Source organism: Aythya marila (genome assembly GCF_965140915.1).
Source record: "Aythya marila genome assembly, chromosome: 11".
Taxonomy (NCBI): domain Eukaryota; kingdom Metazoa; phylum Chordata; class Aves; order Anseriformes; family Anatidae; genus Aythya; species Aythya marila.
In genome coordinates this window covers 3676376-4157552 of record NC_139052.1, presented here as the reverse complement: position 1 = coordinate 4157552, position 481177 = coordinate 3676376, and the positions used below count along the sequence as shown (strand labels likewise).

Below are 481177 nucleotides of genomic sequence, written 5' to 3'. Positions count from 1 at the left end.
TTGACATCAGAAAGGAAGAATAATGGAACTGAGGTCACAGAGTTATTTACACTGGCGGGTGGATCCCAGAGCATTCCTGCATGATTCGCTTGTTTTGATGACCCTCTTTTTGGGATTCTGTCACACATTACATCTGATATTTGGATCTTGGGAAGTTGAAAGGGACAGTGAGAGATTTGTTTAATTACTGTTACCAGTGTGTTAACACAAGGTTAAAAAGCCTGTCCCTGTTTAAGCCAATGGCACAATTCCCAGTGACTTCAGGAAGTTTCCAGACTCCCTGCCCCAAAGCACTAACAAGCCACAAAGAAGAAGGAGCCCTGTAGACACCAAGCTGAGCTGGGGACCAAGGACACCCAGAAAAATCTGATGAAATTACTGAGTTGGTGGAAGAGAAGAAATAGTAGTATGCCAATTGCTTTAAAATACAAGTGTTTTTTCTGTTTGTTTGTTTGTTTGTTTTTGTTGTTCTGTTGCTGTTGTTTTGCATTTTGCTGTTGAAAGGGAAATTTGGGAATGATTGTCTTAAAGGCTTTTGCTTAGAGCTGGGAACTGACAATGCACTGCTACATAAGGCAATAAAAGAACACAAAATGCCTCATTTAGATCATAAGCAGAAATCTCATAAACTCCTCAGCCCTGAGCTGAGCCTTTCCTCCGTTTTTAGACCATTACCATAAAGCTGCTAACCTTTACAGATACTGTATCACAATCTGGTCAGCAGGAATTAAAAACACAATCAACTGCAATTGGAAAAAACAGACTAGTGACACATTAGCAACAGGGACGTCTAAGTATGGCTGTGAATAACATGGCTCTGATCCTAGTGCAGAAGCTAAGGGCTTCATTACATTTAATTACTTCCGGCTTTAAATCAAGGCCTGTTTCAAAATGAGGGTGGCTTCTATTAAACTAAATTACTTTCCCCTCAAGCTTGTATGGAAAAGTACAGTACCAAGGGAAGACAGCTGCTATTAAAAGCAGTATGGTAAAGGTGCTGCTGCCAATCTAGAGATGGTGTGCAACTGGGAGCAGCTCATAAATGAAGTTTTATACGGTATCTGTCTTTAAGTCTGTGCGGGAGAAACTTTTCAATTTGGCTCAGTTCCTTTCTGCCTGCTTCATTCTGCTGCTCGTTGTGCCGCTCTGAGCTGTTGTATAACAACTTTTCCTAACGCAGGATCACACACAGGAGCACACCGATCCCTTCTGCTTTGGGCTTCCCCCCTCGCAGGGTGGCTACAGGGAGTGACTGTGAGATACTCAGCAACACGGCTCTTCCCAGAAACAGAGTGTACTCTGAGATGCGGGCAGGTTCAGATGACTGTGTGTTTGAGCATAGATTTCAAACATAAACACATTAAGTGATAGAAGAAACCCTCTCCCACAGAGGTCACAACACTTACATCCTGGACCTACCCGGATGACAGGCCCAATTAGTACTGGTTAAAAAAGCAGTAAGGAGCAAAACACCAGCAACAGCCCTTGATAAAATAATCTGCTGTGGGATAAACCAGATTCCTAGAGGACAAGCTGAAATGAAAATGAGGGATGGGTTACTCAAATCAAACCAAATACGAACTGAACAAGAATTTTACCCAAATCTTCTGACAGTTTTTTTTTTAATCCCTGCTGTGTTTCTGGCTCTCACTCATACTCAGCATCTGCTCTCTATCCTTGATCACTACCCGAATATTTGTTCCATGCACTTAATTTCATTTTACAGTCTGCATGGTTCATTTGTTCATTCTTTGATTTTCCTTCACATTTTCTCAGCTTTTCATCTCTTTCTGTTTTTTTTTCCTTGTCTCCTGACTTTATTGTTTCTCTCTCTCCCTTTTTTTGCCCTAGCCTCTACAGCCCTGAATTTCCCTTCCCTATTTCCCTGTTGCCTTCCTGTCACCATTTGTTTTCTATCACCCTGCTTTTTTGCTGGCTGATGTTGGAAATATTTCAGGAATTTCTAATTCACAGTGCCATGAGAACTGTTATCTTTGCATTTTCACTAGTGAAAGTGCTCTCGCACGGTGAGGACGATGACGGAGCAAGCCTGGGACACAGCAGCTTTGGATGGACTCTTCCCTGAGCCCACTTTGCCTCCAGAGTGGTACGCTCCAGTGTGGAATGTGTGAGAGGAAGCTGGGTCCGTGGGGAGCGTGCGGGCTGGGGGCAGGGAATGCGCATTGAGAAACCTCAAATTCCACAGAAACAGTACAGGAGGAACTGCAGTACAAGAGAGAAGCAGGATGAGGGACCAGCTGGATGAGGGTGGGGGGGAGAACTGGAAAAAAAAATACACCCACCAACACCACACCCTAGCTTTCAAGTTTTTCTTCCATGCAGGTGCAGATGAGCAGCAGTACCAGCCCCTGCTAATATTCACTTGCTCTGAGTTGTAATAATAAGAAAGCCTCAGATCTCAATCTATCCATTATTTCATTCCCTGAGCAGGGTTAGGGGTCACCTTTAAAATAACAACTGCAAATGAAAGGCAATTACATGGAATAAAAAATGATCAGTGACGGAAAGAGCCAGTCAATGCATGGACTGCTGGTGACACGTCATTGTAGTGTGACAATATGCCAAGCCAAAGTCACCACAGAGATAAATAAATGGATGAGTGACTGTATTCCAGTATCTAGAGATGTCTCAGGAAAGGAACATCAAAGGTTAAACCACCTACTTTGTTATTGCTTCTGCTGCTCCTGCTATTGTTATTTGTATTCTGGTATCACCAAGAGGCCTCAACCAAGATTAAGGCCGTTGTGTTAGGCACAAGATAAATATGCACAGGAAGAGAAAGTTCCTGTTTTAAAAACTTACAGCCTAATGGATAAGATGAGCAAGAAGTTAAGGAAAAACAGAGATAAAGAGACGTGAAATGGCTCAAACTGAGTCACAGAGCAGGTCAGTAAGAGAGCTCCCATCCTATAGTAGCAGCAAGCAGTTGAACAGGCAGAAACTGGGATTACGGTGTATACTATTAAGTTTATTGTTTCAAAATGTAAGAATTCCATAGGCTCTCCCATCCACAGTGACAGAACCCTTTTCTGTAGACACAGATACAATTTAGTCCGTGCTCACTGTTTGTTAGGCTGATCCTTAATGTTTCCACCACACTGTCTCACCAGGATAGATACCCACGATATGTGTTACCATTTACAGATCATGAGTAGATGGCTATGATATTGGCGTTATGTTCTGCTAATACAGAATATCTTTCTCTTGTCTAAATCTTTTCCTTACATTCAGTTTCTGCACTGGCTTTAATTCAGCTCACATGGTCTCAAGAGCTGCCAGAACCGTTAGGTTCTTACAGAGAAGGTGGCTCCAATTGCCAGACAGGACCCAAGAGCTCCCTAAGCTCTGAGGTGATCACTGCTTCAAATTCACATTCTCCAAATATTACTACAATTAGCTAAAATGCTACCTTCAAGTATGTATAATATCTCGTCAACTCATCACAGGTCTTCCAGCCAAACCCATGCATGAAAACCTGACTTATGTCTGGAGGCCCATTTTGTTAACTACTTTCCAGTACTGATGGAGGAAAGTTACAGTGCAGCTGAAATACAAACATTAGAGTAAGTCAGTAGCTAGTAAAGGGAAGCCATGTATCTACACAATGCAATGGCCATTGTTCCAAACAACAGCAGCATAACATAACATTCAAAAACATTATTTTAATTTTTTTGCAAACATTTTACTAAAGTGCTACAACCTGTAATGGAAGATACAACAGAGATGTCCCTAAATGCTAATTGCAGACTACAGACATACCAGGATGAGGCTCATGGAGAAGTACTACCTATCACCATCTATGTTTTTCAGAACTTCAAGAACTTCAAGAACTTCAAGACCATAAAAATCTGCAGAATCACCCCAGTGCTAGTCCAGTAACCACAGCCACTCCCAGGATTTCAGGGTGGATGTATCGTGGCTGGAAATATTGCAAGAGATTCATAATGTAAGTAACCATAAGATTTGTTCATATTGGGTCAATAGGACACAGTGGACATATTGGGTCAATAGGACACACATTTGAGATGGTTATCCATAAAAGTGACTCATGTTGAAAAGTCTTTCAGTCTGACTTATTATTCTCAAAAAAAATTTTTCCCCAAAACAGTGCAGAAGACTAAAAGAATGGCTCTAATGATTATCTCTTCTTACTAAAAAGACTTCTTTCCCCAGACCACAGAGAAGTATCCCTGAGCTGACCAGCTACCAGTGCCAGTCACACATTCCTCCAAGCACCATGCAAGTTCCAGGCAAGTTTCAGATTAGGCATTAGGAAAATCTTTCTAATGTTAAAACATGATATTGGACTAGATCACCTGAAAAATTGTTGCATCTTTTTCACTGGACATCTTTAAGAACAGTTTAGGAACACCTGCTAGAAATGACTGAGATAGAATGGATCACTCCTTTGGGCAAGGAGATAGGCAGGATGATTACTCAGCATCATGATATTTCACATTTTTCATTGTACTTGTTTGGTCACCTGGTATGTCTTATATGGAATTCCCTGCTCTGAATGGGGAAACAAGAGTAGACTTACAGTAATGGACATATTCAAATCCCACAGTTGCCAGAGGTTCAAATTAGAGAATGGGTTTGGAAGGAAAAAAAAAAAAAAAGAGAGAGAGAAATTTATTAACACATCTTGAACAGTAATCTAGAGTCTTAAGAACAGAAAATCAATTCAACAGCAAAGGACAGATTGCATTTGGGGGTGTCCTCAAATCACTTCCCACACTGAGAAGTCACATCATTAATCTTCTATGCAACTGACACAGTTTTGAAATAGTAAGGCCACCTTCTTGTTAGCTCGGGTATTATTACCTTTTTCCATTTTGCCTGGTATTTTGGCTGATGATTTTTTCTGTGAAGAAGAGAGAGAAAGGGCTCTCTTCTCCCCACAAGGCTTATGGGCAAAAACAACAAAAAGAGGTTGATGGGATTTTAAAACTAATGCTCTTGATTATCTCTCATGTTAGATTCAAAACATTATCCTCCTTGTTCAACATGTCAATCTGCTTGACATCTGTAACAAAAATACAGTCAGACCAATGCATATTGCATTTCAGAAAAGTCATTTTTTGAAACATCTGTTTGGAAGTGTTAAGGTCCTGCTGAAAAACCTCACACAGATGTGGGCAGCATGCCATATTCTGAACAACAATAGAATCTCCAAACATCCTCCCAGGACATCCTTAAATAAAATTCCCAAAGAAGAACAAAATCAAAGGCTTTTAAGCAAAATTTTATTCATGGTACCATATCTGTGCTAAGTTCCTGAATCCAGCTGCATGGAAGACCAAGTCAGCTGCCCCTTCATGGCAGTGCCATGTCCTGCACAACTGCATTTAGTTCCAGAAACATGGTCCCACACTATGTTTCCTACTGCCCTGTGTCAATTAACCCCTATCACATTAGATAAATGAGAAGAAAAGGAATAAGACACCAGAAAAGTCAGAGTGATATGTTTTTCTTATTTCTTCCCCTTTTGCTGTTACTGTACCCTGCATGTGCTGAATATTTGCCAGGATTCTCCACCCAAGCTTATTGCTCTCAATTCTCTCATATTTTTAAACACTCCTCTTGGGATTCTTATCCCATTGTTTCTTTCAAATTTCATTTTCTTCTCTTTTTCACTCTCTCGCTTTCTTTACTTTCCCCCCTCTTTTCCACAGTCCCTCTTGTCCCTGCTTAAAAGAAAAAAAAAAAAAGAAAAAAAAAAGGAATGAAATGAACTGCATTTTAACAATCAGAATAACAGGGAAACAATGCTCTTGAGATCCCATCTGTTGCCAACACATCTCCCAAGACAGCAAATGATGGGCATTCCTGGCTAAATAAAGAGAATTTCCCACACCCATTAAAGATCTACACAGCAAAGACTGTTGCTTAAGTATTTACTTTTTATGGCATACAAGAAAACTACCTGGAATTGTAAATACCAATGACATATTGTTCACATCTCTACCAAACATGTGGTCAGTGGCCATATGGATAACTTCTGGGTGTGAAATGTCCTTTCTCTTTTTTACAGTGCTGCAATATCCTTGTGCCAGAAGCTTTTCTAAAAGTTTAATTGCATAATTCTACCTCCGGTGGGTGAAATTAAATTCTATTTACAAACAAAATCCACATCCCTTCCTACCCCAAAAATCTGTGAAAGCAAGTTGTGACTCAGTTTGTACACCTAACCCTATTAAGAACTATCTTTTGTTTTTTATTTTTAATTCGTTCAAATTTTCTCTCATTAGGATTTCACAGTTCTTGATCTGAAACAACATTTATGCACAAATTCAGAAGGAATAGCAATGATTTAGAATGTGATTGCTTCAGATTTCTAAGGTGGACTTTTCAAAAGCATCACCACTGGCATAATACTTCTCTTAAAGTCATATAGTCTACTAAGGTCTTAAGTGGGAATACTGTGAAGCTATAGCAGAGCAACTTTAAAGTGTCATTTCTCATTAACCTGATTATCAACTTCACCATTTAAAAAAAAAAAAAAAAAAAAAGATTTTATAAGAGATTCTGTGAGAGTTCTTAGGAATGTTTCTGCGGAATGTCTTGACATCCCTACTGTTTCAGCTTTAGGTCTGCACTCTGGAGAAATGCAATTTCCATATGGTTAAGCAAATGTTTCTCACCAGCATATCTCCAAAAACAAGTTATTTTGTATCTCCTTTTTCATTAGAGTCATATCCCAGATGGTGCTTCATAACAATAGGTGTTACTGTGAAAATACTGAGGCTTCAGAAATGTAAATCCACAAGAGAAAATCTGAGACAAAGATGGAAAGAAAATGGTGTAAATAAGTATGGCTTTATTTGCATCGGTGCTGAAAGACCTTTTAAAAGTGGATGGAAATCTTTGATTCGGGGAAATGAAATGAGGAAAATACAAATATAGAAGAGTGTAAGAGTAGATAATAGGCCTGTATCAGTAGAACAGGGGAAAAAAGGAAGAAAAAGATGTCCATGCAAATGGCTGGAATGATCCCAGCCAAAAGACAATTTTAAAATCAAGCAATGCTTTTTTTTGAAGCAACTTGTGAGTTCAGTGGGGAACCATCTGAGTTGTTTAAGGACGTGGGCGATGTGGTTATGCTCTCTTGCATGAGACAGAATCTAGACAGTGCTGCTCTGCACTGGTTAGAATTTAAAGAAGTGAAAGCGTGGAAAGCCACATAGAAACTGCATTAGGAAAGGTGAGAAGACAAAACCAACCACAGATAGCATTTTGGTTAAAGAAAATCTGAACACTGGCATATGTGTGGTGTGGTAGAGATATGATACATGATGAGAGGAGGAATTCATTCAGAGGTCAACGAGAAGGCCAAATATGTAGGTGGTAGGAGAAATCAAAACATCTGAGCAGAGATGGAAGACAGATTGATATGGAATCACACTGAGGAAGTTGCTCTGTTTTTGAGAGTTATTTAGCTGAATAAATTAACCAAAATATATTTATTGAAGGCGCTGAATAAGATTTACAGTTGAACTTGATTAGGATAAAAACAGTGTAACTAAAGCCATGACAACCTAAGGCACAATTCATAGGCAAGGGTAGTATCTTTTGTCCTAATTTATAAAATTCAAAATTAAACAGTCTTTTAAATAGAGAAGTCCTTCTTTGCATCCTACACAAATACAATATGGTCCATGATTTGGATTAAGAATAAAGATAAGATGTCTGAGAGACAGAAAACAGTGGAAAAGGCAGAGGTTTAGGCAGTATCTTAGCAGAGACCATTATCATTAGATACAGAAAAGGAAGGGAGACAGATGTCTGGATGACATACATAAAACCTTGGAAGAAGGAGGAGGAGGAGGAGGACAGCTGAAATAGTTCAGAAGGGTTCTGAAAGCAGAATATACGCATTATCATTATCTTACATATAGTAAGAATTAATATAATTGAAAATTACTGAGGATGAAAACAAAATTGGTGCTAAACTATAATGTGTCTCTCCAGCCTGAGAACAGATGTCTCTGGAAGCTCTGAATTTGATCCCTCCAACCAGAAAATGTTATTTCCAAAGAAGGTTCTCTCCCTACAGTGACACAATATCACAGATAGGTTACCGCTGATTTAATCATCTGATGGTGTGATAAACCACTTTGGAAACAGAGTCTTTCAAGAAGTAATATAAAACCTAGCTACTGAGTACATATTAATATACTGTTTTTACTAATCCATTATTCAGCAAATCCACAGTTATGTTGCACAAACTGCTTGTGTCTCTTCTATGTATTTTAGTAACTATAGCCAGAAGTAAAGGTCTGAATTTCCTCCTGTAAGTAGGAAACAGAGAAAACATGTCAGGAGGAAATGGTCACACCTGTTCAGCAATGCCTGACTGATAAAATGGTGCAAACACATTTGTAAATGAGCTAAAATGCCTGAAGGATTTCACATTGTGGTTACGTTTATGCTTCCTTGTCCGTTCTGGCAAAATAACAGTCTCTCAAGTTTCTAAAATACCACCATAAAGAGGCAGGAAGCATATGCAGCACGTACAGCTTCATACTCCTTCCCAGTTGGAATTTGTTAAATCACTCCTTTTTCCACTCGCCATTCCCTGTCACCTTCCACACAGTCATCTGTTCCTAGGTTTGCTCCTTTATCTGGCCATAGTTGTGGAATGGATTTAGATCTCTCTGTACATGCAAATACTCAGACTAATATGCAAATGAAGGAGGGTGGACATTTTTCTGTTTGTTAGATGGGGTGAGAAGGAATAGATACTATAAACAATTTTGAAGGATTATAAAGAGTGTTTGCTTCTGTTCTGCATGACAGAACTCAAGTCAGCAAGTATCAATTAGCCTTATGACTTCCACCTCTCCTCTCTCTGTGAGATAAAGAAATCCACAAGCAATTTGCTACTTGAAAAAAGAGAAGGCCACAATGTTCTCCCAGATGAGGGTTCATAGCATTACTCTTTAGCAACAGTGATTATTAATACTACCTCAATTATGCCTGATGATGATGATGTAATTAACATAAAGATCCATTATGTTTTACTGATGTTAAATGTATGTTGATTATAAATTGAACAGGATGTATTTACTTGAGCTTCGCTCTTTAGGAAGGTTGTGAAATCAGAGTCCAATCCTGCACTGAGAATAAAACCTGCACCTTTTATAATTGTAATAGTATCCAGATGTTCCTCTGTAACATGGATGCAGGTGGTGAAAGCAGTAAACTGGTATGGAGCAGATGTGCTCTTCGCACAGGTGGGACGTGCTCCCAGTGCTACAGTGAATTTTGTACTCACTGACGTAACAAAAGAAGAGTCCAGAAGATATAAAAGTGTTGTAAAAAACTGATGTAAAAAAAAAAAATAAATCTATTTTGATGGCATGCTTTGATTGCTGGGATTTTGGAAAACCTAGCAAACAAAACAATGCAGTTCTTTTCAAAACTGAACCTATGAAAGTCAAAAGAGGCCAGGTAACTCAAAGCACGGATAAAAAGCTTAGAGCAACTGAGCATGCTCAGGCAGAGAAAGCCTGGAGGCTGTAGTTCTCCATCCTTTGTGGGATGTGTGTAATGTGCATCAGCTGCAGAGATTGTTTCTGCCTCATGCCACCACATAAATAATCACTACTACTCCATTTTGACTGTGTATTAATTACCTAACTGACACTTGAGAATTATGCTCTTCTTTACTGTCCTGTTGTGGTGGATTAGGAAAAGTGATTTGACTCACACAGCAAGCTGGGCCAACCAGCCTGATTCTTATTAAATTTTCAGACTGCTTATTAAGTAAAGTCTGTTAAGCAAGTCTTTGCTGGTGTGTAGGACCTGAAATTTTACCAAAAAAAAAAAAAGCTGAATGCTACTTGCACTTTGCTGTCATTATGTAACACTTCCAGAACACTTGTGACAGGTCAGGCCCTATCTGTGCTAGGAGTCAAACCAATGCAGTGTGATCTGTGCCCCAAAAGAACCCACTGAAGAACAGTCAGTTGGATACGGAGAGACAAGACGCACATGGAAACCAAGAGTACAATAATCACCTTGACAGCCTGTGGGTTACTCACTGGAATGCTTTCTGTAGACATATAAGCAAGGGAGAGTATTATGGTGTCAAAGGAAAGGAATGAGACAGCATTGTGGATGTTAGTAGCGTACCTGCCAAGTGTAGGAGGCAATATCAGAGTATATTCAACAGATGATGTTTTAGGGATCTAGATACTAGATGCAGAATGTGAGCTCAGGATAATGAAAGGTGAGGCTGTGAGAGACTGTGAAAGTGAAGTTTGAGATAGACAGTAGGAACTACTTGAGGGATGTCCTGGTTTGCCTGAGGATAAGAAGGGAGCTCTACAACAGCACTGCAACTGGATCTGATGCATGCAAGACTATGGTTGTTAGAAATAGGGAAGAATATACAATTCTCTTAAAATGTCATACAGTAAATTAGCATGGCATGCTAGTGCAGTGACCTTAGCTTGCAAAATTCTCCCAGTAAACTGCAACAGTGTGGTCAACAATGTGCAGATTTATGTTGGGTTAGTTTTCATTATCTCCAAGTCAGATGCTCAGGAACACCACCCAAAGTAGGTGCTTTATGGACAAATAATAAAAAGCCCAGTTCCTATGCTGGAGAGCTTGCAGTCTAGACAAAAACATCTCTGCTATTCCTAATCATATCAAGCTGAATCTAGCTGTTCACATTTGGAGCCCAGATGAGAATAAGACTTCTGAGGCGTGCCCTATGACTACTTCCCCTCTGTGAGTTGAGTAATCAAGTTATAAACCATACCATGATGGGTTTGGCAATTAAACATTCTCTAACTCATCTAAAGGGATTGCCATGGTAACAATTTCTATACCAGATCTATTGTTGGTCACATTGCTTCCACCCTTCTTTATTTAGTTGCAGTCATTATTTATCTTCTCTTTAACCATACAAGGTGATTATCCTGATAGCAGCAGCAGTAGATGTACATAGTTTGAAACTACTTCTATATATGGAAAATGTTATGGCTATGATATGTTTGGATCAAAGAGATAAAGATGACGCATACCTAAATTGTGATGTGAATTCCCTGTATCAATGAGAAGCTTTATGATAGTGTGCTGAAAATATTAACATTGAGACAACACAGTATCTGGCTGAGTGACATCCAAACAAGTACTTTGGGGGAAAATCACAGGACAGCAGTGTTCTTCCAGGCTCCAGTTGCACAATTGTTTTGACAGTGGTAGGTCATAGAATCATTAAGGTTGGGTCCTACTGCCTTGATGGCTGCAAAGGTATATATATCTACAGTGGCTGCGGTGCACTGTGGCCATATCTGAGTTAGCCTTTAATTAGTAAATATGAATAGCAATAAATGGTCTAAAGGTAGCCGCTTTAAAGCTTCTAGACTTGGGCCATACATTAAGATTCATCCCACTCATAGATGAAGGAAATTATCTGGGTCATAAGCACAGCTATAATTGACTGCTGCACATCAACCTTTCACAATAAGACCAGAAGAGATAACGATGAATACTGAGTGTGTTTGAAATAGCTGGTTGCATGAACTAGGCTAATTATAAGTTTGCATACAAAGAGCTCCACTAACAGTTTGGACCAAGGGCAAAGCATTTTCACAAAGGGAGCAAAATCCTTGCTCTATACCTCATCCAAACAACCAGTGTAAAAAAGTCTTTTTATACCTCCAAGTTTGAAAGACCACCATTTTTACCTTTTTTCAATGTACTCGCTCACCTTTGCCATAAGCACAAAGCACACTTCATGAAATCAAAGTTCTTGTGCATTGCCATAAGAAGCCAATTTATCATATTGAGAGGCCTAAACATCATAGTCTAAAGGTACTAGTCATAAAATATCTATATAGTTTCAAACTTTTCCTTCCATCAGAAGAAGTTGGTTTCACAAAAGAAAAGCCCATGCAGATGTGAACAGTTTGGGTCTTGTTGCTGGTTTTTATATATATATACATAGATATATATATATTTTTAAAAGCCTGTTATGTACTGAGAAGGACAAATAAGGAAAACAGTTTGTAGTCCTAGAAAAGGGAGGCAATCCCAGAAGGAAAAAATAAATGGGCAAACCAGTAACTTCTCTGCTTTGAGATCTGTGGATGATGGGCAGAGCAGTGTACAGCTAAATTAATTATTATTAAGGAAGGGAGAAGAGGAAATGACTCATAGAAGGCTCCCACCTGTGCTAAGCATCAAAAAAAATCACCCTTCCAAAACAATCGGTAACTGAAGAAGGCAATGATATTTTCTGCATATATCTTTGTAGGTAGTATAGTTGATATAGTCTAGATATATGTCACACGTCACTAAAGAAAATGGATACTGAAGATTCACTTTACTGATATTTAATAGCATGCAAATTTGTGATAGGAATGAGGCAACAATGGCAACGCACTGAGTAGCAAGAATACAAGCACAGTTACTGCATCAGAAAATAAAGGATGGCCGAATCTCAATTCCATTAATCAGAGCTAACTACAACACCTGAAAAGTCACTGAAATTCAAGCCCAGAAAATCAGCTTCCAGTAGCATAAGTACCTGGGGCCTCATTTCATGAAAGGCTACAGCCAACAACCTTAGTCACATTTTGGTATTTTCACCTATAAGGCAGCCCGTGAGTGCAGAAGCACATGAAAATCGTAGGATAAAAGTTATCTGTGACTTAATAAAGATACAAAGAGTTCCAATACATGTTTGGTTTAACTGGAACAATGAAGTGCTACATTACAAAACAGGAGGCAGCTTGGTTCAAGAACACTGAGAGTCGGAGTTGGCATTAGTGAAGTAAGACAGACATTTTTCATACGACAACCATACATATGGCACAGCATATTGACTGGGTTACTATTTCCCTCATGGCTCAGTTGCAATGCAAGTTATTTACTTAAAATATTTAATGCAAATACCCTCCAAATCCTTTTTTTTTTTTTTTTTTTTAAACTAAAGCTGTATCTGAGCAGCACAGATCCATTTTTTCATTCTAAATAGGATCTCAGCAGTAAGAGCAATTCATTTCTTATTCCACTGATTTTTTGAGGCCAAGTTTCAGTTCAGTGTGAATGTGAACTTTTATAATATGAGGGAAACTGATAAACAATGATAGCGCATCTTTACCTGTGTGCTGATGCCAAAGGAAAATTACAGCATTTCTTACCCTTGCTACTGTGTTGACATTGACTGTGAGCCTAAAATAAGACATAAAAGTAGAGCACATACACACTGAGCCTGTTCTGCCTATGGAGATAGAGAAAAATCACATAAAGGATATGAATGCTGCAGGAATTTCATGAGCTTGAGTATTGCCTCATTTCACATCTGTATTCCAGAATGATTTTAGTTATGATTTTATTTTATAGCCAAAGCTTCAGGTACTGCATTCTATGGACGATGATGCCTTTGTGTCATTGCACCCATTGTAAATTTTGTTTTTATCGTTTGGGGTAAGGGACTGTTTTTAACACTTAGTTGGCTCTATGTCAACAATACCCAATGAAATCTTGGGGAAATGTAAGAAAGACACTAAGAAAAAGACTGTGGTGAAAGTGGAGAATACCTAAAGGGATGCTGTTTGGATATACACACTTCCTCCAATTGTTCCACCTCTGGCTCTTTACTGTCGCCACCTATCCCTCTTCTTATCATTTATCTTTCACATGGGCGTTTTTCACTTACAGCTGCTGTTCTTCCCATAAAAGATACATTAATAAAATGGAAATACCAAATCCCTGCTCTCTTCTGACTGATATGCATTTTGTAGAGCGAGCGTAAAACTCCAGCTGTTTATGTTCTATCTTATGGGTTTGATGTGGCTGGGAGACAAGGGAGTGAGGGAGAAGCCATACTAGTTTAACATTTAGTTTTTTGTACATAGAAAAATCTAGGAAAACAATTAAAATGTTGTGTAGGGGCTAATACCCATTGTGCCATATACAGTTATTAACGAGTAAAGGTCACAGTGTCAGATAACACCCCATTACCACATTCCTCAATATTGTAAGAATGGCTAACATAAATGGCAATATTTTTCAGTATATCTTTATTTAAGCAATTTACACCAGGGATATGTTTGGTCAAAAGTGAATAATCATAAATTTTGAGGAGTCTTTAGAGCAACTTTTGAAATAAAAACCCTTTCACACAGGTAATTACTTTATACAAAACTGAAATGTAATTGAGATTTAAGCTTCTCTCAGGAGAACCCAGATACTAACATAGTCAAATCATTAATAATTAAATGCTTTCCTTATTGCAATATAGGTGGGGTTTTAAATTAAGGAAGAATTGAATAATATGGACCCTATTATGCTATCGATGTTGGTACCATTTGACACATCTATGATTTTCATAGAAGGGATTGTGATGTTACAAAGAATCTCAATGCTATTTAAACCTTACAGAGAAATGTCACTGGGCATCCAAGACAGGGCAGGGTTTTTCTTCTGTCAGGAATGCCTCTTCTGGTAGCCAATCTCACCTCACTGAAAGGCTGGACCTTTCCCTGTGGCCTTTTTCCCATAGTTCTCCCAGAGATGACCGATCTTCCCTCCAGTGGAGCACAATCTCTTTAATGCAATCTCTAATGCATGTTTTATTAAAACACCAAGCCTAGCATAGCCAACCCAACTTCTGCTTCAGAGCATTACTTCTGAACAAGTCCCAAGCTGTGTTTTTTTTTTTTTTTTTTTTCCTTTCTAGTTTATACTTGTGAGGAAAAAGTACCAATGTCTTTGTAGTTTTAATGAGAAGTTTCTGAATTCATCCCTTTCGTATAAATTTGAAGTAAATAAAAGCCAAAGTTGGCATACCTTTTTAATGGTATTATACTTCAAAATACCATCTATTTTTCACCCATCTCATATTTTGCAACACTAAGCACCAAAAGTGGCCTTTTTTGTTCATTTGTTTGTTTTGTAGCCAAACACAGAATTTCATAAAAGATCCATTTTATTGATCTTTTCAGCTAAACAGTGCATTTACAAATCTATTTTGAAGGTAAGCCGCATTTCCAAAGCACTTTAACCTCACGTAAAATACAGCTTACAGACATGCTAAGGTGCTTCTATTAAACAACAGGCTGCTTTCTTGGAAGGGAGCTAAAAATCATTAGGCATAACTGAACTATAGCTCTAATGCACTATTGTTATCCATAGGCCTAATTCATTACTATTATGTACAAAAACAGTGTTAGAACTTTTATATGAAGAGTTTGGGAATAGTTATTAGAAACAGAAACAGTGCATCCTAGAGATTTCTGTAGAGAGTAGATTTGCTGTAGGCACAAGTGATAAAGCTATTACCAACAGCCAAGTTTCTTTCCAACTTTTCATTTCTGAGTAATTTCTGCAATGAAGACAGAAGTGTAATAGACATGAAGGAATGTGGCAATCCATTTGTTTTATTCCTATGAAATTATTGCTGATTGCAGGTTTGGAGGATGTGTGGGTGAAGTTTGCTGATTTATTTCAGTTTGGTCAGGAATGCTTTTTTAAAACACCTTTAACCTTTTTCTTCCAAACAGTTAATTTGGGTCACTACTTTTGCACTGAAGCTTTGATTGTTAGAGGAAATACTTCTGCATACTTTAGCTCTGCTGTAAGAGAGGCAATATGTTGTGGGCTGTATGCCAACAGATTTTAACCACAAACTTAGGGAAAGGAGACAGATTAGATTGTGGTGGTCTTATAATCAGAGTTTCTTAGTGTTCTTTTCTTGCTAAGAGCAAATATTCCCCACTAAAATGGTTCTATGGCATACAGATGGTGTATCCATAGTAATAGGGCAAACTAAACCCCCTCAAGCTGCATTCCTCTATTCTCTGATAAGTGTTCTATAATAATTTTATCACAAAAGAAGAACGACTTTAAAGCATCCAGCCAAATAATATACTTTAAAATTTTGAGTGGGTTCTGAACTTTTTTCATCTTTCTGCATGCAAGAATCTTGTTCAACAGAGGAAGAAGGTATTAAACAAAGGCTTAGAGGTATACAAGGATGAGGAAAAGCCTAGCTTCTATTCAAACTTTTACAAACACTGTTCCTTTTAAAAGCTGGTGGTCAAGGAAAAAAGAACAAGATCAGTTTGGTCACAGCATCTATCTGCCTGCCACAGCAGGTTTGTCTCCAGTAGCAAACTTCCTAGTTGTTTAGGCAATCTAGCTTTAACCACCTAAGATAAATAGATCAAACAGACCTAAAGCTATTCAGCAGTTTAATAAATCTCAGCGATACTTCCCTGTTACACTGGTTAAAGTCTTCCCTTTCTTAAAGTATTCCCTTTCTGTGAAAAAGTCAATGGTTGTGTGTTCTTATGCTAGGCATTCTTTTACTCCAATTCTATCCCTTACTCCTTAGCAGCTGCTGGTCCTACAGCCGGAGCAGTTGATGTGGTGACTCACCCAGTCAGCATTTGGGCTTGTCCAGATCTGAGTGTGTGTGAATGCCCTGGTCAACAAAATGTATTAGCACAGTGGGTGTTCCAGGGAACGGTGCAGGCAGGGTGAGCCATGCACCCTATAGGTGGGAACTCAGGAGTTATAAAAATACGTAGCAGACTAGCCAGATGCAAAGTTTTTGTGATACAACAGCTGGGGAGGGACATTCCTCTCCTGTGTTGTGACACTGAGACACAAATGTACTGCAAAATTTGGCTGTTTCCATATTCCGTCTTTATTTGAAACATGAACATGTAAATGAAAATGCAGTCTAGCTATATCTGACTGCTGCAGTCAAGAGCAAAAAAGTAAGTTATTTCTTAGGAAGTGCAAGAACAGACAACAAGTAGATCATGAACCCAAAAATCTGCTGATACCTCTTTAGAGACAGGGAGTGCTAGTAATTGCTGACTTCCATTTTACATACTGATGGCTAAAATTTCTAATAAGGACACTTACTGTTTCTGTGCCTTTTTTTTTTTTTTTTTTTTTTTAATGCTTTAGATTTATGGGACTTGATTTTGTAATTTTTAATTGCTTGGAGCATCTTAAATAAATGCAAGGAAGCAGCAGTAGAACAATGTAGGCTTTAATATTTAAATAATTTGTTATATGAATGAAACTTTTAATGTTTACATCCATATGTCCCAAAGCCATGTTAGTGGTGATCTGAGCCTATGCTAAAAAGCTCCTGATTAAGTCTGAAACTGGTTTGCAGTACAGCAATCCATATAGAGTGTTTCTTTCTCAGATCTCATCATCTGTTTGCTGCCTCTGCTGTGGAGAAAACTGGAATTTGTTCCTAAAGACTGAATCTCAGGAACTTGCAGAAGGAACCTCTTTCTTCAGAGGAAGAATGAGTGAAGAATGAGTAAAGAATGGGCACCCACACGAGACCGTAACTTCAGCTTCTGCTTCACATGCCCATAAGAAATGCATGTAGGACTAACTGAGAAGGCAGCTTGCTGCCAGCAGGGAGGCAGGGAGGGAAATGCAGAGCTATCAAGACAAATAACTTAAATCAGCTTCCCACCTTTAAAAAACCATCAGGTCACAATTTAAGTTTCTATGTGAAAAGTAGCCCTATAATGCTGGGACATAAAAAACGTTGGTTGGAGAGCTTTGTCCTGCAAATTAAGTCATTTTCTACCCACTTCATGAATTCAAAGATTACTTCAGGATCACTGAAGCTAAGAGCAATGGCAATTTCTTGCCCCACTTAAAGGATGTGTAGTATGAACTTCTGACAATTACCGAGCTTCTCGTTCTCCAGTAACTTCCATTCAGACACCCTCATTTGACAATACAAATACAAAGAATGCAGGTGGCGCACATGTGTATATGCAAATATATATAATGCAAATGTAATTAATTTAATAAAAAGCTGTCTCAAAACTAATGAATATAGCTGCTAATTGTTACTGTCTCCTGAAGAGGTAATGCATCATTAAGACATTTAGATCAGTTTTAAGCTGACGACACTCAGCCAAACACACTGGATCCACCAACTAAAGAGGTCCCCAGAGATCAGCTTTCTATTTGATCAGACACATTGCTTCACATCTCCATCCTGCTCTTGTTTACCTTTGTTGAAAATCACCTTTGCATAGATTCTCTTCAGGAAAGGAGTTACGATGGACAGCCATCACAGCCAGGATTCCAGTGGTATTGCTGGCCAGCTTTTGAAAAAGATAAGGAATAAATCTGAACAGCTACAGAATAGAAAGACACATTTCCATACTGACCAAATTATTTGAAACTGCAAGAGAGAACAGAGTGGTATGAGTGGACAAAAATGACAGGAGGAAGACCAAGCTGACTGTTGTAAACAGAAATCAAACCAAAAACTTTGCACAAGACACTAGAAAAGACTCTTCGTGACTCTCAGTTGTCATGAAGAAAAAAGAAAAGAAAAAAAAAAAAAAAGAGAGAGAGAAAATCCTTTCCTCTAAGACAGAGAAAAGAGAAAGAAGACATGAAACGGTCCTTTTGTAAGAGAATGGTAAAAAGACACAGACAGCACAGAATTTAGGAAAAACAAGATTAAAAATAACTATGAAGAGCTGAAGAAGTGTTCAGGACATGACACTGAATGATTAAGCAACCAAAATAACAGGAGAAATTCAGTGATGATAAGTGCAAGGAAATGCAGAAAAGTTAAAACTAACCTTAACAACACATCGTAGTCAATAGGATCTGGATTAGCTACCACCTCTCACTAGAGAGATCTCTGTCACTGTTTCTCAAGGCCTGTTCATATCAACTCAATGTTCAGTAAGAATTAAAGCAAGTGGGTTAGTAGTAGTCATCAAGAACAGAACTGAGGACAAAACAAACTATCATTATACCTCAGAAAGTAGTCATTGTGCAGCCTAAATGGACGATGTTGAGAATGTGACATCTATCTGTTAAGTAGTTACACATGTTATGGTAGAAGTGTGCATTAATTTACTGTTAGGAAGATACCAGTTTATGACGGAAAAAAAATTGATCTGAACTGATGGAAATTACTAATGTTGGCAAAAAATACATCTTTGACTGTTCTACCACTTTGTTCATTTAGGCACAAAGCCATAACCTGTGGGAAGCAGAATCCTGGCAAAGTGTTCTTTACCACTTTTACCCCAAACAAGAGCTACTGCATAAATGTAAATCTGTTAAGTCACTCAGAGTACAAAGTGACAATAGAAGACAAATAAATAAATGAATCAGCAGAATCAGCTGTATTGAGGACTAGTAGATTCTTTTTGTTGTGTTCCAAAGTAGGACAATTTCAATCTCCATTTCAGTGCAAAAATGAAGAACGTTTGTACTGGGCCATTGTTGTCTGCTCGTTTTTATTGAAGACTAAACTGAACTCAAGTAGAGGTGCTTGAAAGTGTCGGTAGGGACGTACTTTTCTGCAGTCATCATGATTTTGTATCCCTTATCCCTAGACCAAACATATAACTGTATTTTCAGCTTCTTACTCCTTCCATCCCTTCTGCAGATAATTTATCTCCTAGCAAAGCTTTACTGTGGACAATTGCTGTGGACAAATGGTGCCTCCCAGACCTCCTCAGAACATCAGCCTGAGTGTATTTTGCTATCAGTGTTTAGCATATTGATTAACTTGTTTTTAGAGAAAAGCTGTGAAGGAGAAGATGCTTCTCTCTTCTGTTCCTCAGCAGGGATCTCAGCAGTTTCTCATCACCTCCAGACTACATGCTGAATAGAGGTGTGGGGCCAAGTTGTCTGCAAACAGCAACAGCTGTGCTTCTTGTAGCCAGCAACTCAAGCACATGTCATCTCAGCATTGCCCTCCAAGTACATTATTTACTTTTAGTGGGATAAACATCAGAAAGAATAACCTTATGGGAGAAGTTCTGTACAGCACAGTAGGATATCTTACGCTTTCTATTAGTTTATTGCTATTCAGCTATCCTGTAGAGTTAACACTAATAATATTCCACCTGTAAACTGTTTACCAAAAAAAAACAAAAAAAAAAAACACCACAAAACCTACAAGAAGAAATTATGTTCAGCTTGTCATTGTCTAGTACTTGTGTAGGTTTTCAAGAGTCCTTTTTAGAGAAATGTATAATTTTTACTCCCACCCTGTCCTAAAGGCTCTTCAGAAAGGAATGGGAAGTCCAGGATTCAGAAGATCATGCATGGACAACAATTTCAAGTTTTGTGGCCCCGCTTCCTAGTCTTCATCACATATACAGTTCTGCTCACCTGCTCTCCAAGAGATTTTGAAGGATTACACAACTGAACAGCCTAATGAAAAGGGACTTGCAGGATTTCACGTTCCTCAGCATCAAACACTTTCAGCATTTTTTAACATAAAACCTGCTAAATTATTTTTCTCTCTCTGGAAAAAAAAAAAAAACAAAAAAAAAAACTCTCTAGCCAGTCAGTCACATGAATTTTTGGAAGTTTTCTAAGCGTCATTTATTAGACATGTACTGTTTGAGGTCAAAGAGCATGTAGGTATTCACCGCTGGACTTTAAGGTTGCTCTGGAACACTTTCCATACCAACAGAACCATAATGTGTCTGCCCTGTAACAGCAAAGCATGACTGCCGTCCATGGTAACTTGCCAAGACTGTCTTTCATCAAGCTAGTCTGGCACAAAAGCAGTGAAACTATGAGAAAACAGACCATCAGTTTGATACTAGGTGAGGGCCCAAAGCATTACGCTGGTTTTCTCAGACTTAGCAGAAATTTTCCTTAAGCTTCAGTTCATGCTATAGGCTATGACAGATTGCATCTTGTTGGGGAGGACTGTTATGACAGGGGAGGACAGACCAGAAAACGGATTGCAGTAGCTGCTGCAGATCACGACACTGTGAAAGCTCTCCTGCTGGCAGGAGTATTCCTCGCAGTTTGTAGCAAAGCAGACGGTGTTTCAGAACCCAAGTCTTCAGTCCTTCCCTGACACTCTTCCCTAGATATGGCGGTGCATTTTCTAATTGGATTAAAAGAAGCAACAAAGCAAACACAAGTTGTCTCCCCTGATTCAAAGCTTGGTGTTTGTTTCATAGGAGGATGTAAAAGTAGAAGCACAATGTGTTCTCTTTAAACGCTAGAATGCAGCTGAGCAGCACTTTCTCTTAAATTCAGGTACCACGTGGACAAGGCCATGAAGTGCATTATGCATATCCATATGGTCTAACACTTTCAGTTCTTCTCATGAAAGAAGTGATTTATTTTTTTTAATGTCATGGGAATGATGAAGAATAGTTGTAATCTCAGGGTTGACAACTTCTCTTCAGTGTCATGCTGCTTTTAAGTTAACATCATTAGAAGAAATGCAGGCATAGTCATGTCCTCAGCAAGCACATGAAAGAATATCACCAGAGAACCAGAAGTTCACTAACTAAACACATGGTTCAGAAGCTGACCATTTGCTTGCAAGCATATGCAACATTTGTTTAAATTCTCATGCTATTGAGATGATTAACAATTAGCTTATTTGCCCTGTTTTTCCATGTACTAATAGCTCAACCAATAAATAATCCTTTACAGATGTTAAAAAAGAAAAAATAATCCCCAAACTCATAGAAGTCTGTTGAATCCCAATAATCAGAGACTTCTTATTTGAGAGGCATCCTAATGAAACAGGACATGTTGTTTTGCATATAGCTGCTTAAAAGGCATATGCCCAGGAAGAGCCATTTCGGAAAATAGCCCACATTTTTCTTTAGCTTATTACATCTGGTGTCATAACAAAAATTCAGAAAATGGGCTCCATACCTACTGTCCAAAATGTGCTCAAGAAACATATGAAGAAACACACAAAATGTCATACAAAATCATCACATCAAACATTTAAAATGTTAAAACCAAAGGTACCAGGCCTTTTTCTGGCAGTCTAATACTCTTTTAATCCAAGTTAACCACTGAAATGTAATTTCCTAATTTACATTCATACAAAATTATGTATTTTTGTAGTATAGAGATGAAGAATAATATGCTAGAGATTTTTCCTCATTTGCCCATAAAGCTACTATCTCTGTAATGTAGCAGAAGTTGTCTGCTACTATCCCCCTTTTAAAAGAAAAAATAAACCCATGTAAACTGCAGCTGGCACACTCAATCCAACCTGCTAGAGGCAAAATTGCAGTGTTTACCTATCCTGTCTGAATTTTGCTTGTGTATCTGCACCTGCACAAATTCTATCCATATATATACTAAATGCTCTTTATGAAACTTTTGTTTTTCTTTTGAATTCTCTGTATGATCCAACTCAGATCTATCTGTCTGCAAAGAATTCTCATGTTATTAATCAGAGGCTGTGCTATGAGAGGGTTTCACATGCGTCAGTTTGCAGAAAGCACGCTGCCTTTGGATCTGCCAGTATTCTGTGAAACTACAATAACCTCTAATCAAGAATGTCATGACAGGAAACGGCTTTCAAATCAAATTGTTGTTTTCCTTTGCAATGTACACGGCTTCTAAGTGGAATGTATGGTTTATCTTCAAGCATTTCAAATATACTGAGAAGTAACATCAGTGAAAGTCCTCCAGTACTGGAGATGTTCTGATCAAATTTTTGCTAATTATACATTTTTTGAAAAGTTGGTACCATTAAAGACATTTTGGAATAGTCGCTCAAGAACCAAAGCATAGAAAGCCCTAACAGCTTCTGGAAGACCTGATCATGAGTTATCTCAACTGATGTGAAATGGTAAGAGAACACAGAATTGCTTGACACTCATTCTAGTCACTTGGAGCTTGGAAAAGTTTTAAAGTACATACATAAAGATGAGATTAAGAGCTGACTGAAAACATAAAAAATATTTGGAAAACTTCAAAATCCACTCAAAACAATTTTGATGTCAAAGCAAATCATTTTTCATGTACTTATAATCATTCATTTAAAATGGATATTAAAATTATTCTACATCTGGTTTTCATACTCTTTCTTTATTTTCTCTTGAGAAAAAAAGAGAAGAGTATGGACTATAAAATGTGGAAAATGCTTTCGTCTGTTGGTATTATTTTACTGAAGAGAAAATGTGTGCGCATAATTTATATGAGAGGGGGGGAGAGGGATGTGCACACCTGTCCCAACAGTTACATTTTATATGTACAGTTGTTTGAGGATGGAAAATTTCTTATAAAAACACTTGTACTCCATTCAACCTTTAAGATCTAGATAAACTATGAAGATAACTATTCCACATGACGAATTTACCTATTTGTCTGTAGACTGAACCTTAATCTGGTACCTACCAGCTAAAAATAAAAGTTCTACTTGGGTCTATTTGCTCCCATTGGCAGTGTATTTAGGGTTTGGTGCTTTGTGAAGGTAACAGCTTACTGTTTAATTAGCAACACATCCAGCTGCAGTCCATGTAAACAGGTACCCATATTTATCCGGTTCAGGAGGGTCAGCTTTGACAACAGACTAATTAGAGATCTACAAAATCAGATCCTTTCCACCATCTTATGCAATTTACCTTCCAAAACATGCATAGGATTTAACTGTAACTCTTGCTTTCTAAATAAAGACAAGCATAGATAACCATGAGATGTGACACCTGAGCATTGCTATGTCATTGCAAAGAGAAATTATATGTTGAATAATGCTTAGACGTAGCAAAGCCTTCATAGAAAAGCTCCTCAGAAGACTTCAAGCACTTGAACTGTCCCAGCAGCACTGCTTTGTCTGGCATAAGCTTTTTTGTTTAGGAATGACTCTGCAATACCTTTTCTCAAGTGCCACCAGCAAATAATTTTCTTAAGTTTATTTCTCCCATCAGTAAATTAGACCTGATGTTCCAAAATCTTTCTCAGACATACACAAAATAGAATGGATTCTCTCTGGCTAGATACTTGTCAGTTGAGATAATTGTGAGTAGAGAATCTCAGATCCTTCATTAAGGTCATCTGATTCAATACTAGAGGTTATAAACACAATGCATCTAAATTTTCTCTATGCTTTCTACAGAAAAAAAAAAAAAAAAAAAAAAAAAAAGATCTGAAGGTCTGCTTTTCTTTCAAAGCAGTGACAGATTCTATCATTGGACAGGTCTGGTTGTGTTGGGAAGAAACTGCAGAACCTGGCTCATGTATTACTGTCTAAGCCATTTGTTTTGTTAACTATCTGTCAATGTTGCAAAGTGATAACCTGGCTAAGGTACATAGATTCACAGCCTTCTTGAATAAACACTATGCTTCCCCACCCTGAACTTCTAAAGACGCAGTTCAAAAGAAACAGCCAAGTTCATTTTCATATGCTGAAACGGGCAGTAATTAACAACCCTTAGTTAAACAGAAGGAGGTTTGTTCCTGACTTACCAGTTTACTTATCAATATATTTGAGCAACTAAATCATTGAACTGATGAATTCGTCCATAATGCTTAAACTGAAATTCTACACTAATGTAGAAGTTATGTCTTCAAGTGCAATGTAGTAGAAAATACATTTCACCAACCCCATCAGTATTTTCCAAAATGTTGTTCAAAAAAAAAAAAAAAGAAGAGGCTTATCTACATGCCAAATTAGATCACTATCACAGTTCGTAGTGTAGAACACAATTGATATACACAGGGATCATTTTATACAGTACTGCAGCTCAGTCACTAAATCAAAGAGCAAAGATTTCCCCTCATTACCAGGTGTTGCAAAAGGAACAGCATAATATTCTTGCATCTTCAAATTGGGGCACAAAGGTAATAAAGGTCTCCCATCATCCTACGAGTAGACCACGGGCAACTACGACAATTTCTAAATGCTTTGTTTTGTAAGCAGTCACATGTTCTCTGATGTGCTTGCCCAAGACACAACACAAATTACTCCCACAGTACATTTTTTGAGGTTTAATATCTTGGAATATTCCAGCTAGCATTGGAGATCTCACAATCCTGTCAAAGCAGATAAATTTCATGCTGCAGCAGTAACATTCCTGTTAACTATGGTGAGCAAGGCAGCACATCTGGAATGAAGTGATACCCTTTTTCATATTACATGGTAGATTTGGGAAAGATGGACAAGATTTCAAGCATCTAGATCAGGCTGTCGAGGTGATATCTGACTGCCTCACTAATCTCACTCATCTCAGGAGAGTGGCAGTGGAACTAGGTATCCCTTAGCTACAGAAAAGATAAGTCAAGAAATTTGCTGTTTTAACCAAATAAGTGTCTAATACCAATCTCCGAAGTAAGAAAGTTTTCATTTCTCAATAGAGACTATGTATTATTTAGACTCCCTATCTGTTATCTGTTGTGCTGCAGTTCTAGTATCCCATGATGTTTTACATTTGACTAACCCATCTTTGTCTCACTTCTCCATTCATTTTTTCCCATTTATTTTAAGTGCCTTGTGTGTTCTAAAGAGGCTATTTTTGCATTTCCTTGGTGTGAACAGCACTCCTTATTCAGCCCATCAAGAAGCAGAGCTCTAGACATAACATTGCTTGCTACTTTCAGAGAGGCAATGCAACTGGTAATGCAGTTTGAAGTTTCAGATTGAGAATGCTAGTTCTTCACTCAAATAGCCTTGAAAGGCCTTTTATGTCTGATCACACAGACATGGTGAACAGGATGAGAGTTCAAGGGTGCAAAAAGTCAACTTGAGCATTGCTACTCCAGTGCCAAGAGACACAGAAGTCAGCAGTCTTGTTCTGGCTGCAGCTGATCCAACTGAAGAGGTTACTGGTCCAAACTGCTTCCCAGCATATCAGAGATCATCTGCTGACATCACAGCTCCAGTAATTGCTTCCTAGTCTAGTTCAATCAAAATGCCTAGTTTAGCTTACACACTTTAAAAATGTAACTTTTGCTTTTCTCAGATAATCTAGAGAACATTTGTACATGAAATTATCATGGCAGATCTGTAGGGAGTAGAGTGGGAAAAGAAACAGAAGAGAGCCCCTGGGCAGTAACCTGTTCACCCTGCAAGGCTGCAATCAGAACAGAATGTGTGACTTTATTGTATCTTCACATTATGGTTCCCTTGACAGTACTGAGCACTGTTTCCTTTGTCCATAGAAACAATGGCATGTGTAACTCCACACACACAAAAAAGTTTTTTGCAGAAGTTACTTGACAGTATTGTATTCATTTGACAGAGTTGGGGGTGGCAATTAAATTGTGGGATCAACAGAAAAGTACAAAGAGAGTGTGCACTGTATGTCACGAAGAACATAGATATGACAAGCCAGCAAATGGATGGTCAAGCTGTAAAAGGCACCAAAGGGCACTAGAGGGATTGTAGTGGGAATTCTCCAGAGATAATTAAATTGGCATGGAATTGACCACAGCTGCCAGTAAGAGTCTTGTGCAAGTCTGCAAAGCTGGTACGTCCCCTTGTTCTAATCAGAGCACTCACCACAAGAATGCTTTGGTCAATGCCACCAATGTCTGAGTGCCCGTACTAGAGGGGAGGTGGGGAAAGAAGGAAGAATACTTGCCATAAGTGCAGTCTCTTGTTTTTAAAGAAATGTGGGAATAAAGAAACTGCAAAGCCTGAACATGTAAGGAAAGCTGAGGAAGCATTCAGTGAGCAATTTTAATTTCTTTTCAATGTAACAGTTCAACAAGCATTGAAGATCCTGTATCATTAGTACTGCGTAAGAGATGCCATCCACCCGTCTGGACAAGAGAAAGGGGCAGTGCTGTCATTCTGCCATAGCGTTTGTTTCTGCAGCTATAGCTCGAAGATTGAGTTGACCCTAGATTAAGCCCCTGTTTGGAGTCAACTCTGTGAAGTAAAACCTTAAAGCCCAGAAGACTGCTGGCTGGGCAGTGCAAGAAAGGCCTGAAGGAGGAGTGCAGGAGAGGGGTCCTATAGCAGGATCGTCCTGGCCAGCAAAACCCCCAGCAGCTCAGAATACACGGTGCTCTGAAGGAAAGCTGATAGTCAGCCAGGCAGCCTCCAGCTGATTACAGAATCCATAAGACGACTGTTTGGAGCTCTCTCCCTCTTTTTCCTTTTTTTATTTTTTTTTTCCTTTTTTCTTTTTCTCACAAGTCATTAGCTTTGAAAAGTAACAAAAAATTGTTGGTTTTTGTTTTGTTTTTCCTTTTAAATTAAGAACAAAACAGAACAGCATAATCAAGTCAGAAATAAATTCTGGCTTCTTCTCTGACTCTAGCCATGCAAACCCTCTGCAGGATACTGAGTTACACAATAGCCTCAACCCACAAAAAAATGACTTGCAGGCATTACATCATCCAGTCAGACCCAAAGGCAACAGCATTGTTACCCAACAACTTCAGACAGCTGATTAACCACTTTTTGTAGGGTGTCAATTACACCACACCCTGCTTGTTCATAACTGTGTTGTTGACAGCAGAACACAGCAAGAGAAAAGCATGCTACCCCCCACATACACACCACATGTATACACAGCAATGCTACTGCCAGAATGATGTGCTTAATTTGTCATGAACTCAGCTAGGAGTACTTAGAAACCTTCAATAAATAAATAAGCAAGCACAGCAACATAATGGCACATCTGGGCTTGTTGTGAGACTGTACAGCGAAATTTTAAATTTCTTCAAGTTATGTCACTTGTTTGGGGAAGCTGAGGGTTTTAGGAGGAGCAACAAAGACCTTTATGGAGGGAGCCATTCACCCTTGGCAATGCCACTCCGAGAGTCAAGACTCTTACTACGGAAGAGGGCTTTTTCTGAAAAACCTTAGGGGTTTTAGTCACTTTCCTTCATGTTCTTTTTGCACATCTTTAAGGTATTTAAGGTACATTGTTACGTATATTACTGGTTCTGAGGAACTTAAAGTGATGTTTTCAGTTTGACACACAACTGATAAAGCATACTTTCCTTATAACCTCTCCTTCCTATGTGCCTTCTGGAAATTGTTTTTCATTGTTCATAAATCCAAGGCTTGTTTACACTGGAATACAGGAAAAGCTAAAGGAGAATGCTAGTGTGTAAGCCATAGTGGCTTTTTTTGGCTTTTGCTGTGAAGTGATAAATGATTCTTGGTCCCCCATGGGTTAGAGGGCACCAAACTTCAAATAACTACAACATCCGATAACAAAGTTTTTCTCCATCATTTGCAATCAAAACACCAAGAACACAGCCCTCTGGACCTCTCATCCTTCATGTTCAATTGTAAATCCTGATTAAATAGCTTGCAGGTGTCAGGATTAGAGTATATTCATTGGGAGCCTAAACATAGCACCAGCTGGGTTCCTCATTTGCCAGTTGTAGTTGCTTCTTTGTTTTGAAACTGTTGACAGTACAACTAAAAATATTCCTTTGGGTAGAGACAGAGTTAAATAACAAGCAGGATGAGTAAGAGAACAGCTGTAGATATTTTTCTGTGTTTAACATACCTGCCTTGTTGATTTATAGTAAGCCCTCCATATAATGTACATTCTGTGTAATCCAAAACATTTAACCTTTCAAGCCAGGGCTGTGATAAAGCTATCAAACACAGGAAAGGGTCTTGACAAGCCCTGTATTACCAGCCTTTTTCTCAAAGGAAAAGTGAAATATAGTTTCACCTCACTTTTAGTATACAACAACAAGCAGTATTATGCCTTATCAGTTGCTACCAACTAAACTACATGCCAGACATCAACACAAACAGCAGCGTGGAGATGGAAAAGAAAACACATAGTTTTGGCAAGTTCTCAAAATCCTACTCTAGTGAGTGGCTGCTTGGTTCAAGCGTGGCTTCCTCGTGGGGATGAGAATTTCTACTCTTAACAACAGAACCAGAGTAAGTGCTTGAAGAACAGAGCCCATCTTCGTGATTAATCCTTCACACAAAAGCAAACAGCATCTGCCAGCATGCAGGACCATCAGTCTGAATTCAAATCCCTTTTATTATGGTTTTATCAGTAAAACAGCATACTACAAGTACAAGGGTACTCCATTGCCAGTACTGTTGTCTTAAGATGTAATACCAGGGTTGCAACACATTTCTATCATTAAATCATTTCTATTGTTTTTGGTATTTTGTCCAAATCCATGCTCTCTTTGGAATTAAGTTCTGGCTACTTAAAAATCCCTAAAGTTTTCAAATAGTTATTCATTTTGACTTCCTGTCCCAAACTCTTGAGTAAAGCATTACTATGTTGTAATCCCAAAGGACACTTCATTTCTGTGGGCAGTGAACCAAGTCATACAGAATAGATGTAAGGAGAGAGACATGTACAAAAGACATTACTACTTTTTGCTATAAAAGAGTAGAGGGGGAAAATCTGAAAAATTTAATAGTCTTTTTATTACATGGCACTGAAGCAAAAAAAAAAAGAAAAAGAAAAAAAATCTGAGTGTTTCAGATAATACATCCAAGATAAGCTTAAACAAAATATTGACTACTTTACACATCTGTATTTATGAGGGGGGAGGATCGTGAGTAGACATGGGCCAAATGGTCCCAAAGCAATTTGCACAGTAGTGAGGCACTCACCTCACTCATGACTAATTGAACTCACTTTTCCCATCATCAGTTCTCAGGAGAAATTCAAAGCAGACTACAGGGTCTATCTGCAATACTGAGGTTTTAACAAGTTTTCTTGCAACGCTGCTAGAATCTTAAAGACAAGTTCTTCCCAGTAAATAATATAATGAGAAAACATCAGCACTTAAGAGGATTCCACAGGGTTAATGCCAGGTTTTAAAAGACTTCAAAATGGATTTTACCCAGTTCACATGTCAGGAGGCACAGCACGGAATCAATTTACAGCAGGAGCCAAAGATCACAAATTTTAGGGGAGCCTGGGGACTGATTCCCCCAATCGGTGCCGTGGGGTGCACAGATGAAAGAGCAAACTTGTTTTTTTTCTTTAATGGTGACAGCATATTCTGAAATTACGCACAGCAGGCAGGAGGAACCTGCATAGATTTCAAAAGATACTGCAGGTTTGTGTGCTGAAGCATACATTTAAGGTCCTAGTTAATGTGCTAGCCTTTCACCTCTGGAGGCCTGGGCTCAGATTTATCTAAGGTAAAAGTGAAGGAGAATTTGGGAGTTCTATCTTCTTAACCCTTATTGGCCATCAGTCCACATCACAGAAGCATAAACCAGTCATCAAATTACTTACTTTTACTATTCTGACGTAAACCTGAAGAAATTCATCTAAACACTGATATAGTTCTGCGTTTCTACTTATTTAAACTGGACTTAATGACTGAAAAGCCAAATTCTACTGTTCGTATCAATAGAAACCTAGACCTTTACAGTATTCAGAACAGCCATGCAGAGAAAGTAAATATAAAATATGAGAGAAAGTCAGACACCCACTCAGACTAGAAAACAGACTTTTTTTTCAGGTCCAGAATATTTGCTTAGAGTCTGCTTGGAAGATGCAATGTTCTTCTTTTTCCTTCTCACTCACAAACATTGTGTAAGTATATCTTCTAATAATCTGCATAAATTTGGCTTTCACTAATGCTGTTCTAGATTGAGTTCAAGATATGCCAGGCTATTTCAAACACACCAAAATAATCCTTTTCAAACACACCAAAATAATCTGTAGAGCAGTACAAATAACAACAACAAACCACTTTCAAAACAATTAAGCTAAGAGTGATAGTCTATCATCCATCCATTGAAAAGTCATTGAAACAGGAAGAGAGAGCTCAAAAGACCTATTGGACTATCCAAATCTGTCATTTACATGGCTTCTATAGGATTGTTCCTACATAATCCCATTTCCTAGTGCTTTTCTTAATCTCATTTCAGAATTTCCAGGCAACAAAGTACTCACCACTTCTACAGCACAGTTGCTCTCACTTTTAAGAATTTTCTTACCCATGCGTTCATTTCAAATTTGCTCTTTCCTAATTTTCATTCCAAACATGTTAATCAAATGCATTATGTGAAATATTTCTAGACCTAGCAACTACAAATCCAAGATTGCACTCTGTGCATTTTTATGCTAATTTTTATTATGGGTAAAATTTATGTTTCAAAGATTTACACTGCATAGGGCGTATCATGAGGGGGTGTACTTTTATCTAACGAGCCACTCCTCTTGCAGCATGCTCTGAGGATAATGATGGTATCTCTAGCCTGATGTGTAAATAGAAAGCTAGTATGCATTGCACAGAATTTTCTCTCTCACATCCTCTGGTTGTGCTTCCAATCTGTCAAATGAAGCAACCACACCTAGCCTTTAGTCTGCTGAATCTGCACTCTATGTAAAGGCCTAATGAATCTTTACTTGGGTACTTACTAGACAAAGGTACAGATCTGAGTTTAATTCCATGCTGATGCAGGTGAGGTTGTGTACAAAACACACTGGTCCTTAACAAAGTCATCTCAAATCTTCACCATGTACTCTGGCAACAGTATGCTCATGATTTCCTGCTAGTAGAGACAGTATTGTGTTGTTGTAGGATAGCAATTTTTCTGTTAGTGAGCTTCCTAAGGACAGAAGTAATTTGTTGTAGGATATGACAAAAAATACATGACCTTTGTTTGTTTTTATAAAACACAAGGTCATCTTAGGCAGAAGTTTATCCTTCCATTTACCTTATTTATTTTTAGGACAAGCACAACCACCACGGTAACTCTACTTCACTGCTACATTTGTACATGAAACTGCACTTTTTTCCCCAATACATTTGGTTGTAGTTTCATTCCAAAACAAATTTAACCATCAAATTCTGTCTATTAAAAAAATACCTTATTACTTTACAGCTTTAAAATATCCATTGTCTCTAGAGTGGTAGAAAGAACTATGAATTATCATTACTTGTTAATCACTCAAAGAGCTTTGCTTAAGCTGTTTTAACAGAAGAAAAAGAAAAAAGAAAAAGTGGATTTCCTCCACATACACTACTTTTTAAGTCCCTCTGAATATTAACTTTAAACAATGAGTGCAACATAAGCTTAAAAATGCCTCAGCAATATTCTTTCCACCTTGGTAGTATATTTTGTAGGAAAGCACAATAAGCACTACTTCAATTTACTCATCAGGAGTGTTCCTCTTTTCCATAATGGAGCTTTGAGTAAATTCTTTTTGCAAAGAATGTATGAAGCCCTCAGCGGGTCGAGAGAACGTCATTAGAATCACTTTTATAACCACCAACCTTGCCGTATATATTCACTAGGCTTTCCCTTCCCCCTGCTGACTCTTTCTAATTTCATTCGGTAATCATGGGTATCAAGAAGCATTGCATATACAGCTGCTTCAATATTGCTGGCCAAGAATTCTGACTTGACCATACACGTTTGAAGTTTGGCAGTTACTTGTGTCGCACGTGTTGAACAATGTTTTGTCAGTACTTCAAGTGGCATGCTGGTTTCAGAAACGGGTTTAACATGACAATATGAATAGTGATGAAAAGGGCCACTTCTGTAAGGTAAATGTCACACTTCTCACGTTATCAGAGATCATGAACACAATAATATGTCAAAGCAGAATAATTAGACAACAGAAAGGAATCCAAATTTCCCAATCACTTATGCTAACACAAGATACATTAAACGATCCCATGCAAGGAAAAAAACCTGCAAAACGTATTACAATCTGACACAGTAGACAAGTCTGGTATGCACAGAAACACATGGAAAAAATACACTAGACTGCAGGACTGAACACAAAATGACAAGCTACACCTTTGCACTGGAAGAGGCAGTCATGAAAGATACATTTTGCTAAAAATCTTTCTTCCCTTGGCTCATTTCTTTTGTTTCAGAAAACTGTTAAGAAAGGAAAGAAAAAAATAACTCCCTTAAGATCATCATTTTTTTTTTCTAAAAAGGACAGGTGAGTAAAGCTGAAATGAGTCTGAGAGGTTATTCTGTAACCACAGCAAAATAGCCTGAAGCTTTTCTTCAACAAAGTTCTATGCCTCTATATGAAGAATCATATTTCCCCAAACAGCAATGTCTCCATTTTGTTCTAGTTCAATATTAGGATAGAAACTATATGAAAAAGAATTAGTACATTTTATTTTAATTGGTGTTTAAACTTTCTTTTCTTATTAACATTAATTAAGTGTATTACATATTCTTTCAGGGAAAGACAACCTGATGTGTTCATATTGAACTGTATACATACAGTATATGCAAGTATGTGGGTAAATACAGAGAAATACAAGACTGCATAAGCAGTTTGTTAAACAAATCATTTGCTGTTTTAATGTTTAGATTTCTTCATTACAATATTGTCAATGCCATGGAAAATAATCTAATGCAACTAAATATGATAGACAGTCTTATGTCCAGAATTGTCTGGACTTTGTAAATGACTTGGAACAAATCCTGATCCATCCACAGAGGCTAGAACAATGGTGTTGCAAAACACCACAAACAACCTTCAACTCAACAAATTCTTATTTTAAAGGGGACTTGCTTAGTTTCTAACAAGCATATAGATTGGCCTATTCATAGCCACCACAAGCAAAGCATAAAGATATCAACTTTAAACACCCGAGTAGGGATTTTGAGATTGCTAAACAACTTCTTGCTCCTGTTTTATCATTCATTTAAAAGATAAATTTGTGTTTTTTTGTTTTGTTTGGTTTTGTTTTTCATGGATGATACTTGACACCTCCAGCAACAGTCTTTTAGTTCTACTGCATGTGGACACTAAAGCTGCACAGACACCCAGCAATGTGTGCCCTGAATTCCATGCCTCACAACTTGCACCTCACTTTTTCATTCCCATTCTAGTATCCAAACCACAACAGAGATGTTTGTTGAAACTGAAGTATGCTGGCAGGAAAGAGCACCAATCAAAGGCTACATCAACAAAAAAATAATAATTAAAAAAAAAATCAAAAGGTGGCCTGTACGCGATACTGGCTGTAACAGTTACACGATCACCGATATCTTACCCCGGCTAAAGCAAGACAACTAGGACTCAGTTGTTCATGGCAAATAGCACTCAAAAGAGGCCAAAATGATTGTTCAACAGGAATCTAAAAAGCTACCAGAAATGCCAATTTACACATTTTAAAAAGTATTTGGCATGGAGCGAATCTATAGTTTAACACTAACAAAAATGCCAACTTAAATTAAAAAGGATGATTTTTCAGCATACTGCTTTACTGAGCACATGAATTCCACAAACTTTTATTCACCAAGTAAAGCAAATTTAAGATCAAGACATACAAACTGAAACTAATTGTTGGCATGTCAGTTTCCACAGCGTTTTACCTTAAATGGGCAAATTATTCCTAACCAGTACAGGTAATTATTCTCAGAATAATTATTTTCTGAATGAGTTGCTACCATATGTTCTACAAACTCTGATTCAGTCCTCCTAAATGTTTTCTAGAACATGCTGGGACTCCTGCAAATTCTTCATAACCTTGAAAGAAAACCTCCAATACAATTTTAGATATTTAAATCAGCAAGAGCTAACTAAGAAACAATGCTTCACAGAGCTTTATGCCTGATCTACCATTAAGTATTTTCATCAAATACGATGGCTAGTTTTACTCTAAGTAATAAAAAGCACTTTCATACAGTGTAATTTAAAATGATCACATTTTTCATCAAATGTAACAACATGTTGTCAATGACATTTAAGCAACCTCATGAGTACCACAGAGGTTTAACTAAATAATGATCAGATGAAAAATTAATTGGTTAAGTCTTACCATGGATGTCCACACATTAGAGTTAAGTCTGTATTGAAATGTTGCATAAAAAACATACTTCTTTGGAGATTTGTTTTCTTCTTTTTTATTTTATTTTATTTTTTTTTAAGTGAATGTTTTTCATTTAGAGATTATATCATGAACAGATGTAGGATAACGTTAATAGTCCCTTCTGGAAACATTAATCACAAGGCTTTACTTATTATTTGGTGTCAGCATTTAAAAGTTAAAGCATTTCCAGAACTGTCACCATTGAAATATTCATTTAGTTTAAAGCTAAATTACAAAACAGTGTGTTATTGTTGTTGTTGTTTGTTTTTGCAGTCCTAGCACCTTTTTAAGGTATATGTAAGAAGGAGAATGGCAGGCAACGCACTGTTCTCATGGTGACAATGTAGACTGACCGTAGTAAGACTGTTTCTACTGTAAAAAGAGGACTGAAAACCCAACTCTACCAAGCTTTTTAAATGTTTGAGCAAATTTAGGTCTCCACAAAAGAGATTTTGGTTGCCAGCATGGTAATAACATGATGCTTTCAAAGGTGCATTCCCTGTTCCCAGCTCACTCTGCAAACATTAACCAGAACAAAAATAAGGAAAAGTTAGGGTCTTGGTACCAAAGAGACCTCAACCTGTCTTCCACATACATTCCCACATGCAGAGCATGGTGCAGGTGAAAGCAACTGTTACTACTTCGAAATTCTTGTTAACCTATGTCCAATAGCTATATTGAAAACACCTAGGAAAGTAACCAAAACAAGTCCATATACTTCTACTTGCAGGTAATAACTTTGCTGATTACTTCAGTGTCCTGGAACTCTGAAACCCTATATTGTTCTTCCAGCTAAAGATTTGCTATGTATTACCCTGGACAGGTTTAACAAAAAGCTTACACACATATTTGGATCTGCATTATTAAAAAAAAAAAAAAAAAAAAAAAAAAAAAAAAAAAAAAGCCTGTCCTGAAGGTGTCAATGAAACATAATCAAACATAGCAGCACAATCTCAAAACCTCCAGTCACAATTGACCACGATGAAAATTATTAACTGCTTCACATGAGACTTATTTAAGGTTTTAAAGCAGGCAGATACAAGAAAGACTATTCGCTTGTTTAAACAGTGCTATATTTGTCGGTATTTAGACACTAAGAACTTTTGCTACAACATCCTCCATCACCTCTTCCCTTTTAGAATATACAGGATGAACATCAAATAAACTCTTCCTGGAGATACCTGTCTCCCTCAATTGGCTCTATAATTGAACCTGCTTCAACTAAGCACCATGTTTTTAAAGTGCTCAAGGGATGTGAAATGAATCTTAAAGACTGTTTAGCTATTTACACATCTTTAGTTCTGAAATTCCAGCCTTAATCCTCCCTTCCCTAACTCCAGTAACTGGCCCCCATGATCCTGCTCAGCACCTTTGGAGAACAACAGCAGTATGTTAAAGATGGATGTGCTTTTGTTGCTCTGTTCGGTAAAAGAGACCACATCTTCCAGGCTGTACAGAAAAATAACTTAGTCTGCTCCCTGGCAAACTGGTTCTTTATTTAGTTTCCACAGTGTAATTTTCAAAAATGTCCACGTGAAAATGCAAGCACGTGCACTAAGGATTATTTTGACACATGGTATCCATCATTTGGATTTACTAATTTTCCAAAATAAACTGTTTTGGCAGTTTCCCTGTGCATGTGAATTTTTGAGTAAAGGCAATGTGTAATGTTACAAGACACGTTCATGTGCTGACCTTTCACAAAACCAAAATTGTTAATAAAGCTGAGGTGGTGGGAAGTGCTCCATTTTCGTTTTGGCCACCAGACTAAAACACCCACATTAGAAGAGATACCAACCGTCATTAGCTCGTGGCCTAGATCTGCCACCTCACATGAGTGATTGGCCTGAGGACCCAGTGTTAATGAAAGTTACTTGAACAACAAAATGTTTATATAACCGGATCCTTTCAGAAAATTTATCTTCGTAAGACATGCACAAAGCAAGCCCATGCAAATAACGGCAACTAACTACAGTTTATTTCCAGATCTAATTCCAGAGGCTCTATGTTCCTTTAGTTTGGCACAGGTATTTTTACACAGCATACACCCAGCCAAGTTTCGTGTATTCCTTCCTATTCCCATAATCAGAGCTTAACCCCCTACTTCTATACAATATCCCCTGCTACTTCCCATTCACAGGATATTTATACATTTGGTTTATTGACACACTGAATTCTTCCTTACTTGATATCTTTTTGAATGCTTTTTATTTCCAGTTAAATAAAAAACACACCGGATATGAACATATCCAGATAACAAAACTCTAACCTTTATATATATATAATATCCGTCCAGTGACTGGTGGACTTCATGAAATTTAACCTTGGTAAAGAGACGTTTGGACTGCAAATCATGTGAAGCCTCAGCATGCTCCCCCCTACCAGTCCACAGAACAAACATAACTACAATTCCCCACTGCACTTGAGTCTCCCTTCTGGAAAGGGCTCATTCCACTGCACTCTTTTTCAAGGAAATTTGCCTAAGATCAGTTTGTGTGCATTCTACTTTGACCAAGTCATGGCTCACATTTTTACACAAAAGCTTTTACAACACTTATGTATGCTGTCTCATAAAACTGACCTCTATTTGAAAGAGAGCTCATAATAAGGTCTTTAAACAATACAATCTAACTTTTAAACACATTGCGATAAAACTAACTTTTCTTCATTTATGCTGGTTTCCTAAGGGGAGGCAGTTTGCACAATCACATGCTCTATCCTTCTTTCTGTCATTAAATTTTGAACCCACCCACTCATTTCAACTAAATGCAATGGAGACGAAACAGCTATAACACCAAGACATGCTTTGTTACAGCAAACCCTTAAGAATCCTGCCTTGTTCCTTCTTCTTCCTCCAAAGGCAGGAAGAAGCTGCAAAGAAGCAACAGCAGTTACCACCTCCAAAGCACCAGAGCACAGCAAACCTGTCTCATCAGGTCTCTGCTCCCCAGCCCAACCTTAATTTCCCATTCCCTTCTTGGATATGGCCCAAGGTCTGTCCTCCTATACCTCGAGGTAGTGAAATGCAATTTCCACTGCTGAAAAACCTTTAACTGGTAGTGGGCAATCCTGGTACCTCTCCATGAATTACGTTAGCGAGGTAGAACTTCCTGCTTTGTGTACTTTTCATTTCCACTTTTCAACAGCAGTGTTGTTCAGAACAGGCAAAACACTCAAGGGGCTGAAAACACATCTTTTTTGACCCAGTTTCTGGGCACACAGCTCTGGACAAAAAACATTGGAACTGTCAGGGATCTTCATCAATTTAAGTCCATGTTTAGAAAACACCTCTGAAAACATAAAATACTAACACTGAGCAACTTTTAACTAGGAATTGCTCCCAGAACTAACCAGAACCCTTCCACAGTACTTGCAGCATAGCCTGGATCTGCACTCTTCATCCTCTCTTATTGGCTGCTGGGGCTGCACAATGCCAACTAAAAGCACTTCTCTACGAGGGAAAAATTAATTTATCTTATTAAAAGCATGTTTTATACAAAAATAAAGAAACACTCCTTAAACAGTATACTCAGCCTTCACAGCAGAATGAAGTCCATTCTGGAAGAACAGAGAATTTCCCACCCACACAGCCCCAGAGCGTGCCTGCCAAGGACATCTGACTTTGTACCTATTGTATTACTTGACACAGTAATAGGGTTTAGTGATTTCGGTTTGCAGTTTCTGGCAGGACCCCCAAAGTAATTTTCAATTAAAAGATTAAATGCTGGTACTTGTCAAATGTGAAGACATATGATGCCGTAACAATATGAAACAGCTTCCTCACAATTAAATTAATTTCATCAGGTATTTAAGTAGGGCTTGCAAATATTATGCCTTTGGGTAACTTGACTAAATGCCTAAATGAAGTGCAATCATTTTTCTGTCATGACTGTGTCTCAAGTGGAATACAAGCTTGGCCTTCAAGTTCTTTCAACTAAATAATTCAAATACATGTAGGTTGAACAAATGTTTGAATATTTGTTTCCATTAATAGCCCTTTTTTTGTTAAATTAGCAAAAAATAACATTTTTTCCCAACAAAACCATGTTCCCCCACCCTCTGAAACATGGATATTTTTAGCTATGAATAAAAAATAGTGATGTTTTCAGATAATCACACAAAGAATCAACAGAAGCAGCAAGTTTGTTGATTTATTCAGGCAGTGCTGAATAAATTAACCTCTTCCCCCCTTCCAGGTTAACTTTCCTCTTGTCAAAATGTAAGTTAGAATTATTTCTCTTTTATAGGTCCATATAAAATTCTGGGGAAATAGATCACACCTGAGGAAAACACAATACATAATAGATAACTTCTGGGCATTGAAGGCTCCAGTCTTATACCCAGTAAACTCACGAACAACACCTCTGTAGTCTTCAAGACATATATGACTGGGCCTCCAATTATTATATCTAATTTGATAGAGGAGTGGGAATTATGACAATATATGAAAGCATATTTAGCAGGAATTTTGAAGCAGTCTGGGCCTGTGGCTAAGGCACTGGGCTGGATTCAGAAAACGAACTAAAAAGACATTTGTAAGTTTCACTGGATCTAACATTTTTGCAAGCAATTAACTTCTATATTTTTCAGTTTCCTCAGGTGTAAAGGGACAATAACAATGTTTACCCAAATTTGAAATGTATCTGGGCATCTGTCAATAGAAGGCATTTCATTTTTAATTTAATTCATTTTCAAATCTATTAAGTTATAAATATTCTCAAGTGCCACACCTATTGTTTTAAGAGGTCAATGCAAAGATGCTATGCCTGGGTCATTGTATGAATTGTTGCAGGATTAAAAAAAGCTTTGACTCAGCAAAGTCTTACAAAAGCATTCAATGTAAGTGATGGGGTTATACTTGTATTTAAAATGAAGCATATATATGACTTGTGTGTTTAAATGCAGAAGTTCAGCTTGGCTGCAGTAAACATACTGCACACAGAAACAAAGCAAGAGTAAATCTTTATTTTCCTGTGCAGATGTAGGTGACAGCCATCCCCCACCATAGCCCTGTAACTTGTCCTCCATTCATCAGATGGTATGTTTATTTTTGCTGTATGTGATGTGACTAGCAGAACTTAGGCAATGAAAACTTTTTAATCAAGTGAAGATCTTTTGAAGAAAAAAAAAAAGAGAGGACCTGCTCCACTTTCTAGAATGCAAGGTCAAGAGTTATATACACACATTTAGAGACTAGTTTCATTTAGTTAAGTTTATAATTAAGAAGAAGAATCATTCCTTCTTACAACCTGTGAAACCCACTGCCACACAGAGTCACTGAAATAACGTTCTGGCAGTAACAGAAACAAAACCAGGTAAGTATATGATCACTAATAACCTGACTTAAGCAGATTGTATCAGATCACACAGCCCACATGAGTAAATCAGAAAGCAGCTCATTTTATCTGATGCACAGAACTAATCTTACCTCCAGATAAACCACTGCAGAATTGTATTCTTATGCACTCCCCTACCAGCAGGGTAACAAGGTTTTCAACCAGTAGATACACGAGCAGTCCTGTCTTACAGTACCTAGCAGAAAGAGAGATTCAGAAGTCAGTCTGCTGCTATTAGGAGTTGTCACTCCTGCATCACATTATATGACCAGAGTGCAATAAAAACTAACAGTAAGTTGGAGCGAAACACACACATTACTACAGAGTAAGAGAGGTGGAAAGGTAGCGGAGATTTTTGAAGGATTAACTCAGTTCACCTTAGTTTTATCAACTTCAGCGGGGGATACTATCTTACACTTATTGCAGAACAAAGACACAAGACTGGAAACAGCCCTACCTCTGCAAAACATTCCTCTAGGGACACAACCTTCTCCAAGCCCCTTAACTCCTTCTTTCACTCCTGGGAAATGCCCTGGTGAACCATGGGACATGTGATCCTGCCTTTAAAGTACTAGCAGCATTTATTAGTGGTGGAAATGAGTTATTCCTACACTCCAAGGAATAGGAAACTGGGGAGGAAAGATACACTATATATTTGTTCCTGATTTGTTATTTATTTTCCTTGTTTTTCCTGCTTTATTTCCTTCCATTCTTTCTCCATACAAGAAGAGACAGAATATGCTGATTTCTTTCCTGCTGTCCAGGCTCAGTTAAAGAAATGCACTAAAGTTTACAGGAGGATTAAAACCAAATATGTCATGGAAGAAGGAATGGATGAAGCACAGATTAGAAGAGAAGATGATACCTGAAATTTAAAGGAGACAGGGCAGTGAAGCTGCCCAGATATCTTCACCAGTGCAAGGCACAGCTGTAGGCCAAGCACTGAACTATTTTAAATGATGAGAAGAAATGGCAGTCAGAACTTCTGACAGTCTTTTCTATTCTGCCTCTCTTAATTCCTATGTACATGCAAAACTGCTTTTTTTGTTTGTTTGTTTGTTTTGTTTTGTCTCCTTTCTTGTTTTTTAAGCAAAAGCAAAAAATCAGAACTAGTTTTCTTTCTCCTTCAGAGCCAACAGTAAGTTTGCTTTGTCCATTGGCCCCAGCCACACTGCCACAGTAGTGTGCAATATCTTTTGGGATAGTAAAGATCTTCTGGGCCTAGTAAAGTGATTTTACTCACAAAAATCCTTCAATTTTCAGGCTATTAGGAAGCAGTGATTGAACAAGTAACACAAACCTGATGAAGTACTTTACACAGTGGGCAGCATGCTTCCAGACCTCACTGCTACAGGAGGTGGCAAGGAGTGTATCAACAGGCTCAGAAAGAGCTCAGGCTAGTTCATGGACAACAGGTCCATAAATGGATATACAATGAATATTGGTGGGCTGTACACTCTAATACTCCTACTACAACTGCAGATGCTGGGAAATCTGAGAATGGATCACCAAGTGGCTAGGCTCATAGGACTCTATCTAGAGTGTCTCTTACTGCAACTGCACAGAGTTCGTCTGATCCAGTAAGACATTTTTCTTGTTATTTAGATGATCTTATGAAAACAGACACTTTTTAAACTATTCAGTAAGGAAATGTTACCTGACACATATACCAAAAGCTTCAATTCACTTGAAACAGGTCAGACTATTTGTGAATCATGTAGACAAAGAGGGATGCTAGACAAGAGGTATGTAGAAATGTCAGAATGCATTAACTTGCGTTGTATATAGATAAGGAAGGCATAAAAAAACAAACAAACAAACAAAAAACAACAATATTTCTGTGTATAATTTGGCAGATCTGATCATGTTTACCTGGAGTAATGTGCACTGGTATAAATACAACAAGTTTTTCACAATTCAGAAGTTGTCCCAACTGCCTAAGTCATACAAAGCAAAAGCTTCACACGCAAAACAATTACCATGTCAAACCAGCACGCAAAGTTTGAGACTGTGGGTTCTACAAGTCTTTAAGAGACATAACATTGAGAAAAACATCACCATCCTTCCTGTGAGTAATTAGCATAGCAAGTTCCCTGAACAAAAGCCCTTCTTTCAAGAGAAGTTCTCCCCAAGCCACAAGGAGCATAGAAATATACCATCTTAAGTTTTTCAGGATATATTACAAACACAGCTGTACAAACATTAGCATATGAAGAAAAAAGAATTTTAGCCAATTAGCACGTGAAACACCATTTAAAAGCCCCTTTGGTATCATTTTTTGTTTCAATCAGGAAAATCTAAATTTCAATTGTAACTATTCCGAGATATTTATTTTATGGTAAGCCACTTTTCAAAAGTTTGAATCTACTTTGCTTTCATTGAAAAAGATGTTTCTAAAATAAAACATCTGGCTAAAAGAAGAAGAGGAGCTTTGGCACTGCTGAGCTTTAAAAATCCTACATATAGGAAGCTATGGTAACACACACATCAAAAGGAGAAAAAGATAAGGATAAAAGCCATCATGGGCTTAATCCTGCCAGCAGGGCAATTGTTTTTCATCTGAAATATAAGTATTACAGCAGCTTTTAGAGGATTTCAAAGGTACAACTCATCTTAACCAGCAAATATAAAATGCTGATGGACATCTATATAAATTTCCACACGGCATATTTATTTTCATACACTGCCGCATTCTGTTCTTATGAACGGGCAGTATTATGAGACTCTTCTTTGAATGCTGTGTCATTCCGATTAGACCGCGAATATGTTGACAATTTTATCAACCAGATTTTGGCTGCATTTAAGTTAAGAGAGTCCTTTTAAAATGACAACAAGATTATTCTGATTCCAAGATGCCTTCCTTCCCTGGCTGCTCAGAGAGAGACGCATGTCAGGAAGGACTGTAGCAAAGGTATTTTTGAGAAGGTTGTAAATACAAATTAAACTGAGAACATGAAATATTTTCTTTGCTGAGAAGTAGAAATGCCTGGTCCATCTAAAATGCATTAAGTGGAATAAACACATTATTTGTACTGTTAACCAGTTAAAAATGAATGTTATAAAAATAAATGGTGCCAGAGTATGTGAAAATCTGGAATAAAAGTTGGCACCGCTTTCTCCTCTGTACACTTCTTTTAGCTAGTCTTCCAGAGCGGTAATGATAGATGACCCTTAATGCAGCTTTAATGCCTTCACTTTCAAAACCATAAGGATTTGTTAAACTTTGTGGCCTTCTAGAAAATGCTCTTTTCCCTACAGCATCAAGAATTGATCTACTGCCCTGAAAATATCTTACTGTATTACTGATTCTCAAGTTTAACCACCGAATCAAAACCAAAATCTCATGCAGTTCCTACGTGCTATTTTAAACACTGCTACATAAATGAGAACCAAAGCAGAGTATCTTAGGATCATGCAAGAAAATATAAAGCTTCTCCACAGGACTTTACCATCAGCTTTGTCCACAGAAAAGCACACTGTACTATTCTTCTAATAAGCTGATCCAGCTCTGTGATAGAACTAGTTAGTCCTCCTTAGTCCATCCCACTATGCTTATTCCAGGACCAAGTTCTTCAGCTAGTTAGAAATCTAAACTGCAGATCAAATTTCCTCATGACCAGTCTGCACCCATTTGTTTGTGTTTAATTGCTGTCTTTTGAGCAGCACTGCTTTTCTGACATTTTCTCCCATGGATGTATTTATAAATCACATCATCTCAAATTTCATTTTGCTAGGCTAAATAAACCATTGCTGATTTAGTTTCTTGCAGATAATCTTATCATTCCCATGATCCTGATTACTCTTCTGTGGATTTGTTGCAGCTTGAGTTCCTTTTTTTCCAACAAGGACAATTGGAGTTGAATGTGGTATTCAGATGCAGCTTTATTGTGCCTTATCAGGCACAAGTGTGTCTTTGACCAAGTATTTCCAGTTGAAATAATTTCAAATCCTTACTTCCCTTTTGTTCCTGGATCATATTGCCGGCTACCAGTTGTGCTGTGATCACCCAGTATACTCAGGTTTGTCCCTTTCGCTGTTGTTTTCAAACAACAAGCTCCCAGTTTAAATGAGAAATTGTCAGTGATCACAAAGTGCCTGACCCTGCACTTCATTCCATTAACTTTCAGCCTGTTCCTATTACTCCCATCCTAGAGGTCATTTATCTCTTACGTAAGATATTCTTGCCCTTTCTGCATCAGCAATGGGTCCCAACTGTATATCCTCATCAAATTTCCTCAACATTCACTGGCTTTTTATGCCAAAGTCATTAATAACAGCATAAAACATCTCCAGTCCCCAGACTGATCATCAAGGAGCTTCATTTGTAACCCTCCTTCCTGCCCAACTTCCCTCAGCAGAACCCGCTCCCATCTCTCCGTCAGAGCCCCACGTTACTCACAGTGCCTGTACAAATCCCCTCCTCCTACAGCCCAACTAGGAATCGCTGCTGCTCTCTAGCAAATGCTTTGCTGCAGAACATCTAGAATTCACTTACCTTTTCTAGACGAGCTGTTATTATAACAAAAAATACCTGCTTAATAGGCTACAATCTAACTTTGGCAAACCCATCTCACGTGGTGTCACCTTTTTTTCCCTCCATCTTTAATTATATTTTGTCTTTAATATTTGATCTCAAGCCTTGTGAGCACATTGTATCCCCTACGGAGGAAGTACAGAGTGGCACATAGATTCAGACACTTTCTGTGAGCCTATTTCTTTTTTTCCCCTCAAGAAGCTCAGTAAATATTGGGAGAGCACAGAACAGTTTCTAATCTATCTAATCTCAGCTTTTCTGCCACTGGATTGGAGGACTGAGTTATGCCACAGAGATTCCTCCACACTTTCTAATTCTAGAGCATTTAGTTGTGATCTTCACTAGAAAGAGCTGACAGAGATATGAGAAAGCTTCTACACCATGTGAAATTAAATGATATTTTAATTTGGAAATATGGCTGAACAGGGCATGACTAGTCATTACTTTTTCACAATAAAAGAATAAAGTATGAATATCAGGTAAAATCATGTAAAAAAAAAATGTTGCTATAGGATATGAGGAAGTCAAAAGTAAAAATGTCTAATGAAAGGGACTTGATCAGTTCGTGAAAGATAAAATGTCTATCTCTTAAACACAATAATTCAGCACAAGATAGTCTTGAATTGCAAGCTTCCAAAATTTGAGGCCTTGCAAGAAACAGCCTCTGCTGCATTAAATGGATATTTGCTCTGACATTGTGGTTCTTTCTGTACAAAATGTTTGAGTGGAAAACCAAATACAATTAATTCATTTCATGATCTCCAATTATATCATTCATGTTGCTGAAGAGAACCCAGGCTCTTTCATCAATTCATAGGAAATATCCCTTAGAAATTAGTGGAACGCATTTCCTTACTCTAACCATCCACCCACACAAAATTCCAGCAGACTGTACAATCCCGTCCCATTCTGCTTCCCAGTACTTCACTCTGCTCTCTACCGAAGTGAGCTTGGTCCCTCATCCCTCTCACACAGCACAGAAAGCATTTCATCCCCTAAACTGTAACATTAATTGTGTGATAACAAAACGTGAATAACTAGGCATATGTTGAGAAAGAAGTTGATCAGTTTTACAGGACACCTTAGCACTTAGACATACGCAAGTGAAGTGTCTTATGTCCAACACAAACTTTATTTTGACAGTATACCTGTAAGAACTCTCCAGGGTGTGTTGGATCTAACTCAGCCAAAAATATGTTTCCTGCTGAAGCATAAGACAAAGTCACAGCCCCCAGAAGGAGCTTGTGGGTGGAAGAGAGATGGGGGCTGTATCATTTTTCTCCCCAAATCAAGGAACTGTTTTGGCTTCTCCTTTGCTGAGGTCATTTTGTGTCTGTGTAGATAATAATAAATAAATACACTGTAATCATTGTGGATTTATGAGGCAACTGAAGCTATTTGGGCTCTTGCAGAAAGCACGGCTGGGAAAATAAGCTGGCAATTTTGTGTGAGTATCACATGCCCAACTAAAACAAGCTTAAATATGATTTCCCTTATTTATCTATACTTTCAAGTTATAAGAAAAAAAGAAAAAGAAAAAGAAAAAGAAAAGAAAGAAAGAAGACCACAACCACAGCTGGCATTAAACCCTTACTGTGTGGGCAGCTGTATAATGTGCCCACTTTGCAGGCTCCAGAAGGAGCACTCACAGGCTGGTTGCAACACTGACAAAGCAAATCCTACTGATTCTCATACACCCTTGGCAAGCAGTTCTCCTCCTGCTTATTTTTCTGTCATAAATTAATGTTCTAAATCTACACCACAAGCTACACCCTGCTGATTTTGTGTTGTGCTTATGAACACAATACAATAATTAGAGGGCTTCTCCAGATGAACCACCACAGAAATAAACCTCACATTTTGTTTTATTTTGTTTTTCCTGAAAGGAAAAGTTCTTAATGTGGCATCTTAATTTGGAGATCTATTAACTGGTGTAGCAAGCTGTCTCTACCTCTAAGATCCTAGCTATTTCCTCTAAAGAAGTTAAACTTCCTGGAGCTTTGAAGATCTTCAATAGAGAAAGGCCAAGGTTCAAAATATTAGAAATAACACCAGGATATTTCCTGGACTGCGCCTTAAAGGTCAGTTCACCCAGGCACATCACCTTGTGCGTACCATGATCTGCTGAAGGGATTTTCAAACTCTTATTAAAATAATTGGTATTTTATCTTTGGTAATGCCCTTCCTACCATAACAACAGATTACTGGAAACTACTAATGGTGCTGTTTCAGTATTAACCTCCCACTTGGAGCTTTGGCATTTAGAAGGACATAAGGACCTGCTTTGGGGTGACTATCAATGTGCTACACAAGAAATATGTACCTCAGACCTTCTCACACCATTTTATAGCCAGTGTCTTACCAATTGGACTGCACATTCATGTCAACTGACTTACTTATATGAAAACGGTACAGTATGTTGCTTTTTCATTTAGAAGTTCTCCAGAAGACTCCAGATATCGTCCTGGCACCTAAGCCTGGCAGAGCCAAGAGCCAAGGGAACAGCAGCCATTTCAATTGTGCACGCACAGCTTCTAAGTCATCAGTGAATTTAATTTGCCCTGCTCTCAAACATACACCAGTGAAAACTTCTAGATCTTTCACAAACAGTGAAAATAAAGTTTTGACTGGGTTAGCAGAAAGAACTTAACAGATGGAATGAAAAGGATAAAAACTTTTGTAATGGTATTGGCAGCCTTATAGGACTGCATATTCAAAACTGACAAAAAGATATTCTCAAGAAAATACCATTCTTGAGGCTTCCTCAGGGAGGGTGACATGTCTCTAAGGGTATGCATAAACAAGGCCCAGAAATTCGCTTGCTTAACATGGCATTTCTCTGTTGCTAATGTTACAATCTGAGGTGTCAGTTCAGTTAGCTAGAAAGCACTTAAAATTGTCTTAGTAACAGTACTGAATATTAACCATCACAACTGCCACTGTAGGCCCCCCTGCTGAACGTGAGTGAGGATGTGGGCTGTAGTGCCTGCAGGCCAAACAAGACCAGGACCCCTTCCTCTAAGGACTGCCAAAGCCTGAGTGCACTGAGGTGGTTTAAGACAGCAGCACATGCAAAGGGAGGGAACAGCATATACAAACAAGCAGAACGAGCAATGTGAGACCACTTAAAGTCATGTTAGTTCTCCATGTACGCATTTCATTTTCATGGGTGAGATAGGATGTCATTACCAGGAGCCTAGCTAGCTGTAGGGCTAGCCTTGAATTCCCCATTCTTGCTGAAGAGACGACCCACAGCACTACAGATGCATATATGCCCACCTATGAGATGTTGCAAGGTTTAATACTCAGGACCAGTACATTGCACGTGGGTTATGCTGTGAAGTTCCAGCTTCCCTGAAGTCCACAGCAAAATTCCCATTGACTCAAGCAGAGCCAGGACTTCCTATCAGTTCCCAAGAGGGCAGCTGTGCTGAGAACTGCGAGCTGTATGCATTGCAAAGAGCGAGTATCACCAACCCTTCAGCTTGCACTCACACTTCTTGTGATCGTTTTTACATGTGGTAGTTTTAGCTTTGCATGCTATACAGATCAAGAAGCCACCACAGCACTCTGGTTTTGTTTTATTTATTTCATGCAATAACAAGGCACACTTAGTTTCTGTTTTCCAACCAAAAGTACTGCAGGGATGGAAATTAGATAAAACCTCATAATTCATCTAGTTTCCCACCACAGCACCTAGCTGTCTTTGCAATTACCCATTTGTTGCAGCTCCAATACCAAAACTTCTCCCTTCTCCAAATAAGCTTCAAACCTTATTTCTTCAGCTCCAGTTACACTTTATCAACAGAGATTAAATTGCTCTTGCCTTACTGATGGATGTATAGAATCTGAAAACAAATTTAAATTTGGACAAATTGCTGTCCCCATAAGGACAATAGTTGACCATGAAAAGACATCACAGTTATTTTGCAGTAGTGCTTCTGACAGCTACCACCATCAGACCCCTCTCTAGGCTCCCCAGTCACATAGCAAGAAGGAGGAGACAAAGATGATCTGTATAAATGCATAGAGCATGAGCTGTAGGAGATTTAGCACGTTTGGTTTGCACAGGTTCTCGTTACCCTTTCCTTTGATTTTTCCACATACGTGTTTTTGCACCCCTTGAATTTAACTTTGAGTTTCAGGTTTGAACAACAATATTAAAAGCTCCAACTGAAACTCACTTGAAACCATCAGGTTTCATTTGCAAAACCATAAGTACTTCAAGTCGCTTCAAAGGTGCAAATTAAGGAATTTCAGTGAAACTTACAACAGTTTTATAACTAAATTTAGAGCAAAATCTGAAACCAGGAATGTTTTGTGTGGTTCTATAAGAAACATTTTATTCAGCAGTTCTCCTGGGCTTACTCTTGGTGTATGTAGATAAATGTGCTCTTTGCAATTGTGTAAGATGTTGCAATACTCTAATATGCCAGATTATTTTTTTTTCTTTAAACCTCTGTTTAATATCTCTCCTCCTTACTGGAGCAGAACCAGCACCAAGACCTTTGGGCAATCAATTTTTATAATAACTCCCCAGAAATCTCCCCTCCTATTTTAGGAGATAAGCTGTCCCTTGCTCATGGTTATGCACCATCTGTCATTATCTACAAAGACTAAAATGCCAAGGGTGACCTTCAGTTGTCAGTTCTACCCCTCTGCACAGGGTGTTACAGGATGTCTCATTCAGCATTTGCAGTCACAGGAGAGGGAAGATTCTTTCGTTCAGAGCAGGGAATAGCCTCCGCAGCTGCAGAACACAGGAGGCCCAGGGAACTTCCTAAGGCCAGCAGCTGTGGAAGCAAATTTTGGCTAGATTGGTCCATTATTGTTGATGTACATAAGGCCTGAAAATCTGATTCAGGAAATACTGCACATGCAGAAAGACTCATGGTCTTAATTTTCATATTTAGTTATGCAACTTTGTAATAGCTAAACCTTGCTTTGAAGTTACTCTCAGTTGTTAGTATTAATAAATTGTTAGTATTAATAAAACCTTATGCCGGCCCTTCCAGTGAAATCACATTTAAAGGAAAACTCAGACCTGCCACCACCTCTCTTTCCAACTAAACCAATCTATGAGCACAGTAATCATAACTTGAAAAGGTTGCCACAAGCACAATGCTAAACTAAGTTAAACATCTCCTCTTTCGTGCTGTGTTATGCATGAACTTGGAAACACTCAGCTTTTACATTGAAGACAACAAAACCTAATGTTGTGTGTTCAGCACCACACTGTTCCAGTACTTCTGGTTCTGTCACGATGCACAGCCATGAAGACAGAATATTTCTTGTCACTCTGATGCTGAATTGCTTGAGTCTTCTTTTAAACTCTGAGCTAACTCATATTATTGGTTTGCACATTTATTTCAACGCCTGTTACATACAGGCTACTCTAATTTTCATGCACAAGTATGTTTAGCTGTGACCCTCTGATATCTCAGATATAATTTCAGAACTTTAGTAGCAATGCATGTAACCCCAGAGAGAGCTTGGATGACATTTTCCCCAACACTTTCATGCAGACAGGAGATAACGATCTTTCCATTTCCTTTCAGCTTCAGTCTGAGGTGAAGTGGCAAAGACTACACCTCCAAATCTAAAATTCTGCAAAGCACAGCAGATTCAGTATTCCCTATTCCGTACCCTGCAGAGCGAGTCAACAACTAACAAACAGACTTGCTCGACTGCTGAAAAACTGTGGCAGAAACAGATCTATTCAGCAAGAGCCAAAGGAGGAATCAGAGCGCCAAAGCCACCAGCTTTCTCCTGCTGGCTATGCAAGTAAGAAAAGAGCACAGAACAATGGAGGAGGCAGCACAACAGGATTACACTGGGGCCGTTTAGTTTAGTTCCCAAATGGATGCTAACAGATGCCTCTAAGCAAAATTCGCTCCATGCTGCTGCTGCCTCATCACCCTGGAGCCACACACCCCACGCTCAGTTTGGCACACTGCTACGCCTCGTCTTCTTCACCTACCCCGGCTGACACCCAGACATCGATGGGGCCATGGTGGGGAGCTAAGCTCCACTGGCTCCCCTATATTTTGGGCCAATCCCTAAAATTGGTAATTATTCCTTTGGCAGCACGTGCTTGTCAGAGAGCATCTCTGAACCCACTCCTGTAGGGTTATGAGGAAACTGCAGCTGAGAAAAGGATTGATATTGATTGGGTGAATCAATAAGCAGGAAAGGATCAAAATCCATTTGATAACCATAGGAACAAAGGACAGAAAGACAGGAGAAGACACTGTGAAGGAGAGGACACCAAAAGGGACAGATAATGGGAAAAGACAGAGAATTTTGGGGGAAAAAACATGCAAAGGGAATACTGTGACACAGTGGCTCCCAACCTATGGCTTGAAGGTAACACAATGCGATGTTGCTTGTGACACAGGAAAGGGAAGTGTTCTGAGAAAGACATGGAAAGCCAAATGAGATGTTGCCAGGAGCATGATACTTGCTAAGCGCTGCTGTCCACAGGCCAGCACAGGCTGAGGAGCACAGCTCTTTGTCTCCCCTAGCTAGAAGTTATAATTACTCCACTTGATTACCCTCCAAAATGTTTGTTGTGGCTATATCTCTGATTAGAGAATTTGGCTCTGGAGTTGCCCAGCTCTTGCTCGTTACTGGATGCAGGCACACTGCAACTGAGACAGAACAGTCACAACCCATTTACCTACAGACGAGTGAATACAACACAAAATCTCTCCGGTGCTGCCTGTGGCTGACCAGGCCTCTGATCCGTAGTGCTGCTCGTTCTGGTGCTCTCACCAACGAGATGGTGACAGACAAATGAAGAGGTGCTCACTGCTGCTTTCTGTTTCTGAGTGTATGATCTTAACTTCCACAAGTGAAAATCTGCTACATTTCACAAGTACCTAATCTACCACAAAAAAATTGAAGATTCCTGCTGGAGATCAGATGAAGGAAAAGACCCTTCTGTGAGAATCAGAAGATAATGAAATTTCTTCATGTTTAACCAAATAAACACTGGAATGTTTACTCTCTGGTCCTCATTTCATGCACACGATGATTTTGAAATATTTATGCTTATATTATAATGTGAAGCAAAATGATTGCTCCTTACACACAGAAATAAACAACCATTTTTCTCCCTGACACACACACACACACACACACAATTCTGTTAAGAAACTTCCTTCCACATTCTTCCTTTGTGGTTGGGAACCCCTCTGGGACTGACACAATTCCCAGTGGAGCCAACAGAACACTTGTCATTGCAGTCACAATATGACTGTGCTCCTTTCTTGTAGCAGGCAGAGAGTTAGTTAACTGAACAGAGTTGAAGATGTATTGTAGGAGACAGGAGTAAATCAAATTATATGAAAACATTCCCACGGTTTTGATTTACTTCACAGAAAGAAGCAAAATATTAGACATCTTATATTACTTTACATTCACCTGCAGGGCAAATGTGAGGTAAATGTTCAGAAAATTCTAAAAATGTAGCAATAAGCCCTTTCTACTAAGTTCTGTATGAGTTCTGCATCACTGAGATATAATATTATTCTAAGATGCTGAATAGCAGTCTCTAATCCAGTTTCAGAGGCCAATAGATTCCACCGGTTTGGATAAGCTATTCCTTTGTAAAACTGAAATAGGAAAACTAATTAAAATTGTAAACAGAAAGACTCTTAAACTGGGCAAGTTTGTAGTGTTGCTGACATCTACTGAGAGAAAGCAAAACTGCACACTTGAGCAAAGGGATGAAGGGAGATTTGGCCCTTATTTTTTATTTGCCATTCTGTTTTTCAGCTGTTTTTTATGCATGCTTGCAAATTTACTTCTAATCTTGTATCAATACTTAGTTGCTTCATTTAAGGTGAGTCAACTGAGATGCTACACGTAATGTTTAAGAGGAAATATCAGGGATATTCAGGAAATAGATGTATCCCTTACATAAATGCTGCAGACTTGTTCCAAAAGTCAGAATGTCTAGACTGATATCAGGTTCATCAGGACACATCTAGTTCATTCTCACTGCACATAAAGCCCTCAAACTGTGGCAGCTGAAGACAAAAATCTACTCGGGGCAAAATACTGGACTGGGGAAACCATACTGGACAAGTGATATCGAACATTTACATATCATTTGTTTCCTATAGGAAACTGGTAATTTAGCTAGGCTATGGCAGGAATAAAAATAGCACCACTAAGAGAATGATAATCAAAATATTGAGATAATCAAAATTCTGAGATGCATTCCAATCTGTGTATCTGGTATCATGACATCATAAAGCAGTCACATTTTTCAGGCAGTTCAGGAAAACATTTTGCAGGTATTTCATGTATTATAAAGCATATTCTTTCACCATGCTGAACAAAGAAGAATCCATAGCCATCCTTATAACCACAGAACAATAACCATTACTACAGATCTCATGTAGAGATTTCATTCTAACAAAGTTAACAGGATAGGTCTGTGTATCTCAGTTTTGGTTATAGAAAAAAATGAATTATGAAAGTGAAATTTAAAAAAAAAAAAAGTAATGAAATTTAAAATTCTAATAGAGTGGGAATGAGTCAGGGTGATAATGATTATGAGTGGATTTGTGTTTTTCCACTTCTGGGCAAATTCCTCACCACTGAAGTTACACTGAATATGGAGAATTATAAATAAAAACTAGTTTGGCCAATAAATATTTGTAACATAGGGCAACATTATCAATAAACGAGCTGAATTAATTTGCTTTTTGCAATAATACAAATATTCACAGTCAAAATTAAGTATCATATTACAAGTTTTGGTTTATGATGAAGTCTTTATGAAATTTCCCTCTTACCTTGACAAGGATGGGATTTCAGTGTCTGCATGGGTTTTTCACATTTGTTTCTGCAGTTTCTGAAATGGATATAACCGTAAAGTAAGATTTATGATTTTAGAGACATGAGTCACCTAAATTCTGACAACGTAACCTATGAACCTTTTCTCCTGTCAGAAACCAGACTGAAAATCCAGAGTACTTGGATGTGCTTCCATACTGACTCCCTTTTTGTTTTCTGGTGAAATCTGGACTTTGCACACTCTTTCAGATGGGACTTCTCACACATTATATGAGAAGCCCTGGTGCTTAGCTTAAGGCTGTGCCTTTCACTCTGTGGTCAGACATCTAAAAACAGCACAGCACATGCTCAACACTGTAACATATAGGTCTCTGAAAATCTCTTAATTAAATGCCATTTATAGACTCATATCAATACACATTAAATGGGCATTTAGGAGGGTTAAGTATCTAGCAAATCAAAATCCCCCAGCCTGGCACTTGGACAGAGTTCTAACACAGTGTTATATTTAAAAATACATGGATCAGAAATAGAGAGGAAGGAGCAGATATATTTTAACAACTGTTCCCGAACAGAAATCATTTCCTTATTCTATTATAAACCTATTTCTGATTACCTAAAAAGAATGTTGAAACATTTGGCTTTCTAGAAATAACTTGGTTCCAAAGATGAGTCTCTGAAAAGGCTCATTCTGGCTTGCACTCTTTGAAAACCAAGGCACTCAGATTAATATCAACATTTTGGCAATTCTAATAACAGAGACTGCCAAAAGTATGTTGTCTATCAAATGTACACGGAAGAAAGATGTTAGAATATTAAGAACAGATGTAACAGATATCTATGAAAATACTCACACTCCCCAAGTACTCTGCAAGGCAAGATGTACAAAAGCTCATGAAAGATGAAATTAATGCATTTTGCTCAAATGTTTCCAAATGCCTAAAACGTATGTAAACTTACTTACAAAATACATATATTTGAAGATGTTAAAAAGGAGGATTGTGACATAATTTGATGATGGCCTTGTATATTAAAATTTAGAGCATTAACAGTTCAATAATATATTAAAGACTACTTTTTATAGTTTTTTATTTAAACTGCCATGTTCTGTTCCAAAGAAAATGTGCACAGTTTTCCAGTTATTGAGTATACATTTATTTACATTTTATTTCTTATTCTACTGACAAAAGAAGTTTATAAAAAAAGGTTCCTACTAGAAAAAACATAGTCACAACTTAACCATGACATAAAAAGCGCTTATTGTCTAAAATCATAAGACCACTTAGAAAACCTAAATAGCTTGAGAGTTTATTTGAGCAGGAACAGAACATGTTTTCATCTTCTGCTCTAGCTGTTTTCATTACGGACAATTCCAAACAGTAAATTCATGGATCAGCTTCCAAACAGAAAATCATGGGGACTGGCAGATTTTTTTTCTCCATATGAAGCATTGGATTCTTTTTAATTGACAGATAAGAAAAGATTTTACCTCTAGAACAGATGGTTTTGGATTTCAGGCACAAAAACATCACCTTACACAAACGAAACCAAAATTTTCACATATAACAGCTTCAGAGGATGGACTATTAAAAAGAAAACACACCAAAAAAATTTTAAAAAAAGAATATTGTAAAGCTCACAATATAATAATGGTCAATTACAACATTGTGTTTCTCATGGGATGATATTATTTAAAGACAACAAATAAGAAACTTGAACATCACAATTTTGAGCTAATGATTTTGATATTTATTTCCTTACTGAAATCAGCATTTCAGTAAAAAGATGATGGCTCTCTAAAACTTGTTATGAACTCTCATTTACTTGAGTAAGCTGAGCCAAACAAGACTTGTCTTGATTTTAAGCTTAAACTTGTGTTCATACTGAACTAAAATAAATATTTTAAGAAAGAAAAGACCAGCTATTTGATGTTAAAATAACTGCATTGAACTTAGATGTGTGATGTTATGGATGATATACATAATTGCGATGTGATAACATAGTAACACAATCCAATCACACTGTCATAATAGGAACAATAGTGATATTTTCTGTTCTTTAAAGATTTTAAAGCACTGCTCGTTTCCTCTTACCATTTAATGCCACTAGGATAACACCACCACAATACCAACTACAACAGTCATAATTTCTTGGCTGAGGCCAGGCCAGGGTGCCTCACAGCTCGACGCAGCACGCCAAGCATCAGCCCTGCTGCTGCAGCCCCGCCAGAGGCCAGCTCTGTGCTGAGCTAGGCCCTAAACCATGACTGCTCTTGTTTTAAAATCACCCCCTTACAATTAACAGATGTGAAGGCAAACTTGGCATATATGGATGGCTGAATTTTTTCCCTTTGAATAACCTGGTTATATCCAGTTTCCGCAGCAATTGTAAGAGTGTTTACATTGTTTTTTTTCATTTCCCTTTTCTAATAATACGAAGCAGACGTGGTGTGTCTGATTTACCTCAGGAGGCAGCGGGAGAGGAAGGGTGCTCCTGGCTCCTCCGTGGAATGTGCTGAGGGGAGTGGAAGGGGGTGCTGCGGTCGGGGTTATTTATTTTGTTAATATCTTCGGACCCCAAGGGCCCCATTCTCATCCTCCCTGGCTGATCTCCAGAATGAGGCTGTCAGCCAGGGAGAGTATAATATCTTCAGGCTATGGCCCATTTAAAGTTTTTCCTCAGCTCTCACTGAGCTTTTCTCTGGGCTCTTGGGGGGCCATGGAGTCCTGCCCTGCCATGCAGCCACCATGGCCACAGGGCCCCACAGGGCGCCTGACAGGCCCATGCTCCTCACGCCTCATAGCGCCAGGCCCCACAGGGCCCATCTCCTCAGCGTGCCTCACAGGGCCATGAGTCTCCCACCTGGCAGCTCCCATCTGCCTGAGCTCCCCACGGCCTGTATCACGCCGCAGCCACCGGCCTGACTTCTGTCACCCCAAGTTTTTCTGTCCCCTCACGAACCCTGTGAGAAATCCCTGGGCTGGAAATCGGGGCCTGGATTTTCCCCGTCAGGGGTGACTCGCGGGCAGTTACTCCCCTTCTGCATTTTCCTTCTTCTTAAACTCCCTAAAGAGGCCTGATATTTAACTAAGTATCTTGAAAGAATTTATATTTAATTACATGATTATGCCAGATAGCCTAGCTTAACAGGCATTATAAATCTTCAAAAACGTTTTTATGTTGGTTTTAAGCTGCTACCCAGAAATTGTGAACAGGCCAGTTGTATTCTTTGAGCAATGGAAACAGAAGCAGTATCAGGGGCCACATACACCTCTATCTTTCCAGTAAAAATACTAAACAACATTTTAAAACCCTTTTAAACAATATTCAAAATTCAAAATCTTAGGTGCTTATTCTACTGACATGAGAGTACAGCTACCTAGAACAATGTAATTCATTAGCATGGCCTCATTAACCCACCAGCTAATGAAACTATATTGCCTCCAGCGCCCTGACACACCAACCAGCTTGCTGTGGTGCTGCCTGGTGCCATGCCGATGTCTCTAATGGCACTACACCAGGAGCACACCAGCTAATTATGAAAACAAACAGTTACAATTTTCAAGTCCTACAGCAAGTACAGCAATTTTGAGGGAATAAAAAATATAATTATATATACATACATAATATATGCATACACATACACACACACACACACATATATATAAAGTGTTTTCTCTCTACCTTAGGGTTTAAAATTATTATGGCAGCCTTGAACCAATGAACTATGACAAAGCCACAAAAAAAATCGTGCATGACTTAGCTCCGCAGTGGATAATCCCAGGGAGTCATCAACTCTCCAGACAGAAGCACAAATTGGGATTTTACTAAGGTCACAGCTCAATCTGACAGACAAGCCTGATTTTAAGCAGCTAGTCTGTACCACAAAGACACACTACTGGGTATGTGAAAAAAACTGCTACACTGGTTCAAACTGACCCCATAAGGTTCATATTTGTTCCAGATGCTCTGAAAAACTACCTCTGTCCTGGAGGGCTCTGTGCCATATCGAGTATAGCCTGTCCTTATGCAGCTGGCATAAAAACATAGAGGCAACATAACCAACAGTCCTCTCCGGATAAATAGGAATAAACTGTGCATCCATGTGCTATCCTGGTTGAGTTAGTACTAGCTGGTGATCCAGTATTACACGGTATTACTGATGGTGAAACCATAACTCAAGAAAACATTTCTTGCAGTGACAGGCTGTAAAGTGGAGAGTGTCTTTCAGAAAGTGTCCTGGTTCTCTACTGGCCAGACATGGCCAGGTGGTCCTTGATCAAAGCCCATGTGTAATGTATTTAAATGTCATATGATCCAGGGCAGCCCCGTGACATATACCACTCCTACAAACATCATCTTATATTACTACCACAAACATCCATCTCACTGTCCAAGCAACAAAGTATGGATTTCATATCAAATTCCATGATAAAGTGTAATCTGACTCTCACATCTCCTCTAGTCCCAGTGGCAAAGCTATTTATTTAGACATCAATTTAGCAGGGAACATAAGATTAATTGTAACCTAGGTTTAAGGATGAGTGTCATGCTCCCCTTCCTAACATGGCTGGAAAAGGTGTTCTAGGCTTTCATACTGATCCCTGCATCATTGCATCATAGAGCCCCCAAATACATTGGTGCTATTCTTTCTTACACACTGACATTCAAAAGAGGAAGCACGCTACATTCTCTGGAGCTCTTGCCTCCTAAGCTGTTGCACAAAATTACAGATCACATAGACGGGTTTGACAGATGTGACACAGGCTGAAACACAAACTGCTGCTCCCTCCAGGCCTATGAAACTTTATCTCTCATCTCCCTGTTTTTAAAAGGTAGGAAATGTGCAGTTCGGGTGACAGTCTCCCACAGATCTTCAAATCACCAGTAAAAGAACAGTCTGATCTCTCTCCAGGACAAAACAAAATGCAGAGCCCCTTTTCTGTGGAACATGAGTGTGATAAATCATAAAACAGTCATAATGGGTGAAATCTGAAAAGCTTTGCCAATTCCCTTTATGCCAAAAGCCAAACACAATTGATAACCCTGAGCAGCTACTGGTAAGATAGAGAACAGAGCTCCTCTGAAAGTCTGGCTAATATACCTGACCTGTGTTCTGTTTTGCAGGAGGATTCTGATATCCTAATAACAATATATGCTGTTTGTGCTCTAGCTTTGGTTTGTTGGTTGTTGTTTTGTTGTGTTGTTTTTTGTTTTTCTTTTACAAAGTGCTATTAACAAAATGCCAAATTGTAGCATTATGGTGTAATGAAATACACACTTGATTAAAATATTTTTTCATCTTTTTAAAATTATTTTCTCAGTATATAGTGTAGGCGCATGCCACAGAAGTACAAAAGTTGGCTTATAAAGCATATACTTAAAGCTTTGTTGTCTTTGGTTCTCTACAACTTTATATACCATTTAGAAAATAAAAATACCCAAGTAGAGAAATGACATAACACCAACGTAAGTGATTCTATGATTCCACATATGTTAAGTGTCTCAGCAGCCACTAAGAACAAACCCATAAACTTCACTTCCTCTCTATTGCATGGTAGTTTGAGTCAAGGGAGGGGTCAAGACACGTAGTCTGAATGCTTTTGTCTTTACACAAACAAAGCACAAAAAGAATGCATAAACACAACTTACATCTGCTACAAATAATTTGCAGTGGATTTTATTACTGTTTTCTATACGCATTTTTCATTCTTGGGAAAAAGCAATTAATGTTGGAACACGGCACAGCTGATGAGTAAGGAGATTACCCAGACTGCCCCATCCTTTCAGCAGGATCAGAAAACAAAACTGGAGGAGGTAACCAGAACTGTCAATGTATTTCAGATTCAGCATCTGATGAGCAATTTCTATTAAATTCCATGAGAGTTAAGGCTGCCAAACCAGGCTGTCAGGTTTTAATTAGCAATAGAATAATAGATTTGAAAACAGTGGCTGCCTTGTAAGAGAAGAATATGCTGCAATTATGGCATGAAGCAGCACAGAAAACAACAGCACAACCTGATTACTCCTCTACTTGGTCCACACAGAACTGTACTCTACTATCAGTAGAACTTTGTCCAGTACATTTTAAAGTCCCACAGATGAGAGCCAGTCACCTTCCCATAGAAGATTATTGAACAGATAACTCCTCTTTTACAATAATTTTGTCTTTATAGTCACAATCCATATTTTCCTCTTAGCGACATCCATTCAGCTTTATTCCACATCTTCCTCAAATGCACCTGAGTAATAAACCTCTGAAAAATTTGTCTTCCTGGTCTGTGTTCCTGTAACAATGAGTAGATTACACTGTCTGAACTATAACACCACAAATTTCTGGCACATAGTTTCAGCAATAAGAAATGAGGTATTCTAATAAATACACGGTTATAACTAGGGGAAATGAATTACCAAGCTACACGTAAGTGAGCAAAAGGTGAAACTGCTGAAGAGATGCTCTTATTAGGTTATCCGACTCAAAGCTGATTTATAGCTTTCACTGTGCTTCCCTATCCATCATTTTTATGGTATGTAGAAAGGGCTACAAAGCCCAAATTGCCTTTTTTTAATTAACATGGACATTTTAGATAGGCTCAGGATATCGGGATAACCAGCCTAGGTTACTTTTTTTTTTTACAAAATATGAAAGCAGAAAATGTATTTTATTGATCTGGGAGAGCTGTAACAGCATTGAATAAATTCCCCATCAGAGTCTGTGCAATACACTTGTCAGCCTGCAGCTTCCTAATAGCTTGGCTATGATTTGCCAAGAAATGACAACAAGGTGGGAAGCAGTTCTGCTGAAAAGGCCCTGAGGGTCTTGGTAGAGAGCAAGCTGCACCAGCCAGCAGTGTGCCTGTTCAGCCTGGAGCAGGAGAAACTCTGAGGGGATCTAACAGCAGCCCTCCAGTACCTATCAAGAGGTTCTCAAATAGACAGAGATAGGCATAATCTGAAACAGGAGATGTTCATTCAAAGTGGTTATAATGAAAACTTTTCTTCCCAGAGGCCAGTCACACATGGGAACAGGTTGCTCATAAAGGTTGTGCAGTCTCCATCCTTGGAGGTTTTCAATACCAGACTGGATTAAAGCTCTCAGAAACCTCATCTGGCCTTACAGCTGACCCTGCTTGGCACAAGAGACTGGATGACAGCACCCCTGAGGTCCCTTCTAACCAGAAGCACCCTATGAACCCTAGGCCAGACTCAGGACACACTGATCTTAAGAGTAAGCATCAAAGAGACTTTCTAAATTGTACTCGCACACAATTCCACCAATTCCACCTCTGAAGAGGCTGGTGGTGTGTAGGTCAGGGTAACATAGCTGTTCCTTAAAACCTTCTTAACCTGTTGGTATAGCATAACTCAACCAGTGGCTTAACAACACTGGCAGCCACGGTACGCTAGTGCTGCTTCGAGTGACAGCCGAAGCAGGAAACTGCGGCAATGTGCTGATGTTGACAGCCTGGGCTGTGGGGAAGCATAAATTAAGCTGAAGGTGGCAATGAAGATTATTCCTAAATCACCTTCTGAAGAATCCCTCAGCTTGTCCAGGGCTGCTGGCAACAAAGATAGAGGTAATCTCAAAATTCTTATTTTTGAAAAAAATTACATGAATGTAGTCATTTTAACATAATGAGTAAATACATCTGCAACCTCAGAGGCATGATTCATTCCTTCCAAAATAAGTGATTTTGCAAGTATAGCCCACCCTAGAAGCTTTGCTGAAGAATATAGAAATTGCACAAGAACTGAGCATGCATTTACTAACTATTCCCTCACCACAGTTGTAAGGATCAGATCTGGACTGCAACCAGTGTTTCACTCAGTCCTGTAGTTTTATTGCTATCTCTTTTAAATACTTTAGTACATATAAACATTTCTTCAGTGTCTGTATGGGATACCATATTCTTAGCACTGCTGTATTATCAAAAATAAATAAAAATTTAAAAAAAATATATTTAAAAGTATTTAGAATAACTTTTAAAAATTATTATTTATAATTTTCTTTTCAGCACAATTTAAGTGGTTTCCATAGCTGGAATGAATTACAGTGCACTGTCAGGATTTCCAGAAAAGGCCCTTCCACCCCAGGAAAAGTTCAGTTGCATTCTGCTTTAATGGCTTTTGGCAAGCTTGCACTATTGTTTTTGTACAAACAGAAGTAAATTTGGTATAAATAAAAAATGGAACTTTATGTGAATGAAGCAAACATCAAATTCCTTAATCTTCAAAAGAAATTCAATCCCTGAATAATTAACTATGATATATTTATAAAACTAGAATAATTGAAAACAGAATTCTAAGTTGATTCATGTAGACTGCGCTGAAATATTTATTATTGCAAGTCCAGAAGATCTGTCTGGGTTTTGTCACTGGAAATGTCTAAACTCAGTGTCCAGATGTTTATTTAAGTTGCTCCCACATAGTTCTAATGTCAATTACCAGGGGTTATCAGAGAGCATCACTGTGTATCTTCCTTGACTAATATTCTCATTTCTTCTGCATCTTTGATGTTTTCTTTCATTAAAATTCCTGGCTCACAGCCACAAAAATCTGCTGTGCAGGCAAAAAAAAAAGGTCTGCAGACATGACATATGATGATGTCCTATGTCTGTGCAAGGGTAATATTTATCATCGGCTATCATTTAAGCAGTACTATAATCAGTACAATGCCAATTTAAAGCAGCTCAGACAAATGCATGTGAAACCAAGGAATGAGAACTTTTAACTGATATGAAATAATTTGGGGTCAGTAAAGAAAAGATTATTACGTAAAATGAAGATTTTGTGAACCTGTGTTGCTTTTTTTCTTCCCCCTCCCTCTTCAGGAAAAAGCAGGGAAAAAGCCAATGACAAAGTAATTTCACACATAATTACAACTGGAATTGATGGATCTGTAGCTCTGGAAACCACAATTGCATTGAGACTTTTATAGCAACCAGGAGACAACACAGGACACGCATAACAGTGACTTAAACAGAAAGAGCCTATCACACAGTCTCTGAAGATTTCCTACATTCAAATGTAAATAGTTGACTAACAGCTCATTTATACACACACACATGTATACATATATACCTGTTGCCCAAACTGAGTTGGTTCATTTGGTTTGTAGGCAAGTTCTGGAAAATTTGTTTTAAATATTTGTAAGAAAACAAGAAAATCAATGCCAATTCAATATAAATGGAAGTAGAAACATGAAGCGCCTGGGGAAAATACTGCCTACGCCATTTGATGTTTTCATATTAGTGCCCATATATAACAGGTCCCTCTCCTGAGGTAGGAATGATATCCATTTTAAATCTAATTGATCAGTAAAAGCAGACACCTCACATTAGTGGGTAATGGTCTAAATGACTCGGAAAATAAAATCTCATTGATTATGTAATTTACTTCTCACTTGCTATGGTCAGTTTGGGAAGGATGTTTGCATCTACCAGATATTGTCCTAGCAGCTACAAGTATTCAGCCTCGCTAGGCGTCATTCTCTCTCACTGAAATCTTCTACAAGTGGTGTCATTGCTGCTATAGTTTCAGTTGCAATTCCTTGTGCATAATAATAATAAAAAAAAAAATCCCATAGTTTCTTGCAGAATGGGATTGCATGCAAACGGCATTCCTTGGGAGGGCAGTACATACAGATCATAGCCCCAGTTCAGAGATGGATGCAGGAAATCACACACTGTTCTAATCAGAGCTGGGTATTCCCACTACTGTCTGACTAACCTCTGAATAAATTAAACATATGCATTACTGGCATTGTGTAACGACTGAACAAATATTTTGAAAACAAAAACCAAAAACCAAACAAACAGAAGAAAAACATGGACAGAATTTTTGCAACTGAAATTTCTATTCAGCAGAAGTATGCAAAAATATCTCCTATCAAGTGCTCAGCTTCAGACTCAGCAAAAGCTCAGACTGCCACTGCTTGCCACATTATATCATTGCCTTGATCTAATAAGCAACTACATTAATACCAGCTGTGTGGATAGGGGGAAGAAATATGTATATGTTCATTAGGCATTACAGCCTCACTCATCTCCCCCATGACTGCAGTGGAGATGTGGCGATTTGTGTGTGAAGCAATTATGGCCCCCAATACCAAACCTGAAACAAAAGTGGTGAGGGTGTCACCTAGTACTCTAAATTCTAAATTCCTCTAAATTTCCCTGACTAGAGATCATTCTTATACTTAATGCTAGAGGACATGTTCACTCACATTTGGATGATTAACAGTAAAATACTTAGTTCAGTGATTCTAGCAAGTTAAAAATCAATTTGCTTCCCATGTACATTTAACTGTGCTTGTTTGTGTCATCTCACATGCAGTAATTGCTTCCCAACTGTTCCTCATGTATTCCCTTGCACACAGAGATTAAACAGAACACAGAGCCAATATCCCAGTTCAACAGAGCACTTGCATAGAAATGGTCCTAGAGGAATCGAGCCTTGACTTCGGTACATGCTTTCATGCTTCACCAAACCAAGGGCCCATTTAGTAAAATCTTAATAACCAAACGATCAAAACTTTTTTTTTTTTTTTTAAATAAAAGATCACTTAATGCCTCCAAAGCTTTGCATACATATGGAATAACAATTACAGTATTTACAAAGGAGTCAAATGGACTTAGACACTCATATCCCATGGAAAGTCAACATGAGTGGAAGATGTTTGGACTAGAGTCAGCTAACATTTGCCCGCAACAATGTCAGCAGTGACACAGCACTGCAGAAGTGTGAGAATAAAACACAATCATTAGCTTACTGGAAAAAAATACACAGCAAAATAAATGTTGTTTTCACACAGCTGTCCGTTCTACTTCCCCTTCCCTCCCAGAACGTGGGAGTTCACAACCCGAAAACAAACACTAGGAAATGAGGAAATCTCAGTGGTGATCTCCACACATACCACCCTAAGAGCTGTGGATTTACAACAAAACATGAACCACAAACTCAGGAAAAATACAGTCCAGTTACCACCTCCCCGGAACAAGACCACACCGTGCAAGACCCACTCCCTGAAAACGTTGTCCTTACAAGACACTTGGAAGAATTACACCTCCTACACTGCTCTGAAAAAGAAGCAAAGATGGCAAAGCAGAAAATGCTACCTTTTGCTACAGCTAAGTCCATAGGATGGGGAATAGCTTCTTCCAAAATAGGACTCTCATTCCCCATCCCTTATATGCCACTCATTTAGGAAAAAAAAAAAAAAAGAGGTCAAGAATTCATTGCAATTCGCCTGGCCCAAGGATATTCCTTACAGGCACTAACTTGCTAGGGGCAGATGATAAACCAGATGTTACTCAAATTAGGCCAAAAATGTTCCAAAGAGGGCTCCACTCCAGTTCATTCTCACTGGCAAAACCCAGCATAGTACACAACTGAGATTACAATCAGCCTTCTGGATCCAGCTCTGCAATGGAGCTGCACAAAGTGAGCAGCCAGCTAGATCTCTACTTGCAGCTCAGGCTAGTCAGGTCCTCTGCGAGGCTGCTAAAGGCTGCCAGCTTGTGGTGTGTCTGCGATATAGGATTGTCTGTGAGCTTAAGTAAACACAAAAACTATTGCCCAGAGGTTGCACACCGAGTATGACCAGATTTGCCATGTCTTTCCACACAAGTTTTAATTCCTAAGTCTGTGCTGTCTGAATGTTTTTTTCCCTGACTCTTGATACAGTGTCCCTATGACAGATCGAGATACTCTGTAACACAGAGCTCTACTTTTTGAATTCCCTCACTTTGCAGGCTCCATTTCTTCCACACAGGAATTTGCAGCTCTTTACTTTTATTTTTGGATTGTAAGACTCCTAGAAACAAAAACTACTAACAGAGAAATGCTGATCTGTCACTTATGTCTAAGTCTTAATACACAATGAAAACCTCGGCATCTTTTCTAGCCTTTAAATTAAAAATAAATAAATAAAAAGTTAAAGTACAGCAGCATTTAGAGTTTTAATTCTTTTAAATGTTATTTCCCAAATACTTAACATAAATTTTTAGGCTGCTAAATCCTCTCGCTCACGCTATCCCTACAGCTGGCAAACCAGACCCCACGTTCAGGAAACCTCAGGAAATGTCACAGCTGTGAACAGAAATTTGCCAAGAGGTACTTTCCTTCTGTGCAGTTTGGGGATCAGGTCCTCCTACCATGTTTTAGACAATGCAAAAATCAAGGGACTGCAGATGCCGCCACACTGATTGCTACCTGCCTCACACGCTATAGCTCTCAGACTTGCAACACATCATTTAAGCTCTGTCTGCCATCTTTCAGACCTGCATGACTGCCCAGCTTCAGGTCTTGCAGATCATTTCTTATGCATTTACATTCCCAAAAGTTTTCTTTCCTTGCACTGCAAATGTTTTCTAATTTCATCTCCAGTGTTTTCCTTGTTAAGCAACTGAAGCAAGAGTTCCTGACTTTCCCCAAAATTTGACTGCAAGCTTTACATGGTCAAAACAAAACATTATCCACACAAGAATTTCAAAAACACAATTTCAATTCTTTATTTTCTGCCAGATTAACAGTCCACTCCGACAAAACAGTTCACTCCAATAAAACAGAGCAAGATCCTCGATTCCCAGTGTATGCTTTGAAATGTTCTGTAACCTGAGAACAGTGAAATACACAGTAACAATACTACATGTGAGAAGAAACTTAATTCAGGATGGCTAAACCATTCAGGATTCACCCTCTTATTCTCTAACCTGTAACAAGCTCCTGGATTGCACATCCTCCTTATCATGGGACTCTTTATACCTAACTTCGCTTTTCTGCCACTCACAAAATCTTAGCACAGAGTACACATCTGCATTCAGAATTTGGGAACAACCTCCCACGACAGCTTCCATCATAAAGTTTAGAAAGCAAAAGCCTAGAAAACACACTGAAGAGAATGTAATTTTCATTATTATGAAACCCACATTAAGCTAGACTTCAGTAATCTAGAAAACAAATTCTTAACTGCGCAGCTTTGTGAAAATTCCTTTAGCACTGAAAAGCCAGTATGGAAAAACCACACACAACTTGAAAAGGGTGCAACAGCACAGGCAATACGACAAGGGTGATGATCTTAACAGGGACAGATACACACAGGCCTGGAAATGGTAACAACCTGTGCTTTGTGCAGCAGCAAAGGGAAAGGCAATACACCTCTGATGCCCCTTGTCCTCAGGAAGTTCAACAGACTGAAATAAAGGGAAGACCAATGACGAGACTCAACCAGACTAGTAGTAGGGAGCAGGGATGGCAACGGTGATCTGAGAGGTGACCTGCATCCACTAGAGAAGAATGCTCCACTGGCCTCCTGTGCAGCCAGTGCCACACACTGAAGAAAGAGGCTGGGGAGAGAAACACATGCAGTGGAGGGATCACATGGGTTATCAATATGGGAACTGAGGTCTGAAAGACTGAAAACGTGCCAAAAATCAGTGCTGATGAAGACAAGTGACAGTAAGAAGCCATGAGGATGAAGCAGGAGCACAAAAACAAACAAACCAACCACTCAACAGGAGAGGTACGTGGTAAGGACAAGGTCACAAGGCCTGGAAGTGGCAAACACCAGCACAGTCTGAAACCAAGATAGGAAATGAGAAAGCATGAGAAGCCTCAGTGAAAGAGCAGCTGTGGCAGAAAACACAGACATTCAGGTCTCCACAAGGTACTCAAGTGACTGAGGTATGCAGAAGGTGTCTGGTTATTTAGATGGACCCGCAGAAAGCAAGAGGAGATAACAATGGCAGGAAGATGCACGACACATGGCGCAAGTTTAATATGTTCGCATTTAGCTGGAAGTGATATGGGATACAAAAGGGAATAGGTGGTGCAGATGTAGAATATGAACTTGCTCTTAGGAATGGATGGGTCTTATGAGGAGAAGGGAAAAGCAGAGTCCAGAAGCCAAGAAACAATTAGAAAAAGAAAACAGTGAGAGGAAAGGGTATAGGAAGAGGCATCACAGATGACATAGCGGAAAAAAAAGCCACGTATTAGCTTAGCAGCAGTTCTGCCTGTCAAACCGCAGTGCCAGGGCATGGACTGTACCACAGGGACTACTTACGAGCTTATGGAGTGTTTGGAAAAGAGTAAGTGCCTGCTTGTAAAGCACTGTTCATAGCATTAACTTCTTTATGCACTCAAGAAGTGGTAGGGATTTTCAGCCTCCTTTTCTAAATATTATGCAGCTTTTTGAATGCCTCCTATCTTGGTTTCCAGGGACACCACTCCTGCAGGAATATGTTCACATCCAGGGGAAGCCTTTCACATAGAGCTGCCCCTTACGCATTGCTGCTGGAGTACCTCAGAAAACAGGTTTTGCCAGGCCAGACATGGAATCTGAGAATGTGTGTTGGTTTGTTTTTTTTTTAAAACTAAAATGAACTCATAACAGGGTTTGAATATGCTAGTCAGCAGCGTAACATCATTGCACAATACCTCTCATTTGTGTTCCTAACCTTGCAAAATTCATAATGAAAGGCAGAAAATGTTACAATAAGGAAGACTTTTGTTTTAATCTTCAAAGAACAGATAAATCTGCAAAATACACAGAACTTATTTTCTCTAAGAAAACCAGAGGGTGGATCTGTTAATTTACAGTATCAAATTATGAAAAAATAGTATTCCAAAGTTTGAAAGCACTGTACAAAAATATGGAAAAACACTGAGGCCTTTAATAAAAACATTAAAGTCTTCAGATTAACTTGATCTCTTGATGTGCTTGGCAGTAATCTCCAAAAATGAAATAGCAGAATCCCTTAAAGCCCAAACAAAATTTGAATTAGAAAAGAAAGAAATTTTGTACCTATTTACAGTACAATGGCAAAATGTGTTATCTTAAGCTATGGGCACAGAAACAAGTTCTCATGTGATAAGAAGACAAGTGTGTGATAGTTAGGCTGCAAATTACTTAGTTAACCAGGCATGTATTGTCACCATATGGTAAAAGCAAGATCATCTTAAATAGTTTATGCCTCAATGGAGGAAGTATCTTACATTTATACAAGACATACATGCATACATTTCATACATGCAGTTTCCATCCAGCAGTTCACAGGCACCTTAGCTAACTTTATGGATATGAGTTATGATGCCCTTTGCACTCACATTTCTTCACAGAAGAAATCTTCTCTTGTAGATGATTTCATCATAGCCTGCAAAAGTGTGTTAAGGAGCTTGTTTTTACTATAGTTGAAAACTATTAGGCTTTCCACAAGGCTTAACTGCCCCAAGTGCTCCTAAAAAGGTCTCCAAATAACACTTGGGGTTGCCACTTAACACTTATAAATATAAGGTTTATAAAGAACCCTTCCCACAGCTGTAATGTTAAAATTTTCAGAAATAACTGACTAGATCAATGACTCTCCATATTCACGTCTGGGTTTTAAGAAGTACTGCAGAATGATCAGCTACATGGTTCATCCTCAGACATCCCTTCTTGAATTCAGTCCTCTGCTGAAAAATAATCTTCATCTCTCACTTCTCTGTATTGCATTGCGGCCTCCCCCTCTGGTTCAAAGCTCATCATTTTTATATTCAATCTCTCTGCAAGCTTCTGTGCTGCAAGCTTGGCTTGCATTTCCTATTAAAAAAAAATAAAAAAAAATAAAAGAATTAAGTTAGAAGTGTTTTTGTCATTTTTATCAAACAAATATACTAGAGGAGAAACTCAATGTAATAATATCAGTAACGTCACAGTAGACGTTAAAATTTCTAGTAACTGGTGAAAATTTTTTTTACATTAGTATATAATTGTGCCATTGATATCTGAAGATTGACTTTTTTTTTTTTTGAGTTAAAAAACCGAAAATCCCCTTTTGGCAGTCCTCATCTGTGATATACTTATGACAGCTTTAACAGAACAAAATCAGTCTATATAGCAGACTTGTACAGTATCCATGTAGCAATAGCTCTTCATTCAGCAACCCCAGAAAAAAAAATCCATTTTACAAATAAATTATCTCCCTTCAAGTATCAAGAAGACTATATTAGCAAGTGCTTGTAATACAATAAGTAGCAACAAACACTTTTACTGTACTGTCTAGTTTGAAACATTAGCTCAGCATCACCCAGAAAGTTAAAATCAAAATCCATTAGAAGAGAATTTAGCAAGAAATTCCCTTAACATTGAAGAACTTCAGAACTTGGATTCTTCAGGCACAGCATAAACTAAGGCAAATACAGCTACTTGCTTATTTTAAGAATACCAAACACTACTAGTCTTTCATTTCTGGAAGGACTGAAAGCAAATTAAAGGCTAGTAGGCAAGGTTTATACTTTCTAGTTAGAGGTAAAGAGACTGTAATGAAGTTAACGTAACTGCACATGAAGTGTGACAATAAATTTTCATTAATGCAGGAATAGCAGTTTCAGAAGGGATAAATACATTTTTTAATCACAGTTTTAAGAAATTCAAATACAAGAAAAAGTGCTTTTCTTCAGTCTGGCAATCTCAATTTCATCACCAAATTCAACAGTATCAAAGATGTTATATATATATTTTTGTGTGCGTGTGTAGTAATTAAGTACTTAGTTTTCAAGACTAAATCACAAATACTTACCTCATAAGCTTCTTTTTGTTGTATCTGAATTGCTATGGATTCCTCTATGGATAATAGCTTAGCAGGGGCATGGTGAAGTGGTGGTAGCCGAGCTGCTGTGATGTCATTCAAATGTTTCTTATCTCGAAGTCGTCTTTCTTCAGCAGTAATTGGAGAGCCAACTCCCCCAGGTGACTGACTGGATGAGGAACCATGAGATGATCCACTTTGCTCTCCTGATAATCTACAAGCAATAAAACACAGAAGCTGTGACCCGTATTTGAAATACAAAGTTGAACTGCTTCAGTTCTAAAACTTATTTTCATCATGCAAGAGTAGAAAAGTTGAAAGAAAACATGGAGTGTTGTGACGCCATCCACAAATAAATAACAAGATCAATCTTTTCCTTAGTAATACATGTATACACCGCCTCTACAGATAAACAATATCACAAGTTACTCCTGAGGGTGAACAAAAAAGGTAGGCCAGTGATTTGGCAAGCACCAAACAGCAATGCTTTGGGAGTCCAAGGAAATAGAAATTGTTTCTATTGCCAATACAATGTGAACTGCAGTTTCTGTAGAGATGCAAGAAAAGCAAAAGGTCCCCTGCTGTTAAAGTTTTATAAATACTAAAATCAATTCAGAACAAATTTTTGCCAATTGTTTAAGAGCTTTGTAGCTTAAGAAGATTTATGACTTTTGTTTTTACCAAATTGGTTGAATTAAATCACCATTCAGTATTGAGGCTGTGCAGTACTTAACGCTAAAGAGCCAGTATGCTAACATATAATGATGTCTCATGGCTTTAAATCCCTTGGATCACTATAAGAAAATAAACTCACCATGCTTTTTCTGCAACATTTCCAATTTTACACAAGTCAATTATTTCTTTTTTTTTTTTTTTTTTCCTAATAATACTTACACATTTGTTCTGAATTTGCTTTTTTTTATGACTGGGTTCTTGGCTCTGGACTCTAGAACTTCAATATAATGCGGTGTCTTGGGGTGCAGACTTCCAAAGATATTGCCTTTATGCTTAGCCACGTTCTGCTCTTTTTCCAATACTTTTTCACTATTATCACCATCTGCAATAGTAACTTTTCGGAAGGCATCAACCAACGTATCTCTGTTGTTGTCTGTAGCACCTGTACTCCCTGCACCATCGTCAGCATTGCTCTGAGATATCTGCCCAGCATTTCTCACGTGACTGCTTGTAGCTGGCTGGGAGACAACTTCACAAAGAAGACCTTGATCTTTTGGAACAGTCTCTATTTTATCATCATCTCCCAGAGTCCTTTGATTTTCTACAGCTGTTTTTGTGGCCCCTTGCCCAACACATTCAGCCTCCTGCTCTTGGGAAGGCACCTCGGGAGCTTCTTTAACAGCAGAGTTCCTGCTCGGGGCTGAGGAACGCTCTCGGCTCTGCGTGTCCTCCTCCTGCTTTGCCTGCAGCTCCAGCCTGACAGCAGACAGCAGCTCCGCCGTCCTCGCCGCCTCCTCCTCCTGCAGGATGGCGAGCTGGAGCTTTTCGGCGAGATCGGCGATCTTCTGACCCTTATCGGGCAGCCTCTCGATGAATTTCCTACAAGAAAACGAGACGCTTATTTACGCGGAGGCGGCGGGGAGGCCCGCCCGCCCGTCCCGTCCCGGCGCCGCGCTCACCGGTCCGCCAGCAGCCGCCGCTGCCGCCTCAGCATCTCCCGCAGCTCGGCCAGGCTCCGGCCCCGCAGGCCGCCCGCCGCCGCCGCCATGCCCGCCGCTTCCGCGCCCCTCTGGGCGCCGCCATCTTGGCGGAAGCCACGGCGGGGCGGCAGGGCCAAGCTTGGGAGGAAGGCGACGGCGGGGCGAAGCGTTCCGCCCTGCCCTGCTCGGCGTGCTGGCCGAGTAACGCCTCGCGCTGCCCGCCCGCTGGGTGCCTCTCAGCAGGGTGCAGGGTGCACTCGAGGTGCAGCCTTCAGGGTTTTGTTACAATTTCTCTTTCTACATGGTGTTTAAACGCGCTTCCATATAACGCAGAGAGCGAATAGAGAAACTCAAATTATCACACAACCTTCACCTCCCCGCATCCCACCGCCTCAGCGCCACAAACACCAGGTGCCCTCCATCCACCTGCCTTAGCACCACAAACACCAGGTGCCCTCCATCCACCTGCCTTAGCACCACAAACACCATGTCCCTTCCATCCAGCTGCCTTAACACCACAAAGGCCATGTCCACTCCATCCAGCAGCGCTGAGGTCCTTACGAACAGCAGCGCCAGGAGGCAGAGCTGGGCCTGCTGAAGTTGGTCCCAGCTGAGGCTCCGTGGTGCGTGCCACAGCGCAGAGACGTTTCTCCGAGATGGCTAAAGCAGCTGTTTCACAAACAGGATGAGCAGAGGCCTGTCCCGCAGGGATGGAGGAGGAAGCATTTTAAAATGGCTGCCCGGCCCTTTGTTTGCTCAGCTGGAAGGTGAAGGGGAAGGCTGAGGACCAGGGGAAATGAGATTAATCAAGTAGGCAGCTACCCATGGAAAAATACCACGACTGGGGGGAGAAAAGCCAAGTTAAGTGCCTAGTTGAAGGGAACATTTTGCTGCCTGCTATGTACAACCTGAATCATTTCCCAAGAAAATCACTCAGGGAATTTTCCTTAAGAGTTCAGGGAAGAGAAAAAATATATATATATTTTTTTCTTTCCCCTTACCAGGAGATCACTCACAGTTGTAGAACACAAGTTCTCCGAGTTGCTGTCTCTGTAATGCCATCCTAAGTTATGCTGTCTACGTAGCATTTCTGCAGCTTGCAAGAAGGGATGTTTAATCTTTCCTTTTAGCCTCTTTCTCCTGCGCACACTGGACAAAATGGGAAGGTTGGGCATGGAAACTGCTTCTGCCCATGTGGGAGTCTAAATGGAAAAATCTTATTTGACATCTGCTCTACACTCACATGATGATGGCTCATCTCAGTTCAACTGCTGTTACTACATATGCAGAAAAGTGATGCTGGTGAGTTAGTTTATCTGCTAACCTGCATAAACACAGAAAAAGGAAACAGAAGATGAAGAGGGTAAAGTGTCCTAGTAGCATGACTGCTGGGATCATGATCGATCATTCTGTATCCTCACTTGGAACATCATTCACCAAGTCATTATTTGTCCCAGAAATTTATTTGTCCCAGTCATTGGGAAGTCATATTGCTCATCTTTAAAGTTCAAGTGTTAAGTTTTGGAATACCATAATCTCCTTCATGGATAACGCACGGTTCTAGTGGCCCAAGAGTATTCATTGTTGTGTATAATATAGATGGAAAGAAAGATATTCAAATAATAAGTAACTTGCTCTAGCATAGATTTTTTTTTTTAAGTTTAAGTTTACACCAGTTGCAAGGAACACTGCACAGCCATTTGTCTGTGCCTTTTGTATTTCTGTTTTACCAATGACAAGTACCACTCAGCTGATGTATTCTAGTCATGTGGCATTTTGAGTGAGATAGATGTGAAGTTTACCTGCCTAAATTTTTCACGTGGAAAAGTTTTTCCATCAGAAATGTCCAGGTCTGTGCAAAACTGGTATTAAAAATAAAGCTAACACTCTTGATTCTTTTCTGTTACAGGTATAATTTCCATTGTCCTCCTTTCCTTTCTTCTATTTTAATAAATGCATAAATATTACTCCTAATTCTCTTTACTAAGAAAAGGAGGAAAGACGACTTTAGAAATTAGGCTTTGAGACAGGTAACATACTTATAGTTTCTCTGGTGCTAGGTGGAAATAGTGCGGGGCAGGGGAGGTAGAATCAAACTACACAGAGTAAACCACTCCCCAGATAATGGAAATGATTCATCTTCAGTCCAAATATTGGTACTATTTTTTCTATTTCACTTTTTTTTTTTTTTTTTTAAATGAATTTTTAAAATCAGCATGATTTATCTTTGTAATAGTTTATTTTCTTTAATTTAAAGGAAAAAAACTCCTTCCTTAACCTTACTTCTCTAAAAACAAAACAAAAACATTGTAAAGGCTATCTTATGTTTTCTCATACCTTTCAGTGTAGTGGTTTACATTTGGGAAGCAATTCAAATTATTGTAGTGTGTCTACAGACCATACACACCTTTATAGAATACTATAAACTCATAGGTGCACATTTTTACATATTTTTTTTCTTTAATCCACCAGGTTCTTTCTATTTTTGGAAGTTTTCACATACCTGAAGTTATAGATGACTTCTACCACTTTTGTCTTGTTTTCCCGTGCTTCTTCCATGTTCTAGTGGTGAAACTAGAGTTGGAAGGGCCTTAACTCTTCAGGACTCTTAAGCACATTTCTTCTTCTACATACAAAAATCTCCAAATGCTGAATAGGAATGAAATAAAATGCAAGTGGAATGAAATAGTTCAGCATGTACACCTCCATTCTTGAAGCAGGTGTTTCCTGTACAGAATTACAGACTTAATGTAGAAAGTACTAACTTGTTACCTATCTGCTTACCCATCCATGAGTAAAAGCCTTTGGATGTCAAAATGAGGATTTGAAGCCTCTCCCAAAAGCTGTAGACTGCAACTTGCAGAATCCTATTTTCTAGTTTCAGCACTGAACATTGTCGATCTCAAGATTTTACAAGGCGCTTTTGGCAATTTCTTCTGAGTACACACACAGGGAAGTATTAGTCAAGTAAAAACCTTCACATTCTACAGCTGAGCACCGCAAACCAGCAACACTGTAATTGTCATTTTTGTCAAACCTCTTCTTAAGTAGTTGATGTGGCTTGCTTAACTGTGATTGCCTCAAAGATAAATTGCTATCATCAATGAATGGATATAAACTTAAAAAAAAAAAAAAAAACAAGAAAAGAAAAAAGAAAGTGGGCCACATTCATCCCAATCGTATTCCTCTTAAAGTTGGAGAGCATCACCCCAGATGTGTTCAGATGTTATCTGTGGGATCTGAAGATTTTTGTTGTTTTTGTGAGTGCTACATTGCCCAGTTCTTGTTTATCCTGTGCACGTCAATAGTTCTTTAGTTCATAAAAGAGTTTGTCTACTTTTTTTTTACTTGGCTTTGAGAAGAGTCTTTAGTCTTTAGCAAGGGAGTGTCTTCCTGTTCTCAGGAGCACATCTGCCAAAGGAAACACTGACAAGAACGTCAAGGCTGCAGAGTAACCACTTTTGCATTCATACATGTTTTGAACAAACACAATTATGTAGAGTAAGAGTTTTAAAGGTTTAAAGGTAAGTTTATTTCTGAGTGTTTATATAACAGAACAAAAAGTTTAAATACAATATTTATTGCAATTTAACCTTTTCAGGTCTTACATACAGGATGTTTTAAAAGCATACAATTCAATTGCATTATTTATACAGCATATATGAAAACTGTATCCCAAAATACTTTCCAGAAGAACTGAAATCACAGTAGAACACTTACCATGGTACAAATGAAGTCATACAATTGACTTACATTTAATGCACTTTCTGGTACTTAACTATATGGCTTTTATTGATGTTTACAGAGATTTTACTAGTTTCTAGTCTTATAGTACTAAGTTATCCAATCACAAACTGAAAAAGAATTATACTGAAGCATTACAGTCTTTTCAGTCAGATTTGTTATTATTTCTGCTAATTTACATGGCTGCTGATTTGACTGGAAAGCCCTATATTTTCATGTAACACAATTATATAAATACTGTTCCTCTCCTTTTCTTCACAGTTACCAAATTTAGACTAATAGTCCAATCAAATAATGCTCATACATCTCACTAAATATCAAAATGCTCTAAAATACAGTATAAACTTCAATCCTTGTTATATTTTGAAAAAATGACATTTGTCATCAAATAACAAAGACAGTTTACACAGAACACTTTTGCAGGAAAGATTGCTGCAGTCTTGGCAAAATTTTGAGCAGATGATTATAACTTTGCAAATCTCAAATATCTTGCAATATTTTCAGAGAGATACTCAGAAATCTATTAAAAACAGAGAGAACTTCCTTTTGAAGACTGCATTAGAACAGCATCTTGATTCATCCTTGTCTCTACTACCGTTCTCTGAGCTCTTCAGTTACCAGGTTCTGTTTTCTGAATTCTGGCCAAAACCAGACAGAGAAATAACACTTAAAAATTCCAGTCTATGTATTCCTTTTACAACAACCTGCATTTTCATTAATCTATAAATAAAGCCTTCATCTATTCATTTTGTTTTGATGGTAACTCACCAACCATGGTTCAGAATTAAAATTCTGAAATACAATCTAACTTTTTGGGCACATAAAATGGTAACAGGCATTATGCAATGACCTGAGATTGCATCCCTTATGGATATTAATATGAACAGACAGGATTAGTCTCTAGTATTTCTCTCCAAAATTGATTTTGTCCAAATATCAGCAAATCTTTTTGCTGTTATCAGCCACTAGAGGGAGATACGATACACATGTACAAAGCTTGTGCCTGAAATTTGGGCTGGGTGATTACCCATCATCTTTTAGGTTCATCAACATAGACTTCCAATTTAAATATATTCTCATTTAGAGTTTCAGTTCAAGATCTTGGCTGTTCATAACCTAACTCAGTTATTGATCAAATTAACTGTTACTTGGGAACTTTGTTCAAACCCACTCAAGCACCAAAACTTCTTTCAATCAAAAATGCAGGTTAAGACTACAGCTGTTTTCTTGTCATTGGTATTGTGGTGCAAGACTATAGGACTATTCCTCTGCTTTGCATAATGAGGGTGCTTCCTCTGAAGGACTTTTGATAGGGAGCAGCTGACTTAATTCTCAGGGACCTTCTCTTCAAGCCCTTTCTAGCTCAAAAAAAAAAAAAAAAAAAAAAAAAAAAAAAAAAAAAAGTTTTACACCTAAAAGAGGTAAGCAATTTAAGCAAATGTGTGGTATTATTTCTGTTCACTAATGCAACAGCTGGGATTTTCTTTGGCCTTTTGATACCTATGAGATCATTCTCACTCATTTATCACATGCAAAGTAAATGAGTTTCCTTGATAGCTATTAACTTGTTGTAATTATGCATTGTTCTCTTTAAAAGAAATGCTATTCCATCCCAATAAAGATTACAGGCTTACTTCACACAGTAGATATTTTACCTTTTTGTCAATGACTTTGATTGCAGTTTCTCTTGAATTCTATGCATAATACAACCCACAGTACTGTGTTTGACTTTCTAAAAAGTAAGAACCATTCAAAGTCCTCAAGAGTTGAACATGTCATAAGAGAAAAAAATAACTTACATGCAAATAGAGGATGATCTAAGCATAAAAGCTGGAGCTTTAATTACATCACACAATTCTCGTTCCTGTGATGTACTACATCAAAACATTCTCCAATCCAGGCTTCTTTATTTACTAGTTAAACAGCACAGTTACAGAATAAACAAAACTAACAAATTCAGAAAACCATGAAATAATGCAGGAATAAAATTGGGATTATGAGGGGAGTTTTATTATTTTAAGTACAACTTTGAGTATATTTAATTTTAACAGACTGCTGAATTTAAGAACTTGTATTTAATTGGAGACAAAAGCAATCACTCTGAAGCCTTGTGGCAGTGAATACCTCTGGGGTTGACATTCAATGCAAGAACAGTATTAGTCATACAGAACATAAGTTGTTTTCTATTGCAGTTACTGTAATAAAAAAATAGTCTGCCCTGCATTCATGTTAATAGCACTACAAGAAAATACTAATAAATTCGTTTTAGTTCAGTAAAGGCAGGAGATTTAAACAAAATGTAAAAAATACACTATATATATTTAAATAAGTTCAGTAGTAGATGCAGTAACTCCTGCTGGTATTTTGAAGACAGGGATAAGATTTTAAGTGTTTTGGAAAACAAACTACTTAAGATCAAAATCCCGATTCAAAATTGCTATTGCTATAGGAATTGCAGAAACTGCTACAAGTTGCTGTAGGCAAAATGCTGTTTAGTGAGAATTCCTTCATCTAATGCAAAAGTAATTAAAAAAAAAACCCTACACAATTCCTATTGAATGTAAAACCAATAGTCACTCTACCCCATGACTGGCAAGTACAAACCAGTGCCTCATCTAACAAAGCAAAGCCCATCATAAAGCTGCTCTATCGCTTACTGTTTTGAGCAACAAACATGACATTCATCTGCATGTGTTGAGGGCATTCTTTGAGAACAGTCCAGTTCCATCTCCCCTTCCATCAAACGAGTGCTGGTTACTAGTGAATCTATTCCAGGGGAATGGAGCCCTCAATCTCCGCAGGTCTCTATGATAGAAATGAACAGCCCTCACACTTCGTACACAAAGGGAGAGCTTTCAGATTAATGCCCTCTGTCAGGGTAGTTTCAGATTCTTCCCCTGGCAGTATTGAAAATAAAATATATTAGAGATTCATTATACAAATAGAACACATTTGAAGAAAATCTGTACAGCTATACAACTCCTTCCTTACAGTTATTTGAAATGACATTGCACTAGACAGCTTCTAAAGAAGCAATAATGACTGCCGTTTCATTTATACCTCTTCTTGCATATCTCCCTCACAGTTAATGTCCGCAGTAACTTCAGATATGAAGCTACTAAAAAGCTGCTTTCAGGATAAATGTAGCAAGACTCCATGCTGCTGTTCTTCTCTATGACTTGATAAAAATGTATCTAATCAAGCTGCAAAGGCGCAAAATATTTGCCTGTATTTAGAAAGCACATTGACCTGAATGCTCAAGACGTACTGTTCTTTGTGCTAAATTCCAACACTCTCTTGAATGGGGTGTATGTCCTCACTGGCCTTGCACTTTCAGGAGATCTTCTGTTCTCAATACTTGTACTGTTAAGGAGACAAAACAAAAATTACAGAATTAATGTCAGATGGCTCGAAGTGCCACTACAATGAGCTTGTGCCTTGTTATTGACATTGTTGGGCTAAAATTAAACTATTCAATGCAATGGTATGTTCCATATTTCTTTTCTATAATGCCACAACGTATATTTGATAAAAAACATGACTGATACTGACAAATTTACATGCTGGCTACAAATATACACGGCTAAAAAGTCTTTAAAGATATCTATTTAAATTTCTGTAGCTAAGAAATTAACTATCATTTCCAGCTTTGACAAACAAATTGACAGTTTGAGCTCTGCTGGAGCTCATATTGGAATGTTCAGCAATAGAGCTGCTTTGCTGAAGGATCCTGTAACAGTGAAGATAGTAGCATTAAATTTAAGAACGCAACTAATTGTGAAGTGTAATTCCATAAAAGCAAAACTGCATAGAAGTCAAAGATAAATCTCAAAAACTGAAAGAATATCAGATAAGTAGGATTTGTGGTAATATACAAAGGGGACCCAGAGAGGACAACAAAGATATTTACATCCTGACGCAAAAATATGTTGGTGTCCTAAGTGAAAAGCACTGTTTCTGATGTTTCAAAGTTCATACCATTAAAATCTGCTCTAGGCTGAACGCTCTCATGCGTGTATTTTTAAATAGGGAAGGGAAATTTTAGTTTGCATTTCATATGCTAGCGTGGATTTCAAATGCTAATTTACATTCCTCAAACTAAATGATTCAATTTGCAGTGCAGTTAAAATGAACTAGTTTACCTGTTGGTAGTAAAAGTGCTATGCAATGATCCTCATTACTGTACTGTTTTGCCCCTCCTTGCAAAGGTTTGCTCGGGGAGAGATTCAAGAGCAAGTCCATAGCATTGTTTCCAGGGCTCAGTACAACCCTAGTGCAGCGTTTGGAACAGAGGATGGGGAGGAGGAGGAGGAGAAGGGAAGGCACTATGGCTGAATCTTTACTAAACCTGGCTACAGAGCCACCCTCCACCACAGAACAGAGACAGGCGAAGAAGTGGTAATCTGACTGTGCTGTTTACTTGGCAATTGTCCACTTAGGCCTAGCATAGCTCCAAAAATTTCTGCAGCCCTGAAACGTTTCTGTTGGTATTACCTGCCGTTTAAAATGGTTCTTGATGCATCTGGTGGAACACAGAATAAAGCATGCATGAAACCAGCATTAAACTGGCTCAGGGCAGTGGTGTCTATTGTCTTCTGCTGTGGTGCTAGCAGACGTTTCATTAGTATTTTCTGCATTTCACAAAGTCAGATCTCTTGACTTCTAGCTTTACTCCCTGCTTAAAACATGTTACTGTAACTAAGTATTCCCGGAAGGTCTGCAATACGTTTGCATCTAAAACCGCTTAAGTCATTAAAGCATATTACACCTAGTGCCTACTAGTTCCTCTTTGAAAATTAGGAAAATTTTGCAAAACTTCACAGTTCATGCTAATAGTGTACCAACACAGTGACAATAAAGGACATTATGAAGAAGTTTGCTATAAACAAGCAGAAAATTGAAATACCTGGATGGAAGATCACATTCTACACCAGCATCTCTGGTTTCTACATTGGTCTTTGGTTGATTTTCCATTAAATAGTCCAATTTATCTTGTAATTCTTTATTCTGTAAAACAGTAATTTTCAACACAAGTTTATTTTATTTCAGTTATGTTAATTAAATTACATTAATTAAACAAGAAAAAAAAAGTTCTAGAGTGGCTTTTCCCCATAAGAAATAATGTAAGAGTATTTACTGAGAAAATAGAGTCCTTATTTCTCAGAAAACAAACAAACAAAAAACACTTAACTGTATTCGTTAAGAAGCTTCTAAGCACTTATAATACCATTATAAAATTCTATGTCAAGAAAGCTAGCATTGAAATTGTACATCTATCCCAGTTAATTGAGTAGATAAAGCCATCACATGGAGCACAGATTTGGAAAAATTGACCTTCATGACCACTCAAATCCCAGGCTACTTAATACCTACACCTCTTATTACTCCCTGCTACTTTTTAGAATCTACAGTCCCAGGAAGGTGAGAAACAACAGCAGAAACTTTATTTGTCTCTATAGTAGAGGTATCAAGACTTTGTATTACATACGTTCTTCATTTGACTGCTATTATGTGTTTAATTTGCTGAAGTACAGCAAATATATACAATAAAAATGCATTTAGGTAACATCAGATCATACCTGTTCAAATTTTATTGGCTTTCATAAAATAATTACAATAATATAATGCCTTACCTCACATTCTAGGAAAGAAATTTTTTCTAAAAGCTGTATGATAAATACTTCCTTCTCTTTGACTTTCTTCCTTAGCATTTCAATCTGTGAAGAAAAAATAAAATAAACATATTTGGTTTAATGTGGATGAGAAGCGCAGGAAAAAGACCTAGATACTGCAGGAAGAAAAGACGTTTAATTTTATTATTCAGCAACTATTGAAAAGCTATACATATTCACAAACTACTTTTAAGCTACTTAACCATGGCTATCATCCATACAGTTAAGACAGTTTGTATATAGATGATATAGAATCATAGAATCATTAAAGTTGGAAAAGACCTTCAAGATCATCTGGTCCAAACACCCCCCTACCACCAATGTCACCCACTAAACCATGTCCCTAAGCACCACATCCAACCTTTCCTTGAACACTCCCAGGGACGGTGACACCACCACCTCCCTGGGCAACCTGTCCCAATGCCTGTCTGCTCTTTCTGAGAAGAAATTTCTCCTGACTTACAATCTGAACCTTACCTGGCACAACTTGAGGCCATTCCCTCTAGTCCTATCACTAGTTATCTGCGAGAAGAGGCTGACCCCCAGCTCCCTACAACCTCCTTTCAGGGAGTTGTAGAGAGCAATAAGGTCTCCCCTGAGCCTCCTCTTCTCCAGACGAAACAACCCCAGTGCCCTCAGCCGCTCCCCTATGGGCACTAGGGTTGTTTTGTCTGGAGAAGAGGAGGCTGTATACTAACATGTATACTACATGTATACTAACATGGATTTTAAGAATCTATAAACCTAGATACAAAATGGAAACTCAAACACTGTCATGTAACAAAGGAAACTCAGGAAAACTCCATCTCTGGTTCAAAGGCTCTAGTGAATTTTACCTACATCCAAAAATAGGTTGCACACTGCTAGTTTCTTGAAGGTCATATTTGTTCAGTTCTTTCCTGGCATACTAAACTCAAAACAAAACAAAACAAAACAAAAAAAACTTAATTTTATACAAAGGTAAAGGCAGTAAATTATTTACAAGTGTTCATGAAAATAAAAGTTAGCTGCACCAAAAGTACTGCATCTTAATATTGTTCTATATAGAACGATGATGACCTCTGTACACTCTGGAATTTCTGCTGATCACAGACTCATACAACAAGAACTTTTGCATTAAATCTGTCCCTGCTACCAGCACAAGCAGGTATGGCCAGAGAAACTGGGTGCACCCTGGATTTCATAACCGTCTCTTGTTGCTGGCCCAAAGCTGGTCTCATTGCATGGAAACGGCTTTCTAAAGCTCCTAAAGCCACGAGCATTTCTCTTTTTCTGTTCTTCTGAACTTCTTGCTTAAAGCTGATTTGCTGTGTAAGGTGCATGCTGTTATCAGCAACAGTCTAAGAAATCAGTTGACTTAATTTAGGAGACAATAGAATCTTGTGCCAACACATCACATTTTCTCCTTGGACCAAAGCAAAAATCCCTGGTTATTCTCTCTCAACTCCTGCTGACTGCACCTACTAAAACGGTGACTAATAAAAAGAGCAAACAAAAGCAATAGCTAAATAGCAACTTCAAATGTTACTGCTTCCCCAGGAGGAGGTTCAGGTTCTTACTCACACAGCGGTACACACACACCACTTAACAGGCACAACAGGCAAGGTGCTTCCTGTACCTGCAGTTACGGTCTGCTTCAGGTGCAGAAAGCACTGATAAAACTACTTCTATGGCGGGTCAGCAGAAGTGCACTGGAAGATCAGTTTGTGGGAGACAATGGATTCTGCATCGTGCTTGTATGCAGGTAGGGACTGGGAGAAGACGAATTTCCCACTTTGTCCTGTGCTCATGCAACTTTTGTCTTACAACAGCAAAGAAAGCTGATAGCAATGGACAGTATTTATGCGCTCAACGTTAAATGGTGTCAAGTCTAATTCTTCTAATTAAATTTAAATTGACCTTTCTTGAACATGCTATTTCATGTCAGATGACATGAAATAAGTATAAATTCAGGATTTTTCCCCTTCAAAGTCTATGGGAATGCATTTTTTACAACTGCAGTGCTGGAACATCATTAATTAACCCCCTGTCCCTGTTCCATGCCAGCTCTCTTTAAACAGGCAGAGCCCAACCAACAACTTCTGCTGTACTCAGCAGTGCATTATCTGAGTCAAGTGTCTCCCTGCTTCCTCAGAATTAGAGTAAATTAAAGTTTCAAAAAGCTTTTGATCTTACACCTGGAAGCTGAAAAACAGATGTAAACCAAGGCAGTAAATGGATGGTCTGCATCACAAACAGAATGCCAGTTTACCATGCACTGCTTTTAGCAAAGTCTTTATTATTGTATGTACAAAAAGCTAAAGCTGTGTTAGATGAGGAAAGATATAAAACGCCTTTACAGCACTGGAAAAGCGTGTGTTCTGCACATTCCTTGCTATTATGGGGCAATCTGCCAACAGTGAAAAAAGTAGATCTATGCTTATAGCTTTCTTCATCATAAGAGAAGTATAAAAATATCCATACATAATAAAGCATAGGCATTTTCTATAAAACTTCAAATCAAATGAGGTAGCCTTTTTTGTCAGGTTATTGGTTGGCTATGGGTTTCACAATTTTAAGGAAAAAAGGAAAATATATTACTAAAAACTTAGTGGATTTTACTAAAATGAATTATTTTACAGAATTTTATAGAACCAAACAAACCTCAGAATACATTTCTTTTTCTGGCAGTCACAAAGACAGACCATTTCCAATTGCTTGGTCAGAGTTTTTCATGTGCTCTCACCAGTCACTTTTTAATTCTGTATTTTAAAACCAATTTTGTGAAAGCACATTAACAAAACCCTCCAAGACCACCAGTTAAAAACTTTTCAATACAGGTAGAAATAATGATTAATAAAAATATTCACATCATGTTAAAAGAGAATGATAAAATACTCAAAAGTATAATAATCAAAGCTCCAATAGTATTATCACCCTCCCCAAAACCTACAGTGCAATCAAAACTCACAGAAGCATTAAAAAATGAAGAAGAGATAAATTCAACCAAAGTATTATTTTTTTAATATTTTTTATAAAATTTAAAAAGTTTTTTTTTTCTAAAATCACCAAATTGACTTTAATTCAGTCTTCCCAATTTTCAATTAACATTAACACAATCGTCAGTTATTATTAGAAAAAAAGCAAAATGTAAATTTCATAATTTTTAGCTGAACAGTTACAGAATATGAGTGCTGACATCATTCATCTTTCTCAAAATCAGTTTTTTTTGTTTGTTTGTTTTGTTTTTTACTTTGAGATGCATGCAAAAGTTATCAGTCATCTGAAGCTATTATCATTTCAGTTTTCTGATCACAGAAATCCAAAGCTTGTAGCATTTTCAGAACTGTGTAACTTCAGAATTTTCAGAATGGTGTAGTATTTTTTTTTTTTATTTAATTACTACTTTGTTTACTAGTATGACTAAATTAAGTCACTGGTTCAACAGCTTCAGCCCTGCCAGTAAATTCCACTTGAGAAAAGTTAAACTGTTCTTTTAGGATTTTTAAGTGGGTCTTCTCTGTCAATATTCTGTTCTCCTACTGTGCATACAAGTAAATAATTTTAACACCTGTAATCAGAACAATGCAGAGAAGACTGAAGCCAAGTAGAGCTATGGGATCAGAGGAGGGTTTTACCCTGATAGATACACATTCTTGTTTTTGAACAAGAGCTCATCAGCTGCCTATTTTATTTTATTTTATTTTATTTTATTTTATTTTATTTTATTTTTTCCTGGGGGTCAGGGGAGACTGACAAACTGCTTTCTCCTCTTCCCAAACACAAACCTCAACTCCAAACACAAGATTTTGTAATTTGGCAGGAATGTTACCGCTTTAACTTTTTTTTTTTTTTTTTTTTTCTTTTAATAAGGATCCTGTAAGAACTGGCAGACTGGACAACATACAACAGCACTCCCTGCCTCCTTTTAACACATTTACATAGCATCAATCAGAGCCCACTTAATCAATCTACTTTGTCCTTCTAAAGAATTATGCTAAAACTTTAATATACGCCTTCTCTTGCTAACCTATAGAGAAGAGGCAATGTTGCAGTGTATCATCACATGCAGTCTCAGTCTAGCAGTAAAACAGACCTGAGTGATTAGACCATGCAGATTACAGATATGATAAGGCTGCAAATTATGGAACTTATATAAAACCTTTTGGTAGATCTTTACAACATTATGAACTCAACTACAGACAACTAAACTCAACTCAAGACAGCTCTACAGGCCAAATACATTTCATGACAAATTTAGCAGCTGTTATAACGGCAGAGGCTGTTTCAGGGCCAGGAAAACAGTCCGGCAGTCTCTGCTCCCCAGGTGCAGCAGAGCTACCCTTTGAGGCCACTGTAGAAGGAGAACAAGGCAGAGCACAGCAGGGCACCCATGCGACATCCACACCTGCTGTACTCCCCAACACATGGACAATTAATTGTCTCAGCACTACTGCTGTCCAAGGGCTGAAATGGCTTCCACCAAAGTTTTGAAACACCTTTAAGCCTACCACAAGGCTTGACATGGATGACACATCCCACCAGAGTAGTTTACTACAAAAAAAGTTTATTTAGAGAACAAGAATTTGGGTACACATCATTTTATGCCATTAGCTTAGGGAAGACCAGGAATGAGCTAACCTGATTTAATTACTCTTCAAGGGGACATGCACTTGGAGGAAACCGGGTGGAGGGGGAGAAAAACAAACAAACAGGAATAAGTTTGGAGGATTATATTAATATATTACTAATATTACTATATTAAATAAAATGAAACCTTAATTCAGTGCATTTATATAAGACACATCACATACCGTAAAAGTGTGATGGTGTCCTTTGAGAGAGGAATGTAACAAGACAGTGGCTCATAATGCTGGTGTTGGGTAAAAACTCTTCAGCAATAAAAATAATGCCTGTTCCTTAACATTATATTGGCTTTTTTCCCAAAAAAATCTTACTTATGGCAAACTAAGATAATAATGCTTAGACGTGTATTGCACAAAACATAATCTCAAGAGGGTCTTTGATCCAAGGAGTTGTATGAAGTAAGAGAACAACAGATGACAGAGCAATAGATTTTGACTTTTGGTTGAATATGAGGTAAGGAGAAGGAAAGGTGAAGGAGGATAGGTCAAACACAATACTGAACTAAAGGCCTACGTGGTGGCCAGGCCACTCTTGGGTAAAAAACAAATTAGTGCAAGCCAAAGACTGAATTTCCTTGGACTGAGTCACTTCTGGACTGACTCCAGGACAAAAATATCACCAAGATCTTCCTACATTTTGGAGGAGCAATGACCAAGGCCTATAATCCACCTCACCCTTGCTGTATCTGCAGGCTCTGGCATTTCAGCTCATAGCCAACTCAGCAACTTGCTCCCAAATCTAGCTTTTGCACAACTACCCTTTACAGATTTCTCCATCATTTTCCTCAAGTACTACTGAGATGTAGCCTTCAGACTCTCTTCTTCCAACCTTGTCTACAAATGCCCAGGCAGGCTTTTCCCTAGTGCTCCCCTCTTCCATGCCTTGCATTGTTAGACTCACTAGCCATTTTTTTTCCTCCAATTTTCCACCAATATTTACTCACACCCACATTAAGCAATCAAAAAAATCTGCATAAGAACGTCATTTGTGCTAAATGACCCACCCACTCCTTCCTTTGAAGACAGTTCTGCTAACAGTAGAAATGCGAATTTAGCAGTCCTGAGCCACAACATCACCCTCTTTTCCTATCACTTCGTTCTCTCTTTGCTCCCCCACTCCACTGCATTCATTGTTCCTGCCTTTCCTCCTCCTGTTGGGTAATAGATGACTATGCCAGAAATTAGTAAGGGAAGAGAAACAAGGCCCAAGCTACAGTATTGTAACTTACCTGGTCTGCCAGGAACTGAGAGGCATCCTGTGCTCTTCGGCCACCCCAAGGCTGGGGAGCACCCAACAGGTCAACACAGGGCATACAAACTCAGCCCTTTGTCTACCCCACTTCAATCCCTGACACTTGGCTGCTGAGCACAGGAAGGGGCACCTGATCTCTCTCAGTCATGGCCAGACCCATAAAGATCCCTACAGGTCGTGTTGGGTGTACAGCTTGCACTGCACATACCTACTGCAGTTGACAGCCTGAATCAGCCTGTCAGGCCCCCACGTACAATGTGAATCTTGTTGAATTTATTCACTGGCTGAGGATTACTAATGCCACTTTTTTTTTTTTTTTTCCCCTCAGGCTCTCTCCTCCTTGTGCTATTGCTGTTACCACCTCTATACCTTTGCCTCCTTCTAAAACCTCAAGGTTATCTCTCTCAAAATCCCTCAACTTCCAGACTGTCACCTTATCTTGTAGCATCTCCCAGAAAATTAAATTCTTGCCTGTCACATCAATGAAGATACATTTATTTCTCCCTACTGCACCTTATGGGGTCTCCAGTAAGTGACCTCAAGTACCAGATGAAATTCTCATGCTACTTGAATGGACAGTGTAAATATTTTCTGGGAAGAGCTGCACTCCTGAATTTCTTTTGCTCTGTCAACCAACTACTTCAGTAAAGATAGAAAGATAGATGTATAAGTCAACAGCATTTCATTGATTTCATGGGTAGAGCATCTAGCTAGGTGATCGTCCCCCTGTACTCAGCTCTGGTGAGGCCGCACCTCGAGTACTGTGTTCAGTTTTGGGCCCCTCGCTACAAGAAGGACATCGAGGTGCTTGAGCGGGTGCAGAGAAGGGCGACGAAGCTGGTGAGGGGCCTGGAGAACAAGTCCTACGAGGAGCGGCTGAGGGAGCTGGGCTTGTTCAGCCTGGAGAAGAGGAGGCTCAGGGGCGACCTTATCGCTCTTTTTAGGTACCTCAAGGGAGGCTGTAGCGAGGTGGGGGTTGGCCTGTTCTCCCACGTGCCTGGTGACAGGACGAGGGGGAATGGGTTTAAGTTGAGCCAGGGGAGTTTTAGGCTAGATGTTAGGAAGAACTTCTTCACTGAAAGGGTTGTGAGGCATTGGAACAGGCTGCCCAGGGAAGTGGTGGAGTCACCATCCTTGGAAGTCTTCAAAAGACGTTTAGATGTAGAGCTTAGGGATATGGTTTAGTGGAGGGCTGTTAGCGTTAGGTTGGAGGTTGGACTCGATGACCTTGAGGTCTCTTCCAACCTAGAAAATTCTGTGATTCTGTGATTCTGTGATCTAAGAACAGTCAAGAGGAGTATCAAGAGACCCGAAAGAAAGAGTCCTCTAAATAACTGCTGGGGAGTAGTGATATTAGAAGGGAAATCAACAGAACTATGAATCAATTAAAGGAGAAAGAAAAAGCATCATAAGAGACAATTAAAGTTATGTCGAACTGTAGAGCCTTTATAAAGAAAGTCTGACGTAGCAAACTTGATTTTATTCTGTATACTTAGTCACAGTTCTGGAGGCTTTAAATATAGTTATCTATTGAATTGGAACAGATCCAGCTGTTAGGTAAATTCAGTCAATATTTACCACCTGATAATATCTTCCATTAATTTAAAATATTTAACACAATATGACAGTACTAATATAGTTAAATATTATATATTATTCAAGTATCGTGCATTTTCCTTATTCATCTGCCATAAATCAATTTGGCATCTGTAACACTGATACAGAGACATGAACAAACTGGTTGTAAATATGACTAAACACAGGACAAACACATATTACACCATACAAAACGAGACAGACAAGACTTTGCAACATCAGCCTGAACTCTCAGACAGTTGCTGTACAAGGAAAACAACATTTTACTCAAGATTCCAGTATTTCACTGGACCTTAAGTAGTACTTATCAGAGGCTAGTGTTGAAATTTTTTTCAGGGAACATAATAAAGCAAATAGAAATGAGCACCTTTCCCTTTAGTCCTCCTTAAATCAGTACTTCTTAGTATTTTAAAACTCCCATTTTATGTAAAGAAAAAGTAACAACTCATTGATTTAAGTTATTGCACCAACTTGGCAACCTTTCTAAAGTAGTGACCTGTATGAATGTATTAGAGCAGTCTTTGATGTCCATCTATTCCTACAGCAGGCCCACAGGGCCCAGATGTCCTAATGGATTATAAATATCAGCACCTTGTCTAACAGTTCTACACACCTTATTAAGAACTACCTTAGCAATGTTTAAGTCTTCTAATTAATGACTTGGCCAGGCAATTCCCAGCTGAAAGAGCTGATGCTATGAATGTATAAACAATCTCACTGAACTCCAGCAGTGATTCTACTTTTGCCAATAGATAAACAACGTATTGCATTGCTCAAGTCCACTGAGGCATGACGAACACTTGGACTGCGGGGATATTATTTATGTTCTGCCATATATTTTCTTCCTCCAAGCTCCCAGGGTGGGTTTCTTTCTACATTTGTTGTTGTGTTTTTGCAGTTGCTGTTGTTGTTGCTTTTACTATGGGTACTATACAATGCAGATTTTGGTTAGCAATAATTTGGCTTCTGTCTGTTGCTGATAATTTAATCTTCTCATCCTCTATGCTTCTGTATGTCTTCTTTAACTTGACCTAAAATTGAAACTGTATATCCATATTAAAACCGGGCTATTTCTCAATGTGTCTCAAGTTGGAGTATTTTGATAGAGAAGTTTTCAGCTGTTTATTAAGTCTTTGGTGGGAAAACTTCTTCTGTATTCTTCATTTGTGCAGTACAAAACATCACTTGCTCGTCAGCACTTTGTCCTTTCATGCAAGTATCTTCCACAACAGAGCAGGATACAGCTTCTCTCTGGTGTTTGGTCACCATTTATTATCCAGCGAATCTGAGACTAAAGCTGGAGAACAGCTCATGGGCCATGACCTAGAGACAGTTCAATTCAGTAGTTAGGGAATTCCATGTGAAATCTGAGTTCTGTTGATAATTCTGTGCCACAGAATCAAATATCCTTTTCTCTTTTCAGTCCCCTTCAGAACAGCTCTTTATATCTGCATCAACCCACTTGCCTTGCTTACAAATGTAAATACTTTTCTCCTCTCTCTTGCTTCTTAATACTAAATAACATGTACAACATGAGCTTTTTGTGCCATGAAAGTGCATTCCATTTCAATTTCAACTGCACAGATTTCAAATCTAAATCTCTCTTAATCTCTCCAGGACTGAAATGGAGATAATGTCAAGAAATGCTTTTGTTGCTCATATAAATTTTTGGATTTGAAGATTTTTAGCTTTATCTAACACTAAACCATTTCCATTATCCTACACAGACATAAGTGGTTTAAACTGACCGACCATACAGAATAGATAACCTAAAAGAGCAAGCTTTCATCCCTCTCACAGAAGCATTTCCACCCTTAAAGAAGCAATGTGGTTGCAGCTTCCCCTACCCTCCCCTAGCACCCCTGTGGCTCCATCTGCCTATCACTTCAGTCTCTGAACTGGAAACTCCTTAGTGGAAGGGTCTGAAGTTTGCATCCTTCCACCTTTCATGCTGGGATTCTCCCTGTGAATTTTCTGTTTCTGATCAAGCTGGCTATTTGGGGGCCTGCCTTTGAAAGCCTGTCTCTGCCCAGTCAACATTTTAAAATGACTACAAAGGAGAGGGATTAAAATAAAAGGAAGTGAAGCTAATCAGTCTTATCATTACTAATGTTCACTGATTTCACCACTGAGCTCTTAGGTCACCCATTCCATCTCTTTCTCTCTCTTTTTTTTTTTTGAAAGCCAGCTACATACAAATAGGAGATAGGGGCTGGACTTCTGCACACTTGCCAAATGTAAGTCCTGCACTTTCAGCTGCAATGGCAGGGAAAAATCTGTAAGCCTTAAGACATCTGCAGTCTCTCTCCAATGGTAACATCAGGCTTGAAGACTATGCTGGATAACTTTCAGGTCAGCTGTTGCTCTGAAGGTTCTTTCTGATCTTGGTTTTCACAGAAGAGAAACCCTAAGAGGCTGAATAATGGTTGTGTGAGGGACGTAACACAGATGTTGAAGGTCACAGATTCAAGAAAACTTCCAGAATTTTTCCTCGTTTTCTGTCTTTTTCTTTTTTTTTAAATATCTTTAATTTTAACTCTTATTTTATCTTTTATTTTCTTCTGAAAACTGTTTTCCATGCTCCTGTTTATGACTGGTCTGTCTAGGTCAAATTGAAGAAGGTTTTATTAATGCCTGAAATGTCACATAACCACACTGAACTGTGATTTTCCTCTGCTTGGGTTCAGTTCCACCAAAGGCAATTTGCATATTTACTGCATTCAATATCAGCAAGATGGGTCCTTTGGAAATGAAAACTTTAATACTCTTTTCCCCTATGCCTTCTACAATGGGTGCTTCTTTGTCAGCATCCCCTTTCCTGCATGCCTAGATTAGGACTGACAACAGCCTCCTAACACATTTTAAATGCTATTAAAACAGCACTAAAGGTGTTAGAGCTGCCTATTGCATCTCAAAACTCCAAACTAACGCTCTTCCTTTCACTTGCCTCTTGACTGCTTGCTGTCAAGAATGCCTCCCATTTATCACTTGCATGTGATCCACCATCTTTCCCTAAAAAAGTACTGAACAGCAATCTATTTTGTGATTTTTCAGCCATCAGATTTGTCTGAGTACTTTTTCAATTTTGACAGTTTTCCATATGAATTCGAAGCAGCATATTTTGGTTGTTAAGCACCACTTTGAAATGATGTTCATTTCTGTAGCTGCACTTTGTCTAAATTGGCGATGCTAACAGCACAAATCTGTCATGGTTTACACTGAAAGAATAAATGTCCATTTATACTTCAGAGCTATATCTGAATATACCAAGCTGAATACTAAACACTAAGCTTATCCTGTAGTCAAGCAAGTGTTTAGACATTTGTTCACCTGGTTCATAGAGTATCTTTTTTTGTTTGTTTGTTTGTTTGTTTTGCAATTTCTAACAAAAATACTGCTGATAATTTTGACTGTTATGCTACTTCTGTTCTGGGTTTCCCAGGTTAGCCTGTTAGCAGTCTATTCCCATGCATCAGAGAAGCTAAGAGTTTCAGAGAGCATGCTTTCTAGCTCCTAAGGTCATTCTTTCTCAATTATATTATTTAAATACAAGTTATTGATCATTATAATACCCTCATAAACCCTAAGATGTAACGTTATTTTACAGATACCAGCCATAAAAGTATTTCAATGACAAGTAACATGGCAGGTTCACATGGGATTTTACTTGATCCTCCTAGCCACTACATTCTGCATTAGGTTAAATTTAATGCAGAGAGATACGTATTTTTCAAGTATACTCTGATGAGCACATTTCCTGGGACTCAGACAGCAGTAAAATTACAAAATCTTCCCTATCTACTCTAGTGTGTTTTAGTGCTACTGCTCACTAGTTTTTAACATCTCCACATCATCTCTTCAGATAGTATTCTCTTTCAATGTCCTACCTTTTAAGAAGTATTTTTGTTGTCAGTTTCTCAACTACTATGGCATAGTTAATAAGTGTTGCTGAAAGTGAACCTTAAAACACTTTTCTAATGTTTACGTACAGAAGAGACACAAAACAATGCCATGCATATGCGTAGTTCTGATTTTTAAAGGGCATACACATCTGCAATGCTTTCTTCCCCACAGTGGGCAACTACAACTCTCTGTACCCAATTAAAGCTACTATTTTTAAGCCTTTAATTAAAAAAGGTTTAAATGGAGCATGCCAGCAATATGGTAGTTATTTTCTGAAACATACACCACAGACACCTGAAACATACACCACAGACACCATGAAATTAAAAAGAAATTAAGTGCCTAATTTATTTGGCACCATTGGACCTGATCAAATTTCTGCTACTGAAATCTTAGTTAGTTCACTAATCAGAATATAATGCAGTTACAAGTGTTCATGCAGCTTTCAAGTTAACTGTATTAAAAGAAAAATAAAACAGACAAGGAATAAAAGGAAAAATAAGGTATATTCTCTATACACAGCAAAAAATGATTTGCAGAGTGTTAATTGATTTTGAAAAGTAGGTAGCCAGACAGCAAATAAATTAGTTATATTTGACAGTTAAGCAGTGAGTTAGTAGTGAGTTAGACATCTAACATTCTACTTTTTAAAGAGGATGACCAGAAGATCTGGAAGGTGTCCTGGTTTCAGTTAGAACAGAGTTAATTTTCTTCCTAGTAGCTGGTGGAATGCTGTGTTTTGGCTTAGGATGAGAAGAGTGCTGATAACACCCCGATGTCTTAATTGTTGCAGAGCAGTGCTTATACCAAGCCAAGGACATCTCAGCCTTTTGCTCTGTCCTGCCAACAGGCAGGCTGGGGGTGCAGCAAAAGCTGGGAGGGGACAGACCCAGGACAGGTGACCCAAACTAGCCAAAGGGGTATTCCATACCATCTGACGTCATGCTAAACAATACATAGGGGTGGCTAGCCGGGGGGAGGGGGCCGGACTGCTCGGGGTTAGGCTGGGCATCGGTCAGCGGGTGGTGAGCAATTGCATTGTGCATCACTTGTTTGTACACATTATTAGTAGTAGTACTATTATCATCATTGTATCATTATTATTATTATTGTTATTATTATTATTGTTATTATTATTTTCCTGTCTTATTAAACTGTCTTTATCTCAACTCACGGGCTTCACTTTCCATTTCTCTCCCTCGTCCCAGAGAGGGAGGGGGGAGGGTGAGCGAACGGCTGTGTGGTGTTTAGCTGCCAGCCGGGTTAAACCACAACAGAAGGGCTTTCTGTGTAGATGAATACACCAGTAGATACATACTACAAGGAATCAGAAAGCTAAACTCTCCAATTAAAACTATTATTTTTGATATAATAATCACTGGCCCAAGCTTTATACCTGTTTTTGCCAAAACACTCCATGGAATTTAATGTTTCTCATACCAACACAGTCCACTAGAGGTCGTTACATTAAGCGCTTTAGAATACACGTAATGTAGTATGTATTACTAGAATCATCTGGGTTGCCACAAATATCAAAGTGACAAGTCCTGTAGTACTTTTGAGTAGGGAAAAAAAAAATCTCACAATATTCTGGTTGACTTACTGAAATATAAAATAGACTCCAGATTAAATAACTGTTCCAGATTAATTAGATTGGAGATGTTTTCCTTAATAGAGTACTGTGGCATAAAGACTGCTAGCCCAGTTTTAGACAACCTTCTGTGATGCTTGAAAGTAGTGAGAAGAAAAAAAAAAAAAAAGGCAAGCTGAACTAGAAAACCTCAAGACTTTATAACAGTACACTATTGAATATATGTGATGGAAGAACTTGAATGCAAAGAGAATGCATCCCCTTTTTTTCTACTCAGTTTTGCATCTCTCTGCATGTAAGACAGGATAACTTAGTATCAAACACCTGATCATATATCAGGACTGCATCAGAATCTTGTAACCAAAATATAAAGCAAGATAGATATAGGCAAATAGCATATAGACAGAGGTGTAATAATACTTCGATAAATAAGAAAAAATGCAAGTCTAATCAGAAATCCTCTAATAGCATATTATGAATGCAGAAAGAATGCCTTAGAATAAAATAGTTTGCAAACATTTGATTTTGTGGATGTGTGATGTCGAAATACAAGTAAGAGATATTTCACGAATGCCCATCCTCTGTGCAGGAACAAGGCTCAGCATAATAGTGCTGTCAGTTTGTTTTGTATAGCTCCAATTTAAACAATTTACATATATCCCATGTCACTCTATCATTCACCTGGAGAAACAGAAATGTCTGCAATCACAGCTTTCTGACTGCTGAATGGTTTCTTGGCGTGTAGGTAGCCTGTAACTTAAAGCAGCTTTCCAGCAAAATGATGCTTATAATTTTGCAGAAAATTAGATCAGCTATGATGATATCCCAAGAACAAGTTGTTGGGTTTTTTTGTTTGTTTGTTTTGAAGTTGAAATCTGTATTTGTCCTGCTATTTCTGTGAGGAACTGAATCATAAAATATAAAGGGCAGCTTCTACCTTACCCTTGTGTATAGAAAGAAGACCCTTAATAACTAATCTGCCCTGTTTCTGCACTCCGAATGCTTCAAGTTAAGTTGTATTTCCTGGACTGACATAAAGAGCTCAAAGACTTGAGTCAGCCCAAAGATCACAGTATATAAGCCAAAAACCACTGGATTAAACTGCTTTTAGCTTCTCTTTCTGCTTTACTAGCTTCAGATGCTTAACTCATCTTCTATTGTATTTGTAACTCAAGTGGCATAAGGAAATTGCACACAGAACATAGCTCTCTGGATTATGTACTAAAAGAATCATCATTCCCAGAAGAGTCAAAAATACATTGTTTTACTGGATCTCACCTCCTCAACCATGTGCTTGACTTTCTTCTGTTGGCAGTGGACCATATCATCCAGATGTTTGATTCGCTCCCTTAGGCTTGCTGCTACCTCCTCCAAATGCTGTGACCTAGCAAAAGATGGAAGAATTAAGCATATAAATGTGGAGGTATGCAGTATGAGCAAAACAAGAACAAATTGCCATAATCCCATCACAAATCAGGAAGATTAAGTCCACAGGTAGACAAGCCAAATTCCACTGGCAGACGTGGATTTTATTTGTATAAAGTACGTTCTAATGGTACTCTTGTAGTCAAAGGTGCTGTCTCCACCCATGTTAACTCACCTTTGTCGCACATACTGGTGTGCTTACTCAGAGCCCAAAGTGCTGACAATTAAATGATATAATAAAGCTTGTCTCCTTGAGATGTCTGTTTTTTCTTGGCATTTAGACAACTAGATCTTTATCACCAGAAAGGCACAATTATATGGACTTAGTAGCACCTGCAAACTTCTTGGTAATGCATACTAAATAGAAGCCAGGAGGCACATCTGAAGGTGTCCTTTTAAATGCTCTCCTACTATAGGGCTGCCATGAATCAAGGATTTGGCATAGTTGCCAACAGTACTAGAATGCTAACTGGAGTAGTTTTAAGTCAGCAACAGTCAGCAGGAACTGGCATGGATGTTTAAAGTTTCTATGTATGACTTTGCAGACAGGTACTGTATTTCTTCAAAGCAGTTTTACACAGAAATAGAACACCCTCAGAACTCCTATCACAAGTTGACTTGACAGCTTGCCAGGAAAGTAGTTTTAGAATATGTGAAGAAACAGGAGGGAAGCATGGGAACATCTGTTTGTTGTTGTTGTTTGTTTGTTTGTTTATCTGAATGAACAATTCTTGAAATGCTTAAAGAAATCAATCATTTGCCTGCAAAATAAACTTCTGTACTCCTATGGTTAGGACTGGACAGGATTTGAGAAGTGGAGGAGGAGATTCAAAAACAAAAAGGATTTTTTTCATCCTGCTCTGTGTACAGCAGAAGAAACTGCTGAAGCTGCAAACAGAACGACCATTTTAAGGCAAAGCAGCAGATGGCAAACTGTATGACATGATTCCAATGAATGACTGAATTGTATGCTGTTTCTCTCCCATAAAGAGTTTCTATTAACAGTAAAGTAGTCTACAAAACTGTAACTGCAGCACTTTGACAAGGACTCAAAAAATCAAGGCACTGCTGCAGGTTTTTCAATCCTGCATATTAAGATCTCACAAAATAAGTTTCCATTTTGATTGCAATTGTAACACAGAGCTGGTCTCTCATTGAAAGATTCCAAATTTTATGTACTGATAGTAATAGAGAAACAGCAGATGTCATTGCTCATGTGGAGGTAAGTGTCTGACTAGGAACACACAGGTGAAGAGAAGTTAAGAACAGACCTCAGCATCTGAATAGAGATTCATTGCTTGAATTACATAGATTACAACCACATGCTTGTTCGCATTGCACCGCACAAATTTCTGTCTTTCCTTTACCCTTATTAATGCAGCATAACTTTTCATGCTGAGTGGACAGGGCAATATTCACTGAAGTGAGAAGAGTATCTGCTATCTGGTCGTAAAGAAAGAAGGCAATTATCTTACATCTCCAAATTCTATGTTGCATGCAACATCTGTACACTCTAAACTGTTATTTTAACAGGCTGACGTAAAAAGATGTTTTTTTCCTGCAACCAGATAAGCAGGTCACTTCAATACAACTAGTAAGATGCTCTGGGCAGGGACTCCTTTTTATGATTATACTTCATAAAGAATAGTGGGATGTCAAAACTTTAAAACTGAGCGTCTAGGTGCCCCAGAAATATTAGTAGTAATCAAGTGTGATTATTCAGTGGCTGCTTAAAATTCATCTTTATCCATTCAAGTAGTATCACATAAATTCATTTTGCCTAGTTGTGGTGCTTTGTCAGTCTCAAAGTAGCAATGGATGCACATGCCACCCATTGGCAGAAACAGCACATTCGGGTGCCAACATCACCAGCTCTTCCTTCTAAACCTCATGATTTGCAGAACCATTCACAGAGGTCTCACTGCCAATAACATGACCTTGAACTTTCCTCAAATAACTAACTCCACAGCTTATTTCTGCACTGTGATGTTACATGACAGATTTTTTTTTTTTTTTTTTTTTACACACCTTCATTTGTTCATGTGCGTATGTTAACGTCCCTCACATTTGTGGATACACTTCTCCAAGCCTCAAATATATTCCATTCTCCCTCTTTTATACATAAGAAATGTTGGCAGTCATATGCAGAACTTTTGCTGTCATCATGAGTTCATCTTTTCAAAGATGGACCTTTTTATCCTATAGCTTAATATTTATACAGAATGTATTTTCTTTTAAAACTGTATTGAACAGTCTAGAAGGAGACGATCAAAGTACTCATAGGCAAGATCATACTATGCAGAATTTGGGAATGCAGATTTAAGAAAAATCAATCTACAAATATGTCACTGTGTGTTCCATCTAAAATGTACTTTGCATGTTTACAAAAACTTTTCGGGAAAAATGCATGGAAATGATAGTTTGTATCTAAATAAAGGAACTCATCAGATGGATTATCTCTCCTAAACAGTGTTAAAGTTAGGAAAAATAAAATTCAGATGTCTTCAAAAACAAACAAAGCAACTGACCCCCTGAAGTTACCTAACAACACTAACAAATATTTAGTTCCACAAACAAGACATATCTTACCTCTCACTGTCGGAGTTTTCAGATTTTGCTCCAGATATTTGTATTTCATTTAGTTCCAGTTGTTTTTGCAGCTGGTGACGTTCCTAAACAACAATAAATGCTATCCTTCAGTTCTCCATATGTCAATATATAAAGGCTTTACTATGCATATTTCATTGCAATTTAAAAGATCATTTTTGAAATTAAAATAGAAACTAATTAAACAAAATTTACATTTTTTACAGAGGATTCATGTATATCCTATAGCCAAGGACCACAGAATGCAAATAATAAAATCAAATTCAAAAATAAAAAAATACACAGAAATAAGATCAGATTTTTCAATTTCCCTTTTGAAGATGTGCAGCTGTACTTGAAACTGAAATTTTTGAATAGAGATGAGTCCTCACAATCTTTAACTACATAAGTCTCATATTTTCCATTTTATCCCTCCAAAAAGAAATCTTAGCCCAAGGCAGAGATAAAAGCTATTGCTCTATTCCTTCCCTCTACCTCTACCCCATATTCCACCCAAATCAAAAAATGTTCCTGTTTATCTTCTGGGCATCCACAAACATAGTGCTTGTGAAGATCGATCAGGAATTGGGAACTGTTAACACAAATTAACAGAAGCTATCCACTTTAATGGGAATTTAACAGAGTCGTTCAGTTTTACTCTGCAAATATCCGGCAGATATCAGCAAATTAAATAACCTGAAACTTATCTGTACTGTAAGAACTATATTACAATCCTTTTTTCACTGCATGATACTTACAAGTGGTATGCCAAAACCCAGATCAAGTTGATAAGGGGCATATTAAGCTAACATTTCTCAGTGTAATCACTAATTCTACTTGCAAGCATCAGACAAAAGTGGCTCAATATAAATGCACATCAGACTAACCAGTGAAGACAACAAGACTGTCTTATAAAAAAATTTCAGTAGTAGCAAATATTTAATAAAGCTGGTGAAAAAATGCTTCACTTGTAAGACCAGAAGACTACTCTATCCACTTACTAGAATTTCCCAGTATGTTCTCTATTCTATATTCTAGATAGCAAGGCCCAGATCTTTAAAGATAATGAGAAGCCTGCTATTGAGTTAAAGGAGAAAAACACAAGTACATCCAAAAGTATTGGAGTCTTACAGAAGGGCTGCTCTTATGCCTTTGAGAGTGACACTCTTCAGTCTAAGGACTAAACAATAACATTCATTCTCAGTTAGGTGAATGATACCAGAAAACAAAGTCATAATCTAAATAAATTAGAAATCTTTGAAAAGTAAGTAGCTGCTAGATATCTGCAAAAAATCCCCCAAAAACTTTTAGTTTGAAGCCCGCAGTTTAGCATTTCATTGAATCATGGATAAATTTGGAGATGCAATTCCAGTCCGAATAGACAACTTAATAATAATAGGGTCTTAATCTACCTAACTAAAATATATTTTAGTGGACCTACCAACAGCATTTTTAAGAGAATTCAGGTCATATATGACTACATCGTTAGACTAGGGAGACCTTGGACACTGAAGGAAATGATGGTTTAGTAAATAAATGTTGACACCTTAAGCAGCTCTAACTGTTGACACAACTAGAAAAATAGAAGACCCACTTAATCACAGTGTCTCTTCAGTAGTCCAGGTGCATTTACTTACATGGATGCAATAACTCATAAGATACAAACAGCAATGGTATGTCACTGAGCAGGGTACTAAGCAGCAGGCAATTTCAAAAAAAAAAAAAAAAATCAAATTCCCTTCATATAATTATGCACTTTCTTTAAAAAATGCAAGCAATGAACTCTCATACCTCTTCCATGCGTTCAATCAGTCGATCCAGCTCACCAATTCTCTGATCTTTCTCTTGTATACTTGTTTCTGTAATTTGCATCTTTTTGTTTGCCTCTTCAATAGCTTTCAGAAGCCGATTTGTTTCCTCCTTTAAACGAGAACATTTACAATCACATTAACATATAATATGAAAAATCTGATAACATGTGATATGTTAATAAGGAATAAACATTTTTTAGCCCAAAGAACCAGGCTAATAGTTTTTAAGCAAAGCTCAAGGCTTTTCACTCTACTTGCCCAGAAGTCTGGAAAAGCTGTGACCCTAAACTTTAATTTTATGTAACAGAAGATCTGGGGCACTCTGAAGTGCATACATATTTGTAAAGCATCATTATGAAAATATGAGAAAAACATTTCCCCATTTCTTAGATATTTGTTCTCCCTTCTGAGTATTTCGTGAAGTAACAGCACAAGAAAATATGCTATTCCAGTTGACAGCATTTTAAACACTACCATTTACCCTGTTCAGCTATGTACTTTCTTCACATATAAAACTATAGGAATAGGAAGAAGCTAGAGAATCTACCTTCAGTCTCAGTCATTATCTATCTTTACCAGGTAGAAGAACACAATGACAAACTGATCAAAGTTAGGTTTTACTTGGGGGTGGACCAAAACCAGTGGGCAGAAAGATTTATTGCTCCCCTAGTGTCCAGTGAAATTGTCCCTCCATCCCTTTTAAAAATATCAATAAAATTGGACATCCCGTTTTCCTCTTTTTAGAGGAATGGAAGTAAAAAAAGCCAACTTACTCCATTTCAGATTTTGAAATCAACATTATCATTACTGTTACTGTGTTTGAACGTTCTTTATTCAGCCCTACAACCCCAATAGCTTGGAAAACTTCGTAACAGTGGCATGACTAGTCACAGAGAAAGGAGTGAAGTAGCATATGTACACTCTGGAGTAAAAAACTCTCCATTACTAGGTGACTGAGAAATGACACCCAAACGAAGTGCCACAGACCAGCTATACGTACTAGGAGGATTTCTTTCTCAGCTTTATGTTTCTGTTCCTCTTCTCTCATTTTTTCTTCATATTGACTATACAGTTTTCTTGTCATCTCTCTCATGACTTCAGCATTGGCTTCTTGTGATGATTCCACCTATAAGAGAGAATAGGATGAAAGTCATGGATGACCCATCTGTCAGCAGAGCACTGCTGTCAGCAGGAGAAATGAAACTCACATGATGCAAGAATAACACCTTGAATTTCAGTTCCACCTTGTTATAAATTTGACATTATTGAAGCAGATTGTCATTTACATCAAAACCATTGCAATGCTTCGCCAATGTAGAACTTATTCAAATTTGTAGAAGTTACCACTTCATCTAGTTTCACGTTGGTTGTATTTAACTAGCCAGCACTTGTAGAGCACCAGGCCACACCTCTTTACTGAGCCCTTCCATAACAGCCTCCAAGTCACTGTTTGTTTCCCCATGGAAAAAGTTTTGTTTCCTGCCATTTTATTGAAATGTAGATTAGAAATGGTGTAGGAGATGGTGTAGACTCCCGTTTCTAGATAGCCACCAACTCTCTAAGCAACGATTACTTTAAGCTGAACATAAGTATGTGCTGCTAACCAGAAGACACAGCTGCACCCTCCCTCCTCTCTCTTGCTTTTTCACATACTGCTCTGACAGCCAGCACAGGAACTGGGGTGACCATGGAGCAAAGTTGATCAGTGAACAACTCAGACTGAAAACACCCAGGAGTAAGGGAGGGTTAATTTTTAACCACAGGACCAGAAACTCTACAACTGTTACAGGGAAGAGGGCAAGAATGGTAATTCAGAGACAGGATTTCCCCCTTATGTGCGTTCAAAACACTCACTGAACCACACCCTCATTGATTAAACACAAGATAATACACTTACAGCATAAACCCATCTACTCTGTAAACTGCAATAAAAAGCAAAGTAAAATAGTTCATCTAGGACTTAGCTCTCTTAATGCACATTCTATAAATCAGAAATGGTTATACTGGAATGCTGTGGCTGCTAAAGCCACATCAGGGAGATGCGAATACACTGTCATCTGAGAAAAGAATAAAGTGTTCCTTGCTCATCACTAAAGCTTACAAAACCACTAAATACCTTGTTCTGATTGCAAGGTCTTCGTTGTGCATTTATTTTGTTTGTTTTCTTCACTTCAAGGACCGAATGATTTATTAAAATCTTGTGTTTATCTTACATGGTGGGAACAACTGTCCTAGTGCCCTGTAGGATAACAACAGTGTATTTCATCCTTTGACAAGGGACTAAGCTCTGAACGACTCCACTTGTTCTACAATTGCCCTCTTTGGAACTCACAGACTGATACTGGCACAGAGGTAGTAACTTGCACTTTGTGGGTGGGACTGAAGATAAATTAAGTTTCACTGTAACACAAAACCTTTCATGCTATAGAAAGCCTGAAAGAATCATGTAATTCAGAAAAAGCCAACAATCAGAACCCAAATTCCTTGAGATATATTGAACTGGAGTATGATCCCTGGCACTGAGTCTCCATCATTTGTTTGCTTATAACTTGAGCAATGAGGATAGTGAAAACAAGCATTAAAATATTGATGCACTATGGCATCTGTCATGGTATTCTTAAGCAAGTTCTCCAACCTCAGCTATTGTAATGAGAAAATGGTCAAGCTTTCTGCCATGTAAAACCATATAGTTTGCATTTTATTCCCTTGCATTTCTCTGAAAGAAATAGCTTAATTCTCTTTCCAAAACACTTGCTGCTACAGCACTTATCTGCTGACCGTATGTTCATAAAACTTGATTACCTACTAAAAACTAAGCAGTACCATATAAGCAGGCTCAACATCAAGACATTCTTACAGCACTGTGTAAAGTTATAAAGTCCCTTTACTTACACAAATGGACACTAATTACCTTTTAATAGTTTGAACTTCCACCTGCCAACATCTCTGGAGAGTAATCCCATGTCATGGAAAGACTGACTGCTGCCAGCTGGGATTCTTTGTTATTAATACAGAACCATTTCACAGGAATATGACAGCTCTAGAGAACGAGCAAGGTGTGATGGATGAAGAATCCTTCACAAATAAGGCCAAGGAATTCATTTAATATATTCCTAAATGCCCTTACTGTGCAATATCTTCAGGGGAGTTTATATACTGTACCTTTAATTTCAGTAACTGATTTTCAATTTGTGCTGTTTCCAGTTGTTTTTGCTTCTCTCTCAGCTTTTCCATAGATTGCTCATGTGTGTGTTTTAAATTCCTTATTTGTTCCCTTATATCAGTGTTCTCCAAAGTAACATCCACTAGAGTTTTCTGGAAGAAAGAGGCAAACCACATATTAAAAATCGCAAATAATCTAGTTTGCTAATGTGGTCAAGAGATTATGGAATAGAAAAAAACATTTAAGAGATTCATGATTAGTCAACACAACATGAACAGTTTTGAAAGTTTTAACATATAAAATTCTGACTTTTTTTGTATTTGGTTTCCTAGAAGGAATTTCCATGAGGAACATATTCATTGAAATCAAGTCCTGGAGCACTATTAAAAAAGAAAAGAAAAAAAGGAATATGGATACATTTTAGTACAAATGTTATTCCCAACAGTCTTCCTTTCTCCTCTCCAAGATCCATGCTATACATTTTAAACACATTAAAGTGAGAAAAACTGTGACATACAAGAAAACAGGATCATTAATTGTTGAGCTCAGATACATGGGAATTTGAAAGTCTTTAAAACAGAAAATATGTTCCCGCATTCTCCCTCCCCCTAGATTTCACAGGTATATACAACATCACCAGTACTTATTAGCATCCACACATGCCACTTCCATTTCTATTACCTGGTGAAGGTAGGTATAAGACAGAAGATGTTCTATTTTGCTTAATACAGAACAAATTACATCGTCACCTTACAATATTCTGTAAAGACATGACTAGTGACATTAGTCTGCTGCAGATCAGTATCTCTTGAGTGTACACTTTTTAAATTGTTGTTACAAAATAGTTGCAGATTTTTTTCCTTAGTTTCTTAAATTAGATGCCTCAGATACCCAAGACAAGACTTTATGGACTAGCTTAGTGTTAGAATCTGTATTTGTTATCCATGTTTAATGTACACTTTTAAATGCACGTCAGAAAATGAAGTTGTCAGCTGTGAAACAGCTATTAAAATGTACCTGCAAGTCTATTGATGCTGATGTCAAGGAGCTGTTCATTTCACTAAAGCTATCTAAGGCTGCAGCCTGCACTCGCACATGATTCTCTAAGGATTCCTGATGAGCATTTGTCACCTGAGCAGGAAAAAAAAAGAAGTTTTATATAGAATAATGATCAAGTTTACCTATTGCTTCAAAGGGACCTACAGAATAGACAGACCCCATGGTTAATTTCCACAGTACTAGGATGCTTAAAGTATACAAACCACGTCCCTGCACCTCAAAAACATACAAACAAAATTTATAATTCAAATATGCTAACAGAAACAAGGCACAAGTAGCTATGTTTGTTGCTGATCTGTAATCAGTGTAAAACCTGTCTGTTTTCTGAAAGGACAAGAGAACACTTGGCACACTTGGAACACTTGGCAGAAAGCTTATATAGACAGAGTGGGTGGACTATAAAAAGTCACAGGGTGAAAACCAGAAGAATGCAAGAAAAGAAGACATCTAGAAAGGTTTGGGTGAACTGTAGAATAGCCTTAATTAAGAAGGAAATGACTAACTGGATACATAAAGAAGCAACACCAAGACGACTCAAGGATGAAACAATATGAAGCAGGCAGGAGAAGTCAGCAGAGAGCTATGTTATACAAAAATTTGTCATCTGTTATACAAACACACACATGCTTAAAACTGGAGGGAATAAAAGCACAAAATGACATCATTTAAGAGGAGACAGAAACTCAAAACAATGTAAATTATTATGAAACATTCAGTAATAAAAGAGGAAAAAAAATGTTACTAATGGAGGCCAGCCCAACTTGGATTCTTTGATAAATGAGATTTGTTTCTCGATAAAAGCATAAGAACACCAGGGACCGATATGGAGAACAATTAGTGTTTAGTAACCAAGTCATACATGGATTAGATCAACACAGGGAGCAGAAGCCAAGTAGTTACTGTTAACCCTATACAAATGTGTGCTCAGGTAAAACAAACAAACAAACAAAAGCAGAAATGCTTTGCATGGATTAAGAAAGTTGCAAGATAAGAACTTGTGTGAAGAAACATACTGCCCAGGGCTGAGTATTTGAAGTACAAACTTCAAACAAACTCCATGAACAAAAAGTAGCCCTGGAAATTAATGGAGAAAAAAGTGTAGTGATTTAAAGCTGAAGCAAAGAGTATAGAAAGGATTTTAAATAGGATCCTCAAATAGCATGTAGGATGGCATTGATGTAAAAAAAAAAAAAAACAATCAAATCAAAAAGCGTATGTTATTAGGTAGAAGAACACCTGGACTTTATTTCAGGAACTCTAAAATACTAAGAAACAGGGTGGGGAATGTCTCAGTGTGCTGTTTATGTCAGAAGGAATCCTTCGTAAACTGTACATTTGCTTCAGAACTAGAGATTCTGAAAGAGCTGGTCATTATCCCCAGTGATTTTCAGACTCAGGCACGATTTTTACTGGTCAAGTGTAAGATCCAGAAATACAGAATATCATCACTCGTCCTCAGTAAGGACCAGCCACAAAGAAGACAACACCACATCTTAGTCAGCATTTGCCTACATGGTACTCAATCGGGGGTGCACCTCGCTGGCATCAAGACTAATTAATTCAGTTTTCTCTCCTTCCTCTCAAGTTGGGGTGATTTTTTTATTATTATTATTTTATTTAAGTATACTACTTGCCACAGATTTCTGTTCTGTGTTGTGATCTCTATGCATAAATACAGCATGCAGGGAACTAACAGTCTCCAAATAAGACTGTCTGAAGGGCACAAGACAGGGTCCCAGACCCTTAAGAGTCAGGCTATGTTTAATTGTCAAAGCTTCTTCTGAACCAGGGCTGTGAATAACAGTATTGAATATAAATTCCACAGCAGGTTTTCAGGGGAACTTTTTGGAACTAAGAACCCAGCTTAAATAGATGAATAGCATTTCTACACACTGCAGCAGCATTTATTGCTAAAGCACACATCAGAAGAAAGGTCATCAAATGACCATCACAAGGTTCCATTAAGAACCAAAAGGTAAGTCATTTTAGGAATGCCATGCACTTTAATACTCAGTAATATTACTACTTCTTTTACTATCATGTTTAAACAATAGAGTCAGTAAAACAGAACAAAGTCTGTTGATATTACACCAACTTGAAGTTGCACGTCACTCATAATTATAGAATTGATATTTTTCAAATCACCTGGCAGATGACTGCTCCAAACACCTCCAATAATTCCTAAATTGTCTAGAATGAGCATGCACTCAGATGATGCTATCAAGATTGTTCTTCTATTTCCAAGAAACAGGCAATTAATTCCATATGCAAAAGCATCCCTGTCCTACTTTACCTTGCTGGAGGGAAAAGGTAGATAAATAAAAGAAGGTAAATATGTCACGTTACAGAACAAACCAGAATGGTTTGAGATATTATTTCTGTTTTTCTAAAGCAAAATAAATAAATAAGTAATTAAAAAAAAAAAAAAAAAAAGAGAGAAAAATGTCTCTAGATAGTACAGGGACAGTTATTCTTTCCCTACAATTGAATGCATACTTACTTTCAGTTCATTCGTAAGCTGTTGTATTTTTCGTTTCATTTCATCATATTCCCCATACATTTTCTTTCTTACTTTTTCCAGAGTTGCTCTCACCTGGTGTTAGAAAAATCACATGCCTTATCAATCAAACTTACTGATGATACTGTTTATACTGGGACACAATATTTTGCTCCTATATCTTTTACTGTTACTTTTAGTGATGGCCATTATTAATCTAACTTTTTTTCAATAGTCCTTTATACTTAAGAAAAGAAGTTAAGTCTTAAGAGCTGTCTACATAGGAATGATCTATATAAAAGTCTCTGAGTAATTCTAAACTTCTCTGTACACACTTAAACACTAGTAAATTAATAATTTAAATGAATTTCAATTATCCATAAGTCATTCTAACCTAATTTGATGGCTAACAGAACTAAAACTAATTTGAACATACAACGTTTTCTTTCTCAAAAAAGCATCCACACATGGATTTAATACACATTCATTCTATTTAAAGTGTTTAATTAAGTTTTCACTGAGTGTCCTTTGAAGATAAACCCTTTAGTTTCACTGCATTTGGACTTTTATAATTCATTTGGACTTTTTCATAATTAACAAAACAATATATTAGCATAAATTTACCAACATAATTTCAAACCTGAAGAGTATTTGATTTTATTTAAGAACTACGGATGTAAATTATGTCTTGCCTTTCTAAACAAAAAGTAAAAGAAAAAAAAACAAACAACAAAACATGTTAGAAGCCAGCTTGGGTTTGCATGCCATTACAAACATGCAAAGAACCAATTTTCTTAAGAGCACACATTGTAAACACTATTTAGACGTTCACCTACAGTCTACCTTTCAGCTATATAATTCAGATCTCAGATTTTTATTTTTTTTCCTCCCTGCCCTCAATTGAACACAAACTGGCTGCAGATAATCTAGGGCAGTGAGCTTACCTTACCTCTGCATAGCTGAAGTGAGACTTGGGGAAGGAAGGAGGGGAAAATATCAAGAGGAGATATTTCTGGAAGCTCTGTGGTATACACACGCCCTCCCAGAAAGAAGGGTACTGGCCACCAAACCTATGCAAGGAGTGGGCACAAGCCTACTCCCAACTACTTGCTCCCTTTAGGATGAGAAACACAGAAGGAAGCTGACTCCTGCACTTCTGAAGGAAACCCTCCTTGTCCTGTTCCTACACACGTGCATGCCCCCCGCAAGGTCCAAGTTCGACAAAAGAAATGATCAGCAGTTCTGATGTGGCCCACCATTTTTGGTCTATTTAAGTCAGCACATATGTGGCACAAGCTGAGAACTTTTATTTAAGACTCTACTTTTAAAGATTGAACTTATCTGGCAGGCCAAAGTTCACAAACTAGCATAACTGAACATAGCCTCTAAAAGACAGCAGTGCAAGGGTCAGTACACCTCTTCAAAGGGCTTTCCCACATTTTCTGAAAGCATCAGTACCCTGAACACGATGCAAGACATGCTATTGAAATGCCCTGACATTTCCCACCACGCCACAAGCTGTGGCATTTGCAATGAACAGCGAAGGAGAGGGAGATGGTCCCAGTCCAAGCAACCTGCATCAGGTATCAGAAGCAGTGCAACCTAGGAAGCTGCATCATGCTGTATGCCAAGCCACCCATCCCCTGGCAGCACTTCAGCAAGGTAGATAAACTACGTAGGCAGGAAAAGAGCAGCCAAAGCAGCTCACATGCCTTGCCTGCGCAGCAGTAGCGACGTATCCTAATTGGCAAGTGCAGGAACTGGAGAGTGTAAATGCTGGGAGCTGGTAAACTGTGAGTAATAAAGGAGAAAAACAAGTCCTGATAGCTGAAGACTAGGCAGATGCTAGGAGTACACATAATTACAGTCTCTTACACTGCTGGCTTAACTCGGTGCTCCTCCCTTTTATAGCAATGCAGTTCTCTTGCACTTGAATCAGTGTAAGATGATAGCCACTGACCAAGAGTAGATGGAAAGAGGTCAAATTATTTGCTCTGGGCTAATTAAGGAGTTATTGCCAAAGTCTGACACACAAAGAGATGGTGAGTTTCAGGCACAGAAATGAGCAGCGTCAGAAATGCATTTTTTTTTTTCTTTCAGGAGAACTCCTGCCAATTACGATAAATGAGCATGCACAAAGAAAATAGTACAAAGTCATCCTTATTAGGCTGACTATTTTAAGACTGCCCCAAGACATACCCAAGTGATTTTAGTGTATCACCTAATTTAGGAGCCTTTCCAAAACTGGGATGGGGGAGGAGAAAGCAGAAGAGAAGAGAGTTTATCCTTCCAGGTGTCTGCTTACATAGATTCTCCTGTATCACACTGAAAATTTTGAAGACTTCAGGTCAGGGACCCCAAGATCTGTTTGGCAAGTTACTTGTCCAGGTTCCAGGTGCATCCCTCACCTCAGTCATCGAGCATTAAGGACTTGAGTTTGAAACATGTAGCTCCCAAGTACCTAACGGGTGTTTTTGTTTTGTTTTGTTTTTTAAACTTGAGTACCAACAAGGCAAGCATTTAACTTCAAAGTGGGTTCCTGATTCCAATTTGGATGTTGGCCTAGATGTCGGTTGTCCCATGGTCACTCACAGCTCTACATGAATAAATGGAAGGGATATATGACAAATTTTGAAGCTGAAAGAATAACTCACTTCTTTAATGTAATTCATCTCTTCTTTCAGCTGATCAGCTGACCAGCCATAAACCACCATTTCTCTCTTATGGTTGTTGTCAGTCCGGTGCACGACGCCATACACCATTCCATGAGAAAGCGTCCCTGGAGACATGCCATTTGGTACATGGTAGAGCTCCTTAAAAACAAATAATAAATTATTTTAAAATCAGTTCTAGAATAATTTAAAAACAAAACAAAAAATACAGTAACATGGGACCAGGAGAGACAGTCAACTAGAGTGAAAGCACAGCAGCACCTAAGAATACTAGTTCCCAAATGTTTTGGGGCCAAATTGTCAACCTTCATACTTTTGGGATGATCAATAATCAGTTCATAATTGACACAGATGATACAGGTGTCTAATTGCCATTGACTTTAATAGAAGTGGTATATGTACAGTCAGGAGCAACAGATTGGATTAGTGCAAGAAGAGATGGGGGCACAGGAGAGAGAAAGCTACCCTGGCTTATATGCTACTTTTCTGCATTCTTCTAGAGTGTTATTAGCTTTCACAGTTTCCCTTTAAATTCTTGAAAAGACAGAGTTCCCTCCTGCCCTCTGCGAAGTCCCTGCTGTGCAATGTATCAAAATTCACAAGTTTAATAAAACTATTTAGAGAGTTCTCAGATGAAACTGATATTGCAACTTCTGAGCTCTTACACAGAGCACAGAAAATATCATTTTATCTTGTAGATAAACAATCTAGGATTTTAGTTTGCATTCTAGGCTAAGGACCTCCAAAGCAATCAAACATCCATTTCAGTGTTGCATTTCTCTTCCAGAAATTGTAGAACTGACACCGTAAGAGCCAAAACAATGTTATGAAACACAGCATCCACATGAGCATTTCCGTGTTACGAACTATTATAGGAGGACAGAACTTCAAGCACAGATCTTGGTTGTTACTTGACTGGCAGCTTTAAAGTGCCTACATTTGTTATTTTGGCAATCTGCAGAAGTTTATAAAAAAAACACTTGTGATAAATGTCTTATTTTAAGGTGCTCTTTGCAACAGACTCCTCTTATTCATCTCATCAATATAGGTAAGAAAAATACTCATACAAACAGTAGGAATCATTTCCCTCAGCATGTAAATAAATATCTGCAAGATGAGATGTAACCACCCATCCTAACTACTCACCTAGCCTCCCTTCTAATCAACACAGAGAAATATACTTCTGTAGCAATCACCCGAAATAAGTTGGACTCCATAAGTACTAATTTATCTTCTTGTTTATGAAGAATTTAAACAACTAGCTCAGATGAAAACATCCACGTTATGGCTTTTTAAACTAGGGGGGGAAATAATATCACCTAACTTTGGATGTTTGCACATTGGGAATCTAAATGAATGATTCTTTGTGAATATAAAGTTAGAAAGATACAATCTTGAAAAACAAAAACAAAAACAGCTGTTACTACTTAATTTTGCACGTTGTCTTTTAAAGGCCAGTGATAGAGATAAATTACTTACAGGTAATTTCACTAAACTTCCTTTCTCACAAAAGATTTTACCCAGGATGCGGATAAATCTGACAATATTTGCAACATTGGCATTTGAATATATTTGTTTTTGTTTTGTTGTTCAGTAATGACACAGCATGAAAACCTACAGACTTTGAGAGTCTATTAAATCTAAGGAGCATCTAAATGCTGTATGTGATACCAAACAGAAGCAGGAAGAGATGAAACTCATCATCTTGTATCCACATGCAACCGCACCCCAGCTAGTCTCCAGTTCGTACTATGACAGAGGCCAATGGTGATATCTGCACTCTAAAGCAGTAGCTCCTTCAATTTTTAGCAGCCAAACCAACACAACTGAAGTGGCGATGTAAGGATAAATATTTCTTTGTGTAGGTTAAAAAGGAACAGGAATATCTATTTGGATTAAAAGAAATGGCTAAAGATGGACATCTGTTATACATGATAAAAAGAAAGGTGCGTTCCTTCTGCATGGCACTGACTGATTTCTCAACATTGGAAAACCTTTACTGTATCACTGATGGCTTAACCGTTTTGCTGAAACCCTGTATGTGTGCATGCAGAGCTGGGAGGGGAACAATCATGGAGCAGACACCTGATAAAGACAGTTTCAGGCAAAGAACAACAAGGCTACAAGTAATCATTTAAAATGAATCAATTAGAAACACCTAACGGAAAAATATTGAGCCACCAGTCCTACCAATAACAGATACAATTCTGCAGTTTGAAAACACTATATGCAAAGCTTCATATCCTGATAACCAAAAGTTACATAAGTACCTCTTTTTTTTTTTTTTTTTTTCCTACTTAGGACACATAATACAAACAAAAAAACTAGACCTGATTTTTTGAGAGTAAATAACACAGGAACTAGATGGGGACATGACTCAAAACTTTAGTGTGTTTACTTCCAGGGTTGTACAGTTCCTTTGGTAGTTTCATCTCAGCTCCTCCCCTGCATCTGGATAAAGGGATTACATACAATTTTCCATCTTCCAGATAACCACATGAATAATCACTTTGATTGTTTAGAAGTTGCTAAGGCCCCAGACATTGAATTTATAAATCCATACCCTTTACCAACTCTCATTCATTTTTTATGAGGTGAACAGCTGAGTACCAGCAACTACTAAGATCCTTTGTGCCTCTGAAACATTAGCAGAATTGTTTAAAGTAATATTGGCAGAGTTCTGCATGAAGGTTATGATCAAGTCCCTTATTTCTTGAACATTGTAAACACATTCCTAAGGAATGCTTTAAAGGATTTTGCCCCTCTAGCAAAGACCAGCAGATTCAGACACTAGGTTTGCAGCCAAAGAATCACCCATGACACTTAAATATTTCACAGATGAACAGACTTAAATTTACATCATAATGGGCACACAATGAGCATCATAAGTATGCACAAAGCCAGACTGGTTTCACTTCTCCAGCAATAATAATACACTTGTCTCCAGTCTATATCTGCACAAGCCTCCCAAAATGTCTTTGTCACTTCTTTCAGATTAAAACGAATCTCCATCATCTGTTGAGTGTTCCAGTTCTACTACGTGCTATTTACAACACAGGATATTGCTTTAACTTCTCATTGTTTTCCTCTGTCTCCCATACATATCCACTCCCACTACTCATATTTTTCTGACAAGGTCCTCGCCTCTCTCTAGTTTGATCTGCAGTGAGGCATCTCAGTGATGATAACAGAATAAGTAAATACATGCAAGTATTTAGAAGCAAGTAGATACTGTAAAGTTAACCAGAAAAGTACATAAAGCTGGAAGGTTTCTTTAGTTAACCATTGCTTTTTAAGGTCAGAGTATCAGCCAGCTCCAGAGTACAGGGAAGCTCTTCCTCCCTCCCTGCCTATGCACTTGATAGCACTGGAACAAAACCTTTTCTAAGTGCAATGTGTTGCCCCAAAATGTGCTGAAAACCCCTTCCAATATGACATGCTTATCTGAAAAGGCAGACGAAACTCAAGAAACTCATGAATATTTCTTTGTGGCTACAGTCAATTGTTTGACAATCCAAGTTAACAGCAACAACACATCGTGTTGCTGTACATGAATAATATAGCAGCTTCCAGGAACATGCTTTGGCTAAGTTGTAGCAATAGTCATGTTGCAGTTGGCAGCATCACACAGCATGTCCTAAAGAAAAGAGGACTGTGTTTACTTAATTAATAATTATTCAATACAGAAGCCGACACCCCTAGGTTGCAAAAGTCTTGATAATTGCCATGCATCCTGTTTATGTCTACGTTCAAGGAAGTAGCACAAGCAGCACATAACGTAATATGAAGCAAAGACACTATAAAATAGACTCATATTTAAATATGATTTGTGAGCTGCTTTTTGTACCGCCCATAGTTTTATTAGCATTATGTAAATGACACTGAGGGGTGACTTCTTCCAAATCTGTCTCCATCAACTTTTTAAATGCAAGTCAGGTACCCCCATGCTTCATACTTTCTCACCGCCCAGAAGCTGGAAGCAGAAGCCTAGATGAGGTGTCTTATTTTGAGGAAAAAGGACACTTCGTATAATAATTTGCACAATTTCAGAGGTAGTACACACATGGTCTCGAAATTTTACTGTGATCTTCTGTTTATCAGCACCATCTAAAAACTTTTCTTTTAACCTACAACTTAAATATTTAGGTAATGTTTTATCTGTTCCTCGTTTGCTGCATTCCAGGGGGGTTCTGAAATATCCAGTTATCTTTTGTGTGCTCACTGTGTATACAAAGAACAAGAGCATTCACATCGTTACTTAGGTTACATATTTTCTGTCCAGTAAAGTGACACATTTACAATACTGAGTTCACCAAGCAAAGTTACTGTGCTCTTACAAAACGCAGCAATGTTTTCATATTTCTTCATATTCCCCTACAGCTTATGGAACTCATGTTACTTTCTGGGATGTTTCATATATAAATAGTATTAAAATATGGAAAATATGCCAAGACATAGACACGAGCATTCTTAAACTCATTGATGCTAAATCAGAAGCTTCATTGAACACATTCAAATTTTTAAACTCCTTGATTTTTTTTTTTTTTTTTTTAGAATTTAGGTGCCTGCCTCATAAAACAGAAGTAGCAGGCATTACACAAAGTCACATCTAATCAAAGAAATCTGTACCCAGAACACCAACATTTATATGCTAAGAAAATAAGATACAAGAGAGTAGTAATCACAGAGGTCAGTGGAACTCTTTCTGTGGTCTTCCTGTAGTGCTATTTTGAATGAAGGAGTTGCTTAAACAGCATTTCCAAAAACAATGAATTTGTGCTGGAGAGGCTGAGAAGCAGCCACCTGTAACAGGTGAACCACATTTGTTATGTCACAACTCCTGATATGCTGCTGGGAGTGGGCTGGCAGCCACAGATCAGCAGAGAAAATAGGCACTGTCCTAGATTCAAAGTGCACAACAGCCTCGTGTTCATTGCACTCATGTTCTTTGATCCAGCCCTGACACAAGTTTCTGCTTGGTGTTCAGCATAACACACTGGAGCAAATTCTCCTTCTGGCTTCCTTACAGTCTACATTTTTGCTGGGAGAAAAATGTTTACTCTGTTTTTGTATTCCTACGCAAGAAGCAAAAAGGGTCTCACCTCTAGGATGTGACCATTTAAAAACGTAATTAAAGAGTTTGAAAATATATACAGCCAAAGTACCAATTACAGTTAAGATTAAATGCTGTTCAAACTCTGTTGAAAGCCACAGAAACAGGGAAGTGAGACAAATTTTTATTTTTTATTATCTTGTCAAAGTGTCCAAACAAACAAACAGATCTCTCTATACATATCTCAATATTCTGCCCTTGACCATCTAACTGCAGCTTCCAATGACACTTCCAAATTTAGGCATGAGAGCCAAGAAAGGGATAGATGGATAAAAATAAGCCCAGGCCCAAACAGAGACAATACAATTGTCTAGTAGCTCTTTATTATGCAAGACAGAACAGGCCTCAGGACACACAGATTTTGCATACAATCTAACCAGCACAATATTCCATTGTACTTCACGGTGAACTAAGCAGCCTCACACCACTTTCATCCATTGTCTAATGTTAACAGTAGAAATATAACAAAATTATGATAGTTTCAGATACTCTATCTGAAGTGCAACAATTCAGAGATATTTAGCAGTAAGCTTTTCACCACTAAAAAGCAAACCAACCAACAAACCTGTACTGGTGTCTTCAACTCTCACATATTTCCTTCAAGGTATCATAGCCTAAATAGGAACACAGAAATCTGGCCTGGCACAAACTCTCTCTTCCTCCGTTTTTTAAGATCATCCCCTAACCGTGTACTATCTGCCAGCCTTTCACAGAAGACAGGGAGAGGCCATCCTGCTGCATTCAATGCCGGCAGTAATTTTCTTGCAACAGAACTGCCCGGCTCTGTCACTTCCTTTTCATCTCTTGCAGTGGTTCATTTTTATTTACTAGTAGTATAGCAATAAATAAGTCAACCTAGAAACATAATGTGCTGATATAGATTTAAGGAAATACTGCATATATCTTGGACTAAACTTTCACTACAATGAAAAAGGCCAAGGTAACATCTACTAACATAACCAAGGAAGAACGAGTTCTGAACTGACAGTGAGCTCCAAAACAAAGTACTGGCAGAATCACTGCTAGCAAGCCCTTCTGTACAGTTCACTAGCTGATTCTGTACCTGACACATCTCCTCATGGTACCTAGTCCCAGAAAGTATAGAAGATTAACACGTGTGCACCAGTGAGCCATCGCAATGTCACATCGGGGCAGCTCAAAATCACCTCCTTCCAATGAAAGATTAGAAAGAGAAGATTACAACCAAATGTCACGCCATGGTATATTTATAGTTTTCTGGCATTCCCTGTGACACAGCAAGGTCTCTGCTCTCCTTCCTCATCAGCGGCAGGCTGAGTCAGGGAAGAGTCTCTCTCTCCAGCACTTGTCCTGCCAGAACAGGAGAGTGCCCAGCAGCCAAGCACAAAGTGCCTGATCTATCTGAGCACTCCAGCAAAGACTGGATGATCCCACAGGTTATGGAGTTTATTTGTGTAAGTCACACCAGTGCTTTGTAAATATCAAAAATAATTTCCAAAAGTTTTTCCTTTATATTTATTTTCTTAACACCCAACATTTAAAGACAGCACAGAACTCTAGCTTCCAACAAGTCCTGCTCTTCAGTTTGAATCTTGGTGAAGCTGTATTTTTTAACATTAAGTTGTAAAGCAGAAAGCAGAAAACTGAGCAGTTCTCTAATTTCTTTTTGTTACCCTTATTTCCAAAAGAGGGACATAGTTCTTATAGCACTGTGTGAGGATTACCTAATATTTGTAAAATTCCTTATTCTCAAAGTGCTTTATGGAATTTCATTAACAGAGTCAGTTGAACATGGGTGGATCAGCAGAGATATATCTGATCACTGCTTTCAGGAGATTTTGTGTTTTTTATTTTTTTATTTTTTTTAATATTTTTTTTTTAATCAAGTCTGAAGTAAGATAAAACTATCACAGTATGACTAGTCAGGAATCTTGTATGCACCGTAAGTTACTGTGTAACTAATGCAAATATATAAAGCAATACATTGCATAGACAATACAAATCTACAGGTAATAAATTACCTTCTTGTTTCAGAGGCATGAGAAAAAACAGTTCATGATCAGTGATTTATTGTGGCTGCTTCTACACCGTAAGATTATACAGTTTATAAAGTATGTAAAACACAAGTAGATGGCATAATTACTCTGTATTTTTTAATTGCTATGACACTGAATAATTAGATCCCATCTGGTTCTGAAGACTTTATGCACACTTTTGTATACGTACTAAACTTCAGAAAATTACTCCGAACATGCAATAATTGAACAATATATAACATTTTTGTTCCCATCTAAAAGGACCCATCTCCTAAAAACCACTGTGCAGTATACTGGAATGTAGCATGAGCTGAATAATGTACTTATTACCTTTCATATCTTCTTAACATTCTTTGATATAAAACCCACTTGGATTTATGTGTATTAATACAATAATTACAATACAGTTATCATTAAACACAGAGTCTCACAGAGAAAAAAGAATAAGTCACATAAGAAAGTGCCCAAGAATTGTCCAAGCCCTAATCATTTACACTTCTTTCTCATTACTACACTACTCAGCACAGTAAAGTGAGTAAGTCATGAGTCAATTTCTATCCTCCTCGAAAACAAACTTATATTGCTCTTAGGGCAACAGGCGCATATGTTTAAGCTAGACTAAAGGTTTCTGCAAACAGATACAAACTGACAGAGAACTCTAAGTGGTGGGCAAAGATACTCTAACTGCTGCAACTAAACACCTCTGTACAAAATTAATTATCACAATTTATTGGTGGCCTAAATGTAGTTTGCATGAAGGCCTTTTTACTGCATTCTGTAAATAACATCTACAGATCCTCAAGGACCTATTACTTTGCCAGAGCAGTGTATGAAGATCTGAGTGTGTACAGGATTTCAGCACAACAAATGTCTGATAATGACTCTTTATTTTGACCATATTACTTAGCATTTGTTTTTTTTTTTTTTTAAATGTTTGTATTTCTGTTTCATTTTACTGTTACTTTTGCTTCTGAGTACCGCTACAAAATTATTTCAAAGAAATCCTATTGTTGTATTACTTCTTATTGTCATATTGCTATTCAGACATTTTACTGGTTAAACAAGACAAATTAAACACCTATCGCTCTGAAATAGCTCTTAGAGAACAAATTCTGTACCAAAGCAGCTGTAAGATTTTTTTTTTTTGAGCATACTACTTGCTTCTATGAAGAATTGCCCTTCTAAACCCTTCTACGTACATGACCTTCAAATCACTTTCACTTCAAAACAACCTTGAATTCTTTGTTTTTTATTTCTTATTAGTATACCACTGGTTACCAAAATCAGCTGACACAGCAAAGCATCCAAGCCCCAGGCCAGCCAGCTCCCCTACACATTAAGGACCAAATCTTGTACACTGTTAAGCTTATGTGAAACAGAAGATCTTCTTCAGTCTAGGATCAAGATCCTGCTTAACACAAGACCCTGCTTGTTGACAGCAGTTTCCTACTCTTCCTGCTATACAAATATTAAATAATCAAGTCTTAAAAGTACCTTGGTCACACATCACCTTCAAAGTTTGCATTGTTAATCTACTATTGTCCTTCTATTTTATATGCAGTTTTCCTGTCCCCACCTCAAAGCTCACAGCTGATTTGCTCAGCTTTCGCATGTTCCTCAGTCTACCCAGATGATCTGGTTCCCAAAACAACTACGATCAGCTTTTGTGGATGTCTATATTTACTCCCTGTTTACACAGCGTTTAACTTTGATTGCTAAAACTTACGTTTTTCTTTCTTTCGGGTTCCTTTGCTCCCTGTTCAGGCTGTGAGCCTTCATCAGGTGGCACTGTTAGGCGTAATCTACAAACATTCATCTGAAAGAAAAACAGAAGTTTGCTTTTAGTTTAAAGAGTTACAAAAATTTTATTTTAACAACTTGTTTTGCAATATGAACTGTACCAACTTTTGGGTTTTCATTTACTATTTTCTACCTTCTGTCACATATCTGACAAAGAAAAAAATTATTTGTTAAAGGCTAGAGTTTTTTTTTTTTTTAGCTGGTGAGAAATAATTCAAGGGCGTCCCCATAATTACATACCTGAAATAGCAAAAATCCATTTTAATCAACAACATGTTCTTATGTACTCATAAATGACATTGAGAGCTGAGATATCAGAACACTGAACATAATTTCCTAGTTTCTCAGCTTTGTTTGCAGATTTGGCATACTTTTAATCTTCAAAAGTAATTATTTAGAGACAAAAAGTGCATTCTGGAGTGGATGCCCCTTTTTTAATCAGTACATATAAAAATATTTGGTTCTAGGGTACCTCATTACTGGAATTCCACTGAATTCAAACAGAAATATTATTGAAAGATGTTACATACAAAGCTGCTTATAAATACTAAACATAAAAATGCATCACAGAAAATTTAATAAGTCTTGTTTCCTATCTGACTTCAGAAAAGTCATCCTATTGCTGGGGAAACAAAAATGTCCATAAAAAGATCAATGTGAAATATAACCTACTCTTTAGCAGGTTACGTGTGGAGGCTACTTTGTTTGTGCAGAGGGTTCCTCACTGTCAATTCATCATTAAGCTGTATGCTATCAACTCTGTAACAAGAAGCCTCATAGAAAGCAACAGAAGAAACAAAGCTTAGCATAAAAGTGGGTTGGTCATGCTTTCGTATTTCCCAAAGAATTCTGAAACAAAGAAACACATTTAAAAATGATGAGTCCTTGCACACTGGCTTTAGACACTGACTGAGTGTGCTGAGAATACCATTCTTCCCTTAACTGCAGAAGCAGGAAGTGCTTCCCGCTTACAACGAAATTATCAAGATTTATTAATAATAAACTCCTCAACATTGGAGCTCATTGACTCACATGGTAACTAATACCATGTTTTCTCACCTATTTGAATTTCTCCTTGCTCTTTCTTCCTATTAGCTTAGCAAGGCTTTTTCCTCTAAAACATGAGTGTTGATAACAAAAAGGGAGAGTCTGGCATTCTTCCATGTAGGCAAACAAAGAAAGACCAGACTCATAAATAGGAAATAGGACTGAATTTGTGCTGTGCTGTGCAGGAAGTGATAGATGAGGCCAAATTTTCCCTACAGTGATTTCAGTGAAAGAAAATTGGGTTAAAAGAAATGAAGGGATTGTTAGGATAAAACATGAGAAATACCCTCAAAGAAACAGAAAAAGATACTGACTGGCAACTCAATGTGAGGAGAAATGAAGTTGTATAAGATTCTCTGAAGCTGGCAAATGGATTGCCTGTTAGTCAGTATAGGACTAATTATAGCCAACACATTTATAGATTCACAGTGCAGTGATTGTAAATAAGCAATTATTCCTGTGCGTGTACACCAGTTAGTGAATCATGACTGCCTGTCACATTACAGCGATTTGTGTGTTACAGGGTTACCATGAAGGAAATCAGAGAAGCCCAGTACAGAGAAAAAGTAAGTTGTAACAACTAGCTTGGAAACATAAGGCAGTAGCAAGAACTTGCTGCGACTAGGAGCACTCTACAAAGGATTATTATTTAAACTGTTTTTCTTGCCCTTTTCTTTTCAGACTGCCTTCTTATTAACTCCCTGAAGCGCACTTTTATTCCTTTTCCATTTTCTTTTTTTTTTTTTTTTCCAAGCTACCGCCAAATTATTAAAACACCTCGAACAAGTTCATATTTTCAGCAGTATTTCTGACACAAAATGAAGATTCAATGCTTCACTTTGCCTGCTGCACAAAAATGCCAAGCAGAGGGTGGCATTAGCAGACATCGGAGAATTCCAAGCTTGGAGTCACACCCAGCGGGGCTTGTGCAGCAGTGGCAAAGTACCTCCCAGTTTTGAATTCCTTGCTAGGACAACCTTATATAGGCTGTACTCTTGTCATTGTTTATAACAATAGCCCTACCATGGCATCCCTGGGGAAAGAGCAGCAAATGTATAAATTCACTCCTCCTACTCCTGGACCACAGGTGATGTACTCTACCTAAGGACGGAATTACAGACCAATCTGTTGAAATTCAACAACGCTATGGAGATCAGAAGGGAAAAACAACAGGCACCACTTTCACTTCAACCTTCAGAAGCAATGGATATTGTGTCTATAGTGTTCTTGCTATGTAGTGTTTCCTAAAGAAACACTCTGTTGGCAACTTTACGAGACCAAATGAATGAGCAGGTTCACATGGAAATCACAGCTGGCCCTCCCCTAACAGTAAGACATGGCTGAAGCGATGACTTAAAATGGAAATGAAATCCTAACAGGAAGAGCCTCGACTCAGTGCCAAACAGTGGAAGAATAACGTGCAACTGAGGATGAAGCAGTAATTTACAGAAACAATTGGGTTTTGTAGGGAGAAACCCAGGAGGAGAATGAAAGAGAACTCCACTAGCAGGGGAAAAGCTGTGATTCAATTTCCTTCAAATGGTAACTGACAGTAAGAACAAGCAATGAAAAACTGAGGGACAGATGTGGCTTTCACCCTACCTTTATGTCACCAACATTGCAACTTTGTGAGCACAACTTCTTTTTAAAAGAAATAGAACGCGTGCAAGCATCAAGTTTTCTAGACTATCAAATTTGAGTTTGGTTTACAGCATCAGTAACTTTGACAAGCCAACAACATAATTTTCATCGTGCTGGCATTTTATGCTCACTCCTGGATTTTGACACCAGCAACCCACAAGCAGTATTTCCAGAGCGCATCTGACATCATTTGCAAAATGAATATGCAGACAGGAAAACAAAGACTGGAAGGTTCACCCCACCACAACACCAGACAGCAAAAGTTTGCTGACAGCAATGGAAGTTAACAGGTGAAGACATAGTCTTTTATACAGCTTCTAAGAAGCTAGTGGGACAGCATAAGTGAGAGGTGCTGCAATATGGCAGTTAAGAAAAAGCCAATCTAGGTTAGTTAAAAATGTTAAGAATTCATGGCCCAGATCCACAATCCACATTCATGTTTACCATCCTACTCAAATCACTAGGGTGCAACTTAAGATAAATACAGATGACAGATTCAGTTTGAGCAATGTTCTTCAGACTCTTCTCCCCCTTTTCCAAAAACCAAAACACCCAGAAAGGGATTGACCATAGTTAACTATGTACTGAAATAATTGCAAAGCTAACGTTGAAATAACGAGCATTGGTTTGATAGAACAATTAAAGTTACTAGCACAGCAATAGAAAAATAGAAGCTGCTCTATTAACAACCACTCCCAATTTAAGATTTTTACAGTACCCCCAAAAAGGAAGATGTGGTTCAGTATCAATCTTAACTTCAACTTTGGAGTTAACAATACCAGAATCTATTTTCAATGACCAAAAATCACTTCCTTTGCCTAACACCAGATATTAGTTTTAGAGTTTTGAAGGTGAGAGCAAAAATAAAGTAGTTTTTTAATTTCAGTCGGTCTTAAAAAGCGAAGAAGAAAGTACTTTCTCTGGTCATTTATCTGCTGATTTTAAGTCTGCTTCATTTAGGAAAACTCCACTGTGAGACTGCCCACTCCACCACAATTAAAGGACACTTTTCCTGTGACCATAGGCATGCAGGAATGTGACACACATCTTTCATTTATTCTGCAGTTATTCTAACTGTCTTCCTCCTGTCTTTCAATAACTCATTGTATGGGATGCACATTTCCCTACAAAAGGAACAGCAGTTTCCCTATGGCTTTCATTTGCAAATTAGATTTTACCTGTTTATTAAATAAAGTTCATTTTACATTGTGCTTGGCAAGTACTTCCTGGGCATGAAAATAAGAAAATTAACACCTGAAGACAAATTATCTTACCTTCAATTTCTTTAAGAAATACTAAAACAGAAAACTCAATGGGAATGTGGTAGACGTACTGAACACAAGTATGATTTCCCAGTCATCCTAAGTTTTCCACACGCATGAACAATTTTATTTTATTATCAACCTGAAATTTTGTATTTCCTAAACCAAAATTAAGAGTTACCATATAGAGGTCAAAGATGTATTTTTTTTTCCTGTGGCAGAACCTACTTGCATGCTACCACATGAAACATACAGCAACGTGACATTCTTTGCTGTTTTTATCATCCCTGAGAAACTCAAATTTTTGGAGTGTCAAACCCATGCCTAAATATTTCAAGATGCATCATGATCACAAAATTGGAATTCTTTGGAAGAGCGAGCTTACCGTTTGATTTTGTTAATTTATTTCTTTACCCATAGAACGTGCAGCCCCAGTGATAAGTGTGGCTACTGCTGCGCGAGGGGACTGTTTAGAGCAGGGTGGCTGCAGAGACACTGCTGGCATATCTGCCAGAGTTTTAACAACTTTTTAGACATGTTTCCCAGCAGATCAATTCATCAGTGTTATTTACCTTAGTTACAAAACTTACAAAAAGTTAGTAAATCATATTTCTGTACCTGAACTGATTTTAAAAGAAATGACCTTTACCACCTAAACCACTACGGCAAGCTTCCTCGTGATGGAAAGTCTCGGCGGGCAAGTTCTCAGCTGTAAATAGGAAGACGCATTTCACAGGAAAAGAGTCTCTAACACATGCCCAGCTCCCTCACAGGTTTCCAGAACGGCCAGGGACCGCCCGGCGCTAACAAAAGCCCAGCAGGACGCCCCAAAGGCTCTGCCCTTCCCGGCACCTAGCAAAGCCGCGCAAAAAGACGTTTCCGCCAGCTCCGCGTGAAAACCCCGCCAGCGAGGAGGAGAAGAGCCAGCGAAGCGCTCCGCCGCCAGCCCCAAAGGGGACGGAGCCGGGGGGCCGAGCCCGCCGCCTCGCCCCGCAGGACCCCCCGGCCGTCCCCCCGCGCTGCCCCGCGCACCTTCCTCCGGGCGCGGCCGCTGTCCCCGCCCGGCCTCCTGGGGGTGGTGGCGGTGACGGTGAGCCCGGAGCTGTAGCGCAGCATCCCCGCGGGCCGCCGCTGACTGCGGCTGCCTCGGGCCGGCGGCGCCGCTCGGCTCCGCTCCGCCCCGCGCACCCCGCCGCGGGCGGCCGCAGGGGCCGGGCTGCGCAGCGGCTGCCCCGGGCGGGGCGGGCCCCGAGCGGCGGCCGCTCGGCTACCGAGAGAAACGGGCGAGCCCCCCGCCCGGGGGGAAGTCCCGGGAGGGGCCGGCAGCGGGGGTCAAGGCTCCGGTAGCCGGCGCCGAGCGCTCGGCCCGCAGGGAGGTGGGCGAGAGCTCAGCCCCCGGGAAGCGGGGGAGGCACAGCCCAAGGAGCCGCTGCTGTGGGGAGCAAATACACGGAACAGCAGTTCTGAGACGGGTTATCCTTCCTCTCCCTGTAATTACCTGGGAATAATTAAGACCACGAAAGAGCACGCTTATGGCTATGTGGTGTCCTTGCCCACTACGATGCTAAGGAGCGCGCTGCTGCGGCTCCGTGCTGCTTCCCGAGCCGGAGAAGGACAAGGAAAGGGAAGCAATTTGCTGCCCACTCTCGGTGCACAAAGTGTCCGTTCGCTTCCACCTCTCGGTTCCCTGTCCATAGGGCAAGACGCTGAGCCATCAATGTGATACGATCTGAGGAAGAGAGGAAGAAAGCGTTGTGCAGGCCTGGAGGAGGGAACGAAGGGTCTGCACTTCGGATTCAGTCTTCTCTCTTTTCCCAGCTACTGTTCTCTTCTCCCCCTGAGGAAGGTAATACAGCACCAGGCAATGAGCTAGAACAACCACTGGTATTTGGATTTCTCGCAAGTTGGGCTCAATGTTACGTCTACTGTTTTGTGTGAAGATGTCCCATGCCCACAATCACATTTCCACACAAGTCATCCATTGTCCTAACTCACACCTGCTTTCAGAGGGGGGTTGCAGGTGGAGGATCCCTTTCAATAACAGGGATGTACTTTTTCAGAAGTACGTCACTTTCTTGCTGGGCTGTCTCTCAGCAGCGGCCACTACTTGTTCCTGGCAAGCAGAAATGTCTCAGCTTAAATGCTGGTGTGCAGCCAGCCGAGGGCCTTCGTGTGGTTTCAGCTGGGAAGACGTTCACATACCTGTGAAGTTGTCCTTATTAGCGAGAAGCCTTCAGAACTTCATTCCCCTCTGAGAAAATGTGTGTACACAGGGCTGTCTAGTCATTGCCAGGCACAGACAGAACTGCTTTTCCAGGCACAGAAACTAAACTTGCACCACACTAAGGGAAAGGACCTTTCTTCCCGTGCCCAATTATGATGAAGTGAGGTACACTGATCTGGTCTCCGGGAGAACTTGCATGATCTGCATCAGCTTTGAGAATTATGATTAATTTGATGGAAATCTTTTTGGTGCAGATGGACAGAAAAGACTTGTCCATGGGTAATACAAAGACCAATAATACAAATCCAGTTTGCTTAGCTTTGTCTAATTTGCTAGCTGCTTTTCCTATTTCTTAGAAAATAGCAGCAGGCCATGTCTGCCTCATATCCCAATATCTCTTTCAACTGGGGGATCTTCTGCTTTTGGACATATCCCCAAATTAAAATCCTCTAAGAAAGAATAACCTGTATGCACAGTTAGTAGTCTGCTTTTGTTTGGATGCTCTAAGAATCATCTCCTTCCCTTTCCCCAAATCAGCAAGCTGCACAAGGGTAGTGAAGAGTCTAACTCGCTTTCCACCTTGCTGATTTAATTGGCTGTGTATCCTCTGCACCCACCTACAGTTTCTTCAGCCATTCTGCAGGCTGCGTGGTCCTATGTGCATAGTAAACATTTGAAAATGTCTCAATCTCTAAGCTCTGCCAAGACAGAAAAGAATCTGTAGAAGTGAGACTCAAAACCAAACAAATCCAAAACAAAACAAAAACCACCAAACCATACCAAACAAACATCTCTTTGCATGGATGCAACATTTGGAATAGCAACTTTTTCTCCCTCCCCAAAGCTCAGATACACTACAGAGATTATGGATGGAGCTGCTGGTATTGAACAAACATCTGGTACCCCAGGTATGAAATAAGAAGCTCAAGAGAAGATGTTGCAGAAATGTGAGACATACATAGAAGGGCTGCAAATAAAGTTCTAAGTTGCAGGATACGCTGCTTATGAAAGGTATAAATGTTCTCAAAAAGCAGTTAGATAAACTCACGGAAGACAAGCTACAAGGACTGTAAATCACAAATATATCTATACAACTACCGACTGACTCAGGAGGTCCTTGAATTTTAAGGTTTGTTTTCTCTCTCACCCCTCATGGAGATGTAAGTCAAGAAGTGACAGGCCATAGACAATCCATTCCCTCTTTCAATCCCTGAGAGATGAGGGAGAAACATCTGCTTGGTTTCAGCTTGGACCTGTGACCCTACCTGGCTAGCTCTGATAAAGTCTGAAGTAGATTTGCCAGGATTTACAGCTCTTATTCCCTGCAAGGGTCATAGCACCCTTCTGCAGGCACTTCTTGCTGTCTGTGCTTTGGACATGGCACTAACTTACAGAAACAGGATGGGGGAATGGAAAGTAAATTACCACTTGATTAGTTTGACTAAACCAACACTATTCTTTGTATTTTTACACTTGTGCAGACTGCATAAAACATATACACAGCCATACAGACTGCTCAGACCCTATACAATGTGGTGGCAGAAAATAATCTGACCAGGATGGATGAGCTTTTAGTTCAAAACCTTCCAGTGCTTTTGTGAACGCAATGATCCAAAGGAACAGCAGGTTAATTACAAGCTGACACTATAATGTGAATATCTAGGGCAATACTTGTTGTGAAACAGCTAATGTGATTATGCAGAAACTGTTTAAAATTTGAAGTGTAAGTACCTTTTTTCCACCAGCATCACTCGTCTAGGAGGTAAAAGGCCGTTATGCTGCAGGAGAAATGAAACAGTGTCACAGAAACAACAGGCCTTTATGTTAAAAGTCACAAAATGAGCAACAGGACATACAATACATGGAGTAGGGAATAGGTCTCCCCTCACAGAACAGCAAACTGTGTCAGCAATACTGTTGGACTAGGCAGCCTGGCCTTACCTTAACAAATCGCCTCAAAGTGGCCATGTTAAAAGGCTCATTTTTTTCATCAATATCTTCCCTCCATCTTCAGACTAACAGCTGACAGAGTCCAGATGAAAAATCCCAGTAACACCTTATCAGCTGGAATATTAGTCCTGTGGGATTGGGGAATAATTGTGGAGTTACAAATTGTGCAAGAACTCACACAAATGGTCATTAAGGTTATAAATTCCCATTTGTATCGCTACAAAAATGAAGTGTTATAATTAACTTCTAATAGTCTTCACTTTCCAGAGGGATTAAAATCTGTTCTGCCTTCTTCATCCCAAAGGCATGAAACCCATTTATAGCAAAGACTGTCAAATGGACAGATGCATATAAAATATTTCAAAACCAGACTTGTTAAGACCCGTGGGCTTGATCACCTATTTTTCATCAGAGCTGTTCTTTTTTTTTTTTTAAATTTTTATTTTTTTATTTTTATTCTCCCCCTCCCCCGGCTAGCTTTCACCTTTGTATTCTATAGATAAGCACTTATCATGTAACTCTCAAACTTTCTTTTTTGGGCATTACAGCTAGCATGAAAATGTTGGCCTGTTAAGAGACATAAAACAGCTTGTTTGGGGATGGTCATCTGAAACTGAGCCTCCAAATTCTGTAGTTGTAGGCCTCATTATATGCAGTATACAAACCAAAGTATAATATTGTACAGTTCTGGTCTTGAGCAATATTTGCATCTTGCACTGGCAAATACGCCTTTGCTACATTTTGGAGCTAGTCTGGTTTGCAGTTAGCCTTTTGAAGTGACATAGCACAGCTATCTGAATATCCAGCTTGGTTTAGCTACAAGCATCAAATCACTTCTAAAACCTTTTGACATAACTGTTTGCTGTCACATAACACTCTCAGTACATGGCAACTACAGGATTACTACAGAAGCTCAGAACCTCCCCTGCTGATCTCAGATACACACATCTATAATTAGGAATTCTTACACCAGGAGTTTGAAATGCAAATTATATATTTTATTTTGCAAAGCCTTCAGCACCCATTTTGTGTGATTATTTCACTTACAGTTGAACTAAATCAAAAAAGAAATTCCTGAGTTACCTGCAATAGCAGCTCAATTCCACTTTTACTGGTCATCAATCAGTGACTATCATTTCAGTAACAGTTTTTCTTTTAATGCTTTCTGTTTGTAGTTGTTTTCTTACCTCCGAATTACAATCCATCTTCCTGCTGAGGTTCTCAAAGTACTTTTTCAACTACGTATCAATGAACTCGCAGAATCCTAGATAGCTCAATAAATAAATAATACAAGGCAATGGTAACTATCATTTACTGTAGAAGAGAGAGAAAGGACAAAACAGAATGGGTTTGTCACTCAAATTCGTATCTGGACAAGAATGCAGAACTGGCCATCAAAGCTAATTAGGTAATGGTAACATTTTTCAGTCACTAACTCTTTGGTCTCTAGGTAGCACCACCTCCCATTTTGCTAAAGCATGTATGGCATCAGTTCAGTTCTTATTCAGCAGAAGTACCACCCCTTGATTCATCTTCACCATTTCCTCTTTCACACGAGCTTCCTGTTCAGTTAGCATATGGTCACAGCCCATTGCAATGTGCCCTGAGATGGATACGCAGTTCTAGAAGCCTGTCATTCTTCCTTCAGCAGTAGGCTTTGTTTTAGTCAGCCTATGCTATGCAAGCAGGACAGTTCAATATAAACATCACGTAAAAATAATGCAGCATAGGAGTAGCAGCATTGCTCATGCAGGGGTGTGACTTGGCCAGGTCATATAATTGAACTGGTTAAGGTAGGTAGGAGAGCAAAAAACAGGCACGCCCACCATTAGCACCACAGTTATATTGTTGGGTAGTTGCTTTTAAAACTATTCCACTCCCTAGAGATGATATCAAATGATAGATCTCTTCCAAAAGGTTATTATTTTTTTTCGTACTGTTATTGTGGCAGGAAACAAGTAAATTTTAGAGGCAGAGGTAAACTATGAAGTACAAGTTCTACAGATGAGAGCAATGGACATGTTTCAGGGACCGAGAGTGTTAAAGACAGGAAATCAATACATATATTTTGTTTCCAACTTGCAAAGGGGAAATTTTGCCTTAGTTCTTCATTTCTCCATAGGAAATGAAACAGAAGAGGAAGAAGGGGGAAAAACTACACTCTGTTCCATTTTATGATAGAAGACTGGAATAAAAAGTAGCAGACTTCAGCCCTACTTCAGGGCAGAGGATGATGGAATATTTTTCTAATCAATAAAAGCAAACAGGCATTTTCTTGAGCACCTGCACAGATACTACAAAAGTTCTTCAGCTCAGGGGGAAGAGCACGTTTTTCCTCATCTAGTTAGCAAGAATGCAGCTGACAGAAGCATAGTTCTGGGTCTTGTTCACAGAGCAAGAGATGTGAATTATTCCAGGAAGTCACTTTCAAGAAATATTACAGCCTTTAAAATGGATGAAACTGGTATCAGTGACCTGAACCAGTACAGCAGGATTTCCTGACATTCTGCCTGTCTGATGACAATGTGAAATCGAAGTAAACCTGTGGCTTTTGGGTGACAAAGGCTGGTCTACAAAAGGAAATTAACCAGTTTGCAAGATTGCTCATAATTCAGAAATGAAGTTTCTATTCTTAAATTAAACTGTTTCCTCGGTGGATTTATTCCTATCAGGTTTCTCTCTGCAGAGAAAAAAAAAAACAAAAACAAAAACTTAGCGAGTACACTATCAAAAGACCTTGCAAATGACTCGAGCCATTAATTTCCATGGAGTTTTGACTTACTCTGTAAATTTATTTCAATAAGGAGATTTCGAAGGAGGAAATCTCCACAAAAATATTTCCCCACATTTCAAAATGGGCCTACATTTTACCTCTACTTGTATCGAAGAAAAATGCAAAAAATATGCAGAAAGGAGTGCTCAGTAAGTGACTCTATATTACGACAAACTCTTTGCAGGCTCTGAGGAAGGCTGCTCCTCCTTTGCATCACTCAACTCCATTTTATCTTACTCTTTCTATTCAAATGCCTGAGCCCTGTCTCTAGTGCTTCCACCATGCTTTTGTAAAAGGATTTCAAACCATGTCTGCTGATGAAGTCTTTAAGTTTGCCAACCTAATTTTAATAATATACATGTATACTTAGTTTTGTAGATATACAGTATTTATAAAAGCATGATTAATGTTGACCGGAAATTTGAATTTCCATAATTAATTGTTATCCTTTCCCTTTCTCATAACTTCATCATGCTCAGCCATTTTGTTGCACTTCTGGCCTATCCAGATTATTTCAAGACGTTTATTATTATAGGTTAATAGAACAGCATCCCCACTTCTGGAAATCTTCCAAAGGTGTTACCTGAAAGCTTCACAAGCTATCAAACCATCTGGACTGCATAACTAACACAAGAGAATCTATTAGTCCTCCTTGAGTTGGTCTATAGCTTGCCCAGGCAGAATTTCATCTTCACCTGGCAGAGGGAAACAGAAAGGGCATATCTCTAGAGGTGTCTTTAAATTCCTCCCAGCTGCACACTTGCTTTTTACAGAAGTATTTCAGCATGGAAAACTATCACTAGAAGGTTTCTGTATTTATAACAAAATGCACCTTCAGCAAGGAGTGTTCTTTTCCCATTAAAATTGTCTAATTCAAAGGTTATTTTCTCTTAATACACACATACACAGTCATATGTGTAACAGTTGATTAACTGCATCTTTTAGTTAGTACAACTTAACCTTGCTGATTTTAGAATTGCAGTATAAGCAGAGAAAGTGGGTAAAAGAGGGGTATGGAGAGAAATGAATACCTAGAACAGCCCTGTCTGGAACACCTATTCTCCCTGATACAGAACAAGAATAGAAAGACACAAAATATCGCTAAAAGACAATTGCCCTACTTCTAACTCTTATTTTTACAGGCATCTGCCTGATAATAACCAGAAGTAAACGGAGGTGCTCTGGATATTAATGTGGGTTAATAGAATTAAAGTAGTACAAAAGAACTATCTTATTGCTTTTTATAATTAACCTGGAGGTCCATTGCCATTGCAGGTCACTGAACAAAGAAGATGCTAGTATTGAAGGAAGGAGGTACATACGTATATACAGGATCAGGTTTGGGTCAGACAAAACCAGTGAACTACCTAGCATGAATTCAGTCCGAGTTATCAGTAAGGTTTACCCACATGGCTAGCAATTAATAAAGAGACTGATACTAGTCTCCTGTGACACAACTGACTTCAGACTACGCAGGGGAAAGAGAGGAGGGGATTTGCCTTCCTGAGGGGCACTGGGAATTGTCCGCTATTGAAAACAGGATGTTAGACCATCACTCCGTCCCTGGAAATTTCTATATTTCTAACTTTTAACAAAGGACTAATAGTAACACCAGGCCCAATCCTCCTGCCTCTAAAGTCAATAGCAAAATTCCCAATAAGTTCTACAGATGTTGTACAGAGACTATAATCAAGTAATACATTAATTGCATATACTGGATACATAGAAAGAACCGTTGTCTGTTTATTTTCTAGCTTGGTTTATTTGAGCAAACCTTCTAGGGGAAGGTAACAAACACCAGAAATCATCTTCAATCAGCTATCCTATGACAAACACTTTACTTTTGCTAAAGTGTTAGAATGCAAAATACACCAAAATATTCTGACTGCAGACAAGCTAGCAGGCTCTTAAGAAAGAATTTTGATACATTTCCAACTTCACATATTACTGGAGTTATAGTATCTCTATGAATTTTGGGGTTCTCTTCTGTTAATATACGTTTGGTGTTCTGTTGAATATATTTAAACAAAAAGATCCTGTAGAATTAACCATTAGACAAAAGTGGTTGAAACAAACTCTAGAATTGTAGGCCCACTGAGCATTTCTGTCCCCGTCTTTAAGGTGACAATGTTGAAACAGGTTTCTCAATAAAATAGTGTTTTCTTTTCCTTGACTCATGATAGGGGACAGCAGCCAATGTGTTCATAAACCACAACTGAAGATGAATATATAAAGAACGCTTTTGGGGTACTACAATGGTTGTCAAAACCTTCCTGTATAATACAATAACTTCTCTATATAAATCTGTTGTAACTATAAACAGTATCTCACCCCGAGATTTAGAATCATTTTAGTATAAAGGTGATCCTTTGATAGCAACAGAGGGACCTAGAAAAATAGCAAGTTGGAACACATAATTGGAAATTTGGCTGAAGTTTTGACCCCAGTGGGAACCTGACATTAACTTCCTCATCCCTAGGGTGGATTTTTGCAGTGCAGGACAAGCACAAACAGGTACAGACTAACATCAACACTAAGGATATCTGAAGTAAGTTTGGTGGTTGTTGCTGTTTTATTTTATTTACTTCCTATTAGCCCAGTTCCAGAGCCTCCTTGAGCATATATTGACAACCACATAGTTTTAAGATAATTTGGAATCTACTTGTGCTGGCACAGGTCAATTGTCTTTCATTTCCCTGATCTACAGAACCTATACAAAGTCTTCAGTTTTTAACCTTTTCTGGCTGATGTAGTTCACTATTTTTCTATTAATACCACACGTGCTCGGTGTATTTTCCACAGATTTCATCAAGTTCTCTGCAAGATTTTCAGCCTCTGGTTGGATTGCTCTTTGTCCGATAGTACCAGAAATAGCTGAACTATATAGGTCAGTTTTCTTGTCTACCTTTAAGTTACCCTAATTTGGTACCAGCAACAACTCTGCAACATCAACACAAAGGTTATAGTGCAATGACTTACCCTGTTATGTAGATATAATTTGGAATTCCAGTGTTTCTGTAGCCAGACATGGTCTAGACATTTGTAATTGCTTTGACTGAAAATTTAGCCATCTTTTGGTCAACACCATCTGATCATTTTAATGTAAAATCTTCAAAAAAGATTAACTTTTAGCTTTGTGGAAATTCTGAGTTTTCCTTTGGACAAGAAGAGCATGATTTTGTACAGAACTCCATGATACAAACAGGGGAACCTGTTCAAGTAGAAACTGTGATCTCAATCACCTATTAAACATGACAAATTCCTGATGACATCGCTAGTGTAAAACCTGTAAATAAATCATACTCATTTCACCACAGTTCATTACTGTCTTGTGTGAATTCTAGAAAAGTGGAATAACTTTTAGGGTCCACACAGTGAAATGGCGACCCCTCAAAATTCACTAGCCTGCAGAGGTCATGTTCTGCACATCACAAGCAGTATCTTTGCAAATGGACCGGTCACTGGTGTTGATCCATATTCCAGTAAACAAACATCAAACAGGTCTTGGTTTCTGTGAAAGGGAGAGATACTAGGATCGTGTTGTGTCAGATGAAAAAGGGGGAAACTTCTGAGAAAGATCACAAAAAAATATCCCCTAACAAAAGCTCAAACACATCTACTCATACTTTTATTACTTTGCTGATACCTTTCTAGGTCAGTGCCTGAAGTTAGATGGAATGAACTCAGATCTAAAGTGATACTGGAAATCATTGTTTGAAAGTACCTTGAAGTGTTGAGGCAAAAGACAGCTCAGTTTCCAAGAAATTCTGGTCTCTAACTACCTCACATCATCTCTCAGATCATCATTTGCTGTTATACAGAGTAGTACAGATGCTCAGACTGCATCAGAGCTGTCGAACTTGTCAGTGGCCAGGATTTCCTGTTTCAGAGAGAGAGATGTAAGAACTCCACAAGAGACAGATATTAATTACCTTCGCATTCCCTCCAAATATTTCCCTGGATTTCTAATCATTACAAATTAGCTTACTTTCTGAACTACAGGTTTAGAAAAGCCTACTAAAGTAGGCTTTTGTTTGACATTCCTTACTCCCTTCTAGTGATTGTCTCCTTGTCAGTGTTACAAGACAGAGTAGAGTAGATGTTGATCAATGCGCTTTCTGTCCTTCACATCACATAATGTCATCACATAATACAAACCGCTGAACAAGTTCAGTATATCCAGGTGCTCTTCAAATTAAGTTCTCCAGACCCGGGACTGTCATCAGTTTTCTGTGAATCTGTTCTAGTGATGCAATAGTATATTTGAGTACTTCTCACAGCAGCAGCACTTTTATAGGAAAGCATCACACCCCTTTTCACTTTAGTCACTTCACACACCTTAATATCTTAAATGCTATTTTGACTATAGTTCTTTACTGAAAAGGATCATTGTCGAGCAGATCACTTTCTGTAGGGCATACTTTTCAGAATGGCAGCCTGGCTTTGTTCTGTCCTGTGCTACATTGGTGGAGAATTGATAACCAAAGAGAATGTTAAATATCCAAGGAAGATTATTAAATAATATCCTCCAGCTTGCAAGAAATCTGTGCTACGGCTGGAGTTCAATTGCAAGTTTCCTGAGCTTCAACATACACTTCAGCTTCTCTAGACCTCCTTTAGGTTCATTTATATATGAACCCTCTTTGCAGAGGGAGTATAACAGTCAGCTCCACATGAGCTAGTGTATACTATTAGACCATAATTAACAGAAGTCATCAAAGAGGATGCAATACCTCATCTGGAATGACAGTCACAGCAGGACTTCCTAGCTGCTTAACAGTGCTAAGGGATGACTTTTACCACCTCATTATACTGAAGGATGTCAGCAACAAAATAAGGCAGCAGTGCCACTGGGCAAATTATGACTGCCGCTGGTAGTGGTCACCAGCATCACGGATCCAAGCGTGAGATTCTTTGCAACAAAATCCTGTATTTTGGTAAATGCATACAGTCACAGTACAGAGAGTGCATTATGTCATTAAATACAATTCATGATGTATTAAAATATACCTACAAACTGGGATTAAGATTTGCATTGGCAGGACGTTTGGGACTATTACTGCCTGCTCTCTGCTGCCACCTGCGGGGTGTGCTCCCCTACTCTCAGCTTCCTTTCCTCTGAGGTTTATGGCTCTTCTCCTTGTTGATGAGAACAATTCATCTGAAGCATCTTGCAGTCTTGACTGCAGTTCCCATGTTTAAGACTTCTCTCTGGAAAACTTACATCGAAACTTTCCCTGTTCCGTGGCGTTTTGTTTCATTTTTCTCAAGAGCCAAGAATGTCAATCTCTGCTGAGCAATGAAAAGTTTCAGAGGAGCAGCAAAGTTAATGAGTACCAACCTCCCTTTTTTCCTCCATATTATTTCTAAATTTGTAGAAGTTATAAATGTGATGAGAACCATTGCACTGACTAGATAAAGTGCCAATCAGAGCTATAAATGTGCTGCTTTTATGTGATTCTCTGCACTGCTGCAGTGTTCTCGAAGGGCCTTACAGGTGGTCTGGGGCAGCAAACAGCTGTGCACACTCAGGTTGTGATCAGCAGCACATCACTGCCTGTATGCTTTGGGAAAGTGCACTTGCAGTTTGTGTCATAGGTATCACCAGTACGTCCCATGGCTAGTTGGTATCCTTATGCTCTTGAGAAGAAAAACTAAAACTGCAAGATTTATAGGAGTTTGTGAAATCAGTCTGATGTTCCCGGCTAAGCAGGTGTAGGAGGTAGGGGTTTAATTACTCAGCGGGTAGACCTACTCTACCCAGGAGTTACTCATCCTGCGTGGTAGGCCTGACACTGTACAAAACAAATCTAGGCAGACTTCCTGCCCCACTGAGCTTCCAGGTGCTCACTTGCCTTCTGCCACCTGCACTACCCCCTACCCTTCAAATAAAACTGCTAATATCCTTCATTTGATGGCACACAGACATCAACAGATGCTGCAGTTTACATATGGGATCCTGAGGCTTATGTCATAAGCACATGACTTCTTGGAAACAGCGCTGCTGAAGCTCTGCAGTAAAATTCCTCCAGGTGAATACAAACATTGCAACAAGAGGCTAGGTAAGTGGTAGTTACATGACTCCAAAAAGCTCATTATTTTGCTCAAACAAGCTGAATGGTAGGTGCTTAAGGCCACACCCACAGTGCATCAGGACATCTCCAATACTACTGCTCTGATGTCAGGCTGGATCACAGATACTGCCTGCCTCTCATTTCATGTGTGGACACAAGCTAAAAGCCTAAGTAAAATAAAATCCTATACGTGTAGTCAAGATTCCTGCCATGAAATGGGGGCAAGTCTGATGAAAAGCCAGTTTTGTCTTTGAAACAATGCCTTTATGGAACCTATTGCAAACACACTTATTGATATATACTTGTCTTTAAATGGCAACTGTCTCATTTTAAAAACAAATAGTTGAGTCTGTAAGCATATTGAGCTGGTCTGTTATATATGTGCAAACTTAGTTACCTTTCTCCTGCAGAGAGGATATGAAGGACTCTAGCTTCATGAGTAGGTATTTCCCAATGCCACTATCGGTCACTTTCTTAGCAGAGAATCTAGCAAGAAGCAGGGGAAATTCAGGGGAAAGGTGGTTGATTAAGTATACCATAGCATGCATACAGGAGATTTATTGGGCACACACCTGTATAGACTCCCTTCCCCGCATACTGGTAGGGGCTGTAGTGGCCCTATTTCTTACTCATTCTTTTCTCTTCTCTGCTTATCCCACTGTCCCACTGTGCTTGTTAAATTAAGTCCATTTGAAAAAGTTTCATAGCCAAAGGATGCCAGGTGAACTGATGATATGAGTTCTCCTGATCTTTAGAGGAGGCTCGAGCTTTTGAGGAGGCTCAGGCTGTCTTAGATGTCCTGACAAATATTTATCTGTGTGCATAGTCATATAGCACCACATAGACCACAGCCTTCCATTGTGACTCTTAGCAATGCTTAAGAAGTTCACAGCTGGGAGAGATATTTTGATCTGAATTGTGAATCTGATCTTATCGTTAAAATAGCTGGATACCACACACAATATGTACTGAAATAACACGACACAGTAAGCTGTGTTTAAAGTAAACATAGCTCAATTCAGGAAGCATCCTTGCTTTGGTTGGCTAAGGTTACAGCTTTTACATCATTTTATTAGACTTACTTTATTTTTTTCCTTCCCTCTTTTCATAACCATTCTGCCTGTAACACAATAAACCATTTTGTTTTTGTTTGAAGAAAAACAAACTTGAAACTGCCCCTAAAGCACGGAAATCTAGACGTAGGGCTTTACCTCTGCAGCAAAGACATTCCACAGATCCTGCTGGTTTTTGCACAGCCAGCACAAGAAGACCTTCAGTCTCAAATGTGTGGCAAGTGATATAGTTCCCTACTTAGGGAGCATTGCAGCATAAGAGTCCGCAGGGCAAAGGGCTAAACAGCACAGCAAGCAGATTTGCTGGAAAATCAGATTCACTGAACAATAAGATTCTTGGCATTTCCTCCTAATATTTTTATCCATGAAGCTTCAACCTAAACACAGCATAAAGTTTTCAAGGAGATCGACTGTTGTGTGTCATCTTCTAGGCATGTTTACAAAAATACAAGGAGGTCAAAGAGTGAACCAGTGAACAAGCAGCTCGAATTGATTAGAAACCAAAATCCTCCTGGCTCCCAGTGTTCCACCCCAACTGTTAAACCATGCTGTCTTTTCTGGAGGGTTCAGCTTCCTTTCTTTTCCTTTTGATAAGTATTTAAAAGACAAATGAAGAGGATTGTTGGGACTCTTATATACACAATATCCAAGAATCTGCCTTGGCTAAAAGCGCTCTTCCCCAGAAAGGATTTATACTAACTGTAGTGTGACAGTAGCTACTGAATTGCAAGCAGGCACCAAAACAACTGATACAGCACTCGCAGAGATGCACACCTAGCTCTCTGCCTTCAGTATGTATGTGTGCATTTGCTTTTGCATGCTACAGCTGTTTACATGTATATGCAATTAGTCCTTTTTACTTAAACAGGATTTGCTCTACTTTAACCAAAAGACTCGAAGAACAAAATTAAAAGTATACCAAGCTCAATCTCATCTATAGTACAGAAATCACATGCTGGCAACTTCACTCAAGTCAAGTTCTAGTTCTCAGTTCTTATCTCCCAGGAAAACAAAGGCCAGCCTGAGCTGAGGATAGCTAACTCTGTGGGTCTGTTAAGTGAATTTTTAATCAACATCTCAACTCTCATACGCAGAGTAGAACTGCTTTCTAGAAAAGTTAATGCTCATTTCTGGTACAGACTGAGTTTCAGAGGGCTGAGTCCCAAACAGTCTCCTTTTTCTTTCCACTTCAAGGGCAGCAATGCTTTCCTTACCTTGCCCAGAAAAGCAAAGCAGGAAACACATCCATCTTCAAACAAAAGCCAAACTCACGAAAAAGCACAGAATTACACATACAATTTCTTTTTGGAAAAAAACAACAAGATAAGATACAAAGAGTGCTGTGCAAATTAGGTGCTTCTGATAGTGGCAGGTACCTCGGATTCCCAAGGTCTGAAGGAGTTCTGCTTTGCAGAAATACCCACACTGCACAGCAGTATGCAGTTAATCAGTCTCCGTTAACAGTGAATCCACAGAAATATACACATAGGTAAAAAAAAAAAAAAATGCTGCTCTGTTTTCAGCACTATCATTCAACTTACCTGTACTTTCTCGAGAATCTTTACTGCAAAGGCATACAGGAAATAGATATTTCCTAATGATATTTCAGTACACTCCCTACAGTCCCTTAATCTTGAAACTTCACAGGGTTTTCCCTGGAAATAAAATCTTATATCCATCCAACTTGTTAGGTATCTGTTGGTTTACGTTGGCTTAAGTGATTTATTTCTAGTACCATTTTTTTTTAAGGGGAGTAAATGGAAGGTCAAAATCCAACGGACCAGAACTGCATCTTGCATTGATCTTTTTCACCATCTATATTTTCTCCTTTACTTCACATTATGCTGTTGTTAGGTTTCATCCTATTCAGACTGCATGCAACTAAATAAAATAACTGCTTGATGCTAGCAAATGTATATATATATATTTTGTATATGTAAATGTATATATATATATATACACATGGGGTTACAAAGCTATATCATTATTCACAAAGCTGCTGAAGAAAGAGAAGTGTAGAGAAAGCATAGAAAAAACTCGTTACCTGTAGTAAGTCCCTTCTCTGCACTTGCCCGTAAGTGTTCCTACTGTTTCCTGTTGGCAACTTGGAGACCTTAAACTTTCATCATCCACCTGTGCTCAGAATTTAACTCATTTTTATTCCTTGCCTGTTTTTCTGCTAATATCATAAAGCTTCAGAATCTGAATAAAACAGCAAATTGTTGTTAGAAGTAGAGAAAAGATTGGATGTTTCCTCTTACACAATGCACGCAGACCCTTGCTGACCTCACATGAAGTTCACTGGTACTAAGCAGTAAAGAGCTGTCACACTTCTGTGGAGGTAGGTGAGCCCAGTTTGCTACTGCCTTTGACCTTGTCTGTTGAAATTTACTCCCTTTCTTCTCCTAAGTGCTTCCTTTCTTACACGTTAAGAGAAAAACATCTACTATTAAAAACCTTCCTGTTAACATTTCTGTATCTTTTTCTCAATAACCCAGTTCTCAGGAATAAGTTTTGAAATAACAAACAAGTTTTCCCCACTATATCACAGTTGGGTCGGTAGGTCAAACATATTACCTAATCAGCCCCTTTTACAAATAAGAACAACTTAAATGTGTAAAACCCCAACAATCTCTACAGAATGTTGCTCTTTCAGCAAAGTCTTTGAATATTCTGCAGTGTTACTTGATAGCTGCAGTTGGTAGAAATGAAGCAGCTGAAATGTGTTGCTTCAGTCGCAGGATCAAAAAAGCTTCAATAAGCTAAAAGCATCAACATTTAATTACTGAAATATGTTGTGTAAAGCAGAAAAGGCCAAAACGCTGCAACTACTGCACTGCGTAGCTCACTCAGCAAAGCATACAGCTGGTCTGTAAAAAATGAGGAATGCACATGGCTTTTAGAGTAGTTTAGAAAATCAGTTGTAAATCAGAACAGATTATTTATCTAGGAAAAAAGGAAGTTGAAAAGAATGAGTATAAATCAGAAGAATAAGGCAGATTAATCAACAAGTTATAGTCTCATCACCGGGAGATTGTACAGGACAGACGACTGCCTGATAATTGAACCACCAAAAGCAACTAATAATGTTGAATTATGAAAGGATTTGTACAGTATAGGGTTTTCCTTAAATCAGGTGAGACGCAGGAAAGCAGGTACAGAGGACAGCATGAGGAAGAAGACTTTTTCCTTTTTCTTTTTCCATACAAGAAAAAGAGACAATCTCAAAAAAACCTTAATTCTTTAATGAAAAGAGATGACTTCCAAATTCAAAGGCACTAAAAATCCATTACACATGAAGAATACCCTTGATTTCATTACTTGGATAGCAAGTAAAAAGTTTGTGGAGGGCAGAATAATTTTGTTTGCTTCTTTGGTTTTGCATTTACATATTTTGCATTGTATATCAATTGCCACTGAAAGGTCTTGGAGCAGTTGTTAAATTCTAGTGACTTAAAACAAAAAAAAACACTCCTGTAGAAGTCAACTATTCTCCAAACTACAAAAGTAGAGCCTCATGCTTTTCTAGGCCTACCATAGTCCAACATCCAGAATTCACGCAGGCAGAATAGAACTTTAATGGGAGGAAATATTTTTATAGGAGGTTTCTCTCTCACCACATACTAGTAGTCATAATCTCAGTGGGATATGAAAGGCCATTAATTCCACAGAGGACACAATGTGCAATGCTCATCACAGATTACTTACACTTGAAAGAGAAGTATTCACTGTATCAGGCATCAAGTTAGGTTCACATCAAAAATGATCAGGCTTAGGTCTGTTCGTTATAAGATACTATGGTATTGTCGAAGATTATTACAGCTAATAATTCAAGTAATTATTTTGTAATACACCAAAAGCTCTGATGTTGTACAGTGTTCTAGGAACTGTTTCAAATCCATGGTTCTTCACATATTCTCCTATTTCCAGCTTTTATGGTTCAAGAGCCTTGATGATTTTGATCAAAATCTGCCATGAGATGAACTGAATAAAACACACTTCCTTGAACTATAACTAATACTTTTTGTAGCAATCAAGATCAAGACCCTGTCCTGACCATAGCTACAATGTTTATCATGCACAAAATGCAGGTCAGTGAATGGATGATGGTAGTTGCATTTTGGTAACAAATGATCTGACAAGTTAAAAAAAGGCACTTCAAATACAGAGGTGACAAAGCATAACTTCCAGAACAGAATACAGTAGGATTGTCTGACCTCCTTGGAAAGACTCTTTAAATAAACCAGCCCAAATTACCAATGGGATCCACTTCAGAGAGCATCATGTATTGAAACAGAACAAGAGATTTTTTTTTTTTTTTTTGTGAATGAGTTGAAATGCCCTTTCCAATGTTTTAAAATTTTCTTTGATTTTAGGCATATCATTAGAGGAAGTGCCATTTCCAAGTCTAAAGGAAAAAGCAAAGGACAGTTCTTTTGATGATGACATAGCAGGGAGTGGCAAGGTGTAACAGGCAGGATCTCTCCTGAAGCCCTTTCAAGAGCATTAGTGTTTCTCAGATAATTATATTCTTGTTCTATTTTAAACTTACACATCTTCCATATGAAATTCAGTTGTCATATTGAGCTAAATGTACCATACAAAGAACAGCGGCAGCTGTCTTACTCTTTATTTGAAGTGAATTTTTCTTTTACAGTTTAGTGTAACTGGAGGTAGCTGCAATATTATGTGATTTTCTCCCAGTGGTTTGAAATAATAGTTATCTATGAACATTAGGACAGAGTACCAGAACAGAACTGAAAATTGGAATCACTTGATTAAAGTTAAGTCTACACAAACATGTTAATGAAACATAAAATAAATCACAGCAGGTTATACAATGATTGTCAATACAGTATAGTGCAGATCTTTCTGGAAGAAGAGCTGTTTTGACCTTGCCAAAATATTAAAGCTGATACTGCAGCAAAATTACACGACCATAACTACTCAGTTCCTGTTAGTTCCCATATATCTCAATCCATCAAAATCAATTTGAAGGGAATTATATGGCAACAGAGTCTGTAATCTGCTGTGTATGAATATATTTCTGATCTGCCAGGCAGGAGTTTCATTTCACATAATCATATGAAAATGGATGCTCCATTGTCAGAACTTTTGCCTTAAGCAAGGTTATCCGCCTTACTTTCAGAGCTGTTAAATTTGTCTTCTTCAGTAGATACTGCTGTGGGAGTAATGGAAGCTCCCAGGAACTCCAGGTTAAATATTTTTACAGTTACAATAACTAATAGTGGGCACATTCACTGAAAAAGTGTTCAGTTATATGTAACTGGGGACCAATACTAATAACAAGAGGGAACATAGCTATGGTTTATTAATAAAATAACATCGCAGTGCCTTTCCTTAAAATTATATTTTGCAAAGGAGCAAAAATGATGTAAGATAAACAACAAAAATATTTTTAGCAATAAAATGGAAAGCGCTTTTAAAATTAAATCTGCGATGCTTTTTTTTTTTTTTTAATTTCCCACAGTTTGTTCAACAGATGGATCATCCAAAATGCAGATATTTCTATAAATTGAAATACTAATATGTATCTGCATACATGGCCATACATTGCAATACGTTACAAATAGATGCTCAAGAACAGGTTAGAAAGAAAAATCAGATTACATACTTTTGTTTCCTGGATGCAATTTCTTGTAGGACTCCTCAGAGACTTTAAGATTAGCCTGTCCTCGTGCCCTCAAATGAGCAGGCATACAGTCCTGTGCGCCCCTTGCAGCATGGAGTCCATTTCAGGAAATGAAAAATGCCAAGTAGTAACTGACTTCATTCTCATCCCTCCCTCATATGGACAGAAAGCTTCCCAGACAGCTTACAAGAAAGTAGTAGGCAAGCCTCACTTGTCATGCACATGTGATGGCCCCTTTAAAGTCAACAGGCAGAATTAGCACTTGATCTTAACACATACACAATAAAACTTGCACTGTTTTTAAAATTAGAATGTACTTCCTGGCTCAGGAACAGTGAATCTGCTCTGTAATGCACAAAAATATATTCTTTTTCTTTTTGTTTTGTTAAAACCCAAATATAATATTCAGTATACATTTAGATATTTTACATATGAAACTGATTTATATAATTTTTGAAGCTTTACAAAGTAGTACTAAAGTAGTCAATAAAAAGATCAGATTTAAAATATTTACATTCTATACATCATTCCTTTGTACTTACAATTACTAAACAATTGTCCGTGGCTTCTTTAATTTTAGGGGAAAATATTTTAATAACTACAAGCTAATTTTAAATTACTTTCAAATGGCTCTTTACTTAAACCAAATTTTAGCAAAATCACATTTCCAATGTGAAACATTATCCCCGTGTTTTCAGTAGTAGTTATATATAACCAAGTTTTATAGCTGTTTTATAATGCAATCCTGTTTTCTATAATAAACAGAGGATATCTAAATAAGAAAATGGCACAGTACGAATGGAAACATTAAATTCGCAGGTCTTACATCCCTTTATGGCATTTGGCTTCTAGAATATTCAGTTTCTTGATAATTTAGGTTATTCTTCCACCAGTTTCAAGGAATCATAGATTCAATAGTTTAGTTTATTGTGTCATCATCTTTTGAAAAGTTATTTCCTGAAGGCACTTCACAGAGACTATCGCCATCCGTGCTGAACTCATCATCATCGTCATCATCATCAAAATCAGTCAGCATTTTACTTGGTGACTTCTTTCGTCTACTGAAACAAAAATACACACACTTGTGCTATTAAACTGCACATCTGTATGCAGAACACTTTTGCAAAGCACATAACATTGACAGGTAGTGTTTGCTTTTTTTAAAGGATGTCAGAGACTTGTGCTCTTATAAAGGCAGTTTAACATAGACCATGTCTTACATAAAAAAGAAACATGCAAGAGAATGAAGATCAGTCAATCATATTTTCAAGCAAGTCTAACTAAACTCACAGCTAGGGGAAACTGTACGCTTTGCACATGGCAGTGTTAAGTGATGCCCGAAGAAAACTAAACACAGGATAGCTGTTCCTCCCAAACATCAGCAGGAAATTTTTGTCACTACAAATGACAGGAGTGCAAAGTCCTACTACTTTTTTCTACTTTTTATCCCATGCCTCAGTGACTATACAGCAGACAGACCCTGAAAGGAACTGGAGAAAGTCTGTAGGATAAGGAAACATGGAAGAGTTTCACAGCTCTGCCTCAAACTCTGTCTGCTTGTAACAAACTTGAGGTCTGTTACAGGAAGCCTCCTGCTCGGAGACTAACGGAGCAAGAGATCAAGTAGCAAGTAACACAAATTGTACTGTCTGCCAAATCATCCTACCTTAGTTCCTTCTTTGCAGCATTAAGTTGTCCTTGCAATTGTTCATTTACGTCTAGTTGCTCTTCCAGTTCTCTCTGAAGTTTCTTTTTAGCACTTTCCAGTCTGTCTATTTCTTCTTCAGCTTCTTCAACTTGACGTTTCATTGCTTTCAAACGCAAACTCAACTGAAATATTTACATGTCAGCTGATTAGAGGACTATTTTAATAAAGAATTTTATTCTTCCAGCATCTATGAGAGGGAGAATAAAGACACAACTTTGCCAGTGTAATGACACTGCAATAATATGCTTCAGAAATATTCAAAAGCCAACATTAAACTGAGAAAAGTTTTGATGGGATAGTTTTTGTTTGTTTGTTTGTTTTAAGAAAAAATAACAAGCAAATATTGCTGTGATAGAGTAAAACAGCAAGATGGCCAAGCAACTTTACCAGACAAATACTATAAAGAAATATATAATTTTAAGCCCAGAGAATTTTACAAGATTGTTCCCACAACAGATGTCTGCTTTTTGAAACACACTGTTCATTCTCTAGGCATGATATTTACTACTTGACTCAAATACTGAAACAAAATATGTTTTAAGCAATGAATCAACAAAGACCACAGAAATGGCACAACACTTTGTTATGAGAATATCTCTATATACGTAATACTTAGAGACTGTATGTAATAATAAACAGCTTCTTTCTTTAAACAAAATTTTATGGTCACAATATAGAATTTATAAATATAAATAAACAATATCATATAATATTTATATTGCATCCTATCACATACAGAAATTAAGCTATTGGCTTAATTTCTTAAAGCAATTACAGTATTGCTTCTGTAAGTGCTTCATTTTCATAATTTTAGAAATTAGTAACTTAGTACTAGGCAAAAGAACATGATGACAATGGAAACTGCATATCTCATTAATGGGAACTTCATAAAGAACAGAATAATCAGTATCTACCTATATTCTTCTGCAATATCTTGTACATACGATGATTTATGCAAATATCTGATATTATTCCTAGTAGCATATTAGTCTTTCCCTCTACCTGGTCCTTTTGGTCAGTCAATGAGAGATGTTCATCATCTACTTGCAACATTAACTCCTTCACTTTTCTCTCAAGTCTGCGGTTATTCAGTTGGAAATTAGCCCTATCCCTGGAAAAACAAACAGCGGACAACCTTGTAAGAAAAGAAGCTGAAATACTTCTAATCCTGCCAAGATAACTTCTTAGCAATATTATAAGAGTTAAATAAACACTCATGACCATTGTTTTGATTTACTGATGCCTTGCAATATTTAGATAAAGAATATATTCCTCCAAGATTAAACAATTAAGTGAATGTGACAACTGAAATGTTCAACTATAGTTAGTATTTCTAAGTTTGTTACTGATATCAGACATTGATACAATAATGAGGTATGTAAAAACATTATCAGTGTGCACAGTTTTAAATTTAATGCAATTTCTAGTCTGTTTTTTTTTTTTTTTTTTCCAAAAAGAAAACCTGCAACACTTACATGAAACAGTAACCACTTTGTTGTTTGTGAAAAAAAGTCAAATTAGTTGTATTAGATATAATATTAGCAAGAGGCCATATTAGCATACACAAACATACATGTTTTAATCTTAACAGAACTAGCTTTACCTCTCTTCATTTTCAAGACGTTCTTCTAGCTCTGTGATCCTTGCTTCCATTTGAGCAACAAGTCCCTCTTTACTGGATCGGTAAGAACCTTCCAGGTGAAGGATTCGGCTCTTTAAGTCCTTGTTCTATGATTGGAACATATATGATTACTACATACTTTTCATATTAAGAAATACCACCTTAACACAAAACAAATTGCTTCAGAAAAACAAAGTGAGTAGAAATTTTTTGATTTAGTAAATACAGAAGGAGAGCCAAGGAGATTTTACTGGAGGTCTAGGTAGCGAAGAGTCAACACATCCTCTATTTTATTGTTTTATTTAAAAGAGCTTAGTGCCAAGCTGGAGACAAAATGTTAGGCTTAAAGGGCCCCTTGAACTTCAGATGGTTCTAACCCCCTTCCACTTGCATTGTTCATACGCTAATATTTTTCAAATAGTTTTAGACCCGTCTTATTTTCCAAGCTTAATTCTTTTTTCAGATCTTGTATTCCACACCTATTGTATGGATAAAACACATAGACAAATAAATTATTTATATCCAATAGCACTTTACTGTATCAAATCTGCTCCTGTGTTGTTGTTGCTTTCCTTTCGATCCAATGTCTCTCCCTACTAGCAAAGTAGTTTAAAATATATATATAATCTTTGAAAGGTGCAGGATTCATAAAAGCAGATTTTTTGCTCAGATTTGCACTTTAAATCTTTACAAGGCATGGGGGACCTAGCCCTGTTTTCAACGAGGATTTTATAAAGTCTCAAGGAAAAAGGAATAGGTACATGAAGACCAGAAAATAAAACTTTTTTTTTTTTTTTTTTTTAAATATACAAACTTCAAACTATGATCTCAAATCTCAAACACTAAAAAGCTATAATAGAAAAGTCACAGATAAAAATAGAAATGTGCATGGGACATACCAGTAGGTGGCATTCTTTCTTCTCAATTAATTAAAATAGGATTTACTTCACAGAATTTAAGCCACCAAGTTAGGAATTTGGTATAAACATGTTCTGTTTGGTATAAACATATTCCCATTACAATCTGTTTTCTGTTCTTGAGACTGTCAAGTAAAACTATCACTTGCTAAGATACCCTTCCTCTCTATCTCTGCTGTGGGCTGTGATAGTCTTGCTTTCAAAGACCACTGAGCTGCAGAATAGACATATTGCAAAAAGCTAAGTACACTTTCCATCACAGATATTGAAACATATGAATTCTGTTCCTTCCTAGACAAGGAATAGCAGTTCTCTATCAAATCTGTATCTTTTCTTTAAAAGGCATACCATTTTTTCACTTGTTTGCTCTTAAGGAAAAAAAAAAAAAAAAGTGTTCAGCCAAAAGTTTGCTTGAAATTACAATCTACCTTCAACAGTGTTTCTGAAGTACTGTTAAGAGGTTGAAGGACAGCTCCTCCAAAAGCAGTCAAAGAGTTGATAGTTAAATTGGATAAGTGTATTTCACTTTCTACAGTCTTTTCTGCACATGTTCTTTTTTAAAGTTTCTGTGTTGATAACACATTTTTAATTTTACAAAAAAGTACACCAGACAACTGCCACATTTCCAATTTTTAATTTCTTTGACCCTCAAATTTATAGACAGAATTTGTGCAGTAGAAAGATGCCTGTACTTACTGCAATACAAAGGTCTATTAGATTGCATAAATAGATGAATGTATAGTACGAGTCTTTAGTATATAAAATATATAAGCTGGGACAAACCTCAAACCAAAAAGGGGGTGTACAGAAAGAAGAAAGCATACTAAGGACAAAATTAATTTAGGATTATAATATTTTCTTTTGAGCATCACTGCTAAGGTACTCGTAGCTTTTAATCTATGCTTACTAACGCACACTTCCAGCAGTGCACTCTGGTGGGATAGTGCCAGCTACTGCATACTGCATTCTTTAAACACTTAGTTGAATTTCCTAATGAAGACAGCCATCTGGTTTGTTATCTTGTTAATATGATGGTATGGCAGCCATAATTACCTGTCTTTCCAATGAAATTTTGTCGCACTCCAAGTCTTGCTTTGTAGCTCTTTCCTGAAGTAGCTCTGTCCTCATTTGTTCAATCTATTGCAGAAAGAAAAGATGGAAATTTTAATAAAAGATTTAATTTATATATTTCTATACAATAATGTGTATATATGCGTGTATGTATATACTTATACATATGTAAGTGTGTATATAAACCACATATACCTACACAAAGAGAAAAATGTTGCTCTTTCTTAGAAATCAAGACATATAATGATTTCAAATGAAGTTTACATTTACTATCTTAGACAAAATTTTTCCCCTTGGAGAAGCCTGTGTTATTCTTAGTTGTTTTTCTAGGCATCTTCCAGACATATGGGTTACTGCTGCTGATATACATGTACATGTACATCATATATATGTATTATATACATACTTACATATATTCTGTAGCAGGGAACTCTAAAATATCACAGAGACAAGTCATGTGGCAGGGTGCTAAATTCCAGACTGTCACATCAGTGTTCAAACACCTTCTACAGTTGTTTTCCTCATACTTAAGTCTAAAGCACTGATTAGCATCTTACATTTAATCTGTTGACAAGTCTACTTTAAAGTTTGACCTTACTAAGCACATAAACTGGTATCTGCAGAAAAACTCTACAATTAGTTTTCTATGCCTGTGTAAATGAATAAATTAAAAAAGCTTTTTCAATAGGCTCTGATGCACACTGGATATTAACATCTTTCCCCCCATTTAAATGTTCAGTTGTATGTCTTGCATATAACAGGAAAGCACTGATTTCTGGATCTGGTGGGTGAAGTGTTGCTTGCTTATTTGTTTTAAAACAAACACCTTTTGCTACAGTTTTTGTAAATATTTCAGTTGCATATTCAATAACCAAAAGGAAAATATATTCTCCCCATGTAAGATGATTAAAAAAACCTACCTGTTCCATACAGAACCAACATACAAATACAGAATTTGTTTGCTATATCTCACTTTTGACTTGACTGAAAAAAAATAATCTGAAGATCAGAGAGAAACTCTAAACTGCCTGACACCTGTTATTGAAACTTCTGGAGTAACGGAAAAAGTCTGCAATGCTGAAATACTTTTTCTTCCCTCTCATTTCTGCTGAGATTGCCTTCAAGTCTTCACAAATGCCTTTGCAGGCACAGCTAATGTTACCAAAGCATTCGTGCTGTTCCCTGCACAATGTTTACTACAGTACGTATCACCTGGGGAACTCAGTGAATGTCTGTGTCAGCTACAGTAACAAAAAAATTAGCCAAGATTTCAGTGGCCACAGCATTCTACTCTAATTTACAACAGTTATGTAGGAACTTGCATAAACACATCACCAGTTAGATAGCTCTAAATTACGCATTTATTCCACTAAGCAAAAAAAAATAATAAAAAAATAATAAAAAAAGCAATGCTGAAAATATGAAGGTTAAATAAACAGAGCACACGAAATATTACCCTAGGCTACTTTTTAAAAAAAAAAAAAAAAAAAAAAAAAACCACTGTAGTATTAAAAGGCATATTAACAGTTAACAACATGTTTAAAAGAAGTAATTTACATTGCTTCTATAGCTTTGAAACCAATATACGAATACAAATAGTGGTGGTAATGCATGCAGTTGCATATGTTATGTCAGCATATTTTCAGAGCAGCAGAAGGCATTCCTGAAAACTAAGGTCATACCAGATACTGGGCTACAAATGTTAGCACATGGCTGTGCTCTGGCAACAGCTGGTTAATTTCCTAAAAGCTTTCATTGTTGCTCAGAAGCTGAGAGACACTGACTTCTCGTTTTCTTTAAATACACTAATTAAATATCAGCAAAGTTATTTGATGACAGAACACTTAAATCTTTACTCTCCTATGCTCTATGAAAATATCTTTAAAGGGGCAATTACTGGATCAAGTAACTTACAGATAACATAAACCCATCTAGTTTAAACAAGGATTTCAAAAAGAGCCTTAGTCAATCTGCAAGAGCTGTGGTGATACGATCCAGCATTTCACTTATGGGAGAGAATGAGCACCAACACATTCTGAAAGACTATTTCATGAATAAATGTAGCTCTTATACATTACTTATTCTATTTTGTATGTGTGTGTTTATTATATATTCATGTAGATAGATTAGATTACATTTGTAGGTAAACTCTCACATAAGAGCTTATTTCCAAATACATATATTACATTTTTCCATGTATATGTTGATGTAGACACATATACAGAAAAAAAAAAGTAAGGGATTTTATAGACATTTATTCTACTGAAACTGCTTTAGCCAATGAAGACAGACACAGAAAAAGTAAAGCAAAATTTGCAGTAAAGTGAATGAATAATTAAAAACTGAAGAAAGGGTTTTTGTTATACTTAGGAACTCATTTAATGGACCACTCTGAAGTTCTATTGCGCTCTTACTGTGCTCGAAAGCTGTGACAAATTTGTGCAACCTTCCCCAGACCTCAAATTAAGGAATTATTTAGAGGACAATTATAATTCCAAGAAGATTGCTGCTGTTGTTGGACACATTATTTTAAAAGAAATTTCATTAAAAAAAAAAGGGGTAGAGTGCAAAAGCACTGTATCTGATTAGGATCACAAAGCTAGGTGGAAAAATATAAAAGAGCTTGTTAAAAGAGAAGAGGAGCAGGACAGTTTTTGCTGGAGGAGATGGAAACTGTTTTCAGTTATCTCCTTGTACTTTTCTTTAGTAAACACATTATTAACAAGCACCAAGGAAAAATAGTTGTCTGCTACAATGAGCTCAAACATTTCACTTATTTCACAGCAGTTAAGACAGGCTCTAGTTATGCACCATGCAGAGCTTTGTGCTTCACGTTCTACCTTCAATATATTCTAATTATGTTAAAAGAATAAACTAGCTCTGTAGCTTAAGGCAACAGTTACCACAGCTGGATTTGAAGAATGCTAGCAACAAAGAATTGAGAGAAGCATCAGATTCTACAAAGTTTTATTGAGACATAACAGCATTTTGTGCCAACTTTAGGATTAGAAGCAGCTGTTAATTTCATTAACATAATTTGATTTTTAATATTTTAGATTTTATTACCATCTCACACTTGGTTCACAGCCTATGTTTCTTGTTAGTAGGAAAAAATAAAATATGCATATATATGTATGAATATATATGTGTATATATATATTAATCTAGTGTGTAAGCTCAGTTTGCAAGTATATAAAAAGTATTTAACAAGAGGCTAAAGGCAAACAAAACCTTTTGATCCTTCGTAATTGAAAAGCAACCTTCATTTCCCCTTTTTCATTTGTTTGCCTCCCACACCTGGTGCCAGCTAAGGAGCAGGTGTACAGCAAGCCATCCATGGGGAATGCTTTACTAAAAGAAAGTGGATGATCCAAGTCAATGCAACTTTATCTTCCTGAATTTGTTCTAAAATTGCCATGGAAACTAAGTAGCCCATATTTCACACTTCCAGGAAACAACTCTGAAGTTGATAGATTCATGTTTGCATTTCCACAAAATACATTCATTGATGAGGCTATCTTTAGTGTTTTTCAATTCTGTTTGCAAAAACAAAACGGTATTTCATTTCACTTGTTTGTGGACAAAAACATCAGGTATTAAGATACGTTCTGTTTCTGCTGCTTTCAGACTCTAGCTTTCTATGCATGTTTGTTAATGCTGCTCTTTCCAGACCTGCTAATAACTTATGTAAAAACCAATAGGATATGATCCACCTTTCTTGAAAAATCTCTTATGTTAAAGACTTCCTCCCAACAACAGAAAGGATCTAATGCTTTCTTCAGTAATGAGAAGGGTCCAAGAATAAGTTAGGACCAACTTCTACAAAGCTGAAGAAGATGCAACAGGGGATCAAGATCATGTTTCTGCAGTTACGATTTTTTTCAAAACGTAATAGCTACAAGATATTAAAGGTAAGATAAAGTTTTGCAATAAAAAGGATACTGAAGTATTGAAGACACGGATTAGAATTTTTATTTTCTTGGCATATTTCTTTTTAATATATTAGAGACTCACAGTGTTACTGTAAAGGACTAAAAGTTACTGAAAATCTCACCTTTAAGCTAAATCAATGCAGAAGTGAGCAAAGTTAGTGGCACTCACTCCAGAGAATTTTTAGTATGAGTATTTATTCACAGAGGTAGATGGAGACCATTTCTTTTCCACAAGCACTTTCCTATCTTATATAAACAAATTACAGCTGAAGAACAGGATTCCTTGTCTATCAGCAATGTCATAAGAAAAGCAGAAAGATGGAATGATGAATCCAGATCAGATGAATTTTCAGTGAAGCTCATGGATTTTTTTAAAGTAAGAAACCAGTAAAAATTGAAGTTTCCACAACACTGTGGTACTTCTTGAGAACGAGGTAGGGTAGATGAGAACACCTCATGCAGCCATTCCCAGATTCAAAAAGGTATTTAAATTAAGAAAGGGAATAACATTTCACAGTAAATGAAATGTGAACCATTAGCCTTGGCAGTGTTTATTCAAATGTTTAGCTTTATGTAAAATATAAGTAGTCATTTCAATTTGTTTTTAGTAGAAATTTGAGTATTATACTTCATTATCAGTATATTAAAAATATATTTAAAATTGAAAAAAAGTTACAGAAACACAGTTATTACCAAAACAAATCCATTATCATTTCTCATGTCATTATAAATGCTTAGCAGACCCTGAAATACTCTTTAGTAATTTGACTACTTAGTCATTCTGGCATTAAATCAAAACAAAGCAACCTTTGTAACTCATGCATGAAATGAGAAACTCCAGACCTCAAAATAAACATTTATTTTACTCATTATGTAACGCGTTTGTCACCCATCTGTATTTTAGGTTTCTATTTAGCTAGCAAATTAAGCTACTATGGTACTCACTAGTGCAGCTATCAGTAAGGTTCTTTTATCCCAGGCTTACAACACAGGCAAAAACTCTACCATAAAAGACTTCCCAATTTAACAATAGCATGACCCGAGATGATTATGCGTCCTTCACATTCTATTTCACCCACTAACTGAGTCTGTACAATACCAGTGAAATAATATCAAAAAAATAATATCTACTGCAGTCAAACAGAATCTCAGTAACCTGAGTACCAACAGAGCAGTATGGGTGCCTCAGTGTTTCAAGGACGCATGAAAGGAACTATAACTAACTTTAAAACTCTGTCTCAGTGGAAGAAACAATTCAATTTAAAAGACTGAAACTAAGATGTTATTTTCTATTCTCCCTCTGAAACTGAAGCTATTCTGTAGAATTTCAGCAATTATTTTTTCTACAGAAAGAAAGAAAAATGAAAACAGAATAAGACAATCATGGGTTGTACCTCAGTGCATATCGTCTCCCAGACTTCTAGGAAATCACTAATGAGATACGATACTTAATACAAAGCTACAGTAACAGACATGCTGTAATGAGTTATACATGTTTCATATCTTTTAGAATTACACTAAGCCACACTACATTTACTAGGCCCTCATATATAGGCCTAGTACAGGCTCAGATTAAGTTTATCTTCTACTTTACAGTGCTCTAACAGATTGAGCTAGCTCTATTTCAAAAATTGTGTGGGTAAAACACTACATACTTTTCAAAGAATGTACAGAATATGAATGTTTACAAGAATAAAAATAAGTCAGGGTTCTCTTTATGATATGAAATTACTTTTGTGGATGAATCCTGGGCAATTAATAACTCATGTGTTCCTTTTTTCCAGTTAAGAAAATAGGAAAAAATGTTCTGTGATGATATAGAGGAGTATATTTAATAGTGTTTATGAATCTTGAACAACGTAAACTCATTTGAGTACCTGTTCTCTGCATCTACTGATCCTCTCAGACAACAAATCCGAATTATTCTTTTCTTCATCAAGCTCAAGTTCCAGGTGAGATAATTTGTCCTAAATGGAACAAAGAAAAGTAATTTCAACATGCTATTCTCCCATCCTCTTTGGATGGCTACCAGGCCATTCTTCCTTAAACTTTAAGGACTCAAAACTGTTTGAAAGAATAGACTTGAAAAGGAAAATGTCTCTGAAGAAAAGTACTGAATCTAGGAAAAAAAAAAAGACGGTAGTAGATAAGACTTTAAAAGAAAATTGTTTCTCTGACAGAAGCAATAATATATATATAATTTTCTTAATCACTCCAAACAATTTCAAGAAAGTAAAAGCTTGTAATTAAAGACATGTTTCTAGTGACTGTTTTTAGACTTTTTAAGTTTTATCACACATTTGGAAGACAAATTTATTTCCATTAATCACAATGAGTAAAATGTATAAAAGCATTTGTTTATGAAAGTTAAACGACAGTTTAATTAACCTGAACAATTATGAACCTAACCCATAACAACACAATTAGAATAGCTATGTTATTTAGGCTCATTAAATGAATCAGTATTAAATGCTAAATAGAACTTACACTTCTAAAAACTTTTGAAGTTCTGAGGGGCCTATGAATGAAAATTTTAGAACTTTGCCTGATTAATGAAAATTAGTTTAAAAGCAATTTAAAGTAATGAAAGAACAAGTGCAATTTAGAACACACTATACTATGATGAATTTGCTAACAGATCTCCTTCAGAATATACCAAAAAAATCCTGCATTACTACTTCATGAATTTTCCACAATGTTATTTTGTTCCTTCTGACAGGATTCATATGAAATAACATTATTTTAATCAACTTTAATATGGTCTTTTACCTCCATTAATTTGATCTGTCTTGCCCGATCGTCTTTTAAGTGGTTTTTGACCTCCAGTTCATATTCCAAGCCTTTCACAGTCTGTTCCAGCAGCTGAGTTTTTGTTATTGCTTCATCTTGAGCTCTCTGGTGGTCTCTCAAGTTTTCTTCCATGAGACGCATCTGAAACAAAAAGATATCACGGTAACCCGCTACGTACTACATTTTCAATAAACAAGCATTGTCAGTAAAGGGGACTGACTACAATCACAACAGATCCAAAAGTGTAATTGGAATTGCAACAAATGACATTTGGACTTTCTGTATTGGACTTTCGGAGGGCTGACTTTGAGCTGCTCAGGACACTGGTTGGTGGAGTCCCTTGGGAGGCGGTTCTGAAGGGCAGAGGGGTCCAGGAAGGCTGGGCGCTCTTCAAGAGGGAAGTCTTAATGGCGCAGGAACGGTCTGTTCCCACGTGCCCAAAGACGAGCTGGCGGGGAAGAAGACCGGCCTGGCTCAACAGAGAATTGTGGCTTGATCTTAGGAGGAAAAAGAGGGTTTATAAGCTTTGGAAAAGTGGGCAGGCCACTAAGGAGGACTTTAAAGAAGTAGCGAGGCTGTGCAGGGACAAAATTAGGAAGGCCAAAGCTCATCTGGAGCTCAATCTGGCTACTGCCGTTAAAGATAACAAAAAACGTTTCTATAAATACATCAACACAAAAAGGAGGACTAAGGAGAATCTCCATCCTTTACTGGATGCGGGGGGAAACTTAGTTACAAGAGATGAGGAAAAGGCGGAGGTGCTCAATGCCTTCTTTGCCTCAGTCTTTAGCGGCAATACCGGATGTTCTCTGGATACCCAGTACCCTGAGCTGGTGGAAGGGGATGGGGAGCAGGATGTGGCCCTCATTATCCATGAAGAACTGGTTGGTGACCTGCTACGGCACTTAGATGTGCACAAGTCGATGGGGCCAGATGGGATCCACCCAAGGGTACTGAGGGAACTGGCAGAGGAGCTGGCCAAGCCACTGTCCATCATTTATCAACAGTCCTGGCTATCGGGGGAGGTCCCAATCGACTGGCGGCTAGCAAACGTGACGCCCATCTACAAGAAGGGCCGGAGGGCTGACCCAGGAAACTACAGGCCTGTCAGTTTGACCTCAGTGCCAGGAAAGCTCATGGAGCAGATCCTCCTGAGAGTCATCATGCAGCACTTGAAGGGGAAGCAGGCGATCAGGCCCAGTCAGCATGGCTTTATGAAAGGCAGGTCATGCCTGACGAACCTGATCTCCTTCTATGACAGAGTGACGCGCTGGGTGGATGAGGGAAAGGCTGTGGATGTGGTCTACCTTGACTTCAGCAAGGCTTTTGACACCGTCTCCCACAGCATTCTCCTCAAGAAACTGGCTGCTCTTGGCTTGGACTGGCGCACGCTTCGTTGGGTTAGAAACTGGCTGGATAGCCGGGCCCAAAGAGTCGTGGTGAATGGAGCCAAGTCCAGTTGGAGGCCAGTCACTAGTGGCGTCCCCCAGGGCTCGGTGCTGGGGCCGGTCCTCTTTAATATCTTCATCGATGATCTGGACGAGGGCATCGAGTGCACCCTCAGTAAGTTCGCAGATGACACCAAGTTAGGTGCGTGTGTCGATCTGCTTGAGGGTAGGAAAGCTCTGCAGGAGGATCTGGATAGGCTGCACCGATGGGCTGAGGTCAACTGCATGAAGTTCAACAAGGCCAAGTGCCGGGTCCTGCACCTGGGGCGCAATAACCCCAAGCAGAGCTACAGGCTGGGAGAGGAATGGTTGGAGAGCTGCCAGGCAGAGAAGGACCTGGGAGTGATGGTGGACAGTCGGCTGAATATGAGCCAGCAGTGTGCTCAGGTGGCCAAGAAGGCCAACGGCATCCTGGCTTGTATAAGAAGCAGTGTGGCCAGCAGGGCTAGGGAGGTGATCGTCCCCCTGTACTCGGCTCTGGTGAGGCCGCACCTCGAGTACTGTGTTCAGTTTTGGGCCCCTCGCTACAAGAAGGACATCGAGGTGCTTGAGCGGGTGCAGAGAAGGGCGACGAAGCTGGTGAGGGGCCTGGAGAACAAGTCCTACGAGGAGCGGCTGAGGGAGCTGGGCTTGTTCAGCCTGGAGAAGAGGAGGCTCAGGGGCGACCTTATCGCTCTCTATAGGTACCTCAAGGGAGGCTGTAGCGAGGTGGGGGTTGGCCTGTTCTCCCACGTGCCTGGTGACAGGACGAGGGGGAATGGGTTTAAGTTGAGCCAGGGGAGTTTTAGGCTAGATGTTAGGAAGAACTTCTTCACTGAAAGGGTTGTGAGGCATTGGAACAGGCTGCCCAGGGAAGTGGTGGAGTCACCATCCCTGGAAGTCTTCAAAAGACGTTTAGATGTAGAGCTTAGGGATATGGTTTAGTGGAGGGCTGTTAGCGTTAGGTTGGAGGTTGGACTCGATGACCTTGAGGTCTCTTCCAACCTAGAAAATTCTGTGATTCTGTGACATGCTTTTCACAGTAATTTTTGTTGTATCCACAAGATGGCACCAAGAATATAAACATAGATTGAAGTATCAGTTCTAAAGAGATGTTTCAAACTACAGGTTTTACAGTCTCAATTCTGCATGGTGGTATATTTATTGATTTATTTATACCCAATTACAGCAAGCCCAAATTTTACAATTTTTTAAGTAGCTATATATTTGGAAATTTTGCAATATTATTTTTCTCCTTTTTAGACTACCAATATTTCAGCTTTTAAATATGTAGTTTATTCTGTCTGAGGTATGTCAGTAACAACATTAAACCAATGCCACAATTACTAACATACCTAGGTACGTTAGTTGTATCAGGACTATTTGCTGAGAACAAAAGTTTCTTATTCTAACAAGATCACGTACTCAATAAAGTTATCTGAAGTACCTTTATGGCACTTGAAAAAATGAAAGTAGTGGAAGAGTTTTTAGGTGAGACTGCATTCATTCCTTATTCTTGTAACTTAACAAGCGGCAATATTTTGTCCTCTATAGTTCTGATGATCTTTTAATCAAATAATGAAGGTTTAATTTTGTTGTTTTTCTTTGTAATGGGTCCTGTAGCTATAACAGAAAACACTAAAAGTATTTTTCTTAATTGTTAATAGTATGTATACATATATATATTCATATATATATATATATATATATATATATTCACATACATATATTTCAAGCTTTCATTTATTCAACTGAAGAGACATGTTCTCAATGTACCAATTTTATCTTTCACATTTCATTATGACTCTCCATCCTCTTACAAAAGCTCTCCATCACTGAATGGAATATATGCAGATGACAATAATATACAGGAACCACACTTTATTCTATAACTTCTGCTTCTTCTCTTACTGTTCTTTTAAACCGAATTTCAAACAAGTTTGTTAAGGGGAGAGTAATATAGCTGCTGTTTTGTTGTGGTGCTGGTTTTTTTGTTTGTTTGTTTTTGTTTTGTTTAATTAAAAACACTTCTATATTCCCAATTCCTTCAGTAGCAGGCATTAAAAGAGCAGCAGGTCATCAATGGAATCCTTGTCATATCACTTAGAGACATTCATCCATTAAACACTGCAGTTATCTGTCATATCTAGGAAGCCATTTCCCTGGCAGTAACACACTGATCATCATTATGAAGAACAAAACACAAAAGCACATTGACTGAGATCAGTCCCTCCTGAGAAGTATACAAAAGCATAGTAGCAAACGGTCATTGTCTTGAAAATTATCTGAGCAGAATTTTAGGTCAAAGGTTAAAATTTGTCACTGAACTTATGAGTCATTACCTCATCCTGCATTCTCATGGTTGTCAGGCGTGATTTTTCTACCTCAAGGTTTTTCTCTTTCAATTGTCTCTGCACATCTGCAAGTTCCCTGCGATTTTTCTCCTTGTATTCATCAAGCTGGCTCTGAAGCTCCAGGGTTGATGTTCTTGAGACTTCTACCACTTCAGCCATCTGAGAAAAATGTACACTTTTTTTTTTTCTCCTTAAAACAGTGCTACAAAAAGTTCTGTCATGATTAATACACCAAATGTTTTTTGTCTCCAGCTTCAAATAAACATTCACAAAGAAATGAACTGTATAGTCACACTTCAGCATATCAATGTTAAGCTGTATGATTTACACACAGATGGTAAACTAAGGCTCTAATGCAGAAACAATTTGAAAATCAGCTGTCAGTCTCTGAAATACAGCTGACCAAGAACTGGCTTTGGTCTGTAGTATACATTAGATCTGTACGCAAATCTAGGATCTCGTTTTGACAAAACAGAACTGTTTTACAACGGCATTTTAAGTTAAGTGTTCCAACTACCGTTCCAGCCCCGCGAGCTTGTATCAATAGTTTCTAGGTTGAAGAGACTAATAGCAGCCTCTTCAAAGTGAGCTCATACCTCTTCCTTTAACTTTTCAATGGTCTTGTTCAATTGCCATTGTTCATTTTCCATTTCACTCTTTATCTTCTTCAGCTGTTCCTTCTGGTGAATTTCATCTTTTAACTCTTGGATTAACTGCTGCCGTTCCTGTGAAATACATCGAATGTTCTCCTGCAGTAAATTAGAAGATACATATAATGAAAAAGGACCCTCTTTTTTATGGTTTTAAAGGAACATTATATAGCACTCCTGTGCAGCAGTAATACCACCCGCTCTTGTAACTTTAACACAAAGCTTAACTAAAAAAAAAAAAAAAAAAATGTTGGAACCCTCACTTCTTCATTCTCCCTTCATAATAAAATACCTTAATGGCCCTACTGTAAACAGAAACTACAAGATTAAGAAAAGAGTTTGTTTTTTTACGAAGTCTGAGAGGTACAATTAAACTGACTGAAACCAGATTACAAATAGTTTAAATTGTTCCAAAAGAAAAACGTAAATAATTAAAATCACTGTAAGTTATAAAAAGCATTCCAAAACACAGTTTTAAATTTTAGTTTTATTATTGGAAATTTAGAGTTTTGCTGAATATCTAATATTGATGGTGCTTACTTCAGGTAGCTTTACACTTTAAAAACCTTTAAATGTGCAAACACATTAACATTTCTGTAGGCAAGATAGATCAGAATCACAAATAAAATTGTATTGTTATAAGACAAAAGAAAGTACATGATCAAACATTAAAAGTTAGAGATTTCTTTAAATCTGTTCTCTTTCTTACCTGCCTATTAACAAAGGCACCTCTGATACAAATAGGAATTAATGGCAGGGGCCTAAGGAGCGTATGCATAAAACTAAAAAATGCTGAAGGCTAATAGATATTGTTTTACAAAGCCTAAATCTATGACAGAATTACTTTAGATTGCACCAAAGGATTTTAAGAACCTTGAAAAAGTTGAACTTTAGCACTTTGGTTCTAAAAGCTGCTGAATTCTTGGGACTGGGCTAACATGCCATATTAGAACAGGCTATAAAAACATCATGTGCCCCTCTCCATCAGCTTTTCACAGATCATTTAACTTTACTGTTTGTTTACACATCCTTGAGAAACAAGCCGGGCAGGCACAGATCAGTGAACTGTATTGCGGCAGAATAATGGTGCCAATGGGAAGTTTTTGCATTTGCAGTATGCTGAAAAGGCTTTAAACATCAGAGGTAATCTGATCAGTCTTTCTATTCCAGAGTTATGAAAAAAAAAAGTTACTTATATGAGAAAAAATAAATCTTCTGCTAACTAGGTCAATTACCAAAGTATAGAACTGAATAATGACAATATTTAAAGAAAATAATAATTAGGAGGCTTGACGCGAACAGTGGGTCACCTCGGTTTTCCTCAGGTCTTGCTAACTTTTGCCTGATTTCCAGATAATGTAGCAGACTGAGACCCCCAGGACTGAAATAATAGCTTTTTGTCTTTTGAGTTATACTCTGATGTCCTGAAAAGAAAAATTGTACTTCTCATGTATTGCATCTTCCTGTTTCCATCCTCATTTATTTTCACTGCTTATTATTAAGGATCAGAAAACAAATCTTAAGTACATTACTAAAAATTAGAGAGTGCTGTGAAGTTTTAATCATAATTATTCTAATAGAAAATGCAATTCCTAGATACCAGACCTATTCCAGGGAAAGATTTCCATTTCACTGAGTTTGCTTTTAGTTAGTTCAACAATGAACTTACAGTAGCGACTCTGCTTCAGAATACCATGGGAATTGAATTTCAGGTGTCCATGTTCTCATTTTCCCACATCTGTTGAAATCTCTCATGCCCACATCTATCCTGTAAATCATCATCTTATCTCTTGAGCCAGCTGATGTACCATAAAAATCACAGGACTAAGCATTTCCTGGACCCTGTAAAGAACCTGTCACCTTCCAGAATCTCCTTCTGGTAGACTACCTTTTTCAGTGACTGGAGAAAGCAAAAGCTTTTAGTGTACGTATTGTTATATCTTGGTGTATGTATGTATTATCATTTCTTACCAAAGAGCAACAACTTTTCAACTTACATTCAAATGGTTTGTATGTGCACTGTGAGCACAATCACACTCCTTGGGAAAGCGTATAGTGGCTAACAGTTCTCTGGGCTTGATTAATTCTAGATGTGTGTGCGCAGAAAGTTAGCGAGATGTCAGTGTAGAAAGCAATGGTGACTCAGGTAAATAGAAAATTGAAAATTTTAGTATTTCATATTGCTCTTGCTCTTACCTGCATATCTTCTAGCTGGCTTTCCAAAGATTTTTTTAACACCACCAAATCTTTTGCCTCGTTTTCAGCATGTTTCAAAGCTTCTTCTAATTGTTGCTTCTCTTCCTGCAATTACATAATTTGATACAGTTAGATACATACAAGACCTCTAACCTGACATCTAAAGACAAACAGACAACCAGTATTACTTAACAAGTGCATATAGAACTACAAAACATTCACTGGCTTCCTTATATGTCCCTTTTACACCTCCCTACATGACAACAGGAAGGAGACTACTTTAGGGGGCTTGTTTTCTCAGCTTACCTCACAGCTCTTTATTTTTTCCTTCACTGAATCTTCTTCTCCTTTCATATTATCAAATTGTTTATGCAACCCTTCATTTTTACGCTCTAGCTCATCAACTCTTCTTTTCAACTGTTCATTTTCCTTCATCAGCTCCTTCACTTGATTTTCTGTACTATTTCGCATCTCTTCTGCAGCGTTTCTTTCACTAGCAAGGACAGCAGCATTCTAGTGAAAATAAATTATGCAATGTTTTTAAAAAAGCAAAATTAATGGATGGGATGTTCTTTTCCAACAGAAGTTTCACACAGCACCACAGTAGCTAGGATACAGCATTAAAACATCAAATAATCGAAATTAAAACCTGTATAATTACAAAAATGTATTTTCAAGATCACTGTAGGAGAACACACAAGGAAGGTGTTTTTTTCCTCTGGCATGGCTACATGCTAAAATAACCGTACCCAAACAATCTCATGCCTGCCATTGCATATTTTTACTTAAACTACTTCTTATTGCCTTCAATTACTTTAATGATCACATCCCAGTGTTTAGTATTTACAAGTAATCTGAAAAACTCAAACAGACATCAAGAGGCATGACATGTGGGCCTTGAAGAAACAACATATTGATGAAGAGTGTCTCTCCCACAGCAGCACAAAATTCAGACTGTCTTGCACCATTGCCCATTCCAAACACAAACGTACAGCACTTTACATTCAGCTATATCTGGAGCTGCACAGTGAATCAGCTTTGGGAACAGAAGCAACTTTAAGATACACATATGAACATGTATGTGTATATATGTATATAAATACACAAGTGTATTTATAAATAAAGAAATTATCTTGACTGAGATAAAAGGGTGGGTGCAGGTAGAGGTGTTACTGGAAGAAATGACCCAATCCACCTCAAAACATGGTTCCACAGCAGGCAATGCCAGCACAGCACAGCAGACTGAGCAGGCACAAACAAGCAGCAGAGACTGGAAATACCTTACAGTGGTGTTGGTGCAGCTCTATCTGCATATCTTACAACCCACACTTGGGGCTATGCTTATTCAATAGTTCTACTTGGTTTCCAGTCACTGCCTGAGGATGGAAGGAGTTTAGCTATTGAGTTCACCTTGTATTCAAACAGATACACTTCGTATATTATTTCAGAAACAGAAATAAATACACAACACAAAGACAAAATTAAACTAAACAACTTATCACAGTTTATCACATGTAGCTACAGACTTTTTGGCAGGGCAACTGCCTAAAGTTGCAGCATGCAACTTCTCAGAGTTAATTATCACCTCTGTCTTACCACTTACCCTCTCCTAAAACACACTCTCCCATTTAAGACTGTGCATTTCATTTACTATTGTGGAAACTGTAAGTCAAGGTATGTATCTATATTGTCATACTACCTATGCTGCTATACTACACAGACCAGGCATGTACTTCTAAACCCCTAATTCTTTGCTCTTCATTGATTTATTAGTAAGAATCCCATAAAAAAAAAAAAAAAATGCTTTTTTCCTTTTTGCTCTTGAGCTTTCAGAGTCTGATACAAAGTGGTGACTCCATACAAAGATCTGGTTCTTGTGTACAGGCTCACCACCTACTGCATTAAGACTTTAAATAATAGTAAGAACACCAGAACAACCGTATGACTCAGTCTAGACCAGTATTTTCTCCAGCAGTGGCCACAGCAGATGTTTACGGAAAAAATGAAACTGTAAGTAGAACCATCACACACTCCTACATCTCATTTTTACCTACATGAATGCATCATCCACTAATTTCTCTCATCTTTTCTGAATCCATTTATAACTTTGGCCTCTACATTATCTGGTGATTAGGTAATTACACGTTAATTACCAAGGCATAGCATTTTTGCACGTGAAGTCATGTTTATCCGAGTGAAAACAAATCCTCCAGAGTAGCTTGGTAAGACACTACTTTGTGAAATATTTTAGGAAAGCATGAAAATCTCTTTCAGTTATGTTACTTTTGATTATAGGTCCTGATTCTCCCCTCCTCCCTTCCAAAGGGATAAGCAAAAATCTGTAAAAGGGTGTTTACAAAGCGTGCCCTCACTAGGTTGTTTTCTAGCAAGCAACAGCTTTAAAAACATGCAAATTAGTTTGATAAAGCAGTAACTCAGAAAACACTCAGACTGTCTACAGGGTCAATGAACTTACACAAAAACGGGCAGCATAAGCAGGCTGACAAGTTCTAGTCCTTTGAAAATACTGAAAAAACTTGTTCTTCCGAGTATATGACAGTTAAAAGGCTATGAAATAGGTTTCTGCTGATGCTTTAAGTTCTCACATCCTTTTCAATAGCATTTATATATTAATTTAGTTTTTGCTTTTTGCATACAGCAAAGTTTTACTAATTAGCAAGCACTCTACCAGAGGCTCCTTTTTGTCTGATTTCCCCTTTCTGCAGCTGAGTGAAAGCAGCTGAGGCATGCTGGGGAGTTCAAGGAAAGGAATGTTGATTTGTCTGTTCTTTTTCATCCAAACGCCTACGCTGGGCTGTGCAGCGAGAGGACTGCAGCAGACACATGCTGTACCTGATCTATCATACCCTCATCTACTCTGTTTTGATCTGATTTCCCAACACAGGAAGCATTATTTTCCTAGAAGTACACACACAAAAAAAAAATAAAATAAAATAAAAACAGCCCCCTCAAATGTAGATACATGCACATATATTTTTAACCTAAGAGGTTCAAAATTAATTTCAGCCTACACTGATACTGTGATATCTAGAGATCTTTTCCCCGTTTCTTGCTGTATGCACTGAAGATACCCACTAAAATTAAACTGAACTGGTATTCTTCCTCCTTTTTCATGATGTATTTCAGTAAATTCCCAAGATTATCCATAAGCCTCATATAAAATCCTGGAAACCAATTTGATATATGTGTAAAATCTAAAGTTTGAGCAGCCTGTGTGGCCAGTACTCAACTGGCACATCTCCACAGAACTCCAATGACCTTGGCATTATTACAAGGGTTACACTTTCACATGAACATACTATTCCCAAACAAACTCTGACATGTTAACTCACACATACTTTTTCAAAATGTTAGGAAAACTCTTAGTATATATGGGGAGCTTTACTGCATTGTAGTCAGTGTCATTTTTCTTACATATCTTTTGGGGAAAGACATTTTCTTCAAAATTCAACTATCACAATACATTATTTTTCAATATCTTTTCAACTAGTTTGAGATAAGCCTGAGAAGGAAAACAGAAGCATTTACCCTACCCTATTTTTACCTTACACTACTGTACATGTAAGGCATGAAACAGCACCTTTGGGATAACATTCATTAACACGCTATTAAAAAATCGACAATAATAGCATTTTCAATTTGATAGTGAAATTTAAATGAAGTCAACCTATACAAATAGAATTTAGATGGTCTTTGAGTAGAAAATGCACATGTAGCACCACTTCTCCAAACCACAGATGGGTTTAGATATGAAAAAAAGCCTATGGCTATATCAATGAATTAAGCATGGATGCCAACAGTAGTCAAGACTTCAGAATTGTTATAATTAATATTTGGGGACATTGGTAAAGTTTTGTCAATCATTTTAACTGGAGTTTATACAAATTAAGCCTATGGTAACAGAACAGAGTAAAGGTCAGAAAGTACTCATTTAAGGGCAAAATGAAACATTAACAAACGTATTGTTAATATAACACGATCTTTTGTTCACTGGATTGTGGATGACCCTCCTCAGGGAGCTGAAATGGGATTATGTATGTAAACACATGCAGAGCCCAAAACAGATAAAACTGGTTAAGCAAGATTCTTCAAAACAAAACCTGGAAGGAAATACTGTATATTCAGGAATATTTGCCATAAAAAAAAAAAAAAAAAAAAAAAGAGGAGGTGGAGGGTGTGGAGGGTGTTAAAAGTATTGAAGTGAGTTTTTTGGATCTTAAAATTATCACATCTCAGATCCAAGATTAGTTTCTTCCTTATGTTATACTTATGTTATATAAAACATGCTTATGATTCCTTATTCCCCCTTACTAATTTTTGCAGTATGTTTTAATAAACAAATTTCTTACTAATAAGTGTAATATCATTACATTTATGTAAGATAAAAACTCTACAGCATTTTCATTGTGTTTGCTTGCCTACATTTTCATCATCTTTCCTTCCAATTTGTCTATCCTCATTCAGTCTTTCAGGTCATTCAGTGTCTCCTACTCACTATGTTTAGGCTGTTTTGCACCCAGATCCCCACCTTTTCTGTCTTTGAAAGAACACCTTCAACTTAATACCTGTTACTTGTAGATTTCTTACACACATTCATACCTTCTTCTTATTCACATATCTGAACACATGAAACATTTTATTGTACTTTCTCATTTTATTATGCTTTCTCAAACTGCAGTTTTATTGTGTTTAAACTCATGATTTAAGACTGAGCAAGCCTTATCAGCAGATTTAAGCTAAAGACATTAGGTAAAAAGTTGGAAACGGATTGCAGACTTCTGAGGAAAAACTGGAAAGAAAAAGAGAAGAAGCCTATCTAGAAGAAAGTAAACAGTTGTAATGATGTCCCACAATGCAAAGTCCTCTGTGACTGCCTAAAGATAAACTACATCTGTATTATCATGGTTATGGGCACTCAGCTTCTTTAAAAGAAGGATTTAAAGGAAGGAAGCTTGAGAGGTAAAAGAGATTTAAGTGGTAATGATTTGATTCTTACATCTAATATCACACAGTAGTGAATATAAATCACAAGCTACACATGCAGAGTGCAAAATCATATGAGGTATCAGAAAATACCTTGACTTCAATAAGGCTTTTAACACTGTTTCCCACAGCATTCTCCTTGAGAAACTGGCTGCTCGTGGCTTGGACTGCTGTATGCTTCATTGGGTTAGAAACTGGCTGGTTAGCCGGGCCCAAAGAGTTGTGGTGAATGGAGCCAAGTCCAGTTGGAGGCCAGTCACTAGTGGTGTTCCCCAGGGCTCGGTACTGGGGCCGGTCCTCTTTTATATCTTTATCGATGATCTGGACGAGGGCATCGAGTGCACCCTCAGTAAGTTCGCAGATGACACCAAGCTAGGTGTGTGTGTCGATCTGCTTGAGGGTAGGAAGGCTCTGCAGGAGGATCTGGATAGGCTGCACCGATGGGCTGAGGTCAACTGCATGAAGTTCAACAAGGCCAAGTGCCGGGTCCTGCACCTGGGGCACAACAACCCCAAGCAGAGCTACAGGCTGGGAAAGGAATGGTTGGAGAGCTGCCAGGCAGAGAAGGACCTGGGAGTGATGGTGGATAGTCGGCTGAATATGAGCCAGCAGTGTGCTCAGGTGGCCAAGAAGGCCAACAGCATCCTGGCTTGTATCAGAAACAGTGTGACCAGCAGGGCTAGGGAGGTGATCGTCCCCCTGTACTCGGCTCTGGTGAGGCCGCACCTCGAGTACTGTGTTCAGTTTTGGGCCCCTCGCTACAAGAAGGACACTGAGGTGCTTGAGCGGGTGCAGAGAAGGGCGACGAAGCTGGTGAGGGGCCTGGAGAACAAGTCCTACGAGGAGCGGCTGAGGGAGCTGGGCTTGTTCAGCCTGGAGAAGAGGAGGCTCAGGGGTGCCCTTATTGCTCTCTACAGGTACCTTAAAGGAGGCTGTAGCGAGGTGGGGGTTGGTCTGTTCTCCCACGTGCCTGGTGACAGGACGAGGGGGAATGGGCTAAAGTTGCGCCAGGGGAGGTTTAGGTTGGATGTTAGGAAGAACTTCTTTACTGAGAGGGTTGTGAGGCATTGGAACGGGCTGCCCAGGGAAGTGGTGGAGTCACCATCCCTGGAGGTCTTTAAAAGACGTTTAGATGTAGAGCTCAGTGATATGGCTTAGTGGAGGACTTATTAGTGTTAGGTCAGAGGTTGGACGAGATGATCTTGAAGGTCTCTTCCAACCTAGATTATTCTGGGGTTCTGTGAAAATACAGTACTAAGTACAAAATCTGCCACTGAAAAAAAAACAAAAGCTCACATACTAGATGCTGTACTTGTTTCCTCTCACTATAGCAAAATACTGCATTTCTAAAACACCGGTGCATCACTGAACAGACATTACATTTGTAATAAAAACAGAAATTTACAGAACTACCTCGTGGACAAAGCTAAGGATTCTGAAAACTAGGAATGCAAGTTACACATTTCTGTTAAAATTCCTTGGGATGCACAGCCCATGTTTTATACAGGCAAACTTGTGCTTTTGTGGTTAAAGCCGGTTTCACTTCACCTCACAGTAAGGGAAGCAAGATATACTGGTAAACTTCAGTGTACTATTTCTAACACACATATCTCGATCAGGGTAACACCTCTTCATACACCGGCTAGTATGGCCTAATTTTAAATTTGCTTATCACGGTTTCTAAAATTTCTGAAATTAAACTAGATTAAGTCATCACGTAGACTGAGAGACTTATAAATGATTCTTTCAGTCACATAGTAGGATTAAAGGTAGCTATTCTAAATACTCGAAGTCTCATCAAGAAATTTTAACCTAAATGACAAGTGCATTTGAATGGATCTGTGGGTTTCACAGCAAAATGTCACTCACTGACCTTGCAGTTATGTGGAGAATTTAAGTTTGTGAAACAGTTGACATAATTTTGTGTCTGCTGAACAAGTTTTTATTAGTATGTACTGAATGGAGGAACAGACCAAAGTCTGAACAATGTTGATAAAATATGATGTTAGAATATTTCATTCAGGAATACAAAGTTACTTTTACTTGTAGCTGATGAGAATAAAATATGAGAATGCATGCACATGTGTACTGTTTGATTTGGTACGTATAACTGACTTATGAAGTTTAACCTGGCTTAGGTCTGCTTTTCTGAGCCCACACAGTCACAGCCACTAGAGTTCATATGCATTACACGTTCAGGTTTCAGCATTTGGCCTAAGAAGTTACTCTCCATAAGGGAACTTCAGCAGTGGAATTCAATTCTCTCACTTCTTTCAGGTGTTTTGCCTGACAAAAAAATGAGTTTAATAAAGTTTTCTTGTGTGTCCTTTCATATAATTGTATGCATGTGCAGAAATATTTTTAAATATATTAAAATTAGTCAAGACAAAGTATAAATAAAGCAATAAATATTTGTGTAACAAAAGAGTCAGAACACTTTTGTTAAAGCAAATGCATTTATGTACCATCCTACTCTCAATTTTAGTGAAAGCAGTAAAAAGAATCAGAGGTGGAGCTCAGCACAAAAGATACCAACATCCTTCCCACCACCTATTGCTATGTCAAACCTAAAGAAACTGGACAGAACACACAAACGTGGTTCTGGAGATTCAACTGAAATACTCTATTTCCATCTAAGTAGAGAAAAAAAGCTCTTTGATAGGAATGCAGAAAATGTTCTGTGGCTCCACACCTTGTTTTCTACCACACCCTTAACACTGGCAAAAACATGAGTGGTTGTGTAACTGATCATTTAAAAAATGGTTTTGGCTGACTTAGGTGTTTCAGCTGGTGAAATTCCCCTTCAGCAGTGACTGTGCAGTGCAGGGCCTTTAGAGACCTTTTAACACAATATGGAAGGGGCTAATGAGGGGAAGCTAAGTGTCTCATTCACAGCTTATTAAAACTGTTATATTTTGTCTACATTCAATGTTGATTAGGCACAACTTAGCCAATTTTTCTGACTACACTTAAATTTCAAACAATTTTATATTTTATAAAATTTCAAAATTTTATATTTTGAATAAAATTCAGCTGAGTAAAACTGAATTCAACCAATTAACTGTTCATTCTCTAATCACCATACTTGAAGTACAAATCTAAAGAATCAATCTCCATACAAAATGAGCTACAGCACAAATAAAGGTTTTCTAATGGAAATAACAGGCTTTCAGATACTCTTTTCATATCTATACGTTATACATGTGGAATCAAAGTAAATGACACGATAATCTTCCAAAGCCTTCTGAAAAAAAGGGAATGCTGTGGCTGCTCCCTTCACTTTGTTCCTGGTGTGGAACATTTAATGTATCAGGGAAGATATTCTCTGTTGAAAACACAAAAACTTGTGGGCCACCTTTTCAGGTTGGTGCTGGATAAGTTATTAAGCTTCTTGAACTACGTGTAGAAAGATTTACGTGACTTCACAGATTCAGATCTACCCAGTTCCCTCAGGTGATGCTGAAGGAGATGCAGAGAAATCAATCTACTTTCTTTTGTCCTTTCCTCTCCTTTTTGTGTGTAAATCAATCAAGTTTAAATAAAACAACTAGACACTGTTTTTTTCTAGCTAACACAGTGTTGTTTTCAAAAGAAAAAAAAAACAAAACTAAACAACCATACCCCAAAATATATAACCAAGGGAAAAGACATATTGAAAAGGGGTCTAAGCAAGAATGAGCTTAGGGACACAGTGACAGCCTTTTGATTGTTAATTCTTATTACCTCTTCAGTAAAGAAAACTTCTGAAATGTGTGTTGTTCAGGTATGGTCATCTATTTTTTAAAGCTCGTGAATGTAAATAACAGGTCTTTAATTCTATTTGTAGTTCTGTTTGTAGTTCAGGTATTTTTCCCACTTCGGCAATTCTTTTTACCGAAGGCACTATTTCTTATAATAGTTGCAGGTCCCTCAGATGAATGATATAGTAACACTGTTTAGCAATAATAATAAAATCTCTTAACTCTTAAAATGGAATGTGAAAGCCATAAAAGCAAAATGGAGTTTTATGGCTACCAGAAAGTAAAAAATGTGGAAGAGACTAAATTGTCTAACTGGCTTTACTTGCTACTTTTCTACCTTGAACGGATTATATTCATTCTTTCCATAATTTTAAAAGGAGGTTTAGCCTACTTGTAATACATGGCTCGGCCTCTGGAATTTAACTAACATTAGTTACATATTAAAAGGGTCAGTGTTGTGTTTCAGTGTGGTTTTATCTCACAGTGAGCTACACTGCAACCAACCTGAATCCTTAACTGTACTTCAAGACATTACTCAGTAAGGAAATGTACAAATTTATAAACAGGGTCAGACTATTTTTCCTTTCATTTCAGCTAAAGTCATTCTATTAATTGGATAAAAATCATTCACCTGTGACAGTTTTGAGACAAGACTTTCCTTCTTGCCAGGCCGTTTTCACTGATCTAAACGGTATAATATCCTCAACACTATTTCCAAAACTATTTAATTTTAATTTATAAGATGTAATGAAAGATTTAAAGGCCTACATTATAAAACTGAGAATTAAACTCCTTTTTACAGAGAACATGCTAAACAAGATTTCCCAATTCAAGCACAACCTAATGTTTACACAGTTACAATATCCAGAGCCAGGAAAGCATTAACCTTTCAACAAACAGCTATACCCATCTCCTATTATCCTCTTAGCTATGTATCATGACATACTCAGACTGGCTTATACTAGCAGCTTTTTTCAAGGTCAGAAATTGTTGCAAAGACTAGAGTAAACATTAACTGGTTAGGTGTTCATATTTTGCTACACTGAATGGACTTGCATAGTCCAACACTTCACACACATACATAAAGAAATATACACTTTTACAGGGCAAACCACCGGAATATACATACACTGTCTTCTGCTGGTAAGGATTATAGATTCTCTTGATGGCATTAAGAAGTATCTGACCCCACAGGCTCTCACCAACTTGCAAAAAGAAAAGAAAAATGAAACAAAACAAAACAAAACCTACCCGTTCCCAACCCAGACTAATTGAAACGGTCCTGACCAAATCAGATTCACAATGCTATCAAATGACTACTATAGATAAAACAGATTTTTCCTCCACTGTGTTTAGATATGAAGCAATACAGCTCAGAGAACTTTACAGGACAGTTTTGGTCAGAGGCTTTCTTGACTCTACATACAGTGGAAAAACATCCATCTTTGGCATGCTTTACAGGCATGTTTTTTATTCTTGTTGACAACACAGCCAGTATTCCACAATTTGTTTTGCATTTCATTTAATGGATGACTAAAAACATGCATGATGCTACCACCAAACAACTTCCTTTCCATGCACAGCACAGACACAGCAAAACAACTCAAATCTGTCTCCCAGATTTTCCATGTATCATTTCCATGTATCAGGGTGCTTCCAATACTCATCCCTATTTCAGGAGTGCCTGCACCCTTCCATCTACCATAACACTTCTGGCTGTGCATTCTCCTTTTTCTCACCATCCCAACTGTTTGCAGAACCACACTGGAAATTGATCAAAAACGTACCAGGCTTTTAGAGGGCTAGAAAAGGAAGGCTGAAAATGAAAGAGTGGGAAGGGGGGAAGCCAGGTCACAGAAGAGGAAATACTGACTTGGACCAGTTGCTCCACTATCCTTTGACTCTGCATACAGTTTAGAGCTGTTAATAACTGGCCTCTATCAGCTGGATTCTACCATATAAACCAAACCCAGCATTATCTCAACATGGCAAACGCTGCCTCAGGCAAGCAAAGGAAAGAAAAATCCACCAGTGGTATCTGCAATCCTAGCCAATCTTCTCTCATTTTTTTTCCAATTGTTATGCAGATTGTCTGAGGTGAGCAGGTGAGACTTGGACATAATGTTGAGGGTGCAGACTAGAGATGAGTCATGGATACATGAATACAAGGGCACAACAACGTTCTTATGTCCAAGTAATTCCTGTTATATAATTTGTTCTGTTGCTATCAGTAAGATGTGTTTACAGAGCTATTTATTATAACCCCAAGATTTCACCCTAGCATGGCACCAGTTAGTTGGGAACCTATTATTTTTATATGAAGAGCTTGAAATAATTTTACGTGTGTACCATTTGACAGTTTATATAAATTAAATTTACTTATCACTTTATGAACCGAAGCATCTCTGTGATGCTCTACCATCATCTGATGTCTTCTTTTTACCCTGAGTCACTTGGACAACCACCATGTGGTGTTTGTATAGCATTATTCCAAAAGAGGTTCTGAGAGTATAATAAATTTAACTATGTTTTATTTTACATTTATACTACATATGCCAAGCCAAGAAGGGTATACATGGTATATGTCAGTATCATTCATGACAATCTAGTTTCTCTTAAGCTTCATTAAAGCTAATAAATTCTTCCACGTAGAGCAGAATATATTATCAGGTCAGGTAGAAAAGATATTCTATTCACTTTCATTTCAAAGTTCCTTACAGCTCTGTGCTAAATTTGCCTAAACTCACAACCACTCATACAGATGGATGAAAAAAAAAAAAAAAAAAAAAAAAAAAACACAACAAAGCTGTCTCTCATCTGTGACATGCAGAATTTTATGATTTTGTGTCTTTACCTATTTTAAAGGAGTAGCATTTAGTTTGTAACCTGGGAAGAAAATAACCATGTCTTTTGCTGTTCCTACCACTTGCTCTGCTAAAATTCCTTCTTCTCTTTAATCATATCACAGCTTAACACATATGCGTCAGTTAAAGCTCACATGACCGCAAGCTTCACTGCATTCTTAAATGTGTTGATAAAGGAATCTGCTTCTAAAGGTTGAGAGTCTGTTCAAGCACTCTGTGAATGAGGTCAGAAGTATTACAAACCCTGAAGAAATCAGTCAAGGTCAGCCCTAGACTGTTGTAAGGCAGTCGTAACGTGATCACTACAGCTTTTTTGGAACAACATAATTTGTGCAGCCTGCTTTTCAAATTCCACCGTTCTGTGTAGTTTGCAACTGTACTTCCCTGAGCTGGTTGCAGTTTGCTACAACTTTCTACCTACAGTGTTACATTCCAGAAGTTATTTCCAAATTTTACTGAAACAGTGGCCCTTCATCCACTGACTCAGCACTCCTGGTTAAGTAGTACAATTCTGTCCTATGGTGTTGGAGGTTCAGAGTTTTTATTAAATATAAATTTTTGTACTACATTACAATGGTGGAGATTCATACTCATTTATTCTCTAGCACTTGAAGTGATGAAGTCATCTCTTGTTATTTAGAAATATATTATTTTTTAAATTTTCTTACTAAATTAAAGATATGTTATTCTACACAGGTGTGTTAAGGAAGCGGAAAACTTTTACTAAATGGAAATAGTCTGATCTCAGTCTTAATAAACATGCAATGAAGATAGGAACGATCACAGCTATTTCAAAAAGACCACAAGCAGAAGGCATAACACAAAAATGAGTTACCTTGGTAAATTGTATCAAACAAAATGAAGATCTTAAGATCTATGGCTTTATGTAACTATCTCTATGGAAAAGCAAACAAACAAAATCAAGAAAATACCATATCACTGAGCACGAGACAGAATTGCACATGACAAATATTCCCCTCCCCCCCCAAATTCTCTCATCAGATAACCACGAGTATGTTTCTAACATGATTTTAAACAGATCTGGAAGTCATTCTAATCACACAGAATGAATATACTCTGCACCATTGGCCAACCAACCTGATACCTGCAGTAGCTGAAAAATTCTGCTGATTTAACACTGGCACAAAAATTACTTTGTTTTTCCCTGCAAATATTTTATTTTAGGCCTAAGGTACATCACAAAACAATTTCATTCAGTGTACCAATTTATGTAATATAGAAGTAACATAGGAACTAACAACCTGGTACATATAGGCTTCAATATACTCCCATCTACTAAATATTGGTATCATTTTCTGCATAAGATACACTATTTACAAACACTATTTACACACTAGTTTTCCTCATTAAATAAAACAGAACGGCACTTTTCACTTATCTTTGATGTAAACATCTTGTATTCCACCATCCAATATAAATCTTTCCATCTTGTAATAATGTTAAAAAAAAAAGTACTTAACATATCAATCAGCTTCAATTCTATAACCCATGATTTTCACATAGTGCTTGGTATTCCAGATGAATTATAAAACCAATAATTAATACCTTATGTAAGATCACGGCAGATCACTCATCCATCTCCCTACAGGGATCAGTTTTACTTTTCTGATAGATAATTTATCAAACACAATGAATAATCTCAGTCAGCAGGCATACAGATAGTACTGGGTTTCAAAAATAATTAAGGATACTAAAACCTTCCCATTAAGCATGATTGAAGTTTTTCTTAGAATAAAACCCAAAGATGACATAAAGTAGAACTGCAAGAGCAAAACTTGTGCTTAGAGAAACATTAATGAATTAAATTTAACTTTTGAACATCTGATTATATATTATTATAGACTATAACATGCCAGCAAAAAAAAAAATCTGAAGGAAACGCTATTTAAAACTATCTAAGCTACAACAACCCAGCCATTGAGCCATTTCCCAGACTGTTATTGTTATGCCTAACAGACTACTCTTTCATTTCTTGTCGATCGTAATTACAGTTCCATAATTGAAATACAGTAAATCACCAAGCAGTAACTTTGAAAGATGGTTCACTGAGGTTAAGCTGTCACTACAATTACTGTATAATAATAATAGAAAAGTTAATTTAAATGTTCTAGTTCTTCCTCAAAGGAAAAAAAAAAAGAATTTGTTTCAAGCTTAGATGAGTCAAATATCTTCATGATGATGTAAACAAAAGAGAAACAACACGTTTAAGCAAAGTCAAACAATCTCAAGTAGAAGTCTTAGGCTGCATATACAAACCAGTGCATATAAATTTCTCTAACTGCTGAACAAAACAGGACATTTTAAAACAATTTTAAGAATACTCTCTCTCTGAATTCAGGTGTGCATTATCTATCCAGCATCTTCTACACAAGATCCTATTTTGCTCATAAAGCACACAAAGCTTTGGAAACTTCTTTCAAGTTTCCAGGTTAATTTTAGTTCAGTTCTACACTATGCTTACAGCCATAACTAGCACAGTAGCTGCAACTCACCCAACACCACTGAGGTGGGAGAAAAAGGTATAAATTAGCCCGAACACTTCTAAGCATAAAATTGGGCCTCCAATGTTGATACATTGGTCAAGCACAGCTTGCTTTCAGAAACTTTGTCAAATATTTTACACAAATAAAATGAAAGAAAGAGATAAAGACAAATAATTATCATTGTAAAAATAATTTCACAAGACTCGTTCCTTTACAAAAAAAAAAAAAAAAAAAAAAAAAAAAAAAAAAAAACACATCTGTTCCTAGCTGCTGTCTTCTGCTATGATAACTTCACAAAGGACATATATTGAAAAACAGTACCAGATAAGCACTTCAGAAAACTACTACATTTCTGCTCACAAAGACTCCCTGCTGATGGTGGAATGGAATTCATTCAGTCCCTTTTCTCCCTTGCTGGTTTGAAACACCCACTCCCCGCTGTTTCCCTTGTGCTGACACACATTTGGCCACCCAGTAAACAAGATTAATCCAATAAACAAAATAAAACAAAATAATACTACTAAGTAGTTAAAGGGGCAGGGTGGGACAATGCAACCAAGGAACAGAATGTGACACAAGGAGCTGATGGTAGGAACAGCAGGCTGTAAAGAACTGCAGATAACTGCTTGAAGATTCAAAACTGTGATTTCACCAGCATCACTGGCAAGACATTCTGGTGCTCTTTGAGGCATCCTCAGGGTTTTGATGATGCCATTCTACCCACGACAAGCAAGTGCCCATCTGTACCATAATCTTGTCCATTCTCTCCTAAAGTATGCAATGAGGCAACATTAAGCATGTCAAAAAAACATGTTAAACAGTAGAAACTTTGAAGAAAGGGTCACAAATTATTCAATGCTTTGATTTTTTGTTGCAGCTAAAGTGTATGAAATAAAACTCGTTATCAGCAGCAAAGAATCTCCTAGCCCAAATATACCTATTTATTTTGCTAAAAATATTAGGATCTGAAAGCATCTACTATGGGACATCTGTGATATGTATTTTTCCCTGTAAAGATTAATTGTAATCACTTCTTTCACCTTTGTTGCTTTCTCCAGGCTCTGCTGCAGATCGAGCAGTTCTTTATCATGTTGCTCTTTAAGTTTATCCATCTCCATGTCATGGCTAGATACTTCTTCTTTTAGTGCTCCTTTTAAAGCAGTAAGCTCTCGCTCTCTCTTTCTCAAAATTTCTTCTTGTTGTTCTTTTGCTATTAATACTTCTTGCAGATCCTGCTTCATTTGCATCAGCTCCTAAAGATCATTAAAATCAAAAATAAACACAATTGTCTTATAGATGGCTCTGATGACTGTTCTTTTTGTTTCAGAGAGGGAAGGCAATTAAGAATAAGCTTCCCAGGCCAGCTTCATTTCTTATGACCTTTCTTATTTCTTATTGTTTGCAACCTTATTACAGAATGCTAAAAATCTACTAGAACCCAAGATTACTAAAAATGCAACACAATGACCCATTATATAAAACATCAAGTTATGTATCTGATGCTACAGAACTGTAAAAAGACTAATGCTACACTTTTCAGTTAGTCTTGATGTTAGTACCCTCAGCCTATATGTATACTCTCCTTTCTCTTCTCTCAGTTCTTCTTGTTGGCAGCTGGATTTAAGAACTTACCCCACCCCTTTTATTCATTGTTTCTGTCTTTTAAACAGGTATTTTTGAAACTGTTCCATACTTCAATTCAATATATGGCATTTATAACATGCCATGGCACCAAATGCATTTCCCATTTCTCCTGCTGTCATCAAGTTTTGAAATTACAACCTTGACTAAAAAGAACCAAATAGTTAGAATTTGGGCTTTATTTTTGGATCACACATGGACTTACTTTAATTTGAAGTTACACTAAGTAAGTTATCCTACTTCTAGTATTTTATAACTAACCTCAATCAGAACCTCTTTCTCCCCTTCATCGGTATGTTTTGCATTATCCAGTTCATCATGCATTTCAGAGAGCTGGTCTTGAAGATCTCTGATCTCAGTCTGGTGTTGTTCCTGTTCCATCTTCACTTGAAAAAGCCTCATCAGGAAAAATGAGAGAGGATTTTTTCTTTTAATGGCAGAAATAATGATTGGTTCTTCCAAGTACTAAAAAGATACAAGTATCTATTCTCATGTTGCCCAAAGGGAATGGGATATATGAGGCAGAACAATGAAATGGCAGAGGTGGAAAAATAAAAACTCTTTTAAAGTAGATATTTAAATAGAAACTTGCATTATATTTTAAACCTGGTACAATATTCTTGACTAAATCACTCTACGTTTTCTGTATTTTAGAGTTTAAAACTACATACTATGACTATGAAATATTAAAAGCAACTTGCAATAAGAAGACGCCTATAAATCATCAATCTTTCCCTTCAAGATATTCAAAAATACGCTATTTTTAAACAGTAGAAACATTTTCTACAATAGCAAACGTCCCTGTCTGATTCCTGCAGACCCAGGTACGTTTAAACTAAAAAGTTTAAGTAAAGGTATAAATTCCAATTAATAAGTTCTCAAAAATGCACTCACTCCTCTAGGTTCTGCCGGAGTTCCTTCTCGTTTTCTTCCAGCTTCTTTTTTAAGGCATCTCTTTCACATATACTTTCATCAAGTTGGAACTGAAGATCTTTCAGGCTTGCTCGTGTAGCATCTCTCTCCTCTTTTGTGTTTTGCTGATTCTATTTTTTGTACATCAAAAGTTAAGCAAGATAATATACTAAGCATAAAAAAATAAATTAAAGACTATTTTATTATATGAAAGGAGCCATTTCAAGGCTTTGATATTTTTCTTTTGCAGAAGTATTTATTGTTATGAATATTAAAATCTTGAAACTGTTACTAAAACACACTAACCACAGCTTTTCAATTTTTGTGACAAATGTGAAGTTTCCTCATCGGTTTCAAGTACATTGACTTTTATTAGGACTCAAAATGCAAACTGAAAGAAACCAGTCTGTCCTACCCATGTCTTCAGAGCATGGCTATACTTAATTACTTTGGATTCAGCACTGAAGTAATGCTTTAATTAATAAACAGCTTCTGAGTAATACGTTTTGTCTCCCACCCCATATAGGTCTCCCAGTGAACAGATTAAAATCTCCCTCAGCAGATACCTAAGAAACTTTACGTATGTCTGCCTAGTATTTATATTCATGGCACCAAATTTCTTCTCAAGTACTACTAAGAAGGAAGTGATTTCCTAGAAAGGGTAACTGTTATGAACAATGACACTTCAAAAATCTGTAAAAGCATAGGTACATCTGGACAAAAAGAATACAAAACAGAACAGCTTCTATTATTATACCCAGACACATTTGGCCACTCACAGAGGAATATTAACAGGTTTTTACCTAAAACTTACTGGCTTTCATACAGAACATTTTAGAACACATGCACTGCACATTGCAACAAGCACTGAAAAAATATTATGATTACGTAAGCAACAACAGTTTACAAAACATTCCTCATATTTAAATCTCAAACAGAAAATTCACTGGAAAATTGGACAAAAGATACCCTTTTCTAATACAAAAAATCAACTTGTTGATCAGTTGTCACTTACTTAGAAAAGTATATTTGACAAAAACTTTATAACAAAAAAGGGCAGTACCCTGATTTCTAGATCCAGTTTTTTCTGTAATTCTTCCACTTTCCTTTCAAGCTCTGTTTTTTGCTCCACCAACGCTTTTACTTCAGCTGAAGAATCAGAAACCTGCAATTAAATAGAGATACTTATTCCCACAAAGCCAAGACATTCTTTGACAATTTCCTTTTAAAATCTAAAGTGAAACTACAGGCAACACTAATAAAGTGTGGCATCAACTGCCTGAGCTCATCTTGGACTTTTCATACGGGTCAAACCAAGCTAACATTTTCAAAAGAACCACAACTTGATTTTCATTAAAATTCTTAATAATGGCTCAAGGTAGGTTGCCAACAACACAGAGAATATTACAAACCTAAAAATATTTAAATTAGTCAACACCTAAATTAAATCACTAGTAGTTGGGGACAAATTTCACTGAGATACCACCACACAAAACAGACATCAAAGGGATGCATGCTCATGTGTCAAAACAGATTTTCAAATTAATTTTCTGTAACTTCTAAAAATGTGTTTTGTATTTTCATTTTCACTAATTATAGCCCAGAATGAAATAATCACCAAAAGCAAGCATTTAGCCTTTCTTATGCTATCACTTCAACAACTGGACATTTCTTCCCATTGCTTTAGAACTGAAAAAGCAGTGTACCACATGGCAGGAAACAAAAACATTTTAAGAAGGCAACTGTCAAATGATATTAGTGTAATATAGCTTTTAAACAATATCCTAGCTTACTGGTTTTCAAAATTGCACATTAAAACACTCTCTATTTAGGTATCTATTTACATCATTATAATGAGAAGATGTTCCAAGATTATTCTTAAAAGCTACACAGGTTGGCTTTTTCTTCGATCCAACAACCTTTTGATGTCTGAGAGATTTATTGTTAAGTTTGCATCTCTTTTTTCTTGTAATAATTGAACCCCGAGACAGTCCTCATGGCAGACTCCTTTACATTCTTTTTTAAATTGTCAAGAAAAATCTTTCCTATAAGGCACTTCAGTGCATGATTAACATTAAGCTACACCACTGGGAAACTACAAGAATGGTCTCATTCAAGTCAGTGAGGGGATTCAAACTTTCAAAGCACTGTTTGAACACTGCATCACTATGAAATAAGCCCAAACATTAAAAAATAAATAAAAATTTACCGGTGTCTTTCCAGCAGCTCTTGACTTTAATGTCTGAATTTTCTCAAAAACCAAGTTGACTTTTCTCTTTGTTGCATCATCATTATCAGCACTTCTAAAACACAGAGAAGTAAGCAATGATGTGATCAAAGGCACTATTTCATTAACATCAAAACAAATTCAAAATAAGCGTCCAAACTGTTGAAAATCACAACCATAAAAATCTACTATAAAAATAAGTCAAACTATCTCAACTATGATTTCATTAAATCTTCTGAAGAAAGGTTGTTAACAATTTAAATTTCAAATATTTTCTTTAAAAGTATCACTGAACTCTTTAATTGCAGCTCTCTTCTACACGACCATAGCTGTGGAAAGACAGGTATTCAGCATATATATTACTCAACAAACATACAGAAATTAAAAGTAATTACTACTAGGTTTTTCAAGTCCTGACTACTGCACCATTAAAACATTAAACAGCTGCCAAAAACTCTTAAACAGCTGCCAAAAACTGCTACATCTGTACAGTTGTACCTATGACAGTTCAGCAATGCAAAGACATTTGAGTGCATCATAGGTATTTTAATTCATTTGTCCTTCCTTCCTCACCTTTTAATAAGTTATCATTAGAAAATATCAAGTAACAAAGTTCCTGGTGGAGAAGGTATTCTGTGCACAGCAAGAGAATTTCTGTAAATTCTTAAAATATATTTTTTTCTGTTTTATAAAGCACAAGCCTAAACTCCCATCAGGCATCATTTGAGTTCTTCATGAACATCTGTATCACATAAGTTTAACAGCTTAAGTATTTAAAAGTCAAAACATATTCTGAATCACAGATTTCAAGTGCTTTTAATCAAATCTTGAACAATATCTTATGTAAGATATATCCTGACTAGCTAGGTATTTTGAGATCCTATAATGCCTTAAAAGACACAGTTGAGATACAAAACTATGAAACAGTCATTCCATTTAGCTTTGATTTTACAATTTCAGATTTTAAATGTAATACAAAATAAATGTTGAGAAAACATAACCTCCCCTCTAAAAGTTAATTATGCTTACTGACCCTTCTTTAAGGTAATTGTAAAGTATCTGTTTAGCAGTCTCTTCATTTGTTTGCTGTGCAATATCTTGCTGGCCTTTTAAGAGATCAGGAGTTGCCTAAAAGGACAAAATACAATGTCAAAAAGTATAACCCTATCAGAGTTGTAAATACAACCTTTCCAGTTGAAATTCTCCATTCTGTTCTATTATCACAGAATTTCTAGGTTGGAAGAGACCTCAAGATCATTGAGTCCAACCTCTACCTAACGCTAACAATCCCCACTAAACCATATCCCTAAGCTCTACGTCTAAACGTCTTTTAAAGACTTCCAGGGATGGTGACTCCACCACTTCCCTGGGCAGCCTGTTCCAGTGTCCAACAACCCTTTCGGTAAAGGAAGCAGCTTATGTACTGTGGACCTCAAGTTCTCTAAGAATCATTGGAGTTTTAGCATACTGCATGAAGGAAGCATACACTACACCAAAAGATAGAACATTATTTTGTATAAAGTTCCACAGATTTCAGCATTCTGCTTCAGAAATATTACAACATTATTTACAATAATCTTCCTTGATCCCACCATCTTCCTTCATCCAGGCAAGAATAAGATTGTTTTTCAAAACACATTTTCTATAGCCTCACCTACAGGAATAATTTCTGTATTTACTAATTAGAAATAGTACCTTACTGGATTTTGTTCTAATGAACAATAGAAACACATGCGTCTAATGATACAAGAACTTTAGTATGTTACAATGCAAAACATAACTTAAAGAGTAAATTCAAAATTACCTGTGTATTAGGGACAGATGAAAATGTCTTTACAGAAATCTTCTTGGCTCCTGAATCTGATGGAATTGTGATACGGTTTGGCAACAACAGAGTAGAAGTTACTGTTTTAACTTCCTCTCTCTTATTCTGTCCTGGGAGCGTGGATGACCTAAACATGAAGCTCTCAGTATTAGCTCCATTTTGTTTATGATACTGCAAAGAACTGAAATGACTGTTCTGAGAGTCTTTATCAGGCATTTGCAGTTTTCCAATACTTCGAGCAGAAATTTTCATGTCTTTGGAAGGTGGCTTTTGCTCTCTGGATAACTGCTTGTGAAGGCAAACTTTAGATGGTCTTAGCAAGTGCTCAGCTGATTTACCCAAGCTTTTACTGAATTCACCTAAATTATTTGAGTTTATATCAAACCCTAATGGCAAGGCACTGTCAACACTTCTTGATCTTTTACGATCATCTGGATGAATTCTATTCCTTTTTCCTGACCTACCTCTTCTGTGAGGATCAACTTTCTTGTCAAACTTCTCAATTAGCTGATCTACTCCTGGAAGGGAACCGGTGTCAATATCACGGCCAGTTCCAGGTAAAAATGGGATGTATCTTCTGTTTTCATGCCGATTAACATTGTCTGCATAGATTGCATACTCTTGGTCATCAAGTAAAAATCTGTACAAGGAATTTGCAGAAGTGGGAGTAGCTGATGAGGACGATGATCTTCGTGAGTCATCTAACACCGGCCCAGCTGAATCTTGTCTGCGGAAGGGAAGAACATCTGGTCTAGGTTTTCTAGTTTCCGGATAAGCAATAGGACTAGCACACGGGGATCCTCCTGTAGATGAAAACGATTCTGAAACATGCACTTCACTTGGGCTGATAGTGCTACTGGGACAATCTAACACCTGCTTATTTTGGTCTTCTATGTCTACTGCCCTGTTTAAATGTACTTTTTTGGAATTTGCTGTGGCTGACTCTGCAAGATATGTATTTGTTTTCTGTAGGGACACGACTTTAGATGAGGAAATCCAAGGCTTTGCTTCAGTTTTATCTTCTTTTGCAAAAGATGTAGATTTACTGCACATGGAAGACTGGTAACTATCCAAGCTCAAGTTATTCTTCTCAGGATCATAAGGCTGTAAAAGCTCAGGATGTCTTTGAAAGTTCAACAAATTGGAGGATTTTGGCAATCCATCTCTAAAATCCGATAGTCCGTTTTCCTTTTCATCCAGATTGGTTATCTTGAGGCTTTTAAACATACAGGGTTGAACAAGCTGTGTTGCAGGAAACTGTGTGTGTTCACTGTTTCTGTCCTCCAGTTTAAAAGCAGTATTGGATTCTGTGGATGGCTTGCTTGCAGTCTGAGAAATAACCTTCTGATCTTTTCCAGAAGGAGGAGGATTTTCTGACAAACATCCTTCTGTATTGTTTAGTACTATGTAAGGATGTCCATCAATTCCTTGAACTCTAATACTGACACCATAAGATCCCGTCTTAGAATTCTGTGCATTCCTATTCTTCTGAGTCTCCTCACTCGCAAGTTCAAGAGTAACTTCATAGTCCTGCTGCATGTGCTTAAAACCAGGAAAATACGGCTCCATGACTGCCTGAGGATTGCAGCTGAATAGAAAAAAGTTACCAAAATCAATTGTTTTAAATACTTTAAATTATTTCATTAATTGCTTTAATCAGTCATTCAGTACAACTCTGAAGACAATAAAATTAATCTATAAGCTATACAAGGCCCAAAGCATATGCATTGTTAAACAAACAACTGACTGACCAGTTCTGGGTGAAAGATACTGTTATTTTATGAATGTAAATGTTACGAAATAACAACAGTTAAGATTACCTATGCAGACTTGGTGCTGGTTGCTTTGGAATCAAATGACTTCACATATAACCAATCCTAGTGCAAATTTTTATTTTATTTTTTTGATTCAAGACAGCTTTTATTTTGGGTATTGCCGTTTTATGTACTCAAAGATTGTTCCCTTCACAAGCCAATGTTGATTTTGTAGCCAAAAGTTAGCATCAGCCGTATGAATATGTAAACATAATCCCAGGAAAGCAAAACACAAGCAGGCAGTTTTAGGTTGTGAGTTTTATGTACCTAAAGCACTGCAAGAGAAGTCAATATCCTCATGCCTTAGAGTTCCATTTGTATGTACTTTGTACTTTGCTTTCAACAGTTGTTTTCAGAAGTGGAAAGGTCACTGTTTCCCCTAACTTTGTCACCCCATGGCAACTTTATGTCACTCTATCCCATTTCACAGCAAAAAAATATGCTTCTAAAGACATTTGAAAATAAACTTTTTCATCTCTCAGTCATCCACAACTGTAAACTTTGCTACAAATAATTTAACAGTCTTCTAGCTGTGGGCTTGTTTCAGAGAACAAGCTGATATTTTAAAATAAATACTTTGCTATGCAACAAAAATGGGAAAATAATGCTTGTATTTCCAAGGTTGGTAGTATATTTTTCTCAGGAGCAACAGGAATGTGAAGTCCAGGCTGTATGTGCCAAAACTGTTTCAGTTCTAGAAAACAATAAAATTAAATGCTACCTGCACTTTTAATACTAAACTCCATTCATTCCTTTCTGTAAGAGCTGCTTTTGTGTGTATTTTTACTTCACTGTCTGTTGTGTATTATGAGTGTTTTAGTAGTTACCAGTAGCAGAGGCAATGCAGACACAGAAAGAGCTGTGTCTTTAGAAGAATGGAACTCCAGACTCTGTCAGACTGATGCAAAACCTGAAAGGAATAAACTTTTGAACTGAGCTGGAGAGCTGAGTAATCACTGAAGCTTGACAAAACCAAGATTACTAAATGACAATGAATAATAATCAAAGGGAAACTGAAACAACAGGATGTCTCATTGAAAAAAGAACAAGCCTCTGCAGCAAGTTTCACCCACCTATGCATCTGAGTGCGAATCGTCTCCCTCAGATATTCTAAACAACAGCAGATTTTTTGTTGTTTTTCCTGAGAGTGTATTAGAAAGTTTGGTTGAATATTAATAGTATGCTAGTTTCTAACCATTTCTTCTTTCTCCCCTCAAAAACCTTTTCTTCTCCCAATAAAAACAACTCCAGCTCTTCCTCAATAGCAGGCTCACTTCATCTGAAAGTACGATGAAATATGCTACTCTAATTACAATGCTACATAATAATTGATTATTTTGATGCAGGACATAAAGAGCATTCTTCACTATTGAAGTTTTTCTTAGATACAAAAAGATGTAGTGAGCTATGTAGTGAGTTATCACAGGGGTTAAGATCACTTAGTAAAGGGAAATAAATTGAAACTACAAATTTGATCTCTATTTAAGACTTCTTCGAGTAAGAAGAGAAACATAATGAAGGGAAAAGCAAACATGAGCCAGCAAAGACTACAAGAAGTGGAGAAATGAAGGAGGGAGAACACAGAAAGGAAACCACAAGTACCAATACATTTCATTATCTTGGGCTTCTGGTCTTTGTATTTTTCCATATCACTTGACTTTCCTTTATGATTACTTGTAACAGCTCACATTAATTACAGTGTTTCTGTGTATAAGCAGAGACAAAATGACAAAGTAAAAATAGCAAGAGCTTATTCTAAACACACAGAAGTCAATGAAGTCATCTCCATTGATTTGGTGGGTTTTTGACCAGAGAACTGAAATCAGCTACTCAGCTGCACTGATGCTAGCTATGAAAACAATGGAGGAAAAAAGGAACAGGACAATACAGATCAGCAACTCAGCATATACACTATAGAGGAACCAAGCTATGCTGATCTAATAAATGGTAACTGGAGATTGGAGACGAAACCAGGGTCTCCGCTCCGTTCTTTAACCTGTTGAGATCCATCTACATTTATCAATGCCTCAAAACTGTTCTTTGTTTGCTCAAGGCAACAAAAACATAAGTATTTTTTAAAGTTCAAAAGTTTTTATCAAATAAAGTTAGCACTTTGAAGCTTTTATGCTTTCCATTTTTATATACAAAGTCTCTTTGGGAAGAGACTTTATCAGGGAGTACAGTGACACAGGGCAAGGGGTTTCTAAACTAAATGACTAGATAGCTTAGACTAGATAAGGAAGAAATTCTTCACTCAGAGGGCAGCGAGGCACTGGAACAGGTTTCCCAGTGAAGCTGTGGATGTCCCATCCCTGGGGCAAATAGTGGAAACAGCAGTTAGGTTAACAATCTAGTTAAAAGTAACCAGTAGTATTTTTTTTGTCTCTTATAGACTACAAAGAAATAAGTGCTTTTGTCTTGTTTGTGAGTATTAAAATACTTCACTTTATTATATAAAATGATAAAACCTTGTGGAAAACGAAGTTTAGAAACATATTTAAATAAAATATTTTATTTTTTCATAACTGAAAAACATATATACAAGAAAGTAAGACAGCTGGCCCAATCATTCAAATATCTGAAGGCTTAACTTAGAGTTCCTGTTTTATTAAACATCCAACCAGTGAATGAACTACCTAATATCAAAATGTTATTTTACAATACGTGAAAACATTGTTTTTTCAATATTATAAACTTTTTTTTTTTAATTAAAAAAAGTCTAGCATGTTTACTAATACACACCCTTTCCAAAGAAAACTTAAAACCTCTAATGATGTTAATTGTGTAATTATAGTCACAGTCATTTTTACGCACACATTACATAGTTGACATCCCAGACTTTGGCAGGCTTACAGCAATAGATTAGGATGAGAGGACTGACGCTGTGACTCCACCATCTGTCTACCCCACTCCTCTGATGGACGTCACCATCTCCCAAACAGGAACTCCTGAACCATTTGTGTGTGCACACCTCTGCCATGAAAATTTGCAGCTTGGCACACTAGGTGAATGCAATCAGCCTGGTTTTCTGTACTACAAATGAAATACATTCTGACCTGACAGAGGGGAGTGGCAGGCAGCTGGGGGCACTGACAGCTAAAACTGTCTAGTTTTAATCTTCTTTAAGGCTGCCAAAGCTCTCAAATGTTATGACAGAACAGTCTGTTTACTCTTAAGCTTATGAAGAGAGGTTAGATATTTTAACAGTACTTAAGAAGAGATTTTTCCTATTTGTGTGGCTGCTTATTTCATTGCAGCTACTTATCAAAAACAGAAAGTGTTTTCTTATTATTGAGGGAGACACAAATTTTGAGTCCAGGTTTTCTGCCACACTAATACTTTCAATTTTGTATTATATAACCTTGTTAGTAATTATTTGCAGTACCAAAGGATTTTTAAAAAAGAATACAAAATGAGAGACTTTCGTTTCTTTCCAGAAAACAGAGTTAATGATTATGCATAAAGTGTTAATTCAGTAGGACACTGTCATATTATTTTACAAAACCAGTTCTCCTGTATGTCACAACAGCATCTACAAATTAATCAGGACATATGAAGTAACTGCTTCAAGAAATTATTTTATTCTGAAAATATTCCACTTGCTAAAATGACAGAGAATATAGTCAAGGACATGCAATCGCCATTATCTTTCAGAGATGAAAAGTTGCAGTTCAGAACAGGGAAAGGATATTTACATCTGCCTGGTAACTTTATGTGCTCCTCACACCAAGTCAAACTATTGAGCAACAAAGTTTTACCTGTAAACTTGCAAACACTCCAGAAAAGAGTCTAGTTTTCTCCAGTTACACCATATACACTTAAGCAGCTGGATTTATTGATCAACAAGCTCGATAAAGCCACTTGCATCTCAAGCAAGTCCAAAAGAGCAGAGAATTAAAGATGCAGGAATCACAGTCAGACACAAGCAAAGCAAATCTGCTCCATGCATTATGTTTTACACATGTCATTAGAGAGGATTCACTGTATTTCCCAAGTCATTACCTTTAGTTCAGATTTCAGCAGAAGAGTCATTTTCAATCAAGTATCTCCTTGCAAAGTTCAGAACACATTGCTGTGAAGGATGCTTACTCCATTTCAACGTTGTGTTTCAGCAGCTGCCTTAGAACAACACAGGCCATGACACTCTACCCCATAAGAGCTGCTGTTCTGGCATCCCGTTATCTCAGCTGTACAAACCCCGTTCTTTTTATGACAAAGCCAACAGCCATGCAGCTGCACAGTGACCCAGACCAGCTTTACTGATCCGGAAAGAAAAAAGGCAGTTTTCTATCAGATCAGCAAGTGAGGGAATAATGAGATCACCTATTCTGGCAACAACATGGCCTTGGTGCAGCTCAAGCTTAACACTTCTGCAAACAAACAAAAAAGTAGCACTCAAAGCTGTTCAGGCCTTTCAGTTTTTATGATTTCTTTTTAAAAGAAACCTTTGTAAAGACTTTTAAACAATCATTTTAAATACTGGCCTCAGTTGGTATGAAAGCCCCATATTTTATCATTTCTGAGAAATGGTCTCATTTTTCTTAACAACTTATTTTTGCCAAAAATGGAAACATTGCTGTTCAGAAAGGGAACTTGTCGGGAGAGGGCCTAATGCCTGAAAATCCAATACTCTCAATGTTCTTCTGTAGCAGTTTGTTCTTCAGTGATACAATACTTTGCAAAGTACCACAGGAGAGGAACACTGAAGATTTAACCGTCAAAAACATTTTTTATACTGCCTCCAAAACATGTCCTTTCACAGCTGATGCCACCTATTTTAATGCTAGCTACCAGGAGTTATTTGAGACCAATGTTACAAAATAAAACCCCTGTAATTTGGAACCCCTACTGTTCTCCCTGCCAACACAAAGAGAAAAGAGTGCTTTTGAGAAGTGTATTTCTGTGCCAGAGATGCCTGTTTGCTCCAGCAGCTCTGCAGCCTTCCTAACGTTACCACATCACAAAGGCATGGAAATGTGTCCGCTCATCCATTTCGGTTCTCCTCTAGACAAATCTAGAAGACAGATTTATCTAAAACCATGGTTTCCCAATCTTGTTAAATGCCATGCTCTGCATACGAAGCTTGCTCTTCTGTTTCCTGTCTCCTACAGCCTCCGTACTAAGCATGCCCGTAGCATATCCACAAGAAAGCACCTCTCAGTTTCTGTTTCCAGCAGGCGAGCCGACAAGCTGCGCTGGATAGACGGGGGGGGGGCTCCTGGGACACAACCCAGGGATGCTGACTGGCATGTGGGTGCACACTGCTACTGCTCCCACCACCAGATACATTCCCTGCCCCTGTCTAAGAGCCACAGATCTTTCACAGGTACTGTGTTGCAGTATGTGTGCGCTCCTTTTGCACACATCCAGTGAAGAAATATGGGAGAATAAAAGGGATCTCTCTCTCTTCTCCACTTTTCCCATTGCACTAGGACTCCTCCCTGGTTCTCTCGATGACAGAAATACACAAACTCCAATATTATAAGCCCGAGACTCCTAAAACTGAATCAGCTAAAGATTTTTCATTAAAGGAGGATTAGGGCATACCATTATCTTCTTTGTAGAGGAATGAATTTAGCTAAATGCCCTTGCCCTTGAGTTATTTGGCTTTTCACTAATTCTTGCTCTTGGATGAAAGAAAATCTTAAAGCTATAGAATGACTTTTGAAAACCTTGAACTTACACAGCCCTACCCATAAAAAAAAAAAAAGAGGGACGTAACAGTTGATGGATGCTTAGTTCAGATTTTTCACACATGCACAGCAAAAAGACAGGAAGGAACTGTAAAATATGTACTCCAGCTTTACAGAACACTGAGTTTGCTCTCCAGCTGACAGTTCAGAAAGCACCATCAACATCAGACAAAGACAAAGTGGGTGTTTGGTCAATACAGTGCTATGAAAAAAGGACAGGAAATAACTTGGGGAGAGAAGAGGAAGGAAAACTTGCATACTGTGAAGGTACAGCAAAGGAAGCAGACAGGATAATTCATGGAAAGACCAAAACTGTAATGTTTTTACACTTGGTGGAACACAATCTCATAAATACACATTGCAAGCATGAGGGGAAACTACATCACTGTCAATGCTGCCTAAAATCTGAGACTTTCTGCAAGAGGAAAATGGGCCTGGGCTGCCGTCTGTTCCTTTTAGTCTATAGGGAAAATAACTCTGGTGTAGCTGAGTGTTCCTTGGTCCCCTGCTTACAGGAGAGTGGAAGGGAGAAAAGAGAAATTTGAAAGTTCTAGATTTGGGACTACAAAATGAGATAGTGAAACACAGTTCTGTGTTTCTGTGCAAACTGATAATATTCAAAATAATTTGCACACTTCTGACCTTAAAAACAGCAATAACAAAACTTCTTTCTCTGAAAATAATTCCAGCCTCCAAACCAGGAAACAAATAGGTTTGTACCTACAGTCCAGCCAGGAAAACTGACCCACAGAGAAGTGCGGGGGACAGAAAGAAGTATGCTATCACTGCAATACATTTTAGTGTGGGGGGGGAATTCCAATGTTTCTGAATCAATTACTTTCATTTTTGTTCCACGGAAAATATTCTCTGTCCAGATTTCAGACAGAACTAGGGATGCCATGCCAGACTTCCCTACAGGAGGAAAAACTCAAAATAACACTTTTCTTCCACAGCTGTTAGTGGAAGCAAGCAGCTGCGGGTAGGCTAGCAAGGACTGCAAGTATTACTTTATAAATGTATCCTGGAAAGCAGTATAGTACATTGGTAAGTCTAAGATCTGCTGCCTTAGAAATAGGGATTTCAGTTTCACAATTCCACCCAAATATTAATTCAGATGCTCAACCGATAAACCAGAATATTAACAGCCACCCCTTCAAGGACCAGAGAAGAGCTGTATTTAAGAAAGATTGTGAACAGAAAAAAATGAGTAATAGCAGTTAGAGCAAAGGCTGGGCCTAACAACACTGTTCCTTTGCTTACCACTTGGTTCATACTCCCTCTGGCTGAAAAATGTTGTGTGTGAGGAAGTCTCGATGTCTCAAATGTACAACATATTGTTTGTCCTTTGAAAGTATGTGACAGATCAGCTAAATGCTTGAACTGTGTGACAACTAGCAGGTTTTGTTTGTTTATTTATTTATTTATTTTCAAAAGGAAAATCTGCTTCAGTGGCTGTGAGTCAACAACAAGATATTTTGGCAGATCCTCAGGTCTCATAAATTGTCAAAGTTTGAATGAAGAAAAGGAAATAGCATATAGCCCAATTTCTTAATCTGCTATGCATGAACTCAATTAGTCATAATTTCACAGGATTTATCCCCAAAAGAAATATGATATGACCTGAAAACCACCTTGCTTGCTGAACAGAAATCAAAGCCTTGATTTTTCTTAACGACAATAAATACTAAGAGAACTCCAAATTCCTCTATTTTCACTATTATAAACTGTATTACCACCGCAAAACAAATTCTGTATTATTAATTAAAAAGCTGTATTTTTCTTTACTGAGATAATAAGTTTCGAGATTCTCCCAAACCCTAAGCAATCAATCAGAAACTAGAAACACATTAAAATGCTACTAATGCAGAAGACAACAACCCATATCTGAAGTATGGTTTCAGGAAATCAATTCATGCCTGCTGTCTCAGCTTGTCCCAGGTCACGTACAATATGGTATTCAGTAAAATCACTGGAGGAAGATGGAGCATTACACTTGTTTTTTTAATAGTCATGTTTGTAAAAGCTTTATATAGGCCTAAGTGTATTTTTACCGCTATAGCGTTTTGTGTCCCACAGAGGCTTAGAGCTGTACAAACTTCTTTGCCAGTAGCACTGAATCCAATCTACTGGGGCTATCAGCTTGCCAAGTATCCTGACACCACTGCAGTACAATTAACTTTTATAAACTTTAAATTCAGAGAGAAAGCAAACAACAAAACCTTGTAAATACTTATCTCAGAGTTGATACGACTACACTCAAATTTTCCTTGTTTTTATGACAAACTCACAACAGAAAAGGTTAAAAAAAGTCAGGAAATTGAACTTTTATATAGTCTCTTCTAGTTTATCAAATTGAGTGCTCATATCTATAGAAGAATTGACAGGAACAACAGATGAGTAACACAAGGATACTTATAGATTCTAAAAGCAGTTTGTGATTTCAAATACAAAAGCTGGTTTGTATCCAAACATCTGATGTGATCAGGCTCACTCCACAAGAGATTGTATGTTGTTTCACTACATTTTCCTCCAATTGTCAGTGTTAGAAACTTTGTATTTTGTTCCAAAGGAAATTATCTTATTACATCCCAATGACACCATTATTGTTTAAATAGAAGAGGGTATCCTGTTGATAGCTTGTACAGTCTCAGGCAAAAATCTCAGCTCTGTTAAAATTAAAGTGTCTTTTAGAAGGCCCTTCTCAAAACATTAAAAGAGAGCAACCTTCATTAAAAAGTTTTGCCAATGCTTCAAGAACATAAAATTATTTTTAATATTCCTTTAAAAAAGTGTTCCCCTACTCCAAAATTATTCCTTGTCTTTAGATGTCACATATCACAAGATCACCTTCAGTATTTTCACACAAAAATGTAACGTTCGCTGTACAGCAATACAACTGATCTACAACAGATGCAACCAGCGTAACCTTGATTTCATAAGCACAGCTTATTTCTAAATAAAATTAAGGAGGCACAATACTAGTAAAACTGCACACAGAGACCAAGATGTACTAACTAACCTATATGAAGACACACACAAAAAGCTTTGTCTCTAAGAAGATATTCATAAGCATTTAAGTACAAAAACTACATATCAGGTAGGCTTTAGGAGTCAAATTTTACTCAGCCAACACAGGGCCACAGCTTCACCTGTATACGAGCCGGTTATGGCTCCCATATTTCTATTGTTAAGCTTTGTCTTAATTACATTGTATTCTTTAGACACTTGGCTTCATACCCATCTAGCTTCTTTCAACTAACTCAACCATGCATTTTAGAATTTAAATACACAGTCAGAACTGTGGGTGCTGAGCCCAGCCACCACAAGACAACAAGATGATATCATCACGCTCGGTCACAGAGGCATAGGCAGAGCCTAGGGAGCTCCACGGCGAGCTGGACTGCTCCGCCAGGACCACATCACTTATAGGCCTACAGAGCCCACATGGCCAGAGCTGCCCAGTGCGGACCGTGCTCCTCCGCTGAGCTCAGGCTTCACCAGCTCCCACAACCCTCCGCTCTTCTCGTCCTCCCGCTGGAGGGTGTGAAGCTGGGAGGGAATGAGAGGTGGGCCTGCTCCTTTATGAGGGTTAAAGTGTTTGTGGAACTGTAACATAGCATTACATACCGATTGTTCGTGTAAATAAAGGCTGCTGCTGTTGCACCAATTAGGGGAACAAATATCAGACATTTGTTCCATAGCTTTTTGTTTGTTTAAACAGCTAATGGTCTGCAAAGGACTGTGTGAAGGCAAACCCCAACCCATTCACAGCTTCTAAAGGCCTACCAAAATATTCTGAGCTTGATTCACATAACCTCTATATCAAAGCTCAAATTTTACCCTCTTTCATGTTACGCTTTCTGTTGAATCAGATCACAAATCAGTACCCACTTTTGAGAGATTTTATATGAATAAAACACATTTTCCCCTTTCACTGAACTTCAACAGCTCTTAGAGGTAGCATTCAATAGAATCGCTTATACGCTATCTGCAAGTGTCTGTCACTTTATGATGAAATGTCACTTTATGCACGCACACGTGCACACCCACAGAAATGGTATGTGCACGCACATACATATGAAAGCGTAACCAAAGCCAGCCCAGCCAACCAGTCCCCTGCTCATAGTATATTCATAGTTTCCAGAATGCCATTTTAGCTCCATTAAAATGGTGTAAGTAATTTACATATAACTGAAGAGTTATTAAGCTCTGCAAATGCCTGGAGCCAAGCTCTTGTCATGCTCAGACTGCTTAGAGGCATGAGGCTATCTGAATGGTAACGCTCCTGGCAGTGCTCCTGGTGTGCTGGCCCCTCACAGCAGAGACCCTCAAAGAAGGGGCAGTGGCAGTAATAAATGAGGCATCTTCCAGTCTTACCAGTCTTGCCGGTGGTTTGGGTTGTTTTTTGTTGTTTTTTTGTTTGTTTGTTTGTTTTTTGTTTGTTTGTTTTTGTTTTTTTAAGTGGAAGTGCTTTCTAAAATATTTTTCCAATCACCTCTATTCCTCACTGCTCTCTGATTTTAACAAAATAAAAAGAACATGAGAAAATTATTACAGAACTTTCAGTTTAGATCTGTTACTGTCAATGGGGTTACTGGCTCTTGGAAATACAAAAGATGGATTAATTTCATTTAAAAAGCATAGTTCATCCTGGCTAAAAAATTAGTTAAAGGCATACAAAGAAAAACTACACTAGGTACTTAAAATGGTTGGCTGTGGATTTTGTCATTCATTCTGTTTCACATAAACCAGAAGGATTTAAGGCTACACTTGGATAAACTCCTTCAAGGAGGCTGCCAGCACTGTTGGCAGAGATGGTTCAAGGTCACAGCAAACACACTGAGCTCTAATCCCAAACAGTAGTGACTCCATGACTACCACTTCACTAGATCTACCACACATATATTCCTAACATGTTAATTTTTCAGGCTTAAACATTAAATTGTCATACTCGGATATACTGAAAAATGTTACCATTTAGGTTTAACTAACTCTGAGAATGGAGGTCAAAGCAGTTTCTGAAAGGTGTTAATGTTTCCAGATAAACATGCCTGAAACAATCACTCCATGAATACAAAAAGTACTTTCCCTCAAGCAATTTTAAAGCAAAACAACCAACACAGCATTCAAGACATGCAAAAACCACCGGTGAAATGCCAAACCTAAGCTGAGTATGCATCAAGACCACCATATTCCCCAGGACACTGTTAGAAATTCCAGTATCTTCACCACATCCTGGCCATTCAAGACACAGTTGGTCATTAAGCCTGCTTTATCTGAACACCAAGACGGTATGCAGCTCTATAATTTCTGCTGCTGTTCAGCATAGACATAGTGCAGAGGTGGGAAAAATGTCCCCACAATTTTAGTGTCCATTGTCATTTTTCAGAAACCTGCTAGCATCAGTGATCTTGACCAGATTGCTACTACATATTAAGACAAATAGACACTACGTGTCTATTAAGACACGTAGACCTGTCTTACTACCCTAGGCTGAACATCATTTGACATAATCAGGTTTGCATACATGACAACAAAACACACAATTTCAGCTTTCAACATAGTAAAAATGGCAGATAATATCATCAAAATCACTACAACTATGGCTTTAAAAAAGCAGAAGTGGTAAAACACCAGGCTGCACAACGAATCTATGCTGGACTACTTCTGGTTAATTTCTAACATCAGCAGAATTATTAGGCCCCCAAATCCTTAAGGCAGCTATTTTTAAATTAATAACCTGTCCACTGTAGTCCAGGCTTAATAAATTCATTGCAACAAAGCTCTGCAGGTATGTTCATCTCACATTGCTCCACAACAATTTAAAAATTCAAGTTTGAGGTCACACCATTTCACCTACACATTTCAGGTGACACTGCACACTCTAGACAAACCAGTTTCACCAATACTGCCAGAAAGATCAACTTCCTATTACGCAATACACATAAGAAACAAAATATTGTTACAAATTCTTTGTTTCTGCTCTGGCATCCTTTTAGTGAGGTAAAATTCCCCGCACAGGAGTTTTACCTCAGTACCTCACTCCACCACTGCATCAGGTAACATTTTTACCACAAATTAAATTCCACACCCGCCATACCCCATCAGAGGAACCCTAAGTGCATTCTCAGACATGTTACCAGTGACAGTGAGAATCTAAACAACGCAATTAACAGAAATTATACTAAGTTGGTCTGCTTGAAGGCAATTCAGGCAGTCTAAAACAGTCTGTTTGGGATATCATCGCAAATTCTGTGAGCACATAGATTAGCAATGATTACCCCGGCTTTTTCATTACTTTCATAACATAATGGATATTAGCAAAAAATAATCCTTTCCAGTGTGCATTTGCTCTGAAGTGGGCTTAGAAACAGTCATCAAATGCAACTTAAGGTATATGTAAATGAATTATATATTTTTTTAATCAATGATTAATACATTTGAAAAACATCCCTATACCTTAAAAAGCACATGCAGAATACCAGGTGATTATAAGAAATCTCAGTATTAACCTGGAAAAAATCTTCTAATAATGATTATATTCTATTACGTGAAAGATAATCCATCTTACTATCTTACATCAATTTTAAATCTGAAGTAGAAATATTGCTTTCTAATATTACTGAGTTTTCTGTTAAAAACTTGTGAACAGCTGCACAGATAATATTATACTCTGCTTAAGACCATAGATGCAAATATTGCTGTTTCTCAGGCAAACAATAATATGCAATAAAAAGTATTTTAATTGCCACTCATAACATGACACACTTTTTTAATCCCTTGGTATAACATTCTGCTTACCACACTACCAATGGTACACCCCAATACCGCATGCAAGTTTTCTTTCCATTTATAATCTTTTCACAAAAATGACTGGAGTTCTTACACTCCAGCACTCCAGTAAAAGAAAAAAAATAAAGGCAAAAAAAAAAAAAAAAAAGTATTAGCTACACTGTATACCTTTATGCTAATCAACAGTAATCACACCTGGTTTAGTACTCACTGTGTGCATAGGGGGATTTATTCTGAGTGACAGAAAAAAGAGAATTTAAGAAAAGAATGGCATTTATAGACAAAATAATTGCTAGCAAAACAAATTTTCATAAAGCACTTTAAAAAAGGTAATCAGTGCTTTATCTTTGCCATTTTCATACAGCTTTTATCAAAGTTTTAAAGGTCTGTTAAAACCAGCCTTATAAGTGAACCGTAACGGTGAGATGTGACACCATTTGTTGTCAAAAACAGCATCAGACACTGAATCCCCCAAATTCTCACGAGTATCTGCTGTACGGATCCCACAAATCATTACACCCCAGGGGGCTTCTGGCTCATCTACAGGATTCACCTTGTGTGAACGCATGCAAGGAGCTCTTCAGATAAACAAAACCACCTTCCAGGAGAGGTTTCCACTATTTCTACCTTGATAATTGCTCCAACTGTACTGCAGGGTATTTTTTAAAAATATTTTGCCTCCAAAAAAAAAAATTAAAAAAATCGACAGCTCAACACTCACGCAAGCTTACGTGGAGAAGTGGAAAACAGAAGGAAGACAAAAGCTGTACAACTATTCTTTCGTCAGCTGGAGCTGCTAATCCAAACTCACCACAAAGTTTTATCGCAGTCCTGATCTCCCCGTGAAGTTGTCATCGCAAGGGAGGGACGCGAGCTGTATCAGAGGCGAGGTGAATTGGGAAGCAGGGCGAGATGGCTGCACCGCCGCTCGCAGCCCTTCCCACGGAGCCGAGCACACCCGGCGCGGACACACCCTGTCCCCAAAATACGCTGGGCCGGGGCGTGAAAGGGAGCCGAAGGAGCCCGAGTGACCCCGGCTGAGGAATGCCAGGAATCCCCCGAGGAATGCGGGCGGCCCCCGGCCCCCCTCAGCGCCCCCTCAGCCCACCTGAGGGCAGGGCTCCCGCTGCCCCCCCGCTGCCTCACGGCCGGGCAGGGCTCGGCGCCCTCGGCCTGCGGGGGACGGCAGCGGAGCCCCCACGCGGTGCCGGCCCCGTGAGGAGATCCCTGAGGAGAGATCCCTGAGGAGATCCGCGCGGCCGCCGCCCCCCCTCCCCGAGCTCCCCGGGCCGCCGCCTCTCCTCACCCGTCCCGAGGCGCTGCCCTCCGCGCGGGATCCCCGGCAGCTCCGTGTCGCGCTCGCCGCCCGCCCGCCCCCTCGGCGGGGGAGGGGGCCGGGACCGGGGCCGGGGCCGGGCCGGGCGGAGCCCCGCGGGGGCGCTCCCTCAGGTGAGCGAGGGGCGGCCTCGGGCGCGCGCGGCTGTTTCCCGCCCACGGGCGGCCGTTGGGCTCCCTGAGGGGAGCGCGGGCCTGCCTCAGGCCGGAGCCGCCCGCAGCGCAGCGCACCTACGGATTGCGCAGGGCGGAAAACAAAACGCAAAAACAAACAAACAGAACCACGCGCGGCTGCTCCTACTTCGTTCAGGCTGCGGGGAACGGTGCCGGGACGAAAAGGGGCGGCTGGGGCAGTCCGCTGCAGCTGCAGCCCAGCGCCGGGCCCAGGTACCGCCTGCTGGGGCCGCTCTCCCCCCGCAGCGGGAGGAGCTGAGGCGGCTCCGGGCAGGGCCGGGCGGGTGGAGGTGAGAGGGAAGGGCCGAGGGGCCGGGCCGGAGCAGGCAGCGAGAGCACGGGCACCGCCACCTCGGGGCACGCCGAGGCTGCCTTGTTTTGGGTGATTTTCACGATGTCTTCGGTGAGACTGGAAATAGCCCAGAAAGGTCTGCGCAGATTTCCAGAACATTCTACACATGGAGCGAGAAGCGAAGCGCTGCCTCGCTGTGGTGTGTCCCCCTTCGCCCGGGTGTGAAGGAAGGCTCAGTGCTAAGGACCCGAGTTTGTAAGTGTTGTTCAAAAAAAACTAACAAACAAGAAAACCTCAAGTGACCATAAGCAACTCACAAGTCGGGCCTCGGTTAGTATTTTACGCTATCAGAAATTTGCTCTCAAGATTTGAACCCCCTAAACCAAGCAGCATTGTCAGGAGAAAAAAAAAAAAAAAAAGTTATAGCAAATGTACAGGGAAAGAAAAATAAAATAGGTCTATGTCAAGAATAGACAGAGAAATACAGGGCAGCGAATGCAAAAAAAAAAAAAAAAATCAGTATTTAAGTCATGAAAACCACTTACAGACTTATTCTGCTGGAGGAGCATGGATAGGCATGTGTCTTTCAAATGCAGCTGTACAGATGAGTGCTCTTCGCATTTACACCACAGCTGCTCTGCTGTTACATATATGTCAAAAAAAAAAAAAAAACGCCTAGTTAGCAAATGCCTACAATGCAAACTTCAAGGAATCGCATGGATTTGTGGTAGAGGATGCCCCTGTCTTAGGATGTGTAAAGAGAAGAGGTTTAATGAGAAAAGTGACCACTCGCAATACAACATTAATAAAGGCATTTCTGGGGCACCTGATGCAGTTTTAGGTTCTGTACTGGAAAAAAAAAAAAAAAGCTAAAGTTCACACAAATCTACAACACATTAAAAAATAAGTGCACTTTGAGAAGGTAAAAAAATACATTCTCTAATATTCTAAGTCTGTATTTGTACCTGCAAGAACAGCAAAATTAGATAAAGCAAAAATAAGTTGATAAAGAAGTAGCAATATGACAGCAGTAGCTTGTAATAAAATACTATACTGATGGTTGATCAGTAGACAGATCTATCAACTGTGGTAATGGGAAAAATTCTAAACAATTTTCTAAAGAACTAACTAATGAGGCGTTTGCAGACATTTAAATGTTTTTCTTTGCTAAGAGGATGGAAGTATTAGGGTGACAGGGTCTATATAGACTGCTGTTGTGGAAAAATGCATCTATACATAATGTGCTAAATTCATTCTCCTTCAAACTGCTTGTTGAAAGGAAAGCCATAGTTGTACTATTTCAGATTTTTCTGCTCATGATGTATTAAGTTGATCTGACAAAATGCATATGAGCCAGAACTTGTTGCCACCTTGTTTTGTTTTGTTTTTTGTTTTTTAATGTATTTTGGCACTTGCTTTTCATATATATTTTTTCACATAACCAGAGCCCATTACTAATACTGGAGCTTTTTAAGTAAAAGGTTTATATAGTTTGCTCAGCTCCTTTCACTGCTGTTTTCAAAATGTACACAAGGTTTACCTTTCAACCCCCCTCTAATTGGTAAAACTGAGAATCAAAGAATGGGAAAGAAACAAAAGTAATTAAACCGTTTTCCTCAGAGTTACATGAACTACGTGGCAGATGTCAGTCAGCTGAGCTCACAGATCCGCGTACATATGTCTGTATTTTATTAGAATTAAAGTGTGAAGAAATAGGCTGACAGTTTGTTCAGTGTCTTACTATAGTTTTGTAATGTGTGACGGAACTGTATAGGCAAGAAAATGCTTCAGTAAAGAGGTGCGTACACCTATAATTTTCAGGTTATTGTTAGAAGTTAATTAAAACAGGTGCTAATCAACAGTGTTATACAATAACACATTTCCATTGCACTGAGAAGCAAACCAGAAAACAGCATAAAATATTATTTTCTAGCTAAAACAACCAAGTTATGATGACTAATAGCCATTATTATGGAGTCTATAATAATTATTTTTTTCATGATACATTACATATCAGCTAGCAGCTCAGGAGGCAATGCAGTTGCTATGTGGAATGCTCAGTATTAAAGTGCTTACGAAATTATTCTTCTGTTCTGCATTTCTGAGTTTCATGGAAGTTGTTTCATGTTACATATTTTGTATTTTAAAAAGTCAAAGATGGGACCAGCACAACTGCTAAAACTCCCATTTAGACTGTGAGCACCCCAGACTGAAAAAGAGAGCTTTCACTGGATTTTAACTCAAAATTCTATCCTAAACTTTATATGCCCTTGCGGAAAGATTAATCTGAACTTTTAAATGTCCATGAAAACTATAGTTTCAGTCAAACGTTTTGCCAAGCAGTTACTTACAGATCTTTGGCATACTCCAAACATGAGTTATAGGGCCACTTGGTGTAGTAATGCTGCAAAAGCATTATGACTTTGTTCAGTAAGAGCTATAGTCCAGCTGGAATGCTGCAAAAAGACAAGATTGTCTGGTGAGGTAAGAATTTTTTGAAGGAATGCATACAAATACAGTAATCAGGTAAAATTGCACCAAAGGTGGAGTTAGGTCATACACAGAATACCATCTCAGTGCAGGCTACCATTTCCTTTCCCACCCTCAGCCACTTACTTTTTTCTTCCTCTCCTTTAAATAAAGGCTTTGGTCCTTGTTTACAAAAATGGCTCAACACTATGATTAATGTCTCTCAGTACAGGCAGTGTATTATCAAGCAGTTGTGAAATACAATACAAAATGGAGTATGCAGCTAAAGCAAAAACAAACAGTAATGCTGTAGCAGCTTGTGCTGTAGATTAATTCCAGCTGCTAGCTACTCCAGCACACCTCGGGTATTGTATAGCACTCAATAAATTCAGCTCTCTTCTCTACAGTCAGACTGTATTTAAGTTTGGTTTTACAGGGCCATGCTTGGTTCCAAGTAATATGCACCTCTCTCTCTTACCATTAGACTACACATTGAACTGAACTATGACTTTTTGTTAGCCTTCTGATTTCCTCAGGAAAGGATCTGATTCAATAACCACAGTATATAAGTACTTTGAAGCAACGTTTCTGGCTTATCTTTTACAATATGTATTACAATTTTCTCATCATAAAAGTCTAGATGTCTGTTGCTTAAGAAGTAACAAAATTATCCCTGTTATTAAGTGTATTCAATATTAAATAGATATTTTCACCTATTCCTTGTTTCAAGAAACAGTCGTCAAAATTCATGTCTTCTTTCTAATCCCTAACATTACTTTCACTGACTTAATATTTTATCTTAAGCAGAATGTTTGCAGAGTTGATTTTAAAATTATATCTATATTTATTCTCAGCCATGTATACAAATCTAAGGCACTTTTGCATGAAATGAGCATGCGACAGTATTCTTTTATAAAAACTAGACCACTTTGGTTAGCACAGAACACCGAGGAACAGCTGTATTTAAAATATTAAATTTACCCTGGTATAAATTTAATTCCAGAGGAGAATTTGGGTTGTTTGAAGAAATTTAATTTTACACTTTTACCAGATGGTTTTTAATGTATGCTCTCTGCTTCCTGATGATTAAAGAGAGGCCATTCTTCTTTTCCCACCTTTCTTATTTTTCCCCCTCTTTCCTTGGTGGTGAGTTTATTATTATTATTATTATTATTGTTGTTGTTTTCCCTGTCTTTTACATGTGTCGTTTCCTATTTTGCTCTAAGCAGCTGTCAGGGTACTACTGATGCAACCCAGACCACTGGGTTCCCTCTGCCTCTAACCCAGGCACGTGATGTGGAGAGGTGTGCAACAGTATTCTAAAAAAGCCTGAATAATCCCAGCCATTATGGCAGCTATACAAAAACATGTGTATATTGCAGGACTTTCTTAAGAGGAGAGTAAAACGTGGCAAATAAGACGTCTGAAATTATAGATGAAATTGTAGAACAGGAGATTAATGTTTTCAGATGTTTTCAGAGGGGAAAATGCAAGTTTTTAATTTATGTTAGTTAATCCCTGGTGAGGAAAAAGTTAGGAAGTAAAGATTTAACCTGTAACTTGTCGTCTATAGAATTTTATTTAATTTTAGTTAGTTGAAGTCCATGAATACTCTTCCTACTGTACACAAGACTGTACAATCGTTAACCTTATGCACCTAAACATAGTATCTCACTCTTGATTTCTAAGGGTGCAAGGTCAGTGGAAGGTGAAAAGAAAACAGTTAACTTTAACAGCTGTTGACAGGAAAATACAGCACGAAGTTTGATCCTGTGATAGTTTCAATTCTAATTACTAGACTATATGTTAATTTTTACATTAAATGAATAACCAGTATTGATATGAACTTCAGCTGAAGTTTTTCAACACCTCTATATCTAGCCATCATGAGGCTTTCTGAACTTCCATTCTTCTCTGACTGCTTTTGGCTATTTGTACCTTTCTTCCCTTATACCTTAAAGATGGGTGGGTGGACCCACTAGCCTCATTCAAGCAATCCTAGTAAAGACAAAAGACTTTTTTTTTCTAAGAAAAGCCTGTAGAAATCCTAGATACTACAAAGTGCATGTACATTAAAGTTCCAGAAACCACTGTAACTGTTACCTGCTCTCCTGTTGTGTACAGAGCCCTATTTGGACAAGGTCAGCCGTCCTGCAGTCAGCTGTGCCCATGCTACAGAAACTTTTTTTTTAAGCAGGTAGCATAGATGGGGTTTCCATTTTGCACAAATATGCAAAGTTAATAATTTAATAGCATTATCAGTGTCTTTATATGAAGAAAGTTTAAATGCAGCATTGTTTCAGTCATTGCAATCATAAATATTGGTTACTTCATCATTGAATTAGCTAATGCTAATTGAATGGCTACAATACTCTTTATGGGTGTAGCTCTCAAAAACTATTGGTCTTATCTGCTTTATAATAATGCCCTCAGTATTAGGACATCTTACTTGGCATTCCTGAGCTCCAAGCAGATACACATCCATACCTCAAAATGGTTTTCAACTTAAGTAGACAGAAGATTTAGTAACAAAAAAAAAAAAAAAGAAAACAGAATGTACTATGTTGAAGTAAAAATGTATCATAGCAAGACAATGCAAAGACTTTCTGAGGAATTTAACAGTTTTGTCCATAAAACAAAAAATAATACTCATGTGCCTAATGTTGAGAAAATATAATCATTTAAAGTTTAGTCTAACATAAATATTTTCAAAATTAAGGTCTATATTCTTAAGTCTGGCATCCAAATATTACATTCTGGAGAATGAACATACTCTGTGTTTCTCAGAAATACAAGTTTCTAATTGTATTTTTATCTTTATTTAAGTAACTTTATTTTGTTTGCAATTTATATAGATTATTTTGTTTTAGGGTGTGCAGGCATTTAAAAACATAAATAGCATATCAAGGAAATTAGAATATAAATTAAAAATTACTACTTTCATATTTTAAAACGTACTGTAGCTATAGGAGTATGAAGTTAAATTTACATAATATATGTATATGAATTAGTCCTGTAAGTCACATGAGGATTTGCGTCATATTCAGCTATCTTAAAGATGTGATCTGCCTTTGATAAGAGCTAGGACCAATATCCAGACAAGACTCTCAATTTCCACTGAAATTAAATTATTTCAATAGAGAGGTAAAACGTTAACTATATTCTTTAGATTCAAGTAACTCTTGGAACGGAGAGAAAATTACCTATACTCCATGTAAAAATATGTTGCTAAAATCATTCACTCCCCCCCCCCTCCCATAGGCATTCATTAATATTTTAATTACTTCTTTTAGTTCCCCGACTTCTGGACAAAAATAAGGAAATATTTTCAAGCCTATGGAAGTCTATGGAAGCATCTGACTCAAAACCTTTTGACCTAACTATTTTGGTATGTCGGCAAGAATACTTTTATGATGTTGTGCAATAGCACCACCTGGTGGGTGTAATCGTTTTAACCATTCTGTTCCTTCGACAAACATCTTATTTAGGGGAAAAATTTAGGGGAAATTTTAAGGGGAAATTTAGGGGAAAAGATAAAAACATCTTATTTAGGGGAGAAAAAAAAAAAAAGACCAAAAAAAGCATTATTTTTAATATTCTTAAGATTATTATTTTTTTTAGTCTCTAGCTACTCCTTTTAATCAGGTGAAGGAAGACAATATAGGCAGTTTTATTAATCAATATTTCAGAGGAGATACAACATTTCAGAGATGCCCAATATAAGAAATATTAAGGATCAACTCACAAGGATATTGGTCCTCCTATTTTAGAGGTTACACATCATTCCTGATTCTCATGCAGTATCTTAACTACCAATGCACTGAAGATGAGAAAATATCAGCATCTTTGTAAATTTAGGCAAAACCAGGAAGACATACTAATAAATATAGGTCTCAGAGGATTGGAATTTTCAACCTTTATAGGTTTTTCTTGTCAGGTCTTATGCAGAAGACTGCTCAAGCATGTACTTAAAATTCCTTCTTCAATCCCACTCATTTCAATATGACATGAACAGTTATTCAAACTTTAACATGGAAAAATACTGGAAGCCCCTTGCTTTTTTCTTTTTTTTCAAGAAAAAATAAAATGAAGTAATGACGTACAATTTTTATTTTTATTTTTTTACTCACTTGGACAGTGAAAGCCATAGCAGAATAAAGTCTACTGTCTCCTAACTGAAAACAATATATTCTGTATATATTTGAAAAATTAATAAGCAACAGATGAAAGATTTTATCTATTAAAAAAAAAAAAGAGTTACACTGCAATAACAACAAATAATACCACCATAGTGTCAGATTCACCGTGTTCAGAGCTGCTGGAAGGGTTTGCGTGAAATTGAAAGGTTGCTGAAGGGTAGTATATAAAAATCTTAGAGGCACACTAGCCTCCCTCTCCTCAATTTGTACTTCCAGGAAGGACTTGTAATGTGCTTTATGAGAATTGTTAACCAAACCTACAAATAAAGCAAGACATAAGTATTTGTACAGTAGAATGTACATTTGTATAAGCATTTTATGGATATATTTTTTTTTTCAGTTTTGATTGTGATCTGAAATAATTACCTATTTTGTACAACTCTTACAAAAAGTATTCTGTGAACTAAAACCAGGAAAAAGCAAATGACCAGACTCAGGGAAATTAATTCTTCTTGGCCTTGACTGTGGTTTATTCCTTGCCTTCTTTTGAAACAAATACCAACCTGTGTTTCCATTTCAGATCCCACAATCATCCGTCGTCTAGAGAAGAACTTTACAGCCTAATTGTGAGTCAGCCCAGAACATTTAAGGTATCCTCAAATCCAGAGGCTTCAGTGATGAAGTAGAATCTATCTTTGACACTCATGCAAAGTCTGCTTGTCTTTACCGGGGCTTCAAACACTCATAAAGATCTGTTCATAAAGATATGACGCTACGCTGAGAAACTGAACCGATACTCCAGTTTTCAGTTAATACTGTCTACTGTTGGCATAAGTTTGTCTGGTTAAATAGCATTTTGTGACTGTAGAGGGTGCTCTTAAAGTACTAGTGATGGTAGTAATATACTGCAATCAGTTTCTCTTTCTGCAAAGTTTATCAATGGTAGGATGTTTACATTTAGCAAAGAAAATTGTTACACAGCTAGTCTTATTTTGTATGTAGGCAAGAGTCACTGTCCACATCTGTATCCAAATACATCCCTGGAATTTTTTCTGGAGTTAGTTTATTTTTGCAAGTATGTTTTTGCCAAACAATGATAGTATCTTCTGAGAAAACTATTGATGCTGTCTTAAACAAGTTGAAAGAAATACTAAATAGAGTGTATTTTTAGTTGCAAGGCCATTCAAACCTGGATAAGAACTTAAAGTTCTAAAGAAGTCATTTAAATATTCACAAAACTTCTTTAGTTAAGTGAAGTTGATGCTCCCACATTGTGCTATCTGGAATTCTGTTGGGAAGAATTTCACTTTATTTTATTTTACTTTGGTTGGTGGATTTACTTCGTAGTTTGTTTGATTGTTCCACCATTCTTCCAAGATATGTTTTTTATATCCCTTTAACTGATTTACCAGGGAAAAGTATCCTAGATGCAAAGTTTGTCCTGCTGTTTTTTTCTTCGACCTTTTATATATATATATGTATACATATATATACACACACACAAGTATACATTTACATTTTAATATAGAATTCTAAGTTCCCCTCATTACAGCCAATGAACTAGTTAATTCAATACACTTGAGAAATGTTACCTCTTTACAGAGAGGGTAGAGCCTGCAAACATGTAAAGATAAGAATTTGACTTCAATAATAAGAATTGCATTAAGCTAGCTTTAGAGTTAAGTTAATCTTTCTGAGGTCTGGACCTTTTCTGTGAGACCATGACTAGGTTGCAAGCTTCTGCCAGCACTGCCCTGTCAGTCATGTAGGTGATGCAGTGTGATCTTTGCCATGACTGTTTCAAAAAAAAAAAAAAAAAAAAAAAGGACTATACTGTTAACATACACTTAGAACAGCTAAACTACTCTTTCTGTTGTATAGGCAATTATGCTTGGAGGAGATGAAACATATGCTGCAGAAATACAGCGTTCCTAATCTATTTTTTTCCTAATTACTTCCCTTCTTATATTGGATTTGTATATCTATCCTGAGAAGGTACTTTTAGATATGGCCTTAGCTAATTAAACTTTTACAGGTGGTCACTCATTTGAGACCATGTCAGCAGAAGATATTTGTTATAGTTACAGTGTCACAAAGGCTTTTACTCTTTGCATTTTTTTTTTATTTTATTAAAAAAAAAAAAAAAAAAAAAAAAGGCTCTACTATTAGCTCTGTTTAGAGCACACAAGTCAGTGCAGCTTGTTTTGTCTAGGGAATCCCTCTAAGCTTTTTTGAATAACTTCAGCAGCATCTACTTTAGGGAGACTTTGCCAAGATTACTACATTAGGAAACCTTTCAAATGCAAACCAAGCCTAACAAATGTTTGCTGGCTTCTAATGAGATCTTGGCCTGTTGCAATCCAGTTTCCACATCAAATTCATCGCTCTATCAACTTGCGTGTTAGGGCATGTCCCTTAACATGTTTGTGTATTACATCATAGAAATGGGACTTTAGGACTGTGACTGCAGGCTTGCCATGTGAATAGTCAAGTGAAATTCTGTCTTTGTGACAGCTGGCAATATTAACTACCCCATGTATCAGGTAAGTCTCCTCTATAGAGGAAATGACAGTGTCTGAGGTCCTGTGTTGGAAAATACTCCTAATACAAGTCATGCAAATGCAACTGCAGGGAACACAAAGATGGACTGAAGACAGGGAGTTTGTCTTACATGGCTTACCTTCCTTAGGATTTAGTACTAATTTGAAGAAACAGATGTCTAGGCTTCCCCCAGCTTTGATGAGTGTACTATTAAGATAAATAGTCATGCTTTGTTCTCGTTCCATTGAAGTATTTCTAATGGGCAATGTTTTCACTTCTGTGGGAGTATCTAGAAGGGTATCACCTAAACATCCCATATACTGGGTTTCTCAAAACAGGAAGTTAGAAATGCAAATCTAGTGCCCTCAAGTAAGAGACAAGACTTGAACGAGACTTATTCTAATCACTGAGCTACTAGATAAAATATTTGTGATAAAAGGTTGGCATGCATTTCTAATTGTAGGAGAGTTCAGAAATATATTTTGGAGATTTTCACATCTCTACAACTCACATTAAAGGACTTGAATGTCAGAAACATATGGAACTCAAGACCCATCACCCTTTCTTCAGTCTGTAAGAATGGCCAGTCTGGGTATAACCTATCAGTTCTGGTCATTTCTGTGGTAGGCCCTCTGTCACCCAGCGCAGAAAGAGGTGATGCCATTTAACTGTGGAGTAAAGCATTACGATACCAAAGTCTCTCCTTACTTAACCTGTAGCCACTCACAAAAGTTACCCAACTATCTAAATTGAACTTACCTTTACTGGTTCCTTTTTTTTAAATAGTCTACAATTTTAGAAGAACGTAAGAGCTCAGACAAAGATCTCGCATTGTACAGTACTTACATATTTTAAGCAGTGAAAGCTGTAAATGATGCATATGTTGGAATGATAATAAGACAAATGGAACCTTTCACTGGGAGAATGCAAACCAGAAGACAGATAGCTTGTTTTGCTTTGGGCAAGGCATGAAGGCAAACATTTAAAATGGAGAAACTCCTCTTTCCTTCTGTGGCCCCTCTGAGCCATTACATTAATTACTTGGAACTATTTACCTACTTCCCTTCATCTAGGCCCCAGGTGTAGACACTCTGGATACTGAAAATGAGTTTCACTCTTTTCACTAGGATGAAAAAAAGAGTATGTGGAAGCACTCCCATCTTTTCCTTTCTGAAATCCATGAACGTGAGGTCATATGGCATCCTAACATATATATCTTATACTTGCTTGTTTTTTTTTTTTGTTGTTGTTTTTTTTTTTTTGTTTTGTTTTTTTAAACAACCCATAATAAAATACAAGAGTGGTAGGGGGGTCAGTGATGTTTCTCTTTCAGAGTACAATGAAAATATTTGTTTAGTGTTGTTGAAACAGCAGGGGCAGCTGGCAGTGTCTTCACATTTGTGTGTCTTCTAACACTTCACTAAAGAGATATCCCTAACCTTTGTAGAAAGACAAATATCTACTTTTGCAAATTTCCTAACCTGTACTTTTCATGCAGTGCCTCTGACAGTTTTCTCTTGTGATCAGAACGTTAGCCTGTCTTTAAAATATGTCCTTAAATTACAACCAGACAGATCCAGGCATACAGTTTTGCATATGTGAAGCCAGAGTATTAAAGGAGGCATTATTTATTTAGAAAATAAACAGTCAATCACATTAGAAAATTAAAAAAAAAAAAAAAAAGAGTCACCACAGCAGAGGTTCAAAACCTTAATTTCTAAATTAGCAGCAAAGAGATCTAAGATTCTTTTTGGTAAGCTGTCTCAAAGCTCTTGCTCAGAGTTCCCCTTCCATCTTCTCTCAAGGAGGAAAAAAAAATGAATTACACCTCTTCTTGTGCTCTTACAGAGAGGTTTTTCTACTATTGATTGTTTTGGAATACAAACAACAGACTGTGGGACACTGACTGTATACATATCTTTAGATAATGAATAACAGAATCCGTGGCTATTTGCACAAAGTGTATTCAACTTCTCCCTTACCAATAAAGAATATCAGTCAATCCCAGGGTAGGCTAGGTCATCTAGGGGTGGCTACTGGGGCTGGCTCCCTCCTGTCACAGCTGTCTGGCAGTGGGCCCACCCTCAGGAACAGCCAGCTGGCTGTGCTGTGTGTTTCAGTTTCCTCCAAGTTTTCATATGGACTTGTAAAGCTGTTGAGCTTATTTTTCCTGATCAGCTTATTTGTTGTCAATCCAGAGAGTTTTCCCATTGCCGTGACTGCTGCTGATGCAGTCACTTTGCACTTAGAGTTTTCTCCATGGCTTCTCTGTCATTTCTGCTGGTCTGCACTGGCTCTTCAGAAAGATCAGATCTGTTTTGTAGATTTTGTTAGGTTTCAGGTCAGTTTAGCACTTCTCTGTTCTGATCTTATCACTTGCCCAGATGCACAAGTTTCTCTTCTCAATCTGCTATCTTCATTAGAGCAACAAATGGCCTCTAGCAGACTGAGACTTTGAGAAAAAAGAAACCTTCCTTCACTTTCTCTTGTATTCCAATAGCATACCTGCCAAACTATATAAACTGTTATAGGGTAACCCTTCATTTAGAAGATATTCTTAGAGCACAGACACCTGCATTCATCATTAATGATATATACAAAACTTCATTTTAGTCAGACGTATAAAACTTCTATGTAGAACTGTGACCAATAGCAAAGCAAATAGAATTAACTTATTCTACATTAATCTTCTGGTGTCAAAAGAAAGGTGTAAGTAGCATCTGTCACAAAACAAAACTTAGAATTCCAAAAACATAGATCGACACATTCAAAGGTTTTCAGAAGCAGTATTAGGAGTACCTCACTATAAAGAGTGAGTAATCTCAGAATAAAGAGATGACTTCCCAGACATTTGTCTTCCCTCAAATTAAAAATACAATGCATGACTAGAGTACATAAAGACTTTCTTTATATTCCCAACTAATAATCAACGTTTTTTCCTCAAGAGAAAGATATTTGGCAAATACAAGATATTGTAATTAATTTAGTTATTTTGCTATATTTTAATCTCACTAGATTAATATACTGTTGCATTTAGTTACCCAGATGAGTGAAAGAGATATCTTGTAAAACTTTATTTTTTTATCCAATCCTTTTTTACTATATGCTGTCTTCTTTTTCAGTAGGACAGTGCTAATATATTTATGATGATATTCATTGCTTTATGCAACCTCATGATCTTAGTTACTTACAGTCTCAGCTCAGTAGCACCAGGTTTCACACATCTGTCGCGTGAAAGTCTCTCCATCTTGTCTTTAATCACTCTTAACTTCTGGACTTTTTCTGTGATTGCAGTATCCTTACTGAGATGGGAATTTGAATGAGGAAAAACGGTCCATTTCCAGGGGAGATGAATTGAAGACCCTGTCATGTGTCACTGGTGGCATCTCTGTGCTGGGTTACTGGTAAGTGCAGAAGAGATCATTACTCCAGCTTCAACCACTCTTCTCAGATTAAAACAATGGTAGTCACAGGGATAGCAAAAGACATTCAGCTGTTTGAACAGCTGTTTCTGTTCACTTCTGAAGAAAGGCAGTCAAATCAGGTGCAGTCATGCCTGCTGGCTAGGTTGGTATAACAACCACTTAGTCATATAAACCATGGCCATCATCACATCTTCACGTTGCAGACTTCATTGTAAAGGCACTAACAAATTTCATTCAAGTGCTATTCAAATCTGTACCAGTTAATAGAGTCATCTCATTCAGTGTGAATTATTTGGTATTGAGCTAGACTCAAATTCATCTTCTTTAACAGCACACAATGATTTATTTATGCCCTATGACTAAGTTTTTCAGAACCTTCTTAAATCTTGTTGCAGCTTGTCAGGAGCTTCTTCCATGGGTGTAGTCCATGTTAACATACTAAAATTTGCTGGCAGGTAAATTTATTATGACTGAAGTCAAGCTGGCATCTGAGCTTGTGTCTAACTCAGGATGTGCAGGATTACTTAGACACTTGAAGCTACTAGTACTATTCCTGCATAAGCAACTTCTTGAAATGGGGCCTCATCACCTGTAAGGATGAACAGCTGCTGAGCTGGAAAAAAGTAAACAAATCCTCTGGTATGGAAATCTGTTTTACATTCCCTACTTAATGTGTAATACTCAACTAATTCTGCCTATACAGCGTGCACACATTCTGATTCTAATTCCCGTTAAATGATGTCCTGAAGTGTTGAAGTGGAGAAGTCTATAAAGTTCTGAAAAAGATAATTATTTTAAAATATGTTTTCCTTGAAAGTGATTACATTAAGCATGAAATCTGTGTGATTCTTCCTCTTTCTGATTTTTAGTACAAATGGAATTAGGCGGATTGTAAAGAATGTTACTGAATTCTTCTGTGTGTTAAAAAAGGAAGTTGGAATTTTTGAGGGATGTGAAGTGTTATCACTGTCACAATATTGGGGGAGAGGGAGGCTAAAGAGCTGAGACATGCTTTCCAATAAATACAGTGCTCTTCAGGCACAAAGACTTGGGAAGGAAACAATTCTTTCTAATTAGGAAAGTAATTTTAAGCAGAAAAAGATGTAAAAGCTTAAGGACTGTTCTTGTCAGAGAGAGATGTTTCTGAGAAGAATTAGGGCAATAGAGGATTATTGTTTTGTTAAGCCTTTGATTGAGATCTCAGACTTTCATCAGTTCTGTAACAATACAGGCAAGAGATCTAAGGCTCAAACACATCTCCAGAAAGGAGATCTTGGAAAAAGAAAATAGAAATAAACCCAGACTTGGATTTGGCTGGTGGGTATTTATAACTCACAGCTGAGAGCCAAGGGGAAGTTTTTCCATGATCACCCCATTATTTAAAAAAAATGGTCAGGAAGAAATTTTGCTTTTGTTTCCCCCAAACAAAACAAAACAAAACAAAAACTCTTAGTTATTTGAAAAATTCCAAACCAGAACATAAAAGATCCTTTAGAGGAAAACTCTGGAGTTGTCATTTAAAGGCCACTCTGACTATAATCAAGATTAGAGCTTTTAATGAAGGCAAGGCTCATTTATCTTATCAGATCCTAACATAATGGTCTAGCATGTGATATTATTCTATATAAGTTACATAACACTTTTTGTTTAAGCACACGCTTTTCCTTCAGTAGCATGAACAACATTTTTAACCTGTTCAAATCCTTAAGAAATGTAAACAGATTTGAAGAGGAAAAATGGTTATTTATTAACAAAAGGGAAAAAAACAAATATACAAAAACAACCATGTCACAGAAAGTTGTTGTTAAGATGAAAGCAAGACAGGAAACTAACAAAGAGGATCAGAGAACCTAGAAATAAATGTTGACAGACTTGTGCATGGGCAGTTTAAAATCACATACTATTAAGCATTAGCTTTTTGATTAAGTGTTTGCACACAAGATTGCTTTTCCCTAGTAAATGCTAGAGATTATCCACAACTCATTTGTGTTTGCAGGTTTTCTGTGAGTATGTGTGGGTACATCTTACCATTTATCAGCCACCATGCACAGAGGTCACAAGTCCCCTGCCTCATTAAAAGACAGTGAGCCAATTGAAAAACAACTCCGTTCTCCCTTGGGGCATCTGAACATATGGTGCAGGAGTAGTATGGTTAATTTTGAAACAGTCAGATCTGGGAAGAGGCTAAACAGTTGGACAAAAAGTGGGTAATGTAACTAGATACTCAGAGAGATAACTCTTGTCAGCCAATTTTCCTGTTTTGTCAACAGAATTGGTAGGCTACAGCTTCAAGCTTCTCAGGGTGTCTAATGAACTGAGAAGTAAAGACAGTAAGTTACAGTGCTAAAAGCTATAGTGGAACAATAAAAACAGAAATGTGACCCTGCTCCCATGTGGAAATGTCGCAGAGCTTCATAAAATCAACAGCAACTGAATATACAGTGCTGGCATACAAAGACGCAGAACATGATGTAGGAGCATTGTAGCATCAGCATGTTTGTTACTGTCAGAAAACACAGTGACAGAAGAGAAATTTGTTGATTGACTCCTTACAGATCTGCCACGTTAAATGTTAATAAATTGCACAATGCAGGCTTTTAACATTTGCCATTCCACAACTTACAGACATTGACTGAGTAGGAAGGGTGCTGGCTGGTATAATGTTTTTTGCAATGACATGAAAATATGTTGCCAATTCCTGTTATTCAGATTACTTTTTTCTAGGACCTTTTTTTTTTTTTTTTTTTTTACATGCAAATATTCAAAAAAAAGTTAAACATCTTGCTGCCCTATTAATCCTTCTTTTATGCTAGGAAGCTGCTGTTGTGTCATGAACACGTTTTGTCCATGAGAATGTCTTTGAGCTATCATTCTGTATATCCTTTTCCAAGCTAAGGAACTGCAATACTTTCATCCAGCTTTAAAAATAAAATAGTCACTAAAACTTTTATACTCGAATGCAGACCTTAAGGATTTTGTTTAGAATGGTCCTCTAGGGAACACAGTGAAAACAATATCTCTTGAGACAACAATGGAGAAGCTTTCATCAGCACTGAGAATGCAGCTATTCATTGCTTCTGCAGCCAAATAAATGCTCTCTGGTTGGAAGTGCCTTATATTCAATCAAAAAAAAAAATTTTTTTTTTTGATTCTTCCCCTCCCCACCATGTCATGGTGATGAATATTTAATTGATTCTGCTTAACTGAAAGACAAAAAAGTTAGCCAACACAGAATACAACTTCAAATAAAAGGATACTTTAGTATGAGACTGTGTCACGATGCAGTAATGTAAATAATGTTGTAGAATGGAGAGCAGCACTTTTCAGTCTGTTTAATACTACAAATTCAAACTTTTCCATGAAGAAAAGGTCAAAACAAAATGTTAAAGAGTACACCTTAAAACTAACTTCTGTGTCAGATATATAAACTCATTACTTTTTGTTACATTCTTAACTAACAAGCTGGAATGAGGTTTCAGAAAACTCTTCTTACAGTATTTGCACCATGAAAGCATAATATCCAAAACGAAAGTATTTCTGCTACTGGAGAAGGGTGAGGGGAGGCAATGGACAGAGGAGACATTGGAATGGAATAAACTAAACATCTTTTTCTCCACCTTCACGAGCTGCACAGAGTGCTGAAAGGGAAAGAGAGCCACATACAGTTCCTTCCTTCCACAACACAACAAGAAGGAGAGTGCCTGACTTTGTTGTCCAGCTCCAGAAATAGATGTGTTTTCAACTTCTATGCACAAAGGTATGAGTGCATATACAGATGTAGCCGTATGTATTTGTACTCCACTTATTTCCACATGCTCATACTCAATGGTGAAAGCCTACCTGTAACTTTGTCAGTCACCCGTAGCCTGCAAGCAGTTCAAACACAGCTTCAGAGCCAGAGTTACGCTTTGTCATGAGGAGAACAGCAGTGATAATGCACGGATAGACTAAATCCCTGAGAAAGGGCAACATAGCTAGGAGTATTAAGCCTGGCATCACTGGATTGTACTGATCAAGTTGTGTGCCGGCATAGAGAAGACACCTGGAAGCCATTTCCTGCTTGTGAACTGATCTCCCTCCCCCTTCCTCTCAAATATAAGTACATGCAATGTGGCTTTTGGCCACAGTGAATTTTTTGGATTTGTAGTGTCAGGAAGGTTTGCTTTAAAGGCACAAACCCAGCCCTTTCCTTAAATATAAAACTTCAAAAGACCATTATTTTTTTTCTTTTGATGCTTTTTTTTTTTTCTTCCCCTCAGTCTCTTTTTGACTTCAGATTTTTCCAACTGAAAGTCTTTACAATTTCATCTTGGAACTAGCAAATGAACTTTAACAGAGTAAAGACTGCTTAGGTACTGACCTGAGCTTTCACACTGCCAATCCCAGAGCCACTGATTGTTGCTTTCTAGCTATACCTCACTAACACATAACAGGTTAAGGCTTTACCCCTACTCCCCCTTCTTTCTCAAATACTTGAAGTTTCCTTGGCTGTGCAAAGTAAGCACATATTTTGTCCATGAGAATGTTTTTGAGCAGTATCTCTTCTGTCAGTTAGGTTTCTCTTGTGCATTGTAATTCTTGCCAGGAGACATCTCCTACTTTTTTTTTCTCCCTTCCTCCACTGGAAACATTTCATTTGCCAGAATGATCTTTCTGTTTTAGCTATTGGGTAAGGTTTTGCCCACCTGAAATCACCAGGAGCCACCGAATTCAAAGATGCCAAAATTTTTACCTCCTGTCTTTTAAAACACTTTTCTATTAAACTGCTGCACTTAGAAAAAAAATAATAGCAGAGATGGAGCGCTTGTGTATTTCTGACGCAAGTTTATAACCACCAAATTATTTATTTGTCTTTTTGCTAAAAAGAATTTCAGGTTTCATAACTGAAGGCTAGCTAGAAATTCTTGAAAACAAATATTAAAGAGAAAGCCAAATTTTTGGAGGCCAGTAAAAATGGTTTTGTAAGATCTTATACAAATTTTAACTCTTAAATATTCTTCAAGATTTTGAAAAATTACATTTCCTTAAAGATGTCTTTTAAACGTACAATTCATCAATATCATTACATGATCATCCTATTGCAGCAGTTATTTTAATAATTGCTTTTCATCCCTTTACTGGTGAACCATACCTGCAAAGTCTGAATCCAGGCTTAGCCTTCAAGTCTTTCTGGGGAAGGTAGGACCTCACAGGAAAGTCACACTCTCACTCTTCAGAAGCATTAACGGTAACATAAAGCACAGTGAGGGATAGTACCTGCATAAGAAGCCAAACATGACACTAGCCAGCACAGCAGAACCCTCACCAGGTAGGGCCCTGTCCCACAGCAACAGAGCAGGGAAGGTTCAGGAGTAGCAGCAAGGGCTAATCAGAAATCCAGATACCAAACACACCTATAGCATAGCTCAAGCAGGAACTGAAAGCCAAAGACTGAGCTTAAATGAAGCCCCTGAGGCCATGGGTGAGGTGGAAGCCCCAGGTGAGTCTGGTCAAGGCCATCATGTCCTATTAGTGCTCTCAGGGCCCTGACATAAGTCAGTGGAACATCCAATCTCATATTTTCATATGCAAGCAAAAAAAGGGAAGAATTATGATTGTGGTTTGACCTGTGCTGCATTTTCTGACCTCTGAGTGCCTGATTTCTCAACCATGACATTACAGTAATGCTATGTCTACCCATAGTTTATATAAACACAGAGTATGTTAAACAACTGACTTATGATGTGATACTTTTGTTCCCACTGAATTCTAGACCATCTGTGTACTAAAGAATTTCTGGACTTGGAAAGCAGGTCTGATCTCTTCAGTTCCTTCACTAAATAGTTGCAGATATTCCTGGAGTATTCTTCTGTATGTTCTTTGACATTTATATTTCATTCTTTTTTCTTCACTGCAATTAAGCATCTGATGGACTTGGACTTGAAAAGTGTTTGTCCATCTTAAACTTTCAAAAATCTCTACTTACATGTTTTTCAACTTATGAAAATTAATGCACACTTTTTTTCCAAAGACTGAAGAGTTGCTACAGCAAAGTTTCAGGTCACCTGATTTCTGAGGAACAGTTTGGTCTATGTTTATTGATAAGCAATGTTTTCTTTTTCATCTTTTCCAAACTGAAGAAATACATATTGCTATCTCATATTCTGGGACACAGAACAGGATATCAGCAGCACTACAACATGAAATTAAAACAGGTGCTGTATGTACCTCCTGGAACAACTCTTTTTCACTTGGTAAAGCGTCCGGTCAGTGAACTGTATCCCCCCACTTTACAGGTAACAAAATGTATGATTCTCCTGTTGGCAGACAGAACATTTGAAGCACTACCAATTTACACAAAGTTCTCTTTAAGTAAATATGGGCAGAAAGAGGCCATTTCAGTGCCTCACAGGAAGGGATTTGGTCCCAGCAGACTGTTTTGTCACTGACTGGAGCATAGTCAATGTCTTCCCTTGGTCTAGCTATTTCCAGAACTGACACTTTGTTTTGATTTTTATAAGGTAGAACGAATTAAAACAGCAGGTGCATAGCAACACCTTTTTAGAATGAGAAGTGTTTGATACTGGTAAATGTGTTTACCCAAGAGTAACATTGCTGATCTTTGGCTTTCCTCTCAGCCTGTACAATAAGTATATGATACAAAATAATTAACCCCCTAGCTTCTGATTAAAGAATTGCAAAAAGCGTGTATAAAATAAGAACACAAAAATCACAAGTCAGAGAAGTTATGGGAGACCATCAGGAAAAGAGGACTCAGTGTGGTCACTTGAATAATATCACTTTACTCTGCATTTCTTAATAGTAATGCCATCAACCTTGGAATAACTGGACATGGCCTGATAATAGAAAGGTGTATCTGAAAGGAAAGAAAAACTACAAAGAACATACACAACATTAAATTGAAAGAAAAGTGTGGACACAGACACAAGCAAAATGCAATTCACATCCAGTGGAAAATTGAGGGTTCATTGAATGCAAGGGTTAATGAAGGGATTATGAGAATGAACTCCAGGCGCTTCAGTGGATTCAATTCCCCTAGTTTGTTGGGACAACAAAAAAGCTGCATATCTTTGTCTCCTGCAATCGCTTTGTTCATTACCCTCTTAAATCCCCAAAACAAACAGCAAACAACCCAAGTCCTCCTGACACCAGACATAGTCTTGCTATTATGAAGGTTCCACTTTTAAAAAATGCTCTTTTCTATTTCTGTGCTTTTTAACATTTTATCCTCTTACTAGGTTGAAGGTCAACAGAGCTCACAAAGAAAATATTGCAATTTGTTTCGCTAGCAAACAAGTAGTTTGCCAGAGACATGCTGCGTCAGACTGCAATAGTGCAGGCTTTATGTTTAACCCAAGTCTGATTTAGAATTCTGAAAAGGCATCTCAAGGCCTGTTGGAAATGTGTACTCTTTGAACCCACTTTAAGCACCCAGAACATCATCTACAGGGCCTTTGCTGCTTAGCGATTACAATTTACTTTTTGTATTTCTTAACATTTGTATTCCTATACATTATATCATATAAATATTCCTATACATTTTCGCTATACATTTGCTGCTAGAACAGGTTCAATGCATTTGTTTCTCTTTCAGCTACTGGGGCAAACCGTTACATTCCAATTTTTTCTCATATGTTACCAAGTAGAACAAATCCTTTTGCATTCCTCTCCACAACTCCAGCAGTTCTTTTGCTTACCTCAGGCCTGCTGTGTAATTCTATTCCCAGTTATTCACCAGTCTTTCCATCTTCATCCAGCTGCATCTTCAACTGAGGGAAAGAAAAGAATTTGGGTTATCACCTGATGCCTGGTAAGCTCCTCCCCAGCTTTTCCTCATTCTACTTTTTTTTGGTATGGTACCAGAAATGCAGCCACCCTCCTGTAACATCTACCAGCCATTTCAGATATTCGTAGTCAAGTTCCTGATTTATTCATCAGTTTGTTTCAGGGAATCATTTTTGCATATTTAAAGATCCTCCCACAGAACCATTACAATCAGACAAGCAAAAGCAGACTGACAGTCATAACATGGAGTGGAACACGAGGAAGAACTTGGTGTAGGTCCTAGTCACTGAGACTTCCTTCCAGAGACTGAGTCCAACATGGGAAGTTGGTCTGTCTAGGTTGGTTCCAGTAGCGCAGATTCTTGTGTATAGTGGCAAGACTGCAAGGGGCAAGCTGTCAAACTAGTGTCTCGGGCAAGTGTCTCAGGTCCTTTCTGACGGAGAGATTGTCTGGATTTTGTCAGATCTCTGTTAGTGGCCATACCTGCCACCAAATCAAAAAACAAGCTCAATAAAGGAAGGAATGATTTAATGTCTAGGAATGGAGCAGGAAAGAGCATTAACTGGGCTTGACAAAGCATAATTCTAGCACAGGAAGAACATGTAGAAGTAATTTTGTTATTATCTTCAGTTAACCAACACATAATATAAATTCTCTGCATCACTGAATTTTCCAGTCTCTTCATGGCTGCTCTACCTGAACAGTATTTCATGTCTCTCATTCTGAATGATCAGACTCCACACTTTTTGATGGAAAACACCAGAGCTTAAAGAGAAATCCAACCCACATGACAGAAAGAGAAGGATTTCTAGAAGCTGTTTATTAAATACTATTTTTAAATAGTATTTTTTTAAGTAGTAGTTGATCTCAGATATTAATGTCTTGATCTTGTTTCAGCTCTGTCCAAGCTGTTAATAGGCTGCATTCTGCAGAAGTGTCTCTTAATCTAGTAAATTCAGATGCATTGCGTATATGTTTTACAGGGGCAAACCTATGTATTTGAAGTCAGTGAGCTTAAACTGTGCAGCATAATTAGAGGAATGAGCCTCAGGTTGCTTTGTCAAAACATTCTTTAATTGCTGGATTTTAGGATTATTGGATTAGAAGATTAAATGGGATGCCTGGAAATCTTAATTTGGAGCATCAAGTAAAGTAAGGCTTCTCATGAATGAGCACAATGTCTCTATAAACCTCAGTTTAAATCAGCTGCTGTAGTAGTTGTTCAAAGATGTTTTCATGCTAGGACAATGGGATACTATATTTTCTTTGTTCCTTCATTTTCTCTCTCTCTTTTCTTTTCTTTTTTTTTTTTTTTTTTTACACAATTTTTAATTTTAAAGAACTTGTACTTTCTCCCTGAAAATCAATTACCAACTTTTGTGTAGCCATGGGTGCTACAGTCACTCTGGGCATGGTCTGTGAATCACTAAGCTTCCTTGTCCATATGTTATTAAAGGAATCCTGATACCAACCAGACATTCACCTTTCAGTGGATGTTAATCACTTAATTACATTGCGATCAGTAAGCACAGATATGATTTTTATGGCATTCTTTCATTTACAAGACAATCCTTCATCAGAGCATTCCACATTGGTTAAACAATATTTTGGGGTCTCAAAGATGGGGACCTACAGGCTTCCCCCCTTTTTTTTTTATGTCAGTGCAGGAGTGGATTCACTAGCAAGTGCAGTCTCCACAAATGGAACACAGAAAGTTGCTTTATCATTCTAGTTTATCTCACTTTCAGGGGAGACACAGCACTTCACTCCTTAAAGTGTCTGTCGTAAAGCTTTCTACAGCTGCTTGTGCTCTCCCTGCTTGGTCCAACATTGTGCATACTTCAGCTGTAACGATGAAGAACACAAGCAAGAGTGTGTATATACGTTTGTGTTTAAGCAGAAAAGTAATGTCACAGTGATGTGTAGATTATCATCAAGGAAGGAAACTTTGGGCTCTGGTCCAAATCCTTCTTAAGAAAAATGCTATGAAGTTGGTCATGTCAACATTGAACACATATACCTGGTGAGTTGTGCTGAGAGTTCTGAACCTATAGTTTTAGAGTCCAGATGTTTCAACTGGGACAGTTAATGCACTAGCTATGTTGATCTTTCTTGAAGTGATTTCATAATTCTTAGAAAGATGACTTCAAATGAAAGAATTTCAGAAGTTATACTGTCACCAAGTTTTGCAAAGTAAACAGGAGTTTAGTTCACAAGCAATATGGAGGCAGCTGTGCTAGCCATATTCCCAAGCCATTAACAGAAAGCCATCAGCACTTCGAAGTACCATGTTCCTCTATCACTTAGTATTTGCATTCAAAATAAAAGCCAAAAAACTAAAGGTATCCCAGTGATGTAGATAATGACTGTCTGAACAGTAGGATCGGTATGATAAATCATATTCTTATTTTCTGGAGTAAAAGAAAAAATACTCTGATGCAATTTTGGTATCTTTTAAAATCAACTGGTATTTTTGTCACTGATTTTCACAAGGCCGGAATTTTGCCTTTTGGGTCTGACAGTCCTGTCAGGATTTAACTGAATTAACAGAATTGTATGTAGTGATAGCATCATATTTTCAAACTGACATTGTAGGAATAAAAAAAGATAACAGTTTATCACTTCCTTCTTTGGTGACGGATCTCTATCAAAAAGAAGCATTCTCACTAAATGCCCCAGTATTATTCCCAAAGAGCATAATACCAACCGCATGTGTTCTGGGGGGCAGTAGAACCACTGCTAACTTCATGTCAATTGATCGTTCCTGAGTACCACTGGCTCTAGAAAGCCAGTTGCCTTTTTTGGCTTTTTTTCCCCTTAAAAGACATAGAAGGCATAGTTCTGAAGATTTTTCTATTTATTTTTTTTTTTTTAGGCTTTTTAGGCTTTATTGCTATGACAATTCCTATGTTTCTGTGGCAATAACTCCATTCCAGAAGAATCAAATTTAAAAATGGATTCTTATAATGTAGCACCAAACACACCACAACATGATCTTCCTTCTTTCTCATGCATGTTAACTGTAAAAAGTTTCTTTGTCCAGAATGTGGCTCTGATTACATTTCTCTATCCAAAAATAAACACGGTGCAAAAAAGAAAGATACAGGCAGGGGAGGAAAGCCTGTTAGTGGGCCACCCTCAGGAAAACCTCACAAGATCTACCGTCTGTCTCTGCAAGCCATGGAAGAGCTGAGGAAGTGATCCCAGCTTGGTGGTCTTATTTTTAATTAAAACAAATGAGGCTCTTTCAGCTGCTGCAGATAAATATTTGATGAAAAGAGACAGGGACAGATGTCAAAAACTGCAGTAAATAAAGAGTAAGACCAGAAAAGCAAATGTTACAACAGCATTTTATATACGAAACAAAGCATGTTTACAAATTTCTGTCAAATATCTTTCCATCCAAGGCCTAATTTTACTAAGATCATTTTAAAAGCAGGAAAACTAATTGTTTGTAATCACTTTGCTGACATAGAATGAAAATACAAACACATGTATCTAAAGAAAAATTTAAAAGTCACGTTGTTGATCGGTGATTCAGGTCAGTAGCAGCTAGGTGAATCGGTATAATCCAAACAATGAAAATGCAAACTCTAGAGTTAGGAATGAATGAAGATCAGAAATAATCTATTTGACTTTTTTATGTGGTTAAGAAGAAAAAGTAAAAAAGTTGATTGCAGTGCAAAAGAATATACAAGGAGATACTACAGAAGTATTCGGTCTAACAGTAGGCACAGGTGAAGACAGAGCAACATCCAGTAACATAAAACAAAAAAAAAAAATAAGTTCAGATGAGAAACAAATTTTAAACACTGAGGAAAAGTAACCTCAGATTGTAGTGGGCTTTCCATAATTCAATGTAGTACCTTGACCCATACCCTTGACTTCTAATAACTATGTATTGGTTGCACTGAGGGGTATGGAGCCCTGTAACAACTGTGCAAGGTGCTTTGTAGCTTGTATGGTCATTAACAATAAATGACCATAATAGCTCCTTTGGCCCACAGCATTTGTGAATAGGTAGTGTTCAGGATAACATGGTTTCTCAAGTCTCTTGAAGTTTTCTGAAATGGACACAAAACACCTAATCCATGAGTGATGCAAAATACCTGCCCATTTCCTTATTGCAAATTTCAGACAAAATCAGACATCAAGTCTCAAGTGCAAAACAATTTTAATTTGGATTCACAGTGACATATCAGATTTATGGTATTATGCTCCTTAGAATGTATAAAAATTACAGATTCATGGATGTCTGCTTTCTTATTTTTTTACCGTAAATCTTATATACTGAAGATCCCGCACGATTGACTGGCATGTCGTGAAGGGTGTAGGGCTCCTGAATTGTCCAAGTGGGGCAGTATCTCAAACTGAGCTACCTGATGTTTAGAAATCGAAACCAAATGACCTAATTTATTCCACTCAAAAGTTTTGTGAAATGCTAAAAGAGAGGGGGGCAGTCAGGTCCCCCATTAGACTGTCTGAGAGATCTTCTTCATATCAGCCTAATGTTTAGGTCTCCAGTGATTTAAAAAAATTGAGATTTTCCATTTACTTTAACAGAGATAGGACTGGGCGCTTTAACAGAAATATACTGCCCAAATGTTGAATCTGTGTTCAATTACATATTTTATTATAAATCCAAAATATTTTGGCAGTGAAGAGACTCATTCATCAAGGTATCACTCTGGTTGCCAGAATTACCAAATTACTTTTTCTGATTATTACATGTTAAAAATACAAGATAACATGGCAAGCAATTTAATCAGATGAATAAAAGTTTAAGATAATCTGACCTATTACAAAGATACCTCATTACAACAATAATAAAATTTTCTCACCTTCATTTGAGGACGTGCCATGCTCATTTCTATTTGTTAAAGTAAATAGAAATAAAGGCCTCCAAATGTAGACAGGCAAGGCTAGGCTAGGCAGAAAGAAACAAAGTAAATACAACTTCTCCCTTCTGTTTTCAGCCAGTAGGAAGTACCTGTGATTGTGACAAACCCCGTACCACTCCACTTCCTGATTTTTAACAGTATAAACATAGCTTCTTCTTGGCTGTATAATCTGAGGAGTTCCTTTTTCCCTTCTGGCTTTTGGAATGATGAGGGAAGATGCCTGTGTGCAACATACTGCAGAGTTTTTAAAGGACAAAATTCATCATTCAGTACGCTTGCAATACCACCTTCATATACTGCAGCTACACCTTATTCGTATACACCCTGCAGGCTGGCAAGGTCTCCTCTTTTACTGCCCTCCCCAAAATAGCAGCTGCCTTCTGACTCTGCCTTAATATTCACAGTTTTTGTGATTCTACCCTTGAATGCATTCATGCAGCACTCCTTCCCCACTCTCACTTGCCACATTCACTTTTTACAGCCTAATGATGCCTGTTTAGTCCCTTGATGCAGCAGGAAGTAAAACATGTGAAACTAGGGGAATGAAAAACTGTTCCATAGTAATATGAAGAATCTAACATGGGAGGTGAAAATGTTTTCCATCACACTAGAAGGATTGGTAGGAGTTCAGCCACAAGCTAAATCAGTAGCTGATTCCTAGCCAAGTACATTATCTCTGTAGAGTGTGGGTGTGCACATATGTGGGTGCATTTTGTCTTTCATCATTCTAAATAAAATAATAACCTGATCTAAAGGCCAGTTCTAAAATGCATGAAAAAATGAATACGTAGGCTACATTTACAAATAAGCTACGGCCTATGATTTTGTGGGATGAAGTCACTGCAAAAATCAAAAAGGGATCCACTGTTCTAAAATACTTTTTCCAGAGCTTCTGAAGAGCTAAGAATGTTTGCATTTAATTAAAATGGAAGCAAAAATAATTTGTTACCAATACACAAAGAGAAAGGGAAGGCCTTGGGCAAGCAAACAATAGCTGGACAAACTTATTTGACATTTATTGACAAAGTATTTATGGATGTATAAAAAAAAAAAAAAAGTAGTGCTGCTAGGAGTTTGCTTTTTAAGTTTCTTGATAGTTAACAGGGCACTCAGTTACAGATAAGCAACTGGTGGCTGGTACTGAAATCATCATTGACTCTGTATTTCATGAACTAAAATGAAGCCAGAGTTCACTTCTGCCTTGTCTCTTAAGTAGCAGAAGCTATGGATGCTGAGGAGACCATAAAAGAATTTTACAGTTTTTTCCACAACAGTGTTTTTTTCAAATGGCAGTTGCATAATCCTACACCTCTTACCTACAAAGGAGTTTACAGATAAGATGTAAAGGAATTATTCAATAAGGAAAGGGACAGTATGACCGAAAATAAAAAAATAAAAATAAAATCCTGAAATAAAGATCAAATATAAAAAACTCAATAGCATCTTCACTGGGCACAAATTTACTTGTGATCTGATGGAACCAACCTGAACCCGACAAGCTCAGAGATAACAGTTTGTCAATTTCCCCTTTCAAAGGCACTGTGATAACTGAAAGATTCCAGATATATCACATGGAAATCAAACTTGCAGCAAACAGCAAACTTTCTGATAAAGGCCTAAGCCTAATTCCACTGAAGTCAATGACAAATCCCAGCAGCTTTCAATAGAACTTGAGCAAAGCTCAAGGTGAAAAACACCTCTAAGAACAGCTGCAGTCAACTAAGTCCCAAGTTAGAACAGAAAAACTGGGAGAGGATACTTCACATCAGAGGTACCTGTGGTGGGAGTTCACAAAGAGTGACTTGCAAGGATCTCTGATACTGAGCACTTCAGGAGACTGTTAAGGAAGCTGACAACATTCAGCAAGGTCAACACGTCCCCAGTTTGCATGGCATTACCATGTGCTGCTGAGAATTTTCATGGCACCCGACAATAGTTACCCTCTTTATCTAGTCTCAGGCAATCTACAGGCTATCAACACAAGCTGCAGCCAAACTGTTGTACTAGAGTGTAAACACAGTGTGGCTGATGAAGCAACTAATAAAATGAGCAGGCAGAAGGGGCAATGTTTTCTCTCTTTTCTAAGCGAGTGTAAGGAGTATAAAGAAGGGTAGAATGTCAAATTAAAGACATGGTCAGTGCAAGACATGAGGGAGGCATGGAATTGATATGCATGCTACCTCTGTATGTCTGAAACTGAATATGATTCTACAGCTAGACTGTGATTCAGCCTCAGATCAGCAAAGAATGACTATACTGGATTTACATATTGCAGTTGCAGATAAACACTCAAAATAGCCTTGTGCCAGTTCTGTGCTACTGGAGCTATGTCTAAGATGTATTGCCATATACACATGAAACTAAGCAATGTTTCTAAGGAAATTCCTTTCTATTTTTCAGAATGCAAAGGAAATGGATGGGAGACATGTTTGGTCTTCACAATCATCAATGATGCATTTTACTGAGTTTTCACTTCTGTGAAAAACTTTTGTGCTAGGTGAAATACAAGCAAAGAGGAGAGAATAATTTACCCCAATTCCTTGTTTAAAAAGTTTAAGAGAAGGCCCCATAATCATTCCCTTCCCTCTTATACAGATAAATTTTAGGCAGACAGAAATTAAAGGACTTACCACATTTATGCAGCACAGTCAGGATTTGAACTCAGAACTTTTAAGTCCAACCCCCCAGAGCCTCAACTACACATTCATTTTCTTCTTTGTATTCCCCACAGTCTTAGGCCATGTGGCCACTATTGGTAAAAATGAAAAACAGGTGCAAATCCATGAACAGATGGGAGACCAGCCCTGGCTGATCTCTGGAGGATAATACAGGGTTGCTTTCTGGCAAAGAGGATTCCAAAGAACCACAGTGGCAGCACCCCTGCCCTAAAACTGAAGCTGCTTTGCCACACAATAAACATTATTTCTACCAGCCCAGCAAGTGGGAGTATTGAGGCATGCACAGTCTGCTGTCTGTCAGCAAAGGACACTGCCTTACTGACCTCTCAGACTTGCAATATTGACATCTTTGTTTTTCAGGCATGCCTATAAAGATTGAAGGAGACTAATTGCAATTCCATTCTTTGTAGTAACTGCAGCCAACATTTCGCAGTTGCTGAAACATGAAATTTCTTCCCTTGAATAGACAACTTTGGAATGTCTGACCCTCCAAAAATGCCATTAGTCATATGCAGAATCAGTCTCTGGGAAAATCACTAGTGGTATGAAACAAATCAGCCAGGTAAGATGAATAATATATTTATTCTGGATCCATAAGACCAGATCCACTTTTGATTTCTAGTTCATGTGGAACTGATGGCTTAGTCTGTAATATGTGGCTAAATGGAGAACTTGAACTGCTTTCTGAGTGGGAAGGTGATAGAAGATAACTAACAGGGCAATTGCATGGCCCTAAACACAGGACATCTGGCTAAGATGCAAAGTCCTTCCCTGCCTTATGTGACCACAGATGTGATTCCTGTAGGTGACAAGAAACCTTTTTTTTCTTCATGTATCACATGCAGGTATACATCTACCAAAAGATTTAAAGAAGTCGTGGCATTCTTCAATTTCTATGGATCCACACAGAACACATCAAACCTGAGAATATAGCTTATGCAAGAGGACAGGGTTTCTTTTCCTCCTTGCAAAAATACTCTTTAGTGCTGTGTCTGAGGTTAGTTAATCTTGCTGAAGCTGCCTATTCAGCAAAAATGCACATCCACTTGTGCCAAGAAACTCAAATAGGACCTGCTTCTTTAAACTCCATTTAAATTGGGGGTACAAAACTTGATTTGCAACTTTAGATCAAAAAAAAATACTGCTAGTATACATGCATTCTGCTCATGCTGAACTGTAAATCAAAGTAGTTGGGAAAATCTATCTTATCCCAGTTTTGGTCAGGTTTTGAAGGAAAACATTCTTCACACATGACACTAATAGAATTTAACAGTAAAGACCACCCAGGACACTGGGAATCTCAAACTGCTTGGCCTCAGGTTGTCTGTTTTGTTCTTCTCAGCTTCACATGTGCTCTTTGAGAGACAAAAAAGAACGTTTGCTTCATTTTGAACTTGGATTTCTCTTTCAGCTCAACGTTCACGAAACCAGCCGGTCCCAGAGTTGGAATGTTCCAAATCCCCATTTGGAGCTGAGTACGTATGTTATGGAGTCAGTTGTGACACCACTTTATAGAGAACAGACAATGAGTTTTGGATCTTGTGAGTACCTTTCCTCCCTGTAAAGAAGAACCCTCCCCCCACTCTTTTGGAAACATCTCAGTCTGTATTGGAAACAGAGGATGTAATTTATTTTTATCGCTTTCCCTGTCAAACTGGCCAAGTGCCACAGGTTTCTGCTTTCAGATGTAGCAAGAGGCAGAGGAATCACAGTGCAGCGCCATTTATGTCAGTGGCTCCTCCTCTGTTTTCTTATCTTATTTTTGTGGCTACCTACTGAGTTATCTTATCACTCTTTATAATCCTGCAAAACTCTGCAACTTGACCCCTCCACAGAAAGAGCTGACCTGCTTAGACCTCCCTGCTCTCTACTCCTGCTCCCTTCCTTGCAGAGCAAGTTGCTCTGTGCTTTGTTACTTTACAGCTTCTTTCTTACTGCCTATCTTACCCCCTCACTCCTTTTCCTAGCTCATTACATTACATTACATTTCCTAGCTGAATGTGCACTCAGCTGTGTGGCCTCCTTGGAGTATGCTTAATTTCTCACTGTCCAGCCCGCTCTTTGATGTCTGATGAAGAAGGATACATCTTCTTTTCCATCTCTTCACATGTGCCTATTAATTACTCTCTTCAGAGAGGCTGTTTACTGACTATCACTCTGTTTACAATTGAATACAGCTAAACATTTGGTCTTCACAATTCCCCCTCTTCTACACCACCCACCCAGTTTCTTCCCAGTTGTTGCAAAATAGATGTCTCCAAATCACTTTATAAAATCACAGATGCAATATACTTACTTTCCCACACCCACCCTCCTGCTTTCAAACACTGCTTTCTCTTTACTTAGAGAGAAGTAAAGTAAGTCTTTATATTGGCGTTTCTGTCTCCAGTTCTCTAATAAAAACGCAGCAGTGAAGCTTAACAATTTGACCTGTTGCACATATCCTTACCTTGTGAATTGTGGAACACCCAGAAAGATCTGTGAGCTTCAGATTTCTGACCTGTGAAGAAAAAATATGAACTCAGTACAAAATACAAAAGTATGCCCACTCAAATGGGACTACGCATAAACTGTACATATGGTTTCATGGGATCAAGGGCCTTTGGGCGGAGGGAATTTTAATAGGATGGGGTGACTAAAAATTACTCCAGCAAACATATAGAAGGGAAGAATTATATGGTTATAATACTGCAACTCAGATCTAAGATGAAAATTCCTTCAGATGTCCTTCTCATTGTTCCATATGGAGCTTAAAATATTACAGAATAATGTGAAATAAATTGAAAACATATGTGGGCTAAATTATGGTATTTTTTTTTTCTTCTAATGAACAGGTTATTGATAATCTTTTACCATTTGTATTTGTGAAAAGGAAAGAAGCAGGTACCTTAAAGAGTTTAGGAACTGATTTATGACAAGGTATATGAAGCACACCAAGTGTGGACATGACTAGGAAAGAGTGAGAGGAAGGCAGTCAGTAAGAGGGGCATGCACGGTCCACCAGTGGAACAACCTCCATATCCCCAAATCATTTAATCTGTGTCTTGGCATGGCATCCTTATCTGTACAGTTAGAGATGGTTACACAAGTTGCCTGTTGCTTTCTAATTTTAGTTCCTGTTTTTAGCACCTATTACTTTACAGAATTTAACCGTGGGAACCATCCTGAGAATTTGTGTTGAAATCTTTAAGGTTTTGCAGCAAAAATAACCTAGCCTTTCTGATAATTTGATTAAGAACTGTTGGTTTGTATATATCTCTTCTTTGATACTAATACTACAGAATTTTCCTGTCCATAAATTACTGCTTGCAAATGAGAATGGTAACAGTCTGTTATGGTATGTGTTTGTAGGGTCTTGAGTCAGGAATGTCCTTTTTCCCTGAAAATGGCCTGTTTGACCAAACTACTAGTTCAATAAGCTTATGTTCAATATGGGCTTACTAGATTTGGGTTGAATGAGACTTCCCATGTAATTACTCCAGCCAGCCCCTAAGGTGAGTGTAATGCTGCATGCTGGCACTGAGAAGGACTTGCTCTCCATTTTCCTGTCACCACTGCTTGCTACTGCTCGCTGCAGAGGAAGAGCCAACTGCTGCTTTACCTGAACGAGGCGTGACAGAGGCAGCCTCAGCACTGGGCCTGGAAGGAACAGCAGTCAGCATGGATCAGGCTGGAAGTGAAGACGACTGGACCTAAAGCTGTAAGCCTGAAGGGACAAATCCTCCAAGATCGGCAAGGGTCCAGGCAAGAAGTGGCACAGGTATGAGGGGTAGAACTGCCTCTAACACCTGTGGAAACTAGAAGAAACCTAGTGTTGTTAAATATCACCATTGCTCTTCACACTGGCATGGTAGGCCTATGCTACATTAACCGTTTCATTAGGTAAACAGCAGGGGCATGTACCAGGAAACTGAAAGTTTGAAGCTTTCTCATGACCAATGTTATTTAGAGACTATATTTAGAGGCAGTGGAATCGAGCTGGCGGGGTTGGGGGACAGGACAGAGGCAAGTGAAGGTGGTAGTCCAGGAAGAGCAATGGAAGTGTGCAGAGAACGCTCAGTTTGCACAACCTTAGAGTTAAAAAGCCAACAGTTACAGAAACAGTAGAATTAAGCAGTGTGCAGTTTTGCTTATTTTTCATCCATTATCCTGGATATGTAAAATAACTAAGCCACAAAAATAGACAGCAAAATACAGCAGACAGATGCTATTTTGGGCTTCATTCACACTTGTTTCCCTGATACCCCCGATGCTCCTATAAATGCCGTTTCTGTGTTTATATATATATATATCTATATAAAAATACTTTATATTGAGAGCTCTATTGATACGTTTTTTATACTCCTATATAACAGGATAATGACAGGCACAAATTTATATTGTGTATAGTTACTGTACTTGAATTTTATGACACATTTACTGTTCTTGTGTGCTAGAAAAGGAATGAGCATTTAAAAAACTTTGTGTGTAATTACACTTTCAGCTATTAATTAATCATATAAACAAATTAAATGGACATTTAATTAAATGTTACTCTTTTAAAGCTAGAAATAGAGCCCATGGACTTCAAATTGATACTGTGTGCATTTGTTTTAATTAGGTAGTGTTAAGAATGAATGGACTTTAGCTGTTATATTTATATTTAAATACATTAACGTTTCCATTTTTGTATCATACATAGGATCATTTGTGAACTCTCTTTTGCTAGGTACTATACAAACACAAGGTGGATCTGCAAGACTTACTTCCTTTCTTTGTCACCTTTAAAAGAAAATATTGTGATACCTTCTTCAGCTTTTGCAAGCATCCACTGACTGTTCTGATGCTCAATTTTTTTTGAGATCGGTACTTTTTGTTTTAGCAAACTGAGGTTCTAGTTTAAGTGAATGAGGCCAGTACAGTAAACATAAAGCCCACAAATGCCCCCAGATGACTCATCTGATTTTGAAAGCTGTGTTTCACTGGTCAGAGAACATCATTTGAGAGTAGTCTGTAGCACCTATTGTGGTCATGCAGCAAACAAAATTAAGCCAGGAAGAAGGGGATGAGATGCTGATAAGGGTATTTCTTTTTTGTGAGATTTATTTAAAAGCTTGTTCTAATATAAAAGTTGAAGGAAAAACAAACAAAAGCAAAAAGCTGATAGGAACACAATTTGAGCAGGAGCAAGTAGCACAGGAATAGTCTCACCAATTTGGAAATTATCTGCTCTGTTCTTTGAAATGTAGTAGATTGGAAGTTTGGACCTAAGCAAATGATCAGATATGGAAACTATTGGGCTATTTGATGTCTTTCTAATAAACACAAATTATGGCTAGTGGTTATTTCTGCTTCTGTGATAAGTTAATGCTTCCAGTACTGTTTATCTCTGCTCATTTAGGAGTGCTGGGGAGTAAAAGGCTGAGTGATGTTCTATTACTCAGACTTCTCATTCTACAGCTGGATTCTTAACTTTGTTTGGAGAACCTATTTTTGTAATGACTGCTACAGTTATTCATGTTGATCAAAGTTCTTTGGTCATATTTGAATATGAAACACCAAACTTTGACATTTCCACCACCAGTATTTCTTTTTCTTCTTTGCAGGGTGGATAGAGAGGACACAAGTAAGTGCACAATTTTATGTCAGAATTTCAGTGAGTGTAAGGAACCACTGAATTTCTTTGTATGTAAATAAGTGACCTAGCAAACTAGATCAATCTGCTCTGGCATTTCCCAAGTCTTAGCCATTAACATTTAGCAAAGGCAGACAGAAAAGGCCTCAGCAGACAAATAGGGACAAAAATCTATGTTACCAAGTTAGCAAGAAGATGGTGCATATTCATTTTGTACAAAAGTTTTACTATGATGCCCATTTACTTCCTCCTGGATTTTTTAAAGATGTGAATTGTTGAGTTTTCCAAAACAAATGTAAGTTAATATGTTATTCAGAGCTTTGAGGGAAAGAGAAATAGCGCAGAATTTGCTCCAGCTATATGATCTGCATTGATGCCTCTCACACTTTTCTGTAAATCCAGGACGAACAGGAGTCTGTCTAATGTTGACTGAATTTTAAGCTAATTGGAAATTACTTTCTCATCTGTTCAATCACATTTAGCAACAGTTACTTTTCTTACTGATGTAGTTTATATTTCATTCCTTTTTAAAAAATTACTATTTCGTTTAGATGATACTCTTAAAAAACAAACAAACAAACAAACAAAAAAAAAAAACAACAAAAAACCAGTGAATCTCTCCTGAAAATGAAACTGCTTTGATGTTCTTGTTCATCTGTTTAACTGAAATAACCAGACTTCCAAAATATTTAGCACAGCCACTGACTTCCTGAGCCCTCCAGGATCAGTTATGATCAACTTTTTGATAAGATTTCTATCTGGATTGGTATTTGATACCACTCTAAGATTTGTTTTTATTTTTTAAATCACTTCTTCTTTAACAGTATTAACAGACACTGTTAATTGCCTTGGAAAGTTTGAAAATTCAGGATTAAGAGAATTGATAGGGATTCCTTTTACAACCCAGGTGATTTGCAGTTTTGGAGCCTTAGGCCTGATCTGTGCAGTTTATGTCCAATACAAACATTCCCAGGTGGCTGCAATCAAACATCTAAACCAGCTGAAGTCATGCCGAACATGCACATGCAGTTGCTTGGGGTATCACTTGAACAGGACATTGGTGTTTTCACAAGGGGATAAACTCTCATGATTTTGCTATGGCATCCATGTTGATGGTGGGATTAACCATTCAGTAAAACAAATGTTGCTGAAACAGTACAAAACTTCCTGCAAATGGCACCTGACTTATCTGCAGTTTGACAGAGACCCAGAGGGAAAAGAAAGGAGGATTGTTGCAGTCCCTGTTAGCGCCATTTCCCCCCACTCTGCAGGTCCCATGCTCTGCATGCGGCACCGCTTCAGCGACGCTGCCTTGCCGCAGTGGGCAGGCGAGCAGCAGGAGGCAGGGCAGCCTCTGCAGCGGTGTGCTGGGCTGCGAGGCTCCATCCCCAGGCTGGCGATGCCCTGGGACCTGGGCAGCTGCACAGTGGAGCTCAGCTCTGCCTGCGCCTTGCCTTAATCATCTCTGTTGGGCCTTCTTACATCCCATTCCGGAAATGCTGCTAGGCCTTAGAACTGGGACATGTTATTTCTTCCTTCTACAGGACATTCCAGTGTCAACAGGTTACCTATACTAGAATACATAAGGTGTGAGTGTTACCAATGAAAAGCAAAAGCAAACTTTACTTTCTAGTACCTAGGCTGTCTTTTAAAGAGATCTGTGTTTTAGTTTGCCAACATTTCCTGATGTTAATGGTGAAAACGTTAGCACTTCTATGAAGAATCTAGAATTGTATTTTTAACAGTTTTTACCTAGTGCTGGATAAAGAAAGGTGGAATCCATTTTAAGACTTTCCTGATGTTTTTTTTTTTACAGTTTACAGGAGAACTTACCTGCTGTATTTCTGATGCTCAGAGATTCTTAGCATAATCTTATCTACTTAAGGGTATCCCAACATGCACCTCTTCCAGTCAAAAAGGAGAGCAAGTAATAAAATGCAGAAAAAGAAGGAAATGTAAAAAGAGGAATGAATGATCAGTGATCAGAAAATATATGCAAACAAGATAGCAGAAGTGCAGTGAAGAAAAGAAAGAAAAGGAAAATGCCATTTTTACTCTCCGAAAATGTGAGACTTGCAAGACTCACTCAAAAATAAGAGAACAGGAGTGATGATGAATACTCAAAAAGGCTCTATTTAGAATTACTACTGGAGTAATTTAGAATTTAAGATTCTAAATTGAGCTGGGGAGGGCACCAGTGCGCCTCCTCAACAGCTACTAATAAAGGTTAACAACCAAAGGCCACTTACCTGGCTGGGCCTCATCTCCTGTATTTGCCTAGACCCACCAGGGATGTGCCTGCGATAGAAATTCTGACGTATTAGAAAGCCTTACCGCTGTAACTGCGCTGACAAGCCTTTTACAATCTGAACTAGAACATAACAAACATTGCAGAGAAAGGACGCTACCAAGCATGGGAAATGAGGCAGTACACAGTAGCCATGCGGACTGGCAAACACCACATTCAGTTAAACACCGTAAGTTATATATATGGCATTTCTATTTGCCTTTTTGTCTGATGAGTTTTTCCCAGGGATATTTACTTTAGAGGAGAGTTAAAGAAAAATGAAGATTCTACAGAACTGGAGTTGCTTTCTACTTGAATTTTGTAGCTTAAATAGTTGTTAATTAGAAGTTGCATGAAGATTTCACTGTCTGATTTTGTATGCTTTGACCATTGTACACTTCTGTTTTCTTTCATTTGCACTAGGAGGAAGGAAAAATGGTAGGAAATATGATCATTTTAATTTCAAGATTAAGCCACAGACATTTTTTCATGTAATCTGCACAGGTGCATGAAACAATTCAGAAGCAACTCAGCACTGTGAACTTCAATGTACAAAGCAGGCTTAGATCTTAGAAATCCATCTTAAGGACAGGCAAAGTAAAGGAGCAAGACACAGCAGTAGGCACGCACCTACAGGAGCGGCTTCTGCCCTGTTTGCTATCTGCCTGTGCAATTCCTTTTGTGAACAGTGCAGGTTAGGTGCTGCTCCTCCTCAGCTCAGTGGGAATTTCTGCATTGGCTTCAAGGAGAACAGCAAGACCACTTCTCACACCTGCCACTCACACTGCGTGCTCTGAAAATGTATGTTAGGTTTTATTTGGATAAAGGCAGATGATGCTTTGCCAGTGTTTTTCAAGCAGCACATTACCTATGAGGAGAGAGAAATTTAAAAAACTCACTGATTTACCATGTTAAAAAAAGATGGCACATTTATTGCTACATAAATGTTATATACATAGTGTTTTCTGTTACATTGACAGAAATTTTTTGAACTTCTTGCTGCTGGTTGGAAAGGTTTATCAGCAATACCTTGAAATTTGACACAGGGTACAAATCTGCAATAAACCAACAATGGAAACTGGAGAACAAGATGAGAAGCAATTCATCTCGGACAATTAGCTCTTACAATACTCCATAGGTACTACACGGTATGCTAGAACCCTACTATGGTCTTACAATGCTATTGTAAATTTCTGATATTAATGAACAGGTTATGGTAAATAACCCTACATTTTTACTACCTAATATAGTAAAATAAAGTAAGAAACTTTTTACTGAAAACTTTTTCGATTTCAAAAATCTAGAAAGAGTAATATTTAGAATTCAAGAAATTTTCTTACAAGATTATTGTATAAAAGACTAGCTACAGTGAAAAATAAGCCAAATGTTTTTTTCTTTCTATTTTATGAAGGAAAGCTTCTGGGCATACTGCAAAGTCTAATATAGCCAAAAAGACAACAAGCTTAGAAGGAAAAAGGCCAGGCAGTGGCACGTGATCACTTTCACACGTCATAAGCAACAAATCTGTTTAGCTGATAAACACTGAAATGAAGAACAAGGCCACAGATATAATCAGGTGTTATTGATGGTATATGCAAATTAAAGTAATAGAAATGAGTCCACTAATTTCACAAACTGTTTTGTTAGGAACCATCCAAAACATGAGCTTAAATTCATTAGTTTATTTTAACAATCCAGCTTTTGTTCTTTCAAATTAAATGACTTCATAAAAATTATTGTTTTGTTCCTGGTTTGTGTGTGAACCAATTGCCAGTGATGAAAGATGCACTATATAACAATAGCTCAGACAACCTTGGCTTAGGAAATTTCCTCCCATGGTCATTGCAGTGGAAGACAGTTTCCATGGAAGTTCAAAGGGATTTTAACCATTTCAACACATTTGTGACAAAGGAATACTTATGGACACTGTTCTGGTGGATTAACATTTTAATGCTAATATGGCTTGGGAGGGGTCATTTGTTTGCACTTGATTCACATGGATTTTTTTCTCCACTGACAAGCCATACAAAAATGACAAGATAATTGATGTATACAGTAAGGAAAAGTTGGTGACCATTGCTCTTATATTCCATTAGTTAAATAAGCCCACCTTACTGGTGGTTATATCATCACACTACCTGCCACGGTGAATTTAGGATTTTACTATTCACCAAAATTGCAGCCTGAAAAAAATCTCCTTTGTATTTTAATGCATTTTGTGCTTACGTACAGCTAACACTTTACATGTACTATATGTAGTACTTACTGCTCGGAAAACAAAGCAACTCTAACAAAGTAGATTCTCCCCACCCAATTTACACTTCACGTTACAAGCTTTACTATGAAGCCTAGAAGCCTAAAAAGGTTTTGTTTATAATTAGAAAAAAAAACATTTGAGGAAAGTCTGAGGGAAAATAAAAATCAATTTTTAAATCTAAGAAATGTTATGGTCACAGTATTGCTCCTGCCTGCATGCAGCCTTCAGGAGGCCTCTTACTGGCTTTAACCATGGAGCTCAGCATGGAAGGGGAACTATGACCATAACTGTTCAGATTACCAGAGACCAAAAATAACATAAAAAAAGCTATACCAAGGAATAGTTTCCTATTGCATGGAAAACACTAGTCATATGGCAAAAGGAGAGGAAAGGACAACAAAAGACTTTTCCCTTCCTTTTTTAAGACACTAATAGGTATGCTGGGAATGCTACGGGTCGACGGTTGTCACTGCTTTGTTCTCTGAATGTGAACAGCTTTAGTAAATGCTGGCATCCAGCTGAAATTTTATCAGCTTTTAACATGTTAACTTTTCCCTTTATATGTAGACCTTTACAGTTCCATAACAATAAATAAAATTTGTAGTTACAATGCATTTGTCAATTCAGTTTAGGCACAAGGCAACTTCCACAATGAGTGGAGAGATCACAACAGTCTCTGATTGTGCAGAAGCGACACACTGCTTGCAACAGAATGATATGTTCAGAGTATTTCACGGGCTGAAATTCTATCTGAAGATCTTGTATCTTCAATCCTGATGCAGGTGTTGACCAGTAGCTTTGATCATAAGATTGCATTTGGGTTTCTTGCTTCAAGTGTTTTCTCCTGTCAGGTTTGTGTCTTCATATAACGTTAGTTGTCTGTGTCCTTGTGAAGAAAGGTCACCTTCTGTGTATCCTACCAATAATTCTGGAATTCTAGAAAGAGATTTGGAAGAACAAAAGAGTATTAGGAAAAGAAGCATAATGTAACACTATTGAATGAATCTGAAATGTATTTTAGGGCATTTTCAGTCAGTTAAGCGCAAAAGAAAATCACACTGAGGGGTCCGAAGTCTTTTTTCCCCAACGCATATCCACCACACACAGCAATTCCATAAAAGTTAACAGATGTCTGATCTCCTGGTGGGGAAGGTAAGGCAGCTCCATCTCCATCCTGCTCAATTATTGTCTATCTGCTGTGAAACAAATTTACATCAACAAACTAGTTTTAGCCATGCAGCTGAGCAGTTACTAAAACCTTCACATGCTAGAAACACATTATAAAACAGGACACTTGTTACTTTTCTACTGTAAAAGCAGTTAAAAACCACAATTCCTGAGTTCAACAACTTAGTTTGGTTAAAAATATGTTATGTAACTGCTGTATGGTGGTTCTCTCAAACTAGTAAGGATGCCAAACTAGCATAAAGTAATCTAGACCACAAAGAAAAGCTAGATAATGGTCTGCTTTTCTGAGAGTTACTGAGCTTGAACAGCTTACTCTCAGAAAAACTGCATATTTAGACTCTTTGGGTATAGGAGAAAGCTTATCACCTGTGAAACTCAGAGGTAAGAAACTGCAGTTTCATTCAACTTTGACTCTTGTACTCATATTTGTAAAATATGCAAGAGACGGTACCTAATTTAAATCACTTCTGTTGAAGGTAGGCATTACCCTATACATAAGGAGCCTGTAACAATCTTCTCACGTCAACTTCATGCTTTAGTCATTCTGCAAAATTATTGCTATTTCATAGTGCTGTGTTTTTGGAAGTGCCTCATATGAAAGCAAAGATAGACTTCTGAAATATGGCAAAATTCATTTGAAACAAAATACAGAATCTGTAAATCAAGAATTATCTAACAAATCAAAAACAGCCTTTTGCTCTGGTATGAAAAAAAAAAATAAAGCAATTCATGTCACCTTATTTTCCTTAAAATATGCAAATAAATAAATAAATCCATTTAGCTGATGAAGAAAGAAGCTGCCTGTAAGAAAATAGGGGAAGTACTAACTCAAATAAGGCTCGATTTAAATGCCATTCTGTTGCTTTGTAAAGAACACCATAATACACTTCCATGGGATACATTCTGGCAAGATACTCTCACCTGAAGCTGAAATAGAAATGAAACTGTCTATATAAACAACGACAGAAGCGCCCTCCCAAAGCATAAAATTTTCAGATGATTTTAGATGAAAATCAGGGCATCAAACAGCATTGAACCAGATCTGTGTTGGTAACTCTTTTAAAAGTGGCAACAGCACTACTGTTTTACAGACATGGAATATCTAACATTTCTCGTTAAAGACAAATTTTTCCCACTTAACAAAGAAAGATAAACACCACATAATAAAACCCAAATCAACAACTTCGGAAGGAAAAGCCTCATTCTTGTAAGGCCTCCCCGCCAGCCTGTTTTAAATGAGCCATCTCATACTGAACTATTTGGAGCATTTGGAAACACTGCTTTGTCTTGCAAAGCTGCTAGTATTGCTTTTTAAATCTTAATTCGTGATCTGTATTAGTGGAGATAGCTCAGGTAGCTCGCCATCTCTGTTGGGCAAGTGATAGGAGGGAAACTGACCGGCCCTAAGCCAGACAGCAAACCTCTCAGATGAGAAGTACCTCCAACTGCTTCTACCAGCCCTGGGACACAAGGCACGGATTTTTAAATGAACTGAGGTGATATTTAGACCACTTAAAGATGTATAATTCATCTCTATTACTCTTGGCTTATCTATCAGGCTGTTATCTATTCCTCTGATATCATGCCAAGAAGGCCACCTGAGCCAAGAGACATAACCATCAGTAAAAACAGATGAAAATGGACAGAATTCCACTAAAATTTCCTGGGTTTTTGTTTTATTATAAAACTACACAAATCTGCACGCTTTTGCTCCTGCTTAGAAATAGGGAAAGTATTTAGCAATATCAAGAAGTTTGTACTAATGACAGCTCAGTAGCTGAGAATAAACAACTAGATCTTCTGAATTTTAGCCAATAAAAAGCAACAAACAGAACAAATGTTACCAGAGCCACCCCGCTCTAGACAAGACGTACCTGGCTGGTGTTCACATATGACCCATAGGGTTGGTAGTTTCACTCAGGCCAGGGTGGCTTCCTGGGTGTGGTGTTGGCGGCTCTGCCGATACGGCAGAAACTTTTTCTTCTTCCCTTCTCTTAAGGCAGGCTGCTTTAGGATTTAGGTTTCGCTCTGTAACAGAAAAATGATTCTTAACATCCTGTATGCTGATACCAAAGGGAGTATCAACACATTAATCACTGCAGTAAAAATAGCACTGCAGCTTCCCTTTCCTGAGTACTTACAGCCCTGTGTTAAAGCCCAGGTGCCTAAAGCTGCAGACAAGTCCTACTGAAAGTCCAACTCATAGATTAGTATTTTAAAACAAATTAATAATAATACTAATAATAAACACAACAAAACACATAACTTACTACCTGCCTAGATACACCTTCAAAAATATTGAAGAACAAAAAATTGCCTCCCTTGTTACACAAAGTAGCTAGAAATACAAGCTGAGAAAAAAACGTCTGCAATTTACAATGAAATAAAGCACATTTTTGCATTTTATGTTGAAGTCATACCAACCCTTCCTACATCAACACTGCTTTTAGTAAAGCTAATGCTTCTTTCTTCACCTTAAGTATTAGCTCATTAGACAAGGCAGAATTTCTTAAGACACTAATCCTCTACATTCACCGCCCATCTTGGTTATCCATCATATTCTCCCCAATTCACTCATACAGCAAAAAGGTTATTATTTTTTTAAAACCTTATTTCCTCTCGCATTATAAAGCCACTACTTTATAATAGCCAGCTGTGGACTAACTATCAAAATATTTCCATCAGTATGTTTCTACTTCCCCAGTTACCTCCACAGATGTAGATTTGAATCTAGTTTTCAAATAATTTACAGCTTCTAAGAGTCACCTGTTTCTGTCCTTCAAAATGGCTTTTCATGAAATCAAAAGACAACAGACAAATCTCAGTGGCCAAAAAGACGCACGAAGGTACGTAATATATTCTGTCAACTGAAAGAAGTGATTTTTCTCCTCAGTGCATATTGAATTTAATCAGCATTTTGAAGTATTTTTCTTGTTCTCAGTGAATTGTGTTTTGCAGTTTAAGATGGTGAGTATGATTTTTAACTGTAAAGAAACTGCCAAAACAGAGCAGACAGCATGAGCTCGGTGCAGGAACTCTTAGATCTTCCCTTCTACAGCACTGATGCCCCACTAATAACTGCAGTCTGCTGACCCCTGTTCATCTTACAGGGTGTTTCTCTAGCTGATCTGACAGAGGCAATTGTACTTCCACTCAAACCATTATCAACAGCCTCCTACTGGAATTGCTAAGGATGATCACTCACAAAGAGTCTGCTGGGAAAAAAAAAAAAAGTAACTTCTCTGAACTACAGTTTTCTTCGTTTAAATGTGGCTGGCCTTTAAGTTTTAAAGAAGATGTAATTATATGGAAACTTTGAAAGGAAGTTAATTTACAGTGATTTAGGAAACGGAGATGAAAATGCTAGCCTACAGTTAAAGCTTAATATCTGAAATGTTTCATTTTGAATAGCACTAATCACAAAATGGGAATATGCTTTACCAGCAGAGAGAGGAAATTGTTTATGCTATTATATAATGCACTGGCAAAAGCTCTGGATACCACACAAAGCTCTGGTCACTGAGTTTTAGGATACTTAATTGAGCTTGGAGCAGGTGCAAAGAAAGACAAGAGAAAATGAGGAATGCAGCCTCTCACAAGAGGCACGGTGTGCTTGTGACAGTCTTCTTCAAATGCACAGAGAGTAAAGTACAAGGTGAGATATGAACATGAGGAAGGGAAAAATCTTGACTTAATTTGGACTTCATAGATAGTTTAACTGCCAATACATTTAGGAAAAGATTTCTAATACAGCCGTAAGGTATGGAAGTAACCAAGGCAAAAGTGATCTCATTTATTTTAATGCAGCACTTTGTATGGTTTGCATGGCCTGTAGAAGTAGGGAGTGGACCTGATGTTTTTAGTCCTTAAAACATGCCTCATTAATGTTCTTCCGACTTCTTCATAATAGTCAATCTTATCTTCCAGAGAAAGACAAGCATTTTCAGACCAAAAAAATCCCGAGGTCAAAGTCTCAGAGATGCAAAGACTAGCTGGTGCCACACAAAGCTCTGGTGACTTTAATCTCATTTGTCTGCAGCATAATCACAGTTTCTGCATGTAGCATGCAAGAACTCTGACTGGAGACGGCGCGTTTTAGTAACAGTTCCGTCAGTACAACTCTGCCTGAAAACCCTTTGCGCCTCACCCTCACCATGAAGTAGCTAAGCTTGCGTTAGGATGCTCACTCTGTAGCTTCCAACAGACTAAACAATTGCTTTTACCTACAGCAATCCACAAATTTGGAAATGAAAGTAACGTACACAAAAATAAATCACTGATATCCTTCAGTGACATCAGTGATTCAAAGATGTAGCACGCGAAGCAACTGACCACTGGCATCATCCACATCTGAAAGAATTCCGAGTTCTTGATGTGCTTACACCCGTGAGGTACCAAAGGAAGATGGTTACTCTATAGTCCAAGGGAGCAAAGTAGAAGAATGCTCACCAGTTTCAGTGACAGCTACCTGAGGGACAGAGGTGTCTCACAATTGTAACACCTCTATCATTAAGTGAGATTAAAAGTCATCAGTAGCTTTACTAACAAATGAAAACAGAACAGTTGAAGATCTAACCGTGATTCCCAGAGGAAGCATTTTTCTTTACAGAAAGTGAACTGCAAAAAGAATTCTTCCTTCTGCAACTACTGATAAGCCTATTTCTTCCCTGGAAAAATCAAGAGATCATGGAAAGAAAATACATGCAAAACCAACCTCTATTTACTTCAAGCAGCTGCAGGTTTCCTCCCCAAACTATGCTTAATGCAAAAAGCTAAGTAAATGCAGTTAAATTCACTGCATTTTTAAATTTCAGTTGCATGGGGTTCATCTTAAATCGGATCTCTGATTTTTGATAAAGTTTCCGTACTACTAAATAAGTACTTTTTACAATTTAAAGCAAGACGTGTCAACGTTTTAATTAACTGATTTGCCTAGAAAACTTGGATAGCAAAATGGCTAGGAAAATACATACGAAAAAAGTATAAACCTAACACTCCCATCCTTCCTTTCTTTCTTTTCATTAAAAGCAATTTCTTGCTTTTCCTAAAGAACTTCAACATAGTTACAGAATAGCTAACGTGCCTTCAGTGATTTGCATTGAGTTGTGCAGATTACAAGAGACCAGCACCGTTCCATGAACAAAGCCACCCTGCAAATTGCCACAGCACAACAATGGGCTACTCACCTCTCACTTGTTGCTCTAGACTGAGGATGACTGCCACAGCCTGGTGAAGAATAAGCAGTTTTGTCTGTGGTTTTTCACTCTTCAGATGAAGCTGACACATTCGGCCAAGTTCTTTAAATGCCTCGTTAATATCTCGTACACGCAAACGTTCTCTAGCATTATTTGCCATTCTCCTCTCCTTTTCTCTTTCTATTTTCTGCTCTGGGTTTAAATCCTCATCTTCATTAGTACTGCTGCAAGAAAGTGTAAATAGAAGTATACTGAAATTTCACTTTTACTTCAAACAACTCACTGTGCTAGTTCAAAATTCTTAGCTGATGAAATTAAAACTTCTTCCCATTTATTCTATTGTATACTGAACTATAAATAAGCAAAAAAAAGTTAGAAATTAATGCTTAAGTACTCAAAGTAATTCTTGTCACTCCTGTAATTTCCAGAAAATAAATGTTCAATGGCTTCTGCCTGAAGAATATCCACACAATATTGTCTACAGATGGCAAATGCTTCCAGGAAAGTACAGCGAACGTGTTGTCCCCTTGAAGCAAAAGAAATACCTTAACTACTGCTTTATTCAATTACTGACACATGTTCAAATAGTTAGAGATACTCAGCCATCTTTTCAGGTGAAGAATAAATCATTTTCAACCAGTAGCTTTTGCTGGTTTCCAATATATTAGCTTATACAAAAAGGTATTCAAGTAGTTTTCAATTTAATGCGCTTATTGAAAAACATTTTAATTTTGTTAAAGATCTACCTGGTCAGTTTGAAAACTTTTCTTTCTTTTAATGTCCAAGATAGAGCTGAACAGTTATATTCAGATTTTTTTTTCCATTTCACTTAAAATTATTATATTAAGTCATGTAGCTTTTTTTTCCCCCCCACATATGGGACTGTTCATTCAAGTCAAAAACTGCTACAAAGCCTCTTCTCCACTAAAATTAATATCCTAAAATGTCATTAAGCAGCTATGATGGTAGAGACTCCACTGCCTGTGGTTGCAAGGTTCAGATTGTTCATTGGTATCTCAAATTTCAATGCTTGTATCAGGCCTATCAGGCAGATCCAGAAGCATTTTACCTGGTGTGAGTTCCAGTTTTTTTGGTCTGTGGTTTGAGAAGGGAAAAAGAGTTCTGAAATTGTACGTACATGTCATATTCACCCCAGTCCACAGTTTATCAGGCCACTGTTCTCCACAGCTACTTGCTCCCACTTAGAAGAGGAGCCCTGGCCTAGGTACAAGGATTACATGTCTTGGACGCTTCCATCCTCTACACTGGCCGGGACTGTCTCAATCTTTTATGCTAGTTATCTCTATAGGCAAGGCACTTACACAACGGAATGCATAATTATCAGGTGATTTTCCTGGAAAAAAAATCTTCTATTCAAATAGATACAATTACTGTAAGCTGTCTTTTTATTTCATATGCACAGAGGTAATGCAAAAGCTTTAAAATAAACTTACTAAACTTAAAGACAATCAACTTACACAGAGCGTTAATTAAGCACCAAATCCATTAGCTCACGTCAGTGACCCACCTTGTTCTGCCTCTAGATGAAACCTTGATATCCTTCTGGGAGGACTCATCATCTGATTTCATGTCATCCGATGAGGGGGGTTCATGTATATTTTCATCCTTCTCCTTATGTTCAGACTTGATTTCTGTTGGACCTATAGCCACAGACTGGCTCTGCAAGCCACCTGACAACGCTGCAAGCAAACAGATCAGTGTGACTATCAAAGGAGTGGAGTATTTCTCCCTGTCACAGAACCTCAAGCAGATATTGCAGATGGCAGGCCAGAACACAGCAAGGAAGCCAACACAAGGAACCATGCTCTGGTAACAGAAATAAAAGAGAGAGCCTGGTAACACTGCTGTATTTGGACACATGTCACGAGGTTGTAAAGGAATTGTAATAATCAAGAGTAGCTTGACCAGAGAAAGACACTGTAAAATACAGAAGGTCATTCTGCAAAGTAAGAAAATTTGCACCTCGGGTCTGGGCTGCAAATCTAAGGGCACAGCTGCACTGACAGAGGCTTGGGGCTAGGCCAAATCTGCAATACACATCCCTAAATGGAGCAAGCATGTTAATGAATAAGCTGACTTCTGTTTCCTATAGCTTACTTCTTTAGGCTAAAAATTGAGCGAACTGTAAACAGCTGTGTGGAGAGACTTCCTTTTATTGGTCAGATTGAAATCAGTCATCAGCTCACTCTGCAACCCTCCTGGCTGATTTGGAAATGGCTGCCACGCTGCAAATGGCATTACGGCATCTCAAGCTATAAGGCAGCTGGAACGCAAAGCGTTCTACTGAAACTATACAGGGACCAGTCCAACACGGGGATGCCCTCCACGTTTTTGCAGTAATCCCTAACAGAGGTAGTTTATAGGATTTAAAATTGAAGTTAATTCTCATTTCTCAATGAGAAATTAACTACTTATGTTCCTATCCCCCCCTTTCTGTATTGATTCACATTTACCAAGATCTACAGCCTCCCTGTCTCCAGATTAATCCTGACACCAATGAGCATTTAATATTGTTGGAGAGTTACCTCTGTAGCTTTCTTGTGTTTTATGATTTAGTTCTGTGCTCTGAGCAGAAACTGAACTGGGAAGAACTGAATGGTTGCTGTTGAGGCTGACACTTTCTTCCCGATGAGTCCCAACCTAAAGAAAAACAAAGCAAACATTTCAATTAAATACGTGATTCAAAGAAACAGTCCCAAATGAAAGTTTAAAAGACCAAGTATTTGCTGGATTAGAGACCAGAGTTCAAGTTTTACCTCAGTAAGGGTGAGATTTAGTTGAAAGATGCTGTTACACTAAACCACTTGATTACAGCATATTGGATTAAGCTGTGCTTCAAACAATGACCAACACCTGTCTGGAATAATGTAGCAACCTAACAATTTTTTTCAGTATTATCCCACAGATCACTGCAGAACTTTATTCTTATACCTGATTATAAGATTTGATTAACATTAGATTGCTTTAAGCTATTATGACCATCAACTGCAGTACTCCTAAATTTTTGATCCTTTAATGAAAATCACAAGGAATAGTAATTTTCACTGCTTGTGAACGTGTGCATGTATACATATATGTACACACACACTTAAATATAGAAACACACATTTAAAAAAGAAAACAACATCTCCTCACTTCCTGATTACTAAAACAGGAGTAGGAAAAAAATGCATCTAATTTCAAAATATTACTTTATTCACTTTAATATTTTTCCTCAGCTAAACATATTGGGTCTAGTTCCATAACTGAATCTTATCATATGAAAATAATCCAGGCATCTAACTATTCTTACCACCCGCTGCACATAATATATAATTTCTTTCATAATACAACAATTAAATTTTTAAGAAGTATTGAGAAGAAATCGTAAAAAAATCTCAATCTTACAAGAACTTTAATAAATTATACTTATGTAATGTAGCCATGAGTGCAAATACATGGCTTGAAGAGGCAAATTTATTTTAAAAAAAGCAACAATCCTGCTGCTCAATACAGAATACTGTTATCGATGCAAGCATCCATTAAAAGAATACCATTCTTTAGTCTGAAAATGGAAGAGGTAAAGACAAACTGCCTGAATTTAAATAAATTGGAATATGGGCCATTTAAAGCTTTTGATTCCTAAAGAGACAAAAGTCCTTTAAATATTTATAACATAACCAACATAATGCAATTAAACAGTTAAAAAAAAAAAAAAAAGAACAAAGATGAGGGATTCTACTATTATTTGTATAGTTACAAGAATTGGCTACAGATGAAGCTTTTTATTGGAACAGTAGCAAACATGTCAACTAGAAGATTAAGCCTTTAATTAAATAGGTTTATTGCCTGGAGTTACACATGAGAACCACTGTTTTTCAATAAATCCTTCAATCCTAGTAAACTGCTGAGCTTTGAATCCCTCTTGAGTAATTAATGCAGCTTTTACCTTTCATGTCTTAGTATGGATTTTACCCAGAGAGAGATAAATACCCTTATGCAAGTTTATCCTTTGTTTAATACACACTCGTTCCTGTAAGCTAACACACACGAACAAGAAAGGAAGGGGGGGGGGAACGGGACCACCCCCTCCCAGCCCTGCCAACCCACAACTCGGATCAGGTCATTCCGGGCTGCTACAGATTCTGCAGTTCTGAGGAAAACCTCACACACTGCAGGGTATCTGTGCTTTTTAAAGTATGTTTTATCTTCCGTTATGCCCCAAGCTTTGTTTGCGGGACTTTCTAAGGGACACGATCCTCCCAGCTCTCGTGAGCGTCTGGAGCTGCCCAGAGGAAGGAGCAGGACCGGACTCTGGCAGCCTGCGCGAGAAACCCTTCCGAGGGGAAGGTGAACTCGCACTCCCCGCAGCTTCCAAAGCCCAGCCTTTTGCTAGCTCTGCCCCTCAGGTTGTGTTTTATTTTGTTCCTCCGGTCACGCTTAAGTCCCAACACATGAGGGTGCTTTTATTCAAGCTAGGAACTATTCATCACTTTGAGGGCAGTTTCCCCCCCACCTCCAAAACCTTAATCTGGGGGGAGGGGGGAATACGGCAAAAATTTCTTAAAGCTGCGCACAAACCTAACAGCTGCCAGAACGCTGGCAACTCGCAAATCTAGAGCTAATCTAGAAGTGACAGAGTAACAAATCATTTCGGATAGAGGCAGAAAACAGATCAGAAATAAAAACTGAATTCAAGCCCATGTCGCGGCTCTTTGGAAGAGCTTTACAAATTCCAAGCGCGCAGCTTAGATCGATGAGGTTTATAGGGGAACCTGAGAGCTACAACGCCACCGACCTGAGCACCACATCCATTTATTTATTTATTTATTTATTTATTTTTATCTCCCATCTCCGACGTCCTAGATCCTGCCCCCCATGGTGGCCCTGCCCTGCTCCCCCGGTGCCCGTTTGCCCCCGCAGCAGCCCCGGGCGGCACCGAGGCCCCGCAGCCCCTGCTGCGACCCCCGGGCCCCGCGGGGAAGGCACGCTCGAAGCCACGTCCCCGTCCTGCACGAAGCAGCACGGCTTGCAGAAAGCCTGGCAGCACAGCAGACAACCTGCAGACGCTCGGACACAACATTTAAGAAGTGCACGACTTCTTCCAGTTGAGTTAAGCAGTAAGATTTGGGATCTAAACCGGAAAATGGGTGTTTTGGACAATTAAATAAAAACTGGACAGAACTCAGCGACTGCTGAGACCCTGCTGCACGGAGAACTCAGTGACGTGGCAAAATGAAATCCTTTCTCCTGTTACCGTCAGCTCTGCAGCTCGTGCTTCTGTTTGATTACTGATTTTGAACTTAGCGATAAAAGCTTTTGTGAACTGGCAAAAAGCATCAGTCACGGTCATGAACATCATTTGAACTACAGCAAATACCAGGAAGACGAGCAAAAGGGCTCTGGAACCCGGGTTTTTACACTTGGGGCAGCTCTAAGAGAAATACGAGCGCTGGAGGCACGAGCAGAGGCCGGTGTGGGCGAAGCAGCTGAACTGCCCCTGGTGCCTTTCCGCTACAGCACATAGGGGCAGGCGGAGGGAGAGCACCACTTCGCTTAGATTCCTGTTGTACCTGGAAAAAAAACCCCTCTAACTTGAGGATTGAGTTTCATCCTTAACTGAGTTTCCAGGCCCTTTATTTATTTATTTTTAATCAATTCAGGCTGTTCTTTTTCCACTGTATTGCAGTGACAAATAAAAAGCAGCTTGAGTAAGAACAAAAAGAGTATTACTACTTAACTTTCCAATAATACATGAAATAAAATACAAATCAACTTCAAAGGCCACTTAGCAAATATTTGATGAGTTTGAGATATTAAAAATCTATTTGAATAAGTCTAATGGACAGCCCAGCAAAAAAGAAAACAAGACCATTCAGAGTGAACAGGAAATGAAGTCAACTAGAGTTTTAAAATAAATCTGGCTCAAAAATTAAGCAAATGTTAAAATAAAACCATGTCTGGTTACACTAATTACATAAAAAGGAGTTAAATTACTCATTTCCTAGCTCCTTCTGCCAAGATCATCTTCTTCAAGGGAAATTAAATTTATTTTTCTATTTTTTCTTGTTGCTAAAGAACAAAAGTGTTTTGTATAAAGATATCTCCCCCTCAAACAAGGAAGTTTCATTTATTGCTAACTCCCACTAAACACTTAGTGACCAAAAAGCCCTACAAGCACATCAAATAAACCAAAACAGGGAACAAAGCTTATCGATGTTGAAATTTCTGTTGGCCAATACTAAGTATTTTCTAAAACTTCATGGCATGTACTCTAAAATAAAGAGGAATTTAATTTCTGAAAAAAATCTTTTACAGGTCTGTTTGTGAGTCAAATTTTCTGCTCTTCTACATTTTCAATCTCAAGAAAAGCAAGTACTAGAACAACTGCACTTGGAAATGAATTGAGAACTGAATACTTGGAGAATTACACCTCATACTTCTGGGGCATCACCGCAATGCAGTTGTCCCTAATAAAACCAGTTACTGCTCCAGCCAGCTGTGCCAGCCTCTGCTCTGTACATAATTCAGGACTCCATCCTAAATCGTGCTGCGATCCTGTGATTGCAAATGATGTCAAAGGGCGCTCTTTGGGGACTGGGAAAGGCCACAACAGGATGCCTTTTCGTGGAGCCAATTTTTCTGATGTAACAAAATTAAGGTTAATCCAAGAAATTCTTTAGCTGACTCACATTTTAAGACAAAACAGATCTGCAAGTTTGTTTCACCCAGTAAGGATACATACAAAAGCAATTTTATTTTTTTTCAGTTTCCTAAATAAGTGTATTTCTGACACGCAGCAAGCATCCTTCAATTAAACTGCAGATCAATCACTACATGAAAACCAAGTCTACACTACATTTAAATTACACAACTACATTAAACTACAGCAGGCCAAGGAGCCTTGATTTGTTTTGGAGAGTCATTTCCTACTGTCACCTATTTTAATCAAAACTGAGTTGATAAAAAAAAAAAAATGATCACAGCTTAGTCTAAAACAGAAACAGAGATTTATGTACATTTGGGCATTATGTATATCTGACTTAGCAGCAGCGTGAGGAGGTTTCACAAGCCAGAGAACAATTTTGTCACTGCAAGTTTCAGTCACTCATTTTACCCCACACCATTAAAACCTAGGAAAAAAAGGTTTTCTTTTGTATGACTAAATTTCAGAATACTGCAAAAACTTTCCCTTTAATAGCATTCATTAAATACTAACTATGAGGCAGCACTAAAAAAATTCTGAAGTATTTACATATCATTTCCTTCATTACTAAAAGCAACTGTGAACTTGTATTGAAACCTAAAGCTGGATATGCCATTGGAAAGTACCTCCTTTCCCAAACGTCCCCAAACACACACAGCTTATAGAAAGTAGCCAGTTCTTTTTGATGTTTACTGCAGTGGTTCTGAAATTAATATAAATGGATGTGTGACGTGCGAATAGGAGAGCCTGGAACTAATTCTGTTTTATAGAATACAAACCCTTCAGCAATTGGGGTACCTAATTATTTTGATGATAGGTGAAATTTTGCCTTGATCACACAGTACCCAGCTGTGAATATGTTTTATAACAGAAAATTTCACAGCATGTAACTGGTCTTTAAAATTACACTGTAAACATGCAAACACATGGCACCACTAAAATAAGCATGTTTTTAAAAAGCGTTTTTTCCAGTAAGCATTCTGAGAAAGGCTGAATGAAAAAGAAGAAAAATGTAAGTAAGCAGCTCTACAAAGAAATTTCATTTACTATGTAACTCTTTTAACGTATTTCTGATCTATGGAAAGATTAACTACATTTTTCCAGAATAGCTCACATTTTTAAAGAAACTAAAAGAGATGGACTGAATTATTTAACTCTTCTTAGGGATTAATCTAAAAGTTGCTTCCTCTTCATTGTTACTTACACTACAGCTGTGCTCAAACTCCTTTTCATTTAGAAAAAAAAGTTTAAATTTTGTGCCTGCACACACTATGGTTCCACATTCCAACAGCTTCCTCCCAGTCCTCTGCCAGCATCTGCTATTGAAGACTAGTTCCAATTTACAATAAACAGCTTTTCCAGACCAGAACACTTGAAATTCAGTCCTTCTTGACTGCTTTTCCCATTCAATCTCCCTATTCACCATTTCAAGGAGAAAACTGTTCTGCCAATTATTACACATCTGGAAAAAATGCATGTATAAGCTGAAATGCTCTCAGCAGAAAGTTTCAGCTTTCTGCATATGGTCACAGCAGGATTTTATGGGCCACTGACCAGGCCAAAGTCTAAGTTTTCCCATCTTTCTCTTCCCCCTCATTTCTGCCCACCCCTCACCCAACCCTCTAATTGGAAACCCATAGCAGGTGCAGGTTGCCTGCCACCTTTTCCTCTGTGAGGATCACTAGTAGTTTTTTTCTTGATAGATATTAATCTAACAGTACAGTTTTTAACTCAACAGGCTCCACGATAACTTAAAAGCATCAGCTGTAATTGCCCGGCACAATTATATACACGTTTAAGAACATCTTTACCATTGATGCTTGTCTGTTGGTTGTTACAAGGCTAGATGCTCCATAATTTGAGTTCAGGCTCCCAATTGGCCCATTGTGGGATGGTCCCAGTAAGCTATGTATGTCTCCATGGCCACCTGATAGACTTGTTGAAGGCCCCACAGCATGATTTCGTAGTACATGAATGGCATCATCGAGTCTGTCCAAGCGATCCTCCATTCGAGACTGCTGTTGGGATTGAAGAGGAACACCAACAGTCATTACTGAACAAATCTGCAGATTCATTACACTGGAACAGTTTCTACCTTGGAGACATTAAAGACAGAAGATGAAATGCAGTATCAAAAGACTTCAAAAGCACCTACCAGCACTACAAACAAACAGGAAAAAGAAAAGGTATCTGGAGATTTTGCTTGAGATAGCATTCATTCCACAAATAGGTGGCAGCTTTTAAAGTGAAGCTTATTATAAGGTTAATGTTACTTAGCTTCTATTACATGGCATGAACAAGAAAAAAGGAAGTACTACAAAACAAGCTGTCTAATACAGGACAAGAAATAATGATCATAAAATCAGCCTCACCACATTGGTAACAATTAGGAGAGGCTGTGGCTTTTTGAGAAGCTGTATTACAAAAAGACTGGACAAAAGTTATTGTTTTTCCTAAAGCTGATCTTTGAACAGATTAGATATCTCAGAAATAAAACCAAATTCTATATGCTACTGCAGAACAGGTCTCTGTCTTAGATTTACGTTTATTTAAAGAGACCAAAAAAAAGCAAAGCAAAACATTCTGACATTGCAGCTCTCTAGAAACTGAAAGAGCAGAATGCTGGAGTCAAAAGATGGGTCATATGCTACACTAATTCAAGTTTTAATGGGGAATCTGAAGGAAGCATTAATTGAAACACAAAAAGGCACCATCTAAAGTGAAATAGTACCTCACAGACATCCTTTAAGAAGGACATTGCATCTTGCAAATGCTCGTGAAGTTGCTGTTCAACTCGATTTTTCTGGCAAAGTCAAGACAGAACAGGAAGCAAAGCACAGGTTAAGATTAATTCAAAAAAGAGGTGAGGAAACAGCTGATGTGCATGTCAGCAATAAATTGTTAGTCAAGTTAATGCAACAGAAATCTGATTATATCAAGATAAGAAAAGGCTAATATTTAACACTGCAGTTATGTTAGGATTCTAAGATGTACATATCAATTACATTTAATTGCAAAAATATTGAGAACTGATTTAGCTTAAATTTATTCTTGTTAGACAGGAAAAAAAAAAAAGAAATTGTATCTGTGGAAACTAGAAATATTAACAGGTGTGTAAAACCTCTCAGCGTTCTCTCGAAATTTTCCCCTTTTCTTCCCAATGCTGTATCAGAAATTTAAGATATTAGTCAGTAACTTAAATCCCCTGCTGAATCTTCAAATCCATCATAGTTTACAATACTGTAGATTATTTCCTGTTTTGTTTTTTTTTCTGAAAAATGTTTCACTAGTTAATAAATGAACATTCCTCAATAATAATAATAATAATAATAATAATATACTAATACTTTAATGACAGTGTAATGAAAACAAGCCCAAGGGATTACCATTTCAAGGAGAGTGGGGGAAGGACAAGTAAATGCGAAGGCATGAAGTCTTTATCTTTTCTGCAGACTGAACTTTAGATAAGAATTAGCTATGGATTTGTGAAAAGGTACCAGAATCTCATAACAGTGCTTTAGCACCAGCTGTCCTCAGCACAGAAGCCTCATGCCCAAGGAACAGATGGTGAAAGACACACCCTGCACGTCTTATATTGTTCAACTGAACAGGCCATTTGTTAGCAAAGAATTCATTTGTAATGCTATCCTACTGCTTCCTTTAATGATATGCAGGATTTATACAAAAAGAAGCCTTCAACTCTTAAGTAAGAAGTACTATGCTGCTTTCAACAACTCTTACCAAGGAGTGTAGAGAGTTTTCATAGTTTGGAGATGAGGGGGCTTGTCCTCCACTCCTAGACCACTGACTGGCACCTGTCAAAATCGTCTAGGTTAAGTCACAGATTTATGCAGCATAAGCAGGAAACAGATGCTATATTTCTTAACATAATTAAAACCAACATATTCTGCATAAAGGTAAGCCAACATATGGGTTTACAGAGGAGAACAAATTCCTTCATTCTGCCTTATTAAGGGATAATTATTTTTTTTATCCTGGCATCTGTAGGCTTAGACACATGATTGATGACAAAGCAGTGACATCTTCAAACTACTTCAACGTTAAAAAAAACAGAGTAAACAAATGCACATAGTACTTTAAATACCTGTCTTTTGCAAATCTCACCACAAGAAGACTGCTGATTTCTTTTTTTCTTCAGATTATGTTCAGTATATGTAAGCATATCTTTAACAGCCTTACAATTTACATTAAAAATATGTAATGAAATCAAATGGACACAGAATCAAGAATAACTGGAAAAACATTTTCATGTGACACCCCTCTACGAAAGAGGAAAACTTAAAACTAGATCTAAAAGCTCCTCTATCTTGTTTACTTTTCTTTTGTACAATTTCTACTTCTCCATTTAGAAAAATAAATTTCAGTTCATAATGCATTCCAAGTTTAAAAGAGTAAAAGCACACACAAGTTATTTCCATTCCTTACTTCAGATATACTCAAGGCAAATTGGAACAGATTTCATTTCGGTTTAAGAATCATCGTGCAAAGCCGTAATTATATACGTTACCTATACACTGCAATTTCAAATACATATCAATTCTAATCTGAAAAAAAACTTATCATGTAAAATTTAGATATAATTACATGTGAAACACAATAACTAACAAAGCAGTACTTTTAAACAAAGCTTGAAGTAGTACGGTATGTATTTTTCTCACCAACTAATAATGCATCTTTTATAAAGATACTACATGAAATTCTATGTCCATTAGAGACAGCTTCCTTTCAGCCATACAAATGTAATAATAAAGCAATTACATTAATAAATTATGGACATACAATCCAAAGCAGCTCATTAAAGGAAGAGCCTGTGGGCTTGTTCTTTCAATAACAGCCAGAACTCTATGTCTGGAAAACTGGGAAAAGGTTTAATAACATTACAGTTCCTTTGTTCAGAGAGCTGCAAGTAGTTACCTTTTAAAGAAAGCGGTTTCCTTAGGAGAAGGAATAAAGCTTGCATGGCCATTAAAATACTCAAATGTTTCTTTTCCAATTAAAAAATAAAAATAACATGTCTCCAGTTTCATAGAAGACCAAAGCTGCTGTAACTGCGCTCAAATTCTCTTAAAATACAACTACTTCAGTGAGTAAAGTTATAATTACAAATTTTCACTTCGCACAGCTACTCGGGGTCTGGATGTACAGTCTCCCTCTGCATTACTGTCACTCCTGAACTTGGAAATATTGCCTGGAGTCCAGCTTATTTTTGCAAAGTAGTAATGAAATAGCTTAAGAATACACTGGCTCACTGCAATGTTTGAATTGTTATTTGGTTAAAATCTCATCTTTAGAGACAAGACCACAGTTACGGCTTTAATGAGCGCTTGCTGCTAACAGCACTGGGTATGCTACTTCCTACAGCAAAGCATCCGCTGAATATTAAGCAGAAAGGCAAACTGTTAAGAGCAGAAAACAAGCGACAACAGTAAGCCTGTGCACCTAGCTTGATGGTGATTTTTTTTTAATGGAAAAAGGTACGATTTCCTTAAGGAAAACACAGAGGAAAACTGAGTGGGACTTATCACAACAAAAACAGAAATCCAAACCAAACCCCAAACTCAAACGAACAACCCGAAGGCAACCTGCAGTTTCTCATCACACCTCTAGTAACGCCAGTGCGCTTTGCAAGCAGTGGCAGATTCTGTTTCCATGTCTGTGCAGGTTGCCAGATGGCACTGATTTCCTGCTTTCCTCATTCCACTCCCCCTCACAGAAGTTTGTGCATGAAATCCACCAATTATGTTAAAAAGCATCCTGGCACCACAAGCCCTGCAATTAACAACTGCAGCTTTTAGCGCAGCACCAACATAGCAGCATGAAAAAAAAACAAATAAGCCGGGCAAGTGTTAGGATTTACAGGGGTCATCGGTAGTAATCACTGTAGTATTGTTCAACCCCTCAGAATCTGCCCAGCCCTAATCCCCTTGCTCCCCTTTCAAACAAACACGCAGCAGAGGCGGCAAGGGGCTGCTTCTGCATCCTCCGAACTGCCCCAACCCCTCTGAATACCTCTGATCCTGGGAGAAGATTCTTAGAATACCACGGCTCCCACCATCCCAATTTGTATATAAACTTCACATACGCATCACTGAAACTTGCATAGTTTTAACGATCGTGTAGAAGTTAAGCTCTAAGCCCCTGCTTATGTAAAATTAGAAATTAAATGAGGATACTTGGGGTTTTTCATCCTGTTGTCCTCAAGGCTTTTACTTCAATTAATTAAAAAAAAATGTTAGTCCTGATGCATGCTAAGAGAAAGTCAGTAACAAAACTGCCAAATACTACAACATCAGCTCATACACTTAAATGTCTCACTAAGCTGCTACCTCCCTACTGTAATTTACAGTTGAGGAATAGATGAAGCAAGACTTAGTCAAAGCGAAAATACTGGGAATGCCAGGTAAACAAAGAACCAACTGTAAAATCAGGAAAATCACCATGAAGAACAAAATGCTCCAAACTATATTATTTTAGTATACATAGGACATTTGTTTTACCTGCAACAACTTTTTGGGTCAGGACAGAAAATGGCTACCGGGAGTATAAATAACAATAGATATAGTAGTAATTACTTTACACTGTGCTTCACTGTGTTCTTAGCGACTCATTTGAGAATAAAGATAAAAGTCCAGATTCATAAATGAGGGTCATTAACTACTGGAGCAATTTACCAAAGGCTTGATAAATTCTGTATCACTGAAATTAAAGGCGGCAGAGAAGAGGGGAGGGTGTGTAACAGTAAAGCAGATGTTAAGTTTGTGGCTGAGAAGGATTTCAGTATTTGCTTTTATAAACTACTGTCTTAGCCACCAGAATCCAGAGTAAAGAATGCAAATCAATGTGCAAATTGTTGAGTTTTATGTTTGATGGAGGTTCCAACAAAGGCATCAACAGACAAAGGGAAACCCCACATTTTAGAGACCTCAAAACCCGCACTCTAAAAATATAATTTAGGTAGCTCTTTCATGCTCTAATTTGCGTGTGGTATCAAGTCAGGGAACTTAAACTGGGAGCTTCAAATTGCAAATACTTTGTGGCTAGAAGAAAAGTTCCAACATTTCAGAGCTATTTACAACATTTGCTTTCATGCTAGCAAGAAAAGAATAATTTTTTTCTGGTCTGACCTGCCTTTTCAGCACAACAAGGATACACAAGACATTTTTGTCAACAGTAATCACTAAATCAAAAACCCCATTAATCCCATCATTACTCAATTTAACATGGATTTTCCAGTTACAGGAAAAATGCCCAAAGCAGCTGTTCAGGTATGCCATGTCAGATATTCACTAATCCATTAAGTCCACAGAAAACCAGAACAGTCCTCGTTAAACACTGGCGAAATACAAACGATGCAAGTTTTGAGTGATGTTATATACACAGATACGCATATTCATACATGTATGCATACGATGGTACTTTGCATGCAATAACTTTACTGATTTATTCATCTAGATTACGTAAGTTTTCTGCTAAACTCAGTGTACATCTTTCACTACAAGTTAATTCTATTAAAAAGAAAACAAAAAACAACTCCTGCAGAACAGTGACCAACAGGCAGGCACCCGTAGGAATATGCTAAGCAACAGAGAATGGGAAATGTTTTATAAACTTTAAATTGAACTATAGGAAAGAACAGGGTTAAAGTTACATCATCTTGCTTGTAATTCTAGTTCTTTGTTAAACAACAAATTTAAGTCAATGGAGCTTTCACAGTCCTCTCTGTATGGAGAACAGCTGTTCAACTTTTACTAGACAGCTGAGGCCACAGTGTCTGTGAAAGCTGCACTACCCACTAATAGCTGTAGGCAGCTGCCCACAGTTCATCTCCACGCTGGAATGCTTCTTTCCACATTCACACCAGTAACACACAAAGCACAGGTGACAGAGGTGGCTGCAATACAGCACATTTATTTTGAAAAATGCCAGAAATTCTTCTCCTGTAGAATAAAAGCATTCATGAAAGATATGAATGAAAAGCTATCCTGTGTAAAAGATGGATGCTCTCACAGACTACTCTATTTTTCAGAGAGGGAACAAACACCTGCTGTGTTTCTCAATGCAAGTTGCCACAGTTTTTACATCTAGTTTCAAAAACTAACAACAGCAACAGAAACAACAAATAACTCATTGCTTTCTCTCCAATGGTACATATCTGTCCAGACATTATCATAGCTATGATGGTATACGGTTACTCAATGTTTTCAAAGATTGTTTTAGTAGAGCTAATTTTCAAAGCCAGTTGCCAGGATTTAAGCGAATGCTCATAACAAAATATTTACCAATCTAGATCCAGTGCAACAGAAAAATAAACAAAATATAGAAATAATTACTCAAGGAAGCTACTGCTGATTTCATGGTGATTCCAAGGAGGCTGTGTTCAAAAAAAACAAGTTATTGACAAATAATCTCTACCTGTAAGAGGCGATGGTGACCCAACTGGTGTTGATGGATTTGATGGAAAACTACTGCTGGTATGATCAGGAGAATAAATCTAAGAACAGAAAAGATGGTTTTATATCAGTACATGTCAGAATACACAGTACAAGACCTGTGCTTTACTACGTTCTGAAAACATCTAGAGAACTTTAAGGTAGTTGTCAAAATAATCATAGCCCATATTTGATAATGACACAAAATTAGATGTAGAGCTTAGTGATATGATTCAGCGGAGGACTTGCTAGTGTTAGGTCAGAGGTTGGACTCGATGATCTTGAGGTCTCTTCCAACCTAGAAAATCTGTGATTCTGTAAAAATCGGACTTCCTTCTACTTTACCAATAGCATAAACTACAGCTTTTTTTTTTTTTTTTTTTTTTTTTAAATCACAGAAGGGGAATTATAAATGAGTTAACAGTATACAGATAATTACAACAAACAGACCTTCACAAAATGAGGAAAAAAAACTTCCCTTAAGAGAGACAAGATTTTATCAGTCACATTCATCTAAAAATTAAAATTAATTCTTCACAAGAGAAAATGGGGGGAAAGCACTCAGCCCTCATTACTACTGGTGCCTCTCAAATAAAAGGCACCTGAAATGTTGTTGCTGTTTCTACATATTGCAGCACATACAATTTTTCTCTCTTATTTCTGTATCAATTGCTCCCTTAAGATACTAAATCTCCAACTGCAACAATTTATTCCTTGCTATTAATGTCATAAAAAGTCCTGATAAAAATACAAGACACAACATTCAAAGTTTTAATCTGAAAATTTCAAGTCTCCAGAAAATCATATTGCAAAGGGAATTAAATAGGTTTAGAAGCTAGCTTTGGACTTTAGAACATATTTTTTATGGGTTACCAGTTCAAACCTGTTTTACTTGAGCAGAGACCGGAATTTGTTAGTCATCAGATGGCAGTTTAAAAAAAAATAAAATAAAATAAAATAAATCTTCACTGGCAGTGTGGCTGATGTCTCTTCACACAGACAATATGACAGTTCAACATTTAGCTGACAATAAACCGGGACTTGGTTAAGTTGCATATTGTATTTTGTGAAGTGACAGAACCAGGACCCAGAAAATCACCTGCTTTGTCCTGGCCTATCACACATTAGAAAAGACCATCAACTCCCTAATGGCAACACCTCATCCCTTTCACGCATGCTACAAAAATCATACTTAGGAGAACAAACTACATCACTATAAAAGAAACCCTGGTCAGGCACTCAGTGCCAGTCTGAGAACTGTCGAGCTCCACAGACGAACAAAAAGATATTGAAAAAATAAAATTCTGTCAGAATAACAGAGGAGCTCACGCTCTGTTTGGAACTGATTGTTTTCCAGCACTTCACCTGCCCTTTTTATGTCGCTGTATTTTATAAGCAGCAGCAGCAGCCGCAGTAGAAGAAGCCACAAATAAAACCCGAAGTCAGAATTCATCCCGCATGCAGTCCCTGGCTGCCGTACTGTTAAATGACCAATGATGAACAACCCTGACACCTTCTGCCAGGCTTAAACGGTAACATGACTCATTTTACTGCAACAAATGAGACTCCTCCTCCCATCAGTCATGGTCCATTCCAATCAGCAGGGTGCCAATATGCCAGGGTCTAATGAAAAGGCGCTTAGACAAAAGCCACACAATTGAGAGCCTGCAGAGCCAAACCTCAGAGCTGTTAGTCCAATTTTTTAAACACTACAGTGTACATTTCAGTTAGGCTTTGTTATGCTAATGTTATTGAGTCTAAAGCAACAAAGAAACTTAATTCATGAATTACTTTTAGAAGTCAACTTCCCTACATTTTCTTTTCTTTTGTTAGGGGACCAGTGGCTATTTAACTACCCGATGGTACAAAGGCCTTTACCCTGGTTCTGAGGTAGGAATCAAAACATAAGTTATCACAAAGAGCTCTGATATCATCAACAAAGTTAAACAGTCCTCCTGTTTGATCTCCTCTAAATTAAAGACCAAGTGTTTTGATTTGGCATTAGGCAATGAAATAAACCAGATGTTTCTCCTGCCATATAACCCTCCATGGGCACAATCTTAAAGGGTTATTGTCTGGCAAATGTTCAGGGAAACACATTAGAAATGGCACGAATACCCAGATTTTCCTTTCTTTCTATCTATACTAGTTCATTATCCAAACTAATGCATAATCCACAGGGCTTTGGGAACTTTGTGTAAATACTTTCATGTACAATTCTCTTTCTTGCCTACCCTGAGATTAAGACCACAATTATCCAGGCTTAAACCTAAAATAAAAGAACCTTTGCAAATGTATTATCTGGCCTTACATGTTTAATCACATACTATTCTGTATGGTCTTTAATACCTAAACTGAAGAACAAATGTCGTATCCTCTGATGTTTCGCACATGAAAGGCCTATTGTAAGATGTGCACCAACAGCATTTTAGAACTAGAAATTCCTCTCGGCAGTTGCAGCGGTCGCGCTCCAAATCCTAGCAGAAAGCCGGACCGTGCCTTCTCCAGCAGAAGCCCGGCCAAGTGCAGCATTTAACTGAAACTTTGTCCGACCGGACAAGCACCCGCGGCTTGCTACCCACCGGGCTGCAGGGCAGGGGCAGGGGAGCTCCCTCCGCCCCGCAGCGGGGCCGGGCGCGCTGCCCTCCCTCCTGAAGGAGCCCAGGAAGCGTGCTGGGGGCGTGCGTGTTGGGGCGCGGGGGGAGCAGATGGATGAGGCGAGGGATTTGAAGTGTGCAGACTATGGCATGCACTGATAGAGCAGATGGAATGCATCACCATCAGCTCCGACAGAAATGATTTATGGAATGACCTGGCTGCTCCTGCCAAGCAGCAACACGGGATGACAGAAACAAGTTTCTATGACAACCAAAGCCCACCCACCAGTTAGATTAAACATTTCTGCCCTGACTTCCACTCCCAATACATTTAGAATTCTTCTCAAAACACAGCCTAGATTTCTCAAGCTAGGGACTTGGGCAAAGATACCTGGGGATCTTTCAAATAGGAAAACAATAAAAAGACAAGAAAAAAATGTTAAAAAAAGGAGAGCAATGGAAAACATCACCAAGTCCCACAGGTCTTGCTGGCCGACATGTCAAACTTAACACAAATTTTGGTCAGGCTGCAGAACAACAGACATCCTAAAACATCTGTAGAGTAATGGACAGCCTAAAGTGTGAAAGCATTGCATTTCCAGGAGCCAAACTGATCCCAGTTCTTTTCTGACAGGTCTCAAACACACAAAAAGGAGTATTAGCTGCCCTCTGTGCTGTGTGTTGTTGTATACTTGCTGAAGCCCCGAAAGCAACAGAGACAACATTTTTCTCCTTGAAGCCAGCAGGTCACAGTTCTCCTACCCAATATGGACATTACAGCCATTATCAGATCTGGTGATCTTTTAACATTTGACCCTTTGAGGGATGCAGAGTAATAGGATCTGCACGACTATGCACATTTCCATTTGCTGGTAGGAGGTAAGAGAAGCAGAATGCAACCCAGGAACGGTCTGTTGGGGCTGCATAGAAGTCACTTATTTCTTTTGAATCAGTCTATTTTCTAAGCACAAGTAGTACAAAGCGCTTCCCCAGTCACCACTTATAAGTCTGAAAATTCTCATATAATAAGAATCACGTCAGATACCGAATACAAGACCTATTTTCAAAACAATCTGTATCAATTAATTACCTTTTCATAGAAATTATTTCTTCATTTAACTGTATTAATACAGAAGTAATCACTGTAAATACACATATGTAAACACAGCATTACACTGTTAGCAGATCGGAGACACTTGCAATGTTTTACATGACTCCAGCAAGGGTTAAAATTCAAACTTTATGCACATGTAGCATTTTAAAACCTGTTCCATAAGTTATAGTTATACAAGACAGCATTCAAAACCTCTCAGTTTTATAAGGCCACTGAGAATGCATTTTGAACCTTGAGGCAAGATGTGCTGTAAGAGTAACATTAGAAATATATATATATGACTAACTAGAACTCTATAGCAAAGAAAATTGAAATCTAAACTTTTTTATTATTATCTTTTACTTCGTATAAACAACTTTCTTTTTTCAGGAGACCAAAAAATCTAGGACAAATGCTGTTTAAAAATTAAGTCAAAACTTGTCTTCTACAAATAAAAGCATTGTTTTTCACTTGCCTTCTTGTGGATGATTATCTTGTATATGACAGTACATTATCTTCACACGTGGCCCGCCTCTCCCCCCGAATTTGATATTACAAAATGAACACAAATAATGAAAGCTATGATCAAAATACATCATTTCAGATCTGAACATTTAACTTTTACTCACAGATGCCAATGCCTTTCCAAGCGCATCACCTGTCTGTGAGCTTCCAGCACCATTTCCTCTGTTTCCTGTAACATGGAAAGCAAACCAACACTTATTTTTCAAGCTGAAAATCTCTTTCCTTCTTATTTTATTCATCACATACAGTTGAACAACCACTGTTTAAATGGAGATTCTGAGGAAGCCAGTGTGAACAGAAGCAGTTCTCATTGTACTTCAAAAATTTCATTAAAACAATACATATGCTCTCCTCTTAAAAGTCAAACACAGTATCACCATAATAACTTAAGCACCAACAAGTATACGTGGTTAGAAAAAAGACCAAAATTGCCATCTAAGATCACAGACTGATTTCAATGAAATGTGAAGAGAAAATAGAAATACTAATTATATCATTGCAGCTTATTCTTAAACTGCTATCGCTGAAGTGCTGTACATTTCATTAACTCTAGAAGCTGAATGCCCTGAATAGCTCCTTGCACATCTCCTTGTTCCCTTGCTCTAGTTCCCTATATTATACTCTCATGTTTATTTTAGAAAATCCCTGAAAAGATCTTAACCACCAAGCTTCTGCCACTCCTGTCATTAGTTGCACGTCAGCAGCTTGATGTGCCCTTTTGCTCCAAACACCAAAACAAGAGAATGTCTGAAGACCTAAACACATTATAAACATTATAAACACAGGAAGGACCTGAATCCTTTGAAATCTGTATAAGATAGACCCTCTAAAGTGAATCTCGTTTCTGCAATAATCAACTTCTAATGTCAAAAAAAACTTATTTGATGTGAATGTGAACCATACAAGACAGAAACCGAATCATCCAACACTTGCCATTTAAAATGTATTCCCAAATCCAAGCCAATACAGTCACACTAACTAAATTCTGCTTAGTTAAAATGAAGCCTAGTGCAAATCCCATCAAACTGAAAAAGGTCACCTACAACCATTTAATTTCTACATCTGTATCTAAATAGATGTAGTGCATCATTACATCTACAATCTTCAGAGGAAAAAAAAAAGAAAAGAACAAAAGGCACATTGTGAATACAGGAGGCATACATTTCATTTCATCTAACTCTTCCCAAGCTGATCAAAAGGATGAGGAAGGAGGGAGATAAAAACACGTCATATTTAAGAAAGTACAAGGAACAGCTCATCATACTATATTCCGTACTTTCTAGGCAAGCATGGAAGAGGTTAAACCAGCCACCATACTGGCTACTCAGTAATCTCCAAATCAGTTAAGGGAGGAATTTATGATACAGTTTATAAAGCTCCCTGAAGCCCAAAGAAACAGCCTTCCTGCCTTTCTCCAGCACAGTACATTGGGGAAATGGCAGCTCTGAAAACTGTAACACCAGTACTACTTATATGAACATAATTTATTAACTTGGTGCATGTTGCAGTCCTAAATTTCATTTTCTTGTACATTAAAAAAAAAAAGCAGGAAGAACAATGCAGGAAGAATTTTTTACCCAGAATATTATCTGATCCGTTGACAGGTGGAGTGTGTGAGGCAGCTACATAAGGTGAACTGCTGGTACTGCCACGATGGAAGCTAGACATTGGAGGAAGACTGGCATTTATATCTGTAGGTGAGACTGAATGCGGGGGATAGCTCTAGAGAAAAGAGAAACAGACATAAAACATTAACTTGTCTTTAAATAAATGTTGATATTTTAAGATATTAAATACACAACAGCCAGCTCTTTATTAAAGAAAGGGACTTATCCATCCTCATTAAAGAAAGGGACTTATCCATCCTCTGAACAGACCACTACACAGACACAACTTGTACTTAGACAACAAGCATAAATGAAAGAACGCTATTCTGGCATATTAAGTCAGAGTAATGACTTTTCTTTCTGACAACTGAGTTTTTAACTGATATTCATGAGGAGCAAACGAAAAACAAATTCCTGTAAATGAGATCTCCATATACAAGCACGACTACATTAACCCACGCTGCAGAACTTACCAAACGGTCATGTGTGTGCAGGCTGCCATAACTGCTGGACTGGGACATGTGGGACGAGGAGCCTCCCAGCATTCCACCGTAGCCAGGCTGGCTCATGCCATTGGATGAACTCCAGAGGTCAGAAGAGTTGTGGGTCCCATCTTTTTTTTTTTTTTTTTTTAATACATACACACATATTTAATAACAAAGAAAAAAAAAGAATACATTTCATGAAGAGTGGTATTGAATTCTTTCTTTTACAAAATTATTTTAAAGCAATACATGGTTCAGCTACTCAGATGAACATCAGCAGGAAAATGGTGGCTAATTTATACCGTGTCTCCTATTTTTCTATCGCCACACTGTTCCTATATTTATAAAAAACAAAACAAAAAAACAGCAGAGGCTTTATAGCTGAAATGCAATCCAACCACAGCTGAGAAAATACCAAGTACTTCTGCTAATTACGCAGACCTTCAGTAGGGCCAGATTTATATCAAGAGTGTTGATAAAAATTCCAGACTAGAAGAAATAATAAAAAGGGGGTGGAAGGGAGAGAAGTTTGGCTAAGCAGTGCTCATCATAAACATACAGTGCAAAACATCTATTAATCTAAAACAAGGAACTTACAGTCTAAAATACCTTAGTACCATAAAAATATGAAAACATTTCATAATAGCAGATTTAAGCAACTGAAATTACTACATTACGTAAGCCTTAAACCCAAGCATATCAATGCAGCTTTCCTTCTGCAGTACAAACTGAAGTGCTCTGTAAATTCCCGTACTTAGAGGCCATGCTTTCAATATGCTCCAAAACCCCATCAGACTGCAGCATGAGCTACTTGTATGACGTGAGGCCAAGGAAATGAATTCTGCTCTCATTTTGTTCAATTCAATCCCCGCCCTCCCCCCCCCCCCTTTTTTTTTTGCATGCTGGATACACAAGCATTTGAGCAGTTGGACTGTTAGCTGATATTCTACAGTCAAATTCCGGAACAGTCAAGAAGCCCTCACCTCATTTTTCTCTATCACTCCAGTGTGCTGCTCTGAAGCCCCTACAAATCAAAGGATGGGGGATTCTGTCCATCTGGCCTGGTGTATAATCCCCTTAAATTTCAGTCCGCAATTAATGTCATGAGAAAAACTTTAAATCAACAGACAGCTCCCTTCATCTAACTGTTTTAGAAGTATATAAAACTTCGCCGTAAGATCTAGAACAGTATATATCACCTTTAAGTTTCCCCACTCATTCTGTGTAGCAGTGGCTAACTTCAGATTCCTGCCTAAAGGACAAGTTATACCTTACCCATATACTTAAATCTTTTTACTTACCTTGCATAAAGAAAGTGCTAGCAAACATACTGCTTGGTGGCTTAGGAGACGGGTAACTTGGAGATTCTCTGTTGAAATCATCAGAACTTGGGGATGGTGCATACACCTAAATATAGGAAAGCAGTAAAAGCATTTTAGTAATATTTGGGTGTCATACATTAAGAAACCCAGAACAGCATACACACGCAGAAAACTAAATAAAAAAAAGAACAGTGTAGCAAGCTGCAGCATTTGTTGCCCTTGTTTTATTTGCTTTTTAGCAAGTTGCCACAGTACAGTGGAACTACAGTAGAATGATCCCAACAACACGCTTTCTGGTGTGCCAACTCAGCCAGGTGGCCTGATAAAAGCTTGAATGCTGATTTTGCTTTCTAAGTGCATGACTCGCACAGACTTGTTGCTCAAGATAAAAAAAAAAAAAAAAAAAAAAAAAAAAAGCAGCAAGATAAAACAACTGGGCCCCAAACAAATTTACTTTAAAACAACTCAATGCCTGTTTGAATATTTAACTAGCTGGCATCCCAACAATCAGAAAGAGAAAGAACATCCAGTGACAAATGGAAGGACTTTTAACGCAACTGTTTTTACCAACCATTCAAAAACTTGCACCCCTTTGTAAAGTCATCAAAAATAAACGTAAAGCAAGACTTGCAGAATAATCTTCTAACTGCAACACCAAGCTAGTTTTTTTTTTCACGCTGGCCTAGCATTAAAGAAAGCCAGCGGCATTCTTTTTTTCAGTGTAACAACACACTGGAATGACTAATCTCGACCTGCAAACAATTTTCTTAACAAATTAAAAATTTTAAGAAGCCAAATACACAGAACGCTTAAAAGTTTCCACTGTAGTGACCCTAAATATATGTATGTGTGCACGCGCGTGTAAAGCACATTCAGGACTAATTCTAATCAACAAAGCCGGCATTCAGGCTCAAGGACTCGACCCACAGTCCTGTTTTCTCTAAGCAATGCTCTTTCTCCGTAACAGTAACGTGGCCAATATACCAAATACTGCAATATGACTAGCATAAGCTGAAAAGATGTATTAAAAGGGGCAAATTAATAAAAATGGTAGCACCAAACATCCAAGTGCAACACAGAACCCAAATCTTTTTTTGCTACAAAGTAAAAAATGCAGGACTTCTATTGGTAAATCGTCCACCTTACTTGTAAACACAATGCTTCAGATAAAATAAACACCCTTTATTAAGAATAATTTTAAAACTTCACAACCCAGAGAGCACACGGTGCCCTAACACTCAGCAGTGCACATTCCTATCCTTTCCGATGCAAATACAACCCTACATCTGCATCTGCAACGTTCACCTCTCTCCTTTCTTTGCTGTACCCGGTGTTTACCAAGCAAGAGAAGGGAGAGGAAAAACAAGCCAGCCAACAAAAAAGCCAAGTCTGCTAAAAGAGAACTATTGTTCCCTGCAAGGGTGAATGTTCTGATACGGATATTTAGAAAGTGAAGTGGGTAAGTCCCTGCCTTCATTTGCATACCAATACCCCTCCTCCCTACTCCCAAATGCTTTCCTAGCCTGCTGTTGTCAGACCAAATGGCTGGGCATGTGCCTGCAGACAGCACTCCTTTATATTAGGGGGCTGCTTTACCACTCTCCGAGACTCGTTTTACATCAACAGAATTTCAATAAAACCCATCAAGCTGCAGTACGATGGCATCAGCGCAAGGGCACAGGGAACTAAGCTAGGGCACGTTTGCCGATACAAACCGCGCAGTGAAACCAGCAGGTAACGAGACAGCTGATAAAAAGGAGTCAAGTGCAAAACTTGGGACTTTTAGCTGCTGCATGTTTGTTTTTAAATTTGAATTTTGAATCAAAATAGAGGGGGAAAAAAAAAAAAAAAAAAGCTATTTTAGGAAAGAAAGCCTTTCCGAGGAGCTTTTGTTCAATATTTTACTTGCAAATTTTAGATTTCTCGAATAAGTGTAAAATAGAGATGCTCATCAAATCTGAGTGACAGAATGACAATACGTTATAAGCAACGTTAGCAGTACATATGTATTTACTATATATGATGAATGCATGTATATTCCCTGCCTCTGACATATTTTAACAGAAATGTCACTCTGTCAAATTGTAAATACTCACAGTCGTAAGACTGCAAACATATTAGGCAAAATTGGGCTTAATTTACAAGTTCTGCTGTGCAGAATAACGCAGCATATGCTACAGCTGACGGAAAATCTATCACTGTCACAGGACAGCAGTGGAAACAAAGCTTTATGACATTTAGCACTGACAAGAAGATGTACACTGATAAATGTGAAATAATCTACAATTAGGAATTATACTTTTAAACCACGGCATCAATGAGGTTTGTAAATGTAAGCTTCAGACTGAAATTTCAACATTTTACATTAATTTGATTTCCAACAACTGATCAAACGCCACCTCAAAAGGCAAATTGAACTGAAAACCTTGTACAAACATATCATTTACAGATATGTACGTACAAGCCATTAACATAACAAAAATGTTATGAATTGTGTCAAAGAAAGAGAAGCCCTTTCAAACAGCTACATGAAAGTCCTCGCACAGACACACAACTTTATAGAGTTTCTGCTTGTTTTGGTATCTTAACTATAGATTGCAAAAACATCGCTGCGATGTTATGAAGCTGCACTTGTGCCAGTCTAGATCTTTCAGATCAAAGAGCTCTTGCGGCAAAACACAACTGATGTGGTCTCAAAGACTTCATCAGCTCCAGATGTGGGGAAATAGCCAGCCAATTCCACAAAAGGAGCAAGTCTCTTTTAGTTACAATCAGAACTACCCACAAATTAAAACCAGGCCTCTGATGTCATCTGATCACCTGCAGATGAGCGCCAGGTTTTTTTCTGGTTAATGACCTAATCATAATTTTTTATGTTGTGTTACTACAAACAAAATCTAAAAGCAAAGGAGAGGATTTTCTAAGATTAACCTGAAGTCCATCAGATGAAAAATAACTTTTTTTTTTTTTTTTTTTTTATTCACAAAGTTGATGATAAAAAAATGCCACCCTATTTTGAAGTGTGGAAGCGATGTGTTCGGCTGACCAGCTCGCTGGCTCCCCAAGCCCCACTGTGGTTAGGGGCAGTCCAGCAGAACGCAGCCCGCCGGGGGCCTGGCGAGCAGCTCCGCAGCGAGGCAGCCGGTGCCCTACTTAAAGGGCTTCTCTTCCGCGACAGCTGAGTAAGGCAGTTATAAATATGACGTGGCTGCTCAAGACAGCCTCTTCTAGCTATTAAACTGATAACAGTGACATCCAGGAGGCATCAAGCCAGTTTTTCCTGGCTGACATTCCCCCAAAGACAAGGAATACTGTTAAAAGGTCACCCTGTCTCCTTGGAAGCCGGCGCTCCCCAGCAGGTAGGAGAGGAACCCACCTTCTAATCCCCTTACATGCACTACACCCCAAGGCACAGGCTGTGCCTCTCGACTGACAAGCACAACGCTCTCGATTATGAATGGGAAATTCCCTTCCAATAAACACATGCCAAGAAGAGTTTTTTAAATGACTTATCAAGTGGAGGACTCGACTCTTTTTGGAGCTGTGCTAGAATATACATTAATCCTCACAGCGCAGTACTTCTGGAGGGTGCATGGCCTCCGCAGAGGGAAGTAGGACAACCAAGCTGTGGAGAACATCAAATCGTAGACCCACTTCTGCCTCTTCCGCACCCGGCACCATTTCACATTTCTCCAGTGGGAACGGCAGGATGATGACAAAGATTTTTTTTTAGGGTGGGGAGCTGACTTCCAGAACGTAGCACTGAGCAGGCTGGAGCTGTACGACAGCAGGTTAGGCAAAGCCAACGCACCGTCCAGTTCTCCAATCTGCCTTTGTTCTCAACACATTCAATGAACGCTGCCGCAGAACTTAGCCCCAACCTCACGTGTCTAAGAGAAGTCAAAGGATCACACAACGTGCTTCTATTTACAAGTGCCAGTAACACAAACATTAACTTGAAGATTTGGGGTTAGCAAATTTTACTTGAAGTAAAGCTTCCAAGTCTCATTCTATAAATGCATTTAACAAATACAACACTTTGAGTGTTCCTGTTGGCATACTCCTTCTCAGGCAATTCTCCCTTAATCTGTTTCAAATTCTTAAATATTTATCAATGTTTAATATTAATGTTAAAAGCAGATTAAAAAACAGCAACAAGGCTATCAAAGCTTACTTTTGATGAACTCATGCTATCTCAGGACCAAGTCTCCCAAGGTGCATACTATTTGTGAAATTATAAGCTATGTTATTCATTTAATTCTATTTATTAACAATTCTTGGAAGTCCCGGGCAATATTTAGCAAGCTGCAAGAGAGACAATTTTTTGAATCCAGTAGAAATGGATAACCTTCCCTGTAGCTTGTAAACTCCGCTAACTAGCCCAGCTACATTCCATCAGCATCAGTCATGCACTAAGCAAGTGTGTGCCGATGAATGATTTGTACATGTGGCAAAATTTTACAGTGTATTATCTGCAGGTTTTGCCACAAAAGCTAATTCTGCTGAAAGGCAGCTCTGGGAAAAAAAGAGACTTGTTTTCATGTTTATTATATTTCTGACAGAACCACGTACTAAAACTTCAGGAACATAGAACAGTAACTACTTTTCCCTTCACTACTTTACAGAGACAGAAATTGCCAAAAGCACAGCTGAATTTTTTAGTTGATATTTAAGCAAGATGATAGAATGGAGAGAAGCTCTAATATAGAAACAAGATCAGTACACCACATCCTAAATCCTGCTTTTTGTTTCCAATACCAGGTGTAAAGGCTCATATATTTTAAAACCTCTTCTCACCACCCAGAAAGAAAATAAAACAGTCCTCAATGAGAACAGAGCATCTGTCTCGCCTGCAAATCCAACCATAATTTTTAAGGATGGTATAAAATTCAAACTCCTTGAAGCAGCTAAACTGAATTCCATCTTAAATAAATGTTTACGCAGTTTAGGCGTGCTATACATGCCTATTTGGGTATTTTTGAAATGCAGAACCCTACTGCAACGATACAGGCTTCCTAGCTTCTTCCCCAGCAAGTGATAATTTTGAAGTCATGTTAAAATGTGATAGGCCAACTTATCTAAAATCCCAAAGTCGGGATACAGAAACGTTTTGTTCTTTTGATTTTATTTTTTAAATTGTAGCGTGAGGACAGGGGGAGGAAAAAAAAAATTAAGGCGACAGGAACACCACCAAAAATAAATGTGTATGTAATGCTTGAAGATTCATTCTCCATTTACTAGAACAGCAAAAACCTCTTCCCCACGCTTTTCTAACTACACTGTTACTAAAGAATGCATACAACTAAGTCTTCAAAAATTCCTATTAAAAACAGATTTTCAAAGAAACAACAACAACAAAGTTGAAACAAATTAGCTCGTTTCTTAACCTGTTCCCTGTATTTCACAAAGCTTTTGTAGCTGCGCTAGGAGTCCCCCTCACCACCAGTGATCACAGGAAGATAGAGCAGTGGGGATACAATCCTATCTTCTGTATTTGGTGATTTTTTCCCTGACCTCGCTAGTACTGTCACTTTCTGGACTTGTGACAGACTGCTGCACTTCTACAAATGGACCTCAACATGAATGTCATTTCGGAAAGCAAATCCATGGAACAAATGGGTGTGCTCGCATTTTGAGAAAAATAGATCCGTCCAATCCAGCACCTGAGCCCATCCCTCGCTGCTTTCATTTGCCCAAGGAAAGGGACACAACCTATGCTCCACAGCACCGACACGGCTTGCTGCAGACAAGACCCCCTTCTGGCAGGGGCCCACTGCTCAGTACGGTGGCAGTTTAACCCAGTGGAGCAGGGAAAACTCTCGGCTGATGCACTGAACTCGTGGTACATTTTCGGAGGAGTGGGGAGGGGAGGGGAAAAGGGAAGGGTGAGGAACAGAAGAAATCCAGCTGACCAGCGTTTCCTACCTCTCCTTATTCATTGTCCACAGCAGCGTACCCCTAGAGATTTTCCAGATGATCTTCTATTTATCCTGACTTACAAATGTTAGCTTTGACCTTGTCTAAGTTGCTGTGGGCAGCATATGGCACAGAACAGATTTAATTGTACTTTTCTCCCTGTATACTAACTGGCCCAATACTAATAAAAGCAGAATTGAATAATAATTCTTAGCACCTGGTCGCTCAAAAATTTACAAACTGAAAACATTTTCCGTTGCTGTTAGGAGATGTGGTATGTTATTTATTGCATTACAGCAACAGAGAGGCATGCTGTCATGTCACCTAAGCGTTTTCCAAATTATTAAATACTTTTCTTGATGTTATAACTCTGGCAGCGATGGCTACAAGACAGCTTCTTCACTAAGGAGTACTCAATACACATCCACATAGTTGCACCTGTGTGTATTTGTCCGTATCTACACGTCACACACATGTATATACACAGACATGTCTATAAATAACCTTTTGCTCTCAAAATTTTCAATACACAAGCTAGCTTACAAAAAAACAGAATCACAAACCATTACAAATATTAAAAAGTTGCATTTTGTGATTTTTTTTCTGCACTTTTTAATAGGTATTGCAGAAATTCACTGCAAAAGATGCAGTAGCTCCATCTTCGTAAAGGGATCATTGAAATCTCAGCTTATGCTGAGAAAAAGCGATGTTTACTCACCACTAAAACACCCACAGACTGGTATATCACATTAACCTGTACAACACGCGGCACACAACTGCGATGTGTAACACTCAAATTTATTCTCATATGAAATAGCCATAGATGATATAATACATAAGTAATGCAGTATCTGAAATTGATTTATTTTGGTGATAAGTGATATTAGTGCAATCTATCTTGAAATAATTTCAGAGTAAGATCATCAGATCCCTGAAAAAAGGACGTTTAGAAAATAACCGATTTCCTTCTAAACTTGTAGGTGAGCTGAAAAAAAATAGAAAAACTTGCATTTCAATCTATATTCTTTATGCGCAAACAAGATACAAAATTTATATTAAATATCTTTATGCCATTTCATTTTACAAAATGTAAACAAAGATGATCAGTTAATGAAGTTTCCTTAATTATTTCACTTATTATTCAAATTTTTAAAAATAATGATTTAGATTTGTGCTGTTATTTATTTATTTTTTTTTAATTACGGTTGGATAATTTGTTTTCTTGTCTACAGCACAGCTCTGGTAGAAATGAAAGTGGAGGCAAGGTGAAAGTGAAGAACAGATAAATATGATTTTTGCCACAATTTTCAAAATTTGTCAAAGCTCCATAATAAAATTGTATAAACCTTCCATAAGCTACAAATATTTTCTATATATCAACAGGTGAAGGAGGATGAGAAAAAAAAAATCGGGTTTAATTTTCTACTTTAATAGAAGTACTTTGTTTTCCTTTATGTAACAGATTAATTTTTTTTTTTCCTTTCTAAATTGGTAAGGATTCTTGAAACATATTTTTAGTAACTTGTTACACAGAACAGTAAGATTTTACGATTTTACTCCCTGATGAGGCATTTCCATTAAAACACGACTGCTCACTTTCAAGTGTCCCTCCTAAAACACACAGAAATTAAAAAAAAAAAAAAAAAGAACCTCCCCTAACAGTTTTTTTTGTTCGTTTGTTTGTTTTTTTAAAATCAGACTTAATTTTTAAAATTTAACTTTATTTACGTGCCAGTGCACAACATGTATTGTGGTGCTTGAGTAGTTATTCTTTTGTTTAATGTTAGGCTTTCTTCTGTCTTACAAATTAAAAAAAGTTCTAAAGGAACAAAACATTCAGTAAGGAGCATAAACACACCACGTATTTTTAACACGTCATTTCCCACTTGTTTTGCCTGTAAAGTGAATCAGGTTTTGTACACATCAGTAGGTACCAAGGAATGTCAGTACCCAAAATTGAGTAATTGAAATAATCTCAAAACCTCAAGCAATGAGGCACATACTATCAACTACTAACTGACTGAACAGTATAATTGAAGGCCGTAAAAATTAAGTTATATAGCGTTTCCATTACAGAAAGTTTCACGTACAGATTTGGCGTGTACACCGTGTGCTTAAAAAAAAAACAAACAGACAAAAATCTCCCCTCAGCTTCATATATCCTCCTTCTAGATACTTAAATTAATAATTTGTTCCAACTTGCAGGATTCCTGGGAAAGAGAACACTAAAAGTCACCAAGAAGTTAAAAAAAATAATAAATAAAACCTTGGGCAACATGATATAGGATCATCATATGATTTGTCATCTATTTACTAACTCTTCAAGCTCATAAAGGTCACCTCTGACCCGTAACAGGCACATGCTATCAATTTTCAAGCCGTGCTCGCCTACAGTACCAGCACTTCCATCCACTATATGCCTGGAAATACTTAATAAGATCAAAGCCTTCTTTCCTGCTACAAGAACAAAGAGAAATGTTGTAATAGAGTGATCTGTGCTCTAGAAAGAATAAAATCAAAACTCCATGCAAGTTATATTCCCTTTGCTTCAGGGGTATTGTACAGTTAATTTTACTTAAGCCTTATATATATCTTCACATAAAACTTCAAACGGACCGTTTGAGCGTCGGAGCAGACATGAAAGAAAAATAATTTCATATTTGAGAGACAGCTGGCATCGGGACCAAAGGAAATGAAACGGAGCCCGCGCGCCCTGCCTCAGCCCCCTCATCGCCCCGCCGCTCCCTCGCGGCTCCCCGCGCAGCTCGCAGCACCCCCGGCTCCGGTAGCGCCGCACAAAAAGTTTGCTACCGGAGACAAAGCTCCCGGCGGGGCCGCCGGAGGAGAGGGACGAGCCCGGAACGCCGCGAGCTGCCCGGCAGCGGCTCCCCTCGGGCTGCCCGCAGCGCCCCCTCAGCTCCTCTCCCCGGGGGCCAGGGGAGCTCCGCGGCCTCCGGGCGCCGGCTGCGGGGGCCCGGGGCCGCCCTGAGGGGCCGGGGGCGCCCCCGAGCCCGGGCCGGAGGCGGAGGGCGCCGGGCGGGCCCGGCCGCGGCTCCCGGCGCCCGGTCCTGAGGCGGCGGCGGCGGCGGCGCCCCCCCGGGTCGCTCCCCCCCACACCCCTCCCCGCCCCGCCGCGGGCTGCCCGGCCGGGGAGCGGGAACAAAGGCGGGCGCCTTACCGTCTTGCCGTTGTAGTAGTACATGAGGGAGCTGCTGCCCACGCCCGGCACGGGGTAGGCGCAGTACATGGCGAGGCTGGCGCGGCGCCGGGCTGCAGCCCAAGTGCGCCGCCTCCCGCCTCCCGCCGCCGCATCCGCCCGCCGCCCGCCCGCGGCTCCCCTCCGCCGCGCACGTGGAGCCGCTGCGAGGCGGCGCATGCAAAGCAGGGCCGAACCATCGCGCCCGGCCCGCGGGGGGGGGGCGGCCGCTGCCTGCAGCCTGCCCCCGGCCCCAACGAGCTCCCGCCGCCGGGCGTCGCCTCAGGAGGCAGCGGGCGGCGGGGAGGCGGCCGCGGGCGGCAGCTGCTGAGGGGGCGGCGGGCGCCAGGGAGGGGGAAAGCGGGCGGAAAACTTCGGGTCGCGGCCCGAGCAGGGGAGACGGGCAGCGGCACAACGCAGCTTGGCTCGGGACACGGCCAGCGCGGTGCTGTGGGGGCACAGAGCAGGGACTGAGCACAGCCGCCCTGCCGCAGGGAGCAGCCTGCAGGGCCTGAAGGTTCCAGCTGCCGGAGCACCCTGGCGGTGTGACTGCCAGGACCACTCCTCGCCCAGAACCACGGAGCGGTGCAGGGCAGCGAGGCACAGCCCAGCTCCCCTCCAGCACCACCGGCGCAGCAGCAGCCAGGCCCGCAGGAGGGCTGGCGGCTTCCTTCTGCCCCCAGGGACCACAGAGCCCCAGTTCAGGCCCTGGAGAAGCCCTAAGAAGCGTTGATTTGCACCGCACAGTGCCCTGCCCTACAGCTTCTCGCTAGTGTTCGGGACTCTGCAGATGAGACCTGCTAACACAGCTTCAGATCTCTGCACGTGCTGCTTCTCAAAGTGCACTGGGCTCATATCACTGATTTAGACAAGTGTAGAACTTAGGAAAAAAAACCCTAAACACTGGAAAATGCACTTCCAGCTTTCAAAGGAGTGGAGAAGTAAGGACACCCCCCTCACTTCTTTTTTTTTTTTTTCTTTTTTTCCCCCTAAAATAAATCAAGCACACAAACTTTTAAATCATTAAAATACACTTCCAGGTGACTACATCCAGTTCTTTCAAGTAAAGGCTGTCGTCAACACCTTTGTAATTGCTACTGTTCCTCCACATACACATGCTCCATGTTCAAAATAGGTGTATTGGAGAAGAAGAGCATGATAAAGACCCCCCTTCCGCGACTAAGCATTACCCACCTGTATTAAAAATAGCTGGGTAAAAACATACAGTAGGAAAACTACCTCCTCTATGTGGCACTCAGTGTGCACACTTCACATTACAACCATCCAATACCTGTACAGAGCAATTGTAATGAAAAGTGCATAGGTAATGGTAACTGGTAATATTTACTAACACAATTAACATTTACCAGTACAGAGGAATTATTGACGTTGTTCGCCATCACATGGCTAAGACGACAACAACAAGGACAACAATAACACTGAGTAATGCCACTGCAAATGCTGTTTGTAGACATACTAGTTTAATGGCTGGTACCTCCGTAACGACTCAATAAACGAATTTGTTCCTGGTATTACTTCCCCACAAATCAAACGGGTACCAATTTCATTTTACTGAAAAGCGAATTAGTTGTCCTACCCTCAGTGACATCAATGTGAATAAAATCTTCGTGTCCAATACTTGAAATTCATCACTGTACTTGTTCTACATTTGCTATGCCATTATTCCTCACAGTACTTTGTTAGGTCAGTTCATGTTACGGGTTCAAATCATAATTCAAGCATATCAAACTAACCCTCAGATGTTTACTTAGAGCAGAATATATGAAAAACAGACCTAAAATGGACTAATTTGAAAAGCTGGGCACAAAACTGTGATATCATTACCACTAACTATGTATTTGTAGGAACTACAACCAGATAACAATTCCAAGAACTTCTGAAGTCCCAAGTAAATTTGGGTTTTGTGGTCGCATTTTTTTTTTAATCCCCATTTAAGCTAAGCAACAGCTGCTCTGAAATTTGTTTTCTTAAGGGACATTACAGTGAAATGAATCGGGGCTGGATCAGTGATACTATACTCAGTACAGTTGTTTACTCCATTTTCCTTGGTGACAAGTCAAGGGTTAATCTGATGACTCAGCCTGACAAAACAAGTCAGCTGGAGACAGGGCCAATTTTTTAAACTTGATTTCAGACAGACATGCCGTCAGCAGAGGAGTGCTGAACTGACATGCACTTTGTAGCCCGAATTGTTTCCACTCATGACCCTGTACTGTGTGTCAAAAACAATAAGCTGCCTGTTTCTAAAGTATATAAAGAGATTATGAAATCTGATGCAAAGTGAAATACTGTCCTAATAATAAACCAAGCTACCTGTATCAGAATAAAGATTTTAACAATAAGAGGTTTTGTGAATGAACTGTATGTTCTTCCTAAAATCAATCTTTTATGTGAAACACATTTTTGTCCAATTTGTCAGAGCCACAAAGCAAATACACAGTAAGCATATGTAACCCAGCACTTGAGTCTAAAAAAAAAAAACAAACATAATTGCTCCAGATCACTGAAAATTATCCTCATACCACATAAAAGGTAATTATGTAAGTGCCTCAATGGACAAGAGCCATCCTCTGGTCAAATATATGCCATAACAACACTGCAGTATCATAATACTTGAAAAATGTTACTGCTTTTTAATCACAGCTTTATTATTTCAAATGGGTCTGTTCAAACACAAGCAGCAAAAACTTTTACAATAATTTTGAGTCAGACATAATTCAAAGTTCCCTTTTCACCAAAAGAAGCAACTGTGATGTGTAAGTCTTGAGTTTCCTCACAGAGAGCTGGCATAAATCTTTCTGAAAAACAGTAACCTAATACAATCCCAAACCTGCTATTGATGAGGACGCCAATTCTGTTCTTCTTCCTAATTTGTTTCATTTCTGAGGGGCTAGGTTAGCCTTCTTTCCAAAGGCAGCAGGCTAAGACAACTGCCCTAGAAGGCTCTCCCTTTATCCCCAACTCTGCGCAGGGTTGGAAGTTTTTATCAACTTCAACCACGTTTGAAAAAGGCACAGATGTTTCAGAAGTGATTAAGCTCTTATCAGCGCTATGAAAACCTGAAACTGAGACAGAGGAGACTGACCCCAACCAACGCCTCCCTGAAGTAAAGACAAGGAATGGGGAATAAAGGATAAAAGACAAATTCTTGGAAAGCCATCTGATACTGAACAACCAGTTACTAACTAAAATACACACACATACCTATGTATCTGTATGTGTAAATGTGTGTATAACATATAAATATCAACTTTGAGCTACTAGCGATATTTCAGAAAAAAATTCTAGGCATCTCAGGACTCCTAGCAGGATGCATTTCACAGCCAAACATTTATTAGGATTAACCAAAGCAAGGCCGGTGTCAGCGTGATCTGTAAGCGCACACCGAGCACAGCGCAGCTCTCCTAACAGACAAGACCGAAAGCCTCAGGAAGCAGCCCTTACTGCTCTAAGTGGAAATCACGTTGTTAATTACACAGTAACAAAGCAAGAAAACTACGAACAAATACAAGTGTAACTGAGATGAAATCCTACCCATTGCTTTTATGTAGCTATACTGCAAGGTTTTTTGATTTTTTTTTTATTTGATTTTAGGAAAAACTTCCCGTTAGCTGTAAGTTAAAAATAAAATAAAATAAAGTACGAGCACTGCCCCTGCTCAGCCCCCTGCGCTGTGGGCCCGAGCTCTCCTCAGCCCGCGGCCGAGCCCCGAGCCCCTCCCAGCGGCCGCCGGGCGCGGCGCACGGCGGGGGCGCCCCCTGCTGGCAGAGCCGCCGCAGCGCCCCCTGCGCGGCCCCCGAGGCGGCTCCGCCCCCGGCGCTGCGCGGGCTGGGGGCAGCCCCGGCCGCGCCGCCATTTGCTGCCCGCCCGGGGCTCTCTCAGCGTGCGGGCTGGCGGCCGTGCCGGCTCCCCCCGAGGGAAGGGGAGGACAAAAAGCCGCTCTCCTGAGCTGTGTGTGTGAAGTGCCACGCTCTAGTCTGTGGTAACGGGAGCGTTCGTCTTCCCGGTGAAGCACAAGTTGGAGCAGCCCCGCGCAACTTCTCAGCAGTTCACAAGCTGCTGCTCTGTCACGCCGCCCCTCAGAAAGCAGCCTCACCGCCGGGCGCTGCCTATACATTCTCCTGTGCAAATCTACACTACTTTAGGAGTATCTACTGTGCTCTTTTTGGTATGTTGTGGAAGTGTAAAGAAAACTAAAAAATCTACCAGTAAATCCACCCTGCGTATGAGGGATTTTCACAGAGAAGATGTCTCAGTAAAGCAACCTCGCAGTGGCCTACGCCACAGCCCGGCAGCAGGACAGCAGCCCTGGAGCCAGCACGTGCCCACAGTCAGGAGCTGCTGTGAAGAGAGGGGCACACACATCACGTCCCTCACCTCACCTCATGCAGCGAGAACGCCACCTGAGCTCACAGCACGACAGCCATGGGCAGCTTAGCTGTTCAGCGCCAGCAGACCGGTTTTCACTTCACGTGCACAGCAAAGGGCGGGTGGGATGCTCTAATCTTAACTCACTGCTCTTTTCAGATCTATTTCAACTAAGTCCGTTCCCTAAAAGCATCAGACTTTGAATCTGATGGCCAAAGAATAAGCATCAAGCAGAAGGAAGACTGACTCACAAGGAAGAAACCACAAGTTCTGCTTTGCATTATCCATAGGGATTCATTTGCTCACTTTCGTTATTTAAAATGCCTTATAAAACACAGCACAGCATCAGAGGCAAGGGTCGGGGTTACTCCTGTCCCCGCGTGTTACATGCTGAAGACAAGACGGACAGCTGAATACATCACTCGACTGCACCAGGCAACTCAGAAGTGCTCTGAACAAACTCTAAATACCACTTTTTACATTTTGGCACCATTTCTCACCGACATGTTCTGTGGGAATAAATCTTATGAAGAAAATTAAACAATTAGACTCAACGTCACACTCAGTTCAACACCATCCAGGCAGGATGCTCCAAAGGTTTTACTCAGACATACTACTCAGAAAAGAGACCCTGACTTAATAAAACTATTCCAAGGATGTTGATTTACACCAAGCTACTTCAATACATACTGAACTTGTTCATTGTGAGGATAATTCTCTAAAGCAAGTCTGCTCACATTAGATTGTATTAAAAATACAACATTCGCTAAATATTAAAATCTCAAAAACTGGGATTCAGATAAACGGACAACCAGATCACTTCCACCCCCTACTTCAGGTACTCTCTTTTAACCCTGGGGAGGAGCGGAAGTAGGAGGGATTACAAAAGGGAATAAGACCAACTATTTATTTATTTATTATTATTTTGTACTTCTCAAGCTCATTCTTTAAAAGGCTAGTATATTAGAAAAGAGGCCCTTTAGTTTGTCAGAGGTAATTCTACATACAAAAACCAAGTTTCCTCTCTCTGTGCTTAGTAAAGAGTTCAAATTTAGGAGAGAGATCTCTGCCCATGGAAAATGTTCATTTGACAATCTGATTAAATAAGTGGCAATCAAAAGTTTAATATTAACTGATAACCTTGGGTGCTATGGAAAATCTAAAATGCTCAAAATAGTTATTAGAAATGGCACTACACAGAAAACATTTGTCACAGAATTTTCTGTAACAAAAAAAAAAATATCAACACACGAGTATTTCTACTCTCTGATGTAAGACCAATTAAGTGGCAAAGGAATAATGACAAATATATACAATATTTCTCTTACAATTATGACACAACAGCTATTGCTCATGGTGCTAATGATAAATATTGATCTGAAATATTTTTTTGACAACGCACGTAAACAGTACCATGCTTCTGCTCATAGCACATTGGTAATTTGATTACAAACTCGTTGCACATTTCCAAGCAAGCCTTACTGTTCTCCCTCTGCAGATCAAGAAGTTCTTTGAAAGCACTGACTATGCTCTCTATAGGTGACGCGTGCCCCACCAATTAGTTACAATTGGTTTTGAGTCACATGATGTTATGATGTTATTACTGTTTCTTGGCTTAGTTAGGACAACTCCTACAGTCTGAGAAATTCTCAGAAATACTGCAAGAGTTTAGAACCTCTGAGAATGCAACTGCCACTGAAAAAAAAAAAAATACATTTTATCTGTTAGTAAAAAATCAGCGGCTCAAAAATCTCGGTTCAAGTTTGAGCTAATTAAGAAAGTAAATCACTGATTTTTAGTTTTTATCCTTCTCCCAAAGCTTTATATTTAGTAGTTAATAGTTCAACACAAACACTTGCATGTCAGCATCAAAAATGTTTTGGGGCAATGACTCACCACTTAGCCAACTTAAGATAGCAGAACTTAAAAATACACTCCTTTGGTGCAATTAGTTTTCACAGTAAAAGGACAAATCCAGATTCCAAGTCGCATTCCAGAAGGTAACTAAACAATTAATTACCACTTCTCTATGTAACTAGTTTTACTTTGGTCCTGACAGAAACACATGAAGAATGGTAAGTCTGAAAGCAAGCAATTTCAGAAAATACCGTGCATATCCAAGAGAAAAAGAAACAAAGTAGTATTAAAGAAATCATCGTATCTCTGAAGATTGCTACTGAATTAGTTACCTAGACAATTACTAGACTATCCATTGCCATAGTCGCCCCATACTAACACACAACCATTAGAGAAAACTGTAAAATATATATAAAAAAATCCAGATCCTTTTATCATGTCACGTTAAGAATGCACTTTCTTGTGACCTCCATACTATAATTACACTTCTCTGCACTACCTATCAGCTAAAACAATTTTATCTTTGCCACCATACATTGATTTCTTACCAAAGTCTAGTTAAAATAAGTAAAGGCAACACTTGAATAATTATCAACTCAATTTAAGTTTCCTATGATGGCCAGTAAATTTTAGTTTTGTGCCGCATGCTAAACAAAACATCTCAGAGCACTTTTTTCCATAATCTGTCATCTTCCTTCATGGCTCTATTCAGCACCGAAAGCATTTAAATGGAGAAACGGTGCTTTAAAAAAGCAACATAGAAATCTTTGATTCTTCACAGAAACTGTGCTTCACTGCTCCGACCGGTACAGTGTTAATACAAATAAAATTTAATCAGCATTTTGTTGTCTTCATTCAAAAGAAAAATTAAATGAAAAACATTTGAAAAATACTGCTTCTTAAAATTAATGCCTAGTAAGAGAAATGAGATAAATTTTTCATTCACTAAAATGATCTCTTTACCTGGCTAATGCTACTAAATATTAAACATGTAATGCAAGTTTTATTACTCTCCTAGAATTACAGTAATAAATTACATGGAAACTGCACTGCTACGTGTTTTAGCTTCTCTGACATTTTTAATATATTTTTGTTAATCTAGCAGAAATCATCTGCTAGACTGTAAAGCCACCCTACATAACACACAACTGTTAAAATGTAAATTGCCAAACTATTTTTAGCTGCTGCTGAAGGAGGGAAAGAAAGGAGAGAAAAAAAAGGCAGAAGAAGAATATTCCTGGCCTCGGGAATAATGATTTGAGGCATTGTGTTCATTTTGTTTATCAAGCAGCTATTCAGCCTCTAGTGGGGCCCAAGTGCTTATGCAAGCAAAAGCTTTTAAGAGTGCCTGCAGCTGCAATCCTGGCTTCCAGGTAGGCTGCAGGTTCAGAGCACAGCTGCCCCAGGCGATCTGCGCTATCTCAGCTCCATCTGGAAGTGCGGTTAAAATAGGATTTCAGATCCCGGTTTCCGTATGCATCACCGTGAGCAGGGGGAGGGAGAAGGGCAAGAGAGGGAGGAGAGACCGGGGGAGATGCAAGGGCTGGAAGACACCGTCCATGCCTCAGCCTTAATACCGAATAAAAAGCTCAGAGCCATTTCGCTCCCGCTCTGCTCCTGCTGCCCGTGCCGTGCGCTATTCAGCCTATCCGGCTTTGAGTTATGACTCATCCAAGTGCACCTGCGCCCATGTGTTAAGTACTGCCAAATAAAAGCCCAACATCCATTTACACAACAAAGAGATGTACCCCGCAAGGCAGCAGCGCTTCCCCCTCCCCTCCTGTTTGTTCTGAGCAGGGAGAAAAATAATTCTGTCCTTCACTTCACTGGGGATTTTTCACTTCACGTGGATCTTTAAATGCAGATTCATTTATAAACAATTTTCTTCCTTTTAAGAATAAAGCATATTTAATACCACAAAACACCCCTATAGCATTAGATTATCACAGCCATTAATGATTTTTCCACCAAAACCCTTCCAACCTTTTTCATCAAAGCCCTTTATTCTCGAAGGATAAATTTTCAAGCGAAGAGGGATCAACAAACTAGTTGCTTGAAAGCTTTCCTGATGCTAGGCTGAAGTTAGGAAAGGCTTAATGAAGGCTTTAAAATCCACCAGGGCTTCACAATGAACATCTGACTCGGTGATTTATGCATATTAATAACCTCAGTCCTACTGAGGCAAGCTGAGCTGTACATGTCCTCCGAATCTTAATGTCTTCAGCTCCACTGGGATTATTACAAATGTAAATTTCTAAGATTCTCAGCTATTAATCTCTGTCTGTCCTCCTGTTCAGCAACATAATGACTAATTAAACATCAAAAGACCTGTACAGGAGATCTTCTTTGACAGCTCCTGGCCCAGCTCTCTTCCCAAGAGAGGAATTCAAATGACAGGGACAAGTGGGTAGGAGCATATGAGCAAGCTACAAATCACCGCTATGAAATCTAAAAATTACACATCAAATGTGTATTTAGTCTTCGAGAACCACTCCCAATTGCCTACCCTAGCTGTTCGTGTCCAGTGGATACCCTCCCTAACGATAAATTGAATAATTAGTGCGTCAGGTACATAAAACCCAGCCTGAGCCCACTTTACTTAGTATAAGTAAAAAATGTGATACTTACAGAAGAAGGCAAACCTGGGGGCACCTTTCTTACTTTCTTTGTCTGCAGAGGATCTGTACATAGAGAAACGACACATTTGATCAAGCATCTATGCTGCAGATGGAAAATAACTATCCACTCCATACAGTTTTTCTTTCCACAACAGATTTCTTTTTAAATCCATGCTTTGTTTTTAATTTTGTGCCAATTAAATTTGTATCTCTCATCAATGCAAGAAGGTGCTTAAATAGGTAACATACAAGCGATCTTTTCTAATATAAAGCTTTCCTAAACAATTACTTTCAAATCCTAAGAACACTAACATTGCAGGATATGTTGATGCCATCATACACTTGGTAAGAAACAAAGTAAGATTTTGAGATAACTACGAAGAAAACCGGACTGATTAGCAATAAACATTCTCTCCCCTTCTGCATTTCAAAGACAGAACTATGAAAAAGGAATTTATGAAACATTATGTGCTAAAAATACAAACATGATGTACATTTCTATAGCATTTAGTCTATAGAAAGGTTGTAAATAATAGGATATGCAATGACCTAAATACTTAAGTAGAAGTTAATGCAACTCATTTTTTTTCATGTTACATTAAAGATAGATACGTAACCAGCCTCCTTCTATCAATAATAATTTTAACAACACAAAAGTAGTCAGCAATTTCACTATCTAAATCAAGAACCTGAACTAGTTTAGTTTGCTGCTAATGAAATTAATCTGAATGCTTACTATACGTGCAAATTAGAAGTTAACGGATGTTCTGTGCTGGGTATCTGGCAATGTTATCATTTCTACAGTTGACTGATTGAGTCTTCAATTAAAATACAGAACTCCTATTTTTCTGTTTTCATTCAGAAGAGTATAATAACAGTTTCAGTTTCAGATATGACAAGATAAAAACTAATTACTCATTCCCATGTGTAATAAACCCACACAACTACTGGAAAAATATTTGCTGAATATCTTCACTCAGATCATGCCATAGGAGGTGTTTGAAAAGAAAGAAAAAACACTTCTGCGAGAGGTATTTACACTGCACACAAAGCATGACCTAGAAGGGCACACTGATTGATTTCAGCAATCTTCAAGTAGCAAATATATAGAAAGTTTGTTAAAAACCCTGGACAAGCCCTAGTTCAACTTTTATTTAAATCATTAGCCAGCAGTTCTACACCATTTAACTACACCACTTAAAAAAATAGCAGAAAGTATTTCAGGCCTGCTTTCTCTAGCTGCTGGAAATGAGACTCGAGATACAAGTTCACTTTTCTGGGACTTGGGAAAAAACTTGAAATTCATAAATTTGTAAGCCCCACCTTCCCATGTCCCAGTTACAGCCTGGCAGAGTCAGCCTCGACAGAAAGAGGAATGTTACACTACTGGTAGTTTGAAAAGGGTAATATACCTCGAGTTTCTCCTTCAACAAAAAATAAACATGAGCGCTACTCTGAGAACACCATGCTTACCTTCATTATGTCTGATTTAATACCTGGAACTTCATCTCTATACAATTTGCACAAGAAATTGTAAGTTAATCACTGAGGGAGAATCCTAAACCAGGTTGTCTAATTTATATTACATCCTTGAATACGTGGTTGTTTCATACACCTCCTCAACTTTTCTTCCCACTTAACGTCACTCTGTCCAGCCTTCAAAGTCATGGCGTAACAGACACCCTGCTGCCCATAACCATAGCAAGTTACTATTACATCAGTTTCTCACTACAACTGATTCAATGGAGGCTAATAACAACTAATTGTTGTTATTGTATTATAACAAGTCTTTTCTATGGAAGTTTAACCAACCTTCCAAAAAGCAAACAAAATATTTCACTTAACTTTCACTGAGTATTTCACTGAACTTTCCTTAGATTGTTCCTCTTCTAAAACAGACTTGACGAATGTCTGCATTTGGTTCTCATATTCTAAGGAACATGAATCCTTTCAAGCATTTGTAAAGAAAGGCAACCCCAGATTAAACGGTGGTTGTCTTGACAACATGTTAAATAAACTACATGAAAATGTATTTATATGTACATATAGGTAAAGTTCCAAAGTCACATTTTTATAATTATAGATTTAAAAAAAAAATCCAAGCATGTTCAGGACTATTTTAATGTCCAAAGAGTTTGCAGTTTCTAGTTAATACTCAAGTTACTTCAAGAAACAATTTGCATTTGATAAAAACGAAATTTTGGGTAAAGTATGGTTTAAGTTATATGGTTCCAACAAGCAAAATGTTCATAACAAATGTAAGTGCTATACAGAATAAAGGACATTCAAAAAACACGCAGAACTAGAGCAATCACAATAACATAAAATGCCAACATTGAAATATGGTAGCTTTTAAACTGGAATATCAAGTTACAGTCTCTTTTTGTACTTTAAAAAAAAAAAAAAAAAAAAAAACTACCATGCATACCCAATTATTTAGGATACTCCTACAGCAGAAATGATAGAACAGCTGGCTCATTCTTGATTCCCTAATTCAACAAAAAGACTTTAGAGCTATGAAATATTACCAGTGACTACGATTGAGAAGGAAAGCTTTATTTATCAAAAAGTATCTCCAGAATACAAATCCTGTTATAGTATAACAACTTCAAGCAAGTTCTTGCCCGCTTATTTGCAAGGTAGTTGGATTTTAGAGTAAACTACTAGTCTCCAGTTTCTAAGAACTTTAAAGGCATGTTGAACCAATTACAATGAACTATGTATTGCCCTAAATAAAGTTACTTTTAGCATATAAAAGGATAATTGTTTCCCCTTTGTGTCTTTCCCCTACTAAATAATGGTAATGACCTCAAGGTCAGGCATTTCCAGGAGTTAATGATGGCATGGGTTAAGGGCACTCAGCTGGTCATCAACTCCTATCCATCTGTCATTATTGCTTTTGCAATTAAGGTTTTTATTGGAGTTTCTTGTTTGTTTTATAAGCAATACTGATCAGTATAGAATTCTCACCAGCATCTCAAAGAAAATTTCTGTAATTCTGCTTTCTCTCTCTTATACAGCAGTTTGCTGTAATTTGAATTGCTCAGTAAAGAGCAATTACCGGTATACAAACTGAGCTGTCACAGAAAATAATAAAGTCTGCAGAAACGCATCACGAATGAAAGTTTAAAAACTGTCTGTATTACTCACCAAGAGCTGGTGAGTCATGAAGTGGTCTTCGGCGCTGATTTGTACCAGAGAAAGGGTAGTAGGCTGTTCCAGGTTTTCCCGAGGATGACAGCTGACCTGGGCTTCCAAGACCCATATCTGACCGAAGCAGGCTAGACTGCAAAATACACAGACAGAAGTAAAATTAAGCTCTGTAATAATTAAGTTGTTAATATACCAGGCTAACAAACTATTCACTGTACATACTCTGCTTGCCATTTATAGGCATTTACTGGGTTTTCAGTGAAGGCCTTTGAATTCAAAGGAGTAAACTTCTTAAAATTAGCATTTAGAAAATACACTGCTGTGTAATTCAGAAAGGTGGAGAGAGTTTTGCTGTGAGCCTCCAAACAACAGAACCATTTCTGTTTATGAGGTCTGAAAGAAACAATTCATACTTAAATTACAAATAAAAATTGTAATACTTTGTTTAGTTTGCAATGTCACACCATGTACTATACAATATAAACGTAATTGATAAAAACTGCTGAAAGTTTATGGTTTAACATTGGGTTTTAGCACATACTTAGAAATTCAAAGCTATATTACATTCATAAAAACACGGAAGAATCATCCCAAAATATCAAACAAACAAAAGAGATAACAGATTAACGCACAGAATATAAAACATTATGACATTTTAAAAACTTCAACAACGTAGTTGAATGCTTTTTGTTTCCTTTTCATGCAGTAAATACGAACACATTCTGAACTGTTAACAAGTGCATTATGTACTATTTGGCCTCACAGTATTTGGATTTCTGTGAAACTGAAACGAACGCAGGTGATTTATGGGAACCCAGTTTTTTCCATGGTCAGTAACATACTTAGCCTTGTTTTAGTTGAAAAATCCCCTAAGCTTTTTCACCTAAGGGGTGAAACTCAAAGAAGTGTTTGTACAGGGAATATAATGCTACCAAGCAGTAAAAAGGCATTCACTGCAGCTTTAGCACTGGATGCTGCATACAACTTTCCTCCTACACCAACATGCATTCGGTATTACACACAGCTCAAGTCTCTTTACTTTGCTTTTTATATATTTAGGAAAATCAGATGGTGTTTTATGGCCACCATGGAACCAACAGTCTTCAGATCCAAATAATTTGCTTCTCATTTCTTCATACTAGGTCACTCTGCAGCCCAGTCCTCGCACTGTGGGTGAGGTAGAAGACGTGGCTGTTGAATGGCAGTATTACAATTGTGTTTGCCGGCATTCAAATTGTGCTAACATTTCAATTACTAGATGATGCAAGACAAAAACTTATGGGATTAACATTTACACCAACATAAACCAGAAGTGTCACCTCCTTTCAGCCAAGCCAACTTTCCTCGTCCTCTCAAACCACTCTTGAAGACAAAGTTGCTGCACATGGCAGGTTCCCCAGGCCATCAGACAGGCACATCTACAGGCTGGGTAGCGGCAGCAACTGCTTCAACACCGCGGCTTCCTAGGGCTGCAGCAGCTCTCTGAAACGTGAGCAGGCACCATTGCTGCCAATTCGCCTCACCTTCCATATTAAGGCCTGAATAGGAAACCTCTATCTTGTGAAAAGCACTGCTTTCAAGCCAACACCGTCTAAAAGAAAATATGAAACTAATTCTGTTCTTATCCTAAGAATTAACCAAAAAGTAAAACTCGACCTTCAGCCCAGGAACATCCAGGACTGAAGGAAAGCTTCTTTGCATGGCCCTTGGGGAAGAAGCACTGTGATAGTTATTTCATGTTGCAGAAAGAAGGCCCCACTGACAGCAGCAGAAAAGCTGAGGCTGGAAGGGACCTCTGGAGGTCACCTCGTCCAGCCCCTGCTTGCTCAGAGCAGCTGTCAAACACAATTAGGAACTACAGCCCACTCGCACTGAAGACAACGCTCCCCACTCCCTTCCAGCATCTTCCCAGCACTAGCAGGGACTTTGGAAATACAATGGGATCCGTACAGACACCTCCAAGAAGGAAGAAGGAGAGCTTAGTTCCTATATTCACAAGGGGCAGGCAAGGACAGGGATGGACACAACAAAAAACAGTAGAAAGTCTTCAATTCACTTCCACCAAGCCATTCCAAAAGACACGTATCTGTGCCTTTTCCCAGCTTCACCTCCAGGCTTCACCTCGTACTATTTGCCACCCTTGCTTTTGTTCTATGTATTCCAGTTCTTGACATTTTCACATTTCCATTGGAACCCGAATTTCAAAGAAATATGGCTTCTACGAAGATAAAAGAAGTGCGTAGGTAATATACATATCCAGTACATCCCAAACCGTGCAACCCCAGCCTATAACCTAATTCATTACAAATTTTTATTCCCCCTCTCCCTCTCGGAAGACAAAAAAGGACAAAAACCCCAACCAAACAAAAAAGGCCGAACCAATTAAACGAAAACACCACCAAAAAAAGCATAACCTTTGTCTGCCATTCCCACCATCAAATGAGGCATCTGTTTAAAATTTCGTAATTATTCCTCAGTCTTCCCGAACAAAATAAAAATAGATGTCATTAGTTCATCTTATTGATTTTTCTGCCTGTCTGAACCAATTGAGAAGCAATATTGATTAGGACTGATCCTTTCCTAAGGGCATCTGATAAAGAAAGGAATACAAAATACCACTGAGGATAGCCAAAAAGCTTTGTATTATCAGCACCAGGCTTCTTCTGCCTAACTGCCTGGGGTCCCTGCGCAGAGGCGGATCGCTTCCACACGTCGGCTGCGACGTTCCCCATAGAGAACGCTCTCACCCCGCCGAACCTCATCTGCCAGGCACGGATCCAATTACTACAGAATAATCAATGACTGGTTATTCTGAACACTGCCCAGTCCTGTTTGGATTACGATTATAAACAAACGGGCATCATTCCTAAAAACAAATAAATAAATAAAAAGCCTCTTCAGATTTTATAAGACATTTCCAACTTCAAAATAGACAGGAACTTATTTAAAGCAGCATTTTTCCCTAGGGAATGTGTATTCAATAACCAATCCAAAGAAAAAACTAAAAAAGGCTTTTATTACAATAAACTACGAACACAACAATCCTAATTCTAAAGAGGCTGGAACAGAGAAAAGAGGTAAACATGACTGCTTTACTTTTCAAGTTTATCTCTTGCAGCAAAATAACAACAAACAGTTTTGACAGCCTCAGGGGAAATAGCATGACCTGAGTCCAAAAATAAAAGACTTTTTTTTTTTCTCCAAACAAAAACCACAAGGGCCAGTATCTAGACAAATGCTTTGAAGGGGTGCCTTTCCTGAAAAGTATTCTCAGAAAAATGAACTGCAGGGAAGTCAGGAAAAAAACGCTGTAACGGTGAGGTGGTGGAAGAAGAATCCTATCTTCATATGATGGTGGGGCAACATGACTCTGTCTGGGTGTATTTATGTGTCTTAGTCACAGAAATCCAGCATTGCAGCTGCCCTTGCCTGTATGCAAAGTTAGCTTCCATGCAAACTAACCAGATACATCAAAATGGTATGGCTGGAGTACAAAAAAGAGCATGCTCCTTGCTCAAGCTATTTTAATTAGTTTATTATTATAAATTCATTCTTCCACAGAAATAAGAAATCAGAATAAGAGAAAGTTTGACTACTTTGGAAGTTGTCTTTTATGTAGCCCAACTCTTCCAACCTCTAGGATCCCAGTGATACAACCTGCTGCCAAAACACCCCTCTGCCTACAATGAACTTGCAGGACACCAGCCAGCACAATTCCAGCACGTTGGTAAGCAGTTCTCTGATTTTCTTGCTTTAATATATAAAAACAGATGTGGGCACCTCCTTATACAACACTCCTTGAAGCTCTCAAATGCTTGGAAAACCCAGATACATGAAAGCAAACTACATGAACGTTTTTACTGAACCCTCTCCATAGGCTTCACTACTGCATGGAAGGCTTTGCCATTTCAAAAAATCTGTCTGTTCTAGGCACTTGGCCTTGTGATTCCCTCAAGCAATCAGCATTTCTGGTAGTCTAAATCTTGCTAACCTTTTTTTTTTTTTTTTTTTTTTTTAAACGCAAGCACATTAGGAAATAATTAATGTAGCTATAGCCAAGTTATGCACTAGTGCAATCCAACTACAACTGCATGCCTTTACATTATTATTTTCTATCAAAATAATAATATGGTTGAGAATAAAAGCATTGGATTATTCTTTGCAAGCAGATATGACAGGGACTTTGTGTTGGCTTTGTGCTGTAGAAGTGAACGAAGAGTTGCAACTTACAAACAAGCTTAGGTCTTCACACCTCCTCCTTCCCCTGCACCCCCAAAAACCTGCCAACTCGTTAGCATTTTTCCTAGCTTTTGGAACTGGCTTCCTTTTCAACAAGTTTATGGAAGTAGTCCCAGTAGTCAGGCTGCCTCTACTTAAGGGGGGCACACAACCAAGGTACTTACTTAACCCAAGTGTTTAGGTAACAACTGGGGCTTGGCTACATTACTTCATTACAGTAAAAGAACAGAACAGCTCTCATCTCAACCTAATCCCCACATTTCTTGACTACCCTGCAGAAGGCAACTACACCAATTCTGTGAAAGAGAGACACGCTATGACATGCTTGTAGACAAAGTCCCTCAGCATTTCCCAGAATTACACAGAACAGGCAGCAAATGCACTCCTTGCCTTCCTATACACATCAAATCCTGCACCGGCACAGCAGAAGTTTGATGTTCTATTGCTTTTATTCAGCAAGCCATTTGGGTGAAGACTTAAAGAACATATATGACGTGTCTTAGTATTTTATATGTCTTGTCTTATGGATAAATCTGACAATTTGCATGGACTAGTTTCAAAGAAAGCAGCAAAATGGAGAAATCAAACTCCACTAAACTTGCAAGGTCCCCCGCTAAGTTGTGCACGTGGTTACTGCAACGTCAAAGGAAAAGCTAGCACGAAAGTAAAACACTGAAATAATTGCTCTGTGAAATACTGGTACGGTACAGAGCTTTGGGCTGCAGAAAGACCATTCATCCAAGTTTCATGTCATCCAGTTTAAGCAATAAATATAACCAAGATACAAAATGTTGAATTGCACTTCACTCAACTCTGCAATCTTTGGCAACTGTAATGAATATGCACTTCAAGATAGAGCTGAACTTGGGAAAAAACTGACATATGATGTAAATTCATTTTAAATTTAAATTCTGGAGATATGTTTGCAATTATCAGCGTGTTACTAAAGAATCTCATCCTGAGAATATCATCAAATAGTAATGTGAAATACAGTGTTACCATTTTGAGAACAAAGGGACCCTGAATGAGTAATCAATAGCAACTGGCAGAAAATGAGGCATTAATTATGATCCTCTCTAGTGTTTTGTCTCAAACAAGGTTTCATTAAATATATTGTGCTAACCTGTACCTCTCCAAGCCATTACCAATAGATTTGATCAGATACATTTTTGGTCTGATTCAGGAGTAGCAACATATCAGAATTAAGAAAAAAATTGTCTGAAGTGTTATATGATACCTTAGGCATTTTTTCTTGATCAATTTGAAGGAAATCAGGGGTTGTAAATAAAACATCCCAGGAGAGGATTCTCTAACAACGTGTCGATAATTGCAAACATATTTCTCATTTTAAAAAAATATTCAGATCTTATAATCTTAATGTAGTCTCTTGAAAATTTAATTATCACCTCCTATACCTAAAGTATCATGCAGGTTTGAGAAGATAATGACAGTCATCCATCAACTGCATCCTGCCAGTGTAATCAGGCTAATCTAGCTCGCTGGAGTAAAAAACAGCTACCTAGGGTACTGAACACCAAAGTGATGCAACATCGTAAACAAAATAACAGAGATTTAGCTTAACTGTCTTCCTAATTAACATTAACTCCGAAAAATATCAAGGTATCAATATATTGCTTGTTGATACATTGCAATAATATATCAATAAAGGTTTTTCTGGATCATCAGGATCGAGATACGCACATTATTCTGTGCATATGCCTAAGCAAAATCTGCTAGCACGGCTAATTCTGTTTGTGTGCATGCAGTGTTACCGGGACTGAGCACGGGGACAGGGAGGGGGAAGAGAATATCATGGGCAGAAGTTATATACGACTCCAACGATGTTCTTTTAGGCAGTGGGAGAGATAAAGATCAAATGCAAAGGGATGGAAACTGTGTGTTTCTTTGGCATCCAAATGGCTTTAAAGCACCCAATTAATACAAGGATGTAGAACGAATACCTTTTTTCCCCTCCTATGCGACAGCGGTTCCCCCGCACTGACACCACATATTGGCAAGACTACAAATTCTGTCTTCTACTTGTAAAAGCAGCGCCCTGCTGATGTTGGTGTCCAATCCCCGAGGTTACGCTGGCTCAGCTTGTCTTTGCTCATTCCCCGGGGCAAGGTATTTTTGCGTTGCTCACTGAATTCTAGGAAGGCATTACTAAGCATTGTGATTACAGGTCAGGCTCCCCTCCCTTTGCCTTTGAATCTCTTTGCTACATTATGAAAACAGTAATTTGAACAGCTTCCTTACTGTGATTATACAGAAGCAGAAGGTTTGTGGAGAACTGCAAAATGTCAGAAAAGAAGCAGCTGAGGGTTTATTCATCTATTCTTTAATTTTATTTATTTATTTTTTGGTACCAGCCTTCTTGCCTTTTTCTATGATTACAACATACAAGCATGAAAAATCAATATTATAATAAAAGCTTCTATGCTGAATCTTATTTACAGAAGCCAAACTAAAAAGGATACTGTAAAGCTCAAAGTATCCTTGCATCTGCTTCTCCCCCTGCATTTTCAGCAAAATTTTTATAAAAGATTCTATACAATTAGTATAGTTTCGTGTATATGGCGTGGAAGCTGTGTTATCTCCTCTCCCACACAAACAAGAGAAAAACATCTCAGACACCAGAAAGTCAGAAAACGTGTAAAATAGCAATGGCTCAGAAACTGTCGTTAATACAGCAACCAGATAACTGTTAGGACTTAAGATGGAAGACCTGTATGCTTTCACATATGATCAAGCCAAAGTTAATCCCTATTAAGCCAGGGGTTACCAAATGGACGGTCAAACCCTGTGAATATCTATCTTAGGCTACAGGCACGCCCTCTCCCCAACTCCTGAATGAATGTCGTCCTTCTCCCCCTGCTATTTAGAGACCCGTGGCATTAGAAGCACTATCACCGTGAAAAGCACTCTGTGACACACCTGAACCCAATCCGAGATGGATGGCTTAGTTCCACGGAAGTGGAATCAAAATGGCAAATCTGCACCTCTTCTTTGCATCCCATCCACTGCCTGCCTCAGGCTCAAGCTCCAGTCTTTGTGAGCCCATCCCAGGCAGCAAATGCCAAGTCACACACTGCTTAAACTATTCTGAACTCCCCTGCCCAGTTGCTTTCAGGGCCTGTGTTCATCTTGAGAGCAGTAATCTGTGAAGCTAAAGAGTTTGAGATGGGACTTGCTCTCTGAAGAAAGAAAAAGTAAATGGGGGCTCAAGAGGTTAGACAGAAAGAATAAACACGGCAAGAAAATCCAAAGGGCACTCCAGCTCATTAAATCGAGGAACGGCTGGGAGAAGACAAGTGAGCTCATCTTTTCCCAATCCTGCAATTATACCATAAATGCATAATTGAGAAGCACCCAACTTTGGCAGTAAGACAAGCTAAAGGCAAATAGCATCTGACAAAAAAATACGTATATGTACTTAACTGGATGCTTCTTTCCTCCTTATGCAGCAACATAGAAAATATTACACATATTGGTGTAGAGGATATTAATCACCTCAAACACAATCAAACTATCAAAAATTAAAAGGAAGGAAGAAAATTTGCCGATCATGAATAGTGTGAGAAAGAAAGGCAAACACAAGTAACAGTTTGTCTGCTTTAAAACATTCAAAATGATTCCTCCCTGAACTGTTCCCTTTTTATAAATAGCATCCCCCCCACCTATAACTGATTCCCAACACCTGCTACCCACTTCCTTCGAGGGGATGTCTTCCCTGATTAACTTCAGGTGGTCACCTCTAGCTCTGGAAAAAGAAATTACATTTGTGTCCAGTACATTTTTTAGGTTCTGCCTATGAGGCTCCCTATCTGCTGAGAGGCAGGAGATATTTTCCCAGTAGCACAAGAAATAATTCAGTTCTAATAAATCATAATCAAGAGAAAATTAATATCACTTGATTTTACTTGAGAAGTAAAATGGAGCAAAATTAAACTCACATTTGGACATCCCACCTGCCCTTAAACATGTATATCCCATCTCATATCCTTTTAAGACAACATCAGCTAGCAGAACCCAGAGCTGCTGCTTCAGTTCACATTGTGTCTGCCTTTCCTTCAGAAGCCACGTTTCTAGGAAACTGATAGTTCAGCTGTAAAAATCTGTTTGGGGGAGACACTTGATATCAAAGGTGTCAGAGAGGAGGAGATTAAAAGGAGAAAATTTACAAAATAAAATCAGTTTGTCAGCTTTAAAGTTATTCTGGTGTTAAAAAAAAACCACAACACTAAGTTTTGTTTTCAATGCTTCCGTACCTCTGTATTACTTGGATTTAAACAGACATTACCATCTGTAAATGGTTCCTTAAACTATATGAGTTAAGAAAACAAGTAACTAGCACTACTGCTTGTAGTCTTGTAAGATCCCACAAATAGGAAAGGTCCAGCTCATCAAGTACTTCTCTGCCTCTTGGGAAGATCCATCCAAAGCAGCTTCAAACACACTGCCAACACAGCGAGTGGGAAAAGCTTTCTTATGGCTGTTTAATAGACATGTTGATTTAAAAAAAAAAAAAAGTAAAAGCATGTTGTATACACAGCTGATGCAATTCGATAGCTTTCATTAGCACTAAATTCTATTTTTTTTAATTATGAAATGGTAGCCCCTCTGCAGCACCTGTGCTTTCTCATTAGCTTAAAGTGTGCATATTTTCTTATTATAAACACTCGTACTGATACGTATATTCTGTACATTTTTTCAATATCTAATAAAAACAACTAGTAACTCATTCTACCAGTAGCTATTCCAAAACAGCAAAAAACAGACGGGATCTGATACACACAATGTGCTTAACATCCTTCAGAGAGGATTATTCATATTCTAGCATCCCTTTTCCTAGAATATTATTTTCCTTTATGTTCTACTGCCTAGGTGTGGTCTAAATATGCCTACTACTCTTATTCCTGAGACAGTTATTTAAATTTCTATTAATTTAAACCCTTTAATTTAGTTCACACACACACACACACACATATACATATATATATAAATCTTTTCAGTAACACTACAGTACCATAGGAGCAGATGGTGCAGCCTCAACACAGAGTAACCATCTGATTATTTCTCTCAAGGAAGCTGAAGAGGGATGGAAGTGTTACAGACAAGCAATTAAAAAAAAAAAAAAAAAAAGTTTCAGGTTATGAACAGAGTTCCTGCAGAAAGAAATGAAAACTCCTGAAACTCTGTTAGTGAGCATGAGAAGACAGCGCTTGCACATGCAAACTTCAGACGTGCATCAGGTTACCAGGAAGAAACTAAGAAGCTCTCACTAGGAGGATGAAGATCCACCTAACCTATCTGTTCTGCACACTTGTCCATTACTTTTCATCTTCTAACAAGATCACCAGTGTTCAGTATTCCTTAACATATAATGCCAAGGTGAAGCGTGTTAGCGGACTGGTAGAACAGCCCTTGTATTGGAGTAATGAATTGTTAGAAACTTGGCAAACAAAATTCAGAAGCAATTGCAAAGAGCATTCACACTGTTATTTGAGAGCTACACCTGCAGATGGAGGAAGATTTGTTTGGAGACCTTCATACACATGTAAAGAACAGACATTTTAAACTGTGATTTGGCCCAGACACATTTTTCTTCCTTGACTCACACATTTGAAGTAACATTGCAGCCATCAGATACCACTAAAATGCTATTCTATCCCAGTATTCACACTCACTCATTTCTTTCACTCTTGCTCATTCCAAGTTTTGTTCTTGCACAATGCCTATTTCAAATTTCATTCTTCATAAAGTTTATTTTTCCATTTTTGTCAGTAAACCTGATTTTTGACTCACACATTTTGACTCTGAACTTCTGATATGCTTATTTTTGTCTCGTGCTTCCACATGTTCCATACTACTTGATGCTTTACTAAAAAAGTTAAATCATCTGCATTTTACTATATACATGTCTTATAATTACATACTTTACGAATATATTAAAAATACTTCTCAGTTTGTGCTAGTCACAACTTTATTCATTTTCTTTAAGCAGCAAGTTAGCATCTACATCCTTCTAAGGATACTTGCTTGCATATCCCTCACCACTTCATCAGTAACACAAATTGGCTTTTTTGCCTACGCACATTAGGAGGGAGCTCTTATGTTCTCTCCAGACAACTTACATTTCCCATCACAATAACTAGGCAGTGAGTGGCAATGCTGGAAAACTTTCAGTACACCGCTTACTTTCCTAGTCACAATTTACATCACACAGGCTCTCCAGTTTGTGACTTACGCACAACTTTGCTCAATGGTGCTTCTTCCCATTAACTAGATTTTTTATTTTTTTTTTTATTTTTAAATAATACAACAGCTTACATCATCTATGGATTTAGAATTAAATATTCACATACCAAAGGCAATCACAGGTTATGTGGAACAAACGTGAGAACATCACATTCTCAGGTAGTCTTTTATTCTTTAAGTTTTCTCATTTTTATTGTGGTTGAAATTCCTCTCTACATTAATTTTGCCTCGACAGTAATGTTACTTTCTGGAGTTGCTCAACTTTTGTAACACTTCCTCTTCATGCAAGATAGCTGTTGGAATGTCCTGTGAGACACTACTTTGCGCAGCACTATACATGTAGTAATACAATGTTTGTATTATTCTTGTTTGTATTGCTCTTTAGGCATGTATTCTGCTCAAATGGCTTTAAACTCTTTGAATTTGAAGGAGGCAAATTACTTTCTATGCAAATGCAAAGTAACATATACTTGCAAACATTACTTTTGCCAAAGTGATCCATTTAATTGTCCAAAAATAGGTTTTAAACGCATTTTTTGGTTTATTTCAAAAGTTATTATAGTGCATTTGATAAGAACCATCAAAATTTTATTTTATTTTTTTTTAATCTTTTTTTTGGTACAAAACTAAAACAACCTTTTTGGTGTGTGAAGGATGTTAAATACGATAAACTTCCAATCATGAAAAACTATATTTGTTCTTTAATACATTGCTAAAACTTGCAGACAAGATGCAAACCTCTTTAAGTCTCATTCAGTTGTGAAGAAAGTTATTCTGAAATGAACACAGAAAGGTCATGAATTTTTGTAAAAACAAAACAACCCCAAAACTGCCAACAGGATGAAGTGCCATTGCTCAGCCCTATACTATATTAAATTCTGTAATGCTTTTTAGCACAAGTGAGTCAGGCATATATAAATTTAGCTCTGAGTGGTATCCAGATGATGAGAATGTTTCTATGTTGAATCATAGCAAAGGTGAAAGATGGATAAGTTTGTTCCAAGTCAACTTGCAATGATACAATAAGCTAACTTCTTCTCCAAGGTACTACTCAAGTAACAGCATATATTTAATTCAATTTATGAAACACAAAACATGCTCTAAAGATGCACAAAGGCTACTCTCTCTCTCAATATTCTGTTGAAGCATTTATTTTGTTCCTGATAAACGAGAAAGTGGGAAGTCCTGAAAAGCAGTCTGAAATAAGTCTTATTATGTTTACTTTAAATATATTCCCATAAGGAACACTAAATATGGTGTTAATGTGCATAAAAAGTTTCTGTCATCCTGCAAAATTCAGGCTAATTTAATAATGCTTGATGTGCCTTACATCATGTTCCAATGATGCAATAATACGCTGCTAAATGAGTCACCTCGCAGCAGCCTCACAGAAACAGCAGAGCTGATGGCTACTGAAGGGAAAATGGTGCAGCAATATTACTGGAAACATTGATGGAACTTTTTTTTTATTATTCATGCAAAAACACAGATTCTAAAGTAGCCCTATTTATTACCAATAGACACAAAACTTATAATAATAGTAACAGACAGAAATGAGTTAAAAAGCTATCTGCTACTACTGAATTAAATACGTTTATAATATACACCATAACATAAATACTTCATATACTCTTTACATAGTACTCTATATTTCACATTGCATGAGATATATGGTAGTGTATGTGTATTTCATACGCTATAGAGCAGTACACATTTCATGCAGTATTATGTATATAATTTTACATATATTAAGTGAAATGTATTTAAGGCAAGTATAACCCACAACTCCTTCTAGCAGTCACATAATTTACAGGTTTATTGTCAATTAAGTTTTCTAAGTGAGTTTTATAACATTCAAAGTGTCCCATCATCATATAAAATATACACACTAGTGTAAATTTGTCTACGAAGAAGATATGCTTCAAACAAAAACAGGTGAATGCTGCCTCTTGGGCTCCTAACATCTACCGTATTTAGCATTCAATTTTCTCTCGCATTGGATACTACGTGAACTTGAAATTACCATGAAGGAACTGAAAACGTGTTATTTGCGCATGTTCAAAAATCTATAATGTCTACTTCTTATGCATGATTTTTTAGAATTAAAATAGAACATTAAGGGGAAGTCACAAACAATTTACTCTCTTCAGCCTAGTGATGCCCATCTCCTTACACCTCCACTACAGTCAGTGGCGAGAGGGAGAAATCCATCCGGCACAGAAGACCGGCCACTGCTGGGTTAAAGGAGTCTGTCTGCCAATTGGGCTGGGAACTGCGAGACATCAGGCTCGTGAGGATGGTTTGTTACTGTGATCTTCACAAAAGCTATTAGAAAAGTTAGTCTAACAGTTACACAAGTATTCCCCATTTACATCATTTTCATTTAAAATATTACGCAGATTCTTGGCATCCTTACGGATCAGAGCTGTCAAAGCAAAGTGCAATGACAGCTGGAGAACTTTTGGATGATACTGTAAACACAGTCATGTGTTCAAGATCTAAAGTCTAATCTCATTCCTTTTACATAAGCTACAGTGTTCAGTATTGTAGTTACATAGCAAAGAAAACCCTCTTTATAAAAGAAGCTTTCTGAAAAGTTAATCTATAACCAGTTTAACATTTGTTAAAGGATGCCCTTCGCAAATCTTCAATTATACAGCCAGCAGAAACGGTGGAATTGCATGCAAAAACCACCAACAAGCCTCCAGCCTCCAATTCAGACACAAATATAGATGTTGTGTCAAGTCACATAGCACACATTTCATTCTGGTAGCAAAACACGGCCTTTATATTTCTTCTAAAAGCTGTCAATTCTTGGTGCAAGTACACATTTTTAACCTTCATCTAAACAACGTCTGTGTAAGCCTTAATTCATCATGTTACCCATCCGTTCAACGTGCACATACGCTATGAATCATTAGAAAGAAGCCAAACAGAAGCAGTACTAGTTGGAAAGGTGCAGGATGTAGGGGTGACCTGGCAGAAGGAGAGAGCATGCGGTAAGGTACAAATGAAGGCAAACAAGAAAGAGAATTCAGAACCTGACGGCAAAGCCCCAGACAAGCACAAGTTATAATGTAGGACGCAGACATACACCATTAACCATTAAACACACTAAATTGCATAAACATAGCTTAAGACAAATAAAACTCCTTACTCTACAGTGTTACTTGCATGAACGGGTCCAGTGTAAAATCCTATCCAGTGATGTTTCTTTTTCACTTGTTTAAAACACCTGATGGAAATGTATTTTGCAAGTATGTACTCCCTGCCTGATAAAATATTTTTCAGTTAGCCATATTCACATCCTCGCTACTGTTATAACAGTAGCACCATTATTTGGCAGCAGAAGTTTCATGAAAACACTTTCTATATACTTGATTTCACACCAAAACTTCTGGAAGTGCCTAAGTTGTTTTGACTTCTAAGCTACACTGAAAATTGATCAAACTTAAGCTCCTACCGCCAAAGTACTGAAACTTTCTTGTTGAGATTATACATGCATACATATATATATATGTATAAAACAGAAATCCCAACACTTCCTAGTTAGCAAATGATTTCAAGCAGCCAGGTATGACTGGTAAGATGAAATTAAACTAATTTTAAATTGAATTAAAATTGAATTGAAAGTTAATTCCACCTACATTTCCATGATCCTAAATATAAAACCAAGTGACATTTACCTACAATGACATTTTCCCATATACTAAGAATGTTTAAGAATAAACTGCAGGAGCAGAAATAGTAGGGAGCATATCAAAGTAATAAACAGAAATAAAATTGATGTTAATAGAAACAAATATGTGTAAGATTTTGACTTTGAAATAACTACATGTAAAAAATATATTAAATGGTGCTAAATATAAGCAATTAGGAGATACAAAAGCACTTTCCTCAGTGAGAACCTAAACAACAGAAATTTCACTCGTTACCACAAATCAAAAGAGAATTTTATGCAAAGTTAACATAAATCTGCTTTTCAATACAGAACATGAACTTAATGAAGGAGTAATGTGGAAATGAGTTTGCTTCCAAACTAATGTCAAGTTTAAAACATTACGTTTAAGAATAATACATATGGAGTTATTTGAACAACGCTAATAACGTTAATACAATATTTCACTGTCTAGATTGGCAATAATATCAAGTCCCTAACTCAAACTGAAGAGCTACACCACTTTTTGCGACTTCTTGATACTGAAAGCTCACCTATATAGTTGCAAAGGGGTCTTGGTTTGTCACAGCTACAACAGCTGTGAGGATGATCATTCCTTAATAGGGGAAGCTGTGGCAGGACCTGCATTACCACAAGGTGCTGCCCATTCACACTTCCCAAACCATCAGTGGAGAGACTTGAAAACGAAATGGCAAATTCAAATCCTGTTTCATCTTCCAGAAGAATGATGTTATCAAAGACATCGGTTGATGACTCAGAGTCAGAAGAAAGTTTTCTTAATTTAACAACCATATCAAAACCACAAAGTGTTATTACATTGGATAACTTAAGTGTTAAAAATTGAAAGCCCAACAGTTTTCCTTAAAAGATGCACACCAGCTCCGGTAGGAGTAACACAGCTCCCTAGTGGACTATATTCAGTGACTGTGTTTTTTGAGAAACAAAAAGATGAAAAAGTAAGCCATCCAGTCATTTCAGTCAGAAAGACACGGTCTATACTAGCAGCAAAAATGCAAATTGCATATTGGAAAGCCACTTCTTGCTTAGGAGAGCAGTTGCCTGGAAGACACGGGGAAGAGCTGGAAGCAACACAGAAGAAACCACGACTCAGAAGGAGCACTGATCCCTGGTGGACAGTGTGTAAGCTCTATCCCTCCAGAACATTCTGTTCTTATTCCTAGTCCAAGCCCATGACAAACTTCCTCCTGTCTCTTCATAATGTGCTGGAAAACAACCAGACAAGGGTCTAACTTGTCAAGGCAGAACTGATTGTAATCCTCCACTACGTCAAAATAATTTAGGAAGAAAATATTATGTGCATAATTTTATTGCCAACAGCACCCAAATCAGTTAAATTCATGATGACAGTGAAGTCTAAAATACACTTATATTCTCCTTTTCTTGGCAGTCTGGGACAATGAGCCTGGTAGATGTGTCTAAGCTCAACTATTTCGTACTTCAAAGTCTACTGATGCACAGAAATCTGTTCAGGTGAAATTTAAAACCAAAACAAACCAACAATAACCACCAAAAAAAAGAAAAAAAAAAAGGCGGCAAGGCAGAGATTTTCAAACTGCTAATTCTGAACACCGACTTTTGGATGCACTCCCCAAGATACTTGAAAATAATTCTCAGTAGTGACATCTTCCTCGTGATTCCCACGGTTCAAGCACAAAATCTGCTCTCTCACTGCATTGCAGCAAGTATCCTACTTGGAAGCAAGCAGCAGAGCAAATAGCATGGTTTTCTGACTCTTCTCTTGTCTGCTCTCCACAGGTCCGTGCAACTGAAATAGGAACTCTTTCTGTTACTGTTCGGATGTGGAAATGGAAGTGTAAATTGAAGTGTCTAGTCTCTACTATATCAGTAGATTTATCATTCACAAGTGAGAAATATCTCTTTTATTCAGAAAAATAATAGTAGTAATACAAACTGAAATTAAAATGAAACATGAACAATTATTCAAAAATAGTCAATTTAATGACATTCCTCCTCCCTCCCCCCAATAGGTAAAGAAATAAAAGCAATAAATAGATAAATAAATAAACAGCGAGTCTCGCTTATGCAACTGATTTGTTGTCCCTCCTGGCAAAATGGTAGTCTTTGCAGCTTATTCCTCTGTATCCAAAGAGAGCTTACAGATGAGCCTCTGTCAGAGAGACCACCAAAAAAGATAGGCTCCCGTTAGACATTTCTATCAGACAACACATTTAGACGCATCTCCAGAACTCCTCAGATTTACAAATGCATTTATATTAAATTAAGTCTCATTCTTGTATCTATTCCATAACAATGCCTTGTTTCAACAAGGAAGACTGGTTGAATTAATGTCATTAGTGCATTACCGACTTGATTGTGACAAGACACAGTGCCAATTCTTCTCTTTGAGATGAATTATCTCTACCACCACCAGGTTCTGACACTATGATGTTAAGAATCAGGAGAGCAACAGCTGTTAAAAACACTGTCACTTCCAAAAATCTCTCATTAAAAACATAGGATTTCACTCTCATGGATACAGAAATAGTTCTACTTTCACAAAGTAAGACAGTCTCCTCTAAGTGTATGCATATACGTACAAGATAATTGGACAACACAGAACCCAGAAAATTCATTCTGCAATTCATGGAACATGTTCTTGCTTACATCTGGTAATCTCAACTTTAATTGAAATTATTCCATTTGCTTTCAATCACCACCATACTTACTTGACAGCCTGGTAATCCCGTATCTCTACCATACAGTGGAAATGGACCTCTATCTGAGGCTTTTCCTATAAAAGAAAGACATGTGAAATTAGAATCTTTTTAAAGTTTATTGTGCATACATAAACTAAGTTCAGTATAAATGTATATTCTAGAAAATCTGCTAGCAGAGTAATGTTACAAAAATTAAGTTACATGAATACAAGTAGGCTTCTAGATCTGTGCTGATCACAAACAGCACCACTGTAGTAGACGACATACTTACCAGATTCCATTTCTTACATAGCCAATCAGTAAGAATGAACTACTGCAATTTTTTTGGTTGTTGCTAAGATACCCCATCACTGTGTTGAAATAATAAGGGCAAAGGCTCAATACAACTTTACTTCCAATATCAATGAGCAAAGGTTGGAACACTTTTAGACATTTCTCCTTCCTTCACAGAACTAACACACAGACAGTACCACCTTAGGTGATTCATAACCTAAGCAATAAAATTTAAAAAATACATAGCCACAAGAAAAAGGAACAAAACCAAATTCAGAATGAAAAACACATGCTAAACTTAAACCATAGTTGAATCATTGAGCTCTCAATACTCATAACCCCTTAAATCCTCAAAAATCTCATCACATGTAAATGAAATTTGTAGCTGCCCTCAGATGTTGCTAGATTATAAAACATTAGTAATATGTTTGCCAATTTGGAAAAACTACTTAGTGCTGTATTTGTTGATTGGGCCACTGAACTGAAATGTATGTGTATTAAAGTACAGTGTGAAAGCTCTCCAGTAGAGCTCACAGCTTTATCAATCTTCACTTTTTTTTTTCTTTTTTCTTTTTTTTTTTTTTTTTTTAATCTCTCCACTCAATCATGTCAGAAATCAGGCAGTCATCAAATATGCATGTAATAGAATATAGCAACTGCATGGAACGCCCTCAATTATGACACTGAACCTAAGAACCCCCCCAGCATCTTACCCAAAGGCAAGCATTAATAAACCATGCTACCTATCTGTTCAAAGCTGCAAAATATTTGAAAGATTTCAAAACGAATGCCATCTTAGCCAAGGAGGAATTCCCTTTTCCTGGATACGTGTGGCTATGTATGCTGTCCAGTCCTCCTAAGAAGAGCAAGCAGCCTTTCTTAGACACGTCCACTTCAGCGGTAAATAGCTCTGTCCTACTGCATTTGCATTTCTGGAACAGGGCCTCATTTTCTTTTCCCAATTTTCTATCTTATTGCCAGAAATTCCTGTCATCTCATAAGTGGGAATACTAAAGTTTACTGTTTACTTAAAATTGTTTACTGTTTGCTTAAAAAGTACAGCTTGGGTAAGTGAATTTGGCGCTCTTAGAGCAACATCTCTGCAGGACTCTGATCTCACTAACTACAGGTGGGCTGGTCAACAACGGCTTGCTGGAAAACACGGCAGTACTGGAAGAAAGGGAAGGAAAAAGTGAACATTTTTCTGCTGCAGCAATTTGCCTCTAACAACTACCGGGCACCAAGCAAATAAAATACCTAGCATGCGAAATTATGAGTAGCATGAATCATGCTGTTCAGATTAACCGAACTCAGCATTTTCTTTCCAGAAAATGAGAATCTTATATCACATGATAAACAACTTTGACTGCAGTATGCAGTATTCCAGGCAGGTTTTAAAGCAAGTATTTGTACAAGAGTCAATTTCAGAGATTAGAAAAAGAATGATTTAAATTATCATTTGCATAACAAGCCAGAAATTGCTAGATAAGAACACCCAAAATCACGTTATTTCAATTTTACCACTTTAAAAGTTTGGTAATTCCATTCTAAAGAAAGGAGCTGCCTCTAATACCCCTAGCTATGATCAGTTTGGTTCTAAGAAATAATCCAGAGATATCAAGGCTCCCTGATGCTGCGCTGCCTAAATATTTATCAAGAATTACTGCTAGAGCAAGTTAACATTTAACCTGTGCTCCAACAGCTAGCCTTTCCAATTATGAGTGTGGAAAGCAACCTAGGATCGAGTACAAGACTGTATCCCAAGCAAACGCCCAGTACAAGCACTCAGGTATAACGCCAGCCTGCAGCAGTCCTGTGCCATCATTGCAGAAACGAAAGCTCTGCCCTTCTTACAAGGCAGCACTGCTTCACTTGTCACCAGGTTACATACATGTGGGCTGTGTATGCCAGAGTTTTGCTTTCCATCCAGATTTGAATTATACAGACACTGTTAAGCTGTCTGTATATACAACCAACTCAAAATAATTGAGTTGGTTACATACACAAATCTTAATCTGCCCAGGTCAGCTCACAAATCATTTGACTCAGTAACTTGGCATCCATTTGCCTTTTTATTTTTTTCTAGTAAATTTCTTGCTTTTTCAACAACCCAAACTTCCATGATCTAATTGCTACCTTACAGACCAGCTTACAGACCAGCAACTACAGATTTAAAAGAAACTAAATCAAGAAAATCCCACTAAGCATTATAACCACACATCTCCTAACTTTATCAGCTTAAAACCTTGACACATTCAGTACCAATTCCAGCATTAATAGGCATTTAGTAAATAATTGTTTTTCTCTTGTTTAAATACAATATGCTCACAACTTCATACGGCTTTTGAATACTGCACAAGGAGCTGCAGTCCACCATAAATCTATCTGTGGAACAGCTGTGCAGCCTAAATACTCTTAACACCGAATGAACTGAAACAGCAAGATGCAAAGTGACAGTCAACTGCAGACAGCACTACATTAACTCAGCTGAGGGCTGCTCCGAGTGAATGTGCTATAAATGCCTGCCAGTAGTGAAACGGCATTCACCCACTGTTTCTAGATAATGCTTGGTTTACGAGAGGATGACAGAACGTAACTCTGCAAAAAATTACTTCGATTCCCACAGAATTAACCCGTTAGAGACTACAGAGCTGTGCACTTCACAAGAACGGATTTGCTCAGCAGCATGTAAAGTGCCAACGTTTTTTAAACGAAGCCACGTCTGCCATCCAGTACAAAATGAATGCCACAGTGACCACAGCTGGCAGCTGCTCCATTTGTCAGGCAAGAAGCACGTCTACCCACCTTGCACAGAGAACAAGTTTTCAGTGATTTCTGAAACAAATCTTAAATCACGCTTCTTCCTCATTTCATCGCTGATCACACTTAACTGGCCCAGCAGACAGCCTGCCCCAAAGCCACTTTCTAACAGAATATTCTCAATACCTCGGAGGATCCCCCCCTATCGGGTGCATGTTTTTGTTTCTGCACTGAACTATTTCATACAAACACATGCCCGCATGTCTCAGGTCTATGTTGGCAACAGCTTCCTGGCTGCAAGGATAAAGAGAAGGCCAGCTTTTCAAACACCCAAAAGAATTTCATCGTTATCATTCACTACCTTGAATCTTAAAAAATTCCCACGTGGCTAAAATGTTACCAAGTTGGTGTTGGGAGACTCAGAGAAATCCATTTTTACAGTGCTTTCCCCCACCTCCCTGCCCAGTAACTGAGTGTCTTTGTTACCCACAGAATTAACACATTCAAATCATTTTTCGTATTCAGATCCACAACAAGCAGGAAATTGCAGGAACTGTACTGGCAGGTGCATATGGATGACGTAAGAAAAATGTTCAACACAATATTTAAATACAGTTTCCACACTTCATATTATTCCCAACTCATCACAAAATGGAAATGAAGTATGAAAAATATATAGAATACCATCCTTGCTGCTACAGTACAGATACAGTTTTTGATTTTTTTTTTTTTTTTAGCATTAAATAAAATTCTGACTCAAGAATTATTTCCGTAAGGTGATAAAATTTGATTTAAAAAAAAGCACAAAAACAGCCTCACTCCTAACGTTTTGTTTCCTGCCTTCTTCTTAGAGGTAAGAATGACTGACACTTGCAGCCAAAAATTACTACTACATATCTAGACATTCCCCCCAGCACTGGAGGAATCATTTCTTCATTCTCTACAGGCCTCCTCATTCTTAGAGGATTTCACACTTCCAATATCTATATTCCATCTACAATCTTTTTCCTAGTATTTTAAAAGCACACATTCCACATCCATACACAAGGATTACAGGCTTTTTTTTCCCTTACAATGCTTGTGACCGAAGCTCACAGAAATGAAACAGATCTGAAGCAACGCAATTTGAAGAAGGTGCTTACAACAAATGACCTCCTATTCTCGTCACAACAATTTGTTCAAGTGTTATTGGCTAACGTGTGCCAAGCACGCTGCTGGCGACACTGAAGATGTTTAACAAGGCAGTGCCAACAAGTGCAGCTGCTGGACTAGCAGCACCCTCCTCCTGTTCATCCCAAGCCAAATTACTCACTCGGTTATGAACAATGAAGCAGCAACACAGGAAAATGCCAAGTGCTAGTGAGATTAGTGATAAACTACAGGATCCCTGCAGAGGTCAGTGATTAGCAGGTCCCTGCTTGTAATCACTTTCCTAACCCAGCCTTTATCTCATCACACGCTCCATCTTAACTAAGGCTTCTTGTGACTGGAAGCAACTTCCCAATCAATAATCCTTGAACTCTTGGCAAACACATCCACGCTGTCTTACCTTTTCATAAAGTAAACCTACAACACATCAATTGCCTGAAAATGTTCAAAGTTTGTATTGGGAGTTAAGATTAATAAGCCTTCCATGTGTAACAAAATCACTTCACTGGAAACTCTCGTAATAAAGTAGCAGATCAGAGGAAAAGTACAAACATTTTTAGCCAGGAATGCCATGCCAAAGTGCTGATTAGCATTGCAGTCTATACAGGTAATGGTAAGACTGTCAGTCTACATGTTTCAGAAGAATGGATAAGCAAACTGCATGCTTATCAGACTTTAACTAGGGGAAATGTATGTTTTAGATTTTTCCCCCCCTTTTCTCCTTGCTGTAACACCTTCTGAAACCAAGTTTCCCAGAAGGGACGTGATAGGGTTTAGCAAAGCTTGTTTTTAATACTACAGATTTGCCCCTTACTTCTTTCTTTGCTCAAAATTTTGAAGGTCCGTGATCCTACAGAACAACTGTAACATTCCACAAGAAGTAAAAGATTATGGCTTGCAGTGAGATTTATTCAATTCACATGCCCAGTCTCAGATCTGCCAGAAGTTCCCTGTGATTCTCCATGCCATACATTCTCTTTTGTAAGACAGCTTTATCCTTGTATTATGCAGTTCTATTACTATCTTGTCGTATTTGGAGCAAATATTTTTATACCTACATGATGCAAAGGACGGAGAATCTGAAGCTGGAGTTACCTGGAGTCAACTTCCCATTGTAACAGCTGGAATTCAGGAACAACGCTTTAGATAGCAAAAACTAAATTACTGCTTTCATTGACATTTGGAAAGGACCATTTGGAAAAAAACATTTTTTTCACTGTGCTTTCCAAGGATTAGAAAAGTTCAGACGTTTTTATACTTAAAATTGTGAGGGCGTTTGCAGATGTCTTTCACTGTAAGAACTGTACTGATTGAACTGACCAGGCAATAAGTCTGGGTACTTGAGGCAGTAAGCACAGAAACCAAGGGATTTCTCACAACTTCTTTAATGCAATAATTTAAAAAGAAATAATGCCAGTGTGTGAAGTGGCATTAAAGAACCTGCCGCACAAAGACATGCCTTTGACACTTTTATCCCATTGATTTGTAAGTACTTCTAAGAGAAGATGGAATACTTTGTCAGTTTGAAAAGTACTGCACAGATCTTATGCTACAAAAACAATTTATTAACGCTCATATGTACTTCAAATACACAGGAGCTAAAGGTAGACTAAATCACACATGGTATTTGGACTGACCCTGTGAACTAGTAATTCATATGCTTGTGTCAAACTGAGAAGGTTTGTCCCATCAGTGGCTGATGTATGCAGGCTCCTTCCTCAGCACCTCTCCTATCCCCCCACTCACGAGGCTGACGCTGTGCTAAATAACAAATCAAATCTTTGCAATGCTGTAAGGGACTGAAGTCTGGCAAGAAGATACACATGAGTAACTGAAGACAAGGGGGAAAAGAGGGAGTATAAACCTCTTAAATGAAGAAAGAGCTTTCTTCTTCTCCCCTGAGCATGTGTGCTATCTGTGAACCAAATAATTCTCGAATAGCTGTTCAACATATATGTATCTACTTTCAATTCTCCACGACTAGACTTACCCTAAGCCTTATCTTAAATAATGTTACTGCTCTATTAACCTGTAAATACACTGTTCATAGACATATAATCCAGTGGGAGAAACACACTAATCATTACTACACTAAAATGCTAAAATTTTACTCAAAATTAAGGAAATTGGGAACGTACGATACCTAGAAGACCATAACCAAATGGTGTACGCGCGTGAATGTTCCCCAGAAGTGACAGGAAGGTGTTTTGTACCCACCTCATCTGCCACCCCATGTATTCCAGAATATCCAAACATCTGCGTGCTGTCTACTGAAATACTTCTCCCTTTGCTGTCTTCTTCATCTCAATCCTAAGGATTTAAAGTTCTCAGGCACCTACCAAAGTTACCACCTACAGCTAACCTGAAACACATTCCCTTCTCTCCTGGTATGGAAAAAAATTAATCAGGTTCCACCACTGACTTTGAACATCAGGTAGGTTCTTAAGTCTAAAGCGAAGAGGACTTAAAAATATATATTTATTTATTTATTTTTAATTGGGTATTAATAGAGAACCCACAACTCACAACAGAATGCTACACCTGTTTTTGATTAAAAGATTTTGGTAACACTACATGCTACAAATTGCTAAATTTCCTTTTTTTTTTTTTTTTTTTTTTAAAAAATGTAAAAGTTACTTCTGGAGGTATCTATAGTTCCTCTCACATCCAAGATCTATTCATTCTCATTAAACTTGACAAATTAGCTTTGTCAACGAAGATTTTCTCTCCCCCCATTCTCTCTCCATAAACACATGCACGAACACGGTAATCATTTATAACTGTCTTCCATACGACAAGGGGCAAACACATACAGTAGCACACTGTTGTACAAAAAGTTTTGAAAGTACTTATTTGGATGACTTGCTCAACTTATCGATGCTTCACCCATCACAAGCAATAAATCCAATCCCATCACAGAGGTGTATAAATTAGGTATTCCTAGATCGTGGTCTCCAGATTAACAGCAGCTGCTGGATTGCAAAACAAAACAAAACTAAAACAAAAAAAGAAGAGCAGAAAAACAACAACAAAGCACTCATGCTAAAATCGCATGTAGTTTTCTTAAGAAATCCAACTCTTTCCCCAGTACTACTGTTTCACGAGAACAAGTTCTACAGGCACCACAAAGCAAATTATCTGTTAAAACAGGAGGAGCAAAGACTGTTTGAAATCGTATCAAACAGTTGAAGGAAAACATGTGCTCACTGTTTATTTTTGGAGGTGAGACAAGTAGCATGCTTGATAGAGAAAGAAAAAAAACATTTCCATTAGATATCGTAACACTCGTGGGAATGTGCCTGAAGAAATGTTAACAATAATACCCCAGGTCCAGACATAGCCAAGGTGAAAGCAAGTCCCCTATTTAAAAACACCAAGGAACTTGGTGTGCTGCTCAAAGTACTAAAGAATACAACTTCATACACGGCAGATTTTTGTAAAGTACCTGACTTGATACACTAAAATATTTTTTACCAAAAAAGCCCGACTCAATAAAGACATTATTATTTTAAAATAATAATACACTACGGGATTAACAGTCAGGCAACAGAAAAGGCTTTAGAAAAAAATTGTGAACAGAGAACCATCACTAAATATTTCTCAGTGACTTGAGCATGACTCAGAACTGGTCTTCGTATTTAGTGGTGATGTTTCGGGGGTATGTGTCAGGGCGTGTGCACACGGTTATTTTTTTTTGGTTTGTTTGTTTTGTTTATCTTGATGTTTTAAATGAGTTCCTGTAAATTCAGAGGTGGTTGGCAGAATAAAACAACTGAAGACTGATACAGAGTGTTCTGAACTGCATTGTAGGAAGCAAGGTGCCTTTCTATTCAGCCAAGTGCAAAAAGACACCCACAGGACAGAGCCATGGGCCTCCAGCCTCCTGTTTTCTAACTAGATTTACCTTGGGGAGGAGGGTGCCTGCAGGAAGTTGCCATGTTCCAGCATTTCCCTAATCCTTCCTGTTGGCAAGCCTCAGAAGCCTTCACCAGGCACACCAGCTTTCACAAATCCCACAGGGAATCTGCCCAGGCATTGAACAGGAAAGCTCAAATGGTTAACTTGGGGTTAGGAACATGTGGTAATGGTATCTTTAAGCAGGGCTTGCTTCACCTGCAGAAGAAATGGTATCAGAGAGACCTGATAGCAACGGCCTCCATACCTAACTAGGAGCTTCCAAGACAGGCAGACAGCTCCTTCACTGAAGTACAGTGCTGGGAGGACAAGAAAACCCACACAAATGAAAACAAGGAGCAGTTCAGCTTGCTATAAACTCAGAGGTGCTATGCATACTCCACCTTTACAGGATTTCAAGGCATGACTGAAAAAAGCCCTGAGGAACCTGATCTGACCTCAAACTTGACTGTGCTTTGAACAGGACAAGGATCTGGAGCCCTGCTGAGCCCCCTTTCAATCTGAATAATTCTGTGATTTTATGGTTGCTGCGATCACCTTCTCTTTGCTGAAATCTACAGTATTGTTGCCTTTAGCACAGCACTTTCCACCATGGTTTCTTTAAATACCTAGATTCAAAGACATCACATAGACCAGGATGATCTTCCAAAGCAAGTATTCTAGTATTAAAACAACAAGGTAAAGAAGTCACCAAGAAGGATTCCCACTGGCTTCGCTAGATACTGAAATGGGCCTTGCCGTGACATACCCATTTTGGAAGTCATCTCATCCACTCCGGAACCCTTGATTCTGAAATCCTGCAACAGGCAAATCCTTCCAACGTCCTCTCATTCAAGTCAAATTACTTCTGCTCCTCCAATTCCTGTTCTCAGCCCCCCCCCCCCCAGACAACGACTTTATACTTCTGTTCCTGTATTACTTTCTCTTTACCTCAAATCCCATACTTAATTTTTCCTCAACAATACAACGTAAGCAAACCAAACTAATTTTAAGACTTCCAATTGAACTGAATTAATTCCCTTCCTTCATTACCTCATACAACTTACTCACTGACTGCAAACACAGCGGTGGATTAAAGCAGACTGTGTATTGAACTGTACCAACTGGCAGCTCCGTGCTCCTTTTCTGCCTTGAGAGCTCTCAAATATCCGTTCTCTGCAGCAAGTTTGGTCATTTTTGCTATGCTGTGTGGAACAGCAAATGACGCTGAATAATGACCTAAACTATTGTGCTCAGAGCAAGCCATCTGAAAAGGAAAGGCAACAGACAGGACTACAACTGTTATGATACATGTAGGCCTCTCAATTTTTAGATTAAAAATTGCACAGTAAAACACGGACTGAGAGGCATTCCACGCTACAATTTTATTTTACAACTCTCACTACTTCTACATTAAGTTAATTCACATGTGTATTCTAATACAAAACCGAAGTAGTACTGAGGTCATTTAAATTGTTGCACTTTTACTTTTAGGGTTATATTCACAAAGTCTATTTTAAGAACTGCTTTGGAAGCAACTGATGTTTTATGCAGCGAGCTGCTATTTTCCCAGATGAATAGAATATCCATTCTTTGGCTCACAGTTTCCATGACACTAAAAACAAAACACTCATCGGCACCAACTTTGTGTTTGATGGTAAATGCAGCTGCAGCTCGCAACGGCTCGCCGTGTACCTCAGCCCGCCTCTAGTGAACAGAGGCACCGTATTTCCCCAACGCAATTTCATTGTTTTACAGACAAGCCCTTTCTTGCCAACCTCAAACATTTCAAACCCTGCTGGTGTTCCGTCTCGAAATGAGGAGTTACTCAGTTCTGCAAGTAGCGATACTAATGTGAAGTTTTCCAAATTACTGAACAAAGTATCAAAACCTTGGGTAACAGGAGCTGTTGCCCCTAAAGTAACGAGGGAATTTTTAGCCTAAGAATGACAAAACTCCCACTACTGCAATTCAAACTCACTTGCTTCAAGTGAAATGCTGAATGAAAATATTGAGGGGACAATTCTAAATCTGGTAAATGGAACAAGTCACCTGGCAGTTCAGCAACTGGGAACAGAGCTCAGCCTTCAGTCCTGCTGCTTTCCCCCACAGGAGCTCTGAAGTGCACACACATCTTCAGAATGAAGGACGCCATGAGGAGACAGGCTGCTTCTTTGGAGAAGACTCCTATGAGCTAAAAATCTAATCCTACCCCACATTGTACAGCTCTTCATCCGCTGTAGATTTATCTCAAGTACATTGTGACTCATCTTTTCACACCGTGTAGCACAAACCTTGACTCAATCACAGTTGTTTGATTCTAAAAACCATGTTGAAAACAGGAGCTAAACAATTCTCCATATTTATTAGAAGTATTTTTAGGCACCAATTCAGTAAAGCAATTAAGCACTTACGTACTTAGAAATATATGAATGAACTAAATTCAGCAGGGACAGCTCATATAATTTAAACTATCCACTTCTGAGAATACTGGTGGACTGCCGACTGATTAGAGAAATCTGGCAGGAAAATAGGATGTGTCATCTCATTAAGTCTACTGAAGGTACTTCTAAAAAAAAAATTCAATGTAACATATCAATAACAACCATTTTACAATTTAAGGGAAGTGCTATTTTATTTAAGACAGAAACTAATTGCTTTAAAAACTTTCAGACCAAAATCCTTTTCCATTTTTGCCATAAAACACAATGGTAATGTACCCTCCTCAAGCAAGGAAACAGAGTCCTGGTCACAGCATTGTGTGTTCAAGGACAAGAAAGTGGACAAAATTTCCACCTGTAATATTGAAATATGGCAAAGAGAACTTTCCAAAGAGAGGAAGGAGCAGGCATGGGGGCATCCTCAGCCCATGCAGTGCCCCACCTGCCTTCCCAGACTGCTATCCCCATGTGGGGCAGGAGCCTGTCACGGGCACTGCAAGAGATGCAGGGTCCCATGGAAAGCATCCCCACCGTTATACAAATAAAGCAACGGGAGCTCTAAGCTAGAGGCATTTCCTCCTTTCAAGAGGAAAAGACTCCCCCCCAACCCGCCCCAACCATGGTCTGCAAAAAGTATGTAACAGTGAGAGCTATTAAGTGGCAGAAAGGCTGTAGCAACACTCATTAATGAATTAAATCAGCAAACCAAAAAAATAAAGCTCCTCACACCCAAACCTCTGACTGCAGCTTGAGGCTGAGCAGGCCCCTCAGGATCAGCGTCACAGCGGCTTCCTTTCAGAGCCCAGGGGCAGGCACAACCCAGCTCTGCCCCGTACGTTGCTGTAGATGGCCCTTCTGCTGAAGGCCTGCTGGACTTCTGCAACACCTTTACACTAAAGCATTAACAGGACTGGATCATCAGTGTGCTCCCTACAGGCCTACAACCCTACAAATGTCAGAGAAGTGATGCCTGCTTTTGGAGCTTTTCCAGAAGGTAAATAAAAACCACACACACAGTTTTCTCATTGCCAATGCAGTACTTGCAGATTCCCAGAATATTGCTGCCTGTGTAACTACTAGCTGTAAATCCTACTAACTGGAGTGTAACTATGATGCAGGTAGTCATTACCGTAACCTAGGAAGAACAGCCATGCTATTTTGTAAACACAGTCCTGTAGAAATTCCTTGGTGGGTCAGCAACTACCAATACAGAACGTACAGACTGTCTTTAAAGTTTCAGTTTTATTAAGTGTTGGGTGAGGCTTGGACTCTTACTTTCCTTGTGAAGCCAACAGAGAGACGAGAAGTCCAGAAGCTGGTAGAAAGTCAACTTCCTTTACTGGTCCTGGAAAGAATTTCCTTATCTACAGGTTTTAATTCTTCAAATTTACAGCAACACTGGTACATATTTCCCTACCCTCTTGTTTACAAACAGTGAGCCATAAATTAGAGGGATCCAATAGCCAACTGGCATACTAGGTATGATGCTGTGCTTCTCCTAATTCCAGTATGGAAGAAGGTAGCGGTGTTGATTTTTTTTTAAATGTTGAAAACCTATTTTGTGTTTTCCTGGGATTGCCCATCCACAACTGCAGTGGTAAATGAGACTTCATAATAAGAATATAACCAATAATTTAAGTCCATAGAAAACTGCCACCTGGCTGTGATTACCACACATTGAACCTGTTATGCAGGAGGAAGATGAATGAACCCAGAGCTTTTTGCAGTATGATGTGCAGCATCAAAAACTAAAAGAAACCCTGTACTTAAGCTAACTCAGATTTTAAAAGGTCCATAGTCAATGATCCTTTTTATTCCTCTCTCCTCAAAAGGAGACACTTCCTGGCTGTTTACCTGCTGAAACTCTGGATGATGATTAGAGGCATCAAACTGGGATGCCAACCTGTGAAGTCAGCAGTGGGGCACGTAGACTGGACAGACACACAGTATCGATGAACACAGCCAGTATCCCTCTTCCCAAGTCAGGAATCACGTGTCAGGAACCACATCCTCTCCATCTGCTTAGGTACTTACCTCAAAAGCTAATTAAATAATTAACAAATTCATACCCATGTGATAGCGGTTCAAAGGGGAAAAAAAAAAAAAAAAACACAACTATTTTGGATAAGGAAGGTCAACTAGTAAAGGTTCCCAGACTGCTGCTTTAAATGACTGTCCCAAACAGATATTCAAAAGATGCCTGCTTTTCAGGCAGCAAACCACCTGATATTACTTGGAGTGTAACTCAATCACAAGCACACAGGAACACGAAGCCACCCTGTGTAGCTCTATCTGAAATCCTAAATGTGGATTTATGGCCCTGATCCTTCACACAGCCACATACGTGCTTACCGGAATTATGCGTGCCTCAAGTCTCACGAATGGTGAAGTATTTGTAAAATTCAGAGAAAAAACTTAGGCACACAAATCATTCAAGTGCAAAACATCAGACTTGTGCAAATGTTATGAAGTGTAAACAAAAACTAGTACAATTCCCACTGTATCAGATAATCAGTGAAATAAACTATTTTAACAGCATTTTAGTTGCTTACATCATAAAAGACTTCAGATTTTTTCCCCCTTCTAAAAGAAAACAGAGTACCATCAGAGCATCACTGAAGTAGCAGAATGCTAATTAGAGAAGCGCTCATTTTGCTTAAGATAAAAAAGCCATCATTATTCAGTAAACTAACAGAATTGGTTCAAAGAGCTTTTTTTACATTATCTTAAAGCCCTAATTATTTCTGGAACTGGAGATACACTGAAATATTTTGAGAAGTGAAGCCAGTTCAGGTATTATTTGAACAATCGTGTATGTGAGTGTGCACATGGAACAACTCCACCTACGTTTTAGCATATCCCAAACAGTTCACCTGTGCATATGCAGTTCCACAGAGATTTTACTCATCTGAATAAGACCCATTCTTTGTTTACTACTTTTTAGTCTTTTTTTTTTTTCTTCCTCCCCCAATTGCAGGCAGGAAATAAAAAGAAAAGCAACTCTTTTATGTAAAGTAAATCCATCTGGATGTTTGCTGCATCCTATATTATAAACTTGTGATCCCCAACCAGAATGAGTTATAGTGAAGCTGCAGGCAAAATTGTCTCCATATACCACAATCCATTATCCCTGTCAAGTTAATGTTCCATGTTGAGCCATATGGCGTGGGTACGCACTCAACAAAGGAAATTCCTTAAACTTGTTATAATCAGCACTTACAGTCGTCCAAAAAAACTGACATAAACAGCTTTATTGTGTTTTGTGCATTTCAGTTGATATCCATGACAAAAAGAGGAAGCTTCAGGAAAAAGAGGGAAGGGAGGGGGGTGGGGGGGTAAAGTTGCAGTAGTAAAAGGGGGGGAGGGAGAGAGACTGTACATTTCATAATTACACATTTTCCTTAGCAAGTGATTTTCAATTACAATGAAGCTCAAGGCTTCTGACACTGATACACTGAACCAGATTAACAAATAAATGAGAACCCTACCTCGATACCTTATATTCAGCTCACAGAAGAAATGCTACAGTTTCTAAGTGCCTGACTCACATACAGATTCTCAATTAAAAAAAATTCTATCATTTTTATTCCTGACTTTGGAGAAAAGGTTTTCCTTCAGCTGTTGTATAATTACTACAAATTTAACAATCCTTCATTAACAATACAGCAATTTAACTAAAATATCTTTCTATGCATTAAGCATAGGTCACAGCTGAATTAAGGACTCCCAGAAGCCTCTGCTACCTGGCACAACCCATCACATCAAGCCTAAGTCAAGGTACAAGTAGAGCAGAACTTCATTCCAGCCCCCGCAGTGACAACAATAAAACGCTGAGAAAACACACTATCAAATACTGAACTCAGCATCAATTTCTGTTAATTACAGCCTTGTCAGCAACGTGATTATTCAAACAGCTCATGCAAATGTTAATGAGTCCTTATTTGCATATTTATTTTTTCCTTTGTTGAAATGTCATTGATTATTACATTCTACAATGATGAATGCTGCTGATGATGTGCTCTGATATGTAATTAGTCATTAAGTGGAATGAATAGATCAATTATGAAAAAGGAGTGAGATTAAGAAATATCAAACAAGACCGCCCAATGTAACTATAGAATTTTTTTTAAAGGAACTAAAATAATTTCTTGGCATTTAAAGTGCAACATCAGTAGTTTTCAATAAATAAACTACTACTTTTCGGAGGTTAAATAAGATCTTCCACATGCACTGCTACTTTGATAATCTAATTACAATAGCAAAGTGCTTTTGTAAAGCACTAAGAATTCTGCAAAGTAATGTACAGGTTTGGGGGGCTGGTCCCTCCTCGGTTTTTGTTCTTCTGTGGGTGTTTTGTGCTCCCCCCCAAGCACAACACAGACTATCTGTTTTTTTACCAGAACCAAAAAGAACGCGGGGACTTGCAGCAACTCCACTTTGTTCTGAAGGCAAAGGCTCGGCTGCTTTTCACGACTGCTTGCTCTAACTATCCACCAGCGCTCGCTATTTGAGGATGAAGGGGAAATAGGAGAGAAGAGGAAGGAAGGAAAAAAAAAAAAAAAAAAAAGCCAACAAAAAACCACATTACTGCAGACCAGATGGGAACATTCCACATGACCAAACCAATCAATCACCTCGGTGGGGCGCAGGTGCAGCACAGCCGTGGAGCAACACACCATTTCACAGTCTATCGGGCACAAACACATGGTCACCAATCAATGGCACCCCGAGGACCTGGGGGGGCTCTCTCGAGCCTTACTGGTCCATGCCTGATGACTTCATAATCACACATCATTTCATTCACTGGAGGATACGAACCAGCATTCTAATAACCTTCCCTGGAACCCGCCACGTCGCGCATATTAATAGAGCGCCGGGAGAGCTGCGGCTGCCTTCCTGCTGCAGCCCGAGCAGGGCGGGCGAGGAGGAGGCAACCTGGAGCTGAGAACTTCTGCTTCAGACCGGGATCAGTGGCAGCACCGCTCCTCTCGCTGAAATAAGCTGTGTATAACGCTCACGCCTTCCGCACGGCGACTGTTAAACAATAGGAGGCGAGCCGAGAAAAAGGACATAGCAGGAGGAAAATCAATGCAATAACGGGCTTCTGCATTTGGCGATGTGGTAGATAAAATTCTGCAACGAGCAGAACCCCCATTAATGAAAAAATCAAAGTTAAAACTATAACAAAAATGTGTATGCTTTCCAATGTGTCTAATGAAAGAAAGGGTTTAATTTCTTTTTGAAGCAAACATTACAGATGAGGTTAAAAACAAATAAAGAGAATTACACAATTTGACTTGTTCAGGCCGTATTTAGACTTGAATCCGAGCACTGTTTTTGACTAGATTTTGGGATAATTTGAAAATCACAAATGTTTGTTTGCATTTGTATTCCTGATGAGCATAATACACGTTACCGAGAAAAGGATGTGGAGGGATTTCGGCCAGAGTTTATCACACTGTAACACGACATACTGTCACTGTTAAAAAGATACTCAGGAAACAGATGTGATAGAGTGCATCGCCTCTTGCCATTACATTTTGGTTTGGGGCTGGAAGTCCCATGAGTTACAACTGAAATGTAAAAAAAATATTACTATTAATATGCTGTTTTCAGGTGTAGAATTCTGCAAGCACCCAGGTAGTTTGTACTCGGCCATGGGATATCAAAGCCAAGAGCCTTGGTTTTGTTTGTATTAAGTTGAGTATAGAAACAGCAGAGACTGAATTATACATCCAAATCATGCAAGTTTGATGTGCAAACCACACCAACTTTTATGCTTACAGGCATAAATTGCTGAGGACTACTTGCAGAAATAACTGAGTCCTCTAGTCCAAAAACTGCACGTGCCAAAAAGGCAGATTCACACTCACTGCTGTCGGACAGCAGAACACACAAGGGTTAAAGAACAAACACGAGTAACATCAAAGGAATATTCACCTCCTTTTGCAGAATATATGTTGGCCAGCAGCAGTTCAGGAAGTGTTCCCTCTCACCAGAATACAAAACCCATTAATCAATAAATCATTAAATTAAGGGCCTGATGCCCAGTTCTATTCTGGGCACTTACAGAATGCTAATTACTGGCGTATCTGGGGGAACATACAGCATTAAGACCAGAATATATTATTTAGTACAGTAAGTATTAGATTAAATTCAGCTTTTTATTTTCAAAGCCAGTGGAAAAAAAATTAAAAATGCAATCTAATGAATTAAGTACTAATATTAGTCACACTTCATATGCAACACGAGGGCAAGCTGATGGTTGCGCTACAAGACTTGACATTGCCTTTTCAAAGGCAGAAACCTAACAGCTGGAGACATTCACAACAGAAAGGACTAGGAGAAGTTTGACAAAATCTCATCCAAAACAAACAAACAAACAAAAAAAACACACCACGCTTGGGAAAGCTTGAAGTTACCTGCCAACATTAAGCACCAGGGAGAACAAGGGGACAGCTAGCACAAGTGTGCAGGCCACTCTGCACCTCGCACCTGCTTGCCCTGTGTGAAACACTGCCTGAGCAAACCCAAGGAAGCACATGCAAACTGTAAATCCCTGTGCTTCTGTGTCAGCAGTCATAGGTACGCCAGATATTAAACCTCCTGTGGTCATTAGACGAAACTGAGCCTCTTTTCTCACATACTACCGTGGGAAAGGAGTGAGGTTTTACTTTAGCATGTGATATTATACCTAAAAAAGCTAAGACAAGGTGATGGCTCAGCTCAACACGTGGAAACCAGAGCATAAAAGATAAGACTTTAAGAGAAACTTCTAAAGAAAGAGTTCTGTAAGATAGCAAAAGGTACTAGTACTTGCTAGCAAGAGGATTTCTTCAAAGAAAAAAAAAAAAGCATGAAATGCACCAGAAAAAAAATTAAGTGAACTTCTGAAAACAATTTAAAAGAAACGCATGGCACAAGTACCAGGGATCCAAATGTTCAGGATATACAAATTATAGCATAGACTGTAAGGACATCAAGAAAACAAAAAAGGATTTAAACTAGTTTATTCAGTAAATGAGGGAGTTGGATTGGAATTTTAATCTGTAAGCTAAACAATACACAGTACCGAGACATTTCCTAGAGCAAAGGGCTCCTGTGAAGATGTGCTTATACTATGATTCTTATCCCTGAAATATACAGAAACAAAATTGAGAAAAACATGATATATAACTCATAAGTGTATCATATATACATTAATAAAAAATATTTTTAAGATGTTGCTTTCATTTATTTACTCAGTAAAACTAGAGAAGCAGCAGCACTGTGTTTGGAAAACAGAGACACAAGTTAATGAGTAAAACAGTTACCAAAGATGTCATCATGGGAGCACAATGGTAACTGGCTATACAGTTAACATGAAATAGCTTTCCGTAAGAAGCATTCACTTACAACACCAGAAATACAGCAAAATTAGTATTTCTAATAGAGGTAGAAGTGTGCCAGAACTAGCTTATGACAGTTGATAGCTAAGACAAAGAATTTTACAATTTTGTGATAACAAACGGGTTAATAAGACAAGGTCAACGTATATATTACCATTTTAAGTGAAAGATTATCATTTGCTGGGTATTTAAAAAAAAAAAAAGCTTTACAAAACACATACAGCAATTAAAATAACAAAACCAAACCATAGCTACAATTACATACACATTTCCCTCAGTAAATTCAAATCTTAAATATTCACATCCCAAGAAAATCTGTAACATTACTAAGAATGTCCTTTGACTACTATAGAAATGCACAAACCCAGCTAAAACTAATGCTATTAAGTTTAGAGACAAGCTACTGCTTCACTGGTCCCTTTTACCTTATCACCTACACCAACATTACTCAACTTCATCCATGGTCAACAGAAGCTACTCATTTTCTGTTTTCCTTAACTGCATTCCTTATGGTCAGCTGTTAGTATCAATCTGTCTGATTTCCATTCAAGCCCCACAGATATTTTCTAGATTCATTAGAAAATATGTATTAAACCTTGGGCGGGCATAACTGGCTTTGACTTCAAAATAAGTATTTCTATTACTCATCACACTGCACACTTTCAGGTATTACACACAATTTTCATACCAATACAATTTCTTCAGTGTGACACAGATGACACATACTCAAGAGTTGTCACTAAGTAGCAGATAGTAAAAGTAGCAGATACTAAAAAAAAAAAAAAAAAAAAAAAAAAAGCTAAAAAAAAATTAAGAAGCTAATAAAAGCAAAAACTTTTAATGAGAAAGAAACATTCTGGAAAAGGACTAAGAAAGCATCCTCCATCAGTTAAAGTTTCATTGCAAAGAAAAGTTGAAATTACACAGACTAATATAAAAAAACTAAAAAGTACAAGGAGCATATTTTTAATGTTTTATTAAAATGTATACTGAGCTGGTTCTTAAAAAGAGCTGTTACCTTTTATATTCTCAACAAAAAGAAGGATTTTTACATTACAATAGATATGGTACCTATGCTACTCAGAGATGTTCTCTATTTGAAAGCTGTTCTTGGTGAAGATTTTTTTTTTTTTTTTTTTTTTTTTTTTGGAATACTATCCTTGTAGAAAACAAACACAAACAGTAATAGCCCTGAAAAAAATAGGGAGGAAAAAAAGTCTGTGGAAAAATGTTTATTTAGATTTGTATTCCAAACCTGAAAATAAATGACCAGCTCTTCTGGCAATGCCTATTTAAGCAAATAAATAAATAAATAAATAAATAAGAAGGGTAACAGGACAGAAAGGAGAAAGGCAGCACAAGTTAGGAAAGGATTTTCTGCGTGCTAAAGTGGATGAAATACTGCCATCCAGTAATGCACGGTTACATTTCTGTCCCCTTTTGAAGTCACTGCAACCGTCTAGTCAAGAAGAACAGGAGGATTTTCTTATAGGGAGGGAGTAACGAAGTCAAACAGCTATCTCTTCCTCCAGAACATCATGACAATAGATATTGAACATGCTACAGAGGCAGTTAGAGACCCTGTTCTTCAGCAATCACATAGGAATAAAACAACAACACATACATATCGTCAAAAAGACAATGAAAAGCAAAGAGGAAGGAAGGACAGGAAAACAAGTAGGATAAATAAGAAGAAAAAAGAAGAAAACTCGACATTTATTTGCTCTTTCCTAAGCCTTGCTGCTGACATACTGTTTCTAAAAATTTGCAAACATAGTGAAGATGCATCTTACCATAACAAAAGTCAGTGTATCTAGTGTTAGACCACTGAATGGGAAAGCTGAAGAACTGGATATTAATTTAAGTTTACCTGCTACAGATTTAGATCCATTGAAAAAACAATTAAATGCTACAAACATCAGGCTACATTTTAAAGATCTTCCTAGTATGGTCCCCCAGGCTCCCTGTACCAAAGTAACCGAACACTTTATGGGAACTGTTGACCAGGTACCTGTTTAGCATCTTGATACTTCAGTTTGTATCACCAGCCACCACTAACCCCATCTTACAGGCCAATGCAACCCAAGAATATCCAAACGGAGACACAGTCAGAAAAGCCAAGAAAATTAGTACCTTTTTTTTTTTTTTTCCCCTCTCTTTTCTATGTGTTTTGTTTTCGCGACAGAAAAAGAGAAAAAAGTCAGGAACACATATATGAGATAGCATCCTGCAGTTACAATCACTTGACGTGATTCTTGTAACAAATTAAGCAGAAAAAAGTTTTAAATGATAGTGGCTTTTTAAAGCCAAGCTGATCCTCTTTGTGCCTTACTTCTGATTTTGGTCAGCAGTAACCTTGGCATATGTACTCATATGATGCATCTCCTCTTCACATTTTACTCCTAAACATAAAAATAAAATGTGAAGAAGTTTGGATTTAGTACTTTCTGAACTGGTCACACAACAGTAAGCTCAGATGGCTAGCCCAACCAAACATCCCTAGGGAGACAGAGTTACCCTTGAGGCTTTGTGAGCAGAAAATCTTGAGGCAAAGTGATTCATCATGTGTGGCAAGATGACTGTGACATCTACAGCTTCTTGCCTTGAGCAGCATGGTACATGCTACAAGGGATCGCACACATTCTGAAAAGCATCCACGGCACATCTCTGAAGCCTCAGTAAAAAAAGACACGCTTTAAATAACAAAATAGTGGACACTACAAAAAAGCCCATGTAAATTTGTTTTTTCCAGTGGGAAAGTATGAAGTCCCCCTTCAGCATATGTGAACCCATGCTGCTGTTCTAACCACAAAAATAAGCAATTGTTGTTTTTTGTTTTTATTTTTGTTTTTACCCCTTTTGCAGTCAAACTTACTCTTTCAGTCTCCTCCAGTGTTACTAAGCCATAGCCTTGCACATTTGTTTAGCCACTGGCCATCAATAAATGATCGTTTTTCCCGTTTCAAGCTTTTATTATCCCCTAGTTTTTCTAACACAGAACACATTATTACACCTCCATTGCAACATGAGAACAAACAGCTTTGATCTTCCAAACCCAGCGTGCAGTCATCTGTCCTTCCAAGCAGGACACTCACCATTCTACACGGCCCCTGCTCAGAACAGGCACTTAATGACCACTTCTAGGTGCAAAAACACTTAAGCCAGAACAGAAGCAAGACTTATCTACGTAACCCGCCAACAGCACTGACCAGTAACAGGGGTACAGAGAAAAAAAAATCCTTGAACATGAAGAATGCCAGATATGCTCTGAATTTCACGTCAGATGTTACATCCAAGTAAGTGCCATGCAGCAACAAGAGTACACTACCACCAGATTTACAAATATTTTCGTTATATTTAAGATGAAGGAAATAAACAGAAAATGTACCTACTAAGAGCAATATATCCGCACAAAAATAAAAAAGGCCTTTAAAAGTTAGAAAAAGGAAGAAAGCAGGAAAGCAAAGCCAGGAAAAATGCTGAAGGGCACCTGCCTGCTGGAACCGCTGCGATGGAAGCAGCGTACGGATCCAGGGGACAAATGGTGCAGGTTTAACTGCACAGTACAGCTACCACAAGAATTACACTGTACAGATTTGAGGATACACGATTCTGTCCAGAATATACACATATACTGAACAGAAGTATTTATTGCTGTTGTGCACGTGGCTTCGTGCCAGATAGCTGTCAAACAACACAACAACATCGTACAGTTGTTCGGCACTCCAGACTGAAATCATTGTGAAACATGCACTGTTTAGAAATGGTCACTGAGAAATTAAAGTGGCGAACAAAAAATTAAAGGAAATGCAACCAAGCACCACAAAGACAAGCCCATCATCATCCCTCCTCCTACCACCCTCCATTATCAATAAAATACCATCCCAAGCCGAGTGCCACTGGGCAAGAAGAACGCAGCAGCACGAGGTGAACCGAGCGAGGCATGGTCTAGGAAATCCAGATTGTGCTCTCCCAGCTTACCAATCTGAGTGCAGAAATGGGATACAAACTCAGATGCCTGAAAAAAGAACTGGCATGTGGACTTCTCCGCTTTGTTATTTATGAATGAATATTTTAAACACTAGTAACTCCAGTGACATTTATCTTAAGCTTAAAAACATCAATCCCAGAAGATGTAAGGAACAGTTGTTCCAGCGATGGTAAAGTATCTGAACAGATCATTTACCACAGAACACAGCACTCCCCCCCAAAAAAATAAATCTCTCTCCTGTCATTGGGAGGAAAGATTTGATTCACTTCAGGCGAAAGGATGACATTTCCAAGTCCAAATACAGACAGAACTATCACAGAAAATAAGCGAGAGTATAGTTTCTGATCCTCCGTAGCTGCATGAATTTCACTATCTTCCATACCTGAAGCTCTGTAACAACACAACATAATGACCTGGAAATAAAAATGCCTCTAAAATTAAAGAAAAACAAAAACTGGATAAAGTTACGAAGATGAAAAAAATCTCCTTTTTTTGACCAGCAGATAGAACATTACGGTGTTCTAAATGATTTCGACGGTCTAACAAGCAGATGAGCTTCTGCAAACTCCTCAGCAGCGTGAAGACAACGTGATCAGAATATTCTTTGCAATATTTTGTAAGACGATGATACTTTTAAGATGAAGGACATTTCAAAGTTTGATTCTGTAATGAACTTCATTTTCTTAAATTTCTATTAAAGCAGGCCAATCTGTCTGTAGCTTATCTTTTCACTGGGAAATACCTGAGGACTCCAAATAAGTAAATAAAATCTGAGGTGACAGCTTGTAATGGACTTGCAATTTGTGAAACAAATAAATGATGCCATAGGAAAAAGATTTGACTCTAGGTACAAAATACTATTTACCTGAGATAAATAGTGAAGAAAAACTTTCCTTTGCCCTCATTATGCGGAAAATGTACTTAAAACTGTAGTACCATGATAAAAGAACGTACAAGTACACTTTCGTATCTCTGCAGAACTTTTTAAACATGCCATGAATGTATTTATGCTGCAGTCATACACTCAGGTATTCAACGTACACCCCGGGGATCAGTCTTGAAGTTATAACTCCAGCAGCGTTACCAAGTCATGCCTTACTCTTGAGTCCTTGGCCTTCTCTGCCCCTTTAACCAGAGGAGAAATTTTAAGACATTTTATTTGTACTGCATTTGTGCCTAAGTGCCAAGTTTAGCATACAGGGCCCTGTCACACTGGGAAGCAAACTAAATTTTGTTACAGCTGTTGTGATGATAGCACTGTTTTTGCACATGGGTTGTACAATCCCAATTCCTTAGATGAGAAGTCTGACTAACCACAGAGCATATTACTTGGGATTTTGCCTGCAGGATTCGCTAGTACAATGAGAACATGTTTTCCACGCTTCCTGTAGGATTTTTTTTTCCCCTTGTCTGTATACTAGGCACAAAGAAACATTCCCAGGAAAACAACAGGAACCATAAATCCCAGCCATCAAATCTCAGGTGTTGTCTGACAGACAGGCAGCAGGTAGGTGAGAGGACAGGAGACAGGAAGCCCAGAGAGCCCCTGCAGGTGCCTGGCACAAGCTGGCAGCAGGGCAGAGAAGGAGGGCAGGTGGTGGCGGAAGAAGGGAGCAGGTACTGCGAGCAGACTTCCCCACAGAAGCACGTGGGTGGTTTGTAAGGGCAGCCTGAAATACACAGATGAAAGGAACAGACACACAGCTTCCATCACCTGTTCAACAGCTGAGAAAATGCGTGGTGATGTGATTCGGTTATCACAACTGCATCGTGGCCATTGCTGTCCAGCAGCGCAATGCCCTTCAAGTCATAGGATCACAGAATATCCTGAGCTGGAAGGGACCTACACGAAGCATCGAGTCCAAGCCCTGGAGCTCCAGCCACCTGAGGACAAGACTACAGACCACAATCGGATTGACAGGCATTTCCAAGAGGAAAAATGCTTCTTGTGGACAACGTTAAGGAAGAACAGGAGAAAAAAACTCCAAGGAGTAAAAAGCAAGACTCTGTACAGATAAAAAATTTGCAGGACACGTGACAGAAACCACAAGCTTATCATTTGCTCTCCTTCAGCAGGAGACTGGGAGGCAGTGAGCAGCTGAGGCACAGCCTATGCTTGAAGAGCCCCACGTGGAAAAAGGTACGTATGCAAGCTGTTCCTGAGAGCTTTCCTCAACAGAAGGTCAGCCAACAGATCGCACTTGCACCCAGTATTGGAATGGGCACATTAGTAAGAACTTCAAAGGAAGACCTGTTTGTAGCAAACATACAAGATGATTCTGTGCTCTTGGTTCTCAGCTATCTTTACGACTTATGAAGAGCTCATGGCCAGAGCTCAGCAGTTCTAACGAAGACAGTAGAGTCCATCTCAACTTGCTTCTAAAGCAAATGCTGTCATTTCTTTCCCCTTTCAATTAATTTTTATTTATTTATTTATTCACTGTTGAACATAAGGCTACTGGTTTCTTCAAAGGAATCCCAGCAGCAGGAATCCCATCCGTTTCTTTAAGCCTGTATATTCACCTGTATCCTGGTGATACAGAGAAGGATAACGAGGCTTAGAGTTCTCAAATAACCAAGCCCGTGGTCCTCAAAGCGACCCTGCATCTGGATGCCTAAGAAATGACTGCTTGGAATTTCCAGCTGCCTTCCTGGGATACGGACACGCATTAGAGTGACAGGAGCCAAGCACCCATTTGAAAGCACCAGTGCTGTTCGCCTTTAGATAACCATGAAGAGCCAGCAACCAGCAAAGCCTCGCACATAAAGCAAGATCTCGTTGTTGCTTAACACAAATGACACTGATGCATGAAGAAGAGCTGCATGTTTCTCTGGTCTTCAGCACGTTTCTGTTGTATGAAAATCTTGCACTTGCTTTTCAGAAAGCAAACTTTGGTGCAATACTGAGCTGAAGTGGAGGCTTCCAGATACTCCATCTGAAGCATTGCACACCTACACTGGTCTGTAAGTCTAGAGAAAAGTGCAGTGGCCCCTCACAAAACAAAGAGTATTACAGGCCATATACCAAAGGGTATGTAAAAAAATCAAATTGTATCTGTTGAGCAATGGCTTGGTCAATTTGATCCTTTTTGCTTTTCGCTCTGAGGTATCTATGTATCTAAACAAAGGCAGGTTTCCAGCAGCAACAAACATTTGACTCACAAAAACCAAGTCTCTAAGGAAAACTATTAACAACTTTAAATATTAATGCAAATACTGTAATGCTCCAAATCACAAAAGCCACTTGTTTTGGCACAAGCAGCCTAGTTACAGCATCGTGGTTGATCAGTTCAGAATTTAATCGCTGGACACAGGCGGCTGAATTTGTTCAAAACTGGACTGCTAGCAACTGACAGGCTACAGCTACATGCATGCGAGAATGAAAAAATAATGGCATGAAATAGAAAGCAAGTAAATGATTTGTATGCACCTGGCGATGAACAAACATCTTCATTGCAAGACAAAGACAAGCCATGAAAAATTACAAAATTATCTTTTAATCACCAATGAGCGTTCTACAGTCTCCTATTTGAACAGGATAATAGTTATTATGTAGATCCCTAAGCAAGTGCCTCATGGGGAAGTTACATCACCAGTACAGGAAAGAATCCTCCCCTCCTCCCTCGTCCCTAGAAAGGAGCTTGGCGCCTTCAGACAGACTGAAATTTAAAATCCTACAGCTTCACCCAGCTGATCCCATGCACTGGAACACATCTACAAGAGCCCAGGGATGGCAAGAACCACAGGAGAGAAATATGCCCTTTCAGCATTTCATGCACTGATGAGCCTTGTAACAGATAAACATACCCTACAGGAGCTCAACTGACATGTTATAACAAAGAGGAAATGCAACACTTAAAATTTTCATCAGATTACTATTTATTCCCCTTTTCAGAGTCTGAGTACACTGTGAATAAATCAACGTCCAATGTATCAGATTGTGTTAGCTAAAACCCACGTTTCTCAGTATAATTTTCTCTAAACTGAAATATTTCAACGTTTAAAAACCATGGACTCGCATATTGAAATTCCCAGACCAGCAATTCAGAAACAGTTAGTATGACAAAAATGCTAGTTTCAGCTGTAAATGAAACCTTCCCAAAGATGACATTTCATCTTCCTCTGACACAACACCAGGGCGCAGTTTTTTCCCGTTACTGTACCATACACACAGTGCCACTGCCAACCAGAACCCCAAGCTCTGTTTGGGGAGATGCTGGAGTCCTGCAGAGTCTCGGGGTCCCGGTCCTGGCAGCATCCAGTGAAGAGGCACCACCAACTCTCCCTAGCACAGCATTAAACAGTACAAAGGATTTTCAAGGACAGATTTCCTCACTTTCCTGCAAGAAAACCTGTTTATTTCCCCTTGACCCACAGCATTGCAGACTAAGCTTGCAAACGACTCCCACGCTGATTGAGAGATTTTCTCATCTGCTAAACTTGCACAATACCAACCCTACTCGGTAAGGATAAACCACCTGAGCGCTTGGGCACGGTTGCAAATGCAGCACACGGCTGCCGGGGAGCCAGCTCTGCAGCTGCCCACCCCTCACCTTCCTGCCCTTGACGCCTGGCCGCTGCTGACGGCAGCCCGGGGCCCACCAGCGGCCGCAGCTGAGGTGAGGCCGGCCGGGCAGGGAGGCAGCTGCGGCCACGCACGTACCTGGCACTGCCACACCTGAGCACCACCTGAGGAGGCTCGCTCCTGCCCCACTGCCACAGCTGCTGCCTGGGAGGAAGACGGAGATCTCCAGGGGGAGAGAGTGTGAACGGACACCTGCTACAGCCAAACACAAAGGACACGGCGCTCTGCTGCGTCTGCGGGAAGCCTTGAGGTATTAGTGTATTTAAAGAAGTGTTAGGAAAGCGATTTGATTGAAATATTACTGTAAACAGAAGGGGAAATTAAGCTTAACACACACTCTTGTGAGCAAAAACCCAAGGGTAGGAATGCCCCGCACTTAGCACTGTCACTAAATGACTGTGTAATTTAATTTCCCAGAAACCCATTAGCTTTCACAAAAGGAAAATGAAGAGCAGATGAGAGCAATTCTTCGGTGTGAGCAGAATTTATTTAATGTAATACCTGGGGAAAAAAAAATAATAATCTGAAACTGAACCAACAGATATGAAACATCACAACTCTATAAAGCTGCAGACTAGGGCCGCGCAGGCTGCTCCGTGTCGGCAGCACGCAGGACGCCACGGCTGAGCTTTTACAGGTACAGCACGAGGAGCTGCGGCTGCTCCACACGCTCAGCCACAGGCACAACCCAGCTGGCTGCACGGAAACCCCAGAGCAAAGGAACACACACTGCCCTGGCATTAAGGGGAAAGAGTAAAGGGGACAGCCTGAACAACTTTAAAATACCTTCCCTCAACTTATTTGTGGAGCTTTTATGTATTCAGATTTGAACTAAATAATACGTATAATCTGGAAGAAGGAAGACATCAGCAAAATTTAACTTCAAACATTAAGCTTTCATCATAAGCAACAAAATACTACAAGATTCACAGTTGATTTTGGCAAGTCTAGAACACTATATAAAAAACAGTGCCAAGCAAGCAGTTAAGCACACTGACATGACCCCAAAATAAAGCAGACGTTCTTAGAAGGAAAATTAAACATCAGCCTTACATTTACCAATTCATTTTATGTAATACTTCGGACAAAAGCTAATTTGCGATGAAGACATGCCTATCTGAAGCAACAAAACAGTTTTACTGGGGTGAAGCAATGGCAAGATTTACCTCCAGAAAAGGAGCCATGATGAATTACATACAGATGAATCTGCATAAAAATAGCCCAGGCGATTTTTCCCCACTATTTTCTTCTTCTACAGATCAACTGAGGATACTTACATAAGCCGAGAATGGAAGCATGTTCAGTTCTCATATTTTTAGCTTCAATAATCAAGGCATTAAGTGATTTAATAAAACATAAATATAATGCCATGAAATTGACTGATGCCACTTACTGTGAAGCAAAATTAAAAGAACTTTTCCAGCAGAGGAAGTTTACAGCCTATTGGCTTGTGGTGCGCCTGTGTCTTACAGCGGGAGACTTGTACCCCTAACTATCGTACCCACGGATGACCTTGACATTGCTGCATCTTCTCCAAGAAAAACTTTTTGCTGCACTCTTGGCTGCAGTAATATTTGACAGATAATTATGCACAATGTGAAGCTTATTAGCTATTGTTTTTCAAGCTGTGTTCATCATACTGCCCTTCTCCTGTAAAACAGAATGAACTGAAGCACTTGTTGTAATCTTTATCATGTCTTTATTTTGTCTATTTCTTCTTTCAACATTTGTCTTTCTTCCTAGTGAATTGTTTGAATGATACAAAATATTCTTCTGACCATTTTCCAAGTTAACACTAATGTAATAAGTTAATAATGATGTGTATAAATTACTTCACATCAATCTTGCCATTACTCATGTCTCTAGAGATCATTTCCATTATGATGCTTTTTTTTTTTTTTTTTCCATGTGTTAAATTAGTGATGACTACAGAAGATGATTCAAAGAAACGTATTTGGGACAAACACACAGTCTGCCAACTCACTGTTTGCACCTGCCCTCTCCCTTCCTGAAAGGTAGTTAAAACAGGATTCTTAGCAAAAAAATGTAATGGCATCATTCTTAACATTTGCCATTTTAATAATTATTTACCTCTGCTGGTTTCCTTCTATTGCCTTCACCAAGATAAAATCATTTCATCTTCGGCTCTCTACAATTTCAAAATTCTTTTTACTGAAATGCTACTGAGTTAAAAAACAAAATAAAACAAAAACAAAAAACACACACACAAAAAAAAAAAACAAACAAACAAACAAACCACAAACCTAGCACTTCAAAAGATTGGTTAGCGTCTTAACTGAGAAAGAACTCAGATTCATACCTTCTTATAATTGCATTTTACAGTCCAAAACCATCTCCTTTTACTGAAAACCATTCCCAAAATTCAGGTTTAAATACTTGCATCACCCTTTCAGCACAGTATCAATACTTGGAAGCTCACCGAGGTTTCAAGTATTTACCACATTGCTTCAATAAAGTATTTGTCACTCCACCCAAGCCAACTGGAGTGCTTACCTTACAAGTCAAGCAAGAGATTTTACAATAAAAATTAGACATAGTAACTTCACTAGTTTGAAAGATGCACTGACAGAGAGACAACCGTTCTTACACGCCTGAAGAATGAGTCAAGCAAGTCAATTAACTGATCAGCAATGCTAAATCCAAACCCATCAAAATCCAGGTATTGATTGCTCATTATATGAATAACCCACAAAATTAGTCTTTAGTCTTACAGTAATTCAAAAAAACACCTTTGAAACTTTTGTGGAATCTGGCCTCAACCCATCAAGCACCTTCCTTCTGCCACCCTTCACATGGCAAAACCTGAACCACTTATGACACTAATTATTGTAACAAGCTTCTACTCCCTCCGTCATAAATACTGCCTGAGGTATGCCTTCATTCCCCTGCACTGTCAGGTCCTCCATACTCTTCACAGTGGTCAAAGAAATAATCATGGCCATAGCTAGCATGAAGCAGAAGGCAGCTTGTTAGGAAGAGGTGCAGAGTCACCACCTCATTAGAATATTAACGAGGTAAGTGCTACAACATCAATGGATGGTATGAAATACCCCGTTACCTACAACCTCTAGAGCTGGATCCACTAGCGCCAGTGAGTAGGTAAGGTCAGGAAGTTGCAAATGATCTAAAATACTCCGTATGTGCCAGTCCCACACATTGAGTTTCTAATTATGACAGTTGCAAATTATCTCAGTTGACCGATCTTCTAAAATTCAATCCAATTAAACTGTAGAACAAGAAGATAACTAATGGGAAAGCAAGGAAGTACACTTGAAAGAAAACTTGAAAGAATAATCTATTGCTTTGAGTTGAAAGAGAATTCTGTATTTTAAATTCAAGCTTATATTCAACCACCACCTTTTCACTCACCATCAACTAATTTTTTCCTGACTTTTCATCATGTACAGGCTTGTGGAACTGCTCAGTACCCAGGAAAGGGACATGGAGCACAGCATGCAAGTGCTTTGCTTTTATTCTTCCTATTCCTCATGGAAAGGCACAAACGCACAACAAAAGTCACCCACTTCTAATTTTCAGGAACAACTAACACAAAAACACTTGAAAGCTATATTCAGGAGCAATCTGTTTCCTTTCTTCTTAAGCAAAAGCAGAAGAGTTCAATATAACAAAGTTTGGGGAACAGCGCAACAGAGGATACAATATCATATGCTTGAAGGGTCCTAGTAAAAACTGACCTCTGCAAGTACAGAGGACTAAAAGGCAGCATAATTACAGAGGAAGGAATCCGGTCTCCTCGCTAATAGTTTTCTAGAATGTAATTAAACCGGAAAGTGTTGAATAAGCAAAGATTATCAAGTCTGGATGGAGCTGCAATACAACCAATATATCTTAGCCTGATTTCCTACGTATTGCTATGGATACTAACAGACTATGCTGGTGCCAAGAGAATTCAGTGGTTTTACTTAAAATACAAGCAACAGCCCTTCCTTTTTCATACTAACAAATCAACAGGATAATTCTGGAATTCATTAGTGAAGAACACTAACCAATCCAACATAATAGCTTCACTTCCTCTGCAAAACACTTCAAAAATATCTAAATGAATATGGAAATGCATCTTTCTGTGGCAAATTGTTCATTATTGAATCATTATCAACTCTTGTTAGACAAAATTTCTCTCTTTTGCAATGTACAAGATCATTAAAATGTTTGAGAGCTCCATCATGAAAGACAGTGGCACTTTATAATCCGCTATCTCTTCAGGCAAATATGCTTACGGCTGAACATAATACACAAAATAACAACATCCCCTTGACACACAATTCTTTCTTTTAATGGTGCTCTTAAGCGTTGACAGCAATGGTGAAATATGTTGTTGCTCGCTCTCTTTTTTTTTTATATATATAAGTAGTTTTGTTTGTTTGTTTGTTTTAACTATTTCAGAGATGCATTTCAGTCATGATTATACGTTGAGGAGTGTGTCTTAGGCCTTCAGTGTAGGACCCCAGGCACTCCACCACTCCCATTAGCCTACTGAGCTATTTCCTGTAAGGTCATCAAGTGTATATTCTAGGCCTCCAGCTCCTTTCAGCCTCTGAAGACTCAATGAAGATCAAAGCACTTATCTAGTAACTAACAAAATGGATGTTTTCATTCTGTTGAAGGAAATGTGTCTCCAGCTCAATATGAGCTGTATAACTTTTTTTGTCTGAAATAACTAAGGAGGAAATTTTTTCTTCTCAGTGATGGAAAAAAAAAAAAAAACAACAGATCCAGCTACTAAATATGAAACTACTCCTCACTGTTTTTATGGAGCTTTTATTATTCCTCTCTCCAAACTTTCACCTTCACATACTTCACCAAAATTCATAATGTCAAAGTACAATATACAAAGATGCATACTATGCTGTAACTTGACTAAAATTAACTGTTTTGCTACGACAAGGCAAAAAAATAATGGGCAAAATACTTTTAAATTAAGCTTTTAGAGTTTTGAGTTGCTAAACTTCTTAGAGGTATAGAATAAAAGCTTTCTCTAATTCTTTGCTGCATAGAGGAAGCAAGTGCTATTGCTTCAGCAAAACAAAATCCTTCAGAACAGCTAGCCATAAAGCATTACAATACCATTTCAGTTAACAGCTGCTGTAGGCAAGTGATTGACATACACACATCTTGCAATTCATTAATTCTCCCTACAAAGCAATCTCAATGGAGGCTTCTTTGCAAATCTCTACTAATGATGTAATTTTATTATGCCTAATGGAATCACCTAGTCATCTCTTCAATAAAATGTAAAAACTAGGAGGATATAGTTGCACCACAGATTTTCTTTTTCTATTTAAAGCATTATGGGTTAGAAATTATTCAAATGGCAAGAACAAATAGCTTGCTTTTGGTAATATAACACACAAATCAAACTGTGGTACTTATTTTTGTAAAACAAAATCAGTACCAGCTCCAAAGTCTCGAGCCATTCCATACATGCTACCGATCAAAATGTTGGAAAGGCAATTGAGATATCTTGTCTTTTTAGTCTCCTGTATTAAAAAAAAAAAAAAAAAAAAAAAAAAAGACAACATTTGAAATAGCGTTGAGGTGGGCAGCGAAGAAAACTGTTAAAAAACGGAGACTACATTTTAACCTTACTTCAGATATAAGTATCATCGATCAATTGACATTAACTCTTTCCATATACAGACGACAGAGACACTCATTTTAAAATTACACATTTTCAGGTTCATGTAGGAAGTTTCAATTAAATTCCGTTTCAGCAGTAGCTTCACTTTGCCTCCATTTCAGAGAAAATTAAAGTAGTAAACAAAGATTGAGTGAAGTAGAAAGATTTCCAAAAGAAATTGCAGACCACCAGGATTTGGATTTAGGTAATCCACTTAGATTACCATGGCTATGTCTTAAAAGGACAATACTAAGATCACAAAATAGGTCATGTCTGCAAGAAGCAGAATATATAAGTGAAACAATTTCAAATTTACAAATTCAAAACCAACATTCAGAACCACCCCTACGTTAAAAATACAAGAAAGACTGTCCCAAGACCACATTTTGCCCAACAGTACATATTTTGCAACTGACAGTTTTATGCCCCAAACTGGAATAAGGGTCACGAGTTTCAGACAACCATTAGTACATTAATACGTTTCAGGTAACAGTAGAATCCAAGCAAAGAAGCACTGAAAAGACATTATCTAAAATATATGAAAAAACAATATCTAAGCCAACCATCTAATACATGCTTTTGGGGGGTGCTTGCTTGCTTTTCCTGTTTCAATAGCAGAAAAAAAAAAAAAAGTTGGGCACCCAAAGACCTGGAAACAACAACAATTTTTGCCCAGCTAAATAGGAGTTTGAAAGTATTTCTTAAAAGTGACAATGTTTCTAAGAAAACAAATAAAAAAAAATTAATTAGAAAACGTAAAAAGAGTTTATGTAAAAGACTTAAAAAGTTGGTGGTTCTCTTTTTTTGAGGTGCGAAAAATAAAGATTACTATTGGTGTCTTTGCAGCAAAAGTTAGAAAAACAGTTTTAAAATCACTTTGATTTCACTAGAGAAATGCAAAAATCAAAGTAAAATATATTAACTTTCTAGATCAACTTGAGAATATGTAGATAGTTCTTTCTTCTAGAACATCAGATAACAGTCTTTATGATGAATTTGCCCAACATTCAAATAATTCAACAGGAAAGTCAGTGTTGCTGTGAGAAACAAAGCAACTTCCAGATGCTTGACATGTCAGGCCTAGACAAGGGGATGAAAAATGTCTCTTTCTGACCAAAGAGGCTTTGAGGGGATACTCGTAAAGAATTACCTACTTACCCATCAGATTTGAGTTCATGAAAGGTGTCGGGGACAATCCTTCATGGGGCCCTAATCGACTGTCATTCAAGTGATCACTGTAATGAGGACTGTCTGCAAAACCCTAGAGAAAAAAAGACCAGAGTATTAAACAGATTATTTGGCAGCCCTGCTAATTGAGTGTAATGACACTTCCCTAATTAAATGTGCAGAGTCACAATTGGTCATTCATCACAAAAGTTGGCTTTGAGGTCTATCGCTCAGAAATCACTCTCTGCCCACATTTTACTTTCCATCCCTCTTTTCATTCTCTCCATCAAAAATAAATCACCGTTTCTTAGCAAGTTGTGTCCTCATAGAACGTATTCCTAAAAATTGAATAATACTGAGATATATTGATATTTGAATCCTCTTAGTGTTACGTCACTAAGCGTTGTGAGAGTAAAATTGGTCTGAAGAAGTCACAACTCACTTTCTTTTTTCTTTTTTCTTTTTTTTTTTTTTTTAAATGTTTGTTTGCATTAACAAAACACCACAGTAAGAAGTTCATAATGAGCCACAGATGTTAGGAAAAAACGTTGGTGCAAATGCATAGAAATTCCATAGTTTCAGATTCACACACATTTGAACACTATCACATTGCTGAACAGCACAGCTCACTGACAACAGGTTTACTTTCAAATACTGATCAAATAATTTTGCTATCTAATTTTCAAAGCAGCATTCAAACTGAAACACTGTTTCGCACTTCTCTAACATTGAGATAGCCAACTTAAAAGGCTGGAATGACCCTTAGGCAGTCTGGAAACACTGGTAAAAGAGACAGATAGAAAACACAGAAGCACGAGGATATGCATATTATTTAATTAAACCAATTACTTAAATTTTCTTTTGTACAGTTCAAAATGCTTTCAGCTTTTGTGTATAAAGGCATGAATATGGTATTTGCCACGTAAGACTGCTCAGATGTGCACTGAATCACTTACACCGTATCAAAACCTGACAGACTTCGCACTGAAAATTGCACCTCCTTTGTAACCGAAGTTTTGAACCACATTTTGTAAACCTTAGCTTACAATTCCTGATCATTCATTCCTTTAAGCCTCTTTAGACTAAAATCTAGAGAGAAATCCAAAGCTGGGGCCTAATTAAGGGACAGAGGAAAATTGCTCACAGCTCCTAGAAGCCATCCCAAGTCCCCCAGGACTATAAAATCATCAATCACTGAACATTTATCATTTTTTCAGACCGCAGGCTCCCATTCAAGACAACATTAATGGGGCTGAAACAGGCCTCACTATCTTTGCAGGCGTGCTGTCAGTTCAACCAAAGGGCTGGTAACTGAGGGCTAAATAACTGTCACATCACCACCAACTGCTCACGGATGCGTGTCACAACTCTCCCCGCTATTCTGCTTTAAAAGTAATCATCCGGGAGTCCCAGCTCCCAAATGAATCTTCGGCTGACTTTATCTACTTCAGAATCAGTGATACACAAGTGATAGGCATTCAGGAGCAGCCTTCGTGACATTTACAGCTTGGTTATGACCACAAGGGTGTCCTCTGGTGAGCGCGACCCGGCCCGTCTGTCAGGCAGGCAGCGTGCGGCAGCAGCTGCCGAGGAAATGGGGAGCCGGAGCGGCTCCTAGCTAAGGTCACCACATGGGGTTGGTTTTAAGTTGAAAGGAAACAAAAAAGAAATTCAACCTGCTGAATAAAGGAACAAAAGGGTGCAAACAGAGAACTTTATTTTATTTAAAAAACAAAGCACACAAAAAGAAAACCCAACAAAGTAAGGACAGTATTAATGAGGGGTGAAAGAATCCCTATCTCAAGCATTCGTGAAGCAGTGCCTAGATGAGCCCCTGAGACCGAAGTCTTCAGGAGATCTTTATTGACAAAATAAATATTTAAACTACTGAATATATTACAAGAGTAAGACTCATTTCACACACGGTTACACATCATGCAACACACTCAACCTAGCACACAGGATTAATAATGCTCTCCCCCAGGTTCATATTGCACATTCCCTCAGTCCCCTCAAAAACAGTGGGATTCGAGAACTGGGGGGATGAGAGACCAGAACGCTCACCCTCCTACCATCGGGCTTCCTTCAGCCAACCCTTTCCAGCACGCTCTTTTCATACACCTTCTCTGTTCCCCAGAACACACTGGTGTGCAATTATCCAAGCGTCCAAGCTGTATTTCTACACCCGTGGACAAATCAACCACTTCAGCCACCTGAAAAAAGCGCTAAGATGTCCTTTGCAAGGCTAAAAGCCACAGAAAACATAGGAAATGTTCCAAGATGAGGAAAAAAATGTACTAATGCATATGCAAGCACTACAGATAGAATAGGTTTTCAGTCTTTGTCATGCATTGCAGAATGCACACTCGTGCTGAGTGTCGCCTCTCCTCCACCTTCACACGGGAACCCACGTACAGAGGTCTGAACTTGGCCTCCATCCGTGACACCAGGTCCTCAGCCTTCGCAGTGAGTTACGAGCTATCAGCTCAAGCAGCAGTTTTTTGGTCGGCACTAGAAATGCTGCATCGATTCCCACATATAGCCCACCCACAGGAATACAAAATAATCACAACCATGCACAGCTTTGATTTACCAAACTTCTTTTCCACTTCACAAAAGCAAATTAAGCCAAATGAGAAGAGTGCTAAGGACAATGATCTAAATTAGAGTTATTTCAGAGCATTCTTCACATTCAAGCTGTACTTCAAATAAAACTGCATTCCTGATACCATTTCTTGCTTTTACATCTGTACTGTTTACTTACATAATGAATAGCATGAAGTCCTACTGGAAAGAACTTTAGTCAAGCAGAGATGAGACTTTTAGAGGCTTCCAATAGCTTCTTTTCCAAAAAGCTACTGGAAGCTTTTAGTAGTACAGTCGGAGCTTAAACATTTAAGAAATATGATAATGCAAACTGAAAACATATTTACTGCTTAAAAGAAGAATGCAGTTGAGAGCTTTAAAAGGTCTGTCTGCTATGGCAATAAAGACAGTGATTTATTCAAAGGTACATCCCACCTGTATGACTACATTTCAGAGGAAATACTGTGCAGCTGGCAACTGAATGGATCCCTCATGGCAACGGCAACAGGTGGTGGGGTAGAGGGAGTTATGTAAACCTGTTCCAGAGCCCTCTTTTCAAATTATCATAGAATCATAGAATATCCTGAGTCGGAAGGGACCCATAAGGATCATCAAGCCCAACTCCTGACACCACACGGCTCTACCCAAAATTTTAGACCATGTGACTAAGTGCACAGTCCAAACGCTTCTTAAATTCTGAAAGGCTTAGTGCTGTGACTTCTGTGAATTATGCTTTAAAAAAAAAAAAAAAAATCAGTAATATGTAGTCCCCAAATGTGAAAAAGGATAGCCTAGGGTGTTTCCATTTCATCCTCTTTCTGAGGCAGGAAAGAAATTCCAGTACATTGCAATTTTGAAGATTATTGTACCTGCCTCCAGAAGTGGACTCAGTTGATCACAGTGTGACTGATAAAAGCTTCAAGCATAAACAGGAGCTAACTAGTTATGCCAAAAGCTCTTTTCCCTCTGGGAAGCACTACTCAGTGATCTATACTCTGACCTCGCTCTCCTCGAGCAGGTTGGTGATCCCATCCTTTGGGCCACAGGTGGCCTTCCTGCTACTTCCCGTTAGCTGTGAGGCAGGTTTGACATAGGAAAGCTGGAGGGCACCTTTCCATTCCCAGCACACACCCTCATTTCTGCCACCTTCATTCCTCAGCAAGCGTACCGATCAGCATGCATCAGAAGGCACAGTTTGAGTATTTAGCAAATAGCTGGTGACAAGTCTGCAAAATAGACTTATTAGACAATTTATTTTCTTTTATGACCACGCTATTGCAAAGGGACAGCAGACAGCTCAGACAGGGCATTTTTCTACCTACACAAAGAAAACTGGTTTTGAGTACGACCGTTTGTATGCCATAGCTGTAAACTCCAAACCATACTGTTTGTTCCAACTTGTTACACGAGTAATACCCAAAACAGCTTTACCCTTTACAAAGGGAGACAAAACTTCTGTTTTATTACAGTCCCAATTCAGCCTAATGGACGCTAATGCCAACCGTTCCCTTACAGCATTTTCTAACACTGAGACTGTTCGTTTTGCCTGTTGCAAAATGCCTGTTAGCCTCTCCCAAACTTCAGGCTCACTCTATGTCTGCATTCAGAAAGACAAAAATCAGAAATGTCTGCAAACAAAAGCAACAAGTATCATAAACTAATAATGCCTGGCATGAAATGCAGCTGGAGGACTATTACTAATTAGTGCTGCAATTTAATTGCAGAGTGTAGGCACTCTCAAGGTTGAATGCTCTAACATTTTATTCATTTTTTACATTTCATTGGATTATATTGAAGTTCTCTAATCATTCCAGTAACTGAACTCTATCAATTAAAACACACAAAATATAATCACTTGTAATACTTTTCATTCCCACCTTTTCTGCGTAAGACTCCTCAAGTGATTTAGGCTTTGCCTGTTACCAAAAGGATTTTCCATCTACACAGGTGCTAGTACAGCTACACCAACTGAAAATCTGAGACCATTTACAAAGATCTTATGTGATAGCATACAAGACACCTGAAAATTATCTTATAGAATTAACTGTTCTAGTAAACCTGAAGGAGGAAATGAAAACAAACCAACAACAGAGAAACAACATTCCATACCAGGCACGTTTATCCTAGTAACCCGTAAGTAACCCCGACACAATGAGTCTCTGCCTCATTACCATGACCATAAGGTCAGTACTTCATGATTAAAGGTGTAGGAAAACTCCGTTAAAATTGCTAAAGCATATGCTGAAAGACAATTCATGTTCGTTTACACAAGGCCGAATAACAACTAACTTCAATCTGCTTGGAAAAGAAGAACACAGACACAGATTCATCCCCTCCCTTTTCATTCTACCTCGAACAGAAAACTACTCTCCTTTAATCATTATTGTCCAAAGTCACACCACAGTTTGTCCATGCATAAGCAAAACCACACTCCTAACACTAGCTCAAGCTGTGGACTTGTTCAGTTATATTATATACATGTAACTACTTTTTAATATATATTTATGTATAGACATACTTTTTTTTTCTTTAAGTAATGCATAACATCCTATTTTTATTTCACAGTTTTCCTTTGAAAAATGAAGGAGGCACTGTAACGACAAGGTAGCTTTTAGGCAGCACAGCACATGATTTTCCTATGCATTTATTGATTTCCTTAAATAATTTATTTCTGTATTGTAAGTACTGCACAGCCTTTTATTTTGTTCAAGTCCACCATACTAGAGAAAACAGGCTTCATTTGTTCTTCTTCCCTTATCCTCAACGCCTCTCTCCAATGCAAGTACTTGTACCTGGGAACAAACCAAAAATCAGACCCAGCTGTAGCTCATAAGCAAGCTGCTAGACCAGTAAGTGACTATTTGCAACTTAGCAACTTAAAATACAGATCAATTATCTCCACTAAAGTTAAGATACTTAAAATTCCACTAAAAGGAATGGTTAACTTCACAGTTCGACTTGGTTACAGACTAAAAGATTAAATTTAATGAATACTGCTTCTGATTCCTTACAATCCAAGAGAAGCCACCTGAATGTATAATATGTAAATGAACAATAGATCTACTGCTGAAATCCACTTTAGTTTGGGTTATCTGCTCTTCCAACTGATTTGAGTTCTAAAATAAACTAAAGCAAAAAAAAAAAAAAAATAAGGGGAAAAAGGGATGGGGTGTTACAGAGATGTTGAGACAGCAAGAGACAGACACACTGTACTGTACCTGTGAGCTTTGTGCTTGTGATCACTGAGAGAAAATGAGATAAGCAGCTTCTGGAAGACATACCAATGTGTCCTACCTACTTTGAAAGGTTATGGTCTATGTGATCATGTAGGTTTATAGAAATAAACAAACATTTTGGAAAGAAAAGTCATCAAATCTAGGTATTTGTCAGTGGCTCCAAGAGGAAAGACTACAGAGCCAAAACCTTGCTGAGTCTACTGTGAATTAGCTGTGAACACACTGCTAAGAATGAACATTACAAAAAAGAAAGAAGTTAAAAATAAATCCAAAGAAAAATAAAAACAAAAAATATATATTCTCAGAAAGGAGTGCTTCAAGGATTCAGAGAAGTCAGAACTCACCCTGGAAGCATAAAAGTTCTTATACCATAACAGGTACCCACTACAAGAGAGCTTCAATTTATATTATCCTCATGATGGTATACTATATGGTGGTTTAAGTTTTCATTCCGATTCACCAAAAACTGAGATACAAACAATAATATCAATTTCATCTTAAAACTTAAGTTATTTACATGTAGACTATTAACTTGGATGCTGCAACCGCAACTGCGCTTCATGTTGCACAATTCTATGGGCCAGAGTAAAGAGACTTCTCTGTGAACATGCGAAACTTGTGACTGAACACAACACACTGAACAAGGTATCTGTTCTCCAATAATCAGCGTTTTCTCCAGTTCTAAATCCATTTCCAGGAAATTAACACAATGAATAACGGATCTGATTTTAAACAACTAAACCAAACAGCCAATTACACCTCTCGGAACTCTTGTGAGACAAGTATCAATGCAACATGCAATAAGACATTTCTTTGGCCACACAGAAAGCTCATTTGAAATCATATTCCAACACTAATTTCCATATAATAGGGAGATGCAATAAATAAAAAAAAAAAACAACACAACACTCCTACAGTAATAACTTATGACTGAAAACAGATTTCTCTAGCTCTTATCTAAACTATAAATCAGGAAATAAAATAACACAAGTGAGGCCAACGTACTGGCATGAACAAGCTTGAAAATAATACTTAAGAAACCTATCTAGAGAGTGTGCTTAAAATTCTGGAACCTGTTTTAAACAGAGCTGCCCATAAGTTAAATTACAAAGTAAGCTGCATTTGTGGAAACATCCTGTGCACTAAATACGGGATATTGAATTTAGGCTTTGGTTTCACACTGTATCATCTGCTTACTTATAGAATACATCAGGAAAAGCAAATAATCAGCAGAACCACCACCAATCTCCCTCCCCCAACAACAACAATAAAAAATAAAAATAAATTAAAAAAAAGAAACCAGAGGACAAAAAGGACACAAGTACAACAGACTTGATAACACTTACTGTATTTCTGTGTCCCTCTTGTCTTGTTTTGCTATTTAACAGCTTCCTTTCTTGTAATGTACCTGAGATTAAGAGGTATAAAATACTATTTCAAAACCTGCTATCTCATTACTATTGTTTTTTTGACTTCTTTGCAAATTAAAAGTACTACTGGTGGGGGGGTGTAAAAAGAATAGAATGGGCAAATAATATTTTCGGCTCCAGTGTATATCTAAGTCTTTTACATACATGTGGGGCATAACCTGTTGACTGGTGCTACATTATTATCTATGTCTAGCAGCGGTACCTTGAATGGTTCAACTCCGACTTCAAATAGATATATAAAAGAGTTACGCAACTCAACAGGAGAGGAGAATAGACTGCATACTCAGTGCTGAAACTTGATTTTATGCTAAAACAGGTCAAAATGTACATTTACAGCGTTTATTGCAATATAAATGCTGGAAAATACTTCAAGCACCCATGGTAGAAGTTTTGTAACAAAAATATCGCTGCTAATTTATTTTAAAAAGTTAAAATTACCACATATGTATGTATTAGAAAAAAATGAAAAAATATATAGCAAAGAAATGTCTTATTTTAAAAAAAAAATAAAAAAAAAATATGTATTTTTCTCTTTTGGAAAGAGCAATTTAAACAGATGAAAACCTTGTTCCTTTTTTCATTTTCCGAAGAGTGTTAAAACAAAATCAAAAATATGAAAGAAAATCCCAGAGCATCATCATGCTTCAGAAAATAAAAGCCACTATTAACCATGCTACAATAGAAAGAAAAACTTCATTAAAAGATTATATTTATCCAAAAAATATACCAACTTGTTGCTAGGTTATGCAAATCAATGACAACTCCCAGACAAAGTAGAAAGCCGGAATTTTGGAAGCATCTCACACCAGGAAAACAAAATTTTCAAGAGCTATAGGGCAAGACATTATCATGTAACAATCAAACTGCTACTTGCTCCAGTACCTCTGAATTGGCTTCGAAGAGCTCAGCAGAGCAAGGCTTTAAAAACCAGCTTTCCAATTCTCTGCAGCATATGCTAAGAGACAGCTACCCTTCTAATGCAAGGGATTATGAACACATACAAAAATCTCTAGCACTACATCGCTCAGATAAGGGAGAGACTTGCATACATTAATCAAAAGACAGCAATCCGAAAACCACCACAGTTGCCCAGATCAAGGTAAAATCAAGATTGAATAGTCAGAAAAAAAGAAAGCACCCCAACTGATGGCAAATTTGACACAGTATTGTAAATGGACTTCATTACAATCATTCAAGATTAAAGCAGACATCAGCATTCTGTAGAATTCGACTGACCTGCTAATTAGCTCCCCTGAATTATTCCTCTAAAAATAAAGCTTTCCTACTTTTTATTTTCCACTATAGATATATTTTCAAGTGGTTCATTTTTCTAGCAAAACATTCACTCTATGCAGGAGATTTTGCACACAGATGTCACTGATTCATACCTTTTCACGAATTCAAGATCATCACAGCCGATTCTAAATATACAAATACCCACTAATCCTCCAGTGCTAGAATATTTAGCGTTATTAGGCATTGAAAAACAAGGCTATTATATAAGGTTTTCTCAAGTCTACAGTGATTCTCAGACTTTCCAACTTTAATGCTAGTTCAAAACACTACCAAAAGAGAGAGCCAAGTAAACTAAAATGTTATGGGATGTCAGAAGGATTTTTGTGAATTTATTACTGATCAATAGATTAAAAGACAAAACACCCCACCCCAAGCACAGGAATATCGCCCAGTTTTCATAGTGAAAGGAAGTTACCAATGTGTTTTCCCCATTTCCCCCAAAAAAACTGTACTCAGATCAACATTCTTCAACAGCTGCATGAATAAATAGAAAAGACTGGGTAAACAGAGAGATGGTAAAATTTATTGATAACAAAAAATGTTTTCAAACATCCTTACTAAATATTAGTGCAGAATTACAAAGCAAGTTCTCTACAAAATTTGCAATGAAATAGTAAATAATGTTTGGTGTAAACACAAAAGAAACATGAGAAATGTGCTTAAAGAAATAATTGTGACAGTACAAGGTGGGAACTACTGCAGAGTATAAGGAAAAAATCTTGGTATCCCATATAGTTTTTGAAACAATGTCACTTCAGAGCTCAGTGACAGTCAAAAAGTGCAAGACTTAGGAACAAGTAAGAAAAGAACAGAGAAGTATTTTTGTCATGCAGAAACGGACAGCATACCCTCATGTTGACTAGCACATGCAGCAGTAATCAACCCAATTCTAAGTTATGCAGAAAAATTCAGAGATTGGTACCAAGAACTAACCTAACCAGAAGCTAGGTAAGGTTACTGTATGAGAGACCAGTAGATTATGATTGCTCAGTTTGGTGGAGGAGACACATGACTGGAATGTACAACAAAGATGTTCATGAAAAAAAAAAAAAAAAAAAAAAAAAAAAATGAAGTATGTAAGTAACAACTAATCACCACTCATCAAAACACAGGAACATGGTAGAAGTCAGTTAAATCACTGGTCAGCACACAACCATCAGTATTTTTGCCACAGAATGTCTGCTATTTTTGCCAAAACTATAATCACGATCAAAAAAATTCACAACTCTCAGAGAACAAGTCCACCAGTAGCTATGAGAACAATGTCTATAAGATTGGCTCTGTCCAGACAGTCTCCTAAATCCCTAAGTGCTGGGCTTCACCAGGATTGTACATCAGTAAAGGCGGCAAAATAATTGCCCTGCATTTATACTCTTTCCTTAAGCATTACTACAAACAGACCTTTAGCAGGAGGGGAGAAAGGAGATCAGAGGAAGATCTCCTTTTACCCAGTCTTCCACCATCTTACTTAATGATCCTGTGAAAGGTACGCAATTAACTACCATTAATTCCCAACCTATTATGTGCCTCTGGACATTCCAGCCAGCATTTTGCCAACGACTTAAACTATTAAACAATTCCGTCGCTGTACTGTGACTTCTAAGGAAAAACTCCAGTAGCCAGCTGCAGGCAGATTTAAAATAAATAAATAAATAAATAAACAAGTCACCACACACACAATATAAAGAAGAGAAATCGGTACCTCTTGCGGTTTCAACTTCTCTATGTCCGTGGAGAGGTCTGAGCTTTTTCCATGAAGACTGCCATTTTCCTGTAAACAAGGAAGTCGTAAGAACAATTACGACAAGATGAACATTCTATACTGAAATTATGAGAAAGCACTGCATTCTGAAGCATTAGAGCCAAACATATTAGCAAGATCATTTTGACTTATTTAAATACTAAATGTTAGTCATCAGAAGACGTAACGGAGAAACATAAAAGGTAAAGTCCATCACTTGCCCTGCTGACTGTGAAATATTATGATCTATATTCCTGCAATACAGACCCCCGCACTCATTTTTATCTATTCTGGTCAGCATATGAAGCAGTAGCCAGAAGTTACCTATATTCAGAATTCTAAATAAGTATCGTTGTGAGCCTCGTTAGTTGAAAGAAAACCAAGAAATAAATGACAATAAGTCTTACCCAAAACATATGCACACAAACTTGGTTTAGACTCATAAATGAAGTCTGGTGCTTTTCCTGGGATTACAATGCAAAAGACCATTTCCTGTGTTCTACTTTTTTTTTTTTTTTTTTTCCTCCAGAAAAACCTGGCCATGGAATGAATTGATTTGTACCTCTTTATCATTACAAATCCTATATCCAGACAACACACAATTCTATTGTTCATGACCTTTTAGGGGAAAACACAAGAATAGCGTTTTCCTTTAAGAGGAATTCAATTTTTCCTTAAACAAAGCTGTTATTTAAATGACATCCCGGACAACCATTCTTTATTGTTTCATGCAGGGCTCTACAGAAAGTTTGCTTTTCCTGTCCCATTATCTAGCTTCAAGGTGTACTGAAAACCCAGACAAAGAACTAAATACCCTCTGAATTGCTTCGGATATCCATTTCACATCAATTCTGCAAAAAATCTATTCCAATCCTGTGGGACACGCCCTTCTTATTACTACTCTGTGTTTGAAGATGATATACTCCATAAAACCAAGGAGATTTTTTGCAGTCTTTCAAAAACAAGCCTCCTAAGACAACCAACCACATAGGGCCCAAAGGACAACCTAAACCTACCGTCGCCCACCAGCTGGTGTCTGATCTGCCAGGAGCCATTGCCATACCAGCTCCACAGCTGCCAACAGCTCGCAGATAAGGTCATTCCATGAAGAAATTTATGGACATGTTCCATGCTAACCTAAGGCTTGCCCTTATGTTTATATATTTTAGCAAGCTTTCTGAAAAAAGGTAGTGTAGAAAAACATCTGTAAAAATATTCAATGAACAGGAGTCTGTCATTAACTTCAGTACTTTTTCCTCACGCAGGATTTTTGTTGTCTTTAAGATTAAAAAAGAAAAATCCCCTAATGAAGTGAAAGAAACTTTACCACCTCAACATTACAAGTACACTAACAGTTTAAGAAACAGCCTTTTTTATTGAGCAGGATTACTTCACTTTCAACAACATTGCGTAATTGCTTGCTGAGAGGACTTTTTTTTTTAATATAAATTATTTTAAGTCCAAAGTTATAAATGCTGGGAGTAGGGAGATACCTGACAAATGCGAAAATTTAACTTTTTTCTTTTTTTTTTACTTGAATCCTTCCACAGGGATCAAGACAAGTTTATATTGACAACTGTTTTACTTTTTTTAATGATAGATGCAACAACTTTAATACATGATTTCTGGTGGTTTTATTTTTGGACAGTGTATTAATTTCCCAGTTGTGAACTTGAATCATAACTCAAATTCCGGTTAGGTCAGCTTGACTCATTACTGATTAATATTGATCAGCAATTTCATAGATGAGTGTCAAAGCACTGAACACTTACAGTAAGAATACCAAATAGTAAAAGCTGTATAATAAGATTCCATTGCAAATGAAGATAAGGCATCTAAAGGCTGCGCTTCCTGCCTCAAGTTATTCAGGATGTTTTTAAGGATACCCAATTTCTACATTGCACAGAAATACTTCTGCAACACAGTTATTTTTTTCCACCCATTTGCCGTAGATTATTTATTGAAGATCAATGGGGAAAAATAAAACTTCATAGAGAGTCTTCCTAATGTTCTCCTCCGAAGTCAGATGCAGGTTTTTGCAATATCCACCTGGACAAGACCTTGTAGCCCACCCACTACATTCCACAGCAGGAGAAAGCTGCTAACAGCTCTCTGGGTCGACAGTAGTGAATTCAGAACAGATTATTTAGATCAGGGTTAACTATTATGCTGTGCATTTCTATTAATTCATTAGGTACTTAGCTCACTAGCTCTTTAGGGAGTATGTATTCGTAAAATGAAAACTGAGTAGATAAAAGGTAATGTGATTTACTACAGGAAAAGCTGGCTTTTAACCACTGAGTTGGGTTTTAACAAGACGGTATTATTGTCAGATACAAGATACTACCAAAAAACTTGGGATCCGTATGTGGGGTGGATGAAGCTACAACAGGAACAGAAGAAAGCCATTGAAAAAGTGAAGCCTTTCTCCAACACCATAACGCAGCACATACTTCAACTGGGTAATGTCAATGGAAAGGCTAGAGCTCCGTGTACTTTGCCAATGCATCTCTGCTCCTGAACAAGTAACATGACTTCTATTTTCATTTTCTGATGATACGGTAAATAAAATGCATGCTGATCATGCAAGTATACAGGTATGTACGGTTTATTTTCATAAATACTAAACATACAAATCTTTTAGCCTTAGAAATCTGAATTGCTATTGCGGCATTTCAAAGTCATTAGAATCTCTGAAGAGATGCTAACCTTTTTAAAGGAGCTTACCCTTAAAAACATGGTCAGATCATCTGCTGATTTTCTCTGTACATCCTCATAAACTTAATTATCAATTATAATGTCGGAACCTTACCCTTGAAGATTCATATGAAGGACTTGGCTGACCACTTGTTCCCCATGATGTGGCACCTGTTCGCTCATCCATACCTAGCAATAAAAAGAAAAGCACAAACCTATAATAAGAGATAGCAAAGTCAGCTATGTTCTCTGATGTAACCTGAAAGCAAATTCCATCTTTTAAGATAATATTTCTAAAAGCAAAATTTAACATGAACAATTTCCTTGATAACGAAGCTGGCTACAAAGCAAGCTACTCATTTACACACCTGCAGCTGCTGAAAACAGGAGCAAAAAAAGTTAAGATTTGCAGATCTGCAGTGCCAGCCCTACATAACCTGTAAGAAGTTACCCAAGTAACAACACAAGCTCAGCCACATTAGGCTGGCTTTTTGCACAGCTTGATTTACCCTGCATCTTTAGCACAGAATATTGTAGTACGTACTGTGAAATGTACACTTGTTATTACTCTTCGCTCTCATGTCTTACTTGAGTATTGTAAAGCCTGTGAAATTATTTTCCCTATTTGGTCTTCACATTACATGCAAGATATTTTAGCATAAGGGAGAAAAAGGCAAGACAGAGTGCTTTATATTTCAATTGCCTAATAAAAAAAGAAAAACCACAAAGACTCATGATGTCTGCTCTTCTAAAAGAGGAATCTTTTTTAATTCTGTAACGGTTCTTTTAGAATCAGTTCTCTTTATGCAAATCAAGGTTACAGCTCAAAAGAGAAAGGGGAAGGAAAAAATAGGGAGAGCTTTAAAATCAGTATCAGAATATATATCCTGTGTATTATCTAGCCAACAATACTGTTGCCAGCACTTGCTTCAAGTACTTTCTATTCAACATTAACTGGCTAAACTATCTTTTAAACCACATTCCAAAACAACTAATTGCCATAGTACTCCTACAGTAAATTCATTCACACAGGGTAAGATGACTATTCTAGCAATTGCATCACTGATCATATACAGAGAGAGCACAAGACTTTTTATTTTTGAAGGAACAATTCCATTCTAAATGTACTTTGGCCTACAAAACACAACTAATTACTTTTTTCTCCCCCTCTCAACCAGACTTATCCCATAAAGGGTTCTGAAAATACAGCATAAATGCCTAATATGTTATGTAGTATAAATCACGAAGCTTTATAGCAACACAATTTAGAAAAAAGACTTCAGTTCAAGTTACTCCACACCATCATTCTTAAGTCCAAACTTTATATTGCAAATTTGTTTTCACTAATGTATCTCAGACTGGCCACATTACAAAATAAAATGCAAGAAAATACAAGCTGGTATTTAGGTAGCTACTTATGCAGTGATAGCATTCTAATCATTATTTCCTTAAGGAACATGCTTTATGAAGTTATAAAATACTGTTTTAACAAAGACAGCCTGCACAAGGCATGTTAAACTGAAAGTACAGTCCAATCACCCAGATGAAAACTATGGACTTCTTTCTTGTACTGCAGGAAGAACCCTCAAGGCTGGAGAACGCTCTTTGTAAATGCAAAAATTTCCCTATATTGAGCCAAGTTCGTGGAAGTTTGCTGCATTTTGCAGCTGACAGCATTGTTGTTGTTTTATTGTAATTGATCCAGGAGCTGAGTAAAAAGTCGTGGCTGGCAGTGACAAAGGCGAAAGTAATCTTTTGGCACAAGTGACTCTTCTCTGCCAGAAACAACAGCACCAGTAATCCTATGATAATCACAACAAGTCCTCCATTGCTTTAGTTGCAGAAGACATATAGTAGGAGGAAGAAAAAAATCTTACCCTCACAGAAGTGTGAAAGTCTAAGATGATACATAATAATCTATAGAGGAAACAAGTCAGGAGATAATGGTTATGCATGGAGTGTTTAGACCCCTAATCAGGAAAACGTGTTACTTGTTTAAAAATTAAAAACTTGTGTCAGTGAGACACAAGGACTTATGTTAAGGTTCTGCTAATTAGCATATGCACAGCTAAAAATTCCCATATTTTCATTCTACCGTTTGAATTATGCATATAGATTGATCAAACATCTCTAAAACAAAAATATAATATTTTAAGGTTGGAAGGAAAATTGTTTTAACTTCTTCACAAAATTCCTTTTTCTAAAAAAGCCCGTACAGTTAGCTGGAGTAGTCAAGAGTATCAAAACTTTTTTTTAGAACCAGGTGTTTCTCCTATTTTTTCATGGGTCATTTTTTCTTTTTCTAAAAGCCAAAAGTAGGCTTACAGCTAGATCAACTGTTTAATACGAATTTGCATGTGAGGTATACACATTCTCACTTTAAACCTCCTTGAAGATTGCACGGAATTATTTCATATACCACATAAAGAACACATACGCTGTGACTTACTGCTACAAGATGTTTTGATTTCACTTGGAACGATACCCCTGCTGCCCCCTGGCCCCCCAGGCAAAATAGCACATGCCAGACGAATTAAGAACTGGCTACCCAACAATTCCCAGCCAGGAAATCAGATACATATTTATGCTGGTGCTTAAGGAACCTGTTCTGCTTTTTACACTATTTTTTTTCCCCCACTGATGATATAGACAAGAAAAAATCTCTGACTCTGCAAGAGTCAGAGACCCAGATCAACTCTAGCAGGCTGGGCATAAACTAACAATATTGCATACTTCAGTATAGCCAAAGGTATTTATGCATGAATGAACCAGAAGCGTAAGATAAACCTTCCAGATGTGGGTGGGAAGGTGGACACAGAGTATAAAATAGGAGCAGTAATCCCAAAAGAACATAGGAATCACCCTTGGTAATATCAATTTAACATGTCTCAAAGGAACGGTGCCACTGAAGGGGCTCAAGCATTTTCCTGGGAAAGCCAAGACAGGGCCAAACTGGGCAGACCGTCACCTTTGTAGAACCCCTGCCACGAGGGAAGCTGGTGACCAATCCCAGCATCTACTAATTCATCAAGGAAGTCAGCGGAGACAGAGAAGATATAAGTGTTCAGAGAGCACTGAAAAATGTGTCACACGTGGAAACGCTCCAGTATCTCGATCTGTTTACGTAATCCAAAGAAGAGGCATGTAAGGGTCTAATAATACAGATATTTATATATATAATGCAGATATATGCAGTTCAGCAAGCAGAAGTATAACAAGGTTCTACCCCTTCCTCTTTTTTTTCCTCCTTTAAAGCGCACTAGGCAGTGAGGATAGTAAGGCACTGAAAATGACTCGTGCTGATTTCATAGCCTTCAACCAAAATCAGTTCCTGCTGTAGTAGATATGCCATAATTTAACCAGGGAATAATTCAGTGATTTTTGTAGTTGCTGCAGATGATTCAGCCAGCAGTTGGTGGCCTGGTTCTGGCTCACAAAGCAATTCTGTCTCATGCTCTACCTCTGCCTCCCCTGCCCTCAGTCGCCCTGGAAGTGGTCTCTGCAGCTCTGCAACCTGCAAGCGCAGCCCAGGCCCCAGGAAAGGCTGCCTGTTCCTCCATCACCTCAGCAAGATCAGGCCAAACAGGTGCAAGAATACACTCCAGCTTTATAAATTGAACTCTAAAAATATTTTTAAAGTTTGGGTTAATGTCACTGTTAAGATGGCAGTGTGAGCATTTCAAGCTCTTTTAGAAGAGAGGTTGAAGAAGCCTGTTGTGTTACTCCTTCAACATATGTATTCATCCTGAAGAAACAGGTCCAAACATTCATTTAATAAAAAAATTGATTTTACAAATAAACTGAAATGAAAGTTGGTGTTCTTGCTGGTTTAAGACAAAGAAGACCGTATTTAAACTTGTTTCAAGAGACTTGAGCTCTAATGTATGTGTAAGCAAGATAATATACTTTATAGGGTTACCATCTGCTCAAAAAATCATTTGACCCCAAAAAAATCACATTGTAGATTGTTATACTAGGTACTCAAGCTATGAGTTTCTATCTTTTATAGCTTCTTTATCCAATTTTGTTTCACAGTAATGATATTCCTTCAGATCAGATTCAGCAACTGAAATCAATTGCAAAAATACCTAGAGCACAAACTGTAAAAGCACAGATTGTATTTTGCATCTTAGACACCCAAGCAAACCGATCTGTTCTTAGACCCCATACTGCACCAGTCTATTGTGAAGTATGATACAAATTATGACCTGAAATATAATTTTAGACTCTGATAAGTGGACACAAAAGGAAATCAGTTTTCCTTTGTCAAAGCAATCTCAATTAAAAATTTTAAGTCTCAATAGGTTAGAGTAGTTCTCAGCCTCTTCTTGTTGATCCCAAATAGAAAACAGTTCTCATTTTATGGTAGACCTAATATTTCTAATAGAATATACACAATTTTATTCTTTTAAGAACACGCTTAGACTTCGTAAGCCAGATAAACAAGAAAATATACTTCCACATATTGCCATAAAAATTACTTAAAACCAAAAGCAGCTTAGACAATACATGTCATTTGGTGATCTTAAAATAAACAAAGCATGAATCAAATGGAGAGGAGAAATGAAACCTAGGCAAGCTAAGAGCAGCATAGACACTTAAGTGCCATTTCGATAAATTCAGATGCAACACTAATTCGGTAGAAGGCAAAACACTTTCGTTTCAAACGCTACAGAGCTTTCTCTATACCCCCCACGCCAAAAAGGAAAGGCAAGGGGAAACATTTCAAGCATGAAAATATATTCATGAGAAACTTCAAATCTCCATCTGTAACGATCAGAGGTGAACCAATGATAACTGAAAGCTAAACAGAACACCCCAATTTAAGTGGAGTTCAGTACTCTTTCTCATTCATAGTTCTTGGAGAAAAATGGAGGAGATCCCATTATGGTACACTTAGTCCCACCCTTGACAAAGAGTTTCAAACAATTCCAGCCTTGTACCTCAACCAGAGGGTTGCTCAAACATCTGTCTCAAAATTGACTTGTGCTCTGAATGTAACAGCTTTATTTTGATTGTTTTGTTTTGATCAAAGTGAGATTTTCCTGACCAGATCCTGCAGTTCTCTCCAACCCTTCAAATCAGAAAGGAAATTTTCCCATTGCTAACGCAATAACCAGTATTTCTACTTACTAAAGAACCAGTGGGGGTAGTAAAAAAGTATCCCTTTTTGTACCTTTTGTTCGGGAGAATAAGTTAGGGTAAAAACTACCTTGAATCTTGAACCAAAATCACCTGGTACGAACTCCAGACTCCACAAGTCCTTTTGGAAACTTCCTGGGATCATTTTATGATGCATGACCCCCCTGTATTGAACCACAGAGTCTGAGGTTGAACAACTAATCCATTTTGTGGTCTAAAAGTGAGGTTCTCCTATGCTTGACTGCTTCAATATCCTAACCTACCTACCCAGTCAGGTTTACAAGCGTGAGAGTAAAGCTTGTTTGCTACCAAGGTTTAATAACAGAAATCCAAAAGCACACTGAGGCACTACAGAGATTGATGCTACCCTGAATCGGCATCACATATCTTAATTATGACCTATAAAATATTAGCTTCCATTTTTATTTGCAAAGATCAGTTTCCAACACCAACAGTAATCATGAATAGTAGTAAATAAATTAATTTGCATGTTTGAAACATTGTTTATCCTGAAGAATCCAAGAGCATACGATTGCTTACCTTACACTGCAATGAAAAAGCTCCTGCTATACAAGTTATTTTGGAAGTTATTTTAAGAATAAGAGGTTAACTACACAAAGTTAATTTCCATCCCCAGAATAAGCAACCACAATTAAAACTTCAGAACAAAGTTAATCAAATGGGAGTAATGGACAGCAAGTATACAACTTGCCTGGGTAATAACCAAAGCTTGGACCAAGAGTAGTATTGACAGGTGTTAAAAATGAGTTATAACCTCAAAACTATCAGCAATTTGAATTCTCTTTATGGAAAACTTTAAAAAAATATGTACTTCAGTGGAGAAAATTTGCAAGACCAGTATATTCTCAGGTCAGAAGACAAAGTCAGTGTACATTGCAACTTTTGCTAACAACAAAATACTTACACTGTGTAAAGTCAGAAGAAATTGGTAAAAAAAAAAAAAATCTGGTTCTAGAAAAACTGGTGTAAAGCTTCAATTTATTTTAACAATGTCTATTCAAATTGTAACTTGGTACCAGCAATACAGCTGTCTAACTATCAAGTATGTTTTTGCTTTTTTTTTTCCCTCCACTCATTACCTAATATAATTTGATATAGGATGTAAAAGAAAAAAGCAATTACTACTTTTAACTTAATTTCACAAACAATCCTATTCATTCCTTGTAATAATGCCCATGTATTCTCTACATAAAGGAACATTAGTTTATTAATTTCTGTAGTAACAGCACTCTCAAAATGTCATTTGTTGTCTATTTTCCCTTCTTTATATTGTACACTTCCTAGACTCTAAATCAAGTCATTGAACAAACCAAATGCCTTGACATAACCTAGACACTTCAGATACAACACAACCTGCTTGAGACAGAATTGGAATTGGCATTTCCCACCCAAACTGTCCTATAACAGAAAATGGCATACTGCTACACCCTTCTTACCAGAAAAAAAAAATTAAAAATTAAAAAAAAAAAATCAGGTTCAGTTCAAAGAGGAGGGCATATTTAGTGTATGTAATACAATGTCAGTAAAACATTTGTTATTTCTGTTAACTCAAACAGTACAAACACAAGCCAGTAGAAAAACTATAAATAACAGCATTTAAACTAGAGAGAAAAAAAAAAAAGCAATTTCTTTACAAAGCCCCAGAAGTACTTCGTGAACTAAGGAGTAAAGCTAATCTTTGCCCGTGACCGTAAGTACTACCATTTACTACAACAAACCTTAACACAATTCTTCCATCCAATTTAAGCCTAGATTTCTGAAAGAAAAATAAAAATTCTGTTATTTACAGATTATATCCTGCATATAAATAATAGTTACGTGTTTGTGCACACAGACTATGTTTTGAAACTTCCTTGGTTGCAAAGGTGAACAAAGCAAACAAGCTCAGAGATCAAGCTTTGAGCAGGGCTACAAGCCAGAGCTCACAGCAAACACACACACAGTTAACTGCTAGTAAATTAAATTGCATCACGCTGCTGAGTCTCCTCCCTGTATCAAACCATGCAGGAGCAGATTGAACAGCTCCAACAAGCAAGTCTGTCTGAAGATACTAGCTATCAGAATGATCTATTCTACTGGCAAATTTGCCTGTGGTTACTTCAGTTATGTCTCAACAGCTTTATATAACCACATACCCTTTAAAATATACGTATTTATATACAAAACAAATCATGGCCAGCGTCACAAGATCGAGCACACCAGGCCAAAAATACTCAAATATAGTCCCAGAGCCAGCAGCTACTGTTACCGGTTGCGTTACATTTCCCAAAACTGCCAGTTGGAGCAACAGAGCATAAAACAATCCAAGTTACCTAGCGTACAACTGAGATGCTAATTCTAATGAGCAAAGCGAGAACTCCAAGTGTGACAGCTTTTCTAAAAGTAAGTCTAAAACAGTCAAGAAGAAGTACGTTCGGTCCTTCATTGTATCACACGGCATCCAGCAAGCTTTGATCCCCCTGAAAGCGTATCAGTAAACAGACTAAATCGTGAACACAAAGAGCAAAGGTGCTGTTCTTGGAGCGGTACAAACCAAGATCAACTTGAGGTCAGTTTCTTTTCACGCTGTAGATTATTGTCACACATTTTTAAACAAGCACAATTAAAATACAATTTCAATTACCCAATTGCAACAAATTAGAAGTGATCTGCTGATATTTAGAAGATCAATAATGCATTAATTAACAATCAGATGTTTGAAGGAAAGAAGAAAAAAACAATTTAAGAGCAAAGGAGAAGCCATGCTGAAAAGTACTCACATTTGTACAGAATAGCATGCTTTCCATTTCCTAGTTCACGTAGATGAGCCAAATGGAAAATATCAGACAAAACATTGTCACCTCAGAGATTCAGTATTTTGAGCTTTAAGTAAGATGACAGGTACAGAATATAACACCACAAAGAAGAGGCCAACACAATCCCAAATTTACACTTCTGTGATTTGAAATAATTACAGACATGCAGTCACGATCACAGAAATCTGGGTCTGATCTTTAGAAGATCTAAACCAAGTCCTTTTCCTAAAAGCATGTGGAGGAAAACTTAGATTAAAATACTGTGTACCTTAGGAAAGTATAAGTTCTTTGGCTATCCAAAACTTCTGTGATCTGAGGACCATCTGTTAACAGCAGCACAGCATCTTATACTGAACGAAGCAGCATGCTAACATCTTCAGCTTTTCATACAACAAAAAAAGCAGAATACAAAGAAACTAAAGAGGTTTTCATATTTACCTCAGATAGGCATATATTAGAAAAAAAGAACATTTATAACATTTATCACAACTACTTGCTCTGAAGAGCACATCTAACAGACTCACTCTCAGAGAGGGCTTAACTCTCGTTACTGAACAGGAGCGCAGTTACGCAGCAGAGCTGTCTGCACCCAGGTCCAGCACGGAACCTTCCCAACAGAATTCTGTTCCTGACGACTCAGCTGGGCACTGCTTTCTGTTATACGAACATGCCAGCATTAATCACCATCTTGTAACTCTAAAAACGAAGTTTAGCTGTTCAGTATTTAAAGAGTGAAGAAGGGTTAATGGATAAACACAAGCACTGCACGTATCTGCTCATCTAAGCCAGAGAAGTGGTAGGCTAGCTCTACAGCACATGCGAACAAACAAAAGGAAAAATATAGGATATACCAACTTAGGTAATTACTACAATCTGGCTCATTTAGCACCCTTCTTCTTTCAAAAAACAAAAATAAAAATCAAGGTTTTTTGTTTTTTTTTTAATCCAAGCAAGAAGCTTTTGCAAGGTTAGAACTTCACTGTTGGCCCTGCAGCACAATGAAGTCCTGATGGCTGCTTGATAATAGCATCTATTAATCTGCCTGAGCAAAATGTTGCTGTTTCTGTCTACTATTTCAGGCATGGAGGAGAAAAAAATAAAAATAGGCTTTAAGTTAACTATTAAAAGCTTTCAGAAGTCCTCTCCTCCTGCATTTATACAGTCCAGAACTTTAGCTGATGAAGTCAGCACTGCCCTACCAGTATCCAATATTACTTTCTTCCAGTATGGATCTTGTACCAGTACTTCCTCCTCCATAAGCTCCCTGGAATGGAGTCCAACTCTTGCCAAACGTTCTCCTTTCACAGAGGCTCAAAGCCAACAATTCTCAATAATTCGGTTACTTCCAAAAGTCATTGTCAGATTCCAGTCTGAACCAACTACAAAGATCTGGCACAGCCTGTGCTGCCAGCAGGGCTCTCAGACACTTAATCAACTAAACAAACTAAAAACCCCACTTTTTCTTTCCTCAGCTTAGAAATATACACTTCTTCCAACTTGTTTGACAGGGATTTTATTGCCTTTTTTGAGGCACATTCTCAAGGTAAGAAAATGTAATGTTATCCATCAAAGGAGAGAGATAAATCCGTCTTGAAACTTCATAGATATCATTATATCTGCCCAAATATTTGCCAAATCAAGCTCCTTGCTGCTTGGGCTGTTCGCTGCCTGCTGAGTCAGGCAGGCAGGCTTTGTGTTGACAGCTCCCTTAGTATGAGTGGCATTAAATGATGGCATCCCCACAATGATAGAAAGCTGATGCGATGCAGCGCAGTCTCCTACATCAACAGACAAGCTGGAAGGATGATTGCTCTCTGATGTTAATGGGCCTTGCACCAGTACACAGCAGTACTTCAGCAGAGATGTCTGAGGGAGCCTCGTTACCTTCAATCCCTGAAAACATTTGTTTCCGTTCATTGTGTGATTTCACTAGCTCCTTTTATTAAAATGCTGTTCCTCGCATTTAACAAAGATGAATCGCCTCAGTAGTAAGCTGCCTGATACTTGCATTCACTGCTTTCTTCCTTCATAGCTACCAGGTATTTAAGCAACCTACTGATTTCTGCTGTACTTCCAGATCATCCAAGTTTTAACATTTTTCTACTAACACAGCCACGTTGCTACAGCACTGAAGTCTGAAAGGATTACCTTCCGAAAACAAAATTACACCTTTAGAGGATCAGTAACACAGAAGTAACAATTCTAGAAGAGTCAGAACTCCATGCTCAGCACTGTGGTATTTAAATGACTAGGAGTAATTACAACAATTTAACATTGTTAATTAGAAGAAACATCCACATATCCCAAACTGAATGAAGTATTATCACTCTAGCTACAAAAACAACTTACTTTTCTATCCCCAAAATAACTACTAAATCTGATGGGATCTGATTCTAGAAATACCTAAAGTTTCTAGCGAAGAGGCTAAGATTTCTCTACCTTGAGTTCTTACCCAAGAGACAGACTTACTTATTTTTCTCCATTTTGAAGACTTGACTACCCTTCTTTCTGTTTCTCCTTGTAGCTTTTCATTCCGTACTCCATAGCTCAGCTGGGCTGTGCAGCATTTCTTGATTGCTTAAATCCTAAATACCATACTTTCTACAGAAATGAGTTTTCAATGCTTTTCTTGGAACAAGTTTTATATGAGCTGAAATAGCATTAATAAAATGCACTTTAGAAACCACACACACTTTAGAAGCAGAATTTAATGGAGAAGTTAGAACTGGAATTTATATTCAAATAACCCAATTTTTAATTGGCTTCACTTTTTAACACTACACCTGGAACTTACATACCTGTTATTGTTAACAGATTTTTTTTTTATTTTTTATTTTTTTAATAAATGAGGACAAGTAGCACTTTGAATAAACAAAAATTTTGCTGCAGCTTCTCAAAGTATGCTGTTACAGCAGTTCTGTAGGTTATAGCTGGAAAATGCTGAAAGCCGACAAAATGCAGAAGACAGCCTTTCTGTGGTGAAAAGCATCCTTACCTTATTATGTAATTATCCTTCCTAAGGTAATAATACAGCATTAAACACTTCCAAACATTAACTTGCATGTTCTCTAGTCAAGCCACAAGTAGCAATCAATAACCAATTATTTTCTTATATTTCTCCTCCCAGAATGTTTTGAAGTCTTTCATTCTATGAAGCCATAAAACATTCGCACAATTTCATTCCTATAACGCTTGCACCTCAAAATTAAAACCAGATTTCTAGGGGTATTTAACGAGAACACAGAAAAAATGGTTTTACATTAAAATTAAGACAAATACTGTACAGTTTACTATTACAGGTAAGCAAGAATAAGAACTGAAAGGATATTGAAAAACCTACAATTCCTTAGCGCTGCAGAAAGGAGGTAACCATCAGTCTTCTAAGCACGGCTTCCAAACAGAGCTGTTAGGCATGTGCAACCAATATTAACATGAGATCTCCTCATGCAAAGTAAGCCTTCAAACAGTAACGTTTACCAACTTCTCACAAGGGATTTTGATAGAGGAACCATTGCCAAACAACAGCTTATGAGTCAAGTTTTCTGTATGCAAACACAAGCCTGTCTTACTAACAGCTAAGGGCTGGCTGCCACCCAAAGCAGGCCATGCTGCTTCCCTTAACACTTCGCTGTCCCCACTGCCCATATCCCTGCGTACGTTTCTTCCGTCCCCATACTGGTACCAATGCTCTGTAGGTTCAGAAAGACGCTAGGAGAAAACAAGCATGAAAAACAAACCTGGTTAGTTTCTGGCCAGGTTAGCTGACAGAAGTAGCTCACCACAGGGCCAGAAGAACACCAGTGCTGGCAGAAGAGAAGGGGAGAGAGCACAAGAGTAAGGCAAGGCCAAAAGTCAGGGTTGTGGGAAGGGCCAGGGAAGCAAGCCCTTCGCTTCTTTCAGCATTTGCTAATGTGAGACTGACTATTCAAACTGTTTTGAAACCGATCTGAAACCAGAGTGATTGCTTGGGTGCAGGGGGCAGGGGCAAGACCTCACTGTGGAGTGATGCATGAAATTCTACTTTAGGACTACCGGCTTTATCAGGCCATCTTACCACAGCAGTGAATAGTGTGTCAGAAAATAACTAAGTGCACGTTGGAATTACCAAACATCTGACGTTTTTATTTTTTTTTCATTTGTTTGTTTTTAAATAAAGGTTGCAGAACTGCTCAGTGTTAGGGAACAAACAGACTACCCAAAGGTTCGGCATCACCAGAACACTCACTCTCATACTTTTCTGTTCACTTGCTAGAATTTTTGCCAAAATATAGAAGTAAGTTACTTCAGGGTAAAGAGCAACCAAAACCAGGAATTTTCCTTCCATTTCTTCTGCAATTAAAGACAAAAAAAAAAATAAAATAAAGCACTTTATTCAAAAATGTAAGTACTTTGTTAATTTCAGCCAAAACAAGTCTCGGGCTCCTTGTACCAAACAAGCAGTATTTATGAATTCTTATAGCCCATTTTCTCTTTTGTGTTTTATGACCTAAGTACTGCCAAAACAAGCCAATTTAAAACACCACCTCTCCAGGTGGTGGCTTCAAGTTTAAGTTTTCTTGGCCTTAAATCATGCGCTCAGTTCTCTTTATGTTACTGCTTATGTTTTATGTCTGACAACAACTTTCAGACTTTGCTTCACTTTGTACTTTACTTTTGCATACTCCAACACTCCAATACAATAAAATCTGTTTAAAGTGCTCAGCTTTCGCTAAGCCAGTGAAATTAGAATGTGACCATTCTTAAGGATTGTCAAATATTTTTACAGAAGACAGACTACTCACTTTCGGTTTAATACTCAAAATATCCATAATGAAAGAACAGCTTGTGCCTTTTGAAAGGGACAACCATGACTTTGTATCTGGAAAGGAATTTATTGTATTCCAATCACAGAGAACATAACTACCTTTAAAAATGGTTTTTGTTTTTTGTTTTTTATAGACTCCATTATTTGAGGGTTCTAAAGGCATCAAGTGTCTCTCCACACAGCTTATGTTTGAAAAATTACTGACGTAAGTTCAGAAAAAAGACACTGACCTGCTAGATAGCATTCTGAAGATTCACTCACATAACGCATGAGGCAATTCAGACTAAATATCGTACATAGCTTTGAAAGAAGTTTTCACTGACTAAGCATGCAGAACATACTTCTTCAGAAGAAGCAGGCTCATACTTGTAAGAAAATGAAGGAATACTTCTAAAATGAAGTGAATTCATAACTGAACTCTTCACGTTAATGCAAACGGATGTGAACGGAAGGTCTAGACAGTGTTCATGTCCTTTTGTGCCTTTCCACAGACCTACCAGGGATTTCCCTCAGACAGCCACACCAACACGTTCACAAGTACTTTACAGAGTTTTCAAAAGTGATATGAAAGCCCAGCAAATTAAACAAATGCACACTGAGGCACCTGACAGGATGCATGTGAACTGAATAGAAAAACTCAAGTACAAAAAGCTTCAGTAGCAATTCTTCTTTATTTCACTACATATATCTTAAGATACAAAGCTTAAAAGGAAGTACACTCATATCACACTCAGGTATGTATATTGGCAATTTGGACTTAAAAAAAAAAAAAAAAAAAACAACACACGTATTACTGATTATAATACCAACTTCAGTATTAAAGAACACAGATTGCCTTCAGGATTTTAATTCCTTGGTTGGTTATACTTTAAAAAGCAAGAAGTAAGTTTCAAGCTGCATCCATTTACCTTTTCAACTTCACTGAATTTTTAAACATCCTTGTTTAAGCCTTGAATAAGACATTAACCCTGAATCACTTACCAAGAAACCGTAACACTGTATATGTTTCAGCCCCTAAGATCTCTTTAGCATGGTTTTCGTTTTCCTGAAGAACTGAAAGTATAACAGTATCTTAATGCTGAACCCATTATGGGAGAAACAAGTGGGGAAAAAAAATACCATGAAATCCTGTATTTAATAGACTACAAAACAACATATAAAAGACAGCATGGAGAAATAATCTCTACCTGCTTTCTGTTAAGAGAGTTCAAAGTGAAACAAAATATCACGCGTGGTGGGACCTCTTAAGATCTGTGAAGCCTCTAAATTGTCCCAGCCCTAGTTCGGTTTTTAAGATTTCTTTAAGCTTGAAGACACCAATGCATCCTATTCCTACAGGATGTCAATCAAACAGCATAACTCTTTCATTGTAAAACCAGAGTTTAGCACTTCACAAAGAGTCTGATAATATAGATGAAGCTAAGCTACTTCATTTCCTTTTCCATTAGCAATGAAATACATTTGAAGACTAAATTCTATATTCACTGCACTTGATTAAATCCAGAGTAATGCCATCTACAATGCTAGCCACAGACAAATAACAGAAGAATTTGATGTGATGCCTGTACTGATCTAGTGCTGTGCTTAACATGTTTTCAAGTAAGACTCAACTACATCTCAACCACATCCCTCATTCTAATAGTAAGCTTTAGAAAAATTCTTGTAAGCCTCATAACGAAATTTCTACTGAACAGAAAATCAAAAAAATAAAAATAGAAGGACACATCTCTCCCTCAAACAGGTATATCAGACTCGGTATTTGGTCTAACAGAAATCCTACAAATATAACTGTGTACTTATTAGGTGTATGTCATTTTTTACACAAGAAAAATCACTCAGCCAGACATTTTCAAAACAGCTCCAAAATTAGTCTGTAACTGCAGCAATCTTAACTCAGTTAAGCTTCCAGACTGCAGCCAGTTCACAGCAGGTCTGAGTAGCTCAGTTGTTAACAGCAGCCGAGAGCTCCAAATTAAATCATATCAAGCAGCTCATAGCACAGGTACAAGTAGTTCATCCTAAAAACATACTAAAAGAATATAAAACAACGTTTCCACTGACAGAATTTATTGAAACAACAGAAGTTTCAAGAACAAATCTAGAAATCAACTTCATGAACACCCTGAAACTACAAAATGCATTGAAGTTTAACGCTCTGTCTGAAATGAGTGCTCACAAGTATGGCTGTAGCCCTGAAAGGTTGGAAAGACAGAATATACTACTGATGAGAGATAGGGTAAAGGTAAGAACCACCAGCTTTAGGTAGCTTTTTACTATTTTTTTTCTTCTTTCTTTGGTGGTGTCAGCCTCATTTGAAAGGGAAATCTCTCAGCAGAACACATTGCATTTGAGAAGTAAATGAAATAAAAGTAATTCAAGGTCACCAGCAGTATAAAGATGAAGAATGAACCACCTGTAGAGGTCAGTATTCTAAAAGTGTATCAGCAAAAATGAAGCTGCATACGTCAAGTTCCCTATTTAGGATGAGCCGTGAGTTCATGCTGTTGAACAGGCAATAATCTAACGCGCTATACACATGCGCATATTCTTCCTTGTCCTCCTGACAAACAGCACAGGAATGATTTTGCTTTAATGTAAATTGGAGGCAGATGAAAACCACCTATAATTAAGAAAGTAACTGTTTCATCACAGGAGTAGTACTTGAGTAAACTGTTTTTCTGCGGCAGAAGAGATCCACCACTGCGATCGGCTGTTTAACAAATTTAATGTCAAGAACTCCTACACAGAACTGCTTATAAAAAATCACAGATACTCTAAGTCTACTATAGTTCAAAAAATTTAAAATACGTACTGTACTACAATTCAAATTTCTTATTATTAAAACATGAAAAACTGGTCAGACGTAAAAGAAAATGTATTATTAATACACTACACAGTGAAAAGGATAATGAGAATTAATATAATTGTATCTGTCCTCTGAAAGCATGAGACACACCAGACACGATATCAGTTTTAATCTAAACTTTCTGTTGATGTCAGCAAGAAACTAGAACAGAAAACACCTGCTACATAAAACAATTTATTTCTCTGACATACATTTAATTCTGCTATGTTGACCCAGACATTTCAGAGGCAGTTGCTCCTTGAATGAAGGAGCAACAACTCAATTTTAAGTTATAAAACTGAAAGTTCTTACATTCTTAGGAAAAAAGCCAAAAAAATAAAAATCTAATGAGGCTCCAACCAACTCACTGTTTTTTAAATACTTAACCTCATTATCTCATATTTGTTTGCTGTTGTATTTGATTTTAGGATATGCTACAGATGATTACTTCCTGTCTGCCAATACTTCCCTTTGGGACACTGTTTTCACTGAGGTTCTCCAAGTTTTCATCCTCTCCAGTACATACCCAGGTACTGTACGTGGATCCGGCTGTCCGCTATACAAACAGTTCAGACTCCATCTAATTACTCACACAACACACGCCAGCAGTAATGGTCAATGGGTTGATCTAACAAAGCATTTGTTTTGGAACCTGCTTTGGAACAAGTCATATTCTTGCATGTTTGATTTTTTTTGCATTAAAAACAAGGAATCCATCTACTAATCCAGAACACTCACATTATCAATTACGCAGACAAAGAAGCCAGGAGGTTCTTTGAATAACAAAACCTTTGAATAAGATCTTATCAGCAGAACTCCCTGCGCCAAAGAACCCTGTACTCTTCAGCCTATTTACTTAAGAGTATGAAGGAATTACTTTAGTACATGACCAGAGTATTTGATGTGTCACTCTGTTCACATGCATAAGGGGGGGTATCAAATAACAGAGAAACTATCTCAGAGCAAAGCTTTATTTGCTGTCACCATTGCAAATACCGAAACAGGAGCATCCTCAAGTTTTTCAGCCTACAAACTACTTTGAATTGTCTACCAGTTTAGAACACCATTATAGTTAAGAAACTGCGCAATATATTTCAATGTCACTGCCAGGATCATCATAGGCAGTGACAGAAACCATTTCCCTACAACTTCAGGACCTTCTAATGTTAGGACACTGTCATTTCTGATCTTCAAGGGGATCAGGATTTTCAAAAACTTCTTTGGGATCCTGTCTTACAAATGAAGTTTTCTGTAAGCAGACCTAGATCAAACTCATGAAGTTGTTATGGAACTGCAGAGATTTAAGATTTATAAAAAGAATTTTCTATTGCATACTTGCTCCAATAGCGCCTTAAGTCAAACTACTGTAATGTTACAGTTTCTTTTTGACATGGCAAAATCATATACAGGGATAAAAACTTGATGAAGCAGTATCTAGGTATATACTTAATGGTTATAAACAGCAGATAAGATTTTTAAGATTAGCTAAAAGAAATATGGAAGTTCTCAGAGAAATAAACTGAGATTTGAGTCTTCACAGGTTATGAAAAATTTTCTAAGAGCCTTAATCAGCACTATGACTATTTTGAGAGGCCAGTTTAAAGTATTGAAAAAACAACTTTCTTCTCTCAAGTGGGCTTAAAATGTGTGTCCAACGCCCATACCACTGGAAGAAGAGTACAAGTGAAAGTCATTTGAAGTTTCTTCAACTGAATGTCTTAAACTGAAAAATACTTGCAGCCACTGTGCTAGAAATGGCACAAACCTCAGACAGAAGGCGCAATTTCCTTGTCAACAGATTTTCACGGCATGGCCACATCTGTAATATGTGGTAGCAAAGGCAGACAAGCAAGGAAAAAAAAAGAGGAAAACATAAAAACCTGAAATGGCTCCACAGTCCAGAAAGCAAATATAAGCATGTGTATATGAACTACTTGACCAAATAAATCACAAAATAATTTGCTTCTTCTTTTAGTCATTCAAGTTAAAATAGTCTGGGTAAAAACAGAAAGGAAAAATAAAGATCTCTGAAAATCACGAGTAATTCTAAACCTGCAGGAGATATTTTTCTATTACAATTAGACAGCAACGTTAAAAATACAAAACCAACACCACAAGCCAAACAGAGCACATTTCAGTAGGTTTGATGCCCATTGAGACGATCTGGCATTTAACCATGGAGATCCATCTTAAAGTCACCAATTTCTCTGAAAATGCTGTGTGTTCCAGCACAGTGCCACCAAGAAACTTTCATTGCTATGTTTGTCTCAGCACTTTGAAAGAGTGCACCTGCCCCAGCATCTTCTCTACAGAAGCAGCTCTAGACTGATACAAAGAGGTAAATTTTGCTGAAACCAATCAAGTGCCACCTCTACCAAAGACTGAGAAAAGCTGACTGCCTTCACAATGAAGTAAAATTCTGTTACTCTTTTCACTGTTTTCCCAAATGCATACAAAGAATTTTCTAACTCAGATGTAGCAAGAAACATCTGAAAGGAGTTAAGAGTAAAAAGAGTTTTACAAAAACAATTTAAAAACATTTAAGCAAAGTTACTTTAAACACACATTAAATTTGAATTTAGAATCTACAGATACTGTGAGCTGATTTTTTTTTTTCATTTCTAAGTTACAGTCAACAGGCATTATTCTCTGGCATACTAGGAAAAATCTCACTTGAGAAATCAATAGCTGCATCACTGCAGGATTTCTTCTGACTTTTTAGCTAGAAATTTCAGGAGAAGCAATTTACTCATAGCAGAAGTCATAAACTAGAAGACTATCAGACTTTTTTTTTTTTTTTTTTTTTTTTTAAAGAAACACACTTCAACATACTAAAAAGAAAAGAACTCTGCAACAAGACTCCTCCAGTGACTGATGAAATACTGATGAAGTAATTGAAGAATCAAGTGACACTGACATTTAATTCCAGAAAAAGAGTTAGTTTGTTTTTTAAATATTCCCACTGAATGTTAGCATTTGGGCAACAGAATCAGCAAAATGTTCACAATACAATTGTCCAGATAAACACAGCTACCTATGATTGAGAAACACAATCAACTGCAAGTTTTCATTACCTGCTACAGCAGTGTATTAGTGTTTAATAAAGCATAACATTGCAGATTTTAATATATGTATGTGAAAGGCTTGGGGAGACAACAAACCGTGTACACTGAGATGTTGAAGGGTAAGATTAAGGGAGAGAAAGCAGAAGAGGTTTTCATCCAGCATTTCAGATGCCTGACACTAACATCCAATCCTTTAAAAGGAGACACAGGGGAAAGTACAACTTGGTTTTTACTTCAAGGTTGACAGATCTGCATTGAATCATACTTATGGGAATTGGAAATTTATTTCAGAAATTGTTTCATTTTAAACACTGATACCAAAACTAACCAAACCAAAATTTTTTTTAAAAAAAGCAGGTATGCAAAAGCAGCATTTTCTTATACTTTTCAGTCAGATATTCAAATCTGATCAATATAAGACCGAATAACTAGATGATGTAGCAATACTTCACAGAATATGTCCTCAACCCTGCAATCAGGAATTAAATATTAGTTGCAGCAGTGCTTACATTCTTCATACCATTTCATCCAAGAACAGGATCCTAACTGTTCTCTGGCACCCTTATACTACAATGGCAAATAGATGTTTGGATGTTCACAGCACTGGTATGACCTTCATATGATCAGCTTGAACTGCTGCATCATGACATTTCAAAAACTAGCTATCAGTTAAAGAACTGAAGTAAAATCTGCAGTTTTTCCTTAATTTAACTCTCTGAAGCAGCCTTTAGGGGCACAGAGAAGTCAATCTGCAAAACAGTCACTTCCGCATCACATTTCTAAACAATCTGAAACCTAGCAGAGATCAAGGAGCTTATTATTCACAGCTTTCAGTACACAAAATTGTGCAATATTACAGAGTTCTGTAATATTACAGACAGGTCGCAGTGCCTAGAACGACTACATTGCGCAATTCAAAAGGTAAAGAAGATGTAATCTTGTCCACAGGTTTATAGCCAAATCATGAAGCTTAGACTTTGCTTCTTACAGGAAACTATTCTATTGAACTGCCGGGGAAAGAAAAAAAAAAAAAAAAAAAAAAGCTCTACTTAATAGCAAATAAGAATTATAATCTTCCAATAAACAATGCCTAAAACAGCGATCAGAAATAGTCCCTATGGTTCCTCTGTAACGATGAGTACCTCTCTACCCTAGCAAACAACACTCAGCATGAACAACATAAAAAGTTTCTCACCAGTTAAAGCCCAGTCTGAAAGAGCTATTTAAGCCCTGTTACTTTCAGCTGGGACAGTCTCTAGATGCTGAGTCTCTAGATCTCCACATAGAGCATTTATTAAAGGAATAAACAATAACATGACTCTATACAGATTTTTATGTGGACTTGCTATTTTCAGTGGACACATGCTGGTTTATGCTATCATAATTGTTTTTAATATGATAGTAACTGTAGCATTTGTGTTGGAAAGCACAGGCATGATAAAATATCTAAAATGGTAAGTAAAGATCAGTCTTGATTATACTGATGGATGTAAGTTTACCTACAAACTAACAGTTACCTGCGCCATATCTGTGCCACTGTAGTACAATTTTAAGTATTAAATGCAGCTTCTGCATGGAAAACGTTTTCAATGAATGTATTAAGCTTATATAGTTCTCTTCTACTTTTACATCTACTGCATCTGTCTTTTGAACCAAAACGGGAAAAGGTAAGAATCGCTTCACCAGATATTTTTTCACACAAATGTAAAGGTCCCATCTAGACTAATAAATAGGAAACATCAGATTTTATTATTGACTGATAGAAACAAAATTATAAACGCAGGATAGGAACTACTGACTGCATTACAAATGAGAGGACTTCTTGGGAGTGAGATGGGCTGGGTGGGAGAACAAACAAGTAAAGGATAAAGAAAAATAAAAGCCAGATATAAACAAAGCGAGAATATTTGAACACCAAAGAGTAGGTACATGTATGTATCACTTTAAGAGAACCTGACAAAGATAAAATGTTTTCTAATAAGCAGCATATGCACACGCACAGACACACAGAGCTCCCTGCCCTTTCCTCTTCCTGACCGTTTCAGCGAACGCGCCATGGGAACATTTCAGGCGAACAGCCCTGCCTCTGAGCATGCAGGCATGTGGCCCACAAACAACTTGCACTAGGCAGGGCTCCCTGCGAGCTCAGAGCCTGCAGCTATGCCACCAGGTGGGAGCTGCTACACGGATGCTGGGCTTCCTCCTAACTGAAATATGGGGAGAGTCAGCCTCTATTTGTTCCCACCCAAGCAAGACTACTTATTCGGATGACAAATAAGGAAGATGGTCACGTTACAACCTCGAATAGATTTGGCTTTAAGAAGAAAAACAAAACAAAACACACACACACCTCACACGTTTAAGTCAAGAGCAGAAAGGAAAATTAGAGCAGACTTGACTAGGATAGATGGAAAGGAAAGGGACAACTGTCCTCAAAAGCAGACTCCACTCTGTGATTCAGGTGCCACAATAACATTCCCTTTCCAACTTAAAAGGAGCTGATCATGTTACAGATCAAGTTAACAGTAGCAGGCAATGTCAGGTTATGAATGCCACAACCTCAGCGAAAGGAGAAGAGTATTTAAGCATGATATTGCCATTACCTTACTTAAATCTTACCAAGTCACACATGCAGAAGTCTGCTCCTTTTAAAGAAGCTAATATATTAATAGTAAATGGATTAATTAATGGACTACAAAGAAACAATATCATAAATTAATTCTGATACATCTCAGCAAAGTTGCTGAAAAAGGAAAAAAAAAAAAAAAAAAAAAGAGAGAAAAGATAATAAAAAAAGAGATCAGCATTCTAGAAGTATCCCTGGGGGAAAGCAGCAGCCGATCATGGCACACATTACCTCTGCCCCTTGTTCATCCATCTGCTGCACCCCAAGGAATGCCACAGGGAAAGCAAACATGTGGAGCACAGCTAATAACAGCAATTCTGTCCATATTAGAAACTAATTATCACCCTTTCCTATCAGGATCAGTGCTTCCAGAATTATAAGCAATTTACCCTACTAAACGCAGTCTAGAATTTAACACTCAATAACTCTGTAGCTTAATTTTAAAAAAAGCTGATTTGGAGCTATATATAATACAGATGATATTTTCTTTTCCTTCTAGACAACCTGCTCTCCTGCAATGGAAGGCTTTTTTTTCTTTTTGGTGAAGGAATGAAGAGAAAAAACAACTCCGCTTAAACACAACCCTGTGCATTTGTAACTCTCAGCTCAAAACTGCACAATAGCTGTGATTAAGTCTATGCAAATGTAGCTGAAACAAAAACATTGGTTTTCTTTTGTATTAGCAATCCTCTGGAAATAACAGCATGAAATCTCATTGCTGCTCCCTAACAAATATATTACTTTTCATTAGACACACAGACCATAAAACTACAAAATGAGATAAAAAGCTGTGAATAGCATTTTATATACTGACCTTGCAAACCGAAATCAGTTTCTCCTTGCTCTACTTTTGTTCTACAAAACTAAAAATTAACAACTTAAAGAACTGCTGAGATCCCTCTGCGTTACACTCCTTTGTAAGAGAGTTATTATTTCCTGCAAAGTGTTTGGACCACTTTTGTGCAAAATTAGTGCCTCAAATAGGTGATATTAATTAAAACAATCAAACGAAGAAACGAGTAACAGGTAACACCAAGGAAAATTACACTGAGTGCTAAGACATGACTGAAGAGCATCAGGTATGGATCAAAACAGTGCTTCTCTCACAGCGATCTTCAGTCCTGTTTGTTTTCTGTCTACTCTGAGTCAAGTACTTCTTCAGCCCTTCTAACCCCGAAGTTTTGTACTGCAGCCTAGCAAGACCAAAGTACCCTTGTCCAAATTCATTCCATGCCCCTCCTGGTTAGCCAGCAGGTGCTACTTTTTGAAGCAGACAAGGTCAACATTCCCCTAAGGATTTGAGCAAAATGCCTCCTTGAGCAAGCAGGCTGGGATTCGAACGCTGGGTCTGCTCGCTTGAGATTGCACATGCTGGCTCAATGCCTTGAGGTAGCAATGTCAAGAACTGTTAAAGAAAGCTTTACAGAGAAGTCTCAAGGATGTAAATGGAAAGTATTCAAATTAAAATCACAGTCAAACTATTTTGTTTGTACCTTTGAAGAAGAGATATGGATATTACCCAATAAAAGGTTTTTAGAAGCAAAACACTCCCCAAAATATTTAATTCAAAAGCAAGTACATCTCAGAGCCAGATGCTGTAAGTATATAGCAGCGCATTGCCTTTTGTACCCAGCCAAATGCAAGACCAGCATGCTTCTTAAGTATTTATAAAGCTACAACTAAATCTTTTATTTTTATTAAAATCAAGAACACTCGAGACGGTATTTATTATCAACGATACCCTTCGGCACAAAGGGATACAAAGAACAAACCTGACACAAAACACCAGCAACTTGACCTAATAAGATTACAGTACATTACAAGGTGCTCATAAGCATTTTCTATAAATGAAATGCAAAGCCTGATGACTTCATATGATCCAGAAGACCAGCCTAAGCTCCTAACGAAGGTATTGTGACAAAGCTTAGTACCTGAAACACCAACCAAAGAGAATTTTTGATGTAAGAGAAAACTTTACGTGGGTTATAAAAGCCATTTTCAAGTGACTAGTTTTAGGGTAGAACTAGAATTCTAGCTACTATGATCCATGTAAAGGTTTTAACATATATAATAATAGGGTTATTCTAGTGGAGAATATTATTTCTCCCTACAAATCTCACTTGAGAGAGTATTTACAGTATAATAGCATTTGACTGCAAAAATCTAAGCCATGTACATCAAACACACTTGTAAAAAAATCAGTAATATTATATGCATGTCTGACCCTGCACAAACGAGTCTATTTTTCTTTAAGGCAGTGAAAGAGGGATGATATTATGATCTTCTAAGGGAAAAGCAAGCTGGCATAATAAGTGAATATCAAGAACAGTATCCATTAATTTATTCAGTAATAGCTGGAAAAAGAGGAGAAAAACCAAAATGCAACAGCCCTACACTCCAATCACACAAGCTTTCTACCAATACACAGCAGCAGGTACTGTAGTGAAACAATAAGTATCAATAATAATATAATAAATAAGCAAATTCAGTTTCATTTTTCCCCTCACTCTTGCAATTTTGAATCTTTCAGCATGCTTAACCCCACCGCTATCACACACACACAGCCATTCTTTATCACTGTCACTTACACTCCTCCAGAAAAGAAAACAATCCTATAGAACATAACCTAAACTAATAATGACACCAATTTCCCAGAGTAAATTTATCAGCAGGGAGAAACTGCCTATGAACTTCTCCACTAACACCCTAGTCTTAGCTAGATGCCATAACTAAATTTACATTAAAATAACTGTATAGCTGTACTTCAGCATACAAGAAATACTGTAGTGCTTAGTATCTCATTATTAGTTGTCTCCATACTCAATTATATATACATAAAGTATAAAACAAAAGGCAACATCATCTGACTTCACACCTGCTTGTCTGTCCATTCCAAGTACCAATTAAGTTAATATCAGTTAAGGTTTTTAATTTTCTCAGCCCCAAATCATAGAAACACAGATAAATTCTGTTCTATTTAGAAGAGGTACCAGGAGGTACCTGTGCACGTACCATGTATATAGTACACTAAGGAAGAAGACCTAAAATAAGGATACTTGTACTCAAGCCGGTTAACCTTTCTTGCTAACATCTTCATTAAAAAGGATCTCTTCTATAATGTGAAGTACTTAAAAAGGTTTTTGTTTTTCTCGATTAAAAAAAAAGTTCTGCAAAAAATACTCTTTTTTAATTAGCATTTGAAAGACACGCAGACCTTTCAGTAGATCAAAAGCCTACAGCTAGTGCCCATTTCCAGTATCTCTCATATTAAAAGCAGATTTTTAAGCAGAACTCCTTTCTGAAAGACTATCGTGTCCTTAAACACTCACAACTTGTCCCGGGACATGACATAAAACCAAAAGGCAAACATGACAATTAATTCAAAAGTTTCCCGTTCCCAGCTCCAGTTACATTTTACAGACAATATGCTTTTAAAGACACATCATTATTGAATTCCACTTCACACAAACCAACACAAGTCTCCCTAGAACTATTTTCATGACCTCTAATACTAGGGAACACTAAGGGAAGTCAAAAACACAAAAAAGAAAATCAAAAGAGCAAGAAGGCCAACATGCATTACATCCTGGCAATTGGCTTTCTCTAAAGCCAAACACAGCTAAGCTCAAGCCACCACGAGCACAGTACTGGCTGCATGAGCAAACAGCTGCCTGACAACTTGACTCCTGTTGGTCTCATGCAGGAAGAAGATCAGGCAGAGCACTTGAGCAAGGACTTGTTCACTGCTAGATTTATCTGCACAGATGGAGCCATTATGCCAATAACCTTTGTTCACTGACACTTTTTTTTTTTTTTTTTTTTTTACACACAGAAATCCACAGTTACCTTCCCTCAGAGGAAAGGGTTAAGGCAGAGAGATAATTTGCAAACACAGCAATATTCCCCAAATGGCTGATACGATGAGAATTTATATAGAAGTTTGCTAAAGGAACAGTAAGAACTGCCAGCAATCATCTTCAATACAGGCATAGTACGGAACGGTAAATCCAGCATCCAAGCCAAATTCCAACAATGATAACCACTTCTATAACAGTAATGATACTACCAAGTGTACTAAACTAAGTATGACATTCACCAGCTTGTAGGGACTTTTACAACGTCAGGTACTTCTCCAGTCTATCATTCAAATGAAAATCCCCAATTAAACCAGGTATTTAGGTGTCTGACTTCTAACCATACAAATGATATTGCTGACACATTCACTGGTCTAAAGACAAAAACTTTTGTTGAACTGAATTAAATGTCAATGAATCTGTTCAGGAAAACAAAGAAAAAACTAACTGCCCAAACTCTACTGAGAATACTAACACTACATTATCTGGCAAAATTTAAAAGAACTTGAAAGCCTCACCATCATATTATACTTCAGTGATAGTGCTGCAGATCATCTAGGTGGAAGTAACAAAACTAACAAAAAGTAGCAATTTCACTGAAGTAGCAAATGCTGAAATTCCATGTGTCTACAAATAATCAAATCACAAAGACTGGAAACGTTTTGGATAACCAAAAAGGAGACATTATTTCTCCTGAGAAAAGAGATTATATGAGAACTAAAGATTTGGCAACCCAAATCACAGCCTCAGGCCATTTGCATGCTGCGATAGAACAGTACCAAGGAGAAAGGGTGGCTAATGCTTCAGTCTGAATCCCAACAGGACAGAAGATGCTTCTAGTGCTTCTTCACTCCTAGTTGTTCATTGTGACTACTTTCAGAAGAGTAAGTATGCCTTAAATTAAGTGGGTGATCTGTTTTAACAGAGCAGATGCCACTACCAAATCGATGTTTCACAAAGCCACCTTGTCTTTGAAAATCCTGGGCATCAGATAACTGGGAAATCAGTCATTCCATATCTCAGTAACATCTTTTCAGAGCACATGCAACATGAAGTTGACAAGGAGATTTTAAAAGAAGTAAAATAATATTTCTAAGTTGTTACATAACGAAGCAGAAATTATTATTAGGATGACCCAAACTCCTTAAGAAGTACTTTTAATATTTTAATTCCAAATGCACGGCAATTCTATACCTTGTGTACTTCAAGGATCATAGCACCAAAAGGGCTGGAAACTTCCTATTTTTAAAATATGCCTACATTTAAGTTAATCATGAAGCTTCTGAAGAAAAAGAAGTAGACAAAAAACATGTTTAAAAGCCTATTTTAGCCTCCCAAGATTGCATGATCTCAAAAAACACTGAACTCGTCACTGATTCGGGGGGTGATTACAGACAACGCTGTGCTTCCCATTACATTTTCTGTTGCATGTTTTCAGAAATACATGGTGGTAAGAAATGTTGTGACAAGTAATTTTTTTGAAAAGAAAAAGGTTTGAAACTACTGAAAGGCCTGATATGTTACAATCTTAGTTTGAGGGATTCTGGAAGAATACACATAGGGTGAATGTAAGTATACATAAAATATGAATCAAAATACACATCAGGATTCACTATTCATAATATTTACTGCTCCATGTATCATGTACCCATTCCTTGTCTAATCCACTAAAAAAGTAGAAAGCCTCTTCTGCAAGACATCATCATAACAAGAATCACAGCACCAGGAAAAACAATGAAATCGTAAGTCCCTGAATTGTCCCTGGGCATTTTGTCCATCAAGATGTGTTAGAAAGATTAACTACAAGTGAAAAACAACACAGAACACAGCATTCAGGGCTGGCATTCATTTGGTTCGTACTGTATAAATGCCTGGAGAAATCACATGCTCCCAGAATCAGTTAACTATATTAACGACACAGATAAAAGCAAGTCTAAGACAATACAAGTGACCAAATCAAAGTCAAAAAATATTAAGCTTCAGCTGAACACCCAAATTCTAATCTACCTTATGCAAAATAAAGTTAACTTCACTGGATTTCTCACCACCCAACTGCAATTATATTAGGAAAATTTGAGTTAAGACATTAATACTTAATATGAGAAGCAAAATCATTACAAAAACAATGGAACATACACACTGCACATAGCAGCAAATGAAGTAGCTAAGAATCCCTTAAAGTTTCTTGCATTTCAAGCAGGTGGCACGGTGAATAACCTAACTCCAGCAACAGTTACATCTGAATCAATAATCCATACTCTCCCCTAAGATACCTCTACATCCTGATTCCCCCAGCTTCATGTGTCTGTTCAGATGCCAGCCTCAGTGCCAACCTCCTAATTCTCACTAAAAATATTGTCAACTTTAAAGTGTGTCAAATCAGTTGAACCACAAAAACATGAGAAAGTAGACAAAAAAATAATAAAAACACATAGCTCAAAACAAGTATCACATTTAGATGTTGTTGAAATGTAAGCTATAAATTAGGGTGAATCCTAAAGGAATGCACAATCATTAAATTGGTTCCCACTCTCTCCCCCTTGGTGTTTTCCTAAAACATCATTCCTAACAGCTGTATCAAAAATTCTACTTAAAAGAAAAGAAGGGAGAATAAAGTTATAGTTTCTTGAATATTAGTTTTCATCTCAATCTGGTGTACTTCACCGAAGTTTATACGATATAAATCAGTTTTCCCTCAAAGCTAGAGCCAAATACAACACGCTGCAGTTTGGCAAAGCATATTAGTTTAACTTCATGTCACAACGGACTGTTCCAAGGCATTATCTTGTTGTTAAAGGGTATTTACATTCAATGCAGGTTTTACTAGTCAAACGTAGTCCAGATCAAAGCCCTCTATTCAGCACACAATAAAGAATTTATTTCCAAAATATCTGCTGCACTTCAAGCCTTTCCCTTCGACATGTATTGACTCATCAGTAACTACTTAAACCTCACCTCACATACCAAAATCATGATATAGGAATTGTGTATTGCACAGAAGGCTCTGTTTAACAGTACACAACTCTTTTTACGACAGAAGAAATAAACAAGTTAAAAAGCACTTGAGGGAAAGGAGAAATTAATGTTTTGAAACTAAGTTCTTTGTGATCATTAGGTTAGATCAAATTTGTTTTGCTACTTTAAAATACATGCTGTTGTAGCACAATCAGCTTTTCCACCTCTGTTAAAGCGTAGGTTCTGTCTACATCCCAAAGGGTATTTATTAAGTATTCAGCATACAAGCACGGTAGCAAATGTAGTCACATTTAACACAGCCTCATTTCTTGTTTCAGTCACAATACGTTTTGTCAAGAAAAACACTTGATTACTGAATCTTTTTAGACGACTTGTTACCATATCCATGATTATTAGATCATGGCCATAGGCTAGACACTGGTACATATATCTAGCTGTCAAAGTGAATTTAATCCATTAAACACAAAGGATAGCTATGGACAAGGCTGTTTTCTGTTTATGTACCAGGAAAACGTTTTAGGCTAGTAATTTTCTTCCTTAAAGAAATGTAGGCAAATATCTCTCCCCATGCTTTCCTACTTGGATTAGCTTCAAATAAAATTTGCAAAAATGAGAAGCATATGTAATTCGTGAAGGTGTGCAGAAACAGCTTTGAAATAACAAGAGGCCTTTTTTTCTAGAACATTGCTACAAGTCCTACACTGAAATTTGCATTTCCCATTTTCAAACAACATTGAGAACAGATGTAGATACAGTAAAAACTAAACTGAAAAAGAAAAACCCAAAAATTACCAATGTAAATAAAAAATAAAATTAAGTTCATGAAGCCATATTAATTATACACAAAAGGAGAGAGTAGAAATTTAAAATACATGCAAGCTACTTTAACACTGCTTAAGTCATACGGAATTATTCTGATTAATCTATTATTCCAAGTCAACTATCTCCGTGAACTGAGGAAGTTTTCAATGTAGAAGGGTGTTTTCATTAGCCCTCACTGTACAGCTGAGGAAACCTACAAATAGGGGGAGAGAAGAGGGACACAGGAACTATGCAGTAAGATATGAACAGAAATTTTGTTGCTTAGCTGTGTCCTTGAAAGCTCATTGTTATTCTCTTTTCATTAAGTAATATTACAAATTTGGCAAAAGATTTAGATGGAGATATTGACTGGTTTAGCTTATATAATTATAAAAAAATAAAAACAACGTAACTAATCAAGTGTTTTCATGAAAAATACTAAGATTAAAAATATTTTTAGAAACTCACATTTTGTTCATGATTTCGGTACTTCATACCCTTAGAATTTAACTGATCTGATAAAACAGAGTAGCTGGAAACAAAACCAGTGGATATTGAAGAGTATTGATTATGTCAAGATGGAAGCTTGTTACATGAATTACACGAACTACTCATTTGGTTTTAGAATCAGTCAGCCAATTAAAAAAAAAAAAAATCAGAGTTAAAATTTCAAGAGATAACTACCCAGCTATTCACACTGAAATCATTTTAAATGTATCTTTGCTAAGCCTGATGAAATAAGGCCAGTGTTAATACATACATACATATTCAGAATGAGTTTATCTCAGTGCGTTTTAGTTAACCTATTGCCACGATACCAAAAACGGTGCCTACTCATCAGTATTGACTGACTCGAGGCTAAGAGGCACATAAATAGAACTTCTGTTGGAGCCCTGAAAGAGCTTTTTCCCCAATTGTGACTTGAGACCCAACTGGCAAAACACTTCAAGGGAACCCGGGTTATTAATGTTATGTTTGTTCCCAAGGATGGCTAGAGAGCAGCAGTATACACCTGCTGACAGAGCATTAAATTTGCTTAAAAAGGGGAAAACAAAGAACAGACACCTTGCAGAGTAATCCCCTTGGATCACATTCTCAGCATAATCAATACTGACCTCTCCTTGCTACAGTATCCGGTCAGCTCGCCAAGGTCACTTACACCATGACTTGTCTGTCCAGGTTATACCAGCGCATGCAAAAACCCGAAGTACCAAGACACGTCTAAACTGCTTAGAGCAGCAACTCAGTAACGCTTCCCAAGGCCAGGCCAAGCCAAGCTGGAGCTATGCTTCTTTCCTACTCTGAGAAAGGGGAAAGAGTGGGCAAGGATTAACAAACAAAAACAAACTGAAGATTATGAGTATGGCATGTACACAACTGCTACAAAAGGCCAAAAGTGATTTTCAACTATTATTTCATTCGTAATTTTATTTGGAAGGAAAAAATAAGATGTTTGCTTAGTTCTCATTTGAATATGCATTCAAGCTAAATATTCCATGTAAGAATCGTTCACAGCATAAAGTTTTAAAAAGCTTTAGCTTGATGAACAAGGGTTTAACCAACTATTAGCTGCAAAAACAGCAATTCACATATTTAAAGAAATCTGTTCTTCCCATTCTTTCTACTGCAGTTCTGTGCTGATACGGACAAGGTACTTTCAGATCAACACACCAAGCACTTCAGGAGATGCAACAGCTCTGCCAAGAATTCTGCCTTCAGAAGGACTTGCATTGCTATGGCAACAGCATGTTCCTCAGTCTCGAGTCAGAGACAACCTATGACACATACATGAGAGATGTCCAAACTCTGACTGATTCCCCACTGCAGCACAAGCCACATTACCATATACATGCCAATCTTCACTTGCAGCAATATAAGGTATGGAGCAGGGATTTCTGATGGTAGTTCATAGAGCACTTAAGTTACCTAGAAGTAAGTAGCAGCATTAAGGAGGAAAATGCCATTTGCTTTGCAAAACAAATACAGGCCATTCAAAGGCCAAAAGGAATATAACCATTACAGAATAAAAACCACGTTACAGAGCATCTTCCATATTCAGGCCTCTACCTCCTCCTCACTCCCAATTCCCCCTAACAAGATGGGGAAAAAAACAAAAATGGAAATACAAGTGCATGGGGAGTAAGTAGACGACTGAAGCTGCCGTTCAGTACTCAGCAAAAACCTTGAAAACAAAAGTGGATTTAATTCGTATGAAGGACATACATAGATATAAACTCTGGTTGTACTGTATCACTCTACAGATGTAACTTAGAATTCTCCATCACCTGCCCAGAAACGAATTCATGCACACACAGCCTCAACGAGTCTTTAAATTTTTTTTTCCCCTAACATCAAGTTTTAAGACTCTGCACTACCTTACATTCCTCTGATACCTGCCAGACTTTGTATACAACTACACAGGAACTAGCCAGTTATTCAAGACATTAAAAAGGATAACAAGGAAGTGTAAGTTACATATCCACTTCTGCACTTTCGTTACATGACAGTTTACAAAAAGTAGACTAAAACCAGCCTGTTGCGGCTCACCAAAGATCATTCATCCCAGATGGACAGACACATCTTTCCTGTAATACAAGGAGAAGTGTAACAACATGATCCCATTCTTCACATCCGTGGCAAACCTAAAATAGCTGAGCAAACTAAGATTTACCTCTGGTGCTCATAGTAAGCACTACAAAAAAAAAATCTACTTTTATTTTATAGAATCAAAACTTCACTTAAGTTTTGATGGAAGAAAGAAGATGAGGTGAACCTTTGCAGAACTTCACTACAGCCCACTTTAAAGGAGTTGGCTTACAAGGAGGAAAAAAATCAAGTCCCTTCTGTTGACTTACAAAGGCCTGAAAGACACATGGGAGAATATGCTCTGGAGAGGGTAAGGTCTCACATCCTTTAAAGCCTCCCTCTACTTCCTTTTGAAGTATCAGGTGATATCTAACTCACCTTACTCAAGAAGTAATATGATACATCATTTTAAGAAATCAAAGTAAACTAATGAACAACGAACAGGAAAAAAGACTTCTTTTTGGTACGATGTTTGTCTGTTCTAAGCTAAATTTATTCAGTTGGTAAGTTTTGTTTTGTTTTTTAAATTCAGCATTTTACAAGCACACGAAAGAAAAATATTTTATTTGGACATTCCTGCCACAAGAATATTGACTCAGTTCACATTCCTTTTTTTTGGTGTGCTTTTCACTATCCTGTTGGAAGGACAGTGAATACAGTATCAGAGATATTTTCAAGGTTACCAAATAAAAAGCCAAAATAAATACTACCAAAATAAAAGTCTTACACAGACCAGAGAATGCATGTGTATAATCATAAGTAATGTCAGAAATAAAGTGACATCGATGTGCATTTATTTTATAAATCAAACTAAGGGGAAAGATATTTGATTTACTGTATTACTCGATCACCCTGGCATCTAAGCACTACAAGCGCTAATCTTGCAAAGACATCCTACAAAATATAGCCACTGGAACTGCTGTAGTAAGCACCACGCATCATTTGTAGGAATATACAAAAGCTTTTCATTACTCCAAAACTCGGTCATCTTCATTAAATCATCATCTCTTCATAAAAGCCTTAGCCTCATTTAGCATTCAGAAGATGAAAGAGCAGCTACTCTCCTTATGGATTACTTCTCTATTACAAGAAAATGTTTTGCATGTCGAAAGCAAACATTAAAGGATTAAATGATATCGTCATTTCAGCTCTTGTTTATTTGCAGTGGGCAGTGAATGGAATTGCGAAGAAACGATCAGTGATTATTTTAAGCTGTGTTCTTTACGAAGGATTATGACTCATGATGTCGCTGCATGAAGAAACTGGAATAGGTAGAGGTGTCGCACTGAAAATCATCAAAACGTCACAATATAGAGAACGTCCAACAAGCAAAGCTGTCCGCTTTAAACATTTCAGAGTAGCCAGAACAGCAGCTTCCATTCAAATAAAAAATTAAACAGTGAATTTCAGTCTCCTACAGAAAACTAAAAACACTTGGAAATTTTCTGAGGTACGTTCATCTCCCCAGCATCACACTAACACTAATGCAACAGAAATAGAAAATTCAAGAGACATTTGATTACAAGATGCAAAAGTACCTACAGCATGCAAAGAGGATGAAGTCCTCCTTAACTTCACCCTGGATTCACCTGTACTTTTTAGGCTTTAACCATGTTTCCCAACTTAACTAGATAAAACCAAGTCTGTAAAGCAACATTACTTTAAATGAGATTCTTTACAGTTTGCTGACACATTATATTCTAACAAGTATGAATCACACTAAGATTTATGTTTGGCTAAGTCTTCTGTCCGGTTCCATTCTAATTGCCTCATTCGAGTAGAAGAACAGTTTATCTTGTACTTCTGTATAGATGTTAAAAATAGAAAACACCCATCTGCACACAGTTTTGCTTTTAGATAAGTCCTGGAACCACTCAATGCACTGAAGACTGTAAAACCTGAACAAGGTAGAAGACAGGAGGATTAAAAATCAATTCCTGCTTCAAAGACAATGATATACATGTTAAAAATTAACTACATATTTTGGTCATGGTCTGAAATTAATAAAAACAGATACTGGGTAATGCTACAGACCAAGCTCTTCTTTGCATCGAATTAAGTGTAAACTTTGGTTTATACTGGACTACGTTGAATCACACTCCGAACATGCACATCAGTCAGCACGTGTACAAAATGTACGCAGCTAGAAACAACCGAATCTGCGGTGTTTTACTAGATTAGTTTTCCCAACAGCTAGTCCTGTCTATTTATCTTAATATTTAAAAGGGGGGGGGGGGGGGGGAATATATTAAAACGTTATTTTCACAAAAAACAAGGCTCAGAACACGCTTCCGCATAACAAGTTTCTCTACTACCACTGCTTCAGCCTCATCAACAGCAAAGAGTTCTGAGACAAGACAAATGCTGTACTGCAGTTTTGTGCAAAGGAAAGCAGAACAGTGAAAGCAAGCAGTTCAACTTGCTATGAGAACTCCACACTATTTTTGACTTCTCAAGACAGAGAAATTTTGTGTAACACCAAAATTTAGTACACTTCTTACCTTCTTTTTTAAATGCAATTCTACAGCATGAGCAGTTTTTTAAAGTTCCCCATAGTGCTACTATGGAAGTATAAAACCTCCCTGTCCACCAAGATAAACCTTACTTTTAGGGTTTTAGTAGCACTCCTAGAGAGTACTACACTACTAACTGGTCTGTAAAGGAAACCCTTTTTATCAAGTCTCTTCCTCTTCCACCTTCCATCCCAAGCACTTCTTTAAAAGGAACACCAGCAACGGTGCCTTCAACCTGATCTATCATGACTTTTTTCCTGCATTACATCACTAAGAACATGAACATTGTTTTCTTGGCAGCGATTTCAGCTCCTTCATACACACACAGACCACAAATAAAATAAAATCACATCCCTTGCACAGAGGACTAACAAAGTCCTAAAGATTGGTTGGGTACATTTTAGCCTGATTATCCTTTGAAAACAGTGGGACATTATTAAATATAACAAAAGCTGCTCTTTCTGATCATTCTTGGTATTCAGTTAACATCTTCACCAAAGAAGTATGCCCTTTATGTTTTTGAATGTTGTGTTTACAAACATAGCTTTGTTTCACCAATGAAAAAAACAAGGCTTTCATTCAAGACATTAAAAAAAAATATCATTATCTCATCTTAGACTCATAATAGGAAAAAAAAAGCACGATCCTACAACCATTGGTAAATAACCGAAAAAAACTCTGAACTTCTAGACTCTCATACTAAGAAAGAAAAAACAAACTGAAGTGGACATTACTTCTTAAGACAGACATAAGAAGATTAAAAATATACATCCTTCCTTAGAACAGTAATTGTGCACTGAAATAATACTTTTTCTTTTCTTATAATGCTTAATACCAAAACCAGTGATTAAGATACACCCCATAATACTAGTTAAGAGTATTCACTAATAAATCTGCGTCAAATAATTCACATGCAGAAGTAAACATTGACTTTTTTTTTTTCCCCTCTATTTCCTACTTCAGTGACTCCTCCCAGGACTGATCAAATTTTGCTATATACTTCTAAGTACTTTCTGAAGAAGTAACGTGCTACATTAAATTAGACAGGGGCTCTAAAAGAGGTCTTTAGAGACCATAATTTATATCGAATAAATTTATTTATTGAAACTGAATTTTCAAACTTAATAACTTAATATTTATTTTGAAGGAAATTTAAGATAGGAGGTTTAGTGTATCATATAGATTACATCAGACTCTATAGGTAATTTGAGAAGCTTTACAAAGTCTTTAAAAATATCCAACCCTCCTAATCCCAAACAATATAGTCCTTCCAAATTACAGTTAAAAAAAAAAAATAATATACATCTTTGTCAATACAAGCCAGCTCTTGTTCTTCTGTTCATAAATAAAATTTTCAGCTGTAAATATTTACACTCTGCCTTTAGAAAATTCAAAGGAAGAAAGCTTATATATGAAGTTTATAGTGTAATATATACTAGATTAATAGAAATGAATCTAACAGTATCTATAGTCTCAACTATGGATAAAACAGAACTGAGACAAACAGCTGTCACACTGATTTGATAGCAAAATTACTAAGGGGCTAAGTCCTCTTGGTGTAACAGCTGGAAAGAAGTTATGGGAAAGGGGAACTTGATCATTTTTATGTATGACTAACAAATCTTTAACATCAAATTCTCTTCTCAAAGACCAAAGAAAAAAATCCCACAAATCAACCAACCAACCCTCAAAAAAACTTAGCAGCAGCTATACCAGTTCTCCAGTAATTCAGGAACTAAGTACAAGTTCAACTGTGATTACAGAGCACACAAATATGTAAGAATCTCATCTAAACAACTCTTTAAAGAAAAAAAAAAACAAAAACAAAAACAAACTCAGGTAACATGCAATTTCTCCTCTGACCCTTTTCAGGACTCTTACTCCACTTGACCCACATCTTTTGCCTTCGTGTTTACATTTCTGTCAATACTGCTGTCCAAATAAATCCAAAATATAACAGGCCACTTCAAATCACATTCCTTCCACCACGTCATAAAGACCACTCTCCAAACCATCTGGATACTTCTCATCACTTACTAACGACTAGGTCATTAAAATTTGGCAGATCAAAGAGCTACTAGCTGGGCTGGGAGGAGGTGTCCCACACCGGGTACTTCCACATCAGGAAAGGGTAAGGTCTGAGTCCTGAGGTTCTCAAGTCAGACGGAAATAACACCGCAGCCATCTTCCTTGTGTTGTGACACAGCAATGTTTATACACGTACTGGAAGTCATATGCTACGCTTGTTAACACAGTTGTCACAGCACTGCTCTCGTCCAGAGAAAACTGCTGGAAATACCAAATTCATTTTTTGAAGGAATGCTTTCTACATGCCAATACAGCAAGTTGTAGTCTCCCTTATTAACAAGGTCAAGTATCTCTCTAAACAGAAGACAGGCCAAATGCTACTAAAATCCCAGAATTAGTTACTGGGAAGACAGCAAGGCATTTCTGACCAACTGATGTTATCATCGCCTTAAGTGATAACAGCCATGTTTTCAAAAACATAGCTAACAGCAATAGATTGGCAGACACCTACTTAGCCCGTCAACAGGCTAGACTCAGAACACCTACCTTTCTAGGAACTTTATTCTTTTTTGTTGTTGTTGCTTTAAAAAAAATCACAAAAAACAGTGTGACCATAAACACCTTTGTGAGAGATTGTTTGAAGCTGGGTTATCTGTTCCCTCCGTTTGTCCAGCATTTTTTATTTGGCACTCCTCAGACCCAGGATGAACTACCAGGTTACTAGACCCGCTGGTTCACTTTTAAGGGAGCTGACAGACAAGCTAGATATTAAAAACAATTTCAAAGCTACATAGCTGCATGATCTAATGTTTATTTTAACAGGGCACTCTAGATTTTTGGCATTAACACACAGTAAGCTTACTTTGTTTCAAATAGCAAACAAAAAAAACAGGATTGCAACACACTTTTGATGACAAAACCAGAAATACAGATCAAATCTCTCAAATACTTCTATTTCATCTTTTTCATTGATAAAATGTCACGTCAAATATTACTGCAGGACCAGACTGTGGTACTATGCAGAATCAATCTCTTGTCAACACCTTAATTCAGGGATAAGGAGCAGGCACTAGGAATTTCCTGTGCCTCAAAAGGAGACTGTACCAGAAACACATTGTGTATCAGGGAATTGATCCTTATTACAAATTAACGTATTGATAAAAACAAAAATAAAATACTATACTCTGAAAGGCTAGGAGCACTTTTCATACCCAGAAGTTTTATCTTCCTGCAGTTTTCTCCTTGACTATAAATTGATTATCACATCTCCGAGTACCTACCATATTCAATGCTTGCTGCAGATGAATGTACGCAGCATTTTAAACATTGCCTACTGAGCTAACTCCCAAGACTTGGGTTTTGTGTAGTTTGTTTGTTTTAGGAAGGAACTGCTCACGCAATACTAAAAACAAGAGAACTGACAAACAGTAACCAAGTCTCATTAGTTTTGGGAACACTGTTTGGTAATAACGTAACAGACCTGCTAAAGCTGAACTGCCACTGAGTGCAGCCTCAAGACAGAAGGGACACTCGGGTTAATGGCAGGCCATCAACTTCAATGGCCTTAGCATCCAGCCAGTAATCAGTGGACTATCGCAGTACATTCCTCACTAACCCTGTAGATTAGTAGACAAGTGGAAAGGGCAACCTCATGAATTTGCAAATGAGGGAACCAAACTGATAGAGACAGGTATCTAAACAGATTTGTCCTGAAGGGGCTTTTTGCATATAAACCCAGCATGGGAAATGTCTAAACACGCACAAGATTTGTGCCCAAAGCTGTCCATGCACAAATGCATGTACTCATTTTTCAAGTACTTCAGAAGAATCTTACAGGCAGCAGAACCATCACATTTTGACTACTCAGCTCTTGAACTGTTCCTCTTAAACTCTTAACTCCTCATTTTTCGTTAGACATCCACATTACCTCACTTCACAGTTTTTGGGCTGATAACTCACACGCGTGCACACATCCACACAAAAATAGTGCTATTGCTAGCACGAGGAAGCTACATGAATTAAAGATAGTAAGCCATATATGAGAACATTGTCTCCGATATTATTTTTTTTTTTTTTAAACATCTACGAAGTTCTGTGCGGAAGTAGTAAAATGGGTTTATTGTAGGGTACCACACCTGAGGAAAAAATAAATCAATCAATCACATGGAAAAAATGAAAAGTAAGTCAAACCTGCTGGGAAACACGTGAAAAACACAATATTATTGTCTACAGCAGGCATTTGAATATTCTACCTGGATTTTAATCAAGCTCGTGTAAAAAGTAAAAAGAATAGGGCAAAATGGCTAACTATCCAGGTCTGTATGGGCATACACAGTATTATTTTGACAGAAACAAAAGAAAGCAACATTTCAACATGAATAATAAATGCTGCTATTAATCATAGTAGCAACATGGAAATTCTTCATCTGAAATAAAATCTGCAAGAAGGCCCAACTAATTACATTAAAAACCTGATAAAGAGTACCTCTGACCTTTGCCTTCTGCCTTTACGATTTCTAAGACGGAAATCGCTTTATCTTCTTCCTCCTCCCAAACCAAAAAGGCAAGTTCTGTTTTAAACAACATGCAGTTTTAACAGCAACAACAAGGAATAGTTTGTGGCTTAACTCAGACCTACATATCAGGTTACTTTTCCAATATATTTGTTTTCACTAGTAGTCTGACCAAGTTATTTGACTTCAACAGCAGCTTTCATGACTTATTGTCATAAGATACTGTCGTACATCAGATCAGTTCACCTATCTCATCTGCAGCTTTCACTCATAACCGAGTGACCAGTAGAAAGCCAGCTTCCCCAACACCGAAAATTCCTGAAGACTTTCTCTCTTTCAATCAAAACACAACATTCACATATTAATCCACTCAAGCATTTTCTTACAAACTGTAGCTGTCACAATAGCTGCTTTAGTTATGCAATCCAGTGACCTGTACTTTACACCATAAACACCAGAAACACTGCTGATTTACACCAGATCAAGCTTGTTACTTCAGACTTCGTACTGTACACCATAATATTCTCCACACTTCACAAAGCCACACCTTAAATACAAACACAACTTAACCATCCTTAAACAGTAACTAATTTGTTCTTTTATGCTTGGGGGGCAGTGGGGGAGAGGAGGAGAGAAGATAACGAATATTCCTTTCCAATTTAGATTTCCTAGAAATGTACAGATTTAAATGCCATTCAGACAAGCAACTGATTTTCAACTACTTAATTGGGGCCATCTCAAGCTGCATCTCAAAGCACTGATAGCTTTGGGAGGGAAGAGTTGTTTTCTGGATAATGATTATTACTACTTATAAAGTTTAAATGAGGAAAAAGGAGGCTCTACAGTATCAAGAAATAAACTCCAACTAGGAAGAGGAAACCACTTTCCTTTCGTATGCAAAGATGTCATTAAAAACAACAATCAAAAAGTGGAGTTTAACAGGAAAGATATTGAAGCAAGTTGCACAGCTGCACCTACTGTCAAAATCACAAAGTCTGTGTAGGAGAAGAGGTAGCATCACCCTGTAGTCAAAGAAGAAATCTGTGCATGCTGTGCATTTTGTTAACAGATAGTTCTAAGGAATAAATACTTTCTCCTTTCATGTTTCGCTTTAAAAAGCGGCCTCTGGCAGTTAAAAAATAAGAAAAATAAAAAAATTTAAAAAGCGTTCAAACATCCTATAAGCTACAGAATACTTGAAATTAAACCGAGATCACAATTAAATCAGAGTGCTGGAAATGCCTGTACTTCATCAGCGAGCTCATCAAGGTCTTTCTGTAACAGTCAACACTGACTCAGAACACAATATAGAAGTTTGTCACTTCTCACTCCTGCAGAGCAATCCCCCTAGGTCAAGGCTTCGGTTGCTGTAACATTACAAGAATTAGGGTATATAATTCCACCAAGCAGTAAATCTCTACAACTAGAAATGTTTTGAATTAAAACCCATGGCTATATACCATTATCTTCTCCAAAGGGAATTCATTTGAGGTTGTAGCTTATGAGACAGCTGCAGCATATTGCTCATGATCAGTATCTGTGCTGATATACTGTATCACTAAAGAAATTCAAGGAAATTTACTCTCTCTCACCAAAAGCTAAGTATTTGGCATTCTCTCTTTTCCTGATCCAGCCAAGAAAAGCACGGGAAACATCATTCTACCTGTTCAGGAAGAGCAAGGTATAGGAGGGGATGGAGGGTTGAGCTCTGCACAGTAAGTTTTAGCTGTCTGGACATCCTTTAAAACACATTTTTGAAAAATAAGTCTAGAATATTTGCTTGAAAAAGAAAAAAAGATTAACTATGATGCATATTATAGGAATTGCTGTCTTACTTTTGCCAGTAATTTAAACTTAATTGTAAAGAGCAAGTGGAAACCACTTACATATTTCAGGAGAAAGAAGTAAAATACTTCCTCAGATGTCATATTTACTACGTGATTTTATTAATCAAGTGTGGTAGATACTCTCTGAAGAGTCTGCAAAATTACACAACTCAAGTTTTAAAATACATTTAAAAATAAAAAATTCTAATGTGTCACTAAAATTCAAGGTATCCTTTGAACTCTCAAAGGAACAATTCTGACACCGTAGGAAGTGAACAGGCAATGGTACTGCACAACCTCAAGGAGCAACTTCATTCCTCTATCAGCATTCTAAAAATGTTTTAATTAGCCTTAACTGAAAACACAACCATCACTTCCTTGTGTTTATAAAAACAAAAATATCACTTTGTTGTATTCCTACAAAATACGTATATATAGAATGGAAAATAAAGGAACTTTCTGATAATGTGGTTTGCTGTTAGTTCTTAAATTTCTCTTTCGGAAACATTAATAAATATAAATACACCCTGACAAAGAATAATATAATAAAAAGCATCTTTTAAAATATTACTCTTATTTTGTATTACAGGCTCAGCTAAAATGTCTCTGAAAACAGACATCAAGTGTACTTCAACGAAAACAGCAGGCAACAAAATGCAACACATAACAGCAACTATTTGTTTACATGATGCACCGATATAGGTTCAATGCAAGAAAAACGTCAAAATTTTGACAACTACACAGCACTGGAAAATTGTATTACTGTGTACTGAACTAGGCTCCCAGAGGAGAAAGCAGAAGAGAACACAAAAATACATGCATCTTCTTCTTTACGTCTTATTTTGTTGAACTAGACACATGATGCTATGATCAACAAGGACTTGTACATGTGCCAGTAAACAGCTTCTGACAAATCACTACAATAATACAGTAGAATAATTCAGATCTAACTTAGATCTAGGAACTAGTGGTATCTAGCTAGTAATTCTTAAAAATCTAAGCCTTGGGTTGGGGTGTGCATTTGTTTTGCTTGTTTCTTTTTAAGAAGTTAGTCGCTACATCGTACATGCTCCTTAAGAACTGCATTCTAGAATATATCCTTGCATCAGGAGTACTTTGTTACCTGGTATTTTCCTTGAGTGTTTTCCCTTTTTATACAGGTGCTAGGAAATACTTATTGAACAGGTGGGCTTTTATCAAACAGCAACAAAGAAAGCCTTCGTTTGAAATGCAATAGATCAATAAACAATTTGCATGTCAGTACGACTAGAGATACTCAACACTTCGCTGTACTAGAACACGTAGGCTAAGGCACAGAGGAAAACTGGTTAAAGTTAAGAACAAGATATGTTACGAAGTCAGATCGAAACAGGACATCTCCAATTTTAAATGAGAATACGTAGAAGTGAAAGATTACCATCCAAGCACATTAAAAGTAACCTGAAACATCAAATCCTGGTTACATGACTTCTAAGTATCTCAGATGCACCTTACCTGATCCACTGAACTGACTGCTTCCCAGCGTGGTTGGTCTGGTTTTCCCGCTATTAACAGGTGGGGAAAACATCTGCAAAACAAGAAGATGTGTATAAGCTGGCTTTGAACCCCCGTGTGGTCCGCAGACGTAAAACAAAGTTCATAGGAAATGATTATTTGATTCCTATTTCTATTAGAAAATAAACAGAATGTAGGCTGCACATTCAGAGCCGTAAAGGCAAAGTATTCCTTTCAATTTATTTGTACCATTACACTCTTTTGTGCATGAACACAGCTTAAAATAAAAAATAAAGGCCTAATACTACCATGACAATTTAAAATATCTATTCAACTTAAATTTTACTACTAAAAATATATTTCTTGCGGATTTATGAAATTAAAGTCACTAGATAAAGCCAAATCTTGAAAGGTAGCAGTTTTCGATTACATCCATAAGTCAAGCATTCTTCAAGATCTGTTAAAACAGAAGTATCAAAAAGAAAACACCTATAATTTTCTGAGACCGAGCTACTTACAGACATTAAGCGTTCTTTTGGTTTAAAGACAAACAAAAACAAACCACGAGGAAGAAGGCATATCGGTGCCACGCGCCAGCTTAACAAATGTTAATTATTAGATTATGCCATCACTGGGTCAGCCTGATTTTAACCAGTTAAACCAATTGACCCAGCTGGTATTACGGTGTTAAATCTGGAAGTCTAGACGTGACATCAAAGTTCAGGTGTCCAACTTGGCTGAGACGAAGGCAGCCCAGCCCCTTACTCCTCCGTTTAGCCCGGCGCAGCGACAAGCAGCCCCGGAAGCATGTCCTACCGCGCTGAAGTCCAGCAAGTCGCTCAGCTCCTTGTCGGTTCCTATCGCGGCCATCCTCTGCTGCTGGGAATTCATCTTCAAGCTCCGATCGCGTCCTGGGGCACGGGAGAAGGGGCACAGGGAGCGTTCGCCTCGGCAGCAGCCCGGGGGCAGCCCCCGGCACCGGCCGCACCGACGGGGTCAGCGCCGGCCCCGAACCGCCCAACTCCTGCCAAGTGTCCCGGGGCTCATCCCCCTCCCTCTCCCTCCCTCCCTCCCTCTCCCGGCCCGAGGGCGGACACGCAGCGGGGAGCGCTCAGCGAGCCGCGAGCGCGGCCAACAATGGGGCTGCAGCGGGGGCGGCGGCGCGGGGCCGGCGGGGCCTCGGCACAGCCATGGCCGCCCGAGCGGGACCGCCGGCTCCCGGCCCCCCCCCGCCTCCTCCTCCTCCTCCTCCCCCCGCGCCGCCGGGGGGGCGGGAGCGGAATGCGCGTGCGGCGGGAGGGAGGGAGGGGAGGGGAGGCAGGGAGGGGGCGTGCGCGCGCTCGCGGCGGGAGGAGGAGGAGGAGGAGGAGGGGGTGCGGGGGGGGGTGGGCGCCTTCCCTTGTGCCCGGCGGGCGGCGCGGGGGAGCGGCGGCCCCGCTCCCTGCAACTTGCGGCCGCCGCCGCGCTCCCCTCAGGGCCGCCGCGAGCCCCGCGCCGCCCAGCGCGGCCCCGCCGCCGCCGCCGCCCGCGAGAGGGGGGGCTCCGGGAGGGGGGGGGGCTCGGCGCCGCCCGGCCCCGCCGCCGCCCCCCGGGCTCACCCCCACGTACACCCCCACCACCCCTCTCAGCCCCGGTGGCGGCCCGGTCCCCCCGCCCCGGGCGGCCCCGCTGCCTCCCCCCCTCCCTCCCTCCCGCCCGGCCGCCGCCGCCGCCTCAGCCCCGCCGCGCTCCCGGCCGCCGCCGCTCCCCCGGCCCGGCCGCCGGCCGCCAACTTGTGTCGGGCCCCCCCCGGCGGTACCTGGTGCCCCCCGGGCGCTGCGCTGCGCGGGGCCGGGCGGGCGGCGGCGAGCCGAGCGCTCCCCCCCCCCGCTGGAAGGAACTTGTGGGCTCCCCTCAGGCAGACATTTTTTTGCTTACGGAGCCTCAGCACCACGTTCGCGGCCCCGGCTCCGTATCCCTCCGCGCCGAGCGCCGCCGCCGCCGCCTTAACCCTTGCCGCGCCGCGCCGGGGGCGGGACGAAGGAGCCGCCGGCCCCAAGCAGCGCCCGGCGACGACGACGACGACGACGACGGCGGCGGCGGGGCAGGGGCCGGGGGGGCGGCGCGGGGCGGCCTCCCGGTAACGCAGCCGCCCCCCCCCCCCTCCCCCGGTGCCCTGCGGAGCTGGGCAGCCCTCGAGGCGCGGCACGTGCCGTGCGGGGCTGTGTGAGGCGCATCCTCTGCGGGGGGGCGGCCCCGTGAGCGCCCCGAGCTCGGAGCGGGCCCCGGCCGCCCCCTCCCCAACCCCGCTGCAGGGCGAGGCGGCGCGGGGCGCAGCCCCCGGGGCTCGGCACGGAGCGGCCCCTGCCCCTGCCCCTGCCCCTGCCCCTGCCCCTGCCCCGCGGGGAGCCCCCCGGGCCGGGCAGCTGCTGGGCCCGGTGCTCGCTGCCGCCGCCCGTCTCCCGAGCCTGCAGAGCCCCCAGGTGGCACCTCCTCGCCACCACCTGGCTGCCGGCCCGCTCCGCGCCGCGCAGCGCTGCTGGGGTTTGACCCCAGTCACTGAGGGCGACCTGCCCTGAGGGAAGAACTGAAAGCGATAAAGAAAAGAAGCTACTGACACGGTACTCCTTTGGAGCAAGGGGACTGGGAACACGCAATGGCAGGGAAAAAGGCTTCCTAAAATCCTGGAGAACCTCAAACACTTGAGGGACACAGCAAGCGTGCTGCCCGCAAGCCTTCCTCCCTGCCAGGCGGGCAGCACAGCCCCCGGGGGGCTCCCCAGCCCCATGCCCACCCCCAGACCCCAGCCGTGACATCTTACGGAGGAAGGGGGGGGGGAGACCAAACTTATCCCCCCCTGGGCAAAATGGCGGCTCTGGAGCCGTCGGGCCTCTTCCTCCATTTTGCTGCCATAGATGCCAGTTCTGGATGATCATCTGGCCTTGGGATTCTGTGAATATTCATAGATCTGCCACCTAGAAATGCAGGAAGCAATTTGTATTAAAATATCAACACAATGCCTTCCATTCTCTGTGCCCCTGAGGAACATAAATATGTACTTTTCCCTTTGTAGTGTAAATAAGACTTCATCCAACGACAGGGATCATTGTATATTTCACAAGGACTCATCTGACACATTTGTGTTACAAGGAAGACCCCTTATTTATATACAGTGAAAATATTTTTGTTTCTCTCCAAGGACTACATTTGAAAACTCACCGGTATTGGTACTTAGTATCAATTGCTCCAGCAGCTACCCTCACAAGCATTGATTAGTAAACAGACTAAATGGAATGAATTGGAAGCAACAATGCCAACAGTTACTTGTACTGATGTGTAACTGTATTAAAATTAAAACTTAATTTCAAAAATTAGAACTTTTTATTTGCCCTCAGACCTAGGGTTTTACAGTTCACATTTGTAGGCTTTTATTTGTAGTTACAAAGTTTGAGTGGAAGATAATGCATCCACATAATCCATGATGTATGCTTTATATATATATATAGATATGTATGTATCTCCAGAAGGCATTTCCTTTGGTCCAAATGTCACTTTCTGATGCAGCTGCTGGCACCACGCATGCTCATTACCAAAACTCACTTCATAGCAGCCATTCTTCTGCACTGCAGCTCTACGGAGTTGACAACCCTCTTTGAAAAATTTCATTTTCAGACACCTGCAACGATCAGAACACAAAGTTTGCAGAAATTATGCCAGACAGCAAGTACCCAAGGCCTGATGGAAGGTATGCTTTGGCCCAAAACATACTATGAGCCTGACCTAATCTGACCTAATTTTACCTATTTTTTTCTGGATACCAAACATCTTCTGCCATGCTGGCCAGATCTGGAACCTTTAACCTATTCAGTTTGTAACCCCTCTTTAGTCAAAATTGATCAAAATAACAAGGACACTCAAACATGAAGGAACAATATTCTACATCCATGTAATACTGTCTTTCACCTATTCTCAATCTCCAACCCCTTTTTCAAGCTGCTGCTTACCTACTAGCCTTTCTTCTCTGCCAGTCCCTCTAAATTCCTCCTATTCCTTGCAAGGGATAATAGGTTAAAATAACCAATTAATGCATTACGTCATCCTTATCCTATCATAGGTACATAGAGATAAGGAAACAGAAACCAATGTGGTCAACATTAAAAAAGAAGAAAAAGAAAAAATAAAAGTTCTCTGCTTTGAGCTAACTGCAGACTTTTTGAGAAAATACAGCCAAGTGAGACTTTACAAACATTTCAAAACATCTAATGGAAAGCCATCGGAAACCTGCTGGCTCAGACAACTACTAGTTTTCATTCACAACAAAGAAAATACCTCTGGTTCTGTTCCTGCTTCAATCCATAGTTGTGGTACACAACTCATACAAAAATTAAGAGCTTTCAGCTTTGTTATGACACTACAGGACTTTTCCTTGCTCATGGAAAGTTGAAGTGCCAGTGCCTTCTGCAACTGTTCTACCCTTTTTTCTTTCACTTCTTCAAACATACTAGGTTTTCAGTACCTGGGGAGCAATGGATAGGACGGATGGTAGAGAAATATAGGAGCAATCATAAACGCCAATCATTTTCTAGTGATTTCACTAGCAAGAACTCCAACAATCAGGGCTGAATGTCTGCAAACGCTTTCCTGTAATACTATCATCAATGAATTTTCTATTGCAATTAACACACCTTTTAGTTTTACAGATGAGTACCCTTCCCTTTGCGAATTTTCAGGTGTGTCACGAAGTAGTGCAGGGGGCAGGCATTTGAAACCCTTCATAGAAAGGCACCAGTGAACTCTGGGCTCTGGCAGAGCACACAGCACAACTGTAAATCTGTACGCTAACAGCCCTGACAGATGATCCACCAACATCAATATGGTCAGCTACCAACCACAGCACTCGGGGAATTGCTAGGTGCCAGATGGCGATGGCAGCATTCTTCTGCATGCTTCAACGTGGCCATGAAAGCAATGAAGAATTGCATCCAGGACATAAAAAAATTAAGAGGAATATAAAAACCGAATCACTTGAGCACAAAACCCTGAATATAATCACATACACACGCTGCTTCCAGTCTTCATGAATTGATTTCCATCCACTCCTTATAGGAAAAATATTTGATACAGCAGACAGCTGTTGTGCTTTCAGGGATGTAAGAAAATGTATTCTGTATTATTATTTAATGTATCGTGTCTGTGTGAATAAAATCATTAAGCTTGCATGTCTCCTTTTGTTTTATTTATTCTTATTTTTACACACATTGCATTAATTCACCACTGCCACCCAAAATGTATGAGCTCCTAGGGTGTTCCCCACCAGCATTTGACCCACAATGGAGGTTTTACTGGCACAGCTCCTTCAAATTAAACATGCACGCACCCAACCTGCATCCACAGCCAGCCGTTTATCCATGAAAAACGCTATTGCTCAGCAAATCCATAGCCCTGGAGAGAAGTCAGCAAACCTCCTTCTCTGCTCCACAGGCAAACTCTTACCCTCACCTAAGCCACCGAATCCTTTCTACTGCTTCCAGTAGGCTCCCCAGGACAGGCAGCAGTGCCCACGTGGAATCAGTACTAAGGACAACACAACCTTGTGTCCTGCACTAATGCAGGCAAAGCGCTTGTGCTAGGGGTCGCCTGGGATCTGATTCCATCAGAACTAAAGATTTCCGTCACTGGTGCTTCAAGTGAAGCTCCTGGGGACGCGCTGTGCTCTTCCTACACCTCCTCCTGAAGTAAACTTTGGAAAAAGCATCCTACAAATGAGCTACCACTGCCATGCCCAAGCCTCCTGGTCGCAGTGCTGCTGTCAGCACGGCCCACCTTACTGATAACTCGGGTTGCTGCCTCCCATATTTGCCTGGTGGTAATTAAAATTATATAACGTACACATTATATAACGTTCCCCAACAGGAAAGACTTGGGACGTTTGCAGGAAGCGGTCACGGTGGAACCGCTGACCAAGTACCGCTGCTTGTTTGTTGGTTTGGGGGCGGACAGGGCGGGCAGCTTCACTCCTGTGAAGTCGAAAACCGCGTCTGTGGGGGCTGCGATCAACGTGCTGCTGCCGCTCACAAAGCGCCCACCGGCGAGGACTTGTGGCTGAGCGGGTAAAGCTCGAGCTCGCCCCGCAGGACGCTGTGAGGAGAGGGAACTCCTCCAGAAAGCCGCCAGCAGAAGCCCCCGAGAGGGGCGCCCCGAAATGGCCGCGCCCGCTCCCCGCGGCAGGGCAGGGCCGGGCCGGGCGGAGCGGAAAGTTGGGACGGGGCCCCGGGTCGAGCCGAGCCGAGCCGGGCCGGGCCGGGCCGGGCCGGGCCTCCCTTCCCCGGGGCCGGGAGCGGGGCAGGGCGAGGCAGCCGCCACAAGTTGGCCGCGGCCGCCCGGGCTCCCCTCAGCGGGGCGGCTCCCCGAAGTTGCGCGGCCGAACAATGCGTGAGGACTATTTGTCCTTCCGCCGGCCGGCGGCGGCGGGGCCGCTCCCCCCCTCCCCGCCCCGCCGCCCAGCCAGCGGGAGGGGCCGGGGCCGCTCCCCGCCTCGCCTCAGGCTGCCGGGGCGGGCCGCGCCGCCTCAGCCCCTGCCGAGGAAGGGCCCGTTAGGGCGGCTGCTCGGGGGAGCCGTCCCGCAGCCCCGTCCCGCCGTGCCCGGGCCCTGGGTTCGCCGCCGCCTCACGGGGAAAGCGGGGCAGGCGGCACCGCGCCCCCTCGGGAGCCCCCGGCGAACTCAGCGCCCCGCTCACAGCCCTGACCGAGGCGGTGCCTCGCTGCGGGCACCGCCAACTCTTCACAAAGAGTGATTTTAAGTTCGTGCATGAGGCGGTTTAGGCACTTACCTTGTTCGTGCCAACCTCTTAAAATCACCTAAAAACAGCTAACAACTTTAAAAGCGACATAACGTTTTCTTGCTTTAATAGCACCTTATTATCTGAAGCGAAATGCAGGGTCGCGAGGTGGCTCACACTACTTTAATCTGCAAGTATGCTGTGTACGACTTGGGAAAGAAAAATCAGTGTTATACAGAGCTTCACTTAAACACCTAAACAATCAGAGCAGATAGCCCTGGAGAACTAAGCTCCTCTTCTTAAGAGTTCTCGACCTTTTTGCTGAGCAACCCTCAGCACAGCCACACCAATTCTTTCCGAGCTGAGTATGACTGCAGCGATGCAGCGGTGTTGGAAAGGCCCTGGCAGAATCAGGAGAGCCGGTGCCGCCAGCCTGGCGGACAGCTGGGCACGAGGGTGCTGCTGCAGCACGGACAGAGAGCCCTGGCTAAAACAGCGCAGGGCTGCACTGCTGCACCGCTTCAAAGTGTCTCAGTTTAAGAAAACTCGTTTATAAACTCAGAAGACAGACTGCAACAGAAACAGACTCGTGTACCTGAAATTATAAAGGGAGTTACTTGCAGCAAGGAAGTTAATATAAACTTTTAAGTTTCTTATGTAAACTGTGTGCCCTTCACTACGCATTTTATGTTAGATTGCATCATGCAGTTCACTGTGAGCAGTTTTGAAATATCCCCAGGCTAAGGGTTACTGCTGCAAGCAATTGGGGCAAAGCATCTTTCACAGCAAAAGATGTTGGTTAGGTAGTTCAGAATGGAGTTAACTGACAGGCAGGACAAAACAGAGAAGGAGGCTGAAGGTGGCAGTACTTCAGGAAACAATTAGCAAGACAACTACACGGTGTTCACATGGATGGATGCATTTCCCCAATAAATCATAAACTTAGTAGCTAATTTGAACCCAGTAAAATGAGGAGATCTCATTCACACAGTAGGAATGGAAACAGGGCTTAGAGCAGAAAGATGCTGTTGGTACAACTACTGATGGAGAGACTAGCGTGAGCCCAGCCATTGTTACTGACCAAAGAACTCAAGCACAGGATACAAAGCCAGGGGAACGTAACCTTGGGTAGTTCGCCTTCTTGCGGAACAACTTCTGGCATTCTGCCTGCCACTAGGAGCTGGAACCAGCTATCTGTTTTACATAGGTTTTTCTGAACATTTACCATCTCCTAAGTTTCACAGCAGCTAGAAAATAACTTCCTTTAATGGAATCAAAAGCCATATAACTCAGATAAAGTTTTATATTCTAAAACCACTTTAAAGACCGTTAACTGAAGTCTTACTGCAGCTATTCATCAACCAGTCCCAGATGGGCCTCTCTCATGCATGAGATTCCCACTGAACACTAATTCCCTCCCTGGCACAGAAGGGAGCAGGTTCTATCCCTTGTACAACTAATGGACCATTAGATTATGCATTCTGGGGAACTAAGGGATGACAGAGAAGAAAGATCAAATTTACAGAGGAAAATCACAGCTTTGGAGACTGTTAGGAACTCTTTATACCATCCACATACACAGCCACATTTTGAAAAAGCTTAATTTCTTTTATCTGCAGAATAATCATACACTGTGATTAGTATTGTATTGTCATTTTTGTTGTTGCTACATTTGCTTGTTTTTTTTTTGTTTCTTTGTTTTAAACTTTTAGGAGGAACAAAGTTCAAAGATTAAGTTCTATATTGAAGACTACTGCAGCCTTGTCTTAGTTGGACTCTAATATGAAGAAAAATGAATATTCAAGTATTTTCATCCTCATATGTTACTGTGATTATTTTGTTCAAAAACATTATCTTCAGAGCACAGATTAATTTCATTTTTTTGAATACAATTATGAGTAGTTTCCCTCTTACATGTATGCATAATTTCATACTAATTTTAATATAAATATTTGTTAGAAATAAGGGACAATCCTACAAGTGATCTGTTCATAGAACTACCAACTGACTTCATTTAATGTTCTTTTTACATTTATCATTTAGGGTTGAACTCCACAAAATACATCTCACTCCCCATAATTTGTCCTTACGTGGCTATTAACATACTTGTGAAAGAGGATTGAGGCGTTGACTCAGTCATTCAACACCCGTAGTTAGCCAAGATCCAGAAAATCCTGGTTTTCTGAGTGAAAGAAACAGCTTCAGAAAATGTAACACCCAGAAAGGGTTACTGTGTATAGCACACTGCTGTTTGAGCATGCAGTATTCCCATGGCAGACATTCAAGGCCAAGTAACTTTGACGATGGTACCCATGCTTTTGATATACTAGTTTACATTATCTCAGCTGCTCCCCTCTTTTATCATATGTAGGTGAGGCATCTTGTGCATTCACATGGTTTTAGCATTGTCACATGTAGATACTTCTTACAACTGCATAGCTTCCAGATGCTGCAGAACAGTACAGCATCCTATTTAACACAACAGAAATCTTACGAGTTTACACTAAAAGTTGAAACTAACATAGAAAGTTATACGTGCTACACCATGCAGAAGGTAGTTCCATACAGCTCTTGCTAGTCTAGAGATAAACTATACTTCACAGAAATTGAATTTTCTAGTTTTTAAGGTAGGGTTCTTTGTTTGTGGGAGGGGGAGAGGGGAGACCTTTATTTATTTTCTTAACAGCATATTTGTGCTTTCTGTTCTCCTATACTTATACAGCACTAGTTATAACCTTCAGAGACATCATAAATCATAGGTAATTCTACCCTAGCTGCAGGTCCTGGAGAGCTGGTGTGTGTCAAACATAAGCTTCTGAATGAAATATGACCTTTAATCAAGTTTCAACAGCTTGTAAGAACAGAGAACATAGGAAAGGCCATGTTGCTCACACCAAAGGTCCACCTAGTCCAGTAGCTTATCTCCAAAACAAAAACCCAGTATAGCATCTTTTCTTTTTAGTTAGAAAACACTGCCTTTTCCTGGTATGGCAGTGTTTCCAGAGTAAAGAAAAAATAGCCAGACTGGGAAGCTCAGGGAAGTATAAAAGAACCAGGCATGAGCAAAGTCATGCTGTATCTGGCGTATTTCCACTTCTGCCAATAAGAAATTTAAGATTTCTTGAGCAAAAAGTTACATATGGTTATCATGCTTAATGGCTATTAAGGGCATATCCTTTATGAAATTATTTGGCTTATTTTGAATTGTTTTAACTGCTCAGCAGTTGTCCATGTAGAGAGATCATGGAAAAAGTCAACAAGTAATGCAACCTTTAAAAACTGTCCATGGGGCAAACACATCCCAAGAAGGCAATTCTTTTAAAGTCAGTACAGGAGATCCATGTCTTGAGGGGGAAGACTTGTGCTTGTTTTTCATGAAATACAGGATAAACATATCGCCACTGAAAGCTCTAAGAGCAAAGTTAAATTTCTCATGAAGTCTGAAATTTCGGTCAGTCATGTTATGTTCCCTACGTCACTTTATCTTTAGTTGTAAAATTAAGGTCTTACAATATGGAGCATACTGTGATTAGTCCAGGGTCTTGTGGTTAGTTTGCTCCTTACTACATGCAAGCTGTTTGACCATCAGGTTGTTGCCTCTTGGTAGCAGGGCAGATCAAGCCAAGTGGTTAAAGGTCAGTCTCTATCTGCATTTACCTTAGAAGGACTTGGGGTCTTCTACCCAGTTATTTATTTTCATGAAACCTGCAGGGATTTAATTTTTTTGAGATAAGTACCGTCTGTTAAGCTTGATGAAAATTGGAAAATATACTCGAAAGTTGTTGCAGAGACAGGTACACAAACAGATGAACTGGTATTGAGAAAACATAATTAACATAATAAATATAATTTCAATTTAAAAAAATGAAAGCAGTAAAAAAATGTACTTGCCATAATATTCTTACTGAAGTCTATGAATATGAAGCCACTGTTGTCAAAGGAGGACAACAGTATAGCTTGCACCATTCTCCATCTGGAACATTTCCAGTACAAACATGAATCCCTGTCAAAATAATTCGTATTAAATAAGGAAATTTTTTTAAGTTCTCTAAGAAAAAAAATAAATCAAACTTGAAATTTTTCTTTCCTAACATTGTTTTGGATCAACTCATTCTTTTTCAAGCTCCACAAAAAAATCCAAATTAGTTGCATTGCTCACAGCAAGTCCCAAAGTTTATATTCATTGTTGATGGTGACTGAAGTGATAGTTTTTAGAGACCTGAGCAGCTGTATTGCCATCAGGGTCCTCGCTCAGATCTGAAAACTGGGGGATTGCTGAGCCCAAGCTGAAGTTCAGAACATACTTTTATCTCTGTGAGGCAAGAATTATAGTAGAGCTTGGATTATAATTTTTTTTCAGCATTAGACTCAGTTTAAGATTATTATTTTTTTTAATGAAAGCATGATACAAAAATCAGTATCATGATCCCTGTTCTTACTTTTAATGTTAAGGAAAATCCTTTTACATCATGAATAAAGGACTTGGAGCAGAATCTTGCCTTCCTGAATGATCCCTAAGTTTTATATTTCTATTCAGTGGAATTTTATGATTATTTTTTGTCTCTGAGCTTTCAGCTTTACCAGTAATTAAGTAACTGCATAGGTCCATTGAATTTTTTTTATCTCAGTTGCCTCACACGTAAAAGAGTAGACAAGAACCTCTGTTACAGGGTTGCCAAGAGGAAAACTTAAACTGTAAGATCTTCAAATGAAACAGAAAGAAGTCTGTAAGTAATTTAACATTTAAAATTAGCAGAATGTAATATTTCACATACCTACATAACTGTACTTGAAGTTTAGATTATGGGATAGATGTACATACAGAAAACCGTAGGTGATTTATACAAGTTACCATTAGGGCTATGCTACCTTTAATTAAAAACCAACAAACACCTTTTAATGTTCATCTGAATGAAATAAACAAACAAAAACCCACACAACTCATTACTGTTATTTCATAAACAGAGCTTTAAAGAGATATTGTCGTACAACTTCTTTCACTATCTTTTCAAACTTAATTAAAAATGTATTTTAAAATTACTTCCCATAAAAGTATCACTAGATGTACATGTATATATATGATGTGCGTTTCTGAAGTTATTTTTTGGGTATAGTACAGCTATGATTCTACTCTCTATGAAAGCAAGGATTATATAAATATTTTTTTTTTTTGTATGTGAAGAACATGAATTTAACTTCCAGCGCAAAATTTTACTTAAAAAGTTTATATTACCTAATTTCTCTTAAACTGATTTAAAATGTATTAATTTTATTAGGAAAGTTTTCTGTAGTTACACCTTCTATCTAATAATATTACAATTTTATAAAACACATCTGCATCTGCAACTCAGGATCTATACAGCCTTTAAATTCTCCTTAAGTCAAATAACCGAAGAGGAACTATTAGACTATCAGTTAAGTGAGATCACTTGTTTGGGGAAGTGCTGATTGTTGGGCATTTTGTTTTTATGCTTCAGCTGTGTATTTGTATATTACATTTATGATAGTTAAGCTGGAAAGGTAAAATAGCATGAGGTATCAATATCTAAAAATAATTACTTCCTGCTCAGTTTGTGAGACAAGGCTGTTTCTTTAACAACTCGATGAACAAGAAGGAAGACTTATATTTTATAGACTTTTCCAGCTATGGAGAAAATATTTTGCTATAAAATAGCACAAATTATTACTTAGTTACATTTGACACCTTCAGAATGTATTTTTCACCTCTTCATTATAGGATCAATTCCTAAACTGCCCAGCAGAGTGTTAACAAGTCCACAAGTGTTGTATCTTGAGTAGATGCAAGTCTGGGAAGAAGGCTGTAGAATAGCTGAAGAAAGAAGTCTCCAGCTTTTACTTTCCATAGGAGAGGCTTTATTTTGACTGATAAGAGCACAGTTTAAGAAACTTGCAAGAATTTTCTCAAGACAAAGTTGATGCAGCTCTAGCAGCCATGACACCAGAGAATACCAGACCTGTTACCTGCATATCACGACGTTCATGATACTGGTCTTGTGACCTGCTTTGTGCCACCTTCTTGGTCTGACCTAGGTCTGTTCTACCTAGCATTGCTGGTTATCTCCACATGTCATTGGGCTCGTTGACCTTCTGAGGTCTGTTCCAACATGAATTATCTCATGACCTTGTGATCCTATGATTCTTCATATTAATTGCTTTAACATTTTAAGCCCTTACACTAGCAGAGAAATCGTGCTTGAAAAACTGCTATGGTAGGATCACAACATTTTCTCACAAAGGATGGTATCACCACGGCCTTTCAACCTACAGTCAACTTTCAAAAAGGTTAGCAGGAAGGTAACAGACTCTCAAATGTAGAAAAAACAATAAAAAACACAACAAAATGATTTGTTTAGTATGATGTAAAGCCAAATTAAAACTAGGACAGAAAGCTTTTGGGGGAATAGACACACAGTAAATAAAAGTGGCTGCTGCCACTGCCACCCTGCAGGCCTTATAAGATATCATAGAAAGTGTCAATGTGATTTATTTTTATGAATTATTCCTATGGGCATTATATATGCATTCTGAAAAGATGAAAAGGACTTGTGTCTTTAGAGACACTGCATTAAGAATCACCATAGTCTAGCTTGATTTTTTTAAATAAAAGATTCTGCTCGCTGAAGATAAATCAGTGTAATAGAATATTGCATACAAATTGCATCACAAAGCTATTTGTTAGGCTAAATATATTTTTAAAAGCCAATAAAGTTAGAAATTAGAGACAAGGCAATAAGCAAAAATGTTTTCTAGTTTTCAAACAGTATACTCAGAAACGTATTTCTTATACTGCCTGATTTAATTTTTTTAACTCTTCAAGAATTGAGGAAGCCACTTCCACTGTTGCCCACTCTTTTTTAAGGAGACTACCAGTCTATCAGTTACCTGTACAGGTATCTATTTCAAGAAAATACGTAACTTCAAAAGCAAATCCATATCTCAAAAGCCCTATTTCCAGGACTGAAGGTGGAAGACATAAAAATTATCCATATTCCCACTTTATACATAAAGCAGATATCTATTTCTAAATCAGCAATATCTGACATGACTCATTTTGAAGGTCACTAGTTAATGTAATACTGGACACATAAAGAGAGAGCTACCAGAACTTTTTCATTTTTCTCTTACTTTTTATTTCCCCTCCCGTGTCTTCTAGTGTGCTGGGTTTAGGGTAGAGTCTTGCTTCTTAGTATCACTTTGTTACCTTCATCATTAAATTTAATTTTTTTTATGGTAGATCACTTACACATGAGAATATAGCTGCAGTTGTGTGTTAGTTATATACACATCTACATACGCATTCATATGCGCATTAACTATAGCATATGGTATTTGAAAAGTTACATTATAAAATAGTTGTTTAAAACATTGTTGTTTTTTTTAATCAAAATTTGTTTTTAACATATGTGTCATGTACTTATTTGAGTATGAAGCCTCTATAAAATAATTTTAGTTTTAATTAAGATAACTTTCTAAAAATACTCAGAGACACAAAGGCAAAATAAATCAGGAAAATAGAAACTATAACATTCAGGAAGCATCTATAAGACAATTTATCATTATACTTATACATTATATATTTATAAATTATTATTATAAAGGGACTACAAAAGCTCACGAGTATTTAGGATGCAATGTATCAGAAAAGAAATCAAATTCATAAGTGACTGAGCAAATGTAGCAAGATGAGGCTGATCCTACATATCTTAGAAAGCTATTATTTATGTCTAAAGGCCGTTCTAAAGTATACTGGGAATCCGGAGAATGGAAAGCAGGGGTAACTCTTCTCCCATTTTATCTACATCTGCATTCTCATTATTTTGCTAATGGTAAAAATCTGTTGACTTCGGCATCATGACACAAAGTCTCCACATTGTGTATTGGGACCTGGAGTGCAGTAATAGGCCTTAATTAGCCTGACCAGCCTCACCTGAAGCCTCCCACAGCCTTTTACCACAGGCTCCATTTAAGCTCTGGTTGGGGGGCATTTAATTCTTCCTGAACTGTGTCTTAGGCATGTCTGTTCTTAAACCTGTTCTTGAAGGCATGCCTTGGTGGATTTTGGACTCTGACCTGCCTACTGCTCACTGGCCTATGGAGAGGCTCCGTACCCATCCTGCTCTCCTTCTCTGTCTCTGGTGCTGTGGCACTGTCGTGTTGGTAAGGTTCTTACCCAGTCTGTGCTGTGGCCACCTCTAACTCCTGACTTGCTTTTCCTTAAAGAATAGCTCTGCTCTTATTGCTCCTTGATGCTGTGCATAAACTGCTTTCCTACTAGAGGAATGATTAAAAGAATTCCTGTAAAACTAGGACTGTGGGAAGTATAGATAAGTAACTGAAGTCTTTGGTACCCTCAGGGGGAGGGTAAGTTTCAGCAGGACCAATGGGCACTTTCTGGGCTTACAAATTGCATTTTATTCCCCAGAATCTTCGATAGCTCTGGAGTCTATGCAGACCAGTATGCAAGTACACAGTATGTGATACCACCCAGGAAGTCACTATAAACAGTAAAAGATAACGTATGCTTATTATAGCAGCTATCTCTTTATAATATTTTAGAAGACAAGCAGTGGGGCAATTATTGTAAAAGAACTAATGCAATAGGTATTTCAAGACAGGCTCATATTAGCCATGAACAAAGTCTTGACCATTGTGTTACGGTCTTGTTGGGAGACAAGGAAATTAATACTGTGTTTTTTTAATAAAACACGAACTTCTCCATATTATGTCTCAAAGAGTTTCAGGGAGGATTAAGGTTTATTTTGTCCATCTACTGCTCAGATGAATTTCTAATGCTTTAAAATGCTAAGTACTACTCAAAAATCTTGTGTCCACACAAAGGCAGTCTCATGGAGTGATTTATTGGTGAAGTGTTAGGAACGAGCCATAACTTTATGTAGTGACATTTTTCTATAATAATACAAGAGCGGGTCAAACAGCTTGCCACTGAGGTTTATTAAGTCTGCAGAAAGCACTTTCTTTGAAGTGTTTGCTTCAACTAACATAGCTTCAAGTCCAGTTTAGAGTTTGTCTGCTACAGTGAGCGGGAGAAAAATACTTTTTCCTGCCTTAGCTCTCTGCCATGAGCACCAACAGTGTCAACTATGCTACAAGTGTTAGTGGCTGTGCCTTCAGCAGCTGTGGAGGTACTTTGCCATTCTACCTTCATCCCCAACGTCAGATCAAGGAATGATGACTCTACATTGGGGTCCTCTCTATAGAGGCCCCAGTCCGTTTCATTTCTTGTATGTTATGACAACTACTTTCTCTTCTATAGGCTAAGAGGCTTAGATGTCTAACTGAGTTTACAGCCAGTTCCAGATCCAAATGCTTCTGCACTGGGCAAGTGAGTGCCCTGTCTCACATACGCCAAGCTGAGTATCAGATTAGTTACTTAATGAAGTGTCACTAGAGGGGGGAAAGAAAAAGGCAGCTGACATTGTTATGAAAATGACCAATGTGTTGAATTTCAGTTTAGTCCAGAAGGCTATGTGAGGCTTGTATCAATAAGACCCTACTGTATAATTCAAGCTTTCATCTAGAGAATAGCATAAACAAATGGTACAAGAACACAAGGAGACTCTGACTTATGTAAGTGGTGGTAATACCTGAAGGCATTCCCTCCTTCAGTTTTGACTTCATGACCCGAAGTATGCAAGGTTTGTAGGAGTGGTGATACAATCATTAGTTTGAGGGTTACCTTAAAACTTTGCACTACCTGGCTTGCATCTGAAGGATCATAAGAGTCCGTATCTGAATGTTACAATGAAAAACCAACTACAATATTTTCATACACCCTTCTGCAGACTTCACCGGTTTTGTGGTTCGTGAGAATTAATAGAAATTGTGCTCTCTAGAAAAGATGTGTTTATTTGCTGAAGCCATAAAGATGCAGCAAGAAACTATAGAAGGAGAGGCCCAAGGCTAAAATAGCAGGTGTTTTTCAAGCAAGAGAAGAAATCAATTGACAGCACTGCATGGGGGAATCTTGCAGTCTCTTCTTCAACCCTGTTTGGTTTAAGCAAGTGCTGGTGAACATCATCTTCATGAAGTTAAAATTGTCTATCAGTTAAAAAAAAAAAAAAATCACTTTTCATCATGGTTTAGAGAAAAAAAAAAGCTGGGCTTCCTAACAGTTTGGAAAAAATAATCTGGTAACTTATTGGATTCAAGCAAGAATTCATGTAACATTCCAGATCTCCTCTGAGTGTTTTGAGCAGCATATGGCTTTAAAATTAAGTCTGACTTTTTTTTAATGGCTCACATTTCAGTAGAAGAACTGTGGGTGGCATCAGGTGTCTAAGTTTTGCACTACTTGACAGATGTTTAATTTACTTTCTTGGGGGAGGAAAGTGAAATTTTCAACCAAATCACTAGATGCCACTTTAGCTGCAGAGCACCGTTCTTCGTGGCGTTTTACGAAGCATTGGTAACTTAATTTCAAGGGGACGGTCTCTGGATTTCTGAATTTTGTACTACTTAACTACTGTGCAGGATGCAACAGCCCCTCAGCAATAACTGCTGATCTTAATAGGGAAAGCGACTTCCAAACCCTACTATAGGGAGATGAGGGCGAACGTAGTCCTGGGGGTTATTGCAGAGTAGACAGGATTAGAGCATTCCCCAGGTTGACAGCATCTGTTACAGCCAAAGTTACAAGAGCTCACCACTCTCACTCCTTCAATTCCTATCACCCCCCTACCTAGGGAGGTACTCATCACAGCAAATAACTGTGTACACATTTTAACAAGATTTCATGGTTGTTTGTGTTAAGGAATGTCTTTGTCCAGGAAGATGAAGGAGGAAGGCTACTGTTTAGGCTGATTGCTGTCTTTCATGCTACTCTTCATCAGTTGTTGGTTCATTATAGGCACTGTTAACCTATGCTCAGGATGGTCAGCATGAACGTTCTTCCTGTCAGTGTGACTGAATTTTTATGCCATGGTTTCTTACCCATGTATGTGTTGTTCTGGAGCTAGGTTTTATCTCTAGATGCTATTAAACAATTATATTTCAAATGGATCAGGCACATACCTACTTGCTTTAAGCAGAGTAAGACCAAACTCTTCTCAGTGGTGCCCAGTGAAAGAACCATAGGCAATAAAATGAAATGCATGAAACCTAACAAATCACACAAATATTTCACATCTATCCTGACCTGAGTGCATTTAAGGACAGATCTAAAGAAATTGGCTAACTTCCATGTGAAGATTCTGGAACTGCCCTAAATAAGAGACCACATCTCTCCTGTTCTGCTCTGCACAGTGAGCAGCAGAGGTGACAGGGCTAGCTGCCTTGCCACTGGCAGAACAGTCTGCCAGAACTCTTCCCCTCCTGCCAGCAAATGGACAGGTGTCAACTATGAAGTCTATAACTCTCCATGAGTTGCATAGCAGAGGTACTGTAGAGAAGGTTCTCTTTGGAGTTAGTGGGGTGGTTTTACTGTTTCAGAACTTTGGAAGGGAAGATATATCTTCCTCTTGTTGCACTGCATTTGTAGGTATTACTGGTTTACAGTGGGGTAACTTTAAAGAATGAGATCACAAGCACCCTGGTCAGAAACATTCTTTGTCTTTGTACATTCTAAATAAACTGTTTAAAATTCAGCTTCCTTAGATTCTGTTTTCTCTCACTAAAATGTCAGGGATCAAGTGTCATTTTAGATGTGTTAGAAATTAATTTATTTCCCTCCTCTTCAAAAGCTAACCATACCAAAACACTTGGCTTACCTTCAAACACAGCAGTATTAAAGGAAAAGCAAACTGCAGAATAAACAGGTTAGCAACGGCTGGAATTTAAAATGGTTGATACTTTAAAATGATTAGGGGACTGTTTTTATGTTTGTGGAAATGGAACAGGTAGAGCAGAGAGACTGTGAAAATCAAGTTTGTACTATGACTGGTTGGACTCATGAAATGTGATTAGATTATTAGCAATAAAATTTGCACAGATCAAGGAGTTAAACATTTTTACAGATGCCCTAGCTGTACTGGCTTGAAGGAGTGCACTTGCTGAACAAAGAATCCACAAACAAAATAACTCACTCAAAAATGTAAATGCAGAAAACTAGGGATTTGATGTTATGATTCCAAATGTGAATAGAATGTCCATGTTTCCTTGAGCTTTAAGAACTGCTTTCATGGAAGGTTCTAAAAAAACAAAAAAACAAAAAACACACAACTTCTAAGCAAGTTGTTCAGTAACTTGTAATGACATTGTAACTAACTGTACATATTAAATGTTTTAAATGTTAGTCTCAAAAGTGACTATGTATTTAGCCAGCTCTATCACTATAAAGTTAGAGGCATTAATACACCAGGATCCCCCTTCCCTATGCCCCAAGAACAATCACCTTTTTTGTCTGCGCAGTATAGCAAGCTCCTTGATCCATTTCCTTTTCTGGCTGCTGTTTCCACTGTTCCACTTTGATAGCTGACTGAAGTTGATGGCCAAGCCTGGTTCATACTGTAAGACTGGTGCTGTTCATAACTCCTCATTTCTGAATTGTCTCCTAATGTGTATACAATATCATTACACACATGTAATTCTGGAAGTGATAAATGTGTAAAGCATGAAAAAGGCTTGTTTTTTTTTTTCTTTTGTGGAAAATCAAATCCTTAGGTGTTAATTCACAGCAGAATTTCTTTGCACAGCATGGCTAAAACAGGTGAAGAGGACTGTTTTGTAGGTCGATATTTCTACCACAAGAAACAGGGAGAAAAATCAGTTGACAATGCTTACCAGTGGAAAGTTCTCAATCAATAGATCTATTGATGCTGTATGATACCAGTCAATTTTAAATTGAGGTAAGAACAGTCATATTAGTTAACGCACAAATGGTGTGGGTCTAGGAGCAGAGATTATCGGCAATAGCAATTGTGCTCTCCAGACAATAGGAAGCCTGGTTTGCCTGGCCATCTGGTCTGCACTCTATAGCTACAGCTGTGTTAGCTAGCTCAGAGGAGGAGCTGCAGCTGTGTAATGAATATATACACTGTAGGAGGGTGTGACATTTACAGCAAAGATGAGGACTGATAAAGAAGTAGGACTGGACAGGGACACCTTTACGTTTGGGATGTCCTTTCAAATACTGCTATGATTCAATGCTGGACATTTATTTCAGGTCTCTAAATATTTTAAGGAAGAGAGATAATTTGTAACTTTGCTGTAGTGTGAATAAATACCAATATTAGGAATTAATATACAAATACCCAAGTTCAATCTGCCTAAATATGTAGCTATATAAGCATGGATTTTTTCTGCCAAGCAGAATGATCAGAAGTCTTTGGTTTGATAGCTTACTACTTAAGAATTAAGACTTTGTTTTAAATAGCATGGAAATGTTAACACCTTAAGCACAATTCATAGATAGAAATCAAATTCAGAATTAGAGACTGTCTGGGTAGAACAACAAAGTGTCATCAACAAAACATCTTCATCAATGTAGGAGCACTTCATAGAAGTTATAACTTCTTGGTAATTACACTCTGGTAGGAGAAAAACAGAATTTTTAAAGGGACTTTTTTTTACGTTTCCATAAATATACTGATGTTAGAGACATTCTGCCTACTGTCACTGCTACAGAGATGGTGAATAACAAATTTGAACAAAATTGTCTAATGATATAGCTTTCTCTAGAGGGTGATGTTTGGCTGTCATGGGTAAAGGTATTTGTGATGGCTCATACCTATAGAGAAGTATTAACCTGCTCACCAGTTATTAGCAGACAGGAGCTAACACACAGCTGCCACTGCACACAGGACCAGCAGGAACTTAGCCTGTAACTGGGTGAACAAAGAATTGCTGGAAGATTTCCTTGTTATTGGCTTGTGAGAGAAATATACCTCAGATAGTAGGTACTGCCTTGGAAAAACATTCAGCTTAGAAGCCCTAGGATAAGGAATTAGTCACATTCCTGGTTGCTTTTCCTGTGCCCAGGAGATGTGTGCGACAAGCACAGACAAGTGTGAAAAGCTTTGATTAAAAAAAAAATCCAGAGATAACATTCATCTGAAGATTTTGTGTCCCTGGAGCAAGGAAGGAAAGCATTATTCTCTAGCATTCCTTAAAACACTCAAATGAAATGGGTATTAATCTGTCTACAAAGATATTCTCAGAAATCTAATTCTATTAAGTGCTAGGGCCTTAAGAAGTACTATGAGAGTTAATGCCCTATGCCAGCAAGAAATATTTGTTCTCAGTGAAAAAAATGGGCCATAGTAAATCCTTAGATGTAAGTGTGGAGGTAAGCAGCAGGCATTTGTTTCTAATTTGTGTTTATCTTGTTTCACTGCAAATTTTAATGCATCTCTTGCAAGTGAATACGGAACATTTCATTTGCTGATCTTCTGCATTAATGTGGTCAATATAATTGGAGTTGAAGCGAGCTGTTTGCCAGACTTCCTAACTGCTGCCAAGAAAAACTTGGGTGTCATTTTAGAAAAATCCATGGGTGGAGGAGGAGGAGATCATGACCATCTGTCTTTGCATCAAAGGCTAAATCATTACGGGGAAAAATAACTTCTCTGTGTTTGCCAGCCACGTTTCCCCTTCAAAGTAAGTTCAGTTAGTAACTTTTGAAGACAAACACTCAAAACTGACTTGTGGGCTCAAACAGTTCGTGGAAGGAAGTCGGGGGAAAAAATCAAGGATCAAACTGCGCAGTTTGGAAGTGAATGAGATAGCAGGAGAATAATATTAAAGCAATACTGTGCAGTCTCCTTGGAATCTTCCTGAATGGTTTCTGTTGCATCCTTTTCAGTTAAATTAACGTTTAACAAAAGGACAATAGGCAGCATTTGAGAGATGTGACAGTAAATATGCACCTGGACCTACTTGAGCATTAGAACTTCTGTTGTCAGACAGGATAATAGTCTGAAAAATAAACATTCTCCAAAAAAAATTGTAAAGAAGCTGAGGCAAATCTATAGCACAGTTAATACTTGGGTCTTTTGATTTGGTTAGTTTCTAATTGAATTCACTGCAAAATTAAAATCTTGGCACCATGGTAAAAGTGTATTTTAAGGAGTTAAACTCCAAATGTCTGTGAAAAGCCATCAGTCCTTTAAACCAGGAGTCGCTATTGCAGGAGTTCTCTGGCCTCCTTTCACAGTAGTCACTGTGACATAAAGGTCTCTATGATGAGAGTGAAATAACTAACCGAAAATGGCAGTAACCATGGGAGTTCTGTTTAGACTGCCACTTCCAGCATTGCTGCTGCTCCAGCTCAGTCTGCTATAGTAACCGCTTTAGTTCCATAAGTCCCAACTTTGAGCATAGTCTCTCATCAAAATATTTGCATTTTGTAGGGTATGATATGTAAGTCCAGACACTTAGTTAAAAATATTGCTCCAGTTTCTCCGAACAGGAATCCTTCATACTGTCAGTCTTCAAAGGGAAGATTTACAGTTCTTATCGGGAGTTCGGGGTTTTTCTTTGTATTGAGAATCTGAATTCTCTCCTTTGAAGATAAGAAAACTCTGCTATCACAGACTTTATCTAAATACGAATGGGTCCCCGGATTTGATAAACTGTTTAGGACTACCAGGATCAAATCCTAAAAATGTGCACATAGAGTTCAAAAGGTGAATTAATTTCCCTTCTGCTTTCTATTCTTGATTCCTGTCTTGCCTGATAGTAAGTATGAATATTATAAAATGCAACTTTTTAATATGTGATTTTTTTAGTTACACTTTGTTTCAGAATTTCAAAAAAAAAAAAAAATTAAAGGCAGATCAGGGTGTGCAATAGCATATTTTTCCACTTTGAATTTAAAAATCAAGCACAAGTGATTTTTGATATGTAATCAGATACCAATAGGATGTTGAAATAGAACAAACACAATTTTCATTTGCAGTGCGATTTGAACAGAGCCATAGCATTCCATCACATTTGGAGATTTTGAAGAGAGGTACATATCACAAGGTTCTTTCTAAAAGCAAGTACAAAGTATTACTTCGGCTTCAGGTAACAAAATGCTAGCATGGAAATAAACAGAAAAATCTAACTGCCTAACTATGTTTTTAAGAGGTACTGACAATTCAGATATATTAGCCTTCTATATTATCCAAGTTAAATGACATTGGAAAAAATTTAATTTGCAAGTTCCCTATAAAAATGTCAAAACTAGGTTGCTGTAATGATTTGGGTGAGTTTGCTAAGATGTTTGCATGAAGCTTCTTGCTTGAACAGTATGTTCATCTTTTTAAGCCTTTTGTCTTCAATTTTGAGTTAACACTGCAACAGGACTTGTGCTTAAAAAAAAAAAAAGTAAAATCTAGTAATTGAGAGTTCCTGTGACCCTTGCATAGCCCCAGTGCTAAAGAATTAATGGTTAATTACATACTGTTTCTGAATATTCTCCTAATTTAAAAATACAACAAAAACACAGTAGATATCTTTATGCCCCATCACTGTGTAATACCGTACACACAGTCAACAACTAGTTGACCATGAATAGTAAAATTTTACTGTCTGAGCTGAATAATAGGATATCCTGTAAAGCAGGAGTGTTAGAAATCTGCATCGAGGATTGAATTGGAAGATTGCCAGAAGTTCAAGGGCCACATTTATTTTGCATAAAATGGAGCAGATGGTAGCTGACTTCATCTTTGATACCATAGTGCGGTCCACAGAGATTATAAATCCCAGCATGAAACATTCAATTTTTTGCTTACATTGAGCAGGTGATGAAGGAAGATAAAACACATCTTGCAGATATTTTGAAGCACCTACTTAAAAAATAGGCTTTATGCTGCATCATTCTCATCTAGGTTTTTCTAACAGGACTTCTGCTTTTAGCTCCCCCCAACTAATAGCATGCAATTGATTTGTAACTACAACTGTTTGGCAGTTCCTTGGCAACATTTCTGGAGCTTTGCCTACACTGGCACAGAAATGCACCCCGTTTCTTTTTTTCTTTGCTACTTTACATAAACATTTATAAATCTTACACCACTAAATCTGATCTATCTGATGCCATTCACATGCATAACCAGATCAACCAATAGATCAAAGGCTGTAAGTCAGTATTTGAAATTCTTAGACACTCTCCAAGAGCTTATGGGACATTAACATATTGCTAAGGAAGGGATGTCTAAGATTGTCCCTGAGGACCATCATCTAATAGCTTTTTAACATGCCACGAGTGTCTGAGATTATTACCTTTTTTGTTGTTGTTGAGAAAATGAGAGATTTAGAGCCTAATTGAACAAATCTTAAAATTCAAAATAGCTCTACTCATATTAAGCAAAGCAAGCAAACATTGAAAAAATTAGTATAAAAAGTCTGCATAGCATCAAAATCCCAAGAAACACATATATATATATATATATATATACACACAGTCTAAAGAAGCATGGTAGGAAAAAATGTCATGGATAGTATTGAATCAGTCACTATGTGTAGACATCTGTGCTGCACCATATCAAATACTAACTCTCAGATCATATCCAATGTTAAAGGATTATAACTGTTTTTAATTCTGTTGCTAAAGTTTGGGTACCTTATACTTCTCTGGCATTTCAGATTCAAGGAGGCTAAAATGTGAAGTCAAGCAAAATATAGAATAATTTTGCCAACTGTCCACAGCTTGAGTCAGAAATGCACTGGATGTCTGATAATGAAAACTGTTCTTCTGTCTTTTGGAAATGGTTATGCATTTTCTGACATAAGATTTAGAACACAGGTCCAACAATATACCCACACTTACAGAATATCCAACTATAGAATATTCATGGATATTTTACTTTCAGATCCTTAAATTGATGTATGGATTGTGATAAGATTTTTGGTGCAAGTACCTTGTAAGATGATATTTCAAATTTGATTACTGATAACCAGATTTCTTAGTAGAAAGAAGACCTAAAAAGTAACTAAAACTTGCAATTCTAGTGCTTCTGTATCTATTTCCTTGAAATAAGGGAAGTGGGAAATGTTTTGACATCCAAAGTTGCAATTGTTTTTTTTAACAATTGTGAAGCCCAACTGTCTGACTGCATGGAGCAAACAAAGCTGGGTGCTTTATATGGTGCAGATTTCATTGCGTGTCTTCCAGATCCTGCTCCCATTCTCCCAAGTAGGTGCCTCTGTATTCCTTGTCAGTGTCTTTGGCTAAATCTTGAAAAACTGTTCTAGATCTGAGTGAAGTTCAGATATGTTCTCTGTTGAAGCCTGCTGGGACTGTAGCTCTCACCATTACTACAATCCCATGTCACAAGCATTTCTAATCTCATGATGTAGGAGCAACTACAGATTCAGAGTTGTATCTATCGCTTCAGCTGGAAGAGCATTAGAACTGCCTGTGATTTATGTCGGTCTGACTCAGTGCAAAACCGAAGGGGTATCACTGAAAACAAAGGGGTAGTACTGACATTCACAGCTTCTGAAGAGAAGTGCTCTGAGCCTAGATAAGCAGTAATATTTCAACTTTACAGATGAAAGAACATTAGTGGGGTCAAATTATTTCTGTTACAGACAGTCTAGAGTTTAGGAATAGCTGCTCTTGTCCTAATGCTGCCATATGAAAACAAAAGATCAAGGGAAAAGTATTTAAAAACAATTGCAACTTCCTTTGAGGATTTTGTTCTTAAGTAAGGGCTTCCTCTTGCTTTTAATACTGAATTAGTCATTTTAATCAGCATGGAGTTGTTCTAATTTGTTACTTCTATGTTCTGAATATGAAATAGAACAGAATTCGAAATATTTAATGGGAATGGGTTTATTAGCCATGTGGCATTGTTGCATGCTGCATTGTTATCCTCTTTAGTGTTATAAACTACGTAGTGTACCTGTAGCAAAGAGACTCTGGTAGAGAATACAGATGGAAATGAATTCCTAAAACAGTCATAGGTCTGCAAGTGTTACTCTCAAGGTCTCCGTACTGTTGTCCTAGATTATTAGGCATTTTTCACTAGTGTTCATATGTATTTCTCCATCTTCTTCTTGACATAGTAATTCCACATTATTCAAAAATACATTCTATTCAAAGGTAAGACAAACGCTTTTAATATTCTTTGAGAGAAGTCAGATCATGCCAAGAAATTTTAACTCAAAATGAGTACACAGAGAAATCTTCTAATGTGAAATGGAATATTACAAAACATTATGGTGTAAGAGTTTGAGAATCAGGTAGTGAGATCTTTTGTTCATGTGCTAAGTCACTGAATGAAGACTATTATAATACAAGTACATGGGTGGAAAGACTTCTGGATTACTCACTGCTGGTGTTGAAAAGAGAAATCCATGGTCTAGACAGTAGCAGAAAAAGCTGACAGTAGGAAAAAGGACAAGCATTTTATAACCCCTAAGATGAGGTTTTCCTGCTGAAAGCACTAATTTTAGGCTGGCACTACATTTGCAATGGTTGAAATAAAAGTTTAATGGTTGCTCGAGAAATGTAGCAAATGAATGTGGGATTTTGATATATGCAAGGAATCAAAATAAAAGAGCAGCCCAAAACTTTCACTGCTCATAGGCTTTTCTCTGCATATCTGCCCAAAATATACTCAGGGCTTTTACTGATCAAGCTCTACCAATGTTAATCTGGCTATGGGAAGATCATGACAAAGATTCTCTTTATAGAACAGCTGGTGAGACCACACAAAGTTACTCATGACAGAAATAATTAAGCAGCATCCGTAGAAGTAGGCTGCACTAAGTGGAAGTCTTTTTTTTTTTTTCATAAGCGGTCACAAAAAAAACATGAAATTTAACTATTTGTGAGTTGCTGGAATAAAGCAAAATGCATGATTTATCTGTAGTAAAAGCAAGAGCACTGCCAAATGGACAATAAGCTATCAGCTTTCTTTATACTGCCAGTTTATCCTGACCATAGCTCCAGCAGAGACAAAGATGGGGTTGGGGCAGAATGTCAGTCTCTAGTTGCTATAACTTTGAATGTCTCTAAATCACATCATTCCATCTGGGGCTACTGCTGAAGTTGGTTTTTCATCTCCCTGGCATCTTTTCTCACGTGTTAGACCCTGAGACCAGCTAGGTGCTGCACTCTACATTCCCTTCAGCCATCTCTGACTCTGCTGTACCTCAGCCACTGCAGATAGAAAACATGTCAAGGGCATCTTTGAAGTGTTTTCCTCATTAACTGAGGTACTTCTTACTGTGCTCTCAGCTTCCTTTTGAGGTTGTTTCTAGCTGACAGCCATATGGCCAGGAAAGCATCTAAGCTTTCTACCAGTCAAAAACAAGCCTTATGTCAAAGAGCATTGCTTAAAATTCCCATTATGTGCGCTTGCTGAAGAAACGTTTTTTTAAAAAGAAAGTCCAAGTGTAATTGGAAACCAAGCATAATGTTTGCATCAGAGAGGTGATATCTTCGAAAACGGTGGGGAAAAACTGTAGTTCTCAAAAGGTGACCATGAAGTCTAATACAAAATCTTTGTTTTTCATTGAAATGTGGAAAATGTGCAGGTGTTCTTAGCATGGATTGTAACAACTTGGAATTAAGCTGGGATATGCTACGTAATAATGATTGACTTTTTCAGGATTGATACTCAAAAAAATTTGAGTGCAAATGTTACAAAAATATGTAAGAAATACTGGGCGAGAGGAAAAAAGTTAGAGAAGTAGTAGTTTTTCCACTGTGGAAAAAATTTCTGTATGGAATAGAACACTAACTCAATGCTGCTATCATCAGCAATACTGCTATTCTGAATCTGCCTTATTTCTAGTTGCTTAATTTAGTTGTTTCTCTTCTTGAGTCAGGATTTTAATTTGTGACCTGGTATAATTTTCTTGGTAAATTCTAAAATTCAAATTTAAAGGGAAAAATTAGAGTTTGAATTTGGAAAACAGATTTCTACAATAGATGTCTAAAAAGAGCAGAGCGCAAACAGTCATTTTATCATGTGGTTCATATATCTGCAGGTACTAGGAATATAAACTTCAAGATATGAATATGCAGGGCTACTTTTTAAACTCTGTATTGCTAATGCAGACACTGGCAGACAGTCTGTCCCTCCACGTAGAAAACACTCCCGTTAAAAGCTCTATGGTAAAGGGGATGAATAAGCATGGAGGGTTAGGCTTAGAACTAATTTTCTTCAATCAGATCAACATTTGTCTTAAAAAAAATATATATATACAGATTGTCCATTAAGCATAGTTTTTTATTAACACTATATAATCTTTAATTTTAGATTTTTTTAAATTGTTGAGACAGAAGCTACTAAAAGAGAAAAATTACCAGTCTTAATATGTCTTTCTTCCAAGCTATGTTTTTTCAGCCTTACATACCTCCTGAAACTATATAACTGGAATATAACTGTTTTGCTTTTGGGCAGAATCCCAGATTATCTTCTCAGAACAAGTCACTCTTTACATTTGTCTTACATTCCAGCTCCCAGTTCTCCCACAAAAAGATGAGGACTATATTCTAACAAACTAGGACTTGGATATTTTGGAACGCCTAATTTTAAAAGAATTGCATCTTCTCTTGTATTCTGATCTAAGGCCTATGTTTCTATCAGAGCCTTAGCAACCCACCCACAAGGAAAAAAGCCTGGGAAAGTGTAGGAATGCAAGAATTTCCCTTTTACATTTACATAGTTGTTTTTTTTTCTAGGTCTGGATTCTCATATATTGCAGTTCTATAGCTGTAGTCCTTTCATTTCCAAAACATTCTTCACTACTTCCAGAAAGTACAAGAAGATGAAGATCCTGATTGGTACTTTAGCCAAACTGAAAATACTCTAAATGAATTCAATGAATATGTGATTCTGTGGAAGCAGGATCTCATCCCCTATTGTAGATCATTAAGTGGTTAACAATGTGGATGAACATGGCTGCTTTGGCAAATCATTTCCAGTTAGCAGCTGAAACAGAGAATTTATCTGACAAACTGCTCCTGAAATTATTTCACGTTTCCCAAATGAGTACTTTGCTGTTGAACTAAAAGAGCAGTCCTGGAGCTTGAGCTACCAGAGACTGTTTATAATTAATGCCTAATTTTTCACAGGTGCATTTATTACCTATTTTGTTGGGGTACTGATATCTTACAGCTAATGCATATTTTGCCAAATGAAATTGCAGTACTAGTATGCACACCATATCTTGATAGAAACAAAGTGTGTTGTTAAATCCATAAGTCCGTCCCACTTGGTTAACTTTAAGAAGGTATTTTGTTTAAGAATTAACTTTTTGTATGTGCCAGTTGCCTCAGTTGCAGCGCTATGTGAAAGTTCTCCAGCATCATGGTTCTGAACGGAAAGCTGCCTTTAAGTATCACTTCTCCATACATGCCACAGCTTCCTGATGTTTCATCCTTATCTTTCCTGAAAAGTAAAATATTAGCCTGTCTCAAACCTTCAAAGGGATGAGCTGTTTTTCACTGACTTGTACATGGCCTTTTAAAAAAACTAATTTTGGGGATTGGCAGATCTGGTGAGTAATCCTGGCTTTTAGTAAAGGATATGCACAGTGTTCACATTAGCTTAGAAAACATGAAAAAATTTTTTTGAATCCTGTCACATGCAGATAGGCATCTGCTTATTGTGTAAGTTTAATATCTGTATTCCACCTGTCTAAATAAAAGCAAGAGCAGTTGACTGATTCATTGTTCATGTTTCCCGGTGAAACCATATACCAGAAGCGGTATGCTAGAGAAGACTACTAGTCTGACATTGTTTGTAACAATGAAAATAATTACAAACCACAAATTGTTTAGGCCTTCAGCGTTTTGCTAGATACTGACGGTCTGGAAAAATAACTTTGTACTGCACATAGATTTGCATTAACATGTCAGGACAGTTAAAGAAATTCTCCTGAAAATGTCTGTTGCAGGCACATTTAAGAAACAGAAACCCCTTGATTGAGAAATCTGTGGGCTACAGAATGTTATGATCAAGATTTTTCACAGAATTTTGTGCAGCCTCAGCTTATCCATATTGTTTTCTAGGATAGATATTATTGTCATAGCATTGCCATACTGCTTGTTAATATAATTTATTTTTAACTGCTGTGGCACCCAGATCACGTTTCTGTTGACCTAAGCCACAGTAATTTTCAGCTGATACCAATGCAATGCTATTAATTGTAATGTCATATGAAAATTCCCGTTTCTCTTGGTACATCAGTCAAGGATCAAAAAGCATGCATCTAACTTCACTCTACAATAACTGTCTATTATTTACAACTCAGTTTTACAGTGCTACTTTGTTCTCCACTGTTAGCCATTAATGTGGGTCCACATTACAGAACTATCATCTTTACTGTAGCTGGCATGAAAAGTAACATTGGCCAGACAGAATCTGAAGAGGAAAATGAAAGTATGTTTTCACTAGTTTTATGCATTTATGCAACACTGGCAGCTGGGGTCAAGTAATAGCAGAGCATAGCGAGAAGAAACAGCGCTGTGGGGCTCAAGAGGAAAAGGAACAAAAAAATACCAACTTTCAGTGAGGTTAGTACAGAAATGGCGTTTTACCTCCCCCTTCCTTACAATGTGTAAGGCAAGAAAGCTGTAGGTTCCAGTTTGAGACTTGAGATTATTATATTGTTACGAATCCCTGTAGCATGCAGAAAAGTAACACAAGTCAGCAAGAATAATTGTTTGCGATAAACAGCTAGTAAATGTTAGAGGTGATAAAATGACACAGGCTTTCCCATAGACTCTGCTGGTTGTGCTTTGGGAGCCGCCTCAGACACCAAGTGCTCATATGCATCCATGCCTTCATTGTTCAAGAGTTATTGGGATAATAATGGTGCTTTTTCATTGTTAACTCAGCTCTGTGAAATCACAAGAAATTAAATCTGACTCGTTTGCAAACTTGGGTGGAAGCCACAGTTGTGGCATTTCTCTAATCTCTCTCCTATATAGAACGAGCATCTATTCATTCTAACTTCGGGTAATGGGTACTCTTTACCTACCAGTTATTTTTACAAACATCTGAAGTTCTAAATTACTTTAAAGGTATCTATCCTTTTATCAAATTTGTCTCAAATCAGCCTATGTGCTCAAAACCTATTAAAGGTACACAGAGCGCACATGCTATGACAGCATAAATCTCCTTTCCTTAATAATGTGGGCTAAGTACCTCTAAGAAGCCAAATGAAAGTTTAATCTTTAAGTAATGATGTTTACAAAAAAAAATCCACTTCGTATGGAAGTCCCTACCAAATTTCATGTCATTTTAATATTGCTATTCAAATGTACAGGAATAAAATCATATTCTTTCTCAGAGTTCTTGACCCCTCCTCCACATTTCTATGTCAAAAACATAATTTTCAGTCAAGCCATTTAGGACACTTTCACCTGAAACGTTACCCAGCAAACAGTTACCTTGTCTGCTTCAGAGCTAAGTCAATATTAACGCCAATGAAGTATGCATTACCATGGTATTCAGATGGACTTTGCATTTTGATTAGAGTACAAACATATCAGGGCTGCCAGACATGTGCGGTCCAGGTAGGCAGTATACCTGGTAGGCAATAAACATTCTGTTTTGTAATTTGGTGGGGAACCATGAACTGGCTAAATTTTAGTCAACCAAACATTCAAGAATCTGGAGATGATGGAGAGCCCAAACAATATTAACTCTGTTTTAGACTTACTACTCACGGCTTGGTTTCTTAAGTTTTCTTCAAGCAGTAGGGTAATTCCAGCTGAGAATGTTGCACACCCAACATGCAGGAGCCTGAAGGAAAGATAAACAAGTCAACTCTGCTGAATATTCAAAGAGGAAACAGCTGTGTAGATATGAGGGTCGTTGGCCAGTTTCAATCTTTATAAATAGCAGTCAGAGGATCAGAGAAAAATTCCTAAATCATTTTAAAATAAGCTCTAATTCTTTTAAGCAAGGTATTTATAATGCTATAATGGTATTGTTTTTAAGTTACTGTTTGTTCATATGCTACAGATGAACTTTGTAAAACCAAGGAGAGAATGATCTCAATAGGATGTGGAAAAACGCAATTAAAGGGAAGGCAATGACTTGGTATTTGCATGAAATTAAATTTTAGAGAGGCCAATGCTTGACAGTTTTTGAACTTCACAGAGCAGTGTAAATGCAAAGTTCTACAACTTGACTGGCTAGATCTGTAGGAAAGGGGAGTGATGGCCGCTTTCACCCAAAAGTGCAAGTACTAGTGCTTTCACTGGGGATACAGGCCGCCTCTGCCTATATCCCTCTACTGTTTGAGAAGATCTGCTCACCCAGACTAGAAGGAATTTTGGAAAAAACACTTGTTTCACAGAAGTGTTCACTGAGTCAGAATGACTCAAGCCTGATGTGCAAACCAGGAATTGAGGAGGTGGGGCATCCTGGGCTTTTAATTCCTGCTCATGTGGACATTTAAACTTCTTAAAGTGGAATGGCTAAATCAGAAAAGCACCCCAAATATCCTCTACAGTGCTGATTAGATCACGCCTGTGGAAAGTGTCGCTTCTAGGACTACTAAGGCATGTCTCCTTATTGACTGTAACCTAATTGGCTAGTAGATAAGGCAATCCCTGTTTTTTATTTTTTGTTACTCTAGTACTTTTTTCCTTTCAGTTTAACAGCCAACCTGATTAAAAAAAATCAGCTTTGTCACAGATTTTTTCATAATTCATGGACATGTACTGCAGATGTGGTGACAATACCAAGAAAGCAGTTCCAGTTCTAGTTTACGAACAGCAACTGCCATGCAAATAAAATTCGTTGTAAAGAACATAAAGAAATCTAACAACTTCAAATAGTGCCGCAATCTCCATTTTCTTACTGTGATTTATCAGCAGTGCTGATACTTCAGCAGAAATTCTGAGCAACATTCTACTAAAACAAATGTTACATGTAACAGCTTTTCTTCCTTTATTTCTGTGTTACTAGTTCCTTACTTTCAGATTATAAGAGTGCTTACCACTTAGGAGTTGCTATGTTCCTTCATTTATTCTTCAGCTATTGTTAAAATCTTCCCAATAGCACCTCATTGTGATGCAATGTAAGTTATGGTATCAAAGACGATGCATGATTTATCACCTCCCAGCACTGTCTGCTGTAGTTTAAAAAGCTGCACTAGAGTATTGCATTACTACTAGTTTTAACTCACGTTTTTCTCTTTTGGAATGAATTTATCCTTTTTTTGTCTGCCTACAACAATGTGGTTTGCTCTTGAGATCCTATGGCTAATATTTTGCATAATAAGTTAGCTTTTACAAATAATGGAAAAGGAAGCATCAGAGGGGGGGAAAAATCAAACTAACACACATGCCTCTGAATATGTTCACAATATTCTAATGAAGCCGGATACCTTGGCAAAGCAATGCACTTTTCTCTAAGGAAGGCTGTAAGAACAAGTGAGAGGGAGAGAAACTGATCAAGTAATAGGACTCCTGCATTTCATGTCAGTATGACCTGGCAATTGCTGTCAACAGACAACTTCTGTAATACGTTGACATCAGTCTCACACACTTTTTTTCTTGAGCAGAAAATATGCCTATAAAATTTACCCGGTAGTGTCATTTTTCAACAAGAGTCTCTAGGGCATATGTTGAATTAAGCCACTTTTCATGCTATTTAAGGCTTCTGCCAAGTATTGCAACAATTTCATCTGGCATCAACACAATGGAACAATGTTCTTTACTACTGAATTACTTAATTGAATAGAAATGGATTGAAAGGTTAAGCCAAATAGTTATCTACCTGGATTTCCTTACTATGTGGAGTATACTCAGTAGCAAACATCCAGGCTTGAATTTGAGGTAAATGATAAAAATGAATCAGACAAGGTGTACGTTCTGTCTCTGATGTGAGAGCTGGACAAGCAGTTGCAATAGATAAACAGGCGTATGTAGTGTTCATTTTCTAAATTCAATTTCTTTAAAAAAAAAAAAAATAAAAGGCTTACTTCATAATGTTCATCTATTAACTGTTTTGTTAACCTACTAACTTCGTTTTAACCTCGGTTCACTATGAAAAACATCTGGAAGCTGAACGTTTTCTTTAAGAAATATTCCTTGGACCAGATGATGTTGGAGGTCTTTTCCAACCCTAATGATTCGATGACACTATAGCTCTTTTCCATCCAAATAAACAGAGCAGACTTGTAATAGCAATGGTTCTGTTAGCAGACATTTTTACTGTAATAGAGTTCAGCTGATTCCAGCATTTCTTGTAATCTCAGGCAGTTTAGAATGTGTTCTGGCCTGATGAGTTTGAGTAATGTTGACAGGAGAATTACCTGTGCACTAAAGGGACAGTGACTTTCCTAGATGATATATATTTTTTAATCCTGCGTGATGGTGTGTTGAATGTCTTAAAACTATAATTTGTTTTGGATTGGTTCCTTTTTTGTTCATTTAAACTTTTTTCTTCAGGGTTGCATGTCAGACTTTTCATATTGTCTCAAAAAGGAAAAAACAAACAAGTTACATATGCCTAACAAACATTATAAAATCATGTTATAAACAGATCACCCCTTAGTGTTTATACTTGTGCCAAATTCCTGAAGGTATGATACTGTAACAACAAACCACAGCCAGCTAAATGCAACCAACTATACAAGCATACCTTATGGAACACTTGAGTAAATCACACGTGTTGAATAGTGCTTGTTTTGTAGATGTTTCTGTTTGTGCATTCCTAGTTAAAGGCTTCCTGTCTGAACTTATCCATTCTAATAAAATTTTGGCAGCAGCTCCAATAACATCATCATGTGGATTGGTACTTGCTGTATGTGTGCAGTGACTCTAAGAATAACAAATAATATTGAACAAACCCGTAACTTGAATGCTAATGAGTAAGACTTCCTCAATTTTCTACACTACTTTGCCTACATATAAAATTGCAACTAGGCGATTGCGCCTGGATTCCCCGACTGCATTCGAACAGTGACAGCAGACACAACATGGACTCCTCACTCAGTAAGTTTTTGTTTTTACAAAAGTTGTCATTAAGTATTGTTTGACAGTAGTTAAGCAGCACTTAATGTACCAAGTCTGCTTCTGACATGCTGAAACTTGCTCTAAAAATCTTCAGTGTTGGGGACCTCGCATTCTCCTTAGTGTACTCCATCAAAGTGAACTTTGATGATGTTAATAACAAGGCACGATTATATGTGGCTTGAATTTAACATACATTTTTTTCAGGATTCTGGTCAAGACTTCTCGGAACATACTATAAACTTATTCACTCTTCAGTCATTCTCACCAAATGTTGGTTTTGTTCACTAAACTGACAGTGAAGAAAGTATTTGGGCTCATTTTAAAATATGAACCTGAAGCTGACAATTACATAAGAGGTATTTCAGTATCAGCAGAAGGGATGCAAGTGTCTGATGGATGTACTATTGAAGTTCTAATTTTTAAAAGTTCTGTTTTCCTAAGATGGATAAACTTAAGCTCTCCTAGTGCTCTGCTCATATTTCTATGCAGGCAAATTCAGGATCCTTAGTTAAATTCCCTGTAACTTTCTTTGTATGTTGCACTTCAACTGGTAACCTTAAATATTGTTGCTGGTGCTGTGATATTGACCTCTGAGTTCTAGGCGGAGTTATTTGAGTGCTGGTGGTAGTTTAACTGATGCCTGGGTTTATGTAATCTATAAACTTAGAAACTTGTAAGAAGCTTGCACAGTGGCAACTGCTGGCGCTTTAATTAAAAAAGAAATCTGAATTCCCTTTTCTGGATAGTCTCCCATTTACCTCCACTGTTTGTGGAGGGAGTTAGGGAAGTAGTCTCCTTCAGTCAAATGAAATTGGTTAGGTCATCCTAGTAACAAATTGGATTTTCCAGGATAAATATCAATAGCAATAGTTCTAGGAATTTCTTTATACAATCTTAATCCAAATATAATTTGGATTGTATATCTGATTTTGTGAATCTTACCAGCATGGTTAAAGGGTCTCAGAATCAGCCTGTAACTACAGAAAAATAAAAAACGAGCTTGCTTTATGAGTTCATGATAAGAGGTAAGGCTTATATGCCTTAAGCATACATTTTCGTATTCTTGCACAGCGAGGTTTCTCAAGTATCAACCGATATCCCTGTATCTAGCTCTTTAATCTGAGAATACAAAGCAGTTCAACCTAATTGTTTGTGTAGCTTAAAACCCTGATGGAGTCTGTGTGCCTTTTGGTTACATATGGATGGGACGGCTGTGGTTAAAAATTTAAAAAGTATGGTGCTGGAGTGACAAGCAATCATCAAGCTTTTGCGCACGTTGATGCACTGTTTAAAGACATGCCAGTTGAAATAGAGTATGAGGATTTTTCCTCTATTTTTTTTTTTTTTTACCATAAAAGAAAAATGGATAACTTTCTTGGGAACTCTTATACGGGGCCTTTTGGCTACAGAAATCAATGGCACAGACATATGCTGTCCCAGTGCTTTTCTAGTCTCTGTGAATCAATATGATGATTTTTTGTTTAACACTTCAGCTGAAGCAGTTGAAAGCGACTGCCACCTTATAAAGAATACCAGAGTAACTCTCTACATTTTTCAATGAGAATCCTATCTACTGTCCATGTCATTCCCCTTATAACCATAACCTGCAAGAAAATGTCTTCAGTTGTGTTTTTCCTAACAAAAAAAAAAATGGGGTTGTGCTCCATCCCAGTACAATCATACAAGTTATCTAGTTTTTAATTACCCCTTGATAAGGAATGCTTTGGGCTCCCATTTGCTGCCTGCCTCCCTCCCTTGCAGAATCCTCACGGTTAGCTGATTGACACTCTGGCCTTGAAATTCCTGAACATGATAAGCAGCACTTCTTCATATTATTCTTATTTTGCTTGATATGCAAAGTGAAGTTGTTAATTGTATTCATCATTTCTCACTTAGTGTACTCCTCCCTTCTATTACCTCCTCCAGCATAAGGTCAGAGGAGTAATAAAACAAGAATTAAGTTATATGCTCTGGTGCTGTTAATAATCCAGCTACCAGTTTCTGCTATTTCTTAACAAACTTGTGTGTGCCTTCTTGAAATGAGACTAACGTAAGGTCAGTGGCTGCTGAAAAGTGATGTGGGGGAACAGACCCCGGGACAGAACAGATGATAGTTTAGTTTACTGATGAACAGAAAGAACTGCAGAGTGGGAGAGGCAGACCGCACTAGCAACATAGGGAATCTACGCTTAGGATGAACCTATGAAGCCTTTTTTTTCCTGGGGGAAAAGTAAGAAAATGGCAGTGGCAAAGAGAAGTACAAATATCTAGCTGATTTTGGTTTTTGATTGAGCTTGCGGCTCTAACAGTTGGCAGAGTTGACTGAATCAATGTCTCCAGTTGCCTACATCTACAATATGTGTTAGCAATGAAGTTTTTGGCTTTACAAATGCAACTCTATTTGGGGGGGGGGGGGGGGGGGGGAGGGGGGTGTTGTTTGTTTTTTAACATGTACCTACCAAGCAACTGAAGCATTTTGGACCACTGAGGGATGTCATCAATTGGTCTTTCCAGCACAAATGCCTTTGAGACAAAACACAGAAACTGATGAGATATTACTGTCAGTAACTCTCAGCTGGGAAAGGAATGTCTCCTTAGTAATTTAGTTACAGGCCAATAGATCTCAGAGGTAGTAATTCACAGTAGTTAGATTTCAACTTTACTACCATAGCCAACAGTGTACTGCCCAACTGCATGAAACACATTCACTCCCTGCAATCAGCTTCTGCAATATTTCTCTTTCTCTTCTCTATCATACGTTCACAGTTTTCTAACTTTTCAACCATAGTCCTGCTAAAACCTTGTGTTACTTTACCAGTACCTCATTTTACATACCATGCAGCCTTCCTCCACAGTAGGTAATTTTGGCTGACATCTCCAGGACTTGCCATTTTTTCTGCTGTATTTGAAAATACTGAGTGTCTTCCATCATACTGGCTTTGGCAGGATAGTACAGTTTAATAATTTTTTTAGTTACTGAACAGTGATAGCCAAATGATTTAGTGGCATAATTACTACGCAGCAATTATTTAATTACTAGATATTGTATTGTTTTTTCTTCCATTCTCTGAGGTTCCAAAGAACCTTGGAAACATCTCAAAGCTAAACGTAATACTGAAAATGAACACAGTATTTTCCAGGCTAAACACAGCAATTTGATCTTTAGAGCTTAAGTTCACAAAGGACACAATTTTTTCTTCTGAAAAATACCTATAATTGAAAGAACTTACACTAAATGAAGTGGGCATGTCTGAAAGTAGCTATGGCAGAGGTCAGTAAGTTGAGGTAAGCGTGGACTGAAAAGGTTGAGAGATGCAGGTCACATTTGGTTAAGTATTTTCCCATTATTTACCTTTACACTTCAGCAGAAATGATTTAATATTTTTCTAAAAAAGAATTGTACTTTATTATTTTTTTATTATTATTTTTAATTAAGGTAGAATGGACAGCAAAGCTTTGAGGCAAAAAAATCTAAACTTGGAAGTATTCTTAAAGAGATGTTGAGATTATCGGAACTAATACCTGAGATGTCCAGGATAGAAGAGCTCTATTGACCAAAAAGCGTGAGGAAAAGCTGAATTTTAGTTACTTTGTGGTTGTGTTCTCCACAGGTAAGTGGTACTGACACGGCTCTTCCTGCACCACCTTCCCGGCCGGCATTTTCCAGTCGTTAGGGCCTCGCTGTCGAGCCAAGGCCTTGCCCAGCAGCCCAGCGCCGTTCCCTTGGCACCGAGGGCAGTTATTGCAGTCAGTGGGGGCCCGGGGTGCTGACACTCGGTCCCGTTATTTATCCCACGGGGCAAACACCCCTCAGAGGCACCCCGGGCGCAGCACCCGTCCCTGTGAGCAGCCCCCAACCCGCCATTTCCTGCTCCCGGGCCGCAGTGACGCTGTTTTAACGCTGTTTTAACGCTGTTTTAACGCTGTTTTAACGCTGTTTTAACGCTGTTTTAACGCTGTTTTAACGCTGTTTTAACGCTGTTTTATCGCCGTTTGTGTCCCGCTCCGCGTGCCGGCAGCGCGGGGCGCAGCTCCCCTCAGGGCGGCGGCGGGGCCGTGAGGCGGCGGCACGTGAGGCCCGCCACATGGCGCCCGGCCCCGCCCCGCGGCGCTGCCCCGCGCCCTACCCGGCAGGCCCCGCGCCGGGCGCCCCCCGCCTCCTTCCCCCGGTGGCGGCGGCGCTGAGGTGGGGCGCCGCGCTCCGGCGATGTGAGGCGCGGAGCCGCTGCCAGCGCGGCTGCCTCCATCCCTCCCTCCCTCCCAGCCCCCTCCTTTCCTTTCCCTTCCCTTCCCGTCCCTTCCATCCCCGCCCCGCCAGCCCGGGAGCGGCCCCTCCGGAGGCGCAGCACGGTAAGCCGAAGCCGGCCCGCTCCCTGCCCGCCCGCCGTGCCCCTCAGCCCCCGGGGGCGGCCCCGGCGCCGCTCCGCTGCGGGCCGCGGGGGGCGGGGGGCTCGCCGCCTGCCGGGCCGGGCCGGCGCCATCTTAGGTCGCAGCGCGGCCTCGCGGCCCCCTCGCGGTGCCCGGAGCGCGGGGGCCGGGCCGCGACGGCTTCTCCCGGCCGGGTGCCGGGGGTCTGCCCGCGGGGGCGTCGCGGGGAGGCCTCGCTCCGCCCGCACGGGGCCCCCGGGCTGGGCGGCGGGCGCCGGGCCTCCTCCTCCTCCTCCCTCCTGCCGGCTGCGGCCCGCAGGCCTGGGCCCGGCCCTGAGGCGGCTCCCGGGCGGAGCGGAGCGGCCGCCGCTCGGCTGCCCTCGGGCCTCGGCGCCCTCCCGGGCTCCCTCCCGCCGCCTCGCAGCCGGCCCGGCTCGGGGGTGGGAACTGGGGGCTTGGCTGCCGAGGCAGCGGTGCCCTTCCCTAGGCGGAGCTTACGGCAGCTCCCGGCACGCAGGGCAGCGTTGGCTCCTTGGGTTTAGCTCTGTTCTAAACCCCCCCCCCCTTTTTTTTTTTTTCTTTTAATTTTCTGAGGGGAGTTGGTTTGTGCTTCGGCTTTTTAAAACTTTCCAGGTTCGGCTTCCACTTCGTCCTTGTTTCTTCGCTGCTGAAACAAACGCAGCGCCCATTGGAAATGCCATTGCTCGCCGGCCTTGCCAAGCTGCAGCTCACACCGAGCACAGTCACAGGCCGGGGGGAGGCTGGCAGAAAAACGCCCTGTAGGTGCCCACCATGAGGTCTGTGTTTTAAACAACACGACTTTCCCGTTAGAACTGGAGGTGCAAAGGACTGATGGGTGAATAATTCCCTGATAGTTGTCAGGAGGAGGTGACAAGCAAGGCTAGTCTGGAAACTTTCTGGCTAATGTAAACACCCTCACTCTTGAAGTATACCACCAACCTCACACCAGTGGTTCGGTTTCAGTTACTTTAAGCCAGTCCAAAGTATCAACCATTGGAAACGTTGAGTGTTGACCTTACCTGTGGAACAAGTGAACTGCATCTGAAGAAGTAAATGGGTTTTCAGTAACTTCAAATCTCACCGCAGCTGTATTTGCCATGATTTTCCATAGCATTGATCTGAGTGTCTGTAAGGTGCACTTGGACAGATTGCTTTCTGCTGGTTTTGCTTAGGCTGTCACAGTCTTGTTACATTTAGTAATGTTTGTATCACTTCTCTTGTTTCCCTGTAAATAAGCAATTGCAAATCCCAATAGTAAAAAGCAGGATATAAATATAACTGGCTTCAGTAAAGCTACGCATGTTTAAATGTAACTAACATGATAAATAAAGATGTCCAACTTTCAAAATACTTATTTAAAAATACTTATTTTATCAGGAGCCTGATTTGTGCAATGAGTTGATGATTTTTTTTTTTGTTTTTCTGTCAGATTTTTAGTTCGTTGCTTGCCTGCTAACTGTCTTCTGTGAGCTTTTACAGGATGTTGATTATCCGCGCTAGCCTAATAAACTTCTATCACTAGCCTTAGTTTTTGCTGGACAGATGCATACAGGTGTCAACCACATGGTTGTGAAAATAGGAAGCCTTTTCATTTTAACTGCTGTTGCTTTTTTAAGCAATCCTTTGATATTATTCTAACAACACTTTAAAAATGTTTTAAAGAATTTGTTCACAGTTTTCATAGAATCACAAAATAGCCCAAGCTGGAAGGGATCAAGTCCAATTCCTGAGTCCACACAGAACCATCCCAAAATCAGACCATGTGTCTGAGAGCATTGCCCAAACTTTTCTTGAGCTCCTACAGGCTTGGTGCCATGACCACTGCTCTGGGGAGCCTGTCCCAGTGCCTGGCCACCCACTCAATAAAGAGCCTTTTCCTAACACCCAGCCTGACCCTGCACTGCAGGGAGACGCTTTGTGACACTTTTTAGATTAAAATACTGTTTTAAACAGTTTATTTGATTATTTATGTAGCGTTCCATTGGAGTTTTGGACCTGCCTCAGATCTGTGGACTACTTCTGAGTAGATATGTGTGTAAATGTGTATTTGTGTTTATATGCATTAAAAAGAAATAGCGTAAATAAAGGTTATTGCCAGTGGGTTTACCTTTGTTACAATGGAGTCTGCACCTCCGCTGGAAAATATTTGTGGAGAGTGGGGGAAGAAAAGAAGTCACTGTTGTTGCTGGCTTTTAGAGCAACTGCTAGAAGGATTCCTGGCATGCAGGTTCTGCCTTAATCAAGTTTAAAAAGATGAAAACTTGGAAGCTGATTGTACTCTAAAGATGGATGGAGATGTTGTCAATGATGACAATTTGAGCAGTTCCTGCATGCCTCCTGTAATCAAACCTTTTCCCCTTACTGCAGTTGTAATTCTGTAGGACACTAATTTTTTTGACCTCTCAGTCATGCTGGTTCCACTGCTCAGAGGCCAGGTTATTTTTAATCTGCATAGGTTCATGTCCTAGTCCTATGAGAAGCTGTGCTATCATGACTGAAGGAGGAGTATAGGAACAAGGCAGGACTCATTAGGCTCAGTAAAAGCATTGCCTTAAATTCCTGTTGTTGGAATAATAATAGTAGTAAAAGATCTGAAATAACTTGATATTCGCCTTTAAAAAGCGGTCCTACTTTTTAAGTCACCTTTTGAGAAAACCATTTTTATTCATAAAATGGAATTGTTCATAAGAAGCGCTGCTAGGTGGTGTCACCTAAATGTCCGTGCTTATGTTACTAAATTTATTTGGATTAAAAAAAAAATCAGCTGCATTCTGCTGTAACTGAAATTATCACGCATCTTGTTAAAACTGTGCTAGTATGTAGATTGTTTGTGCCTATTCTATTTTCTGTGTAATTTGTATGTGTTCTAACCTTCTCTAGTACATCTTGTATCCGATTACTTTTTTGAGGTCAAATAAAATCAGGTTTCTTAAATAAAAATACCCCCTACACAGTTCGTATCCATGTTAGCAGTTCCACGAGCCAAGTGTCTGAAAATGATCTTTCATTTTGCCTTGAAGTCTCCCAAACATTGTCTCCCTGTAAGTAAAACAAAGGCCTTCTGTGAAGGAAGAGATTGGGCCTCGACCTTCTGAGACCTGGCACGTGGCCTTTCTTACCTGTGTGAAGTGGACATTGGCTCCATGCTCTTCCTCTTGTCCTGTGACAAGAACCTAGTCTAGTGTCCTGTTCTCTTCTTTTCTAGCACTTTGTTTAACTTCGGCATCCTGATCTGATGAAGGAAGCGAGTAGTGTAGCTCTGCAACTTGGTGTTATCCTCAAGACATGGCACACAGCCATCCCACTCCCCTCTCACGCGCTTCACTGCAAGCAGGTGCAGGATTGTTGTGGCATAAAGACTACACGGACACCAGGGCTCTTTTAGGATCAGTAACTGCTGCTACTTTATTGATGCCATAACTTCGTTATCCGTGTTGCATCCCCATCTTGAGGACAGGCTCCCTTCTTATACTATTCGCCCCACAGCAGTACTTTTCCACCATTCATTGGTCAACAGCTTTGCCCAGCAACCACAAACACCCAGCAACTTCCATGCCATAATGGCTGGAGAACAAGCAACCTGAGACGGCAGGGAGTCTCCTGAATCACCCTTCTTTTTTCCCTCTAAGCTCTAAATTCCTTGATGGCCTCATTAATAAGAGTTCAATTGTATCGCCAGCCATGGGGATTGCAGACACCCATGGCCACGTTCCCACAGATTGTGACTGCTCCCCAGTGATTTTTGATAGCAGCTCATTGCTCCTATCCTGAAGTTGTTGACTCTTATTAGACAGTTTCTCACTCTCTGTGCTGAAGACTTCCATTTTAAACACTGTTGAGAGATTATGAGTATTCTTAACTTTGCATAGTTATACTTTGAAAAAAGAAACTTAACCCAATGTTTAATATATATGTTGCGCTTGATATACTTTTGGAAAAGAGAAGATCATGGGAAATTGCACAGAAAACTGTTGACTGAACGCCCTTGATGTGTTAAAGAGGAATCGTTTGGTTTAAGAAGTAGTAGTTTATGAATATAGCCTTGATTTTGTCACCTTGTATATATACAAGTATATATATATAGTCTTTTTTTTTTTTGGTAGTTATTAATGACATTATAATACATAAGCATTGTTTCTAAAAGATCTGAGCTTGATTTAGTGTAGACAGTTGATAAGTAGAAAAACAGAATCAAGATTTTAGAGATGAAGTTGAATTTTGACACTAAGAGGTTTGGTGTTAGGGCTGTAGGAATTCAAGGAAAACCAAAGTCAGGGTTTGTGATACGTTTCTGAAATCAACTGTACAAATAGCTCTTGCCTTCAAGAATTCGTAGCTGCCTCTGGGCAAAAATCTGCATGCAACTGTAGAAAACAGCAAGGCTTTTGAGTGTGTGGAGACTATAGCATCCATTAAAGGATACAAAAAAAAATAGTCCCAGCACACTTCCTAAAGTCTTTAATTATATTAATATTGCTATTTTACTACTAATAATAGGGAAAAGTTGTTCTCGTCAATATATATGTAGTAATGGTAAAAACAGTTTGTTACTTACGGTGTGAACAGGTCAGTTCAACTGCATGTTGCTGCGGAAAGGCAATATGCGTTTTGTCCTTCCTTGCATTGCTATTAGAGCTACGGCCGTGACATCACACCAGGTGTAGGGAGTTACAGTGTCAGGCAACTGTCACTGTGTAATAGAATGATTTTCAAAGTCCAGCTTCCTTAGCTAGTTTGCTTTGTAAAGTAAATATTTCATAAGCATAAGGGAAGTATTAGTAATGGTTATGTGGCTGGGGCCTGATACAAGACAAGAAATACTCTTGTATTGATTGTGGTCTTCATGAAAGAAGTTCCTTGAGTTCTGTTCTCCAGTTTTTGTCAAAGCAGTCCAGTGATGAATAGAATTTCATGTACGTAACAAAACTATTAATTAATTTCAATCAAATTCTCTCTTAGCTTGAGGTACTGTTGGCGTCATCGAGCAAAACTGAGACATCAAAGTCTGTGAAGCTCCAAGTCTTAGGAAGAGCAAATACAATTTTACTGGCATTCTGATACTGGTTATTGCTGAAGCCATCACTTGGTTTTATGAAAATACTGGTCTTATTGTAATTTATTTTACATATGTATATTACACTCCAAATAACCTATGTTCTTATTTCCTGTATTGTTAAGAAATGCTTTTAAGATTATCTAACAGGGGTTGTGAAAAGAAAGAGGAAAGCTTTGTTAGATGTCACGGCTTATTTAAAGGCAAACAGAACCATTTGTGATTGGTAGCTCTGATGTTGATCTCTGAAGATCTACATGTATTCTAGATCAGGTCATGTTGAACCGGTATTGAACGTGGTGGGGGGAGACCATAATCTGGGAATTGTTGTCAAGTGCAGTCATTTCTGTTCACAGTAAAGCATTTGTCTCACAAAAGTACTGAATATTTGTTGTTGTTTTTTCTGTCTAGTCTCGAGATGGCAGAATTGTTTATGGAATGTGAAGAAGAGGAGCTAGAACCATGGCAGAAGAGAGTGAAAGAAGTGGAAGAGGATGATGATGATGATGAGCCAATCTTTGTTGGAGAAATCTCAAGCTCAAAGCCACCTAGTACATGTAAGATAACATTTTCCATAATTTAAAGAGGTATTTTAAGGTGTAAAACTTCCAACTTATATTGAAAATTGAGATTTTTAAAATCAGCGAGATTTAAGAAATCCTACATCTTAAAGCTGTTCTTTAGTTTGCTGTCTTACACTGAAAACTGGAATTTTTAGGGAATTCTGTCCTAACATCCAGGTAATGCACAGCTGTCTCTACCTGTAACCTTAAATCTCTCAAGGCAAAACAAGAACATTTGAAGGTTTTAGCACTGACAATGCTGAAACCGTGCAACAGCTCTTAATATAGTCAATATTTAAGTAGATACTTGGAAGTGTCTCTGCTAAAGTAACATGCATGAATTCAAGTCTTCATGTGGCAGTCCCTCTTCCACCCCCTGCTCCTCCCCTGCTCATTTCATGTGTTGATAGAATGTGTGGACATCATTTTGATAAAACGATGGTAACTGTCCAAGTGTGTATAATAAAGGCACAAACAGGAACATCATTTAATCTGAAAATAGCACAAGCCTGTCTGCTAAGTAAGAGATTTCTATTAATAAATTCATTACCTCCTTATGAAATCTGAGTTTTTTCATCAAGTTCTGTAGTTCTCTCTGATTACAGGTAGTGCAGGGAATGAGGTTAGGTGGTTGTGATGACAGCAGATGTATCAGAATTCCATGTTTTTCCTGTGCTTGGGCTTTGGCAGGTAAGTGAAGGAGAACATAATTTTTGTTATTAAAATTAATTTCAGTAATGGAAGTTTTGGATCTCTGTGTTTGGCCATCATGTAGTCAAGCGTTAGGAGGTTTTACCTAAGTATTCTCTAGTCGTCAAATACAGAAGACAGCCTGGTAAGGAGGTTCACAGCTGCATGGTTTTGTCTTGTCTCTGCTATGCTTGTATCTGAGATTTTCATAGTCATTTTCTGAACGTTTGTTGTTTGCAGTAAAGAATTTCAAGGCAAAATGTTAAACTAGGCTCTTTGCCACACTCTGCTGCATGGACTTTGGAGCTATTCTTAGCTGTTCAGTCATTTTCATTTATAGTACCTTCATCTTGCATCTGAGCTCTGTTTTACTTTGTTACTCGCTGGGATAGTAAGTCTACTTTAATACTTCTTTCACTAGCTTAAAATTGTGGAAAATAACATCTTAAGTATTTGAGAAGCATTAAAGTTGATGTTAAAGCTCTCTCACCTAAAAATAGTTCTCAATGGTTAATGTTTTTGAATACTTGAAAAATAGTCTACATCCTCTTGAACCTTTGGAAGAATGCTTGAAATTTGGTTTAAGAAGTTTTCTGAAGTTACTAATTTCTAAAAAGATTAAAAAAAAAATACCCTAACTGTTTTTTAGGAGGCCTAAAGACCTCTGGATTCTTGTTGGCCATTAGCAGTAGATCATGAAAGTCAACTATTAAAGTGCAAGACATTGGAGCAATAAATACACAAAGGTTCACTGCAGTCAGTATAAAGGTTATTTCCCAGTCAGAAGGATAGAAATACGTGTTTGAAGTGAGAACTATGTTTGTGATATAATTCAGCAGCTTCAAGAACTTTGGTAAAAGATACAGACTTGCAATGTATGCCTCTAATTCTGCTGCCCATACTCAGTCCTGACACACATAAAAGCACTTATGATATAACTTGTTACTTTCTCTTTTCCTTCCCTTTCCCCAACTTTTCTCTTTGTAATCTCCTACTTGACTATCAAAAACAGCTATGGAAGAATGACCTCAGTTCTTCTCTGGCTTGTAAGTAGTACGTCCTGGCAGTAGTCAGGCTCCAGTCTGCAGAATCGTTGTTCGTGATAGGCAAGCCACAATGAACTCAGCTTTGCTTACTGCTACTGTTTAGTTTTTGCTTGAGAAAATCCCTGTCTGATCAGATGACAAATGGAGATGTGCATATTGCTCTTAATTTTTCTGAAAGGTATGTTTTCTGCAATACATAGCAATCTTTTTAACCTTCTTCTGACAATGCAATTATCGATTTCTATAGACTGATGTTGAAATTGGGAAGGAAATAGGTAAGGGCCCCAGCCTTGACATGCTGGCCCAGTGTAACGTATGGCAAAGTGTCTCTTCTGCCATGCTGGAGGATTAGTTAGAGTGGGAGGAAAAGTAACTCTCACTTTGCTTGCTTTACTGTTTCCTGCAACTGCTTATTTCTCCTACAGTTACCGCTCATTTTTTCTTGCTTACTTTGTCATACACATAAACTTGTAATTTGTTGCTACTTTAAAATGTTATTCTCCATGTTACCTTGTTATTGTTCAGTACTGTTTTACCCAAACTGGAAAAATAATACTTTGAAGGGGGAGGGGAAACAGCATGTCAAGTCTATGAAGAATCAGTTGTCATGTGAATCTAGTTTATTTCAAAACACTGGTTTTCTGAAATGTTTTTATGAATAGTAAACTCTACCTTTATATTTTAGGATTTGAATTGTCTGTGTATCAGACTGCCTGGAGCTGAATATCTTTTGTGAACCATAACTTTTAAGTTTTTAGGGTAGCTGTTTTTTTGTTTGCTTGTCTGTTTTTGATTTGTTCTTTTGTTGTGTTGTGTTTTTTATAGGGGGGAGGGGGAGGTAGACAAAGGTTTTTGTTTTGGCTCTGGAATTAAAATGTGGGGTATAGATTTGTTAATAAACACAAAAATATACATATTTGGGTAAATCCTGAGTTAAGTTAATCCTTGCTCATAGACTGCGTCATTTGAAGTAAAAATAGTATTATTGCAGAAGTAAATTTCTCCTATCTTAAAAAATGCAAACTTGTTAGAATCTGCCGCTTGCAGCTGCTTTTTCATTAGTATGATCTAAATGCAGGTGACAGGTTGAGAGCTGTGATCTGAGCTCTGCTGCTGTTAGATTTATTTATCAACCTGGGGACTGAATACTCATGAGCTGTTGTCTGTGGAAGCAGCCTTGAGGTTATTAAGCACAATTTCCAGAAGTTTTAATACCTCGTTTGAGATCCTGATGTAATTTGACCCCGGTTTGAGAAGGTATTTTCAATCTTACTGATTTGGAACATTTACCTAATTTCATATGCATATTTTCACATGTCAGAGCAAGAAACTTGGCAGTAGCATTAAATGCATTGAGAATCTGGTGGTAGAAGAATATTTTAATTTGATCAATATTGCTGTAATATTCTGGCAAATACATTGTAATCATAGAAAAAGATGTAGATGGTTGGGGAATATTGCTGATACCGGTTAGGGAGTAAGCATTAGATCTAAGAAATTCCACTTCTTTCCAACAAGTTAGAACTCTGGTCATAGACTGCTGTGTGGGATATGTAAGAAAATCAATCTGATTGTAATACACTTCCAATATGGCTCCTGTAATTGCTGCTCTCTTCATTTCCTTTGGCACTGGGAACTTGAGATTGGTAATTGTTTAGTAACTGGTTTAAAGAAAATGATTCCTTTTCTGCGGAGCAGTCGTAGAGTTGGGGAACTTCTTTTCTGTGTATGCAACAAACATTAATGAATAAATGCATTTCTTAAAATCAGCAGAGCTAAATCTTTGTGAAGTGTTCTTATTTTGCTTACACTCTTACTTCTGTCTTAATCTCCAAGAAAATAAAACCTGAGATTCTTAAGTGAGCTAGCCAAACTAAGACAAGCAGAGTAGAAGAGCATGTCTTAACTGGTACAAATGACATTGTGTGTTGTAAGGTTATTTGTTTTAGAAGTAATATTCTAATTCATAAGGCAGATCCTAATTGGCTTAATTAGTGGACATGAATGCTGCTTTTAATTTGCAAAGAGCTTAAGCTATTAATTTAACTGCAATTAAGATAAATGTAACTTTTGACAGATATATTGAACAGAGTCAACTTCGGCTCATCACGAAGGGGGATACAGAATGGTGCACCCAGTAGAGGTACTATATTGTCCTAATATGGTAATTAAAAAACAAACACACTCGAAACCACAAAACTTATGAAATGTCTGACCACGAAAGTATATAAAGATAACTTTGGAATCCTTTGCAACAGGTACTGTTACTACATTCAAGCCTGAAAGTCACCATTATCCGACATCTGCCTCCAGCCCCAGTGCCATGCCTGTCTCATCAGTCTTTCAGTCTGTATCCAGACCTACGACTAGCTCTGTAGCAGTTCAGCCATTGTCTAGACCAGTGAATGTTTCAGGAACTTCACAGACACTGCAGAGACCAGTTGCTGGATGTTTATCAACACAGCAGATGCCCCGGCCAAGTTCTGGAATATCACAGCCTGTTAGCAGACCTGTAACCATTCCAGTGACGACACAGCCAGTATCAAGAAATATCACAGTTCCTGTAGTGGCTCAACCTGTATCCAGGCCAGTGACTACTGTAACAACACAGCCTGTAATACTCAATCAGGTAAATTTTTATTCCCTTAAACTGTAAAATACTTAGTTTGCTTTTGAATAAATTAATGTGGAACATATGGACTCACTTAGTAGAGTTATTTGAAGACCTGCACTAAATTATTGACTATCATTATTACGTACATTGTAAGGATTCATTGACCATAACCTTGCTCTGCTTAATTATAATATATATTTAAAATACTGATTTAAAAACTCTTACTATGTTTAAAATGTGTTACAGGGCTCAAGGATGGTAGCTTTACCTAATAACAGCAGAATTAAATGAAAAATCTTAAGCATAGATTGATGTGGTTTAGGTAATTTGTTTAGCTTATATGGAGAAATGATGCAAAATCCCATTCTGTAAGTTTTACAGAGATGCATTCTTTTCTTAGAGACGGATCCTTCATATTGGTGAATTAATTTCATTTTGCAGTGACTTGCATTTGGTGTTTAGCTTTTCCCATGTGATTTTTACAATGGCTCTCTTGGGGTATGGCTGCTTGAGAGAATGCTGTTGTGGTAGCTTCTTGGTTCACTTGGCAGCTGTAGTGAAACTGTGGTATAAGAACGGGGGTGCAAGCAGCCATAAGCTGTAGGGTGAGTAGCTGGAAGGCTCTAACAAGGTACTTGCTTTTTCTTAAAAGCCCAAGGGAATTAGGTACACAAGTCATATATTGTAGATCTTCAGGGAGAGCCAGGGAACCTCAGGATTCCCTCAGAACTTGAGGGAGTCAAGTTAGATGCTGGCTTTTTTGCCTTACCTATTGGATGCTCGTGAGAGAGAGAGAGTGAAGATCGACATTCTATGTTTGTGTGAGGTAAACTATGGTGTGAAAAGGCAATGTCTAGGCAATGTGACTACTATATAACTGCTACTGTCAGGCTAAAATGAAGTGGGCACCATCTCCACAATCCATGCAAATTTACAGACCTGCAGTTGTCCTAGCTGCCAGTCTTTAAGTATAAATGAAAATCTTTCAGTCTTCATGTATTCTGCTTTTACTGAACAAGGAAATCAGTATGAATAAAGCTGGTAGAACATGAGAATTACTCTTCTTATGATTTGTGGCTAAATCATTGGTGGTGCTGGATTTTCAGAAAAACTACAATGGAATTGTTGCCTTCATAGCCGGATCTCTGGCAGATTTGTTAGGAAGGAACTCGTACTTTCCAATGTAGAGTCTTCAGGAGTTGATTGACAATTTGCAAAGAGAACTTTTTGGGCACGTCTAGTGAAACATGTTAATTAAATTAGTCTGTCGTGGCATGTATGAAGGCCTAAAACAGTGATATAATTAGAAGGCCAGATGTCAGTAGGACATGCAGGTTGGCTCTAAAGTCCTCTTAAATTTGTCTTTATAAAGCAGCCTGAGTTAATACAGAAAAGTCTGCTATTTCACCTAATGTATACACATATTCCAAGTCTGTGAGTTTTATCAAGGTTTACTCATGATGTAGTATGCTTTTTCAAATCCTTCAAAAGGATGTTAGGATGTCTTGCAGAATCTCTGTTGCATGGGACAGCTTCCTCCCATACTTCTCTCACATATAAATTCTGTGTTTCTGTTCTAATAGATAAAGCTGCTAGTGGCCTCTAAAATGGTTTTATTAGGAAACCTTTGAGTAAGCAGACCTAGGAAAGCTGAGCTGCAAAACGTATATGTAAGTGGGATGTAACTCACATGATGGTAATGTCTTCTGAAGGTTAAAGATGGTATACACACAGCACTTCTTTTTGTTGAAAGTTCTTTCTCATTTATCAAGTTTGCTTGCAACAGGAACGTCAAAGTTGACTTAGACAATTTCTTTTACTTTGCCAAAACCTGCAGGTTGTTCTTGTTACTGGTAGAGAGAGATACACCTATGTAAAGCAGTCGCAGCTAGAAATGCGGCTTTCAAGGTGCATGATGTAGGAAAGGGTCTCTAACTATGTATTAGGCTGTTCTGTCTTTATTCCAAGTTAGATCAATGTGCTTTACAAAGCAGAGCATCCTTTTGTGGATGCCCAGTGCATATATGTTCTGTGGTCTCTTAAAACTTACACAATTGAGACCATCTCATATTGTATGGTTTCTTTTCAGTGTTGGCATTTTGATCATGGCTTTCACAAGCTCTTGAATTTTTTAGGTGTTCTTAAGATGTTATTCTTGAGTACTGTTAGGAAGACTGTTCTGATGGTGGTTTTCTTCCTTGCTTAGAACATACTGAAGGTGACTCTTCCATCTCTTCAACTTAACTCTTCCAGATTCAGATTAGTATTTCCACTTTCAGCCTTATTTAGGATAGTTTGCTTCCTTATCCTTGTACTGTTCAGCCACTTGATTAAACCATACTTTGGGGGCGGGGAGGGAGAAGGCTTGATTGTTGTGCTTTTATTTTTAATGAGGTACTGTAGTTCAGGTTCTTGGGCATTGTTCTGTGTTTTTTAATATCACTCCTGACACAACTGTCATCTGCTCTTCTTAGTGTCATATGTATGCTCCTTTTATTTTGGTTCATGTCCTTGGCTAGAATTGTCTTCATTTAACGGCTCCTTAAGCTTTGGGTATTTTTTTTCCCCGTTATCTAGTCTTCCTTCTCTGGGGACCACTGCTTTATATTAATGTTTTTCTACCTTGAGCTTTATATGACACTTTCATTCACACGTTTTCTGTTTCTTCCCAACCTGATTCTTCTGTTTTGTGTTCTTGTTACTGCACTATTTTAAATCAGTTCCAGAAATTCTGAATTGAATTTGGCTTTGGTGGTACTGTCTACACCAGTCCTAATTAATTCAGAGCTACTGCTGTTGTATGATACCGTAAGGTTATCTTCTTCTTTAAGGCTCATTCATTCTCAGCGATGAGGATTTTCTATGACTCAGCATTCAGAATGCCTTCCAGTAAGCCCTAGCCACTTCTGTCCATCTTTCCCGTAATGGCTAGGCACATTCCTCAGCCTGAGTGTGATTCAGGTTTCAGTTCTTCCTAGTTAAATTTTGAAAGAGCAAAGGTCCAGTAACATGCATCATTCCAGTTCTATGTGGATTTGGTTACAGATTGGCGTGTCAGTTTCTACAGTTAGGAAACCCAGCATGCACATGGAGTCTAAAATTGTTACTAGTCTTCTGAAAAACAGAGTGACAATGTTGTTTTTTTTTCTTTACTTGAGCCCTCGGAACTTCATTTATAATGTTGTTGGATTTAGACTTTCTACATGTGAGAGCACCTGTATGTGTTAATTTAGTTAATATGTTAATTTAGTTAATTTTGGTTGATTTTTTTTCATTGACATGGTAAAGCTGCTCTACTTAATTATTTAAAATGTTTTTGCTTTCTAAAGCATGATATTTTTTTTTTATTTTATTGTATGTAAAACAACAGAACCAAATTATGTGAAAAGAATAGTTTTAAACAGAAGGGGACATTGAGAAAAAAAAGAGACTGAATTTCCAGGCTTTTACTTTCTTGCTCACCAGACGAGTTTAGTATATACTAGGGAGGTGTACACATGCCATCGAAATACCTAGTGTGTTGAAGAAAGCTGAAATGGTATCAGCACTTAAAAACAAACTGCAAAGTAGTAAGAGTGGCAGATTTTGTGTATATGTATTGTATTGGTCATATTTAAAGTGGTGGTGTGCAAAGTCCTCCACCCCAGGAGCCTGCAACAGGCTTACCACCTGAGCATTAGTTGCTTCAGAACTGGGGTTTGCAGGTTAAGGGCTTCACTTGTAATTTCATTGGCTAGTCTGAAGCCATCGTGGATACAGTAAAACCTGCTCTGGTAGGACTCCTGCTCATAGTTTTTACTTGTAACAAATACGGCAAAGAAATTTAGTAGTCAATGTTTTTAGCATTATCATGATTTCAACAGCTACACCTTTGCTTAACTTACTTAGATTGAATTTGATCGCTCCGGAAGAAGAGCTCTGTGTTTTCATTAGGGCCCTGCAGGGTCTTTGTTTCAGAGCTCTACAACAAAAACAGGGTGGGAAGAAAAAGCTCTTGCTTTGTTCCAATCTTTTCTAGTACTTAAGAGTCCTAAAACAAATTATCATACCTGTCTGTGTATTTGTGCACTGCCTTTAGACTTGTTACCATCAAGTTTAGTCAAAATGGCGGTAGTTAAAAAGGTAACAGCTTCTACCAGGATGTTTCTACAATTGTGCTGACTTAGTGGAGTGGGAAGCATATTAAGAGACTTAACTTTACAGCAAAAAGCATTGTGGCCTTTGTCTCATGGATACATTGATGACAAAGTGTGTGTATGAGTGTTAGGTGATCATGTTTTAAGAAAGTGGGGCTAATTCTGTCTAGTCTTCTGTTTCACAGTACAGCTTGACAAAGTTAATGTAAGTAATTGCACTATTTCAGAGTAGAAAGATGAAGTGCCAACATTTTGCCATTTATACCTCAACATGGAGATTTAATGCAATTCTACCATAAGGTTTTTCTTAACTGATTATTGCTATTGCTGAAAATATTTTGTGTTCCAAATTGGTTTAGTTAGTATGAATAGAGATGTGAGCAATATTAATGATCTTGGCAAGTGTGTTTTTCACCTACCACAGCCTCTAAATTTGAATGTTAATAAGAACTAAATTTGATGTTTCCTTCACTCTAAACGTTACCTGTTAGGTGATCAATGAAAGTGTTTAGGTATAAGTTTTCTGTGTTGCGGCTGAGAAATGTAGACTCTGTTTCATTTTTTAGGTTATGGTAGTACCAAAGGGCAAACCTTTTAAGTTGAAGGGTAAAAGTATACCTGTATTTGGAGATGCTCAAAAGCATCAAGGTGCTGAGAAACACAAACCAACTTTTAGGTTAGCTGTGCTTTGAAAAGGGAGTTAAACTGTATTATTTCAAGAAATCTCTTATAAATTATCCTACATAAAAGAAAAAAAAAATATCCCTTAGTGATACCATAAGTTTGAGTGCCATTCACAGTCACCATGTTGTAGATACTTCCTTACTTTCATTAAAGCTTGATCACTTCATAGAATTTGACTGGTGTAATCTCATCTTTAAGAGGCTTCTGCTCGCAGCAAGTTTGTGCTACTTTCAGTTCTGTTTTCTGTTCTTTTAAAATGCAGGTAGTAGCTGTTACACAAGAGTAACAGGCAAATGTCTAAGCTTGTATTGAAGGAAGAAAGCTCTACAGTTGTCAGAACAATTCAAGTGTAATTTGCAACATCATCAGACTTTTGAACAAAAGTAATTGCAATTAGCAATTCACATAGTCCTAGTAATATTTCATAAAATGGGCTTTCTTGGGTCATATGGTTGTTTTTTTTTTTTTGGATATACAGCTATGACTAAATTAACCACTGATAAGAGTTGCAAACTTCTTAAAATGTCAAAATAAACTATTTGGGGGAGATTGTAATGAACTTGGTTTAGAGATGAGTACTTATGAGTACTTGTAAGCCGTCGTATGTTTTTAAGATAAACCCTTTGAAGCCTGCAAGTAAAAAAATGTTAAACCTCAAATTTCTTTTCCCTCTTGAAAATATCTTATTAGGATTATATTATGGATTCTCCACCAGCTGCACCAGATAATACATCTGGTATACTGTTTGGTGTGAGAGAGAACTCGGGAGTTCCACAGTACCAGACTGGGCCATCAGTGAATGTAACAGGTGGGTATAACTGTAGTAGTTGATAAGAGAAAGAAACAGCGTAATGTCATTTAACTGTAGTGCAGACCTTTGGGTTATAATTTTAAATAGGATTTTTAGAATATAGTATAGCTACTTTTTTTTCTTCCCCCTGTACATAACACTATATAATGTTTGATGAATTAAACTTCAGAGCCTTGTGTTGTCAGACTTTGCTTTTCATTGCATTAGACTGACTGTAATATCAACTGATGTCTTGTAATGGTCATTTAGATGGAAAAAAAAAATATTGCCAGATACACTACAATTATTTTTGACAGTTAAAGGCTCATTTTCTGTATATCCAGCACTCTTCGACTAGCATGAATAGAAGCGGCTGTTAGCAAGAGAGGGGCTGTGGAACAGTGCCAGAAGAACTTCCTGAGTCTGCTGAGTGGATTCCCAATGATGATGGTCTTGGTTTCCTGACTGCTAAATATAGCAGTTGGAGTAAATGGGATCAAAAGGATCCTGTGCAAAAAGGAGGGGGAAGGAACAGACTGCAGTTTGACAACTAATTTTTTTTTTCATCTAGCTAAACCATATTTCAACAGGAACTATTTAACCTATCTAAACACAACCAACCAACCAACCCCCTTTTTTCATAGCAGGTGGAATAGAATTGAAGCATGCAGTGTATTCAATCTTAAACAGGCTGTAACTTGAAACTTTCCCTTTTTTTGTGAAGGATTGCACTTCTCTAGTAACTGAACAGAATCCTAGGATTCAGTCTGTAAGTTATAGATGACAAACACTTTCGATTCTTCCATAAGGTAACAGGCTATCTATAATGAATGGCTTAACCGGTCATACTAAAAGTAAAACAGAATGACTGGTAGCTTCTTCTGTTGCTTGGTATGATGATTTTGCATCTCTAGCTAAGGCATTCACTGCAGCTACTGATCAATGAAGGTAGTGTATTTCTTTGCATGTGTCTATTCTGTGATCTGATTCTTGTCTTAGTGGAATAAATAGCTTTTTGTAAAGCAAACGAGGCTTTTATTTATTGCAAATGGTTCAGTATTCAACCCTAGTTCTCCAAAGCCACAGGTATTTAATTTTATTTTTCTAATTCATGACACCTGCTTGCATATTTAACAATTACTTATATTAGGCTCTTATCAGGAAAAATGATGTACTCAAAGGCATCAAGGACTGTAATTCAAAGTAATATACCATACTTAGTCTGTATATTTCAGTAAGATACACAACAGAGAAAATAGATGAAAAGGTTTATTATTTCTGGTTCTAAGTTGTGTCTCTTTCATTCCTGTGTGACACAGGAGGCTAATGTAATATTTAACTTAATTTCCCAAGAAGTATCTGTGTGTTTTGTGGTTTGGCTGGCGTGGTAAGGTCACGTAAGGCTCTTACATTTGGTTTGGTTGTATGTGCCGATGCCTACTTGCCTGTGTTGGCGTTGTGCTTCCTCTAATTCATGGGCAGCACTGCTGGCACAAAGCATTCTGGAATATGGTATTTCAAAGTGCAGCCTTAGTGGGAACCAGCCTGTGGTACTCTCTGCAGAGTAGTTTAACCTCTGCATGTGGAGTCACTGAAGAATACACAACTTTTAGCTCAACATAGCATAAATGTTTGTTTCTGAGGTGTGTGAACCAGGCAAATGAGGAATTGCTGACAGACACTAACCAACCTTTTTGCTAGGCTGCTAAACAGTGGTGAGAAGTTAAACTGTACTGATAGCTCGTACCTGGGTGTTGGATGGGCACTGGGGATGTATGTGAAACTATGCACTTGGAGAAACCAGAAAATGCCATAACCAACAGAAAAACTGTTCTGTGGTATTCAAGAGCTGTCTGAAGTGTATGCATCCATTCATATCACCAGGTTAATGAAAGTGTTGGTGAGGGACAGGTCTGAGAAGGCTTTTATGTCCCGATTCTGTGAATTTGATGTGATTTATCACATTACATAAACCACCTCTATTCAAGGTTACCATTTTTAATATATTTTACCGTATTGTGGCTTCTTTTTGCAGTAATTCTCGATATCATATACAGTGATGCTGTGTGTATGTTAATAGGCAACTGTTTCATAATAACTACAAAATAGTTACAGAAGTATTTACTAGTAGCGTGAAGTGAAGGTAATAGACTTCATAAGCAAACTGCAAAACCAAACAGCAACTGTGTGCTCTGGGCTCCAGTGCCTGGAGTCCCTGACAATTTCAGCTTGTGGTATGTTGGGTGGAGCATTGGACAAACTAGCCTGGAGCATCAGTGATCTGAGGAAATTTGGTGTCAATGCACCAGCCTAGAGAGGCAAGTTGAAAAGACAAATCAGTCAGAACAGGGACTGATTTGCATAGGCTAGATATTAAATAATATTTAAAATAGTTTTGTTTATTTTTCACAATATGCCTTGAAATATTTCTAATGAGCAAACAGTGGAATTCAAATGCAAATGTATGTATGTTCTCCTAGTGTTATCACTTTTCTGAAAGAGGAAATTTATTAGATCAGAGGTGTATAAACCAAGGTAAGAATCCTTACCTGTATGAATATAGAAAACAAACTTCAATTTTTTTGTGTGTCACAGATATGTCAAGCTTATTAAATTTCAAGTATTACCAATTTTGTTAACCTGTAAAGATTGTCTTTTTTATATATCAGGTTTTCCTTAGTAAAATTAAGTATTTTACTGAAGATTCTTATAAAATCAGACCTTCTGTCTTAACCCAGTCCCTTCTTACACAACACAGATATGTAATTATATTTTATTAAATTTTGCCTGCTGTGGGTTGATGGCCTGGTGCTTGAATGGCCTCAGTGATGCAGAATTCAAAAGTTATACCAGTTGTATGAAAACTTTTTGTGATCAAGGATAAGTAAATGTAAAACAAACAACATCTAGGAAGTAGTGTCATCTAGCAGATGACCTGTTTATTTTGTGTATGCGTTGTCTTTGGGAAACAATGCACAGGCTGAGATATTTGAGCTTAGTATCTTCATTTATGTCAGGAAGAAGTGGTTATTATGGAAGGGTATGCTCAGAAGGAGAATACTAGGATCATTAAATGCATATATAACAAGTGAATTACGTTTTCCTGTATATGAGGCATAATGCGGTAAATGTCCAAATGCTCAAATGCCAGCATTCCCTGCTGAGATTCTTTGGATTGAACAGGGAGACTGTTTGCTAGCTGTAGATAGCTAATACAGGATAAACACGACTTGGAGGTGAACCAGTGGCTTGGTTTTTATTTTTTCATAGTAGTTTGAATAATTTTATGTAACACAAGTTATCTCTGATCATTGGAAAGGCTTTTAAAGATAGTAGTTCATTTTTTATTACACCCAAAGAAGTCATTGGAGCAGTTAGATGGCTGGGAGGGAAATGTACAAGAATGTCCTTCCTTGATATCATTGTGTTTGGGAGTTATTTTCTGCAAGTCTTGGCCTCCTCATAGATCATCATACTGTAAAAGCTGTCTGCCATCTGTGCTGTCACTTCAGAATTACTGAAGGCCTGTACTATCACCTCAGAATTACTGGTATGCAGCTGTGCTTCAGGTCTAGTTGAAGATTGAGCTCTGTATCAAGATTATATCAGTTGGATGATTCTCCAATCCAAGGATAATTTTACAGTAACAGAGATGTTGGTTTCAGGACAAGAGAGAGACAAATACTGAAGGACCAGTTTATTAGGCACTGAAACTCTGAATTTCAGAGTTGTTTATAGTGTTTTATTTATTTTTAGAAGTACTGCAAACAATTAGTGAATCAGCGTCTTCATCAGAATAGAGCAAAATAGGCATACCATGATTGCTTATTAGAAATTACAACACAATTTTCATTTTGGGTAGTATTTCGCATACAAACTGAAGTCTCAAAATGTTTTACAGAGTTAAGAATCTGTTTGAGATGAGTCTGGGTCAAGATACGAAAAGCAGGCCAAAAAATTCAGTTGGTCACAGTATATTTTACTTGTTTTTACAGATGGGGCTGTGTATCTTTCACCTTTACCCTTTTCTTCTCCACTGTCTGAGAAAATTCTGAGTCGGATATAGTTTTCTTAACTTCTGCATGGATTATGATGTTAGGGAAATCTTAACTGCTGTATTTGGACTTGCCCATCTTTTAAAGTATAGGCATCAGTAATGTGTTTGTAATATACTATGGAAAAAAACTGAGGTTTTTTAATTTAAACCACTAGGTCTGAATGAGAGTGTTTTTGTATCTAAGCGTCCTGCTACTTCTGAAGGCAACAGTGTAACTCCAAAAAAGGCCAAGCCTAATGAGGTTGGTGCTGGAAGCAATTCAGATGTTTCACCTACAGTTAACTCTCCAACAGTAACACCATCACAAAATGTATCTTCAAAAGGTAGGGTAGATCCAATGGTCTAGCTGTCCATCCATGCGTCTGGTTCATGGAGAAAGCTAGCACTCTTGCAATGTTTAAGTTGATCATTATTCTCAATGCTGTTAAGGCAATGTAAATAAGTAATTGTTCTGCCTTACAATAAATAAAAAATAAAGACAAACCTTTCAGTGCAAGAATTTATATACCTTTACAAATTAATTCAACCTAAGTTACTGCATATTCAAACTTCTGGCCTTCCTTGTTCGGATGTTTGACTTCAGTGAAGTGGAGACTAGTTGAGTTGTTCAGTAGCTGTGAAAACAGACATTCAAAACAAATGCCCCTGAACTCATCTGATTTTTTTAGCTCAAACAACTTAATGGGGTTGAAACTTAACCAACTAAAAATCAAGGTTGAAAGAATTTTGTGACTGCTGAATTTATCAAGTATTTAAAAGATTAGTTAAAAGGATGAAAACAATTAACTTTAGGAATGCAAGATGAGGGACTTGGACTATGGAATCTCTGTCCTTGGAGTTACTGAGAAATCAGCTGGATGGCTCTGAGCATGCTGATGGGGTTGCATATGCTTTGAGTGGGAGGCTGGACAAAAACACCTCTACACATCCCTCCTAAATTCTGTGATGCCGGTATTTGGAATAACTATTGCAAAGTGGTTTTTGCAGTTCCGACCTTTCTTTTGCAGTGGTGATTTTGATACGGTTTAAAATAGTAGTAGGAAAGGAGCAGGGGAATTTAAGTTTCAGGTTGCTCTGAATGAACTTCCCCTCCCTACAAGTAGAAAGGTAGTCTGGCTGTTTCAGCATATTAGTAATCAGGCACGTTTCCTCCTGAGCCAAAAGGTGCTTTCCAGCTGATTATAATAGACCAGAACTTCTTATTGACTTTGAGATATTTCCAGCCACATACTCTTTCCTATAATATTAAAATGAGAAGCTACCCACATTATGATTAAATTGCTTAGAATACTTTTTTTTTGACGTCCCGTTTGCAGCTGTTCTCTTCCTTAGCAACCAGCAGGAAGTAGCTATAACCCAGAATATTGCTGGGAAAAAAGAATTCCTACACCCTGTGGTGGGTAAAACAGATACTGTGCTGCAAAACAGATACTGTGCTGCAGCTTGCAGCGTACAAAAGATAACCAGAGGATATTACTAAATTCAGTAACAAAGGAATAGATGATCATAGTTACTGAGAACCCATTTTTTTGAGTTTGTCTCTAGGCAGTTCCATGATCCCATACAAATTTCAAATGTCACAAAATCCAGCAATGAGGCACCACAGAACATTACATTTTGCTGCAGAACATTCCAAAATTAATTTGCCCTCAGCAAACTTGTCAAAATGTTTTACAAACTTTAATGCTGAAGACTTGCAGCACTGTTTTGTGGTAAATCTCTTGCATGGTCATCCACTCATTTGAAGGACTTTCTGCTTAATTACGATTCTTAGCAGTAATGTTATCCTCATGGAAAAATACTGCTTGATCTCTGTCTAGCTTGTGGATTATGCAAGATCATTTTAATGACAAAATGTATTAGGCAGTTGCATGGTCATCTCTTAACCCAAACTTTTCCTTGTTACAAGGTGGATGTATTTGTGCGTATATTTTTTATTACATTTTTTTCATAGCCCTGGCACAGTACATTTGACCCTGAAGTTAAGATATTAACACTTCTCCTGTGTTTAATCTGTTCTAAACTGCTTATTCTGCATGGAGTCCTCCAGATCTGTGAATGACTTGTAAATGCAAGAGAACTTGACCTGGAAAAGTAGCTCTCACTGTCTTTTGGCAGTTAGGAGAAAACTGGAAGCTTGGCTTTATTCATTGAAGTTTAAGATAACGCAAAGGTTTTTGTTTTTAATTTGCTTGAAAAGTATTAATTTGTACTGATAAGAGAATATTCCTTCCTTCCATTCTTGGGAGTAATTATTTAGAGGATTTATTGTCCAGGTTTTCCAAAGACACCTTTGCTCAACAGGAATGATGCATCTGAATAGGCTCAGGGTTACAACTACTGCCAGAGAACTATAGTCTTACTATTGAGAATGAGATGGTGAAATTCCTTTCAAAAACAGGTATCTGAACCCTATGTGATGGTGATCAGGTCATGGCATAAAAAGTTTTGTACAATTCTTTAAAATTAAACCTCTTTAAAAAAGAAATCACGTAATCTGTTTCATCTGGGGGCTTAGGGGAACAGAATTAATGTTTTGTCTCTGTTGTGCTCCTATTACCCTCTCCCATTTTTTCCTTGTTATTTGCTAAGATTTTATATATGTTTATATCAAACTGAATAAAATGATTTTGGAAATTAAGAACAGTATTTAAAAGATGGTTGTAAAACCTTGCGTATGTTCACTACAGCCACATCGGTTGAAATAGTTTTTATTTCAAATAGCATGTTTTGCTAGAATAATAAACAATAATAAATTAGTCACTCTTGATTGTGAATTCTGAATCTTAATATGTTTTCCAGGTACTAATGCTACATCAAGCAATATTAAAAACGGAGGACCTTTTCCACGAGCTTGTCCAAAGTGCAATATTCATTTCAATCTTATGGATCCTTTAAAAAATCATATGAAGGTAAAATATCTTGGGGCTGATAAACTTTGTAATAAGTTTATGTGGTCTTCTGGTTGGTTATGAAAAAGAGTGCTATGTTTTGATGTGAAGATAGTCTGCCTGCTGGCTATAATCAGCCAGGGCCCAAATGTCTCGTAGTCACAGAGATAAAGAATGGAGATGGGAAGCTCCAAATGTTGCCGCTTTTGACCATATTTTCCCAATGAAATGAGGCACATGTGCTGCCTGTCTTCTTTAGCTTCAAAATACAATTAAGAAGCATACATAATAATAATAGTAAAAAAAAAAAAAAAAAGTTTGATCTTTATCTAATCACTGTTTGTAGAAATTGCTTTTGTACTTACTATACTAGCTGAATTAAAGAACTGTGAATTAAATAAAGTGACTTTTTTTTTTTTTAATTGCATGTCAATTTACAGTATATGGGGATAAGTATACTGACTTACATTTCTACGCTAGAAGATGAACTCTGTACCAGTAGGCTTATAGAAAGTAATAATGCATAATAAGAACTGTTGTCCAGCTGGAGAGAGATCTGTTCAGAAACATTCTGATTTTGTTCACTGTTGGAAATTTCATATCATTTTCTATATGAAGTAGTTCATACTTTTTAAGTTTATTATTACAGTTTCTGGGTTAAGCAATTCATTATCTATGCTTTTAGGTAGAAACACATAAATAATGTGTCTTGTGTGATGTAGGATTTCTGAATTTTTCACAATGCTGGAAATAAAAATAATCCTGTTTTTAATAAATGTCCTCCCCAAAGAGGTAAAAGATAAAACATTCCATGAGGTGCTCTGTAAACTTACACTTATCAACAAAGTAGTTGCATAAAAGCTGATTTTTTTTTCTTGTTAGATTTAAATTAAGTAGACAGTTTTCTAATGAGTAAGGAACCACTAGGCAACATTCGTATTCTGATTTGAATCTTAAACTCATTTTACGTGAAACTATGAGAATAATCCCTCTTTGGTGTTAAAAATGCACTGTATTTTATCTAAACACTACCAAAAGATCATTTCAGAGTTAAAAAAGCGTATGTGAATTTGCATGGAGTTAGCGTGACACAGAATGGAAATGGAGCTTCGCATGTAGCTCTAGTTAGCAGGTGGCTTCAGTTTTTAAAATGCTGTTGTCGTTGATGCAGTTTGTTCGGAGCAACTGATACCTTTGTCTGTCTCTTCATCTCCCCTTTTCTATTCAGTATTGTTGTCCAGATATGATAGATAATTTCTTCCCTGGAGTGGCCAAAACAGAATGTTCAAGTACAACAAGCAAAATCAATGAATCTGAGAAAGGAAAATTGATTATGTTAGTTAACGACTTCTATTATGGGAAACATGAAGGTGATACCCAGCAGGTACAACAGGAGCAGAAGACTCATACAACATTTAAGTGCTTCAGCTGTCTGAAAGTTCTTAAAAATAACATAAGGTATTTGAATTCACTTTCTACACGTTTTAATAATTTACAGCCTATAGCAATTAATTTTGTACATTCACAATTTGTCTCTTTGGCATAGAAAGATTTTTGGCTCCTTGAAAACTGATAATACTGGGTAATTGAACAGAAATTGAATTAGTTTTTACTGTGCATGTCCATCCATATTTTAAACTTATTCACTGATCAGAGTACGAGTTTTAATGGTGTCTAAAGGAAATGGTTTAGTTTTAATGAGAGCAGCTGTAGGATTTGGGGTTGAAAAGGGCAAGCAAAGTATTGTACAACTTGCCATCCTGATTGATGGTGATATCAGTAGATGTGAGTGTTAATTTTCTTTAGGGATTTCCAGTGACTAATAGTTTGTGGTTTACTTATGTAACAACTGTTATTTTGATGGAATAATTTTTCTTCCAAATGCCACAAAAAGCTTCAGTAAGCTGTTTTAATGGGTAGACCAACTCATGTCATTGTTCATTTGGAAGTTAAGGTCATTGTACTTTTTTACATGCATTCTTCAAGGGAAGCTGAAGTAGCAGAATGTAAAACTGAAGAAAAATGAACTATTCTTTCAAAAGACACAGTCTGCAGATTAAAATGAACAGCGTTATGTTAACATTAAACCCATATTATTAAACAAAACAAATGTTTCTTGTAATTACAAACATTAAACTTGCTGTAAATCTTTAAGTATGTGTCTGAGTAAAACTGCCAATATTTCATCTTAAGCAGTTAGGAAATCTGATGTTGTCAGACGTTCAAGAGAGTTTACTGCCATGACTTAACGGTGTCAATTCCTTTCTTCTGCTAAGTATCTGGATATTTTCAGTTCTTTTTTTTTTTTTTTCTTTTTTTGGGTCTTTTTAAGCAACTATGTTATATTAGAAATCTGAACTCAAGTAACTATTCTCTTTATCACAGTAAGGAACTGTATTTTTATTTTTTTTTAAATTCCAAGGTCACCACTTTGAGAAATGTATTCCTTTTGTGAATGTGACCTACATTTAATAGCTCTTTTGGCTGTACTGAAATTAAGCCCATTCAAAATAGAACAGTTTATGAAGTTAACAGTGGTGGGTTATGCAACTAGCATGTCCTTTTGGCAATTCACTGCTCCACAGATAACTGACCTGCCAACAATGTGCGAAGTGCTTAGTCTTCTCAGGTAGGTCCTCCTGCAGATAGTTGGACATATTAATAAGGAAAAGGTGGTGACTTTCAGTAGTGATGTACCACCAAGTTTCTGATAACCTGGTTATCAGCTGCACAGTGGCATTCTTTGATAACTGCCCTTCGTAACATATCTTCAGACCTAAATAATTTATAAAAAGGCAGGTCTTGGAATGCTGTCAGTTCTGGATGGAGGTAATTTCAGATAAAGCTGTGAAGGTCCTAGTTGCACATGAGTCTTCCTGCTTAATAGCTTTTAGCAGAGCTACAGTTCTGCTTGCTCCAGAATGTGGATTTGAGCCTCTAGTGGTGGTGAGGTCTGAATGTATTGTTGCTGTTGCCTTTGACAGTTTGTGTATTTCAGGACTGGAATTTTGGCTAAACAAACATGAAAGATGCAATAGATTGCTTAGTTTTAGAGCGTGTTTCAGACGTGTTGCATATTCCTTGTAATAGTCAAGATACCTTTCTTAGCTTTGAGATGTGATTTCTGGCATAGTCAGTTTGCTTAACTTCATTGATTTTTGTTTGTTTGTTTTAGATGAACACTTCCTGCTCTAACTTCTTGAAATTGAGAAGTGCTTTCCGAGCAGTTTTTCTAAGGGTTCTTGTGCATTTTGCATGGGATATGTCATGGATAGTGTTAAAATATGGCTTTTTGCACCTGTTCACTATCATTCAAAGGTTTATGAACCACATGAAGCATCACTTAGAGCTTGAGAAGCAGAGCAGTGAAAGCTGGGAAAGCCATACCACCTGCCAGCACTGTTACCGTCAGTTTCCCACCCCATTTCAGCTGCAGTGCCACATTGAAAGTACACACACGCCTTATGAGTCGTCTAGTAAGTTGACTTATATATCACATTGAACCTTTTTGTGACCTAGAATTTTCAGATATTTTCTGACTTTTGATGGTTAATAACCTCAGAATAAAGGTATTGTACGTTAAGAGCAATAATCATGAGGTTTAATATAGAAGCTGGGCAGTCATTCAACTTATGTCATAACAATGTATCTGGAAAAAATATTTCTAAAAGCTGGGGGATGGGGAGTGGAGGCAGGCTCTTTTTTTTTATGATTGAAAGCCCCTGATTTCAAGAGTTCATATTGTTTAGGGGCCTTGCACTATGGGCTTCCTGAAGTTGTGCAGAGTGTTTAACCTGAAAAGTAGAAAGATTGTTAGATTCTTTTACCTTTATAGAGTTCGCTGTTCACATATATGTATGTATTGATTTACTTTTGATCCCAGGCTAATTTTCTAATGTATTTTTCTTGCTTTTCACTTTTTCTAGCTATTTGTAAAATCTGTGAATTATCCTTTGAAACAGAGCAAGTTCTTTTGCAACATATGAAGGACAATCATAAGCCAGGTGAAATGCCGTATGTTTGCCAGGTATTTCAGAGTGACTGTTTTGTATTTAGATTACACCGCCCTCCCCTCCCCCCCCACCCCCCCCATAAACACTGTCTCTACTGTCAATAAACTTCTAACATGAAAGTCGAACTTCTTATTTTAGGTATGCAACTACAGATCCTCAGCTTTTTCTGATGTAGAAACACATTTCAGGACAGTTCATGAAAATACAAAACATTTGCTGTGCCCATTTTGCCTCAAAGTAATAAAAATTGGAGCACCGTATATGCATCATTATATGAGGCATCAGGTAAACAGATATTTTTCTATCCTTAATTGAAAAATGCTAAATAATTATAAAATGAGTCTCTCCCTAAAATAAACAACAACAACAAATAGAACTGATTTGTGTAGTCCTTAGTGGATAAGAATAGTTAATAAAGGATGAAGCCTTATAACTTCTTCTTTTGAGAAGTCTTTGAGTGAATTGTTAGACTTTGTCATGTTTTTATATGACAGAAGTTCCCTGTTTAAAAATCTCTGAATATTCTTGAAAGAATCTCTCTGCTACTTGGTTTCTTCACCAAGTCATAGTGATATGTTCTGCTTTTCTTGAAGTTAATAGCAAGGCTGTCAGTGATTTAACTAGAGAAAAGATTGTGACGTACTGCATTGACTTAGTTTAACTGTCAATCTCTGATTCCCTCTTATAATAATATTACATGTGTACACAGTTGTCTTGTCTTTGTACAATATTATTAAGAGTTTATCAGGTTGATTTTTAAAAATCAGATGACCATTCCTTGAGAAATTCTAGGGCTATAGTTTTGTTTATCATAACATTCCTGCTTACTATATATTTATTTTTTCCTTTAAGAAAAAAGGAATATACCGTTGCACTAAGTGCAGACTGCAATTTTTGACTTGCAAAGAAAAAATGGATCACAAGACTCAGCATCACCGAACATTTAGAAAACCTAAACAGTTAGAAGGATTGCCTCCTGGAACAAAGGTAAGTGTTTGTAAAGGAGAAGTAGAGGGGAAAATGAAGAAAATGCCTTGGTAGGGAAAGGGGCGAAATTAGAAAGAGATGCTTTTCTCCTTTCTTGTCCAAAGCAAAGAAATTTCTGCTGCCTCTAAAACTAAAACATCACTTCCTTTTGGAAGAATTGTTAGGAACAGTTCATGGTTTCCTCCTGGTGATATGTATTGCTGTTCTGTTTCATTCTTCAGAAAGTTATCTGGAATAAATAGATTGGCTAATCATGAGGTAATAAGACACTTTTTTTAAAAAAAAAAAAAAATCCAGGAATTGATAGGTTCTTTTGATATTCTTCCTAACAGGTCTTATTATTCAGACCTTTCTGTTTCTTTTCTGCTACTACTTCTTCTTCTTGTTGTTTGGTTTTTTGTTTTGTTTTGTTTTGTTTTGTTTTGTTTTGAGAACAGGATGTAGACAGTTGCAGGTCTGAAGAGAGAGCAGTGTTCTTTGTCATGGCTAATTATTTCCAGAAAAACAAACTTTTTAAGCATCCAGTTGATTAAGTTTAGCATCCAGTTGAGATTAAGTTTACTCTAGTCAGCAGTATTTACCTTTTTTTGAGACAACCTTTGCTGAGGGGAATTTCATATGCTATGTTAAATTGTTAGTTCTCTTCTAAAATGGCTCAAACTTTGATGTAAACAGAAATGGGAACTTGAATAGTTTAAATGGAAAAACTTTTAATTTCATACTTCTAGGTCACTATTCGAGCATCTCTTGGATCTCTTCAGTCAGGATCTTCTGTTAGCACGAGTACATCCACATTTCAGCTATCACCTAAAGCTAAAAATACAACCACTAGAAATCATAACAGATCTAATACAAATAAGTCAAAAGCAAAATCAAAACCATCAGCTACATCGAAGAAGCAAAATGCATGGACCAACAGCAGCAGCAAAAAAAAAAAAGTTACAAATACAGCACTGCATAATCTAAGGTAAAATATTAGCATTAAAATATATGTAAGTATGCTTTGAATATAAGTGGTCATTTCATTAATTTTTTAGTAACTCACAATATAGCAATATAGAACATTCAACCACTCCATTTTGTAGAAAGCACATACTCATGAACTTTCCACGTGTTGGTATCGTGATTATAATTTGAAACCTTCATTCTTCATAATTTTTTGTCTGGCATGTATTCTGTGTGGCTCTGACATGTATTCTGTTCTAAATTTAGAATCTTTCTCTGCACAGAGCCCCAAATGATTTAAATACTGGTACACCAGGCAGATTTACATTAAAAGTGGCCTTTGGAGGGGGAATACATCTGTTGGGGTGTTCTTTGCAAGCTTTCTTATGGAGGGAAAACTGTTTTCCTCCTTCAGCTTCTGAAGGGATTTATTTGAACCCATTATTCAAAAGGTGAAGTCTTGTCTGTCCTAGGAGGTACCTTAATTTGGGGAACTAACAAAAGAGTCAAAGTAAATGCAGACGGTGGAGAGAATGCTCTCTTTATATTTACAGTGTAATGTTTTTTGCAGTCCTTGTTAATAATTTAATGGGTGTTTTATGGACTTGAATATAATTTCATTGCCTAGCATGAATTCGTAGTTGTCTTTGACAAAGGTTATGGATGCCTCCATTTCAGTAAGATGCCAATACTCACAAAACATAGCTCTTTAAGACATCCAAAAATAGCCAGCAAAACTGGGGAAGAGCAGGATTATATTCTTGATCTATAGATATTTCAAAGCTTGCAGAGGATTTTGGGTGACAGGAAAACCACATGCTCTTGTGCTCATAGCGGCAAATGAAGCATTTCTTTGAAATCCTTCTAAAGTATGGAAAGATAATGCTAGCAGCTGAAATTGGAGGTTCTCACCTGCAGGATCTTGTTTACAGAAATGCCCAATAACAGATGTTTGTATTAACTTGCACTTTTTTATTAAGGACGTTAAGTTAATAATTAAAGAAAAAAAACCATTTTCTTCATAAGTACTAACATATCCCATAATAAATATTTAACTAATACATTTTTTGAATTCTTCTTTCTTTGTTTCTTACTGTTAAAAGACTTAAAGCAAAAAGTTTGAACTAGTTATGTTCTAAAGTGTTGATGTTAACTATCAACTTTTTCATGTTACTGTTAGGTATCGTTTGGGAGCTCACAAATGCATTGAGTGTTACTCAGAAATAAAGGATTTTGCAAACCACTTTCCTACATATGTCCACTGTAGCTTATGCAGATATAATACTAGCTGTAGCAAAGCCTACGTGAATCACATGATGAGGTGAGAACTCTGCGCAGTTTTTATTGGGTTATTAAATACTTTCAAAATTCATATAAAGTGTGTTATGTGTGTGTATTAACTGAATTTTTAATTGTGTCATAGGACCAACAGGGGCATGTGTAAGGTTGGATTTTCATTTTTTGTTGAGGGCCTACATCCAGTGTTCTTGTTCATTGTTTTTGCTTCGAGTTTCTGTGAGATCTTTCATAATTATTTCAGTCAAACTTAACAAATAATGATTGATTGTTGTATGTTCTCTGGGAAGCCAGTCTCCTGTCATTTGTCTCCTTGATGCAGTCTTGATTGTTGCCCCCCTACTTTACCTCTTGCAGCCCCTAGCACCTAAGGAACAAGGGGTGATGAGAAAGAAGGCAGTTACAGGGAGGATGTTTCTGCAGCAGCCTTTGTACTCAGCTGCTTGCTTTTTGTTTCATGTGGGAGTACAGTGTTGGCACATACTTAAACTGCATGTGAAATAACTTAAGGTTTTCTGAAGATGTGATTTTTATCTCATTTAAATCTATCTCTTTAGGGAGCTTGAATTCAGTAAAGCTTCTTCACCATATAGCTTTGCTGTGTAGCTTCAGCTACGGTGCTTCCAGACCTAAAATGTGAACGGAAGTAATGTAACTACGTGCAGGCAGTACTATGCCAAAAAGCTAAGTCTTGTCCCTCCCAAACTAATTATTTACTAAATAACTCAGAAGGAGTAGAGATGCTAGATGTTCTTGAGGTTGTTTGTCTCTTTTGCTCTTGAACACAGCCATGTGGGCTTTTTGTTTGTTTTTGATTTTACCAGTTTTGAGCTGGAGGTGAGATTCAGAAGCCTATAAAATTTCATTAATTTATTTTTTTAGAGTAATTCAGGTCAGTAGTTGAGTATTCTATTTTTATGCCTTGTCATAAAGAAATTGCAGTACTGTGTACAGTACGTACGGGATATGTGGAGATGTACTCCAGAAAGCTAGTTTAAGTGGTAATGTTTTCTTACATTTAGTTTTCACAGTGCTCGTCCAAGTAAAAGATTTTGGATCTACAAGAAGCATTCAGAAGAGCTACGGTAATTCAGCTTTTTTCAGTTACAGAACATTATGTTTTTAGTTTTTAATAGTAAGATAATTGATTAAATGAGATTAGACCCTCTTGAATTTCTACACTTACACAAATTAGAGCAGAAAAGGGAAAATACTAGCTCTTTTACTAGCCAGGTTCTCTTTTGTAACAAAAATTTGTCCAAATTTGTTGACCTCTTTCTCAACGCAAGGCAGTTCGAAAAAAGTATTTCCAACTCTGTTTTCCAATTATTCACAATGTGCAAAGTCTGAAAGGAGAGGGAGGTGGGAAAACCAATAAACTCAAACTTTACAGATAAAGTTCTGTCAAAAGTAGTATTCTTTGTACTACATCAAACATGGAGATGTCCTAGTCAATGACTGAAAATTCCGGGTGCTATTTGCCGTATAAAAAGTAAGAATACTTCTGCGAGTCGCCTCATCTATAGTTGCAAAATCATTTTTTTCTGTATAGTCTATCCAGTAGCTGTAAGCTAAGAAAGCCAGAAGTATGTTATGTTTATATGTACTTTTTACTTTGTCTTCTCTAGAGGTGTGACTGTAGTATGTCTTAACTGCGATTTTCTGACCGATGGTTCTGGCTTAGATAGCATGGCCACACATCTGAGTGAAAGCCACACTCATACTTGTCAAGTTATTATAGAGAATGGTGAGTACACGTAAATATAAATACTTACATGAGGATGTCTTTGTTACAGCAGTCCTTTTTCCAGTTCTGTTATCTTTATGTGCTTAGATTTGAAAATGAGTCCTTGTGTATTTCCACATTTTAAAATGTTTTTAACTAATTTTTTTCATTTTTATTTTCAGTTTCTGTAGATTTGCCAACTGCTGAACAAGTATCTGAGTAAGTTTTGTTTTACCACTCAATGTTTCTTTTTTTTTTCCTATTAATTCAGTGACAGATGGCCAAAATTTGCACTTTGAACTTGGGTTTCTTCTGAATTCATTAGAATAGAAAATGTACGGGAGGCCCATGCTTTTACTTAATGATTTTTGCTCTTGAACACATCCAGAATTGCAAGAATGGGGAAATAGTGATTAGTGAACTCATGAAAAATAAACAGTTCTTGCAGTATTAGTGCTTCTCAATCCTGACTTCTGAGTCTAGGCCTAGTGGGACTGTAAATTCAACTTACTTTTATTGCTAACTATATTAAATAAGTGTTTGTTCTTCACATAATATTGTTATAAATATTAAAAAAAGAAAGTTGTGGCCTTTGTGGAAGTAGGATAAATTATTTAGAAATTATTTTGTAAATGATATAATGATTAAATGATAAAAGATATGCTGTCTCATTAATTTTTAATGATTTGCAAAGAAAAATTAATATGGTGATTTTGGCTTTCAATTTTTTAAGGATTTGGAAAAGAACCTGCAGTATTGTGGAGCTTGTGTTTGTCGGGTTTGGGATTTTTTTAACCTTAGAAGGATCAGGCATGCTAAGCCCTTCCTTGGTTATACTGGGACAGTACCTGAGGATTTACAATGTATCTTGTGAAACTGTTTTTGCCATAATGGAAAGTTCAGAGGTGTGTCAGCTGAAACAAACAGGAGTTCTCTCTAAACTCTTTCTAAATGCAGGAATAAAGATGTTGATTAGACTACAAAGAAAGAAACTTTAAAGGTGAAAGAAAACAGTTTAACCCAGATTTAACAACAAGGTGTCATTGACTCCATATAGCCTATAGTAGGCTCTCTCTAAGGGGGTTAGAGATTCTCATGCATGAGGACTTTACCAACAAAGAGAATTTCTTATGCCTCTTGAGCATAAATCAACCTTCAGTGAGTAGTGTAAATATCCCCAGTAAGTTATATCTGATCTAAGGAAAGATGTCCCTGCCCGTGACAGGGAGGTACTAGAGTACTAGATGACCCTTTAGGTCTCTTCCAAACCAAACCATTCTATGATTTCATACCAGTACATTAAATATTTTCTTTCTTATTTTCCATAAAGTGGCCAGTAAGAGGAGATACAGGAAAACTCTCTCATCTGATCCAAGCATAGAAATATTTTCTTCAGTTACGAATAATAGTGGAGCAAAATCTATGCTGCGAACTTCAAATCTCTAGTAGTAACTGCTTAACGTGCTGTAATTGAATAAAAATGATGTTCTGATGGAATGAATAATAGACATTATTTAAAAGAATAGATGTTCTGGGAGGAATGGACAGGAGAAGGAAGTTAATTTAGGAAACCGTTCCAAAAAGCCATTTAAGAAGAAAATGAAACTTCTGATTTTGGAGCACTGCTTATTGAAATCGGGCAAAACACTGGGAAGAGTCATTTAAGAGGGTGAGCTATAATCCCCTGATTAATCCGGGGTGGCTTGTGTTCTTAAACAGTTTGGATTTTGGTGAAAGTCAAACGCAGGAAAAATAAGAAGTGTTGAGCTGTGATCCAACCTTAGTTTTTTCTACGTGGAGCTGTTAATAGGTATTTGGAATTAATGTATGCTGGACTACGTGTAAGGAAAGATTCTAGGTGTATTGAACGGTGGGGAAAGGGGTACATCTGTGGCAAGCTGTCAGTACTGCACAAGAACCTTACTCTCTTAAAAATACAGTTGAAGTGTCTGAAAATATTTTAAGGATGTTAAATATGTGAAGTATATTTATATAATATTAGGCAGAAACAGGTGGGTGAGCACCAAAGGAAGAGATTGAAGTAGAGTTGAAAACATGTACAGGTTTGTTTCTGCAAGCTGTTAGTGTGTTAGATTAGGGTAGATGCAGATAGCTGGTTTTTTTGAGAGCTCTGATGTTGCTGTAAGATTAGTTAATGGTTGTACATGAGGTGATATCTGTGGTTTTTAAAACTGACATGTTGATAGACGTTAATCTCAGGAAATCTTGTCCTTTTCTATATAAGTCTGATATTTTGGACAAGAATGTATCATTGCTGAACCTAAAAGCATGAGCATATCTCTGTAGCAGATTTTTGTATTCATTATTTGCAGTACAGAGTAAACACAAATAAATGTTTGTGGTGCTCTGCATTTAGCTTCGGAAGAGGAACCTGTAAACAGTACTCATAATGTTTGCCGTGTATTTTCTCAGTGATCTACGAATGTTTCTTCCCATTCCTTGACCTATACTGTGATGAGGTATAACTTGTTTGTGGGACTCTGCAGAATAACCATCATTGGACACAATAACACACATAGTACATTCTTGGAAGCTTTTGGATCTTCTCTTGCATCTTTCAGACCTTGATATCTTCTGTGACATATGAGACTATCAGTATGTGTTGTAAAACTCATCTCTATTGCTAATGACTAAACATGTTCTACAAGCTCTGTTTAGTGTTGATGACACCTGTCTTTGGACCAGAGTCCTGTCATTAGTAGTACAGATAACCTAGCTGGAGATGTTCCAGCAGGATTTTCTTTTTAAGTTGTTACTCTACATAAGTTGTTTTGTTGTTTAGTGATCTACCTTGTGCTGAGGGAATAAGGCGTAATAACTGTGCGAGCACTCTTCTTTCTTTTCTCAACTCTCTGCTTTGCGCAACATTAACATATTTTTAAATGAACTGACAGTAGACATTTTTGTTGCAGGGGAGTTGAAAGTGAGCAGGTATCCTATACTGCCTTGGCTCACTGATACATCATTGTGGAGCATCAAATTGAACCCAGTCGAGCTTGGGATTATTTTGGTATGTAAGCGAACAAGCATCTGGCCAGACCTTTTCTTTTTTCTTCATGCATTGAAGCTGTGGTATTTTTCTTTTTCTTTTTCTTTTTCTTTTTTTTTCCTTTTTTTTTTTAATGTCTTTTAGGCAGCAGGTCTGGTCTTTTCTCCCAGTACTGTAGTCTGGCAAAGGCTCTTCTGTGTTGTTACTCTGCTTTGCAGCATTAACTTACAGCTTTGGGGGGCAATACTCCTTGGAAGAGAGGCTTAGCAGTGGTTTCCTTTATGTGATGTAGTGTTTCTTTGCTGCTCATTGTCTCCTCAAGTCTGTCAGTAACATCCCAAGCTAGAGTAGTGTATAAATGAGGATGTATACCTGCTAGCACCAAAGCCCATTTTGTTCTGAACTTGATCCTAGATTTTTAAAGTAAAGGGATTTGTCATTCTCTTTGGGTATTCACTAAAACATGCAAGTCCTGATCTGTTTAATATTCAAATAAGTTGCATTTTGTCTGCCAATGACTTTGCCATATACAGTAGTAAATATGCTTTCTATCACACATAACTGCATAAACTGAATCTTGGCCAAAGGAATTTATTAGCTTTACTCTAGTGGCTAAACTTCTTTTTGCTCCTAAATGGTATCGGAGGAAAGCATGTGATGGAAGCAGATATATTTATTGAGGGTGGAGCAGCCACAGTTCATTCACACCTTGTTCTTTTGGTATCATCTCTCATCTTCAAGGATGCTCTACTCAAGCTGCTAAGACATCTGCTGATTTTGATTTCACTGCTTCTGACTTCATCTGTAGTTGTAGATAATCTGTGGCAAGTTTATCCATCAACAAGTTGTCTGAATATATGATGAGCTTTCATTTTGTCATGATGAACATCTAGCATTCCTACAAATTTAACCTTGTGCTTACAGCGAACTTTTTTCTTGGTTGAATTTCTCATTTAGTGGCTTCCAGGGAACTTAGCAGATAATCTTACTCTGGCATCAGTCATTGTTACTACCTCCTAGTTGTAAGAGATTTCTAATGAATGCAAGTTGGTCTTGATTTGCAGCACTTTCTTTTTCCGCATAATCGAACTCCATGAGATTAATCTGTTTTGACTGTTATTGTTGTCCTCTTCACTTTTCATATAGAAACAACAACAGTTTGGGAGATAGTGAGCTTCTGCAGCCACTGTGTTATTGCTAGTAACAGCAAAGATCTCATCATCAGTTTGTCTTTTATGCATACGTTGTGATTAAACATCCACGCAGTCAATTAGTACTTCTAAGTCTTGTTCTTTTTGCTGCTTTTTCTTTTTATTCTGACAGAAGGTATGTTCTGTCTTGCATGCTGTTGTTCAATTTCAACCATCAGTTACATAGCACAAGTTTTTCTTGCAGGACTTGTTTCTGTTTTGTCACAATAGCATTCAAAAAAGCGTAGTGGGATCATTATTTCATTGTGAACATGCTGTTGTAACTCAGAGGAAGTTAAATCTGTGATATCACACTTTCATTCAGGTTTTTGTCAGCAACCAAAACAGGAGTATGACTGCAGATTTTTGTGGCTTTCAGAAATGTTCTCTAAGAATTTCCTGCAAATTACGGAAGATTGGTACTCTGTTTTGACATTTATGTATATTGTTTTCACAAGCAATTTATGTTTATAATCCTTGTGTATAGTTGAGCTGGGTGGCTGGAAGGTACCATGAGCCACTTAGATAACACAAAGTTGTTAGCTCCAGCTGGGACTACTGATTTCCTAGGAAAAGTTCGTTTTGGTTAGGGATGGACAGGAAGGGTGTGTTTGGTGAACGATTCAAGCTGTTTTTTCAGTGCTGCTTACCCAAAAGAGCTGTGGGAACAACTATGTGACTGTAGGAAAACATGACAGATCACTGGGAAGACAGTGGTTCATGATTTGAGCTCTGCATGTGCACAAATATAGATACATTTTATTATGTGAAGGCAGGCAAAGCTATGAGACTACATGAATTTCAGAAATAATGACAATACCCTTAGCTATGTTTGGATTATGTATCTTACAGTCTGCTTTTTTCAATGACTCTAAATTTGTTCCATTAGCCCAAGCTGATTCCTTGCATATCAAACAAAGTTTCAGATCAACCTGACTTCAGATTTAAAGGATCTAAAGGAATGTTCTTAATTACCTGTCTTTTATTCTATAGTCAAAGCCTGAACCTCTTTAGTTTTGTGGCCATTACTTCCTCTTAACTATCTCAGTCAAGCTGAAATTTTGTCGTCAGCTGTTAACGTCTTGGAGGAATTTTTATTTGAGGGCTTGATAATCAGGAGTCACTTCTCATTGTTCTTAAATTAAAGTTTATTTCAATGTACGATAATATTTGGGGAGTTTTAGAGAGGTTTCAAAATTGCTCAAAATTGTGGACCAACAGGCTGTATTTACCACAGATGGTCAGAGACTTTGTTTTACTTTCATAAAGTTCTTCCCAGAAGTATGGCAGCTCCAGATACATGAGAAAGGACATTGCCTTTGTTGCTTTTTGAGAACTATGGGAGACGGAACTCTTCAGAAACCAAACTGTTAGGCCCCAAACATTTAAGATTTTTTGTAAAAGTGTTAGGGACATCGCAGGATGTTAGTCTTCTGTGGTTCAGTATCCACTTAGGAAACTTGTTAATTACAAATTAGAAGGAATTAAATTCTAAAACCTATTCCTAAACAGAAGTAAGGTTGAGAATATCAGTAATCCAAGGTGAACCATATTAACAAAGACGTAATTGTCACAAAATGCTATAAACTTTGTTCACTTTAAAAGCAGTGTAAACTATCCAGTTTAAATCTGTTTTCTAAGCTATAGAAAGATAGCCACAGAAATCTATCATAATTTGATCATGTAAACTATTTTTAAAAATATATTTACAACAGTGTGTGGTTATTGGATTCAGTTCATACCTGTTTATTGTGGTGGCAAAACTTAATCTTCTCATACAACAAGAACAAATACTTCTCTTGCCCAGCAAAGATGTGGAAGCCCATCCCTGCAGGTGTTCAAGACCAGGTTGGACGAGGCCTTGGGCAACTTGCTTTAGTGGGTAACATCCCTGTCCATAGCAGGGGGTTGGAACTAAATGGCTTTTAAAGTCCCTTCCAACCCAAGCTGTTCTGTTATTCTATGCACAGCATGTCCTGTGGTGTCTGATTTCTTTGCATATAAATTGTTCTTCCTTTTCAGAAGTGAATAGTGTTTGTTTTTAGACAAATTACAGTTTCCAACCTACTTGTTTAAATTCTTGCACAGAAATCATTAAAGCAGTAAAGCCAAGTTAAATATCTGGTGTTGCACCATCTTTTACCAGTATTGATGGTCATGATTCAGAGCATTTCAAGTCTCTGACCCAATAAATGTGTTACTTGATTTACCCTGATCATTGTTCTTACTGGTAATTAGATGAACATTGTTACAGTGCTAAAATAGGAGTTATTGTAAAACAGACTTTTTTCCTAGTTATTTTTGCAATGGTTTATTGCAAATTACAATGTAAATAGTTGTTTATACCACAATCCAAGTAGTTGCCTACCTGCTAGACCTTTAATGTTAATCTAAGGCGTACATGGTGTGCTGAAAGTGTGTGTTAAATTCTTTAAAGGGTCTGCTTTTAGCACTGCTTTTTCTTGGATTAATGTAGCAAAATAGATGTGGTACCTAATATTAGTATACGTTTTTCATAAAATTTGAGTTGATAAAGGTGTTTCTTCTGTCAGGCATATTGTACTTTGCACACAGCCATTAACACTCAGTGAGGTCATGAATAATTTAAGTTATGATTTATAACAGTATTTAAATATAACAGAGGCAGCACCATACTGCAGCAGAGTGTTTGTCTTTAATGCAGCAATAACAAAGATGATACAGGCATTGCCAGTTTTGAGGGGATTGTTCAGTTTTTTTTGTAGGAAACATTTGAAAGGTTAGATTTTATACTAGAAGTGATGACTTAACAAGGTTTTGTAGGAGACACACATCTTGCTATCTCTGCAGTAGCATTTACTTATATAAACACAGAAAATCAATTTTAGTGATGTTGTGATAAGTTTAATTAATGTGGTTTTAGAAGTCAATAGATTTAAATAATTAATAGCTCATCTAATATATGGACTGTACCCGTGAAGGTATTTTGAAGGAAGCATCTCCTCCAAGTTGCAGTTGGAGGTCAGTTGCAATGTTTTACAGTTGCCCTGTAAGTAAACTACAACTTTGTTCTGGGTATTTGGGTTGTGGTAGATGTTTAATAAATAAATAATCTTGCTTAGAATGTAGCTTTATACACTTCTTAAAGAGTACGTTTCAACAAATTTATCACTTCAGATCTTAAATCTTCAGTTCTTGTTTAAAAGGCCTTTATGGGAAGGAGTTCTGCCATAGAAGTACCAGTAACTTTCTTAAGACTGCTGATGTTCATGAGGTGATACAACTGGAGCAGGTTACGTGAAACAAATTTATCTCATAATTTTTGTATAACCAATAATAATACATATTGAAATCTTGAAACACTCTTGTGGAGCTCTGAAGTACATTTAAGCTCAAAAAGAAGTATAAGCTTCATAAACTGATTTCAGGTTACCAAGTTGCTTTCATACTGTAAGCATCTTCATCCGTTTTATCTGTGTTTTAACCAGACACTATTGAAGACGTTGAATCTTAATTCATTATCCACTAGGTTAAAGAATGAAATCTGCATTCTAGAGAGAGAAGCTAAGTTGGAGGTAATGTCTATTCTTTTCTCCACACAGTCTAAACAATATCTCTGAACTTTGTAACTAGTTTGAAGACGCCAGGCAATTCTATTTTAACTATACATACACTACTACTTCACGGAGTTCTGAAGATATACGTAGTGCAAAGAGCTAGCTTTCTGTGTTTTAGCACAAAAAGGTATCGCAGTGGTGGAGGGATGTCTTTATTATGTCTGCCACACAACAATTTCAAAATTTTAGTCAGTCCAATTCGGTTGATTTGTATGCCAGGTTCCAGTGAAGGAATGGCTTAGTTGTCTTATGTATGTATCTTCAGTGAACCCAGAAACTGACCTGAAATATAACCTGAGAAATGTGTAAATGTTGATTCTGAACTGTGACTTTTTGACTTTTTGCATTTCTTTAAAGAGGAAAATCTCTGGAAATGCCTCTTTAGGCCTGAATTACTTTCCTTCTAGGCATGTGTACAAATTTCCTCATGCTTTCTGCCTAACATAAAGCTAAATGATCTCACAGTATATACACGACTTTTTGCAAAAACATCATCTTTGGATTTAGATTTTACAGAATTTTCTTGTGTAACAAGTTGTCTTTTCTGTTGGCTTTCTAAAAGGGCAATTTGTTATGGATATTCCATCCAGTTAGAGAGAGAGAGAAGTCCTCAGACCTAGTAAAGATTGCACTTCTAATGTCGCTTGCTTATTCTCTAAAGTGGAAAAGGTTTGTATCAGAGTTTTGTATCCGAAGCCAAGATTATGTAGCAGTGTGATAAGTCTGTCCATCTTTATTCAGTGCTGTTAAGCAAAAGAATTCTGAAACACAAATAGTAGCATCGTTTCTGTCCACAGATTCCATTACCACTTTAGATGTGTTTTGCCTTTACTTTCCATCTTTCATACTTTTGCATCACATACAATGTTTGGAATGCATTTCCTGCAGGCTCAATGGGGACCACGTATTTATGAAATCTGTATTTCTTCCTCCACAAAATTATGGTCCATAATTTTGGTTTGCATTAAAAAATACAATAAAAAAGGATGAAAAAAAGGCATGGAAAACCACCATAGTCCTGGTTGGAGAAGGTGGAGAATACAGACAAAACAGGCACTTTGCTGTTAGATCTCAGGTTGGACATGAAGTCTGAACCAGGACCTCTCAGAAAGGTGAGCTGCCTTTCACTGGGGATCTTCTGGTTATTTTTTTCCAAGATCCCATGGAGTGCTTGCTGTTTTGTTGCATGCTGGTGCTTGACATTTTATTCACCAACCCCGTCAGGATCTGCCAGTAACTGCATTAACTATGGTCATCATTTTTTCCTCTGTCATGTGGAGTCAGCGGAAGTGCAGTGTGCACCCTGGCCTGTGGGAATAGGTAGCAGGAGGTCAAAGAACAAGCAGGGTGCTGAAGAACCAAAAATATAAATTGATGATTCGGGTTGTTTAGAATATAGTGTATAAAATTCAGAGAGTTAAGCCAAGAAATCTTCCTTTCTTCAGAGTTTCTTGGGCAGAGCAGAGGAGGATGATGTGCAGAGAAGGAGGTTCTGTGGTAGGCCAGCTAGAGGAATACAGATCAATAATCTCCAAGATGTAGGGAAGGGCACAGAGAGTACAATAATTTGAAGTTGAAAAGTGTTTCTTATTATGGATCGTATGAGTTTTGTAGGACAGGAATGTAAAAAAATATGATAGAAGTATTGTAAAGGGTATTTTGGAAGACAGAATAAGATTAAGTTTAACATACAACTTCAAAATATTAGCTGAATAATTCGTCTTCATTGAAATAAAATACACCATCTCTGTGGGGAGAAGTATACTAATAATATATAAAACTAATTATGCATTTTTTAAATATATAAGAGTTTACATATAGGAACCTCTTATTGTAAAACCAGAATTCACTTAATAGTTAAAAAGTTAGACCAAAAAAATTAACAACTTAATTTTGTCACTTAAGTATTTTTTTCTGTAATGAGAGTAAGAGAATATGAGCAGAATGCCCTGTTGTATTGAAGTTTCTATAAAACTGCTTTGACCTTTTCTCAGTGGCAGTCTTCAGTCACTTTTACCTTCTGTCATTTTAAAAATTAGTTTAAAAAAGCAACAACACAACTTTGTTCATGTTGTTCAGAGCTGAGAAAGTATTTCATTCAGTAACTTACATTAGACTCAAATGTCTCTTCCATTATAAGAGTTTTGATAAGAATCTTCCTTTTAAAATCAGTGTATCAGCATCTGTAGGGTAAAACACTGCCTAAAGCTTATAAAAATATACTAACCTCAACTTTCTCTTTCTTGCTTTTCCCTTGGCTTTTTAGCAACACAAATTTAGTGGTTTTGTTTGTTTGTTTGTTTGTTTTTGTTTTTTTAACCACCAAATAAAGCACTGTTAGGACTTAACTCTCCAGATCTTATTCAGTAGGGTGTAATTGAAATGATGTACATGAAGAAAGGCTACAAGAGTTGCTTTAAAGTTCTGCTATGCTTTTTTATGTTTTTTTTTTTTTTTGTTTGTTTGTTTTTTTTTGTTTTTTTTTGTTTTTTAACTTGGAAGACTGTTTGCAAACAACTTTGTTATGATCCATGCTCAATCTCTACTACCTAGGAGATGTATGAGAAGGTTGGTGTAAATTTGTTTCTACAACTTTATTGTAATCAATTGGTCACGGATGTAAAATAAAAGAAGTATCATTAATTATTACAGAAAAATTCAAGACCTAGTTTATCTGAAGGAAAAACAGAAACACCAACATTTAAAAGGTAAATATAATGATCAGCTACATCTTGAAATTCAAGTACACAAAATAACACATGCTGTGTTATTTCTCAGGTAATTGGGTGGAAGTATTTTAAATGATATTTTCATAATGTATATTTTCTGCAATAAAGATTTTTGAACAGCGGTCATAATGTATTCACTCAACAAGGCATTTAGAATTTAGGTTCTAAATGTCAAAATGTGTTCTTAGTAATGCTTAAACTGCAAATTAGTCAAAATTCATAAAACAAGACATAGATTGTATCAAGTGTTAAAAGAAGCATTTTGTGTAGTACTGTGTATGAATTAACAGTATCTCCAGGAAAACTGGAAGCAATTTTAGCATACAGCCCAACATGTTAGTTCATGGGGATTCATTCAGTGTCATGACCCATGTCATTTGTAGAAAGCACACTCAACAAAATTATTAACTTTAATTTGTTGGGTAACTGTACCAATTACCGATCTATGTAAAATAATTGAAATTGTGGATTTTTAACGTTAGTCTGGGAAAATAACTGAGATCTAATACATTGCTTTGGGCATGCAGTGCGGGCAGACTTATACATCATGTAATCAATCTAAATTACTACTTCAGGTCCTGTGGCCTGAAATCTCTTCTGCCAATTAGTAGTCTTTCACAGTTGTTGATGCAAATTTAACCTTGAAAAGCATAGTCAAAACACAACTACGGTTATTTTTTATAGGTGCACTTAGAGTGCTTTAAAAATAAAAAGGAAAACTGTCTGCTTTCAGAGTCTCTGTAGGTTACTTCTCTTTTTAGAAAGGGTTGTGTTTTTTTTTCTTTGTTATAGTCTCATGCAGTGAGGCAAATCATTTGAAATTTTACTTTCATTTAAAATGCATACTGAAGAATTGAGGCTATAAAAAGGTTCAGGTATTAGAACATAACTTCATCTTTAATTTACAGATCGGTCAACAGTCGTTGTAATTCTAATTGAATATTATGTGCTACATTCTCCTATCCTTGTGTTTAGGTAGATAAAAGTCACTTTAATTTATAAACCTGTTCTGTGTTTCCTGCTAAAACTATTCATTTGATACGTTTGTTGATTTTTATGACCTCTACACAGACATCTAGAGTATTGTAGCTCTAGTGCCAGAGGTGTTCAGTCCTCAAACACATTTTTTCAATTTTTAAGCCAACATAGCTATGTTGGTATTAACAAGTAATCAGTCTTGTAGGAGCAGACGAGTAGATCAAAGCAGTTGGTTCTGAGAAACCTACATCTTTGCCTTGTGGTCTGAAGGCATTATTTGTGGTTTGAAGGACCAGTCTTGTGTTCCCGGGACAGAATGCCCGTGCTGTGCACATAGTTCAGAGCTGTGTGAAACAGCCGCTCTTGGGTGGGTTCTTGAGGACTCCACTAGGAGCTGGAGCATGGTTGGTGCTCTCATGGATCAGAGCTTCCAATTCAGTTTCCTCACCTTCCATACACCAGAGCAGTTCTGTAAACCAAGCCAGTATGTGGGAGCAGTCAAGGAATTTGCCTCAAAACCATGCTGTTGTTTCATACCAACATGTTAATGTGAATGTAACCACGGTACTGATTTTGTTACCTCTAAGTACAGCCCACACACTGAGGGTCTGCATGCAACTACCATGTATGCAGATGTGTGTCACTTCATACTTCTGTTCTGAAGTTGTATGATTTTCTTTATTGCAATATTTTTTCCTGAATGTTTTTAAAAGCTTAATATAAAAAAATACTAATAATCTAAATAATATGAAGTGAATATGCGTAGCAAATTGCAGCAAAAAACTTCAAGCTTAGTAGGATTTCAAAACAAAACACACACACATGCAGAGCTGAACTTCCCTCAGCCTCACTTGACCCCCAGATCTTACATTTTCTATACAATGAGAAAAAAAGAAAAAAAATCCTCTTCATTTCTAGCCATCTCTAGCTTGGTATGTGTGTGCGTTTTCACTTAGTAGGTTCATCTCTTGTTCTTAAAGCTGTCTCTTCCACTAGTCCCCACTAGTCTTATTCTAAAGCCATGCTTCATACAGGCATATACCAGCTAATTCCTTAGTATAGCCCAGAATCGATACTCTCTAGCCATGGTTGATGTAATGCTTTAGAAACTTCAATTCACTGATTTATTAAAGAACAGTCAGATTTTGTATTCCAATCACTGAAATTCTTGTTTCTATATACTGTGTATAGTTTCTATATACAGTTCTCACATTTTCCAGGTATTCTTGATTTCTGAAATTCTAGTGTTCTTACACTGTAACCAGTGTTTGCAGGTACAGTAGAGCATTTCATTCAAATATTAGTTAGAAAGCTGTTCTTTTTCAGCTACTAACAGAATATTCTCTTGAAATCCCATATAATTTTTTTTTTATTGCGGGTTTTAGTGCGTCACAGCTGCTGAGTTTTGCTTATTCATCAGCAGTTCTCAGCAGAGGTAAATCATTTCGTTGAAGAACTGGTCAATTTAAATGAGCTTACTGATGTGTCTAGCAGTAAAATATCACTCTTTTCTGGATATTTGTTTCCGTGATGGTTATTGCTGTGCAAAAATTTGTTCAATTGGTTTTTATACTCTGTTTTATTGGTAAGAGACAGCTTTTTTTCTGCATGAGAAATAAATATGTAAAGATTTTTCTTCCTCCCCATCCCCCCACCTCCCATGCTTCACCAAAAATGAGTTGTAGTGAGACTTGGTTTGGTCAAAGCTGGGGGTTGATTACTAGAAGGTGAGGGAGTTTGTGATGGGTTCCCTTCAGACGTTAAGGGAGATTTGTCCTTTTGAGGAATTTCTCAGTGTGAAATGTGTGTGTACATACATGTAAGCCATATAGGATTCACAGTGTGGAAACACTGTTGTGTGTGCTGATGAGGTATTAGTCATCCCTTTATTTAAAACCTTTTTTTTTTTTTTCATACCTGTGTTCAAATCTGGCCAGGTAAAGCATAATATTGTGCTTAATTAACTCTGCAACTACTCCTTGCCCTCAGGCTGCTCGCTGAAAAGTAGTAGCTAAAGTAGCTCATGTATATGAGCTACATACACTCCCATAAACAGTTGACTGGATTTTCATATGAATGCATTTCTAAATATTTACTAGAATTTAAGGCTCTGTATAGCTAAGTGTTTTGCTGGAATAGGTACAGTAATTAGGAACAGGTGAAGTAAGGCTAATTATGTTAGCCATGGATGTTATGTGGTTCTGAGTGGTGATGCCTGTGCTTGAACCTAGGCTTGTGTTTTCTCTCAAATATTACGCTTTTTCCACTTTTTCTAGGAGTTTGGGAGGGAGGACAAGAATTTGGCTATGAAAGTCTATTGGCAATTGTAGTTTATTGTTTTAGTACAATAAATGAAAAGAAAAAAACACACCTTTGTCTGGCAGTGGTAGCAAATCTGTAATTGCAAATTGTAATTTAATAAAGGTTGACCTGTCCCTTGAGTTAGTTCCTTATTATGAAGAAAAACTGGTGAAACGGTGAAAATTATTATTTTGTGGCCAATGAGATTTCACAGTTCAACAGTATTTCTGTAGTCTCCTATCCCTGCTCAAAATATTCCCGTGTTATAAATTCTAAGTAGGAAATAGAATATTTCCGAATTACCCTCCTTAAGTGACAGTAAAGCTTGAAAACAGACTTATGGATGTTTGCAGTATGTAGCACCTGGACCAGACTAACCATTTTCTGTGCAGCTCAGCATCACCTGGCATCTAGGTGAACCACATGAATTGTTTCAACTTCCTACATCAGTAGGAAAACATGGTTAGACTTCTCAGTGTGAAAATACATTGCAAAAACTTAATAACAGGTAGTTGGTTATTCCTTGTAAAAGTCTTTGAACTGTCTGTTGCTCATCCAGTGTTAAAGGTGGGTTTAGTCAGAAGTGACTTCAAATCATGTTTAAAACTACGTGAAGAAATAAAGTACGAATTATTTTTTGATTAATAAGATACTTGATGATACTATCTGTTGCATCTCTTATCTGCGTGTCACTGCTCAGAGGCTATTTTCAAGTTTCAGATTCAAAAGTTAAACTGGGAGATGTACTTGCTCCTAATTTCACTTCCTATGTAGAATTTATATCTGAAATCAAACTCATTCTTTCATCTCCCCTCCAATCCTTCTCTTTTTTGTTTGTTTGTGGTTTTTTGTCTATCAACATCACTATTTAAGGTAATTAGAACTACTTCTCATTCAGAAAAAAAAAATTGAATGGGTTTAGAATGATGTTTTTACCAAACTTAAATCTTCACAGCAAAAATAGAGCTCCTCATTAAAATAATGAGAGAAGCCAGTGGTTCCTGTAACAAATAAAAAGAAATATCAGAGTAGAATTTAGGATTTTGGCTCTTATAATATAAACACATAAGCAAATTGTGTATAGCATGTGACTAGATGCTTTCTTTTATGGGTAGAGGTGGCATCTGAAATACACAGTTCAGTCTCTTTGGAGAATTTTATTCTCCCCCCTCCCTAATAACCTTAGAGGACTGCATGTGGCTTTATTAAGATAATACGAGACTTAAACTGCAGCTACTTTGTATAAAAGTTCATACACTGTGTTTTAGATCTTATTGTATAATAAGATTCTCATTCTTACTTGTATGTCAGTACTGTTCCTTCCTATTTTTAATCAACATGCAGTTTTACTCTGAAAAATGGTCCTCACAGATTTACTTTTTCAATGAATTCTCAAATTTCTAGCTGCTCCACTAAATTTTAGATTTAAATTAATGTTGATTTCCAACTATTCCTTTTTCTCCTGACTGCCATTAGTACTGCAGAGTTAATTTGGCAATATAAAGGTCCGAACTGGCTTCTTTTATTTGTACATCATCAACAGAAATTCCCAAGTAGCTGTATCGACATCTGCATCAAAGGGGAACTTAATGGTGTATTTTGAAAAGTTCTACATCATAGAAGGGGAACAACTTTCATTTCTGGAGATGAAATGCAAGAATTGAAGAGTCCTAAGGCTGAGTTTGTAAATGGTTAAGAAAAATGCACTTGTTAAATTCAGCCCATCTTGCTATGGAAATACCAAATAGGAAATCTGCAATACCAAAATCTGCAAAGTGTCACTTTGCAGAGCACAGCCATGTGTTGCTTTATTTTAGCTGTTATAAAAATAACATGTTTTGTTTTTTCAGCAAACAAGAGCATGAGTCTTCAGAGGAAACAAAAGAATGCAATAGAAATCAAGCTAAAAAAGTTGCATCGGTTGAAAAGAATGAAGACAACTCATCATTCTCAGATACAAAAAATGTTCCCGATTTGGAACTCCATGACAATAGCTCCAAGAATTCTTTGCATGAGAAAGGAGCATGTTGTGATTCAGATAGTAACAAACAATTAGTAGACAAAGAACAAAAATGTATTCATGGTGAAAGCGAGTTGAAAACTTGCCAAAGTTCAGATGATGGTGTCTTGACTGACCAGACTAAAGTACAAAACTTGGATGAAACTACACTTTCAGCAATGAACGCAAAGGACTTAAAACTAACGTTGGGCGAAGATGTTAGTTTTGAGCAGTTCTTGAGAAAAAGAAATGAACCTGAATCCGTTAGTTCAGACATTAGTGAACAAGGCAGTATTCATTTGGAGCCTTTGACTCCATCAGAGGTGCTAGAGCATGAAGCGACTGAAATTCTTCAGAAAGGTAATGTTGCACCTTCATCAAAGAAAGCTGAACGACCCTCTGAACGAACAGACGAGACTTCTAAAGAAAGCAGTCCCAGCAGAATGGAAACAACTGTAAACAAGACAGACGAAAATGAAACAAGCTGAAATTGTGTTCATTTTATTGTTTATTATAACTAATGGTAGGAACACCGTGGACCATTCCTGACAAGTGTGCTCATGGTTGCTTGTAGGGTTTTTTGAGAGCGAGAAAGAGGCACAGCAGGGAAACTTTGCATATGAAGGTAGCATGTACATGTATGTACAACTGATTTAACTAAGTTTATGAAAGATAACACATTTCAATTTGTCTGCCTGTCTCTTCTGTGTGGTATATCTTAATAAACCAACATTTGAAAGGAGGAGTAAATTCTATTTTTTTAATCTCACATAAAGTGATTTGCTAGTCAAGACAAGATTTTTAAAAATCCTTAAGTGAAATGGTGGGATTCAGTATGAATTCAGTTCTGATGCTGAAGTGGAGCACACTTGTAGCAATGGTTGTTGGTCTACTGATAAATTGGGTAAACGTAACCCTTTGGATTTGGTGTCACATTCCTGTCTGTAAAAGCATGTAAACAGAATTATATGAATCTATGCACCTCTGTACAGGTGTAATCCTGCCAGACTGTAAGCTTACCTTAATAAACTTTCAGTGAAAGTGGAAATATTATGACAAAATATATATATTTGTGGGGTTTTCAATGTGCAGGCTGTGCAGAAATACCGAGCATAATTGTATAAAGTAGGACATACTGCTGAAAGTACTGTAGCTGTTAGGCTTTTACCATTGTTTTAAATATTCTTAGTAGTAGACCCATAGGAATGGTCTGTAAGTCAAACCAAAGTATGGTTTAATGTAAAAATTGTTTTAAGCAGAAAGAAGGAGAACCCCAAACTGGAAATACCAGCTGGCATACGTTCTGCCATTTTGCAGCTGCTACTTGCTAACTGTTACAAAAAGGACACGAGAGCATAGGAGTGTACAGTTTGATTTCAGGACTTTTGTAGTTTGTTATGTACAGAAAGATAGCTGCTGGTTTTGGGTGTTTTTTTTTTTTTTCTTTATAGCTAGCAGCTAGGTATAGGAATGCAACTGACTAACAGTAGCTTGCTCTTAGGACTTCATTGCTCCATTTGAAATATTCAGAATGTGCTTTTGACTTAGTCTTATTTCTAATGAATGTTAAATGTTTTGAACAGCTGTTAAAGCACTGCTGTAAATTATTACTTTTTGAGTAAATATTTGCAACAAAATTTTGTCTTTGTGAATAATTTTATTGCTCAGCTTGAAACTTTGGGCATAGTCTTCCCACCTTTTTAAAAAAAAAAAAAAAAAAAAAAAAAAAGATTTATTAGCAGATTCCAGAAATTATTTCATTTCAAAATTGTGAATTTGACACTTAAGTAAATTTTTGAAATAAGCAAGTGCCTATGCATAAGCATATTTTTGTAGCCGTATATTGTGGTTAGATGCGCCAACTTTTCCAGATTATATAAAGATATTTTTCTGGGCCATCAGCATGCTACTGAAGTCTGCTCTGTCCTTTTAGGTTAACTAGCTTAGCTGCTAAATGGGTCTAATTAGCAACAGTATTAAAATTTAGAGACCATTCAGGTCGTTGTTGGAACTTCTAAATAAACCACATCTCATCATCTCAAAAATCGCTTCAAACTCTTAAAAAGCTATATGAATCAGATGTTAAAGTGCTTCTTAATTTTCCTCATGCAGGTTTAGAAGCTTTTTAGAAAGAAAAGTGGAACGGCTTACATAGTCACAGCTCTCCAAGATCTGCTGCTTAAAGAACTCCAAATAAGAAACAAGTGAAAAAGCTGAGAACAATAAGTTGCAGTATTCTTCTGATCTTTAAGTGTTGTAGTGAATTTTTTAATTTGAGGTAGTATGAACAGGTCTAGTGTCTTCATGCTTGTAGGCATGAATGATTATAAAACACAGCATCCCAAAAAGCGTATTGCAGAGTTCTAAACCAGCTGTAGAACTTGGTGTATATGTTACTGAAGGAGTTCCTGTGTTCATATAAACCAAGAGAAACCTGTACTATTTTTAATCTGAATATTAATTTTTACATGCCAATTGATTATTTTGAATAACAATCTGATATGTGGTGTTGGAAAGCATTACCTTCAGGTGGAGCCAGTTGTATGGTACTTGCTCGGAATGTCCTCACATTTGTCTTTTATTATGCAATTAAATTTTTAAAATGTTTACCATTTTAATAATACAAATGTGGATGAAAAATGTATAGTTTGAAAGCTACTGTTGAGAAAGTTTGGAAAATCAAAAATTAAAAAACCTGAGTATTTGACAAAAGTACATATGTATTCTTAGATATTTAATATGTAAACTCTTATTTATTTCAATCCATGTAGAGAATCCATATCCCTTAAAACAGTAATGTTAGGCCATAGACCCACAAATGAAATATCACCCACATATGAAATATCAGCGCTTCCAAAGGGAGAGATTAGAGAGAACTAGGTTGTTCTAGCAAGACCATGGGATAACTTTAAATAGGCAAATAAAATGTATCGTGAAAGCAGTGACATGTTATTCTGTGAAGGAGAAAATCTAAGAATCCATTGCGGTTTTCCTATCTGAAGTAATTTGCTGTTTGAACGCTGCAGGTGGTTGCATAACGATGAAAATTACTGTCGTGTATTCAGTGGGTTTCCTAGAGCTAAGTTAAATTGGTGCTTTTGACTGATGTCACTCCAGAAGATCAATTAACACTGACTGCATTCTGAGCTATTTGAATGTGATCAGTGTACATAACTCAATATTTTGCTTTCTGAGTGATGTAAAAGTTTTTTTTTGTTGTTTCGTTTTGTTTCCCATCCAGCCATTGGTAGTTATTCTGTGCCACCATTCTTTGAATTTAGAAAGACATTTTACCTGAAGTTTACCTTACCAAAAAAAGTAACTTAAGGTTGGTTCTTGGTATCCACACCAGAATCACTGTTTCCCTTCTGAAGACATTTACAATATGTGCTTGAATAACAACTTCACCTTTGTTTATATAACTTTGTATTTTCAAGGAAGTCACATGCCACACATGTTCTTTATTTGCATTTAATGAAAAGCTCTTGTAATTAATAGAATATGCTCGGTGATTTTACAGTCACTTGGCACTTCCTCAAGTATGGCAAATGCCTCAGTTTGTCTTGTGCGGTTTGTGAAAGAAACTTTGGCTTACCTAGAATTCAGTTCTTTCAAAGAATGCATGAATAAACCCAGGAAAATAATCAGAATGAATCATAGTTCACAGTGAGTTCCAAGAATAGGCTGATGGATTTCAAATTGCCATTTTAAGCAAAACCTAGAAGAAGCAAAACATCAAAAACATTTTTATAACAAAAGTCCATTTTTACTTATTGGAAGTGGAGAGAGAAGAACCCCAGGCAATAGGTGTTAAGTCACGTTCTCTGGTGCTTTAGTGACAGAAGGCATTAGAAACTGAAGGGCTGAGTTAAGAATCCCGAGTAACACTTTTTATTCTGCAAAACCTTACATAAAAAACAAAAACCAACCCAAAAAAAAAACAAAACTCAAAGCTTTTCTGCAGGTGTAAGCATTGTTATTTATATGCTAGCATGTAGAAAGCAATGAATTATTTTTTTAATGCTCTAAGGTATACTAATATTCCACCAAAGACTGTGGCCGGATGCTGTCACAGTAGAGTTTTGTAAGAGACTGTTCAGAAATTTGTGTAGAGCAGATTTTATACCTGATTGTTCTCTTGTTCTCTTTAGTGTTTTATTTTTGAGGCTTGTGAGCTGAGCTTATTTTGTGTAGTTGCACCCTGTATTTTTGATGTATGCTTAATATAATATGCCTCTAATAAA

General features: G+C 38.1%; 5 protein-coding genes and 2 long non-coding RNA genes across 25 annotated transcripts; 2 read left to right on the top strand and 5 right to left on the bottom strand.

Annotated features, from left to right (window-relative positions):
• Positions 1-40029: 40029 nt before the first annotated feature.
• LOC309882414 lies at positions 40030-54756 on the bottom strand. Its single transcript, XR_014318286.1, has 3 exons — positions 54704-54756; positions 53214-53272; positions 40030-40068 (listed from the first exon to the last, which is right to left on the bottom strand). It is a non-coding gene; the product is annotated as an uncharacterized lncRNA (long non-coding RNA).
• A 10951-nt stretch (positions 54757-65707) lies between these two features.
• On the bottom strand, positions 65708-123063 carry LOC309882243 (myocardial zonula adherens protein-like). The gene is made up of 17 exons (XM_082769146.1): positions 122947-123063; positions 117891-117980; positions 109019-109177; positions 106368-106460; positions 103826-103939; positions 102808-102960; positions 100646-100771; positions 99626-99754; positions 97838-97920; positions 95102-95207; positions 80818-80901; positions 80091-80191; positions 78445-78547; positions 71420-71673; positions 70680-71339; positions 69777-69999; positions 65708-68797 (listed from the first exon to the last, which is right to left on the bottom strand). Exons 1-17 carry the CDS (start codon positions 123028-123030, stop codon positions 68660-68662), a joined length of 2700 nt encoding a protein of 899 aa, XP_082625272.1. The 5' UTR covers positions 123031-123063; the 3' UTR covers positions 65708-68659.
• A 16190-nt stretch (positions 123064-139253) lies between these two features.
• On the bottom strand, positions 139254-197073 carry CGNL1 (cingulin like 1). Of its 6 annotated transcripts, none has more exons than XM_082768844.1 (19): positions 196155-196408; positions 181024-182632; positions 180253-180347; positions 179202-179295; positions 178056-178157; positions 176975-177123; positions 176342-176477; positions 175480-175692; positions 160634-160840; positions 160328-160432; positions 158078-158230; positions 157470-157640; positions 153680-153841; positions 152788-152877; positions 146961-147044; positions 144973-145097; positions 144372-144480; positions 143328-143491; positions 139254-142719 (listed from the first exon to the last, which is right to left on the bottom strand). In XM_082768844.1, exons 1-19 carry the CDS (start codon positions 196196-196198, stop codon positions 142581-142583), a joined length of 3951 nt encoding a protein of 1316 aa, XP_082624970.1. In that variant the 5' UTR covers positions 196199-196408; the 3' UTR covers positions 139254-142580. The 6 variants fall into 6 exon arrangements, with proteins under 6 accessions (XP_082624970.1, XP_082624972.1, XP_082624971.1 ...); XM_082768846.1 differs by lacking the exon at positions 196155-196408 and adding an exon at positions 196980-197073 and having other exon boundaries at positions 139255-142722; XM_082768845.1 differs by lacking the exon at positions 196155-196408 and adding an exon at positions 196650-196959 and having other exon boundaries at positions 139255-142722.
• Positions 197074-197173: 100 nt separating this feature from the next.
• On the top strand, positions 197174-228779 carry LOC309882133. Its single transcript, XR_014318238.1, has 5 exons — positions 197174-197399; positions 204333-204402; positions 209588-209697; positions 226494-226623; positions 228660-228779. It is a non-coding gene; the product is annotated as an uncharacterized lncRNA (long non-coding RNA).
• On the bottom strand, positions 207710-228806 carry LOC309882132 (uncharacterized protein). The gene is made up of 6 exons (XM_082768859.1): positions 228684-228806; positions 227532-227582; positions 222345-222638; positions 217416-217487; positions 209485-209694; positions 207710-208745 (listed from the first exon to the last, which is right to left on the bottom strand). The coding sequence occupies exons 1-4, from the start codon at positions 228742-228744 to the stop codon at positions 217468-217470; spliced, it is 426 nt and encodes a 141-aa protein (XP_082624985.1). The 5' UTR covers positions 228745-228806; the 3' UTR covers positions 207710-208745; positions 209485-209694; positions 217416-217467.
• Positions 228807-233894: 5088 nt separating this feature from the next.
• Positions 233895-392548, bottom strand: TCF12 (transcription factor 12). Of its 10 annotated transcripts, none has more exons than XM_082768851.1 (22): positions 392515-392548; positions 391414-391508; positions 390598-390670; positions 348824-348897; positions 345973-346041; positions 335714-335816; positions 302425-302489; positions 285535-285670; positions 282395-282447; positions 264388-264493; positions 263075-263214; positions 262572-262716; positions 261099-261163; positions 256763-256841; positions 252071-252144; positions 251061-251132; positions 250141-250347; positions 244170-244284; positions 243152-243323; positions 241615-241847; positions 238303-238456; positions 233895-236176 (listed from the first exon to the last, which is right to left on the bottom strand). In XM_082768851.1, exons 2-21 carry the CDS (start codon positions 391486-391488, stop codon positions 238314-238316), a joined length of 2199 nt encoding a protein of 732 aa, XP_082624977.1. In that variant the 5' UTR covers positions 391489-391508; positions 392515-392548; the 3' UTR covers positions 233895-236176; positions 238303-238313. The 10 variants fall into 10 exon arrangements, with proteins under 10 accessions (XP_082624977.1, XP_082624975.1, XP_082624979.1 ...); XM_082768849.1 differs by having other exon boundaries at positions 392396-392537; XM_082768853.1 differs by having other exon boundaries at positions 241615-241844; positions 392396-392537.
• Positions 392549-429448: 36900 nt separating this feature from the next.
• On the top strand, positions 429449-480879 carry ZNF280D (zinc finger protein 280D). Of its 5 annotated transcripts, none has more exons than XR_014318257.1 (19): positions 429449-429600; positions 435104-435249; positions 439069-439134; positions 439250-439620; positions 445116-445233; positions 449428-449595; positions 452075-452184; positions 453392-453621; positions 455482-455639; positions 456090-456190; positions 456315-456461; positions 457029-457163; positions 457892-458130; positions 459289-459429; positions 460427-460489; positions 461033-461151; positions 461313-461349; positions 464064-464161; positions 476785-476913. XR_014318257.1 is itself a non-coding variant. In XM_082769188.1 (18 exons), exons 2-18 carry the CDS (start codon positions 435111-435113, stop codon positions 477419-477421), a joined length of 2979 nt encoding a protein of 992 aa, XP_082625314.1. In that variant the 5' UTR covers positions 429449-429600; positions 435104-435110; the 3' UTR covers positions 477422-480879. The 5 variants fall into 5 exon arrangements, 3 of the variants coding, with proteins under 3 accessions (XP_082625314.1, XP_082625315.1, XP_082625316.1); XR_014318258.1 differs by lacking the exon at positions 476785-476913 and adding an exon at positions 471579-471620; XM_082769188.1 differs by lacking the exon at positions 464064-464161 and having other exon boundaries at positions 476785-480879.
• Positions 480880-481177: the final 298 nt, after the last annotated feature.

Excerpts from the sequence above, each read along its gene's own strand:
- LOC309882243 (XM_082769146.1), bottom strand. The coding sequence starts at position 123,030 with ATGCTGCGCTACAGCTCCGGGCTCACCGTCACCGCCACCACCCCCAGG. Across the intron at positions 106,461-109,018 it reads AGATGAATTACATTAAAGAA|GTGAGAGCAACTCTGGAAAA; the intron begins GTGAGTTATTCT and ends TTCTAACACCAG. Across the intron at positions 95,208-97,837 it reads GAAAACTCCGACAGTGAGAG|GTCACAGCATTTGGAGGAGG; the intron begins GTAAGATATGTC and ends ATCTTTTGCTAG.
- CGNL1 (XM_082768843.1), bottom strand. The coding sequence starts at position 196,198 with ATGACAACTTCACGGGGAGATCAGGACTGCGATAAAACTTTGTG. Across the intron at positions 160,433-160,633 it reads AAAAAATAAAGAGCTGTGAG|GAAGAGAAGCAACAATTAGA; the intron begins GTAAGCTGAGAA and ends ATGTAATTGCAG. Across the intron at positions 144,481-144,972 it reads CGTCTTGAAAATGAAGAGAG|GGATAGGGCTAATTTCCAAC; the intron begins GTAAAGCTAGTT and ends TTGTTTTTCCAG.
- LOC309882132 (XM_082768859.1), bottom strand. The coding sequence starts at position 228,744 with ATGCTGACTGCTGTTCCTTCCAGGCCCAGTGCTGAGGCTGCCTCTGTC. Across the intron at positions 222,639-227,531 it reads GGTGTTCCACAATTCACAAG|TATGTTGCACACAGGCATCT; the intron begins GTAAGGATATGT and ends AAAACTCTGCAG. Across the intron at positions 217,488-222,344 it reads TGGCACGTCCTCAAATGAAG|TTGAAGATGCAGCTGGATGA; the intron begins GTGAGAAAATTT and ends TCTTTCCCTCAG.
- TCF12 (XM_082768851.1), bottom strand. The coding sequence starts at position 391,488 with ATGAATTCCCAGCAGCAGAGGATGGCCGCGATAGGAACCGACAAGGAG. Across the intron at positions 285,671-302,424 it reads CGGGATTACCAGGCTGTCAA|TCTAGCCTGCTTCGGTCAGA; the intron begins GTAAGTATGGTG and ends TGTATTTTGCAG. Across the intron at positions 250,348-251,060 it reads TCTTAAAGGATGTCTGTGAG|CAGTCTCGAATGGAGGATCG; the intron begins GTACTATTTCAC and ends CAATCCCAACAG.
- ZNF280D (XM_082769188.1), top strand. The coding sequence starts at position 435,111 with ATGGCAGAATTGTTTATGGAATGTGAAGAAGAGGAGCTAGAACCATGG. Across the intron at positions 449,596-452,074 it reads ACAAAATGTATCTTCAAAAG|GTACTAATGCTACATCAAGC; the intron begins GTAGGGTAGATC and ends TATGTTTTCCAG. Across the intron at positions 456,462-457,028 it reads ATCATTATATGAGGCATCAG|AAAAAAGGAATATACCGTTG; the intron begins GTAAACAGATAT and ends TTTTCCTTTAAG.